This window comes from Spodoptera frugiperda, chromosome 7, assembly GCF_023101765.2.
Source record: "Spodoptera frugiperda isolate SF20-4 chromosome 7, AGI-APGP_CSIRO_Sfru_2.0, whole genome shotgun sequence".
NCBI classification, from domain to species: Eukaryota; Metazoa; Arthropoda; class Insecta; order Lepidoptera; family Noctuidae; genus Spodoptera; species Spodoptera frugiperda.
The window spans coordinates 9,772,327-10,349,042 of NC_064218.1; the positions used below are offsets into that span (position 1 = coordinate 9,772,327).

Genomic DNA, 576,716 nt, shown 5'->3' on the forward strand with positions numbered 1-576,716 from the left:
GCGGGATCCAAGACATTTTCATCATAATTTCCATACAATTCATCCAAGACATTCATGTCCCTGAGACGCGCCGGACTTCAGTGATCCGGTGTTTTATGGTTGTATCTACTGTAGATCATAGCTTAAAGGAGTTGCATCGGTATAAGAAGTTGAGGCGAGCTTGTACCAAAAAAAAAAACACAGTCACCTCTGTGATATTACCGAATTAGAAATATGTTAATATACTTTAAAGAACCCAAAACCTTTTGCTCGGTAGTCGTACTGTAAACACTCGATTAACCCCTTGTATATAAGACAACAATAGAAAATACATTGTGTCTCGGGTGATCCACATTTCGGCATTCAACGGGTTAATGAGGAAGTCATAATATAGGTAAACATATTATGTCATAGATATTTAACATATACAAAAATACTGAAACCTCTTTCCAAAGAATTTCGAGTCTACGCAGGCACCTATAAGTACGGTACTTGGAAACTTTTAAATGTATATTTACGGAGGAACTTTTACCTTAAGTACATTAACGGTACCTATATTTAAAAGTACTTTTTCAGGTCTTTCAGGAGCAATAGAAACTCCTTATGAAAAACACATTTTAGACACGAAAAGCTTTTCAAAGTACAATATCACTGTTGTATGACCCGAAGGGGTAGGCAGAGATGTAATTAATATAATTTTTCAAAAGTTATACCATAATTAAAACAACTGTGACATTTATTTTTCAAAAGTTATACCATATATCTAGGTATAACATGAAAAAGAGCTTAGCCAAACACAGCATTTCTAAATTTCATGGCATTTTATGAAATTATAAAATGTACCTAATTACATTTTAAAAAGCCCCATAATTTATGTCTGTAATGTAATTATAATTCTTAATTACTGCATTTTCCATACCCATTTAGAGAAATATTCGTCTTCACAAATGCATCGCGGACGGCAAGCACGGGTAGCTCACCGCCCGACCAGGGCCAGACCAACACCCAAAACTCACAAACTTTCGCATTTATAGAGCTAATATAATAATAGGTATAGGCTAAAATGTTAAGAAACAGATACCTACATAAATATACTATACATATATATTCTACTAATGGTTCCTGCAATCTTTGTTTGACCTAGAAAAATTTCCAAATTTTTCTGCGCACATTTGAATATATTAATTTTTACATAACAACCTTTTCCTAACAATAACAAACCCAATAAAAAAGGAATCACCGAAATCGTTTCAGCAGTTCTCGAGATTTGCGCTCAGCAACACATTCTACGATTCATTTTTATATTCCATAGTATAGAAGATATAATATATAAGTATATACCTATAACCTGTAATGCACGGACTTACTGAGATAAGCCGGCGTCTCATCGACGTCTTCTTTCCATGCAAATTAGTTTACACACGGCTATGTAAAGATACCACCGAGCTATATACCTATACATATAGTATATGTATGTATATGTGTATGTGCCACTTATGTACATACTGAGTAGGTCAACGTGAAGGACGTGCTATTAAAATTTGTAGTTAGGTTTGGAGATAATGTGTTTTGAAAATTATTATGGACTTCTTTTTCTAAAATATTTAAGTGTGGAAGAGCCATTGCTTCGGCAATACAAACGTTATTTATTTTACGTCTCATTTTTAATTTAACGCACACGATACAGGCTTTTCTCCTGTGTCATAGATGCTTTAATACTTACACTTTCATATACTCATTCGGACCCAGAACAACAATTTATGAAAAACAAAGAACATACTACGGCGTAGTCCGTCGTAGTAGTAGTCGACTAGTCAAAGTATGTCGTGTAGTAACTACGCAGTAACAAGTTGCCTTTTTTAGGGGGAAAATCATCCAATGACTTCTCCCACCTTGTACGAGGCGAGTAGGAGTCTCAGACACTTGCTGACTAAAAACCACTCCGTTCCTACTCCTGCTTTTTGAGTCGGATCCGCAGTAAGCCCGATGGTAGTCCGAGTAACTACTTAGTTGCCTAACCATTGCAACAAGAAGGCCGTGCAAAAATCATAAAAAAATAGTATTGTATCATTAGTTCCTATTTCAGTCAACCATTATCCTGATCCACTACAAAAAATAAAGAAACAAATGCCCGCATTTCGAAATATGTATACATATAGCTCACATATAAACAAACAACCTAAACCTAGTTCACACTCGGTTATCAGTAGACTCAGGAAAGAATAACATCACATACATACACTATTTACATAAAACTTTGTAGTCTTATGCATAACTCTGTGATGAGTGGGCAAAGTAAATAGTTGAGATAGAAGAAAATATAACACTTTTTTTCTTTAGGGCTAACTGTAATTTAATGGTTACTTAACCCAGCCAGTCCTTAGCTATGGTTTTTTGATAAAAAAAATCGTTACTTAGGAATAGGAGTTTAAATAATCATTAAGTAAGTGTAAGTGGGCAAAAATTGTAGTTTGTTGAAACATAGAAACTTTCGGTTACTTAAGTACGGCTCATGACTGATTCTTCAGCATTCCGCGACACACGACGCGGCGACAGTCGCGCTGCTACTCTGAACGTCGCCAAAATGGTACCTAGACGTTCTAATCGTATACAAACTTACCTAAAACCTGGCTAGATAAGAATTTCTAAGTTTAAATCTGTCTAGGGCTTTGCGTAATCTCAGTACTTAGATAAAAGGTCTAGACTAGTCTAGCAGAATTTGTGATAGTATCTAAACTTGCCTCGTTAAATTCGAATTAAAATTTTAAAAGCTGTAGATGACTCTACTTATCTGTTCCAAGTTGTTTTTTTAACTTAACTTACAATACGCTATTTTTTATTAAGAAATAGGTAGGGAAAGATGTATTCCCATAGGTAAATCATCATTTTTAAATGTACCATAGTAATTATAAAAACCTGCCACAAAATTTCACTCTAGATTAGGAACACAATCAGGGATAATCAACATGAAGACATCTAAATCAAAATTCACATTTACAACATCTCTATAATTTTAATTCATAATTTAAGTACTTTTGCGGTGCCCAATAGGGCCTATAATTGGAACATAAGGTAACCTAACCAAATAAGGCCTACCTTATTTTTATTACCGCCTAGCTCGTAGGTTTAAAATGACAATGGGCTGATAATTTCAAAATCTTATATTTATTTATTAAACTTTGTAATAATGGAATCAAAATGGATTTAGAAACAAAAATTACAATTTTGTAAACACAAATAACTAAAGTGTCACTTTGGCCTTATTGGGAACCCTGTGTCCTAATAAGGCCTCAAAAAAACTAGTAAGTATTCAACTTCTTAATTATAACAAAACTTTGTCAATGCTTTAATAAATGTAAAGAGATCTTATTAATTAATTTTGGTCATTATACATCAGGCTAAACGAGTTTCTCATCATGTATATACCCAAGTAACATCTTTGAAGTCATCGGCACCCCAGCATTAGTTAAACGAATGAGAATAACTTCTTGTTCTGTAGCCAATTTAGCGACCGACCTAGCTTTCGTGTAGTGGAAACCACTCTTTAGATGATGCGTACTTCTTTGGAAGTTATATCTGGCTGCAGCAGCCTACCGGGTAAAACAGGGTGCATAAAATTCGAAGGGTGAATAGATACTATGAAGAATTTCCCGATATCCATTCACCCCTTTACTGTATCTATTCACCCCGTTTACCCCTTTATACCATTTTAACAGCGTTTTCCATCTTTTGCAAAATCCATTGGCTTTCTTTTTGACAGAAGCTGGTGATCCGTTTTCTTTGAAATTACTGAAAAACAACTATGCCGTAATAAGGCCTTTTTTGTAGGCTTTATTAGGGCATGGCACATAGGTAAACAAAACAACGATTATATGAAATACACCGATATTATAGCTATTTCACTAATGTGAGGAGATGGCTAAATGTATAATTGTCATACAGACAAAACACGGCACGTCGTATACTGATAAATATAAAAATACTAACAGTTTACGCTACTCGAATTTTATAAAAACTAAAGTGCGCTCCACGTCGTGATTGTTTTCGTCTGTAGGTTCCAACATAATCGCGGCACGGGTTGCTTGCTGTGCTCAAATTAGTTAAGTAATGTGCATGCACATTCTACAAACTTTGGCGACCATTTGACATCGGGAAGAGGGAAATTTTCAAAATAGGCTTTATTGGGGCATAGGCCTTATTTGGTTAGGTTACTATATATGAAAATTGTAGACCACACTGTACACCACGGATGCATTAAAGTCATTTGATTTGATTTAAATTCAGATATCAACCAAAAAATAAGCAGTAGCCTCAAAATAAATCCCTAAATCCATTACGCCACGGAAACTTCCAGTAAGCTAATTCATTATTGCAGAATCTGATATCAAACATTTCGTTATCAAGTGCCCCCATTCTGGTCCCATAACACTTCCATTGAACCACCGTGATAACGTAATGGGGCTGTCAAACAGTGACATATGTCACTGTCAATTAATTTTAGTGTACTTACCACCTGTCATGGCGGAAATTGCTGTCTCCGGTGCCATGCATGAGATTGACGTTGTGGCGACATCTGACAAGTAACAAGTGACAGATGACAGAAGTCGCACATCGACGAGCAAATCAACGGATGACGTCACAAATATCCTGCATCGCACATATGAAGTTTACATGCGAAATAACACGGATAGAAAATCCCAACGAACAACAGTTGGGCAGAAAGCCCGCCAGGCATGATCACTTCGCCTGGTCGGAGGATCCTCCTTTTCTTAGGGAACTTTACTCGCTGTTCCCTAAAGTGGTGACCCCCGACGTGATTGAAACCAACCTTCACGGAGCAGATCAGCACCGTCATCCTTATCGCCATCTCCCTCACCCATCACTTCTCCGCTGAGCGGTAATTAAGTCGCAGCCAACCAGCATCCTCGGCTTCATCAGGGACCACCACACGCTACATCGAAGATATGCAGCCTGGTTCTTCCCTACGGCCTCATCAGCGTCTAGGCACAGCACTCTGTACACGGTCTGAGAACGCCTTCCTCCCGTCAACGCAGACGCTAGCCACTACGCACCTACCCTCGCAGCATCTATTCCCCGACTCACCGTGGGACACTGCGAGCTTCACTACTCCGACTCACTGGAGTATCACCCTGCACCGTTCACCCGACTCACTGGAACTAGGGAATTTCTACACTGGCTCTGGCACCGCTCATCTCAAGCATCGACAGCCGTCTCAACAGGATCGACCTCCGGTCTTGGGGGGAGTGATGTGGCGACATCTGACAAGTGACAAGTGACAGATGACAGAAGTCGCACATCGACAAGCAAATCAACGGATGACGTCACAAATATCCTGCATCGCACATATGAAGTTTACATGCGAAATAACACGGATAGCCGTAGAAAATCCCAACGAACAACAGTTGGGCAGAAAGCCCGCCAGGATCAGGATCCTCCTTTTCTTAGGGAACTTTACTCGCTGTTCCCTAAAACATTGTCTGGTCACCTGTAAAAATGCGAATACAGTTTATTGTTAAGTGGGTTTTAATTAATCTCTGAAAAGATAAACACTTAATGCAGGCTTATGGAAGCGGTAACATCCATGTTTGACGCAGTGTATGAGTGTGACTACTGTGCAACGTGTCACGGGTAAGATTTTCGCGCCGGGCAAAAAGTTATAATAGTATTTTCTAAGTGAAATGCAATTATTAGCCCAAGTCAGAAAGTTCGGTAGTTAATACCGCCGTGTCTCGGAAAGTATGTAAAGCCGTTGATCCTACGTCTGACCTTTCTCTGGTGGTCATGTTGGTCTGCCGTCCTATCGAGTAAAGAGTGAAACTTGCCAATGCCACCTTGATCGAAATCGACCGTGACGTTTTATAACATCCATATTCCACTAGTTATGTTATACATCCTACATAATTAGAGATGAGCCTATTGCCGCTGAGGTGATCAATTCCAGACACCCTACAATTAATTAAATTCAGTAAAACATTGCTCGTCCCGGTACAGTAACCAGAGACCCCTTACACGTGTCACCACTTTATACTGTAAAAAGGAATAAGTAATTAAGTACAAAATACATACTAAACACACAAAAATTATACAGCTGATACCTTAACTAATGATTTAACTACCAATAACTTCACTACTACTTTCAAATCAACCTCTAACGTGTCCCCCTCACTTTACTTATGTCTATTCTAAAGAAATGTCCTTGAAAAATTCCTTTTATCCATTACCCAAAGTGAGCAAGCCATGTAATCATATACTTTACAACATTTATTTAGGGTCACAGGTACTTAGGCAGGGTTGGCGGTCAACGCATTGGACCATTTGGCGGCAGAATCTTATTTGTCAAAAGAGGTTAAAGGGTGATGCGTAAAGGGTCGGATTAGGAACAATTTAGTTAGGCAAAAACCTAAATAAATTGTTGGTTCGGAGACTACATTTGCTTCTATTTCGAATAAAGATGGTAGTGTCAATAAGATTCCGTTTTTTTTTTTGCAACTGCTGGATGGTGAAAATTGTGAATAACCTTTGGTTTATAAAAATTGTTTTTTCTTTTAAAAATAGCTAGCGTGTTCAAGATCCCAATGTAAAATCTGTGGATTAAGATTGATTTATGGTATTAATTGTAGGTCTGTGGAGTTCCTGCCAAAAACAAAGATCGATCAAGAGATTTTGGATTAACATCCTTATTAATTTCTGCCGTAAGCCACAAAATTACCTGATCCCTCTTGGGATCACTTCGAATTAGGTAGGAATTAAGTAGAAAGCTAAACATATTTTTATCTAGTTGTAACTTGTAATCAATCTTGTTTTGTGATCATCTAGATATTAGTGTCAAATTGAATGATAAGCGTGATGATAATAGTAGTTACAAGTATGTTTAGATAATGGACCAGTTAAAGAAAAAGTTTAAGTTGTAAAGATAACTTTATCTAATAGCTTTTTTTCATGGTATAAGCCGGTAAACGAGTAGACGGGTCATCTGATGGGAAGCAATCGCCGCCGCCCATGGACAGCCGAAACACCAGAGGCGTTACAAGTGCGTTGCCTTTTGGCGGTTGGAATTTAATTGGGGTCAGGAATTCAAGGCCTATTCGGAAATCGGGGATATGTAAGGTTGGGAAGGAGGGTAATTAGGCCTCCGGTAACCTCATTCACATAACGAAACACAACGCAAGCGTTCTTTCACATCGGTTTTCTGTGAGGCCTTGGTGATAACTCCGTTCATTCGTGCCGAAGTATGGCTCTCCCACGCTTGTAACTATTTGATTCTCAGTTAAAAATTATACAATTTCAACCAAAATAAACTTTCTTAGGTACTCCGACTCTCCAAGGCGTTTGATTATGTAAATGAAAAGGAATCTTTTGAGGATTATTAAGGATTTACTTAATCTTTTTTTAACTTTTACTTTTTGTAGCTGAAATCTCCAGACGTCTTAATTTTTTCTACCTGAATACCTAATATAAAAAATGGGATTAAAATAGACGTTATCAAAATTTTATCAGAAATTCGACCTACCTATTATATAATATGTACTAGTTCTATGTAGGTTTTAATATTATTATTATTAAATTAAATTTACACCTACGTACCTTCCCTGAAAGGATTACGAAAGGGAACGTATTAAAGATTAATTCATTAACATTGTTCTGAAATCCAAAAAAAAACAAAAGTAATAATATTTTTTTTAACGACCCCTCGCATGAACCCTTATTAGATGACAAAGGTCTGTTTGCCTGTGCAAATTGTTTAATGAGGTCATTTGAAAACAAAACAATATAAATTGATGAAGGCATTCATGTAAAAAATACTAGTACATTCATATAAAAATCTGTTGGCAAAAAAAAATCAACCGTTTCCTTTTGAGCAGTCTTTCATCTTTTTCTTTAGGCACATAGAACTTTTACAGACTGAAAGTACATATTATTCAGTTCTAGTCTAGCACAACTCAAAGAATCACTAACAGTGCCATCTATAATCAAAACCCCGCATTAAACAACATTTCAACACCTTCTTCAACGAACGTGCTCACCAACTAGTCCAACGCGATACCAACAGATGGCGTTACTAGTTAGACCACGTGTGGAAGTAGTGTCACGAAGTTTGTTTTGGTTAGCGCTAGACTCCTATTTCATTATCAACTCCTATCGTTTGCTATCAGTCTGTTTTACACTCAAAGTGAATCTGACGTCTTATTGGTAAGAATAATTTGCTTTATCATCGTATTTACAAGTTTTATTCCGTACAAACATCTCATGACTATAATCATTTGGCTTCTGACCTAAAATCTGATTGTTTTACTGGTTTGATTCAGTGTTAGTTTATAGAAATTGTTAGGTTTGTGTTTATTGTTTAGATAATATTCACCGGTAATGGAAAGTAGCGGTTGTGTTTTAGCTCCTGTTTATAGTTAATCACTCAATCATGAGTGTAGATTTGCGTTATTGCTTCATAAAATATGTACGTATTATTTATCTAATATACGCTGATGCAACTTATAAACACTAGTTGATTAATATTAATGAATGTGATATTTTTATTATGATAGTTATTATTCATAGTAGGTACTATATTGAGCCCGAGATTTTTTATGCAGAGTCAACTTAACTTCGGCTTACCACACTTTAATAAAAAATATATGATTACTTTAGAATATCTCTTCTCGCGGTTATAATACACATAGACCTGGGTCAACTATTTCTGAATCCCACAAAATCTGGGAATCGAACCCACAATACGATACACAGCAACTAGTTGCCCAGCCATTGCGCCAACCGAATCGTCAATGACAGTGCAGCAATTATTTAATCACTGTTAGAATTGAGCTACTGAGATAACAAAAATATACACATTAAATTATCTATGTATTATTTGTAGACGTCACACGATGACATTACATGTATTGTATTTTGTTACTTATTCTTCTAAATCTCTGTTTTCGTCTCTGTCTACCTCTTATGGGGTATAAAATATGTGTATTTTTGCTCGATTTGGCGGGGGCACTGCCGTCCCCCCAGATTTTAACATACTTACAAAATCAAATGGCAGGTTCCTGTAAATCACTGTTAAAATAATCTCAAACTCTCTAATACTATTAAAGTTTTGTTTAAGCAAAATATAGATGGCGCTACTGTAATTTTGCTACCATAGATTTTTTTGGGTAGGCATAACCTTGAAATGTTTTACATTGACCATAGGGAAGTATCAATGTAACAACGACTTTTCGCTAATTTTGTTATGAAATTATGAACTTTAATGCTATAATTCGTAAGGACTCAACCCATGATTACACAGGAACACATATTAACAACGAGACTAGTCCCAACATTCATGCATAACCCCGAAAACCAACCGAAAATGCCTTTTAGGATAGTGACACTTGAAACCATCTCTAAATATAATAGTACCTACATTTATAGTTTACGAGTACAAACAACTAACCCAATAAACGTATATATAAAAGATTAATCGAAACCATTTACCTAATTCCCACGAAGATGTAATATGACCTCGAAATCTAAATTTTTGGACGATATATCAAAATTAACTGCATCCATCATAAATCATAATTATTCCAACGATTTATGACCATTTATAACCAAAGTTTAATGCAAGACTATTGAAATTGCCCAATAAATAATCGAAGCCCTTTTGGTATTGGTATTTGGAGCAATCTTATAGTAAACTAGTGACCTAAAGACCGGGTAGACTGATTTAGAAGTGGGTTATGACTTAGATTTTATAATAAAACATTAATAATAAAAAATAACGCCTATTATTTATTTACTAGCTACTTCCGCGCAGTTTCACCTACTGTACCGCAAAGTAATGAAAATAATGTGGTCAACAAAATCCCCGAATGATTAGGCTGAGATGCAATACTGAAGTAATATACTCAACATGCTTTTGACCTGGTATATTGTGAGTTCCATGTAAAAGAGGAAGGGTCTATTGTCCCTGTTACGACGTGGAGAATTTTCGAACCGATAAAACATAAAACTCGAGCGTAGCGTTCAGCCACGAACCTGGAATGGAAAGTATTCCACTAACAAAAAGAAGCCTTGAATAAGATTAATGCTGAATGAAGATAATACAACTATCGATTCACTCGTACTTTTGATAAGGAAACTGTCATAATAATATTTATAACAATTTGCAATTAACAAGAAGTGCGTAACTGCGTTATCTTAATTAATATAAACTTGGGACCAAAACTTCATTCCGTTAGTTTTACTTTCTTGCGTTGTAGTATAGTGTTGTGAATTTAGTAAATTGAGTTTACCAGTTGGTATCTACATTTTCTCGTAAGGTTAGTTACACTAATGTTTAAAATAAATAACTTTGTTAAATAAGAACTAAAAATATGTGCTTTTCATTCTACAAACTTACCAAGTAAGATCGTCTTGTCAGTTATTTTTTTAGGAATAAGAAATCAATCGCGAAACTTCGACATTCAACAATGTTAACAATACTACAAGCAGTAGTATATGGAAGTGTTAGAACATAACATAATAATCAAACTTAAAATAACATTTAAACATTGGTGATAGACAGAAAAGTTTACAAAACAATCGCATTCAATGTGCTATAAACAAAAGACATTTGACATACATACATACAAAGGGTGCTTTTCAACCAGAAATGTGCTATCCAGCTGTTTCAAGTATGTAATAGCTAAGTGAAACTATGTGACCGTGTCCACTGATACTAAGTTTATGTAGCTGGTGCGTATAAAATGTTGTATGAAGATGCGCCGCCACAAAAGTAGCTGCTGTAGTTAACTCTCCTCTGGACATAGCTATACCATTGTAAGACCAACCATTATTAATTATATTAGATACATATCCATTGCACGCATCCTTCCATTTAAATTAAACAGCCTACAAGCTTGGTTATCGTACGCATAGACGGATCGCATCACTCGTAATATAATTTCTTTTTCAGACTGCTTATAAATTCGTCATATTTAGCATTTGACTATTTGTTTTAAGTTAGAATAACATCACAAAGTGTCGGAAAGATCACTCCGATATTTCCCCGTTTAAGCGTTGTTTAGGACGGATTTTTAGCAATGCGCCATGCAGCACTATCCACGTCTATTAGAATTCAAACGCCAGCTCATTATGTTGATTTATGAAGAAGTTAAATGGAATATCTTCTACATCTCATTTTTGAAGAGATTCCGCGAGATCGGGAACTATGTGGTTAAAACCAAAAATGCCGGAACTTACTATTCCACGCGAACGAATTCGCGGGCAAAACTAGTCTTACATAAATATAAACTTGTGACCAACTTCATTCTGTTAGTTTTACAAACTTTCTTGCGTTGACTAGTATAGTGTTGTCGTAACAGTTAACCTATATATCTACAATTGAACTCGTATAAAGGTTAGTTGCATCAATGTTTAAAAGAATAACTTTATTAAATAAGAACTAGAAAATTATTCTTTTCATACTACATACTTACCAAGATTTTTTTAAATCGTCTTAGTTAGTTCTTTAAAATACAATAACACGGGCTAAACATGAAACGCAGAAAAAAGTTCAGAATTATTTCAACAATGTTAACAATATACAGGCACGTAGTATATGGATAGTGTTAGAACATAACATAATTTTTACAACTTAAAATAGACATCATTAAACTTTCTGGTGATAGTACCGAAATGTTTACAATTCATTTGCACTCTAAGTGTGCTAATTAAATCAAAAGACATTTGACACTACATACATACATTTTACACATGCAAAAAACCTGAGAACACATGTGACTATGTAGCTATGGAATCTTCAATGAATCGTAGCTATATTTCTCTGTGAAACTATGTGACCGTTTCCTGCTGATTACTAAGCGATGTAGCATTTCGAGTATTTTATGTACTATGTAATGCGCCGCCGCAAAGTATGTAGGACTCTGTATAAACAAAGCTAACCATTCGAGTCCAACTACCAGCACACATCCATTTTTTTCGAAACAACATCGTTTGCACGCATCTAAAATTGCACTACATCCATATCAGCTAAAACCGTGCAGGTATTTATACGTCATCCATCAAAGCACGCATCCTTCCAGTTTATTTTGAAATAACACTATCTTAGACCTAAATCTGTTTCCACAAGTGCTAAGCTATGTGTACCAATGAATATGATTGGTGGATATGCCAAACTCATCCACAACAACGTAACATAGCACATGTCAGCAGATCGCAAAATCGATGATCGCTTACCATCAGGTGACTCGTTTGCTCGTTTGCCACCTATTTCATAAAAAAGTCAGAACGCACATGTACTTATTTTTTCGTCGAACAATTTATTCAGCTGTATAGATAATCAGTTTTTAGAATAACTCACAAAATGTCGAAGATCGTACTTTTAAACTAGAGCGGAGTTGAGGACGGAGAACTGCACGTATCGCAGCACTATCTGAGAAGAACCGCCAGTCCAAGATAGTTTATGAGAAGGTAAATAATTATATAGAACAGATTTTTTATATTAGATAACAGATTTTTTATTCAAAGTCAAAGTCAAAGCATTTATTTCAATTAATCTTAAATTAAGCACTTTAGAAGATAACAAAGCATTTCTTCTCAAAGTAGTCCGACAGGAAATGCCGGTTGGAAAGTAATCTTATATCATTATTAGGTACTTACACAAATCTTCAGGTGAACTGGATCTAGTAACAGCTCTTATTCTATCCGTTAATTCGAGTTGGTGTATCGGTAAGATCTGGTTTCTTTGATCCTAAGAGGTAACTTAGACCCAAATTCGATAACCAATAATAGTAATCCAGAACAAAGCGTGTATTAGATTTTCGTTGGTCTAAAAGTTACCGTTTTTAAGTTACTTTTACTTATCAATAAACGACTCCGAAACTTATATTACCAACACATTCTCCATTTCAGATAATCAACCACCCCTGGTACAAATCAGCGAAGCGCATTTCTCTATACATGAGCACAGACCAGGAGATCAACACTGCTCCCATCATCAGCCACATCAAGGAGCGAGGAGCCAAGGCCTTCGTCCCGCAGTACGCTGGAGGCATCATGAGGATGCTGCTCCTCGAGGAGAATGATGATGAGAAGACCATGTTCATCACGAGACATGGAATCGCACAACATGGAAAAGATCAGAAAAGGGAAGATGCTGTTGAAACTGGTCAGTTGATTTTTTTTCTTTATATGTACTATTTATTAAGTGTGGGAGAGGCATGCTTTGGCACGAATAGACCAGGGGCCTTAGTCTGCTATTACAATTGTGTCACAATGGCCGATCACTGAGCAGTGCGAGAGGGATGGAGCTATACATTCTGACACAATTGTAATAGCAGACTAAGGCCCCAGCTCGACCGGAGTGATGCCTCACAAAAAACCGACGTGAAACAACGCTTGCGTTGTGTGTCGTTTTATAAGTGAGATTACCGGAGGCTTAATAACCCCCTGCCCAATCTTCCCAATCCCCGATTCCCCAATAACCTTTAAATTCCTAACTCTCAAAAGGCTGGTGTGCCAAGTGCCTAACTTGTAACGCCTGGTGTTTCGTATGTCCATGGTCGGCGGCGGTTGCTTACCATCAGGTGATTCGTCAGCTCGTTTACCGGCTTACCTACGCCAAAATGATTACTTAACCAAGCCGTTAAATTCCTCAGGTGGACTGGATCTGGTGATAGCTCCAGGAGTAGCGTTCTCCAAGTCCGGAGACAGATGTGGTCACGGTGGCGGCTACTATGACAAGTTCCTCGCCGGTCTTAGAAGTAACCCGGCAACTGCACCCAAGGTACGTAAAGGATTTAAAATATGATATAATATGCAGTTTCTAATAGGTTATTTAATCAGGTTACCCAAAAGTGCCTTTCTAAACGGGGGTACTACGTCCGAACGGCCCAAATCGAATGGCCCATGGGCCATTCGGACGTAAACAGAAATCAGCTACGTCCGAATGACCCACTAAAGGAAAAAAAAAGAAAAACAAATGAGGAACTACATAATGTACATTCGGGTGCAATGTATATTTGGGTACGGTCGGTGTATTTTGGTAGTAATAATCAGTCTTATTTTAAAGAGTAAAACAACAAAATATTAAAATAACAATATAATATAATAACAATTTTAACTATACAATTAACTTAAATTAAATTAAAAAAAAAAGTTACAAAATCGGTAAAATTATTGAAAAGTTGGAAGAAAAAAAAGTTTTTTTCGACAGGCACTAAATTAAGTATATAGTAATTATATATTTTAGGTCGTAAATATTAATAATATAATTAAAAAATATATATACGTAAATATATATCAATATATAAAAAACATTAATAATATTTTTTTTTTTGTTAATATAATGTTTGCGAATGTACTTTCTAATAATTTTTCATTTATTTTAACTACTCCTTTGTTTTCCTTTTTTTTTCCTTTAGTGGGTCATTCGGACGTAGCTGATTTCTGTTTACGTCCGAATGGCCCATGGGCCATTCGATTTGGGCCGTTCGGACGTAGTACCCCTAAACGGGATTATATTTACTTACTTCTAGAAATTGTTTTATTTTCCAAGACGGGTAATGACTCTTTCGATTTTTGAAATTCTCAAATCAAATAGCATTTAGGTATATTTGAATTGTAGTAGTAGATACCTACTTGGTGTGCCTATAGCAATATTAATTGACTTTTATAATTATTAGTCAATTAATTTCATTTATCAATTTTTACTGCCCGATGTATTTAAGGATAAAAAGTTACACACAATTTTATTTAAAGTTTCTATCTATTCCTTTGGAAAATAATATAGCGTGCATTGTTATGTTGTACTAAATAATATTGCAGGTGGTAGCAGTAGCCTTCAACTGCCAGGTGGTAGACGATGTACCAACGAACGAACAGGACCAGAAAGTGGACGCAGTTATTTACGCTGACTAACTAATACGATAGAACTTTATATTATGATAATTAAAAGTAACATATACATGTTACTTTTAATTATAATTATCTATTGCTTCATTATCAATAAGACAAAGTTTTATTACTGCATTCAGAGAGAATTAAGTCTTTGACTGCCAATAGAAAACTGTTGAAGGCAAATCCTCAACGTCGGTCACCGGTGACCACCACGGCGTTCAATGTGTTAATGATTACTTAAACTATTCCTTAGTAACAATTTTGTATCGAAAACAATTGCTAAGGACTGGGCTAAGTATCCATTAAATGACTGTAAGTAGTTAGTTCCTAATCATCTGTTAAAGATACTTTTGTTAATATGTTTGTTGAAATAATGCATTTGTATTGTAAATAAAACACCAAAGAATTCATTATTTTATTTTATTTTTACACAAAAATTTAACCACTCTATAAAGAGTACATTAATGTACAGTCGATCGCAAAAATATATTGACACGTTATATTTTTTTAGTTCAAAATGTAATTTACTTTGCGATTCGACATTTAAAACTTATTTATAAAATATATTTACTAAAAGTAACAATTACAATCACATTCCGATCACAAATAGTTCAATACTAAAAGGCCACTTAATACAATAAATATAATCATATTTTTACATGGCAATCTTATGACAATTTAAAACAAAATCATTCTGTATTTAAATTTTTAAGTATAAAGTATTCTTCGAAAAAAAAATTTATACACAGTGTGTTTGTGGCCAAATTGTTAAGCGTTATTTAAATTAAGAAAACAAAAATAGCGAAATTTAAATTATACTGCTGCAAAAAAAAATATTGTACACTTTATGGCACCAAATAAAATTGAATCTAAAATGGCGTTTTAAATTTTATTTAAAAAATAGTGCCACAAAACATCTTGTTTACAGAAAACATGAGTAGATACGGGCTTAATTTGTAGGTATTTTACATGCCCTCCAACGCCCTCCAGTGTTGGTAAAAGAAATTAAAACATTAAAAAATAAACCTGAATGCTTACCTAAATATTTCATACATTAACTACTCTACACAATATACAGAAAATACCAAAACAAGCTAAATCTATTTAGATTGTATCCCACTATCAAAGAATTAATTGATTTAAATAAGTTGAAATAATATTAAAGAAATATGATAAATATAACTAATTTAAGAATATTTTATTTAAATATTATCCAGACAATAATATGTATGTTTATTTCTAATTGGCAGTTGAAATCTCCCGTCATTAAAAAATTAAAGGCACTATTTTCAACTGAGACAAGCTATGTTTCTCTCTATGATCTATAGTCAATTTTTTCGAAAATAGAATTAATTTTCTCTTGTATCCTTGAACTAAAGGAAGAAGAAAAAGTATTTGATCTTGTATTATGAAATAATAATAAAAAAATTTCGAATCATCCATGTCATAAATTGGTGCAATACCTACTATATTTTGAAAATCTTGTCACCTATAAATTGAATAGGTACTTTTTTTCGATTTCGTGCAATTCATAAAATATTCTCATGTATACTTTTTGGAAAATCATCACTTAGGTTTAAAACTAATATCTGAATTAATAAAATGTTGATGAAAATAAATGATAAATTAATATCTAATTATTTAAATTTAATTTAATCCTACATCTAAATAGGAAGGCAAATAAGTACAAGTATTTTATAAAATTAAAGAAATTAACGTATTTACAAAATTAACTACTTACATTAGGTAATATAAAAAAAATAAGGAATACATAACCTAAAGATAATTTTCGATAGTGGAATCCAAATCGTTTGATTTTACAAGCATTTTTACATATTTTCCTAAATTGAAATATATTAATACTAAAACTATTCTTAAAATAACAAGAATTATAAACTTATAGAAAATAAAAGCTTGATTACTTTTTCTGTTCAATTTCAAATTACCAAAATTGATCTGTGTATATTTTCGTTGCATCTCGACTTACATACTTGTTAGATGTACCACATTAAAAAAAAAATCATGTGTAATACGGCCTGTACTGACTAAACAAAAAAAAAATCAAATCACTACACTTGTTTTTGAGTGTGACTGTACTATCCCAAGCAAGCTATTCACTGCCAAAGCTTCGAGCATTTATGCCTTGTTTGTTTATCTGCTAAGTCCACATTTATGCCAACATTCCGAACATAATCTATCTCAAGCAGTAGTGCCAACTGCCAACAACATGATAAGAATTCCAGATAGGACTTGCTATTTGCCTAGGCGTACGTCATACTGAAGAAATTCAAAGCGTAGGTCGTACACTAGCTAATAAGATTTCTAGTTTTAGTGAGAAATTGCGATTATCGTACTTCGGTTATTCGGTAGGACATACCCTAATTTACACACGCATACGTAAGCTACGGTAACTGATTAACTTCTTCGCTATCCCCAGTGGTGGTGGAAAAAGCAAATTCATTCCTGATGTAGGTACCTATTCATTATGTACCACGAACTTTCAGATCACGTATAAGCGTGTGAACAATGAATCGCGGCGTCTTAGAACTTCGACCTTCCAATGAGAAACGGGCAGTAGCATCCTCTAATCTTACAATGACTGAATGTGGTCTCCAAGTCGCGCAGGATTTATGGCAACTCTCCTATTAGAAGCGGTGTTCAACACTAGAGTAATTCTTTAATCTTATTGGTTATATTCTCAAACTTATTAAAGATTATTGGTCAATCATCAACTGTAGACGATGAAGAACCAATAATCTTAGCGTAGAACAGCTCCAAAAACTCTTTGTCCTCTTGACATGAGGAGTTCCACGGCTCCTACAGCAGCTAGCAGGAGTAGCAAGGCGATGATGGCCAGGGCAGCTCTGCAGCGGCGGCGCCTGCGCTCACTTCGAGCTAAGCGGCGAGATAGAGCTTCGCCCCTCGCACCATCCAGTGTGAAGAGAGCACTGGCAGCCTGTGGAGAGAAGAAAAGTATATTATGAAAAGTGTTTTGATCTAAATGTTGTTTTGTTATTAACTGACTCGCATTGTATGATATCAATGACTGAAAGGCTAATAAAATTGATCTAAGCAACATTATTATATTCGGAATCACTGAATTTTTCTTCTTCAAATGATGTTTTTTTAGGCTTAGGAATGTAAGGGTTGTTGGGCAATCAGGGATTGGGAAGATTGAGAAGAGTGGTAATGGGCCTCCAGTAACCTCAATCACACAACGAAACACAACGCTATGTATGTATATAATAATATCACTAAAAATGTCTCTTAGATCAAATTAGCCTCTTAACCGTCGATATAATGCATTGGGTGCATTATTGGTCATTATATCCCATATTTAACTAAAACAATACAAGTTCCCATCCTTGTATGCATAAACAATGTTCAACAATGAAAGTTCTGATCGGAAACCTTGCTCAGCTAACGGTACAGAAACCTTCAAAAAGAGATAGGGGATAGTGGGTTGGGTTACCATGAGACTTACAATGTTCTTGACCATTCATTAAGTAATAATTAAAAAGTTTTATCACCGAGTCCATCGGTGTAATAACACAGTTATTGTTTAAGTGAAACATATAACTATAATTAAGATACGAGGTAAATAGGTCAATCAGAGCAAAACTCAAGATTTAATAGATATTGCTAAGTAATAACTTTTAATTAAATGTTTAAAAAGAGATTATCGTTATCGTAAAATATATACACGTTTGATTGATCTGGTTGTGGTTGAAAATATTGGTTTTCTGTTCGGAGAACAAGTTTGGTTTCAAAACTGATGATGGCTTTATTTATTTTCGACCCTTTTATAATTTTCAAGGAGAGGATAGTTAAGACTATTCTTGTCTAAAAGATAAAGATAAGATAAGATATATAAGATAATTCTTCTTAAAGGTTTTGCACTATCTAGTGTCAAGTAACAAAATGCTTTTCCACCAGAGATCTGTTATGTTGCTATGCTAAAGATGTAACAGGTAAGCTGTGAAACTATGTGACCGTTTCCACTTATGCTACTATGTACCTGTGCGAAGAAGATGCGCAGTTCGAGTATGCATTGACTTTTCTATTCACTCGTACGACTAGTATTAAAATATGATTCATCTGGGTTGTCTTTATTCAGCTTTAGAACACAGATATAGTTGTCATTTCAACACGACTGTGTGTCACAAGAAAAAAAAACAATTAAAATGAAATAACAATAAAACAAAAAGTTGTGTTAAACCGATATCATAAAATTAATAGTCTTACAGGCTGTAAGTTCTTGGGAAATATGTGTACAAGCGACAATTACTATATTATTATTTAATACTTGGATACATATAATTATATCTGTTGATTGGATTTGCAATATAAGTTTCCTTTGTAAAAGTGTACCGGATGTCAGGAGCCAAGGTTCTGACGGTTGTTGAAAACCAGATAATTCATTATGTTGTACTCATATAATACAACTTTCATAATACATAGTTATGTGGTAAATAGGTGAATGCTGAGGATATGGCTGTTAAAGGACAATTATTTTAAGGTATTTTTATTAAAAAAAACTCAGTTTTAATTTTTTTTTGCATTGATCAGTAACATATTAAACTATTTCACGATAACGTAAAAAAATCACGATACCGTGTGAAAAAATATTTCACGATACCTGAATAAATAAGTAAATAATACAATTTGTAAAAATAAACAAACGTATAAAATTCTGTTACTAAAATAAGAGTGAAATGAACTATTGAAGTATTATTCTAAAATCTAACAAGGGAGTGTTTAACAAGTGAGTTAAACTAAAACGAAAATAAACAATTAATTAAACATAATACATTATCTTCTAACATTGGACCAAGCCCGCAAATTAATCTTACTAAATTACTGTAAAATTAGACAATTTGAACAACTAGTTAATGTTTAACAATTACATACTGCATTCTGCAACTGTGCCGAGCCTGTGGAGGCTTTAGTAAATGAGGCATCCAAGTTTAATAATGGCAGTGGCTTAGTAGCTATGCTTACTCAGAAGACATCGAAGAGACATCTTTCAAATGGTAAGCTTTAAAGTCCTTTCAGTGTTTTAATTTTTATTACATCACTGGGAATGCCAGTGATGTAATAAAAACAGAAAATCCCCGCGATTCAAAACTGATACGCAATGCAACGTCATGCCTTTTATCCTCGAAGGGGTAGGCAGAGGTGGACTTTGCGGCACGTAATGCCATTGAACAATGTACATTGTACACTCACTTGTTACCAGTTGTATTATAGTCACATGTAATAGGTGGTGAGCTTTGCCATATACCGGGCACAATTTCAGACTCCGAGCTACCACTGAGAAATTCGAAAAACCGAATAAAGCCCATTAATACTTTGCCAGACACGGGAATCGGCTTGACCAGCGAACCAGTCTAAATTAAAACTAATACTACTGATAGAAACAACAAATGAATGAAGAACTAAAAATAATCATCAAAAATCACATTTAAAACCTTAAAATGCATTAAGAAGCCCTGTAAATAGGACACACGCTACACGGTGCGCTGTGACAAATGATAGCCAATCCATCCTAGAGCCGGCCGTGGCGAGCATGACTTGACCTCAGTATCAGAGCTCCAGTCACACTTATGTAAGACAGAACACATTTCATTGTCATGCACACTGCTTCTAAATCAATCTTGTTCATTATAAATCTTGTCAGTTTGATAACATCATTGTATGAAGCTCATTGATGATGGTGTGGTGGCTCTTAGATATTGTTCTTATACATCTACATAAATAAACTAAAGCCTTTGTCCCATGGCAATAGACAGAAACTTCAGAGCGTCTCCTGTGTAAGTAGGCACGGATAAAATTCCATATGATAGTCTTCTTATCTATTACGTTTATGGTGAAGATTAAAATAAGTAAGAACCTTAAGCATCTGTAGCAATTGTCTATAGAAACGAATCCTAAAGAAACCCAAAGTCTATTTTGAAAAGGTTTTGAAAAACCATTGTTTTATTTAAGAACCGTAAACATTAGATTTAGATTTCAGCCATGATCATCCCACTGCAGGGCAAAGGCCTCCCTACCTTCCTTCCACTCCTCTCTCTTTAAAGCTTTTTACCGTAAACATTATAGTTTTCAAATTGGTCAATTGGAGGACTCAGAAAACCTATGTTTAAAATGTTTGATCAGTGCCCTTAGTACGAGTTTACTTTACGTTTAAAGTAATCGAAACGAAAGCGCGTTCGGCACTCTGACAGACCGACTCGAATAAACCAACCAATCAAAGCGCCGAACCTCGTTTTGAGCAAACTCATACTAAGGGTACTAATGATAAAAAGATGGTCATTTTAAATATAATAAAGCCCACACAGTTCGTGCTGATGCGAGGCTTCAATAAATTGTAGTATAAACTTTAGATCGGATCACCTGTCTTTCAATAATAATATATTGAATTTAATCGTTTGTGGCAATCGTTATTGTTATGTACATCTGCTTTTACGGTCCGTCACGATTGCATTAACGGATCCTATTTAAATTTATAGTACACTGAATTATTTATTGACAACCTTGGGTTTGAAGCTGAAAGGAACGCCTGGTAGCAGCTATATGTATTAATTTTTGATATTAATTTCTGATAGTAATTGACTTATTTATGTAATAACGGTGATTAGTTAATTGGTTTTGGTTTTACAGTAACGTTAGTAAGCCTGCAAATCTCGAAAGCATGGTTAGCCTTTTTAATGCAATGCAAAAAAATATGCTTTAGTTCACAGAAAAATATGCTCTAGTTGGATGTAAAGGAAATGCAGTGGATTTCTTCCTAGAATTAAAAGCACAGAATTGATGACGAAGAACGGTACCAGAAAAGCTTTCATAAAGTAAAACTCCTTAGAAAGCCAAGAAGTTTAAAATTCGGAAATACTTAATAAATACCTAATAACGTAGCGTCACGCCTTTTAGACCCGAAAGGTTAGGCAGAGGTGTACCTGCACTCTACGGCACTTAATGCTGTACAATGTAGCCCCACTATTCACCATTTGTGTTAAAAGTCCCATATAATAGGGAGTAAGCCTATTACCATATATTGGGAACAATTCCAGACCCCGTGCTAGTACTGAGAAATTTTCAAAATACCGTAAAGCCACCCCGTTATACTTTGGCCGACCCGGGAATCGAATTCCAAACTCCTTGCCCGACAGTTGCACATGCGACCACTCGACCAACGAGGCAGTCTATTATCTAGGCTTATTGCAAGAAATCATTAACAAAATATACCAGATAGAAATAACAGAGTTTTTGCATTTTGTAGAATGTGTCAAAATAAGTCCACCATAAATAAAAACGTATTAAGTAAATTTTGCAGTTAATGATTTCTTGCAATAAGCCGACGATATATTGGTATCCATGAAAAATAACCGATTGTCAGCTTCTAATAAATAGTTAGCTATTATCGTTTGTCCATTCTCGCCACAGGCATTTACAAATATGGACACAATGACCAGACACTGACCTTTCACTAAAGCTTACTTAGTGTAAATTGATTGCATTGTTTGTCAAATTAGTTGAAACTTGAATATAATCGTTGGTAATTAGTTACAACGATGACCGTGGATTTGCGAAATTGGGTACTTGGGTAGGTAGTTGCGTTTTCTTTGTGGTGTAAGGTTTTAGGAAATATTTTTAATACAGTTATGTTATAAGTAATAGTATTGCACATTAATAGGTAAAAATGAAAATCATCAGACGGACTCTAAAGTCCGTCCGTCCGGACGGACGTCACGCAACGTCACGCCGTTTATCCCCGAAAGGAGGTAGAGGTGCTCATTACGACACGTAATGCCGCTATACAATGTACACCCACTTTTCACCATTTGTGTTATAAGTCCCATGTAATAGGGGGTGAGCCTACTGATATATTGATCAGACGGACTGATCTTGCTGAAATATATGGATTTCCTATCGAACTTTTAAGATCGATAGATAAACCAAGATAGAAGACTATCGGTTATCGCCAACCCGCATTGAGCAAGCGTGGTGATTAATGCTTAAACCTACTCCGTGTGAGAAAAGGCCTTTGGTCAGCAGTGGCCGCTTGTGGGCTGTTTAGGTATGTGTATCAAGACTTATTTCCTTAAGTAACAGCTAAAAAAAATATTCTTAATCATTTGGATCCACAATTATATCTGAATACGACGTATCAGACGTTATCCAGCAAAACTGTCAGTAAGATGATGAAGCAGAATCACCATCACAATAGCTCTCTCACAAAAATGATGATCAAGCGAAAAGCACCTTAACTGACAACGTACAAGTCAATATGATTATAAGTAACAATGTATAAAATATGCCTTAAGGCACAGTCAATGGACACACTTTATTTATTACATAATAAATCACATAAGGTCCATAGTTATGCAAAACAATTTGCGAACTAATGAGGTAATATGTCAACTCAATGTTACATGGTGATCTTAGATGTTAAGCGTGGGCTTTGGCCAATTGTCTTGGACTTAAACTGGACAGTGGACACTACTTTCGTTATTTTTAAAGGTCGCATAATGCGATCACTAGGTATAAGGTCCAACCAGGGCTGTTTAATAAAATAATACCAGATCGTAGACATTTATTGATATTTCTATAAATATGAATCTCTAGCATGGCTTGAAACTAGTGGAATTCCTCATCAAACCGTTACGTGATAACGCGCTTTTTCTGCAAAATACTGACACTGTAACTGATTCTAACAAACGAGGCAGAATAAGGGGGCGGCTATACCCAACAAGGGATGAACCTCGATTGACCTAATAATGGTAATAATCCCTGATCTCTTTGAATCAAAATCGAAATGAAAACTTGCAAAAACGACTCCAATTTTGAAGTAAACCAAGCTATGTGCCCTATACTTGTTGCGTACGTTGACGGTCAACGTGTACACTCGTGTTGTTTATTTCTTCTGTCGGAATGGAATGCGGGTATGGACCTGTTGCAAAATGGCGACACACCTTTACAGAGCTCCATGTGCTGCGTACATTACTTGGGCTTTTCGGAAACACATCAGTTTTATCTTTTTATGAGATAGAGGTTTTATCGTATCGTTGTTTTTATCATTGCTTTTTGACACAGCGTGTTGATCATTGTTTTCTGTTGGAACCAGTTGTCTAGTCTTTTTAATTGTGTATTTTTTTATGTCTAGAACCCTCAATTCTTTTCCTGCACAACATTTATGTGATACACTGTTACAGTACAATTACACCAAATCCCAGCACTTAGTAACTTTAATTACTTACACTTACCGCCGTACTCAGAGTCATTTAATGGCTACTTAACCTTGTACTTAGCAATTATTTTCTACACAAAATCGTCACTAAGGAATAGTTTAAATAATCATTAAATGTCTCTGAGTGCGACAGTTAGTAACATTACAGAAAAAGTCCACAGAAACTAACTGTAATCAAAGAATGCAGTTCAACGACATGACCCTGCAATAAAACCAATTAATCATGAACACATCAATCAAGCGATAATCAAAACTAACGCAATATTTATGTCACAAGTTAACGGACAATATTAGCCAATCAGCTTTCACCTGATGAGCTTAATGCTCAATTAAATGCGCCTGCGTCGACGTCCGTGACGTAACGCTCAGATGATATTTGACCTCCAAGTTTGACGGACGTATGTCATGTCAAACGATGACGTGTGTTTTTGTTGTTTTTTTTTGTATGTTGTGAAAGGTAAATAATATGGTATAGTTTATTTCTAAACAATACTTATTTTGTTTCGCTGTCTTGTCTGCGTGATATGTATCTAATTAGCGTGGCAGAAAACAATAAGCTTGTGCATTCTCTTTTTTTATAGGATAGACTTAAATGAGCAATTCGCACGCATTCTTCCTCACACGCTACTCTATTGTAGATACTATAGGTAGGATTTAAACGACGAAAAGAAAGAAGTGCGTAGTCTATCGTTTCAGGGATCAAAAGTTATACCTAATTTTGCATTATAAGTAGCAAAAAACGTTTGTTATTTCAGTTAAGTTCAAAATATTAACAGTTTTCAAAAGTTTGGGAATCCCAATGCAGTAATTTCGGCATGTGAATAAGTTTCGATTTTACATAACAACGTGGTGAGCTTTACCCATGATTCAGCAGGCAGGTAACCTTTTGTTAAATCACGTAACATTACAAAATAAATCCCCAAAAACTCCTGAATGAATCTACTTATTATTACAATGAATATTAAGAGATAATGTTAGTTTTAATTATAGGTGAAGAGATTTTTTTTAGTTTAGCATTCTTTGAATAAATAAAAATAAATCTTTAGCTCTTTGCTGCAGACCCCTAAATAAGTGATGAAGACAACTTCCACTGACTATACAAAAAAGACACTTAAAGGGTTAAGCCCTCACAATATAGGTAAACATTTAACAATATTCTCTCGCTTTTTCTGGTCGTTCCCTCATGACTGAAGATCGTGATCATCCTGAGACGTTGGCTCACCTGTCTGTCCATGGTATCCGCAGCATTCTTCACCACCATCACATCTCATCAATTCTTAACAATATTCTACCCAACCATTACATTTGTATACTATGTACTTATGTATTTTCCATATACATAAGTACATAGTATACAGTAAACTGGTCTTTTAGCTCCACACATTAGCGTGGTTATCCGAGAATGCGACACCTAATTAAATAATTGCGAAAATGACCAACGCCGACACCGAGACACCGACCACCGAACGCCGTGTCAAGATCACCAGTAAATAACGTGGCGTAACTATTGGAATATTTGCTTTTATAATCGCCTCGTTGCTTAGCTACGAATTACATACAGATATTTATATTGTCGGTTTGTTTCTTAGTATATATTTTACACTTTATGTATATTTTACACCGGAGCTGCGGACTACCTAGCGGGTTTACCGGGGCTCCGGCTCGAAAAGCAAGAGAAGGAACGGGTTGGTTTTTAGTCAGTAAGAGTCTGACACTCCCTCTCGCCTCGCCCAAGGCGGGAGAACTCATTGGATGATGTTCACCCCTCAAAAAAAAATGTACATTTTACAATGGTGGACCTAATGCCAATTAGGCATTCTCTAACAGTCAACCTTAGGATGATGCAGAGAAACAACAGTAGGTGTAAAAGTTTGAACTTTAGTTGAAATCTTTTAACATAAATTAATCAATTATTATATCCATACTTAACACAAAAACATACAATAAATATTACATAATATACGTAATACACAATATTTACTGAAATACAATGAATTTAAGGTAAAATCTGGGCACAAATTTTTCTATAAACGATTTTGAAAAGAGATACTAAAATTAGAGTATAATCAGCCGTTTCAATCAATAGTTTTCTGGGTCATACTGACATTTTCAGGCCCTAGTTGCCTTCGAATATTAGGTTCTAGGACACACCAATTTCCTAATGTTTTCCTTCGCCAATTTGAGCAGAAATTGTGAAACTAACCACACAAACCTACACCTTGTAGGTCAACCGCTGAACCTACAATTGGTGTGTACTGTAGTGACTTCACTATGCTGACTTGCAAAGTGAATTAAAACCTTATTTTTACAGATAGATAAAAAGACTTTATAAGATATAAGTAGATATAAAAAGCATATTTTTTGTTTTATCTTGTTAACCGTATTACTGGATTCCCAAAAACAAATTAACGGAATTACTTAACTTACAATCTGCCGCACTTAGAGACGTTTAATAATTACTTAAACGATTTTGTATAGAAAACAATTGCTAAGGACTGGGTTAAGTATCCATTTAATGACTCTGAGTACGGTGGTAAATCTTCAAAACAAAAGTCCTCCAAGTAATTCAATGTTAAAACAAAAACTTAACAACTTACAAGCACTATTTGTTTGACAATTTAACACAATTTCGTGATTTTTCTACCGTACCGTTTTATTTATATTTACTCTATACTTAAATGCCACATTTCGGAAATAACGAGCTTCTGTGTTTATTCGTCTGTGCTCGATTTAAGGCCAAGTGTGCTTGAATTCAGTGTCCGCGACTCTTGTAAATATTTACTTACATATAAACATAATAACGCCACTATGTTCAATAGGGATTGAAAGATTTGTTATTCCTTTTCAATATTTTTGTTTGTCACATATATACGAGTAATAGAGAATGATTCAAAGTCAGTATCGTAGGAGTTATTTCAATCATATAATATTATTGTTATTCCTGTGTCATTTGTAAGTGTAGAAACATTATTTGACCTAAGTATGTACCTCGGTTTTTCTATATAGGGTGACTGGTAATTTATATCCCACCCAAAACATAAATGTGAAAGGATGCCAAGTTCGATAATATTTGAATGCTTCGCCTATAAAAGAAGTGAGATCTAAATAAGTACCAAGTTCCATACACAGACCTCAGTTAAAAATGATATAACAAGTTGGCAAGTTTTCACACACTTTGTTATAAACCTACTAAACGCAATGAGTCAAGTATATAATTTTCTATTAAAACTTGCCAAGTTATATCATTTTTAACTGAGGTCTGTGTATGGAACTTGGTACTTATTTAGATCTCACTTCTTTTATAGGCGAAGCATTCCAATATTATCGAACTTGGCATCCTTTCACATTTATGTTTTGGGTGGGATTTCATTTATTTTTGTAAGGTTTATTTTCTTTTTTTCTTATTTTACTTTATTTTGACTAAATACAAACCTTCGTAACGAATTTTAGGTCGGTACGACCATTGGAAGATATAATATAAATTTTTTGTTTTAGTTCCTTAGGGGTATGAATTTACACCTTCATTATTTTTAAAACCGACTCACACTTGGCCATTTTCAGATTTTTTCCTTTACCTTGACCTAAAGACCTACCTCCATGCCAAATTTCAAGTCAATACGACCATTGGAAGTGGTCTAGGTTTTTGATGAGTGAGTCAGTCAGTGAGTGTATAGTAAAAATAGCGATTTTCTGACGTCAATATCATTAATGAAATTTTGTATTTTAGATAAGTAAGTAGATCTCGACAGATACTAGAAATTTCATATGCGTAGATAAAATAGATTTTGAGTTATAGGTGGGTCGAACTTGGCCCGAAATGGTTCGTGTAATATAACCCACGGCCGGTGTGTCGGTTTTTTGCTCGAACTTGGCGGACACACTGCCGTGTGTCTAGATAGGATTTTCTTTACAAAATAAACTTTTTTGTGTAGGTACTTATTACTTTTATTTTTATCACAATAAAATCATCTATTAATTACCAATCGCCCTATATACTAATTAAAACGTCCTACTTCATACCCAATCCGCATTTCATCGTAATCCTTTAACGCCCTTACTATTAGAGTTACAGATAAACCTATTCACGAGAAAGGTTCCCCACGCTTCGCAATCTAACAAATAAACACGCAGGTAACATCACGATCGAGTAGTCGCTAAAACAAAAGTACCTATGTACCGTACTTATTTCATGTTAGGTAGTACATCAAACCGCGATGTCGTATTATACGGCTCTAGGCTCCAGTGCGGAAATGTTCTAAGTTACATCATCCGAGCAGATTCTTACGCTTAGGTGCCTTCTATGACAAACTGTCTGTGAGAAAATATTCTTTCGACGTAAGATTGCTGACAGACAATCATGGTGGTGTATTTCCAAATTATTTTTATGGAATAGTTGGCTAATGAGCAGACGGATCACCTGATAGTAAGGAGACAGGTGCGTTGCCGGCCATTTAAAAAGGAATACGCTCTTTTTTGACGGTTTGAAGGTCGTATCGGTTCGGTAATCCCACCACCGACAGCTCATTCCATAATTTTGCTGTGCGAGGCAGAAAGTTCTCAGAGAACTCCCCGTGGTATAAGCGATATAAATGCTAACTTTTGGACGTTATAAAAATAACACTAGGTATATTATATATTTTACTTTCTAAGATTATTTAGACACCACTGACAAACGGTAAAGGAAAACATTGTGATATAATTTCTAATTATAATTTTCAAATCGCCAACCCACATTGAGCAAGCTGCAGTGGTTATTAAAGTTAAAACCTTCTCCGTGCGAGAAGAACCCTTAGGTCAGAAGTGGCTAATTAGTAGGCCGTTGATGTAATGTAAGTTAGGAACTGAAAATTAAAACATGAATGTAATACCGCAGTAAACATTATCAGTACCTCAGTAAACAGCTTACATCAGTCCCTTTCATTAACGAGCAATCGATATCAAATTTATTACCCTTCTATATACACCATTAAATAATAAGAAGTTTCTCAAATTCGGTTACAATTTTACGACCAAACTATCAGCTTTTATAAACCCTTTCAAAGTTTTAACGTTACTACAGATAGATACCAATTCTCTACAATATTTATGTCAGCAATCAACCTCGTTGAATAAACCTATTTGATAAACCGCTTTATTATTTTAGTAGAGGTATCAGTATCAATAAAAATCGTTGTGTAAAACTTTTAAACTACAATAAAGTGTAGAAAGCTTGAATTTGGTATGACCTACGTCGCTTTTGGGAACTGAAAAAAAATCCAAAAATAACTTCAGTGTGTAACAATGTTTTGTGTGCATAATAAGACGTAAATAATTATGTTTTGTGGATTAATTATTATATTGTCGGCTACTCCTGCCCTTCGAGCCGGAGCCCCGGTAAACCCTACTACTCTTCTCCTGTTCTCAAATGCGAAGTTTCGTTTAATCTTCTACAGTAGGTTTTATAATTTATTGTCTACTAAAAAATACTTAAAATTACGTTTTAATTTCATAGCAAAACCTATTTATTTATCTTCATTTCATTCGTTCATTTTTGTTCACGAAAGTTCGCAATAAATAGAATTGCAGTACGAAATCTGCGAAGTTTCGGATGAAACTTCGTTTTTCGTTGAATTAGAGTAGGCCCCCAGGTATCAGCCCTACTGGGCCCCATTTATGGTGGTGGAAATAAACTATACCTAAGTTATGTAATCTTGTGTTCATTAAGTTTACGACCGGATCACAGTGCACATCATTATTTACTAGCCGAGATACATGATAATTAAGTAAACAATTTACTAGACAAATCTAAGTCACGGATGCTCGCTAGTACTTTGTTTGAGATAAACTAGTTGATTGTAATGACTCTGTCGTGTATTTGTTAAGATAATGAAAATAATGATAATGATGATGACACTTATTATTATTAATTGTGCACTGTATATTGGACTAGAGGAATAAAATAAGATTCTTTAATCTATTATAGATTTTAGGATGGGACAGAGACAATTATAGGCTAGAATTATATCCTAAAAATAGAAGTAAATAAATTTGACTAAAATATGAGTTATACAATACTAGTTACACAATTTGGATTTCGATATTTTTTTCATGTCACGATAAAGAGAAATTGCAATACATATTCTTTTTTTTTCTTTTTTTATACCACGACGATAGCAAAAAAGCACACGGCTTACCTGATGGTAATGGTATGATTAATCTGCACTCGATTTTATATTAAAACAACCAACTAGCTGCACTTTATGATTGAAGCATTAACCGCCGAAAGACAACCACTTCATGATAAAAGAATTAACCGCCGAAAGAAAACTGTTGAGGGCAAATCCTCAGCGTCTGTCACAAGTGATTAAGTATTAGAATTCATCAAAGATACAGCACATAGGGCATGAATATCTTCTGAACAGAACCTTCGACCGCAACGCAAGAACCACAAGACCCATCTCGTATTGCCAAACAGCATCATTACATACGCACACGATATAATGCATTAACAATGAACAAACAAACATTTCGACACAGTAGTACATATTTTTCTATTGTGTGTGCATCTTGGACGTCAGTGTAGGGCTGTCCAAAGGTTTCTGTGTTCAACTTAATTTCTCTTAAGGACTATTTATAATGGACAGGAGTTTTATATTGCTAGACCAGAATGTAAAAAGGATTGTAGTTAGTAAAATATAACTGTCAATGGTGCCAATAGAAAGAAAATAAAGCTTTAAATTTGTTTTGTTATGGTATAAGCCGGTAAACGAGCATAACCTGATGGTAAACAATTGTCGCCGCAAATGGACACCAGCGGCGTTACAAGAGCGTTGCCGGCCCTTTGGCGGTTAGGAATTTAAGGTCTGTTGGAGAATCGGAGATTGGGAAAATTGGGCCTCCGGTAACCTCACTACATAACGAATTACAAGGCAAGGGTTATTTCACGTCAGTTTTCTGTGAGGCTGTGATATCACTCCGGTCGAGCCGGCCCATTCGTGCCGAAGCATGACTCTCCCACAATTATTCCTGTCTCATGTCATCCCATGTAGATGCGTTGTCATATCGTCCTGCATAGAGATGCAGACAACGGAGACGATTATCTGGATTAAATCAGCATGTTTGACATGAACAAGAATAGAATTGTAAAACTTCTATAACGCAAAATACTTATCAGTTATACCTCTACACAAAAATCATTAGGCTCTTCGAAAGCATCCCAAAAACATGACAGGTGCAGCTGGAACCACGCAAACGATTACTTTTAACCAGTTATTAAAGAGAACAACATCTGCCAACCCTAGCCAGCCGATCACCAACCGCTTCACGCTCAGCCTTCATTCATTTTGTCACATCCATCCGTTCTCCAGACCTTGGCTGTCGGGTAATTTGCTCCATACAAAGATGTTTCGAAACCTAATAACATAACGACACTCAAACCTTTGGTAATGGCCACAAATAAGTTTTAATGGCTACCGATTTTGCTGGTAATAATGGCGGCATTTCAATTCGGTACTAATAAGTTATGATCATAAATTGTCTATTTTATATATGCTTATAGTATTATTGTGCTGTAATTAACGTTTCTTAGTGATTTTGCTGTTAGTCTGTCTATGTTTGGGGCTAATTTGAATAATTGTTTATGGTTCAGTCGTTATGCGTCTGTAGGCTGTAGTTTCGCATTTTAGATTTGAATCTAATAAAATGTATTCTATACACATATCCTTCTTCGCTAGTCTCATCTACCAACTAAACACTTACTGCTACATATACTCAGAGTCTCATTTAGTAATTGTTTTCTGAACAAAATCTTTACTAAGGAATAGTTACAGTATTCGTTAAGTAGTCATTAAATATCTCTGAGTACGGCAATTAATGTTTGAAAGGTCTGTAATAAATACATATTAAAATAGAAAGAAATCAATCGTATTTAATTTGGTGTTACAGTAAAAATAGCTAAATAATGAAGTGTTGAAAATTCATAAATCAGACTGACTTCAAGCAATAAAATGCTTAAATATGCTTAATGCTTGTACACAACTATATATATATATGTGTGTATTTTAAGGTGGGCCAACGATAATTTATTAAATTATTTATTTAATTGAACATACAATTGCGACATTTTAGTTGGAATTTGTTAATTAGATTCTTACCAAATATTTTAATTATACCAATAAAACTAATCAGAATCACATACTTTGATAAATCAAGTAAGACGAGTAAAGTGAATTAATTATTTAGTTACTTAGGAAGTCTAGCTAGGTACCTAAATAAGAAGATGGGTAGGACCTAAGTATGCAGCAATGGTCCTAAGATGGTAGTGATTACCTAAGCTTAGCGAAGCCTACCTTCAGCAGCACTTGACTGATTTTACGTAGGAAGGAAATAACTTATTATAAATATAAAAGATAATCACAACGCTTTTTTTCAAGGAGCGTGCATATGACAAACTTTTGTCCGTCGAAGACAAAACTCAATTCAAGATCGTGAAAAAGATCTAATGAGATCTAGATTCAGCTGCCTAACAAGCCTAACTAAGAGTACAAGGTGATGCAGTTAAAGCTATTTAGTCAGATAAATCTCCCCCCCCCCTCCCATGCGCAGGCGCTTACAAAAACGTGCGTAAAGTAACGTAAGTTTACAAATCTGACCCTTCCTCAAAAGGTGTGAAGTTATTAGCCAGCAAGAATCTGAATAAATTACGACAGTACAGTCAAATACAAAACAGCAAATATAGCGTTACCCCATGGCATGCGTACGCGCAGCTCGCTGTTGCAACCGGCCTCGCCGCCGGCAAGGCAGCTCGCCGGTCAGTGATCATATGACTTCACTGCACAACTCTACAAGATGATTTACTTATACTATGTGTATATTATACGGACTTATCTTCTAGATGGTTTGGCTACGAATGAATCTGCATCTCCAGCTGGTATACCAATTTGTAATTAAGTAAGTTTGACTATTAAACTTGATTTTGTATTAATTCTAAACTAATGCTGTATAAGAAGTAAAATTATTTGTTACTTTTACCAAGTCTGCCCAGTTGGTTCGGTGGCTGGGCAACTGGCTGCCGCGCAACATGTTGCGGGTTCCATTTTTTTATGGAAAGGGTGGCAAACGAGCAGACGAGTCACCCGATGGTAAACGATCAGCGCCGCCCATGGACACCCAGAAGAGTCACAGTCATTCCGGCACGGATCAACTCCTTGTGTGATCCACAAATTGTTGTTCCGGGTCTAGGTGTCATGTGTATGTAATTTCATGAGGGTGACCAACATTAGCAAAGGATTTTAAACAAAGTTTAATAGGCAATCAATATCTTAGCGTATCTATTGAATTAACTTAATAAAGGCGTCAAGATTGAAAGGAAATACACAGCACGCAAGAATAGTTCCCTTAATTTAAGACAATTACAGTACAAATTGGATCACTTGCACAATAGTATTGTAACGCATTATGTAACTACATGTAAGGCTTGTAATAATGTCTGTATGTACTACGCACGTCAGTTTGCACATAACTTATGTGCTTATACAATAAATTGCTCAACGGCAAAAATATTGATTGCTTTTTGCCCATAGCTAATAGATTCGGTTCGTCCGCGTTTTCATGGGATAAAAAGTGTTTGTGTGTGTTTTCTGTGTGTTATTCTAGACCATTATCTAGCCCTGTTCTAAATTTCATCCCGAACTTTTCAGTCGTTTTGTCGTGATTGAATAACAAAGATACACACACTTACATAAACACACAACTTTCATATTTATAATATTAGTTAAAATTTGGATTACTCTGCTGAGTCTAATTATGAAGCTTGTAGGAACTACATCGAGAGTAATGGCTCTCCAGTTCCATGCTTTTTTTAGAAGTTTTGCTACCACGAATTAGTGTATTTTTAAATTAAAATCTATCCCTAACCATTGCATAAACTATGGTACGGTACTATTGTAGATCTACCAATATATATCGTACATTTTTTACTTTTCTACGCTTCCATAAACGTAACACCATTTTTTCTAGGTTCCCACACTTAGTCGATAAGATAACAGGAACAAAATCTAGGCCAACATAAACACTAGCTCCATATTCAGACGATTAGTATCGATAATAACAAACGAATTGCTAAATCGATACATCAATCATTACAAACGATTGCTTTGTATCGATACAATAATGTCACGAAACATAATATCTGACGTCTAAACGATTAATATCATTAATCGTCAATCGAATGCCAATAACAATATCGATTTTTATCGCGAGTTATATGTCAACTGTGTAGGGTAGAGATTTTTTATGTTTAAATGTTGTTGGATAAATTTATTAATATTTGATTAATTATTTATTAAAAGTGGTGTAATGTGCAGTCTGCCTACCCCTTCGGGGATAAAAGGTGTGACGTTGACGTTGAAGTTATTTGTTAAAACTATGAATGTAGATAATTAAATTAGTCAAACAAAAAACATACAAATACCTACGTTCAACATAAAGTGCCAACATATTTTTACTTCTTTTGTCAGTTAGCAACCACTCAAGCGCACGCTACACGGTACAACGTGTTGAAAAAAAAAAGAAGCCAACTACTATTACCAACGGTGGCGAAAATAATCAATCACAATCAATTATACACACTAATACCATATAATTAAGATTCAAGAAGCCAGAAAAAATAATTTTGCGAATTGACACCACGGAGTGAAGAGAAAAAGTTGCTTGGCAAGCTAAAATGAATTGTATTCTTTGGAGATACGGTTGGAATCAGGTGTAGAGATAAGTTGGTCGTGTTATATGCAAAATACAAGCCAGTGTTGCCACAGCGATCTTGAACTATATACGTTCACTCGCAAATGTAGTGGAAATAAAGTCGGTGGCGAGAATTGAGCAACTAGTAGCTCTCAATCCTCTTTCACAGTAAATATTACAAATCTTATACCTATATAGAGAAAGAAATATATATACTTGAATATATGAACCCACACAAAGGAAAATAAACAACAATAACTTGTGGTTTGACAAGGGTGCTTAACTAAGCAAGCAGAACATATATGGATGAGCAAAATGTTTTAATGACTTTCCGTAATTGGTATATGTACAATTGGACGTTAATTTGACAAGCGAATCAATACTCAATCAAATAAAAATTGAATCAAGGATGCAATTAATTCAATAGAAAATATATGTACCGAAATTAAGCTGTGTGGTAACGGCATACTTTAACACATTTGTCACGAGCACAGACAAACTGCCAAAGACCAGGCAACAACGATCTCTGATAGACCTGAAAACCTTTTAAACTGTGTGTTCCAAATTGCATGAAAAGCGTGGAGATTCTATCTAACCCTCCCATGTAATACTTAGCGGTAAACTATCCCTTTTTTTAGGGAAGAAAAACATCCAATGACTTCTCCCGCTTTGAGTGAAAAGAGAAGGAGTGACAGTCTTACTGGCTAAAAACCACCCTGTTCCTACTACTGCTTTTCGAGCCAGAGCCCCGGTAAACCCGCTAGGTAGCTCCGCTCCGAACAGCACTTACTTACATTTTGTTATCTAGACAATAAGTAATCATTAAATTAATTAGATTAACACCAGATACATTAACGAAACACTCAAGCTGTGTACTAAAAGCATCCATCTGAATAGTAACGTTTCGAAGTTTCAACTGATTCGTATCAGTGGTATAAGTACAGTTAGCTCGATGTAGAGACGAAACAAAAAATATGACCACAGTAAATCAAGTGCCCCGTTGGTCAACTGGCCATAAGTCGCAACTTGAGGTCGATTCTCGGGTCAGACATAAATATATCATGTGTATAGATTTTCGAAATTTTCAAGAATGGAATTTGCCAAGTATAATGCTGCGAACAGGTCATGAACCGTACATTCGTGCCAGATGTAGACTCACCCTTGGCCAATAAGCTCAACACTTCACATAGGACTCGCATGAAAGTGATATGATTTGATTTGACTCTCAATATAAACGAACGAAAATTAATCGCTTAACTCCAAAAACTGTGTGAAAACATTAGTCACTAATGGTAATGTAACTAATGTCCCAATTGCAGTTTCTAATTATTGGGATAATTGGGAATCAAACCTGATATCCGACCGCCTATCACGTATATCTTTAATATCTCGCCAAGAATGATCAGACGATAACTCCAGTAATATCTAAACAGCTACAAAATAAAACATGACTAACCATAATAAATCAACATCAATATTTCAATAGGAGAATGTACAAATATTTTAGCGCCATTTATAATCGAGTTACGAAGTCAGGACCGACGCACCGATGACCGATATCAGTTCTGCGATCACTATCACGAACTGTGGCATTCAAACTGGTTTTACATACTCTTACAACATATATTTCGGAATAGGCAGTGTCCAAAATATTTAGCATCGCTCTCTTAGTATATTTGCTTAAGCTATCTACTACTTACTTGTGTTGTAATTACTAAACATTTGTATACTAAGAAAGCATCGCGTCTCCTATTCTGCAAAAGAATGTCCAATAAGTAATAGGGATGATGACGGGGCATGAAAATTCAAAATCTGTTTAGTACGTCAGTTAGGTAGTGAAAATTAATTAGTCATATATGATAACAGTACTTAGATAAAACGAATCAAAGTTTAGAAGTGTGAACAAAAATGTCGTTTCTACATTATAAAACGTAACTAGAAATGACATCACGCGACATTTCAAATCGATATAATATATCTTCGAAAGAATTTAGTTTCCGTAAGAACATTAAAAAATCTTGTCTAATATTTTAAAATAATGTACAAGACGAATATTAAAATTAAAATAAGTCATCTAATCTGATCTGACCATCAAAACAGAGAGAATCACATCACTTCTTATGATAGAAACACATATGACCAAAAGTCTAAAATAAAAAGGAATGTAACCAAAAACTTAACGAACTTCAGTATCCTACCGACCTACAGATCAAAATATATTAAAATCGATTCAGCAGTTTGCACGTTAACGCAAACGAAACTCACTTACATACTTTGCATATCACAAACCTTAAGTATATTAATCATTTTAGTGCAAAAATTTATTATAATAGACTTGGTACAAAGATAACGATCTCCAAGCAATACTTCCATTAATATTCAAGATGCTACAAACATTTTCGAATACTACAGTAAAATATCAAGGCTATGTGTGCTAAAATAATCTAATATAATATGAATAAACATAAGATTTCCTAACTTTGCAACTTTTAAATTCAAAATAGATTTGCAAATGCAACTGTGAAACTGTTTTAATTTTGGTGGTCCGATAGGCGAAATGAATTTTAAATAATCTCTTTAGAGGTTATTAACTAAGTAACACTTGGAATCGTCGATCTAAAAATAGTAACTGCGGTGGGGGTGCATGGTAAAGTCAAAATCAAAGTCAAAGCATTTTGTCAATTAAATTAATTCTTAATTAGGCACTTTTGAAACGTCGAATTGTATTGTCCGTCATTCTATCTATCAGAGAAGCTAGGTGCTAATTCCAAAGCTGTAGGGCTACTCCGGTTCTCGAATGCGAAGTTTCGTTTAATCTTCGGCCGTAGGTTTTATTGATTTCTAATAAAATTACTTAAAATAACAGTTTATTTTTAATTTCATATCAAAACCCATTCATTTATCTTCATTTTAGAATTTTAGTATGAAATCTTTGAAGTTTCGGATGAAACTTCGTTTTTCCTTGAATCAAAGTAGCTCGTGTAGCTTCGAATGGAGAAGAACGAGCAACAGGCACCATTTTACAGAAAAATGTTTTGTTTTTTTTTAATTCATTGCCCATAAACTGTAAATTAGCGAGCTATAATGCCATATTACGCTGCAGTTTACTGTTCCATATTTTATACGATAACATCAATACATTAATAAATCAATCAACAGTTAATTAATTCGCTATTGTCTATTCAGTACTTAAGTGTCTTTCAGACGGAGTAAGTTTCGGAATGGATAAAATTAGAATTTGCAAATATATGTACATACATACATATTTGTGTATGTTCAATGTTCATAATATGTGAACACAATTTATACATATTTGTGTTCCAAAAAATAGGAGGTACTTTTCAAATGTTTTTAAGTATTTGACCGGGACCGAGACAGGGAGCAACTCTTTTTAATAAACCTAATCATTTTAAACTGCTTTTTCGAACCCGCCTATCATACGTGCGGAATATAACAAATCTTTTTATGTGTGGCTAGTAGAACTGATTCCTGATCCGGAGAAGACATCGGATGATTCCCCTCGTAAAAAAGTAGGGGAAGCCTGTAGTCTAGCAGTAGACCATCAGGGGCTACTTTTTTTTTTTGAGGGGGGAAAATCATCCTATGACTTCTCCCGCCTTGGGCGAGGCGAGAGGGAGTGCCAGACTCTTACTGACTAAAAACCACCCCGTTCCTTCTCCTGCTTTTCGAGCCGGAGCCCCGGTAAACCCGCTAGGTAGTCCGCAGCTCCGGATCAGGGGCTAGTTATGTGCTAAATTTTGATGAACTAAAGTTTGGATATTGAGTACTCTCTTAATATTACTAGCTAGCCAACTCCCCACAACTAACACCGTGTGAACCCGCCGATACGAGTCCATAACATTACATATTGCAGGCACGTGACCGAGTAGCAATGACCGAGTTGTCAACCTCGTTTGGTATTCGGAACTGCATCGCTGAATCATCTATATTCCTCCAGTTACCGACTTGTGACTTGGAAATGTGCGAGAAATGGCCTGTTAATAGATATTATTGCCGATTGTTTGTCCAGGAAAAGTAAGTGGTGAAATTATCTTGCTAATGTTATAAGTAAATGTGATTTATGAGGATGTACAGATGAATGTTTGTTACTCATTTACTCAAAACAACTGTACACTGTAAACAACGAAAACGAAACTAAAGTTCTGCGCTGATTGGCCGGCGCGAATGATCCAACCAATCAGAGCGCCGAACGCGCTCTCATTTCGTTTTTGTTCAACGTAAAGCAAACTCGTACTAAGGGTTCTGAATGGATCCGACATAGATTATAGACTGGAATACATTTTTCACCCTGGTAACGCGAGGCAGACCGCGGTGCACTACTAATTTCATAAAGTAAGCCTTTATCGCTGGGGATTGGGCAGATGTGTATCACTACACATGTGAACAGCATGTGTAGTGAACCTAGCTATATTGGCCAGGAATAAAAATTTATTTTTGAATATTTAATCTACAAGCTAGTGAATAATATAACTGGCAATCACTACAAGATTCTGCATGTTCGAGTAACTAATTAAGCAACTAATTAAATCTAAACGTGTTGTTCGTCACGCGAGCTGTCAGTCCATGGTATCCTGTGATGATGGTACGTAAAACATAGAATTTGTAAATAAAACAAAAAGCTATCAGCCATTGTTCCAACATCATCTAATCTCCTAATCACGATAGATCGACACGCCAATTGATACGGTGCGTTGTTACGTGTTTATTTTTACCGACTTCTACAAAAGGAGGAGGTTCGGATGTTTGTTGGTATAGCACCGACTTCTAACCTATCAGTTAGTTACTTATAAAGAGTCTTTTTAGAATTTTTAGTTTTAAATTCAGTTTTTTAAACGCAGTTTTTTTTAGTTTTCAATGTTTTTGGATACTCGATCGTAAGTATTAAACATGTATTTAGATTGTACTTCGAGTAAAATAAGTTTATAGCTCTACATTATGAATGTAGAACTTCATTCGAATCATCATCAACAGACGACAGACTACCACAGGAATTAATAGGTTTAAGCTTGCGTTGTGTTTCATTGTGTAAAACTCCAAATAACAAAAGTAGAAAAAAATCTAAACAAAAATACGATGACGAGTACACCACACTACTATCTCGTTAGTCAAGGAGCTGCCAATCATCCGTGGGTGTCATGTACACAAGAGCTCATTAGACAAGGAGCCAGTGGGGTTTCGTGTAACTACATCAAAGAAATCGTTACCAGATACTTGTACTTATCCAAATTATACATGACCATTTAATTCTCTGATTATAAACAACCAAGCAAGTCAACCTATACCTTTCCATCTTAATACATTTTCAACTTTATAATATCTGTATTTGAGTTGAAAATCCATTAAAGAGTTTTGTTTGACAGGAGGAGGTTGATGTGCTGTTATGTACTAACGAATAGTGATGTTACTGACGTTATCGCCAATTATTTTCATAATTGCCGATAGCGTCAGCTCCTTGATGGCGGCACTAAACAAGTGCCTGAGTAAGCCACTTGTTTAGAGTCGCCTGTCAATTTAATTGATTTTGATGTAAGGTTTTGTTTACCAACTTAGCGTATAGTATGACTTTTGACAGCTTGCTTAAATCATAATACATTTTTTGTTATTCGGATAGCCTTGCGATGATATCAGACTCTGATAATCAGAGTAAAATATATATGTCGGTATCATTTCTCGCAGGTGTGTGTTGTAAAGGGTCGATCAAGGAATTACTCATTACAGTAATTGGACCTCCACTATCCTCACTCACACAGCGAAACATAACGCAAGCGTTGTTTCACGTCGGTTTTCTGTGAGGCCGTAGTATCACTCCAGTCGAGCCGGCCAATTCCTGCCGAACATGGCTCTCCCACACGAACGTATTTAAAGGGAAAAATGCTTACACTAGATTCTACGCATACAAGTAAGACCCGCGGTGCAGTAACTAGCATTTATATTTACGCAATAAACTAACAAATTAACCGCTTCCTTACTACAGTTTACTACAAAGTTGTGATCACAATCTTTTCACCTGAGCGCCGATTGGGGTCACCAACTGAATACTAATTGCATGGACAAGTTCATTTTCATTCTAATGTTTCCTTTACAATTATGTGTTGAATCGACCATTTACATGTATTACATGGAAATTTCAAAAAATTATCGGCAATAAACTGTTGAAGCGATTGGCACGATCGCGATGGCTAGGCAACTGGCTGCCGTGCAACGTGTACCGGGCTCGATTTCCGCATGGAGTTGTGTGATCCACAAATTGTTGTTTCGGGTCTGGGTGTCATGTGTATGTGAAATTGTATGTTTTAAACGCACCCACGATACAGATGAAAACTAGTACGGTATGTGTAATGTTTAGCTGTTATGCATATAACAGCTTTTCATATATACTCAAAGTTGGTTTTGCGATGATTTTACACTTAGGTAAATATTATCCCAATTAATGAAGACGTCCATATTAAATGCACATCTAATATACATAATCCTAATGTTAATAATAACGTATGGTCACACTACAGTCAGTTTTATAATAGCGGACCCTATTACGAGGACCCGCACTCTCGGCGGTTAATGAGTGCAATAAAAATAAAAGAACGCAATCTTTAGTTCACGCTTTTAAGGCCACGCACGTTGTGTACAAATAATATGAAGCCAAACAACTGTAGTACCTTCTTCTTTTTTATAGAATAAGCCGGTAAACTAGCAGACGGATCACCTGATGGTAAGCAATCGCCACCGCCCATGGACAATTGAAACACCAGAGGCGTTACAAGTGCGTTGCCGGCCTTTTGGGAGTTAGGAATTTAAGGGTTGTTAGGGAATCGGGGATAAGAAAGATTAATAAACCCCTTTCCTACTTAATACTGGGACCTCCGGTAACCTCACCCATACAACGAAGCACAACGGAATCGGTGATAGCGTTTTTTGATAAAGTCCTAACAATGAGAATAGAGATTCTAAAGCCTTATAACTTAATAAGCTTTATAATTATGTCCTCGTAAATTAATTATTATATTTTCGGCTTACTCACGTAATTACTTGATGAGGAACTCTACTATCGCGATCAGTAGAAACGCGACGTGTCGTGGAATGCTGCTCATGAGTATAAACCTCTAGCATGGCTTGAAACTAGTAAAATTCCTCGTAAAATAACTACGTGAGCAAGCCCATAGCATAATAATTAATTCAGTACCTATGTCTCACGAAAGTTATAATAAAATGTCCTCGTAAGTTATTCTTAACCGTCTAATTTTAGAATCCTTTATTGCAAGGTCAAAAGAAGTCTTTTGTCTGGAAGAAGATTAAAACATCATGATTCACCAACCACACTCATCTCTTCTTGAATAGAAGACAAGCATCCAGGATAATACAACAAAATACTACAGTTACTCACCAACAACGACATTTCAGTGTTCTTCGGCATCATGGTGACGTCACCAGGTCTGACTCCTGGCCCGCAGTATGGCAGTGATGGTCCTCTGTTGGGCAGTCGAGGCGGAGGCTCGTGCAGTGCCAGCAGCGCTGCGTGGAGACGAGCTCGCGCTGCACTGATACCACCAGCACCCCTGACTGCAGCTTCCACCACATCGTTTACGTCTTTCTCCCATCTGATGGTATTAAAAGGATATAGTGTTATAATAAAGCTGATAATAATCATAGGGAAGTGCTTAAAGTGTGATTACTGAGTCAAAGCATTTGGTAGGACAAAGTTTTCAAATAATAACACTTGTAAAACTAACAGAAATACATTTTAGCTTAAGAACCTCAACCTAATAAAATGGGATTTGTAGAGTATCTGGAGAAAGGAATACACTTTATATACACGTCAAGGACATGATTGCAAGAAATCACTCAATACTCCGTGATACTACTGAGAAATTTTCGAAATACGAAAAAGCCCAGTACTACTTTGCTCGACCCGGGAATCGTACCCGAGACGAAGTAGTCTTTCAAGAAATCCATTTAAGGATTGTAATTATGTACTCAAAACTTTGAAACTAAACATCACACTAGATTAGCATACTTCAGTGTAGTATTTGCTCCAAGATTTCACTTCAAAGATATCTAGTGTGTAGCTAAAACACTGCTTATCTAAACTTTTCCCAAGCCGAGATCAACGTCCCCAGCTGCGATACAATGTAAATGTGGAAGCAGCCGGCAATCTACTTGATTTATTTCATTAGTCACTGTGCACAGGAGAGAGTGATATCGTTTGCCGTTGGCTGTCCAGTGTACCTGATGCAGGCATATTAAGTAATTTCACTGAAAGTTTTCTTTAATGAATACTTAAGTACAAAATAATTATGTGTTCTGTTAACAATCAATTTCTATCACTTGCTGCTAAGGCATGCACCTTGTGCCTTATACCTAAAGGTGTGTTTAGGCATAAGGAAGGCTTAAGCTAATGAAGAATAGAAACACCAACAATGGGACTTACTAGCTACTTGCTCCTACTAGATGTTACTTGCTTCACGTAAATAATGGACGTGGTACCTTTCAAAATGCCTGAAAAACATTAAAATTTGATAAACAAAATACACGTACCTACAAACTCCTAAACAGGACCTGATGTCTTCCTTGAGACTCCTGCTAAGCGTGCAAATCGGACTGGCATCGGAGTCCGATGTGGTGTGAGATCCATCGTTCTTGTCCGAGTCGGACAACCGGCGAGCCGGCGGTTCGAACTGCTCGTTCTTTGGTAAGTTAGGGGACACCCTGCCGTGACTGCCGCCGCCGCTGCCGTAACCTATCGGAAAGATAGACATAAAATACTAGAAGAATGAAATGACAGAGGTGAACCAGACTATTCATATCATACCTGAATTTAGAAGTGTTACAATGATAACGTCTCCTATTCCCTGTTATCTGGATAATCTTTAATACCATTATGTTTAACAAAATATCAGCATCAATGCTTAATGTTACAAAATTAAGGGATATATTATTAATTTAGCTTACTTTTCGGTTGGAACAATGTGTTTGATAAATAAATAATATATCAACTGACCTGAGGACGTAGAGGGCGCTCGGCGAGGCGTGCGCGGCGGCTCAGGAGCTTCGCCCTCCGGCACTTCATCCAACGAGTCCACTATAATCACTACCTCTTGTTCCTCCTCCTCAGTGTATAGAGGGTTCGATCTGGTGATAGAGAAGTACCTATTATTAAAATGATTTATTTCTTCATATACTTAATTTTTAAACTCTGGAGGAGGTCCAAAGTCACAGTTTCTCTTGAGATCTTCCAAAGAGATTGTGATGATTGTGAAGATTCCTTCACAATAATAACAGTATTTAAGAGTCGAACCCATGAACAAATGGTAGCTGATACTAAACAATAGAATAAGGTACTTTCTAGTACATATTGTCTTCAAATCTTAAAGTCGTCCTTCCTTGATAGATTTTAGACCAATAAAGTACAGATTAGAATGATATCAAAGATAGATTTTGTATACAAACTAATTTTGTATTCATACAGCAACAAAATTGATATAACCATCAACCAATTAGTAACTAAAGCTACTCTGACCAGACTTATCGATAAAACCTACGTTTTAAAACCATTGGAATTACATTAACCGCGCCACGATCCGCGTTCAGTTCCTGATACAGACAGAAAATTACAGAGCACTGCAAAGTTCAATAAAACTGGTCCACTTATAAATATCATTAAGTAGATAGTGAGTGCTCTACAAGTAAATTGCCTATCAAGTGTCGTGTGAGCAGTAAATTGAGTTTTACCAGCGGCTTTAATGCAGTGTGTAGATAATGTGGATTCGAACTTGCATATCAATCAAATTTTCAATCGATTCTGCCTCCCTATTGCCATATACTGGGCAGACTCAATGCTACTACTGAGATTAGTTTAAAAACCGAAAAAAGTCCAGTAATAGTTTCTTTGCCCGACCCGGCAATCGAACCCGAGACCCCTCGTCCGGCAGTCGCACTTGCTACCACTTGACCAACGAGGCAGTCGGTTAAAAGTACTTGTTGAAATCATAAAACATATTTGGTCTCTTCCATTGTGCGATCATATCTCTGTGTGAAATATACTGTACGTATCAAAATCGGTTCAGCAATTTAGGTGTGAAAGTACAACAAACGTACTCTCGCTTAAACGAAAGTTATTTCTATGATTTAATTATAATGTATGGATTAGAAGAGATTAGAAAATGCAGTCTATTTTCTGGAACATAATTCAATATCATAAACTTTTTAGAACTTATCCTAGACCTTAACACAGTAATAACGCCTACAGAGTAAAAATTAAATACAGGCACGTACAAAATCTAGTTACCCTTTAAGAATATACAATTTTATAAGTCAATGAACCTTTGCTGAGTTACAAACTAAAATAAACCTTGCAGCCTTAAAATAAGGTTACAATATCAAAGACAAAGTGACCAGTGATTCAGAGGTTCCTGGATATTTCCTCACACAGTTATTGTTTGGAAATGTTCAGTTATTTGTGCAGCATTGTTTGGTCTGACGAATGCGCTGACTGTATAATTTGGAATTTTGTGGGGTTATTTTTCACCTATTGCTGTCATATTTTTATTTATATGGTCGGCCTTTAATTACGTCTGAAGATATGATTGTGATCAGACGATAAAGTACTAAGAAGTATCTTTTTACTTCCAATCTATTTACTTGTGATTTAAAGACGCTCTGGTTATATCCATACTGAATGCCTTCAAAGGCTTCCTTTAAAATGGAATAGTGCCAACTACGTAGCCTTTGTGTTTGAGATTTTTACTTTAAGTGGAGGATTGCTAGAATCGTCCGATTTTAAATGAGTATCGAGAGTGCTAATTATGCCCTTTTTTTGTTATCTCGATAATTTTCTATAGAAGTGTACAATACCTGAGCAGAGGCGGCGGCATTTGGTCGAGTGCGTGCAGCGGGTGATGCGCAGGCGGCGCGGGTGGCACGGGCGCAGCGCGGCCGCCGCACGCGCACCCTGCCGCCTCCGAGCACTCGCGTCGCCCTCCACCCTGCCAATCAACAAAAATAAACATTAACACACACACAGAAATACAACAGACTGAGGCCTGAAAATATAATACGACATCACGACCTTTAATTTAGAGGGACAAATATTTACATTATTTATTTATTTATTTAAGAGGGAAAACGAAGTGATTCATTAGTATTAGTACATGAAATCGAAGAAAAAACAATGCTTGGACCTACCAGCCAATTACAAAAGTTCACTTAACAAACTAGCTTCAGTCAAAAATGTACAAACATAGAAAAAGCAACATATTATAAAACCAGTGTTTGTTACACTTTACATTTCTCATTATCATACAAGTGTTGGGAACATGTTTCTTTTGTTTTTACTCTGATTAGTCACACGACGCCGATGATAGATAGTGAGGAAGTCAGTTATACTTGTACTTAGGAAGTTAACAGTGTCTACTTAGCATCTATCTACAGGAAATAAACTACAGCCAAGTTTTACCTGTGACTTTTCTCGTTTCCTCTTAAACATACCAAGTTTTTTAACAGTATGCTCATCACTACATAGTATAAAACTAAGTCGCTTTCTCTATCTCTGTATCCCTTTGTATGCTTAAATCTTTAAAACTACGCAACGGTTGTTGATACTTTTTTTAATAGATAGAATAATTCAAGAGAAACGTTTATATGTATAATACATGCATAATATGTCACCATTGCACCGATGCGAAGCTGGGGCGGGTCGCTAGTGTATAGTAAAAATTGAAGCGATAATCAAAATCGAAACTCCTGCTAAAGTATAATGCTACCTACTATTTAGACCTCCTAAGTAATTGAAAGTATCTAACAATCAAAATAAATACAAAATACATTGATTTTATCAACACAAAACGCCCTTCAGAAGTCAAATCAATTGTAAAATTAGAAGTAATAAAATCCATTTCACACGATTCCATAAAGGCCTATCTTCACGATCATTACGATGTGTACAAGGCTAGGCAGCGAGTAACACAGACAATTAGTTTAACTTACATAATGCTAAACAAAGAAACACATTCATTGTTTCATAGAGCACACTCCACGGCGATACAATCTCTGAACATAGATTGTAAAATATATTCCTATTTATAGACTAGACATTGCTATTTTTGTGTTAAACACATAAACACTTTATATATTTTGGTACAAAACAGATTATAAGACATATTACATTCTTGTACGGTTTACTTGAGTGTACCTTTAAAGGGTACCCGATTTCTTTCGACCAACATCGGGGGCTCTTAATTTTTTTCCCATTAATGTAGTCGTCTGTATTTTTTTGTAGGTGTAATCTAGTTCATTCGTTGAATTTTGCGAAGTATCCAATTATTCTCCAAGTTTACTTATCAAAAATTATTTCCTTTAATTTTCTGCATACCACAGAACCTTGTGCAAAACCTCAGTCCTCGAGAGAATAAGTAATTACGCTCAACTATACACATAATCACTTTAATTTGAGCAGAAAGGTCTGTTGACGTGTTATCAACCGTACCATCTGTTTCATCCGGCGATTCACTTCTTTATCTATCCACAAATCACATTATAACTTTGAATTATTCATAAAGAATCTCGGAAGTTTGCCGCGCATTGTTTTTTCACAATACTCCGAATAGTTTTTGTTGAGGAATGAAGCATTTTTTAGTAAGCAGCGATAGAGATATGGTATTACATGTGTATGTGCAATAAGGAAGGCGATTCAGACTTCCATTTTGTGATTGATTTCTTTTATGTGACTCTATCTATGGCACCTGTAACAGTGGTAGAATGTTCGCTGTACGGTTGATGTCGTGAGTAGTGTTTGGAAGAATTTTGTAATATTTCAAAATTTTACAACAATTGGTCTGTTATTTTGACTCCTCCGACATAGACATATTCAAAACATCCTAACTCCTCAAAGATCAAGAGCTATCTTAGAAAACATGCATCAACTATTGTACCATATCTGCAAGCTTCAAAAGACATATTGGAAATTAAGCCAACCGATTTATCTCTCTTAAAATAGGACATTGAAGTAGAAAAGTGTTGAATCACGATATGCAATAATTATACAATAATTATTGTCGCTTCTAACGGATGTTATTTGCGAGATCAACTAGCCACATCGCCCTCGTTCCACTTGTCTCGTGCTGTGGAAATACAGTATTAAGTAACATTTAAAATATACTGTTAAGACTTTACTTATTGTTTGTGTTTGCACTGCACACCGTAAAGCACTGACGTCATAACAAGGGATTGCATTATTGCACTATGCCAATTTCCTACACAACTGTCAGTTTCAGACTTTTTTGTGAAACTGTATGAAGAAGTTGCATTTGTTTTCAAGGGTGGAAAAAGATGAAATACTAGCTTTAAGTCTTTGACTGCCAATAGAAAACTGTTGAAGGCAAATCCTCCGCTAACGTCGGTCACCGGTGACCACCACGAGGTTCAATTTGTTAATAGAGTATTTATTAATGATGAGTTAAAAGAAGCGATGGTGTAGTAAATAAGATATCGGTACTACATACTACACAGTTTGACTAGGAGATGGTGTGTCGCTTCTCTATCTACCTTGTTTGAGGTAAACAAACAATCGAAATCTTATGCAACGTATGTATCTCAAGGAAGATTTCTACTAATAAAAAGGCTTCATTATCTAATGTTTGTCTTCACAATTTAAGAACTGGTGTAATTTTTGACATTAAATGTGAATTTTGAAGTTAGACTTGTATCCACATAGTAGATATAGTATGCCAATAAAGATAACTTTTATTTATAAAGGAGATACAAAATGTAAATTATATAAATATAAATCACTTGGATATATTTAATAAGATATATTTTTATGAAATTATGGGCATGATGCATTTAGCATCTGCGAAGGAATCATACATTCATAACCATCTCATCCAGAACTCACACAAATTAAAAATCATCAAGCAGCCGTGGGGTTCAACCGACTAAATAATTCCTCAACTTAAGGCCATATACCAATTTTGGAACCCAACCAATCAATTCGACTATTATATGAGTAAAACAAAAACCATTAAGAGATTTGTAAATCAATTTCGCAATCCAATCGGTTCTTTTTTGTTTTAGGAGACCTATCAATCATAATACCTTATCGTCGAATAAATACGAGTGCAAACTCTTCTGTTTGCTGGTGCTCGAACGAGTGACATTCAGGTGACTCGGATGATCAAACGAGTGACACAATATAGGTTCAATTATTTGAACAGTAAGTATGAGAAGAAATAACAGCATCAAATGACTAATGACCACAATGACCACAAAGATGAGATGAACCCCGCATATCCATTCCCGTTTAGTATGACATTTCAACTGACATATTTTGACAAAACATATTAAAACATTTTTATTCTGATTTCTTTGTCGATTTTGTTGATCTTATGTTGATTTTGCACGTCACCTTGCGGCAAACATGTTTGCACTTAATTTATTATTACTAGTGGTCGCCTAGTGGCCGAAATTCGACCATATATGATTTAATTTACAATACCACTTAACGTACGTTGAAGGATAATTTTTATTTAACTCAAACTCTTTTATAAAACTCTTTTCATATGAGACGTGAGAATATCATCGTAATGTCTATCGATTTTGACGTTTTGTCAAATACGATCAGATACTATGCATGTGTGTGTAATGTTTTATTTATTGATTTAATGTACTTTATAAGCATTATTTTTGAAAAATATTAGCGCTATGCACTTCGCCTACACATAAACTATAAGTGTACCAAATTTTATGCTCCTACGTCCGCGCAATTTTCGTAAAAAGAATTACAAAGTTTTTGCTTCACGTATTAATATATAGATTATCCTGTATGCAATTTTTATATATGTACACAACTACACACATATGTTTATGCAAATAAAGAATTATTTATCTTTACCAAACCCACCGCTTCTTTAGACCAATTTGACACATACCGCCGTACTCAGTCATTTAATGGTTACTTAACACAATTCTTAGCAATTGTTTTCTATACAAAATCGCTACTAAGAAATAGTTTAAGTAATCATTAACTGTCACTAAGTGCAATAAATAGGGTGTTTACTTTTCAGGGACCTTCGACAGAATTTAACCTCTCGTATATAAGACAACAATTAGAAAACTCATTGTGCCTCGTATGGATCTGCGTTCCGGCATACGAAGGGTTAATGCAGGATCTCCCAAAATGCATGCTGAAATAGGGAATTTCGCAATTTTCATACGTGTGTGAAGTCACGGACATAAGCTAGCTAAATATACTACTTATAGGTAGTCTCATCTGTGATTAGATCACAAACAAATATTGATCGAAATCACCTTAATTATTTAATCAGTTAATGGACTGGAACTAATTTAAACATTAATCGTACTTTGAAGTGTTTTATTTAGTTCAAATTGGTGCTTTATTTACTTATTAATCTAATGTACATAATTACATATCTACCTACCTACTTTTGTATAGATATGTAAAGAAGGAGGTGTGATTGTATCTGAAATAACATAATTCTGGTCGGTCTTTTAAGTTGTGTTTTAGCAAATATACGGACAGGAATATAGTAATTAACTTTGCTTTTACTTGAGTCCAAAAAAAGAAAAAGGTCTATTTAGATTACTTGTAATGCACACTTTAATATTACAATTCAAAGCACCTATTTACCTTTATCTCAGTGAGGTAAACGTCAGTTAAAAAAATCGTGACCTAAGGGTTTTGTTTTAAAAAATATTGATATAAGCTCTGACTGTAGTGCCTAAGTACACAAAATAAAAAAAATCCTTAACATAATTATGATTCAAACAAACATCATATGTTTCCTTAACACCTTGCGTCTTTTAGAAAATAAACTATCCTTAACATATTATTTATGTACTATATGATCCAAACATTCCATGGTTCTTATGTTAACACCCTTTCGTTAACACCTTAAGTCTTTGAGAAAACAAACTGTCTAGAAGACCCTTATATTTTTAAAATAATCTCATTATATGCTTCGTTAATCAAAACAATTACAAAAATGTACAGCTAAACAGCTAACATTTTAAACCAACAAGTTATTTATTAATTTTCAAAATAACTCAAGCAATTTATTAATTAATTTTGAAACTTAATGACTTTATCTGAGTATTCGTCTGAGAGATTGTTTGAAAAAACCATTATCGAAATTAATCATCCGTCCACAGTACGGGTTCAGACAAATGTAACAAGCTTGCTAAATTGTTCACGAAACATTTGTAACAAAAAATCATTAATAACAAAATGGATTACACATCGACATTTTAAAGTATTTTTCGCTTCGTTGAATGCTTTTAGAAATCTGCAGAATGCAGATGGGATTGCCAAGGAGGTGCCAGGGAGAGGTCAGGTTCAATTTGAGATTTTTCACAATTACATTTTTTACGGATTCTGGAATCGTTTTGGGTTTTAAATACCTACACAAATCATATGTGGTGAACTGGAACGTTGCTAAATAAAAACAAGGGTTTTTAGGTTATATTACCTACGTAAATACTGAGGTTTTAACATACCATTAATTAAATACACATCAAGTTAATTTAATAAGTTTTAAATAAACATAATAATAAATAAAAAAAGGTAATTTAAAAAACTAAAAAACCCGACTGCGTTTCTTTATAATATTAAATTGAAAAAACCCTAAAACAAGAAAGTCATCGTAAAATTAAAGCAGTCGGGACCCATTCTAAATATGAAGACTTAGTGAGGACACATACGACTTGCTTTCTAGAATGGGTCCCGACTGCTTTAATTTTACGATGACTTTCTTGTTTTAGGGTTTTTTCAATTTAATATTATAAAGAAACGCAGTCGGGTTTTTTAGTTTTTTAAATTACCTTTTTTTATTTAATTTTTTTTTAGTTTTATTATTTTTGTATTTTGATATATCTAGTGTCACTCTCACAGTCAATACGAATCAAACGACCCCTATCAAGCGGAAATCCATCCAGGCTAGAGAGTGAGAAATATTCAAATTTGGCGCCAAAAATTCGCCATTTTGTTTTTTTTATTATTTTGATATATTCAGTGTCACTCTCACAGGAAATACAAATCTAACGACACCTCTCAAGTCAAAATCCATCAAGTCGTTTAGGCTAGAGAGTGAGAAATATTCGAATTTGGCGCCAAAAATCCGCCATTTTGTTTTTTTATTATTTTGATATACCCAGTGTCACTCTCACAGTAAATACGAATCTAACGACACCTCTCAAGTCAAAATCCATCAAGCCGTTTAGGCTGTAGAGCGTGCCAAACAATTATACATACATACATACATACACTCGAAAAACATAACCCTCCTTCTTGCGCAGTCGGGTAAAAATCTTAACAAAGGTATCATAATTAAGTTATGTACAGCAATCATATTGCACAATACAATTAAATAAAATCGATCATCAATCGAGAGGTGTTATTCGATTATAAATCGATTTATTGATCGAACTTGTGCAATTAGTGCGTGACTGAGATTTTGAAATACAATACGAGTATGTATAAGTAACAGTAGATCTGTATTAGAATTGAATCGACTCTAATTAAAGACAAGTTTATTTCATGTACTGTCAGTCTGTGTGTCCTAGCTTTAGAGTATCTGATTCCATTATCGTTGTGAACACTTTCTTATAAGCATAGCGTATCAAATTAAGGCCTAAATACTGATATAGAAAACTAGCTACTCCTGTGTAGTTTCACCTGCTCTGCTCGGCTGCTATCGGTCATAGCGTGACGTTTTATAACCGATAAATGGACTATCCAACTCATTTTTTTCAAATCGAACTAGTAGTTTCAGAAATTAGTGCGCTCAAACGAACTCTTCTGCTTTATGTATTAGTGTAGATTAAAATATTTGTAATGCAGTGTCTCAAATAGCTTGACAAACATGGCTATTTCTCAACTTATTTAAACGTACGGAACACTAAAAACAAAGCCTTAAATTGTCTCCTTGCGTTCATAAAATAACAAAATAAACCCACTGCCCAGCATTCAAGGGTAATGGTTAAATATTAAATCACTGACATTTCAACGATATAATCGGTTCAATTTGCGCACATCATATTTCAAATTAATGTGTCAAGTAAGGGCATCGCGGCCATCTCACCGACTATTATAATAATAATAAAATAATAAAATTGTTTATTGTCCCAAAATAGTTACATAATTGTAGGATGAGACAACCCCATTAAGTTATTAACAATACTTGTGTTGGGGCTGACTCGCTTCTTCCCCTATTTACGTTTACATTTAGAGACTAATAAACTAAAAGAAATAAAGAAAAACAGTATAAAATTAAAATCAAAAACCAAAACAGTACAAGGTAAGTAATACTAATACTATTAAGAAAAGCTGCTCGGTTGTATATTTGTGTGAGTGAGTGTGTGCGTGTGTGTCTGTAATGTGTGTATGTGTGTGAGTGTGTGTGTGTGTGTGAGAAAGAGTATGTGTGTGTGTGCAAGTTTGTGTATAAGTTATGTATTCCATTTTAGCAAGGTCTGGTCAATATTTGTTCAGTTTCCTCGTATGATAATGTTTTCAACCAATCTGTGATAATCTTCTTACATTTATGTTTGGCCTCTGAATTAAATTTTAATTTAGAGTTTATTTTATTGTAGACATAAGCAGATTGTACATCGAATTGACGCCCCGCAAAAGCCGTACGGACCCGCGAGGAGTGCGCGACTATATTTTTCCGTCTTTTATCCTGATCTGCTGGGTTATATGGGATAGATTTGTGTAGATATAAGGTTATATTTAATAAGTATAGCTGCCTAACTGTAAGTAAACCAGCCAAACTATATAGTTTGTTGGTCGGATATCGGTAGGGTTTAAAATATATGACTTTTAAAAGTGACCGCTGGGCTCTTTCGAGCTCAAGCATTTTAGTTTTGGAGGCTCCTCCCCAAACTGGGATGCAATATATTGTAACAGATTGTGCCAGCGCAGTATAAATTTTCCCAAGCAGGTCTGCAGGCATAACATAGCGAAGGGTTTTAAAGATCCATATAAGTTTCCTAATTCGAGAGATGTTAGCGTCAATCTGTGCATGCCACGATAGACAATCGTCAATAATGATACCTAAGTATCTTGTAGAAGTGACTCGTTGCACTTCTTGACAAATTCTATTTAGACCAGAAGACGTATTCTCGCGGATTACTATGTTAAATCCAGCACCAGGTTTCGATTTTGCACTTGGGGAAAAGCAGATGTAATTTGTTTTTGAAATATTTAATGTTAGAAGATTTTCTTTTAACCAGTTTCCAATGATAGACAGACCAAATTCAGCTTTTTGTTGCACGATATCCCATGACTGCCCAGTAAAGACAACAGCTGTATCGTCAGCGTAGGAGAAAATCTTCCCACCGCTATCACCGAGGTTACACAAGTCGTTTATGTATATCAGGAACAGCGTTGGGCCGAGCACACTCCCTTGCGGGACGCCAAAAACAACGTTCTCTTCTTCACTGTGCAGGTTATCTATCTTAACCTGTTGCTTTCTTCCCCGAAGATAGCTGTCGAAGAGGGAAAGGACCGTACCTCTTAACCCGATGGCTTCAAGCCTCCGCACAAGGATGGGAACAGAAACGGTGTCAAACGCTTTTTTAAGGTCTAAGAATACTGTTATGCATTTGTACCCTTTGTCTACTTCCCTTACGATATCATTTGTCAACGCGATAACAGCATCCTGTGTGGAAAGCCCTTGTCTAAAACCATATTGGGAGCTGGAAAGGATATTATATTTATGTAAGAAGTTTATGAGTCGTTTATTTAGTATTTTTTCTAAAATTTTGGAGATTGATGGCAAGACAGAGATTGGGCGATAGTTGTTGACATCGCTGGTGTCCCCACCCTTGTGCACAGGTGTAATTAATGAACGTTTTAAAGCAGTTGGAAATATTCCAGTTTTGAAACAGAGATTCGTTAGTCTACATATTAGGGGAACAACAAAATCTTTGGACAGTTTAAGGAAGTTATTGGGTATACCGTCCCATCCAGCAGCACTTCCCGAGTCAAGAGCCATCAGTACTCCATGCACCTCCTCTGGGTCGGTCTCTAATAGCACAAAAGAGTTCACTTGGGTGTATGTTTTAGAATGGCTTGGTAAGTGTGTCCCATATCCAGTCCGAGTCATAATTTCTTCTGCTAGTATTTTACCTATTATTAAATTGTTATTATTATTAAATTGTTATTATTAAATTGTAACCTATTATTAAAGACTATTAAACATTAACAACTAAATGATCGTAGATAGTAACATGAATGAACAATATATCTTTTTAAACTGCGGACAAATCTTACACAATACACTGTATTGTTAGGTCAGTTGTATTAAAACTAAGGATTTATTGCAAAGGATTTTTTGTTCTAGATACGTTTCACTTGATCCAGTAAAAATGATTGCTTTTGTTGATAAAAATAAGGTTAAAAATATTTAATCACCTGAAAATGTGTAAGTAGCAGGATTGAGAATTGTATCGAAATTATAATCTACTGTATTTTTTAAACGTTGCCCTACATTAAGATTCTCTCCTGTGTCGTGGGTGCGTTTACAGACATACAAGTTCACAAACACACGACACCCAGACCCGAAACAACAATTTGTGGATCACATACAGAGTTACTCCGTGCGGGAATCGAAAACGTTGCGGGACAGACGGTTGCCCAGCCACCACGCCAACCGTGCAGTCAAACGAATTATCGAATTGAACAATTTTATTAATCTTATTGACATTTAAAAATAATGTGTTGAAGATGAAACAAATAATTGACTGTAAATATAAATACATTTACTCAGAAATCATGCTTTTAACATAAATACATAATACAAATATTGATATTAAAGCTAAAGGTCAACAAAATAATAACGAATTAATTTAGAATAGAAAATTAAAAGCTCTTAGCATTGTTAGTGTCAATGAACATATATCAAGTGAGACCTTAGCTCCAGACAATAAAACAGATGTCTAAATCGTGACACGATATTAAATCGATACGATAATCGATAATACATTACTATTTATATCGATAAAAACTTGAAATATTTGAAAAATTGACATCAAGGCGATGATAACGATATAATGCGGATGCCTTGACCCGGGCTTTGAATGCGAAAAATGTTTTTTGGTATATTAAAATAATTTATTAAAGATTAGCCAAGGTGAGTAATTGTTCATTGTCATTTATTTACGTGCGTAGTGTTATTTATGGAAGAAAGAAGTTTTTTAGTATTAACTAGCTACTTTCGCGCGGTTTCACCCTTTCTACTTGGCTTCTATTTATCGTAGCGTGATGTTTTATAGTCTTCCTCAATAAATGGACTATGCAACACAAAAATTATTATTCAATTCGGACCAGTACCTCCCGAAATAAGCGCGTTCAAACAAACATTCAAACAGACAAACTCATATATCCCTTAATTGTGTTAATGTTAATTCTGCAGAACTCCGTAAAAATACCTATATTTCTCGGTAAATTTAAATAAGTTTTATTTAGACATCCGACGCAGTCTACTGATGCTAAAATGATTAAGCATCTGATAATTGCAAAATCAAGGAATATGCTGTCAATAGTCACTAAGTATTCCTGTGTGAAACTCTTATGTAAACTTTATCGCGAAAAATAATTAAAGTAACGATGCACGGAACAAAATTGCTCAATTAAGTAGGAAAAAGTTCACACACCATTAATTTTCGTATCTGATTGGTGCAAACAAGACATTACCCATAAACGATAGCCAATCAGACGATCGAGGATTAATCACTTACAATGTAACGCGTGATATATTCGCTTTTGTCTTTTAACTGATTTTGATTTAAGTAAAAACGGTACAAGGACTGATCAGTCAGCTGTCAGTAAAGAATTCAAGATGGACGATTACCTACTGAAATAAATTGATACGTACTTATTGATACAGACGTTTACCTACCTATTTATTTATTTAAACAGGTTTAATGGCTTTATATAGGTCACGTTTTCGGGTCCTTGTCCTTAAAGGCAGGACAGGTAAAACTAAATAAAACCTCGTAAATTGAAAGCGAAAGTTATTTATTAGTTTTGGAGTGACAAATATTTGTTTTTAAATAACCAAATTTTTACTGCTTCGTTGGCCGATTAAGTGCGACTACCGGACAAGGGGTCGCGTAGTCGATTCTCGAGCAAAGCATTACGGGTCTTTATTCGGTTTTTCAAAAAAAAATAAGTGGTAGCACGGAGTTTGGAATTGTGCCCAGTGATGGCAATAGGCTCACCCCCTATTACATGGGACTTATAACACAAATGGTGCAAAGTGGGTGTAGTTTGTATAGCGGCATTACGTGCCGTAATGTGCACCTCTGACTACCCCTACGGGGATAAAAAGCGTGACGTTGCTAAATCTTTACAGTGTGATATGCTATTCATTACATATTATGATTAAACTAAAGGTTAATTAAAATAGTTTGGTTTTAATAATTAGAAATAGCATAACCAAACAGCCAATTACAACATAGGTAGTTGGTACATTCTAGGTTTACAAACTCGTTTCTAGTTAATGTTTATCTATTGAATAGGTATAGATGTAGATACTAGGTACCTAGATACTAAGATGAGGTCAAAGGTTTTAGGCAATCTTGTTTTATCTTGTGCTAATACTAAGTTAGATTCGAAATCCTAATTTTTCATTCTTTGTTAAATGCGGTTTACTGTATAGTGTTTGTTTTCTTTAGGTAAAGCAAAGGGTTTCGTGATGATTTTTTTATTGGGTTTTGCCAATGCGGTGATTTAAAAGGAAAACATCGAATGGAAATGCTAAGAATTTTCGATGGAGACTCCAGACTCCTTAGCCTTTTTTGTGGGGGAAAAATCATCTAATGACTTCTCCCGCCTTGGGCGAGGCGAGAGGGAGAGTCAGACTCTTACTGACTAAAAACCACCCCGTTCCTACTCCTGCTTTTCGAGCCAGAGCCCCAGTAACCCGCTAGGTAGTCCACAGCTCCAAAGACTCAGTAGTCTGGAGTCTAAAATACTTAATATTCGATACATGGAAACCAGTTCGTCTGAAATGCATGGTCTCCAACACTTGTGTGACGAGGAGATTTTAAATATTAACTACAACTTCACAGAACTAACGTGCTTAAAAACTCTCTTCAGCTCGCAATTTTTTATCAGAATTATTCGAATATGGTAAAACAACGTACTTTTGTTATAAAATCTGGTATCTTTTGTCCGGTTATGATGTCATACTGATAACTGACCCCGGGGTTATGCAGTTTAGATGCGACAATATCACTTACTGCTTGTACCGTGCAGTAAGCGGGAAGCGCAAAGGTCTGCGGGTCATTGACTCGAAATGGCGACCTCTTGTAGCACAAAAGGTCTGTCAACTTTAAAAAGGTGCAATGCAAAATGTAACTAAGTAGGTACCTAAGTAAATATGTTTGTTGGTATTCTAAAGAATTATCCTGTTTTAGTTTTTGGTTATATTTGTCTTGAGTTAATATCTTATGATTTATTTCGTTGCGGGATCCAAGACAGTTATTGTCCCTGAGACGCACAGGATTTCAGTGTTCCGGTGTTTAAATGGTTGTATCTATTGTATGTCCTGGCCTGTAGGTGTTACAGCGGGAGATTGTGGCGGGCTTGACCCAATATGAAAAAAAGTCATACAGCTGTGTTATGTCAAAATCAATTTAAAGACTGATTAATTTTGACCTAAAGAGTAATAGAAAGAGTCAAAAATTAAAAATCATTCAGCACATACTTGACATAAAGGTCCTTTATAAAGTTATGAATTATTTCGTTAACAAATAAATAAAATCACTAATAGCTAGATGGTATACCAATTAAATAAAAAAAATATGCCGCCAGTCCATCACTTCTACGGTATTACAAAATTCTAAACTGATCGATTAAGAACCCAATTACACTACAAATTAATATGACTACAATACTCTATACTATATTCATATATTCTTTGACCTAAATATTTACTGCTATTGAAGTTTTATATAAAAAACCTTGAAAACTATTAAATAATAGACGAATATTGATCGCTAACAATCACTAATTGACATTTACAGAAAAAAATTGATGAATTTGTTATATACGTTATTTATTTTAATTATGTAATTTATTTCTCATTCATCATCTTTCAAGGATGCTGTGTGAGTATTGCAAGACTTGATGGTGATATATGGATGTGTTTTTGACTGATTTCTTTGAATCGAAACGTACAGCCGATGAGAGCAGATAATTTTATGATCACCTATTGATTAAATTACGCATCTGATCATCCGCACGCTGTTGTAGTCCTCTGCTAGACCTTTAGGTGCTTTGGGGCCTATTGAGAAAGGGTCTGCACGCTTGGTAGGTAAGTTACCTGTTGCAACTTTCTGAACTTAACTTACCTATCAAGCGTGCAGGCCATTTCTTCTTCTAGTCAAAGGACTAGAACTGAGAGTCAGGCGTTATTAACGTGCCTAGTGTCAGTGAATCCTTATCAAGCTCACAAACATCACGTCGCAATGTAACAAGCACCTTTCACATCTTAAAATCCGAAATTTCGGAAACACCCATCAAATTTCATCCCGCAATTTCCTCAGTAGCTCACTCACGAAGTTGCTGCGTTACATAATTTTATTGGCAATTATATTACTGCATCTCGTACTCCCAATGAACGTAAGTGTAATGGTTGATGTTATAATGTTAATATTGTGAGGGTATCTGTAACAGCTTACTTAATAAAACAGTCGTTTCCAAGATGTCGTTTCATTCAGACACATATAATACTACATGGTGTCAGGTGTGGTTATTTTAAAGTTGAAGTGAAAGTTCATAGCTAAGACAGTTTAGTAGTGCGTAGTGGTCCATCGTAATAATGGCAGACAAAGATAAGAAAACGCAAGATGTAAAAAATGTTTACGCGGCGATACAACAGCCGGCGCCGCTTCAAGGACAGGGCAATGTCGCTCATAACTGGCGCGAGTGGAAGGTGGCGTTTGATTATTTTCTAATCGCATCGGGAAAAAACTCAGCTCCATCGGAGGATAAATGTGCATTATTTATGCATGTGATTGGAAAATATGGAAGAGAGATTTTTGATGAGCTTGATATCAAAGAATCTGAGAAAACGAGTTATGAGGTGCTAAGTAAAAAGTTTTCTGATTATTGTGATCCAAAAAACAATGTAAATTTTGAGAGACATACATTTTTTGAAACCTATCAGAATGATAATAATTTCGAGAAATTTCTAGGCTTACTCAATGCTAAAAGTAAATACTGTGAGTTTGATTCTTTGAGAAGTAGCCTAATTTTAACACAGTTGATTAGAGGTCTTAAAGATAACCACATGAGGGAGCGGCTGTTAGCAAAAACAAGTCTCACGTTGGAGGAAGCGAGCCAAATGTGTCGGGCGGTGGAACGCGCCGGGCAGCAAGCGGCAGTTTGTTTGCCGAATAAGGCAGTATCTGAGCCGAGTACTGCTGCAGTGGAGCAGCTGCGTCGAGCTGGTGGTCGTTATGACACCTGGAATTCCAGTGCTCATGTTGATGGCGGCGGATTGCGGCAGAAAGCAGGATCAGTATCGGGCACAAATGCAATAAAAAATGGTGAACGAGGTCGTAGGTCATTTACATCAGCGAGGCAAAGAAACTACCGACAACGTGAGTGTGATAGATGTGGATATGTGCATACAGTGGAGGGCCGATGCCCAGCGTCTAATGTAAAGTGCTTTAGGTGTGATAAGGTGGGTCATTTTGTGAAGTGTTGCCGGTCTCGATTAGTGCGAGAAATAATGGAAGAAGTGGACTCCGATCAGGGTGACGAGATGGACTGTAATAACGGTGAGCTACTTATGTTCAATATTTCAATCGAGGCATCTAACGATTCATCAGAATCGTGGCATTGTGTTATTGATGTTAACGGTATTAATGTAAAATTTAAGTTGGACAGCGGTGCTGATGCTTCTGTAATGTCTTTTAAAAGTTTTAAAAAGTCAGGATTTAGTATAAATATTTTAAAAAGATGTAATACCATTTTAAGAGAAATAAGTAAACAACAATTACCTGTGGTAGGATACTTTGAAGCATTATTACAATATAAAGAAATAAAAACTTTACAAAAAATATACGTTTTAGATGTAGACTGTAACAATTTGTTAGGATTAAAAGCCTGTATGAATTTAAAATTAATATTAAGATGTGATGAATTGTGTATTGGAAATTTAATCACTAATGAATCAATTTTTGATGGTATTGGTTGTTTACCTACCGAGTGTAATATACAGATCGATGAGTCAGTGCCGCCGGTTGTGATGGCTACCCGTAAAATACCGTTAAAGTTGCGCCCGCGTCTAATGAGTGAGTTGGATAATATGGAAAAACTCAATATTATAAAAAAAGAAGATGGACCTACGGATTGGGTTTCTAGCATAGTAGTAGTTGAAAAACCTAATAAAAGTTTGCGGATTTGCCTTGATCCGAAGAATTTAAATAGAGCAATTAAGCGGAGTCATTTTCAGTTACCCACATTGGATGAGATTGCAAGTAATTTGTCAGGGGCTAAGTACTTTTCGAAATGTGATGCAAAAAATGGCTTTTGGATGTTGAAATTGTCAGAGAATAGCTCTAAGCTATGCACATTCTCAACGCCGTTTGGTCGTTACAGATTTTTACGTATGCCGTTTGGTATAAGTTGTGCTCCGGAGATTTTTCACAATGAAATGTATAAAATCTTTAAAATGGAAGGGGTAGAGATATATATCGATGATGTATTAATTTGGGGGGAAAATAAAACTCAACACGATAAGAGAGTGAGAGAAGTGCTAAGAAGAGCTGAAGAATGCGGTGTGAAGTTTAATAAAGAGAAGTGTGTATTCGGAGCAAGTAGCATTAATTTTTTAGGCCATATATTTGATAGGACAGGCATGAAACCGGATGAAAGTCGGGTGAAGGCTATAATTGATATGCCGCAACCAAAAGACAAAAAAGAATTAGAGCGATTTTTAGGTGTCACGAATTATTTGTCTCGTTTCATTCCCCGGTATTCGGAGACTTCAGCTCCGCTTCGTGCTTTATTGGGTAAAAATATTTTATTTGAATGGTGTAGTTCACATGATAAAGCGTTTAATGAATTAAAATATAAAATAAGTAGTGCACCAGTATTACGATATTACGCGCCAAGCGAACCGGTCACTGTATCGGTCGACGCGAGCTCGCACGGGCTCGGCGCGTGCCTGCTGCAGGCTGGCAAGCCGGTGGCGTATGCGGCGCGCACGCTGTCGCCTACCGAGACACGGTGGGCACAAATTGAAAAAGAAATGCTTGCTGTGGTTTTTGGATGTACGCGTTTCCATCAATATATTTATGGCCATTGTCAAGTTATTGTGGAAAGTGATCACAAACCACTGGAAGCAATATTCAAAAAACAGCTAAACGAGATACCAGCTAGATTGCAAAGGTTAATGTTAAAGCTACAACATTATTGCATAACATTACAGTACAAACCTGGAAAATTGTTATTTATTGCTGACACGTTGTCGAGATCAGCAGTAACCAATTTATCTGATGAGGATTTATCTAATGAGGTCATAGTGCATGTTAATATGTTATATGAAAGTGTGGAAGCGACTCCAAAGATGTTAAATAATATTAAGAATGAAACTGATAAGGATCCAGTATTAGTAGCTGTTAGTGAGTATTATTTGAATGGATGGCCAGATAATAAGAGAGATGCGAAAGACATAGTAAAACCTTATTGGGAGGTGCGTAGTGAGTTGCATGTAATTAACGGAATATTACTTAGAAATGATCGTGTTGTAATTCCTGCTGCATTGCGGCGTACTATGCTAGAACGGATACACGAAGGTCATTTAGGCGTTGAAAAATGTCAACGAAGAGCACGTGACGTAATGTGGTGGCCGGGCATGACCGCGGACATCGCGCGAGTGGTGCTGGACTGTGAAACGTGCCAGCGGCACCGTGCCGACAATCCGCGCGAGCCGCTCAGGCCGCATGCTGTGCCCGAGCGGCCGTGGGAAGTTTTAGCAGCCGATATTTTCGATTATCAAGGAAAACATTTTCTCTTAGTAGTAGACTATTATTCAAAATTTGTAGAGGTTGCTTCATTAAATAATTTATATAGTGTTACAGTTATAACTGCTATGAAGAGCATGTTCAGTCGTTTTGGCATACCGAAAAAAGTTGTGACGGATAACGGCCCACAATTTACGTCCGAAGATTTTAAACTATTTAGTGATTCATGGGAGTTTATTCACGAAACTAGTTCTCCATTGTACCCAAGATCAAATGGTTTAGCTGAACGTAATATAAGAACTATTAAATCACTGTTCTTAAAAGCACAAAAAAGTAATGAGGAGTGGCAGATAGCATTGCTTAATTTTAGAAATACACCTATTACTGGTGAACAGTATTCACCAGCGCAGCTCCTTATGAGTCGTCGTTTAAATACTAAGCTTCCTGCAAATCCAAAAATACTACAACCGGAATTAGCACGGAGTAATATTGTCCATAATGAAAGAAAACAAAGAATTGATAAGTATAAATATCAATATAATAAAGGTACACGAAATTTAAAACCATTATTAACTAACCAGAATATTCGAATGAAACAAAAAAATGAGTGGGTTAAAGCTAAAGTAATTGGTACTGCTCGAGGTGATAGGTCTTACTGGGTGGAGACTGAAAATGGCGGCCGCTATCGTAGAAATCGTCAACATCTGATGAACCTACCTTTGTTGCATAATAAAAATAAGATAAACATTGATAACGGTCGAGCCTACAATCATCGTCGATTTGATGACTCATGGGAGGACGATAACAATACTAATAATAGCAACAAAGTTGCCTTATCACCGCGCGGTGCGGGCTCCTCGTTATCAACAGATGCTAGTAATAATGCTGTACGGTCAGCGCACACCTCTCCCGCAAGTCCGAAAACGACTAGATGTGGACGAGTAGTGCGCCCACCGGTACGTTTTGGCTATGATGATTAACTTAAATTACGCATGTTATTGATTATAAATTATAAAGTTGTATGATACTAAAATACTGAAAATGAAGTTTTATAAATTGGTAATGAATTCTAATGATCTGATTGTTATTTATTGTTTTTTTTATGTTTTACAGCATTAATGAACTAAAAACTAATTAAGCTAGCTACTATTAAAATTGCGTTGATAAATTATACATTGCATGTTATTAAAATGAAATGAACTGTTTTATTTATAATTATCATTAAGTTTTACTAAGTATTTGGAAGTTTTACAGTGTTAAACATTTACGTACAAACTATGTAATATTATATACTTGTCAATAACAGTTAAAGAAAATCAATTACTGTTCTAGTTTTGGTTATATTATACCGATATTAATACAGATGTCGATGGTACCTATTAGGCGATATTAATTGTTACTTGAACAGGATTGTGTTTATCTAATTAGATACAATTCTGTTTAGAGTTTTGTTTTTTTTTCTTTCTTTTGTGTGAGAAAAGAGATGTAGGATAGGTACTTACTTTAATTATGAAATTAATAGATACCTTCAACTAAACTTACTTATCTTAATTTTAATAAGGGGGAAGATGTAATGGTTGATGTTATAATGTTAATATTGTGAGGGTATCTGTAACAGCTTACTTAATAAAACAGTCGTTTCCAAGATGTCGTTTCATTCAGACACATATAATACTACAGTAAGCACGAACATTTTCGGTAATGGAACTACTCTAAAGCACGAGATTGCGTGATAAAAGGCATTGTGGATGTATAGCGGCTGCCGCTCACGTTCAAAGATTCTACACAGTCGTGTCATTACACAGACATTTCAATGAAGCTAGCATCCGTTTTCCCATAGCATTTATCTTAAATCCGACAATTATGGCCATATCTTAGAAGTAAAGAGTGAATATTATTTATGCAAGGTTTTGAGAATTTATTAATTATAAGTAGTGTACCTACCTACGTGCTACGTGGAGCGTAACTATGAGTTTTTGATTAAATAAAAAAAACAATATCTTTTGTCCTAAATGTATACATATAAGAACTAGCGAATTTGTGATCTTCTATACAACGACACGCCTTTTATCCCCGAAGGGCTAGGCAGAGGCGCACATAACGACACATAATGCCGCTAGGCAATGTACACCCAAGTTACACTATTTGTGTTATAAGCCCCATGTAATAGATGGTAAGCCTATTTGTGATCTTCTATTGCTTGTAATACCACTGACGAGCTATATTTACCGCTGTTCCGAAATCACAGCGCATGCAAAAAATATCTAGGTCAAATACAAATAAGTACATCAACATTTCAAAAACTGAGACAAAATTCAAAATATGAACGAAGAGAACATTAAATACACAACCTGCATCCATTTCCATGACTATAAATATATAATGTCACCTACTTTTTGATCTTCAATCGTGTATAAATCTTATCAAAATCTATACTGTTAATTTATGTAATAATACGATGTTGGGACCTAATAACTATACAACATGGGATACGATGACGAATAACACCTAACTAGGTATTAAGAACATCAACAAATCATCTGAGCATAATTTTAGTGAGCGTCAAACAAAGAGGAGAAAGCTGCGCGCACGCATGGTGACCGCAACGGATTGGACGACTTTATAAGCGAGCGAAGTAAGAAATTTAACATTTATGAGTAATCTTCGTTGGCTTTGCTAGTCGGTTGGTGGGATGGAATTCTGTCCCAAGAAAGACAAAGTATGCCTTTATTTTTAATTATGTTTCGTCATTTTCTTAACTATTATAATAACTGATTACCTAAATAAGTTAGTAAACTAGAAAATTAACAGAAAAATATTATAATAAATGAAATTAAATCATAAACTCCTTACACGTTTGTAACAGGTATGTGTAAACTTTTATGAGTAACTTCTAAATATGAGTGATTTTTTAAAACTGAATAAAATTAAATATTTCACTACTACTATTACAAAATAGTTGGTATTTTTATTACTTCTTGGCTTGCTTAGTTCGCATAAAGCCGTCCTGCGCTGACGCAACCTACGTACAACACTTTTCACTGGATTACAGCATATTATACAAACGACATTGAGACCGACTGACCGCGTTCTTCGCAAGACGCCGAATAATTGATAACGATATGGGATTAACTTTAAAATTAATACTTTTCCGTTCAGATTTTTTTTTCTGGTAGTATTAAGTTTGAATTTGACATTGACGCGCTGTTCGCAAGGGTGATGGGCGAACAAGAGATAACAGATTCAAATTCTACCAAACTGTATATGAAATTACTGGCGTTTAACTAAACCAAAAAATCTCGAATAATTTGAGGGCACGGTTGACGCGGGTTCGATTACCGCTCGGAGCAACTCTTTGTCTGATCCACAAATGGTTGTTCCAAATCTGGGTGCATATGCATTTGCAATCATGACACAGGAGAAAATCCTATTGTGGGGCAGCATTAAAAAATAACCAAATCAAATCAAACAATCGAACAGAATAATGGCTTATTGTTGAGAAACAGATTGCCATTAAGCAGCAAAACAGAATTAAAAAAAAAACAAATCAGCTTGGCAAAATCTGTAAGGAATAATAATGCAATGCGCGATGTTAGAATATTTTCTATTGTATGTGATACATTGGTGAAAAGTAGGTCATTGGGGAAGACTTCTTAAAGACTTCTCTTGAATGGTGTCATGATGACAACAATAAACTGCTACATCTAATATCCTCACAGAAAACTGACGTGAAACAACGCTTGCGTTGTATGAGTGAGGTTACCGGAGGCCCAATCACCCGCTTTCCCAATGTTCACAATCCCTGATTTCCCAACAACCCTTAAATTCCTTAACCCCCAAAAGGCCTGCAAAGCACTTGTAACGCCTCTGGTGCTTTGGTTGTCCTTGGGCGACGCTGATAGCTTACCATCAAGTGATCCGTCTTCTTGTTTACCCAAAAAAATATACCTATACCGATAAAAAATAATATATCATTCTGACTACAACTCTAAAGAAGCGCAGGCGTAATGATTTTTACATCTTTGTAATATTTGACTAGTTTCGCAAGCCTTGAGAGACCCATCATTAGTGATGGGTGTCCATTAATCAAAACATTTGCAATTTGCAAGTTGAGGCCTATCTTTAAGCTTTGACTTTTAGTGTCATTTTGATGTATCTTGGCAAATCGTACTTGATTGATAGACAAAATGATGTTTAATATTTCTCAAAATGTGTGAATAAATTGATATTTGAGTTTTAAGAGTTATTAAAAATTGTCTTGGTATGTGTTTAATTGATGCCACCACTAATGAACGTTATTTTATTAATTTTTAAAAAACCAAAGTCGCCAGGCAAACTACACAAAGTGTTTTTAGGGGAAATCATCCAATCACTTCTCCCGCCTTGGGTGAGGCGAGAGAGAGTGTCAGACTCTTGCTGACTAAAAACCGCCTGTTCCTACTCCTGCTTTGAGGCGGAACCCCAGTAATCTGTTAGGTTGTCCGCAGCTACACAGTGTTGGGGGTTGAATTCCCGGACGAAAAAAACTATATTTTCAATAATGGTTCGTGAATGTTAAATAGTTATATTAAAATTATACGTACATCAGTTTCTAGACGATACAGAAAAACTATTCTTTTGTAAATCGAAGTTTTTTATAAAGATCTAATGAAGTAAAGCAATCGCAATGGATGTTACATACTTTTATAATAATATATGTAAAACATGGTTAAACCGAAAGTGATAATTGTTTTAACTGGCGTTTAGTTTAGACGGAACATTAACCGGGTCAGGTTTCATAATGGCGGTTAACTTGCAGCGCAATGTATTACAAGGGACCGTCAGCTACATGTGGACATTAGTGTAACTAGTATTGAGCAAGGCTCAGTACTGTTACTTAAAAAAATAATATCACAATTTTTTTTTTATATGCATGTGTTTTTGGTCGACTGGTTGCAAAAAAGATAATAATCGTAGAATAGCATGACCAAATTTTTTTAGAAAAAAATATACAAATTATTTGTCACTTGTTTTTTGTTTTTACCTAATTAATTTACTAGATAAAAAACTAATTTAAAAAATATCTTCGCTCCCCTCTGTTATAAGACCATATTATTTAGAAGCAGACCAAATAAAAAAAAAACAGTGGTATTTTTTGGACAGAGTTGTAGTCTTGAGTATATTTTGTTTATTTCACGCACAATTTATTTACATCTACGGACCAGTGGTGGTCCATTTCCCCAGTGATTGGGAACCACTACTATAAAGCCTAAATAAAACATAGAAGTAACCTGCGACACAACAGCCTACATGTTAAGAAGCATCGCTTAAATATTTATACCCATATCTACTCCCGTTGTATCTGACTAAACGTGCAATATTTCTATTTCCGTAGCGATAATTATGATAACACAACGTCTGTGTGCAATACCCAAATATTGAATATAACATGATCGATTGTTAAACTTTCATTTATCACATGAAATTCAACAGGCTATCATTTTTAGGTACACATTCATCGTCTATTAGACTAGAATAGTCATAACATTCACCGCTAATTGTTATAAAACTAGATAGATGAGGTCCGTGGGATTATTGCTGTCAAATTCGTATGTGTTATAACCAAAACATAGTATCACATTGCCCTACATTAGGAATTTCTCATACTTCACACGCAGGTAAAAAAGTGATGTTATGAAGAAATTGACATGTTCCGCAGAAACCAGTCGCCTCTTCTGATATACTAACTGAATAATCAAAGCAAATCATGGATGTATTTAGAAGTTTCTTCTTTTTCATTTTTGCTTTTTTTATTGATAATGGGTAGACGTTTAGCCACTAAAGTTGGCTTATTCTCTAAGCCTTAAGGCACAGATTAGAACAACTCTCGTTTAACATTAATAGTTTTTTTTAAGGAGAGAACATCATCCTTTACTTCTCCAGCGTTGAGTGAGGCGAGAGGGAATTTCAGACTCTTACTGACTAAAAATCACCCCGTTCCTACTTCTGCCTTTCGAGTCGAAGCCCCCGTAAACCCGCTACGCAGTCCGCAGCCCCGGATCGGAACCCTTTCTCAGTACACACAATTTGCGATCTCTCGGTCAACGATTGAATTCTTTGAGCAATCAACCATAATTCCGTCCTATATGAATTCGATGCTAAGCAGATTAGCCAACACGAATAAACATGAAACAAGGTATCGATGTCATTGCACCTAATCTCAAATATCCATGCAATTGATACTGTACTAATATCGTAGTGTCGATAGCCGTGGAAAAATTTGGGCAGTCACACCTCGCGTGGATTGGTATAAGGTAATCAGAGCCGAAAGCATGTGAACTGTAGTTCAATATGTCAATATATGTGTCGATTGTTTAGCCTATATCAACTAATCAGTCAATATACATACGTTTCTTCTATTACTGAGTGACCGACTAACTGACATACATGACTCAGCCGAAATTATTGGGCTTAGTAAGCTGAAAAATCATGGTTTAGTTCACGTACGAGATATGATGGAGAAAAGCTCTACTAATTTTCGAGTTCCAGAGAGACTACAGTCAGTAGGCTGTTTGACGTCTCCGCGTCTGCGTACGCTGCTCATGACGAAGAGTCTCTCTATGATTCGAAGCTAGAAGAGCTTTTCTCAATTAATGTACATGAGTAGATCGTGATTTTTAGCTGAAACTATGTCTCGAGCATTGAATAAGAACTAGAGAGTATTAATAATTTTTTTCTAAATTCTTAGGAGAACCAAGAATAGGGTAGATGACTAATTTTTATTTTAATGTCCGTCTTGTAGATTATTTAAAAATATTAGACACGTATTTTTTATTTTCTTACGGAAACAAATACTTTCGAAGATATATCCATTTTAAATATCGCGTGACGTCACTTTAGAGTACGTTTTATACTCTATAGTGACGTAGTTAGCTCCCACTCCTAAACTTTGATTCGTTTTATCTAAGTATTGTTATCTTATATGACAAAATAAAAAAATACGTGTCTAATATTTTTTTATTACCTAACTGACGGACTAATTAGATTTTTAATTTTCATACCCTGTCATCATCCCTATTCACCTTGTTGTACGCATGAAGTCACTGACAGGCGCTAATGGTACCAACATAGCTAATATGCTATAAAAAAAATAAAAAATCCAATAACGGAAATCCTAATGATACTTTATCCGACCTAAAAATCCTTCCACTTGCTCGGTAATGGCACTCAGGCCCCATCGACCAACAAAACGGTGTAATTAAATTACGTACAGTAGAGTATTAGTTAAAAGTATTGTTCAACGATAACCTTCGCTTACTTTCACAAATGTGCACACCAGCCACCATTTTGGGAAGGTGTCATTAGCATTATACTCGGATAATCCTGCCTTCACGACGTTTTAATGGAGGATTAGCTCGGTTTAGATTAAGCTTTTAAGTCAACTAGTCTATCTAGTTATAAATAGTCTGCTACAGACAGTGTTTTGAGTAGATTTCATTCATACTTTGTTTATATTTCTCTAGGTGGATATCAACCTGTCTCAAATAAGCTGCTGATCGTAAAAAGAACACATGTCATGCCATCTAACCCATCGCCTGCTTCTACAGAAGTTGCAGGTTTGGCCTCACATGGAATACTGTTCTCATCTTTGGGCAAGTGCAACACAGTACTAGCTTCTTCGATACGACCGTCAAGAAAATAACGTTTTGCTTTTTAAAAGGCCAGTAACGCAACTGTAACTCCTCTGGAGTTGCGGGTGTCCATGGGTGGCGCTAATCGCTTACCATCAGGTAAAAAATACACGTTTTAATTATTTTAGTCTCTCATATTTGCCATATTTTTATTTGTAGCAGATATGAGCAATTGTGAGAAGTGGAATAAAGATATTACCGTCGAAGTCATGAGTAAAGGGTTTTCCTACACAATCACTGTATTCACATCCAGGAACTACATCTTACTTCGAATCCTTAACATGCAATAAACAATTTTATTATGTAAATAAGATAAGATGAAACAATAAATTGCAAGTGTTACCTTAAACCCCAAATCCACACTTGACCTTTTTGAATCTTGACATAATATAACATCTTTATATAACACTTATATATTGCAAATATATGTAGTTTCGAATACATATTAATTTTATGTTTTAATGTCATATTTAATTATATCACACATTATAATTAGATACATCTCCTTTGGTGCAATCACACATATTAAGTTGTACCATCCAAGAATTTCGTGATGCTTAGGTGTGGGGGTCAATTTCGTGATTTCTATTTTTTTATTTTATTTTAATTAGCAGGTGTTATGTACGCATTTTTGTAGTTTATCGAACTATGCAGAGATTTGCACCTGTTTGAAAATAAGTTTTCAGCAGTTCCTCAAACTATTTTTGTAAATATAGTATATAAGTAAATATATACTGATCCGTTACTCTAATTTCATCTTTCTTCCTCGAGAATTTATAGTTTATAGTTATTATTTATATTATTTATAGTTATTATCTACCAAATGTATCTTATTTTAAATCAGACAACAAATTTTAATTAGTATTAGTCTATACAAGCCATAACAAACAGAAACAATTGTTAAAAAACCTTCCATGTTTTGTTGATAAGCTAAATCAGTCTTTAATAATTAATGAAATAAGTAAAAAACCTCGCGGAAGCTTCCTACTTAGCTCGCACACAAATAGAACTTTATGCAAAATTATCATTAATTGCTCAATGCTGACCTTTATCGCAATTAATCTTCTATTAACACTTTACCGTTGTTTTATTTAAGTCAGGGAAACCGAATCAAAACTGACAGCTACGTCTGATGCCATTGGGTAATCAAACCGCAACACTTTTGAAACACCACGACTTTCCGTCACGGACGCTAACAAGCATTTTATAAGCTAATAACACCATTAAATCCACTTGGGAATATGAAAATGAAAGAACAAAGAATATTTTTCCAAAAAAAAATGTCTGCTAATCACTTTTGTACCATGCACCTTAAACTTCAAGTCTAGCAACAAATATAAAGGGAAGATGTCATAATATGATTACGCACTGTGACACAAAAAACAGTGATATTATAAGTAAAAAGTGAACATAGGTTCTAAGTGCTCAGAAAGTGGCACTTTAAATGTCAATCCAATCGCCAATCGTCCGATTGGCAACATTTTTGTAGTAAAGGACCGCTAGAAAAGTGGGGCATGGTTTGTAACGTCCTACGCTCCCTGTAAAGTGTCCCTCATTATATTAAAGGGAAATCCAGTTATGACATATATCCTCTATGTATTAGCTTCATGATAATTACTTTGAAAAATCTAAATGTAATAGTCCAAATAATACTTATGCCGCACAACCAGAGGGCCTTATTTTCCTTCCTGCTTGATAGTTTACACTTGCGACCACGTGACGAGGCAGTAATTTATGTTTAGTTCTTCATTGTTATATAAGTGTTTATCTTTGTCAAACATATCTATTTGCAAAACAGTATTCGTTTTGTATGCACTAAACACGCGTCCATATTTAACCCACTTTGCTACATACATTTGTTTCTGCAGAGACAGAATGCTATATTTCGACATTTCTAATTTCTTGAGGTGTTCCGCAAGGTCGTATTTTAGGTCCAAATCTTTTGAGTCAGCATTTATTGGCTTTGTGAATGTTGCAGACTTGTCTATAGTTACATTTCTGAATTTGTCAACAAGTGTACCTTTTCAATGTGTGTTGTTTCTATTATTTCAATAAAGCTGAAGAGTTAGATTAATCTTTGAACGCGTTTATCTCTGGATTGATTTGAATTAATAAATCTTATTTACTTTGATGTTAAAATAAAAGCATTAATTTCAATTAATCTTCAATTAGGCACAATTGAATTGTCCGTTAGAGAAGCTAGGTGCTTAATTAGTGATGCTAGATGAAATCAATATCATAACATAACCACGTTAAAGCCTAAAATCCAACACGTCGTCCTGAGAGAGAGCCTTTACCATCACACTATGACGTTTAACAGAGCACGTGGGTGTGACCGTGCATCTGCGGTGAATAATGAGTCCTTATCAACACCTGTTTGTATTTCGTGCCCAATCTACTTCCGTGCTTGTTTCGTGCTAGTGACACGTTTAATAGCCTGCATGCTTACGTTCTAGTGTTATCAATATCGACCTTCCCACGACACATTCTCTATCGAAGGTGGTGACAGTTTCAAATAGGGTAGATGACTATTTTTTTAAATATTAGACGCGTATTTTTTTCTTATACTGTACTTTTATTTTTTTTTACGCAAACAAACACTTTCGAAGATATATCGATTTGAATTAATATCGCTTGACGTTACGAAATGACTTTTTTGACTGCTAAAGTTTGATTCGTTTAACTAAGTATTGTAATCTTATATGAAAAAATACGTGTCTAATATTTTTTATTTTTTCATTACCTAGCTAGTGGATTTTTGATTTTCATACCCCGTCATCATCTACACTGTTTTAGAAGTTTAGTCATCTCTACTAAATGTTTCTTTTAGTTTTTTTAGTTTCCTCTTAGTTGTATAGAGAGGATGTTAGTTAAACAAGTTCCTTTGTTTTTTAACCGACTTCAAAAAAGGAGGAAGGTTCTCAATTCGACCGTATATATGCTTTTTTTTTCAGTAAATGTCTTACCTATCTAATTACATTCATTTTTGTTCGTTTGCTTCTTAATTTAATTAATTAGATACGAGTTTTATCTTTTGCTTGGATTTGCACTCAATTTCGTGATGTAACAGCAAAATTAATAACGAAAATAATAATTATTCGTAATTTAACCAAATGTTGTGATGTGATCTTACGATTACCATTCCAATAAACCTCTTTGAGGTATTTTTTATGGTAAAAACCGGTAAACGAGCAAACAGATCACCTGATAGAAAACAATCGCCGTTACCCATAGACACCCGAAACACCAAAGGCGTTACGAGTACGTTGCCGACCTTTTGGGAGTTGGGAATTTAAGGGTTGTTGTGGTTTTTTGTAAGGCCGGGTATCACTCCAGTCGAGCCGGCCCATTAGTGCCGAAGCATGGCTCTCCCGTACACGTAAAAATAAAACCCGTTGCCTTAAAACTAGCCTTTATAATAAAAATAAGAGTAATTTTGCCAACTTATTCTGTCGTATGATGTATATGCGTATGAAATAGTTACATCTTAATGAACTTAGTCGAGTAACAACCACTTGAATACATTTTCTGTGACTTGGTGACTAGGGCTGCCACGAAAAACATTTCATGTTCGTAGGTACTTTATGTGCAATAATTTATATATAGTTACAGTAAGTAATGTATTGTATATATGTATGGTTTTGTTGGTTCCGTTAAACAGAACAGAGCACGCATGGTACTGCTAGCCTGTAACCCAAAAATAAATTGAGTGTTCATAAAAAAATAATCATCAGGCGTGTAATTAAGCCATTCTGAGTAGATTTAAGCATAGGAAATTACATTAGGTACTTAAAAAAAATCTTATTTTTAAACAGACACAAACCTTATAAAGTAACAAAAAGAAAAAATAGGGAAATATACTAAGGGAGAAACCCCTTTCGCTGATAATGAAACCATAATAAATTCGGAGAAAGCAAATTGAAAAAGATCCAAAGTATTCTTAATGACAAAACAAAAATGTACTTACTACCTAATTACTTAGCATTCGTTCCAACGCGTTACGGATTCCCAATTCGATACAGTTTGGTGTCAATCTTCAATACGGAGTTTAAAAATAGGCTTAATTACTGCTAAATAAATTAATGTACTTACCTAACAACTACAAAAAGCTTGTTTTTAGGTATTCATTTATTGTTAAATGATTTTTAACATTTGATAATTATGAACATTGTATGTTCTTTCGTGTGATCTGAACGAACATAAAATATTTTATCAGCCAACAAAATCCCTAGAGATTTCCATGTATTATCCTTAACAGGTACAAACATGCCGAATAATATCTGAATGTATTGTTCAATAAATATTTCTTAAAAGATTAAATTAAGTACAAAATCTATAGTGGCTATATAGTTTAACTGTTAAACTTCGATAAACTAAAAGGTGTCTAAAATAATTTGACTGTCCTCTACTACTTGCCAGCCCTACTAATATAAGATACGGATGCGCGCACGGTGCGCGGAACGAGACCGTCTTCTGAACCAAATAATGCGTCAAATTCTGTTACGAAATACCATGGCCGTGCATAATGGAGGAAAGTTAGGCCGCATTTAATTGAACAATTACTATTTTCATTATTACGAAATATTTACTTTATGTTCGTACAACTAGAAGGTACTTAAAACAATAACTGTTTAATTGTGTATTTTACAACTGTTTTAAAGTACCTCTACGATATTTTAGTATCGTAAGTACGTTTGTTTGGTAGTTACGAGGTTTTTAGTTTTACTTTCCCTAAATCTGAGAAAATAGCACTATTTTAAGGATTTTATACTTTCAGAATCGAATAATAGAGTTTAATAATGGCATTCTAGAAATCCTTATAGGGCAGGGAATGTGTAAAAAGTATTTTTTTGTAAAATCTACCTAAACTGACATGATCACTAACTCTATTATTAGAACTTATTACGGGATATTTACCATGTTTATTCATTTTGAATAGTTTCCGATATTTCGGCACTGTTGCAAGCGCCATGATCACGGATTAACTGGAGTAAATGCGGGTCTCGGAAACTCTTCAAAATGAATAAACATGATAAATATCCCGTCATAAGTTCTAATAATAATCTACCTATATATGTCTATCCTATCACTCAACAAAAACTGAATAGTTAACACTCACTCAAATAATTTACCAATTAAAAACCATGACCTCTTATATTCTTATTACCTTTATAAAAAATATTTTAGATTTAATTTAAGTAGGAGATAAGCTAATATTTATTTAAATTCAAATGCATTATTGAATATTTTAAGATTATACATAGACTTTAAGGAATCTTATATGACACAATGACCACAGCCAAAAACGTCTTAATCTTTGCTAAACCAAATAAAAATGTGATGTGGGCGTGAGTGTAGGTTGATACTTGATATACCTATATATGAAATCCTTTTACAGTACATGCAGGTAATAGTTTAAACGGCATTTAAAATGACAAAGTGGAAGGATAAAGACTAAAGAATAGTGCAGTTTACCCAAAAAAAAATCTCAATACTAAAGCATTGAGTATTGAAAGTGCAGAGCCAAAATAAATAGGTTTTTTTTACGTTGCCCCACACTAAGATTTTCTCCAATATCCTTTGTCTTACGTATCACACCTCAACAAGGCAAACTAATACTAAATGGTTTTCCCAATCGAACCTGAAATACGTTGTACAGCAGGCAGTTGCCCAGCCACTGCGCCATTAACGCCAGCTTTATGAAAAAGACCCTATAGGATGAAAATTAGCTATTCTTTAGGCTATATCTATAAACTAAGCATATTTAATGTAAAAGATCATTAGTTTAAAGATGATATCAATTGACCAAGATGACTTCTTGCAACTGCTTTGACCTATTGAATAATACTCGGCTCTACTTCTCTTAATCATCGCAACGGTATCGTTCATCAATTTTTTATATTACGTCTTTGTTTCGACATAAAAATTTCATAGTTTACCTATATTTTATGCTTGATTAAATTGTAATTAAAATGAAATAACCATTTTGCTTATACAATTTGCAAGCAACAGCAACTAAGAATAGTTTTCGAAATATCGTGAAATGAAATTGAGTCAATCGAAATGCTCCGGAGTGTCTACGGAGCTTGAAAGATCGAAGAACTAAAAATCACAATGCATCCACACCTCACTAACATTGTGACCTTCGTGAGTAGATATTCAGTAGGGCTGATTACCCGGGCTCAAAGCAGGAAAAGAAACTGGCTGGTTTTTAGTCAGTAAGAGTCTGACACTCCCTCTCGCCTTGCCCAAGGCAAGAGTGGTCATTGCATGATATCCCCAAAATCTTACGGATTTTATGTAGAATCTTGAATGTGGCCTATTCAATATTGACATCTACTGTGCTATTTTTTATGTAGAATCCTGAATTTGACCTATTCAATATTGACATCTACTGTGTTATTTTTATTTTTGATTATTTTTATATACCAAAGATACCTAAGAAAGAAAACCGTATTATATTTCGATGTAATAAAAAACAACGAAACCTATATGTAGGATCAATTAAAGATTTTTGCGGCAAACAAAAGATTTTTAACTAGTACACATTTTTATGCAAAGTTTTAAGAATGCGGATATTATATTATTTCTTGTAAAATTTATTTATAGTTCAGTAGTAACATTTTAATTAATTTGTGCATGTGTAATAAACACAGAAGGTAAATGCCACATATTATTTATTAGGTAGTCTTAAATCAAGATATTTAATATTTGATTTGATTTCCTCATTCTCCCAGCTCATCTGATAATTTGTTAACCCAGGTCAAATAAATATAAAACTATAGCATAAAATAATAAAAACTAATTTAGATAAAGACTAAACATTTAATTTCCCAATTTAGGTTTCATCTCCAATCTATAGGACCAACATTACTTTAATAGTGCTATGCGTTAATTGGGCCATACTATATTAAAAAAATATTAATTAGGTACTTACTTTTCGACAGATGGTGCCTTCTTGTGGTCCACTTCACGAAATAAACACATCACAGTTTCTCACTACAACAAAACACTTAATCCTTGGACACATTACTCAAATATTAAGAAAAAAATTAACACCAAAAAGAAATTCCCGCGCGAACAATTTCAAACAAAACGTTTTTTTTTTAAATATTCAAATCGAATACCGCGAAAAATCTGTTACCTACTTAAATCTTTATCGAAAATTTGACACAATTCGCGCAAAGAGATAGGCAAATATTTTTTTTTATCTGCGTTCGAATTTTGTAATGTTATTTTTTTTAAGTGTGCCAGCCAGACGCATGCGGGCGCGGTTCGTTGCGTAAGCGTAAGGCGCAATGCGTGTTTGCTGGTCGGCCGACTTGTAGAAACTGAAAGTGGAAGTGGACTCCAGACGCTCGTCTTGGTTCTTGGTGCAAGGGATGTGCGGTAATCCGCGGCCGAGCATCCGCATAATGCAAATACTCAGCCGCCGCGTCGCGTACTAGTTGTCGTTGCTCTTTGGTCTTTTGTTTGGCTCCAGTGAGAGTTTTTGACCGCATCTTATTTACCATAACTTGTGTAATTGCATAATGTAGGTATGACTCAGTGGTTATTGTTTACTAACTTTGTAAATTGTTAGTTTATTTCTAAACAAGTGACCATACAACCTATAATTACAGGAAAATTTTAGTTTTTTTTTATGGAACTTAGGTGACCTACTTGGTAGTTAATTGTAATGAATGACATAAAAAGTTATACTTAATATTAAATTCGATTGTTACAAGGTCAGATTTAAACGGGTTGTCCTGAGACTCTGGCTCGAAGAGCAGCAGTAGGAACGGGGTGGTTTTTAGTAAGTAAGAGCCTAACACTCATTGGATGATTTTACCCCCTCAAAAAAAAAAAGACGTCAACATTACAATATATTATTATATCGACAATTCCATAAAATTTTATTATCATCGACACTTAACAGAAATCTAAAAAAACCGCGGGATCCGCGTATCTATTACAAGCGAGCACATCACTAGTAATAACCCCGCGAACGCGGCAGTGAGGTATTACCTAACTGCCGAGTTATTTCCATTTAATCCCATTTTCTTAAGACTACATCTACATCCGATGTTTTTACTAATGATTACTGATGCTGCGTTCACAATGCATGAGTCTTTAGGGTTCTGCAATCTATTGTTTCAACACTAGTGATTTTGTGTTAGTAGTCAAATATAGTAACTACCTAAGTACATAAACACTTGTCTCGTTTTGTACAGTAATGCAATATCCACACATTGAATATTATTTAAATTACTTTTTTGCAAACATTTGGATCATAGGTACTAGGTATTTCTACAGCCGTGCACTGCACAGAGAAGCTCGATATATAAGCCATCATAAGGCTGCGGTTCCACTGCGAGGCGGAGTGGAGCGGTGCGGAGAAGAGCTCTTCTCCGCTCTGCTCCGCTCCGCTTCAATGGAACTGCACCTTAAGAGTTGAAGAGGTACCATAACAGGCGTTGCATCATGGGGACTCCGGGGTTGCTCTACTAACCACGGTGCCTCCTTTAGGTGCAGATGGTGGCCACCGGTGAGGTTTTATTTAATTCAAAATTCCACTTCCTAGTTTTCTCCCGCAAAAAGCTAGGCAGCTTTAGATGGTTTCCCCCCGTCAACAAAAAAAAGATATTTTTACTAAACTAAAACTTAAAGTATGTCACCTAACCTGCATCGTCGTCGTACCTACTGGGATATCTATGTATAATGTAGTCATCTATCAACCTGCTAACTATGTAATTATGTAATTGACCTTCACCTCGATTTCAAAAACCAATAGAAATTATAAAATAAGTTGTAACGCGTATCATCACGCTTTTCTCTTATGTAGGTAGACGTAGCAAGCATGACCAGTTAAATATGACCATGACCTTTTTTATAAAAGGGACAATCATCCGATGACTTCTCCCTTCTTGGGCGCGACGAGAAGAAGTGTCAGACTCTTACTGGCTAAAAACCACCCCGTTCCTACTCCTGCTTTTCGACTCGGAGCCCCGGTAAACCTGCTAGTCCGCAGCTCCGGATGACCATGACCTACATATTAAATTCCAGTTAACTCTTCGAGGGAGCTCAACTAGTTTCAATCCACACGGGAACTCATAATCATGAACTACATAATAGAAGCAATGACTGGCGTAAGCTGTTTATTCCCTCAAGTACATCTACCAGCTTCACTACAAACAGCAAAACATATTTTTCTCAACAATAATCACAAGATTGTTCTTACATATTCACACGGATGTAAGACTCATTGTCGGTCCGTGGCATACACTCCTATTGTGATTATTCTGAGATTATTAAGAATGCACCACAATTTGAATAAACAATAACTTGAGAATACTTTGATAATCGTTGTGAATATTGTAATAAGTTACAGAATTGCATAACAAGGATTTTTGTTTTCTAAATGTACTTACAGAAATCGATTGCACTTTGCGCCAGCTATGTGTAAAGTCCTTTTTTTTGAGAGGGGAAAATCATCCAATGACTTCTCCCGCCTTGGGTGAGGCGGGAGGGAGTGTCAAACTCTTACTGACTAAAAACCACCTCGTTCCTACTCCTGCTTTAAGCCTGAGTCCCGGTAACTTTTTACGTTGTCCGCAGCTCCGGAATGTGTAAAGTCCTACGCACAACTACTAACGTAATAAGGATGAACCCATACTCGAACACTGATCTCAATTCCAGCTTCTTTTCTTCCACAGCCATTCAGCTGTTCTGGCATTATTGCCAGTAATATCGCCAAAATTTTGTACGACCTGACTGCAAACTTAAAACCGAATAGCAGGATAGGTAAACGTGTTAGGGATGCCATTGTATACGAGGATAGTATTAGAGCCTTAATAAGACTATGGGTCCGAACCATGACTTTAGTCGTTGGTTCGTATTATATTTAGTTCAATTAAATAATCCTAAATTAGGCACTTTTGAAACGTCAAATTGAAACGTCCGTCAGTCAGTCTGTCTGTCAGTAAAGTTAGGTACATATTCGTTCCAAAGTGGCGTAGTTCGATTGTATATTTGTGCTTTTAGGATTCAGGTTCAAAATAAAACAATAAAAGATCAATATAACATTTTATTTGTCGAATTATCTTGACAAAAATGTCACTATATTAAACTCCGATAAATAATCTTATTTACATAAATATACATCAAGGGTTCTTAGATGAAACACCCACATCACAATGCTTTTGTGACTAGCTTCAGCACGCAACTTTGCCTGCTTAGTAATTTATATTATACCAAGATAATTTGCATTAAAAATAATAGTCTATATTTCCCTATATCTGGATGCTAACCATTACCAAATAGGCCCCATACAGACTCAAAATATTTCTATTCATAGATAACAAACTTAAGTTTGGGCAGCCATTTTGCTACAGACTATTGTTTTCTTTTTCTTGGCGCGAAAAATTGACAGTGACAACTCTGAGCTGTCAAACATGTAATGCACAGAACAGATTTTCTAAAGTTAACTTAGAAATTATTATTTTTAGTCTTGTCTCTTTCTAAGTATATCATAAAGAAAAAGATAGCAATAATCTAAATTATTTTCACAGTTTTTATGGTACCAGAATAATTTAACTTTAGAGTGTTATTTCGAACTCGTAATAACCCCTGTCGAGCTTGAAAACGGTTGAAAACGAACGGAGTTCATGTAAATACATTGCTAAATAACTCCTTTTTTTCTTACATAGGCCATAAACTCTTTGAAAATATTAAAAGCAAATTAATATTACAACAAAACAGACTGCCGAGTATTGTCTATAAATAGTGTAAGAGCTATTAATCTAAATAAAGCTTAAAATTGAACTTTTAATTCAAAGCCAACTGGTTACTTTGGAAAATAACATGTAAGTTCTTAGTTATAAAGTCTATTTTATTGTGTTTTGGAACTTGAATTAAAAATTCAACATAACTTCGTTAGTAAGCTGCCTTAGCACACATTTAGATAGTTTTTGATAGCTTGCAAATATTTTATATTAGTCTAGCTACATTTTGAGGTGATATTTTGATTTTCAAAACTAGATACAATGCGTTTAAAATAAAGTTACTATTCCTTTATCTTTCATCTTGACTGTTATCATCATACTGACATAACAATTTTGCGTTATTTCCCAACGAGACTTAGTCAGCAATGTAAAACGTAATCTAACGGATAAGTATTAAAGCTTAAAATTGTTTGGAGAATAGTGTGACTGGTTGATTTATAGTATTGAAGCTTAGGAAACATATTTTAAACGCATTATAACCTTTTTTAATCTCCTACGACATTTAGATCTAGTATAAATGCGGGCCAGTTCAACATTTCCATTACATATTTCTTTATAATAACTCTTACTTCCAATTTTAATCTTATAAAACGTAAATTGAACACAAAATGAAAGATATGCATATAAGTATCTATAAAACTTCGTTCCCGAACTAAAAACTATAAAGTATATTGCTTAAGTATGGCAATATCAACGTTTTGGTTAATACAATAGAGACGAATATCGTTTGGCACGCTGTGATTGAGTCTAGCATAACGTAGGCTTAACTAACTTATAATAAGTTGTACAATACATTAGTCAGTTTACAGTGTCGAGCAAAAAAAACTGCCCACAACTAAGTTTTAAAAAAATATTGCTTCGATATTGTGCTGGGGTGTTTTTTGCTCGCAAGTGTACATAAGTATTTATAATAATATCGACTGTTCAAATTGCTTCAGAATCTACAAGAACCAGGTACGTGGCATAAGTACAATATCATGGCGAAAATATATGATTTAATAGAAAAATAATATATTTTACATATACATATTACCTACTATAAATATATTTGGGCGATACAAAAAATAAATCGTTATATTTCAAGGTATTATATTTCTCTTTTAACACCTCACAGTACATAAATAGTAAGAAAATATTAATTGAATTTAGGAGAGCATCTAAATATATTAATTGATTGATTATTGTTTTTCATTACTTAAGTAATTAGGATCATTTTAATTATAATTTCATTCATATATTGAATTTAGCAGCATTTTTGATTAGACAATTCCTTTAGAGGTAGTGAATAAAAATAGATCAACGAATTAGCTACTGATTCGAAAGCTAGTTTTGTCAATTACCGTAAAAGTATCTGTAACCTTAGTATAAGTTTGCTTTACATTTAAAGTAATCGAAACGAGAGCTCATTCGGCGCTCTGATTGGTTGGTTTATTCGAGCCGGCCAATCAGAGCGCCGAACGCGCTCTCGTTTCGATTACTTGTAAACGTAAAGCAAACTTATACTAAGGCTACTGTTATTTAGATTATAATTTCTTTGTGTTATGTCTACGATATGCATTATAGTTTGCTTGCTAAGCGAGCGATATAAACACAATAAGAAACTATTAATTTTATTTATCCGATGACCACATTTCATTGGCCAAAAGTGTAACAATTACAACATAACTAAGTAGTCAGTTTTCATGCTAATTAGACATCAATTTGTATGTGGCTACATTTAATTCTTTTTCTCTATGCCATAGATAGAATAATCTAGAAACACTAACGGGTATATTTTTTTGACTAGAATTAAAAACCGCTAATTGACGCATACTGCCAAACTAAGTTTCGGACATCCCAGAATACCGAACAGTTGTCCCATAGGCCGTATTACTAAGTGATATTTGTGCGATACTAACCTCAACAGTCCATTAAACAACTGTTTGTAACTAACCATGGCGTTCCAAGAACATTTTCATAAAAATTTTTGACAAACAAAAATTAATTCAGCGGTCTTTGTATTAAAAATTCAAATTAGTCAAAACTTAAATAAAAAAATATACAATCCCTATAACATATACATATTATACAGTATTTCATTCGTGTATAAAGAAAACATAAAGTCGTATATTTACAAAGAAACCTTTGAAAGGTAAGAACATGTAAAACAAAGGAACTACAACACCGCCAATTGTGAATGTCGACTCGTCATAAACTCGTCACTACGATATCATTCAGTCAAAATCGTAACTAGAAAAGAAATCGACATTTTACATAGATCCTGTGCGTTCATATTAACAAATAACTATGTACAAAGTCTGTAAATAAACGCATCGATTCTCTCTCTCTAACATTAAAGACAAGGTTCGAAGCCATGCCGACAAGGCAACACTAGCGATGTCCAATCTAATCTTAAAACTAAAATTCTATTTTATTATCACAATACGTCGTCCCCTACGATTCGATTACAATGACGGATTAGTCGATTTTCCCTTTAATCGATTACTTCATACTCGTCACATCACTATTCTAGAGTTTGAGCCACGCTTTGGACATTATCGTTTGAACACATTTAAGCCCTGTGTTCTTTTGAACTACATACTTTTAATATAAGTATTGAATTATAAGGCTCAGGCTACACGGAAGCGTTTTTATTATTATTATTGAATTCATATTGAACAATTCATTTAATTATTAAGATTTATAGATAGTCTAGAATTAGTAGCGACCGTTTTTATGTATCGTAAATATTCAATGGTCTAAATATATTTTGGCTAATTATTTCGTAGATGGAAGATAGCATTTTTATGCGTGTCATATTCTTTACTGAGTCGTTTAATCAGATTTGGCATGTATCTTAGAAAGATTTTTATCTAATAACTGCTGAGTTTTTATATATCGCACCCTTAGAATGAAAGTGACCGAATCCAAAAACTGCAAGTTGTCGGAAATGAGCCAGAAAGTCTCAGAAAATACATTTTAGTATATCTCTTGCGAATTCCAAGACATACCTACTAGATGTATGGATTAGTTCTTTGGTTGTAGAGTATATTATGTAATGCCAGTTTATGATAAAATCAAATGTTACAGAAATTTTGAGTTAAGTGACTTTCATTCAAGAGTGCGATATAACATTTGGTGATATAGTCACTACAAAATGGTTACAAATTACAATACATACATTATTTTGCAGTATAAGTCAGAACATACATAACATTGATGAGACTGTCTAATTCTGAACTGCATATGACCATGTAACATGTAGGTTTTAAGTGTGATGTCAGCTTAAAGATGGTAGAATCATTTTTTAGTCATTATATCATTAACTCAATTGCTTGCTTTGGTAGTAAACACACCGTTACTGAAAGCCTATTTTATGTGAATTGTTTAAAGTCGATTTTATGATGAAGAAGGATACCAGTACTCTTAGTACGAGTTTGCTTTATGTTTAACGAAATCGAAATGAGAGAAAGTTCAGTACGAGTTCACTTAAAGTAATCATAACAAGAGCGCGTTCAGCGCTCTGATTGGTTGGTTTATTCGAGCCGGCCAATCGGAGCGCCGAACGTGTTCTCGTTTTGATTACTTTAAACGTAAAGCAAACTCATAATAAGGGCGCTAAGGTCTGATTAGCTGGCTCAAATGAATCAACTAATCAGAGCACCGAACGCGTTCTCGCTTCGATCTCGTTAAACATAATAACAAACTCGTACTAAGCTCTCTGAGGAAGGCCACTGCAAATTTTTGACAGAAAGGAGGCAGCGTATAACCGACAAATAGATTATTGATACGAAAGTAAAGTTTGTTTTATTTGGATGTAAGATGATTGACTTTCCAATACGTAAAATAGTTAAATATGAGAATAAGTAGCTGAAATACTCAGTAGTCTAAGTATTCCGGCTACTAATGATTATAATGATGTTTTAATATAAGGGCTAGCGTATACATACTGGTATTAAGTTTATAGTAATATAATTATGAATGTGCGTATACTGTCAACTCGATAGTTAATAGATTTCGTCGAGTGCAATCCACTAGAAGTAGACTAATCGACTAAACAGTTTAGTTGATTAAACGTTGTATGTTACCGATAGCCCTAAGTGAATGGTTTGGTTACAATAAACCAATTGAGACTTTTCGTAATAGATGTGTTACAATTGATAGAACCTCCTTATTTTTCGAAGTACAATGATGGCAGAGTAGAGCACATTTGTCACCAACCCTACTCTTCACGCGGGTAGCGTAAGAGTCGACTAAAGGACTACATATTTAATGGAGACCAGGCAGCATCCTTTTCAACTGCGATCTCCAAGACTTTCTTTCTTTTGTAGAGATGTATAATCCAGGGGCCTTAGTCTGCGAGAGGGACGGAGCTATGTAGGTTGTCAGAACTCCGTCGATCTCGCACTGCTCAATGATCGGACCATTCTGACACAATTGTAATACTCAGTCCCTAAGTGCCCCAGCAGTGGACTCCCACGATGTTGATGATACTGATGTAGAGTAGAAGTAGTTACTTGTGTTAGTGGTAGGGTCTGACGCCGTGCATGGTGAGGAAGGCGTGCAGGTCGCGGGGCACGTGGTCTGGTCGGTAGCGCGCCCCCGCGCACGCCAGGGCTCCGGCCGCCAGGCACGACAGGCGCGGCCGTAGGGCTCCACGGACTACTGATTCTGCTGGACCTGGAATTGAAGTCAAGTGTTAGGTGATGAATACTTATGTAGGTTACAAAGAGACTTATATAACATTTGGTAAAGTAATATTGTATGATTCAAATAAGGACTATTAGCCTACTTGAAGTAGTTTAATTGATTTGTGCAGGATGCGCAAGTACTTTAGAGGACTTGCGCAAGTTGCGCATTATTGCGCAAACCATAAGTGAGTATATTAATAAACGTGTAACAGCATATTTAACACGATAGACGTGGAACGCAAACAAAATAATATAGGGAAAGCCTGAAAGTATTGTATATTGTTGCAAGTAACTCAATACAAACTTTAGTTAGTAGTACAGACCTCCGATAGAGGCGACGAGTGGCGTGATTCCATCGGCGTCCATGGCGTCGACATGTGCCCCCGCCACCAGTAGCTCACATACCACTGCGCATAGAGACTCGCTCCACTGCTCCCGTTCATCTGGTAATTTGAAATATACATGTATTACAAATAAAAATATCAAATATTTCTGTTAATTTAGGGCCTGTTTCATTTTTAGAATGTCTAATAAAGTTGTTTCCAAATGTTTGGAATGATTGTTCACCAAATGATTGGCGTATTTTCCATATAGTGTATGTCAAAATATGCCATTCAATACTATGTTTAATTAAATAAACACAACGTGTTTTAAAATCCGGTTCAAACTATAAACTGAACCACATGTTATAGAATATAATGTTGCGTCAATTTATATTAAAGTGAAAACGTTCATTTACGAATTAATCTTTCACACTGCTATGACAAAATTTTACACACACACACACACATAACGTCACGCCTTTTATCCCCGAAGGGGTAGGCAGAGGTGACATTACTGCACTTAATGCCGCTGTACAATGTACACCCACTTTTCACCATTTGTGTTATAAGTCTCATGTAATAGGGGGTGAGCCTATTGCCATATCCTGGACACAATTCCAGACTCCGTGCTACTGCCAAAAATTTTCGGAAATCCGAAAAAATCCCAGTAATACTTTGCCCGACCCAGGAATCGAACCCGAGACCCCTTGTTCGGCAGTCGCACTTGCAACCACTCGACCAACCAGGCAGTCTCAGGATTTTATCATGTTAATTATCTGAACCAGGAGGGTATTTCATCCGTAAATATACGTTTGTAGAATAGAATGTGTACGGACCAGTAGTGAGTTGGTAGGAGATGAGCGCGACATGCAGCGCGGTGCGGCGCGAGTCGTCGGCCGCGTCCACCTCCGCGCCGCACTCCAGGAGCAGCCGCGTCGTGCGCACGCACGGGAACCTACGGAAATATAATATACTTAGTACATAAGGCTTTTACATATTTAATGGGGCTATTTTGACTATTTTTGGAACTTGAGGGACGAAGTATAAATTAAATTGGGTTAATTTGATGATTTTTATCGTATCTCTCTCTCTTTTCTCGGATACAATTATTTGAATCGCCTTCTCTCGTCTTCAATCTCTCGTGAGAATAAAAGTTACAAACAAATTTTTGTATCTTAAACAGTGGGTGCGTTTACATATACACAACAATTTGTAGATCACACAACAAGTAGATCCATATAGAAATCGAAACCGCAACACGTTATGCAACAGCAATCAAACGTATCCGTATAAAAAAATGCATGAAAAGAAGGAAACAAAACTTGTTTTTTAAGAATGCTATTACAAGGAAACTTCTAATAATAATAAGAAATATCAATACTAACTGGCACACATCACTGGTATGGAAGTCGTCGACGGGTGTCCGCCTGTCGGCCGCTAGATGGAGTAACGTCTGCCCGCTGCGTAAGCGCACGTTCCGCAGTCTGAATATTGCACGCCGCACTAAGCTTGTTGTGTCCTGGGAATGTGTGTAATGTTTTTATATTCATTTGTTTAAAATTTCGTATTTTATTATTTTTATCTTGTATTATTATCATTTGCTTTACCTTTTAAGTATATACGTCATTCGGCTATTAAGGTCAACCGGAAAACAATATTAAAAAAAAAATCTTGTTGTATAGAGACCGAATGGCCCAGTTTTTATTTGTCTGGTCTATTGTCGACTGTAGTAGCGTCCGAAAGGTGATTGTTAAAGGTGTTAATTATAATTTAGTGTAACAACTAATAAGTAACTCAATTTGCTGATTTTCAAAATCAACTGACAATTTTTATTCATAGAATAGAATTTACGTGACAGATTTTCCTTATAAAAACTGTCAAAAATTCAAAACTATTTCTACGATAAAGTTGTGGAAAAATCGACCTTAAGTTATATAAAGAATACCATTAACAATTGTCTTATCTTTCTATACTAAAATAACAAAAGCTACCAACCTCACAGTTATCAGCGTTGTCGAGCAGCCTGGCGGCGACGGCGACGAGGTAGAGCGCCGTGCGCACGTTGCTCTCGTACTCGTCCTGCAACATGAACGTGCGCACCAGGCTCTACGCGTCAATACTCGCCAAGTTACAGCTTGCAACCAACGCATAGCCATTACTGTGGTACGTGACTCAGCTGTCTTATAGTTCTTCGTGTAGCTTTATTACCAATCTGAGCATATTTCCAAAAAAAAATTACAAGAGATAAATTCCAGGTATAATATTTTATAAACAAAGTCGATCTCACTCGTGAACGTTTGATTTCACTAGTACTTTTATCCTTTCAGTGCCGGGCTACAAATAGACAATCCAAATCGAGAGAAAACAAATGGCATGTTAGTGAAGACATGTGTCAGTGAATTTTTTTCTGTACTCTTAGTATGAGCCTGCTTTGCGTTTAAAGTGCTCGGTGCTCTGATTGGTTGGTTTATTCGAGCCGGCCAATCAGAGCCGTTTCGGTTACTTAAACGTAAAGAAAACTCATACTAAGGGTAATGGAGAAAGATAATAATAATTATAAGTTCATCAGGGAATAAGTATCCGTACGTAACAAAGATATAAGTACCGCTAGTTTGTAATAATAATAATTATCTCTTAACCTATATGTACCAGCGCAAAAAAAAATGCAGATTGGTCATAAATTTCCACGAGAACTATTTAACATGTTACATAAGCATACAATAAGCGATCTCAGATTATATTCTGATCTTTGACACGCAAGATTTTTGAAAACACCACTTTGTAGAAGACCCAAAAACCAGTTACACACTAACTACGAAAACCAACCTTACTACTTTGAAATAAAGACTAATATTCACACCAAACTCAACATACAAATTTGAGTAAACCAAAATGTACTTTAATTCTATAAAGTTAAGGTTTATTTTTGGTCAAGTTTGATGTCAATACTATTTTTTTTTTTATTGGCAAACAAGTATGTAATATGAAAAGCAAGATGAATTCTCACAGAGCGTTTGTACATACTACTAAGGATTCCGGATCATGATTTATTTGTGGCTTCTCTAAACGTTTCGTGCCTCTGCGCAGCTCTTCTGCGCATGCTTCTAACACGAAACACACCTGTGAAGAGGAGAAATTTTTATTATACATGTGTATAGTGAAATCAACTTTATTTGTGTTGAAATATGGTTAAAAATTGACTATAATAAATTCTCTGCGTTATCGGTTCAGCTGTTTTCGAGGTTTGTGCTTAGCAACACATTTAATGATTCGTTTTTTTATATTATAGATAGAAGCTATGTTTACCTGTGCAAGAGGTAGTTCAATTCCAATGTGTATCATTTGTGAGAACACTTGAGCAAATCTAAGCAGGTCCTTCACGACCGAGACCTGGAAATGAAAACATAATGATATTATAATAATGTTTTTTTGGAGGACATTTTATTCGACTGATGACTGTTATAAAGCGAAGAGGTATGTAGAATTGGTATCAATGGGCTCTCGCTATCCCCAAGGGAGACAAGCGTAATGCTAAGTATTTATTCAACAAAACATTTTTTCATCTTTATCCTTATTCTTATACTTTATAGCAGACCGTGGTTTTTGGCACAAAAAGAGGGCAAGCGAGATTAGATTATTATAATTTATAAATGGATAAACGGGCTATGCAATTAGGGGCCATAACTCATAGGTATAGTGTAACATATCATAGTAATTAGTTTTAGTTTAAAACCCGACACGAACTATAGTTCGTTGTGGAGAAACATTGGATACTGTGCTTCTTCTCATTATTCTATGGTTACTGCCACGATAAATATAGGCTATCGTTCGTTCTGGGAACTTTAGAGAGTTAGTTAGAATGATGTATGAGTACCCCAAAGTGACGTGGCCTTAACAAAACATTTCATGTTAACGGGGTGAATAGGGATCGAGGGTTGAATAGGGACAGAAGAGGGATGAATAGGTGTAGGGGAATTCTTCATAGTATTTATTCACCCCTCTTCTATCCCTATTCACCCTTCGATCCCTATTCACCCCGTTTTACTGTACCTCGTTATGCTGCCTTAGATGCAGCGCGTGCCTCCAGAGCGCGAGGCAGCGGTCGAAGCGCGCCTCGTCGGCGAAGACGGCGCCGCGGAAGACGATGGGGTGCGGCAGGTCGGGGCAGCGCGCGCCCAGCACGCGCTCGCGCACGGCCAGCCCCTCCATGTGCAGCGCGTGCGCGTTGCCCACCAGCGCCTCCACCTCCTGCACGGGGGGGGCATTACTACTCAGTTAATTACTTAGTTAAGTAGACGTTACATGTAGACTAAAGGTAGCCTCTCAGTCTACATCTAGCATCTACTTTAAATGTAAACATAACGTTACTCTACAGTAGGATTTTCTCCTGTGTCGTGGGTAAGTTTACAAACGACGTGTATTTGAACTTATATGTGAAATTGTGGATCACAAAGAGTTGCCCCGTGCAGAAATCGAACCCGCTACACGTTAGGCGGCAGCTAGTTGCCCAGCCACCACGCTAACCGTGCAATCTATTGTATATAAGCTTCAAACCTTTGTTAAGTCATTGAAAGGTATAATATACGTTAACGTAAAAGACACGTAAAAAACAAGAAACGCATAAACTGACCTCTATCGTAGTACTCTCCTTCCAGTTGTCGTACGCTGGTATAGGATCAGCTGGTTTCTTCAATAGAAGGCCATATCGAGTGTCATACCGCATCGTCATCGCTCTGTGTAAGTACTGGTACGCCATCTGTGGACGGGACACGACACCTTAAGAAATAAGTTTGTGTTTAGCTAATTAACTTTAGCTTAATAAACACGATATACACTTGAAAGGAGGCCCTTTTTACACTCTCGGTACCCTTAGTACGAGTTTGCTTTACGTTAAACGAAACGAGAGCTAAAATCGGCTCGAATAAACCAACCAATCAGGGTACTGGTTTTCGATTAGGCCATGCTAGTGAAATGCCGGCAAGGCCAGTTCGTCAGGAGCCGAAACGTTAAAAAGATACGATTAAGTTCTTAAACTATGCTCAACCCTTTAAGCTAATATTGCCCTTTAGGGATGCTACCAAAAATATTGTGTTTTATTTACGTATCCAGCTGTTTCAAACCAAAACATAGTATAAATAACATAGTCTTTGTGATTTTCTAGCGTAGTAATAGCTACCAATATGTTTTTGTGTCTGATTTGTTTCTTGTATATTTTCATTTATAATATTGACATGTTTTGTAATTCTTATTTGATTTTGTATTAAAATTTACTTTATTCTACTATTACTATATAATTTGTATGTCACTTTTTATCTAAAACCTTTATGTAACCTGTGAATCACGAATAAACAATTTGAATTTGAATAACATACCCTAAGGCAATAGTACTCCTTGTCGTTCGCGAAGGAAGCCCCGAGCAGTTCGAACGCCTCGATGGCCTGCGCCCGCGTCACCTCGGGCCGGACTGCCAACATCTCCACTACCGACGCACGCGCACGCTCCGCCGCGCATTGTAACGGTGTCATACCTGGGAAATATTCAACATTTCATTCAACAGGCTGTAACAGTCTACTGCTGGACTATGGAGTCTTTTTTACATAAGAGGGAGTGTGCCATAATCTCCACATTAGGGGCTATAGTCAAAGTCAAATCATTTATTGCAATTAATGGTTTAACCATTAATAGGTACTTTTGATATGGCAACAAATAAAGAAATAGATAATAGTCTGTTAGTATGTCCGTCAGTGGCGCTAGGTGACGGTTCTATCCTTCCGAGATGTTGTTAATTTAACGTTAAGTTCTAATTTGTTTAATCAATGTAAACGCTATTAAAATCGACTGTTTAGACTAGTTTCTTAGAAGAATATTCTCCATAGACAGAGGAAACGTCGCGCTATTGTCCCTATCTGGTCAGCATAAAAACGTTTGCCCTCATTCATTCATATTAGCATTTTTAACGCTTACTATGCACAGAAAGGCATGGGTACCCATAGATTTGACGTATCTTCGCACGTATGTCTGTCAGTTTGTATGTGCCACTGCACCATCTAAATGGATGTATCAAATATGATTTCGTTATTTAATTTTTACGGGAAACAACTCACCATTTTCATTGGTAAGTATCTTGGCGTGGTGGTCAATGAGTGCGCATACGACTGCGACGTGCCCGCACTCCGCCGCGAAGTGTAGCGCCGTCGCACCGCATAACGCTCGCTCGTCGACTCGTGCGCCGCTGTCTAGTAAAAACTTTACCTGAAAACAAATTAATAATCGTGATAATAGACCTATTATTATGTTTATTTCTTTTTTTTATTGTCTTAGAAAATATGCAATACAAAACAGACAAAAGGCAAATAATCGAGGCCTATTTTTTTGACTTCAAGTCATGAAAAGTAGTATTTATTAAATTTTTATTCAGAGCCCGGAGTCTCGACTTATACCAATATGATCATTCTGGACAATCTAAGTGAGCTTCTGACCGATGCTTCAAGGAAACGACCTAAAATTTACTTTATAAATACAAAAGTACAGTGCCGTATAACTTAACACATTAAACACCATGGGGGACAAAAGTGATTTGACTTCAACAGATTTGTGTTAGCCGTCCAAGTCTTAACACATTTTTTCTATATTATAAGCTTTGGCTTATCTGACATCTGACAACTTAATTGGTGATGATGACGACTCAAAAATTTTATAAGACGTATTGAAAGAACATGAATTTTCAACGTGACAATAAACTGAACATGTATACGATTATAAAGCAAAAGTAATGGAGATAAATCCGTGCAAAGTGACCCGCGCGTAACCTCCGATACTAAACGATAGTACGTCGTACATTTTCATTACAAAAATAGATTATTTTGTTTTTTATTACAACCATTGTAGTTTTTTCCATTCAAACGTAATTATATTGTTTTTACTACATTGTATTGTCGATTAAAGCAGACGCAACTAACTATAGAAGGCAAAGATTACTCCTCATTTCTTTTTAAAAATACATGATGTCTTTATGATAAGGATTTCTCTTTTGTGACAGATGTGAAGCGAGTTTACAAACATACACAACATATGCAGACCCGAAACGACAATTTTAGGAATAAACAAGGAGTTGTTTCTTACTACTGCAACATGGAAGCTAAAGAAGCTCACACAGAGTAGATTTGGGCAACAATCACCAAACATGCTCAATGCAGGTTGAAGATTTCAAACTAAAGATTGTCCAGTCAACCAAAAAAATGCATATTTATTAACCACTAGCTTCTGCCAGCGGCTTCGCCCGCATTCCCGTGGGATAAAACGTCCTACCCTATTCCCCAAGTCAGCTCATACCCTATCTGTATACCAAATTTCATCAAAATCCGTTCAGAAGTTTCAGCGTGATTGACGGACAAATCCAAATCCAAACAAAGAAACTTTCACATTTATAATATTAGTGTGATAACAACAAACTCACCACATCCAAATGTCCTTTATACGCTGCTATCATCAAACAAGTATTGTTGTACTTGTTAGCCTTGTGTACGTCTGCTCCATGCCTGACCAAGTACTTGACAATATCCAGTCTTCCGTCAAAGCAGGCGGCTCTGAGGGGCGTGCTTAGTGTTTTGGTGGCATGGTTCACGTTGGCACCAGCTCTGACCAGTCGCTTCACGATGCCGAGGTGCCCCGCCCCTGCTGCACACCATAGCGCCGTGGCTCCTGCAATCAAACAGAACGAATTTTTTTTTAACGAAAGTTTGAATGGGTTTGACCACAATCTTGCCTGATGGGAAGCAACGATGAGATCTAAGGTGGTACACGCAAGCGCAAATAATGCCCACTCTCACTCTCACTCTCACTCTCTCTCTTTCACTCTCATTCACTCTCACTCTTGCCTTGAAAATCCTTTTAAATTTAATATTATTACTAACGAACGAAACTCCTTTGATGAAAGTGCGTTTCTTAATAGTTGATTTGAAACAGATCATAATACGATGCCTTTAGTCTTGCATAGGTTACGGTGACCGTTTACCCTCAGATGACCCTTTAGCTCTTGAGGCATTTTGTTACTGGAAGTAGTGTCAAAAATATACTGTGATCTGTCTTTCACTGAAATTCTTTGCTAGTTCTTTTGTGTATGGAGAAGAACAAGCAAAAACTGCATGGTTCCTTTTCCATGAACACGAGCTGACTCTCTGTAGATTTATATGTATGGATCTTTAATTTTTTTCTCAGTAGGAGCACGGTGTCTGAAATTGTGCCCAGTATATGGCAATAGGCTCACCCCCTATTACATGGGACTTATAACACAAATGTTGAAAAGTGGGTGTACATTGTACAGTGGCATTACTGCTGCGTAAAATACTTCTGAGCAACGTATTCCAAGTACGTATTTACGTATCCCGCACACTGACTATGATGAGTGAGGAATATCCCAGTAAAATCTACGTTTTTCAAAATATAGTTCTACTTAATTACCTGTTTACAATCTCTAAGGAAGTTTCGGGAAACCTAGTATTCAATGAAGACATTAGTTCACACAATAACGTGAGCCAAATGTATCTTCATAAATATTTACATTGACGCTTGCGTAAACTGGCCAATAACATAACGGCTTTTACCAACCATTTGTAATTATTATTCTTAATATTCTTATCAACCTGAGTCCACTTCCTTATAATCGGAAGCCATCATAATATTATTAATTTTACCTACATTTCAAATGTGAAAGTCTCGTGTATCTTTTGTTGAATTAAAACAATAACTGCCGAAAGAAAAGTATTAAAGGCATCATCCGCGAATGAATAAATGTTTTCTTTGTTTCAACGTTTTGTTGCTTTGTTTGTTATGCCCTTATGCCTGAAATACTGGATCGATTTCGATGATTTTGACAGGACTACAGATGGAACTTCGGATACGGTAATTTGGTTTTTGGGATCATTGTAAATAGATAACATTTTTGTTTGAATCAATTCCATTTAAGAATGTAGTTGTTACAAAGCTGCGTCTTATAAGTCAAGGGTATGGTATGGCAAGTCAGGCAAAATGCCGCCGATCCCTAAACTGAAAAACTACTTGCTTCATAATAATAAATATCGCTCACCATATTATTTAGCTAAGCCCAACGGATGTAGTAACATCACGGTCAATGAAATCAAAATAAGTTATAAATGTTTTATGTTTATTTCGAAACAGGCCCTTGTGTCTGTCGCTCCCTTGGTCTTGGTTCGAAAACCCCGACATTCACACACCCACGGTTCAAACGCTAACTATTATTAATCACGACCGCTAATAATATCACACAAAAATACATTTCAATGTCACGCATTGAATTTTTCATTAACAGCTCATGATAAAATTCACAAACCGAATCATTAGTTTCAGTAAAGCGATAATAATCAAATAAATATAGTAATTAATCACGATTAGATAGTTCCAAGAAAGGATTTATTATTATTAACAGAGATAGAGGCGATTATGAGTCTGTAGTGAATGCATGTAGGACCAGGAACTGCATCTAGCCACGACGAATGCTGCCAAAACCTACAAATCCTTTACAATACTGGTAAATCATGAATACTGGGAAACAAAGAGGTTTGGAAGTCCGCCAGATACGTACCAAAACGTTCCGTGAGACGATTTTCAGTTTCTTTGTGTGTAAACTTTCACACATTTCTATATATAAACCGTGTGAGTTCCCGACTTAGACAAAAAAACGGGAGTCAATGCGCCGTACGGTCGGGAACACGTTGCAGGACGCTTTGTGCACCCAATGACGTACTCACGTGCTTTATTTGGAAAATAATATTTGACATTGGAGTGAAATAAAGATGCACGGACTTAAATGCGTGTTCTAAGAACGATGGCGATGTAGCGTGGGCGTTTAATATATTGCTGTAAGCTTCATAAACACACTCCTTTGATGATACTGCGTTTCCGATCAAACTTTCGATTCTGTATATGATCACTCCTGTCGTTTAAGATTATAAATATGATACGAAAGATTTGCTTAAATTAAAACAAACGCATACAAAGGAAAACTTCAGGAAATCCACCCATTCAAATATTTCTACTGAATCATCTGCATGTAGATACAATTTGTCAAATGATTCCAAGATCCTTACTCATTGAAGTATTTTAGGACTGAAATGCTTATCATATAGGTCAGTTCGACCTAGAAATGTGCAGGAAATTAAGAATCTAGACCAAAGTATCGATTCACTGGATATGCAGACCGCGGCATACATTTGAGGGTGTTGCACAATCGTAGCCTTTCTTCAAGGCCGAGGTCGTATGAGGCTATATGCTCTATATTTCAAAAATATTACGTATATAAGTAGAGCACTCTTCTCTATGTAATACATTGTATGTATGTATTATGTGTTCATTATTAACTTATTCTAAAGTTGTTTAAATTAATACACGTTAGGTTTTACAAGACACCCGCCTTTTTTTGAGGGTGAAAATCATCCAATAACTTACTGACTGTTAGACTCTTACTGACTAAAAACTACCCCGTTCCTTCTCCTGCTTTGAACCACGGGTTTGCCCTTACAGGTAAAACTGTGTAAGCAAACCCTAGCGTGTATGGGGGAAAACTGTACAGTTGTCAGTACAATATAAATCGGTTATGCCTGTACAGTTTTGCATGTAGGTATGGGCAAAACCGTCGAGCAAAACCTAACGTGTATGGCCACCATTAAATAGAAATCCACATTTTCTGTCTATACAATCTAGTAGACTTTTAGTTAATTCGTCTATTTGTTTTGATTTTTTGATAGCTATGTTTAGGAAGATTATTGGCTATTTTACAGCTTTATTTTTCAGTGTCACTACTGAAAAATTAAGAGCAGCTGTGTGACATCTCTGCACACTTTAAATGTACGTTATGTACACAATCAAGGGATGTTTGTACTACATTGTACTATCGAACGTGAAGACGCGTATATAAAAACAAATCACCGAAATATTTTTAAACGCATTACTTCGGAATGACTACAACTTATTCATATTGACAATGAATAGGTAACCATCGAGTTTCTTTACTTTAATTCTTTTCCCAATCTATCTCCACTTTGGAATAAGCTAATAGCTTCACTAAAGAACAGACGGACTGGTCTAACAATCTTTTATTTAGTTTCACCTGCAAGCAAAGCCAAAAATCTAAGCTAGTGTAAGTTTTGTTAAACTACACTTTAAACCGTGGTGGTTTGACAACTGACAACTGGTTGTCGAGCGAAGTGACGTGGGTTCAATTCCGGCACGGAATAATTTATTGTGTTATCCACATAATTATATGTTTGTAAACACCCAAGACACTGGGTAAAATGCTAGTATTTCTACATTTAAGAGAGAATAAGAAAGTATGAGGAAGAATGAACTGACCTTCAATAACATATTCATCGAATTTGACAGTGCCTTCTGTCTCAGTCCTGACTGGTGGGCGGAACTTCTCCAGCAAGATGCGGACGGCACCTTCCCGCCCATGTCTAGCTGCTGCTATCAACGGTGTGCACTTTACTCCATCACAACATATGTCCTGCAAGGAATAACAATGTTTAATTCATAAAACTCATTGGAAAGATACTTGAAAAATAAAGATTTAGATTTAAGCCATGATCGTCCCACTGCAGGGCAAAGGCCTCAATATATAAAAATAAAAGATGAGATATTTTTATAATAACTATCGTGAGACATACTAAATTAACTGCTGATGATGAAGAGTCCCATCTGTGACTCGTACCTAGAGCTTTTCTCCATTAATTTACATGGGTGAACCGTGAATTTTAGTTAGTAGCAAGGCTCGGAACCGGTTTAAAAAATACCGGTTAATACCGGTTTATATCGGTTTTCCTCCGAACTTTTCTTAAGAACGTGAACATTAAAGAACTTTATTTTAACCTAAATTAACCGGTTTATTCGACGAGGGGCATGTCGGTACACGCGTTGAAATATTATTATTGAAATAAGCTGAACAGCGCGCGGCGTTTCTTTGATGTGCGTCGTATTAACCGGTTTTTATTGCTCTAAACCGGTTAATCCGAAAAAACCTGTATGAAAATACTGTTCCAAATACCGGTTTAAAAAAACCGGTTTCGCGAACGAAACCCAATGTAAAGGTTTTGCGTACAAGTACATAATAACGGTTTAAAAATTTAACCGGTATCCGAGTCTTGGTTAGTAGATGAGATAGTTCAGAACTGATTGTTGGTGATATATATATATATATATATATATATATATATACTGGTTGTATAGGTAGTTATTAGGTTTAATAGTTAATAATATAGGAATCTGAAATTGACTCTACATTAGTTAGTAATAAACACTTAAATAACATAACATCACAAATTTTATTATTTAGAAGGGATGGGCAGAGAAATACAAATCAGATATAGCTCCTATTTTCCAAAAAATATTAAGAAATAGATTAGACTTTTATCCATAAAGTAGATAATAAGGGATAATTTCTTACACAGCATCACTTTCAGACTTCAATTAAATCTGCATCTCAAATACTCAAAAAACATGTTCGGCAGTATCAAAATCAAAGTAAACACAAACAGACATACAACAGAACATAATCTTAATATTAATCTTTGAAAATCAGTACTTGGATATGTGTAAAACACATGTATCATGTTATAAGCATATTTTTGTTTGTTATCCACATAAACATCAGTCCAGAGGTCATTGACATGTCATCAACCTAAATACATGCTTGTAAATAACAAAGGGTTTTTACACTTTGTTTATATAATAACTACATACTTTTTTACTTTTCCTAGAAATTACGGAGTTAAAGTGTTTATAGGGCTTTTGCAGGCAAGGAACTTTAGTGTGCGAAAAACAATCCAATGACTTCTCCCGCCTTGGGTGAGACGAGAGGGAGAGTCAGACTGACTAAAAACCACCCCATTCCTACTACTACTTTTTGAGACAGTGCCTCGGTTGTTTGCTAGGCAGTTCACAGCTCTGAGTAAACACAACTGCGCTAAATTGGTCATTCAACAAGAATAACCATGTATCATGGAATCTTAGAGGATAATTATACTTTAAAAGCATTAATTATACTTTTATATATAAAAATCAATTAATTGCCATTCATTAGTCTCGCTAAAACTCGAAAACGTACAAAATTCGGCTAGACCGATTTGGCGAATTTTGGTCTTGAATTATTTGTAAAAGTCCAGGGAAGGTTTAAAAGGTGAGATTTTTTTTTTGAGGCGGTACGAAGTTTGCCGGGTCAGCTAGTACTTTTATATTTTAAAAGCTGCCTCGAAAAGAAACACCCTTACAAGAGTTATGAAGTAGTTCAAGTTTCATAATCCTTAACTTCACAGGATTAAGATTTGGCTCAAATAATACTAAGGCATACTTGGTACCATTTCATTTATTTATTTATTTAACTTTTTACAACAATAATGTACAAGGGTGGGCTTAATCCCTTAGGCATTCTTACTGCAACTTAGGTGATGCAGTGGGAATATGTTACGGAAAGCTGGCCTTATTAAAGGTTATGGGCACAGATGTAACAAAACACTACAAAGCCAAGGAATATAGTAGATGATGAAATAATATGTCAGATTCAGTCATTCATACATTTATGATTGCTAATGAATTTATAAATCAAATCTATATTGCGATTCAGCAAAATAGTCATAATTTTTAAAAGGTTGACAGAACATGCTTGTCACTGGAATCAGCTGATTTTCAAAACAATGAAACAAAGGTCAGTGGGTTATCTTAGGAAGCGAAGACTTTTTTGTAATATAACAACTAAATAAAATTAATGGACCTATTGTAATGTCTTATAAAATTGGTGTTTATTGTGACACATTACAATCAAATTAGAATCAGTTACTATAATTTGATTCCTGTTCTATTTAGCACAGCTGATTCACAAAACAAAACAATATTGAATGCTCAAAGATACAGTTTGCAGTACACGCTAAAACCAGTTTAAAACTTGATCTAAATACGCAACTGTTAGCTAATAGGCATTCAAATTCAATGTAGGTAATAGGTAAATAAAGTGTGGAAGAGCTCTTTGCAATCTCTACATGATAACAATCAAGGAAAGGCAATGTGTGCTGTAATAAGCAGAGCGAGCGACCCCAACCAGCGGAGGCTTTCGCAAGCACAGCGCAACTCAAGGAAATGAATCTGGCAACTGGTACCAAGGTTACGAAGACGTTAAATGTGCGTTACGACGCAAAATCGCATTCCGCGACGCATAAAAAATGAATTAATAACTCACGCCACCCGTACACAACGCGCAAAAGGTATCGCGCCGTCAATTTGTATGATAAAAATAGATTATCATCATTCTGATCAGAAACACTAAATTGAAACAAAGTCTTGACTCAACCTCCAATGATACAGCATGAATGAACAGTCCAATTCAGTACTTACGCTATTTAATAACTCGTCAATTTCATCTGTGTTTTTCTCGTATAATAAAGCGTAAAGGGTTAAAGACATTCCATCTCTGGCAGCGAAAAACACCCGTTCTTGCAAGGGGCTAGACAAATCTTCTAACATTAATTTGTCTTCCATTATCTAACCACTGTTATATCTTAACACACCGTTTTATTTCATCAACACAACACGGGCACGTATGTCTATTTATTGATAATTTTTAAAACAACTCAGCAGCAAAATATCAAGACAACTTTTTCACTGAATGAAAAACTGACGAATAGTGCGGCTGACTGATTCCTGAATTTTCGACATGAGCAAAATTTTGACATGTTATTCGAATGGTTGTGATAGTGCATTTTAATCGATTTCAGGCCTACTGTAAGATTAATCGACTAAGACCAAGGTGTAATATTTTTTAAATTACTACTTGTATCGAAAAATATCAATTAAGGCGTACATTACAAATTTTGATAAAAAATATTTTGTATTTTTATTAATAATTTTATGAAACGTACGCATTAATAAATTTAAAAAATATAACAAAAAGTTGATTGAAATGACTGCCACGTTTTGTCCAAAGTGGAGATTCTTAGCCAATCAGAACGGAGTTTACTTTTTTATTGTGTTCCAACCCTGCATTATTGCATATCTGGAGCATTATTTCTTATTTACACAATGAGATTTCAGCGGTATGACTGTACTTTTATGTTCAAGATCTAGTTTCCTTTCACAACACAGTAGATTTTTTTGATATTTGTTTGGTTTTGACGTGTAACCTATTACTTTGACGCTTTCCCTTTATTTACAAAGAATTTAATAAAAATCTACCTAGAATCTTTCCAATAATGTCGAGTGGTCAATGGGAAGTTGTTGGGAAGAGCAAGAAGTCTCAGAATGGCAAGATTAAAACCAAGGAAGATGAAAAGAAAGCTGTAAAAAATGGACCGAAACTAGAGGATGTCGGTGGGTAACTTTGGTTTTGCTTTATAATTTGCTGATGTAGTACTGAACGTTTCTCTACTCAATAAGATTAATTAATTGCTTCTTTTCTGTATGTTGCTAGTTCTAGAGCCAAAATAATGTAACATAAAGTAATAACAGTATTATTCCTGTAACAAAGCCTGATGTTAACTATATATTTTGAAAAATTTCGAAATACCTAATATTTTAAAATACAAATACAAGTGTAGTCAGATGCCGGATATAAATTATAAATCTATATACTTGTAATGTCTGTCAATTTAATTAAATAACAAAAGACCCTTTAATAATTTTAAACTATTTAATTTTAAATAAATTAAAATCTTCATTTTTAATTTTCCTTATCTTCTATTGCACTATTTTATTGACTAAACGATCTGGCTTCTTAAAAAGCAACCTTACTAGTATATGCATGAGGTTTAGTTTGCAATGCACTTGAGCACTCCCCTTCACAATCTCTTTTATAATTACGTAAATTTTAAATGCAGAAGCAGAACTTAATGTAATACTTCAGTAGACACTGCATTTATTTATTTAACACAAATCACAAATTTTATATAGTAAGTTAAGTTGTAAGTAAGTAAGTAAGTAGCTAAGTTATTTAAAATATTAATGAAGTTTTTAAAATATTTCCAAATAATAATTATTATTTGGAAATAACAAAAAACTTCTATTAAATTATAGTAACAGTAACAAAAATAGCCAACATAAGTTTTTAAACTGACAATATCATTAGAACTTGAGACGGGATATTTACCATGTTTATTAATGTCTATGAGTTCCTGAAATTCCGACACTGTTGCAAACAAATTCATTCTAAAAATATACAAATTAAACAAGTAATTGAGTACAATAAAAATTAATTTGCAATAAAACACTTTTCAGTGCCACATTCTCAAATAAAATCGTTCTATTCTGGAATGGAAATTGATGATGTAAAGCCTGCGAAGGAGAAGAAAAAGGATGGAGATAAGAAGAAGAAGCAGGACAAGAAGAATGCGGAACCTCCTAAACCTAAACCTCCAAAAACTATTGAAGGTGCTCTAGAAATAGTAAGTTTATCACTAATAGCTACTTCCGCGCGGTTTCACCCGCTCTGCTCGGCTCTTATTGGTCATAGCGTGGTGTTTTATAGCCTATAGCGTTCTTCGATAAATGGACTATCCAACAAAAAAAGAATTATTCAAATCGGACCAGTAGTTCCGGAGATTAGCGCGTTCAAACAAACAAACAATCAAACAAACAAACTCTTCAGCTTTATAATATTAGTATAGATAAATAGACCAGAAACAAAATATTTATTTGCTAAAGTTGTAGGCACAAAAATTTTTATTTTTTAAATGTTGCCCCATACTAGGATTTTCTCCTGTGTCATAGGTGCGTTTACCAACATACAAGTTCACATAAACATGACACCCAGACCCTGAACAGCAATTTGTGTGTCACACAAAAAGTTGTACTGTGCGGGAATCGAACCCTCTACACATTACATGGCAAATGGTTACCCAGTTACTGCGCCAACTGTGCAGTCAATCAATGGTTTTAGTGTGCCACCCTCATTGTTACATATTTACTCCTGTTGTGGTATAGCTTGAAGTTATAATCTTGCCCTATTTTAATAGCTGTATAGAGTACATAATGTAATCTAAGCAACTGAAGTATTTTTAATGTATTTCTCGCCCTGAATAAAAACTAATCATTATGAGAAAATGAGTATTGATATGAATAGAAACTTGATTAAAATATTTTCTTATTAAATACTCATAATCAATCATTTTGTTACAGATGGATGCAGCAGAACTAGCCAATATAATAACATCAAACAAAATCCGCTTTTCGAATGCCCCTCTTGTATGGCTGAAAGAAGTGGCTGCCTTCCTTAATTCCAAGACTCAGATAGATGTGGAGGACCCTACGTTTTCCTCATACCCTCCCCTATATCCCTTGTCTGCGGTCCCTGATGAGATCAGGAGATCTTTGTCCGATGTGCTCCATGACGCTGGAAAGGCCAACGCACAGTTGTTCTTCGATGTCACTTTAACAGCTCTAGCTAATGATATGAGCAGAGGTTTGTATGTCTATGTTTAGTTTCTTTGTTATGTCTTTTACAATTCATTCAATGTTTGTAATAGCAGTTGTTGAACTATTAATACATTTTGTTGATACTAAACCTTTATAATTGTAATGTGTTTTAAATTCCTATCCTCGATTGATGCAACTGGGATAGTGAGATGTAGTTACGGTATGTTTTACATACATATAAAAGTTATTACTACTGCAAGTTGTAAAGAAAGTTTTTGTTACTTCTTTCCAAAACAGAATTTGTTTATTTATCCTTATTTATGTTTATTTTTAATAAATACTTGAGTAAAAACTGATAAACAATCAGCATTTACTCGATATTTCGATATTTATCAATTTTAAGTAATTGTCCGAAATATTGCAATCTAAATTCATACCTAATCAACCAACACATTTTATACATTATTGCGTAAAACCATTTCTAAATATTGTCTTTTCTTTTTAGGTCAGTCGGTAAATGGTCACAGGCTATTGTTGCAAATGCTAGCACAGGAATACCCTGAATTCTGCATCACCTCTGTACAAAAGAGTGCTAGTCTCCGCAACTCCTACCAGAACAGACCACCTATTGGACTCTCCCTGCTATGGGCGTTCGGTCAGGGTGGCAGCAGCGACTTCGCTGTTGGCCTGAAAGGTAAGAAGCCATTGTAATATTTATTCATTTATTATAAAAATCTTCCCAATTCGACAGTGAGGCTTAACCTAGTGTACAAAATAAACTTAAGAAATTAAAAAGAAATTGTACAATAAAACATATTTGGGTTCCTATCACTCTCAACATCAACAATTTCTTTTAATTTCACCAAATAAAAGGCAAGAATGTTGTATCTTCAATAAAACTAACTTCTTTTCTTCTAATAAGAATATATACATCTATATTATTTACTACCCAATTACTAAATCAAAGTATGCAACAATTAGTTATAAAACAATAGCAATAAATCTTTATATATTATTATCATTAAAAATGCTAATCAGTTTACACTGGTTACGTAAAAGATAAGAGTGAAATTACTCGAGCTATACACCAAGATAATAATAATATTTCGGGTCAAAATTGGAGATAATCGTTATCTCATGTCATTCTGACACTTTCCAAGGTAAAGTGAGATAACTCGAGATTTTGCTCTGTACTCTGTCATAGTTTTCTTGTTTTAGTATGAAAAATATACAATACCTATCCGGTGTTAATAAAATTTTGAAAGTGAAAATAAAAAAATATTTCGTGCTGTAACTGTAGATTCTAAGTTACTTTTAGTTGTAATGGAGACTTTAAATAACTAATTTATTTAGGGCATTATCAAATGCCATCTGTATTCAAACAAGTTGACTGATCACATATTTTATTTCCAGCTTGGCAAGAACTATTCCTTCCTATAATCGAGCTTAAGAACTATTCCAAGTACGTAGTAGGATACTTGTCGAACCTCCTAGACGAGCACGGTACGATGGACAACACTAAAGTTAGCCAGGACCAGCTCTTCGCCATGATAGACATGGTGAACAATAAGAGGAGCGCACTACCTAAGGATCTGTCAAGTGACCTTATCAAGCAATTAAGTAAATATAAGGTAAGTTTGTACCCCCTTTTTTAAAAGGCCTGTAACTCACTTGTATCTCCTCTGGTTTATGGGAGGAGATTTTTACTGTACACAACATTAACAACATTTTAAAATAAATGTTATCTTCCCTAAATAAAATATCTAGCCCAGTACAGAAATCTTACCCAATTGAGTAGAAGTTTGACTACAAGAGTTGAACTACACTAGACTCCTAGTGTAATTCAACACTAAGTCCTAATCCTCCTTTTCTTTCTCAAAAAAATAATAAATTTAATTAAGTATTAAACCTTTTTTGTCACAGTCCATAACCAGAACCCGAAACAGGATGTATGCTAAACCTCCTTTTTGTTTCAGGATATTTATTTCAATAAAAGCAATAATAAACTTCAAGTTACTTTCAATCAACTTATGAAGAAGTTGCCCAATCAGTATCTGAGTGGTGCGTCCCTGGACCCATACCACCGGGTGCTAGTAGACTGCTTGGTCGACTGTCTCGCGAGGGACGACTCTTGCAATGCTACGTGGAGACAACTCTTCCATAGGTGTAGCAAACAGTCTGCTACATTACTCGATTATATTGGTAAGCTTATTTTTAACTGCTTTTTATGTATAAAGCTTTAATGATATACGTTTTCGTTTTATTCAAATATCGGAAACTCGAAAAACTAATAAACATGGTAAATATCCCATTTTAAGTTCTAATAATAATGCTTAAACTCCCTTATTTGTAATTTCAATGTTAAAAGTCTTCACAGTATGCTGTAGTAAATGTTACAACGTTGTCTACAATTATAAGAAAAAGAAAATACATTGTTTAAGTTACTTCTTGTAAATGAACATAAAAAACAGTTGGATGGATAATAAACTCACTTTTGTTGCAAAAAAATATCTTATATGACAAAAATGTAATGTGATTTTTATTTTGTACAAGATGCCAACTGGGAGGAAGTCAGCAAAAAACTCAGGCAGAAGTCTTTGAAAATGACTGTATTGCAATACAAAGAAGTCTGCGGTGAAGCTTTGAAAGGCAAGAAGAAAGATGAGACTGTTGTTAAAACGAATAAAATATGCCAGGTAAGCGATTATTTTATGTTATTTTAAAAATCAAAAATGGTTGCATTCTTGCATTTATAGCAGTCTCCCAACAAATAACTTTTGTTTAACTACATCAACACCATTAAATCGACCATTTACAATCATAAAAAACACATATTATAATACCGTTTTTATATTTATATTCAATAATTTAAACTTTATAATATTTGTTGTAGAATAACTTATCCAGTAAAATAAAATACAGCATTAACTTAACACGTTGACTGTCCGACACACACGTTGACACCAAAATACCATAAAATCGACTAAAAATAATAGTAACTCTGATGACATGTGAATCACTACACTATTGAGGTCAAATGTCATGTCACATCCATATCTCAATGTTGCCATGTCATATTTTTTTTATAGTACAGTATTTTTTTATTTTATGTTAAACGACAGTTCATTGATTGTTTTTATTTATTATTCGAGATATTCATTTGTTTTATAACTTAAATGAAGTCATTAATCTCAGTACAGCGTTTTAGTAAATTATAAGATTTGTTCCCTATTGTTACACTCATGAATCTTGGTTCAAAATTGAATGTGAAAGCGGCAGTAATAAATTTATCTTAAACATTGGTCACCCTTGATTTGTCAGTAGAAAAAAAAACTAGTTTCGAGGGCGACATATTTTTTCACTAATAAATCTATTTTAATTTCTAACAAGTGTGTTCGACATTCGTTAAAGGTAATTATAATGAATTAAATTTAGTAAAAATAAGTTATTTCAATATAATACGTCAGTGCATTATTCTAGGTTTACGATTTTCGAAATGGTTTTGTGATAAGTGCGTTTCTAGTTTTCTAGTGAATCAATTCAAAGAATCGCGCAGTTTGCTTGTGAATGGAAGTTGAAAAACTGCTTTAGTAGCGCGGTGTGGTGTACGCGGGCGTAGTGCTAACAGTAAATGTTGATGTGTTACATCCGTTAGTCCGCGGGAGGCATTTAGCACGCGATCCGTTTCAATAAAAGTGTTTATTTTAAAATTCAGGTAACATCAAACAATATACGTGCATTTTCCAAGTTCTAAAAGTGATATTTCAATTGTGAACATATTTGGAATTATTGTGTTTGTTGGTTGGATTAGATTGGAAGATTTTCTTATTCACAAAGTTCATCGTCGTATAATTATTTCATTCAAGAATATGTCATAAAAATACCCCTTTTCTATTATAAATAGTATCGTCTTCAAAGTATTAATGAAAAATTGAATATTTAGACGAGTGTGTGATGTGTCATATGTGATGTGTTAACCAAATACCATATAGATTGTGTTAGAAATCAAAATTCGAATATTTTCCTATTAGAATAACTGGTTATTAACTACTTGAAATATTGTCTAAGTTTGTCCTGCTTAAATTTTTCGTCTTTATCTGCTTCTAAATTATTTTAAAGTAAATTCAGCAAAGTTTAAATTGTTATGAACACAAGATTGTAACCTTTGTTCCTATAATCCCAGTGTAATAACTGTTTCTAAGGTGTTTGTATGTAGGCTTTAATTGTAATAAATTTATTATAACAGATTGAAACATTCACATATTGAGATGAAATGCAAACACAGAGTTTGTAGTCTCTTTTGTAGTTCATAATAAAATGGGAGCAGTGTATAAAACACTGATTATTCCGATACCAATCACTATTCGATACCTTCTAAGTTCTAACCAAAATTTTCCTCATACAGGATATTCTAGACAGAATGACAAGCACTAGAAGGTTCCCTTGGATCTGGGCCAGCTTCTTCCTGCTGGTCGGTATTGCTGGGCTGGTCTCATATGATGTCTCCAGAGCTGGTGGCAACTTCCCGAGTAAGTACTAAAATGTTTGTTTAAATTATTTGCAGTTTCTCACAGGTATAATAGATTTGGTTTGGTATAGGAACTTTTGCTTTATAAACTTGAATATTGGGAAACTATCTGATACTATAAAATTATTACAACTAAGAACCAACTCATTTTTCCTTTTAATAAGGATTTTTTTACTATTATATTTCCTTAATAGTGTGATGATTACTATTATTAAATTGTGACTGACTGCTCAGGTTCTTTGAATACTCAGATTGAGAAAACTATATACAACCGGGCCAGAGGGCAGTGGTTCCAAAAATAATGTGCTAAAATCTGCAGATTTATTAAAATGTAATGTTCTTAATTAGTTTCTAGCATGTAGTGACAAAGAAACCAACCCATTATTGACTAAAACAATCCTATTTATTCATTAAAACTAACAAATAGTTAAGTACTCTCATAGTACAAACAAAAACCAGACAAAATAAAAACTCTTTTCAAAGATAAGACTTAAGAATAGACAAACATTTGCTTTTAAAAGAAAACGAAACAAGTGCAAGCAATCTGTCATGCGACAACAACATGAAAAATGACAGAAATTGGATTTTTTTGAAGAATTTTACAAAGTGGTTTACATTACCTCAAGTCCTATATAAATTGGAAGTATCCAACTTATATAGGACATAAGGATTTTATTTAAACTTTAGAAGAGATTAAAGCAATAGTTTTTGGAACATGGAATGCTATCTAATTGGTATTAATTAATTATTATTTATTGCTGTACTTTAGACTTCAGTATAATCTCATCTTATCAGCTCTAATATATCAATTATATTACTGTCTATAAAATAACATTGTGATTAAGATTACGAAAACACTTGCTAAGCAATTTTTTATCTACTTATGAGTGTACTGGGTTCCTTATTCTCAGATACATTTAATATTAGAGATATGCAATCTAACTAACTATCTGAAAACTATGGAGCCAGGAATTATTTCCAGCATACAGATATAGAATATAGAACCTCCCTAAATGTGAAATGGTTGATGTATAAACAAATGTAGGCATATTATAGCTATCCAGAGCTGTGGACTGCCCAGCAGGTTTACCGGTGCATCGGCTTAAAGCAGGAGAAGCAATGGGACGGTTTTTAGTCAGTAACAGTCTGACACTCCCTCTCGCCTCACCCAAGGCAGGAGAAATCATTGGATGATTTTCCCCATTCACCAATAAAGGGCGTATTAGCTTCTTCATTAAATAATAGTTCTAAAATTCGTATTTGGTATGTGATTCATTACTCTTCAACTAATAACTTTAACAACACATGAAATCTAATCAATATTTGCATGTTAGCCCTTGTGATGTGGTGATTTGTAAAATCAGTCAAACAGACACTCCTCAGTGTGAATATGAATGTTGTCTAAACTTGTATTGAACCAAAACACCATATAAAGAAATGTGGCACAGGGAAAGTTGTTACTTCCTAAATATACTCAAATGTTCTCTTACTTTTATGAAATGTTTGCTTATGTATTATTTTACTTTATGTAGAAAGATATAGATAATAAAATATAAGAAATAATCTTCAGAAATAAGCAATGTTAAATTACACTTTGAATTTTTGAGTGATCATGACAGAATAAATTACATTTCTCACCATAGAGGTGATGCATCTTTCCGTGGGTGTCATAATGGAATACATATTTGATAGAAACAATGGAGACATTTGCAGCAGCGATCCCCAACTTTGATTCAATCAAATTGTTTAAACAAAATCATCTAAGCAACAAGATTATAGCAAAACATCTTATAAATATTTTCTTGTTCATTAGTAGCACAGAGTCTGGAAATGTGCCTGGTATATGGCAATAGCTTACCCTCTATTACAACTTACAACATAAATTGTGAAAAATCGGTTTACATAGTACAGTGGCATTACGTGCCATAACTTCGGGGATTAAAGGCGTGACGATGTAAAAAAATGTTATAAATATAAATGATAATAAATATACGATATAAACAGCACTAGTTATAATCTAGCGATGAACTGTATGGTCTGTTGAGTTTTTGTTTCAAGTTATATAAATTTTCTATTACAATCAGACTAGACTTCATATTTTAACATGGTAACACATGACACGTTACCATAATGACAATTTTATCGTCCCAGATAAGGCAATGTTTTCAAATACAACTTTGTTTTCACTGATATGGTGATATTGGTACCCAAGTGGAATATAAAATAACCAGCTTACGTCAGCTAATTCACTCGCTAAAGTTCATTGCGTTATTTCCGCACGTCAATTATTTTTTGCCAAACCTGAAACCGCTTTTTTTGAGGAGGTAAAATCATCCAATGCCTTTTCTCACCTTGTTTGGGGAGGCGAAAGGGAGTGTAGAGCTTCTTACTGACTAAAAACCCCGTCCCTATTCCTGCTTCGAACTGGAACCCCGGCAACCCGGTTAAATCGTATGCAGCTCCGGCAACCGCCAGACTTACCATGCTAACTAAAAACTGCCCCGGTATCCAACCTCTCAGGACGCGAGTGTTCAAGCGTAATTAAGCGTTCATAGGCCACGGTAACCACTTACCATCAGGTGGGTCATATGCTTCCTTTGGTATAAAAATAAAGAAAATTAAGTAAAAAACATACCTATAAACTTCAGAAGTTAATATAAAAAGTATTAGAAATAGTAGGAAGTTAGGATAATAGTCCCAATTAAGTATTATGTTAGTGCACGAGCACTTATCTATGTGAGCAACAAATGCGATTGCTCGTCCAAGATCCAATTGGACGCAATCTGACACGACCGGAGAGGTCAACCGCAGGACAAATGGTTTTACATCCTCTGAAATGTACATAAAGGACATGGCTAAACCAAAGTATGGACGTCGTAACCCGTACAAATAAATATTGTATAAATATGGTACCTAGCAATAAATAAAGCCGCAGAATTTTAAATTGACTATTTTGTCTAATTAAGAAGGTCCAGGAACTTTGCATATCTGCGCAATCCTGAATACGATAAAGTAGCGTTCCAACTTCAAAATGGTTCAATATCTTTTAAACTAAAATATTGCTGTATTACTTTTCTTACGTTATGCATATCAAGTTATCTCAGAGCTTGAGGTACATAAATTAAATTCCGGTTTTACTAGATACATTAAACAGGGGCCGTAACCTTCAACTTGTAACCTTCAACTTGAGATAGCTATAAACTCGTTGGTTTCATATTTTTATACTATTCGAAAAGATTTACAGTCCCCATAGTCAAAGAAAAATGGGAGATGCCGTATATCCTCCAGCCTCCAGCCAAAATAATCATACCAAAATCACTCTATTGCAACGTAAAATAAAGACAAAGTCACTTTCGCTATAATAATCTTAAATCTTATGCTATATTTTATTACTTAAATCTGAATACTTTGTTTAAACGTCCTTATGTCTGGAACTACTGGTCCGATTTGAGAAAATATTGTCGTGTTGGATAGACCATTTATCGAGGAAAGTTATAGGCTATAAAACATTATGCTACAATTAAAAGGAACGGAGCAGAGCGGGTAAAACCGCGCGGAAATAGCTATTATTAAATATGGATTCTTACAATATTCAGTAGATCTATACTTGATTTAGATCGAGATGCATATAAGCATATATGTAATTATGTACAAAAGTTTATTATATTATAATTACACAGTTAGTGACAATCACAATTAGGTAACACACAGACAGCGGTAATATAGTTCAAACAATAAATAGGTACAAGGTAGGGCGCCGCGCGAAGTCGCGCGCGCATGTGCTTTCACTACGGGCGTGTAGGGCCGACTGGCGACGTGAGGAGCGGTGGGAACGCCGCGGCTTGCGTTAGCGCGCGAAGCGCGTAACCGACGCGTCGGATGATATTCTCGTTATAACACAGCACGTAAACGACGCGACGGATGATATTCTCGCTACACACTCCCCTCTAGTTCGGACATAGCGCCCTCGCGTTCGGACTAGCATCGAATTTACGGGGTCGACCACGCTTGCGCTTCTCACGAACCGGAGACACGATGTCGCCGACGAATGGCGTTAAGTGTGACACATGGTACCGTCCAATGTGTTCAGCTCGCGTAAGTCCCTCGATAACATAAGTGGTGGGACTTACCACTTCCCGAATACGATACGGGCCGTCTCTCCTAGGGATGAACTTCGCGGTTTGTCCACGGCCTGCGTCGTTCATACTCTGCGTCTTTAGGAGGACAAGGTCACCTACCTTATAATCCGGAGGTGTACGTCTACCTTCATCAGCATACTTCTTCCTGATGGACTGGGCCTGCTCATGGACATCCCTGGCATCTAGAAGCGCTGTCGACAACCTACGAAGGTAAGGCGTAATACTCGGTACGAAATTATCGTTATCCACGATGGCTTTCATATCAGCCACGACGTCAGATGGTGCGCGCAGCTCCCTTCCGAAGGTAAGAAAAGCCGGTGAAAACCCCGTACTCGCTGTCACGGCTGAATTCATCGCAAACCTTATAGCTGCGAGATGGCGATCCCAAGAGGCGTGGTCCTTCCCCACCAGAATTGCCAACAGGGGTTTGAGGTTCCGGTTCTTGCGTTCAACGGGGTTGCTTTCCGGGTGGTACAACGGCGTCAAAGACTGTTTGATACCCATCACGTGACATGCCTGTTGCATCACCTCAGCTACGAACTGAACTCCGTTGTCGCTGACCATCCTACGCGGGACTCCAAACCTCAAGAAGACTTCACTGATTAAAATCTCGGCGCACTCTACGCTGGTGGCGGTCTCCAACGCGAACAGCTCAACCCAGTGAGTACTCACGTCCTCTATAATAAAAATCCAACGATTACCTTTAGCCGTCTTCGGCAGAGGGCCAAACAAATCCACTGAAACGACCTCGAATCGGCGAGTCGCAGCAGGTGTCTGCAGTAGTCCTGCAGGCTTCTTGTTGTCTGCTTTATAACGCTGACAAGCAGCACAACGTCTAACATAGTCAGCAACGAAGGTTCTCATACCTACCCAAAAGTAGCGAGCTCTGATGCGCTGCAGGGTTCTCTCAACACCGAAATGACCTGCGGTGGGAGCGTCATGGAAGTCAAAGGATGCCCTCTCTTTCATGACTCGGTACCACGAGACAGGCGGAGTCAGCGTCGTCAGCCTCGGGTGCACACCGATACAATACTCTATCAGACATCAGATAACCTCGTTCTGACCAGCCCCTCCCCCTAGACGGATCGGAGTCCTCCAGATCCTCTACGATCGTCTTCAGCTCGGGGTCTTTGAGCTGGTTATCACGTACGTCGGCAGGTGCCCTGTGCGGTATATCTACAGTTACTAAGCATACCTCGCATCCGCCTGGGTCCTTTTCACAACAGGCGGGGCGGCTTAGCGCGTCTGCAATCACGTTCACCTTACCGGGGGTATACTGGATCTGTAAGTTATAAGCCTGAAGGGTCAATGCCCACCTTGCCAAACGGCCACTGGGGGACTTCAAACTCATCAACCAACGTAAGGGTTGATGATCGGACTTAACGATGACCTCTGACCCTTCGATGTAGCCCCTGAATTTAGTCACCGCCCAGACTACAGCTAGCGCCTCCCTTTCCGTGGTGGTATAGTTGCGCTCAGCTGGTAACAGCAACCGACTGGCGTACTCCACAGGCCTCTCGTCAGGGCCCTCCCCCTGCATCAGAACTGCTCCGAGACAGTAACCACTACTGTCGGTATTAAAAGAAGGGCTTACCTTCGTCGGCTTGACGGAGTATGGGCGCGGTGACCAGGAGTCTCTTGATATGCTCGAACGCAGCCTGCTGCTCCTCATGCCACCTCCACGAGCTATTCTTCTTGAGAAGGTCAGTTAAAGGCTTCGCGACAGCGGCGTAATTCGGCACAAATCGCCGGAACCAGCTTGACGTAGCTAAGAAACCTTTAAGCTGCCTCTCGTTCTTCGGGGCAGGCATGTCAGCTATGGCTGAGGTCTTCTCCGGGTCTACCTGCAAACCACCGGGTACAAAATGTGACCCAGGAAACGCACCGAATCACAGGCAAAACAACTTTTCTTGCGGTTAACACGCAGATTAAATTTATCCAGCCTATCGAAGACTGCCTCCAGATCCTCGAGGTGTTCTTCAAATGTGGGCGACAGAACAATCAGGTCATCTAGGTAGCCTAGGATACTTACCGATCTACCACCACCTCGGGGGTCTGAGGACGTCACAGCGCCGTCACTGGTCTCGAGTGTCCGCGCTGGTACAACCAGGTTCGACCGGAACCGGTCGATCAGTCTCTGGAACGTGGCACCGGAGTTGCGCAATCCCATGGGCATTCTCTTAAACCTGTAGGTACCAGAGGGCGTAACAAACGCGGTCTTGTCACGGTCCTCTTCCGCGACACTTACCTGGAAATAGCCAGAATGAAGGTCGAGCGTTGACATGTAGGCGGTGGTCTTCGCGGCATGAAGAACGTCTTCTATGCGCGGCAGTGGGTACCGGTCAGGCTCCGTCACAGCATTGAGCTTGCGGTAATCCACACATAACCGGACGCCACCGTCTTTCTTCTTCACCAACACTACGTTCGCGGCCCACGGCGACTCACACTCCTCTATAACATCTGCTCGCAGCAGCTTCTCGAGCTCACCGTCCAGCAGCTGCTTCTTACCTGCCGACATCCGGTAGGGTGGTGAGGCGGTAGGCTCCTGCCTCTCGCCTACTCGAATGTGGTGAGTAGCGTAAGATGTAGCTGGTCCCTCGGTGGCGAAGCGCGCAGCCTTAGATATTATAAGCTGGTTGAGCTGCGTCCTCTGAGCAGATGACAGCTTAGATCCCTCGTTTTCTCTCAGTGCCAGGCCGGTGGTGTTAACCTGCATCAGCTCTGCGTCACTGGTGGACATAAGACTGTAAGAGCGCACAAAGGGTACCTTCACCTTTGTCAAATCTGAAAAATACCAACAACCACGTTGAAGGTCAAGCAAAATACCAGATTTCGTAATAAAATCTTGTCCGAGAAGCGTCCTATTCTCCGCTCCTGGTATAACAATAAATGTTGTAGGTACAATACGTCCCTGTACTACAACATTCGTATCGCACAACAACACGTCACGTGTATGTTGGGTCCCGTCGGCCAACCCTATCGTGCGGCGGGCCGATGTAAAACTAGTCCCGTTCTTCAACAAAATAGCATACAAACCGGGGCTAGCTAAGCTTTCGGTAGCGCCGGTATCAAGCACAGCGACACCTAATAACGAAGCCACTTCAATATTTATCGTCGGCTGCGACGTGGAGGAATCGTGTGTATAAGCACTTTGGAAACTTACCTTCCCGTCGGCGGCCGCGGCTGGTGCATCTTCCTTGCACTTGCCTTTACAAGTGGGACATTTCGACCGAATAACGCCTTCACGACCGCAACCATAACAAGCTAACTCATTACCTTTCGACTTACACTCGTCCATCGTGTGTCCGAAACGTTTGCAGCGTGCACAGCGTGGTCTAACACGTTTAGAAGTCGCGCTACTACTATCTATGTTCGAACTAGAGTCGGACGTAGTCGTTTGAGGGTTAACATTTTTCAACGCAGCCGTTTGCGTGTTAATATTTTTACCGGTCGAGGTTGAAGGGTTATCTTTATCACGTAAATTCGTGTTCGCGGTATTATTGTTAGACGATGTACTAGATTGGTTCGCTTCGCCCAGCGTCTCCTCTACGTACCTAGCTCTCTCAAGTAGACAGTCGACACTACTTACGCTATCACGCGGAACACGTTTGCGGATTCTACGGTGTAACAGGCCATACACTATATCGAGTTGCATTTGTTCTGGTAAAGGATATGGTAACCGCGAAATGTTAGCACGCACACGCGAAATATATACGTCGGCACTTTCACTTTGTTGTTCTGTCGCGAATATGTCGCGTAAGACCCTGTGGGCTGGGCGCGCCGCGCCGTACATGAAGCGCAGCCGGCGTAACGCGTCGTCCCAGCTCTCCACCGTAGGTCGCACTCCTCGCCACCACACGGCGGCGTCTCCGGTCAGCAGCATCGGCAGTCCTCGTAACGCGTGGTCGTCTGAGACGCCTGCGCACTCCTTGTATACGAGCACGCTCTCGATGAATGCTTCCACGACGTCGGCGTTGCAGGCGGCTCCATCGAACCGAGCCGTGCACCGGGTAAAGTTGCTCTGCGCAGTGTGCACCGTGTGCACTCCTGCAGCAGGAGGTTGAGTCGACCCCCTCATCACGCTGGCCAGGATCCTAGATAGCTGGTCTTCTGACATTGTGATCATATTCGTATCGCGTCGGTCCGTTGTGGTAGGTGACGCCGCCGCCATTTTGTCGTCCGCGGCGGTTCCCGCCACTCGCGTATCCGTGAACTCTTCGTCACTATCACTACTGCGGTTCTCGATGGCCGTCTGTCCGCGTGTTTTCGGCATCTTCTCGAGACACGACGGTTACAGCCTCGGTACAGTAGGTACACAACCGACTTCAACAGAGCGTGGAATACGTTCGCACTCGCGTAGGTACTTTCGAGCACGAGCCACGAGTTGGGCGCAATTTTGTAATGGATGTACAAAAGTTTATTATATTATAATTACACAGTTAGTGACAATCACAATAGGTAACACACAGACAGCGGTAATATAGTTCAAACAATAAACTAGGTACAAGGTAGGGCGCCGCGCGACGCAGTCGCGCGCCATGTGCTTTCACTACGGGCGTGTAGGGCCGACTGGCGACGTGAGGAGCGGTGGGAACGCCGCGGCTTGCGTTAGCGCGCGAAGCGCGTAACCGACGCGTCGGATGATATTCTCGTTATAACACAGCACGTAAACGACGCGACGGATGATATTCTCGCTACATATATGAATAATTGTACAAAGCAGATAGGATGAAAGAATTTAATTGAAAATAAATTACTTATACAGGTATGTAAGGAATTGTTATTCCAATACAATTTGCTTATTTAACATACCAGGTGTACCTAACATAAAACTTATAAATAGATACATTGAATTTGTATCCTTATTGAGTACATATAGGATTCTATTTTCCTGTTCCTACACATAAATTAATGTTATTCAATCATCTTGTTCTTTGTTTTTATTTGTGTTGACGCAACTCAAACTAGTATAAAACGAGGTTTATTTATTGAATAATTTATTATGTATGGAAATATCCTGTGTCTGGAGTTCATCTATATAATTCTTAACACATGACATCATGCCTCTGTAGTTCTCTGAACCCTCGAATTAATAGTTTTATTAAAGGCAGTTTATTCTATAATTTACGAAGATGTATAACTTATTACTTTGCTCAATCGACCTTATACTATTGTATGTATAATATTATCGAATTAGAGTCGTAGAGAAAGTAATAGAGTTACTTCATTGTGAGTAAGCCGAATTATAAAGAATATTCAAGAGAACCTTTCTATATTAGCAATAATAAGCTATACCATACATTTTAATCAACCACTAGCTGATCCAGCAAACTTCGTACCACCTCAGATTTTTTTCTCACCTTTTAAACCTTCCTTGGACTTATAAATAATTCAAGACCAAAATTTGCCAAATCGGTCCAGCCGTTCTTGAGTTTTAGCAAGAGTAACGATTTTTATATAATATGAAGATTACTCATTCCATAAGATATCTCACCAACCGAATTTCTTTCCAGAAAGCGCAACGGGTCGTTTGCTCAACGACTTGGGTGTCCTGGAGCACAGTCAGCTTGCTTGGCAGAAGACGTTATCAACGTCAGCTCGAGGCTACCTCTGGTTAGAGACCAACGCACCGGTCTACTACACCCAGACAGTAGAAACATGCACCCCATACGTGTTACTCTCAAGAGAATTCGCGTACCTAGCCTTGAAGAAGGTGGGAGTACTGTACTCGAACACCAAGGACTACGTTGCTGATAAAACCCCAGTGGTAGTGGCTACTATAGACCAGTACGCACCAGGCCTGGTCGATAATGTACAGAGTTACGCATCGACTGGCTTCCAAACGATCAAGAAGTACTCCAACGACTACTACCAGCTGACCGCTGAGTACTTGAAGACTAAAGTATTTGTGTGAGTATTTATTTTGTTTATAACATATTAGTAACTAGTTCTTTTCCATATTGACGACGAAGTTCCAATATGGGAGATATCTCCTAACTGACTAAAGGCCAAATTTCTCACAAATTGAAATAAATGTTTCATTTCGTCCGTTTTTTTATACATTAGTTAATATTTTGATTACTTCTGTTAAAAATCTGTTAAGAGGTATTGGTACATCGCCGTCGATGCTCCCTTCAAACTAAGTGTTGGGCTTTAAAAGACAAAAATAATATAGGTTTTGGTCATGCCATTTTAGTAATCTAACCACACAGTGATATTTATAGTCTCTTCATAAAGGAAACCACATAATATTATTACCTAGTACTTTGCCATACTTACAATACCTTTCGTAAAACGTTTAATGGCGTGAATGTAATCTGTATGTATTGATTTGTTATTTTAATTAGTGGGTGTGTAAAGTGAAAGTGGTAAGCTCTAAAGGTCAATGGCCTGACGGCAGACTTTGGTTTATGTAAATGTGTGTTTAAGTTGGTTGTGTGCACAACTGCTGGATTGCTAGTATGGGTATTTTAATCTGAGTAACACTGAATAGTAAGATGTTCACTCTAATTTACCTAGTTGAAAAAAATAACAGTGAAAATTAAAGTTTCCACTTGTACTTCTAAGATCATAAGCTAATTAAATTTTTACAGTAAAAACATATATTTACTATTACTAAGTATTAATACTATGTATTTAATGACATATCTCCTAATTTAGAGAACACACACTTTTTACAAGTTAAACTTGCAATCAGAAAGTCTTTGACAAACCTTAGGTATCTCCTATGGAACGAACATTCAATTAGCTAAAAAGTAATAATAAAATCTATGATTGGAAAAACAATAAAAAAAAGTAAACAAATGATTAAGTTGGAGTTTCATGGAGAAGTCATTTATTGAAATGGGATTATAATTTGTAGTAGGATGTAATTTAAAGATGACAATCTATTTAGTTAGGAATCTGATGCATATCTGTTCATATCTAAGAGTAACCTGAGAGCTTGGTACGAGTTTGTTTTGCGATTAACAAGATCAAAACGTGTCCAATTTGTAGCCCTCTGATGTGGTTGGTTCATTGGAGCAGGCCAATCAGCCATGAGTTTGAAGCAATAGTATTTGTCGATAGACGAAAATTTTTTGTAGGCGCCGAAACTGTTAACGTTTCAATCTCGTTAAAACGTAAAACAAACTTATACCAAGCCTTTTGTAAGATAACGTCATTAGATTTTTCACTATACTGACAATGGAAGGATAAAAATAGAAAAAGAACGCAATACCACAGTATACGATAGTTTATTTCAAGTTGACCGTCATACTATGGCAATAAGGTTCATTGTTCTTTATCACTAGATGTGACGAGCTCCAGCACATGATAAGGTGTTTGTAAGGAGATTCTTTTGTTGGTCATTAAGATTTGTACGGCAACATCTATTATTGTTACCTTGAACGTCTGCCCAAGGTTGGTCTATACAAATGATGCATATTTAGCACCATATTAATTGTTCGGTATTTGTTTCTGCCAGTTTGTAAGTTAGGATACATAGTATAGTAAAGTTATATCTGTTCAGCTTCCATTTAAGATGTCGAATAGAGACAAATGAGCGAACTATTCAATATTATTGTGGTTTTAAGTTGATAAAATGATTTATTTGAAATTGGCGGACTTAATGCCATGGGCATTCTCTGACAGTCAACCATTGGGTGGTGCAGAACGATGAAGTGGTAGGTGCAAAGTTACAGAAGAGAAAGCATAATGTAAAGAACAGAAGTTAAGGTAATAGAAGTATACATAATAATAGTCGATACATAACTATAGATAGAAGATATGTGAACATACTATATATTATACAAATGTTGGCTCCGAGTTTAAAAATCAACTTTTACAATCACTTTTGAACTACTCTATAGATACAGGTTTTCATGTGACTTTTTATCTGTACACGACAATACAATATTTGTTTAGCAAACAATTTTGTAGGGCGTTGATAAAATATGCGGACTGTCCTTTGTTACAAGTGAAATCGTATGTCGGCGATAATAGGAACATTCGTTGTTGGTTTTCAACATTTTGTACATGAATACATGGCCATGGCCAATACCGGGTCGATACTAATGTATGGAGGTAATATTAATCAGTTTAACATAACGGTTCAGTGGTTGGGTGACCGGCTGCTGTATAATATGTCGCGGGTTTGATTTCCGCACCGACCAAAAAGTGAGGAAAAAGACCATTATTAGCCCGGTGTCGATTATTTCATACATGCTAATAACATTTAAATATCTAATCTTTGACGTGTGTCCATCCCTCTAGAATAAGATGTGCGTATGTTTACTCTAGTAGAACGTACGTAAAAAAGTCCATAATAGAAATTCGCAATCAAGCATATAAAATAATTTAAGTGACGACGTTCAAGCAATTTATTGTAATCGGACCATAGTTTTACGAGCTTAACGGCCTCCAACTGCGACTCAGTTGTGATCTAGGTATTTTAGTTATTTCATCTCTCACAGGTCATCTATGGAATTTTTTGCATAATGTTGTAGAATTCCAAGAGTTCTCTCTATAGGAATGTAAACCAAAACATGGATTATAAACTTTGTCTGCAATTTGTACCGATATAGTGAACGCAGTCTGAAAAATTAATCCGTTTGATGCGATCCTTCAAATGCGTACAATGCGGGCCTGTGGACGCTTACCTTAAACCTACATAGAAAGAGTGAGATAAAAATACTAATGTCATCTTTTCTCTTTTCAGAGGTGACTGGGCGCCAGAGATACTGCAGAACAAGACAGAGTCCGCTCTGAATGTGACCCGCTCACATGTGTCCTCATACTTCCACTGGTTCCGGGAACAGGTGCACATCTACTCCAAGATACCCTGAAGAGTAACCTCTCCCCTTAGTGATAACTGTGCTAAACAGACAGAGGACTGAGTTACTGTGCTAGTTGTGTCCATTCTCATCTCTTGTGCGACTGAATATGAAATGTGTTCATTAACCAAGTTGTCTAACAATCATCTGTAACTACGGTCACAACCCAACTGTACTTAACAACTATTTAGGCCTAGTATAATGTCAGTCAAGTGAACTTGATTTTATTTGGTGAATTTTGTATAATTTTATTGTTATTTTTATAACAAAAATCATCAAATAAAGCATTGTACCATATACCATATTGTCCCTAGTCTGCATGTTATCCAAAGCAGACTGCGCAATTTAACACAGTCCTCTGCCTGAATGTATCCTTATCAAATCCGTTTTCTTTTATTATTTATGTTCCCTTTATGAAGAAAAAAAATCTAAATCGAGTACAATACACACAGATTTGTCTGTGTAACAACGAACAGACCTAACAAACTATTCCTGGCGCACAATGATTGTAGAGACGAGTCAATATTGTGAAAGCAATGTATACCTCACTTGGATGCAGGTAATCCAATAACTACAACAAGTTACATCTCCACTCATTGTGTGCCAAACTATTTTGTTGACTTATTTATTTGTAATCATCAACATTATACACTCAATTGTTTTTAATTCAATGCAATAATTAGATCATATCATTGAAGAATATATTTTTACAAAATTAAATCCATGACAAGGTCTACAAAATTTTTAGTAGGTATTTATTTTAAATATGAAAAATCTGTATTTGAATACATTCCTTATGCATTTAAATACCTAACAGACTGGTGTCATCTCGCGATTGTTCATTAGTTACCTCTAATTGTCATCCAAATAATTCATTGTTCATTTTATTGAATCTTTTAACAAATAAATGATATATTAGGGGAGTAAGCTTTTTGTAGTATATTTATTTTGTGTTGAGAGATCGTGTTCAAAAGATATTTTAAATGAAATGATAGAGGAATGACTTGTAATTTGCGTTGTGTACATTATTTGGAATTTGGCCCCAGACATGTTTAATTTTACAGTACTGGGAGATTTGTTGAAGACACTTAGAAATAATAATACTCATCAAAGTTGCTTCAACACGTATTTCTGACGATCTGCAATAATTTACACTTGAAACATCTCAAGCAAGTTCATTATTTTCTTCAGTTCTATTTATTTTTATGTAAACAAACTGAAGAGAATAATGCATGTTCTCGCATTACCTAGTCGTTCCTCTGTTAACGGTTTGAGTGAATGAAATACATAATTTTAACATACAAACATCCAGCAGACATAACATTTCAATTTAGATATTTGTTCCTCTTATTAAGATGATAAATGTTGTGTTGTACGAAATAATTGTAAGAAATCACAATAAAATATTGTTAGTGATTTATCAAGAGTTTCATTTTACTTATCTTGGTTTATAAAAGTCTCTAAACATACTAAATTAACTAAAAATCACGGTTTACTCACCGACGCTGCGACGTTGTAGACAGTAGGCTGCGCGACGTTGCTGCGTCTGCGCACACTGCTTATGATGGAGAGTCCCTTTGTGACTCGAAACTAGTAGAGCTTTTTTCCGTTCATTTACTTGAGTAAACCGTGATTTTTAGTTGGTTTAAGTCTCGCAGTTTTTATGGACCTAACCATATCAAGTCAAGATGGTGGCACGGTTCATCCGTTGCTCAGCTCCAATTGGTCATAGCGTGATGTGTTATAGTATATTTCTTCGATAAATGCACTATCCAAATATTAACAATAATTATTTAAATTAGACCAGTAGTTCCAGAAATAAGCGTGTACAAACAAACTTCAGTTTTATGTATTTTACCAGTAAAGAAGTATAGATTATAGTAACCATTCACTATTTTTTTACATTTGATGGGTCGACGTTTGGCCGCTATCTCACCTGGTGGTAAGCGATGATATTGTCTACGAAGCACGTCTGCTCATAAGCAACCTATTTACTCGAGCCTTAAAGACACCTAAGTTATTATACCCATCAGGAAACACAGACTCCGGCAAAGCAGTTCCACTCCCGAGCAGTTCGACCAAGGAAGCTTGAAGCGAGTTTTAGCGCTTCGTGCGAATGGGTAGGATATCTACCATGAAACGGTGACGCCTCGCCGATTGTCTTGTGGTTTGCCATATACTGGACACAATTCCAGACTCCGTGCTACTACTGAGACATTTTCGAAAAACCGAAAAAAGCCTAGTAAAATTTTGCCCGACCCGGGGAATCGAACCCGAGACCTTGCAACCACTCGACCAACGAGGCAGTCAAAGTCAGTTTTTATATATGTACCAGTAAAGAAGTATAGATAAGCAACCATTTCCAGATAAAATAAAACAAAAATATTCTTATTTTCATATTTTATTTACATAATGATATAATTGATTTATATTATTTATTGAAAAATAACTTGTTCGTATTGTCATAAATTGCCGTCGCTAATTCATCTACGTTTTCTTTCCTAACTGCTGCCAAAATCTCCAAAACGTGTCTGAAAATAAGAGAAGTAAGTCTTGAGTTGGCGAAAGTTTTACTCATAATTTTAGATGGGCAAGATAAATATTATTATGTTTGACAATCAGCCTACCATTTATTAGGGCATTGGACGAAAATCCAGTTGGAATATAGTTCTTTTTATTTTTCAATATTAATATATTATCGTCACGCCTTTTATCCCAGAAGGGGTAAGCATAGGTGGACATTTTGGCACCTAATGTTCCCACTTTACACAATTTATGTTTTAAGGGGGTAAGCCTATTGCGATATAGAGGACACATTTCCGGACTCCAAGCTACTACTGAGAAATTTCATTCTTTGCCCGACGCGGGAATCGAACCCGAGACATTGCTCGACAGTCACACTTGCGACCACTCGACCAAGGAATCAGGCAGGCGAAGCAGTACAATATATTTTTTTTTTTTACATATTACAGAATGACCAGGGGCCTTAGTCTGCTATTACTATTCCAAAGACGGACGGAGCTATGTAGGTTGTATAGCTCCTTCCCTCTTGCACTGCTCAATGATCGACCATTCTGACACAATTGTAATAGCAGACTAAGGCCCCAGTATAGTAGCAAGATAGAATCAGAATCCTGAAACTTACACAATATTTACAGGTTCATTTCTCCCTTTCACCTGGTTGTTAGACCCCACATTATACTTTTCTTTCTTCACCGTCGGAAACTTGGTCACCACATGGGTGTAACCGGGATGTGTTGGTTTTACTTCACACCATGGACAGTCGGTTTCGATCATTAGCCTGTCTCTAGGTATTTTTGTCACAACTTCTAAACTTTCTTGTGTTCTCAGGGAACTGCAAATAGATGAAAAAGAAAATTTACTTTATTTATATCAAGTGCCTTCGGTTTTGTTCAATGTTTTTGCTTGTCTCGGAAAATTATAATTTATATACTTTTTTAATAATAACAATACAAATGAACAATACCAGTAAATAACATGTTTTTGTATATAACATTTTCACTGTGACATGAAACAAAACTTTATGGACAATGTTAAAGTATATAAGAGGATAATGTTAAAGTAAGGAGACTGGAAATTACTGGAGCTCCGACTCAAAGCAGGAGAAGGAATGGGGTGGTTTTAGTCAGTAAGAATTTGAACTGCCTCTCGCCTCGCCCAAGGCGGGAGAAGTCATTGGAGTGGAATGGAAAGGCAAGACATGGCGCCAAATAACTTGGGATGGGGGCAGGAAGATAATGAGAATAATCACTACAAAGTATGATGAACTGACCATCCATTAATACCTATATACATTCCCAAGTCCAGTATCTTCTGTAAAGCGTCCTCAGTACCATCGAAGGAGTGCACAACCCCTCCTACAACGGAGTCGCGATTCTTCGCAAGTATTGCCACCAAGTCATCGGCGGCCGCGCGACAATGTAGAAAGAGAGGGAGGCTGAACTCACGACTTAACTGCAACTGGTACTCGAAATATCTGGAAGAATTTAAGTGTTATACTTATTACAAATACATTTTTACAATTTATACTGATACTAACTTCTATGGGCTTTGTCCTCATTCCAGTGGTATAAAAAGTAGCCTGTTTTAGTCCAGACCGAAATCTACCCAGTATTGATTAAGTATCATATAGTATAAGTAACATATAGAAATTCACAAACTTTTGCATCAAGGACTAGGAATGCAGCTTATCACAACTGTACCATATGCTTGATAAAAGCAGAAGTAAAAACGGGGTGGTTTTTAGTCAGTGGCGCGCCTTGCCTCTCGCCTCACCCAAGGCGAGAGAAGTCATTGAATGATTTTTCCGTCTCAAAAAAACCATGTGCCTGATTTCCAGGTTACAAATAGTTATTGCATTTTACTAAAAACTAGCCATGATTTTGTTTCAAATCACGCATAGAAGACAAATTTACTACTACTGTGTAAAATAAAATATATACAATTTCAAAAACTTACTTGAGTTGTGTATCCTTTTCACAGAAGTGTAGTCTTTCATAGTCCAGTCCACATTCACCGATGGCAACCACTTTGTCTTTGTTGTCTTTTATTAAGGCTTTCAGACCATTCAAATATCCTTCAGCATCCTGCAAGAAGTCATTACACCTGGTAGGATGACAGCCTACTGTTGCATACAACCTGGCTGAAAAATGTTTCAACATAAACATTATAATTCATTGATTTTTTAAGAAAATGTTGTCCCATCCTAGGATTTTCTCGTGTCATCGGTTGGGTGCGTTTACAAACATAACTTTTCATATTCTCCCACTTACACATGACACCCATACCGGAATAAATTTTATTGTGGATCACACAAATAATCTCTCGTCATCATGCCAGCAATAGGAACCGATTAGCGGGTGAAATCGTGAGGCAGAATATAGTAACTGATAAAGGTAGATTACTTACAGTCCGACTGTGCCATTTCAATAGCCTTCTGACTGTCCGTCAATGAGCCTCCTGTTATGATCATTTTATCAAGTCCCCCGTCCCAAGCCCGAGCTAGGACCGTGTCTAAGTCAGGCTCATGCTTTTTAGACCCATGGTACAAGCCCTGATACATTTCATCCGTTAGGTTCGCGCCAATGTCTGAAATGTTTACAAAAAAAAGGTATTAGATATATTTACAAAATGTAGCTAATAATGCAGTTTTTAGAAACAGGTACAAGTAAAATTAAAACAGGTACACATTTAAAAATAATAAAAATAAGATTAACACATCGTATGTATTCAATTTAGATAACAAATCTCAAAATTAACATTTTCGGTTTGTGATCGAGAAAAATATTCAAAACTTACCTATGTATTTTCTTAGCGTTGCCATTCTTTTCATTAGATATATAAATTACGCAAAGAGTATAATATGATAGATTTTATTTTTCCACCTTTTATTTATATGGAAATTCTTAACCTTAGAAATTTAAAATGTACCAGCACACCAGTAGAAAGTAAGTCATTGAACCAGCTGTTTTTGACACTTTTGACAGTGATGAATGTGAGTTGGTCAGTACTTTCTATATAATTATTATTAAAATGTACTCTGTGGGTCAGAACTACAGTAGAATGTTCAGTAGCAAAATAAAAACTTTTTTTTTAAGGTAAAGTCACGTTCTTGTTCAGGATTTCAGAATAATAATTTATTTTTGGTGTGATGTCTGCTCCAATCCAAATGTTTGAAGTCGAGTCGAGTCGATTGTGTAAAAACCATTTTTAGGAAAAATAATAAAAAAGCGTTGTTTTTAAATAAATCGGTATTAAAATTTGTTATTCTAACATAACGAACCTTGTAAACGTACATTAGAATGAGAGTTTTCACCCAGGGCTGCCAGACGTATGATAATTTTATTTATCGCACTTGAAAAAGTACGATTTCTAACCCTTCGAAGGAAGATTATCTAGTGGTTTTGAGGTCTGGGATTTAACATCGAATCTATTAAAGTATTAATCATTTTTTTTGTTTTTTATAACTATTATAATCAGATCGTCAAAGTTTGTTATCTACTAAAACTAAAATAAATCATATAGCATAATTTTTAGTATAATTTTGGTACTCACTTGGCAAGTTTTATGAAAGTATTGTTGGCAACACTGCAAACTGCAAATCAATCAAATCAATACAAGCGAGAAGCCAGCCATAAACAAACAAAGCATTTGAACAGCGTTGTTCGATCGGTTTCGTTACATTAGTTTGTAAATAATTTACAATTTTTCTATTTAAAATTGTGAAATTAGTAAGAATGGCGTTCGCAAATTTTCCAATATCAGACTCGAATTGGCAGCAACAGCAACGGTATGTAAATTTTATTACCTATTTATTTTCAATTAAAGTTACAAATAATGCGATATCTGGAAGCTTTGTTTGTGTTAGGAAGTACTACGTTCTCTTTTTAAATTAAGAAGTGTTGTATCAAGGACGTATCTGCTATTTACGATTATAAACTAGTCACCTATTTCTTGCGATAATGCAGTCACCAACATCTAATCACAGTGCAAGTTGATAGAATAATATAAAAAAAAATAACACGTTCATCTATTGTTTAAAATCTACACGTGGCCTTTAATTAATCTTTATAAGTACCACTAACAAGTAAGGAGTATTGAGCTAAGTGCATATTTGCCTGTTAACTATGGAAGGTTTTGAAACATTTAATAGTTTATTTAAATATTATAAATAAAACCCACTGAAAAAAATATACCATTTATCGACGTAAATAGTTAACATAATATATTGTTAGTATTTTGTTCTCTTCCTTGAGTTCCATAATTATAATATTTTTAATCCATATAATTTAATAATTTTGGCTTTTATAATGATTTGTTAAAACTCATCATTTCTTCTTTCATAAAATAATCTATCTCTCTTAGGATGCATTTCCACCAGAGATGTGCTATCTAGCTTTGCTATGAAGATGTAATAGCTGAGCTGAAAAACTATGTGACCGTTTCCACGGATACTAATAACTAAGCTATATAGCTGTGAGAGAAAAATGTGCATCTCGAATATGCGATGTATCAATAATAGGGAAGCCATCCATGGCACTCATCTTTCCATATAAAAACATAGCTTAGTTGAGTCTATTTCCAGCAGAGCTCAGCTATATGTACCAATGAATATGATTAGTGGAAGCCAAATGCATCCACAGCAATGTAGCATAGCACATCTCAGGTGCAGAAGTACTTAACGGCCGATTTTTTCTTAACTGAAGTAAGAATAAAGTTGACATTGGACAGCTATTAATATGGAAGAATTGTCAAATATTAAAAATTATCACTCCGATGATATTTATCTGGTGTTGGAAAAATCTATCGTTAGATAATTATTATATTGATTGGCTTATTCACGTAACTGTATTACTGTATTGCCATAATACCAATTCCCGATGGGTATATACCAGGCACAATTCCAGACACCAAGTTATTATTGAGATATTTTATAAAAAAACCAAAACAAAACTAAGTTCTGAAAAAATAACATACTTTTAATTACGAATCACCTATAATTTTTATACTGAACTTAACTATTGCTATCTCACCTTGCCATTAAACAATATCTCGTAAAAAATCATAACTAACTAGGTATTTGGACAGGATAAAAATAAACTCACATATTATAAATATTTATTTATTTTGATTTCGTTGATAAAAGTTTAAATAGGTAAATAATTTAAGTATGGGAGAGCCATGTTTTAGCACAAATGCCGACTAGACCGGAGTGATACCATGGCCTTGCATGGTGTTTCGTTGTGTGAGTGGTTACCGGAGGTCCAATTAACCCTCTTCCCAATCGTCGATTCCCCAAAAAACCTTAATCCTAACCCCCAAAAGGCCGGCAACGTACTGGCAACGCCTCTGGTGTCCCGGATGTCCATGAGCGAAAGCGATTGCTTACCACCAGGTGATCCTTCAGCTCGGTTACCGGCTCATACCATGAAAAAGAATAATATAATGGCAGAAATAACAATATGTAAAAAACAATTGACATTAATTCAATTTAATGGACGTATGTGCCTGCAAACAGAATTTTGTCTTCAAACTTAATAATATACAGGAATGGATGGTCCACTTTGAAATCTTGATATGTAACTATAAGAAGTGATATTCCACCTGCCTGCCCGGCTGAAAAAAAGAATTGAAAAAAAAATTTAAAGGATTTTGTTATTAAACTCGCAAAATTAAAGTAAAAGAAGTGCGAGTCGGACCCAGAACGAACGGTTCCGTAACATTCGTTTAATGAATGGTATTAAAATCAAGCTTGTGTTATTTAGGGGGTTACCCATCCCCTCTTTAAATAACACAAGCTTAAATATTTCCTTTACTTTGTTTTAGCATTTGAATAGATTTGATGATCTACTTAATTTTTGATATTTTCTAGCTAATTTATTAGAAAGATAAAAGTTTGCTTTTTGACGTAAAAATCGTTGACGTTTTTCAGGCAGGTTTTGAATTAGCAGAACCAGTATAAGTCAAAACGGGGTAATTGCTTCGACAGTAGTTAATATCTGATTTCACCCATAAATAGTTGAAATGTTTAATTAACCTGTGGCCGCTGCAGCGGTAGTTCCTTTCTCGTCAACCTTGATGAAAGCGTCTTGGAACACCTTGGATAAGATCACCGATCCGCCTTCAACAAGACCTGATGCAGGTTCCCGAAACAGATTGGGTAATCCAAGCTGAAAATTGTCAATGTTCTTTTAATTTGACTGCACGGTTGGCGCGGTGGCTGGACAACTGGCTGCCGTGCAACGTGTAGCGAGTCCGATTCCCGCATGGAGTAACTCTTTGTGATCCACAAATTGATCCAAAAAAAAACCAAAATCAAATATTGATGGCTATCTAAATAATACTTTAATGCGTATAATTTTACTAGCTAATCCCCCGCGGTATTATAGTGCTCGGCGCCTATTGATCGTATATATTATAGCTAAAACAAAAATTCTTTAAAAATCTTAATTCAAAGTATTACTCTATATTACTAAAAAAATTATGGAAACCCTTCCAGTCGTTTTTTAGACATAGACAGATATAGTTTATACAATGTGATAGGGGTGAGACTTCTAACCCGTTAAGGCTGAGTACTACATCTAATTATAAAGACAAAAGTCGGGGGTCGAAGGGGTCGAATCCCCTCCCCTAAAAATTATGGCTATTTTAATTTTTTTAACTTTTTTAATTTAGGTTGTATGTCTCAAAAAAAAACGAAAGTTACAATAAAATTAGAATTAATATCATAATCATCATGAACATCAACAGTCTATAAGTGGCCACTGCGGATAAATGCCTCTTCTCGCACGGAGAAGGTCTGAAAAACAAATGGACCAATTATTATTCCGGAAATACGGAAAGCCACTACGGCAAAAGCAAGTATTGATATAATGATCAAACTACCTACAATAGGTTATTGTCAAATAATATTTAATCAATTAAGTTTAAAAAAATTGTTATAATAATCATACCTTTGGTGCGATTTTGTTTAAGTCCAAACTGCTCCTTACTTCAAACTTGGGCAACTCTACTATAACATGGGATTTAAATTCATTCAGTTTTTCCAAGGCTCCATCAATGATTCCCTTTTCTGCAGCTTTCTCAAGCACTGAAGGTAGACCGTCTATCTCATTCGGGAGCACTATGACCATTTCTAAAGAAGTTTCTTTGTACCTCAGCCCCAGTAACTGCAAACATAAAGTAACGTTTCTAATGATAACCGTGTGTATTATGTTCAAAGATCCAAACGCTCAGTGTGCGGAAAAATAGCTCATAACGCGTTGTGGTCATAGTAAAACATACACATAGCGAAATTCGTGTTCTGGCTCCAATGAAGACGCACACGACGCATTGTGGCAATAACAGAAAGACCAAATAGCGATTTTTTTATAGATTTAAAAAGGCAAGTTGTTTACTTACCCTGGCACCTAATTCAGGGCTCTCTCTGTAACTTAGATATTCTTGCTTGTACATAGTTGGCTTTTGAACTACTTGGTCCTTGCTGATATGGAAATCTTTGTTTCTTGTGAACTCAGGATGGAAGGGTTTCTCCCAATGCCCCTGAAATTTGGAGAATATGAGAAAATGTGATTCAGAATTTAGATGACAAAAGTTTCAGTGATGTGTAAGAATAACAATACCTTGACATAAATAACGTTGAAGAGAGCAGTTAATATATCAGCGCTAAGCGTGTCTGACTTGATGGAATTCTTGATTAATCCTCTTGTCTTCTCGTTGATCTGAGAACATAAGATAAGCGTTACAATAACGGAGATACGTTTTATCGCTTGTACCACGGAAAGTCCTCCGTGCCTGGTTTAATTCCTGTCTCACGCGACAGCACTTCCATCCCCATCATATAGATAGATGATTGTAAAAAAGAACAAGATGTGGTTTCATACCCATTGGTTGATGGTTGCAGCAGCGGCATCAGCGTTACCGAAATCAAGCTTGTCGACCTCACTGCAGCTGAATGATTGAACTGCTGAGGTGAAGGATTCTTTCAGGTTGTACTTGCTAGCCACATACACCTTGTTGGCAACCGTCAAAGTCTCCGCGTCTTGTTTGGACAACGTGAGGCTCAAATTTTTGTAAAGCGACTGGAAGTTGGAATGTAAGTGGATTTAGACCGTTATCTGGTTCCGGAAATATTAAAAACAACCAATGATATAGGCAGTATTGGATGACTTATGATATTTGTCTACTAACCTCAAAGTGGGGGCCACCCAAGAATCGAGTAATTTCATTCTGATGTGCCCCAGAATTGAACAAAGCCAACAAGATCATAAAACTGAGGGGTGATGCGACAACGTTCTTGTCCTCTCCCAAATTGTAAGCTTCCTGCAAACGTATTCAAAGTCATTATAATATTAAACGGTTTTATTTAGCTTGCCCCAAATTTTTGGGTCAAAAGCTCTTTGAATTTTACCCCCTCTTCTTGACGATAGATCGATCTGATATTTAGTATACATACTAAGAATGTATCAAATCTTGATGACCATACAATACAATCTAACTTTTTTTTAAAGTATGTCATGTCATGGTGCAAACCAAACTCAACCCCAGAAGAGTTACTTGTGCATTCGCGGCGTTTTGAGGGTCAAGGATTTCAGAATTGGGGATTTGAAAATTTAATTTGGTTTACAGTACCACGTAGTCACTCACAACACACAAACATAAAGCAAGCGTTGTTTTACGCTGGGTTTCTGTGAGGTCGTGGTATCACTCCGGGCGCCAAGCGGCCCATTCGTGTAAGTGCCCAAGCATGGCTCTCCCACACTTTATATAGATTGTGCACCTCTGTTTATATTTTTAGTTTCATATGTGGTGTTGGGGACAGAACTCGCAGATCCCATACACAGATTCCATTATCCTTTTAATGTTTGAACCAAAAAATACTATATTACCCTAAGGAGCTGCATGGTGGTATTTGCTATGACTCTACCATGATTTCCATAACTGTCCGTGGTCGCCAGCGCCATGGCGGCTAGGCCTGAGGACGACGATAAAACTTGTTAAAGCATTTATTTTCGTTGGATATTGATGCATTTTATGATGTTATATTGAAGAAGAGTTTGTTTTTGTTTGTTGGAACGTGCTAATCTTCGGAACTACTGGTCTGAATTGATTTTTTTTGTGTTGGATAGTTGATGTGTTGTTCTCGATGTATGTGTAGAATTTTCTAAAATTCTATTTCGGATTTGATCGAGTTATGCGTACTTAATGGACATTTCGGTGATTCTTAAGATAAATTTTAAGATGAAGGATAAAATATATACAAATAATATAAAAATCGGTACGTACCCAATAAAATGATTAGCTTGATCATGTTGTCAGTTCAACAGGTCACACATTACTGAGTTTCTAAACCTTAACCTTCCTTTATATAGGTAACTATCTGAAGCACTGTACCTAATAATGTGCTGACGTTAAGGGTGCTTTTCCACCAGAGATGTGCTATGCTACGTTGCTGTGGATGCGTTTGGCTTCCACCAATCATATTCATAGGCACACATAGCTTAGCACTGGTGGAAACTGGTTCAACTAAGATATGTTTTTATATGGAACGATGCGTGGTATGGATGACTTCCCTGAAAGAAGGGCGGGTTCCGAGGAAAATGAGCGCATATCCATAAGATGTATCTTATGGATAGCACGCATCCAGTCAAACGTTACAGAGCTACGTACAGTACACAGCTACGTAGCACAGCACATCTCTGGTGGAAAAGGAACCTTTTACTGTTAATAGCTTGGCAACCATCTTACCGACGTGATAGGAAACATGATTCAATTAAATGTTGCTAAAGTCTATTACAAGTCATTAAGTATATCAACACTATTTTTAATGAAAAAAAAAACTATAAATATTTTATACTTTCATAAATAACGTCTATTATTTTACATGAAATTGAAATTTAAAATTGATATTGTGTGCATGTGGGCAATGTGCACATGTATGTTGGGCTCGCATTACATTTGTTTTATTAGGTACCGTACCTACACATGACGCAGTTTCTGAAATGGTCTACTTACCATAAAAATATTACTAAATAACTACTTATTAATTTGTCTGCTTTGCACGGCTATATATCTTTACCAACTTCCCCAGAGCCAGCCACTTGTTTTGTTTGCGGCCCGCCACGGCATTGAAAGGACCTGCATTTCCGGATACCTAACCTAAAAAAAAAAAACTAAATCAGCCCTATCGTTCATGCACGATGTGATGATGGGTTTTTTTCACACTTTTGATCATAATTATCTATGAGAGATGACTGATAGACATTTTAACAATTGCAGTCTGAACTTACTTTTAAATAAAAGCAGATACGGCGAACTGCCACTAAACATTTAGGAAACATTAAGATTGGTTGACAGTCTTCATTAATATTCTGACTGAACACTCAAGTTTGTGGCCACGGCTACTAGGAGGAAAACTGTACAAGCTGGGTATGGTAAAACCTACTCTTTTTTCTGTATTAGACGTGTGAAGTGCCAGAGGTGTCCTGATATCATGATCACGATCATTGTCTGTTAATTGTACGGAAATTCCTTGTTAATAGATACGTACTTACATAACCAATTTTCTTTTCTTATCTTTTCAGAATAGAAACTTCCGACATCGTTCAAAAAGGTAACACGTTGACAGGCAAGGTGTCTGTCACAAACTACAATATCCCGTTTGCTACGAAAACAAGCCGCGAGCATGTGATCGGCGGCGCGGTGAGCTTCCAGGTGAAGGTAGTTACAGCCATGCTCAGCAACGGACACATGATTGTGTACAACAATTTGATATTTGTACAGTTCCTGAAACGGCGACAGAACGATGAACTCAACTATACGATTAAGTTTTCCGCCCCAGAACTACACATACAGAACAAGCGATTCACTAGCGACGACGGCACGTGGCACTTGATCCACGAGAACAAGCGCCAGCAGTACACGTTCGAAGTAAGCATACTGTTGGAGGTGATGTCATGCATTAACTCGTTCGCGGTCTTGCATACCGACGAAGAGTTGACAGACTTTGAGCTGCGCGGGGTGGACGGGTCAGTACACATGCACCGCGCCGTGATGGCCGCCTCCAGCCCCGTGCTGCGCCGCATGCTGGGCGGTATGTGGCGCGAGACCGCGGAGGGCTGCGTCGACATGCCCGGCACCACGCGCGCCACTCTACAAGACCTGAAGGACTATGTGTATCTGGGCACGCTGCCCGAGTCAGGGCTGGAGGAGCTATTGCTGCTCTCGTCTTACTACATGATGCCAGAGTTGGAGAAGCGGTGCGTTGACAAGATCGTGCAAAACGTAACCGTGGAGAGCGCCTTCGAAGTGATCGAATTCGCGGCCAAGAACAAGATGACGCAGCTACTGCTGGCGGTGTTGGACTGCGTGCAGTCCGGCACCATCTGCGTCACCGCCATGCGGGATCACCTGCAGCAGGCCGAGTGAACTCGCACTGCTACCGAGCTATGCTTTACGCTGACAAAAACTACAAATGACGTAGGTACAGTGGAAGAGTAAATATATTAAAATAAGTTGATTTAACAAAAAACAAGAATCGTATTACCCCAGAGCGTACAAATGTGAACTTTTTCTACCAAGTAATGATAGCTAATGAAAGTGTGAATATTTTTCAATATTTTATTGTATTGAAAAGTCGAAATAATTTATGTCTGAAATAAGAGGTACGCGGTAGGTCTCCAGTTCTCCACTGTGGTGGCGAGATAGTAAACAAGCGCATTCTAGAAGTACCTAGGTCAATTATATCCGTATAAAAAAAGTAAACGATACCACAATCGTTTCAAAATAAAAAGCTCGCTTAGACAGATTACAAAATGATATTTGTTTAGTATAGGAAAAACAAAATAAGTCCCTTTTGGTCGATTCGTATATCATATCGTTTTAAAATACAAGAGTGTGTTAAATGTATAAGCATTTTTTAATACTAAAACCAGTAATATTGTCAATGTATAAGTATTTGAGAATGTTATCTATCACATTGAGCTACCCGGGAGCCGCAGTGATGCTACTTGACGCTGCGGCGACGGTCTCAACACTACCTGTGAATGTCATAAATAAATCCAAAGAATCGTCGGAACATTGACGATTAATTCATCTTTTTAAGTCCATTATTGAAATAAATACCTAAACTTTGTTATGGCTATTCGAAGGAATAGTTTTTCATGTTGATCTCTGTAGGAGGCTAGATTATATTATATAGGTAGTGCTCCATATAAAAACACCGTCTCCTTTACAGACGAAATATTTGAATATTATCAAAACATTTTATTTTGTATTTGTATTACCTTTAGGATTTTATCGTACTATTTCTACTTTTATGTGTACTATTTTAACTGACTGCAGCTATTTCCAGTCAGCTAACGATTCAAAATGAATTGTGTGTCTTTATTATGATGTAATGCTCATTCATTGTAGTATTTAGGTTCAGTAAGGTCCACTATCTTCATTGCAACATTTGATGATTGTATGCATTCGTCAAATACGATAGGCGAATTTAACGCAACCGCTTCATGGACAGTTTTTATTGGTTCTAAGCAAGATGCAAGCCTTCGTCATTTGTAGGGCGCCTATTTACTGTGAAGGGTGCATGTATTCGTCAAATGACGCAATGTGGATAGTTATCCTAAATAATAAAATATACAATTGTAAAGTCAAACTGTCATGTACATGTTTAAATACTCTGAACGTGTTTTAAATTACATAAGTAACTTACTAGTTATACACAGTGTATTCACATTTCTCCAACAAATACCAAGTATTTGTATCTACTAGTCTTCTCAATCGTATATTTTATTATAATTTCTACTGAAACCTAATTATTACAAAATGTAATCTTCCTGTGAAATTAAGACTGGTTTTATAAATTGACTGAATTTATTTTGATTGTGATAATTGTCTTTTGTATTTTTGTAATATTAAAGTAAGCTAAACTCAATAATGTTGTTTTATTACAAACTATCTTGTGTGCTATGATTTTACTAGTGAATACGTCGAAGGGAAAGAGGTTATTGCAATTGGTTGCAATTTGTCAGAAGATGGTAGGTATGTATGCTGGTAATAAACAGCTCGGCAGCCATTAAGATATACCCTAGGTTTAATTTAATGTCAGCAGCCCGCTCCGGTCACTCTCAGAATTAATACCTGTAGAAAACATACCTGAAATATCTATCTACTTGATATAATATTTTTAAGTCCTTGTGTTGCCTCTCGTTCACCAGATTACCACCAAATTCAATACTAAAAATACTACATACTTACCTAAATATGTTTTTTTATAATAATTACCAGAAAAAATATGTACCGTATGGGGAGACATCTTATGACTTAATTTAAACCACATATTTGTATAATCTTGACTGACAATATACGAAATAGGCTCAGTAGGTAAGCCAAAAAGTACATTTTTCTCTTTGAGCTAATTTGAACACTACAAATATGGCATTGCAACAGCCGCGCCACATGTCCATAACATTCCTAGACAACCTACAACATTACAGTTCTTCTGTGATCAAGGAACATGGAGCTCTTATATAATACTTGTAGTTTTATTTAAGTCATATCGAGTGATCTCCATACTGTATACTTGCGTAGTTATCTTGTAAGTCTGCATTATACTACCTATTTGGTCTTGGTTTCGATTCCAGGACTAGCAAAGCAAGCATTGGAACTTTTTGGAGTCGAAATTGCATTCAGAAGGTAAATGGTCATTCGCCAAAGAACAAAAAATAGGTACAGACATAGCTCTCAAAATATGTACCTACGCACTTCGATCGAAGGACTGATGGGCGCTGGACCAAGGTGATCGAGTGGCGAGCGCAGACTTTTTGTTTTAAACCCCACTTTAGGATTTTCTCTTGTGTCGTGAGTGCGTTTACAAACATACAATTTCACATGCACATGACACCCAGACCCGAAACAACAATTTGTGGATCACACAAAGAGTTGCTCCGTGCGGGAATCGATCCCGCTACACATTGCACGGCAGCCGGTTGCCCAGCCCGCGCCAACAGTGCAGTCATACAAGACTGTAAGTCGAAGCTGGGACATCTGCCACTAGATGGACCGACGATATCGCCAGAGTCGCCGGGAGCCAGTGGATGCATGTGGTAGTTTATCGTTCTACGTGGAAGACTAAGGGGAGGCCTTGCGTGTGTCGACGGCTGCAGTCGGCTCTGCCGTTGGCAACATACCGCTCGTGTGTAACAGCTATAATTTAGGTACTTATAGCACCAGACTACTTTATTACTTATATTACCTAATTACTGCCTCGTTGGTCGAGTGGTTGCAAGTGGGACTGCTTACAAGGGGTCTCGGGTTCAATTCCCGGGTCGGGTAAAGTATTACTGGGCTTTTTTCCGGTTTTTCGAAAATTTCTCAGTGGTAGCACGGAGTTTGGAAATGTGCCCAGTATGTGGCAATAGGCTTAGTTTTACATTGTATAGCAGCATTACGAGCCGTAATGTGCACCTCTGCCTACACCTTCTTCCCCTAAAAACCAATGTTCCTATATATTTTTTAAATGAAACAACAATTTTTTATCAATTATTTATTTCTTCAGTAATTAGTCAGATAAATAAAGGTTTGTAATACATAGTTTGATCGGTATGATGGCACAAAAATAACAAGATTTACAAAACAATTGACTTTAAATTTTCAATTCAGTTTACTAGCCATATGCGCTTGCAAACAGAATATTGTCCTTGAATAGAATCACATATAGGAATGGATGGTCCACTTTAAATTCTTTAGGCGTTGGTATCTTTGATGGAAATTAAGTTTTCTTCAAGTCAAACCTGAAATGTTAATAAATATGTTAATTAATTGTTCTTATCTTTATAAAAGAATATGTTATTTGTCCGCAAAGCCCAAGACCCAAGAAAGAAATGAAATGGTTATGTTTATGAAACCTTTTCAAATATTAGCACCCTTATCCCAATCTATAATCATGCAGAAGTATTTGATACTGAGATAAATCAGAAAGCATTCGATAATTAGCGACTACGACTTAAGTTATTTCGTCTATTTTGATCGGGCTAAACTTGGCAAAAGAACTGATAGTCAAGTAAGTACAATTTATAATTTTAAATACATAGGTATAAGACTGTTTTCGCTTTTGAAGGCTTTAACTATTAAAGCTTTTAACTATTAAAGTTTAAAAGTCCCTTGAGTTGTCAACAGTCGTTAGTTAATTGCTAAGACTAGAAGGACTGTATACCTCAACAGCGCCATCTACTCATTGCAAAAATAAAAATCTTCACTAACATTTGTATTCAAATGTAAAGGATTTCGCTTTCAGATACAAATACTTCTCCTTCCCCGATTTAAAGCAGCTCATTTCAAAGAAAATTATATTAATAGCAGCAAAGCATTTTATAAAATAATGCAAACATTCACCAAAAGCATTTTAAAAGCAAAGTGCACACATACCCCGTATAAATAAACTATTTCGAATACCGTTTAAGCTACTGAATTTATTTGTACAGCTAGAAATGATGACATCTATCATTTCAGTTTTTAATGTATCTAAAAGTCATACAGAATAGTTTATTCATCAGGGGTTATGTAATGGAACCAGAACCAACATTAGTATTTTCACAAGACTCGCCTCTCGAACCAGACATATACGAATGAGAAATGGTTATGATATAGAGAATAGAGATACATATAAGAACGATAAACGAGAAGAAAATAACAGTATCTACCTAATAGTAAGTAACACTACAAACAGATAGTTCAGATGGAAGCTAAAAGTACATAAAATACAGTGGAAAGTGCAGAACATAAGATTAATTTAATTAAAATAGGTAACGACGAATCTACAAAAATAAGTACATATACAAAAGGTACCACCACCTCATAGAATATACATAGATCTCAGTCCCAACAAAAAATATTTTATCCCCGAAAAATGTAAGAAACTAAATCGGGTAGTAAGTCCCTACTTCTCTTCATCCTATTTAACTCCTTAACGAATTGTGGTTCACTTATAAAAGAAATGGCTTCGAAAAAAGTTCTGCGGTTTAAATTCTATATTTCTTGATCTTTTTTCTATACCACGACGGTGGCAAAAAAGCACACGGCCTACCTGATCTATCCTACTCCTACCAAAATCTATTCACGCCTAATTCTCTCAATTCCCTACGTATATATTTCTGACTTACACAGACAGGTACCTAGTTACCTACCTACTAACAAAACAAGGGATATATTATTCACCATAGCACATGTATCGCGTGACGTTGATGACATTAAAGCACATTAAAACTGCGACAAAAATAAAGCGGAACGACGAAAAACATCTGAAGATATTTCTGCCGTTGTTATAAGTCCTAGGATAGATAGTAAGAATATATCTTCCAAACTAGTGACACAAACTTTTACTGGACAGTAACCCTCTGCAGACATTATACAATACTAGCGAATTTTGTCCAAGCTGCACCCTTAATATGAGTTTGCTTTACGTTTAATATTATCGAAACGAAAGCTGATTCTTCGTCGCATAAACCAACCAATCAGAGGTACAGATTAAAAATCGTTCTCTGGATGCAGCCTTTACACCTATTTGAACCCACTTTAAAGCTGATGACAACCACGGTAAGTAGGTAAACGCTACTGGTGAAATTAGCCCAATACATTATATAACAAGGCTGTAAGCTTTTAAACATCATTGATTTCACATTCACAACATAAAGCACAGAGTAATCAATTAAATCACCTCAGTGTGTGTAAGTTCCAACAAAAATTACTTTATCCTCATAAAGAATGGAATATAAGAATGGACGGTCAACTTTAAACTGCATCAGTCGTGGTTCTGAATGTAACGACATGGTGTGAATAACGAATCCTGTAATTGAAAGTGATTGATATTACTAAAAGCCTTTATTTTAATTTACCGATTTAACTGGAAGATTAGGAAACACAGTGGCACTCGATGGTGTATTGTTTAAATTAAAGTAAGTCGCTCGTCTCCAGATTTAAAAACAGTTAATTTTAAAATTCTGCAAATTATCCCACAAAATTAGGTATCGTTTCGTCAATCTTACCCTATGACTAACCTAGGTACTTCGCGCAAGAACCGCTGTGCCTACATATGTATCTACATTTATGCTCTGTATCTAGGTACCTACTCGTAAAGTTATGTAGGTAAGTAACTAATTTAATCATGGAGTTGCTAGTTGACTTGTATTCTGTACCCTTAGTACGAGTTTGCTTTAGATTTCAAGTAATCAAAACGAGAGAACTCTGATTCGCTGGCTCAAATAAACCAACCAATCAGAGCACCGAACGCGGATAACTTTAAACATAAAATAAACTCGTACTAAGGGTTCTGAACTAACTATCCAATGGAATGGTGGCGGAGAAATGGATCGGCTAATACATTCTATGTGCCTATAAATCACCTTATTTTGCGAAAGTGCCAGCAAAAAGTATTTTGTCCTCATATATGATCAAATATAAGAATGGATGATCAACTGTAAACTTCAGTGATGCTGGTGGCAGAAAATCCAAAGATGGAGGCACGGCATAAAATCCTGTGAATTACAAATTTTTTAATGCTGGGTTTAAATTGAATCAGGTTTTTGTGACTCCTTGTCTACTATCTATTGGCTCTATTGATAAGAATTTTGGCGATGTTTATTTGCCTACTTTAGATTTACGTTCAGTGCCGGTGTACACTTACCCCGGGCGAAAATATTATGGCGCCCACTTAAGGAAGCAATATCAAGTGTTAGTTTTTTGCGGATCGGCGGCGGCTAATTTGTCGCCCTGGGCCGTCGGACTTGACTTTTCCAAGTTATTTTAATTTGAACATCAAATTACCTAACAAAAGTCTGTGGAGGATTTAGACCCTGACGGACAAAAATAGCTGTTGTGCAGAACTAAACGATTTTTACATTTCTCTACTTGATAATGTAGAACACTCTGATATAGTCCCCTTTTCCTAAATGATTCGATTCGATAATGAACCCTTGGCAATTTGGTGCCCCCTTTTTAAGGGATAAGCCGGTAAACAAGCCGACGAATCACCTGATGGTAAGCAATCGGCGCCGCCCATGGACAACCGAAACACCAGAAGCGTTACAAGTGCGTTGCCGGCCTTTTGGGGGTTAGGAATTTAAGGACTGTGAGAGATTCGGAGATTCCGAGGGAATGATTCGGGAGGTGAGTAATTGGGCCTCTGATAACCTCATTCACACGACGAAACCCAAAGCAAGCGTTGTTTCACTTTTTTCTATGAGGCTGTGAAACCGGCCGATTCGTGCCGAAGCATGGGACTCCCACACTTATAAATTAAAATTGAAATCGCTTCATCCGTTTGGAAGCTATGATGCCATAGACAGACTTTTGTTGCCTTTGGAACCTCCAAAAAACAACACACATCAAGTTATGAAAACAATGAAAATGATTCATAATATGAGGTTATTCCAAAGCCACCTTCATGTAAGCCGTTGATTTTCAAAATAAGATTTTAAGGTATCTACCTCAATTCGTATAGGTGCCAGCAAAAATAATTTTGTCTTCGTTAAGGATCATGTATAGGAATGGATGGTCTACAATGAACTTCGGCGGTGGAGGTGGTTTGTAGCTTGAAGATAATCCACGAGCTACTAGTCCTGTGAACGGCAATAAATGTAATAGGGATCAAATTGTGCTGGTACAATTATATCGAACGTTGGAGTAAACAGTAGTTGATGTCAAATGTTGACACGACGATTACCACCTTAGTACTACTGATTTTTTTTTGGGAAAATTGATACACCCTAATTAGTTGGCATTGATCGTCATAATTAAAATATTGCTAGCCATAGCTGTTACCTATACATACATATCCTATATACAATCATTTAAAATTATAAGTATTCCTCCTACTTTGACGAACAAGGATAGTTATGATTCGGGACTATACCATTTTTAAAAAGATTTTCTTTCTTAATAGTATTTTAAAAAACTAAGCTTATACACCGATCCCTTATAGATAAATAGGTAGAGTAATTGGAAAATGGAATAGCTTGAATGAATATTATACCATTTAAGCTCCTGTATTTATTTGCACAGCTAGAAATTATGACATCTATTATTCCAGCCTTTATATAGATGAGAGATATGAGATAATAGAGATAGAGAGAGAAAATAGATATAAACGAAAGTAACAGTTATAATTACGAACAGATACTTCGAAAGAAGCTAAAAGTAAATAAAATATAGTAGATGGAATATCACAATAGACAAATGAAATTGAATACTTAAAAGATATTGTCTTACATTAAGGGCCTATTTGATAGCTGAGATGTATCAGATACAGAAAACGTAATTTGTCTGAAGATTAAAAACGTAATTTGTATGAACTATATGTCACATAAGTTTATCGGGTACTTAGAATGGAGATGATTGACCATCAATCTGATGAATTTTGAAGTCATAGAAAAATATGTTTAAGTTTGTGATGCAATTAGTGCAGTACGATAGGGTTTTTGGTTAATTTAAAATACCCTGTAAGTTATATAAATTTAGCTTCATGTCTCAAGTTTGTGTTGAAATGGGCACCAGCTCGGCATGTGTTAGGAAATGGAGCCATATACAATTAAATCACCTCAGTGTGTGTAAGTTCCGACAAAAATTACTTTATCCTCATAAATAATGGAATATAAGAATGGGCGATCAACTTTAAACTGCATCAGTCGTAGTCTTATACTTCCAGACTTTTTGTTCACAATTAATCCTGTAATTAAAAGTGATGGTTATTAACTAAATGGTTTTACTTTATACTGATTCCGAAGGATCCAACTAGACGATTTTGACGGCGAGCAAGGATAGCTCACCGCAAGATCAGAACCAGATCCGAGCGTACGGCGCGTCGCTTTTCTCGCGTGCTTCAAAGGGTCATTAGACCACAACTCACCACCAGTTGGGGTCCAATGGAGCTGCTCCCCGATACGGAGCCGCGGAAGACCTGACGGTTTACTGAAGCTCTGGGGACGGTTTGGGGAGCGTCAATTTCTACCAACCTACCTAACAGTTTAGCTACGCTTTAAAACTTTCTACGCTTTGCAGTGTAAACATACCTATATATCGTAGTCCTTTTTTCTACATATCAGATTTCTACAAACGACAATTTTTGAGAAGTCACTTTATAACCCAAGAGTTGTTAAGCCAGAATACATTTAAACTACGTGATTAGAAATGCCAAAGGTGCAACAGTCAAGTTAGGAAAACGATGAGAATGAAACATAAAATGTTATTCACAAGACCACACCCTTATGTTAACCGTTGCCTTTCAAAAATTTGTTTTTAATATATCTACCTCAATGCGTATAAGTGCCAGCAAAAATAATTTTGTCTTCGTTAAGGATCATGTATAGGAATGGATGGTCGGCAATGAACTTTGGCGGTGGAGGTGGTTCGTAATTTAGAGATGCTCCAACACCGACAAATCCTGTGAAGGGCAAGATATTTAATGGAAACGTTGTAGGACCTGTAGCCTTAGTACGAGTTTGCTTTATGTTTAATGTAATAGACACGAGACCGCGTTCGATACTCTGATTGGCCCGCAAAAATAAACCAACCAATCGGAGCACCGAACGCGGTCTAAACATTAATCAAACTCATACTAAGGGTACAGACTATGGACCTTTATAATTAGATCCTGAGAGAGAGTTAGCCATTCTCAGTGTTCTTGCCTAATTTTTTTGGGACAAGCCCGCTACAACCTCCCAAACTGCTGCAACTCCTGTAAGCTAGGATCAACAGTAGACACAACCATGAAAACAACTGAAGAAGTTTTGGATCCTGTAACGAAATAAATCAGAAGAAATAATTAGAGGAGAAGAAAAGAACGTACTTGTCGCGACTACATATGACCGTTTAAAATTGTTAACGACATATTTGTGGGAACGGATTATGGAAAAGTAGGGTTTGATTTTGTATTGTTCCGACAAAATATGTTTGACAATTGGTTTGCTGGGGCTCTGGAGACGGTTTGGGGAGCCTCTGTTTGTACCTACCTACCCAATACATTTAAAAGTTTCCATGCTTTGCAGTGCAAACATACCTAACTACATATATATAACAATTTGTCATAGTCCCTTTTTCTACCTATCATATTTCAACAAACGACAATTCTTGAGAAGTCACTTTATAACCCAAGAGTTGTTAAGCTAGAATACGTTTAAACTACGTGATTAAAAATACCAAAGGTACAACAGTCAAGTTAGAAAAACGATGAGAATGAAACATACAATGTTATTCACAAGACCAAACCCTTATGTTACCCGTTGCCTTTCAAAAATTTGTTTTTAATATATCTACCTCAATGCGTATAGGTGCCAGCAAAAATAATTTTGTCTTCGTTAAGGATCATGTATAGGAATGGATGGTCTACAATGAACTTCGGCGGTGGAGGTGGTTCGTAATTTAGAGATGCTCCAAAAGCAATTAGTCCTGTAAAGGGCAACATATTTAATGGACACGTTGTTTTACGTTACCTACCCCCAGTACGAGTTTGCTTTTACGTTTATCGAAATGAGACCGCGTTCGGTCGTCTGATTGGTTGGTTTATTCGGGCCGGCCAATCAGAGCACCGAATGCGGTCTCGTTTCGATAATTTTAAACGTAAAGTAAACTCGTACTAAGGGTACTGACTATGGACCTTTATAATTAGATCCTGAGAGAGAGTTAGCCATTCTCAGTGTTCTTCAATGTTCTTGCCTATTTTTTGGGACAAGCCCGCTACACAGTAGATACAACCATGAAAACAACTGAAGAAGTTTTGGATCCCTCAACGAAATAAATCAGAAGAAATAATTAGAGGAAAAGAAAGAAACGTATACCTACGTTCAAAATTTGTGAGGACATATTTGTGGGAACGGTGTACGGAAAAGTAGGGTTTGGTTTTGTATTGTTCCCACAAAATGTGTTTACATTACTACAGTTACTGATCTAATAATCAGCTACTGCAGTAAAATAGTAGGTAGATAATATAGATTCCTCACACGAATGAGGTTTTTATGAGATCTGCTAGTTCTTAACTACGTGTACAGAGGGCGCCTCTTACTGTGTTAGTAATATTACTAAGTCGTTTTCCCTAATCCCATCTTATTGATTCAATCTTGTCACTTATTCCCATCATGACCAAATATTCAAATCCAATTGGTCTTGAATAACCTAGCATCATTTTAGAGAACGTTAAAACCACTGAGTAGAATTGATTAAAAAGCGCAAAGAAGAGAAAAGCTTGAATGTTCCAACACCGGAATGATATTTGGTAATAACAAGACTTGATAACTACCTTTAATGTGTGTAAGTGCCAGAAAAAAGTGTTTTGTCTTCGTAGAGGATTGCATATAAAAATGGGCGGTCTACTATAAACTTGGTTCTCTCTGGTTGGAATGCTACTGATGTTACATTTAATAACAATGCTGTGGAACATCATAATGATATAAAAGACATTCATATTTAAAAAAAAACACTTGATGGCAAGCAATCGTCGCCGCCCATTAACACCCGAAACGTTATAAATGCGTTGCCAGCCTTTTGGTGGTTAGGAATTTAAAAGTTGTCGGGGATTGGGAAAATTGGGAACCTCCGCTAACCTCACTCACACAACGAAACACAACGCAAGCATTGTTTCACGTTGGATTTCTGTGAGGCCGTGGTATCACTCCGGTCGAGCCGGCCCATTCGTACCGAAACATGGCTCTTCCACACTTAAAATTGACGACTGAATTTTCAAAACAATTGACGACGTAGGTATCTACTGTTGAGAACCTGATACATGGATATTAGAATATGGTTAATAGAAGAAGCGAGTAGATAGAAAAGAGAAACCAGAAAGTCCATAATTGATGCTAGAGTCCATAATGTTACCAAATTAAATGTAAAAATGTACCTAAATGTACCTCATTGTCTGTAAATGCCAGTGAATAGTATATAATAATATCTTCATGTAGAATGAGATACAGAAATGGATGGTCAACCATGAATTGTGTAGGTGGTGGTACAATCAATGCTGTGGAATAAAGGATTCTGTCTAATATTAAATCATTCATAGTTGTTTTCTTAAAATCACTTATGGGATTTTTTCGAAATGGAATGTTAAAGTAGATTCGAAGGAAATCCAAAAAGTTGTTTAAGTGTATATTTTGCCTTTTATCGAAATTTTTGGATACTTTCATAGTCATTGATTAAAATTTATGAGTTGATGTGTAATATATTATGTGATTCCCCATTCCAAAATCAAGTTTCCATACTGTTCAATAACCTATATTATCTTTATCTTTATATATAAAAATCAATTGCTGTTCGTTAGTCTCGCTAAAACTCGAAAACGGCTGGATCGATTTGGCTAAAATTGGTCTTGAATTATTTGTGGAAGTCCATGGAAGGTTTAAAAGCTGAGTAAAATGTTTGGACCGGGTCAGCTAATGAAAAATAATTATTATTATAAGATATAATATAGCAGACAGATATGATTTGGATACTATACATATTGTCCATTAAGCCTTTAACCGCCATCAAAAAACTGTTGAAAGCAAATCCTCCACTAACGTTAACGAGTTAATTTCCCTTTAGCACCAAATAAAGAGTAAATAAAATACATTAAATCTGATGTTTAAGTTAATGTTGTGATTATTTGCAAAAAAATCCACTTAGGAACCTGCATTGTTAGGTCCACAGAAACCATTACATGCTGCATTCACTTTGACATTGAATTCAATTGGAATAAAGCAAAAAATACCAGAATCGTGAATAGTGTAGGTAGTCACCTTATTTCGTATAGGTGCCAGTGAACAAAATTTTATCTTCATACAGAATAGCATATAAGAATGGACGGTCCACTGTAAATTTGACTGGGTTTCGTGCGAATATTACTAATCTGTCTTGCAGTATTAGCGCTGTAAACAAAAACAATTAACCATGTTGAAGAGAATAACATAATAGGTACAAGTAAGTCTGCTTTGGTGTCGGGTGGAAATTTGAAAATCAGTTCAGCATCCTTAGTACGAATTTGCTTCATATTTAAAGTAATCAAAATGAAAGCGCGTTCGGCGCTCTGATTAGCTGGCTCGAATAAACCAACGAATTAGAGCTCCGAACGCGATCTCGTATCGATTTCGTTAAACGTTAAACAAACTCGTACTAAGCCTTTAGTTGTAATAATATCGTAAAAACGATAAGTAAATTAACTACCTACATTATAAAGTAGTCTTTGTACTAATCCCATAGGCATTAGGTACGTGTGGACAATCACGAAAGAATTTGATTATACCCTTTTTTTGTAGTTAGGGGAGATCATCGCAAAAAAATCATTAGCTTGGACATTCCGAGGAGAAAGAAAAATCCCTATATACGATGTGGGGCAGCTGCTACCTTTTCTGGACATATCAAAGATTATCTAGATATTTTCGTAACATAATATACGATTTTGTTTGTTTTGAAAGAACATAAGAAGAATAGGCACTTAGCTATTATGATATTTTTTTAGTTAGCATTTTTTTGTTAACATATTTTAGAAAGGAAAGAAAATTTGCTCGACTGATCATAGAAGCGATTCTATTGTTGCGATTCGACTAAAAAACGCCAATATTTAAGTAAAAGAATTAAATTAATTTATTTTTTGGGTTAAAGATAGATGGACATCTATTTCGAAAATTAACATGATGTTAAAAGCTATAGCTTTAAAAATATAGCAGAAGAAAGTTTTTAACCAGTCACCAATCGGAAGATTAAGAAGAAGGAAAGAGTTTAGCATTTACATTGTGATGAATATTTTTTTTACATAGGTACTTAATTCCATAATGAGAAGAAACCAAATAGTGAAAGAAAGAAATGGAATTTGTAAGGAAATTTGAAAAAAGAAACAGTATTGTTAAAACCCATGACATGCAGGCATGCTGCATTAAATTTGAAAGCAAAAATATCTGTGGTACCTCATTTTGTGTATGTGCCAACAAAAAGAATTTTGTCTTCAAACATAATCGTATATAAAAACGGACGGTCCACTGTAAACTTGATCGTTTGTGGGGGGAGCAAAGATAGTGTCTCTACTAGTATAACCGCTGCAAATGACAAAACAAATATACACATTACATTCTATATAGCTATTACAATTATTTAGTCTATTATACAGAAACCCAACGAGACACAAACAAATCAGAGAGAATTAAATTCAGTTTTAAGGGCACATACATTCTTATGACTGGTCTAATAAATTAATTATCCTGCCCTTTGCACAATAGCAAAGTCCTAGGTGCAATTGGCTTAGAATTTGTGAAGAAATGCAGTATTCATTTGGGTTTGCAGTGAGGGCTTGCAACAACGTAGCTGTTGCTTTGATCCTTCTGTTCTTTGAGTCAATAAGTATTAGTAGTAGGGGCATATACCTAAGTAGTTTGCTAACTAGATAAACATTCTGTATAAGTTCTTTGTGGTGATATAAAATCCCTTCAAATAAATGGAGTATTTATAAAAGTAATAAACTTCATCACGTATGTAGGTACCGGTGAAAATATTTTTATCATCGTAGGGGATGCAGTACAAAATGACCTATACTTACTTATAACCGATGACGACCTGACGGTCCCGATAATAATCCACAGACGAACGGCGTATTAAATCTAGAGAACGCCCTACGCAAGCATCTAATATCTGTACTGCGGTCTACCTAACGGGTTTACTGGGGTTCCGGCTTGAAAAGCAGGAGTAGGAACGGGGTGGTTTTTAGTCAGTAAGAGTTTGACACTCCCTCTCGCCTCGCCCAAGGCGAAGTCATTGGAAAAAAAGGCAAGCATTTAATTAAAAGCCATATGTTTTCTATGCAGTTGCCTAGTTTTCCTTAGGCATAATACACACTCAGATATTAAGAGCAAGCAAATGGAGATGAATGCATGACGGGGCCTTATGCACAGTGCAAGCAAAACGAAAATTGCATTCTAAAATACTGCAGTACCTTTATGTGTTTTTTAACTGTTTCTTTATTTGGTGTAAGTTCCAGTGAACAGAATTTTGTCTTCAAATAGAATCGTATACAAGAATGGACGATCGACTATGAACTTAATTGGTTTTGGTGGCACAGAAATTGAAGACGTGAAAACCACTATCAATCCTGTGGATCGTAATCAATATACTCAAATTAGTTTTAATTTGCGACTTTCGTATAATTTTTTTAAGGTTAGGCATTATTCAATCATTCCGTTTTTTAAATTAAAAAGCAAAAAAAAATATATCAAAATGACTTTAATTTCTAAAAGCCGTTGTTTCTCATTATTACATGTTTAAAAATGGAATGTTTGAATTAAACCTAACTCTCAGAAAAACATGGCCGGTGATAAAAAAAACAGGCGGTATAGAGATTCGTAGCAAGTTTACATTCGATATTTTAATAAAATTTGTCTGCCAAATTCCCGTATATGTATTTTGTGTATTTAGGAGTTTATTTAGGACTGCAGTTGACTGTTCTGTAGTTTACAGAACTTGTAGTTTTATAGAAAAAAGCTTTGGGATTTACACCACGAAAAATATTAATCTACCATTTGTGTAGGTAGCTGTATAATTGTTGTACAGGCTTGTTTAGGTCCACACTAGGTATTTTTCTAGTCCTTAACTGCCGGTATATATATAAGTGTCGTAAGCAAATCGTTCGTTAACGATGCAGATGTGCTGTGGATTTGACACTTGAAGGGTTAAATAATATTAGGATTTTAATAAAGGAAGAGAAAGATTTTATCTACATACAGAATATACCAAGAGGGGATTATATTCAACGACGATTTAAAATTTGAAACTTACAATAAATAAGTAAGCAAATATATACAGAAATATCACCAAGCACGTTTTTATGAGTACTAACGATGAAGAATCAAAGGAAACCATTAGATTGGTTGGTTAGGATGCAAACAGCATAAGAAGCATCCATGTAATTCATCTCTGTATGTTTACCTTACTAACGTATGTGCCCGCGAAAAGAATTTGGTCTTCGTGGAGTACCAAATACAAGAATGGATGGTCTACTTTAAACGGGATGCGACGTGGTGGTGTTAAATTTAAAGATATTGGCATTATAGTAAGGCCTGTGGAAAAAACATTATGTATTTTTGTTTTATATATTTTCAAAAAAACTTTGCTTCACGCTAGGGATTTTCCGGGGTTGTGAGTATGTTTAAAAACAGAATTTATATAGAATTTCACACCCAAACCCGGAACAGCAATTTGTGGATCACAGAAAGAGTCGTTCCGTGCGGGAGTCGAACCCACAAGTTTCGCAACGCAACAATAATTGCTCCTACACCATATTTAGGACATCAATATCAACACAAATGTCCCACAACTGTTAGCGACTGGACAATTTGTTTTGTACTCATAATATACAATGATATACCGCATGCGCAGTCATCATTATTATAAGTACCTACATTATGTAATGGAAAACTCTTTAAACATCAATGTCGTTGTGTTAAATCTTTTTTTGCAGCGACACTCAATTGTTTTCCCCCAGTTATTAAACATTAATCATCTCTTTACTTCAATCATCAGTGCCGGCGTAGGGGCCACTGACACCCTGGGCGAAAATATTGTGGCGCCCACTTGAGGGAAGCAATATCAAGTGTTAGTAGTAGTTTTTAATGTTTTTGGCGCCCCCCAGAATTTGTCGCCCTGGGCCATCGCCCCATCACGCCCCCTAACGCCGGCACTGTCAATCATCTACTAGGCTATCCCGTAATTATCAATTACAGCCTAGATGATCACATTGTCATTATTGGGATGAGTAAAATAATTTTTTTTTTTAAGATAATTATGACTTAGTCTTTCAAAGATTGAAATCAAGACTCTACTTTTTCATTTTGTTCAAAAACCAGTAAGTTTAAGGCCACTTCAGTGCCAGTTGGTAATATTTGGTTTCATCCATATAATATAGGGTGACTGGTAACTAGTGAAGGATATTTAAACAGGTGATTGTACTCGTAATTACAAAGTTACATTAGCACGCGCGCATAAAGTTCCAAAATACCTACTAGTCTTCCGATGTGAAAGCACGTGCGCACGATTTTTTGTTGTTTTGTTATTTTGATAAAACTAATGAGTACTTATACTAATGGATAACTATAACTACTGTTGGATCAAGAGCCTGATGTAGAAATAGGTATTTTAGACACAATTGTAAAACTAATCTCTTGAGCCCTGACCACCGGTAGCTTGGATTTATCCCGTTACTGGTGGGTTACTGCTTTTTATATTTTTAAATGTTTTATTTTTCTTTTTAATTTAATATTTAAAAATGTAATTAACAAGTATAAGAAATAAATAAATGATAATTTAAACTAATGAGTACTTATACAGAAAAAGTTTCTTTGGGAAAGTTGTTTGTAATCATGAGTAAAATCACGTGTTTAAATATCGTACACTAATTACCAGTCACCCTATATATGGAATTGAAATGTTAACTAACCTGTGAATGCTCCAGCGGTAGCTCCTTCCTCATCAACCTTGATGAAAGCTTCTTGGAATGCCTTGGACACGACCACTGACTGGTCCTGAACAACACCTAACGCGGGCTCCTCAAACAGTTTGGATATTCCGAGCTGTTAATAAGAATATAGTGATCATATTATAATAGGTCATTGTTTAAAGTGCCGGATTAGCCATATATATAGGACGAGGCAGCAAATGCTACGGGTCCCGCGCTTTAGAGGGTCTTGTATCCAAATAAAAGTCAAAGTAAAAAATAATCATGCACATTTTTCCAGAAATGCTTAAATAATCTATGTAAGTACCTATAAATAAATTTCACAAAAAGCCTTATAATCACCGGTTTACATCCTAAATTTGAATACACGATATAACTGAAGGGTTCACATTTGCTACGGGCCCCGCATTGGCTTTATCCGGCACTGCATGCAAGCAGCTAAATAATAAGAAACATGATACAAGATCATAGCTTCATAGAAACCTAAGCATACCTTTGGTAAGATTTCGTTGAAGTCCAGCTTGCTCTTGATATCAAATTTAGGCAACTCCAACTCGACATCGCTGCCAGCGGGTTGTAGTTTGAACACTTCATCAAGAAGTCCCTTTTCTGCAGCTTTCTCGAGCACTGAAGGTAGACCGTCAATTTCGTTCGGGAGCACAATGACCATGCGGAATCCTCTTTCTTTGTACGGCAATTCGACTAACTGCAATAATATTTATAAAGTGACATGTGAATTGATAACTAGGTGAACATATTGCTATATTAATCAAATATTGCAGAGAATCGGCGAAGTACCACCGTTTCATGATAGATGTCCCACCCACTCGCACGAAGCGCTTCGCTTCAAACTACCTTGTGCGAACAGCTAAGGAGTGGAACTCTTTGCCGGAGCCTGTGTTTCCTGAAGGGTATAACCTGGGTGTCTTCAAGGCTCGAGTAATTAGGTTGCTCATTGGCAAACGTGCTCCATTGTAGACTGCATCATCACTTACCACATGGCGAGATAGTGGTCAAACGTCGACCCATCAAAATATAAAAAAGAGCGTGTTCTGCCATCTTATTTTGCGATAGGTAATTATGGAATAAAGTTGGAAATTGTAAAAATTAAGCAAATTTTTAAGTCGTCATCGACTATAGGAGATCGTCGATAGAGAACTGGTGAAGCCAAATTCTCTGTTCTGTTCTGTTCTGCATCAGGTAGTGAATGTATTACTTACCCTAGCACCGAGTTCAGGGCTCTCAGCGTAGAACAAAGACTGTGTCAAGCGCATAGTTGGTTTCTTTACTACTTGTTCCTTAGTGACGTGGAAATCTTTTTCTTCTGTGTCCTCAGCTTTGAATGGTACATGCCAGTGACCCTGAAAATTGGAAAAGATGAGGTTAGAGAATTATGATTTTTTATGAAGTTGCTGAACGGATTATCTGACGTATTATGTCCGCTCAAAACAAGTGTGTTGCCGGCCTTTTGGGGGTTAGGAATTAAAGGGTAGTTCCGAATCGGGGATTGGGAAGATTGGGAGTCACCGGAAACATAACCCAAGCGTTGTTTAATGTCGGTTTTTTGTGAGGCGGTGGTATCACTCCGGTTAAGGCCCATTCGTGCCGAAGCATGGCTCTCCCACGCTTAAATACTATGGTGTTTTTGGAATTAACTAATATAAAATTCAAACGACAATACAAAATTTTGATTGGATTACTTTGAGTGATGTATCAGGATGAACACACTGACCTTGAAATAAATAACGTTGAATAGAGCAGCGGCCACATCCTCACTCAGCATGCTGGGCTTGACGGGATCCTTGATGTTGCCCTTAGTCTTCTCGTTCGCCTGAGAACATCGAAATAAAGCTTATAATATCAGACACGAGATTTTAAAAGGGGTGGGAATAATCATTAACAGCTTATAAGTGGTCACTGCTGACCAAAGGCCTATTCTCGCACGGAGGTTTGTGCTTTAATCACGAGGTTTGCTTCATGCGGGTTGTTGATTTCAAACTTGGAATTAGAAATTGTCTCAGGTTTCCTCGGGTTTTCCTTCACCGTGTGTCAGTGGTATCTAAATGATCATGGAAAGTACATATAACTCGGAAAGTCACATTGGTATTTGCTGTTGGTAGGTTTAAAACCTCCGGGCCTCCACGACAAATGAGTAGGAATAGTACCACATATCATGTAAAATATGGAAGTTTTAGCAGTGGACGTCTTATGACTGATATGATGATGATAGATTCATGTGTTTACATACCCATTCGTTGATGGTTGCAGCAGCGGCCTCTTTTTTACCGAAATCAAGCTTGTCGACCTCACTGCGGTAGCTCTGAGCTGCTGCGGTGAAGGAGTCCTTCAGGTTGTACTTGCTAGCCACATACACCTTGTTGGCGACAGTCAAAGCCTCCGGGTTTAAGTCGGCAAACCTCACACTTAAATCTTTGTAAGCTGTCTGGAAATAAAACAAAACGTTTTTTTAAATGGCAACGTCCATTTTTTCAAGTTGGGTAATATATCTAAAACTTTCTCCTTAGTCTGAAAAATACTATACTGAAAACCGCATCAAAATCGGTTCAGATAATTGCACATGAACATAGGTACATATGTACATAACTACAGGTCAATCTGAGAACCTCCTTTTTAGAAGTCGATTAACAAATGATATAGGTAATTTAAGTTAGAAATTGGCGTGAATTTGCCGAGAACTGCGAAATCATTTTATTGTAACTTTCGTGAGACATACTAAATTAATTATTATGTTATCGGCTTACTCACGTAATTGTTTGACGAGCCTCTAGCATGGCTTGAAACTAGTCGAGTTCCTCGTCAAACAATTACGTGAGTAAGCCGATAACATGATAATAATACAGAAATATTATTCAAATATACGGTTAAGTAATCTAATTTTTTAATATCTGACTAACCTCAAAGTCTGCGCCACCCAGGTAACGAGTGATTTCCTCCTTGGTTTGGACGCCGGCTCCAGAGTTGTACAACGACAACAGGATCATGAGACTGAGGGGAGATGAGACAACGTTCTTGTCCTCTGCCAAGTTGTAAGCTTCCTGCAAACGTATTCCATAGCCATTTTAATATTTACACGACAAAACCTGTCTAACTGCCGCATTCAAGAGACATTTAATATTTACTTAAACTATTCCTTAGTAATGATTTAGTTCCGAAAAATTTGCTAATGACTGGGTTTAGTAACCATTAAATGACTCTGAGTATGGCAGTGAGTATCAAATCCTTTACTGATTAACCTGTACATCAGATACTACAAGCTTCTGCCAGCGGCTTCGCCCGCATTCCTGTGGGATAAAAAATATCCTATCACCCAAGTCAGCTGATACCCTGTATGTATACTAAATTTCATCAAAATCCGTTTAGTAGTTTCAGCGTGATTAACGGACAAACAAACTTACTTATTTATAATATTAGTATGATTGCTCTTGACCTTGCTCGACTCTTGAATCACTATTAACAAAATCTTATCAAAATCTGTTGCGTAATTTTAAAGATCTAAGCATACAGACACAGAGGGCAGAAAGCTAATTTGTTTTTACTAATGTAGCGTAAGGCGAAGGTACAGCAGTGTAAATTGATGGAAACAATTTTTTTTTTACAGAATTTTTCACCTATCCTTCTGGGTCGGGGTCAGTTTGAAGCTAAGACGTTTACATAGGATTTTGGAGATAAAAAAATATAGGTATATTTGAACCAATCAATTATATTTTTACCATGTTCTCGTCCACTGCTAGATATAGGACATAGGACGAGAACAGGCTGATGATGATGATGAATTGATGATGAAATTATTTTACCTTGAGCAGCTTCAGGGTGGCCGTATCTATGCTTTTACCCAGAGGGGTTTCTACATAGTTACGTTGGTTGAAGAAACTGTCGTCAAAAGGCGACGCCAGCGCCATCGTGACCAAACCTGGAAACGATAGATACAAACTAATCAATGCTAATTCACTAATCCGTCAAAGATGATTCGTGTTTTTGGTGGATCTTATAATAATTGGATTTATTTTTACTCGTCGTCATCATTGTTTCAACATCAAATATTGAAAATATTAGATAGTGAGCTCAAAAGGCATGTAGGTACAACTCATTCTCAAATCAAATCAAATTATTCGCCGCAATCGAACCTACTTATTTGAATATTTTTACAAAATTAAATTTTGCGTTTTGTTATGAACCAACATGATTACTATCAATTGCTGATATTAGCAATAAACCCCCGACGCATCCGCGTTTCGGCTTATGTTGTAAAAGACCAATTACTTATTACATGTGGCCGCTCGGACAGTTCAATCTCATTATCCAATTCGCATCTCTTCTTAAATTCTTCTTCTTGTGTTGTAAAAATTTAAATTAAATAAATTAGTTTGTAGCAGTAAATAAAGTGGCTTTTTAAAGGACCCGCGATACGCCATCCTCACAGATTGTTGTTAAAACTATCGCAAGATCAGGGAATCACGATACATTCACGTGTTACAATAATTTCACGTGTGTGATACATCTTTTATCTGTTTAATGTTTTGATGAAGTAGTTACCAAACTAATAATATACATATAAATATAATAATAGGTACCTACTACCGTTTACCAGAGACTTTATCTTAAATCGTGTCTCGTTACTGTTTTTTATTGTTTGTGTTTAAATTATTATCATCATGACCTTTTCACTGTCAAGGCTTCGATCGTACATTACGTAACGTGATTATTTTAATATATGTAGGTCTCAATTCATATCTTTATTTATAATTACGAACTGGTGACATTGTTTTTGGGTCATCATATGGTATCATGGTAACCGAGCAGAGGGATCACTTGATGGTAAGCAATCGCAGCCGCCCATGGACACTTGAAACACCAGAGTCGTTACAAGTGTGTTGCCGGCCTATTTGGGGGTTAGGAATTTAAGGGTTGTTGGGAAGATTGAGAAGGGCGGAAATCCTACCGTTATCGTATTAGGAACGGGGCGGTTCCTATTCAACTTGACTGTCGAAGGCGGGAGATGACATAGGAAATTCTCCCCTTCACGATAGCTACCGTATATGTAAATTATTGAAAACTAAACTATACAAAAGAATTTTTTGTTTGTGAACTTTGCTGTAGTTTACTTAACATTTTTAAGACAGAATTATTTAAATTCCTGTGAAATGGAGTTTGTTTGTTTCCTGGGTTTATGGACAAAAGCAAACAATATGTGATTGCTTGACATACGATTGGGAACTCCCACTATTATATATTATAATATATAGTTTATACAAGAACAATGACATCACTAGCACGTGAGCTGTTGTTTGCACTCAATTATAGTTATTTACTGCAGGTTTGGTTGCAAATGACAACAAAACAAGGTGTGAATTGTGTTACTGGGCAAACCTACTTATTACACGAACGTAAACAGCTAATGTATTGATTGTTTAACTACCGTACTGGACCTGTTTTAAGAAATATTTTATTGGGGACTAGAAAATTTACTTTTCGCCCATCTTATTGGAATTTTCGTGGAACCTTCCACCAAACTTGTAAGGGAGATGGGAAATAAAAGTTTATTTCAAATTACTTATTTTTAGTTATTCTTTATATATCAATGGCATATAGTATTAAAGTTATTTGTTTCGTTTAAGTATATTGTTAAAATAAAAAATATGTGTCTAATATTTTTCATTACCTAACTGACGGACAACTTAATTAGATTTTTAATTTTCACACCCCGTCATCATCCTTACTTATTAGCTAATTTATAATCATGTATAGGTATGTTTAGGTTTTCAATTGAAATGATATGTGTCTTGGGAAATCCCAGGAAATACATGTTTCTAAGAAGACTAAGAGGAGATTTCCATACGAGCGGAAAATGGAAAATCCGATTATCCATTTTTCCTTACGTGTGCAAAATATTGTAATATTATATTATTTTTTTGTTTTATTGACTGAAAATGTGCCCAGTATATGGCAATAGGCTCTCCCCTTATAACACATATAGATAACACAAATGGTGAAAAGTGGGTATTGCATTGTATAGCGGCGTTACTTGCCGTAATATGCACCTTTGCGTACCCCTTCGGGGATAAAAGGCGCGACTTTATGTGTATGAGCAAAATATACTAATCTAACAGTAGGTATGATCCACTACTAGGATCCACTCATAACATCTTTTTTTATTGCTAACATATAAAAAGAATAATGTTTACATCCTCGAGTGATCGAATGATTGCTATCAACCGGTCGCTATGACCTCGGCATGGAAAAGGACATAGTAACAATATAAATATACAGAATTAACAACAACATATAAATAAAATATTAAGTTTTGCATATCGTAATTATTGTAACCTATTATAATATCATTGGAGGTCACTCTTTAATCGTTTGATTGGTGCTATCAGACGAAATATAATTACATAGTAATTCTAGGTATTCTGAGATGCGTTTTTATTTAAAATAAATCACTTTTATGCATCTGTTGAATGCCAAAGTAGATGGTAATTAAATGATGATATTTGCCAATTAAAACCATTTTTTGTTGTACGTGGGTACCTAATACCTATCTACTTTAGGGTTGCCATACCGATTCTTCCTGTTATCGGGATCAATAACAGATTTTTCAGGATTTTAGGTCTTTGGTCGGGAGAAATATGGAATTGAAAATATAAAACATACCAACAATTTTGGTTAAATTTTTAACTCCAACGCAGTTTCCTATAAAATGTGCACCGGGAATCCCGCCAATTCCCGACCGTCTGGCAATCCTAATCTAAGTAATTAGTCATTAATATTGTACGTAGGGACCTACCTACTCAGGTATTAATATTGTAAGTATGAAATATATTGAAATATATGAAATATCATTTCATTTCACGGAAATGATATTTTAACATATAAAGACGAAGGTAAATACCCGAATCTACATTTTTTTAAATGGCCATGTCATGTACAAATCATGATAAGTTAGTATTAAAAAAATATCTAGACACACGGCAGTGTGTCCGCCAAGTTCGAGCAAAAAACCGACACACCGGCCGTGGGTTATATTACACGAACCATTTCGGGCCAAGTTCGACCCACCTATAACTCAAAATCTATTTTATCTAGCGCATATGAAATGCACCTAGTATCTATCGAGATCTACTTACTTATTTAAAATACAAAATTTCATTAATGTACCTATTGTAGGTCCACTTGAGATATTGACGTCAGAAAATCGCTATTTTTACTATCCTCACTGACTGACTGACTGACTATCACTCGACTGACTGACTCACTCATCAAAAACCTAGACCAATTCCAATGGTCGTATTGATTTGAAATTTGGCATGGAGGTAGGTCTTTAGGTCATAGGGTAAATTGGAAAAAATCTGAAAATATCAAGTGTGAGTCGGTTTTAAAAATAATGAAGGTGTAAATTCATACCCCTAAAGAACTAAAACAAAAAAATTATCTATATCTTCCAATGGTCGTACCGACCTAAAATTCGTTACGAAGGTTTGTATTTAGTCAAAGTAAAGTAAAATAAGAAAAAAGAAAATAAACCTTACAAAAATAAATGAAATCCCACCCAAAACATAAATGTGAAAGGCTGCCAAGTTCGATAATATTGGAATGCTTCGCCTATAAAAGAAGTGAGATCTAAATAAGTACCAAGTTCCATACACAGACCTCAGTTAAAAATGATATAACTTGGCAAGTTTTAATAGAAAATTATATACTTGACTCATTGCGTTTAGTAGGTTTATAACAAAGTGTGTGAAAACTTGCCAACTTGTTATATAATTTTTAACTGAGGTCTGTGTATGGAACTTGGTACTTATTTAGATCTCACTTCTTTTATAGGCGAAGCATTCCAATATTATCGAACTTGGCAGCCTTTCACATCTATGTTTTGGGTGGGATATATTATTGCCAGACATTTATTGATTACTTTGTATCGAAAACAATTGCTCGGGACTGATTAAATGATTCTCAGTATGACGGTTAGATCTTAATCGGTCAATGACGTTTATTCATGAATTAGTCGAGCATTTTACTAGGGATTTTTTTATGGTATAAGCCGGAAAAAGAGCAGACGGACCATCAGGTGATTCGTCTGCTCTTTTTCCGGCTTACCATCAGGTAAGCAATCGCAGCCGCCCATGGACATCTGAAACACCAGGGCCATTACAAATGCGTTGCCAGCCTTTTGAGGGTTAGGAATTTAATTGTTGTTGGGGAATCTGGAATTGGGAAGTTTGTGAAAGGGGGTAATTGGGCTTCTGGGCTGGGGACGTCACTTAAAAAGGCAAGGGCCGTTTCACGTTGTGAGGCCGTGGCGTTTAACTTTTTAATTAGTTATTGACAAAATGTCTGTATCGAACTGACAAACTCAGACACATTTAACGATTATTTACACTATAAGTACCTTAGTAACGATTTTGTATAGAAAACAATTGCTTAGAACAGGGTTAAGTAACCATTAAATGACTGAGTACGGCAGTAAAATAGGTGCCCCGGTGTCCCGTCTATCCATGGGCAATATGGTCTATTTGTGGAAAATATTCCTATTACAGGTTGAGAAATTCCCAATTATTTACTTAAGTATCTACCTACTTAATTAATCTATACTAATAATAAAGCTGAAGAGTTTGTTTGTTTATTTGTTTGAACGCGCTAATCTCCAGAACTACTGGTCCGATTTGAATAATTCTTTTTATGTTGAATAGTGCATTTATCGAGGAAGGCTACAGGCTATAAAACATCACGCTATGACCAATAGGAGCCAAGCAGAGCGGGTGAAACCGCGCGGAAGTAGCTATAGTTTAATATATTTAGTATCTGCAGTAATAGCCTAGCAACGTAGGTGTGGGCTATCGCTCGCTTACACATTGAGATAACTAGTATCAGTTTGCAAAATAAGCAATGGGTAGTTATCGGGGCTCGCAAACTGTAGTTTGATAATAATTCTTGCTTAGCATCGTCGCGTTTGTGTGTTTATACTTCGAAATATATTATAAAACAGAAGTTTGGATAGCAACAATAATGGATTTTCATAGAAATGCTTATGAGGTGCAACCGCCAATCATATCGCTGACGGACTATCGAGATCAAAGGCTATTGATGGGGATGGGACGCAAGCATACAGCTGAGTATGTATTCATTTATCGATATGTTGCTGTGTATTATTTTGTAATACGTAGTTTATTATAACATTCCCGTCAATGCATTATTGATAGTTTTTTATTGTGAATATTTTGATAAGGTGATGTGTCGTCTGGATGTCTACAATTTGCCAATAGGCTGATTCTGTGATACATGGATCTGTGATCGGTGTTGCAATAAAACTGAATGCAAATGGGCAAAAAGTGAGGGTTGTATTCGATTATGTTTACTAATTTGTGCACAACTGGTACATAGATTAGGGTGCTTTTCCACCAGAGATGTGCTACCGAAGATGTAATAACTAAGCTGTGAAACTTTGTGACCGTTTCCACTGACAATAAACTATGTCAGTGGAAGCGGTCGACTGTAGGGAAGTTACAGTTACAGACAGAGTCCCTTTCCACCAATACTAAGCTATGTGTACCAATGAATACGATTGGTGGAAGCCAAACGCATCCACAGCAACATAGCATAGCAGATCTCTGGTGGAAATGCACCATTAAAAGGCGTGATGTTATCTATATAATTTGGAGCATATATGTATATATACTACGATTGTTCGGATATGTAGTCAGTTACATTTTATATTAGGTTAAAGTGGGTAAAAGTTAAGTTATTTTATTTGTGGTTGATGTGGGTAAAAGTTATATAATATATCTACATATACATATATGTTCTGTCATTATTTTCTAACCCAACGTCTCTAAGAACATTGTGTAATTACAACTTAGAATAAATAATTCGTGTTTATTCCTATATAATAAACATAAAAATGGAAGTAATCAATCCGCTTAATTTCCCCGATTTCGAAGCTTTTTTTAGGTGAGTGTTAATCATCGTCATTTCACGTTACCTAGGTATATATTCTTCGGAGGGTTACTGAGTGCACAGTATACATAATATAGCTCTTTACCCACGTCATAAAAATGTTTGTTCACGGCGCAAAACGGCGAATTTTATCGAGATGGAAATTGTTACCCAGACATCACAAGTTCACAGCATCCCGATTGAAAGATTCAAGGTACATAACTATCAAAGAAAGTATATAAACAATTGTTTTTTGTGACATTATTTATGTAAAAGTTTTGTCGGTCAGTTGAGATTGCCGGTAGGGTGAATTCTAGTTTGTGTTTGTGCGTTATAGTGAGTGTGACGGTCAAAAGTTTGGTTTAAGTTGGTTTTTAGCTGAAAATTAAACTTAAAAATGGTGCCCGACAATGCTGATGACGCCTCAAGCGAGTAGGTGTATAATATATTACGTTTTTAAACTAATTTTCCAATTAAATCTTCATGTTATCGCGGATCCACATCTATCTATCATTCTATTATTGTCTTATATACTGCATATTTTTTATATACGAGAGGTTAATATTGTTCATAGTTATCGGTTATCTCTTAATTTTTTTATTTTATATATTGTCGACTTTGGCCACTATCTCGCCTTGAGAAAAGGGATGATGCGGCCTACGATGGAGCACATCTCCCTATAAGCAACCTATTCACTCAGGCTTTAAAGACACCCAGGTTATACCGTTAAACATGATTAAACTTTTGTGTGTACCCCTGGCATTGTCGTCTTATAATTTGTCTTCGTAAGTTTTATAAATTAAAACATAAGATCCACTTCTTAGTGACCAATTTTACATGTTTAAAAGTGTTTTTATGGCGCTAAATATCTAAATTTATCTCATTACTTTTTATAGACTTCTTCTTTGTTCTGTTTCTATTTTTATAAAATTACAAACATTAATTCGTTAAATTTATTTTATTAAAACAGGATTCCCTTTGCCGATTGTGTAGGTATATAAAACAAATTAATAAAGCCAATACAACATTAAACGTTAATTGTATAGATGTAGACACAAAAACTTGTTTTCAAATAAATTGTTAGTAAAAAATAAACACAGAATCTGTGTTTTATAGGTACCTAAGTAGTATATATATTATGTATATGTATAGTGCGATCTATTAATACTTCGCCGATTTAATAATATTGTTTTATGTAAAATATTCGACATCAATAAATTATAATAATTGCGATATAATAATCGTATCTACATTTACCTTCAATAAAAAAAATAATATTTACAAATTCACTTTGGTAAAATCGGGTAATTGTCAAAAATAAAAAAAAACTTCGGGTAGTTACCTAATTAAAAACAAAAAATAACTTTAAAATCGGGTAGGAATATTAAATTCTTAATATAGCCGGGTATAATTAAAATAGTACGTACCCAATATAAAGATTAGCTTGCCCATGTTGTCGGCTTGACAGATCGTACACTACTGAGTTGATACATCTACCTTCTTTAATATAACTCGGAAACTGTGATGTTCTGACGTTACAACTTGCCTCCAACCTTACCGCCAACATTGATCGGTTGTTTTTTAAGACGCGCCACGTCCAATTTAGCTATGACGTTTTCATTAAAGGATAAAATCACAGACTTCATTGTCCGTCAGTTATATGATCGGTAAGAAAACATTTTTGATCCATTTGATATCTTCCTAATATTATATAAATGAGAAATTTTGTGAGTTTTATGTGTTTATGTGTGTGTACGGTTTAAACCATTGAATCGCCGGTGCGATAGTGCGAAGTCACCCTTTGCACTATCGCACCCTTAATGAAAGTGACTTAACTCAAAATTTATGTAACATTCCATTTTATCATAAACTGGCGAAATAAAATATACTCTACAACTAAAGAACTAATCCATAAATCTAGTAAAAATCATGTATGCCATGGAATAAGGAAGAGATATACTAAAATGTATTCAATACTATAATTTTCTGAGATTTTCTGGCTCATTTCCCACAACTTGCAGTTTTTGGATTCGGTCACTTTCATTCTAAGGGTGCGATATATGCGATATATATTTCCGTGGGCCTTTTGAGGGGAGAAAATCATCCAATGACTTCTCGCGCCTTGGGCGAAGCGAGATGGGAGTATCAGACTCTTACTGACTAAAAACCACCCCGTTCCTACTCCTGCTTTTCGAACCCCGGTAAACCCGCTAGGTAGTCCGCTGCTTGGAATTCCGTGGCCCTACTGCTCATGCCGTATTGCTACGACAGGGACTGTTAGGGGCACGGTAAATGATATTTAACTGGGCGGTTAAAAGGTTACGGGTTCGGAATGAAATTTGGAACAGGGGTAGATAATGGTCTGGAATAATTCATAGGTAGTAGGTATATACTTTTTATTAGACGGAACACGGGCGAACCCGCTGGTAGAAGCTAGGAATTAATAAAGGTACGTAGTAACCGCTTTGATTATGTTTATCAGTAAAGGAGACTGTACACAATTGTTTATGTGTATGAAATAAACAAAGGCAAATAAACTGTTTTTCATTTTTTCTTTCTAAATATTGTCATTAAACATAATAATTCAATTCAAATATTGTTGCAAACGAAGGTGTTTGATTACCTGCTTTATCTAAATGAAAATTAAAAAAATAAAACATATTGCAGGTAGGTCGAGAGAAAAGGTACTTTGTAGAAATTGTTGAAATATTTTAAACATAAAATCAATACTGTATATACTTGAATGTAACTAGAAGTTTTTTGTCTATTGCCACATTTTGTCTATTGTATGCTCTTTAAGTAGTACATATTTATACTTGTATCCCTTTGACCCCGCAGTTTGGAATTGTATTAATTTTAAAGGTCTCGTAGGTCCCGGTTGTTGAAAGAATATCTACATTTTGTAACTCTTCACAAAATATCGACTTATTTGTTTTATCGTCTATCTTTTCTCTGTAAGATGTATCGGTGAATTAACGTACCTACTGTTAAACTTTTTCTCTTTATAATTATTTTACAGATAGGTACTAATGTTACATTTTCTTAACCCTTAGGATCTATGTCACATAATATAAAAGTTATAAAATAACTTGGTTTTGCATAGTGTTTGTATGAATATATTTGCGGTTATTGAAAATTTTTTATTACTTAAAAACTAATAATGATATCTGGTTCAAACCAATTTTCGTTGTTAGTTTCTATTGAAATCTACAGCATATATTTTTTTTAGTTTTCTCACTCTCTTATTTTAAAAGTTAGAGGGGGAGGACACTCATTTTTCTACTTTGGAAGCGTCTAACTTTCAAACGGTTAATTTTGACGAAAAATGGTTTTAGAAACCTTAATGTTTTTTTTAAAGACCTATCCATAGACACCCATCATGGATATGTTAGCTGAAAAAAAAAATTTTTTTGAATCAGTTCCATGTATGGAGTGCCCCCCTTTAATTTTTAAATTTATTAATTTTTATTCAAAATTCGAATAGCGGTTAGCGAAATACATCAACCATCAAAGTTTCAACTATGTAGGTCCAACAGTTTCGGAAATAAATGGCTGTGACATACGGACGGACAGACAGACAGACAGACAGACATGACGAATCTATAAGGGTTCCGTTTCTTGCCATTTGGCTACGGAACCCTAAAAAACATCAATCAATGTGTTGTTTTACATTGTTTTATTATACTCGCTCGAGTAGATTAGACCAAGTGACTTAGGATATTTTAATTAAAATAAGCTAAGATAAAATTGCTACGAACCAAAGTCACAGAATAATAAGTAACCAAAGTTTCTTATTTTCCTTAACTTTAGTTGTGAGTTCCATCATCCATTGATCCATGTACCTAATAGAAGGTCAGACTATTACAAGTATTACATAAACCTTCAGACGCTACTTTTTTTCTTTTTTGAGGATGAAATATCTTTCAATGACTTCTCCCGCCTTGGGTGAGGCGAGTGGGAGTGTCAGACTCTTACTGACTAAAAACTACCCCGTTCCTTCTCCTGCTTTGAGCCGGAGCCCCGGTAACCTGTTACGTAGTCCGCAGCTCCGGATCGAGCATCAGCCCTACTGGGCCCCATCTGTGGTGGTCTGGCTCTTTGAGGCGCACGCGAAACGCGAAGCACCTTACATAGGTACATCTAGACCCTGGCGTTGTGGCGTTGCTAACTTATTTTTTAGCCGATACTAATAAAGATGGAACGGAGTCTGGAAATGTGCTCGGTATATGGCAACAGGCTCACAACTTATTACATGGGACTTACAACATAAATTGTGAAAAGTGGACATTGTACAGTGGCATTACATGCCATAATGTGCACCTCTGCCTACCCAGACGGGGATAAAAGGCGTGACGTTGAAAAAAAAACTAATAAAGTTCTTAGCACTGTATAAAATATAAGTAAATACGTAATTTTCCGTATCGCAATGTACCAAGTACGAAACAAATTTGACTTGGAGAAAAGGGGAATTACTTATTGATATTTTTGTTCTACTTACTCACATACATACACAAGTACTTGGTGGCTTTGTATTTTTTTAATTTCCTTGCCAATGTGTAGTAAGTAAGTACTCAACTAGTTTTTAGCCGTTTGGCCACGTTTGGCCTCTAAAATCGTTTTTATAGTAACCTAACATCACACCTATTAATCCCCGATTGTAGACAGAGTTGGTTGAGTTTATTTGCAATGTACACTAACTTTTATGATACTTGATTTTTCCATTTAACTTGACATAAAATTGCGACTATTACCTATGTGCCGTAAAAATACTTTGCTCGATCCGGGAATTGAACCTGAAATCAAGGCTTTTGAAAATACTCAGTAGGTACCTAAAAACTGGTAGGTTAACGTAAAAGTGATTGGATTCTTGGTCTATACATTTTTTTATGTCATCCACAAATTAAATAGGTACATTATAAACTTAGTATGTGTTCCATCTGAAAATAAATCGTGTTGATACTGTGTACATAATTAACTATTACTCATACACGTGTTAATAAAAAAATATAATATATAACAACAATAGTCTATCAGACGATTGTTTTTTTTAGAGTATTAAAAACGTGCACAATACACAGAGCCGGATTAGCCGTGTCAAGGCATTTCTCGGGGCCCATTTTCTTGGGCCCATTTCATTTTCCCTACATCCCTAATGTCATATTTAAATGTTTTTGGTTTTTACTCACTGGAGTAGTTTTTCTTAATCTTATGTTAAATAAATTTCATAGAACGATAGCAGAAATGAAACGTGACTCGGCTATTTTAAAATATAATATGACAAAATTAAATGCGATGAAATAAAATGAACGAAACAGAAAAATACATATAATACCTACTTTCAAAAAATATGAACAAGTACAACTTCAGTTTCAATAAAACGTCGTTGTGCATTTTATACCATTTTTTAATGCATACATATAAATGGGGTCCCTAGTCTGGGGATAATGGGTACGCTCGTGTAGTAGGCCTACTCTGCCTATTAGTTAATCCGGCCCTGGCAAACTATGGCACATAAGTACATAAGTATCTAAGTTCAATAGTTATCTGAGCAACTTGTTGTATGAATTGAAGGTCGAATGTTAACAATACTAGATAAATGTTATAAATATACTACAACACCGCACGTGTTATTGCGAGGAGTCCAAGAACGATTCTTTTGGGAAAGGGTCTTCATTTTTTTTTTTCTGCCGCCTTTGCGAGGCATGGTATGTGAGTCTCTTACTAACTAAAAACCACCCCGTTCCTATTCCTGCTTTTCGAGCCAGAGCCCCGGTAAACCCGTTAGATAGTCCGCAGCTCCGGATCAGGCATCAGCCCTACTGGGCCCCATCTGTTGTGGTCTAATGGCCTACTACGCCGTACATGTAGCCTACTTTCATCTCTATATCTTGTAAATTACCTAAGCTTCTAAATAATATTCGAAAATTATTACTCAGTTACCTATATGTATAGATATAGGATCCTCTCCTCACATAACCACTCTGGTGGTCATCATCAGCACCTATCTTCTTATATAGTCTTATAGTTACAATATTTTTGTTGACCTACGACATGACTTTCAACGTAGGTATGCAAGCAATCACTCTGCTAACGAGGCAGTCGGTAACGTTTGTTGTATGGAATAATATCTGGTGGTTTTTCTGAACGATGATGCAATTAAAAATCAAATATGCATATGCAATATGCAGTTTAAATATTTCTAGACATTTCCTGTTCTAAGAAAATAGTCTAATAATTTTAGAACCGACTAAACGATGCAATTCTTCCATATACTTAAAGGTTATACCTATTACCTACAATACCTGTTTAGTATGGCACAATAAGTTTGCCTCGGACCTCACTAACATAAGTAAAGTTGATATAGAAAAATCACACTACTAAACTGACATCAAAATCCGTCCCATCGCATCACTTTTGGTTTTATAAATAGCAGATAAACATTTTAACAACTGCTCTCTCGGTCAGTGGGTTATCTTAAGGGCGGTAATGTCTTTAACTAAAAGTTGACGCACCGCTTTAGGGTCTAAATGTTAAATTCTCAAAATCGTCACTTTGCCCACCCTTTGACTTGAATAGGTTAGAGTATAATTGTAATCTTTAACGAGTGAGACGAGCGGCGCGAAGCCGTTGTTGTTTTTATGTTACCAGGAGGAAAACTAAACTGGCTGGGTGTGGTTACATTTAGGTATTGATTTGTTATTTTTGTAATAGACAAGACAGGTGCAAAAGCATTCTGTACGATTAGTTTACACTATGCACTTCAATGATCGTTCACTATTTATTCACTCTAGCGGAATACCGTGCTAATAGATGGATAACTAGTTACTAAACTGTTCTTTTTTCTTGTCTTTTCAGAATAGACATCACTGATGTAGTAATAAACGGCAACAAGCTGACGGCGAAGGTGTCTGTCACAAACCACCATATCCCGTATGTTACCAAACTATGCCGCGAGCAAGTGATTGGCGGCGTGGTCAGTTTCCAGATAAAGGTGGTCACAGCCATTACCTCCGACGAGCACAGCCGCATGACAGTGTACAATAACTTAGTGTTCGTGAAGTTTGTCAAGCGACGACAGAATGACGAACTCAACTACGTGATGAAGCTCACCTCCCCAGAACTAAACGTGGAGGACCAACGGTTCACCAGTGACGACGGTACGTGGCATTTGATCAACGAAAGCAGGCGCCAGCAGCTTGCGTTCGACATAACTGTACTGCTGGAGGTAGTGCCGCGCGTTAATTCGTTCGCATGCTTGTACGACGACGAGGAGTTGACAGACTTTGAGATGCGCGGAATGGACGGGTCGGTACACGTGCACCGCGCCGTGCTGGCGGCCGCCAGCCCCGTGCTGCGCCGCATGCTGGGCGGCGTCTGGCGCGAGACCGCGGAGGGCTGCGCCGACATGTCCAGCACCACGCGCGCCACTCTGCAGGACCTCAAAAACTATTTATACCTGCGCACGCTGCCCGATACAGGGGTGGAGGAGCTGTTGCTGCTCTCAGCTTGCTACATGATGCCAGAACTGGAGAAACGGTGCGTGGACAAGCTAGTTTCAAACTTAACCCCGCAGAACACCGTCGAAATGATCGAGTTCGCGGCCAAGAACAAGATGACGCAGCTGATGCTGGCAGTGCTGGATTGCGTACAGTCCAGCATCGTCCGTGTCGCCGACATGCGGGACTATCTCCAGCAGCCCGAGTGAACCCGCGCTGCTACCAAGCCGGACAAGAACTACAAACAACGTAGGTACAGCGAAAGAGTAACAATTAAAATAAGTTAATGTAAAAATATACAGGTCGTATGCCCTAGACGGCACAAACACGATATTGTGTTATCAAATTGTATCATAGTCCGTTTTAACAAATCAATAAAGATTAGGTAGCTACGGTGGACAAGTTGTGAAGGCTTAAATTTATTATTGCCATAGTGAGAAACGCAGTTTCATGGCTACACTACTACTTATAAATTCGGCGTGTGAAGTTACAAGACTGCATACATAAAACACAATATAATATGCATTTGTAGATAAAAAATTAAATAATTTTAAGATGCTGATAGACCTGAGCATTCTCTTGGTTGGAACAGAACATGGACCATTCGCCATTTTAGAAATTTGTCGAACTGAACAACGAGCTTGAAACATATAACCAAACATTGCTATGAACATTTTCACAAGCATTCTAGCGAATGAATTTTTCTGTCAATCGTTATAATGCTCGCTAGAACGCTCGACTGAATGCTCGCCAGGGACCCTAGTTGGCTATTATGATTTTCAAATCCACAAATCTTGTTCTTTTGATTTTAGCAAATTTCCTGTTGTGAAATTACTGTTGTAATTATTGTAATAACAGACTAAGGGCCCTGAACACTCGCTTAAGTGTAATAACATTCGCAAGGATGCTCATTACAAGTGAATGCTTAGGTTTATCAGCAGTCTGCACCTTCAGGGTAATGGCAGAGGCGAATTAAAACTAGAGAGCGCCCTAGGCAAACACCTCATAGGCGTCCGCCATTATTTATTTATTTTGTAGCACCCATGCCTCGCGGCGCCCCACCGAAAACTGGCGCCCTCGGCACATCAGCTAATACGGCCCTGGCTAATGGCAGCTTTAACTTTATTAAAATTTATTTTTTGACTTATTTCTGGATACTCTCTCTTTCCTTACCAAAGAAATATCAAAAGTTTTACTTTGTTTTCCATTGGGGCATTTTATTGTAGATTTGTACTATGTCTACCTTTTTGTACTATTTTCACTGACTTGGGAGTAAGGGACCCGAGTGAGGTATTTTTTTTAAAATAAGGTAAAATAATTACTAAGCCTAGTCGTAGTTAAACAATGCGTATTTATTGATGTCTTATAACAAAAAAAAACAAAGCTTAGTTTTTATGCTTAAGGAACTATTAATAAACAAAATAAATAAAACACAAATCAAGATATGCAAGCTTTAAAGTACCTATTCCATTTCCGTATTTTTCGTAGCAAAATTATGCTTCTTTCATAGTCTGCGGGTGCCACGTATTTCGTTTCTTAAAGCTGTTTTAAACTAAAACAAATAAATACAAAATAATATTAGCTTCTAAAAATATTTTTACCTATTATGACGTCTTAAATCGGATATCCGATATTGTGCACCACCATATATCCGATATTAGAACTTTTCCATGTAAATAAACAAATAATAATACTTATGTAATCAAAAACTTTGCTGCAGTTTTCGTATAAAGTTTGCTTTATTTAAACAAATTATTTAGCAAAACATAAATTACAATGAAGCTATAACGTCATAAAGGACTTACTTATCGAGAATTTTGCCTCAAAAAACCACTATTTTTATTTTCTTGGAGGCAAAATTTAACGTACTGCGCATAGCACTTGCGTCGTCATTTTGACATTATTTTGACAGATAGCCTGCTAAATGTAGCTCAGTGCTTCCATCTAGGTGCGTTCCTAGTATTAATCGGTCTCTCAATAGATGACGCTACTTGTATTAGGAGTCTTACGCCCGAATACTGAAATGCTACTCAATTTTAAGATTCACTTAAATATCGTGCTATCTCTGTCATTTTATAAAGAATTGATAGGGACAGAACTAGTTTTGAGAGCCTCTTAAAATTGATTAGCGATTGTTATACGGACATTAGGAGATACGATTACGATATTTGGGGCCCTTCCCCTATTATTTTCAGTCAGCTCACGCTTTAAAAGAATTGTACCTTTATTACAATGTTAATATAAAACTTCTTTCTCTGTGACATTAAGACTGGTTTTGTTAATAAATTGACTGATATTATTTTCCAATGTGATAATTGTATTTTTTTTTTATAATATAACTATTTTTGAAATAAAGTCTGTATTTTTAATCGTATTATTTTCGTTTTATTGCTGTCTTGCACACAACAAAGTAAAATAAAGATCGTGGTGGCCCACTCGCTTCTCAAGGTGCGGGGTGGAAACCTACCAATGGCAAAGTACCAATGTGACTTTGAACAACTCTACGGAGCGATGTGAAAATTCCGATATTTTTTGTTTTTTTTTTTTTAGAGGGGAAAATCATCCAATTACTTCTCCCGTCTTGAGAGAGGCGGGAAGGAGTATCAGACGCGTTGTTCGCGCGCAGACGCGCGAATTCCGACGAATGCACGCGCCTTTTTAAAATCTTAGAAGTAATGTGTGTGTTATGCTGCGGATATAAATTAACCCTAAATAGGACAACCATCACTTATTTAAAAAATAAAACTAGTTTATATAGTCAAAAATTTTTATTCAACAACAAAAGGAAATAAAACTTACATGAAAAAGTACTATAACACTTTCATGGCTTCAAAATATAATTCATATAATTATAATCACATAATTATTACATTAAATGTCCTCTATTATTTATAAGGAATGGAATGACAGAATAAGCAGTATGTAGCATGGTCAATATTGTTGAGATATTGTCTTTTATATAAACAAGGACTAGTAGAATACATTCACAGTTATTATATAAAAAAAAACTAAAAGCCAAAACAAAAGTTTGTTCTATTACATAAAGTGGTGTTACTACAGTTTGTCCGATACTATGATACCGTGCCAGTTTAAAGTAATCGAAACGAGACCGCGTTCGGCGCTCTGATTGGCCGGCTCGAATAAACCAACCAATCAGAGCGCCGCACGCGGTCTCGTTTCGATTACTTTAAACGTAACGCAAAGTTATACTGGGGGTTCTGAAAGACGAACATTCACAATAAAGACTAGTAAAAACGAGGGACTTTCGTCCACATTAGACAAAAATCTATTAAACTAGCTGTGCCCGCGACTTCGTCCGCGTGGAATAGTTATTTTAGGCATTATATTTATTTTTGCAAACAACTTTCTCAGCTTCATAAATTATATCTGTTACCCACGGTTAATTTGTGCATTGAAAATTCGTGATAGCACTGGATTATGATTATAAGGAACAATCCACACTCATTTCTATACTATATGTGTTTCCACCGTTTTCCGGAAACGGAAGCCCCCTTTGAAGAGTGGCTTGAGAGGCGTCACGGCATCCTCACCTACCGCCTGACTACTTACCGAACACGGAAGTTTTTCGGTTGGTACCTGTTTCGAATTCGGCGGGAGGAAACACCCGGGCGTTTCGTCTGGGTGTCGTCATTGCGAGGACCGCCCGGAAGGTATGGTGGAGCATACAGTGGCGGTGTATGCTCCACCATATCTTCTTGCATGTGCTGAGCATCGCCATGTCCTTAGGGATGTGAATGGCGACCTCTCACGTCCGGCTCTAGTTCAGGCCAAGGAGCGAGGGGGAAAGGGACGCCGTCTCCCCTTCTGCGAAGCAGTCATCCTAGCTAAGGAGGAGGCGAAGCGCGTGAGGGAACGATCCTTTTCACGCCCCAGCCGCCGCAGAAGACATTCCGGGCGTCGAGGATCGCGTGACGATCCCCGGCCACCGTAAGCGCGGGTCTGCGGACGGCGAGTAAGAGTAGCTCGTCGCCCGATCAAAACCAGACCCGTGCGTACCGTGCGTCGCGTTCTGTGGTCAATGATTAAAAAATGATTTACTTCGTTAGTAAGACTATAATTTTTTTGAGTATAGTAATACCAGGCTCCGCGTCGTTCGCAAACAATGCCTCTCCTCCTAACAGCGTCGTGTTTCGCACATCATGCGGCGCGGGTGAATTTTATATCGGAGTTATTTTAAAATTGTAATATCTTCTAAGATGTTTATTGAAGTTTAGTGATGTCAAAGACAATTTTGTTCACAATTAAATACTCTTAATGAACAACACATTTATTTCGATAAAGATTAATATTTTTTCGTTAATACAACTCTTAACAAATAATGCATTAATTTCGACCCAGTTTGATTACCATAAAAACGATTCTAGTAAGTTAATCCTAAAAGATAGACATATACTGTCGCGGACTTTTTTAGATCATTTTAAGAGGAATAATTCTTTCATACATATAATTTTCGTATCTTGAACCATTTTCGCAGCGCACGCAACGGAAGCCCTCAAGAATTAATAATTTCCCCCGTTTTGTCCACATTTTCCTTTATTTCTTCGCTCCTTATAGTTATAGCGTGATGTTTTATAGCCTATAACCTTCCTCGATAAATGGACTATCCAACACAAAAAGAATTATTCAAATCGGACCAGTAGTTCCGGAGATTAGCGCGTTCAAACAAACAAACAAACAAACAAACAATCAAACAAACTCTTCAGCTTTATAATATTAGTATAGATAACGATTATAGAACTTGAATCAACTGCATCACAGAGTTCTTTTTTGCAAAGCAGGCAAATAATAGGTTATTAATTAAAAGATTTTAAATAATTCTGACATTAGTACATACATACATACATATCGTCACGCCTTTAATCCCCGAAGGGGTAGGCAGAGGTGCACATTATGGCACGTAATGCCACTGTGTACACCCACTTTTTCACAATTTATGTTGTAAGTCCCATGTAATAGGGGGTGAGCCTATTGCCATATACCGGGCACATTTCCAGACTCCGTGCTACCACTGAGAAATTTTCGAAAAACCGAAAAAAGCCCAATACTTCGCCCGACCCGGGAATCGAACCCGAGACCCCTTGCCCGGCAGTCGCACTTGCAACCACTCGGCCAACGAGGCAGTCTGCCATTAGTGGTAGTTGTAAATTCCTGCACTAGGGCTGAACTACGGCGTTTACATATATTTTTTTAGGGAACTGATAGTAAGTTCCCTAAGAAAATGTATTAAATTCATTCAACATTATATTACATTCTGGGACAAAACCGCATTGCGGTCGCTTTCACAAAATTATGCGTTTAAAAACCGCCGCGGTTCCGCTGTAGTGCGGTCAGGGCCTAAACTTAGATCAATTCAGACATTTTGGATGATAATAATATTTTGGCCGTTACGCTATAATGCAGTCAATTCCGTCAGACGAAAATCCCTCACTTCTTAAGGCAATAAGGTTCAAATTGTGATGACAAAGTGATGCTTCAGTTCAAGCAATAAGGTTGATATTTGCAAAGCATTATATTTAAGACTAATATTGCTAGGTTCGTTTGACTACAGCGCTGAGTTGCAGTGCGGGCGGGGCGCCATCTAGCGGCTGCCTGCAGAGTTGCGCGTGTTGCCAGGCGACGTCGCCCTCGCCGCCTGATAGTTCCACGCGAAGTATTAACGACCGACACGACCGGTCCAGTGTGACGCCTCGCTCTGTTAACAAATTAATTTGCATATAATTATAAGACAAGTATGAAAAACACAAAAAAAATTTTTTTTCGCTACAAGTACCATGTACTGAAATACTAATAATTAGTTATTATGCTGATGGATTAGTGTACAGAAAAATATTAACGTAACGCATTCTCATCGAGTGCGTAGATTAAAGGTCTCGGTGTGGCTCGAAAGTAGTCGAGCATGGAATTTTGGTTTCCGAAAATATTTTAATAGTAACATGAAGTCTGTATTGATACCCGGTATACTATGGCACTATACCAACTGGACTATTATAAAACTATACTCTATTCGTTTGAATTAAATGTCGAATAACCTTATTCACCAACCACCCTTTAATATTTCTCAACTTAAAGTTACTTAAGGGGAATATGATAATAAAACTAAACTACATTCGTTTAAATTTAATATCTATTAATAACCGTTTACATCAACCTTACCTATATTTCTCAACTTAAAGTAACGTAGCACCTAAACTAACCTCTTACTTGTACTGTTAGGTGTCACGTATAGATCGATGGAAGCCAAACCATCGATAAATGTCAGTTACTTAGAGGTTCTTTAAATTTTAAAAGATTGGTGGAAACGAGAGAAAATATGTTAAAAAACGTTTTATAACGTTAAAACAAGATACTAACGTATATCCTCAGTGTCGAAGCTAGCGGGTACAGGCGGCAAGTCGTCGTACTGCAGCGTCCACGTGAGCTGTCCGCTACTGTAGAGTTGCGTGGCCATGCGCAGGCGCAGCTCGCCCAGCTGCAGCCCCGCCCCCGCCGACACGCGCCACGACACGTGCCCTACTGCCTCGCCCTCTGGTACCAAGAAAGAAAAATAATAAAGAAAAAAAGAACAGTTTTTTTACGTTACTACAAATAAAAACAATAACAATTGATAATAAATATTTGTTTATGTAAAATGGATTTTTAATAAAGTACTCTATCACTCAAGCCTTTTCTTTTGACATGCTTAATAGAGGAAGTTGTGGAAAGAGTAAAATTATATTGTATGGTCATTAAGATTCCAGAGCTACGGACTGCCTAGCGGGTTACCAGGGCTTCGGCTCGAAAAGCAGGAGTAGGAATGGGGTGGTTTTTAGTCAGTAAGAGTCTGACACTCCCTTTCGCCCCGCCCTATTCCCTATTCCCCGCTTAAAAAAATAAATATGGTCATTAAGATTAAGAGTGTGTCCAAAAATTTCCGAACATCAGATCTATCTGTCTTCGAGAAGGGGGTAAAATTGTAATTACTACTATTTACAACAACAACTGAGTAGGTTCAATGAAACGGTTTAACACAAACCTTCTCTAGCCAAATAAACTTTCTTCCAATCATGTTCAACTTTCCTAAAGATATTCTTATACTCGTAGACTCCAGCAGACCAGCTAGGCAGGCTCTGTATTTCCTCTCCATCCAGTAGCACCCGGTAGCAGTCGGTAGCGGCGTGGTAGTGCACTGCGGCGGCGCCGGGCTCCGTGAACTCGAAGCTGTGTCCCTGCGACTGCGAGCCGAGCTCCCCTCGGTCACTGCGCCACTGTTTCGAGCCTGATATTCTTCCGTGGGACTCGTAGTCTGTTGGTTTTCTGTGGGTTAAAGATAACAAAAAAAATCATAACACAACAGTGTTATGATTTTTTTTATTTAATTTGCTTGGTTTTAAGTGTGGGAGAGCCATGCTTAAGCTTGAATGGGCCGGCTCGATCGGAGTGATACCATGGCCTCACAGAAAACCGAAGTGAAATAACACTTGCGTTGTGTTTCGTTGTGTGAGTGAGGTTACCGAAGGCCCAATTACCCCAATCTTTCCAATCCCCGATTCCCCAACAACCCTTAAATTCCCAACTGCCAAAAAGCCGGTAATGTACTTGTAACGCCTCTGGTGTTTCGGGTGTCCATGGCGGCGTCGATTGCTTACCATCAGGTGATCTGTCAGCTCGTTTACCGACTTATACCATAAAAATTCAGTTCACTGAACAAAATGCTATTTTATTTTCTTTCAAACACTTACAGGAGTTATTAACTAAGACTTACTTCTCCACCATAAGGGTGACGAGTTCCTGCAGCGTCCGTTTGGCGAGGTACCGTCTGCGCGGCTCCGACACCTGTCGCTGCCTGTGGTCCCGCAGGGCCAGGATACACGACAACAACTCCGCCTCCGTACACTCCTTGCGGCGGGATAGCACCTGGGGACAGATGTTACTGTGTTTTAATATATTATATCTAATTTTTGGCTGTTTTTGTATTGTAATTAACTTTTGTGAGATATACGCCCGTTTACTCAAACGCTACTCAATTTTAAGTTGGACTTAAATATCGTGCTATCTCTGTCATTTCATGAAGAATTGATAGTGACAGAACTACATTTGAGAGCGTCTTAAAATTAAGTAGCGTTTGAGTATTCGGGCAATATTAAATTAAATAAATTAATTATGTTTAACCTATTAACCGCCTATATGTGACACATAATTCCGTATCCCTGCCGCTCATGTCGTATTGCTGCGACAAAGAATATGCATGATTTTTTTGTTCTATTCATACGATTGCTCTTCCTTCTTTAGTGTAGATATATTTTTTTAGATTTGTAGTCGCGCATGGAGAGCCATTGGATGCAGGTGGCGACTTGTCGTTTTATGTGGATGACTAAGGGGGAGGCCTTTGTTCAGCATTGAAGTTTTTTTGGAACACGTCGGTAAACGAGCTGACGTATCACCTGATGGTAAGCCATCGCCGCCGCCCATGGACACTCTAAAACCCAGAGGCGTTACAAGTGCGTTGCCGGCCTTTAAGGGGTTAGGAATTTAAGGGTTGTTGTGGAATCGGGGATTGGGAAGATTGGGATGTCTTCTAGCTGGTGATGATAATGCTAGGAGCACGGTAATTTATATTTAACCCAACGCTTCAAGGTTAAATTGTTTTATTACGTAACTTTTGATGTGTGATGTGAAATATGTAATTAAAATATTATGTAACATGAAACTCACAGCTTTGTGATCGTTGGTGTATCTCCAGGTGACATCTTGTACATCGTCCCTAGACACCGCTATGACGTAGCACAGCTTCTTCCCCCACCCGTGCGAGTAGAGGAGGGGCGCGTTCAGTTTGGCCTCGCACGGGTCCGCGTGAAGCCATGTGTTCGAGTCAAAGTCGAATATCTGGGGAAATAAGAAATAATTGTATGTTTTGTTTTTTAATAAAACGTTGCCCCACACTAGGATTGTCTACTGTGTCGTGGGTGCGTTTACAAACATAAAATTTCACATACATATGACACCCAGACCCGAAACCACAATTTGTGGATCACACAAAGAGTTGCTCCGTGCGGGAATCGAAACTACTACACGTTGCACATCAGCCAGTTGATCAGGACTTACTATTGAGTCGTCGCAATGTATCTGGAGTTGGATTCTCGAGTCGGGCAAAGTATCTTTATTTATTTTCGGTTAACTTGATTATTTCGGGGGAAAACAAATGTTCCTTGGCCGAAAATTCTTAGGAGCAGCACCACAGTGTCTGGAGTGGTACCCAAAAAGTAGGGTCTAATAAGTGCACCTCTCTCATTGGAGGCTAATTAAAATAAGATTAGGTATTACACAACCAAATTCGCCAATTAATGCACATTGAAAAACAGTTCTAAACCCACACAACATAAAGCTTAACTCACCTCGCACCAGACATGGTCGGTGGTGTCGTACACGAGGCGTGTATCGTACCCGAGCGCCCGCGCTAACAACGCGAAGCAGTTGGCCCACTCGCCGCAGCGCCCGCGCCGCGTGTGTAGCAGCGTGCGCGGGTCGTTGTACCGCACGAACTTCGCGCCCACTGGACACGACCCGCAGTTGTACACCTGAGGACAAGGTAATGGAAAATGTGATAAAAAATAATAAACCTTATATTTATTACAAACTAGCTGACCCGGCAAACTTCGTACCGCCTCAACATTGTTTTCTCACATCTTATAAATCTTCCCTAGACTTCCACAAATAGTTCAAGACCAAAATCAGCCAAATCACCCCAGCCGTTTTCTAGTTTTAGCGAGACTAACAAACAGAAAATCATTTTTATATATAAGAAGAAGATAGCAGAATCTGTATGAATGTGATAAACTCAAACATGGAAGAACCTAGATCCACAACAGATATAAATACATAAAGACAATGTAAGCAACGGCAACGCTGGTGTTTCGGAAGTCCGTGGGCGGCTTTCCGATCAAGTGATCCGTGCTCTTTTACCGCCGTATACCACAAAAACTCCAGTTTAGGAAAATCCACCTCTTTTTACTAGACCTATCTGCACCCTTAGTATGAATTTGCTTTACGTTTAAAGTAATCGAAACGAGAGCGCGTTCAACGCTTTGATTGGTTGGTTTATTCAAGCCGGCCAATCAGAGAGCCGATCGCGCTCTCATTTCGATTACTTTCAACGTAAAGCAAACTCGTACTAAGAGTCTGGGTAGCTAGTTCCATCATCATCATGAGCCGAGAGACGTCCACTGCTGAACAAAGGCCTCCCACTTAGTCCTCCACGTAGAACGACGAGCCACCGGTATCCTGTGTAGTTAGTTTACTAAATAAATATCATGTATGTAACTGACCTCCATCCTACAAGTCTCCTTATCAGTGGTGACGGTAAGCATGTTGCTGAAGGACGTGTGTCCCCCGCACCCCTCGCAGGACGGCTGGTCCACCCACTTGAAGAACTTGTACTTGAACCAGCTCATCAGCTCCATTATCAGAGCTATGTCGAACGGCAGGTCCGGCCCTTTGTGTTCACCTGGAGAGTTCAAAGTAGAGAACTTATTAAATTAATTTAAATTACTAACACGTATTTTTTGCGAGGAGAGGGGGCTGAATTAATGACTTCTCACGCCTTGGGTGAGACAAGAGTGTCAGACTCTTACTGATTTAGAAACACTCTGTTCCTACTCCTGCTTCGAGCCGGAATTCCGGTATCAGTTAGGTAGTCCCTCCATAGCTACGGATAAGAGTCTCCAGTGAAACAAACTATTTACTTACAATTTTAAAATTTTCGGTAATGTAGAGTTTTAAATGGTGCTCAGTGGCAAGAAACTTACGATTTTATAACACATATAATATAATAATAATATAATATAACAAGAAGAGAGTGAGTCGTTTAATTATGAGGTAGGAATTATTAATAAAATGGTAAATGATAGGCATAATACTGGGTCATTTATTTATAGCTATTTTTTAAATAAAAATTAATGATTCTCTAGTACCCTTACCAGTTTTAATCAACTTCTGGTTCTCTCGGACCCGCTCCAGCGCCAACAGCTGGAGTGTGACAATGGGTATCTGTTCCCGCGCGTACTCCTGCAGATCCTCATCCTCATACTCTAGGACGTCGTTGAACAACCTCTCTATCTTTAATAGGAGACTGTTGTTTGTTGTCTGCAATACAAATAGGTGATATAAATAAAAATAAGTCGGGTTTTCCTTCCTGACGCTATAACTACAGAACGCAGGAACCAATTTCCACAGTTTTGCATTCATTGAAAAGCAGGAAACAGGGTGGGAAACATTCATTGGTGATATAAATAAGTTTATATAACTTAAATGTTCACTAATGCACAGCTAAAAGTTTGTACAGTTGGAAAACAGTACCCTTAGTATGACTTTGCTTTATGTTTAAAGTAAACGAAGCGAGACCGTGTTTGGCGCTCTTGTTGGTTGGTTTATTCGAGCTGGTCAAACAGAGCACTGAACGCACTCTTGTTTCGATTACTTTAGATGTAAAGCAAACTCATATAAAGCAAACAATAGCTTCTATGTGATCAGAAAGTGTTACATTAAACAAAAATGTAGACGATTGGCAATGTGTCTGTAGTGCTGCATGTTGAAAAGTAGAGAGGGGCGTAGTTTATATTTGCTTTAGGAACAATAACATGATATTAGTACAAAAATGCATTTAATAATGACATACTCTACCAGTATCTTAGCCGGCCTTAAAGCATTCTTCTTCTGACTAAACTTGACTCTCTTCTGCCTGTTCACAGGTCCGTAGCAGAAACATATCTTCCTCTCTATCGATGCCTGTGCCATCCTCAAGTTATTTAAGGTCTGCTCCTTCGGGTAAATCACTTCTGTTCCTTCCTAGAAGAACAAATATTTTTAAATAGTTTTATTTAGATTGCCCTGTCTGACTGTTTGTTTCGGTCTTTAGTAATTGGAATTTTACCCCCTTCTTGATCTAATATTTAGTACACATATTATCTATTTTTTTCCATAACTACTTCCGTTACGGATAACAAATGTAAATGCTTGATTGGTGGAATAGAGCATTAAAATGCAGTAAGATTGGTTATTAAAAAAAAATTACATCCTACAAGCTGCAACAACTGTCATTTCACTTTTAGATATATTTTTTTTAAATATATTCCAACAATCATTTCCAATATTCTAGCCATTTTTCTGTGTCAGACAGTAGGTAAGTATTACTCACCATAGTATGTCATCAAGAATATATAAGTGTAAATAACTGTTGGATTAACTAAGTAAATAAACAAATAAAGTCTTATTGGTGTATTTGGTTTGAGAAAATTTCTTATTAGCAACACTCATGTATAGTATTGTGGAATGTGGAATCCGAACCAGCCATAATTTTACTAATATAATAAATGTGAATCATGTCAAAACGGCTGATGGGATTGAGATGAAATTTTGATTTACTCCTGTGGAGTAGATTTATTGTCAGGAGTAACACATAGACTATGTTTTAAGTTTTGGAATTGTAGGTAAAGCAGCTGATAAAAGCTAGTATGCAATACATTTAACCCCTAGTAACTATACAGGATTCGTTTAATTCCGTTACCACTACAAAATTACCGGCATCAGGCCCGTGATTTCTAGGTGACATTCATCTTATCAGTAAATCTAGATAACAATAGGATATGATGACGTGCACTTGAATATATTCATGTTATTAATTTCTGTACACAAATCGAATTAAAAATATAAGATTAGCAGCTTCTAAGTGGTTCAAATATGGATGAATATTGAATGGTTTCCCTTCAGTGATGTGTAACACTTATTTATTTTATATTTCTACTTACCGGCCTAAATCCGACATATTTCAAGTACTCTTTGAAAGCGTCACACTTAAGCACATCTTTTAGAAACTCACTCTTTATTGTTCTCAGTTCATTATCGTGAGGATTTTCTAAAACATGACTAATATATTGCAGAAGTTCATACAGAATTTTATTAAACTTATCTACGTCTCGAACACTTTGTTCTATCACAGCTAGCCTCGCCATATCCTCCATTTTCGTTTAAATTAATTATTATTGCTATAGAAAGCTTATATTTTACAATAATGATTTAAAACTGTAGTATTTACGAACTGGATCATTGCAAAATACACTTGTCAAATTTTGATTTGTCATTTTCGCTCGTTTGGAAACGAAATTGTTATATTCGTCTCGGAACGCATATCCAACGATTGAAAAAAATAGTAATTTGGTTCGTAATAAATTATGAGTCCTCCATAAATATTGTTTTATAGTAACTAGGTAACGGTAACAATATTAATTTTATTGACATTATTAATTTGGAAGAGACGATATAATACTTTCGGACCTCTCTAAACATTTATCCCAAGTTACAGAAATAGGTAGTTCTAAGTATTCATTGTACCATCTGCGTAAGCATTCAAAATCTCCATAGGTATTTATTTGTATACATGGAATAAGTAATAAGTATCGATGATTGTAAAGAAATAGCACGAATCCGTACTTATGTATTGTAGGTAGATGTACTTCTATTGCCACAGCAACCATGGCGGTAATGGTACAAACAAACAACACTGGAATAAAACGAAGAAAATTCTCCATAGAAAATAGTTCTGATGGTAATTTTATTGTTATTTCTGCACCGTCTACCTAATTCATCCAATAATCATTTACCAAAGTGAGCTTCAAACCACCGGAACGCCTAGAACAGACATAATAAATTCGTCCACCATAATGGGTCATGCACTGCAAGAGCAAATGCTAAAAACTAATAAAAAGTTGGTACCTAGATAGATCGCCAATTAGCTTTTCACTAGCTATTATTACCTACCATCTAGGCATAATACATAAGGTGGAGAATTAACCTTTTAGTACAAACTAGATCACGAACATAATTTGTTAAAGAACAAGAAATACTTATTTGATGAAACTTTCCTAAAAATAGTCTATCGTCCCTAGGTTTCAATACTGGATCCCTCAACTGGTTACTCCACGCGCGCTACGTCAGAGGAGAGCACTCATTGTGCCTTGACCTCGCTGATGATCTGCAGAAAAAACACGATAATAAACACAGATATGCTCATTATATAAAGGTAATCAAATAAAAGTGAACCTATAAGTCATTTACGTATAAGATTAAACAATGCTATCAGAAGGTCAGGGTCCTACTTGAACCTGTAGATAGACCTTTATCACAACCTATGCAGACCTGTGCGGCTGTATTACCTATAAACTTAGGCGGAAGGTATTAGTTATTGACTTAATAAGTGCATGAAACATACAATCACCTGGACTAATACCATGGCCTCATAGAAAACTGTCGTGAAACAACGCTTGCGTTGTGTAAGTGAGGTTACCGGAGGCCCAATTAGCCCCCTTCCCAATCCCAGATTCCCCAATAACCCTTAAATTTCTGATCCACAAAAATCCGGCAACGCACTTGTAACGCTTCTAAGGCAAAATTTTGGTATTTTTTAGGTATCTATTTCAATTCTTTTTCATCTTCTCAAATAAAATGAGCGTTTTTACACAGGGTGCTGTTTTGGCAGACGCTGGAAGATTGCAAGAAGCTCTGGAAAGATATCACAGTTGTATTAGACTCCAACCTCAAGACCCAGAACCTTTGAAACAAGTCGCCAAATGTTTGTGAGTACCTATTTAAGACTTACTGTAGGTAATTAATTCATACCTATTACCTAGGACGTGAAGTTATGTACCTATTCATACCTATTTACTATTATCTTGTCCATTTTTACCAATCGTTTAAGGTTGACTGTGTATTTTCTTAATTTCGGTTTGTCATTTCGTTGTTACACATCAATATTACCTATAATCACAAAGTCAAAGTCAAAGTCAAAGTCAAAGTCAAAGTCAAAATTATTTATTTCAATTAGACCAGGAAGGCACTTTTGAACGTCAAAGCAAATATAATAATATTCCTCTAGTGAAGCTATTTGCTCGTTCCAAAGTGTAGATTCCTATGGAGAAGAACGAGCAAGAAACTCCATAGGTTACTCTTTTCCAATCAGATTCACAATACAATTCATGGTTACATTGTTTCGATTGCTTCAACTATATTCACAATATTTCTACTTAATATTTAGGTACTCCGTTTGTACTGCCTATTTATTTAACGTTTAATATTTTGTGTAAAATTACAGATCACGGCAGCATCGCTTCCAGTTATCACACGAAGCCTATTTAGAAGCTGACAAGCTGACGAAACATCCTGATCCCGATATTTATTGCGCATTAGGTAAATTACAAAACACAGGGCTGCACTCGGACTGATGGGCCCAGGTGGCAAACCAATTAGGGGCCCATGACTGGGTAGAGTGAGAAAGATTTTAGTTTTTGTGCTAACGAATTAAAAAGCTTAATTAGTTTGTCCTTAGATACTTATTGCCATTTTCATTTCAGCGGAATGTTCGTGGAACTTGGGCGAGCTAGGAAGAGGGGTGGAGTGGGCACGATCGGCGGTGCAAGCGGGAGGTGGGGAGAGAGCGGCCTCGCTGCTAGCGAAGATACTTCTAGCTTGTGATGATATACCCGGCGCGTTGACAGCATACGACCAAGCTTTAACGTTAGTTGCACCATCTATATTCTAGAGCTAGTTTGTTTGTTTGAACGCGCTAATATCCGGAGCTACTGGTCCGATTTGATAAATTCTTTTGGTGTAGGCTATACATCACGCTACAATCAAAAGGGGCCCAACAGAGCAGAAAGTAGCTAGCATACTATACTTTGGTCGCGATATGAGACGACTTTCGACTAAAATAATGACAATGTCTGTAAATTTTAACATTGACACAAATTACAGTATGCACGCATGTGGTGCGGATACGTTGGCAGCCGCTGGTGCTTTACGTCTCCGAGCTGGTGATCCTCGACGCGCCTTCCAGTTGCTGGGTGCAGCTTTGGCTCAGCAGCCCACTCAGCATGCTGCAGCCCTGGCTTTGGCAGCCATGATGCTACAGCACAAAGATGTTGATGCTGCCCTAGCGAGACTGAAAGGTGCTTTAACTGCTCACCCCACGTGCGTCGCCGCTCATGCCAATCTCGGAATGGCTTTGTTGGCCAAAAAGAAGTATATTGCTGTAAGTACACGACAGTTATTAATACATTTTCGAATTTACGTAACTGAAAACGATACGTATTGATAGAATATTCGTTTATAGAAAATTGATCTATGTATCTTAGATGTAGATTAAAATGTTTTCTTTATAGGCCCTGACTTGCCTGCAACGTGCTTCATGGGCAGCACCGTTGAGCGCCCGTGCCGCGCATGACCTCGGAGTAGCACTCCTTGTATGTAAGAGACCAGCTTCAGCTTTCTGCAGGCTTGCCACAGCCGCAGCGTTGCAGCCTTTTCAACCATATACGGTAAGGAAATCTTTCCAAAGGGTTTTTAAACAGTTAAATGCGCTTTAAGGTTATTTCTGATGGAAAAACTCATGACAAAACTGATTATGTAATCATCACAGGTACTGCTAATAGGCATAGCCCTAGAACGTCTAGGAGACAGTCGGGCTGATGCAGCGTACTCCAGGGCGATGGCACTGGCGAATGACGATCCTCTCATTCGTCTCAATATCGCTGGCAGACACGCCAGAGCTGGAAGACTGACTGAAGCTGTACAGGAAGCTGAAGTCACTGCTGAACTACTGCAGAGAGAGGAGAGGCCAGATGCTCAGGTTCTTTTTTTTCTATCTTATCATCTCTTGAGGCCTGATCTCGGGAACCACCAATAACACCTATTTTCAGGTCAATAATGATCAATTTTATATCTACAGCTAGCCAGTTCTTTGGCCACTCTACTGGAGTTACTTCGCGAAGCTGGAGCTGAACTAACTCGCGTGCAAGCTCCTCTACCTCAAGCTGAAGTGGACGTCGTAGCTTCAGCTCAAGTTGAGGACGACCAGTTTGCACCCGATGAAGTTTAAAGCTTTGGGTAGATTATCTTTCATCTTACCTACATACATATCTTCATGAAATTGTAAGGATTGTATTGAGTAAAACACTCGACTGCTGATTGAATACTGACTTTTATTAATAAGGATTCGTATTTAAATACACGAGTAGGATACATTGATATATGCGAACTTAGAACTATAGGGTATACACTACACCTTCCCCGGAGGGATAAAATAAAATATTATGTTAGTATTATTTTATTTTTATGATTAACATACAAAACATTTTTTTTTTTTTTTTTTTTTACATATTAGTTTATTAATGTTAATTAAGTCATACAAAAGTATAAAGTACCTACCTACGTAAGAGTATAAGGTTAATATGAATACGATTACAAGATAAGTATAACTAACAAAATAAAATGTTCCTATGTGAATACACACACACAATAAACACAAAAAAAAATAAAGGGTATAAAATATTATGAATAATACAACTTAGTCCTATTCTTATGAACTAAATCAGTTTTTCCCTTATCTTTCAATATTTCAACATTTGGTGAAACATCTTTGATTACCAAATATGGTCCATCATAAATACTCTGGAGTTTGTTTCCTGTCTCGTTTTTCACAAGTACTAAATCATTTGGTTTATAAGTAATAGGATTACACTTTAGATCATGCTTTTGCTTTCTTGCCGATTTACTTTCATATAGATTATCATACGCTTCTTTTTGAGATGTTTGCAATCTGTATTTTAATTCCAAGGGATAATTATCACAGTTATACAATGGATCTACTGAGTTTTTAGTTAAATTGGATGGTATATTGCATTTTTTTCCGAATATAAGCTCAAATGGCGTAAATTTTGTAGCGGTGTGAACTGAGGTATTATAGGCAAAGCACCAAAAGGGCAACCATGTACTCCACGAATTTGGATGGTTGTCCGTTTGAATTCTTAGATAATTACCCAAACTTTTATGAGTGTTTTCCAGAGAACCTATTGTTTCGTGATGATATGCGGTAGAGTTTAAAGTTGTTATGTTGAGAAGTTTACATGTTTCTTTGAAAACAGATGACAAAAATTCAGTACCTCTATCAGTAGCTACTCTAGCGGGGATACCAAATCTAAGTATAAAATGGTTAACAAAATTTCTCGCTACCTCCTCAGCACTTTTTGTTTTCATAGGGTAAGCTTCTACGTATTTACTCAGCTCACATTGAATAGTTAAAATATAAAGATAATTATAATCATCTCGATCTAAGGGTCCTACTACGTCCAAGAATATTTTTTCCATTGCTGAATTAGCTGTTGTTGTAACAATTAACGGCTCTTTAACGTAATGAGAAGTATGTTTTTGTCTTTGACACTTGTCACATTTTTTTATGAATTCTTTTACATCTCTTTCAAGGCCTGACCAAAAGTAATACTTTTTGATGTTATTATACATTCGTCTTATACCAGCATGGCCACTTGTTGGTAGAAGATGAAAATCATTTAATATTACTTTTTGGTCATCCTTGTTTTCAATTATTTTTACGTCGTTTAATATACACAATCGCGGACCGGTCCAGTTTTTATATGACTTTATTTCTGTCACTACTTTTTTTATAAATTCATCATAGATTTTACTTCTTATAAAAATTAATTCGTGCACGTTAATTTTTTCACAAAAACATTTTAGTTCCCTCACAAATGCGGCTGGCGTCAATTGTGATCGGGCAACTGGATTTATGAATAACGTCATTTTTGATGACGAATAACAAAACTCTTTGCTTTCCATGTCTATGTCATTTGACCTACGTAGGTTATTTAACTTATCATTATCTATAAATTTAAGTTCTACAGACATCCTCGATTTACTATGAATCTCCACGACTCTTGGTTGCGCAGGCCAATCGTCAGTAGTACCCATAGCACTTGGAGAATGTTGCGACTCTTGCACTTTCCTATATTGCGAACGCGTCATAACCGTGATTATACTTTCATGCATATTTTTTAAGTCAGTTGATGTGATAGGTAATCGTGACATTGAATCTGCTGGAATATTTGTCGATCCTTTTATATATTCTACGATAAAATCGTACTCTTCCAGTAGAAGTCTGAACTTTAAGAGGCGACTAGATGGGTCACGCATGCCAAATAAATAAATAAGAGGTTTATGATCGGTTTCAATAACAAATGTACGGCCATATAAATATGGACGGAAATGTTTTACTGCCCACACTATTGCTAACAGCTCTTTTTCTCCGGTGGGATAATTAATCTCGGCCTTATTTAAATTTCTACTCGCGAATGCTATCGGTTTTCTGTTGTCATTGCATAAAACTGCACCTAATGAATATTTAGAAGCGTCGGTTTGTAAAATGAACTTATGATTACTAGAAAAATTAGGGTATTGAAGTATGGGAGGGCTAGAAATTATAGACTTTAAAGTAGAAAAAGCAGTTTGACATTCTTGATCCCATATGAATAATGCATTTTTCTTTGTTAGCTTTGTTAAGGGATAAGCTATATTGGCAAAGTTTTTGATAAATTTTCTGTAATAGTTGGCAAACGCGATAAACCTAATTAATTCTTCTAAATTTTTCGGTATTGGCCAGTTACTTAAAGCACTTATTTTCTCAGGATCGGGCAAAACACCTTCACTTGTTATAACGTGTCCTAAATATAATATATCCTTTTTAAGGAAATTACATTTACGGGGATTCAACTTCAAATTTACCTGACGCAATCTAGTAAAAACATCTATGAGGTTTTTGTTATGGTTTTCTAATGAATTTCCAAAAATAATGAGATCATCTAGATATACTAGACACTTCTCATATGTTAATCCTGACATTGCGATAGTCATCATTTTTGAAAATGCATTAGGGCTCGTTTTCAAGCCCATTGGCATTCTCGTCATCTGGTATTGTCCAGATAACGAAGCAGTACTTTTCCCTTCGTTCTCGGAAACTTTAAACTGACCCGAACAAAATGCTGTGTACTTTCGACTGTCGGAGTCAAGGTCACATTGGTAATATCCATTAGAAAGGTCAAGTGTTGTAAAGTATACAGAACCAGAAAGCGAATCTAGAATTTCAGTAATATTTGGGAGAGGGAATTTGTCCTCTTGTATGCAGTTATTTAATTTCCTGTAATCTATTACTAAACGCCAATTCTTATTACCTGTATTATCTGCCTTTTTAGGGACCAGTAACATTGGACTCGACCATTCTGATTGACATGGTTCAATTATACCTTCTCGTAACATGTTACTAATCTGCTTGTTTACTTCTGGTTTTTGCGAGTATGGTATTCTATATGGCTTACTAAAAACTGGTTGAGCGTTAGGTAGTAAACTAATTTTATGTTTGTAAATATTTGTTGTTGTTAACTTATCACCGGGCATTAAAAATATGTCGGAAAATTTCGCACAAATATTTTCTATAGTGATTTGCTCTTCCTCGTTCAAATGTTTTAAACTTAACAAGCTGAACAATTTTCGAACTCTATCTGCGTTAATATTTCTACACTGTTCAAAAGTGCACAAATGATATTCACTAATTTTGTGTAATGTGGGATCAATTGTGTCAATATGAGCCTCTGTTTCGTTTGTATTTAGGATCAAAATAGGTATCACGCCATTTATGGGTTTAACTAACACGCTGGCAATAAATATTCCTGTTCGTAATTCTGACGAACAAACAAGACACTCCTCAGTAATATCAGTAGGTATGTAATGAATTGATTCGGACCTCGGTGGCAAAGTTAAATTATAAGAACCTCTTGTGTTATTTAGTTTTAAAGGCAAACTTACATTTGCATCATTATTATTTAATGTTAAACTTCTGCAGCCATAATCTAATACAGCATTGAATTTCATTAGAAAATCTTGTCCTAAAATAGCATGTGCCATACACGGCAAAGAATTGAAAACATAAAACTTCTGCTTAAATGTTTGTCCTCCTAAATCATAACAATTGCTCATGGTTAAATAAACATATCCGATTGCTTCTACGGTGCCGCCGATTCCGCTTATCTTAATGCTCTCTTTATGGATAGGTATGTTTAATTCAATAACATGTTTATATTTTATGGCGCTAATTGTAGCACCGGTGTCAATCAAAAATAAATATGTTGATTTATCTACGTACAATTCTACGTAACAGTTACTGTTACTTGCAAATACAAACCCATTATTCACGAAAAAACTTGTTCTGCTCCTCGGTTGAATTAGTTGTTGAGGGTTCATCGTTTTTTAGAACATGAATATTGGCATCAGAACGTTGACTGTTCTTTTGATGACCTCTGGTGTTATTATATCTATTATAAGAATTATAGTACGTACCTCGATGTTGCCTTGGCTGACCTCGGGTATAATTTTGGGACGGACGTCCACGGCCACGGCCACGGTAGAAACTCGCACCACGATGGCCGGTAAACCTACTAAAGTTGTTATTCGCGAAGTTGCGACGAGGTTGGTGATTGGCTCCACGATAATGCTGTCCTTGAAAATAATTATTACGTTTCCTAAAAGTTAAAACATTTTCAGACTGAGACGGAAATGCAATGGTCTCCTCGTCTATAGCTGCTTGCACCGCGTCCTTTAAGGATTCAAACTTTTGTGCAGCTATTATCGTACTGAGCCGTCTATTACGTAATCCGTCGGCAAAACGTTTAATAGCTTGTTTTTCATTTAAAGGTTGTAAAATCTTTAGGTTTTCAGTTTTGCCCTCGGCTTGCGCTATAGACAAGTCCATAAATAGCTCAGTCAACTCCTTACCATAATCATTAATCGACCTTTGATCTTGTCGCGAAGTTTGAAGTTTATTTTGCAAGGCAACTGCACTCTTTTTAGGTAAAAGAATCATACGCATATCTGTCAGTAATGCATCAATAGATGGATAATCAGACTTAAGGCTTAATTTTGCCTGTTGAGAGAGACGACTTTTTAAGACAAAGTTGATTAAACTTAATTTGCACCGTTCGGTTTTTAAGGTAGAGCTATAATACTCGATACCATCTATAAGTTGACGGGTCGTCAATTCCTCGTTATTCATGACTGGCAACAAACTCAACGCTATCTTTAAATTAAACTCCATTTTGGATTCAAGATTAGATGTTTCACCAAATTGCTCACAACTACTTTTAGTTATAGGTAAATACAACTTACTACAAAACTCTTGAATTTGGGCGTATAACTCTACAATTTTATCGCAATGAGATTTAACTAATAATAAACTTTCGCCACTAAATATCTTATCATCTATTTGCTTCCTAATGCTTACAAGTAAAACAGAATAATCATTATATATAATAGTTGCTTCATTCAACTTTTCTTTCAGACGTTCTGGTGTCCTCCTTTCCAAACTTAACTTAAACAAATTCTCTTTTAATTTTCTCAACTTTTCGTATATATCATTGAGCTCTAGTACCATTATTTGACATTTTTAAGGAAAGTGGAGCAACTAGCCTAAGTAATAATAACTAATAATTGGGTTGTATAGTATAAACCATTTACCACACATAGTTCAACGCTTTAGGATTTCACTTTACGCACACTTTACACTCACTTAACGCGCACTTGGTATCGAACTTTGGGTTACGCACCGAGATCTTCCTTATGAAGTGGACGCCCCTGTCCGGGACTGCTTGAGCACGCTGGACATCGTTTTCTTTCTGCAGTTTCCCTGCGACTACGCCGATAAGTCGAGTTCCTCAGAGATTGACGTAGGATTTGGTCATTGATCCACTGGTGATGGCAGTTCTTATAGCATTTGTACAAAAAATAGGCTGCCACTATCAGCAATAACCCCAGAATTATCATCATCACCATGCTGATCGCAGAAACATGATACTGTAGCTGTTCGGTACTAGCCACATTCGTAGCTCCGATGCCATTCTGGTTTATAATCACTTCTTCACGTTTTGGAGTATTAGAATTGCACATTTTAAAGTTTATTGGGTTTTATTATATTGATTTTGAAAGTTCAATAACGCAACGTACACTTAGGATGAGAGTCTGTACCACCCACGTTGTATGCCGGCATGGATACACGACACCTCAATACCAATCCTGGCAGGGTCGCCATGTAAGGATTGTATTGAGTAAAACACTCGACTGCTGATTGAATACTGACTTTTATTAATAAGGATTCATATTTAAATACACGAGTAGGATACATTGATATATGCGAACTTAGAACTATAGGGTATACACTACACCATACACACATCATTTTTTGACACCACTGACATTGAAGTAAAACATCGTAAGGGAACCTCAGCTTGAAATTACCACCCCGCATTGAGCAAGTGTGGTGATTAATGCTCAAGACCTTTTCAGTGTGAGAGACCTTTGTTCAGCAATGGCCATTTATAGAAATAGGTGGGTAGGTTTCAGTCTACCATGTGCGTAAGCAGTCAAAATCTGTATCGGTCCTTATTTGCATAACTAAAGTATCGATGAAGGAATAGCAAATACCTTTGTATTGTATGTATTGATATATGTATGTATGTACTCTATGTTCACTATTAACCCTATAAAATACTACTACTGTAGTTTAACAAGTCACAGCTTCACAATATTTGGTTTAATCAGACCGTTACCAGATTGGTTCCTAATTGGGTAACAGATGTTAGGTACGCTTGACAGTTACACTCACTTATTGATTACACACTAGATTTGCTTATTCACGTATTATTTACGATGGAAATAAAACGTGTGGTAACTGGATAATGTATAGAATTCTCAAAATAAATTGAAAAGTTACGATTCGCGATAAAATTGAGAGTGTAAAATAGTTTTAGTGATTATGCAACATGTCTTTATTGACGTTTTTAGTTGTGTTAGTCGTTTCCATAGCCTTGGTAAGTATGTAAAAATATTCTATACTTACTTGCTGACCCGACAAACTTGGTACCGCCTCAATATTTATTTTTCTCACCTATTAAACTTTCCCTGGACTTCCAAAAATAATTCAAAACCAAAATTAGATAAATCAGTCCAGCTATTTTCGAGTTTTAGCGAGACTAACGAATAGAAATTATTTTTTATATACATATAAGATTATTTTTAGCTATTGATTTTAGAGTAAAATTTTATAATCATCGACCCCGGATACCAAAATATCGGGGACAACTAGCTTCTATAAGACTTCTTAAAAAGATTTTAATTTTAACTAGGAAGCCTATAAACAGTTGAATAAAAAATCTTACTTACTCAGATTACGGATACTTAGATTTTCATTACAGTACCTAATAGTAAAAAATTGCCAGCTAAACGAAACTTGCTTTCAGATTGAAACGAAAGATCGAACAGCGAGTCTGGTGGTGCTACCACCTCTTGTGTTAGGATACGATGAACTATACGAAGATGTGAAGGATGAAGAAGCTACGAAACTTGAGACGCCACTACGTTCATTACCTGACGTCATAGACACGAAAGGCCGACGCACATTTGACAGTAAAAGGAATTTTAGAAGCCTTTTCAAGGAACAAAGATCTCGGGACTTGGAAAAGCAACCAATCGCCGAAAATGTCCACGATGACATCAATTTGGAGAATTTCAATCTCAACTAACATGAGGCGGTAAATATGTATTGTAGATTGTAAAATAAGAAAATTAAAGAACTAGGTATCTAAAGAAACCAAGCATTTTTTTAGCAGTGCATTACTGTTTGCTATTACGAGTTTGTCTTACGTTTAACGAGATCGAAACGTTACTGTCTTCGGCACTCCTTTAATAATGGAATAAATACACACGGCCTAGTACAGGAAGAAACGTGTAGGAAGCTTGATGCAGCAAGACTTGAATTGGTATGTTCAAAACGACCTGGGGTACATTGAACATTTTAATCTTTCCTTGAGCGGTGGAGAAACTTTATAAGAATTTTCTACTGACAGATATTTAGGAGACGTCACATTATAACAGAGTTATCAGAAAATTCATCCAATGTATAAGAAAAATCAACAAAATATAATAACGAAATATATTCATATAAAATTATAACATATTGTGCTGCGCCTATAATTCCAGGGACCACCCAGAAACTCTACAAGTCCAATTTAAATATGTACAAACAAAGTACATTTTATAAAAATATGTATAACAAATATAAAAAAAATAAACACTTATTTACTCCAAAGATAACGCATTGATTGCCTGATTGTGCAAAATGAATGCTATTCTTAATAACAGCTGATTCCAAATCATTTTTCCACTCTCCGTCAATTCATTTCTTATGCTTTACATGCGTTGCGCGTAATATAGGCTTATTAAAATCTCCGTAGAATATGGGTGTGTCTTTGTAAACTATTGCGAAATAAAATGGCGGCGTCGGCCACACCTCGGTGGGTTGCAGTGACGTCACGGCCTCGTTGCTTGATACTGCGCTCGCAGGTGAATACAAACCTGCAATAAAAATATTGCAAACATACAGAAACAAAGCTTGTGACGTGTGACTGAGGTTACCGGAGTCCCATTTACTCCCCTTCCCAATCTTCCCAATCCTCGATTCCCCAACAACCCTTAAATTCCTAAACCCCAAAATGCCGGCAATGCACTTGTAACGCCTCTGGTGTTTCAAGTGTCCATGGGCAGCGGCGATTGCTTACCATTAAGTGATCCATCTGCTTGTATACCGCCTTATTACATAAATATATAAAATTGAATTCTGGGATCAATTTGGAAATTAAATTTTCGAGTAACTATAGTATTTAAGACCAATGAGACATCTAGTTACAATAATGTGCATCATGTATCGCCTGACTAGCCCGGGGCTTTCGTCTTGGAGGCCCCGAAAGGGGACTCTGAGACCGATTTATACTAAGGAGCAGCTGTGACTTCATGGCTCTAAGTAAATAATCTTATGTTATTCTAATTTTACTTTGCACTTTCTACACGATCTGGGACCCAGCCGCCCAGAGGCCCCTTCGTTAAGTCCGGCCCTGGATATATTTTAATTAATAAATGTAATACTTACAAGTAAGTACCTTGACTTGAGCGCCTTTGTCTGAGACAGCTATAGTACCGTATTGAATCGGTGCTCCCTGCTTTGTCTGAAAAGTAGAACATAAACATATTATTTAATTTATTACGAATTCCAATACAAGACTTATTTTTATCTACATTTAAAAAGGTTAAAAAAATAATAATTTTCACACGATCGTCTCCGATTTTGGAACAAATGTCACGGTCAACGGGCAGATTTTAAAGGTGAGAAAAAAATTTTGGAGGCGGTACGAAGTTTGCCTGGCCAGCTAGTAAATAAATTTCGGAGCTGCGTACAACGTAAAAGGTTACCGGGGCTCAAAGCAGAAGGAACGGGTGGTTTTTAGTCAGTAAGAATCTGACACTCCCTCCCGCCTCACCCTAGGCGGGAGGAGTCATTGGATGATTTCCCCCCTCAAAAAAAAGCTAGTAAATAAATAAACTTACATTATCAAGTTCTATTCTAGACGTCACATCAATGCTAATAGGCATCATGAGCTCTGTCTTCCCAGTAAACAGGGGCTGTATGCTGTTGATAGCTGCAGCAAGGCCATGGTCGGACAATGTTGAGAATAATGTCTTCACTATTGTACCCTCATTCGGTAACACCAACACCAATTTGAAGCCTTCAGTCCGGAGAGGCAACTCTAAGAGCTGGAAGGAAATTATGAGTTCTTTAGAGGAATAGGTAAATAGCTTCATTAGAGGACTGACCAACAAAAAGATATTTTTAGATATTATATTATTTGCATTGACATTCAAAAGTGTCTACGGTATTTTTGAAATAATAATTTTGGCTTTGACTTTGAATTGTTCTGGGGTTTGAAACATTACTAAAAAGCAACTTAAAATAATATGTTCGCTTATACAACAGCTCAATCGATTGAAGAAATCTGTTTCTTTAGTCCTAAGATTCCATTTCACACATACACATACATACATACTTTGCAAGCAAAATACAACAGTTTCTCCTATTTTATTTCTATGTGATTATCATAAAACAACTTACTCTACCCTCATAGTTCACGTCCTGTGTATACTCAAATGAATTGTATAACTTCATGAAACCAGTGTTAGGCTCCGATGGCCAGGTGCTCTGAAATTACAAGAAACAATAATATATTTTATTTTTGTATAATCATATAAACATATAAACAAAATTATAATCCTATTGTAACTTTCGTGAGACATACTAAATTAATTACTATGTTATCGGCTTACTCACGTAATTGTAAGTAAGTAGCAACGCGACAATCGCCGCGTCGTGTGTCGCGGAATGCTGCTCATGAATATGAGTCTCTAGCATGGCTTGAAACTAGTCGAGTTCCTCGTCAAATAATTACGTGAGTAAGCCGATAACATAGTAATTAAAATTATAATCTTAAGGATTGTCAATGTCATCAACGTGACGCCTTTCATCCCCAAAGGGGTAGGCGAAGAGGCACCTTATGGCACGTAATGCCATCATTGTACACTGTAGAATCATTTTACACCATTTGTGTTATAAATCCCATGTAATAGGGGGTGAGTTTTAAGAATTATGGATTTGAAAGCCTCAGTAATATGAAGCAAATTGCTAAAATCAATTCCAGAATGCGTTATTACTACTACTATTTCCTTTTAAAAATAATTTAACGAAATTGAATAACTAATATTTTCAACAGTTACAGTCATGCTCGTATGCTCGAAAAAAATAAGTAGTGTTCCAAATTAGACAAATTGAATTCGAATTATATGTTTAAAACTTACCTGAAATGTACAGACACTAGTGAATATGAATTCAGTTTTTGAGGAAAACTCATGATATCGCAAAGGTCCATATTTGTTAACCTGAAATGATATAAGTAGAAAACTATCTTATTAGTATTATTCCATATATTATTAATTTAATGAAAATCATATAAAATTAAAATTTTTAATACTACTTCAAAAACACACACAATAGTTATAATTTAAAAATAGGAGCCAGCTAGTAGCGGGAGTATGGTCCATGCTACTGGTGGTTAGTGCGCCAGAAACAGAAACTTTCTCACGATATGTGCCGTTGTAAGCACTGGGTTTGGGGTTAAGTACGATGCCAAGCCAATCCAAAGGCTAACCTACATGGGTGTCTTAATTTTGTATTGGGGAGCACGAAACCTTGTCTGTTTCGGCCATGGTTGTCTCACTACAGGGCATAGGCCTCTTTCTAAGTATGCAGTCTTATTATTATCTTCCTCTTCATCATCATCATCAAATCAGCTGTAAGACATGCACTGCTGAACATAAGCCTCATACAATGACTTCCAGATAGGCTATTTGGAAGCGACCTGCATCCAGCAGGTAATAATGATTAGAATTTAATGTACTTCAATATTTTTTAATTTTGCTTTATTAATAAATAAATAAATACTTACAAAGATTGTGAAAGCATTCTCGTTTTTTTTAAAGTCTGCCTTTTCAATATCTGGATATTCAGATAAGTCTATTAAAGGATGTGAACTGCTTAGTGAACTAAATATCCTGCGTTTCATATTACAGCCCTGTACATTTTCCAAACTTTTAGCTACCTGGAATCAAAATTATTATGTTGCCAATAGATTTTTTACTTCTTAAAATAGTTTTAAGTGTAGGACAGTGGTGTAAAAACCAAAACCCTTAAATTTCCAATTTCTTGCTTAACATCAGGTGATTCTTCTGCTCATTTACCGGATTAAATCATAAAAAGAGGTAATTGGCTAAAGCATGCATAATACGAGTATGTATGTCTCATGCCCAAGTTCTTTCAAGTAATAACTAGTTATATTTTTTAAATATCTTTAAATATTACCTCCATATATTTTTCCACAGCTGGTAGATTATCTTTGAACATAGAGAGTAGCATGTTGAAGCCGAGGGGTGACGCAACCCACTGCCACGGCGCCTGTCACCAGCCAACTTGTTGTAAACAAACATGCACATCTTAATTACAGTGCAATTTATACAATATTCAACGGTTCAATATAAACTTTACTGATATCACAAACTATACTAATTAGTAAATAAATCATATTAACTAAATAATAATATTTACAACTTAAAAGTCTTTTGGACACCACACCTAATGGACTCGAGAGGATTATTATTTCAAAGCCTTAAGTTAGTTTTTATTTCTTCTAAGGTATTTTCAAGTTGTCAACATTAAATACTTTTGCGTGTGTCGCGGAATGCTCAAGAATTCCTCGTCAAACAGTTATGAGAATAAGCCGATTAGGTACATAATAATTAATTTAGTAGGTCTCACGAAAGTTATAATAAAAATTGCTTTGAATCGATACATAACGGGGTAAAATTACGTAATACTGAATTATTAAAAATATATACAAACCTTTTTTAATTTCATCTCTGTGTTTACAAAATAAGTTCTTGTTTGTTGTTTATTTATAGTAGCGGCATCAAACACTGTCTTCTTTCCTCATAGTTTTATTATAAATGTAAAGATAAACACCGAGTAACGTTGTGTTTCCAGTTATCAAAGATAAATCTATATGAAAGTGAGTAAATCTCACACTGTTATCAATATTTGATAAATAAACAAATCGAAAAATATGTAGGATGTATTTCGGCTGGTCTATTAAAAGATGGAATTATTGAGAATGACAGCCGGCTAAACTAAGCAGGGTGTCAATTTTGAATTTGTCATAATGACGGACGGTGACGGTTGGCCATGATTTTTATATAGGTAATAGCATTAGCATTGGGCGTTATAACGTATAACAGATAATATAACGTTATGTCATAATCCTTATACTTTTTCAACATTTAGGTACTGTTATAAAATATTAAATACTAATAGTTAGGAGTTTGGGGTTAAAACATGGTTAAAAAGTGTTATATTTCATGGATCAAATTGTACCCGATGCTGTAATTTTAAAGCATTAAAAATGTTTATTACATTTTGACCAGTTAAAAAATAAATAAAACCATATTGAAAAGATTAAAACTTTATATTTAAAAATTAGAAGCCTATTTCTTCTTATTTGGTAGTATGTTTATTGTGTTTAACCTTGCCAGAGTCTATTTACAACTTTGCTTTTACTTAAGTTTAATAATCAGTTACTGTTTCTGTTTTAAATAAACAAGGGTCCCAAGAATCAAGGGTGTGATGATTTGTGCTTTCCATATTTGAGTCATCATTTTCGCTTTTCACTGATACTTCGGAAACCGATGGTTGGATAATATGTTGTTGATGATTGATGCTACTACCAGCAGGCATTTCCCTGAGCACCTTTAATTGAATTTCAGATAAGGTTTTCTGAAGTTCTGTTTTTGCTACAATCGAAAACTCCGGAGGCATAGACCTCAAAGTAATGGCTATGTATTTCCCAAAACTATCAAATTCATCCTCAGAATTATTTCTCGATGTAACTCTTTCAGTTTCGGTATAATTGTCTCTTGGTTTATCCTCAACTTGTAACGGAGTTGCAACTGTTTGGCTTATAATATCTTTATTTGGTTGCTGTAATAAAAAAGTAAATTAATTACACGTTGGAATTTGTGTGTCTCTTAAAAATTTGATACCAAACATGACTAGTTTAGGGTATGAAAAATATAAGTTTTAAATCGATAACTTAACTTCACCCTTCCAATTAATAAAAACATAATTTTCGATCATATCAATACTGTCAGTACACTGCCAGTAATGTCAGCACCTATGTCGTACATAGTTTGTTATTTGTTTTGTTAACGTGATCTGTTATTTTTATCTGTTACGTTATTTTCATAAAGCAAATATTTTACCGGTAACGTGAGTAACGATGCTTAAAATAACTTTGCCAATTTAACGTTACAAGACAAGTATCTATATATTAATACGTGATGCAAAAACTTTGGACCGCTTTTTACGAAAATTGCGCGGACGTAGGAGCATAAAATTTGGTACACTTATAGTTTATGTGTAGGAGAAGTGCAAAACGCTAATATTTTTCAAAAATAATGCTTATAAAGTACATTAAATTAATAAATAAAACATTACACACACATGCATAGTATCTGATCGTATTTGACAAAACGTCAAAATCAATAGACATTGCGATGATATTCTGACGTCTCATATGAATAGAGTTTTATAAAAGAGTTTGTTTGAGTTTGAGTTAAATAAAAATTATCCTTGAACGTATGTTAAGTGGTATTGTAAATTAAATCGTATATGGTCGAATTTCGACCACTAGGCGACCACTAGTGTACCTATAGATGTGCAATTTTTCGGATAAATATAAAATAAACTAATAAAGGAAATTTTACCTTTGTCGCATACGGCCGTTCGAACACAAATGGTTCCAATAAGTTATGAAGCGTTTTAAACCATGACACTTTTGGCTTATACGTAGGCCCACCAGCTCGGACACTTCTTCTAATCCTTTTAATTTCTTGGTAGTATGTTGACCTCAAATTTTTAATTTTAATCGGGACATCTTTAACTTTTAGGTTAGGTATGTTTAGTTTTTCCAAAATTTCTTTATATGCCGCAAGTCTTGTTGCTTGGTCTCGATACGCTTCATGTTTTGGGTTCCAAAGACAGTCGTAGTCTTTATAAATGTTTACTAGTCGAGCCGTCTCACGTTCCGTAAAACATACATTACGGGTCATGTTTACAATTGTTTGACACAGGATTTCTTGATCGTTAGCACACACACGGTATCTGACGGAGGCAGAACTTGGTCGAGGGCAAACTAGCGAGTGGGAATCGGGATACACGAATGCGTCAACCGCGGGGCCCTGCGGTGCTCTCATTGGGCGTTTCCCCTCCTCGCAAGCGGCCCGCATTCGAGGCGAGACGTCCAATGACATTATGATGCGGGCCTTCCGTTTCAATAGCGCGAATTTCAATTTATGTGAAACGCAGTGTGTATATTTAACTTCCAGCTTAGTTTTTTGTTGTTAATTAACGTTTATATCTACAAAGAAATAAATAGTAAAATAAGTAGGTACCTTCACAACTCGCTTTTTAAAAACAGATTCTTAAATTGGAGAAAAGATTAACTATATTGATAGATTATACATTTATGGTGGAAAAGCCCTCTTAGGTAGGTAGGTACCTATTATGTTTATGATATAATTTTTACGTTTAGCTCTTAAAATGTCTCATTGTATTATAGTTCTATCCGAGATACCAATTCACTATACTGCATTATAACAATGAACAACGAAAAGAGGATTGAGCGAGATCGTATAAAAACTTTTTAAATTGTTTTAAAGTAGATGGTAGTTGAGGAATGTATCAGGTGAATGCACAGCTTGCTTTATAGCTATTAGAAGAAAAAATTATGACATTATTATGCGGGCCTTCCGCTTCAATAGCGCGAATTTTAATTTATGTGAAACGCAGTGTGTTTATTAATTCCCAGTTTAGTTTTTTGTTGTTAATGCTGCTCTATGACTGCCTCATTGGTCGAGTGGTCGCAAGTGCGACTGCCGAACAAGGGGTCTCGGGTTCGATTCCCGGGTTGGGCAAAGTATTACTGGGGTTTTTTCGGATTTTCGAAAATTTGTCGGTAGTAGCACGGAGTCTGGAATTGTGTCCAGGATATGGCAATAGGCTCACCCCCTATTACATGGGACTTATAACACAAATGGTGAAAAGTGGGTGTACATTGTATAGCGACATCACGTGCCGTAATGTGCACCTCTGCCTACCCCTTCGGGGATAAACGACGTGACGTGTGTGTGTGTGTGTGTGTGTGTGTGTGTATAAGAAAAAATAAAACAAAATAATAGTTTTTCAATTATTTATATTGAAATTATCACCTTCATAATACCAGCACTGAAGGGTGTCCACGTTTGACGTACAACACAATTACAATATAACCACTGACAGTATTAAACAAAAATACAACATAATCAAGTAGGAGCCGGTCTGGCTTATTTGGACTCGCCTGAAGGCACTTGAGGTCAAATATTTGCATGGAGTTTTATAAGTTGGCAAGTCGTGTCAAGGAAAATCAGTAAAAATTATTGATAAGTAAACAAAACAAATGCATTTACATAATTACAGAAATGTTTTACAGTTAAATGTAACAAACAATTGGAGTAAAGATATAATGACAAATAAAAATATTTCTATTGCACTTAGATTCATAGTTTCTGACTCCATAATCAAATGCACCACGCACACAGACTAAAAAGCTACACAAACACATGTTCCCGACAACCAATAAAGTTGTACATACAGAATCACGTCAGACCGGCCGAAGGCTTCGAAATTATTGCTCAACATTAATTTATTTGCATTATTATGAAAATTAATTTCTCTTTTCATACAAAAAATAATTTTATAAACACCACTTACGCAATGCTGCGTTCAGACTGAGATAGTTTACTTCACTTATACCAGTTACACTTGTCACATGATATTTGTAACGTTTGACACGGAACACATTCAACTTGAGAAGTAACCACATCACCGAAATCCACGTCCATCTTAAATTAAAAATATAGATGACATTTTTATTGCCTTTTCTTTTGATTAATGTTATACGATCTCAAGCTAAATATGATTCCGCTATGTACATTACTATGTTATGCCGTTCTATGTAACATGTATAAAGCAGTATAATAAATACCATACATTTTACTGTTACTATTGATCACTTTTCTACCAGATATTACTAATTTTCTCGTGTAAAAATCTCTGATTAGGAAGATATTGGATGTGTCTACTATCAGCGCTCTAACTAAAAATCATATTTTATATATTTACATTTATATCAATATTATAATGAGTACTAATGTCCTGTTTTTTTATTTGACACAATATAGGGTTGGCAAAATTTTTATTCAATGAACGGATACAATATTAATTTTGTATGTTTCTTTGTACATGTCAAAATTAGTTTTGCACAACCCTCATACACACCACAAAAAGTACAAAAGTCCTTCATTTAAGTCTATATACTATTCAATTCATACTATTCTCTCAACACTATCCATACATCGTCTCTATTTTAAATATTAATCATTTCTATCTTTATAAATGCACTTCTTGTTAAAATTTAATTATCTACTCTAGACAAGAAAAGGCCGAGTTAAACGTAATAACGGCTGTAGTCAAATTATTTATAGTTAGAAGTAAAACATGAAGAATTAAAGTCTAGAAATAAAATTTGTTTACATAATAGAAAATTGACAAGATACGGCTTGGTTATATATTGTATAAAATATTCATAGAGAACTTTCGCGGCTCAGTATTTTTGCATAAACATTGCCATGGTAATAACATAAAAAATGTATCAACAAAAATCTATACAGATACAGAATACTCAAGAATACTGAAAGAATTGATGGCGTTGCTTATCTCACGATGGACTTACGATATTCTTTGGTGTTTGTGTCATATTTATGAATTATCCCATTGCTATTGGACGCTATACGAGTGGCGTGACTAAACCTAATTACAACTTGCGATTTGTGCGAATATCGCTTTACATTAACGATATTTCATCACTCCAGAACACACTGACATTTACACAATTTATACAGCACGCAATCCTCGCACAGATCACATAACTAATTACAATAATTAACTAATATTTTCCAATACTAACTTGTCTTCGTACTATATTTACAAACTCGTTTCTATTTACACAAATGGAATTATTGAGATCATTTCTTACGATAATAAAAAAATGAAAATTACGAGGTCAGCCGTATTTATAATTATTAAATTAACAAAATAATACTTTAGAATAGACTGGTTTGGTACACGGCGGGTACACGAAACTATGTGTAACTCGCATGAGGTAATCATTTTTACCGTGACGGTAAAATTATTTCGAGCTTAAATTACCGCGGAACGAAACGACACATGTCCTCATTATGTTAGCAGCGTTGTCACACTAGTACTTGACAAGTCACGGGCATTTGTAATTTTACAAAAGTTTAGTTTTTTACATCTTAATCTAAATTAGAATTTAATTATAAAAAAATCAAAATTATGCATTGTGGCAAGGCAAAAAGACGTCTTCATGCTTCACATAAGTTTACTAAATTATCCCATGGCAGCTTATTGCACGACTCTCATCTCAACATAATGAAAAAAAAAACAAAATTTCAAACGAAAACAACAATTGCACTAATTCAACAATATTGCAGCATGCCATGAGGATAAAGAAATGATTTGTTTGAAGATTTCCACTTCATTAAAGACCGAATAAAAAAAAATATTTGCATTCTAATTCAATTTTAAATCTGAGGCACAAAAGTATATGGCTAAACCATAGATAGATGTTACCACATCACAGTTCTTTGTAAGTGACATTGACACTGACAGTTTGCGAATGGCGCCAAAAGTTGCAATATTAATTTATTATTGATAATTGATATTAAAAAATCATAAATGGAAATGTTATAGAAATGCGGTCTTTAAATTCAGCAGTAGTCTAGAAAATCATTAACAAAACAACAAAAATATAATAAACTTGGAATTTTGAACTAAATTTTCTCGCATCGGCATCGTAACGAAATGCCTTTTTCAATGGAATGCCGTAACTAGCAAACGTTGCACACTCGGTGGGTTTGTATTGAACGAGTAACAAACATTAACTACTGGAGTCAGTTCATCCGAACCTCTCTTTAACGAGGAACATGAGTTTCTTCTTTCCTTTGTATTTGAGCTTGATCTCTTGGAGAAGCGCCGCGAACTGATGGGGGCCGTCCGGTGCTAGCGCAAATGTGTCGCGAGCTTTGCCTGGAAGAAAGAGAAGAGGTAAGATAGTGCATATTTATTATTTGATTAAGTACCTAGTAGATACTTACCTATTATATTATATGGAATAAGGAGATTAACTTGTATTAACTTATTATTTGATAGAAATAATGTTATTTCATTTACTATCGTACTCAGAGACATTTTATGATAACTTAAACTATTTTTTAGTTACGATTTCGGTAGGTATTTAATTAATCGATTACTTGACTACAGTGACGTAGGTACTTATCCTAAAAATAATTTCAATCGATACAAGTATAAATAGATAGGTAGCAACACTAGCAACTATTATGTTTATTATGTCTATCAGTAAAAAATAGGTAGTCGAGTCAACTTAGCAGTGTTTTCCAGTCGGTTCAGACTACTTGTAGCGTATAATCTATAGAAAGAAATAAAACTTAGAACACATAAATACGTACCGAGAAATTCGACAAAGTCGGCGTAATGTCTGGGCGAGATGTGAGCGAGGCGCGCATGCGTGGTGGACGCGTACGCCCGCAGCGCCGCCTCCAGCAGCGGCCGCAGCGGGGTGGGGGGCCGCGGGGGCGCGCCGCGGGAACGCGAGCAACCCGCCGCCGCCACGCAGCAGCGACGCAGCACGTCCGACTGTAGGGATAAAAGATAGGTTATTGGTGGTAATTATAAATATGACTAGGAGTTTTTGTCCTAAAAATCATGTGTTAGCACAAGATGTGGAATGATGGAAAGTAGAAGTCTCACATCAATCGAAACAATGTAACCAAGAATTGTATTGTGAATCTAATTGAAAAAGAGTAACCTATGGAGTTTCTTGCTCGTTCTTCTCCATAGGAATCTTTGGAACAAGCAAATAGCTTCACTAAAGGACTGACCGACAGACAGACGTTATTAATATTATTATATTTGCTTTGACGTTCTAAAGTGCCTTTCTGGTCTATTTGAAATAAATAATTTTAACTTTGACTTTGAAGGACGAAAAAATTGACAGATTGGGTGAAGAATAAAATACCTAAGTAATTATTAAAAAGACGCATCATGTCTAGTAAAAAGTAATATCAAGTTACTTACAAGTACAGGCGCGCACTGCACGTTCTTGACAAGCAGCGGTAACATGGCCTGTAGCTCGGCGCGGCCCAGGGAGTGCGCCAGCGCAACCGCCCAGTGGATGTCCGCGATCGCAGGGTGGCTGTCCTGTAGCGGAATAAATGAAAATCAACCTTAATGTGTAAGCCTTGATGATTATATTACATTATTGCTAATGTTAATGGTAGACAGATGTGTAATGGAAAAAATGTAATGGAACATTAACCAGCCAGAACACCGGCGTGAATTAACGCTTACATTGTGTTTTGCCATGTGATTGAGGTTACCGGAGCTCCAGTCCGCCTCGTGTGGATATCATGCTAGGCTATACTATGCGGATTGTAGGGGACAATCCGCAATAGGCTGGCAACGTAAGCGTAAATTCTGGTGTTGCGGGTTCCCGTAGGTAATTGGCAACTTCAACCATGTGCTGTAAATGTTAATTTAACAAATTTACCTTACTATTAAAGTCGTATTAAAAGTCTATATCTTTACCTGATTATAATGTAAATGGAGGTTGCGCATAGCCAGTGTAGCTAGCCGCATGGCCCGGGCAGGCTGGCCGCGTTGCTCCATGTACCGGGCCACGGCGAACAGTTGGCTGGAGGCGAGCGCGCCCCGCGCGGCCGCCCCGCCCACCGCTGCGCACGCGGCTTCGAACGCACCCGCCGAGCCCTCGCACACTGATAGCGCGCTTAGAGCACAACCTGGTGGGTCCTGGAAGGAGATAAAGGGTTGTGTTGTTGTATTCGAGGTAATCAGAAGGCAAATATTTTAGTTCAGTAAATTATTTTCTATTGCACAATTTCGGCTTGAATTGACACCCCAGTTTTGGCTGTTTACGGACGTTAAGAGTTTGACTGCCAACAAAAATCTGTTGCAGGCAAATCCTCCGCTAGCGCCGGTAATTTTTGCCCCCCGTAGTGTTTAATGTGTTAATTTACGTAACTGTTGGACTATACTCTAGACTAGTCCTCAGCCTGGCTAGAAACTAGTTAAGTTACCTCGTCAAACAGTTAGGTACCTACGTCGGTAAGCCAGAAACGATTAAACATAATAAACTTTACCATGTCATTAAAGTTCAATATTGCTTACCTTAGCAGCACATTGTAGCGCTAATGTCCTAGCGCAGGCACTGAGTTTCTCTTGCTGCTCGAAGCTGAGGCCGAGCCTCAGTGCAGTGGCGTGGGACATGGCGGCCGCGGCCACTGGACCTGTTGCTTCCGTCGGCGTGAATAACTCGTACCTGTTGCATTTAGTTTTAGATGTTAGTTGTTTGATTTAGGTATTAAAGCAAGCAGTCAAGCAGAGCCGTTAACCCTAAGTAAGTGCCTAGGGCGCCGGGTTGCAGAGGAGCGTCGTGCGGTGAGCTTGCCCAACTGCCCAAATTAGGGGCGCCTATGAGGTGCTTGCTTAGGGCGCTCTGTAGGTTTAATCCGCCTCTACTTTTAAGCAAGGGGTTTGATGTGATCACCGTAATGGGCTACCTATGTAAGTATACACATTATTGGACGTTATTTTTTCATAAAATTTTCACTATATTTGTCATTACCCATGTGATCGAGTTGCATAGAAGATTTTCTCTATAATTAATAAGGTAAGCCATGTGTATCTGAACTAAAATTAAAGTAACGATGTAGTAAGGTAAACTAACCAGTTCTGCATGATGGACAGGAGTGCGTCTAGCCCGAGTTCCGTGGCGCAGGTAACGAGCCACCGAACCATTTCTCGTCTTCGCCAGTTCACCGACGATAGCGTCATCCGTAACACCTGGAAAACAGACATTGTGTTATTTTTAATGACACAGTGTGGAACTTATTAAATATGGATATGAAGCTATAGGGTGATCTTATCCGACCTCAGCGCCATCTATTGAATTTGAGTGTGGATCTTTTTTCGGTTTCTCCGATTAGTTCTTTTCAATTTTATTAGTTTTGGATTCGACAGACATTTTTTAATGAATATTTTTAATTTAGAATTTGGATTGAAGAGTATTTTTACATTGTTGGAAGTTTGTCTTACAAAATTCAGAATCTGATCCATATTTATTTTCCTCCAGTATCTTACACGTTACTAAAAATAAAGTATTGAATATGTACCTGTAATCCCAGTTCGAATGCGGCAGCGAGCAGGTCCCTGTGGTGGTGCGGCGCGGCGGGCGGCGCGGCGTGTCGCAGCGCGTCCTGCGCCAGGCGGAACAGCTGCGCGGCCGACCGCACGTGGCGCTGCGCCGCGCCCAGCGCCGCGCGTAACCTGCCCGGGTTGCCACGGGCTGCACCTGTTGGTAATACATCATTTCTTTAGCAAACTGATTCATGCAGAAAATACCGAGTGAGACGAATGGCAACGCAAATAGAATATCGACGATAGAAATGCACAGATGACGTCACTACAAGTCCAACACGTAAGTTTGTTTCATGTACAGATTGATATGGATAAAAATTCTAACGTAGAGCTATCGGGCAGTAGACCGTCAGGTATGGTCACAGAGCTTGGTCAAAAGTAGATGTCTGTCACTAAGAAAAAGAGGAGCGCTTATTTATATCACACAAGCTGTTTGATATAGCTACGTAGCTAGACTGTATCTGTTAGTGAGTTGTAATTAATCTTACCTAGTAATGCACTGGCGAGCGCAGCCTGCTGTTGCTCAGCATGCTGCAAGGTATGCCAGGCGCCGGCAGCGCCACCTGGTGCTCCGGCCGCACTACTGCCATCTAACGCGTAGGCTTCTTCCACCATGGGTAAGCGCATGGCTCGTAGTCCTACACGGTAGGCCAGGTCAGGGTGAGCAGGGAGGAGAGCTAGGAAGAGGAATCGCGCGAATGTATGCGCAGGGGCAGCTCGAGGGTGTACTCGTGCGCCGAGGCATGACGCAGGTCCACCAGCTAGTAATGCAGCCGCCACTCTTGCGCAGACTCCTGCGGCCGCTTCCCCTTCCACTCTCTGCAGCTGTGCGATGAGCCTCTCCTCCTGTTTACAATGCCTCTCCTGCGCGTACAACCCCTGTGGTAACATCCTCTGTACTCCCAAGCCTAGTAACGCCGCTTCTAATGCTAGTGCAAGGTAAGTCTCTTCAGGGTTCTTGCTTCCTGCTACTGGGACGTGTTGATACCTGTACAAATACATATACATGATTATTTATTCAGGTAGGTTATATTATAACATTTCTAGTTTTATACTTGTAAAGACATTTCCAATATAGCAATTAAAGTATGATATTATGCAATTTCTTTCTTACCTTGGTGGTAGTCCAGTGTTGGGTTCCTCGTCAAGATAAGCTGTGTGTAGTCTAGGTGAGGCGCGTTGATCATCGGGAGCCAAGCAGGCGTCCGCTAGGCACTCGTACACGCACCAAATGGCTTCAAGCGTCCACCCGGTCCAACATCTGCTGTCTGTACAGGACAAAATGGTATTTGTGGTAAGTAAACTGTGGATTATGACCGATTGACATTAGCTAGAGTTCAACAGCCAATAGTTACGCTATCTTTATTTAATGAGTACCTAAGAAAAGTACGTAAGAAAATTAAAAGTTTCAATTGAGAAAAAAAAAACAACATACCTCTTCCAATACACCGCTGGCTATGAGACAGTGCACAGGTGGCGCCACTGGACAGACAGGAGCCGAAGTCCATGTGTGCACAGACCTGCGCCAGCCGCACGCGCTCGGTGCATGCGCCGGCGCACGCGTCCGACCCCGCGCACGACGCGCCCCCACTGCCACTGCCCGGCCCACTCCCACCCCCTGAACCCCCCGACGATGAAGCCTCACCCCCTCCTGCTTCTTGCCATCGCTGTTGTGACACCTCCTGTAAGATAAATATTTTATTAGGTATATTCTTGTTGTTAAGTCGATTGGTGATTGCAGAGTAGAATATTTTTATCATGTAACCTCTACTCCGACAGCGGGTTTCATAATTAGCTACAAAGTGCCACAGCTAGTGTGAAGGCGCCCTAAGAGTCGACTCCTAGACTTAATATTATATCCACTTGCCAAGAGTGGAGATAGTGTTTTAGGTGTCTCTACATAGGACTACACTGGTATAACTACATTATCATCATCAATAGATTTTCTCATCTTTCTTCAATAGATTTTCAACCTTATTCATTTTACGTTATGGTTCAAAATATTATGTTTGGGGAAGTTTGATGTAGCACTCACTGTTTGGGACATTACCTGTCGATGTCTCATGGCTCTGGCGGCGCTGACGGCCAGTCTCAGCGCTGCGGGGGCGCGGCCGTGCGCTCGCAGTGCTTCGATACGGGCGCCTACCACTGGTAAGTGCTCTGAAATTAATAAATAGGACAATTATATGTCTGTATGTCAGTAATCAATGATCTGACAAGTTGTAACTTGGCGTAGTTTCTTCAACCATAGTGTCGGTAGACATTATTTCACAAGTCTTAACTTAACAGCACAACTCTGTAATGTCTACCAAAATTTTGGGAGAAGGCAAACATACCACATTTTAAAGACATGCCCAATGAATCTCAAAAATGTCCAGACAAAAACAGCTTCTAATACACCACCTTCCGTCTCACTCACCGTGCCACAGAGGCTGTCCATCTTCATTGAACTTGGGGTAAGGTTGCAGCGTCGTGGTTGTGGAGCTGCCTGGTTTCTCCGGCTTGTCAGGGTCGATGTACTCGTCGCTACCGAGGATGTTCTTCAGGTGCTCGTTCTCCCAGGATATGTCTACCGCATCCAGCGCCCTAAAAAGATGGAAGGCATAAGCTTTGGAGAACTAAAAGAGGAATTCACGTACCTTGTGAATGAAGGATTAGGAAATCATTTTTTATTCTTGATTCGGTTCTCTGACAGAATTGGATATTTTCTATTTAACACATTTGGGTCTATATCATGTTACCCAGATTAAAAAAATGATGGCTTCAATCCTTCACTAGGGATTCTGAAGATAAGTTACTCTAAATTGAATCTTAGTAGGATGAAAGAAGACTTACTTATGAAAAACAGTCCGTGGCGTCAGCTGCGGTGCGGATCTTTGGTTGTTTAGTCTTAGTCTCTTGCTTGCTCTCCTGTATTCGCGTTCATAACTGCAAATGAAATGGTTTCATTAGTATCAGCAATAAAAAAGTTGTTAATTTTCTTTCAGAAAAGAAATCTCTCTTGACCAAGAGCATCAAAGGGAAATTTAATTCTAAAGTCCAAATCATTTTCGATTAAAGCACCTAATCTCAACAGATAGTCGTTATTTGACTGAAAATATATTTAGTTTAGTGTTTAGTTTAAGACCCCACAAGTGTTCATCAGCTATAACTGGTAACAAGTCGAGCATGGAACCAATCGTTTTACTTGGTTTTTATTCCTTTAAAATGGGTCTCATCTATACTATCTCTATCTGGATAGTATGGGTATTTATAACTTACTTATTAGGCCTAGATTCTTCGTCTGAACTTTCTGAATGGGAATGCATTTCTCTTCTCTGTCTTTCTCTATGTCTTTCTCTGGAAAGGTAAAATAAAATTGTTATTATTAGAGTAAAGTAACACATAATAATTATGTATTGTGCGTAATTATGTTTGAAGACGTCGCCGTCTCAAAATCTTGTTAATTTCCTATGTCTCACCTGTCTCTCTCCTCTCTTTCGCGCAGTCTCTCTCTGTCCCTCTCCTCTCTGTCGCGATGCCTCTCTCTGTCTCTATCTCTGTGGTCTCTGTCACGATCTCTCTCGTTTCTCTCCCTTTCTCTTGCGTACTGTGGAAGGAAGAAAAAGGTAAGTTAATAGACCGGTAGCGGTTTGGTCTGCGTATCAGAAAAGCATACAAACAAAATGTCATAACAAAAATAAGAGAAAGAGATTCTTACCAAAGGAAAAGACCGATAATCTGGATCTTCAGTGGGACAAACTTCGACGGCAGACCATTTTTCTAATAGATGTCTCCATTGTATCCTATGGTGTTTGTTACTGCCGGGGTCCAAAACTATGCTGACCCATAATGCTCCTAGTTGTTCCCATAACTGTCTACATTTCTCCGTCATGGGGGTGTTCTGGTTTCTCCATAGGAGTAACCTAGGGTCTGATAGGAACTGTTCTGTCATAAGCATCAGCATCCTAGGACCGTTAGAGTCTTGGGCGCGGAGCATTTCTCTTACCTAGAAAAAGAAGATAAGTTTAAAGATATTTTTAATTACTCTGTAAGTCTGTATGTTTAAAACTAGATATTTTTATTGCAGGATAAGTTATGATCTCAATCTGTTCAAATCCTGTTGAAATGATATAATCGGACTACAATTACAGATAAGCACAAATAGATAGGTAATATAATAGTTTTATATATTTATATACGCATAAATTGGAGTAACTTACCTTAGAAAATAATGAGTTAAGTTGTTTATTTGCATTGTAATAAGTCCCCTGTAATAAATACGCTCGCACTTGTTCGCAGACCTGAAACAAAATGATATGATTATAATCCACTATTTTAAAACCAATCAGACGGTACACTACCAGTGTTAGTTTAGATTCAGTTAGTAAAAGATTTTGTTTTCCCCTTACTTGCTGCTCATCCAAGTGCCAAGCATGGTGTGCATCAGGCGGCGGTCCTGCCGTAGGATCAGGTGCTCCACAGATCCTGTTGATGGCAGATCTAGCCTGCAGGACCTCGTCAGCTAACCGCTGCGCTGTCGGCAGGACCTCCGTGTGATGCTCTGCTATTAAGTACTGCACGAACTTCTGCAGCTGCTGTCTGTCCATCTGCAGTAGGGTTTCTGGAAAACCATCCGGTATTTTGTTAATGACCTTCATTTTTTTTAAAGGAACTAAAGTCAATGATTGTTTGCCAAATAATTAAACTGGGACGAAGTATTTTTATTGATACTATATGCTTAATCATTTCCACTAAATATATTGAATAGGTACTTCAGTTAATAAATGTCAAATGGGATCGACAGACAGACATTGTTGTAGTTTGACATTCAAAAGTCCCTCTTGGTTTAATACTTTAATTGCAATAAATGAGTTTGACTTTGACTTAGGCTGGAATTAGTCCTGCCGGGGTCGTGGGTAGGTCGCCATATACATAGGCAACGAGGCCCCGAAATGGAGGTCCAGGAGTTGAAATCGGGTGGTTTTTAGTCAGTACCTAAGAGTCTGACACTCAATCCCGCCTCACACAGAAGAAAGCGCTAAAATAAGTAGTCAATGGTGGTAGGTCCCAAATCTCACCTGATATAGGCACCCTTAGCCTGACGGAATCTGCGTTCCTGATGCGGTAGAGCGCCAGCGCCACCACATGCTGACACCAGAAGATGTCGCGCGCTTCGCAGCTGCACGTCACTCCGGTTATCTTGCATCTGAAGAACAAGTCTCATTAGAACACTTTCCAAATTAAAGAGAATCTTCACTCTTGTTAAAAAAGCATTCATTTTAATTATAGTATTGATTAACACGAGAAGGGACTTCGCGGCCTCAGCTAACATTATAATTTCGTCTTTAAAAACTTTAGGAAGCAAAATTTACTCTGAACCTACATCTCACATCACAGGCATTCAGTAATCCAGTGATAAGTAATATCATACATTTCCTAGTTAGCAGTACAATTCTCAACTATGGCTATCTCAGTATCTATTCTCGAGATTGCTTATCCATGACATATATCCACAAGTCCCACAACTTGCTTGCCAACAAGAATATTATCATAAAAATAACCGACAATCGCCATTATTAGAAGTGACAAAGTTTTCTACACAATAGCCATTATGCGGGTACATCGGCGTTTGGGTAAAAAGTGCCCTTTTGGATAAACAATACAATAGTTGAGCCTTTGTGACCCTTTCTCTTTTAACTTCTTTGTTTTCTTGTAAGGTTGAAGGAACTATTTATTTCGTTGGAACTATGATTGATTTTACGAATGGGAGCGTTTTGTACTTTGTCTTTATAGTTTTTGTAAGCCTTCGTTTGAATTGTGACGTAAAACGAATATTTAATCTATTTATTTCATGCAATAGGATCTTACTTTTTGCATACACGAAAGTAGGTGCGAAAGAGAGGTTCATGTAATTCTTTAATGCTAGAACTGCTGACTGTATACTGATGATAATTGGCATATGCGGTCAGACAATAAGATCTATGTGTATAGAGTAGATAATACGAGTAATACATTTTTTTATCTTAACAAATGCTAAGTTGTGGGCGGATCGCTACCAAGTAGCTGATGTAATTAATATTAATGGCATAGTCTGATGTATCAGAATTTTGATATCATCTTTATCTTTGTGTTAGTCATAATGTGAGCAGGAAATATTATGTAGTCGGGCCTTTTTTAGCTAGACATGTTTGTTTGTGAATTTAACACCCTTTCCTGACGTCCGATCGATCTGATATTTGGTACACACTCTTAATCTTGATGATCATACAATATAAGCCCATTATAGCATAAAAATATTTGTATGTATTACTTGTTATAATATTCTCTTAAATGCTTGTGAACCTTGTCCAATTTTACAGCATTCTCTTTACATCAGCAGTAGGTATCCTTAAAGGTACTTTTAGTTCACCATGACCTTTCTTTGATTGTGGTAACCCTTGATCAAGTATACCGTTCTCCTGTGAGTATATCATAAATCTGAGTTTAATTACAAGGTAGGTAATGTCGTGCTTACCTGTCGAACGAGACAGTGACCCTGTATAGCCGTTCCGGCTCGGAGCATGGCGGTACCGCGGCGGGCGCGCGCACCACTCCGCTCAAATGGAAACCTGTGGACAACAGAACAATATGGTCAGTGTATGAAGATAAATGAGACAAGTACTCTAGGAGCTAGACTGGTTAAGTTACCAAGTATATCAGTCTCCAGAAAGGTTATAAGAGGAGAATCTCGTTTACTTTAAAGCTTAGAACCAGTCAAATATCAGCCAAGCCTTAAAATCGAATACAGTATGTTCCCAACGACTTTAAAGAGCAAAACATATTGGAAAGTGTATTTGCATCAACTTTAACGATTCCAAAACTGTTAATATTTTGTAAATAGCCCATTAGAGCGGCAACAGTTTACTAAATAACTGACCGCCATTAATATTTTAACGGCTTTGCTGTTAAATTTGAACGTAACGAACTTTAAGTGTTCATATCCTGTGGATATTTTTGAAATAAACCTGTTACTATGATAAACATTGAATTTAATTTCATGGTGACCTAAATAAGTTACAGTCACTTTATGGACGCCGTACTTGATGAAACTCCTGCACGTTTTGTAAACTTTGCATTAGGTTTTAGATGGACGAGGTAAAGTAAAACAGGATGTTTGAAAAGGAGTTACCGTACGGTTTATTTAGAGGACAAAAACACAGCATATCTAGATAACATAACTTAATATACTATGTTCATTCTGCATCTACATATCTCACCAAGACTTTAAACATCGCTCGCCTGGTCCATTGAAACACCCAAATTGACAATCGGAATCGTGTACACGACATTTTTAATAGCACCACGACCGAATTATATAATACTCAGATTTCCAAACTAATTGAACGTTCTCACGAACGCGGAAGAAAGAATTTGATTCAAGTGCATTCGATCACAATGTAGTGCCAGTGGCACCCTAGTTATTGAACTGAATAGATTCGGTACGAAATTGTTCGACCCGAGTAATCATGGCATCGACTTGTAAAGCGAATCGATTACGATTCGTCAGGCTTTGAAATTCGAACTCCTTTGCTTTTGTGCAACTTTTTTCTCATCTAAGTTTTTTTTTCTTTTCGTTTTTTAAACGTAATGATGGAGGTATTTAGTTCTTGATTTTGAAATGCGTGTTATTTCCGTTGGTGCTTTTTTAAATTAATTTTTAATACGTAGCGTGATTTTCCTGTTCGCATATGGGTTCACATTGTTTCCCCTCTCTGATTTGATTTATATATTGTAGTCAGCTGTTCTTCATCATCATTCTAATCAGTACTACGTTTGTAGTTGCGGTAAGTGGATACCTACTTATATTTTCAACTAAAAGCCTACTTATATGTTTACTAAATTCAATGCTTGAGTACCCATTCTTTCTTTTTTTTTTCAAGTTTCTTGCAAAACAACTGATGTAACTACTATACAATTTTAGAAATATTTCATTCAACCGATTTTACGTCACATTTCGCAACAATACGCATGCCATGCCCAATGGGAACATAGCAATAATTTAGACCCAATTTATTTATATCTAAAAATGTAATTGAAAACGACCGGTTTCAGTACAAGGTACAGTCAATCGCGCGTGGAAATAACAATTTGAGTGACATAGTCTCTAAACCGTTGCAGTAAAGACTATTTTCACAGTTCAGGTGTTTCTATTGACGTGCGTCTGATCGTACGAAGCCAATTATTGATTATCAGCATCGGGAACGAATTGAGTATTTTTTTTTTATTTGAAACACAATCAATTACCCAAGTATTCGGTGCGATAAATTGCAACGGACCAGTACCAATGCGAAATCGATCGCTTCGACAAAATGGCGATTTTTTTCGTCGATACAGAAAAAGTATTTGAAAGCGTTTTGTGTGCGAACAATGGTAAAACCGCAGAACAATTTCGATGCGTTAAGGTTTATTTTCGTTTGATTGTAAAAGTGAATTAATGCTGGTATCTTGAGCCTTAAAGTTGTAGATAGAAGTACTTAGTTCTTTGAAGGACTGAATGGTTTTTGTTGAACGAAAACTTCTGTTAAAAAAATGTTAGCACAGCTGCGTTTGCCTGGTTTTTATTGCGCGGCAATTTATTGCTTGCAAGCTTATTCTGCGTCGTCGTCATCATTTAGGATTATATCTGACAGTAGTAGAGTAATGGCTTACCTACCACATCTTTCCTTTTTTCAGTAGAGATGCTTTATATTTTTTTAATTTCTAAAATAATGGGCGGACCTTTTCCCTTTGAGTTTACAAAGTGTCCAAAAACGCCACTACGAACAAATTTGGATTAAAAAAAAAAGATAATAATTTTAAATTGGGGAAAGTTAATGGGCGGATCTTTTCCCTTTGGGTTACAAGGTGTCCAAAACGCATCTACGAAGAAATTGGAATTAAACAAAAAAAAAAAAACATTAGATAATAATTTTAAATTGGGGAAAGTTATAGAGGGCAGATGGTTTATAAAAAAACAGCTAAAAAACTAAAAGAAGCTGAATACAAGAAAACATTGCTTCATACCTATTTGTTTATTTTTTTTAACCATTCTCAAATTTAAATCTGCGTGCGTATCGAAATTAAAATGTAAAATTCATGCGATGCAATCGCTTCTCTTTTGAGGTTATGTAAAAATTCTCATCGACCGTTATGTCGGGTATTTGCAAATTACATTTAAATTTCGTACGTGGTAGAGGGCGCTGATGCGCTGGACACGCGTACAGTCACGTTCGTTATTAGAACAGGATCCCCTGCTTTGTGATCTTATTAAGAGTATGAAGGGTCACACACAGTTTATAAGAAAAATCTACAAATTTTGTTAGGATTATAGACTAAACTATGCATAGTTTAGTACCTACACCAAAAGTAAAGTAGTTGTAATGACATCAACAACGCATTCTACGATAAGGAAATCTTTCTGACTGGACTGTTCGACAACAGATATATTCGACTGCACGGTAGACGCGAAGGCTATGCAACTGGTTGCCGTGTAACGGGTAGCGGATTCGATTCTCTGTAACCTATGTGAAATTTGATGTTTGTAAACGCACCCACGACACAGGAGAAAATCTTAGTGTGGGGCACCTTTCCTACCTACCTTTCTCAAAATCTACATCAAAAATGAAGTCTTAATCCTAAGCATCAGGAAATTGAAGTCTGGCCGGCCTCTGTGCAAACCAGACTGACTGGCCGTTACTTGTTGAGTGGCCCTGTGTACAGCTCACTCACTGTAGGTAGTAGTCATACCGCTTTATACATATTATATGTGTAGAGTTATTCATTCAACTTAGTATGGGTATGAGAAGGACCATAGTTTTAATATGAGGTCATTCCTTAATTTATTTTTCAAAGGGATAGGTAGACTCTTTTAAGGTGGCCATACATGTTAGGTTTTGCATGACGGGTTTGCCCTTACAGGTAAAACTGTGCTTGCATACTCTAGCGTGTATTATGGGGGAAAACTACGGTTGTCAGTATGTATAAGTCGGTTATGCCTGTACAGTTTTGCATTTACAGGCAAAACGTAACGTGTATGGCCGCCAGTAAGTTCATGTATTTTGCTTGATTGGATTGCTCTACGAAACTATTGTAGCCGACTATAAATTATAACAACGCCATCTAGCGATCTTGTGCGGTACTAACAGTAGTTCCAAACTGGCCCATACAGGTAGAATTTTCCACTATGATACATTGATAGCTTATCAGTGGATCAGTAGGAGCTGATCAGTGGTGGTAACACTAAACACAATTACGTATAATTACAGCTGATTGCCGAGCTAACAATGGCAGGCGCCTTGACCCCGCTATTGACCTACATTTATCCAGGTCGAATTACAACCGTACACTCGAGCACTGAATTCTTACGTAGTTGCGTTACGTTGTCCGTGTAACACTGAACGGCTTTCTGTAACGTTGATGTTAAGTGAGAGTGAGATGGAGCATTTCGGTACTTGTTGGATTCTGTTATTGTAACTTTTTTTTAAAGGATTTCTTCTTTTCGTCTAACCGTTCTAAGTACTTGTACTTAAATCATCTCGTTCTGTAAGTAATTGCATGTGCCATAAAGTTTGGTTGCACTGATAAGTAATCAGTTTTATTCTAAAAAATAGGCCTTTTAGACTTCCATGAATGCTTGGTGGTGCCATCTGCTCTGCCCTTAACTCCCTACGTTCTAGCAACTAGATTATAATAAAGACAAGTAGGTATATTAATAAATACAAGTATTTACTTTATAAATACTACTAGTGCAACCATTGATATTCTTTTATGCTTTCCTTTCAAAAACAAAGTCATATTGGACACTTTTGAAACGTCAAATTGAATTGTCCGTCAGTCTGTCTGTCAGTGAAGCTAGGTGCTTGTTCCAAAGTGTAGCTTCGAATGAAGAAGAACAAGCAAGAAACTCCATTCCATCGGGTTAATCAACAATTTCTAGTCAATAGCTTGTCAAAGAAGAATTCACAGGTTAATCAACATTAATAAAAGTTGCTAAATAATGAAACATATCCAGATATTACCAGTTGTTAAGTATCAAACCGGTACCGTAGTTATACCGTGTACTTAAAGCACAAAATTAAAATATTTCTAGAAAAACAAGCTAGTGTTGTTTAACAACATTGTTTCCACATGCTAATGTGGACTTTATTGACTAAATATTTCGCTTTACGGTGTTAAACATCGGATTTATTTATTTATTAGATAATAAACATGTCAATCATTATTTACAAAAACATACGCACTTTGTTCATTTTTATGATGTTTATTTGTATCTAAAATGTTTTGTCCGTCACAGCGGACATTGCCAATTGTTTAGAAAAGTACGACTTTATTACTATGTCCGCTGCAGCGGACAACGCCAAATTGTGTGTGCTTTTGATTGGCCGATGTTTTTAGAAAGTTGTTAGGTTTTGAATTACAAATAAAGACGGCTTTCACGACTTTGTATTCGGCATAACGACTTTATATAGGTATGTTTATTCTTACATCTCACGGCAACACAAACAGGATTGAAAAAAAAAATTATATTAAAAAATAATCAGTTTCCTTTATTTTTATGTCTGGATTATGATTATTGGTATAAGGTATTGATGTTAAAAATGTTCTGTGTTAAGAAAGAACATGTTTTAGTTATTAAATACGTAGTAACTTAGAATATTATATAGAAAAGGACGTTTATTGTCGGAATTCAGTGCGTCATAAAGTGGCTGGAACTGGTAATTTTTGGGTAAATGCCATAAATTTTCAAGTAATAACAGTACGCGTCGGCCTGCGCGCTATTCGTTTTTATTTACGACTGTACTTGTTTCACATTCAGCCTGTTATAACTTTTGTGCGCGACTGTATTGTGATTTTTATTTTAATTTTTTATAACGCTATCTGTATTCCGTTCCGTTTTTATTGTTCTTTGTTGTGGAAATTGGAAGCTTTCTGTGGCTTCAAATAAGTACCAAACTCGCTTTAGTACAAGCAGAAATATCTCCCCGAAATTACATACTTACTCGTGTTCAAGAACAAATAAATACTTAATCAGAAATAGAAAAGTATTTTAATCGACTCCGAAACGTTCTATTTCTGTTTGTTTATCAATAAATATGTATACTATATCTACGTAGATACAGACGGTATAGTATCCAGATGGCCCACTTTTGTATTGGCGTATAAATGTGTGCGTACCTAGTAAGAGCTATGAACGCGACCGGTTTGTTTACATTAATCACAAGCGCGCGACTAGTGTGCGTCGCCTCGCTAGCTGTGTGAGTCATATCTTTACGTCACTTTGTTTACATCTACGTAAGTGTGCGTCTGTACGGGCGCTGTTTCGTAATGTGCGTGGAAACGTCACGCGGATTGAGGCGAACATGCGAGTGTGGGTGTGTTCGCGTGCCGACGGTGACGTCACGTCGCGTTTCGTCACTCGTGTCGCTGTGTGGGTGCGTGTTTGTATTCGAGTGCTTGTGTGTAGTTGTGCGGGCGGGCGTGTCAACGTCAAGTCAATGTTACATTTTTGTGACCTTCACCGTCAGACATGTTGAGAATCTTTGTCCTTAGCATAATTAGGGTCTAAGGAAATACATGTATATAGGTTATTTTTAACTACATAAGTATTTATGTAATACATCATGATAAAAAATATGCCCCTAATGTCCGTAACTCGTGAAGTAAGCAGAGGTGTCCAAATTGTAACTCAACTCTATAAGAAAAGTTCCAATGCAATAGAATATCGAACAGAAAAACTCGATTTACAATTTGAGACTCCAAGCTATTTAAATATGTATTACCAAAAAACAAATAAAAAAAACTCGATAATACTGTGACTGGCCTGAAAATCTTGCTGAACGGTCTAGTAAAATAAAACAAAAAAAAAAGTAAAAGTTGACGTAAATAGGTAGCAATTCTTTTCGTAAACGAAGTATTTGGAAGTAATCATGCGTTTCAAGCTACATAAAGGAATTAAATGGAGTGGAAAACAATTTACAATATTTTCCAGTGTCGAGATAAATTCTAGGAAAATCTGCGAAAATAAACTTGAATGGTAAACTTTTCTAATTGGCAATTAAGTTAAATAATAATGAACTGGAAAAAACTTGAGTAAAAAATATGTGATTAGTACGGCTTCAGGGTAATTTCCTATCCGGAGCTGCGGACTACCTAGCGGGTATACTGGGGCTTCGACTGCTAAAGCAGGAGTAGGAACGGAGTGGTTTTTAGTCAGTAAGAGTCTGACACTCTCGCCTCGCCTAAGGCGGGAGAAGTCATTGGGTGATTTAAAAAAATGGTGCATTTCCAAGAAGGTCCAGGTAATAATTAGTACACATATATTATTTCATAGGTACCCTTGTTTTATTTTTTCAGTTACCTATATTATTATTTTCAACTAAAACAGGGCAAAAACGAAATTACCTAATAATCATTTTACAACTGCAAACTTCTTGTTTTTTCTCATACTTTCGAAAAAAAGGGATAACAAATGCAATATTGAACAGTCGAGAAATAAGGAAGTTTCTTTTTATAATAATTACTTTATCTGTGAACATTAAATCCTTTTTTATTGACTTATGCAGGAATTACTACAGATAATAAGAAATTAATTTGCATCTTACACAATTAGTTGTTTACCAACCATTTCCTTCAATTAATAAAGCTTTAAATAACAGTGAATCTTTATAATTATTATGGTAATAAGATCTACAATATAACTCAACCCTTTTAAATTCAAAAGCGTGACGGTTTTGACTATAAAGTCATATTTACATTTTAAAATGGCTGCCACACACACTCTGAAAAATATAGGTTGACCAGGGGCGGATTTAAACTAGAGAGCGCCCTAGGCAAGACTCTGAAAAATACAGGTTAATCAAAGACGGATTTAAACTAGAGAGCGCCCTAGGCAAGACTGAAAAATACAGGTTGACCAGAGGCGGATTTAACCTAGAGAGCGCCCTAGGCAAGACTCTGAAAAATACAGGTTAATCAAAGACGGATTTAAACTAGAGAGCGCCCTAGGTAAGCACCTCATAGGCGTTCCTTACTTTTTTGGCGCCGCTGTCACCCTATGTGACAGTTGGGCACGCGCGTCTCGTGGCGCCCTCTGTAACCTGGCGCCCTAGGCTTGCCTAGTTTGCCTTAGGTAGGTATAATACGGCTCTGAGGTTAACTATCAAGTTTCTGTGTCAAAGACTGGCCATTACTTATTTAGCCATTGTGAAATTAGAATTTATCACAATATTATTGACTTTAATTACTGCCATGTTTACATTATCTAATCGTTGATTGCATTTTGAGGTTATGTTGTCAAAACGAAACGATTTCGCGCGTTCTGTATTGTGTATTCAGAAAGTGATTGATGGTTTTTATTGAGAACGAAATAAGAAATTAGTTAATAATTTGTTTTTTACTTTGATGTTACGGATATGAAAACTATGAGGCAACGTGTAAAATTAAGTTTTAATTTCTTAAATTGCTGACCAAAGGCCTTTTTCTCATACGACGAAGGATTGAGCATTAATCACCACGCTTGCTCAACTTTCAAACTTATAAATAGAAATTATAAGTCCAGGTTTCCTCACGGTCTTTTTCATAATGAACTGGATAATGCTTAGGTAAAAAGTACGGGCCACCACGTGAAAACCTCTTAAATATATGCTAAAGGAAAAACAAGGAAAAATGTGCTCTTTATACCTATATTTAAACGCCTATTGTGTAATTACTTGCTTAAATAGACATATTCTTATCATTATTATACATTTCACATGACGCCAAAGATAAACAGAATCACTTTAATCGGTTAATCTATTTATAATATCAGCTGTTTTTTGTTGATTACAATAATATAGCGATATTTTCGGTGCGGATTAATAATGATGGTCAGGTCCCTACGAAGTCGTGATATCATCTAAATACATTACTAATGAGGCAACGTTTTTATACTATTTAAAGTTATTTTTTTTATTTAAATTTAAGTTTTATTGAGCTGGTTATGTGTGTTGTGGAATAGGTTTTATTTGTTTTTGATGGTAAAAACTCACTTACAAGTTTTGCTTTGGTAATGTTTTTGTTAGTATTTTTTAGCTAGGAAGTTAAAATACACAAAATAATACGTATAATAACACAATTAATTTCATATCCAGCTACATAGCAACGATTATTTAACCTGTACATTCTATAAAAGTGAACACGCTTGTCAAAATACCGAACTCCAGAAAAAAAGTCACCACAACTCCCAAGCGGCCGCAAGCTGCTCCTAATTGCTCAAATTACCAACGTACATGTATGTCAATTGCCATACTGATAATGTATCCAATTAAAACCTTCGATGACAATGAGAAGGTCGCTACTGATAACAGTACCCTTAGTATGAGTTTACGTTTAAAGTAATCGACATGCGAGCGCGTTCGGCGCTCTGATTGGTTGGTTTATTCGAGCCGGCCAATCAGAGTGCTGAACACGCTCTCGTTTCGTTTACTTTAAATTTAAATGCAACTCATACTAAGGGTATAGATAATTGCTTGCTATTCTTAAAGCAATATAAGGCGGTATATATTTGTTATTTTAAGGAGCTGTTTACATTACATAAAACTTGATACATAGATAACTAGATAAGCATTGCTTCCTAGAACTGAACAACACGTGAGCGTATCTCCTAATCCTGATTTATTTTGTTTGTCACGCTTGCGTTCTTAAATAGCTGTAGCAGTTTGCATGAATTTTGCTGTAGAGATAGATGGGAAAGCGGATCATATGGTTGTAAGCTATGTTTTGGTCATAATAAATGCAGGTGTACGAGGCCGTGGTTTCATGGGAAGGGTGTAAAAATTGGGGTTTGATGTATATTAACTAGTTAAGATTTTATCTGATTTTCGTCTTATTTTCCACAGAACATATTATTATTTTAGGGACATATAGTGCAAGAAGGAAGTCAGTCGATGAATATCAATGATGTTTTTCATACAGTTCTGGAATAAGCAGAGTTCTAAGAAAGAACATAAGAATCGTTGCACGTGTTAGTGGATTTAAGGAGTCCTGCTGTGATCTGATAACAGATGTTTGTGAAGAATATTTGGTTTTATGGCTACTAAATATGGTTCCTTGTCAATTTGACTATAAAGTCATCGTATTACCTACTAGTGTTTAATATGTATATAAGTGAGCAAATAAGCTGGCATAATGTTGTTTTCCAATATATCATCGAAGTAATTATAACTCACTTTTGAAATGAACTATCGATTGCTATCCAATATGAATGATATACGTACTTACGTTGGTTCATAAAAAATGCAAGCTTATCTCCAACAATTTTCAATTTGAACATTTGGCAAACATTGGCCCAACAAACGTTGGCTATTGGAGCAAGTTGTATTGCAAGTAACAAGTGTTTGTAAACGCTCAAACATCTGCGACATCAGGGACCGACCCTTTGGGAGGGGTACTCTACAAAATTGCATTTACCATCCATTTGGAGGAAACGCCACTCGATTTTACTCCCTACTCCCTTTTAATACGCACGAACGTGATGAAAAAACTTCGTTTCGTAAGCGCACCAATAAAATTGGCGGAACTTGTTGCGACTTCGTTGTTGCAATATGTAATCAATGTCGGATCAGTTGGTAAAATACGTTACATTCAAGGTTTGCTGGAGTTTTCACTTAACGAATTTTGTGAACTTGAAAATTATGTTGAGACAAACATGGGATGATTAAAAAAGGAAGCCCTAATTGCAAAGAATACCTTTTTACAAGTCTTTTCTGTTAGGCATAACTCATAATGCACGGCTTTTAAGTCGGGACATAGATATTACTGTCACATTGAAATGAAATCAAACGGTTTTGCTTTTGAGATGAATTTCTTTATTGACGCCATGGAGGATACTGGATAATTCGACAGAAGTCACATTTCCTAGTTTTGGTTTAGGTTTTTATTAGACATCTTGCATTAGGCAGGCAGTAGTTATAAACCAAAAGATCGAGTTTGTTTTAGTGGAGTGACTCGTGTTCTGTACCCTAAAAATGAGATTGCGTTTGCCGATGTGATTGGCCGGCTCCAATAAACCAATCAATCAGAGCGCCGAACACACTCACACACTTTTCGATTACTTTAAACGTAAAGCAAACTCGCACTAAGGCTACTGAATCTTATTCACGCCCAACACGTTAATACAAATTAGTCACAATAAATACCAACATTCCTACACAATTCACTAGCACTTCTAATCCTACAAGTAGTAAACTCTACGTGGAAATGTCAGCAACCACACCAATCTAGTTTCCCATCATATTTGCATGCAAGCATGTGGTTACAGCCAGTTTATCTTGGGCATAAGAAACCTGGTATAAGACCTATGGGGCCGAGACTGTTATTTCTTATTTCCCATAGGTGTTGGAACGCCGAGCAATCCCATCAAGTAGATGGATAACATTATCTTTAGTTGTGGACTTGATTTACAGCAAAAAATATATACTTAGTGTGCTGAGAATATGTTGAAGGTGGTCGTTCTATGAATAAGGATATTTTTGTTTAGGTAGCTTAGCAAGATTAGGAAACTAGAGTCACTTTCCGTCGTACTCAGAGTCAGTTAATGGTTACTTAACTTCACTAGCAATTGTTTTTGAAATAAAATCTTTATTAAGGAATAGTTTAAGTAATCATTAAATGTCTATGAGGGCGGCAGTAAGTCTTTTAACTAGTAAGAGATTAACTAGTTCCCTACTATAATTTATAAACTATTGCTTATCATGAAAGAAAAAAAATGTAATGTGTATGGTCTTTTAAAATTCGTTTTAAGTAAGAACAATAACTCTCAGACTGCTAGGTTATAAAGCCAACGTTATCTATCCAACAAATCTAAGGACTTCTGGCAAAGGAGTGTTCACCATCAGATTCCATTTAGGTGATACAATCCAGCATTAAGAATACTGCATCCTGCCATTACTTTCACCAAGTAAAGAGTTCAAGACAAGAGAAAACCATCCTACGAGTATTCAAGAGGCCCTTCGATACTCTTTACGAGCTCAAAATATTCTTCCACTCCCTTACAGCTAGCTTAATATAAATAAATTATCATAATTCTCGAAGCATAGGCTTCATACGTTATTATAAAGTGAAAGTTTGTTTGGATGTTTGCGTGTCGTGTCGTATCTCGGAAACTGCACCGTCGATTTTGATGATTTCGTTGATTTCGAAAGTAGTTTAGCAATAATGGACGTTTCCGCTGGCCTGATACATATATCGAATAAATTGCTATTTATTCATGTTACATTATTGTTCTAGTATTTCTGTTTAATTTAATTTACAATTTATTTGATACTCTCTCGTTATCCTTTTTGTGGTTTTGTCAAATGGTTTCGTATTAAGTCGTTGACTATTTTTAGTTCTGAAATGTCGGTTTGGTAATGTAACACTAGCTGAAACACTATCGCGTTTAAAAATATTTTCCGTTATCACGCCCTAAGCGTACATCAAAGGGCGTCCTACGCACAGAAAATCCAATATCGCGTGTAGGCGTGTCGGTTGCGTTCCGAATCGCAATCGCTGACACACCTGCCTTACAGGTGCCGGAAATCTATTAGCACTTAACACGTATTCTGAACGTGCCCTTTGTTCTGAAGCGACGTTTGAACGCATCTTTATGGGCGCCATGTTTGCTTTCGGATATTGACGATATTGTCTTTACTTGAATGTCGAGTTTCGAAGGAATCTTGTTAAACCTGTGTGGCTTTGAAATGTTAGCAAGTGTGTGCAATCGACTTGGAATCGATGCACGAAAGTCTGTTTCTCTGTAAGACAATAAGAGTTTTAAATTGCTTTTATGTCAGCTACACAGTAAAGTTAAATGAATGTTTTACTTAACTTATTTTTATTTTACGGCTGTTGTGTAATATTAACCAAATTAGTTCTTAATGTACTCATTATGTTACGTGTAATCAGGTAATCAAGACAGAGGTTGACGACTCAATTGTTTTTATGTCCCTCCAAAGTCTCCGTAATGGCGGCATGCCCGCATGACAGCTGTCATTTTTTCCCTCCAGTGACACACGTTTCCATTAAATGGTGGTTTAACGCGGCAAAACGTCACAGGCACACGTTAGCCGCATGCTAAATAATTTCCCGGACGTACAAATTTATTGCTTGCAAATGCTTTTTACCATGCAACGGCACGGTCATGGGCCGTACTTGGAGATGAGGGCGGAAATTGCTTTGCACTTTGTAATGATGCGTTATGAAATTCCTGTTTTTGTTATTTTTTTAATAGTTTTTTAATAATTATTTTTATAAGTATAGTAGGTATGATTAATTTAATCTTAGGAACAAGGTAGTTAAGATTACTTTAACGAGCCGCACGCAAGTTTGGAGGACAAGGTTTTGTTCTCAATTGGTTAACTGTATTCAAACTACAGCTTTCTTTCCTTTTGTAATGGTCGTTTTAGTGTTGAATACCAAGGCTCGTTTTTTGTGGTTTTATAAGCTACGGACGAGGTCGTTTCAAAATCTTGCTTGGTGAACAGATCGTGCAATTGACTGTCGACACTAATAGTTTAGGTATGGTTGGCAATAAGGGCTTGTTTCGTGATTCGAAAGTTTTACCCATAACGGCTCGCATTTAACGTTGATAGCACAACAATAAAAAGTTTTGATGCTTGAAATTGATTGTTCCACAACTGCCTAATCTCAGATATTATAATAAGATGTCTATTAGAAAATAACACGGCGGAAGATTTGTTTTATTGAACTTTTTCGGCGAATTAGGTGTCGGCGTTTAAAATATCTGACAGAAACTATATCAAGCATTAAAATAACACTTTTTTTCTCAATCAAACTTTAATCTGTATGTTTAAAAATCTAGTTAGAATCCCAAAAGTTTCCAAGTACGTCCCTGCTTGGTCAAGAAAAGGAGGTAGTAAAAAACGGGCCGACGCACAATGCGGGCCAGATGTGTGTAGTTCAGGGTGGCGACCGCGGCGCAACGTCCCAGCGACTGATAGCAATCGACCGTTGTATCGTAATAGCTGATTATCAGAGACATTACGTCAGTTCTAACTGGAAAAAGGGATAGGCTTCTAAATTGTCGCAGCTGACGTCAAGTTGTTGTTGAATAATCATTATGTGGAGGAATGTAGTGAAGTTGACTTTAACTTGACGGTTGCTTTTGTACACAAGTTCTGTTCCGACCTTCAATTAAGAACTGTACCAGTAAATCTGGTTCGGGCGTATATCCCAAAAAGTGATTGAATCGTGGTGGTTGATTCTACACTTAATTTTAGATATTTACCTGATATTTATTTTTAAGACCTATTGTGTCCAGTATTTGGAGATAGAATTGTTTCATCGGTTAGATTTCCCAGATTAATAAAGGGATAATGCTGCCTCGTTGGTCGAGTGGTAGCAAGTTCTACTGCCGGGCATGGGGTCTAGGATTCAGTTACCGGGTCGGGTAAAACACTGCTGGGCGATTTTCGGTTTAACGAAAATTTCACAGTCGTAACGTAATCTGCACCTCTGCCTATCCCTTTGGGGGTAAAAAGGCGTCACGGTAAAGGAATTGCTAACGACAATTAATGGTGAAAAATGCATTCACTCTAAACAACAACCGTCCTTATTCGAAGAATCAAGTTATTTGTATGATATAATGCACGTACCTACATACTTATTCACATAATAAAATGTCTGTACATGTACATACAGACATAAGGTCAATACTCAGTGTAAATCTTCCTCATTGTTAATAATTTATCATTGTGTGTCTAATTCCGTCGATAATACGTCCCACAATACGTGCGAACAATTCAATTTTTCGATAAAAAGTGTTGCCAGTTGCGTAAATAACCTTAGTAAAATTTTTTGCACGGGCAATGGCAACGTTCACATTATTTATTTTGAAGACAATGAACCCTGTACGCTGCCTATTTATTTTATTTTGCGCGTATTTTAATGTCTTGTTTGGTAGTTTGCTAAACTTCCTTTGTTTTTGCTGCATATTTTGTTCAGTGTTTAGTATATTTATTACTAAAATTCAAATTTTATGCCATATTAAATGCTTTATAGTCCAAAGTCTGAGTAGAAGTTAATAACTACATCTTTTTTTACGGGGGGAAAATCATTCAATGACTTCTCCTGCATGGCATGGCATGGCATTGGGCATGGAGAGAGGGAATGTCAGTATCTTACTGACTAAAAACTACCCCGTTCCTACTCCTGTTTTTCGAGCCGGAGCTTCGGAAAGGTAGTCCACAGTTCCGGATCAGGCATCAGCCCTACTTGGCCCCTTTTGTGGTGGTCTGATAGATCTGAAAACTACTTTTCGCCAGTGTAACTTAGAATGAAACCCTAAAAAAAGATGTGTGAATGTTTGAAATCAAATGACGGGCGAATATACTGGCCCAACTTACTGTTGCATACATACATAGTTAAAACTGATTATCATAAAGTAACAGCCATGGTGTTATGCTATGGGAAACACACACGACACGTTGGGCTGGCAAGTTTGTCAATTGACATTGGACTAACACTCACATAGAACTTAACGGGATATTAACTATGGTCATGGATTTCCCATGATGATTGCAGGAACTATATATTTAACAGATACTGGGCAGCAGCGCTCTGACTAAGCTTTTACTCTTGAAACCAATCTCAATGTCAATGCAATTTTAATCCAATAAAATCTCAATAATTATTCAATATCAAAACTACATAACCCTTATAGTAGGTGTTAAAATAGCATTCAGAGTAGAGGATATAAAGCCAAATTCAATACAATTTAGTTTATTAAATATCTACGCAATACGGATGCAATGGGCGCTATTTTTGCAACTCAAGAGTACGACATTATTTCACAATATCAATGTCGATCCATCGGAATTGGTTTCAAGAGTAAGCCCCCTGGTGATTTTCAACTGCGAGTTTCAACTCATTTGCCAAGTGTGGTGATTATGGCAAATCCCTTCTATGTAATGGCGGCCCATAGTTCATCAGTGGATTTTCTTATTCACTGATAAAATCTGATTATTGAAGCCAGTTGCTAATCTCAGTTGACAAGTTTTATTCGAGCTTTTTTGTGTATTATTTTTCAATTCGCGGACCATTTGTTTGTCTTCTGTGGACCATTAGTGGTCCGGTTGTGAACCACTGTTTTAACCATATCACATACGATAATACATAACAATTACTAGTCATCACTTGTAATGGTTTACCCCATACCCATGCACGAGTTATCTCAAACTCACCAACCGTTTTGGTAACAGGAAGTTCAGTCTGATCTCATTGGCAAACCCCAACTTACCTGGAACAAATAACAAAATTATTAAAACAAAATCCTCATTGTTTGTAACAGGCAATAGGCATATAAATAATATATACACAATAGTAAAAACATAAATATATTTAATGTAACATATCTGTAAATATATACATAAAATAAAATTGTACAAATGAATATTCTGTACATTAAAGTTATTTAAAAAATATTAATATAGAGCCCAAAAGTGTAGTTAGATTTTCTATCTGTCTGTATGTTTTTGCGCGAAAACTACTGCTCCGATTCGAATGAGGTTTTCATAGATGTATTTGTCTTCTTTCAACTTAACACGAGGGCCGGCCAAAGTATTATTTTTTTATATTAGAGGAGGGTTTTTAAAAGAAAATCGTCGGCAATTGTAAATGGTATAACCATAATCAATATTTTTGTTCAGTTCAACGAAATACTATACTTAATAAATAGCTACAGGGATAGAAATTAATAGTTTCAAAGACGCAGTAGTTTATTAAGTACCTAAGATGAATCAAAAAATGAATCTAGCCGGAAAATGAGCGTGTAACATAATAGGTGAGTCAACATGTTCTGAGTAAAATGTGAATCGGCTAAAAATATATTGTAGCAATCTTTCAACATCTATTTCTTGCAAAGCATCATCTCATCATCTAGCCTATAGATGGCCAGCAGTGGCCATCTATAGGCTGATGATGAGATGATGACCTCTTTCACACGTATAAGGTTTGAGCATTAAGCATTAGCTCAATGCGGGTTGGTGATTTCAATCTTATAATTAGAGGTTATAAACCCAGGTTTCCTCAAGATGTTTTCCTTTATCGTTTGTCATAGGTGTCTAAATAATCTTAGAAAGTACATAATTATGTATAACTAAACAATACTTTCACCAAGAATATCAAACTGGCGCCATCTGCAGCGCATTTACTAAAAGCGAAATACCTCAAATGGATCCCAATTTGAGTCATATTTAGTAACTCATAGTCCCAATCCATCATTAATAGGCATTGATGGAAAGTGCCGGGAAAACCCGCAGCTTTAATAATAAATGGTACATGTGTGTGAACACCGGTAGTTGGCGCCACATGACGAACTTTGGGGGTTGGCAACACCGATTTACTCGTGTATTATAGAAGGGTTTTTTAGGTTATGTGTCACTTTCTCTCTAAATGTGCTACTGATTTCTGGTGGTTTATTTAATAGTCTTAGTAATGTGCAGTGATATAAAGATAAAGACAATAAATATAGTAAAAAATGGCACCAAAATTTTAATGTCAAAATTACACATCAATAACACAAAATCTCATATTTTGTTTTTAAAATAGAATAATACAAAAATAGAACTCAAACAAACGTTCGAAATATACGATTTGAAACTAACTTAATTTTTTAAAAGGAACATTATAACTGGCTTAATATTAAAGTATAGGTATAATTAAAAAAGGAATGAAGAAGGCTGGCTGGCAACAAAAACCGCAGTAATCCAGTGGAGCTGGACTGACTGGTCGCCGTGGGAAGTATTCCCGAGTTGTGTAATGCTCCGTTATGCCTTCCCGGACATATCACTGCTGTGGTGTTGTGGTTAGGAAAGAAAGAAGGATAGTAAATAGGGTAATTTCCTTAATAAAAATAGTATTGATGTTTCTTAGTATCATTTTAATTGCAAGGGAAACTAAAACTAATTATGATAAATGATATATATTTGCAAATAGGTTACAATGTATCTCTTAAATAACTAGATGAGGAATTATTATTTCTTAAAAATTACTCTTATTTTTTATGGAATAGAGGGCACATGATCAGACTAGTCACCTGATTCAGGTAAGCGCTCAGAGTCGATTATTTAACTTTTCCTGTGAATTTAATTTTGTCGTCAAACAATGTCGTTTCTATTTTCGTAAAATCAACGAGTGCGTTACTATACTAAGAAATCACTGGCATTAAGGATAAAGAATAAAATTATTAAATAAATAAATAATATGCATTTACAAAAAGCATCTCATCCGTCTTCAAAAATTTTGCTCCACCCAAAATTGGCATGACACGAAGGAGTCTGACCAAACAACTGGTAATGGTGGGTGTTTCTTGTAATTCTCGTTTGCATTGTCCAATTTTAAACGTCAAACTTGTTCGGGCGCCATGTTGCAGGCTCCCACACGCTGTATCGATATTATTGCTTAATTATACTAAAAGATTTTAATGTGTGTTTAATAAGACTTCGTATTTATACATGTTCACAATTATTTTAAAAAACTTTGGCGATTTATGCCAATCGTGCGACTCGCTTGTTCCTTGAATATTAATGTCAGGAAACGTGGGACTTTTTGTGTGCCAATGCAACAATGTGCTGCATACGACTAGACATTAATAAAGGACTTTTTGAAGTCATTTTAATGAGTAATATCGCTATTAATATCAACTTTGAATATTTATTTATATTTAACAGAAACACCGTATCTTATGTCCAACAAAAATATTGCTAAAAACCAGTAGCTCGTTTGCTTCGCCAACCCTTCTACAGATAAAAAATACTCCGCCATTTTTAACAGCTCCGACACTCACAAATCACATCCCAATCAAAACGGAGCTCGATTTACAAAAATCGCTCGCGGGAATCGATTAAGTATCGCGTGCGACGATCGAGTCCACATATCGATGCCGGGCGCGGTCACCGATTGATCAGAGCGGGGTCGGCGACCGCTCTCCCCGGTCCTAATTTGAATTCGCGGCGTATTATCAGGCGGGAGGCCGTAATTGGATAACAATGAGGGCGCCAACCTCCCCCATTGGTGGTTTGGACATAACGCCTCTGCTGGGAAAAGTTTGGACGCGCTGATTGGCGGGAACGGTCATCTTGTGTAGTCAGTTGTTTGTGTGATGTTTCTTGGGAAATGTGCGGGTAGTAAGGATTAATCGAATAGGGGTGGCAAAGTTTTGCTTTGTTTGTATAGAGGAACATTAAAATCGAATTCCTATCTGGGACGCACACTTCCCCTGTTTTATTTTCTTTTATAAAGCGTTACGCGTCGGGTAATTATGCAGGGTGGTAACATTGCGGAGCGTAGTTCCGCACCATTTTGATTAAGACTAAAAAGGTATATAAAGTTTAATTTGATCATTAATCTGACAAAATTAATTCGCCTGAGCAAAATTGCTGTCGGAAATTCCGAGCAATATGTTCACACGAAATATTCCTTAGAAACGCGGCAAAATTATAATCCTTGTCACAATGTTGCCATTGTCACGTCTTGGGCTTTGACATAACTCGCGGCGGCTGCTGGGCGCATGCGCGGCGTTAACATCGTTACATGGGCAGTAAAGTGAAGCGCTATCAAGGGTGGCAGTCGTCACTGAAATTCTATTACGCGTTTTATACGCGGCCCGCGCCTTAATGCGGGGGGGCCGCGTTATAAAACATGACCATTATGCTATGGTCCCAGCCATCACCCACTACTCCCCCTCTACAGCTCTCTGGAGTATGAGCTCAGCAGGTCGGGGGAGTTCACGAAAAATTGGCTGCGTCATAAAACATTGAAATCTGCGTTTCGTAACTGCACCGCCTGCGAGGGTACGGCTTAGATGGCCGATTCGATTCGCGCAGTTTATTTTAAATTATAACAGATGTAAAGGAGGGTGGTTTTTAATCTGTGAATATCGGATCACTGCAGTTGCATAACGAGCTTAAGAGAGGATCCTAGGGAATAAATAATGCGTTTTGTAGCCATTCACTGGTGCACTTCCAAAGTGAGTAGCAGAATATGCTGACAGAAGGAGCATTGTACGTTAAATTGCTGATGGGTAATTCTGTAACGAGAAATTACGAACAAAAACCTCAAAGGCCGTGTTAGAACCGGACGCTTTCGTTACAGTCGTAAAACGTGAGCACACCTAAGCGAGCGAGGCGATAGAGAGCACAGATAAAAACGTAGAATTAATAGAATCGGTAGAACAAACAGTGATACGTGACCGGTGAAGGACGGTTTCTAACTAAATACCGTCGTACGTGCTCGAGAATCGAACCCGTTGGAGGATTAGCGTTATGCTGAGCCACGGACGGCGCATTATGCCCTGCCACGGAGCCCCAGGGCACACGCTCAACTAGATGCTGGAACTAGATTGAATTTAAACACTAATTGGGTTTCTGCAGGTTTTCCCGTTTGTGAATTCGACGGCTGATTTCATTTCGGATTTTAGTTCGTTGCATCTCGATTTGTATTGGACTGGACGGTGATTTGTTTTATTAGATAGCCTTAGTGATGCTGATACGGATATACTTATATAAATTTAGAAGTTTAGCACGTGAATGGTGGATATTGAGAATATTGATAATGTAAACCGTCCAGGGGCTCCGACTCAAAGCAGGAGTAGGAACGGGGTGGTTTTTAGTCAGTAAGAGTCTGACACATCCCCTCGCCTCACCCAAGGTGGGAGAAGTCATCGGATGATTTTCCTCTATCAAAAGTCTAGTACTAAAATGATAACTTAAAACAATTATTAACAAACATTCAATAAATACAATCATACACATACAGGATGTGCAAATGTGTGTGAAAAAAACATACAGGATGTGCGTGACACGAAAACGAAACCAGATTAAAAAAAAAACATGAAAAAAATAACTAAAAATAGATCAAGTAAAATCCATTCGATCAATAACGTTGCATCGTAAAAACGTACTCATATTTTATACGACACAGACGCACATAAATCGTACGTAGGGATTCCGTAAAATACAACGAAAATGTACAGTGCGGATCGTAAATTTGTACGGCACGTCTGTATGTCCGTTGCAACACAAACACTTTGAGTATTCGCACTAACATCCCTTTTGCCCGCGACTTTGTTCGGCTGAACCCCTTTGAAATCTCTTTCTAAATCATCTGTGACTAATCAGATCAAAATTTTATCTTTTTTTATGGTATAAGTTGGTAAACGAGCAGATGTATCGCCTGATGGTAAGCAATCACCGTCGTCCATTGACACCCAAAACACCAGACGCGTTACAAGTGCGTTGTCGGCCTTTTGGGGGTTAGGAATTTAAGGGTTAGGGAATCGGGGATTGGGAAGAGGGGGAAATAGGGCCCCCGGCAACCTCATGCAAGCGTTGTTTCACGTTGAGTTTCTGTTAGACCGTGGTATCACTTCGGTCGAGCCGGCCCATTCGTGCCAAAGCATGGCTCTCCCTAACTTAATCTTTATTTTATCTGTCTGTGTGTCTATCAGTCAGCCATGTTTCTATTGGATATAATATGAGTAACATATTAAACAGAAATTGTTTTACATTCGCTCAACGATATTCCCAGAATAATAATTGAATCCCAACGAGTTAACGAGTACACAGAAAAACGCGAAAATAACCAAAAACATAAAAACAAAATCAGCAAAACGACTCGCTGTAATGTCATCCAATTTTCTATTCAACGCGTTTTGGGATACAAAAAGCGAGTTTGCTGTGTAGTACAGAGGTTCTACCTGGCCAGTGATGACCATCTAATGGCTGGAGCCCCCTCCCCTGGGCGCCATATCCCTCCCCTCTCGGGCAGCATGACCATTTCTACCATTAGCCTTAATCAGGACTTATGGCCTGACCACGCCTAGCTGTTTTTACTTTTTTAAGCCTTTCACTGGGAGTGTTCTGGTTTGAACCGGTGCAATGCGGTAAAGATACATCATTGTTATATTAAAAATAGCGTTATTTTGCTTCCATTTTTAAATACACTACCAATGGGTTTGTTGTGGTCAGTAGTGAATCACTGGCGCTATTTTATGCGTGTTCTTGTCCAGTATAAATTCCAATAATAAACAATTTGAATTCGGTAAACAGAAAATGTATTCCATTAAATGTCTTTCAATATTAAGTCCTATTTAAATAAAATGTTAATTGGTAGGTATTATTTTTTAATATTTTTTTTCGTGATGGTAAATATTTGCAGCGAAGCGTGGTCACCCGCGAGCTAAGCTGCGTAATCTGCTCGACAAACAAGGGTGCGCTGTGGTAACATTCGTTTTTGTGGTTCAGGCACGCACCGACGTTGAACTGAAACTGCGAGAGTATGGGAACTATACGGAACTATAAGTATAGCGCCTTTTATGTTACCGTTTTGTTTTGGAATTTTTGGTGCAAGATTTCGCACTAATCAAATTGTAATCCAGTTCAGCTTTAATATTCGAATATAAAATATGTTCTGCTATTTTTCGATAAATCGCATAAAGCAAGCCAGATATTATGCAGTAAAAAAATGAAAACAGTCGATAGGGCTGCATGGTAAATGCCTTCGCCTCAGAACAAAGAAAACTTTTTTGTTCCAATTTCAAACACCGAACTGCGTACACTCGCAACGTCCCAACTATCCGGTTATCATTATCACGTTTGAAAATAGAACGCACGCGAGCCAGCCAACCAAGTAATCGGGCAAAAGCTTTTATACGAACGACCAGTGTAGCTTGAGCTCTCAGTTTACACGCCCATTTCCTTCTATGGCCTCTTTTATGATGCCTGGCGGGGGCCGAGGGGGCCTTTTTATGGTGGTATTAGTTTAAAGGCCCCAAGGCACGGGCTCACATGTGCCCGAACAGATAAGCGGCGGCATCCCCACTCGAAAACTTGTTTAGTCGGAGCGATAAGTTGGTATTGTCTGCGGGGGACGGCTGCCAGCCGACGACGTAAAAATTTGTTCGTGTCTAACATTGTTTTCATTAATCTGCATTGTTATTGAGAACGTTTTATTTCTTTGCTTTGTTGGCATCGCCCTTACTGTCGCAGACTGGTTTTATGTATCATCACGAACGAACGTGAGGGGGCGGAGCAGTGATGAACGTGGAGCCTGTGTTCTCTACTTAGATAAATAAATGGGAGATAAGATTGTACGCAGCAACGCAGCGCACTGTTACCTCGGCAGAGTTCTTAGTCGTGCGTATGGATATCGACGCCGAATATAGTTGTAGCTGCCTTCTGGGGATGCATGCGTGTACTGCATTGACCTACTGCCATATTAATTGCTTATTAATTAAAGTTATACAGTTTTATTAAAGGCTGACTCAAATATTACCTTCGCCCATAACAGTAGCTGGGGAGCTCGTTTTGCGAAATCGCTTCATAAAATTCAATTTTAGCGATTCAGAAAATTAGTCAGCGTCAAAGTTTAAGCCGTTTACAGTAACAAAGTGTATCAATCCCTCTGCTGTAAGCCAGTAACATAAATTCCTAGCCCTAATTCAGAGAGCACGGCTTAAGACGCGGGGGAGCCCGAACAAAGATCGATATCAAGTGCCAATGGCGCCAATGTGTGGCCCCCTCAGCCTAGAAGCGCCATTAAACCCAGACCTCTGACATTCTACACCGATTCCCCTGTGGCGTTTAGTTATAAAGACGAGCGGGGGGAGAAGGGGCTCAATTTATGTCGGCCATCAGCGGGGTGCGTTCCATTTATGGTGTAAGATCGTGACGCATCTGTTTCGTTGCATAAAATATGAAATTTAAAAAACAATGGACCTGAGCGTGGGGTCGAGCCGCCCGCCATTTAAAATTGGTATTTGTGTTATTTAGAGAAGGGTTATGCTTTTGGGAGAATTGGTTAACTTTATCGAATTATGATTGATCCAAAACTGTACATAGGCTTCCGCTGCATACTGAATCAGTTATAAAAAAATTAAATCTTTACAAATCCACAAAAACATTACATAAGATTTAAAAATTAATTATTTTTCAATCTGTTCCCACTCCTCCTCACGTTTGGCACCTCACATGTGGCATAACAGAACCTCCTTGCTTCCGAACTACTTGAGTTTCTATGGGAAGTGAACCACTTAAGCTAGGGGCTTCTTAGATTAATACACTCATAGAGATTGAAGATGGATGGTTTAAGGATGTGGTCTATTCAACTGACGCTTTTATATCGCCGACTGTACAAGTACGTACAGATAACAGAATAGTACAGATAGTTCTGGATGGAAGTAATGAAGATAATTTTAACCAAGTACAAAGAGAAGATGTTAAGACATTCGTTTAATACGTAGCTGATATAATCTACAAAATTAAAACTATGTTTAGAACATACAAGATGATAAAACATCAGTCAATAAAAACGTCAAAGAAGATGCACAAACGAATGCTTTACTTCATCCTTTTAATACAGGAACCACATTAAACATGGTTATCTCACTAGGAAAACACAAACATGAAGAAGATCCCTTTAAAATTCTATCAAAAGACTGGCAGACTCAAATAGAATAAAATATGTCTAACGTACCACTTATTCAGTTCTTCGCAACAAAGTCAAAAAGTCAGGAAATGCATGTTTTAGGTAAACGTAATGCTGGGACGGTGGTAAATTTATTATTTATGGGAGGCAAGGGTCAGTGGGGTGACTAATGAACGAGACAGGAATGTGGAGATCATGGCACTAGCTCCGAAGCAAATATTTAAAGAGGAATCCCAGTCTTCTTTAGTCCGTACACATGAAACGCCTTTAAAAATGTAAAGGACAATTCGCATCAAAGACCGAGAAATAAGTTTGACATTAAAGAAAACTATTAAAACAATATCTATTCCCACTGATGACCTTTATTCCTCTTCCTAAATGTCAACTAAAGAAAAATAATTCACCGCAAAATCACCGAAAATAGTCCACAAAGAAGAAAATCTCGAAGTTCTGAAACTCAGATAAATGTGTAGGAAAAGTAATTTTAATCAGACAAACTTGTAGTCAGTGGTGGGCATTCCAATATGTCGTGTGGGGTGGGCCCCAGCCTCCCGACCCCACTGGGATATTAACTAGTACTAAGGTGGGGCTTCACTTGTATGTATCTTGTGAGATTTTATCGCAGTAAAGAGGCAATATGTAGCAGTCTTTAGACTTGGAATATCTAATAGATTTTCCTACTAATGTTGCTTGGGGATCTAGCGTTTTAGGGAGTGGGGTCTATGTTTTTGAAGCTTCCTCAAAAGGGTCTGTTGATTTAGGATCATTTGTGTGTCGTGTTGGGAACAGTTTCTTAAATAATAAAATAGATTTAGAACTTAATTATTTCCATATATTTATTTAAAACACTCTAAAATTATATTTTTAAACATTACTTATAAAAATAAAAAACAAAATAACATTTAAAAATATAAAAATAGGAGCCGACCAGTAGCGGGAGCATGGTCCAAGCTACCGGTGGTTAGGGCTCCAAAGACAGAAACCTCCTCACAATACGTGCCGTTTCGAGGAGTACTGCCTTCTGCATCAGGCCCTTGATCCATCCGCCCAACCCCAGCCTCCTAAGGTGGTTGTCGAGGCTGTTGGGTATTAAACCGTTGGCCGACACGACTATCGGCACAATGATAGCCGAATGCACATTCCACATGTCGATAACCTCGTGAGCCAAGTCAAGATATTTTATTTGTAGAACTTAATTATTATTAAAATGACTAAAATAGAAGACATTTAGATCTGAGAGTCTAATGGCCATTTTAACTAATAACCTCAAAACTGAGCGAGTACTTAAACTAACCCCTTACATATACAGTTAGGTGTCACTTATAGGTTATATCGTTGAATGTTACCAATCTTAGCTAATGGGTCCCCTAAAGTTTAGGAGCTAGGTTGATGAACAGGCATTAGACCCTCAAAAAGAATGTACTATCAGCGCATCACTATGCGTTAAAATCTGTCGATTGCCTACAAAATTCCAGGGCTCGTCAACTGTTTATCATTCCGTGCAAGCCGCAATTAATTGAGGGTACCGGGTTGCAGTGACGTGCAGGGGTGCAGCGCCCTACTACTTTAGTGCCGGTTAAGCTGTTAGCACCGAGCCAAAATGGAGCAAGTCCAAGTGAAAATTGGCCAAAATTTTCTGGATTTTTTGCTTAAAAATACTAAAATGGATGTGTCACACGAACATGTAATAGATTTCGTTTAATATGAAAATTTTTATGTGTAACAATATTGTCATATTTTTTTAACCTACAGAATATTCTGATGGTAAATTTCGGAATTACCGACAAAATCTTTGGTATTTTTTTTAATACTGGATGTAATTTTATGTGTGTTTGATACCACACCAACTTTTTTTTTTTGGGGGAAAAATCATCCAATTACTTCTCCCACCTAGGGATACCACACCCACTGGAAACATGTTTTTCCTTTGTAAAGTAAAGTAAGTTTTGGATATAACAGTATCGAATAATTTCAAAACAATAGATCATGATGAAAAATGTTGAAAATCCAAATTCTCTCCCTTATCCAACAATGTGACACAGACCCCCATATAATAAAATGCATCAGTCTGTCATCGACCCGTGTTCATGTCGGCACGTCGCTGGCATTTCCGGACTGCAGCCGGTTCGATTCTTGATCACTGCGAGTTACACTTTTTGTTTAGACTCTGAACCAACTTGCTACTGATCTTTCAAGCTTGTTGCATGGGATTTTAATGGGTGTACTGATTAGTTGAAAAATGATATAGGTGTAATATGGGTTTTTAAAGTCATTAAAAAAAGATTGATACTTTTCTTTTAAAATGTATCTAAATAGATATCTAGATATCTCTGAAAAAAAGTTTTTTAACAGCTTTACATAGAGAGGAGTGGAATGAGGGTAGGGCCCTTTGCCCTGCAGTGGGACGATCATGGCTGAAATCTAAATCAAATCTAATCTAAATAGTTATGAAAGCTTTTTTATAATCAGTTGCGCTATGTTTGCATATAAAGATATCCTATGGGAAAGTCAAGATTTCCGTAAAGAATAACAGATTTATTTCTGAGAAAACAGAAAGTTTAAGAAAACTAAAAGACTTAAGAGACACACGATTCTGATGGGCTGTAGAGCCTACCCAGACTTTAAATTACATCTTCCATTACTGAGATCCTATTCCACCTAATCAAATACCCTGAATCCATCCATAGAACAAGCCAATTCCCCATACATTTCCCATAATCCTGCAGAAGGGACGCCTAACTAATCTCCCTTAATCTACGGCTCACGGGGACCAAACTTAGTCTAATTTAATTTCTATCCGTTTTCTGTTATTGGAATCTAATGTGTATGTATGTATGTATGTATGTTTGTTATACACATAACTTCAATTAATTATGTCCGTGCCTTAGAGAATTGTTTGGGTATGTAGATAGTTTAAGCTAACCTCTTTAAGTACTTCAGCAGTTTTGATTCAATAAATCTGTCTGATTGAGGCGATTGGAGATTTAATCTAGGGTTTAGATCGATACCTAAGTTCGTTTAGTGATCTTTTGAGCTTGTATGAGTGTCTAAGTTTTTTTATTTTTCGAAATATTGTTACTTTCATCGCCATACTATTTCTACTTTTTGTGACAGAATTTGGGAATATCAACATTGTCAAATTAAATATTTGTTCCCCACTTCGCCGTTCGAAAATGCAAACGGTGAATTTAAATATCATGATCACTATGACTCTATGGCGATAAACCATTGACATTTTATCTAAACATGGCATGATGACAGACAATCATTGATTGACGTTTTAAACGTCAAAATTGATTTTTTAAATTTGAGTAACGGTATTTTTTTAAAGATTCTTTTTTTGTTTTATTGTCAATTTTATTACTTAATTGTTTTGTTAGCGTTACAAATGACAAAAAGTTTGTGGGTTTTTAACATTTTTGGTGGAATGACACTAAAAGCGATGTAATTGTCACCATGGTGAAAGTGAGGCATTGGAGTCAATGATATTATGATCGTGTAACGGCTTTGTTTAATTGTTAATAGTTTTATTAATGCTTTTTTTGGAACTGCAAACTCTATTGCATTTAAGAATAATACCAGACTTATGATTACTTCCGGAGCTGTGGACTACCTAGCGGGTTTATCGGGCTCCGGCTCGAAAAGCAGGAGTAGGAATGGGGTTGTGTTTAGTCAGTAAGAGTCTGACACTCGCCTCGCCTTGGCGAGAGAAGTCATTGGATGATTTCCCCCCCTTAAAAAAAGACTTGTGATTACTAGATTTTATACTATCAAGCGGTCCAAAACTAGCTTTAAAATATTATAAGTCATTTAGAATAATGAAATTCCTAACTTATTTAAAAGTTACGAAATCCAAAGAATCTTTTTAATACAAGAATTAAACTTATAAACTTATGCTAAAATATTCAATTTTCGCTACCCCCATTCGTCGTTATGACGTCACACAGCTCTATATCGTGAGATTAGCGTGTCATTGGCAGTGCAAGGGTTGTGCCTGTTTGTGTTTGGACCTCAAACGCTTTTCAAATGCAAAACATACGAGTGAGGGTTGGAATTGCGCTGCCGACTTTGGCTGTCAAATTGAAAATCGAAATTGAGTGATTCGGTTTTTGATGTAGTCGTGTTATGTAATCGATTTTGAAATGTATTGTAGAAAAAGGTTAAGTGTAGACCTCATTTACTGTATGATAGTAGAGCCATCAGACCACCGCAGATGGGGCCCAGTAAGGCTGATGCCTGATCCGGAGCTGCGTACTACCTAGTGGGTTTACCGGGGTTCCGGCTCTTGAAAAGCAGGAGTAGGGGTGGTTTTTACTCAATAAAAGTCTGATCTGACACTCCATCTCACCTCGCCTAAGGCGGGAGAAGTCATCACTTCCGTCGAGCCAGCCCGTTCGTGCCGAAGCATGACTCTCCCGCATTTAATTCCCAATATTCCTTATTTTCAAGGAAATAAATCTCATAATTGTGTTGGTAAACCAAATCACTGATGGGGATTTTTGTAAATATGGACATTTCCTTCATACGCACGTAAATATAAGCATTTAAAATGAAGGCCTTTAGTGCTCCAATCTCGTAGCTTTAAATACATTTATCTTTGTGGTTTCTCATATTGGTTCGTAGTAATTGTAAATTAACTACCTATAGTACGTACCTAGAATAATTTACAAGAAATATTCACTTTATATTTCCGTTTATATTAACGTATGGTTATCCTTATTAAGCTAGATGACTAATTTTTATTTTAATGTCCGTATTGTAGATTATTTTAGAATATTAAACATGTATGTTTTATTTTCTTAAGGAAACAAATACTTTCGAAGATTTATCAATTTGAAATATCGCGTGACATCACTTCTAAGCACATTTTATACACTAAACATATTATGCTAAAAATCGGTTCAGCCAAACGCGAGATAATCGCACACAAACATACATACATACAGGTTAAACTAATAACCTCCTTTTTTTAAGTCGTTGTAAAAAAGTGCATAATTTTCGCGATTTAAAACGTTGTTCAGAGTTTAAACTGTTAAAATCAATTACACGATTCTTGTAACAATGACTCAAAAAAGGGGGTTAATGTACTGCTAATGGCCTAAACCAAACCAAGTACCTACCTACTACATCAAAATTGCAAATGTGAGCACGATTTCGGAATGTCCAACTCTGCACTTTATTAAAATGTCAATTTTGCATATAATTTTGTTTTAATAGTAATTTGAACTAGTGATTGTAATACATTATATGATGTTTTACTTATATCCGGTTGGAGAATTGTAGGACATGCGTGTGCGCATCTTTGTTGTACGTTTTTGATAGTTAAATGGAAGGTTTCATTTTATTTTGTTATTCTAATTGTATAGTCCAATGCAGTTTTTTAACCAATTAAAACCGCAAAATATGGCTGTATTTAGGTACAAAGATATTTAAAATGATCTAGATAGTAGAATAATGAAATATTCGCGCGAATACAAAATGAAAAATGTACATTTAATCATTACATTCTTCTCTTCAGCATTTTTCTCATGATACTAATTAATCTAGTTATTAAAGCCAATTAATCAATGGTTTTAATTGGTACTTAATTATAGGTTCACTTGATAAATGGGTGAGGGTCAAAGGCCGAATGTGTGTAACAAAACGGTACCAAAAGATTCAGACAGCAGCTCGTCAAAGTATCCCAATTTATGTAAATAGATTTTCAATCTTATTGATTTGGGATAGAGCTGAAAATCGATTAATGATGATGGACTATTTATATAGTAGCTTCATCTGCTGGTTTCTTGTATAAATGATCTAATAATGGATTCATTTTAATTATTGATTACTTAAATGTGACAAACTTCTTTGCATGAGAACACCATATTTGCTTAGCAATAGTATAGCTTTACTTTTTATAACCAAAAATTCGTAAAGGACTTGATTTTTGAGAGACATAATAAGTATGTACATATAATAAAAAACTCAATTATCATGTGTAAATTTAATTAATCGAAAATTTACCTACATGTTAATGATATAAGATGTAGATTTCACCTTTTCTGAATGTCATGGACTGTCCGGACCATTCGGTCCTCATAGTATATCTTGTAAGGACCAGAAACCACGTTTATAACATTACCTGTGGCTTTATTTACTTTAGTTTTATTTGTAAGGTCCCAATGTTTAACAAGAACTCGTAATATTCGCGAAATGGGCGGTTACTTGTGATTTTAGTACAAATAAATATTATTTTGGTCTTTTAAGTAGCTTTTGTTGATGAATTTTGGCAAATATTTTGATTGGAACCGTTTGAGAAATGTCTTGCTTCTATTTTAGTAAAGTGTTTTTTAAAGATTCTTATGCTTTACATCACCTCTTTCGTATAACAGAACTGAGGACACTGGTAAAACTACAGATTGTAATCAGAAGTCTTAAGTAAATTAGTTTTAAGCACTTAAGAAATAAGGACCAAATCTTCGACTCGTAGGACCAGATTATATCAGATACACATCTAAAGAAGTATATCGTAACCAGATAATGAATGCTTTCGTATGATAAACTTACCTTTCACCAAACTGAAGAATTATCTTCCGAAACGTTAGTATAACACCTCAATCCAAGTTTTATATCAACTCTAAAACCATTTCCATGTAACACGCATGCAAGGCTGCTATTAAAAGGTGGTTCACTGTCCATCCTGCGCTGCGATAATCTAAGATCAAATCTAATCTATTGATTGCAGGCATCCGGGTGGGCTGGGAAGTAAAACCGAGTAAAAAATACGTTCAAAACAATAGCCCGAACTCGCTCAACGGGTTGAGAGTACCAACTTATAAATGCACGCCATGTGAACTTTATACCCTTTGTATAAGTACCAGTTTTGTTTGCAATCGTGTCTACGTAAGTTTGCGAGGCTGTATTGTGGTCAGAATGTCAGATTCAGCTTGCGGTTGGAGCACTCCTTTGAAGGAACAATTTTTGATTAATCTCAAAGTTATTGAGGAAAGAATAATAAAAAAAATGTTGAGGATTTTACGCACGTTTTACAGTTCTTCGGAGTTGTTAGCTTGCTCGAAAGTTTTAAGGAAGAAGATGAAGAAAAATAACAGTTTTTAAATGCGTAATAAAGTTGAAACTACAAAACAATTGGATTGTGTAAAGATGTAAAGACTGTTTTCAAGGAAGACTGCTTCTACATAAATAGTAATCTTTGATCAAATACATAAAGTAACCAAACGTATTTGTGTACTGGCTCTCGCATGGCGCGCCGAAACAAAATCGTTTCTCACAATTTGTACATTCTTACCAGAATTTATAGGCGTGCAGTCGCCAAAATTTCAAACATTTGTAAGCATTATTTATAAAAATACTGACATTTCAATAGAAAGTCTCGGTAATATGAAACTTATTATACAGAATGTTGCCTCTCAACCCATTTCTGTACGTTTGCACAATGGGACATGCATGCATGTGTTGATACAAGTGCAAGCATCTGGCATCACCCGGCAAGCAGCCACGCTTTTTGTTCAGCCCACAGGTACGAAACGACGAAAAAATTCTAAGTAGAAAAAAAGGACCGCTCTCCGAGGGGGTAAGAGCGTATTTATTTTTAAGAACACGTCACTTAAACTTCGACCTTATAATAAGGGCACTAGAGTAGGAAAAGGGGAGATTGTCCGCGTAATTCAACACCAGGGGGACGTAGGGGTCTAATGACACGTGAGTGGTTTTTATATGATATTTTTTTGTTAAGTTTCAGTTAATTAGAGTTGAAATTCTTAACTTTTTTGTGTTTTCACTAATTCTATTTTAATTGGTTGTAGTGGAGATCGTTTTGTGCGGCGCCTGGAGTTATTAACCTGCTCCTGCTTGTGGTCCTAACGACCCCGGCGTAGCGTCACACTGTGCCACTTATACTTGTATTAGAATCCACGTTGGCGTGTTCGTCAATATTCTAATTGAAGTTTGTAAGGAATTCGAGTAAAACCTTGAACCCTGTTTGATTCGCAACAATGATTTACCGCCGCGCTTTGCGAACAACCAAATTACACCGCAAAAGTATTTGTGCATGAGGAACGGGCTTTGTGAGTCTGCGGCTGACGCTTCGCTTTGATGATGCCTACTCCATGCCAAAGGAAACAATGTTAAATCCTTTCCTACAAGGTGTCGAAATATGTAAGCTTGCCAAATCTCTGGGCCGGCCAGTGCACATTGGCAGGCGCATTAAGGGCGCTGCCAAGTGCCGACGACCGGCCGCCGTGCCAGGTACCTTGCCAACTGCCAAATCTCGCTGCTTTTTTTCACAACACAAATTTAGTGAAGCCTATTTCGAATTCAGCCAACATGGCGGACCCGATATTGGTTTTCGAACGGAGAATGAATAATTTTGTAGGTTTTTTGCCAAAAGTAAATTATGTAAAGTTCTCGTTCTAGGTGTTCTCGGCGCGGGCAGGGAGCCAATTTTGCGAAATAGGATTCTGTACCTATCATTATTAGAAGGAGATTATTAATGCGAATAGGCAGCCGGGGACTTTCACCTTATTAATTATTTATGGCCCTCCTTTGTGATTCTTCCCCTTGGTCACGATAATATATGCTCTATACGGATACCTGTTATTTCTTTGTGCACGGATGTGTCATGAGCACCATTACTCATCCACATTTACCTGAGAGGCCCGCAGCAAAGTTGTTGGTTGCTCTCTGACTCTATACGTAGAAATAATGATGTTACTCTGTTCAAATTTATAGTTATTCCTTTTATGCGCAGGCAAGTAATTTTGGAGATCGAATCTATAGTCGCATAAAATTTTAATGCTGCATAACACCAGACTTTTACCATAACACATAAAAAGTAATATTCAAAAACAAACAGAAAGGGATACGAAACAAAAACGATAACAGTAGAGAATACACTAAAACGTGGCATCTATTAAAAATCAGTTGGATTGTAAAGAGTTATAACCCTCCCACTTGGGGGGCATCAAGTTTTAAAGCACACAGGACCAAGTTGAGTCGGTCGAGCGTACCCCCGCAGGCAATTTGGTCCTCCCACCCCCAGCGGCCGCGTTATAGGGTTATTGTTAAATTAGTACATTCATACTTTGTTGTTTATGGCAACACTAAACCGATCTGTTACGACCGACGGCGATGTTGCGCTTGATTGATTTACCGAACTTTTTCTGTTTTTGCATATTAAGCTGATGGCGGTATTGCCAAAGTTGTATAATAAATTTTAATCGACGCCGTCTGTTGGTTTGCGAGTTATGTGAACATTTGTTACATTTATGGTCTGCGTTTGTGTCAGAAAGCAATATGTTCAGGATTAGAAATAATGGAGTTGGGAGGAATTGTTCATAAATTGATTATGACCGACAGGCAAAAGATTTTCTCGTTCTCGAAGATTCATCTTCGTTGAATCGACCATCAAAAATAAGTGTGATGAAAGTTCAGTTAAACTAAGAAGATTCTGTTACATCTTAAAATTAAAACATAGTGACAGCATCAGTCAGATTTAAACACGAGAAGTTTGAAAATAAAGACATCAATTGATGACTATTTGGGATTTTGGGGTCCCGCATTTGTATTTAATGACCCCCAACATGTATCAACGAAACTTTGAAGCGCAGTTAATATAAAAAAAACCATGAAAAATATTATTATTTTAGCCATAATAACCTGAGTGGTTTACTATAGGTTCGAAGGGCCGTTACAATAGTAATTTGTTTTATTATTGGTACAAAGTGGTACCAAATTACACATGATTGGTCGGTACGTGAGCTTTGGTACGATTAGCCCCCGTCGCCTCGGGCATATTTATAGTTTCGATTGGTTTTATGTCGAATTTACTAAATTGATCTTTCCTTGTTTTGGGATTTTTTGGAAATGGTTGATACAAATAATGGTTTTGTAGAGAAAAAAATAATTTATATCGACACCTTGGTTAAGACTGTGTGCTGATTTAAAAGGTTCATCAAACCTAGTTTGCTATTTCTTACTCAATATCCTACATAGTAATAATTAGAAGTGACACTGAGTTCCTTGAGATCGTTTTAGGAGTATAACTCATACAGCTTCAGACATTACAAATATATTTCTTTCCAAACCGACATAATGTAGCACGAGTAACAACCATTTTATAATAGCTAAAAGTAACCGCAAAAACTCAAACAGAAGAACAAAGACCAATTTCTGAATGTTCATTTTACATTGTTATTTCTGAATTTGGGAGCTTTTTCCCCCAGTTTTTTACAAATGATAATTAAGGTGAGATAAAAACTTCGTTGAATAAGTAATCGCAGGGTATGTAGTGGGTACTATCACACAATGTAGAGTAGAATTAACTGCTGTTCTTGACTACACGTTTCCTGTCCATTTCGAACACAAGTTTACGTTAAAGGTGAACGTATACTGTACCTAGAAAGGGTTATTTTAAGGAATGTTTTAGGTCTTCTTGTGTCTTGAATTATTTAAAAGTAGTTAAATATAGTTTTCCAGAAGATAACTGTAAAGAAGGGTGAATAGAAATCGAGGGGTGAATAGATACAGGATGTTAGGACATTTTCCCAATATTTATTCACCCCGTTCCTGTATCTATTCACCCTTTGAATTTTATTCACCTCACTTCACGGTACTATGATTCTTTTAGCTATACCATCAGATTTTTTAATTGTAGTTCCAATAAGACTTGTAGAACTTTTACAAGATGATAATATAACTTAAAATGCAGTAGTAGAGTACCAAACTTATAGCATTTCGTATCTATTAAGAAACACATTACATAAACAGTCATAGAGCTCACAGAAAACTAAAGAATGAGCCAACCAAAAATGTGTTCAGTACCTCAATCACGCTTCACATTTTCCGACCTCACACCACACAATGGTGTACCAATGAGAACATACCTTTGTGTTTAATGGTACCAGTGACCCCAGAATGATAAAACTATACTAAAGTGTGATGTTGCTATAATTGTTTATTGTTTCATTGAAGGTTCCTCATGTAAGTACAAATTATTTGATTGTCAAGTTCCGGCTTCCATGGGTGAAGGATTTTGGGTCTTATTAAGGTGCAGCTTTGATTTAATTTGGATTATTTTTACTTTGTCTTCGTTGTTGAAACGATTGCTGTGTTGGTCTTAGATTGGACGAAGTATTGTTTGGTTTTGATGATTTTACTGAAATAGTATCTAAGTCAGGTACAGACATTAGGAATTACTAACAGTAAATATCAGATAATAGAAGTCAAATAAGAGGTCGAAAAGCGCGACTTAGGCATAACTTAAAGTGGTAATAAAGTTACGGAAAAAATACCAGTAAGTAAAAGAGTCAACAGAACTGAATGCCTATATTTAAAAAAGGATTGACCACAGAAAACTCTACGAAGAGACGAGTGGAAGAAGGGTAGGGAGGCCTTTACCCTGCAGTGGGACGACCATGGCTGAAAATAATAATAATAAATAAATAAAATAAGTCAACATCATACATATTGATTAGTTTTCACTTCATATAATTATATTGGAAAGGAAATCAATACAAACATTACAACGCACACTTATGTAACTTTAATTAAAAATGGTGAAGTACATGTTCCTTTCAACCAATCCAATTGCAATAGACCAGCATTTTGCCCATACAATACTAGTAAAATAGTTCACACTAATAGTGTGGCTTGTCAAAATGTTTTGACATACTTAGTTGCCTTATCGTTGATTGAATATTGGGTCAACCATGCCAGCCTATCACTCGATAGTGGCCGCAGTTGCGAAATTAGATAAATACGTTACTTTTTCAAGTATACCGACCTTATTATGGGTTTTTGGACTGTGTGAAGACTATGAAGTAGATAGTTTTCTTTAACTTTCGAGTGATAGAGATTAGGGAAGGGAAATTGATAGGGGAATCTATATTTTCTGTGTTTGAGTTGATCAAACTTAGTTTTGGAGTGCTGGTGAAATACCGATAGGACTGTGACTTGATAGATGTGATAGGAGTAATCGATGAAATCAAGACTTAACCAACATTTCGTCAAAATAAAGGTATTTGGATGACATATTGATGAAGAGACAGATGGCTATCATTTCATGAGAACGTAAGTACGAGTGAACATATAAAATACGAATGCAATTTCTCTATTATAGCAATGAAACAAGCTCTAAGACAAAAACATAAAAATTCAAAAGATAATCAACACAAGGAAACATTTACACCATCAACAGACCAAACTTAAAGCACAAGAGGAAAATCTACCGTACCAAACTAAATTGAGACAGAAAAAACGAACACGATCACATTGATCGGACGACAATGTGGTTGTCACAAGTCTTTCGTCCACCGGTATACATATACATGTAGCTATACCATCCTTCAAACAAGCTTGTATCATTATAATTGACATTAACAAATGATACACATCTACATTACAAAACTTCAGTCTCCACTTGATGGATATTGGCCCCTATTGTGATGCCATAGAAATATAAAAACCTGATTCTGTGTAAAAAATCGAGGATATAAAAGCTGTTTCGAAGTTTGATAGAGTGAGCCGTCGTAGGCGCATGGAGTAATTTTGTAGGTTCAATACTTTATTGATGAATGGCGAATTGGTTGAGAAATGTCAATTACTGTGAAATTATTTTTGTATTGAAAATTTTTATTAGAATATTTTTATAATAACTATCGTGGGCGTCACGTATATTAATGGAGAAAAGCTCTACTAGTTTCGAGTCACTGAGGAACTCTTCATCGTGAGCAGCGTGCGTAGAGTAAATCGTGTTTTTTTTTGTTAATTAGAATCTTTTTCTCGTTGGTCACAAGAACTGTATAAAAACGCAAGTATTGTCGTAACACATAAGATATTAGATAGAAAAGATAATTAAAGGACTTACAATGTAAAATATGAAACAACACAAACATACAATTGCCGGGGTCAGTGCCAAAGCTCCTAATAACTTAATTCTGTCTTCCTGGCGTCTGATTGAAGCTAATTGCGCGACCTCCCACCTTTCGCCCCTTTTGTGGCGGTAATTGAAGCCTGACCCGGCTGTGTTTGACCCAGCCGTGGTGATAAAAGTAATTATTAATGTAATCGTTGCTTCTATTTTCGGGATGAACTATTTTCAACTTGCTCTGCAGTGGCTAATTTGCAATGTTCGATGCAGATGGAAATTGGCATTGTCTAGATGTTAGTTATTCTGTTTTCTGTTTTCGTAGGCTCCAAATAGCTAAATTGAATTAAATATTTATAGTAGTGAGTTTTCGTCTTGACTTTTTCCAGTCGAAACGAACATGAAACGATAAGGTAATTGTTAAATGTTTAACATGATCCAGAAGGCCTTCACGTCCCATGCTTTACACGCCACATTTATAACAATAATTGCAAATTTCCTTCCAACACAAGAAAAGTTTAATTTCGTAACAGCTAAACAAACATATGATTTCTTAAGAACATAATTATGTGTTGCAACATTTTCTTTGTCTGTCTTCTCAGTAGCGTCATGTACCGGTATTATTTACAAAATAATAAAATGCTCATTGTTGCTTTGCGATTAACATGGCACATTCAGAGAATTAAACGATTTATTTACAATTTTTGCTAATATGTAGCTACGGAAGCTACGGAATTCCCATCGATCGAAGTGCAGAAGGAAAACTAAATCACATATTTTGACAATGACCAATACAAAGTTGATTCGAGAAATGACGTTATTATTTTAATGGCAACTATAATGTTCGATGAAGTGTTTTTGATTATGTTATTTGTAAACAGGGAGCATATAAACCCAATGATGCATCATTCATTTAAAACGAACCAATAAATAAGTTTACTGCAGTTAGAAATGACGTGAAACAGAAACCAGAAGGAAACGGTAATCTTGATCGCGAACAATGAGCTCATATAAAATCATTGTATTTAAATGATACAACTGTTTATTACATTAATATAAAATATACAGCACACAATAATTCCGTGAGTCACTATTTGTCACGAACTCACGACACACTACAACTAGTACTTTGGTAAACTCATCAGAATTCGTTTGGCTGTCGAAATCGAGTCGACTGACGATGTTGCTAAAACTAGGTCGATAATTACCCATCACTTTATATTAGCTGTTTTACGATTATTGAACGCATTCCGTTTTTATAGATCCACTGTTTTAAAATCAATGTAAATGCTACTGCTGCTAGCATCAAAATACGGCCTAAATAAATTTCAAAACATGCTCGCACGAAAACTTGTTTCGATGTTTAAGCAGCGAATTCTTAAATATCAATTTTAGGTGTTTATGAGACTTGAATAGCTTTATTGGTTTTCTGGAAATATTACGTTATTGGGTAAGTCACCAATGTATCGCAAACCTTGAAAACATAATATGAACTCAAAAACAGCACAATAATATTGCACATGCAAACAAATTCCTTAACAATGGTAGAGAAGATAAATGCTAACATTTGATCAGTTACATCCCAACTACAGTAAATATGCAAAAAATAAAAAATAGGAAGTGGGCAAAGAAGGAAGCAACAAAAGTATTAGAAGCTATCAACATACTGATAGACAACAATATTGATCATCTACATTCTACACTAATGAATAAAATTGGACTGTCTGTTTGTAATATTGAAATAACTGCTTTTTATTATATGCGATACATACATCAAAATAATATTTTTTACAAATTTTTGTCAGATTGTTCTGGCTAATCTCTGAAAAGGCTGGATTTTGATGGGACTTTTATTGGCAGGTAGCTGATGTAGTATAGATGTAGATACTTAGGCTAGGGTCTATGTGTTACAAATTCTGTAATCCACGCGAGCAAAGCCACAGGCATCAGCTAGTTTAGGAAATATAGCAACAAACACAAATAGGCAATTCACTTCTATAGACAGTGACGTCCAAAAAGATTTGCAATTGACAATATTTAACCTTGAACTTTGTATCAATTAACTCTATACACTACGTACTAAGGTTGTTATTCCCACGATGAATTGAATCATTATTTCGTTTAGTCATGTAATTGGTGCTGCATTAGTATGGATCTAGAGAAACCTTGGAATAGGATTAGGAATTGAGTATGCTTGAATTCTATCATCCATTTCAATACTGTTTTGGATTAGTTAATCTAATTGAAAGATTGATTCTCCTTTTATATCATTATTTGTATCTAATAGGCAGAATTTCAAATCTTCTTTAAGTAAAATAACGCTAGGAAAGTACAACATGACAAAATAATTCAGTTGAAAATGTTTATATCCTTGAATTGCAAAATCAATAAGCACTATATCAAATGGATTGGTATTTACAATGTACAGCGAATCAACATGAACCGGACCATTGTAGTTAACTCGTAAATGCTCGTTGAGTACCCCATCATTACCAACAGCGTCATACATCCATTACTCGTTAACATCTAATTGATTACATCTACATATGCGGATATCGATAGAACAATCTCAACCAGTCCCCAACCAGTATTGGCGTGAACGTTGCTATAACACAAAGCCATTACACAAATGGTAATAACCTAGCAAATAAACTGATAACCAATAACACCATATCTTATTTACAAACACATTGTTGTACCAGCTTAAAGGAAATTTTATACCGTACCGTATTCAACGCAAATTCCCAACAGTTCACTACCAAATTTCTCAGGTACACGTAAGTTTATCTTTACACCATCAAATCAAGCATTCAATACTCTTCACAAGCCTGTTTGCCTTCAAAGATTCACTGTACGCCGACACCAATAACGGCTCTATTCATTGCAAAACATCCTCTATTCCCTGAACGCTAAGGTCCTGCCGAATTGCATGCGTAAACTTGCAATTGGATTCTAAAATGCGGAGGTGCTTTTGGTACTCACAAGTAGGTCTTTGTGAGCGCGACCAGTATTTTGAGATCTACCTCGTCTTTCCCATTACTTATTGAAATAGGTGTTAGCGGGGGTGGGGTGCTGCATATGAGAGGGCTGGTTATTTTAGTTTTGGGTGCGAGGTCGTGCGACAGAACCGTTCTTGTGTGGATACTATGAAACACTGTTATTGGACAGAGGAGCATTCAGTTTGTCTGTTTGTCAGTTTGCTCAGTAATTTCTTTGTTGCTATGAATCGCGATTGTATTGACATATGGTTAGTAGTTTTTTACGGATGTGATGGTGTGCGAGTGAATAGATGCTTTAGTTGTTAAAATATTAACGGATATGGTTTAGCTGAGTGACTCATTGTTGTATTGCAAATAATGTGAAGGGGGACTGAAGCTAGCCAAATATCAATAGAGCTCTTGTGTCTTGGAGTAACACAGCTCGGCTTTTACGTGGAACACTGAACAGTGAGAATGTAGATGTAGAATAGGATTCTTTATCCTTATTTCAGAAAGGCCATTTTTCTTTCCACCATTCATTTAGACCAGACATAAGAAATATTCGTCAAGAATTAGAACTCTTTCAACTATTTATAAAAGGGAAGCTAGCTAATGCTTGCAGTCAACACAATTATGCAACAGTGTGTCACCAAAAATATATTCTCATTCCGAAGCAATTACGAGAGCGGAGGAAACCACGAGATTGTTGCCAGACATAATAGCACACAGATTGTTTTACAATTACACACATCACGATTATGGTTATTTAAACAACGATAAGAAGTAATTACAATGACATATTCCATTTTGATGGTTTTGTAAAAACCATTGTTGAGTGCAAACAGTGTTTGGAGTATTTGCAGATTTTGCTCCAAGTTTACTGAAATTTTTGCTTTTTGTATGATTGAGGTGATTTATTCTCTTGTGATGGGTCTTTCGATAATGATTTGCGTTTTCGATGAATGTTTACTTAAAGATTAAGTGCTTTGGAGGTGGTCAATTATTCAAAAGCAGTCCAATTTTGATGTTGGTGTTGTTCATTATACAGTATTATAAAATTCTTTACATTTATTTGTTTAAAATTCTTAGTGGATGAAATTTATCAAACGCAACACGGGTTTTCCATTCACAAACACATTAAGCGTGTTACTTATTCAGTACTGGAAACAGTGGGAATTCAATTTTAACTACATACAACGAAAATAGCGATAACATGCAACAAATTACTATTATTAATACAATGTGAGTGTCACTGGATTTTCCTGTTTCCGCTTGCTCTTACAATGAAACGATCAGAATCGATGTTTGCTGGCAAATTCTGAACCAGTTCACAACTCCTGTAACGGTATGCAACTTTCTTTACAATCGTGTTTAAAAGGTTCAATTTTTAACGACAAAAAACTGCAACTACATTGTAAGAGGCTTACAGAAAGGTTATACACAAAACTGGTCATATTACAAGAACTGGGGCTCCACATATCTGAAAGGACCCGACAAAAACCGCAGACGTTAAGCTTGAAACTTGTTATGCTCAAGAATGGATATCACACGATCATCTTATGAACGATGGCGGCGTTACTTAGACCTTCTAAGAACTGCAGTCTTGCCATGAACTCTTAAATTGGTGACGAAACACCGTGAGACCGACATATGGTCGGAAGTTATCGCGTCATCTCCACTTAGTATTTAGTTATTCTGTGTGTGGATTGAAATCGCTTTAATTATATCCTCATCTGCATTTGGTCCTGAATATGGAACAAGTAATTTTTTTGGCATGACGCACGCTCCGCGTTTGTCAGTGAACGCACAAGAGTGATTGCTTACTGACTGTGAAAATATTTGTTTGCAGTTTTTCATATATTTTGTTTGTGATGCATGTGACTGGTGTTTCGGTAAATATAATGTACGGTTGCGGAGATGTATCTTTATGAGTGCGACTGCAAGTCACATATTGTTTATAATGTTCCAATATTTAACTTGTTATTACATTTTTCCATCGCTGCCTCGAAAATGCAGCTACCTGTCTTGTATAGTCAATGATTCAACAGGAAAGCAATATAATATTTAATAAGAACGTCGTACTTAAAAATTTAATGCGACCATTAAGCTAGCCAATGAAAATCGATTCTATTGAATAATCTACGATGGCTGTCGACATAGTACGGAAAAATGGCTTTTCCTTGGAATTAACAATTATAATTGAACTGCAGTGTTAGGAACGTGCCGTAGTCCGTTTTATGTGAAATGAAATTCAAACAAAGAATGGTATCAATGGTTTCATCAAACACACCCCTACAGAGTCGGCTGGAAGCGCTCTCGATCAACGAGGGAACCGGTTCACCGTGCTCCGAGATTCAGTTCGAACTGAATTGATATGAAGTTATTAACATTGAATTAAAATATTTACAGAGCTGTGCCGGGTGCGCTCGTTTATTTTTGCATGACAATTAAATATGTACATGCGACTCCAATACATTTAAAACGTGGGGTTCATTTTCGATCATTTGCATGTACCTTGAGGGCGCAGTGTTCTTTTATTCATATTCACGAATCTGGCTATTCTCGTTTGGTGAGTCGTTCGAATGGTGCCAACCAGATATTTTTTCCTTCTCATGACATTTCGTGCTGTCTGTACGCTGTCACCGATGGAACTCGATATGCATGCATTAAAATTTAAAAGCGTCCATAAGTTATTCATACTCCATTAAAAGTTCCAATGCAGTTTGCACGAGCAACAGACTTAATAGAAATCGAGTTTCTTTCAAAAAGAATTCAAACCGAACTCCTTTTTCTTTTGCCCAGTCCTCGTCTGACCTACAAATTTACATAGCAGACAATATAATCCTTCCGTGGCTTCAACCTTTGTTGGCCACGACTAATTTCTGAGAACATATTTTAGCCTGTTTTTACTTCAAGTGGGCGGTTCCTCTTGATCGTAGATTGTGTGACTCAGATGATACGGTTGTGGGAACTTATATCACTTCGGACACGAAAGGCAGACCGACCACTAACGCGTTTATCTGTAACATAAGTACACGATTCATATCGGAAACGCTATCTCACCGAGGCGGCTCTTCCACCGCCCTAAGTTGGACGAAAGCCAGTGCCTAAAATCGTACTGCGGACATGATTCAACTATGAATTCGTGTTTATGCTCCATATCTTTTATTACATTAATGCGTCTGAAGTTCTCCTGAGACGTGACAGCATTATGAACGATGCGGCCCCACCGAATGTGGCGTATGCGACCGCAGTGCGACCCGAAATGGGCCGAAATGACCAGTAATCGTCGTTCTGATGGCAGATAAGCACAAATGAATATGTAACGCCCGTCCTCCCACGACCGAGCACAATAAAACCGAGCCTGACCCTATAAAAATAAAAACAGGCAATTAATATTGTTTATTCGCGTCCGTTATTCAGAGCGGCGACAGTAACAAACGACGTCTGCATGGATTAATGCCATCGGAGCCGGAGCGCGTCTCTCGCGGCTCGCGGGCCGCGACACCGATGCCGCGGACACCACGCCGATCCGGTTGAGTAATTCCCTATGTAACGGGACTTCCAGTTATGTAAATCTCAGCCGAATTTCACGATGCATCTGCATAGTTTCGAAAGTGGATCTTAATTAGGAGTTGGATTAATTGCGCGACACCATTTTATATCAATAGTATGACTTGGAAAATAAAGCTATTGAAGTGGCTTATGGATTATAGATGCGGAACGGAATCGATGCATAGTAATGAGTCCCAATTAATTACGGGCGCTCTGATTTCCTATCGGTCGGGTGGAATGCCTCGGGGAGACATTATCGGGACGATGTACCCACTGTAGATACGGTGGAATAGCGTGAAGTGTTTAATTTTGGATCGATTATACGTCAATGCAACTACCGGGTTATCGATATCGCAGTGAGATAAGCCTATTAGTTGCGTCACACGGATAGTGAGCGGCGCCACGGGCCGACCTCTGTGAGCACCCGCAGCTGTGGGGTCACCATCACCGACCCCAGCAGGCCCTAATCTCCTGAAACTTTTACGAGCCAACGCATGAATAATTCCCGAGAGGAGCAGCTATCGATCGCACACGTCGAGGTTTTTATTTATACGGCGCGGGTGGGCGAGGCGCATATTAGTAAACAGGCGCAGGCGCGTCGTCGACACTCACCGACTTGTAGCACGTTCTCCACACAGCCAGCCTCCAGCAGCTTCAGCCCTCGGCAGAAGGCAATGTTGCGGTGGTCGTCGGGCGGCGCTCGCGCCAGCGACGAGTACATGCAGATGTCCCGCTCATCCCGCGGGAACGACCAATACACGACGCGGCGCTGCACCGGCTCCGGGATGCGTTCATAGCGCTCCTCGATGCGTTGGAACGGGATCGCGGCGGCGACTATTTTCGCTGTGATATCGAGTAGCGTCGGCGGGGCGCGCGGCCGGCAGCAGGCGCGCGGCGCACACGCGGACATGGCGCTCGCTCGGCCGCTCGGCGCGGACTGACGGCTAGCACGCCCCTCCCTCCGCCGCGCCCCGCACCGGGGGGCACCCCGCACACCCCGGGGATGCGAGCCCAGAATCGACACACTGCGATAAATTATTCATTTGGCAGGCATAATGTGCGATATATTATTAAAAGTTGGCATTTTTGTTGTTCTCTGTGGCCTCAAATAGAATCCATAACTATTCGAAATTGCTGTGGCTAACAATTATTAATACTTAATTGCATAGAAAATTATTTGAAACGTTGCAAAATGAACTAAGGACTGAAATATAATGTGCGTGTGTGTTTTATTCGTGATATTAAGGAAAAACATAATTGTTTTACTACACAATTTAGTCCAGATTCAGCGTCTTCACAATAGGAAACTCGGATTCTACGAAACTAGGTAAAGAAATAAATAAGAACAATACTCATAAAAATATAATGTCTGTGCGTGTCGTTGATGGCCGACGCTCCTCGCATTACACAAACGAAGGGGAAAGGCTGGAGCGGCGCGGTGGGGGCGCGGGGGTACATTAACAGCTGATGGCAGGGGGGCGCGGGCGGGCGGGGGGCGGGCCGCCGACGTCAGGTGTCCGACCTGCTGGCTCAGCTGTGATTGAGCGCGCCGCGCAGCGCTGCAGCGGCTTACTTGCAACGCATGTACATTGACCTTTTTGTTTATCATTTTTTTTGTAAACATTACTCACTCAACCGCGCTCGAAGGAAACTAACTTCGGTTTCGAGTGTATTGTCTTAGTAACAGCGGTGAGAGACCCTGTTGTAAACTCTTTGTGAAAATCGAGAGTCGAGTGACAAAAGCTGAAGTCTATTATGTATTTTACGATTTTAGTGGAGTTGTATAGTTTGCATCTGTTCATTTGACAAAAAATGTGAATGACTAAGTTGTAAACATTAATAAAAAAAAAATTCCTTACCCAAAAATTATTAAAGTCTGAAAACCTATAAAAACATCTAACTTTAAAAATCCAAACAAGAACCCAATTTTGAAAAACACCGCCACATCTAACAAGCACTAACACATCTACGCACGCACTACACAATCAAAATAAATCACATTAAAATCTTCATACAAAAACAATAGAGCTGTAATAAAAAGCGCTTCATCCGCTGAAAGCGCTTGCTATCTTGTCTCGGACGGACGACAGCGAGGAAATCCCGACACGCTTACATACCTATATATACAACATACCTACTGTTTATACATAATGCTATTATGTCGATTTATGTGTAAACAGTCAGCTGATCGCATTGAAAGTGATTTAACTTTTTTGTTATGAAAGTTACTGAAGTACCTATTTTTTTTAGGATTATTGTTAACATCGGTACATGATTTGAGACTTAGGAATGAGCCAAATGACGATTAGAAATATATGAAAACTAGCGACCGGCCCAGCATATAATAGATACATAATATATCACCATCGCATATATGCAATGGTGATATATTATGTATCTATTATACATATGAAATTCCTCTTGAATCACTCTATGTATTAAAAAGAGCCGCATCAAAATCCGTTGCGTAGTTTTAAAGATTTAAGCATACGAAGGGACATAGGTACAGAGAAAGCGACTTTGTTTTATACTATGTAGTGCTATGTATATATATGTGATAAAGACATAAAAATCCAGTATAGATATCGGGTGACTTCTAAATTATTGCATTACCATAACAAGTTTGAATTTCCCCACATATCATGTGATATTTCGGAAGCTGTTTATTTAAATATAACTAAGTAGACATATTTTGTAAAACACGAGATTCCCTTTTATATTTCAATTTCTAATGAGAGCACTTGCAGCGATATCTTACTGTTTAGTCAAACATCATTATACATCCCCAAACCACCGACTGCAAGTCTTTCTCGCCTTTGGCAAGGCGAGAGGAGACTCTTACTGACTCAAATCTACCCCGTCCCTACTCCTACTTTTCCAGCCGGAGCCTAACGGGTTTACTAGGTGAACCCGTTAGGCATTCGCAGCTCCGGACTCCAGTAGAGATGTGTCCAGAGAACACCAGGATATACAGTAGCAACTGACACAATAATGCCCAATGTATGCCAAAGACACAACATGGTAGCAGACAAAAGCTATAACTGTAGGAGTAGTAAAAAAATATCTTCTTTTCCATACCGACTAAGCATTGCATATATATTTTTTTATGTTATGTTGCCCATCCATCAATAGCCCAAACTGTCTCAATCCAATCCCACAGTCAGTATTGAGATCATGGCTCTCACAGTTTCCCCGAAATGTATTCACTTTCACTGTTTCCCATTGAGATAAGGGCAAGCGCACCAAATACCGGGGATCATTTCTCCGTACTTTTTCTGAGAATTCTAGTAACAAAATCTAAAATAACTTACTATGTAGGCTTAAAAAAAACTGCGCGCAATTTTCAGGTTTGTGACTTCAATCTTACGTCAATATTTACTTTAGTAATAACTTTTTTAATCAAGTATTCACAAGCAAATTAATTATTGTTCCATTTAATTTTTTTAGCCCATTCTCCTCTAAAAATAATTTACTTGCAAGGTGTTTTTTTAAGTTCGTAGACTGCGCAGACGCGGCTTTATCTTACTTAGCTAAAGTAAGGCCTTTAAAGGTTTCAAAACAAGCCAAGATAATACAAATCAATTTTAATTTAAATTTCTAAGCTACAGCTTTAACAAAGAACGCAGCTAAATCTAAATTACCAGTAGTACATACATATTGTAATACAAACGTATACAAAGATGGCACATGGTCCTTAGGTACTTACACTCCCCCTTACTTTAAGGCAAGGAATAATACTAAAACTACCTATAACTTTCCAACGTTACTACCACGAAAGCTATTCCTATATTGATTTCACAAAACCGAATAAATAAATCATGCTTACCTTACTCGCATGAAGTCTGCATATAAAATGGAATGCACCAATATTAAAGAATAATAAACTTCCCCCTTCGAAGTTGTGGCAATGGACCATAATTCATTCATAACATTCGACTTTTAAATCGCGCGGGAAACTACAGCTGAAAGTAATGGGAACTTTCATAAATAAATCAATGCAATGCATCGATCAATCAGCTTGTTATTTGACGAGTTATTTTCGCACAGACCGATCTATCCACAAATTATCCCGATTAACACAATTTAACGATTTAAAATCTTAACGTGTCTTCGTAATTAATCGGTACGGTAATCGGTTCTATTTGTGTTTACGAATCGAGTACGTTGATCAATTGAATCGGAATGATTCATTCATTACGACGGCCGCGGTGGGTGGCGGGGGGCGCGAAACCACCACAGATTATAAATGGAGACTGTGAAGGTTTAGCATAGGCTGCCTGTGGAAGTTCTTGGAAATTCAAAATTAATATTTCGCGTAGCAGTTCTTTGAAACGTGTAAGTAGTTTTTGGGATGTTTGAAATTTGAGGAGCTGAACATATTATTTTTCTTGATCCTCCAAATCCTCACGTATAGCATAATATTTTGGAAGGTTTTTACAAAAAAATGCCACATTTGTATTAAAATATTCGATTTAAAAACCTAAAGAAAGCTGATTACCAATATTAAAGAAAGCTGGAATCCACCTCGACCGTAATTATCAAGAAACTGCGGTATTTTAACTTGATTAAAATGTACCAACTCTCCGTATCGAGTGCCGACCCGGAATCGAACCGGCTTTCAGGCAGAAACGTCAGCTAAAAAAGTTTTACTTGAAATTTTATAACCTGTATAGCATAATGGCGCTCCCGCGAATCGATATCGCGTTCCGAATTTAAAATGTCGTGTCCCCGCCATTTTTGCCGGATCTAATGAACTATTAAACTGCAATTTGGATGCGCGATGGCTGTTAGATGGCGCTGTGCGCACGTATTGATCGCGCGATGGGGGCCAAATATCTCGACATCGGGTTCTGCCAAGTCACGGAATGTATTGCTAGCTATTGTGGCGAAAAATGGGGGGCTGAGATGAGCGTGGAATGCCTGCCCGCGCTTAGTGCGCGCCTCGTGAGGGAGGCGATTTATGTGAGCCGCTCGTCACTATGCGTGGGCTAGTGGTTTGAATGCCGCGTCTCTCTGCTCTTGTGTGTTAACTTCCTTCTACCTATGAACTTATCTTTATATCTATTATAAATCTACACTAGAAAATTAGGCAAACATATTCAACAGTAAGTTTAGCCTTTAAATTTAATGGTCCTTTGGTACGTTTCACTTATAATTTTCTAGGACCAAAAGGACCAAAATTTGCCAAGCATAAAACTTTCTTTAATAAATATTAAGCAGTATATCCACGCCCCTTATAACCACTAAACCTACATACTTATTACTTAGATATACGAGATATACAATCGTAAAGTGTAACATAAAATCCTAGTACTCATATAAAACGGTAGTAATGTTTGTACACTCACTACTTTCTGTACATAATTACAAAGCTTCTGAAATATGAATACGACTTGGTATTTCCGAAATGCGGGCATGGTGGCAATTACACCATGTGAATATTTTAGAAATGGGATATTGGAGGGAACTCGCCTTGTGCCTATGTTATTCATAAGTCTTGTCACAAATTACCCACTTAAGTTGTTGGTTTGTCTGTCGTAGTATGACTAAGGTTTCTGTACCTATGTACAGTCAGACAAGTCAGTCAGTGATTTTAAAAAAAACCGCATATTTTGTAACCGTTGTTCAGTTCAGTAGCAATCCTACACAGACTCTGTACTGAATCAATCTTTGCTTTCTTATTTGCATACCAAATATCTTAACTTGACTTGACTTTACATAATTTTTCTTGATTAATTCGACATTAAGTAATTTAAGAATAATTTGTTAGCGTATTAAAATATTTCCGTACGTGTATCTATGTATGATTGCATGCATAATCGTGTGATGCATATTATAATACCCGTACTCTTCTCAAAATAATTTTGAAGAAGCTGTAACTTTATTATAGAAAGTATATAAACTAAAAAAGTTAAGAAAAACACTATCGATGTAAGTGTAATTGGATTTTTTTAAGTAAGAAAATATCCAATAATCTTCATTAAAAAATCTTCATACAAATCACGGAGTCGACATTTATAGTTAAATTTTATTATCATACCACTAGCGCCATCTGCCGGTAAATCAGGCAGTTTAATTTAACGATGTGCTAGTAGCGCTCTCTTGCGGATAAATAAGGTAACCAGGCATGACGCTTAGGACCACTTGTTGCACTGTAAGTTGGTCCTAGGAGCCGAATTAGTTCCAATTTTCTCCGTTAGAGGGCATTACCCATTTCTGTTAGAGTTTATATCTTGTATTTATAGATGTTTTTTCATGATAAATGTAGTATATTCAATCGATGATGCGGATAAATAGTATCTAATCAATTCTTACTTTATTCATCCCAAATTTATTTATAGAATTAGGTAGCTAGGTTTTTTGGATTTACTGTTATTTTTGACTTACATAAATAATAAAACAAATAATTAATAGATTATGTATTTGCAAAAATTGTAAGTAGAAAAATATGAATATCAAGTCATTATGAGTATTATTCAGGTTTATGTCATGGCAGCTCGTTGTACCGCACTGGATACGTCAGCTGGTTCCCTCGGTCCCAAGAGTACAACTCCTGAAAAGGCAAAAATGAAATAATTTAATACTTAAACACTAGTTTTACTTTCAGGACTTATTGAATTAAAGACAGACTCAACTGACGGGATGTTGTAAGTTCTTTGCCATTGGAATATTTTAACCATTCGTATCACGACCCACGACACAGACAATTATAAAAAAAATAAGAATTAGGTGTTGTGTTAATGTTGTGACACCACGAAGGGATCGATATTTAACGCTTAAATATAACAAAAGGATCTGACGACTCTGTAACTCGTATAGTTTCAAGCCATGCTGAGGGCCTATAGTTATGAGAATTGTCGCTTTTAGCGTTGCATTTCCAACTCAAAATGGCTAAACAAGTCTTGAAACTAATTTAAATTAATTTTTCTCTTCAATTTCTCCATTACCTAAATAAGTTTTTACCTTATGCATATGATCGTAACCAAGTTGTGTGGTCTTCCGGAACGGGTTGGTGAACTGCAGCGACACCTCCACCTGCTTATTGAGGTACAGGTCTATTGCCACTGAGACTTTACTCTCTCGCTCCGTCGCCGAGTCCAGGGCGTATAGGACCCCACATACTATGAACATTTCACCCACCTATTGGTAGAAGAAATTATGGTTATTAAACTCTACAACGATTCTTTAAATAATACTTGATGGTCTGTTAGTTTGGTCCTTAGAGGCGATTTTTGATTGTCTGCACCACGCAAACGTTCATATTAGTCGGAGTAACATGTTCATCTGATTGAAAAAGAGTAACCTATGGAGTTTCTTGCTCGTTCTTCTCTATAGGAATCTACACTTTGGAATGAGCAATAGCTAAAGGACTGACCGACAGACAGACATTTTTAATATTATTATATTTGCTTTGACGTTCAAAAGTGCCTTCCTGGTCTATTTGAATGCAATTCATAATGTAGAACAACTTACTTGTTTATGATTTAACGAAATGTTCCAAATGTAGTCAATATTCAGACCGTCCTTATTAGGATCGAAGCTGAGCTGAAAACCAAAAATAATTGCTTGTTCAAGTAAATGACAATTTAACTACTAACTCGAACTAATTTATTTGTTTTAAAATAATAGATACCTTGGCAACAGCAGTATTGTTTGACGATTCAATTGAATATATCGCCCAAAGACCATTGTCGTCTGCACTGAAGTCTACCTGAAATATTTTAAAGGACCGTTATTGTAAAACTTACCTAGTTCTAAATTGCACACCACTTTTCAAGATATTAAATACAACTTTGATATTTCTAGATTTTAATTATATACATTGACTAGGTACAATTTCAGATTACTGACTACTTTGACAGCTTTGAACCCATCTAATGTTTCAATGACGATGACGTGGACATAGCATCAACAAACCAGATCCACTCCAAACCAGAATTTAGAAAATAGATATTGATAGTTTTCTCCAAATCCCAATAAAGTAGATGGGTTATATTTTTATAATAAATATCGTGATGTGACTAGATTTCGCGACGATTGCGCATGCTGCTCATGATGAAGAGTCCTTTTGTAACTGGAAACTAGTAGAGCTTTTCTCCATTAATGCACGTGAGTGATTATTTAGTTAATTTAGTACATGGGTTATTAAAACAAGTCATGATAGTTACCTGGTTATGCTGTGTGGTGTAAAGTCTGCCATCAGCATTAGGCAGCTTGACAGACTTGATCCGACTTTGAGTGAGATCATAACGGATGATGTCTCCAGGATTACCAGACTCATTGGCTTGGTAGAAGAACGAGCCGCTGTATACGACGTGGCCATTACCCTGCAGAATGATCATAATTAAATAATATAACGCAAAGATAAGACTTTTACTTGCATTGTAATTTTGTTTTACTCTACTTACACTTTCTTTGAGGGAGAGGGAGTGTCAGATTCTTACTAAACTAAAAATCATCCCTACTATTGCTATTCGAGCCAAAGCCCCGGTAACCCACTAGGTACACAATTTACGATTGTGACAAGCATTTTGTATCAGACAATAGCTTTCACACACTTAAAGCACCGCACAGTTCATAATTGAAAACTAAATTTTGAGAAGAAAGTAATTTTCAAATATACACTCGGCGTCACAAAAATCGCACCTCTTGGAAAATTGTAAGTTTAAAACATGTCCCGCCAGTAACGAATACATTACACCTTATTAATATTGGTATCAGTTGAAAGTACGTTTAACGACCTTTAAATTAACAACAGTTAGAATTCCTAAACACAACAGATCTCATCAGCACGTAACGTTAAAAAAAATGTGTCAAAATATTCAGAATGGGATAACATTCCTTAAGAGACTGTTGTCACATTAATTCGTCCATGAGAGAAAGCATGGAAGCAGTCATCAGGGCTAGGGAGGGTAACACTAGGTTTTAAGGACTTATTTGCTGATAAAAAAATGTAACTTTTTAATCATTTGCATTTGCTTGCTTTTTTTATTCCCTGGTAAACAAAAAACCAAATCCATTGATTTATTCTTAAACTTAAATAAATTGCCTTTCCAATGATACCTTACAGTCATATGTCTGCCATTGATTAATAGGGTTAAAATGACTATGAAGGGAACTTTTAAAGAGGTGCGATTTTTGTGACGCCGAGTGTATATTTTTTTAGTAATCTGGAAAACTTACAAAGAATGGTTTCTGCAGTTTGTGGTATTCATCGACGTGGTCGGCTTTGAAGCTTGCTTTGGATCGGTACTCCCTCAGCCGCTCAACATCGGTCTCCTGTGTGGTCCATAACTTGTCTCTCTGTAAGACGGGAACGTGGAACATGAGCATTTTTACTTCAAGTTATCAGAAGTGTGTTAGTGTTCAGAAAGTTTCAAGAGAAGACTATTTTTTTATAGTTTACCTGTGCTTCAGAGCCATTAGAGTCCCTAAGCCAGGCTCCGAACATTTCTTCCTTGTAACGATGGTACACTGGCTTACCGATGGCGTAGAGTTGACAATCTGTGAATGGATAATAATACTTTAAATATGAGTTTTCACAGCCTTAAATATGTCATGTATATCCTGGGAAAAAGCATTTTTTTTGTACTATAGATGGTAGTTACCGACTTGGTAAAAATCTGTCGTGCTCTACCATTTTGACATGACTGCACAGTTGGCGCGGTGACTGAGCAACTGGCTGCCGTGCAACATTGTATGTTTGAAAACACACCCACGACACAGGAGAAAATCATAAAGTGGGGCAAAGTCTAAAAAAGATTTTGAGACGACGTATAATAATTACAAAACAGATTATGGTATATTAAAGGTACATTTTAACTGATCACTTCGAATCTTAACAACTTAAGTACTATTCTACTCTAAACTTACTAGTATTTCTCCTCGGTTTAAGACCAGCAGTGCCATTCATAGGTGTGATGAGTAACTGGGCGCGATCACATCGTGGACATGTGGGGCATCTCTGCACCTCACACAACTCCTCGTAGGAAGTCAGGGTTGGGGGCCGAGAGCCGTACTCCACGGGCTGTTGTGCTGGGATTGGCTGGTGATGGGGCCCTGGATCTGACAGAAGAGAAGAGAATGGTCCCTTGAGTCTTCAAAAATATAATATTTGAGAGGAAAATAATTCTTAAATTGTTAAAAAGTAATTTTCTTTGTTCTTGTTTAAATAAAGTTTTTTAGAGGCTTTTCCTTACAATGATTGGAGGAAACTTTCTAGTCGCGGACATGAAATAGTAGTGCATTCCGGCAATGTGTCGAGCACCCGATAGCTTCGCTCAAACCATGTTTATGCCTTTAGGCCTTCAGTTATCTATTTTGTGTTACTTTTACAATAGATATACAACTAGTAGAGTACTAATCTATTAGATCGGGAAAGTTTCGATTAAAGATATAGGAAACTCATAAGACCAGTAAAACTTACCTAAGTGGTCCTATGGGAAACTTCTTTAATTATCGACAAACTTCATTAGATCAATAGCACAAAGGTAAAAGAGCTACTTACTCATCAACTTAATATGTCCTTTAACGGTTTGATTATTAAGTTCATTTTTGGCTACACAGCTGTATTGTCGGAGGTCACTGTCTCTTACTCCTGGGATCTCTAGTCTCATGATCCATCTCCAGGGATCCCCAGTTGGTGCTACTTCGGTTTTGTACCGAAGACCTTCGAGAGTGATGCCGTCTATCTCCCAAGCTAGAACTGGCTCTGGCCACGCTTGAATCTGAAAATTGGACAGATTATTTCAATAGTAGCAGAAGTAGCAGCGCGACAATCGCCGCGTCGTGTGTCGCGGAATACTGCTCATGAATATGAGCCTCTAGCATGGCTTGAAACTAGTCGAGTTCCTCGTCAGATTATTTCAAGTTAACTTATTTTTAAATATGTTATTACAACATATTTCATTTTAAATATGTTATTATTTTATTTTAATCTTCAATTATTTCTCATTTTTAGATTAATTTGACTGAATTGAGCTTATATTTGTGATTATTTACTAATATAATACATTATTTACTAGTAGAACTACTTTGTACTAACACAGAATTACAATTTTGGGCACACTACCACATGACTGCAATGAGGATTATATGTTTTTCGACGCTTTAGGGTTGTAAATATTTTAATCGTATTATTATATTTAAATTGTATAAAATAATATTGTAAAAAAAAAACATATAATTAAGAACCTCACCTCACACTCGATCTTCACAGTCTTGTTTGTTACATAGACTACGTTGTTCGGCACTCGTATGTAAGGACTAACTGGAAACAAGAAATTACATAAAATGATTGATGTTGATGATATTACGGCAAGTATTTCTTGGGTAATTTTATGTTTTACCGAGGCCTGTCACTGAAGTTTTATCAGCCGCTAAATTAAACAGCCATCCTTTATAATCACCAGTCTAACTCAGCGTAGTGGTTTCCTAAATATGTCATGTATAAATTGGTCCGTAGCTTTTTATCTGCCGTACTCAGATATATTTAATGCTTTTTTTATGGGACAAGCCCGCCACAACCTCCCATACCGCTGCAACTCCTGTAAGCCAGGATCTACAGTAGATACAACCATGAAAACACCGGAACATTGAAGTCCGGCGCGTCCCAGGGACATGAATGACTGTCTTGGATCCCGCAACGAAATAAATCAGAAGATATTATTAGAGGAGAAGAAAAGAAAACGATAGTTTCCACTTCCCTCGGTGAATTTAATGCAGGAGACAGAATGACTTAAGCCTTAAGGCACAAAGAGACTCCACAACTGGGAGAAGCCCAGTCGCCAAGCACCACGGAAATTTGACTTAAAACTAAGTGGGTCCTATGTGTGAGCTGTTATACTTGCTTCCAATAATAGGTATGGCAAAAACGCCTAAACGCACGGAAATTCGTTCTAGACTCCACAAGGTCCGTATAATAGACAACACCTGATGAAACAATTAAATTATCTAACATAGTGTTACGCTCAGATTGCCAGAGACCACACTCCCAGAGTATGTGATGGGCGGATTGCTCATGTTGCAACTCCGCTGTCGAACATTGGCACCATGGTGAATCAACGAGTTTAAATGAGAACAATTTGCTTTTAAAGTTGCCATGGCCAGTAAGAAACTGGGCAACACAGTGATCCACCTCCAGCCATGTCCTCTCCAGTCGCTCATGCACGGATGGAAAGAACTGGTAAAGGTGACGGCCCTTGGTAGAAGATTCCCATCTGCACTGCCATTCAATTAGAAGCTCATCCCAGACGTCCGTTAATGGCTTAAGCAGTCTAGCAATTTTGTTTCGATCACGTTGTGCTAGAAAGTTTGCGGAAAAGTTAGGTCTTGCATTGTAATACATAGCAGCACGTCGCTGCACCTCAAGATCGACTGGAAGTAGTCCCGCGAGCACAGGTAGGGCCTCTGTGCTAACCGTCCTATAAGCCTTACACAGAAAGATCAAGGCTAGACGCTGACCTTGAAGAAGCTTCCGCCGTACCGCGTATATTTAATGCTTACTTAAACTGTTCCTTAGTAACAATTTTGTTCTGAAAGCATTTGGTAATAAGGTCTGGGTTAAGTAATCATAAATGACTTTGAGTACGGCGATGATCTTCGAAGACGGTGTAACTTACAATGTACTTCTACATCAGTGGTCTGGTTGGCTGAAGGCTGCATGCCGTTGTTGGCCAGACACACGTACTTGCCGGTGTGCCAACGGGACACGTTGGGGATGTTCAGCACGTGACCGCTCACTGACGCATCGCGCCATGATCCCTGGAGACATTTTAGAGTGACAAAGTAAGAATAATAAAAGACTGTAAAGTTATATAGAAGCCTGTAAAGATTAACCTCTTTTTTGGAAATACTTTTGGAAATATTGATTGATTTCTAATAACCGCGGTTTCCATCCTGACTACCATCTGTGGGGTTTATGACCAACCCAGTTCTGTAGAGAAGATCTATGGTCTAGGAGTGGACTGTCAATACTGATGCTGATTGCAAATTAATGAATGTAATACGATATTTAAACACTTATAGCGGTGTCAAACATGCAGTAAAAAGCCTGATAACTTAGGTTAAGCTATCTAAATATGTACTGTATAACGCATTTAGTCGTAGAACAGTGTAGGCACTATGCCAAGACCTAAGTGGGCCATCTCAACGTTGCATACACGTAGCAACATACGCGCAATATAACGCAGTAAGGCTTATAAAATATCAACCTCAATAGGTACACTGAACCCTTTTAAAAAGGCATCAGATAAAACTAAGTATAAACTTGTTGTTGTGGTGACAACACAGTAAAATTCTTGCCACCACTCCTTCTCTTCACGTGGGTGTGGTATCTAAGGGACTGCATATTTGACAGCAGACCGGACATCAGCACTCGCGTAGCGTTAGCGTTGTCTAATTGACCTTCCAATCGTAGAGATTATAGATACATAATCCAGTAATGAGTTTGCATTAGTTGGATACGAAGACTGTTTTTTTATGGAAATGGAGGAAAACGGGCAGACGAATCACCTGATGGTAAGTGTGTATTAGTGCCACCCATGGACACGTGCTACACCAGAGGAGTTACTATTGCGTTGCCGGCTCTTAAAAAGCTCTTTTCTTGAAGGTTTGAAGGTTCGGAAGTTCAGATTGGAAATAGACGACAGCTCATGTCACATGATTCAAGATGATTATAAAGAATACCAGTAATCTAGGTAGGCTGAGTGATATAATACCTGTATAACAGCAGTGCCGTCGTATCTCCTCCATTCTACGGTGGGTTCTGGTCGGCCCATGGGGTTGCAGCTGATGCGCATCGTGTCGCCTTCTCGCACTATCACTCGGGTTTGGTCCTCTGGATGGACAACACGTAAGTGATTAACCATTTACGAGCTTAGGTAAAATAATATAGAGCTTGTTTACGTGTTTGTCGTGGGAACACCATCTTCTCATTAAAAAATATATAAACGGTACTGGTGAAACGAATGGTGAAAAGTGGGTGTACATTGTATAGTGGCATTATGTGCCGTAATATACACCTCTGCCTATCCCTTCGAGGATAAAAGGCGTTACTTTAGACACGATAAACGATAGTAAAAGGTAGACTGGAGATATTTATGAGACAATCATGGAGATACTGGTGAAAAAGATGCTCTATCACAATTTTGACTATAACACTTCATATTTTCAAACACATTCTGCACATAGTGGTAAGCTAGTAGATAGTAGGTAGTTTATATGCCACGTTAAATGACTAATTATTCCTCCGGGAGCCTTTCACGCCAACTATGACGTAGGTGTAATTAAAACTTGATACAAGACAGGAACATGGAACTATAATTTTCTGTAATTTGTATTTTAATGTAGTTCTGTTTTGAAGTGGTAGTTGTACAGACATAGATACGTCGATTAGAGATAGATGTTTGGTGTTTGTAACTTTTTCAAAATAGAATCATACACCCATTGTTTAGATAAGCCTAAGGATGGCTGACGTATCATCGGTCGAGTGTGAACGTTCAAGTTCTTCATCTTTTTTCTGTACATTGTATACATTTGTCTGTTCTAGCGGTACGCAACCGATAATACGCGACGCATGTTCCGTCAGATGTGAACCGACCCTAATAGTTGAACCTAACGCACAGTAGTCACAGTTGTTTTGCGTCCACTTGTGACATGTCACTACGTCATTAAAAACGCCAACACTCCTTAAACCAAACATTTATGTAACTCGAGCCTAAAATATAGCCGCAATACTCACGAGCAAAAGTAGGTGGGATAAACAGTTCCTTCTCCAAGGTATAGTTGTAGATGGAGAGGCCTGGTCTGCCTGGTGCTCCGTCACGACCATCATTACCTCGCTGGCCCTTGGCTCCCATAGGACCTTTGTCTCCTTTCAGTCCTCTCATACCTGGAGGTCCGGGGGCGCCTGCTCGACCTGTGATAGGGATCAAAGTTAGTCAGATCTAAAGTGGTTTTAAGATATTGAGAAGTGACCAAAGAGGTTTTGGGTCGTTGAGCAAACACTCGGGTCGTTTTTAAAACTAAACGAGACAGTAGGTTGCTTGATTTATATTTGACCATTCTCAACATCTAGGGACTTGTCTGCGATAATACATACACAACATTAACACAAGACGGTTCTACAACCGTGCAGTGCATAAAATTCGCAAGGTTTTTTTATTAAATTATTCGATGTGATGAGATGAACTCACCGTCTTTCCCATCTTTTCCATTCTTTCCTGGACTACCATCCCTCCCCGGCACTCCATCCCTTCCGTCCTTGCCTGGAGCCCCGTCAGCACCATTACGACCTGACATGCCATCGAGACCTGGCTCTCCTGGGACACCATCCCGACCGTCCAAGCCAGGGTTACCAGGGAAACCACGTTCACCTAGAATAAAGTTCTCATTAGAAATGTTTGAGTGAAATTAAAATTTTTTTTTGATGTTTACTTTATTCAAGATCATGAGAGATGTTTAGCATGACGCTGCCAATTTTTGGGTATTTATAAACGTAGAACTGTGATAAACACGCACGCTGCTTATGATGAAGAATTCCTCTATAACTCGAAACTAGTAGAGCTTTTCTTCTTTAATTTACATGAATACTGTGATTTTTAGTTAATTTAGTATGTATCACAGTTACGAGTATTATTAAAATGTAGAACTATGATACTTACACGTAAAAATTATTTCATGAAAGAAAATTCACTTTACGTTAGATCGAAGTTACTATCTTCTTCACCGCTTTTTTCTAGCATTTTGGAGAAGAGTCAAATTAATTTTCAAGATTTTACCTTTTGGTCCTGGTGGTCCAACTGGTCCTCTGCCTCCAGCATGTCCAGGTGTACCAGGTGCTCCAGCATCTCCTCTATCTCCCTTTGGTCCTGGTAAACCAGTCGGTCCTTTGGGACCTTGCACACCAGGCGGGCAGTAGTCTTGAGTAGCTTTGCAGAATCCTTGGACTACTTTGTACTGGAAATTGTGATCGAGGTTTAATACAGATATTGGTTTTGATATTTCTACGACATTAAAGAAATGAGGTTGTTTCTTTATTAAAGAAATTAGTAATAGACTCAATTCAGGTTAAGTAGAAGAACCTTCATCAGTCAAACTTCTGGTAAACACGCGATAGGTTTAGTGTATCACCATTAGTTAAACTATCTTTTCAAATTAGTAATCGTTTGAAATCCTAATAAACTATTTTTTAACTACTTTCTGTAAGTCAGTTTTTATTTATTTGCACATTATGTACATACAAATTAGTGGTATTCATATAAGTAATCGTTTAAAATTTTAATAAACTATGTTTTCATGTAATGTCATAAAGAACACTTTCTTTATGTAATATTAAAAATATTTACGTAAATATATTTATGTTTAGCTTAGCTTCTACATATTATTCTTTAGATGTATATTTCAAGCTTTAGCTTAATTTCTATTAATTCACTATCTTTAGGTATAAACATTTCCTATAAACCTCTATATAAATAACGAAAGAGTTTGAAATACATACAGGTACTCTGGAGTAGCTGGTCAACCAGACCCAAGTGTCGCCACCCGGCGCTGGTCCTTTTGCACCAGTCCTTCTCATTTCTGCTGCATCCTTCTCTTCTAGCTCCGACCGCATTTTAGGGTTAAAGAATTCCACGTGAGGAGTCACTGTGTTGTCTTCTTGGTTTACTGATTGTTTCTGAAGGATAAATAATTTTGGTTTATATACAAAGAAAGTTTTGGGCATAGAATCAAATTTTGGGGATCGAAGGACCGAATTGTTTTGAAAAGTCAAGAGATGAAGTAAAAAAAATTAGTAAAGCACTAAAATTATTACAACGAACACATATTTTTAAATAGGAAACATTTTTAGGTAACGCAAAATTTTATATGATATTAAGTAGATTAAAAAACACGTACTTTTTTTCGTTACATTCATTACAAAAATCTCAAGCTATGACCGATGAAATATATCCAATGCAAAACAATTTTTATGTCGTATGCTTTAAGATAGACTTTTTTAAACCGGTAACAACATGTTCTATTTAAAAAAAATGCCACACATAAAAATACATCCTGCATTCTAATATAAAAGTTACTTATTATTTTTCGCTAGTGACCGTTAAATTTTAATTGAACGTTTCATTTCACAGTTGTTGTGAGCAGTTTTTAATATCGAACCAAAATTGATATTATACGAACATCACTTACAGGTGTTACAGAGTTGATATTTACTATGACATTAAATTAAATTATCTAGCGTAATGCGTAGGGACACTCATATAGTACTACCGCAATTTAAACTATTTATAGATCTACAAACTGTTCCCTATATTTAAAACAAAATGTTAAAGTACACAGAGTCACTTAAAAGTTTTAACATTGCCATATTATTTGCATAAGTAAGTCTTTATTTTATTTTATTTTCTTTTAATTGGACTCCCAACAAAGGATACACTTACATGCTAAAAAAATTACATAGTCTTGTGATCCTTCAATTACAGGGAATCACATCCTGCGAATTTAAACTTGAGCTACTAAATAAAATTCTTTATGTGTGAAACTATCTTTGAGCAACTACATAGCAATGCAATTTAACAAACTCTTTCTATATATTCAAAATCTTTACTACATACCAGCATAGCTTCTCGTTTTAGCCGATGCGACGTGCTCCCACTGATCTTCACGAAATACGCCTCAACTTTCTGTTCAATACTTTCTTCTAGAACATTCTTCATTAACTTCTTAGCTTCTAAATCAAAGTTCACTTCACCATTGTCAAAGAAATTGTATGTTTGTACTAATAGAGAAACAACGGCGAACGAGCAAGCGATCACCGATAGTTTTTGGCAGCAAAGCGGTTTAACATCCGCGTCCGTTGACAGTTTTCTTTTAGGAGAATTTCTCATTTTGTATGAATACACAAACACATGTTTTTGCACTGAAGAAAAGAACTCTAAACACACTTATATTAAGACTAATTTACACTGTTTTAATTGAATCGTATTTGTATTGTAAATCTTCGTTTTTGGTAGCGTACACGTGTTGTCTGGTGAAGTGATAGGAGCGTAATCCTGACCAATGTGGATCTTCCGGTACGATACAAGTAGTTGCACAACGAGCGCCGATAACCAATTGAGTCCCTAACTATTAAAGCAATGAACTAACTCAATCAGACTTCGATAGCAGACGCTGTTTGTTGCTTTTAAATTAGTCTGTTTGTGCTCCGGGATTTTATATTTCTGTTGCTTACTTAAGAGTTTAAGATATTGTAGATATACTGCACTGGATTCCTGCTTTTCATTTGATTCCTGCTTTTACTTTGTGTTCGGTTATATGACCTACAAGCTGATGTCCTGCGTGGATGACGGACTTTGTGACATATAAAAGTAGTCTAAGTTACTCCTTAGTACATTACCTACCTGCCAATGAAATTCCCGTCAAAATCGGTCCAGCCATTTCAGAAATTAGGCAGAACAAACAGACAGACAAAAAAACGTATGTATGTTCTTATACATGTAGTAAAAAGCAGTTATTTTAAAATGACAAAGAGACACTCCAATTTTATAATATATTACATTTATTTTGTTCAAGTTAGGAAGTTTGTAAAAGTTAGAAGTATGGCCATATGATTTTATACATTTCTATCTTTTTTTTAAGATATGTCACTTTGTTATAGGATTGTGGCATTGGCATGGTAGCATTGTGGTCCTACTTCTTTGATAGCAAATAAAACATTTTTCACAGAATCTTTTATTTAAAAGGAAAGACAAGAAAATGATTCACAGCAAACAACAATAGTTTATTGTTTTATTATACAACTGGGAGAAACAACATAACCATAAATAATTCAAGTAGTAACAAATAAATGTCACAGTTCTATTTTGTTTAGTAAAACCTCCATAGCAAGTTGTTCTTTTGAATTAGTTTTAACACGCAAGTTGACTTTAGTTATAGTTAAAGCTAACTGTGGTATAATCTAAAGATTTTAATAACTGTTTGTATTTTAATTAAAAAAATCACGGTTTACTCACGTACTTTAATGGAGAAAGCTCTACTGCTTTCGAGTCACGGGGACTCTTCATCATGAGCAGAAACTAGTAGCGATTTTCTCACCACCACCATACCATCATTTTTCCACGGGTCAACGTCCTTTAGTAATAAAATAAAAGTAGGCGAAATGTTAAAATTGTTTTAATACTTTCCGATCGACTGATCACAGAATCTTCAAAGGCTAACATGATATTTGCTCAAGACTTGTATTCGGGCTACTGAATATTTGAACCAGTGAGCATTAGGAATTATTAGATTGGATTAGGTTAGAAAACTTTTATTTGTACACTATTCAAGCGTGGGAAAGCCATGCTTCGGTACGAATGGACAGGACCGGAGTGATACCACGGCCTCACAGAAAACTGACGTGGAATAACGCTTGCGTTGTGTGAGTGAGGTTACCGGAGACCCAATTACCCTTCTTCCCAATCTTCCCAAGCCCCGATTCTCCAAGAACCTTTAAAGGCCGGCAACACACTTGTAACGCCTCTGGTGTTTCCATGGGCGGCGGTGATTGCATACCATCAGGTGATCCACCTGTTCGTTTACCGGCTTATTCCATAAAAACCATAATGCATAAAGAATAATCTTTCAGAAATTGATAGTACAACGAGTACAGACTGCCGTCTTATCACTAAAAAGCGATCTCTTTCAGACCTTTGGATGGATAAGAAGTAAGGGAAAGCATGGAGAAGGGTAGTCCGTGCTCATCGATAGTCTATGTGCGACTACTGTCATCTGTCACTTGTCACTTGTCAGAGTGTCGCCACATCATCCCCCAAGACCGGAGGTCGATCCTGTTGAGACGGCTGTCGATGCTTGAGATGAGCGGTGCCAGAGCCAGTTAGAATGTCCCTTAGTTCCAGTGATAAACTGTGCCGCTGAATGCCCAGTGAGTCGGGTGAGCGGTTTGATACTCCAGTGAGTCGGAGTAGTGAAGCTCGCAGTGTCCCACGGTGAGTTAGATGCTGCGAGGGTAGGTGCGTAGTGGCTGGCGTCTGCGTTGACAGGAAACGTCCTCAGACCGTGTGCAAGTGCTGTGCCTAGACGCTGATTAGGGAAGAAAATATCTTCGATGTAGCGTGTGGTGGTCTCTGATGAGGCCGAGGATGCTGGTTGGCTGCGACTTGATTACCGCTCAGCGGAAATGATTGAGGGAGATGGCAATAAGGATGACGGTGCTGATCTGCTCCGTGAAGGTTGGTTTCAATCACGTCGGGGGTCACCACTTTAGGGAACAGAGAGTAAAGTTCCCTAAGAAAAGGAGGATTCCGACCATGAGGTGATCTGGCGGGCTTTCTGCCCAACTGTTGTCGTTGGGATTTTCTATCCGTGTTAATTCGCATACTTCATATGGCGATGCAGGATATTTGTGAATCCATTGATTTGCTCATCGATAGTCTATGTGCGACTACTTCATTACTTGTCACTTGTCAAGTGTCGCCACAGTACAATGAGTATAGACTGCCGTCTTATCTAAAAAGCGCTCTCGACCTTTGGATGGATAAGCAGTAAGGGAAAACATGGAGAAGGGTAAGCCCATGGAATTATTACGCACACTAAGTTTATAAAATTACTTATATTATAAAGGTATCACTAACTGGAAAAAACCTTTAAAACATTTTCAATATTTTGGATAACACAAAAGTATGCCAGTAGTCTCTTGCTTTTGAGAGGCGCGCCTATTGACATACATTGGCGTTTCAGAATTCAAGCTTTTCATTAAAAAATATTTTCTGCTCTCGACTACGCTCACTGCGCCATGTAAATATTGGATTTTGTCAATCACCAATTTCTCATTAATACCGTTTCAATTTTGCTTTCAATCATTTTCATTTTCAAATAAAATAAAAAGTTATTACATGATCTGATCCGGAGCTACGGACTACCTAGTGAGTTTACCGGGGCTCCAGCTTGAATTAGTAGTAGGAACAGGGTGGTTTTTGTCAGTAAGACTCCCTTTCTAGGCGGGAGAATGCATACATACGACCCTAAAAACAACAATTTGTGGCTCACACAGCAGCCGCTTAACCAGTCATCACCAACCATGCAGTCATATTGGTAAATGAATTGTTATTGTTAAAGTTTCATATCATATTTAAAACTAGCTTTTGCCCGCGACGTGGAATAGTCCGGCAATTTTTGGTTTTAACCACATAGTTCCCGATCTCGCGGGATCTCTTCAAAAATGAGTGTGAAGATATTCCAGGGAACTCTTCAAAAATGCAACATAATGAGGCGTTAGAATTTAATAGATGTAAACTTAGGGCATTGAAAAAATAGTTTAAAAACGGACTTAAACTAACTTAAACTAAAGAAATACGAATTACAATTTATAACAATTAAAAAAGAAACATTACAACTATCCTCTATGCTATAATAACAGCTTCTAAATAATTTAAAAGAAACGACCTAATCTTCAAATTAGCACTTATTTTTTAAAAAAACTAACTACAGTAATTACTAATAATCGATATCAAACTAAACCTACGTTAAATAGTTTAACCAAAAAACCAGGAAAACCCAACAAATAAACTTTTATCATTAATTGACAAATACAACGAAACCAATTTAGAATATACGAAACAGCAGGACCACTACAGACAAATAATCATACGACTGGATAATACACTTTTTCTACGATAGTACCCCAGCGCTCGCCGCATGCGTACCAAATGAATGTAACGAAACCGTGCGCGATCTATTTCGATCCCAACGCCATCTATCGAGGTAAAGACAACTTGGATATTTATTTATACTCCGTTCGGGCATTTTCTTTGTACTAAAAGTTTAATTAATTGATATTATTTTTTTCATACCTTTTTACTATTTATTTACTTTTTTCGATGAATTAAAACGATAAATGAAAGAAGTCGTGTAACGATCGCTGAATTATCTATACTCCGTTAGAGCATTTTCTTTGTACTAAATGTTTTATTTATTGAATTATTTTTTTCATACCTTTTTACTATTTATTTACGTTTTTTCGATAAATTAAAACAATAAATGAACCGAAGGTGTAACGATCGACATAGAATTATTTATAAATAATTTATTTCTTATTTTTATTTTTTGATTTTTGAAATAAAAATATATCTATGTCCTTTCTAAGGTTCTAAACTATATCTGTACCAAATTTCAAATATTCAAATAGTTGGATTTAATGGTATAAGCATAGAATTTCGACATTCTTTAATGACATAACTTTTTTATTTATGAACCGATTCATGAAACAAACATAAATAAATTTAAATCCCACAATATATTCGTGAAAACCGAACTCGGATCAGCCGTTTTAGATAGCGCGCACAGACGAACAGACAAACAGACAAACAGATAAACAGACAAACAGACAAACAACTAGACAAACAGACAAAAAAAAAGTTAATTACAATTTTTGGGTTCGACATCGACATAACAATAACCCCGCTATTTTTTTTATTTTTATTTTCAATGTACAGAAGCACTTTTTGATTTTATTATATGTATAGAATAGATAAATGTATAAAAGTCTATGCTGTCTCCACTGTCCATTAGCAGTCAACCACAGCTACTAATGGAACATTAAGCCGCTTTTTCACTGAAATATTAAACGTTGGTTGTGAACTAGAATCAACACAACTAATTTGTATCAAAAACGAAATAGAATTGGTTTGGAAAAATGTTGTAGAATAGGGATGATGACGGGTTATGACAATTAAAAATCTATTTAATCTATCAGTTAGGTAATGAAAAAAATTCACAGCATTTTTTTTCTATTTTGTCATAATAAGGTAATAATACTTAGATAAAACGAATCAAAGTTTAAATACGTGTCTAATATTTTAAAAGACAGAGAATCTACATTACAATAAAAATTAGTCTATCTACCTTAGAAATGTTTGGAAAAATATATTAGAATAACATGGAAAAGTGATAATCACTGTTAAAACGATTAAACGAGTATACATAAAGGAACGAGCACAATTGGAAAGTTTAAGGCATTAGAACTTTCGGAACAGTTCGAACAAGTAGTGCCATCTTTACGTTGCATAATTTTGCTACAAACTGGAAAGTAAAAGTTAAAAATTTCCCTGTTTTCCAATAAAATTGTTTACAAAACATGACTTTTTATCGTAAACCATTAATCTGATACGGAAAATCATACGTAGTACTAGAATCGAGTAAATACCTGGAAATATGTCCCTTACGACCAACCCCAGTCCTCGCGCATGCGTACAAATGTATGTCAGGGTCATGACCCGTACTGCAAGGTCGCTACTGTTTAACTCACTGTCAGTACGAAGACATTCCTGGAAAGACACGCTGGTGGATTCTGGACAGTTTTGGAATAATAAAAATGGATTACCAGACTCTCAAAGTGACGCCAGGTATGTTTTTAATTATCTGTGTCGATAAAAAAGATGGCCGCGCTGATAATTTGCCGCGGAATTTGTGTTCCTTTTTTGAAAACGAGAGCTGTTGCTACGCGCCCGTGTATTGTTTAAAGAGGTTAGGGGAATGAGGTTTTTGTTGTTTTTCTTTCATTTTTTATGTCCTTTCTTGTTTTGTGTAGCGTTTAATATTGAAAATAGGTTTGTCCTGGCTTAAGAATGTTTATACAAGCTTTCAATACAGTTGTTATTATGCCGTCGAGACAGATTAATATTTAATGAATTTGGTCTAGAAGGAACGCTATTTATATGCCTGTCTTATAACTTTTTTATTTGTTATGTGCCGTATATAACTATTTTAAGCTGTGTAAATATTATCAAGGCTTCTTCCTAGAAGCTATATTAGAAGTAGATAACAAACTAAAGTTATCATCATATTAGTACATCTTTAATATCGATCCTTTTAAGTTTGTTATTGAAGAATAATTCGACATAATATCTTCCACAAGAAACGGATGAAATATATTGTAGTTAGGCAAACCGACAGCTAATCAGATACAAATGGAGCAGCATATTAAACAGTATATATCTATAAAAACACTATTAGGAGCTGCGGACTTAGCAAGTTTACCGGGCCTCTGACTCGAAAAACAGGAGTAGAAACGGGGTGGTTAGTTTGGAGTCTGAATTCCCTCTCACGGGCGGGAGAAGGCACTGGTGATTTTCCCCTCTCAAAAAATAAGCAGTAGGAACGGGTTGGTTTTTAGAGTCTGACACTCCCTCTTACCTCACCAAAGGCGGGAGAGTCACTGGATGATTTTCCCCACTTAAAACAAAATTATCCAAGTTAAACAGAATTAATTAAACAAATAGATAATATTACAGTTCAGTTAACTTGAGTTAACTAACGTCGCTCCAGGCTACAGTTTTGCGTAAAATAGGGCAGGCTAATCCTATTAGTGTAAAATGTAATTATCCGTGAAGTGAAAGATTAACAAATGTGCTTACTTAGTATTCCGAGCCCTGGGCTTCCTGTTATTTTGCCACAAATATATTATTATTACTGAATATTATAACTAGTTGGTCTAGAAGTACTTAATTGGTGGTGGTCTATGTTCAGCGGTGGATGTCTTGTGACTGATACGATGTAGAGTCTGTAGAGTAATTATTTTTTTGAAAACTGTAAATAACGCGGCGTTTATATTGGTATCCTATGTACTGTGTAATGTAATGCCAACAGGTTCACCCCCTATCACATGGGACTCATAACATAACTAGTGAAAAGTGGGTGTTATCACTCTATTATAAATGTGAAGTTTGTTTGTTTGGATGTTTGTCTGTTAATTGCACTGAAACTACTGAACAGATTTTGCTGAAATTTCGTATACAGACAGGTTATGAACTGACTTAGGTGATAGGATACTTTTTATCCTACGAAAACGCGGGCAATGCCGCTGGCAGAATTTAGGGTTTAATTTATATGCATTTACCTACCTCTTTGGAAATTAAAAGAAATCGTTTCCCTCTACTTTACATTCGTGTTCTTCTCTAAAAGTGTCGCATCGTGATGATGAATAGTCTACAATCTTCATCAAGAACTGGGGTAAACGTATGCAAGCTCATTCATTTGAATACGACAGTGTTTCCATTAGAGCGTACAAACAAACAAACTCTTTAACTTACTTCCTTTCTGAATATTTACATTGTCTTTTTTATGGTATAAGCCGGTAAACGAGCAGACGGATCACCTAATGGTAAGCAATTGCCACCGCCCATGGACACTTGAAAAACCAGAGGCGTTACAAGTGCGTTGCCGGCCTTTTGTGGGTTAGGAATTTAAGGGTTGTTGGGGAATCGGGGATTGGGCCTCTGGTAACCTCACTCACACAACGAAACAACGCAAGCGTTGTTTCACGTCGGTTTTCTGTGAGGCCGTGGTATCACTCCGGTCGAGCCGACCCATTCGTGCCGAAGCATAGCTCTCCCACACTTAATGTTAAGATTGATAAGTGGTTGCATGACAGTATTCCTTTAAGATTAGGTGATTGCTTTGGTTCAACATTTTCTAAATTATTTTTGTTTTCTTTGCAGTATAAAAGTAATAATGCATCGTTCACAATCATCGTTTTTAAGGGGTAAGTAGACTAAGTAGTATTATTTTTTGTTATAATAATCTAAATTACTGCCTCTTTGGTCGAGGGATTTTGCCCGGGTCGGGCAAAGTATTCCTGGGCTTTTTTCTCAATAGTTAGCACGTAGTCTGGAATTGCGCCCAGTATGTGGCAAGAGGTCCACCCCCTATTACATGGGACTTATAACATGTGAATGGTGAAAGGTGGGTGTAGATTGTACAGTGGTATTACATGCCGTAATGTCTACTTCTGCCTACCCATCGGGGATAAAAGGCGTATCGATACACGATATAATAATCTAAATCTGTCAACAATTACTTGAACATGACATTTACAAATCGGTTTTTTTACTTTTACACATATTTATCTTGTTTCCTTCTTAAATTGAAGAATAACTAAGCATCGAGAAAATGTCAGCCTTTATGTAGACTACGAAAATCTAATTTTCCCCTACATTAGGTACAATTCGTAAAAGTTAGCATTTATTGATTCTGAGACATCACGAGACTCGCTGGGGCTGTGTCGGCTCGTAGATACCAATGTTATTTATTAAAAAATAAATCTTGAAAGCGTGAGAAACGCGAAGTTGTGCTAATATTTATTTTATTGTAAGTTTTTACTTTAGTAAATGAAAAACCGTTTTCAATACAAAATCTTTGAAATAAGATTTTGATTTGTTTGACATTAGTTTTATGGAGTTAAATTTGTCGTCCAAATATTTGAACATTAACTAAAAAATCACGGTTTAGTTACGTGAATTAATTAATGCAGAAAAGCTCTACTTGTTTCGAGTCACAGAGGGACTCTTCATCACAAGCAGCGTGCGTGACGACGCTAATAATTTACGTGAGTAAACCGTGATTTTTTAGTTAATTTAGTATGTCTCACGATAGTTATTATAAAAATATTTGAACATTATCACATGACATTAACCCTCTATCGTTATAATAACTACCTATATCTTATTCTGTCATTAATTATTCCTAGATAGCTAACTATAAGCAACGTCGTATAAGAACACAGAGTCTGTTGTTTGTCTGTCCATAACGAGTGACCCACTTGAGGTGTTGTTGTCGAGAACTGCTATGAATGCCATTAGCATTTTATATATCTAGAAAAGGGGAAAACGTGTCTTTAGTGTTTTATCATATACTGCCGCATTCAGAGATATTTAATGATTACTTAAAGTGGTCCTTAGTAACAATTATTGTTTCGAAAACAATTGCTAATGACTGGTTTAACCAACCATTAATTAACTCGGTATAGCGGTAAGTTATATAAGTAATTTTGATTGAAACGGCACTGGACGATATTGTCTCTAGATAAAGTAAATATCTTAATTTCAATTTCAGTTAATACAATTATTTTATTTATATGAAAGAAAGTATTAGAAATTCCTCGAAAACGTCAAAAACATGGGTTTTAGTAAGAAAAAACATAAATAAAAAAACATAATTGCGACCACCTGACTAACTTACCAGTTGACAGACTACTTAAGTTGAAATTAATTAATTAATAACCTTAAGTAGGCTACCTAATCATAATTATCGCACAAAAACAATACCATTTTTATAAGCAGCCAGAATCACGTCATCAGCTAGACGAAAAATTTTAACCAAGCTCAATCTTTAATGAACGAAAAGATCATTTTGCGAGAGTTTGAAATTGTTTTTAATGAAGCAAATGAATTTACAACTTTTTGATTGGGGCCAGTCGAGGATAATGATGACATATTACAGATAATAAAACGATTCGGAGAAGATTCTAGATTATAATCACATGGGATGAGTGACCCGTTTTCGTATTAATATAAAAATACCTCCGGAGCTGCGGTCTACTTAAAGGGTTTACTGGGGCTTCGGCTCGAAAAGCAGGAGTAGGAACGGGGGTGTTTAGTCAATACAAGCGACTCGCACCGCTTCGCGTGGGTGCAATGGTGATGTATTATGCACATATTATACATATACCTACCTTCCTCTTCATCACTCACTATCAGAATCATTCTATCTATTAAAAAAATATCGCATCAAAATCTGTTGCGTAGTTTTAAAGATTTAAGCATACAAAAGGACATAGCGACTTTGTTTTATTTACTATGTAGTAAAGAGTTTGACTCTTCCCTCGCCCATGGCGGGAAAAGTCATTTGATGATTTCTCCCCTCACAAAATAAAATAAGCACTATAAGCTCGTCAATCTCTCTTTATTTAACAAAATCACAGAATTAAGTAAAAAATAAACTAAATATAAAGGAATATTTACACAAAATGCTTTACTCAGTAGCATGTTGTAAAGTGTGCGTGTATGTGGCGAGGTGGTAAAAACCATTATCTTGATTGTACTACAAAGTGCTTTAATTAACACGAGTGGTTATGTACTTACTGTACATAGTTTTATTTAAACGGTTACCGTGTCAAGGTGACACTTTTATATAGGGTTGTTATACTACATGATCTGTTATTTTACTAACGGTTTACAAATGCATGGGTGGCCAGTAGTGGACAGAATTGGGATAATGACGGATTACTCTCGTGAACTATTCGAGAAAAGCTCTACTAATTTCAAGGCACAAGTCACATCGGAACTCATAGGTGTTCATATGAGTTCTGACTTATACTCGTTATATATGAAAAAGGGAATTTCTCATTGATATGAAATAAATTCATTTAATTCAATTTCATGAAACACGAGGAAAAAGTACCCACAGACTCAGTATTTCAAGAAAATCTTCACAATTTATTTAGTGAAAGAGTTTAGAATTCAGTTTATACATTCCATTTTAACCTTTATTTTCTATTAAATTAATGTGAAAACAGTGTTGTTATGAAATTTAAAATTCTGAAAACGTTATGGTTGAATACCTGAGAGGAATATAAATGTATTTTCTTGCCTCCTCACTCTCATACTACCGTACTTAGAGATATTTAATGATTACTTAAACTATTCCTTAGTAACGATTTTGTTCCGAAAACAATTACTAAGGACTGGGTTAAGCATAAAATTACTCTGAGTGCGGCGGTTAGACGCATACTTACTGATCCGGAGCTGCGGACTACCTAGCGGGTTTACCGGGGCTCCGGTTCAAAAAGCAGGAGTAGGAACGGGGTGGTTTTTAGTCAGTCAGAGTCTGACACTCCCTCTCGCCTCGCCCAAGGCGAGAGGAGTCATTGGATGATTTTCCCCCTCAAAAAAAGACGTATACTTTAGAGCTTTATTAGAGCTTTATATTATTTATTTTGCAGCATGCAGTGTCCAAGGCCTAGAAGACTACGACACACCACGAGCTCCACTCCTGCGCCAAGTCTCCCTGGATGAGGAACGACGGGACGAGTGCCAGGGTCACTGGCGCGGACCTGAGCTGCAAGGAGAAGAGGAAGAGAGAGGAGTCAGGCTGTTCAGGGCCTTACTGCTGCAGCATTTGAGGCTGGAGCACCTGAGGCCACCGCCCTGCTATGTGGCACCAGCTAAACCTGATCAAAGGTCCGTGATTTTGGGTTTTTTTCATTGTAGAGTTGCTACGTTCAGGTTATTAAAGAGAGACTGTTAAATATGAAGTCTGGATTTAATTTTTTTAGTCATGTCGCATATCTGTTTTGGCTGCAAGGTTGGCGCAGTGGCTAGGTACCCAGCTGCTGTGCAACGTGCAGTGGGGTCGATTATCGCACGGAGTAATTCTTCGTGTGATCCACAAATTGTTGTTTCGGGTCTGGGTGTCATGTGCATGTGAACTTGAATGTTTGTAAACGCACCCACGACACAGGATAAAATCCAAATGTGAGGCAACGTTTTAAAAAATATATAACTAAGGTCGATGTTTCGAAGTAGCTCATCTGTCTTAACTACTAATTTTGCCTAATACATGATTTGTTAAAATTCAGTCCTTACTTCTGCGCCGTGTAGAGAAGAAAGCTATTCTACATCATAGTATTCAACCCATAGTCAAGTCATTCGAGTTGACGTGAGAAGCTGTACTAGTTATGTCTCATCTCTATTCCAGAGGATGGTGGATGTACTGGCGCGACTGGAGGTCTTTGGAGCGCGCGGCTCGAAGGTTCCGGGAGACGAAGGCTCGAGCCCGACTGGCAGCTGAGGCGGAACACATATCCCTGCTGTGCCTTGACGAGGTCGAGTTTGAAGACATCATGCAGGAGTTGTGTCAGGTGGGGACGAAGGAAGATAAAATACCTGGTGTGACTGTGTATAACATGTAGTTAAATATAGTTTTGTTGTTAACTCTTGGGAGAATTTTAAACCATTTCATCATCATCATCATCAACAGCCTATAAGTGATAAGCTGACCAGCTGCTGATCTTTTCGCACTGATCATGTGACTCGTCTGTTCGTTTGCCACATATTCGATAAAAATACTCTTAGACAATACATATTATAAATCTGAAAAAGTTATATTGGTACTTGCTGTTAGCATGTTTCAAACCCGCACTCTCATGCATGAGAAGCGGGCGTCTTAGACCTCCGGACCACTACGATGTATGTCGTGGTGGTCCACTAACAAACCATTAAACCATGGTTAAACCATTTATGCTTGTGAAAACATTCTAAAAATTACGTTCGTTAAAACTACGTAATTTTTAGACAAAACACTCTAGCGTTTATCATATTCCTCTTTACCTTTCCAGGCCTGTGTCCACACAGAACAAAGAGCTTTAGTAGTTCTAGCGTTTCTTTGTGAAGTATGTGCTCGAGCCGTGAGGGTCGGGGGATGGTGCAGAGCAGTCGACTGGGCAGCCAAGCACGTGGCACAGTGCGCCACACCGTGGGCCATCAAACATGGAGGATGGGTAAGAAAGATTGTGAAATAGTTTTGTAATCTTTCTTTAATTACTTCTACAATAGAACATGTTGCCTATCTTTGTATGAGATTGATGAAAGTTGAAAAAGAAAACTCATACTAAAGAGCGACTGCCAGGCAAGAGGTGCCTGGTTCGATTCCCGTTTCGTGCAAAGTATTGCTGGGCATTTTTCGGTTTATCGAAGATGTTTCAGTAGCAGCACGGAGTCTGGCATTGTAAAAAAAGGCGTGACGAAATGATACGATAGTCATACTAATTTATTACATATGGCAAAAAAAGGTTAAAAAATAGTTTTCTGTTGCAATTATATGCACAAAAAATATACTTATGACATTTTCCTATTTCAGAGCACAGTAGTAGAACGAGCTGGCGGTTCACGACGCGACGAAACAACACTACTAGCCGGTGCGGCGCTCGCGGCATTACTGGCGTTTCTGCTGTTCTGTCGAGCGCGCCTGCGCACTGCGCTTTATTAAAACTACCCTCACATAAAACAGGATCAGAAATAACACGCTTAAAGCGACTGGATTGACATTGTGATGGCTGGAATATCAATATTCTGCCAATCTGGTTTGACTGGAATCGAACCCAAATGTTTTTGAATTGTTGGTTCTCCATGGTTGAAACTCCTCAAAACCAGGGTATGGAGAAGGTGTCTTCAGCAAGAAGTTATCTCAGAATGTTTGTATTTGATATGAATATAAAGTACTTAGTACATATATTAAAGAATTAAGAAATGTTACGTCTAAATGTGATGTCTAAGTATTGTCTAGGAGATTTTTGGCACAATTTTTCTTTTAATTTTGTAACTGTAATAATATTTAGATTTTTTAAGAATTCAATAGTTACGCTTGATGTATTTTGCTGGTCTATACCTATTTATACCTAAAAAAGGTCCTTTCGCACGTATGTCCTAAGCTAGCGGATGCCAATATTTTTAACAATGAAGAAAAGAACTGAATTAGGTACGGACCGTTAAACAACTTGAGATAAATTAAGCGAACTAATCTTGTCCGTATAAACATGTACTTACGTACATTGTTTATATTATAACTTTCATGAAACATACTAAATTAATTATTATGTTTTACTCACGTATTTACGACATAAGTAAATTTGAGTGATTTAAAAAGTTATTTATTAGAATTCAAAAAGAGCTTGTTATTGTTTCGTGGATCTGTTATTGGCATAATAATTTATTTTTGTATTATTTAATACTAGCGACTCGCCCCAGCTTCGCATGGGTGCAATGATGATATATTATGCATGTATTATACATATAAACCTTCCTCTTGAATCACTCTATCTATTAAAAACCGCATCGCAATCCGTTGTGCAGTTTTAAAGGTTTAAGCATACAAAGGGAAATAGGGACAGAAAAAGCGACTTTGTTTTATTTATTATACTATGTAGTCATTTAGTTTAATGAAAGACAATTCTAAACAAAACAAAATCCTTTTTTTGCGCAGTTATAATTTTCTGTACATTTGGCAATAAATATTGAGTTGTGTTATATTATAGTTAAATAATTAAGTTAATGTTAGTTAGTTTGTGTCTATCGATGTCTATATTTTGTGAATGTGTTTATGTATGTAATTAGCTACTATTTATTAAGTGTTAGGTTGCCTTGTTGTCCTAGAATGGAAGAGTGCCTGATGACTTGATGAGTATGAATTTCTAGTTTCGATCTGTGGATTAAAAAGTGTTATTTGTGTACGAAAAATTGTCAAAAAAATGTTTGAACTTAAGTGTTGCTTTTTATTGAGGAATTTATCTGATTTGTTAGTTTCGTTTTGTATTATATTCACCCAGGAACGCTTGAAAGATGTCTGAAATAATTTGTATTATGTTACTTTAGGTTCCTGTAATATTTATTTCTTTCTATTTATGAGGACGCTGTAAATATATCTTACTTTCAGAGAATGAGCATGACCGTTGATTTAACTTCATCCCATCTCTCTAGATGGGGTAAGTAAAAGAATGTGTGCCACAAATTAGCTTAAAGCCAAATTAATGTTACTTATTATTTTCCGTTTCAAATTACTTTCTATTTCTTTAATTTTCTATCACTAATTTATTTATAGATTTAAATAAGAAATAAAATATTATGATTCGATGCTGTTGTGTTTTATTTGTTACTAGCTACTTCCGCGCGGTTTCACCCGCTCTGCTTGGCTCCTATTGGTCATAACGTAATGTTTTATAGCCTATAGCCTTCCTCGATAAATGCACTACCCAACAAAAAAAGAATTATTCAAATCGGACCAGTCGTTCCGGAGATTAGCGCGTTCAAACAAACAACAAACAAACTCTTTAGCTTTATAATACTAGTATAGTATAGTATAAATAATTAAACAATACTTTGCTCCATCTGAGGGCGGGCAGGGGGGGGGGGGGATCATAAAATGACTTCTCCCGCCTTGGGTGAGGCGAGAGGAAGTGTCTGACTCTTACTGATTAAAAACCACTCCATTACTATTATTCCTGCTCTTTGAGCCAGCACCCGGCAACATGTCAGGGCTTCTACAGCTCCATACTTTGCTCCACCTAGGAATCGAATCCGAGAGCCATTGCCTAGTAGTGGCACCTACGATAATTCGCCCAAAGAAGTCGAGGAATAAACAGGTATAATAAAATAAAAAGCACATTATTTTTCACTCACTATTTTATAATTTTTATTGTAATTTTTCATAATACCGTCGACTGCCGACGTTGGGTACGGCATGCTCTTTTGTACGTCAAAATCATATAAACACTGATACCATACGAAATTATTACAATATACGCAATAAAGTAGTGAATTATTAAAACTATCACAATATTTCAATTGTCAACAATTATTAAAAGCTTTAATAGAACAACAACCGCTCGATCGGAATTGTATATATGTATATCACTTAATAATTATTAAATATGTCAACAAACAACACTGTGCTTCACTTATTATTAACTATTACTTCAAAATGAGGAGTCCTACGTTCAATCAATATTATTATTTAAAATCACCATCTTTGAACGCAGTTTACAATAATCAGATCTATCGAAAAATATATGTAAATACGTGCTCTATGGTATAATAATATATGAAAACATTCTATTATTATTATTATATAAATCTATTATATTTATATTTCTTTGTCAACGTTCCGATCGAGATTCACAGCGATATTTCACAAAAATAAACTTTAAATCAACTACGGAAGTCATAATTTCGGTTGAGACTTTTTAAAAAACAACAATCACTTATTTTTTGAATGGAAATCATAACCAATAAGAGCTCATCTCCTCCCATTTTTACTTGTTACAACATGATGAAAATTCCTAAAACTTATCTACGGTTTTTTTTAAATTAATAACACTTTTTTACTTTTAAGTACCTAATTTGTAATATCACTATTAACAACCTACGCTGTTATCTCGATTCCGACGACTTCATATATGTAAATAATAGTAATAATAAACAACAATTATTAATAATATATATAACAAAAAAAAACAATTTTGTTTAAAATAATAATGACGTTAACATTTTGACTTCAGTAACGTCTTATTAAAAAAGTGTTTTTGATTTTGAACCAAAATAGCGCCAATTATTAATAATGAAATAATAATTATTCTGTCTGTCATTCGAAATCGAGACTGGTCAGCTATAAACGAAATCAATGACAATTTTAAATCACTCCACTTTTTCATTTACGAACCTTTTTAAAGCTGAAACAGTAAGGTAAACAATATTAATAAATCTCTTATTTCCACTAAATAATAATTATGGTGTTCATATGTTTTGTATATAATAATCATAATAATAATTGTCGCAACAAAAAAGTGGAATGAAAAATATTTTTTTATTATCTGCAATAATTTACTTTATAATTTTTATATAAAAACCATCATTTCTAGTAACAATCTCTACCTGGATATCATATTCAATTTTTTTTATTAATAAACATTTTTTTTATATTCATTATAGCGTTTAAGCCTAGATCTTAGACTACGAAGAAGTTTATAAAGGATATTTTAATGTGTTCAACCGACGTCTATCAACGCCGATAGTATTGATAAATTTTAACTCTTATAGATACTAGGTAGTAGTTATAATAATGAAGTTTGAAATTTAATGAGTCACTAATACGGCTTGTGCTATTTGGTACTGAACAAATGCAATTTTAATGTAACTACGTGGACTGACATGCATAGAGGCGAGTTTCAAGTAGAAAAATTTCACGTCAAAATGTAGAAAACATTTCAATGTTACACTCTGACGTCTGTACATTATGTGACAATGTAACATCAATTATACATTCTGACGTGGTACAGAGAAAACATTTTCTACATTCTGACGTGAAATAAAAGAACCTCGTGATATGATCATAAATATTCTTTATCAGTTCAATAATAATTAACCGCATTAAACAAATGGAAGGATGGTTAATTTACAAAGCCTAATTAAGTACATCATACAAGAGATTGATAGATAGAAATCTAGTGTATATAGTTATATAAGTTAATAGCATTTAGATTATTTTGAGGGTCCCAATAATGTACTATTGAATTGTTATTTAATTATTATTTATTAGTAAATAAATTCTGTCTAGCGCCGTGTTTACTTGCATTGGAAAAACGGCTGTTGTAATTAATTACCTATTATTAAAATTCTACAATTTTTGAACAATTTATTTTAATTATGTGTCACAAACTGTATTAAGTTAATATTTTGTACTCAATCGAGTTCATTTTTGGGACTCCTCAGCATAGGCATATCGTACATTTGGTACTTGGTGCGTCAGATAATAATTTTAAGGATATTTTTAGAATACTACATACTAGCTTGTATTTGTAAAGGAAAAATTCAAATCGAATTAATTTTACTTTATAGAGTCAAATCTTAAACTTTTATAGAGTGGCCACTACGTCGTACAGTCATTGTTTTCTTTTTATATATTTTTGAAAACTCAACAAATTCTCGGATAACCCATGTTAACTCAAATTCCCGAACTTGTAAATAACTTAAACATGGGAAGACGTAACTTGAGCAATGAGCTCATATCATTGTTTCAACAATGCCTTGATAGCGCATAGCCATTGGAAGAATCGCATTGCATTTCTTTTTCTATTAATTTGTTCAAAAGTAATTTAAGAAACACAGTCTAACCTATACTCAGAGTAATTTAATGGTTACATAACCAAGTCCTTAGCAATTGTTTTCGATACAAAATCGTTACTAAGGAATAGTTTAAGTAATCATTAAATGTCTTTGAGTACAGCAATAAATGAGTGCTAGCGTTTTGATTAAAAGCGCTCATAATTGTTTAATTTTCTTTGATGATCGTAGTTTTTAATGACCATTAAGTATGACAATGTAACTGTCTAGTAGTGGCATCGCTAAGCGAACTACAGAAGATTAGTAAATTCAAGCTTATACATATGTAGTTACTATGTGAGAACTTGAAGACAGATGTTCATACAAATATTTTTTTATATATACGTCATAAGCATGCCCTTATCACAGATTATGACCTAAACGATGTCCGGTGGTTACCGATATGTCGTTACATATATAGCAATAAGTATTATCGTTTTGTCCATTATTTATCATTATTATTATAAATTGGAATAATTTTCACGACATTCAATTTGTTCGCATTAGATGCAATGTTCAAAATAAAGATAGGTTTTCTTTCATGTATTGCATATATTTAAGGTTCTATTTCCTTTATAATAATTACCTAGGTTCTAGTACGAGGCACTATTTTTTCATAGGTACATTTGTTTATAATATAAAAATCCTGTCGCGAAGAATAGCTATAGTAAAGCTAAACTATCCATTAAATTAAATTGTATCTGGGCTATATTAAGTACACAATTACTATAATTAGGACAGAGCGAGAATGAAACACGCTGTCGATGTCCTTTTTGCAGTACATACAAAACATGTTATTAAACAAATGTTTATTCTGAACACCGCTACTAAAACATACTTTAATATGTCATTTAAAGGTAAGCGTCCACAGGCCCGCATCGTACGCATCGCACGCAACGGATTTTAGTTTGCCTTGTATAGAAACTCATACAACTGCGTCCACTGATCCGCATCATCGGCAATGCCTACATGCGAGGCGTACTGATGACGTCACACGATTACGATGAGTACGATGCGTACGGTGCGGACCTGTGGACGCTTACCTTAAATAGTCATGATGGCAATAAATGTTATGGAACATTTGCACAAAGACAAAATATGTGCCTACACAACACGAAAATCTAGCTCTCATGATTACAAAATGATTTTATACGACTCTTTAGTTACTGTGATTGGTTAAATACACCAGTCATTTATATCATGTTCATCTTTCATAGTTCACAATCGAGACGTCGACGTCATATTGTAGAAAATAATTGACATCACACCTTCATGACATTCTACAATATGACTTTGTAAACGTCAACTTGTAAACAAATGTTCCAAACAGATTCACGTCAGCGTGTAAACATTTTACCGTATAAATTCTATTATACGTAGATGATTTCTAGTTCAACTAAAACTTTCTGATGTATGTTAAGCGAATATTTAAGTATTTCATGGTTTACTTGTGCGTATATTAGAAGAGTTAGAGGCTAGAGAAGTGCCAATGGACATTGTATTGTACTATCACGGAGTTGCTCTTGTCCTTTCTCGTCACTTCTCTCCGCCACTTGTCTGAAGTCCAATAATGCTTTCTTCATTTGAGCGACACATGGTCTGAAGTGTTAAAGCTTAACAATATAAATATTTAACTATCTATTCTAGTCTATTTATTGCTATGTCAAATAGGCGGGTTATTAATATAAAACCTTTTGGATTTCAACAATTGAACTTACCATCATTTTTTTTTATTAAAGTTTCTCATGAATAGATAACAGAGTGGTGTGCAGAAGCGGAAAGTAAATATGAAACAGAAACTATGGACGGTTGACAAGATGTTTTTTAACTTTACAAAATTTACTGAACCGTGCCCTTTAAATGTTAAGGAAGAAGAGATTTTTGAAGAAACAGCCGTAATATTAAGAATTGACTTGCCAGATGCAACTCCAAACATTTCTGCCGAAAGTCAATAGATGAAACGAAGTATGGAGGAACATTATAATTAAAGATAGAATTCATAGAGATAGTGTAAACTCTAACTACCGTATTATATCGTAGAGCGGGACAGATGTGTCCTCGGATAGTCTATAACACTATATGTAAGCATAGTCCGCTAACAGGATGACAAAATGACTTTTTTAACATTTTCATATATTTTTTTACTGTTAATTTATAAAAATCGAAGCTAAATGTTACTGAGTTTGTAAAACTCTTAGGCACATTTTATGGAATGAGATTTTTATTAAAACATTTTACATTTGCCCCGCTCTTGCACCCTCTATGTGTGTATGTACAATCTAGCTGTTTGTGCGGGCCACACACACTTACATCAAATCGCTTTCATTACAACGATACATTTAAATACAAATCATCCACATGGACCGACGGCCTGCGACCGAACAGATGAACTGAACGAGAGAACAGAAGTAGAACACAACGCGTTCAATATTTACAAACACAACTCACACGTTACATTAACGATAGATCAAGAACTTAGCCTTAAAACTTCGTAAAAGCGCCATCGAGTTAAACAACTAACATTCATATAAATAACTACAGTCTCTATAATGGCTAAATATTTACTTTGGATACAAAAATGTTGTACCTCAATCATTTACATTGCAATCATTCTTATTGTTATGATCAGAACTGAAGCATCGATATTTATATAGGAATTGTATTCTTCGTTAAATGTTCTACTGTCTTAAGTTTCCCTTATGTATATTTGGTGCACGTAAATCTCTCGTCATTTCGTTCAATACATCTATTACAAGCGTTCATTTAAAAACATCTAAACGAAACTACATAGCAAAGCAACAACAAAGTAAAGGAATATTTGAGCAATATCTTACTGCTTGTGCTATGGCAACTAGACAACTAAAATATAAAACTAAACAATTCACAACGCTAAAGTAACTTTCTTATAATACTTACGTTTTTATAAATGTCTTTCTCTTTGCAGCGAACTATGAAAATTTATTTATTTCATTTCAGTAAATTAACAGATCATTAAATTTAATTATTCATATAAAATAATTAAATAAATAACCTTTTATCTCACGTCACATTGTAAATAACGTTTTAAAATTGTGTCGTATAAAATTATTTATACATTTTGACATTCTTCGACGCTTGCACGTTACGTTATATGTCAACGTCAGAATGTCAAAGTCAATGTTACAATGTGACGTCGAATTTACATTTCATTTCTGACGTAGCATAGTTTGCTGCAACCGAGGTGCAATATTGCTGGAAGTACCAACTCACTACAATTTGACTGTCGACTATTTGTTCTTGGTAAACAATGCTAGCGTTCTCAACTATTTACCATAAACTATTTAAAATTGCCTCCCCATCTCTAACTCTACAATAAAACGTTCAATCAGCTTTTCTATTTCGAATTAAAATCTCGTTCGTGTTTCCCAAAACGAATAGTCACGATCAAAGGCTCAACATTGAAAATCCATTCCTTATTTAATAGAGAAGACCAAAAGGCGAAAAGACCAGTCTATTCGCTCGGACAGTGGAGGTAGCCGTATTCGAGGCCGAGACTGACTCCCACGAAGACGAAATAGAGGAGGAACATGGTGAACCCTAGACCCTTGTTCATCTTCCACCTGAAGCAGGCGATGCTGAGGATGACGAACAGCAGCATGGCAAAGAGCAGCACTATGCTGCAGACCATGCCCTTGGAGTTGACCTGGACTGGCTCGCCGTTGATCAGCCCGTACAGGAGCCATGGAAGAGGTAGCCTGGAACAGGTAAACATTCAATTTAATACACAATAAAATCTATGCATTGAATCTTGAAGATATTGGTTGTCACCATTTCCATGTCTTTTAGGAATATAATCGTAATTTTTTATCACAAAATAAAATAATGTTGCCCCGAAACAGCGTCGCTTTGTAAAAATCTCATAATAATTTAGCACAGCTAGTGCTAAAAATCAGCTCACTTGAGCCATCGTGCTCGGGGCACAGCAGTTTTCGCTGAGCACTGGCCTATATGAGGAATTTTTTATAACTTATTTTCTTTTTTTTTGTAACGGTGCAAATAAACAACTTTTATTTCTTTCTATCGAGCCAATTCAAATTTTCTTAACTGTTTATCGGATTTAAATATCGACTCGGTCATGACAGTGACAGTAGTAGATAGAAATTCAGTTTTCAAAAGCTCTGTGCTACTAATAAAAACGAGTATGGCTAACAGCACTCAATACAATTAAGATAATTTTACAGAATCTTAAAAAAAATTAAGACAGTACTAAAATTAAATGAACGGACAAAGTTTTAAAGACTTTGAGATAAAACTGGATTTATTGAGAAGAGAACATTATTGCAAGTGTCGATTCGGAACGATAGCGGGATCAAATGACAGGAGTACCTAAAAGTCTTGACGGAGATTGATAGCAATTTGATTGATATTTTAACAGTTACACGTGTTCTTCCTTTAGTATCTTTTAGGGTCGTTTTATATTTGACGTAAAATACGCCGAGTGTATCATCGATCGCATTAACGTATCATCGGTTGAATGTGAACGGTCAACTGTTTTTCTATACATTTAACTTTTCTGGCGTTGCGTGACCGACAATACGCGACGCATATGTCGTCAAATATGAACCAACCCTTAGGCTTTAGTATTGTAAGTATTTTTCACCCATTAGTGCCGTAAGAGTAACTGACTAAGACATTACCATTGTATTTAACAGAGACCGGGTGACTTTCATGCTCTCTAATGAATCTGATTATTTTAACTTGCAATCTCGAATCCGCTTGATAAGCGTGGAGATTACAGCATACTGTCTTATACTGAGGAGGCCCACATATAGTCTAGCACTCAGTTGTCACGAGCTACTAATCACGGTAATCGCCACATTGTCGCATTGCCACATCGACACATCGATACATCGCGACATTGTCACATCGCCACAAGGGAAATCCTCCGCTAAGCGTGGGTCACCATCACCAGTGACCGGAGAGAGAATTTGCCTTCAACAGTTTTCTTTCGGCATTTGATGATGATAATATTGCAATTCAATGATCCCTTGTGAACCGAAAGGCAAAAGATCTCAGAACTTGGTGACCTCTCGTTCAAGGTAGTCCAACCTAGGTCTTGTACTTCAAAACTGATGTAGTACTAAACTAACGCGAACTAGGTCACGATAGTAGTAGAAAATATTATTTGAAATTTTTATTGGCTTTACTTATTGTTATGGGAGGCTAGAGTGGAAGGAGCATAAAACTAAATTGGTTATAATTTAGAATGTTTATTGTACGTGTAGTTTTGTTACAAGGGCAACTTGAGTTTGGTAGGTATTTTCTTTTTTCATAGGACAACCCCGCCACAACCTCCCAAAACCGCTGCTACTCCTGTAAGCTAGGATCTATAGTAGATACATCCATGAAAACATCGGAACACTGAAGACCGGCCAAGGGACATGAATAACTTCCAAGACAGTTACGCGTTCGGCGCTCTGATTGGCCGGTGCTAACGATCCAACCATACGAATGTAAAGCAAACTTGTACTAAGGGTACTGTTTAGTAATATAAAAGTCTAGTGTGAACAAGGTTTGATAAGAAAGGAGAATGTTTATTGTATAATTCTATCACAAAATCGAATATAATTTTGTACCGAATATTAATTTTATCACCAAAACCGTGCCAGACTTACTCATTATTTTTATATAAGGTCAAATATTTAATTACTGTACACCTAATTATTATAGATGTAGGTTAAATTATTTTATGTTGTTATCGTGACAAGCCATTAAATTGGGAATTAGAGCGTGGATATCGTTAATCTGTACTCCATTTAAAAAAAAGTAAAGAGTTAGTTTTGTGAATACAATAGTTACAATATATAGAAGTATAATATAATAGTCACAATTCTTATTCTTCCTGCGAGTATCATAAGCTTTGGAACCCGTAACTTAGAATAGGTTAGATAACTAATTTTTATTTTAATATCTGTCTTGTAGATTATTTTAAAATATTCGAGACGTATTTTTTATTTTGTTAGGGAAATAAATACTTTCGAAAATAATTATAGTATGTTGATTTGAATGAATAACGTATTTAGGAGTTATCGTTATCTAAGTCTCTTATGAAAAAAAATACGTGTCTAATATTTTTATCATAATCATCAAGAGTCCAAGACAGACGGTGTAAGATGGTGTTAACGACCAAGACACCACTAGACAAATATGGTGTAAGCGGATTTAAGGGGGTTTTGAAGCTAATAATTGGCTAAAAACCACGAGAAATGACGAGATGTCTCTTTGAAGCCATTCAGTTTCTGTTGCTCAGCTAACGGAATAAGTGAGTCCAAGTAACATAGTGTTCTACTAAGTAGGTTAACGAATTTCCCTGTAAATCACAGGTTGAGTTAACTAAAACATGGTAAATGCCAATAAAAATCAATGTTGTAAGCCCCGTTCACCATTTAGGGGTGAGATTGTAACTATGGCTGGCATTTCGCCGCCCGATATTTGGAACAAGGTCGCGAGCCAAATTACATTGATAAATATCATAGTCATTGCCCCGATAGTCGAAGTGGTTACTAGTAAAAACTTGGAACAATAGGACTTTAGTTCGGTACTCAGGTTGAAAAGTCTTAGTGGAGGTTTGTTAAAAGAATTAACAAAAAAATCACGGTTTACTCAAGCACATTTATGAAGAAAAGCAGCGTCCGCGACGTCGCCGCGGCTGCATATGCAAGAGTCCCTCTGTGACTCGAAACTAGTAGAGCTTTTCTCCATTAATATACGTGAGTAAACCGTGATTTTTTAGGTAATTTAGTATGTCTCACGATAGCTATTTGTTAAAAGAATTTTGGAACGTTTGCTGCACAGACGCTGCTTCTTACCAGTCATATTAAGAGTTAAATGTAGTAGGGGATGAGCCTATTGCCAAACATCGAGTACAACTTCAGACTTAATGATATAACTGAGAAGTTTTAAAACCCTAATATACCACTTTGCCTGACCTGAGACTTCTTGCTTGACTGTCTGATAATCGCCTCTGCTTTTTAATGCCAACTAAGTTATAAGTGTGGGAGAACCATGCTTCGGTATGGCGGGCTCGACCGAAGTGATAGTGAAGCAACGCTTGCATTGTGTTTCGTTGTGTGAGTGCCTTCCAAATCTCCGATTCCAACAACCCTTAAATTCCTAACCTCCAAAAGATCGGCAACGCACTTGAAACGCTTCTGGTGTCCATTGGCGGCGGCGATTGCTTACCATCAGGTGGTCCGTCTGCTCGTTGACCGGCTTATACCATAAAAAATATACTAACTACAATATACAAGCCTTATTTTATATTATTTATAACATAGTATCAAGGTAAAACAAACTATTTCACATTTAAACAAATTTTGTTCACATTGTACACACAAATCTTTTGATTAAATGTAGCAAAGCACGAACTGTTCTTATTTTAAATCATTTTTTAAAATGGCCGACATTGCCTTTATTGCGAATTCGTGTTCGTTTGTAGTGAAATATTATACTCTGTAATTTTTATTTACGAAGGATTATTGTGGTAGTTGCTGCCCATGGCTTTGGTTGTGTAAATAGTTACCTTTTCAATGCTTTCCTATAGAATCTTATAAATTCCAATAGCAAAGTAAAGATTGCAGCTGGCTTCCTATCTTATTTTTTGTTACTGATGGACTATTCTATTTTACTATGGATTTTTTTCAAAAATATCTTTGTAGAAATATTCGAGCTAATCTTTTAAATAGTGTGCATGCATGATATATAAAAGATAACATTTTGACCTTGTATAACCGTCCGATGGAAGATTTGATGATTGATGATATTGATTTCAGCCAAAATCATCCCAATACAGAAGAAGAAGCAGAAGCTAGGGAGCAAATGTATTTCCCAAGCAGCAAGAAAAAAAGAGACTTTGACCTCTGAGTTTGTTTCGGCATTTCTTCTCAGAGTAGTCGGATAGGAAATGCCGGCCTCATCTAGTTATTTAAGAGATTGACGTGTAAAAGTGTTATTTTATAACCTATTTGCAAAATAAATATCATTTATCATTTATAGCAAGCAAGCATAAGAGTGGAGTGGGAGGAGGGTAGGGAGGCCTTTGCCCTGTAGTGGGACGACGGAAGATATAGTTGGATTATAAAATACAAGTAAGTAAGGATTGCAAACAAAATATAAATATTTATCACAAAGAACTTCACAGTTGTAACGAAACAAAGAGGAAAAATACATTTAAAAAACTCTCAAATGTATTTCCCAAGCATGACCCAAATACATTTTCAAGATAAATTGCAAATTGTTCCAAACTGCATTGCGATATCCACTCCCCCCCTCTCATAAGAAAAAGGGGGGAGTTCTATAATTCCTCAGTGTTTACGACATCTTTTATATTCCTGATATATGTATAAAACCCAACTGGCAAACTGCTGTGGGAATTACGACTCAACATCTGTAGACAAAGGGTCCTATTTAGGTCGTCCTGTAGCTGAAACACGTTTGTTCTTAGGATTTATATAGTGGTTCCTTGATCTATAATTGCCGGAGTCTTATTGTAGATGGATAAGGTATATTAAGTGTTTTTAGAACTACTAGAAATTAGGAATTTTATACCTGTAGGAAACTTTTTATAATGCCATATCAACTTCTTACTGCATCTGATTTTATCTTAGCAGCGTCTATATACGTGGGTTTTACCGCCATGTCAATAAAATCTTTCTTCTGACACATTAGTATTTTCTCCTGTGTCGTCGGTGCGTGTACAAACATAGATGTTCACATACACATGACAACCAGACCGGAAACAACAAATTCCGGATTACGTAAAGAGTTGCTCTGTGCGGGAATTAAAACGACTACACGTTACACGACGGCCCGTTGCCCAGCCAACGCGCTAACCGAGTTTGAAAAAAATATATTAAGTTTATAATATGCATACACCCTTATCTACTCTTTCAAGAAACAACTAAACAAGTTACGAATACCGTTCCTAATTGAAACAGAAACTACAAAAAAATATTTAAATCATACAAAACTCACTAATTATACCATTCACAAAAGCTTGGCAAACTCAAATATGCTTACTGCCAAATGCATTATGACACGTTTTGCCAAATGCCAAACTGCCAGAAACTGAGATTTGCGGCGTATGATAATTTATGGGGCGGTCACGGACGGTTTTGCGGTTTAGCCGCACAGTGGTCGCTATTATTTGACCTAACACTCAAATTAATTTACCAACGTGTGTTATGTAAATTGTAAACACTTTTGAACAATGTTGATCATAATTGAACTTTGTGGTGACGGTATAATAGAGTACATTTTACATTGGTTATTCTCTTTTTGTGGGTATTAGAAGCGCCGATTAAGGGAATGCACATTGATGGAGACTGGGCAGTAGCACTCTCTTATCCTCGTGCGTGTCGCGTCCTGCGCACGCCTCAAAGAGCTACTAGACCATCACAGATGGGGCCCATTAGGACTGATGCTCGACCCGGCGCCTACCCAATGGGTTACCAAGGCTCTCTCTGGCTCGATAAGCAGGAGTAGAAACGGGTGGTTTTAAGTCAGTAAGAGTCTGAAACTTCCTCTTGCTTCGCCCTAGGTGTGAGAAGACATTGAATGGTTTTCACCCACTCAAAAAAGCAGACTCTTATCAATTTACATCTTTTAAGTTGCGATCTTGATAATCTCCAATTCGCTTGATAAGCGTGGAGATTTTGTTTAATTTCGGTAAAGGTGAATAAGTAATACTTTTACGTAAATGCGGGTGAAGTCACCCACCAAAGCTAGTACTATGAGAGACGATTATACCGACTGTATTGTTTCAAGTCAAGGGTGATCCAACAAATGCTTACGGAATTGGGTCAAAGATTGTATCCTGCGGCCTCGTTTCGTTCACGATTCGTGATCGTGCCGGTTCTCAATATTGTTGTAATATAATTTCATGTTTGTTATTTATTAGTTTAGTATGCGATTCTTGTAAGCTTTGGAAAAACTGAAAAGTATATTTCAAGTTAAAGTTTTGTATCTTTCTTTAAGCGCTGTGACGATAGGTTAGAATACATTAAGCAGTCATCCCCTACTCTTCACGTCGTTGTATCGTCACGCCTTTTACCCCCAAAGAGGTAGGCAGAGGTGCACATTACGGCACGTAATGCCATTGTACAATGTACACCCACTTTTCACCATTTGCGTTATAAATCCCATGTAATAGGGGGTAAGCCTATTGCCACATACTAGACACAATTCAAGACTCCGTGCTACTATTGACGAATTTAGCCCAGCAATATTTTGCCTGAACCAAGAATCGAAGTCAAGACCCTGAGATTCGCACTAGCAATAAACCCCTACTCTTCCTATCTTAGCATAAATATATTGGTTACTTCTTTATAGTTTTTGTGCGGGGAGTTCTGAGTAGAACATAAATTAATGCACACAGGTGGAACCGCGTCTAACAAGCATTTTAAAACCTTTTACAAAGGAATTAAAACCGATGAGACATCAGTTGATCTATTAGTTATAAGCTCTAAATCGTTTAAAACCTAAACGAATCAGTTTAAAAATCACTTCGAATAAACTCCAATAACAGTTTAAATAGTTAATGTAACATCGTAGTACTATACAACGTTTACAGCATAAAGTATTGATGGAGAATTAGCGTTACAAGGCCACCGTTGTCAGCGAGGCCTCTTGGCCTATAAAGTTCAAGTGAACGTAGGTAGTAGGTAGTAAGGGCAGAAGGCCAACTGATTTCAGGAAATGATTCCGTATGTTTAGAATGTGATAATGATTTTATTATATTTCATCTAAATTACTCTGTAGATAGAATACAATACACGAAACCAGGCGCCTTAGTCTGCTATTACAATTGTTCTTGAATGGTCGATCACTGATCAGTGCGAGAGGGACGGAGCTATACAACCTTCATAACTCCGTCCCTCTCGCACTGCTCAGTGATTGACCATTCTGACACAATTGTAATAGCAGACTAAGGCCCCAGAACTATGTACAACTTAAAAAAAACTAAAACATTAAATTATGCTTCGATCAACAATACCAACTAGATATCGTGTCAGCGCTAAAAATACGTCTCGATAAATAACAGCTCACTTGAGACGTGAGCTCTTATTTTGTTTAGTTTGCTTTAAAAACGGCCAATGTAAACACGTTTCACAATGCCGCAATGTGTATTCAAGAGTTGCAAAAATAACACTGCTATACAGTCATTTTGCGGAAGGCATACTTGAAGTCGATTTTGTATAAGACGAGTGTGCTGATAACGGGAAAAATACCAGAATGGTCAAATTGACTCCAGTTTTTGAGATAAACGCTTCTAACATTTTCCATAAAATGCTTCAATAAATGGGCCAAATGATGTATTTAAAATCTATTTTTATTGTTTATCTTTACAAAAATACACAAATTAATAATAGTTTGGGGTACCTTTAACTAGAATAAATAAATAAAGATCATTTTCTTTGGGATTTTCTCTTACTTTGTCAGGACAATCTCTTTTCAAGGTCCAACAAACAAAAAAAAAATTGTTTTTACAAACTCTGTGATCTCTTTTCTTTGCTTTTGTAAACTAAACTTGCCACAAATAAAGCAAAAACTGTTAGGATCGTTTAAACAAGGTTTACGTGGAAAACTCATGTTTTTGAAAGGAAAAATTCACTTTAACACAAAACAACCGATTTATAACTGATAACTTCAGGGTCTGATAGCTATAAAGTTAAGTTGTTGCAAATAAATCCGTGAAAAGATAACAAACGTAAGTGAAAACAAATCAATGAACCATAATGTTTGAAATTTTCAATTATTTCTTAGTTTCGTTTATCTCAACAACCAGAGTGAATCAAAAATAAATAAGCATGCAGCGTGAACGTCTAATATGAGTATTAACAGAAACCATTCACAAAATCCCTGCCGCAGATTTTTTGATTTTTTTTGTATAGCAGTGTAATGCCCCAAAAGCAATTCATCGGCCGGAGTGTCTTACTTTCGGTAAGTACATGTAAATTAAGTTATATTATAATTTTTTAACTAACAAATAATATCTAATTTTGAACAAAATTACCGATTTTAAATCACCGCTACAAACGTTTGGCCAAGGTCGGCCAATACGTGCCCAAACTTTTGTGTAACAGAACAGTAGACGCATGGAGTAGATTTATGTTGTAGGTAATAATTTAAAATAATTTGTTACTAGAACTTTCAAATAGGTTAATGCTACTTTTGTGTCTGTTTTTTGGACTCTCATTAGATAGTTACTTATTTCTTTTTTTTTAGTTTTCCTAGCAATCCGTTTACGTGTGCAGAATGGGTCTCGATTGTCGCCAGAGAAAGAGAAGATAACTTTTATAAGCCAGCTAAGAATTCGGTCATATGTTCAGATCACTTTGATAAATCGGATATATCCGGAAATACTAACCGACGTCGATTGGTTAAAACAGCAGTGCCTAAATTACAGGCACATTAATTAATTATATACAATCGAAATGTACTCTTTTATTGGTTGTTTTTTGTTAAATGAAGTTGTGTTGGAATTAATATTTACTTATTAAAAAAGAGTATTTTTGAAAACAGATTCATTTCCCGTCGAATGACCCACAATTGGCAGCAACCGATACTACACTCCCCGTATCTGTTATTGATGTGCAGGTAAGCCATTTTTAATTTAGCAGTAGGTATCGTCAATGTGTGTGAAGTGATATATAATAATTTTATTCAAGTTATGCATTATAATTATATTTTAAGATAAATTATTTTAAGAAAAACACATTAAAAAAACAATCCTATTAAAATAATAAGTACTAGCTTTTGCCCGCATTTCATCGCTCCCGCTCTTCCCTTCTCCAACATAATTTACTCTACAATACAATTTATTATAGGATTAAAACAAAATTAAAACGGTGTAAGTATACATAAGTATGTATATTAACAAACGTAATACCCAAAACATACATAATTTTAACTAAACTTTTACGTTCATATTATAAATTATTCTAGTGTTGAACGCGACTCCATACCTCCTGTAGTAATATTCGACAAAGCAAACTGACACGAAACAAAACGCTGTAGCTCACAAGGCCGTGACAGGAAATAGTACTTTATTTGTTGCTATTTAAAGTTGATTTTACACTTAATGTTATTTGACTTATGTCTTTTCATTTCTAAGTGACAGAATAGGTTTATTGCTTTTCTCTTCTTTTGTTACGAAAGATAGTAAGTGTAAGATAATATTTTAAAGATTTGTGACTTTATTACTAGGTGCGATGGTTGAAATTAGGTTAAACTTAAAACTGTTTTAAAACTTTTCTCTTAGTACGTTAAAAACAAATGCAGCTATATAGGTATAAATTCACGCGGACAGCATTTGGCTTTGATTTTGTACGTGACCCGTTATCTAGTTGGTATTGTTGATCGAAGAAATTATGTGATTAATTGTTTCTATAATATGCATTTCTCAATTGTTTGGCCAATCAAAACGCAACTGCCTGATGAGATGTCTTGAATGCGATTATCGTATCATATCGTGTATCGTATCGTATAATATTTTTCTAAATAGTAAATGTAGCACTGATATAGCTATATTACACCAGTAATGACGATGCTTATCTCTGTCTATTTCCTATCCTAGATATCACCGCTAATTAAGCAATAAACTTTACACAAAAAAAAGATAAACAAAAAGCAAACACGACCTACTCGAGCGGCGTCTCGAGAATAAATGCGCAGTTTCCCCCACTCCGCGGGCAAAAGCGCGCGAATTCATAACTACCGTCGTTTTTTGGCCGCGTTCCAAGTAGTGGGTAAGCTTAAGATGGCGTAGCGTTCGTTATTTAAAGTCTAGAATGTTCTTATCTTGGAACACAGGTTGGGAAAGTTCGTTTGATTAAGTTCGTTACCGTTTTTGGTTAGCAGATGTTGGGGGGACTTGGTTTAGTTGAACTTGTGTTTCGGGCCTTTTATTAGTTCAATATGTGGTAGTATTTGGGTATAGTGTTATATTTTTCTTATTGTTTTTTTTTTTGTATTGTTACGCCTTTTTGTCTCTGAAGAGGTAGGCAGAGGTGCAAATTAGAAGTACGTAATGCCACTGTACACACTTTTTACTATTTGTGTTATAAGTTCCGAGTAATAGAGGGTGGACCTATTGCCATATACTGGGCACAATTCCAGACTCTGTGCTACTACGGAGTAATTTTCGAAAAATCGAAAATTACCAAGTAATAGTTTGCCCGACCTGGGAATCGAGCCCTCTTACCCGTCACACTTGGTGTTCTATACATCTACAATGTGTGAAATTATGATAGGTTAATTAAAGTTGACTTACTCGAGTCATGGATGATAGTAAGTCGTTTCATTTTTATAAGGAACAAGATTTTTAATGGTATTATACTATGACTATCGTGGGCAATCAAGGAAAAATAAGTAGTAACATAATATAACGTATCTCGAATCCAATCAAGGGATCTAATTAGAGGGAATCTGTAGGGGATTGATGAAGTATTTTACTCAATTATATGAGTGTATAGGAGTACCACATAAGTATAATTCTTAATAAATGTCTTTATACCACGTACATTTGTAGGAGTTCTAACTGTTGTAGAAGATCTTGGTGATTGTAAGGAAAGGGAAGGCAGATAGAAGATTAGGGGATTAATTAACTGCACGATTGACGCGGTGGCTGAGTAATTGGCTGCCGTGCAAAGGGTAGCGCGTTTGATCCCCGCACGGAGCAACTCTTTGTGTATTCCACAAATTGTTGCTTTGAGTCTGGGTGTTATGTGATTTTTTTTTTTGGGACAAGCCACTAATTTCCAACCAACTGCAACTTCTGTAAGCCAGGATGTGCAGTAGATACAACCATAAAAACACTGGAACACTGAAGTCCGTGTAACAGTGCTATATGTATGTGGTATACGTAACCACGACACAGGAGAAAATCCTAGTGTGGGGCAACGGTTTATAACGAAAAATGATCCCAGCTTAAAAAAATGTTGTAATGAGTATTTATCTAGAACCTATAATTGTATTTTCAGTTTTCAAAGAGTTTTATCTTACATTCTACTACAACTGTAATTCTTTTTCTCCAATCTATAAAAGGAGACCCAGATTTTCTATATGAAATGAGCAGTAAGGCATCGACTTAAACGTAAACAAATATAACTTTTAAGTGCATCCTCATAAAGTTCAAACTGCAAACTGAAACGAGATTACGATGAAACGAACTATTATTCGTAAACGCAGATCGTATAATCCGGGAAATGTTTATAAATAAAAACATTTTAAACAGGACTTTTGTCGCCATTTGCAAAAAGGTCGTGACTCCCCGTACCGTGGCCGAAATGTGGAACTACAAAACTATGTCAGAGTTTCTCCGAGGAATGCCCACGCTAAAGTATTCGGCAGGCGCGGAATTCTGGCTGTTAAAATATCGGTTTCATCTGCAATAGCGTTTATCAGATAGTTTGCATCCCTCTTGGGGGAAGAAGCCGCAATGCTCAAAACTAGTCGAGGGAACATACCCGCAATGTACGTGTGTACTTGTGTTAAAAACTTTTCTTGGCTCGAAACATGGGACATCTGCTTTTAGTCCGATTATTTTATGTAAAAAAATTATAATATGTAACAAACAGAAAGAGAAAATAACACAAGGAGCAAATATCCTTAGACTTTTTTTATATAAAAGCCTACTAGAAGTCGTAATGGCTTTTGGTACCTAGTTAGTTTGCAAAATGTCTGCATCAGCCGGAGGTTGGCATCAAGTCCATCATTGTACATGTATATGTTGTACAAGAAGTGTAAAATATAAAAAAAAAAAATGTTTTAAGACACTTACCCAACAGTAACATCAAAAATATTGCTGCCGACTGAGCTGGAGACAGCCATGTCGCCGAACCCCTTTCTGGCGACGATGACTGACGTGATGAGGTCAGGAACTGAGGTCCCAGCAGCCAGGAGCGTCAGCCCCATCACCTCTGGAGGCACATGCGCTGTAGCCCCGGCTACATTCGCCCACCACACCATCAAGTACGAAAAGAAAGCTATCCAAACTATAGACCCTATAAATGTTATTGGGAAAAATCTTTTCCCTGAAAAGAAAAAGGTGTGTGTTAGTAAATTAGACCAGTAGATGTTTTAAGAACATAAAATAATATCAAGTGTACATCAACTCTTTGTTCTAAACTTAGATGAAATTACTAAAATAAACGATTATAAGCTAAGCGAAGCTTCTCAGCAGGACCTTCGATTTCAAAATTCACAACATCAGTAGAAAATCTCAATAAATAATCATGAAATAAGAATCAATGGTTTAGGTGGTGAATATTCTTATTGACACATTTGAGATAAGGATATTATTTTTAAATCAAAACCGTCTAACAAAATACTCAACTTAAATAAGTGTGAGGAGCCACTAAACTACACCAGCGCCATCTAGGCAATGCAAAATTTCATTAAAAAACATTAATAAAATAAACAAAGCCATACCTTTCGGTGTTCTTGTATCTGGTAGGGTCATCCAGAGTGGGAAGACAATGGGCGCGACTAACAGGTACGTTACTCGCTTGCGGAACCCTGAGGGCCACGACATGTCCAACGGCGTCGTGTCGTCCTCCAGGTCTCCAATCTGGAACAATAGACTTTGGTTATGGTCTGAATAATTTGATGCCGAAATCTAGAACTTATGTGAATGACATTAAGGGAAGAAGTCATGTGGAAGAAATAGTGAAGAATGATGCATGATAAAGAAATGATAGATGATAGATAGACAATAGAACCTATGTGAAAGACATTTAGGGAGGAAGTCGTATAAACGGGTCTACTGGGTATTAAGAAGGAGATGAATAGACATAGGCTGTGGAAAAAGCTAAAAGAAAGAAAAAGTTAAACAGTAAAATGTCCTTAAAAGTAATGTTTATGAATCATTAAAGAATTGTATTCATTCACAGTTATCAAAACGCCTCATAATTCAACTAACACAAAATAAAACTATGTCAAAGTTTAAATAGCCGGTACGGCGTGAAACAGAGCGTCGTTGAACACAATAAATTTGACTACAAAGGGCTGGGACATCACGAGGACCCAATTTTGGCATTCTATTATGGAGACCCACTCATAAAGCCTTAGATAGTTGGGGGGACAGTTAAAAGGAAAAGTTATACACAAGGAAAAAGGCATTTTGGGGAATGGCACCGGAGACTGTACTGTCAGGCACACACGATTCCCAGATAACAAATTGCCACCTAGACTATGAGAGACTGGACTAAGTGAGATTTTGCGTGAATATACCCCTAATGTTTTTATCATTACTAGGGCTTAAAAGGTTTTCGTAAAACCTTGTTAAATCTGTTTATTATGTTGAGTTTTGTTTATCATAGTGGTTAATGTATTTGTTTAATTTTTTTATACATATGTTAATAATAATAAATTAAGAATAATTATTAATCTTTTTTTAAACATCTGAACACATTCAATTGTCTAGTGTTTATCTACTACTAAATTCACATGTCACACTTGACAGCTAAAAATATCTTCAACACAATTTACAATTCACATTGTTTTCGAAAAATAAGACAGTACCTAATAAATGAAATAATCCAATTGTATTATAATTTTCTAAATGTTTGACAGTACAAATCCCAGCACAGGACATCCACAGTCACATGTCAAAATGGATTATATAACAGAAGGAATAAAAATTGTTAATCACTCTGGATTGAGGGATTTTCATATCCAAAAATTGGTTATAATTATAATCGACAGGCGTAAATTTCATAGGCTGCATTGACTTGTTTTGGTTAAACTTAAAGTTAGTTAAATTATATGTAATACACACGCCATCCATGAGTTCATGAATTCAGTTTTTGACACATTATTCAGTACAATAATGAATGAACAATGACGACAGTGATCGTCTTAAATATATTCATGCCCGTTTTTACCAACTTTAAGGACCCCTAAGTTAAGATAGGTGATAATTTAATTTTTAAACATCCTTTAAAGTGATTTTTCCTTCGTTTAAAGGTAGTTGGTGAATACGGCCATACAAATACAATGAAGACATACAAAGACAGTACAGTACAAGAAGAAAATAAAACACACAAAATACACACACAAGAATGAAAAAGAAGTAAATTATGATATTATGGAAGTGCAGTGTAAATGAGCAGCTGATGACGTCGTGAGGTTCCCACTCAATATGATCCCAGTCACTCCGTCTTGTGTTCACTAAGAACAAGAATGAGGGACTGGGCTAATTAGATGGGAAATGTGAACAATACATCTGGTCTCCTGGCCCCAATATTATTGGGGTGTTCTGCTGCAACTAAACAATGAAGTTGGAAAACAGTTTCCTAAGGCTCTGGATAGGCCTTGTAAAAATTGTAAGTGTGAAAAAAATGGCACATAGTATGAATGAACATGAGCGATTTCTTTAAGCTACATGTAATTCTTACACCCGAATACTGAAACGCTACTCAATTTTAAGTTGCACTTAAATATCGTTCTGTCTCTGTCTTTTATAAAGAATGCGTAGTGACAGAAGTATTCTTGAGAGCGTCTTAAAATTGAATGACGTTTGAGTATTTGACCATTAATGTTATATTAATTACACAGTAAGAATTTGCTTAAAAAAATAAGTAATAAAATCACAATATTTGTAAACTCTAGATAGTTAGTGTGAGTCTGATAAAAAAGAGAATAGTCAAATAGTTTTATAATGGTCTTCTATCTTCCAAGTCTTCTGAAAATGTTGATGAAGATTTCAATCCAACCGACTGGTCCAACCTCTTCGATCGTTCCCGTGGTTTAGAACTATACAAGAACGAAAGGAGTGGGGATCAGTAAGTTGGACAAGAAGGTATCCACTGCATTCTTCTATGACATCTTGAGAAACTATATCTATGTATTTAATAGCCGTTACACAATTGATAGATAAAGAATAATTTCAAATAGATTTATATGGTCATTAATATAAAGTGGTGAAAAACAATTATACAAGGTTATTAAAGTCATATATTACTATTCACTTAGTAATGAGTCAGAAAAGTCTTCTCTCTCGTATGGATTTAGAAATATCTCTGGACTTCTTCCACCTGATGAAGACTTTGGAGTTTCTTTAATATCTTGCAGTTGCTGATTGTTGCTGCATTTGTCAGTGACCTCTATTTACATTGACATGCTCACAGAGATGACGGACAACTGCAGCATTCTGTTGAGGACTGTCTTCTTACTTGACGGCTGGAAGTCAATGTGGATGAGCACAAAACAGTAGTTGAATGAAATAATCTTATACTATAATGCTAATGTTGTTTATTTGTTTGTTTGAGACCCGTTAACGGTGCGGTCAATATGAGCCCAGTGAGTAAAATCGCGCGGAAGTAGCTATGTTTAATCTACGAGAACATAAGAATACAAATTAATAATGAGATGAGTATGATGCTATATGTATGGAAATATTAAACAACAACATAGTTAACATTCATGACGAAAAATCAGTTTCACTTTACGTGGTATAACCTTATCTTAAAAGAACCGAAAAAAGTATTAAGAGACATGTGCCTATCTCTAACCTTTATTAAAACATGCGTAGTCATCACCGATGTCCCATAAAAACAAAGATCTCACCTAGATCTACCTAATTACGGTATCCATCACGATCGCACATAACATTTTCTGGGTGAAAAAATTGAATTTGTGGTCACAAAAACGGTAGAGCCCAAACCGTGCAGATTACTGGGCCCAGGATTCAGGTCGTGGAGTCAATTAATCATTTGCCACGTCGCACACAATGAGAGCCGGAGATGACTGAAACTATAAATCTCTTCGATCGAACAATGGCGTGTTTATCTTGATATGACAGAAGTTTGGGTACAATTCTGTTTGGTTTCTTTCTCGAATTGTTGGAAGTATTTTTGTTGGACACAAAATCTAAAAGATATTGATTGTTAACCACTAAAATTTTGTCATTGTTTTCCTAGTCAAATCATAGACATCTATGATACACGCAAAATAAACCTAAGTTTTCTTTTGGACCAATTTATTTTCCATTAAAATGATGATCATGGTTGTCTTCCAGAGAAGACAACAACTATCTTCATATACTAAGCAAACCATCTTACCTCTTCTATAGCATCTAATTGGACGTCCGCGATCCCACCGTTGGGCAGGTCTAGCGGTGTCTCCTTGGCTTGCGCGGCCGCTGCAGAATGCCTCGCAGCGGCTGCACCAGCGCCGCCGGCTGTCGGCCGTGTCGCCTCCAGCAACACCTTTAAGGAAGCTATCGCGTGCAACTGCGTCGCCTTCTCATCCACCTTGCCTGAGGACAATAGATATAATGGTGGATTATTGTTTGCTAAGGTTAATTTTTTGTGGACGGAAATCTCCATGAATATTCAGATATAAGTAATTTTACGTCAAATTTTAAGAATAAGCTAATTATATTTAACAGTCCCCTGCATAAGTTAGCGAATCATACGTTGTAGTGTTAGGTACCGCGATGGTAACATCGGAAATTTTAAATTATGAACAATTCCACATTAGCAACCACTAACTGAGCCAGATTCATCCAGTTCCCTATTGCAAGAATCATAATCATTTATATTATTCATCATCATCATATCAGCCATAAGACGTCCACTGCTGAACATAGGCCTCCCTCAATGACTTCCAGATAGGCCAGTTGGTTTATATTATTAATTGTTGAAAATTACTATATCAGTGCACCTCTACCTACTCCATTACTCCATTAGAAGCATCTTCCGTATCATACCACAAACTCATGCGACACACTAGCGAGTTTCCACAGACGACAAGTATCTCCACACAAGAATATTTACGGCCGAGTTTAAATTAGTTAGAGAACAGTACTGAGTATAATCTCATTCCATTTGCGTCATGTCCCAACTTGTCTAGAACCAGAACCACTTCAGTTTGACCTATTTCTAGCAACAAGTATAATGTGTGCGGAGTTCCAACCTAGTTTGAGTGCTCAAGAGTTTAAATGCTACATTTTGATATTAAGAGCACCTAGTGGGTGTTTTATTTTGAGGCCTATTTTGAGGGACAATGCGGACTATTTGTGGCGTGGTTATATTTTTTTGTTAAAAACTGTGGCAGGTTTTAGTATGATTGGTATGTACAGCGCTTGGCTTGGATTACATGCCCAGTATTTCACTACTATTTTCATCCATACTCCTAGTTATAAAGGCGTAACGTTATGTGACATAAAAACAATATTGTTTGGTTTTAAATATACATACATACGAGTAGTTTATGGACCCTTAATGAACTATTATGTAAATCTTCAGTCTATCTTCGGTTACTGACAGCTGGTAACTTCTCATCTTCTAAACAGCACTGATGATTAAAACCTGAGGGGAAGGAGAAAGAGCGTTTTGTTGCTTTCAAAGCTCTCTTTCTCGCTCTCACCAGATTTGTCTTCTGCTTCTTTCTTCTAGAAGAGTTCGTTTCTTATATTGGAGTTGGTATTATCAGAGAAATCAGCTGTTATATCTTTTATATAGATTTTTATGTATTTCTTCTTTCTTTCTTTTCTATTCTTCTTCATTTCTTCTATAGAGATTTTTATGAATAAAACATACATAGAAATATAGAAGTAGTGAAAGCTATTGTAAAAAAAACAGGTTACACAAATACAATAGTAAACGACAAAACGCTGCGACAAGTCGCAAGTGACAGTTGTTACCGACGCGACGTCACACGACCCCGTTCCGTTCGCAATGACCCTTCAGACTTCGACTGACAAATACTAGCAAATTGTCGTAGATATATCGACTGATATTATGTTTTTTGTTCATGCCTGGCTTTCCACAAAAACCTCAAACGGTTTTTGATAGAAAATGTTGAGTATTTTTAGTGTTTGGTACAAAAAACACTAGTTAAAGGTTTTAGGGACGTCAATAAAGTACTATCTATCAATCAGTAATTAATAAACAGCTATAAAGAGGATGATGTATAGCGGATACGAATGGGACCGTCGGTATAGGGCGCCCTAGACGGACATATATCGACCAGAGTGGCGAAATACCTATTGAAAAGGGGCTAAATTAAAAGCACCTGTTACCATCGAGCCTGCATGAAAAGACTGATAACTGTTTTTGAAACGAATGAGGTGTTATATGTAAGATTCGTAGCAATTGGTGTTCTAATCTCTGTTTACTCTCGTAGGAGACAGGCGGGAGGTCATGTACCTATGTATAAAAAGATAATGATATAAATAAGATTATAGTGTTCATAAGACTTCTCTGTTCTCTCAAAAATCACATAACAATTTTAATCAACCTCATTTATGTAAGTAATAAAATCATTAAATAGTTTTAAGTATTTTTCGCGTAAGCATCAAACCCTTTGCCCTACTCCCAACAAATCTCAAAACTGTAACTACCGAATCCTTACGGGAATTAAAAAAAAGAAGAAGGATAAAGATAGAAAAAAAAAATCCAAAATGTCCCTATTGACGTACGTCTCGTATATCCTTAAGGATTTGTGTCACGAAATATTTTTTCCCCACGACCCAAGGTAAATTTATCAAGCTTACTTATGCGTATATTTTTAACCTCGCATCATCCCTTGTCAAAAGCTGTAACACTCCTTGGACCGACTTATCGAGGCTTCGGCGGGGGATTTTTAAAGCATCGAGATGTCTATTGTCTTATGTGACGCTTACGTAACACCTATTGTTGTTGAAGACAAGTAAAAGAACATATTATATATTATAGTTCATATCGTTTTTGTTAGTAGTCATGCTATATAGGGCCTTATAGGAATTAAACCTGCCAAAAGAACGTTTTTTTTTTGCGAGAAATATGGAAACATATTCAACAATGCGACTTCTGTCATCTGTCACTTGTCATGTTTTCACCATACTATAAATATAGTCACTAACTTGGAAGTACATGAATAGTTACTGTGGAACTTCTGCCAACCCTTCAGAACAAAAACTATGAAGTTACATCAATATTTGTTTACAGAAAGCGCGCGATAGTAACCAAGTACTAGTAACAAGGAGTATTTGTATGCCTTACGAAAACACTCAATCGATACGTTAACGCCTTTGGGGTCAAGGTGGGGTCAACGTTGTTCTACACGAACCGGTTTTGGGGGTCTTTCGCGATACGAATCGTGTTATTAGGATTATTGTTCGCTTTTATTCCGGCCAATTTCTATTTGCCTTCGATGATACTCGTAGTTGTTGTTGTTTTGTGCATAGCAACAAATATCTAAGTGTCGGAGAGCCATGCTTCGGCACGAATGGGCCGGTTCGACCGGAGTGATACCACGGCCTCACAGAAAACTGACGTGAAACAACGCTTACGTTATGCGTTGTGTTTTATTGTGTGAGTGAGGTTACCGGAGGCCTAATTATCCCCCTTTTCCATCTTCCGAATCCCTATTCGGAAGATGGAAAAGGGGTTAATTGATTTTCCAACAACCCTTATATTCCTAACCCCCAAAAGGCTGGCAACGCACTTATATTGCCTATGCTGTTTCGGGTGTCAATGGGCGACGGCGATTACTTACTATCAGGCGATACTGCTGTTCGTTTACCGGATTATACCGTACAAAAATGTGCATGTATCTATGTATGTACTTAACAAAATAACTTTCGCCTAGAGATCGTGTAGCGCTAGAGACACAAATTGCGGTTCTAACATCTGACGTTAATTCTGAAGTTGCACTTGCGAAATTTGTTCACAGCAATATAAATAAAGCTGTGTGAAAATACACAATTTGGGGGTAAGTTGGAGTATAATGCGCTAAGAGTTTGATTCTCTTTTGAAACAAATATATGTGTAAAAAACTCAATATACTCTGATTTTTATACTATTTATATACAGCGACAATAAATCATATTATTATGTATTGCCTAATGGTAAGTGGTTACCGAAGTTTACAGAGTTGCAACACTAGAGGCATTATTATCCGTTGTCTAACCAGGGCGCTTACTCTTGAAACCAATCTCAATATCAGTGAAATTTCAATACAATCAGTCTCAAGGTGGGAATATTGTAAACAAATATTAGTAAACCAAATAAATAACACCTGCTTTTCACCAGTAACACTATAAGTCTCATATAAAAAGTAAATAAACACAAATCTCCGTCTAAATATCAACCTTGTCGACTAATATATGTACAAATATGTACGGTATGTACTTAGTTACCTACTTACATCTATTTTTATTTATTTATTTTATTTATTTAATTCAAAAGTTACAACGGTAGATAACCAATTAAAGCAACTTACATATATAACTAAAACATAATTAAACAGGAATTAACAGCATTCATAAGTTCGCCTCGCAGTACTTCAGGCATTCCGACAAAATCTCCTTCCATCCATCCACGAACAGGTCATTTGTTGGATTTGCATCCAAGAGACCATTGAGCGCGGCCAAAGTGCGAGGAATCGGTGACTTAGCACGTGCGACGGTACGACATGAAGGCACGGCAAATAGTCGGTGCTTTTTACCTCGGCAGTAGTTATCCGGGACGTACAAGCGTGATAATGCCTCTAGTAGATCCGGAGCGTCAATAGAGCCACGAAGCGTTTTACAGGCTACTGCAAGTTGGTTTCTTGCTCTCCTTACCTCTAGCGAATTGTATCCTAGGCAACCTAACAAAAATTTTGTCGGATAGAGGTAAGGATAGTACCCGTGCAGTCGCTTGTACAGGTTCCTAAGGAAAGCTTTTTGGACTTTCTCCAAGACTAGGGCATAAGTAGTTTCGTGCGGGTTCCACACACACGAGCTGGTTTCCAACTTGCTACGAACAAGGGCATTAAATATAACCTTAATGGCATGCGCGGTGCGGAAATCACGACAATTACGCAAAACAAAACCTAACCTTTGGAAGGATTGCTTCGCTACCGTGGCTATATGGTCGTGGAAATTAAGTTTTTGGTCGAATGTGACTCCCAGGTCTTTCATGTTTGTTGACTTCGTAATGCTGCATTTATTTAAACTATATTCGAAGTCAATTGGGTTCCGCTTTCGACCAAATGTCATGGCATAGCACTTGGATGAATTAAACTCCATCTTATTATTTAAACTCCAATTGTATACTGCATCAATATCTTGCTGCAGTGCCATGCTATCACGCTCAGAGTTTATTTCTAAGTAAAGCTTCAGGTCATCCGCATACAAAAGGCATTTTGCATGTTGTAGAATTGCGGGAAGATCATTGACCATGATAAGGAACAACAAAGGCCCCAATATCGACCCCTGGCTTACACCAGAACGCGTATGGTAGGTACCCGACACGTACATACCCAGTTTGACAAACTGTTGTCGATCGCGAAGGTAGTCAGCAAAGAAACGTAGGAGAGATGGTGAAAACCCTATTTTACTAAGCTTCTCTAGCAGCGTATCATTATTTATCCTGTCGAACGCCTTCCGAAAGTCGAAGTAAAGCACATCTACCTGACGACGGCGGTCCAAACTAGACGAGATGTAATCCACTAAAGTCAGAAGATTTGTATCGACTGACCTCTTGCTTCTAAAACCGTGCTGCTCGTTACAGAGATACTTGTTTACGTGCTGATAAACAATTTTATGAAGAATAATCTCGAAGACCTTTGCTGGGGTCGACAGGATTGCTATAGGGCGATATTCTTCAACAGAGCTCCTGTTTTGGGTTTTAGGAATAGGAGTCACTCTGGAAACTTTCCATTCAGTTGGATATGTACCAGTCTGTAAGGCCAAATTGAAGATATGGCGCAAAGGATCAATGAAAATGTTTCTTAGGTCTTTAACTATGAAGGGGGGAACGTTGTCGGGACCGACAGAACTATGGACTTTAAGTTTATTTATTCCCTTAATAATGTCTGTACGGCGCAAGGGGGGTATATTTATATAATTACTGCTATTGGAATGGTCTGATGTTACTGCAAGATCGGCATTGAGCCGCGGAACGTCAGGCAGGAATACAGTCGAAAAAAACTCAGCAAAAGCTTCTGCCGCCTTAGTACCAGAAAAAGTTTGGCCACCGTATGCGACTTTCGGCTCAAACCCACCTTTAGACCGCAGGCAAGAAATATGAGACCAAAATTGACGAGGATTGTGTTTAATCTTGTTTTCTAGATTTGTCATGTATAAGGAATACGCCTCTGAAATTCTAGTTTTGAGACTTGATCTGAGATTAGAAAATTTTAAATACATTGTATGAGATTTTGTTAGTTTCCAATTACTATGAAATTTCAATTTGGCCCTGATATCCTGTATTATGTCTCTGGTAAACCATATGGGATAACGCCTATTTGCCGACCTCCCCTCCGTTTTTTAGGCACGCACATGTCAAAAAGGTCATAAATAACATTGTAAAACTTGAGAGTAGCTTCTTTTACATCTTTAGTTAGCAACACCTCATCCCAGATATTCTGCTTAGAGAATAATAAATACAAATGCTCGAAATCACATTTGCTGAAGTTCCAATCCTTAAGACTGTCTAAATTACTAGGTTCAATTGATTCCGAACAATTACCTGAAGAGACTCTTACCTGAATGTCTAATGCAGGATGGTATGCATCAAGCGGTACTATACCCTCAGTTTCAGTTACGACTATGTCCGGTGCGCCAATGCTCTCCCGAACCAAAACAACATCTAACATTCCTCCATGCATATTCTTCACAACATTCCTTTCATTCAGACCACAGAATGACAAAAAGTAACAATAATAATTCTTAATACTTAACGATACACTATTCAAATTTAAATCTCCTAAAATTATAACAAAACCTTTTAAAGTGTTTATAAACTCTTCCACTTTACAAAACCATCTCATGTACTCATCATCACTGGCACTAGGTTTAATATAAACGACACATACGTGAACAGAACGCCCGCACCAAGTAAAGTCCGCCCACAAGTCCTCACCACTCTCCGTTTCGAGATCACGGCGGCGGCACAGCACGATGGGTGCCCGCGCAGCGAGCATCACTCCGCCACACGGAGTTCCACGGTCACGTCGCATCACACTCCAATCACTTATTGAAAGCTCCCCATCTTCGATAGAGGCATCGAGAAAGCTTTCTGTTACGGCAACTAAATTGTGCTCCAGCTGTGCCAAGTTTGTCCTCCAAGTCGATAATTTGGTTTTGAGGCCACGGACATTTTGATACAGCACTTCAATGTTTTTATAATTGTTGTGTGGTAGTTTAGGCACGAAATGTCTGGAGTATCGGTTGAATCGGTTGAACCCCTGTAGACACTTTATGGTTTCTGGTACGTTTCGAGTTGTAATAGTTATAGTTATAATTAATCCATGGTTTTACTCTGGCATTAACCGGCCATACATCTACGGAGAAGCATTTTTCATAATGCATAACGGGTACACCTATCTTGAATGATTTGTAACTTCCCCGGGTCCGCAGTTCGTTGACTGTGCATGTACCAGTAGGGCACAATTGTTGGAGATAGTCGCGAATCTCGTCAGCGCTCGACTCCATATTCCACAGGTGCAAGTATTTACGCGGTTCAACTGCTCTTAAGGTAGTGATATTGGGCCCAGCGATACCACAGAGTGATGAAGATTGCCGGATTTTGTTTTTCTTAACTTCCGTCCAGTTTTGGTCGTCAGAAGAAATAGTACGGGTGCGTCTATCGGCATCGGCAACAATGTGATCATCGGCAGCAGCGGGGTCATTAAAAGAGGTGGAGGGGTGGTCGTCGGCAGTTGACTTTTGAATATTGACATCAGGAGTGTGGTCGCTGGTTTTAGTTAAAATGGAAGTGGAATTGTGTCTTTTTAAGTTGGCTTTCTTGGATTTGAGCTTTTTATTCTTGGATCGTTGCGTACTCCCTGTCGCTCCGAGAGTATCTGCTGGCGGGGGTGTAGACTTGAGCTGATATTGCTGTTGAGTGGGAATGATGACACTAGAGTGGCCATCAGCAACGCGGAGTGGTTTTTGCTGGTCAACAATAACTGAGCATGAATTGTTTTGCTTTAATTGAGCATTAAGGAGGTCAATTTGTGAAGAATAACCAGTCAGCTTATTTTCGTAGTTAGTAATAATAGCCACAGCTTTACTAAGTTGTTCCTTAAGTAGTTCCATCTCAAGCCGTAATTTACTCATCTCGAATGTAAGTTCTTGATATTCTACTTGGTTTTGGGCGCTTTGAATCTCATTAACTTTTTTCCTGAACGTAATATTCATATCGGAATTTTGGGTTAAAGCAATGCTGTCATCTTTGGCTTTCCCTTCAGCATGGCAGACACATTCCGGGCAGACCCAAGCGGTTAGATGTTCTTTGGTTACAACGGTTTGGCCTGAGCATTGTATGTGATATTTAAGTTTACATTTGTCGAGTGAGCAGCTAAGAGATTCCTCCCCGTCAACAATTAAGCATCGGCAATTGGCGCAATTTATATTTGTTGCTTGAAAATTGTTAGAAAGATTCACACTTGTAATAATGGGCGAAGGGTAACTTAGATGATTATTTGAAAGTCTTATAGACCGAGATGATCGGACTGGCGTATTAGTATTATCAATTTTTGGAAGCTTAAGCATGCATTCAGGGCATTTCCAATTATCTCGATATTCAGTAATCAGTCTATTTTTATTTATATTAGCACATATAAGATCATATAATTTGAAGCAGGTGCAGCATTGTATGTTGTCTTCGCTCTCTAAGGCACTCAGACACCCCGCGCAGATATTTGTTGACATCGTTATAAAGCAACGGACACCTCACAGCAAAATTTAAAAATTAGCAAAATGTAAATAAAGCGATTGAAGCAGCGTGCACAGCGCAATGCGTTTAGTCGTATAGTAAGCATGCAGCGATGAAAGCGCTTAATAGATACACAGTGGCCACGCAAAGACGTTCACGGAAAGAACGTCCTAAGCGCCGTGCATATCGCGTCGCTTACGCGTTTACACCAAATCACTTCACAGCTCACCAAACACTTGTCTATTTTGAAATTTGGTTTTTGTTTATTGTTAATTATGTTATTAAATGGATGAATTAGCACTTGTTATTTCAACTGTATGTCTATTTCAATTATAACAATAGATATTGCACATAATTCAATTTAGAAAAGTACTTTAAACTAAGTTATTGATTATTGTTTGGCGAGCGAACGATAACGGACCGTTCACCATAAAAATCTGCGTCGGTTGCTATCTATGTATGTATACAGGGTTACCGCGTCATTCATTCAGGTAAACCGTAAAATTAGACAAGCGGCTGCGACCCTACCTGCTACTATGATATGTGGCTACAGCGTAGGAGGCTAAAATGGTCGCGCAAGGACAACGAAAGGTGCGAACTTATTTGTAACCACGCGGCTGAATTCTTCTTATAAAGGGAGAAATATATAACGTACACTTGATTGTCACCAGATATCCCTTAAAGAACCAGAACTGAAAAGATTATTAGAAATTAGAATTGATAAAATGAAATATTCACATCACACATATTCATCAGCCTATAAGTGACCACTGCTGACTATAGCCTCTTCATACGTTAATCACCACACTTGCTCAATGCAGGTTGGCAATTTCAAACTTATATTTAGAAATTCTAAGCCCAGTTTTTTTTTGTTTTCCTTCACGATGTGTCAGTGGTGTCTAACGGCGCATTCCATTAATCTACAGATCGGTAAATTTGCCTACCAGCGGTAGAATTTTGACATAAGCTCTCATAAATTATTATTAAGTATAATATGTTAATTAATCATTACACACGTTAGTTCGATTGCAATGTAATTGGGACTTTAGGGTCCACAAGGTTTCCTTTTTTTAAATAAAAAAATTACATGAATACATAATTAGTAATATCGGTAATAATAATACATTATTTAAATAAACAAGCACACCTTGAATAATACTAGAAACCCTTGTAATAATCCGCCATGTTTTCGTCTCTTCCCGACCGATGAGGCAGCAACACGCGAGGTTTAGTAAATGAAAGTACTCCATGAAAACAAAACATTTAGTACTTTACATTACTAAACCCCGAATGTGCAATACTTCTTGTCATCTTCTTTCTTCTCTTCTCTCTTCTGTATTTTCCATGAGGTACACACAACTTAATATTAGAACATTATTGAACCACATCAACAACTGTGACAAAAATATTTTTTCATCTTTATCAACACTGAATTATTTACGAATATATAAATACTAATAAATCATTATACAGTACTAGGTTCTGTCAACGGCTTCGATCGCGTTCCCGTGAGATAAAAAGTTGCCTATAACATAAAGGCAAACCAAAGTTTAATAACATCACGCCTTTTTATTTAAAAGGAATATGAATATGAGTGTAATTGCTAACCTTACATTTCCGGACAAGATTTAAAGCATTACCTACTGTATGTACTTACCGCCGTACTGAGAGTCATTTGATGAAGTAATCATCAAATGACTCTATCTATCCCAGTCATTAGCTATTGTTTTCGATATAAAATCATTACTAAGGAATAGTTTAAGTAGGTAATCATTAAATGTGTGGCACACTTGAAGTTATAGTAATTTTATGTTAGTAGGACAAATCAAAGTGTACCACAACTTTACATAGTTGAGCCTCAGATTGCGTGCCAGGCAGGCAATCTCTCTTTACTGATGGACAGATAAACTGCCAGACACCAGATAGCCTGGCATATTCTCCATTTGTAATTAGTTCCGTTCATTCCGTGCGTGTAGACTTTGCGGGACCTACAGTGTATGCTTAGCCTATTAAATGGATAGTCTTTTTAAATTGAACGGCTTATAATGTCTGAAGGAATAGGGAGAGGTGCACATAATACAATGTAACATTCACTTTTTGCTATTCACCGAGCACAATTAGGTAGTATCCTCGGTCAAAAATAAATTATTACAACTTTTCAAAACAATAAAATATTCAAAAACAATCACACTCTCATTCATGATGAAATACTTAATTTTTTATTTTTTCTAGCAAAATTTCTAGAAATAAGTCTGCTATTTGACATAAAAATCTGATGACGTCATAATAGAGTATTTCATACAAAATTCATAGAAAATATCGTTTTTGACGTTTCGAAAAAAGTATTGAATTTGACTAGTAAGAAACTAGCCTATTGTAGCCTGCGTATTAATATGAGATTTATTGAAAATTGATAGTACCCCTCGAGTCCCCGTTTTCAGCATATGAGCTTGACACTCAATGAAATAATCTTAGATTTATGGTAATTATCATATTTTACATCGAAATGATTGCTAGTGCAAGTATCTACCTACGTAATTATTATAAATAGTTTTTTTATACAATCGTGTATTTTATGCACACGTGCTTAAAGACGCTTTTTGCTATAAAATAATAAATGCTCATTTGTAACAAATATAAGACACACTTTGCACTGTAAAATCTTTATGACAAAAGCCATAATATTAGTATATTTTATGACTTTTGAAACGAATAAAATATGATTTGATGACTTTCGATAAGTGTTTGTTCTAACTTATATTTATTGATCACTAGTTTATGGAGATGTTGGTGCAGTATTGCACACGAGGTAAGCACGATTCTAATTGCATCGATAAAGCCGATGAATCGAATCGAATCGATACACATTCGATTTTAATCGAGTTTTTACAGTCAGGGTTTTATTTTTTATGATGTTTTAGAGCTCCATAATACCGTTGTCATCATCATATCTGCTATAAGACGTCTGCTGCTGAACATAAGACTCCCCCAATGGTTAGAGGCAACCTGTATTCTGAATACTTACCAACTTTAGGAGCTCTAAAACATACCTTATCAATAGCTTTAGTGAATGCAAAGCGCAGTGTAGAATCTTTTATCATTTTCAATCTTATATCACATTTTATACGCCAATTAGAGCGATATATATATAATTTAGATACTTTTTTTTAAATTGTACGGCTTACCCACGTAACTGTTTGAGGTAACTCGTATAGTTTCAGTTGCGCTTGGGTCCTATAATTATGCGTACCTGCAGTTAATGTGAGTAAACCGTACAATATTACACATTTAATATATCTCAGTTAGTGTTATTTTAGATAGATTTTAGAAATCTTATTAGTAATTTTATTTATCAATAATTTTCCTGTCTTATGTGAGTGTAAGCGGCGCAAATTGTGGCAATGTGACATTTTTTATATTGATTGTAAGTGAAACAATGTTGCGTGGTGTGGCTTTGCTCACGTAAGGCAGTTATTATGAGGTTAAACTTTTGGTAATTGACGATGTTTTGTACTTTTAGTTATAATATAATGCTTGGGTAATTAGTTTGGATTTTTCGTTAGGAATTGAAAGTATAGGATGCAGGTTTTGAGGAGTTCTAAATTATTCTAAATGATTTTATATTTTTCTGTTAGCATAATAACAGTTTTAAGTTGTAATATCCGAATATCTGGTAGAGTTAGATTAAAGTGCGCCAATTGCAATTACTTCACATAATATGTACCCAACTAGCAAAATCAGTACTTAAAACGATCTCAAGACTACTTTTATTTTCACTTATAAGAAACTTGTAGCATTCTACAAAGCTGGATTTGGGCGCAGTTATAAGATCAGTTATTTCTATATCTATCTTATAATCAACTTATAAAATGTTACTAAGCCCTATAATATACTTGACTAAGCGCAATAGCTTCTATAATGTTATGAGACTACACAATTACAAGTACAAACGCTCTTGTTAGTATCTGACATAAGTATCTTACTAAAGCAATCTTGTTTATATGGCACTAGTAATGTACTTAGTTATTAGTTATAAGTATATTTTAAGAGGTTATTTTTGTAGTTGCTTCGGGTCGTGGTGCCGGTTGTTCTGTAGTCATTTATTTTTAATAAAAACGTAACTATTATTTTGTGTTATTGTAAAATATAACTAATAATACATTTAAAATATAGGGTGTGAACCCGTGGGAAAGTCATATTTACTGTAAATGTGTACCAAAATTTAGTTAATTTCACAATGCCCTCCGAAAAATAGCACATTAGTATATTATTGTAAATTAATTATTTCAACAATGTCATGAATATCCGCCATGTTTTAAAATTGCTCTTCGTTAAGTACTTTATAGAATCATTATAGGTAAATTAGTATTTGTAACAGTTTCTGTCCAGATAACTCTCCTCCATTTTAAAACAAATTAGGGTTCCCTTGAAGTCTGCCTGTTAATGATCGATTTTCCTTTTTTTAGGATTTAATTAACAAGATGGTCGTATTTCTGATACGACCATCTCTGATGTCGACTGTTTTTTGACAAGATCTTCTTTGATTTTACTTACAAATATATGATGGCCTTGGACAAATACACATTTTGTGTTATCCGAAAGCTGCAATGGGTGTGGATTTCCAGTTTATATAAACAATATGTATAGACCTACTCATTTCGTTTGTAGTCAAGAAAACATAATAGTTTTATTGCATCAAATCTTTTTTTGGTTCCCGATTTGCTCCCAGTACAGTATATATGACCATTACATCGAGGATGAATGCACAATTTGTTACTGATTTTGTATCCACATATTTTTTAAACACACCCATAAGTACTTAATTTTTTAATGTTAAAATTATTTTAACGGATAATATTTTTTTGACATTTGTTATTTTTTTATAGTCAGTGGTCTCTGCGTTATTTAAATCGTATTCTTCTTCCCAATTTTCAACTTCTTTACTTTCTGAGTAGTGGGAAAAGGGTGAAAAAATATTATTGATCGCGGAACCCTCAATTACTTCACCTGTGTTTGCACTTGACGCGCTTGATTTATATCCCGATCCTGTTGTTTACTAGTAAAGTGATTGATCTACTATCTTATAAACCTTTTTGATCTTATAGCTCTCTTTTTAAGTACTATTAGATTTAAAAGAGTCTCGAGCAAGACTATGATGGCACAAACTTGTAATCGTTTCAGCTAAGTATGTTATAATTTAGGTTTTGAGGAGTGTCATTTTTTATATTATTGTAAGTGAACATTTTCTCTCACAAAATGCTACTATAGGATCAAAATATTATTCAGGATTATTTAGTCTTACTTCAAACAATTATAGGAGACTTATTCCTTAAAGTGTCCTAAAAGATAATCTTATAGTTAACTAAAAGACTAAGTTATAAAGGCTATTACTCTTGAGTATATGTATGCTTGTGAAATGCTATTACTAGTAAAAATGTCCTATAAATGTTTTAGAGATCAGTCTTGTAGCAAACTACAAGACCGAGATATAAAAACAAATGCACTTGAGTATGTTAAGGCTTGGCAAATGCTATTATAAGTTAAAAAGTCTATCGCAATGCCTTTACAAGAGCGTTATTAGTAGTGACAGACTTATAATATTTCCTTATAGGATTACTTTGCTTGTTGGGTATGTTTTTAAATAAGTTTGCTTTCAGTATTGCTTAATAGCTTAGTTTTTAAAGAAATTCTAAGGAAAGGAAGTAAGAGGGAGAGGGAAAACAGAGAGCAGGCAGACAAACAGTATAAAAATTCAACCAACTTTCACCACCATCGTCAAGTACCAAAGCCAGTCTTAAATAAGATGTTAGTGTAGGCGAAGCTGCGTGCGTACCTAACTCACCGTCATGCATGGGATCGATGGTGTGTATCATGAGCTGCAGCAGACCGTGACGGAACTTGGCGGCGGGCGGCGGCCCCTTGCTGGGGCCCGCTGACGTCGCAGCTGCGGTTGCCGTGTTCGTCCCCACCGATGTTTCGCTTGATGTCGTCGCGTTGCCGTGCTGTGAAAGAAATTGTTGATTTAGTTGCATAGTTTTAAGTCTGTTAGATACTTTGGTGTAATAGATTATTGTTTGCGAAGAGATGTGGTTTGTAGTGTGGCGTGCGTTACAATTGTTTGTATTAAACTCTACTAATATTATATAAATGCAAAAGTTTGTGAGTATGGATGTTTCTTACTCTTTCACGCAAAAAAATTACTGAAGAGTAGAAAAATGAATAATAACGACATCTTATTGTATAGGTGACTGGTAATTAGTGAACGATATTTAAACATGTGATTGTACTGAGGATTACGAACAACATTCCTAAAGAAACTTTATTCGTAAACTCTTTACTTTTATTTTTATCACAATAACAAAAATTTGCGTTTGTTTGTAATCATGAGTACAATCATATGTTTAAATATCGGTCACTTATTACCTGTCACCCTATATATATCTACATCGACTTAACCTTTTAATAATCGTTATGTTTATTTCCTCTAATATCTTAGCTTAAATAGCCTCACATGTGAGTAACAAACCAACAGTTACTAGACGATGTGCTATTGTTCTTAGACAGAAGTAGAACACAGAGAGCCAAGTAATACGCGCGAACTGTACTCCATTATTACTGTTTAGAGACAAATATTTGAAGCGTATGAGAAAATGTATGTTTGTAACTGGCTCTTTCTACTTTTAACTAGTCTCAAAAGGAGAATTAGTAGGCTAATGGCCGTTTCATTTACTACCCCTAAGCCATGTCTTAGCTAAAAGATGCCTAGCGCGACGTAGCACTTAAACTAGCCCCTTATTTGTACTGTTAGGTGTCAGTTACAAGTTGGTTTAAACCATCCGGATCTGCGGACTACCTTGCGGGTATACCGGGGCTCCGGCTCGAAAAGCAGGAGTCGAAATGATTACAGTAAAAAGGTTTAATTAATAAATGTGGGAGGAGTTAAGTGTGAGAGAGCCATGCTTTGGCACGAATGAGCCTGTTCAACCGGAATGATACCAAGGAAACCAACCCTTGTGTTATGTTTCGTTGAGTGAGTGAGTTTACTGGAGACCCAATTACCCTCCTTCCTTATTTTACCAATCCCCGATTTCTCCAACAACCTTTAAATTCTTAACCCCCAAAAGGCTGGCAACGCACTTGTAACGCCTCTGGTATTTCAAGAGTCCATGGGCGGCGATGGCTTACCACCAGGTGATCCGTCACGTGAGCGCGTTTACCGGCTTATACCATAAAAAATAATTTAAATAAAATGAGTAGTAATACAGAGACGTACTTAGTGAGGGCATTACACGGAATTGTACCCATTATTCTCGAGACATTGAGAAACAAACACTCGTTATGAATGGAGGTTTATTGTGGAAGCTTTAGAGATGTACCTATGTAATTTAATTTAAGCTTTTAACGATAATTAAAATGTATTTGTCGAAATAAAGTTTTAAAAGTATTTCATTGGCACCGTTTATGACCTAAGCTCTTTTGGAGAACAGAGAGTATAATTTCCTAAGATTTAAAAACCGACTTGACACTTTGGCAATGCGTAGAGATGTAGCTTCATTGTGCATACCACCTATCCTATCGCCTATACCACAGGAAGTGCTCTGAGGAATTGTTTAGTCTTATGCCTGCCGCTTCTTTTCACCATCGACCTACACGACAGCACTTCCATCCCCATCATATAGATGGTTGGCAGGCCACAACTGTGCGTTTCTTCAGAACCTTTCTGCCTCGCACAGCAAAACTGTGGAATGAGCTGTCGTCGGCGGTATTTCCGAACCGATACGACCTTCAAACCTTCAAAAAAGAGCGTATTCCTTTTTTAAAAAAGGACTCCTCTGATGTTGCGGGTGTCCATGGGCGGCGCGGCGCTGATCGCTTACCATCAGGTGACTCGTTTGCTCGTTTGCCTCCTATTTCAAAAAATAGGAGGATTCTCCGACAAGACGAAGTCATAACGCCTGGTGGTGGGATACTGCCCGACACATCAGTTGTATGTTGAGGCTTTCTATCCGTGTTAATAAGTGTGTAAATTTCACTTGCGCGTATCAATTATATTATATATGTATTTTTTTAACTGTATATCACACTAATACTAGTGTATAGTGTTGTTGTAACTGTAACACACTCGTATTATCTGTGTTACGATGGTGCATTTGCAAATACATGCCATTAGGTATACCTAAATCCAGAAAATTATATTTTAGGTCTCATTAAGAATTGGTCCGCATAGGAATTCGGTACTACTTGAAAAAAATTATCATAATATTTCATTTCAGATTTGACAGTAAAATCTAGAATCAAAAGACTTGTAATTAAAAATCCATCGGTTTCAGATACAACGGCGATCGTACGCCATTTAATTGGCTCAGCAAGCAATCACACTGGGCCCAATCTCCCAATGTATCGGCCGTCGGAAACCAATATTTCAACACTTCTGTAATTGCTATATATCGGTTTTTAAAACAAATTGTTTTTACCATTCGTCGGTAACGGATTTATTACTTGAATTGGATAATTTAAGGATATGAGCAGTCGTGTAATTTCGTTTCTCTTTTTAATAAAGGAAAGGAAAGTGCTTGATATGAAACTTTTCAACAAAGTAGGTTTATCACAACCTATCTACACGCTACATGCTTTTTTTAAAGGGGGGAAAATCATCCAATATGACTTCTCTCACCTTGGACGAGGTGAGAGGGAGTGCCAGACTCTTACTGACTAAAAACCACCCAGTTCCTACACCTGCTTTTCGAGCCGGAGCCCCGGTAAACCCGCTAGGTAGTTCGCAGCTCCGGACACGCCACACGCTTGGCATCCCGATTGGTGACTGCAGTTTAAAAAGTCTTATTGGAAGCTGTTGAATGTTCAAAAACTGCAACCAGCTAATAAACGGTCAGTAAATTCACTATCAGTGGTCTCCAAGCTGCCAGCCAAGTGTGGAGATAAGTCTGACAAAATAAACTAAGTTAACCGTGTAGTCACATCTTAACAAACCCCTCCAGCTATTAAAAGTTATTAAAAATCCAACTTAAAGTTCTGAATAAGTAACTCACACTGCAGTAAGATAGTTATCTTCGTTTTAATTCAGTGGGTACTGAAGCGCAGCTCGAGTAAGGCCGAGATATTTCTTCAACTAAGTTTTCAGTTAAGTTACTTGTACGATGTACGTACTTGTTGTAACTTAGCGTTGGTTGCTTAAGCTCTCGCTCGGTGTAAAGTGGTCGCGGTCGCTCTGAGGCGAAGTGATATGGTAGGTTTATAAGTTTTATTATTTTTTATATTAAATACATTTTATATGATGTTATGTAAGACGTATATGTTTATAGATTTCTTGTAACATAACGGAACTATTTAATTATGTATTTTATTAACCCGTAATGTACGTAAATCTACGTGAGATAAAATTTAGGTATTTCTTTTGTGTCTTATATGGGCCCCATCTTTGATGGTCTAATGACTTAACGAGGGATTTAGATTTGGGGAAGGGTTGAAGTTATATTTTTTCTGTACACCTTTTAATTAGTATGTCATTAGTTACATTGTAAGACTTGAAAGGCAATGGTAGCTTTTAAACTGAATAAGATTCAAAGTTTGTATAAAATCTAGTATCCTCTCATTAAATCAATTCACGATTAGCAAGTTTAATCAAGTACATAAATCGCTCGACGTCTCGTCAACTAAAGCGCGTGAAGGTAGCCAAGTGCACTAACTTTGTCGCGACAGAACCCTTTGATATGTGGCAATTTATTGACAGCGGTACGAAGACCTATTCCTATTCGCAGAGATGATTCGCGATAGGATGAATTTTCTGGCTAGATTTATCACGACAGCTCAAACCTTCACATCTTCTTTTAGCGAGCAGTTTTGAGGTTAAGTTTGTTTGGAACCTAATTTTAGATCTCTCTCTGGATGTCTAAACTATTTTTCGATTTTTTTTTAATAGATTCCTTAGACTATGACATAAAAAGAGAATCGGTTTAGTAATTTTTATGTATTTAGATTAGAAAAATTTTATGTAAACCTGCGACTTAGATTACTCTTAGAAACATTCTCAATAGATTGGAATTCGGAGCCCGAAAAATATGCCTTAAGTCGAGGGTGGAATCTTTCATCAAGATAACAAATTCAGTAACTCTTGGACACAGATACTGTCTGTGTTCTGATATTCTCTGTAATCTCACTGATAATGCAGTACTTTATTTAGGGTTGTCGCTCATTGTTATAAGTTTACTTTAGAGTTTTATTTGTAATCTGTGTGTGTCCTTTAGTTACATAAAATAAGGTGTGGTTTTGAATACAAATAAATAAAACACACCCTTGGATCCCTCACTTTTCACTAATTATGTTATGAGTTCTATGTAGTGTATATTAGTAAGTTGGAGATATTGCCATACTCTACACCACTATTACTGCAGAAATTCGAAACGCCCAAATAACAGTTTTCTTAACTCAATAATTCAACCCGATACCCTTATTCAGGAGGCCCTTTCGACCAACGTTCCATTAATAACAAAAACCCCAATATTAAAAGTATTTTTAATTTCAACTTCATTTTCTAACAACCCTAGCGCCCTCTGTTAGTGATCGCCGTACTCTCGATAGCCACTTAAGACCACCCTACAGGTCTAATCGCCGCATTAATCGCCCATTACTTCGGCGATAAAAATTCGTTTACGATTTTTTAATTCAATGGTCGTTCAGTTTCACTGTCCTTCGGGAACTGTATAATTTCTAGAAGTGTTGCTTGCTATCGATTTTTTTACAATGTTTTTTTCCTGCTATGTTTTTTTTTTATTTTTGGCTTGTTTTTTTATTGAAATTAGTTCAAAGAGGAGATGCCATAATGTGAATGTGCATTGTGATAAATAAATTGGTCTTGCCAAGTGATATTATAAGTAAAAAGTTGTAGATAAAATGTAGACAATTGGCAACGTTTTTGTAGTATGGGACTGTATGTTGGAAAATAGAGAGGGGAGCGGTGTGTAACGTCACGCGCTCCCAGTAAAGTGTCACGCTTTATGTTTAAGGAAAATACCATTATGACATTTCCACTTTAATAAGTACATTTTATTTGCTTCATGGTATATACAGAAAATTAAGTTCTATAGCCTATACAAGTAGAGAGAAATAACTAAATTTTACTTACTTTCTCTATTCATCTCTACACGCTCCTCGGTGACTGTGATTCCATATTCTTGCTCTATATATTTTCACATAGCAACTAAATATATAGCTACCAGTTTAAGAACACTAAACCTTAACTGAAAATACGGTTACCTACGTAACATTTTCTTTTCAAGTACTCTCAATTCTGATATCCCCGTGAATATTCAACAACCATCGACTGATTTTGAAGTATTTGTTACATTTGAATTATTGCTACAGAGTACCCTGAAACCTATTCAACCTGTTTCACAAAACATCTTCGTTGTAAATACCTCAGTGATTTCAGAAGTATCGTTGAGTTGACGAGTTCAACTTCGTAGCTCTTAGTTGCTACGGCGTAGCGAGCGTAGCTGGTGACTACGGCGTAGCAATTACAAAAATTAGATTTTGAGTTGTTGAGGTTGCTTTTTTAAATGAACACTATTATCGTTACGGCCTATATTTCTTGAGGTGGTAAGTAGAGATGTTAATTTTTGCATGTAGCTCAGAGACTTTTCGTTAGTTCAATATAAACTAAATGATTTTTAATATAATATTCTGTGTGTATCTGTAACTTGTAAGATTATTTGTAAATGTTAATTAATACAAACAGACGCAAATGTACTAACGTTGTCTATCTTAAAATATTACTTTCGTCGATTCCAAAAAAATAAACAAAAGAACGCCGCCACACCACATAGTGACATCTGTTGACGAGCATGGAAAGTACACAATAAAATCATTAAACAATTAATTATTATGTAACTAATTATACTATGATAATTAATTAGGTAGCTCGCCCGCTCTTTGATAAAGGGATTATCTAATATTCTAATGTCAAATGACTAAATTCAGATTCTAGATCATGCTACTAATGATCATTTTACACATTGGAACTAAAGCCTTAAAGCCTTTAAAGGCACTGAAAGGCCATCCAATGTGCTAGGGTTCAAAATAATCTAGAAATCTAGACGATAGACTGATTGGGATGCATAGTTTAAAAAAAAGTATAAAATGATAGACGATATAACAATGTAGTTTAAGAAGTTCTAAGTGAAGTTTACAAATTAATATTTTCTAAAAAAAACTTTTAAATACATAAGTTGACGATGGGTTTAGATATATATGTATAATATATAAGGTGGTCTAAAATTGTCTGCCGCGGTTTTAATGGGAAGTTGTGTTGTGTTTGAAGAATACAAATAATATTTGAGAACATAAAAAGTTAAATAAACATTAAATCTGCTCTGAATAATGTGATTCACAGATTCGTCAATGAAAACAATTGGGACAGTGAAAATGTTAGTCCTTTCATAATAAACCGTCACGTAGATGTTTTGTATGAAAAAAATGTACTCGTATTCACTCATTTATATTTACTATTGTAATCGTCATACACAACACTACTTCCCATTAAAGCCATGGCAGATACTTTAAAACACCTTATATGTATGGTTATATATGTGTATATGTCATAGAATTACGTTTACTAATGTCATGGATGTAGAGTCTACATGATTTTACAGAATAATGTTGAACGATTTTTATATTGATGTTAATTATAGTGTTTTATTTATTAAGTTTTCAACAACTATAACAGTTATATTAACATATTTTTCACTTTGTCCCATACTAGGATTTTCTCCTGTATCGTAAATGTGTAAACAAACATACGATTTCACATACACATCACACCCAGACCCGAATCAACAATTTGAGGATCACACAAAGAGTTCCGTGCGGGTATCGAACCCACTACACCGTGCAGTCGACACTTCACACAAATCCGGCGAGAATACTACTTTTCATCTCAAAAAACCAACAAAAGATTAACAAAAAACGTTATAAGTATAAAAAATCTCCCACAAGTAGAAAAGTATACGAAACTTTTAAGAAGTTAAATTGGAAACTAAATAAAGTTAGTTACAGTGACCCGTATCGATGCTGTATCGGAGAAACTTGTCAACTGAACAGTTTCAGTAATGGAAACTTTATGTGGAACGCTCGTGTGTACATAGCCTAGAGTACTAAGGAGCTATGTGAACTAGGCACAAATTACTTTAGGGTATATGTCGAATATGGCTCCTGTGAATTATTTTAATGTGATATGAATTCATAGCTTGTTTATGTAGATTGGTAATTATTCGTTAAATGGTTATAAGACTTTTTTATGTGTGTTATGCCCGTGAAAGTTTCTTTTCAAGACATTTTTTCTTGTTAAGAGTTACAATGGAGTTCTTCTTCGTTCGAAGCTACACTTTGGTACGCGCACCTAGCTTCATTGACGGACAATTTAATTTGATCGTGGTATCACTTATTGGCATAGCATGGCATGGCTCTACCACACTTAAAATGGCCTCTAGCATTGGCATGTGTCTAGCACTAGTCGAGTTTCTCGTCAAATAATTACGCGAATAAGCCGAAAAACAATAATTAAAGTAGGATTTTTTTATCAGAAGAAATAATGACTTCATTATTATTAAATCTCTTATTTATGTAGTTATTACTTATTCATATACCAGAGAAATAAAGGCTTTAAAGTGAACGATGTTAATAGCAAAATAATTATTTCAGTGATTACTTAATTTTGCACGCAGACACCATAATATGAAATGTCAATAATATATTATTTCAACTTAATGCAATAATACGCCATTCAGCGGATTATTTTCATAATTATTATTACCTATTGAGTCTGCAATGAAACTGTATTATTTTATTGGCTTAACTATTATTTACGGCCCGCAATAATACGTAACTTGCATTTATTTTAAGCCACATTATTAAAGTACTGATTTTATGTATTTTAAATGGTAATTACCGAATTTTAAATTAATTAACTTTTGTTGGTGGAAAACACAATGCAACTAATAAGATTTAAGTTCCATATATGATGACGTGGTCCATAAAAATGTTATTTCGTATAAGACTTTATGCTTAGTTCAATTTATATATTTTAAGAAGGTAGACGTTGTTTACAGAGCAAAGCATAAATAAGTTATATTTTATTTACTGAAAACGCATTTAAATTGTATTAAAATTAAATATAATCTTTATTTCAAAAAAAAAAAAATAACGTTACATTTTAAACAAGAATGTACTCTAACGAGGCTTGCACGAATTTTAGGTCACTAAGACCACCTTGAAAATTAAATTACCCAACCCAAAAATCTAACCCAATACATCACTCAACCCATACAAACAGTTAGCGAAATAGTAAACCTACACAAAAGTACAACTATTTATTTAATACGAATCTTCGTTCAGGGCAACGAGTATTAATGTGGTAGGCTCAAGCCGCCCTAGGGACGGTAGCACATACAACTGCACATCGACCTACACATAACCAGTTTATCATGGTCTTACTTCGTACTATCTTTCTATAGATTCAAGGGTCAGCTTATACTGGTATTGTATCATACGACTGCACATCAACCTACACTAAACCAGTTTATCATGATCCTACTTCGTACTATCTTTCTATAGATTCAAGGGTCAGCTTATACTGGATAGTATCTGGGCTGCACATCGACCTACACAACCAGTTTATCATGGTCTTGATTTCTATCTCTCTAGGGACTCAGGGGTGAGCTTATACTGGTGTATCAAACGACTGGGTACCTAGCTCAAATCAGTTTATCATAGTCCTACTTCGTACTATCTTTCCATAGATTCAAGGGTCAGATTATACTGGTATTGTTCAAACGATGAACCTACACAAAACCAGTTTATCATGGTACTTTGTACTTGTTTTATGGGTTTAGCTTAGTGAATTATTGTTGTTTATGTGTTGAAGATGTTTTTGATTGATGCAGCGTTGTATTAGGTTTTATTTCCATTGGCAGAGGGTTTATTATTCATTGTTTTATTTAATTGTTAGTGTTGTTACTTGGTAGTTGTGTTTTGTGTCCTATTGTAGAAAGTGGGAGCTTATATATCGAGTTTCATTAATAGAGTACCTTCTGATTTCTTTTATTGTATAAACCGGATAACGAGTTGAGAGATCGCCTGATGGTAAGCAGTCGCCGCCGCCTATGGACATCCAAAACACCAGAGGCGTTACAAGTGCGTTGCTGGCCTTTTGGGGTTAGAAATTTAAGGGTTGTTGGAGCATCTGTTTTACATGACCTTAAAAATTATTTAAATGTGAAAAGTGAAAAAATGCCAGTTTATAAAAATCTGATATTTTTTAACTCCACGCTGTATTTTTGGACTTGTATCTTTTTTATTTTTACTTGTACTTTAAATGTCGTTGCTAAAAATACAAAATGCCTGCCATATCCCGAATTATTTGAGGTCGGTGAAATATATTTATTTCTAGCATTCATCCCTTATATCCATCATCTCTGATTTCATTTTACCCTACCCATATCAACCATTTTATAAATTATTATTGTAACTTATAAAACTAAAAATAGTTACATAAATATTATGAGTAGTCTCGATGTCAAACCATTTATTTAAATTAATTAAGGATTAATAATTAGACACTCCAGTATACGGCAATAGGTTCACCCCTATTACATGGGACTTATAACACAAATGGTGAAAAGTGGGTGTACATTGTACAGCGACATTACTTGTCGCAATGCGCACATCTGCCTACCCCTTCGGGGATAAAAGGCGTGACGTTGCTTTTCAATTAATTAAACACCTTTGAAACGTCAAATTGAATTGTCCGTCAGTCGATCAGTCAGTGAAGTTAGGTGCTCGTTCCAAATTGTAGTTTCAAATGGTGAAGAATGATCAAGAAACTCCATCGACACTCTTTTAAAAAATGAAAAATAACCTTCTTTTATTTTGAAGTCGGTTAAAAATAATACATTACCATAATATAAAATCCTCACACAATTCACCGAAATCACACAAATATTAATTTATTATACACACAACGTAACGTACATAATTTTTAATTACACCAGTTTACAGTTCATTAACTTGGAGGCCGGTCTTTGGTCATCAGCTATCGTGTGACATAACGGGCTTATCTCCGGACAGTTAGAGACAAACCCTCTCACTGCCCCCATATAATTTGAATAAGCCACTTGTAATGAATTAAATGGTCTTTTCCTCGATTTAATGTGGGATAATAACACGGATTTTGTTAAATGAAGTGATTTGGGAGAGATGTGTTTTGAATGCAACATGTTTTTGACTGTCTTGTTGGAGGAGAGACCAACTTGTTGGAGAAAAATAGATATAGAGAAAGATAAAGACGAGAGAGAGAGAGAGAGAGAGAGAGAGAGAGAGAGAGAGAGAGAGAGAGAGAGAGAGAGAGAGAGATAGTTGTATTAATTGTAACACTCAAGGGAACTTGGTTTTCGATCCTCAGACTAAGCTCAGAAAAATCTTGAAGAATTGTATTGTATAACCTGATTGAAAAAGAGTAACCTATAAAGTTTCTTGCTCGTTCTTCTCCATAGAAATTTAAACCTTGGAATCAGACTAAATACCACTAGAGAACAGATCCACAAATTGTTGTTCCGGGTCTGGCTGTTATGTGTATGTTAATTTGTATGTTTGTAGACGCACCCACGACACAGGAGAAAATCCTAAACGGGGTAACGATTTCCTTTTTTTAAATACATATTGTGGTAATTTAACCAACACCTGTCCTTTAAAAAGTTAACAAGCTAACAGCTAAACTATGCTCTCAGTTAAGAGCTAAGCCACTCAATTAAGTTTCACTGAAAGTTGTCAACTATAATATTAGTTGGTCGCGTCTCGAGTTAGCCAGACTCCTTCCTCTAGGGAATCGAGCTGTTAGACTAGACAGACTAAGTTGCTATAGTTTGTGCTTTAAATCTGGCTTGGAGTGGACATTTTCGTATTATGATAGGCTGTGTTCTTTGTTTAACTCGGTAAGGGTTGAGAATTGCCTTGGACTAAATATTGTCGTGTTGACATCTCTATATTAGATGAAGAGTTATTTGAGTAATGATTTATTGTCGAACTTTAGTGGATTTCATCTCCGAAGTAAGTAAGATCTTACACAAAATGATCAAAACATGTTTTTTTTTTAATAAAGAAAACGTAGACCACCCTAGGGTTTTAAGTTTCTTTTCTTTTCTCCTGTGTCGTGGGTGCGATTACAAACATACAAATTCACCATGACACCCAGACTTGAAACAACAATTTGTGGATCACAGAAATATAACATATGGATAACAAAATCATTCTTACTACGATACAAAAAGATCATCTCTCAATTCAAAATGGGTCTAAAAATAATTTAAAAAGTGAGTATACTCAACTCCTCAATCCAAACCTTTGACTGACTAACAATCGTGACATAACATTCATATTCATCGACATCCACTTGACAATCCCTAAGGGTCCGTTCACATACACCGGCTGGAAGCGCTCGGAGCCGATCGGCTGCGCGAGCAAGAAAGAGCACGTAATCGGAACCAATCGGCTGCACCAGCAAGAAAGCACGCGATCGGAGCCGGTTAGCTCCTTTTATTATTTCATACCAAATCCCGTCAAGCATTTTAACACATTGAACGCCGTGGTGGTCACCGTTAGCGGAGGATTTGCCTTCAACAGTTTTCTATTGGCAGTCAAAGACTTAATGACAAAACCAGTGCACAATAAAAAATAAACCTTAACACAAATACTTAAAACTCTGTTTTCAAGGTGATATAAATTTGCTCTCGTTTCCGAGCCTGTGTGGACAGACCCTAAAACGTCCTCAACTCAAAACGTTTGACACAAACACGAGAGCAAAAAGAAAAATCCATACAACTGTAGAAAATCCTTCACAAATAATTTCCTATTTCCTTTGATTCAAAAATATTCCCAGAGGTGGTTCCCTCTGATCTGTCAGAGGGCTTAACGGACAGATTTCGATGTGAAAAAGGTGAGGGCTTAAGGGCCAGGATCGTGATAACCGATCCAGCCGAGATAAAGTATGGAGTACACTTTATAGATCAAGTCTTCTGTGGCCTTGATTTAGGACCTGTTTAGCTGGAGAATCTGAAGTTGTTGTTTCGATTATATAAGATGTGTATATCTTTTTTTTTTTTGTTTTAAGTTATTTCTATATTTATTTACATGTACTTAGAAATTTGTCAATTATTGACTTTAAACGCCTGTGTCATCATCTCTATATAAATATGCGAAAACTTTTGAGGCAGATAGTTCTCTGATAAGTAGGCTATCCAGCATTATGAAACAGTACCTAATTGTAATATAATGACTATTAAATCAAACTAGAAGCAAACTGATGTTTTTTTCAAAAAGAGTAAATTGTTATAAACTTGTTTTTAATATATAGTATAAATATGGAGTATGATAGATACACCATTTATTCGCAATAACAGACAACATCACAATCCTTACGCCGACCAACTCTTATAAAAACGAAATCCACAAATTCGCAAAAAAAGGGCAAAGAACTATAAAACAAACCGTCAACCCGAGTATAAGTCCCAAGAAAATCCGATTTATATACATAGAGTTATCCAAAATTCACTCCAATTCTCTCGTGCCGATTTTAAGCCTCCGCGACCCAATTCCGAAACTTCGGGCACTCCAATCCTCATTCAGCATTGTGAGGCAGGGTTGCGACTAACCAAATTGACCCTTAGATGAGAGGTTAGAGAATTCAAATTGCTATAGCTGGAGTGTTTTGTCCGTGATGGTCTTGGCTAAGAGCTGGTTGCTTATCGAGTTGCATTGTGAAGTACTTTGTTGCCTCGTTTGTATATTTTTTGGAGTATTTTGGAAGTTGGACCAAGTGGTTTGCCATTGAAATGTATATTTTTTGTCCATTAGTGACCGTTGCTCATTAATAAAGATAGTTGAGAAAAGAGTAGGTACATCATGAAATAGATTTTGAATTAGGTAATTATGATACAACTGACAGAGTCAATTCAACATTTTAGACGCTAAACACAAGTAGAAATAAGATAACAATATATTAAAAAACTGTATCACCCTAACATCACATAGAAATATTTATTACAGAAAAAGTAGTAAAATGTGCGAAATGTGCTTATTTTGTGCAGAGTGCTCAAAAAGCGTGACATAATTAAGTGCTCTGTGTAAAAATTATTATTAAAAATATTTTTCAAAAACAATCCTTAATAGTTTCATTCCCATTTAAATATATGTAATAAAGAAAATTATAATCAGATTTCCATTCCATAAATATTTAAGTATTAGATTATTTAAGTAGTAGTCGTATCTATTTTAATACCATTTTGTCGATGTTTTATTTGTGTAATGTGTAAAATTAAATGCCCAAGTTTGTTACTTAAACACGTCAAAACAGTTGAAGTGTTGAAATGTTAAATAGGCTACTTTTTATCTCATTTCACATACACACTTTTTTATACTTAGACAATTGAACCCCAGACCCCTTTGTATGGCAGTCGCGCTTGTGACCACTCAACCAAGAAGGCAATTAAATCTAGACATAACAAGAACATATTGGCAGAATATACAACAGTTACAACTTCAACATAATCGAAGTAATAAATTAATTGACAGAACACAGATTTGTACTTATAGCCAAGTCGTTTGTCACCCGATCTGACACCCAATTAATGGAGTGTAATTATTGTTTGAGGTTACATAAGCTTATGTGAATGGTTGAAGATTTAAGTACATAATAAGTCTGCTTATATACTTAGAGTTATAATTCGTTGGGACACCATGGCGGCGCAACCAGACATGACACCAGAGTACTCACACTACAATGCGGCAGTATCAAATGGATCTCGAAAAAGATAGCACTGGCATCATATTGAGGTATAGTAATTAGTGGTGGCGCGACCACTAACATTCTATGCTGCCATCAGAGCTGGTCGCGCCAGATTGGTTGCGCAACCAAGCGAACACCAGGTGACTAACTCTCTATAGAGCTGTATACATTTTGCTTGAGGGTTGCATTACCATTATTTTTGTGAGTAAAATTTTAAACTGAAGTAAACTTTTTAAGATTGTGAGTAAATAGTAAGTGAGAGTCTACAACTGGAGTGTAAGTTTACATAAGAACTTTTGCCTTAATCTAATCATTTTAACAGGCGAGTTGAGTTGAAGATCATATTGGGACAATAATATATTGTCTGGTTTCTATCTCTCTTTAGTCCTTCAGTCGTAATCATAAAGTCAAGATACTTTGCAATATTTATAAATAACAAAACATCTCAATCTTCTAACCTCAAAACGAAACGAAACTACTCCTTTATACATTTTGTGAGTAAAGCAATATAGTTCAGATCAATATGTTTTTATATACAGGTGAAACAGCTCGCGTCTCGTTTTAATATTTCAAACAATTCCCCTTACAACAGTAGGTACTGTTTTACGACGCCCATGAGCTAACGAAAGAATGAAGATTTTTAGAAAAAAACATTGCTGATACCTACAATGTTTTGATAAAAAGTGGAGTTTCGATCTTTACTAGTTATAGTTGGTTATAGTCTTAAAGTACAGTACGTTGAGTCTTAACGTATATTATATTGTAATTCAGTTTTCGTTTGTTATAGTGTCATTTTAGTAAGGTATCAGGCTAAGAATAAGTAGCAATTCTAGATTAAAAATTTTAACAGATCAACTGTTACTGTAAGATTTTTTCTACGTCGTTCTACTTCGAAAGTTTCAAAATCAAATCCTGGTCAAGCATAGTATACTTGTTTGGCTCCCCTCAAAAGTTAACTATTTTTTATCAGTTATTTTTAAGGGCTATCAATCCAATAAAATGTTAAAAGGAAGAGCATTTTCTTTTCTTCTTTCACTTCCAAATACCAACACGATAACATCACAGAACCACAAAAACACTATGTTACACTCTGCCATTACAAAAACCAGAAGCCTAATACATATGTAGACAAAAAGCGTTATTTATTACATATCACAGTACACAGGCATGGGGTCAGAGAATCTCGTGAAATCCTTACAAACGACACAACCGGACTATCTCTGTGGCGGCCATTTTTATCTCACACTGAAAGGAGACAAGTGTCCGGGTTTTTGTAGCTAAATGCCGAACATAAGAATAATATAGACGTATGTATGTGTATGGAAAATAAGATGTTTTTGACTTAAAAAAAAGGCGGTTCTTAGTTTGACCTGTATGTGTGTATGTATGTTTGTGCACAGTTATATCGCGTTTCGCTGAACTGATTTTGGTACGGTTTTCAGCATAGTATTTTTCAGACTCTGCACAAGATTTTAGGTATATAGGTTACCTTACAAAAAAATGGAGCTGGCAAAGTAAATTTGCTTGCTCCATGCACCTACTACTGGTTTTTCAATGCATCATCCAAAGGTTTGGCTGATAGAAAATGCTTACGGCATTAAGCCCACCTATGTACACATTTATGTGCCATAAAGAGTTAAATAAATATATAAATTGAATGCGGTTCCCTTTTTTAAAAATGCCTATTTTATATTTTCATTATCGTATCCCTTATTTTTTAATTTTGGAAATGAGAATATTTATAGGGTTTTTAGATGTACATTGGCTATTGAAGGCTATTTTTATTTTTAAGCGTATCGCACTCGTTTGGTTATAAAAAGACATTATTTTTATTAGGTTGTTCTAATAGCGTCATAAAAGAGGTTTATGTTCTTAAACAGACCTTGATAAGCTGTCGTGATGATTATGAGGCAGCCTAATTGACTGGCATTAACTGTCTTCTAACCAACACCAACAATTGTCTTTTTTAATGGTTTTAGTTGAAAATTGGTTGACCAGAATTCTGACCAGTATTTACAATAGGCTTACCTAATATTACAAGTTATTGTGTTGTAAAGTGATGGAAGGAACTTGTAAGTTGGTAATTGTAACAGTTTTTGTTATTTTTAATGATATAAGCCGGCAAACGAGCACCTGGATGGTAAGTACCTGATGCTGAGCAATCACCGCCACCCATGGACACCCGAAACACCGGCGTTGTTACAAATGCGTTGCCGTCTTTTTTGGGGTTAGGTTAGGTTGGTGAATCAGACAATTTGGTTATTATTCAAATTGTCACGCCTTTAATCTCCGAAGGCAGAGGTGCATATTACGGCACGTAATGCCATTGTACAATGTACACTCACTTTTCACCATTTGTATTATAAGTCCCATGTAATAGGGGGTGAGCCTATTGCATGTTATTATTCGTGACGTAACGAAACTGTAGCCAAGCAAAGCCCGTCATGTAACAAGTAGAATATTACTAAAAATTATCAGCAGCAAGGATCTGGTGTGTCGTAAAATTGCCGTTTCTATTTCCATATGCTTAACCCTAAAAAATAAAATCACAACAAAGTGTTTGGACACGAAAGGGCTGAATTTCTCGCCTTTGTGTGTACGGACGTACAGTCTGACACACCAGTCGTAAGCTGTTTATTTTACTGAAATTAATTTTGGTTGTTTTTTTTTGTGGGTAAGGTAAAAAAATTGTTTATGAATAAGGGTTTATGTCTACATGTCTTATTTTGCTGTGAAAAGATTTTTGCACTTATTAGTAATGTATGTATTTCATCAAAATTTGACTTATTTCTTTGGATTTTGTGAACAATAATGATAATCGAGAACATATTATAGTAGTAACGTTAGTATATAATAAAGAGCTGCGGACTACATAGAGGGTTACCGGGGCTCCGGTTCGAAGACCGGGAGTAGGAAGGGGTGGTTTTTAGTCTGTAAGAGTCTGACACTCCTTCTCACCTCACTCCAAACCTCCTCCAAACTGGTACCTTAGAGATGGGAGAAGAAAGAGAGGAAGACAAAGCTAGAGATAGAACGATGAACTAAAACTGAATGGGGAAGGGTTAGGTTCTAAACACAGAGTACAATGAAAATTGTTAGAGGTGGCCTTTACCAAGAGGCACACTGAACTCAAAAATAAATTTATATAACTAAAGAGACAACTATATTATAAAAGAAAGAAGTAAACAGTTCAGGATAAGAGGCTTATAATTATTATTATATATAAAGATGTCTCATAAAACACTAGTCTGAACAATTGCACACAGTATGCGCTCTAATGAATTTAGTGATTAAGATTGTTTGTAGAACTCTAGTCTAAAAACCTTACTTTGTATTTAAGCACTGTTTACACTTCACTTAACGAAGCTTATAGTAAAATAATTTTAATTTTAACACCACATTTCCCTTTCACTGTACACAAAGTGTACAGTCCCGGCAAGAAGTGATTAATTGCCCAGCCTAATGTATTTACCTACATATACATACAATATACGTAGTAGTGTGCGTTCGTATATGCCATAGAAGTTAATTTATTCCTTTGCCGACTACCGCTTAGGGAGTTGTTGGGTAAATTGAGTAAGATTTGTTATAAAATACCGTGTTTGTGGTTTTAGGTTGTTAAAGTTGTGAAACTTAATAATGAAGCTACGTTTTGGATTTTGTTTTGTGGAGGGGTAAGCAGAGTTGTACATTAATATAGGGGGTACGTAGTGTTTAGTTTACATCTTGTTAGTCATTGTATAGGTTAATTGAAATTATCGCACAATGTGTGGATAGTCGCACAAACATAAATGTGAAATTTTGAATGTTTGATCGTTATTCGCGTTGAAACTACTGAACAGAATTTGATGAAATTTAATATACAAACAGGGTTTGATGAGCTGACTTGGGTGATAGAATACTTTTTATCCCGCCGGAACGCGAAACCGCTGGCAGTAGCTAGTTATCATATAATCGTAGAACCGTTCCCCGAAGTTCTCACTTTTTTCTCAATTTTCAAATCGAATCCAAAACATCTAAATTCTGTACTTACCTATAGACTGAACCAATAAAACAGTCATCATAATATAACAATACAAAACTAGCTTTACAAAACAGAACTATTAAGTCCATTAAGTACTTATGCGTTAATGGTGAAGGAGTCTTTGTCAAACGCCGACAGGTGGCGACACGGTCGCGGAGCTCGACACCTCCCATATTTATTATTAAACAGCGGCCCACCACATTCCCTTTCCCAGCCGGAGAACGAAATTCCATTTGAAACAAAAGCATACGGTTTTGTGTAAATATTTTTTCACCAAACTTTACTCTAACTTCTGTTGCAAACAGCTGAAAAATACTTGTATAAACGTAGGGGTTTTAAATTGTTGTCGGATTTAGATGGACATAGGTATATTATAGCGACCAGATTGGCGAAATATTAAAGAGGGTCCAAATTAAAAGTACCCTTAACCAACGAGCATGCATGAAAAGATTGATGACTCAGCGAAAGAGTTGTGTAAGGTTCGTAGTAATTGAGATTATGTACGTATGTATGATGATAAAAAAAAAATGGCAGTAAAATTTATAGACGCTATGATCCCGAAACCCTTTGCCCCATGATTGTCCATGTGGGACGATCATCGTTGATACTTCACTATTGCAATCAATAATCACGAATTGTCCATACGACATTCAATCCCTTTTAATACTTTACACTTATAAAAGGAACCAAAAAGAAAAAAAAAACAACATCAAAAACTGCAGTAGACATCGAAATCCATTTTTAAAAAACCTTCAAAGAGAATTTTCAGTGAACCAGTCAGGTGTCCACAGGGGGTGCAACAAAATTATTAACACCCTATAGGAGTTACACGGGGTGAAAGCTGGATGTACTCAGCCAGCTACATAGTCCAGACAGGGGGCTGTGTCTGGCTGGGAGGAGGGGGGAACGGACACCAATTACACGTCCAAGCCATGGAGAGGGTGAATCAAGGTGATATTGGGAGCCTTTTTTGTTTGTTTTTCTGTCTGTCTGTCTGGCGTGTTTTTTGAAATGGTTTTATTGTGTGAAAATGACGCTTTTTGAAAGCAGATATACCTAATCCGGCTTTTACTTGATTGATTTTCTCCTGTATCGTAGGTGCGTTTACAAACATACAAGTTCACATGCACATGACACCCATACCCGAAACAGTAATTTATGGATGTGCGGGAATCGAATCCGCTATCCGTCCCACGGCACCTAGTTGCCCAGCCTCCGCGCCAACCGTACAGTCAATTGATATTGCTCTTAAACTAACGTAACTCGGAAATTGAACCCTTGTTCTCAACACGTGCTTTTTAGCCCAACCATCAAACCTGCCAATATCAGTCACTAATTTTGCACTGGGGAAACAATCAAAGGGTACTATAATACCACTTCTAACCCCCTATCATCAAATAATACGCACAAAGGGGTTTCATTAACAGGGTATTAATTTAGCTCCCCCATAGGTTGGGGTAAACCCTAGTATTTAATAAGCAGGTATCAAGTACGTAAGGGGAAATTGCCGTAGGTACCTTTGATTTGATGGGGTGCAAAATACTCTGTGTTTTGACTTAGTACTTACTTGTATAGTAAACTCCGGTGAATGTGTGTTTGGTAAAATCCAATGAGTTTAACAATATATTTTCGGAATTATCTTACAAATAAATAAAGTAACATATTAAACGCGTTGTTAAGAGCTTAACTTAGGTACTATAATTTCATTTATAAATAATATGCGACGCGATGTTGCGCTGTGTACATTTACAGAAGATTTTTGTAGCTAAACCATTAAAACGTGGAAGAAAAAAATTATAACACCGACAGACTTGTGATAGTTATATGGATTAATTGGAGTCTTTTTGTTTCGTTTTTCGAACTATTTTGACTGTAACAAGCAGGCGGCCAACGAAGGTTTTATTTTAGTGGGAAAATCATCCAATGACTTCTACCGCCTTGGGAGAGACGATAGGGACTGTCAGACTCTTACTGACTAAAAACCACCCCGTTTCTACTCCTATATTTCGAGCCGGAGCCCCGGTAAACTCACTAGACAGTCCGCAGCTCAAGGTCTAAAGACATACGAAGATCGCATCGAAGTTTCCACTATGTATGTGTTAGGTACATGTAATTGTGACATGACACGAAGTAATATAAATGTAAAAAGAGACATTAAATAAATAAAGTGCCTTTATGACTATGATTACAGAGACACGCTTCAACTCGTAACACGAATCGTTAAAGTAAAATTGAAAATAAATTTTGGAAATCCTAGCATCCATCTTTGTGGGCTTATCTGCAGGAGGTAAGTGTAAGTACACTCGGCGTCACAAAAATCGCACCTCTTTAAAAGTTCCCTTCATAGTCATTTTAACCCTATTAATCAATGGCAGACATATGACTGTAAGGTATCATTGGAAAGGCAATTTATTTAAGTTTAAGAATAAATCAATGGATTTGGTTTTTTGTTTACCAGGGAATAAAAAAAGCAAGCAAATGCAAATGATTAAAAAGTTACATTTTTTTATCAGCAAATAAGTCCTTAAAACCTAGTGTTACCCTCCCTAGCCCTGATGACTGCTTCCATGCTTTCTCTCATGGACGAATTAATGTGACAACAGTCTCTTGAGGAATGTTATCCCATTCTGAATATTTTGACAACATTTTTTTAACGTTACGTGCTGATGAGATCTGTTGTGTTTAGGAATTCTAACTGTTGTTAATTTAAAGGTCGTTAAACGTACTTTCAATTGATACCAATATTAATAAGGTGTAATGTATTCGTTACTGGCGGGACATGTTTTGAACTTACAATTTTCCAAGAGGTGCGATTTTTGTGACGCTGAGTGTATCTTGTGTTTTTTAATATTGGCAGGATATAATAGGATATTGATTAAATATAAGATGAACAAGCTGAAATTGACTTTAAATTGAATACTTATAATGTATGAAATGTGGTAATCAGTGAATTCACTGTGACAGAAAACTAAATAGATACGAATTAAAAGTCAAAAGCAACTTGTACACTGAAAATTATCTTCATGATACCAAATATCTGGAACCTTCTCATCCAATGGCTTCTCCCAACTTGGGTGAGACGAGAGGAATATCAGACTCTTCCTGACTAAAAACCCTGTTCCTACTTCAGCTTCTCGAGCTGGTAACCCGCTAGATGGTCCACAGCTTTGGGTCGGCATCAGCCCTACTGAGCCCCATCTGGGTCTGATGCGCACGCAAACCCTTAGAAAGTCTTAGAAATTAAAATCAAATGCTCATTGTTATAATTTTTCTTGATAAAAATCTCATACCACCTTTCAAATCAAATAACAATGTTCCTTAATAACATTCCCAAACTAAAAATCAAATTAACAAAGCACTTCTTCATTATACAAAGTCGGTTAAAATAGCTATGCCGGCTAAATGTCATCGCGTGATTGTGCGAAGGTTAGTACGAAGTTGCGATTCGCTTCTCGCGTGTCTCTACAACTTTGATAGTCAGTGATTGTAATCCTGACGAGCCTAGTACATAGCTATGTCTATGTCATGTAGGCACATAACTATGTGCCTACATGGTTCTATATTTATAGAATACGTAGTTTATAAAGAGAGAGGAACGAAAAATTTGAAAATATGTTAGGAAAGTCTGGATAACGTTTGTCCAAAATTAGGTAGGTAAGCATGTAGTAGTGTATTTTCTTTAGTTATTTTAAACAAAATACCCCTGAATACTTTCTCCTATTTTTGCTCATTTTTTTATTCTATATGTATATATTAGTTCAAAAACGGACTCTTGTCATACATTTTTTAACCCAATTTAAAAGAAAATGTAAGAATAATGATAAGTTCACTTCGCACTGTGTGTATGTGTGTTGTATTGTGTTCGTATGTCTGTGAATGCACGCTTAGTTTTGTTTTGTCCAGAAAACAAGCAATTATTGATCAAAATTTAAAAATATCTAGCAACGGGTTAAGGGTGTGTCCTGCCTTAGGTGTTGGCTCACGGTGAACGCCCGCGCCACATCCGCGCATGCGTTTTACAGGCATTCCGACAAATAGGAATGCATTGGAGGATCAGATCACTTTGAAGGAACAAAGATCTTAAAACAGACTTTCACGGTTTTCCTTGAATACTTTGTCTTTTCAACATAATACACTGTTAAGACGCTTATGACTACTTGAAAAGACCAATGGTAAACCTTCAGCTACAGTTGAATGGTTTCACGGTCTTCGAAGACCGATACATCCAAAAATTCAACTTAACAAAATCTATTTAATTTGGCAACCGCATTTTAGCTCATGTGCAATATGCGCATGGCCTAACATAGACCACGACTTCAAAGAATAAGACCAATCGCAATATAACAACGACAAAAATATAAAAGAAAAATTGCAAAAATAGATAAAAATCAATACCTACTAAAAAAAAATCGCGCTAGTACGAAGTACCGCTATGGACAAAAAAAAAAAAAAACTTAAAATTTGAATTACGAAACTATCAGCATACATACCTTTGAAAACAACGCGAATGAACAGCCATGATGCCAGATCTTCTAAACTTCGCAGACCGCCTAAGTGAACCTAATATGCCTGAGAGCCCCACCCACGAGCTACGATGTACGACAAACACGTGTTACCGGCGCGAGAGCTTGCAACCGAATGCCAGACTGTCGATCAATCGAGGACCTACGAGCTCTCTCCCAGCTTGCCCGGGATTCAGCCCTCGAACAAAGAACACTACACCAATCAAACTAATATCTACCTTAACAACTCAGCAATACAGTAAAATATTCCACGTAACCCCACAGACAGGGTTGCTGTATGAAAACAAGGATCTAAGCTCTGACTATAGGGATGAAAATGCATTGCGTTGCAGTTTTGTTGTTTGATTTTCAGTCCGTTCCTATCTAGACGGGTTTTATCAATATTAATTAGTTAGTATATAATGGAGGGGGGAACGCAGACAGATATGTACAGGTTGCACCCCCTTTTAACCCCTTTTAGGGGGTTGGGGGTGTAATTGAAATGGGAACCGGATTGCTGTCTGGCGTATTTTTGTTTTATTTTTGTCCGGATTTTTCAGTGTTTGTTCAGGATACAGTTTGTTTTAAGGTAGATACATCGTTGCTAAGGACTTATTTCTATTTGTTTTTATTGATTATGAAATTTTGATATATGCAATTCGAGCCTGGTAATATGTCATCAAGTTAATAGTTCATCAAGCAACCTATTATAAAATTGACTCATCGATCAAGTTCCTTATGTAATTAAAACCTCCTTTATATTACATAAGTTCAGATGACATATTTGATATGACATTCCGAAGACATTTAAAAAAATTATGCGTGTCGATAACGACTTGTCAGATTGCGAATTTTAAATAATTGATTTATATTTATATTGAAACGTTTACTGTTATTAAATAAAACATAACTAACACAAAATGGCTACAGGTAAATACTAAAAATATATGTATATCCAATATATCCACAGGGTACCCACAATAACCTAATCAGCCGACCTAGATGTCATTTAGGGAGGGTCCTACTTATTTATGCTACTTATTTCTCCGTCCAAGTATTGAGAATTTCTGAACTTATCCTAATAGTAAACTAAGTAACGTAATATTTGGTTAGTATGTAATGATACTGATAAAAATAGTAAACAATCATTATATAATTAGGCCTTTTTTGAGAGCGGAATATCATCCAGTGACTTCTCCCGCCTTGGGTCCTCACTCAAGAGGTATTTTTAGACTCTTACTGAGCTTAAAACCGGAGCAGAGCCTCGATAACCCACTGGGTAGTTCGCAGCTCCGAGTCAGGCATATATTTTTTTTAATAACAAATTATACCTAAATAATAATTACGCCTAACTTTTCAAGAAATAAAACACAACGACACATACATGTACACTCGTACGTCTGTGAAGTAACGATCCTGTAAATAGGTGATCACAACAAACACTTATCAAAAAGGTTAAGACGAGGTTTTTCTCAGCGCCATTACAGTCTTACGAGCCATCAGTCGCGCTCAATAAACGTAAACACGACTCTAAACATGAACAACCAAGTGTGTATAAACCCAGCCCCTCATTATCTGCTATAAAATTAGCTTCTCTTGCCCAGTCAAGCGAGGCCGCCACGAAGGTAATAAACCGAGAAATTTCCACGTTAATATTAAACCAACTCTTTATCCACAGAATGGAAACCCTCCGTCAAAGAAGTCAATGGCATAAACTTAGCTAATTACTTCCCCCATCAACGTTCATACAATTCCGTAGTGTATATACACAAGAAATATTTAGACGAACAAAACGCTCCTGAAGTCAAAAAGGAAAAGGTTAAACCGAAAAAGGAAAGGAAATCTAAACACGATAAATGTCAACAGTTTAATAGCGAGAAGAATACTGAAATCTCTAATAATAATAGGACATATAAAATCAGTGGTAATAATAACGACTCCGTTCTAGAACATACTATAAGATTCGCTAAGAATATAGTTCCTTTAGTTATACCACAAAGTGATGAGAAACTCCCTGTATATTACACGATAAAATCTTCAAAAAAACATAAGAAAAGAGATAAGAAACCACAGGAATCTTTTGAACATCGAGAACAAGCGTATGAGAAATCGGAGCCTAAGAAAGTTATCGAAACATACAGAAAGGTTCGGAAAGAGAGTTTTAGCGTCAGGGAGTCTATAAGTTCTAGCAACACTCTAGATGATTTAAACATCAATCAATCTTTAACTTGCACCTTATCAGAATTATCAGAAAAGAAATTCCGTAAGAAAGAAACACATTGTATTAAAAAATCACACAATGCACCAAAAATTACTGTATCCGAATCATTCGAAGCTATTGCGACGGAAAATCAAGGGGATTCAAAGATTAAAATACAACTGATGAATGATAAAGACAAGAATGTTTTGACTGAGAGTATTAAAATGCCAATATTGTCTGCCATTAAAGAATGTATCTCAGAACTAAGTAACAGCCAGCACAATAATGAGATGACTACAATGCAAAGGATATTGAAGTGTAATACAAGCAAATTGGATACAATTCTGGAGAAAATAGCTCGCATCGAGAAGAGACTGGAAGTTTGTTCATTAGAAAAGAAGGTAAGCCTTACTGATAGGAAAGCTTCGTCCACAGTGCTTACTCCTTCATCGAAACCATCGGCATTGGAACAGTTAGAAGAAGACTTGGTAGAAGACAAAGAAGATTATAGTTCAGAAGAAGAATTGCATCAGGAGATGTTGGATAGAAGAAGTAAGAGTGCAGTAACAGAGTTGACACCTGATGAGAAATCTGGGATAAAGGATTCTAGTTTGGGAGCCGGGGAGGTAGGCTTTAAAGAGCCTCCTACAGTGGGTATTAAGCCAACGCGTCCAAACAGGATTCCAGCTAGATTCTGCTGGACGGATACCGCACGAAAATGATATTTAGCTGATTGTTAGTATTCCTATTGTTTATGAAACTTTACTGTTATGTAGTTTTATTAAAAAGTTTTATTGAAATTGCAAATCTTTACTTAGTACCCGTACTGGCTTGTGGCTGGTACCTTTTTTATTGGCAATGCTTTTTATTGTAAAAGTGACAGCTATGATCTAAGCGGTAGTTTTTTAGGATTGTAGGAAATATAGTCAAGAGAAATTGGTATCGTTTATTGGTATCGTCTATGAATAAACTAGGTAATATCACAAAATAGGTATTTGACCTCTTCTTGTTATTGTTCAGAGGATATTATTAGAGTTGAACAATTTTTCGAATAACTACTCACATTTTTCGGATAACTAATTAAATAGATAATGTGTTTCGTATTTCATTATTAGTAATTAATTTTCGTTTGTAGTGCAGAGGCTTATATCCAGCAAAGCTGTACTTACATGCCTTATTGCAATATCGGACAAAATGTATTATTGATTGACGAACGCGGGTCTGAACAAATTGACGAAAGCCGAACTTTTTATACTGTTTTCACGATTTGATCAAATTCGAAACTTCCAGTTCAATTTGCGTCCAACAAGGCGAATTAACTTTAATCAAAATCAGCAAAACAAACGAACTTCCTCAATCAACGAGCAAATTAATCGTCACTAATCGATATAAATCGGTACTGTTCGAAACATTCGTTGTGTCGCGTGCTTTGTGCTTCTAAATCATCCATAATCGATATTGTTATTCGAGTGACGATTCTCAACTATTCGAGCTATGAATCGATTCAGCTCACTGGGTTTGGAACGTTTAGCTGTTGCAATAGAATAAATACATTTCATACATGATCGAGTCCCTGTTTGAACGATGCTATCCATTTATCGTTCTCTTCAAAACAATGTTTATATTTTCCTTTCCTTTGTCTTTTGTTTTCTCTTTTATTTTGTTTGTTCTTTGTGTTACGGTAAACTACGGTTCTGTTCCTGCTTTAGATTTTCAGTTTAAAGCTTGTTTAGAAAATTCGGAACTGAATTTTGTTGTTTTAAGGAGCTTCGTAGTGTGCAAGTTTATTTGTGATTCGGGGTTTTATAGTGTGTTAGTAATAAAGTATACTATAACTCTTAACTGTATATTTTTGGCAAAAAGTTATGTAATGTTGCTTTGCCACCAGATATGTGCTATACTACATTGCTGTGGATTCGTTTGGCTTCTGCCGAACATATTCATTAGTACGAATAGCTTAGCACTGCTATAGATGTGCGCTATAGATGGTTCAGTACTGTCATACATACATCGCATACTCGAGTTGCGCATTTTCCGCACACCACTACATAGCTTTGTATCACTCGAAATGGTCACATCGTTTCGCAGCTTAGCTATTACATCTTCATAGCATAGCTACATAACACATCTCCATTACTAAATATATCGCTGTATAACGTTGAGTTTACAAGACTACAGAAAAACGAAAAGTATGGGAAAATCCTAGATTATTACTTTTCAATCTTTTTTAAATCCAGCATTGTCATCAACAATTTTAAAATGCCCAAGAAATAAACAAAAAGCTTAACAAGCCTCCATGAATCAAAATGATACATCAACGCTCCACTTCTTATTACGTCGCAAGCAAAAACGATCTTGCTGAACTTCATAAATAAATTATTTTGCACTCTCTACCAAGATCCAAGTTGTTCGGTCATAATTTATGAAATTCTTATAAAAAGTTCTCGAAAAAATGGAAAGCAACTTTGGATAAAAAGTTGGCTGTACAAGTGATCGTAGATCGTAACAATTGGGATGATGAATCAGACAAAAATGTCTAAGGACTTGTTTCACAATGTCTGGATAGCCGCTATGTATCAGATAACTTTGAATTAAGAATGTAATTTGTATGCGCTATCTGTCACATAAGTTTATCGGGCCGTCTGATATATGCTATATGGAGGTGCGTCTATCTCTAGCTATAGATTACTAGCGACCCACCCCAGCTGTGCATGGGTGCAAAGGTGATATATTATGCATGTATTATACATATAAATCTTCCTCTTGAATCACTCTATCTATTAAAAAAAACACATCAAAATCCGTTGTGTGTACAAGGGGAAATAGAGACAGAGAAAGCGACTTCGTTTTATACTATGTAGTGATAGTAATAAAGAAATCTGCAGGACAAGTTGGAAAATACCATATGAATTATCATCTACCCTTTTTATAGGAATGGGGGATAATACAAGTAGTGTCAGAAACAAAAGATATTGAATGACGGTCCCGCTGTCGAGTTCTCGAATTTTCTATTCATTGGAATATGATTGAGTGCTAATAGATAATCAGTTCTTGTTTTATGTGTGATACTTGTTTCATGATTTGCAACTGCTAGAATTAGAATTTTGTGATAAAGATGCAAGTTGGCATAACGAAAGAACACCATCACTTTCAAGGTTCTCTACAAATAAAAGACCATACACTACTATCTATGCCTCCAAACAAAAATAGACTTTATACATAAACCCTAAAAGCCTAGTTCCCATTACCAGCAGACCAGACAATCGCAGCATTCGCTTAGAAACCCTTTCCATTAGCAAGGTTGCTTAATGTATCTACTCTATCTACAGGAAGTGCGTGACTCGCGGTTTGCTGATTATAAACACCCTGTAGATGGGAGAATTCTGTTCTTAGCTGTCAGTTCATAGTGACAGGATGATCGAAGGCTCGCTAATGTAGTGCTGAGTGGTGATTCTGAATGGTGAATGGTGATTGGACAAAATAAGATTTATTTCGTAATTAATCTGGAGATGTGATTGGTGGTTGCGTTGGTCATTTCTCATTAAGGTTTGTTGTGGAATAAAATATGATTTGTTTGTGATTTATCTTGGAGGTAAGTTGAGTAAGATGTATTTGATGAGCTTGATAATAAGCTGTTATAATTACTTTTTCAAAGCTTTCGTTATAGTACGTGAATTTGTATGTTTATAAACGCATACGACACAAGTGACAATACTAGTATGGAGACACATTTTAGAAATTTTAATTGGATTGAATTGAATTAATTGAATTGAAAGACACGTATTTTTCATTTTCTTAGGGAAACAAATAGTTTCAGAGATATATTGCTTTGAAATACCGCTTCACTTCACTGAAATTCACTTTTAGGTATGTATGTTTTGTACGTAAAAATTACTTATTTTTATACTTGATTGATACGTTTTATTTTAAAACATAATATGTTTATTATTAGAATTAGAACGAATAGAACATTAAAAAATATGTTTTTAGTCAGTCCTAGCTGACTGACTAAAAACATATTTTTTTCTTCTATTCGTTACCCCGTCATCATCCCTATCATACCAGATGCTTGTTTGTAAAAAATGATTATGCAATAATAACATCTCTAGCTTACTTATCTACACTTTCAAAGAGTTTATAACAAGCGAATTCATCTGAAACTACGCTCACTCGTACAATCAAACCGCTTCACATAAAACTGAGCTCTATTTTTAGTCTCTTTTTTATGAATTGTAACTCCCAAGAGACTGAATAGGAGTCGGTGTAGGAAAGTTTTGCAATCGTCTGCAGTTTAACTGTGATAGTGACTCTTAGGGCAATTGTTATTCAACTTCTAGTGGCTAGGAACTTCAGTGGTTCAGTTACATTTACAGAGAGTAAGATATCTTGAGGTTGATCTCGGTGGGGGTATGCAATTGATATTGAGTTATTGGTTTTAAAAATGTTAGAGGTTTCAAAATTCCATTGCAATTTCATCAGTGATGTTACTGGCGAGTACAGATTAGTGCTTTGGAATATCTTCAAGAATAAAACGTGGTTCAGTTAAGTAGAGTTGCCATATCTACAATGATATTTTGTTTTATGGTATAAGCTGGTAAACGAGCAGACGTATCACCTGATGATAAGCAATCGCCCCCGCCCATGGACACCCGAAACACTAAGTGCGTTGCCAGCCCTTTGGTTAAGATTTTAAGGGTTGTTGGAGAATCGCGGACTGGGAAGATTGCGAAGGGGGTGATTGGGTAGAGAACAACTTACCGGAGGGTAAACCTTACATAACGAAACACAACGCAAGCGTTGTTTCACGTCGGTTTTCTGTGAGGCCGTGGTATCACTCCGGTCGAGCCGGCCCATGCGTATCGAACCATGGCTCTCTCACTTTTATTTAAAAATACTCAGATGATAATTATACGCAATGTTTTTATTCTGGCTAATAATTCCTGCAAGTCCCGAGTTAACACACATTTTAAAATGAGACAGAAGTTTCCAGATTAAATCGCATTCCATTTCAACTTTTTTCATTTCCTCGTGTTTGCTGCTGTTTCAGCGGCTTTATGTGCCAAATCCTTGTTTCTGTATACACCAGTACATTAGAATAAAAAGTTGAATATTATAAGTAGGAACTGTTTTCACTGAGTGGCTACACAACTTTTGAATTAGGATCAAATTTTAATGATAGCTTGTTTGTCTATCCCCATAAAAAGGAACAGAACTTAATTATTTTGTTATCGACACACGTAACTGTTTTTCGACTAGGAACTCGGCTAGTTTCAAGCCATACTAGAGGCTCATAATCATGAGCAGTATTCCTCAACCCACCACGGCGATTGTCGCGCGACTACTAAACTTGTAAGGAACCTTTTTTTCTTGAATGGCAAACGAGTCTCCAATATATTGTTGTCGACTATATGTAAGGTACCTAAACATTTGTATCTTAATACAATTCTGTATATCTAATGACGGTAAACACGATTCTTTTTTAAAATCCCAATTGATACTTATTGACCATCTCAGCATATAACATATAAAATAACAAATGAAATCACTAATAAAACAAGAAATAAAAAGTCGAAAAGTAGACCTATTATTGAGATCCAAATATACTACGAGAGAATTTCCCAAATGCTAATACAACGCTCTTATAAGTATTAAATCAACGTTGAAACTCACCCTGTAGGCAAAAAAATGAGAACATAAAACAATTTCAAACAAACCCTAGAATCATAATAGTGCATCTCTGGCAGCCATATTGGGCATGGAGCCAAAATCTATCAAATCGCCCGTAAGGTTTAATAGGTCAAGTATAAAACTGATAATTCTGGTCAAACGAGCATGCGAACATAATGTTACATTATTCAATAGGGATGATGACGGGGTATGGAAGTTAAAAATCCAATTAGTTCGTCAGTTTGGTTATTAAAAAATATTAGACACGTATTTTTTTAATTTTGTCGTATAAGATAACAATAATACTTAGATAAAACGAATCAAAGTTTGGGAGTGGGAGCAAATACATCATTTCTACGTATAAAATGTGGCTAGAAGTGACGTCTCGCGGTATTTCAAATCGATATATCTTCGAAAGTATTTGTTTTTGTTAGAAAATAAAAAATACGTGTCTAATATTTTGAAATAATCTACAAGATGGACATTAAAATAAAAATTAGTCATCTACCCTATTTAATTATGAACAGCAAGCACAGGACCGCCTAAGACGTCCTGTGTGCTTACTTGGACGACTCTTAGGACGTACACTTCTATGGTAGACAGACGATATTACAATGGTCATACACAGGGAGGTATGCTGGATGCAAGTTGCTTCTGCATTGAGGGAGACCTATTTCAGCAGCAGTGAACGTCTTACGTACATAAACATACATAACCTCACGCGTTTTTCTCATGGGGATAGGCAGAGACTAAGGAACGTGTAGCGCGACCGACATATTGGGCGTATTGTAATTGCAACGGACATGTGAAACCAGAGCCACGCTACTGTTTGATGAAGTTGAGGATATAAAGAGTCATAGTAAATATCCCAATCTTAATACCTATACAATGGTGTAAAGTTCAGTTTATTACAATATCTTTAACCTAATCTTGATTGAACCTACCTTTAGTTTTAGTAAAAAGAGACGTAATGGTGCGTCCACATCTGCATGCGAGCGACACGCGAACTGAGAATTCGTGTTCGCGAGATGAGGAAGCACCATAATCTGTATTAAACTCGCAAAAATCATGCGTTATTAGTAAGAATGGATTAAAGCATGCTAAAAATCCTTAAAAAAGTCTGCCGCACTCAGAGACATTTAATGATGACTTAAACTATTCCTTAGTAACGATTTAGTACTGAAAACAATTGCTAAGGACTGGGTTAAGTAACCATTAAATGACTGAGTACGGAGGTTAAACTACCTACCTCAAAATATGTTAGGAGTAAAATTCATCCTAAATTATATATTAAAAATCTTAAAAGCAAAATAGTAAAAAACCTTCCTTACCTATTTAAGTTTAAAAGCGTAAATGTAAAATGTATTTGAGTAGTGTAAAATTTTGTTAGTGTAAAGCGAATAAAGATATGTATAAAATAGAAGCAAAAAAATAATAAGAAAAAATATTATGAAGAAATAATTTCAATTCGTTCAAAATGCGGGTGACGGCTTTCATAAACGCGTTGCTTGTAACCACACAATTTAAATAACAAACTCATTCCCTGACACAGTTCAACCGTGCAAAAGTTTTGTTCCAATTCCATTTAAAGTTTATTTTGAACCAGTTGTAAAACTATAGCTGTGTAACCGGCAATGTATCGCTACAACTCGATTTGCACGATTAAATACAGTGTCTTTTTTCACACTAGGATTTCTCTAGAGTTGTGAGTGCGTTTATAAACACAACCTTATCGTCACATCTAGACTCGGAACAACTATTTGTTAGAGTTGTTCCGTAAGGGAATTGAGTCCAAAATGCATTGAGCTGCAATCATGAGATGATTGATTGCAGCTACAGCACTCACATAAATGTAGTCATTATTTTTTATTTCACTATCAGCAGCAACAGAGCTTATAGACCGCCTAAAAAGCGGTCATCATAACCCAAGTACATTTGCAACACCAAAAGCATTACAAATGCGTTGCCAATCTTATACAAAACTATAAAATCAAGCCGTCATATTTCAAAGACCCCTTCTCCCCCTAATCAAGCATTCACCCGCAGTTTGAACAGTGCAATGAAAAAAGAAGAAAGAAGTGCTGTATCAGGCAATCACTCACCAAGGTCTGAGCAGCAGTCTGGTGCTGAAAAACAGGCTTCAGTCAGTTAAGCCAGTCATAGAAGACATTAGAATAAAGCAGTGACAAGAACAGGGTTTTAAGACAAGAGTCAGCAAGTGATATTATATTTTGTCTTTGTTCAAACTGCGAGCAGGTTCGTGATCCCTGACCGCATGATAATCTGTAAAATGTTCATTGCCCGCGACGTGTTTAAATGTTATACATATATATAAGTTTGTTTAGAGTTCGACTGTTTGTACTGTCTGTGTTGTATACCTGTACCCTTAGTACGAGTTTGCTTTACGTTGAACGAAAATGAAACGAGAGCGCGTTCGGCGCTTTGATTGGTTGGTTCATTCACGCCAGCCAATCAGAGTGCCGAACGCGCTCTCGTTTCGTTTAGCAAACTCGTACTAAGGGTACTGTTTGTTGAATGAAATGTTTGAGTCATGATAGCTATTAGTGTAGCAACTTAAAAACTGTCATATCTGCAAAACAAAGTTATGTTAGCTATACTATTTATAACTCCAGAAAGGCTGAATCGATCTTCACGAAGTTTAAATCTTAATAAGCAACATCAATAACTGATTAGACATTGAACATCGACAAACATCACATAGAAAAGAAGAAAGTTCTTATGCCTGCACTTTATAACACATAACACCACTGTCACATTATACCACTTATTTAATCAAATTGTACAGCTGTCAGTTTTGTAAACTAGTGCTTAAATAATACCTATACTTTACGCATGATATACTTATGATCTTTATTATTTTGGACACACATATATATCTGTGATAATATATTCTAAGTGCATTATAACCTTAAAAAACCGATAAATCAGGTACGATTACAAAAAAAAAAATCTCCACAAACAAACCCACCCATTCCACGACCCAAAGAGAACGACCGAACCAATGATAAATCTATCGAGAGCAAAAAACGACTATTAACTGTTATAAGACTTCAACTACACGCTCTCGTATGTGTGATAGCGTATATTTACTGTTTTCGATCAGAAACTGTCAGGTGCAGCGACGGCTGGCGAGCTAGCGGCCAGCTTGTGGCTTCATCGTTTGGTATTGCTACAATACTTGATTGTACAATACAATATACATGTTACATTGGCTGTGAAAGCGTTTTGTGGTTGAGTTAGGATTATGTGTGTACGCGGTTTCAATTAATACCGTTTGTCGTTTGAAGTTAATGTCAAAGTTTGTTTTAATTAGACTAGTAAAGGTTAAACGAAGATTTTTAATATATAAAAGTAAGTGCATCTGTTGTTTTTATTAATATGTACTTATAATTAAGTCTCAATCAAAAAACCCAGGACTAATATCTCATAAACATTTGATTCGTGATACATACATGCAGTTTAGTTATCTATCTCAGTATAGCAGTCGTTATGGTTACTTGGTCGACTTCTAGTTTGTTGACAGATCTTTGGAGAAAATCATCCAATGATTTCTACCGAGAGGGTCAGTGAGTGACTGACTCTTACTGACTAAAAACCACCCCGATCATACTCCTGATTTTCGAGCCGGAAAAGGTCGGAAATCATCATATCACCCACATAATACAGAATGCCTATTCACCCAATATAATATCATAGTGATTGATTCAAACATTACCAATACCTATCTTAAAAAACAGTGCATCAAACATCAAAATCAGGTCAAAATATCTACAAACATTTCGAACTCAATTGTAGGTCAGAGTTATCGAACTCAAAAATAGGAGGTCGAGTTGGTACCAAACATCGAGTCGCCACAAACTCGATATGAGCAAATAGCATCAAGTATTCGAGCGATTGACAACCCGTATCGTGGTTTTTGAGATAAATTGTCCGACCTGGCGTATAGCCAGGGTTACGATACGTTTATAAAAGGGACTAGTTTGGTATAGGGTATTCTTTCTTTGTTATTTTATGTAGTTTGTGATATAAAATAGTGGTTTGTTGGGCAAGATGTAGTGGAAGTGATCTTTTATAAATTAATTCAATAGTTTCGGTTTTAAAAATTGACGCGAAAATTATGTCATTTCATATTAAAAATGTGGAAGTTTATTTGTACGTCAATCACGCTGAAACTATGAAATGACATAATTTTCGTAGTAATTTCAGCGTGAGGGTATGATTTGACTTGAGTTATAAGATACTTTTTATCCCACGGGAATGCAAAGCGCTGGCAAAAGCTAGTATCACATAATTCTTCATTACTATTAATCAATGAATTAGTACAACACAAACTAACAATTAAGAAAACGTTCATATTTTCCACATTAACTCTTTAAAACTTTTTTTGTGAGAACCTTTTATTCTTTGGCAACACAACCAACCATTTATATTGCCACAATTAAAAAATCATTAAAGAAACATTTTGGCCGTTTTATGAGAAAACGACTTTTGTTGTTGTCGTTGTAAATAAATACAAAATCTCTTTTGTAGTGTTCTTTATTTAAAATAGATTCTTTTGTTTTTGTTTTTTCTTGTTTTAAGGAGTATTTATTTATTTTATTAGTTGGTATGTGATAATGAGAAATGCAAACCTATTGCCTAATAGTACCCATAACAAATAGTAGGTCCAAATTTGTTTTTTTTTTTTATAAAACATTGCCCCACACTAGAATTTTCTCATATGTCTTGGATGCGTTTACAAACACACAAGTTCACATACACATGACACCCAGACCCAAAACAAAAATTCGTGTATTGGACACAAAGAGTTGCTCCGTGCGGGAATCGAACCCGCTACACGTTGCTCAGCATCCAGTTGCCCAGTCACCGCGCCAATCGTGCAGTAAAATTTTACTTCATCACAATTTAATAGCGTCTTCACCCAAAAGACCATTGTCAATAAATTAGAACCAGGTTCTACGCAGTTGCACTTCCAACCACTAGACAGATGAGTCCAAAGATTAAAATAAAGAAACTTTCATACATTCTTCATTTCTTTTAATGCACTCCGTACTCTCTAAGAGTGCCATTTTTCCTCTTAAGAGACTCCAAAAGGCGATCCCTCCCTTCTAATTAGAGGCCCACTTTTCCAAGGTGGGCTCTTTACAAAATTGCATCCTACTTGCGCAGCTGAGTGACTTAAACACGAGTCCTTTTAGCCCTCTGAGGCACTAAGCCCTCTGCCCTCTGCCATCTGCGGCCAGAGACAATTAAGGGCGAAAACTTTTGACTTTGATGCTTTTGCCATGTGTTACAGTTGTTTTTTGTTTTTTTAAAGAGGTCAAATAAGACTAACTTTACTTTTTTAGCTACAAATGTTAGCAATGAAGCTTACCGGTCATCTGATGGGAAAATATAGCCTATGTACCTACATATAGCACCTACGAAATCCTTGTAAACAATGAAGAAATAAGGTATGATGTCTTTAAAATCAAACGTATGAATACCAAATACCACTATTCAAAATATTGTTGAGGTACTTACCTAATCCTTTTTGGAAACCTAGAGTTTGGAAAATAATGGCCATAAATAATAATTATTTATTTAGACTTGGTTTTATCAAAATGTTATTATTCTGATAGGACCGGACCTCTTTAAGTCCTTGCAAATACACCTTTAAATAAATAATCATAAAGTAACAACAACTGAATAGCTCCTGTTATCTACAGGATGATATTAATTGCGACCCCTACATGAGGGTGTATATCTGATGGCCGGCTGAGCGCTAGATACGCGGGAATTAATCAGACCGTTAAGATAATCACCGCAACGTATACGGGGCTGTAGGTATGAAGATGTTGAATTAGAGGTCGGTGTTTGTAATAAGGTAAGGGTGATTAGTTTCCTATATTTCTGTTTTCTGAAAAACTGATCACCGCGAATACTGAAATGCTTTAATAGGCTAGGCACCGGAGCTGTGAACTACCTGGCAGGCTTACCGGGACTCTAGCTCCAAAAACAGGAGTGGAACGGTGTGGTTTTTAGTCAGTAAGAGACACTTTTAGTTTTGTCAGTCACTGACACTCCCTCTCGCCTCGTGGGAAAAGTAGCTAAATGATTTCCTCCCTTAAAAAAAAAAAACTTCCTTATTGAGAGTCAGGAATAAATTGTTAAATTGAAAACATGACAAAACGTCTATCATCATCGGACAGACAATACAAAATTCGGTTTAGCAATCTAATGAAAATAAACCAGTAAACATTTATTTAAACATCAATAATGAGTAATTACATCTACTTATTCATTGGTAACCACACATTTTAGATCAATTTGCAACTTTAAACCACTAACAATAAATAACCAGCACTATACCACACACTATTCAAAATGACCCAGAATTATGCCATCAGCATTACCTTTGGAAACTATTATCATCTTATCGGAACCAGCCAGACACCAATATTACGGTTTCAGCTAAAGTCCTGCTCTATGGATGCAGATAGGCCCAATAATGGCGGACATTTGGGACGCAATCCGCTATCGTGGTGGAAATATTGATCAATGATCTGTAATACCTATTGATATGCGGTTATAGGCCAGTTTCAATGACTGGCTTCTAGCGATTGCTATGCTGCTGATTACTACGGTGGTGGAGTGGTGGTAAATGGCAATGGTGATTAAGAGATAAATTAGGTTCAATCACAAGGTCAGGTTAACGATAGATCTATGTTAAGATGGAAAGAGTAGATTCAACTACTTCGTTTCGAAATCCCCATTTATTTTTTTTTAAGACAAGTTTTTTATAACAGGTTTGGTTATCGGTTATGATCGATTGCTGAGACTTTAAATTCATAAGTTGCACTTTTAATATTGAAGGCAAAACCGGCAAAAATTTTGAATCTGGCATTCACATAATACTTGACCTTGAATTTGGAGAACCAACCACACGTGAGTAGACACAGAACAAATAAATCCAGAAGATAAGAAATATAAATTTTGAACATTCAATATCAAGCAACAAGCAACGGTTCTCATAGCAAACGCTAAACAACAGAACCTATAAAATAAAACCGTTGCGGCTCATAAAAACCTTGGCCTGGCCCCGCATAAATATTTTTATGAAATATCTTATATCTGTAAAACCTTATTCATATATCATTCAGTGTTTTGTGCCTGTCATATGGCACGCCAGACATCGGTGAGCCTCCAGTAGAGGGTGGTTTAAAGTTTGGCACAACCCCAAAAAAATATTAAGCTTTATATGTATAAAATTTTATGCCAACAAATGATTTTAAATTCTGGACTCTGCCTGTCTGGCAGAAATAGGTTATGAAAAAAATATATTTAAATTCAATTTTGTTTGAGTTTTTTTAGTCAAATCTGTACTAGCTATGCCAGCCGGCTTTGTTCGCGTTCCCATGGGATAAAAACCATGGGGGAAAAAGTCACAGTCAGTACTCTATCATACACGTCAGCTCAAACCCTGTCTACCTATCAAAAATCATCAAAATCCGTTCAGTAGTTTCAGCGTGATTGATGGAAAAACATCCAAACAAACAAACTTTCACATTTATAATATTAGTGTGATTATTATATTTCTCATCAACCAATGTCTTATAAGACTGATACTAAAAACAAATAAACACCAGCATTTTTATAGTAACTTTAGTCCCTCACAGCTCGAGGAGCATATTTCTTCTCTCAGATCTCAAAATTTATACCCCCAACGACAGTTGAACCTGACACGCAACCTTTTGCTTCCCAACAAAGAAAAAGTATATACCAACAAGGATATTTTTCAAAATTCCTACGGGAATAGGAACTTCCGATACCTTGTATCTAGTCAATAATGTACAATAATTGTTTCTCCGATATTCCAATGCTATAAATACTGAGGTACAAGAGTTTGGTAGAGATTGTTCTAAAAAATGCAGAAACGAATTCTTCCAGGAACGATGAAACTTCTGGCGCGCTATATGATATTCATAAGTCAATGGTACATTCTTGATAACATGGCGTTTTAACTTTTTCTTTAGTGCTTGAAATGTTTGCGTATGAATTAGGAAAGGTTCTTGTTTATTATTTCCTTTTTTATTTTGGAGTTGTATACACGTATTTTAAATCGTGGTAATAAGATTGTGGGATGTTGGATTACATTGTGCGCTTGGATTTTAAACGTCAAACTTTTATTGCTTTTAATATTAAAAGTTTAAATGTCGTCAAACGTAGTTGTAGTTGTAACAAGTAGGCTAAGCGACGTAACCGCGTCTGCGCACGCTGCTCTCAATGAGGAATCCCTCTGTGATTCGAAATTAGTAAGCTTTTCTATATTGAGGTACGTGAGTAAAAAAACCCGAGGTTTTTTAGTTAGTCAAATTATACCTGCCTGTCTATTAATTGTACCTGCCTGCCCAAATAGAGACAGATCAGGAATATATCTACAAATACTGTACTCACAAAATATTGACCACAGCCCTCCCAAATAGGCACGATTTACAAAATTACAGTAAACCGCAAACACTGCAAAACCATTTCAGCATATGAACAAAGTCATTATACTCGACGAGTACATAATACAGTACAGTGGTGTTTACAAACCGAGATTCTAACATTAATTAATTCTGAGCTCACTTGAAACCACTGCACCGGCCACCTTTGGTACGTTTTAATGAAGTTGACACCCGGCTGGATTCACGGAAATGTATAGTGTTTTGTAACGTAATGTTATATACCTCTGCATTCCCACAAATGGGGCAAGCCTATTATCGTTCTTCTTGTTTTCTATGTTCTACGTAAATGTTTGCTGGGAATTGTGTCTTGTATCTTCTTCTTCTTGTAGTGTTTAATTAGACTAGGTGCCTTTATATCACATGGTCATTTCTTTTAATAGGATTCGTTAATGAAATAAAATTGTCGATGTATAGGGTAGAAGAGATTCATGGTGCTGCAGTGGACTATTACTAGTCTTGCCAGTCCTGATAGTCCACTAATATTACAAATTGTTAGTGTTGACATGAAATCTAGAGATGTCCAAATAAAATACCTAACAAAAAGCCTATAATATTGTTATGTTGTTTATTGCGAAAGAAGAACTAAACATCTTTTTGTGCGCACATTCATAAATAGAATGAGAAAGTATATTCATAAAAAGAATGAATTTCTTTCAACTTTCGAAAGAAATTGAAACTTTGAACTGTAATTTATAAAAACCCAGTCTACTACTCTAAGTTAATTACGTTATCCAAGTTAAACTAACAATAACAAATTCCTATAGTCTAGACTTCAGTCTAGACAAGCCGATATTTCCCATCACTTCCGAACAAACAAGTTCAAGCAAATATTGATTCTATGGCGTTCAGCAGAGAGGCTATAGTCGAGGAGCAAACATCCGGTGTTATACGACGTTGTTTTTTCCGAGCACCAATTGATTCTCTTTTGATCTTGTTGGCTTTCGCAACTAGGTTTGCATCGGCCTGTAATCTGATCTAGAGGTCAGTGTTTTGGAGTCTCGACGCTTTGTACAAACACACACCCTAAACTTCACATGTTTGTCGTATGAAAAGAGGTAGGAATATGGAGCTCCTATTATAATTACAGAAGCTTTTATTACTTTTTTAGGAGTCTTAAGCCCGTTTCCACCAACCTCTCCAAAATTTAAAAGAACCTCTAAGTTGAGATAGGTGATATTTAACGACATTTCGGTTTTTACCAATCTATACGAGACGCTTAACAATGCAAGCCGAGTGATTCAAGTGCAACTGCAACTTTTTTTAGTTTTTCAAAAAATTCTCAGTAGCACGGTGTCTGGCATTGCGCCCAGTACATGGCAATAGGCTCACCCGCTATTACATGGAACCTATAAAACAAATAGTGAAAAGGGGGTGTACATTATATAGTGGCAATACGTTCCGTAATATGCTACCCTGCCTACCCCTTTGAGAATAAAAGGCGTATCGACAGAAAAAAAAACTTATATCAAAAGAAATCAAAAAGATTACATCACAAATCTCCTAACCTCTAACCTTCAACCCGAAATTAATGACAAAGAATAAAAGAACCTTCAACATGGAACCTACTTAATTACTCGTTGAGTCACGAGTCCTATACTTAAACACCTCAAACAATAACCTAAAAGGAATGGTTAGGGGATCTCCCACAAAGGCTTGGACCTACTCTCGACAGCTGGCTCATGGCAGCATGCCAAAGTGCTCAGACTGCAGTTTCAATAGTCACCGTTATGTGCTTTATAGTCACATTACTGCATGTTACGTTGAACATAATTAATTTTGAGGCAATTAGAAGACGATTATTGGATTGTTTTGGCTGTTAAAGGAATTTAGAAAGAATGTTTGTTGTTTTGTGTTTGGTTGCTTTTTTAATGCAGATGCTAGCCGATACATCAAGATAGTAATTAGCAAGTCCCTTTATATTCAAGTGCCTTATAATGTTAGGTTAGGTTTAATTCAAATAATTTATTTTGATTATTATCAATATAATACACTTTTGGAATACTACACTTCAAACAAAATACTTATAGATAATTAAAAATCGATGCATTTCATACATAAAACTGTGTCGTTACTTGTCTTCAAGTGTTAGCCATCATACATACTTTAGTTTTTATATAAGTAGCGATTAAGTAAAAGACATAATCAATTCTTCATAAGAGCAATTCATCTTTTATTGATCCCCTGATAGTTTAGAAACGACCTCTAGAATTCAATTATAGTTGCATTAAGCCTCATTCACATAAAATATGTAACAGAAAGTTACGACGACTATTGTCATCGCTTAAATGTAATTTAGAAACAACCTCGATGCATGTTTAACATACATGTCATCATACGATGATAGCCCTCAATACAACATTCATTGATTGCTCAGTAAGTGGCTCACACTGACCTTCTGTTGCGAATGGAGCAATGTACGCTGAAGTCATTATAAAAGCCATCAGTACATAATGTATTACTAGTTCATGGCCAATCGGACAGGTGGTCTGTGTGTTATTGGAAGTATTTGTTTTTTTTTTCAATTATTGCATTTGTCGGTCAGGTGGTTGTGAAGTGGACTTTTATTTGTAGGTTGAGTTAAATACCAAATTAAGTATTATGTATTTAAGCTTACTCCTGAACTATTTGATGAAACTAGCTTTATATTCATGAGCAGCATTCCAGGACCTACGGCGCAACAACGGTCACGCTGCTACATCGGTCGCCATATGAATATGAGCCTCTAGCATGGCTTGAAACTCGAGTTCCTCGTCAAATAGTTACTTAAGTAAGCCGAAAAACAATAATTAGTTTAGTATAATTTTTAAGTACAAGATCTAAAAATATAGTGTCATTTTTAATTTAGTTAATTATAATTGGTCAGGTATTGGAGTTTCCAAGCTTTTAGCTACGTGTGAGGATTATATAACCAATAATTTGTTTAGCCTTCAAGTCATTTTACATTGTCACCATTAAGAATTAAGAATATCTACTTCTTATTGCCAAATAGTATCAAACTGACCTTCAACATCATATAACCCGCTAGCTCTTAATACGTTAACCCACAGCTACCTTACACAGACGTAAACAATGTACCATTTAATATTTACTAAGGTTCATTGGCTACTATTGGGAATACTTAGATGAGTGGTACCCAATGAGTCCACCAGGATTATACGAAACTGGAGCAATGATTTTGGGAAATAACGAGTGTGTATGTTGAAGTAAATCGTCGTATGTTTTCAAAATATAGGGTATGGCAAGCGATGGATTGATCACTGATATAGTAACAAGTTTTAAAGACATCGCACTTGACTGGTAAAACCTCTTACACACGAGCGGCATGTTGCCAACGGCAGAAGCAACTGCAACGATGCTGCAGCTGCAAGCTGTCGACGGTACAACTGCAAGTGTCGCTATAAGTCGATTGATGCCATGCCATGTACATTCCGCTTATGTGTAAGAGCTTTAACACCTCATCGGTGATATCAACCACGTCGTTGATCATTTTCCAAAAACAAAAATAAAGTAAAGGGTGTGTTACCAGATGTCAATCAATACTATTAAAAAAATTCTCGGTAGAAATTGAATATAATTGAGGGAGATATATTTATTTGGGGATTAGATACATACCGAAATGTGGCAGTAGTCATAATTCCATATATTGAGAACATATTAAACTATTTGCACTATCTATTAATACTTAATAATAATTATATTTATGGCAATATAAAACAAAAATATATCAAAGTAATTCATTATGAAAATACTTCCAAATATAATTTAAACAGTTTCATTTACGTAAATATTTTAAACTCCACTTCGGTCTTCAAATGATATTTAATTAGAAAATGTAATGAAGTTTAAAACTCCGACCGTCTGAAGCACATTAGTGCGACAACGGATTAAGTAAACGACTTAAATCTGTGTCATGTCATACAAATCCAGTTTCTCATGGTCTCGCTTTGTAAGACCTTTTCGGACATTCACTGGTCAGTTTATACTGGTTTTGTATAACTTGATTTGTCGCTATTTGTAGCTTCATATTTTGAGTACCGTACCAGTATTGTCATATTTTTTTTGAAATGTTCTTTTTTTAATAAATGTGTCATTTGTTTATGCATCTCATCCATTGTATTAATCTTGTATAAAATTGACATAAAGTGTGTAATTACACACTACAACATTAACTACACATTAATTACAACGTACAATTACATTAAACGTGTTTTTTTTAGATATAGTTATGTAAATTGAACCTTTATTTCATTGACAATTTGATTCAGTGTATAGTATTAATACACATACCTACTCATATTTACTTCGTGCTTAAAGATTTTCGAAGATTATTTCATGAAAGTAAAGAATACCCTTAAAAGCCTATCAATCCGAAAAAAAAGCTGACCTAAAAACTGAGCAACTGAAAAAAATGCCAAACAAAACTTTGCATTACACCGCAAAATCCCCTAAACCGATACTCCTTCACTAAATATCAAACTTCTGCCTCACAAACAAAGAACGGAAAGCCTTCAAACAAATAAAACAAAAGGTGCGGAACCTTAAAACCTTCATCCATTTGGTTGCCGACAATACAATGCATCATTTTTAATAGCTACGCCGTAGCTATCTACGGGCTACGGCGCTACGGCGTAGGCCCGTAGCAGTATTGATGTAGCGTTGTAGCAGCGTAGCACGGTAGCGTTGGCCGGTGTGTATTTGTGAGCCCGTATTTTAAGCTTCAAATGTATTCGTGTAGATGTTGATTGTACTCTTTGTTATACTTTTTTTCTGTTGTTTTTAATCTGTAGATTGGATGAGTGCAAAATTTATATTTTTTGTATTCATAAAACTATTTATTTTAAATTTTGATAAAGTCAAATGATATTTTCAATCGTAATAAAAAAGCGACAAATGGAAAGTCCAACTCGAAATCAATTTTAAAACTTATGAAACAAACAGAGTGAAAAATTTGCATTTTCTACTTAATAATTCTTTCAGGAAAGGAAAGATGCAGGCTGTGCTAGTTATTACAGAAACTGCCTTTTACACAGTTTTCCACTTACGGTGCAAGAAAAAGGAGGTCTTTGAATGTTGGAGCTGAAAAATAATGCTTTGTACTTTCTGCTGAATTTTTGTTTGAGGATTTACGAGATAATATGGCTACTTGCTTTTTGATATTTTAATTTAAAATGTTTATACGGTTTTATAGTTAAGTAATGTAAAAATTAGTAACGACTTTTGCAATGGGATGAATAGAAACCTACAATACTCGGAGCACCGTTTCAAATATATTTGTAATCAGAACTATGGGGGAAGGAGAAGATTATCCAATGATTTCTTCCGACTTGGATGTGGCGAGAGGAAGTTTCAAACTCTTTATCAAAAAACTACCCCGTTCCTACTCTTGCTCTTCAAGCCGGGGCCCCGGTAATCCATCAGATCTTCCGCTGACCCTTAACGTCGACATTCCCATTTATTACGGACTGATAAAACGATGTATCGTCATCATTTATGATATCTAGTTCTTTGTTACTCATCATACATAATGGCCTATTTATTCCACTATTCAAACTAAACTCAACACAGCCATAAACTTAAACAGCACAAACTTCATCCCCTACACCAATAAAACACAACCCACGCACTACGCAGCGCACCCCTAATTTCCGTTGCACCACAAACGTCAAAAAAAATCGACTAATTTCCCCTCACTACTGCGCAAAGCCATAACCCTGTAACCTAATTCGCGTGTCATCACAACGCATAAAGGGCGAACGTGGCCGTCAAAACGCAAGCCTTTACATAAAAAAAAAGAAATGTAATCGATTAAAATCAAATCGAGAACACACGTGAACTAAGCACGCTAGCTTTGCCGGCCTTACGTAAGTGTTGCCAAGTTTTTATTAGGGTTGTATGTTTTTAGGGCATTTTCGAATCATGTTAGGTCACAATATTAATTAAGTAGGTGATGTAGATATGACCTTCAGTCCGTTCGTTGTGATTTGATTAAACGTGTGCGTTCATATTTATTTTTGAAACACATGATATGGTTTATAATCACGCCTGTTTTTTTTATGTTTAAGTGTTTATTAGTAATGGTATACAGTATAGTATACAGTATACAATGTGATAGGGGCGAGACTTCTAACCCGTTAAGGCCGAGTTCTACACCTAATTTTATCGACAAAAGTCGGGGGTCGAAGTGATCGAATCCCCTCCCCCTAAAAGTTATGGCTATTTTAATATTTTTTTTTACTTTTTTTTATATCAATGGTTGTATAAGTCGTAGAAACAAAAAAAAAACGACAAACGGTAGCTAATAACCTTGGCTAACTAATTCATTACTTTTTTCATGTTTGATAATGTTTTGGTGAGAAAAAAAATCATTTGTGAATTATTTTTACCGAAAAAATCACTATTTTTTAATATTTTCAATTAGGGGTTCAACCCGCCATATTATTATTTTTGTCGATAAAATTAGATGTAGTACTCAGCCTTAACGGGTTAGAAGTCCCACGCCTATCACATTGTATATGGTGAATAATCTTAAAATAAACATAATTTTTTACATTATTCAAAGATGTATTTAATTATTGACTAAACAGTTGGCATGGTGGCTGGGCAACCGGTCGGCTGCGGTGCAATGTGTAGCGGGTTCGATTCCAGCACGGAGCAACTCCTTATGTCATCCATAAATGTTTGTTTCGGGTCTAGGTGTGATGTGTGTGTGATTTTGGAAACGCACTGACGACAAAGGAGAAAATGCTAGCGTGGGCAAAAGTGTAAAAAAACAAAGATTTTGCGGTGTAGGCCCATTTTCAACCAACAACACATTGAGGTCTGTTATCCAACTTTTAGCTTTTGGATTATATAGGCTAGTGTAAGGGTACCAACCAACCAAAATGGTTTCTCATTTTTCACAATTTTACAGCTACTATTAGTCATGAATCCTTGAGTAAACTATTACAACATACTTTATTCCATAAACTCTTAATAAAAACTGACAAATGAACAAAATGTAAAAATCACCTCAAAAAAAGCACGGGTCTCACCGTTTTCATGTCTGAAAAAAGTATTTTATGAAAAAATATTTCAGTCCCAGTTCCTCTTCGAATAAGTATGTAAGTCAAAAGAACAATTTGTATAAAAATTGTTCATCGTGTAGCGTGCTTTCTTGCTTTAACTTTTGTTAGCTTCGAAATAAATGTTTCTGATGAATTGTTATTATGTCAAATGTCCATTGTTCGAGTTTACTATCTACTATCCAATAGATATTTCGCTAGTTGTATTTTATTTGTAGTTTTTAAGGAAATCATGATTTGTTTGTATTGGCTTTTGTCATGGTTTTCAGTTAGTTTCCGTGTTAAGTGTACTTTACTACTAAAGTAAAGATTTGAGTTATATAGAGTGTAAACGGAATATAGTCAAAAAACAGTATTTTTTTTGTTTTTATAATTTATAATCGTTTTTGATTTCGTGTTATTCATGAATTCAAATTCCTTTATTAAAAAAATACCATCACCCGTTTGCGGCATTTGGGAGCGTTCCATTTACACCCTACTCATATACGAAAATTTCTTAGCCGAAAATCTTAGGTCAGGGAACGAATAATATATTATAAGTATCTGGATTTCAAAATTCTCGGTAAGGACTAAAAACAAAGTGTTCACTTGATAAAGGTTCGGGAATAGGTGTGATATAATGTTTTACATATAAAATCATATAAACACTAGAAAATAAAGCAATAAACTACATATCAACAATCGTACAAAACACGGAACGCCCGCCATTGAATTATTAATGACGAGAGACAATTAAAACATCGAAACACTTGTTCACTATCAACTAACAAATAACTAATTTATGCCACACTTTCATATTAAGTTGTTTGTTTTAAATATATCTGTTTTATATCTAATTGCATGTGTGACAGTAAAGTAGAATAAACTCACCACTACTAACGAATGACTGCACGGTTGGCGCGGTGGCTGGGCAATCGGCTGCCGCGCAACGTGTAGCGGTTTCGATTCCTGCATGGAGCCACTCTTTGTGTGATCCACAAATTGTTGGTTCGGGTCTGAGTGTGTTGTGTATGTGAACTTGTATGTTTTTATTATAACTTTTGCTTGCTTGCTACTCAATATTCATGAATATGAGCCAGTAGCATGGCTTGAAACTAGTCGAATTCCTCGTTAAACAGTTACGTGAGTAAACCGATAACAATTAACTTATATATTTGTAAAAGCACACACAACGCAGGAGAAAATCCTAGTACGAAGCAACGGTTTTATTCAAAATAAAAAAATAATGTTTAAATTGTTATAACATTGTACAAGTTTAGTCTAGACTCCATGCTACCTTCATGCTACCTAAGCGAGGTACAGCAGCAGACATAAATTCCTATTACAATTCAGTTTAAATGCAGCTCAATTAAATCATCTGGTTCTATCCATCTGCATATTCAATTCCATTCCGTGTATATTGCGATCCGTTATTCGGGTGCCATAACACAATTTGTGAAGCAATTTAACCATTTTAAATTGTACTTGTATGTTTGGAAACGGAGAGTGGATGTAGCATCGGTCGCTCGGTCGGTCTTTTATTCTTGTGGTTGATATGAAGTATAGGGACTTACAAAGTGTTAACTACTTATTTTTTTCAAACTTTGGTAACCGCATTTGTAATCATCACTACATAGTCTAAAAAAAGTCGCTATTTTTGTCTGTTTGTCTGTATGCTTAAATCTTTAAAATTACGCAACGGATTTTGATGCGGTTTTTTGTAATAGGTAGAGTGATTCAAGAGGAAGGTTTATATGTATAATACAGGCATAATATATCACCATTGCACCCATGCGAAGCTGGGGCGGGTCGCTAGTAATATATATAAGGTGTTCTAAATGAATCTGCTACGGGTTTGTGTTTGAAAAAGTCAAAAATGTATAAAGTATCTTGACGCCTTTTCACGAAGGGGTAGACAGACCTGCACATTACGGCACATACCTAATGCCACTATACAATGTACACCTACTTTTCCCCGTTTGTGTTATAAATCCCATTTTAATCGTATAAATATGAAATAATTCTTTGTTTGTATGTTTGAGTGTTTGTCCATCAAACACGCTAAAACTACTGAACTGACTTTGATAAAATTTGCTATACAGACCCAGACATGGGTGATAGGATACTTTTTATCTCTCATGAGCGCAGGCGAAGCAATGGCAGTAGTTAGTTCGAAATAATTTCATCGAAATCGAAACGATCTTTTGTATAATCAAATATACGTTGGTTGGAAATCTCGTACCCTGCAGTGTACCGGCGACTATTACTAATGATCCCGGTATAATTAATTGATTACCTCATTGGTCTGCCGAACACGGAGCCCGATCAATACCCGGTTTGGGCAAAGTGTTGCCTTAGTGGTCGAGTTGTCGGAAATATGGCTAAGTAAGAGGTCTGGAGTTCGATTTGCGGGTAGATTTTACAGTAATAAGTGAAAAGGCTTTTAGATTTTCGTGTTTCTGAGTTTTAGTATGGAGTTTAGTTGCATCTAATGTATGATGATGGGACACATTCCCATTGATTAAAAGTGAGGCACAGACTTGGCTACTGAGATTTCTAAAATCACTCGATTTCGAGCTGTTTTAAGTTTTTTTTGTAAGAGGAGAAAATCATTCAATGTCTTCTCCCGCTTTGAGCGAGGCCAGGGAGTGTCAGACTCTTACTGACTAAAGTTTTAAGAAGTTTACATTAATGTTTTATCATATCTACGAAAAAAAGTAAATGTTGTCGTTGAAGAAAAATACACAAAAAACCATTGACAGCTAACCGAATCGTCATTTCTTTTATGACGTTTCACAAATGGCAATGACATTGCTGTTTTCAGCCTTATTCGATATACCGACCTACATACTGGCAACCTCTTTAATATTTTTACGGAAATCACCCAACATGCGTGTTTTGTCAGATTCACGAAATAAAACGTTACTACTTTTTATGATTATGTAAGTTTTACGATTATGGTAAAGTTTTTTATGTTATTACAAGTCGAGAATCGATAAACTGTTTACTGTTGCTCTGTATTTCTTAAGTTGTTGTTGGTCTAGTAGTTGTGAGTGCTACTTCTAGCTGGGAGGTCCCGACTTCATTAGCCGAGTGTGTAAAACTTTTTTGGGTTGTTTTTTCTTTATCTGAATATTTGAATAATAGGACGTGAGACAATAGATTACTGTTTGATTGAGGAATTGGTAAAAAAATGATCTGCTTAAGCATTTTAGCAATAATATAAGTGTTATTATTAAAGTGAAATAAATTACTTAACTGAGAAAAAGCTTACTTAGCAAAAAGCTTTAAACATCTCTGTTCAGGAGTGGAAGGAGGATTGGAAGGCCTTTGCCCTGCAGTGACAATCATGGCTTTTAGCAAAATCTAAATTACAATCTGAATATTACACCAACTCTGCCGACCCACTGGACTATGATACTTTAATCCGCTGTAAAAATATTCATACTCCAAACATAAAAAAGAAAACTATTGAGTGATGCCATCAAAATATATCAGCAAGAATCGATACGCAAACTCGATTTCGAATAATCGCATTCGTACCAAAATTGAATTTCTTTACCTAAGAACAAGAGCGGGACAGAAAACGAAATTAAAATTCCGACACTCCTGATATGTAAAGAATTTTATTGAAAATTCTGTAGGCTCTTTGATTTTACTACATACCTACAATAATAAAAATTCTTCAAATATTTGTAACGCTCACACGCTGTGCGATTCTTAGTAAGTTCCTAAATTGAATGACTCAATGGATTTAAATAGTAATGGCTGCAGATTTTTAAAAATCGAAATCTTTATTTCGATAATAAATTGATTATCTGTGGCAGAGATATTATGGCGGTAAATTATTCATTATATTTAATGATAAAAAAAACCTTTTTTAAAGAATCTGTTGTTACGTATTTTTGCGTTATAAAAATGTCAATATCCATAATATAACTCTGATGTCGTTATTTTATCCAAAAGAAACGAAAATTAGGAACGCGGGTAAGTAGGGAACAAAATTATGTAGGTAAGTATTACGCGGCGCGGCGTGCAACATAAAAGCAATCACGATAACCGTTCATTAGGCAATTATACACCGTAGTTTGTTACTACACAAAATATCGCATAGTTTACTTTGAGGTCAAATGTTATAATAGTCTAATATTTTACCTTTATTTGTAGGTAGATAGAGTTCATTATCAGTTTGTTATAGGTAATGAGGTGATATTATATTGACGTTGTTCAATCGATGCCTTACTTTAATGCACTAATTGTATACGTATGGATAGATAGGGAATGTCTCTGATCTAACGTTTAGAAGGTTCAACACATCGCAGGCTCTATTGAAAGTCGATACTCTAAATTTTGGCGCAGATTCAGGAAGAACGCAATTCATGTTTACCTCGATATCTTCAGATTTCTGAATGAAACATCTACTGTCAAGCTGCATGTGTGTCGTAATCAACATCTTTTATATCTACAGAAGGAAATGATCGAAGGTTTTTGGCATACGAGGGAATTGAACGCTTGCCAAATCTGTGCCAAACTGCAACATAGCATGCTTGGGTGTGTGCGGGCGAGCTCACCGTTGGCATCAGCTGATCAGTACTCCGCACTCGCGTCACCTTGTTCTTGTAGATGAGCTTCTTGAGTGCTCGCTCCACCGGCTGGTTCCACCTCATGAACAACACGTACGCCCCGTACAGCGAGAACAGCACCAGCGCTTCCTGCCAGTATATCTCGCTGTCCCGGAAACAATATATCAACACGAGAAGGCTGACGGAGTAAAAAGAGCAGTCTCGGAACAGGGGCCACCAAGTTAGTGTCAAAGTCGTTCTGGAGAACAGCGCGCACGCACCGATCACGAACAAAATGTTAAACACGGCCGAGCCCACGATCGTCCCGATACCCACGTCGTCGAACGACACGAACACGCCGATGATGGAGGTGAACAGCTCCGGCGCGGAGCCCCCCGCCGCCATGAAGGTGGCGCCGGCCACGTCGTCCCGGATGGCCAGCCGCTCGATGATCACGTCCAGCGCCGGCACGAAGAACTCGTCGCACACGATGGCCAGCGCCACGAACATGTAGCCCATGCCGACGACATGCAGCAGCACGGCTCCCGACCGCCGCTGGTCGTCCGTGAACAGGTCGATGGGGAAGAGCGGGGTCTTCTCTTCTTCTGGTGGCGGCGAGGGGCTGAGTTCGGTGGCATTGGGCTCGCTGGCCCGCGCCGCCGCCAGCAGCGCTAGCAGCAGCGCGCCACCCATGCCGCGCTCCCGGGGGCTCAGCGCACACTGCCGCGTGCAGCCAGCCGCCCCGCGCCCCCGCCCGCGCCCTCCGCGCCCCGCCGTGGGCCCGCTCGATAGCGCCGCACTGCGCCGCGCCGCCTCGCGCTTCGCACACCACACCGCTCCCATTCAATAGCAAATCCAAGAAGTTTCGTTGCAAGCAGCCTCCAAAAATGTATACAGCCTTCCTAGGATTCATAAACGGTTAAACAGTTAGCTTTCACCTGCTATTAATTGTATTCCTAGGAACTTTGTCTAGTTTTGACCATATTCATCATTCATGAATTGTCCTTATAGGTCTATTCAACAATCAGATCTTCTGCGCGTCCCTGCCGAGTGGTTACGCGTACTCTACGACGCATCCCCGGCTCCCGACGCCCCGGGACTCGCGACAACCGCTCCTACTATACACCTCCAAAGCCCTTATTACTTCAAATTATCTCAACGCAACTACTCCAAATTAGTTTAGTAAATACTTTTAAATGTAACGTTCGACTGTCGAGCGAATGTTGATGAAATGTTGTCCTAGTAAGCAAGAGCCGATTAAGTTCCTAAGCTTATGATTAAAGGACTAAATATTTGAGGGCTTGAAGTCAACATAAGTTTAAGTTCTTTTACATACATCAACCAACAATCTTGTACTTTATTTCATAGATAAATAACTTATTTCGTATTTATTTTTGCTACACTGAAAGTCAAGGCGAGTTTGCACAAAACCTCTTAAACACTTTCCGGCCCGTCCCAGCTTCGACGCTGAACGTGATTTCTCGAAATAATTGCTAACCGTTTTTGCGTTCATTCTTACCTCGATGCTAAGATAAAATTCCAAGAGGTAATTGTGAAAAGAAATTCAGTGCTAGTAAAAAGAAAGCCGAGATTTTCTTGGAAGAAAATACACGTTGCTGTGTTGAACTGCAGTCGAGAAAACTAGCTCGCAGTCACGTTCGATGTGAATAGGTGCCGCAAATAGTAATAAATGTAAATTATGAATAATTGTATTTACAAAAATTAAGAGAAGAAATGATATTATTAAATATATTAATTGAGTGCAGTTATTTTTTACACAATCGTTCTCAGCGGACTGTTGAGTCGGGATGTCCTCCTGGTATTGGAGTATTCATCATCATCAGCCGGAAGACGTTCACTGTTCTATAAGGCCTTTCCCTCAGTCCTCCACGTAGACCGACAAGCTACCACCTGCATCCACTGGCTCCCCGTGACTCTGACGATTTCGTCGGTCCACTTAGTGGGAGGTCTGCCCACGTTACGGCTTCCGTTCCGCGGTCGCCACTCGACCACTTTCCTAGCTTAGCGGCCATCAGTCCTCCAAGCGACGTGGCCTGCCCATTGCCACTTCAGCCATATTTTGAGAGCTATGTCTGTCATTCTAGTTCTTTGGTTAATTTCCATATTTCAGATATTGTCGCGCAAAGAAACTCCGAACATAGCTCTCCAATACCCTGTACGATATTACTAATACCCCAGTATTGGTAATAGGTATAGTTTTTCAAAATAAAGATTATTAGTAAGAAGTATATATTATGTATAAGCTTGAGTAAGGAAGTTTTATTTATTTGTGGTATTTCAGTCCTCCTATGCCTGTGGTTTGTGTTCACCTAAAACCTCAACTAAAATCATAGGTAGAAAACATCATGAATTATTACAATAAACAAAATCATACTATACTAAATAACCAATCTACTGCTGCGTACAAAAATTAAACTTAAAACTTATTTTTCCAAAATTACAACATAGAAAGTCCGTAGAAGGTTTACCTGGAGATAAATCTTTCATTTTCCTTTTGAAAGGGGCAGCGTGTAACGAATTGCAGCCACTGTCCCCCATTAGTGTCGTGGCTTCCGCAACTGACATAAATTGCGGTTGGTTGGCCACTTGCACAATTTGTGTCGTAGACTAGGGACACTTCGTAGCTAGGTGCGTAGCTCGTAGTTGCTCGTAGCAGCGGTTACGAGCGAGCTACGAGTTTCATAGGACTCGCGTTTTGGTTTTTGAAGTTGTTATTAGTGAATAATGGTTACTATCATTAGTTATTTTTTCAGTAGGTATTGTAACTTGAGATTCAATTTCGACACATTACATATAAAACTTACGTTTTATACGATTTTAATAATAAATTGCATTATGTATGTGTTGTACGTTGTTCGTATCGTGGTTTCTTTCATAACTGTCTGTCCGCCTGTCTCCCATGGGAGTAGGCAGAGACAATGGAACACCAATCGCTACGAATCTTACATACCTCTTTCGCTTCATCAACAGTCATCAGTCTTTTCATGCATGCTCGCCGGTTAAGGGTACTTTTAATCCAGACCAGGTCGCTAAATGTCCGTCTAGGATGCCGTCTACCACAATAATAATAATTATCTTTAATTTCCGGCTGATGTCCCATTTCACTTAGAATAAAATTGTTCAACGGGCCTTTGCGAGTTGGCTTCGGCTCCTCGCACGCTTTCCAAAGGTCCAGGACCCTGTGGTCCCGTGATTATGTAATGAACATACATTATCTTTAATTTTATAAGGAAACTAGCAAACTCAGCGAACTCCGTTTCGCCACCAATGATTTTCCCTGTTTTCCTGCTATTCTCTTGAAATTTTTTTTGCGATAAACCTCACGGAGCCCGATACCTTTCCAACGAATGCAAAACCGTGAAAATCGGCTGGTGGGTTCTGGAGTTATAGCGTCAGGAAGGAAAACCCGACTTATTTTTATATAATAGATAATGAGAATTATTAATATCGTATTATCACATTTACCACAAAAATATAACTACGAAAATATAAAGACTACCTTACTACAATGCCAAAGTATTTAACCCATTCCATGTAAACTAGTTATTCCGTAAGAATTGGCCCGCGATATCTACTGCCTGCAATCGAAAGCGCATAGATTCAATCGCGATAACCTTTCAATCCAGTAAATAGTTTAATAAATAATATCTATTAATACTTTATTTGTTCTCTAACAAGCATTTTACAATTTACTTTGGTTATAAGTTACAATTTTATTGCTTTCATTTGACTTTAATTTGTAAAATTAATTGTTGATACTTTGACTGCCTTGTTGGCCGAGTGGTTGCAAGTGCGACTGCCGGGCAAGGGGTTTCGGGTTCGATTAAGGCAAAGTAGTGCTGGGCGTTTTTTGGCTTTTCCAAAATTACTCAGTAGTAGCACGGAGTTTAGAATTGTGCCCAGTAGGTATATTAGGCTCACCTCCTATGACATGAGACTTACATATAACGTAATGGTGAACAGTGGGTGTACTATGTGAAGTGGCATTACGTGCCGCAATGTGTACGTCTGTCTTACCAGTTTAGAGATAAAAGGCGTGACGATACAAATAATTGTGGATACTTTCTTTTTGGTTCTAACATGATTTTGTTTTGTGATGCGTATCGTGTGAGAAACAAAGTCCGCGAAACGTTAAGCAGCAGTAGGTCGCTCAGCCACTGAGCCAACTAGAACCACGGATGCGCAGATATGCATGTGCTTTACCTATAAAAATACCTACGCAACGTCTGATACACACAAAATATACATAAGAAATTCATTAAAATAACTTAGGTACGTTAGGTAGGTATTATAGGTACATGTTTTTTTATACCCCTGCCTAATAATCACAAAAAAAAAAAAACAAAATACTCAATCCGACTCCACAGTCAAACTTACAGTGCCTTCTCGACTGTCAAAGTAGTCAGGAACTGAAATATTACACAATAAGAATAATTGAATTATCAATATTAGGTAATAGTAATACGATTTACCTACTTAAAAAAGAGAATGTATGTACCTAACCTACGAATATGGAAGTAAATGGCCGGTACTATACATATACGCGGTTTCACCCGCTTCTCGGCTCCTAATAATCGTAACGTAGGTAATCAATTTACTTAGAAAAATAATGATTTAGTTCGGACCGATAATTCCAGAGAGAGAGAGAGAGAGAAAAAAAAACTCTTCACGTTTGTTAAGATTTATGGGAAAATATTAGAATGCTAATAATATTTTCTTAATACTTATATTTAATCGACTATTGTAGATACGTAATTAATATCTAAGAACTACTAAGAAACTCATTGCTACTCAAGTCTCATTCAAAACTAATTTTCAACCAATCGATTGACTATAAATTAGTTTAAAGTGCGAAGACTTGAATCTTAAGCGAGTTTCTGCTAAATCTACAAGCGTAAGTTTAAGTAGCCGAGAAATCATTGAATATCAGTGGTTGAAACTTAGTAGAAAGTGTGTTTCGATAAGTTGGTGGAAATAAATAATCGAGTTAGTAGTTCTCGCTTATGGTTATGTTCGTGATTATTTATATTCAGTTATTTTAAGATAATTATCGTAAATAATATTTACAAAACTAAACAATGAATTTTATTTTTACTTTAGTAATTCCAACTCGACTATCCATAAATTAGTAATACTAAACAACACTACTCGAACGAACTCCACATCACTAGTGTCACGCAAATGGAATGTCATTGACCGACTTATCACACGTAGGGTTTCTAATTGGATTATGGTTATAACTAAAAATCGGTTTTAGTGTTAATTTTGTTAACTGAAAATACAATTAGTCACCAAGATGTGGCTAGACGAGGCGGACGGCTTTGCCGAGATTTTTAAGGGCTACTTGCCCTATTATTTGCTTGTGGCTCTACCTATTTTTATCATAATGTCCCCTGTGAACCCGGTGGCTGCTTCTCATGAGTTTTCCGTGTACAGAATGCAACACTACGACTTACACACCGTTCCCCATGGTAAGTTCGCATAGTTCAATATATTCCGACTTCAAATCAAAAAATCGATTCCGACTTTGAGGTTATATTACTTTGGCTACTTTTGAGGCTGTTTATTTTATACCTGTCATCTTATCGACGTGAAAAAAAAAATTGCCGGACAGCCAATCGTGAAAATGGTGAATCGAAATAGTTTGCATCATTTTAGTAATTCAATTAGATTTTAATTAGCTCTATCATGAAATAATAAGTAGGCACCTACGTTTTTGAAATATACTTTGAAAACGATAAAATTATGGATCGTAAAAACTAGTAAAATTCAAATAGGTAATAATATTATGTGTATTACTAAAACAAGTACATTCTTAATTTAATTTAAACTTCAACTTAACCACAGGACTAATCATTTATTATTCTTACCTAAGGAAATAATTAGATTTTCCTTATTTGCCAACAATACTTGATACAATACATGTATGTATACATAGTACACTTATAATTACAAATTCTCATTAAGCTTAGCTCATGAATTGATTAGTAAATATACAAAAATTTAATTAACAAGAATAACAAAAACTATTAATATCCATAAAGAACTCCATTGTTTACAGTACATAGTATCAGATTAAAATACAATCCAGATTCAACAGTCACAATGTTTTTTATTCTTATTACGTAGGATGCCGCAGTGCAAGCTTCAACTTGGAAGGTCGCTCTCTAACATCGTGGAGCACTTCTCGTCACTGCGTCGTCGCTAGGGTTCAGGACATCAGCATTGAACAGTTCATGGAGATTCGCAGCAAAGCCGGAGCCCTACTGCTGGTGCTACCCAAAAACGACACTGTTCTTACTCCTGAGGAAAAAGAGGTACCTATCACATAATACTTCAATAAAATTGTATTTATGTAAGTAGGTTATTATTAAAATTATACCATTGATGGAAATGTTCAATCTAGACTTCCAACTTTTTATAAAAATGCTGCCACTTTTTTTAGTTTTTTAAAGTTTTGTTGCTATTTAGGCTGTGAGGATAATAAAATGAACCATATTTTTCAATGTATTATAATATTTGAGTCAGGTTGCATAACAAGTTAAAAATCTAATAATTATGTGATTAAAATTACAATCAGTTAGTTTAATAAACAAAATGTTCCTTTCTTAATAAGATATGATGATATTCCATATAAATCTTCACAGCACATCCAACTCCTAGAAATGGCAATGATCCAACAAGAAGTGAGTGCCCCAGTCTACTTTGCTCGCTGGTCTCCGGACTTCGAGGATATTCTCCGAGACCTACAGCACAGCTTCATCACTGATGACAAATCAGGAACTGCTCTGGAAGCTATGATGAACTCTGTGTCTTCTAATGGATATCAGATTGGTAAGAATTGACAAATTAGTTTTTGATAGTATAATCTTTTGTTACACAGTTGTTAACATACATACTTAGACAAATATTTGCTTAGATGTTCATAAAACAGGAGTCTAATAAAGTAATTACTGCAGGACTAAACCTATTGCCCAATAATTTGGACATAATCTCAGACTTCCTTCTGTTATTTAAACTTAAACCAGAATATAGTGCTTCAGATCAGAATCCTTAACAAACATAGGTGTTACAGATATTTTAAGCATTTGTTTCTGCCATATTAGAAAACATACAAACATATCTATCAAGAGCTACCTTACTACTTTACTTTCCTTCAAAGATATGAAAAGATTTGTTTTTATTGCTATCTTGGTTGATATCTTGTCCTAAATCATAGAATAAATATGAGATAAAGCCTATCAGAGGAAAGTAACATACATAGGGGTATTTAATTATTTGTTTTAGGCTTAGTACTATTGTCAAATACATGTTTTTGTCTACCAACTTGATACTAGCTGGATAACCTGAGTGTGTAGCCAAATGCTATTTTAGTGCTTGTCTACTTAACTAGGAGAGATACTAATAGCTGTCGAAATTGATGCCATTCCTATATATATAATTTAGTTTTACACTCTATTTGAAGACAAGCACTGAGTCTCTGAAAGTCTTATCAGATGAAGTTTCGTAATTTGAACCATATTTTGATATGTTAAAATTAATAAAATTAAAAATAAAATTTATAAAAGCCTAGTTTTAGTTGCAAGACAATCCAGCACTACATAATATAATCTGTTTTGTTTTTCATTTATTATATTCTAATGACCAATTAGCTGATGAAAATGGTAATTAAGGATAAATTCAATTGACTGTTCACAGCTACTTTCTTGCTATCATCACAAAATGTAAATATTCTAAATTATCCAAGAAACAACCATTTATAATTTAATCTCATTCCACAGTGGTGTCAGCCTCAACTCCCGCTAAACTGGACTCCAAGCCAGTGACCCTACATGGCAAGCTGGTTGGTCGCTCCGGGTCAGCACAAACTATCGTCATTGCGGCTCACTATGACTCTTCCGCTGCTGTTCCTGTAAGTTTACCTAACAGAATTAAATCAAATTAGATCATAGAAGTTTATTGTAAGGGAGGTATTGAAAGAGAGTTCACTGAGAATAATAAAAGGCGTGAAGATAAAAAAAATACAGTGAATAAAATTTCAACTGAGATGCCATTTGAGTAGATACAATTCGACCAAACATGCTTATTTAGCTTCATATGTAATATACCTATAATTGATTTGTTTGCTGGAGTTATGATTCATTCATTGTTAATTTGCATACCAGCAGTAGGTCAAATAGTCTAGTCAATTTAGGAATTCACCTCGGAATTCGAGATACCCAGCTGTAATTTTGTATATACTTGTATATTGACACCCTAAAACTTGTTTCAAAACCTACATATGGTAGGGTGTAAGCAACCCTTAAAATTCAGGGTCAAAGGGCCCAAAAATCGTTATTTTGCGGTTTTTTCGAAATATCTCATTTCCTATGGGGTTTTTGGTAGTTGTATTCAATAGCAATATTGTGGAATACAAAATTCTCTACAACTTTTGTCTAAACTTTTTTTTTATACGGTGAACCGTTTTCGAGATAGAGGGCGGAGAGCGCGCGGTCACTGCATCTCTTCAAAAAATTTTTTTTTCGTCTAACCTATCCGTGATGGTTGTCTATGGATAGGACATAAAAAAATACGTCATGGTTCCTAAAACCATTTTTCGTCAAAATCAATCGTTTGAAAGATAGACGCTTCCAAAGTGGAAAAATGAGGTCTATCGAACGTGTCCTGCCCTCTGACTTTTAAAATAAGTGAGTAAGAAAACTAAAAAAAAAAAGTAATTTAAAAAACTAAAAAACCCGACTGCGTTTCTTTATAATATTAAAATGAAAAAACCCTAAAACAAAAGTAATCGTAAAATTTAAGCAGTCGGGACCCATTCTAAATATAAAGACTTTGTGAGGGCACATACGGCTTGCTTTCTAGAATGGGTCCCGACTGCTTAAATTTTACGATTACTTTCTTGTTTTAGGGTTTTTTCATTTTAATATTATAAAGAAACGCAGTCGGGTTTTTTAGTTTTTTAAATTACTTTTTTTATTTATTTATTTTTAGTTATATTATTTTTTCATTTTGATATATCTAGTGTCACTCTGACAGTAAATACGAATCAAACGACCCCTATAAAGCGGAAATCCATCGAGTCGTTCAGGCTAGAGAGTGAGCAATATTCGAATTTGGCGCCAAAAATCCGCCATTTTGTTTTTTTATTATTTTTATATATCCAGTGTCACTCTCACAGTAAATATGAATCTAACGACACCTCTCAAGTCAAAATCCGTCAAGCCGTTTAGGCTAGAGAGTGAGAAATATTCGAATTTGGCGCCAAAAATCCGCCATTTTGTTTTTTTTTAAATTTTGATATATCCAGTGTCACTCTCACAGTAAATACGAATCTAACGACACCTCTCAAGTCAAAATCCATCAAGCCGTTTAGGCTGCAGAGCGTGCCAAACAATTATACATACATACATACATACATACATACATACATACATACATACATACATACATACATACATACACTCGAAAAACATAACCCTCCTTCTGGCGCAGTCGGGTAAAAATATATGCTGTAGATTTTAATGGAAACTTTCAACGAAAATTGGTTTGAACGAGATATCATAATTAGTTTTTAAAAATTGATACATTTTTAAAAAAACTCACTCAGTTTTCCACTTTGGAAGCGTCTATCTTTCAAACGATTGATTTTATTAAAACTAATTATGATATCTCGTTCAAACCAATTTTCGTTGAAAGTTTCCATTAAAATCTACAGCATAGTTTTCTTACTCACTTATTTTAAAAGTTAGAGGGCAGGACACATTCGATAGACCTCATTTTTCCACTTTGGAAGCGTCTATCTTTTAAACAATTGATTTTGACGAAAAATGGTTTTAGGAACCATGACGTATTTTTTAATGTCCTATCCATAGACAACCATCACGGATAGGTTAGACGAAAAAAAAAAAATTTTGAAGAGATGCAGTGACCGCGCGCTCTCCGCCCTCTATCTCGAAAACGGTTCACCGTATAAAAAAAAAGTTTAGACAAAAGTTGTAGAGAATTTTGTATCCTACAATATTGCTATTGAATACAACTACCAAAAACCCATAGGAAATGAGATATTTCGAAAAAACCGCAAAAAAAACGATTTTTGGGCCCTTTGACCCTGAATTTTAAGGGTTGCTTACACCCTACCATATGTAGGTTTTGAGACAAGTTTTAGGGGGTCAATATACAAGTATATACAAAATTACAGCTTTGTATCTCGCATTCCGAGATTCTTACCAAATTTAACCTTATTTGACTGGACTAAAATTGTTCTATTATGATTAGAAATTAAAAGATTTTTTTTTAGTAACCTTACTACATACTTATGCTAAGGTCTATTTAACTGGACAAATATTTGTGCTTACAAGAACAGGAAACAATCCTACTACTGTATTTTAATTGAATTTGAATACAATTAAGAAATACTCAAAACCTTGACCACTTAAAAATTCTTTTCTTTACCAACAGGAACTATCTCAAGGCGCAGACTCCAACGCATCAGGCGCGGTTGCAATACTGGAACTGGCGCGAGTATTCTCTCGCCTGTACAGCAACGCGGCAGTGAGGGGCGCTCCCTCCATACTCTTTGTACTGACGTCTCTGGGACACTCACTCAACTACTTCTCAGCTAAGAAGTGGCTCGAGGAACAGCTGGATTCTACGGACGCTGCGTTGTTGCAAGTAAGTTGTTGATAAACTGACTTCCAATGGTAGTTAGTACTTGAAAGCATGGTGTAATTATATCAGCCCATTTCGATCCCATCTTACATAAGCCACTCCATAAACATATATTTATTTGGGTTTATGGATGGATCGAACCTGTCCGGACGATTGCTTTTTAGGACAAAAGACTTATTGTCGGCGATTATATGTTGGTTTACAATTTCTAATATCGTTAATAAGTTTGGAGTTAGCCAGTTGAGAGTTGCGCGATTGTTTTTTTATAAGGCAAGAAAGCACACACTCCACCTGAATAAGTGATTACTGTGGTCTATGAACGTTTGCAACACTGGAAATTACATGCGCTTTGCAGACCCTTAGGAAACCTATTTACTCCCTTATTTAAGTGCCTTTAATACAAGCATCTCTACTAGCTATATTTGTGCAGAACAGCCGATAACATAATTAATTTAGTATGTCTCACGAAAGTTACAATAAAATCATAACACATATTGTTCACAGGACGTATCATTCGTAATGTGCCTGGACTCGATATCCTCGGCCCCTACAATGACGATGCACGTGTCAAAGCCCCCCAAGCCGGGCGGCGCGGCCCACTCCATCAAGTCGCGGCTCGGAGTCAACATCAACCACAAGAAGATCAACCTCGCTGATGAATTACTCGCCTGGCAACATGAGAGATTCAGTATTAGACGGATGACTGCGTTCACGCTTAGTTCTTTGCAGGTTTGTCTAGATATTTCCATAATGCTCTTATGCCCGAGTACTGAAACGCTACTGTTGTACTTAAATACACGATATTTAAATACACTATCTCTGTCATTTTATAAAGAATTGATAGCGACCGAACTAGAATTGAGAGCATCTTAAAATTGAATAAGGTTTGAGTATTCGGGCATTAGTGTTATAATTAGAAAAAAAATGTTGTCATATCAGTTACAAAGCATCTGGCGAACATAGGCCTAACAACGACTACTAGACTGCACGGACTGCATTGTGGCTGGGCGACAAGCTGCTAGGTAAAGTGCCTAGAGTTCACTTCCCGCACAAAACATTTCCGATTGTGATGTGCATCTGATACTATAGGTTTATTTCCACGACCGGATAAAAATCCAGTAACTATGTAAATATGAAGAAAAGATAAAAGATGAAGAAAAAGCAGGCTATTTGATCAGTCACTTGGAGTCCAGTGCCTCCTTGCGTCCTTTATTAATTTATCATACAATTATACTTGCAATTTATTACAAAAGGTAGTTACCCTAAATACTTGCAGGTTAGTTAGGAAATTTCTGCAAATTGACGCGGACACTATAGTACAGTGCTCTCACAATCACAACCCCACTGGTGAACACTTGGCTGAGATAAAAAGAATATAAGTAAATAATAATAATAACAAATTTACCCCACAGAGCCACAAAGACCCAGCCCGCAGCACGCTACTCGACACTCCGTCGGAGAGTGCCATCAGGAACCTCGCGGACAACATCGCGCTCACTGCCAGGGCCCTCGCCTCGCACATATACAACCTCACCGATGAACTCAACCAGGAGGATGCTGAGCTGTATAATGATGCTTTGGTAAATTTACAGTATTATATTATGTAACTTGCCTCGTTGGCCGAGTGGTTGCAAGTGCGACTGCCGGGCAAGGGGTCTCGGGTCCAATTCCCGGGTCGGCCGAAGTATTACTGGGCTTTTTTCGGTTTTCCGAAAAATTCTCAGTAGTAGCACGAAGTCTGGAATTGTGCCCGGTATATGGCAATAGGCTCACCACCTATTACATGGGACTTAAATTGTGAAATGTGGGTGTACATTATATTATGTGCTATAATGTGCACCTCTGCCTAGCCCTTCGGGGACTAAAGGCGTGACGTTGTTATATTATGTCCTAGTCTTTCTCAGCTGGGCTATGTCTACTGCTAAACCAAGATCCTTCCTCGTATAAAGGAGTTTACTATAATATCTATGTGTGTGAGAGCCATGCTTCGGCACGAATGGGCCGGTTCGACCGGAGCGATACCACGGCCTCGCAGAAAACTGGCGTGAAACAATGCTGGCGTGGTGTGAGTGAGGTTACTGGAGGTCCAATTAAGGGGAGTGATTGGGCCTCGATCGTCCTCAATTTTCGTAATCTCCGATTCCCCAAAAACCCATAAATTATTAACCCCCAAAAAGCCGGCAACGCACTTGCAACGCCTCTGGTGTTCCGAGTGTTCTTGGGCGGCGCCGATGGGTTACCATCAGGTGATCCGTCTCCTTGTTTACCGGTTTATATCCTAAAATAACTAATTTGTGATTATTATTGTTTATAGGGAGTGGACGAGGCGGCAATAAGACATTGGTACACATACTTATCGTCACAACCGCGAGCACCTCAGGTTGTCACCACTACACCGCCTAATGCAGGTACTAATTGTATTACTTTTTTAATGGTTGTGAAAGCGGATAACGCTTTTGGATATATGCTCCATGTTATAATCAGGTAATATTAAAATTGATTGATACCTATACTGCTCACTGATGTGGATTCTACGAAAAAAAACCTCGATTAGTTTCAATACGCACAGGGAGTCACATATTTGCTTTACGTTTTTCTATCCCTGTTTCGTCGACCTACTTCTTGCTTATGTAACCACTAAATAATGAGTTCCAATTGTTCGTGGGTTTAGTTTTTAATGCTAATGTTATTCCCCTCTTTCCTACAGGAGTGACAGGCGCCCTAGAGCGAGCCCTGTCCCGCTATATGGACGTGACAGTGAGCACCCACACCGTGGACAAGCGGGAACCTGAGTTCACACTGTACGGACCTACTAGGGCGTCGCTCTATGTGTATAGGTGAGTGTTTTATTTACATGTTATATCTTTTTATTAGCAATAGTTTTCTTTGTCTTAACGTAATGCAGTTACAAGAAAGCTATGCTTAGGTCGGTTTATATCTGACGTGAAATACGTCGATTGTATCATCGGCCGTACTGACGCAAATTGAACGGTCAATTGTTTTTCTATACATTTGTCTGTTATGCGACCGATGATACGAACCGACCCTTACATGTAACCATTGGTTGGCCTATGAGCATGGTGAACAATTTATCAATTTATCACAGAACAAAAATAAACATCCAGGTGTGTTTGTTTCCTCCCATTTTGAAATACCCAACAAAATAAAGCAAAACCAATCAATTCTCAACTTTCAAATCTCCTTACCAAGCTTCAAAATCGTCTAACAACAAACATTTTTCTTCACAGTGTAAAACCAGCGGTCTTCGATCTAATACTTACGTTAGCGATAGTAGCTTACCTAACCATAGTCTACTTTGCTATACAATTGTTCCCGCGATTCTACGAAGAATACGCTAAAATAGTTACAGGTAAGTCCAAAGTACACTAGCTTCTTCCCATGTGGTGTGGAGAATGTTCCAGAACGATCCAAGATGGCCGCGCTAATATTATGTGTAGGTGACACTCGCTAGATGTAGTTTACGTGTTCTATACGAATGTATTTTAAAAAAGAGTGTTGGTTTTTGTTGTTAGATGTGTTTGTAATAATAGAGTAATGCTCTACTAGTTTCGAGTGATACCGGGACTCATATTTGTGGGTAACGTAAGTGCAGATTTAATATCTATTGCCGTTGCAATAGATTATAACCTTGTTAGGTTAATGATGTCACTAGACATAAACATGGTATTATATTAATATCTTTAAAAAAAGCATTAAATATAAATATTACTTAGAATTACTCAATTGCATATAAAACATCTAACAATATAAACCAACAAATAAAAGGATTGGTTGTACACAAAAGAGATAATGAATTGTTGATACAGTTTGATGCATTTATTTTTAAAATAGTTGCAAATCTATACATTTTAATAGCATAGCTATTTGTCCTAAAGACTCATTGAAGTGCAAATTGTTCTAGCGTTATTATAAGGTTTAAAAATACAGTTAAAACTACGTACTACAAAGGGAATATGAATCCTATGACATATAACTTAACTTTCAATATTGATTGTCCGTACTCAAATCTTTAGTCAATTTTAAAGTAGTTATTCTAAACTGATTGATATGAAATTTTGTATACACATGTAACTTTAATGACAATACATTATAAGTCAAGTGACGTCACTCTAAATCCAAGATGGCGGACTATGTGTCCTAAGCAGTCGATTGTCAAACTAAAGCTCTTATAAATAGGGTTCAATTTCGTATGTTGTGGTACGTAGTAACACGATTTGGACTTCATTCCCACACCACGAAGTCAATCTTAGTGCATAAGTGTTGAACAATTTGATTTACATATTAAAGCGTAAGTTTTCACAAAATAATTTATGAAGAAAAAGAAAAGCAAAGAGAATGGAATAATTTTTCATATTATGATACCTAATTGTTTATTTATGATGATACAGATAGCTATATCGGTGTTGTTTTTGTTCATTCTTTCTATTTTGCTATGGCTGTCTTTGTCTGTCACATGAAATTAGAGCAGGACAGGAATAATTTGACAGCTGTCAAACTCTCTTTGTCTCATAAATCGAGAAAAGTTTGTGATACTCGACACTGGCAGAATAGTCGACAACCTTGTATTGGAAACTCGGTTGCCATCAAGAAGAAAAAAAAAAGATAGTAATGTCATGTTCTGTCCTTTTCTAAAGTTCTATGTGGGACTGAGATAGCAATAGGATAAGTTTGATGATGAACAAAGACACACTATTGTTAATCGATGAAGAACTAAATTTTTGTCAGTGGAATGGTCTACCTATACAATGTTACCTATTTAGAATAATACCTATGTCAGAGTATGGAAATTAAACATCTATTTAGTCCGTCTGTTAGATGATGAAAACATATTAGACACGTATTTTTTGTTAAAATAGAAAAGTATTCAATAGTGAAAGTAGAATGACGTGATGTCATGTTATACCTATTCCGAAAAAAGAACATACTTGTACAATATTTTTCCATCATCTACCAGACGGTCATTATAAAGAGGTTTTGTCGTCATACCTAATATTTTATTTCTTATCTGTTGTTTGTGTGAAATGTTACGTGAAAATGAATGTTAAATCATTACCTACATGTACCCTTAGTATAAGTTTGCTTTACGATTAACAAAATCGAAACGAAAACGCATTCGGCGCTCTGATTGGTTGGTTCACTCGTGCTGGCCAATCAGAACGCCGAATACGTACACGTTTCGTTTCGTTCAGCGTAAAACAAACTCGTACTAAGGGTAAAAACAATTTGACTGACAATTTCGCCGTCGATAAAAATATTGATACTGTATTTATTCCAAGCTAAGGCTTATATTACCTTACCTTATACCCATATAGTAAATTAATTTTTAAAACAAAGCTTGCTTTTATATGTTGATTATAATATCTGTTTGAATCGACGGCGAAAAATTTAGTTCTTTCATGTTCCAAAGGCGTTTCAATGTGTTGTGATTATAGTCCATTTAATTTATAACTAAAATACTCGGTGTGCCTCCTATTACATGGTACTCATAACATAAGTGGCGAAAAGTAGCTCTGCTTAGCCCTATGGAGATTTTAAGGCGTGACGTTATATTACAATTAATACGACGTCTCTGCTTACCTCTTACAGAATGAATATGATCAAGCTGAGCTGATTAAGCTAATTTATACAGACAACATTTTTAATGGATTTACAACTTTAAGTCAAGATAATAAGGTTGTAATTCTGTTTAAGATATTTAACAGGTTATAGTTTTTTTTCTATCTATTGTCACAACACAATGTGAACGCCATAAATAAATATAAAGAGTATTTTTACAATAGAGCCGCGAACCAAGGAGTTTATATATCGTGCATAGAATAAGAACGAAAGCAATACATATTTCCAATGTTTTTAATAAATAAAATTAAGAAAAAATATAATTGTGAAAAAAATAATAAGTAATAATTTATTGAAAAAAGTGCGTATTTATCTCAGCTAAGTTAAAGTATTAGTTTTCATTCGAAAATGTCCATTTAGATGCCAAAATTAAATGTAATTTTTATTTATTTATTATTTTCTTGAAATGGTAATGAAATGATAATTTGAATTTGGATTCTGTAAATGTTCTAAAACATGCCTTTAATCATTAAAAGCCAGTTTCAGGGTCTCTGTAGCTAAAATTATTCATCAAATAAACTTTAAAATGCAACGGAATTACTATGTATCTACAGATGTAAATCATACTCAACTTTGTTACCAAACTGTAAAGTTGAAATTGCAATAAATTAAAAGTAACTTAAAAAGCTGACGTCCTTATCAGCATATTAAGTTAACTAAAAATCACGATTTACTCACGTAAATTAATGGAGAAAAGCTCTACTAATTTTGAGTCACAGAAGGACTCTTCGTGCAGTGTGAGCATACGTAGCGACGTCGCGCAGCCTACTCTCTACAGTAGGCTCTGTGACTCGAAACTAGTAGAGCTTTTCTCCATTAATTTACGTGAGTAAATCGTGATTTTTATTTAAATAAAAATCATCATGGTGCCTCATCATAGAAACTGGCTTTTATTAAAGGGCATATGTTCAACAAATTTACATTTTTGTCAACGTTTTGTTAAACTATTTGTTTTATTTTTTAATAGAATAGATATCTTTATTCATATTATGCTGTGGTTTGGTTGACCGTCCTTCAAACATGTTCCTTATGTAATATTTCATGCTACAATTACCCTTCCAATTTAATTTTACTTGGTGCCTCATAATTCCATGAAATATAGAAGACAAAATTACAAAAAAAATTCAAAGCTAATAAGGGTTAACGTTTTTCTACTCATCATATGACACTAATAACATAGTAACATTAGCGCGCTTACTCTTGACGCTCTGGAGCAAATTTATTAAGAGGACCCGGTGCCCCTTTACAGGTGTTGAGGGTGGCCACCGGGGTTTAGGGTGGTAGTTTAGTGAGGTAAAACTCCCACACTCCCTAGTCTTTTATCCCCAAAAAGCTAGGCGCCTTTTGAAGGTTTCCCCCCGTCATCAAAAATAGAGGGCTTACTATTGAAACTAATCTCAATATTAATGCAACTTAATCTATTGGCAGTCAAAGACTTGATAATTATTCAATGTCAAAACTATACAATCCCAATCGTATCTGTTATTATCCTTATAACGATTTATCAATCAATTTGTGTGATCTCAATTATCATTGTTGTCTATAATTTTCTTTTATAATCTTAATTAACATTTCACTTGGAATTTAGGCACCAAGTTAGCGGTTTTCCTGTGATGGTTAAGTTAAATTATACTATGAGTCGTAGCAAACTAGCTCAGAGAATTTGGACTTAATATTAACTATTTTATAAATGACAATCCAATCTCCACTTTAGTGTTGTTAACTAATTAGTTAGACTGAATTAATTCATTAAATACTATTAAAAATGTCAGACTTAGGGCCCGGCCCCACTTCTACGTTGCGCTACGTCACTCGTACGCATATATTAATCAGGCAAGATAGCGGCCAAACATCGACCCATTAATAGTCAATAAAACAAAAAATGATGCTGTCAGACGACGCAACGGACAAAACTGTGAGCCTGGGGCCTCACATCACAGGAGAATCGCTAATCCGATTTGCAATGTGATAAAAATATATTGTTTTTTTTTTTGTGTATGGCAATGTTGTGTTTTCCAATTAGTTTTACCAAATAGTCTAAGGTTTCCATATCCTATGGTTTTGGGTGCATCTAATTTGATCGTGAACAGGGACAGAGGGAGGCACACACTTTTTATGATTTTAATTCGAAATGACCAATTTTGTGGTTAGTTTTGTGGTTAAAATGAATTGTGTTTGTGATAATTTTTATTATTGCGATAAGCGTTTGGTGAGTGTGGTCGGTGATTATTTTAGATTATTAATTCGTAATGTTGTTGAATTTCCAAATTCAACAACATTACGAATTAATATAAATTTATATTAATATGAATTTGTTGAATTCGTAAATTCAACAAATGTCCTTTAAGTTCTTTAAGGACATTTAAAATTGTAATGAATTCTGAGTGCGTTCAAAAAATCTAATGTATTTATTTTTTATCAAGCTGATAATTGATATAGTACTAATATCAAGGACTGCACATATTCTTAAAGTAACAACGAATAAGAGGTAGAAACATATTGAGCAGTGTACTACGTACATTTCCGTATGTTGCCAGCTTTGAAAAATAATAGGAATTTTGTTTTTTTTATTAAAAGATGTGTCCACTCTGTGCCTGTCTCAAATTGTAAGTGGATAGTTTCGAACAAATTGTCAAACTTGTGTTTGTAAGAGAAAGTGGTGGAGCTGCATGGAATTGAATAAAATTTTGTTTTAAATTATCTTGTTTTTCTTTATAACCTCTTTATGACTATATATGAAGCCATGGAAAATCAGTATAAATTGACCGCTGGACGTGCGAAATTATAATATAATGCGAGATCATAATAAAACTCATACTAAGGGTACTGACCCTTAGTATGAGTTTGCTTTACGTTTAAAGTAATCGAAACGAGAGCACGTTCAGCGCTCTGATTGGCTAGTTTATTTGAGTCGTCCAATCAGAGCCCTGAACGCGCTGTCGTTTCGATTGCTTTACTAAAAGGTACTGGTTATATGTAGGTTGATGTGTAACTATGTGTAGTAGGAGATATAAGATATAATTACTCTTTTTCATTTGATTAGAATTTCAACCTTATCCTTTTGTAACAAAGTTGAAAATACTATAAAATAAAACATCCAACTAATATTAAAATTAAACACTTAGTCTAGGAATTCAGGATACAGGTTTTCAGATATTAGTCCATGATGTTAATAATACACAAAAACATTACTTATAAAACTTTTATTACTTTTTGTGTAACAAAATATAAATTTTAACTTAATTTTACGGGACTATGTCCCGGATATAAAATAAGATCGATTTATTTTCGTAAATTACAAATTATTATAAAAAAATAAAACTAGAGAATTAAAAAATGCCAGCCATACTATGGCACATTATGTCGAATATAAAAAAATATATTTTTAGATATGGCTTTCAAACTAATCTTACAAGCTAACTGCCACACTCAGAGTCATTTAATGGTTACTTAACCCAGTCCTTAGCAATTGTTTTCGATACAAAATCGTTACTAAGGAATAGTTTAAGTAATCATTAAATGACTCTGAGTACGGCGGTTAATGTACTGATCCTTGGCGCTGCCTTCATAGTAATATATTTTTCCTTACAATAATAAAAAAATATACATTGGCACATACGACTCACATAAAACTATTTTAAAAATTAACAAAAAATAAAATACTTCAATTTTTTTTAATTTACGTATTTTTGAAGATTAAAAAAAATATAAAATTCTTAAATAAACATGACTAAAGTATACTCGTAAAAATCTAGAATAAAGTACAAAAATAATGGTTGTAACGTAAATTAAGCCTTAGTGACTAAAGAATAAGGTGCTCTATGCTTCGTATACTTCTACCGTTGCTGCTCCGTTGATGTCCTTCAGTTCTGCTGACTTGAAAGTCGCCACGAAGTTGATGCTGCCAGGTTTCTGTGTAAAGAAAAAGAATTTGTTATCAATGGAATGGTGAAGCTAAAATAATCGTAGTATATTTATCTAAAGAGTGTCTGAAGTCCGGAAATTAAATAAATAGTAGGTTCGTGCTGTTAGCCTATTCTGTAACTTTCAATTGGACTGCACGGTTGGTGCGGAGGCTGGGCTCAATTCCCGCACGGAATCTCTTTGGGTTCGCATGTCATTATTGTGAGAATAATCTCGACCACTAACGAGCGAGAATGCGACCGACTTCACTTCGAAAGTTCAAATTCACATTTACAGAATAACCTAACTGTAGAATTTTTTTAGCTTAATCTTCAATCAATAACAACTTACTTTAGGCAGTATAGGTATCTCCACGCTGATTGGTTCCTTGGGTGCAGCATCAGAAGCCTGCAGCTTCAGGGTGCGGCCTTCGATGCCTGAAGAGGACAGTCTGAACTCACACCCAGTCAGGCCACGGTCGAGGGGATTCGTGAACGAGAGGATCGCTGTCGCTGGCTGGTTCCAGATCAAGTCTTCGTTGAACTGGAAGGTAAAATTATAAATTGTAAGTCTTCAGGTATTATAAAAGAAAGAAGGTTGGGAGAGCCATGCTTCGGCATGAATGGGCCGGCTCGACCGGAGTGATATCACGGCCTCACAGAAAACCGACGTAATTCGTCGTGGGAGTGAGTTTACCGGAGGCTCAATTATCCCCCTTCCCAACCTTCCCGATTCCCAAACAATCCTTAAATTCCTAACTCCCAAAAGGCCGGCAACGAACTTGTAATGTCTCTGGTGTTTCAAGTGTCCATGGGCGGTTGTTTTCTTTCGTGTTTATCTATTTATTTGTATGAACGCAGTAACGTGAAAATTTCTACAGTTATTTTCACTTCACCAATAGATAGCCTGATTCCTATGGAGGGCAATTTAATATAGTTCGAGCCAGGCGGAGCAGTAGAATCCCTTGAAACAGGTATTTAGATTCCCTGTCAGTAATTTAGAACTACCGAAAAAATACATCATCTTTTTTCTTCTTAATAGTAGATAGTGGTGTTGTTGTCCAACTTACCTTGATGTTAATATTAGGCTTGATGATCTGGAAGTCGTCCTCCTCCGCCCAGGATTGCTTGGTCTCCATCACGATAGCCATTGCAGAGATCTTCATGTTTTCATATTCCACTAACTTTGGCAGATAGTCGTCCGATTTCACCGAGAGCACGATCTGGTCCCCTATGCAAAAATGTCACATAAATATTAGAACAGTTAAATATATTATAACTAACGATAAATATTAGAACAGCTGACAAAACAATACTAAAGACCTTCCAAACTGTCTGACATTAGTGACTATCCTTACTCTTTCCATGCATGGCTGTCATAAGAGCCGACTAAAGGACTACAAAGACAAATACTGGACAGTAACGCTCTCTGATAAACCTGGAGGAAACGAGAGCGGGTATGGCGCTCTGATTGGCTGGCGCGAATAAACAAACCAATCAGAGCGCCGAACGCACTCTCGTTTCGTTTTCGTTCAACGTAAAGCAAACTCGTATTAAGGATACCGAAGTTTTTAATCTGCAATCTTCACACCGTTTGTCAAGTACTGAGATTACGGCAAAACCTCCTATCGTGGGGCAGTTAATATTGAAATTAAATGAAGAGAAATTGTGATCCACTTACTTTTGCCACCATTGATAAACATGTGTCCTTCAGCCTTCTTGATGACACCAGCTCTCACTCCGTTGTAGTACACGCTGTTCGCTGTCAGAGATGCCTTTATGTTGCGGCCCTAGAAAGTGAAGAACAATCTTTGTATATTGCTCACAATGATAAAATATCACCACACACATACAACGTCACACCTTATATCGCCGAAGAGGTAACCTTACGGCACGCAATGCCGTTATACAATGTACACCCACTTTTCACTATTTGTGTTATAAGTCCCATGCTATTGGGGGTGAATCTATTGCCATATACTACTGGGCACAGTTACAAACTCCGTGTTACTACCGAGAAATTTTCGAAAATCCGAAAAAAGCCCAGTAATTCTTTGTCCGACCCGGGAATCGAACCCGGGACCCCTTGTCCGGCAGTCGCACTTGCGACCACTCGACTAACAAGGCAGTCACTATTTTTAAGCCATATTGCAAAATGTTGCCTTTTATTAAAAGGAGACCCATAGTCCAATGGTAGATCATTATTAGTGATTGATAGAAACAGAATGGGGTGTTTATATTCTTACCTCACTAGATGTATTCTCAATATCAACGATGACCTTGAAATCTTGTCCAATAGGCACTGTGTCCACGTCACACAGTTTGAAATTGATGTCATTTTGCATACTGCTAGCTACCGAGTAATATCTGTGAATAAAATATTATAAATTAGAAACAAAACCATTTATATAATTATCTTTACGTTTAAACATTTTGCTGTGATTATCCCTATTATGCGAAATACAGATATCTGTTTACGGATTTTAAATCTTACCTCTTAGCTCTCTCAGAGAACCGAACTCCGTTCATGAGAGCAAGTCGCTCAGAGGCTGTGCCCTCCCTGAACTTGTACTGGTCGATGATATCCTCCCGGTCCTCATCACCGTTGGGGTCAAACACGTACGGTTTCTTCGTGAGGATCATGCGGCCAATGCTGAACAGAAGAATAAGAATTTGTATGTAAGTCGCGCCGTCTTTTACAATAATGTTACATTGTTATAGTGAAATTTCATTCAAATCAAGATACTAGCCACCCGATACTAGATGCAATGGTGATATATTATGCATGTATTATACATATAAACCTTCCTCATGAATAACACTCATTAAAAAAATTGAATCAAAATCCGTTGTGTAGTTTAAAAGAATACAGGGACATAGGGACAGAAAAAGTGACTTTGTTTTATACTATGTAGTGACTAACAAGAGGACTCACTGGTAAGTATTGCTGCCGACCATAGCGAAACCAGTTTCCAAGTTAGGATCGATCCTCCACTTCATCAGGTCAGCGTTGACTGACGCCAGCATGAACTCCACATCGTAGTTCATTCCTATGGCTCCTTGCTTGATGGCTTCTAGAGGAGCTGGACCGCACTGGTACATTCCTCGGGAAGTCTCCTGAGGAGTAGCATCAATGGCTTGCCAGCCTCCATAACCTGGTGAGAGTTGGTAAATTAGTGTCATCAACATTTCATTTTTAAGATCCCGTGAGGCAGAGAGCCTTAAGTTATTTTCGGTTTCACCCAAAGCGTCTCCCGCCTTGGGTGAAAGTCATTGGATGATTTTCCACCCTTAAAAAAAGTTCTTATCTGTTTCAAGCGATTTAGCTATCTATATGTCCTGAACTGTGTTCAGGTCTACATTTGCATAGGTTATAGCTACCTTTTTGAGAAATACTTAAACATAGTTTATAGACAGGTAATATGTTTTACTTACCAGCAGGCAGATCAGGTCTGGACATCCAAACATCGTTCCAAACGTGGTAGTTCCAGATGGAATCGGTCTGTTCTGGTTCAGCGTTGCTAGGATCGTAGCCCAGCTCCTCCATAGTCTCCGAGAAGTATTTGTCCACGGTCAGGGTGCTGTTGGCGTCGTGAGCTGATACCAAGTTGGAGACTACTCGAGATGGGATACCGAGGGCACGGCACACTGGAATAGAAGATAATGCAAAATTAGGCACTTATACCATGACCGTTGATTAAGATGTCGTAAATCCTGTATTGTAATGGGTAAATGGAGCAAGCGGTCTTTGATATCCCGGTGTAGGTGATCTTACACCTTCTGCAAGGGGAGATCAAAAATTATACCTAATCTGAGTTTGTCAAATCGTCATTTATTCATCATAAAGCTAGGTTGTTCTTAAGCAGTTACCAGATAACCTAACTACAACGACTTACTATAAGTGAAGTGTATCTTTCGAAAGCGTAATTAAGGTAAAGTCCTCAAGAAATTCATGAATTTGGCAGGGGCACTGCCGTGCCCCCAGATTAATATTAAGATAGAGAGTCAATTCAAGGAACAGTTTGTTATTTTTTATACCATTTATTAAGTTAATGTAAGTCAGATAACCTTCTTATCTGAAGCTATAGGTACACTTATTAATTTATCTGTTTTTGGTTACTGAACTTAAGTTTCAACTGTATCATTATTTTCTCAGTGCATAGGATCATTCATGCAAGAATTATCTATACAGATGCTTAATGTCTTGTGAATGATTTTGTGTAGGGCTGATTCTTTCTCTCTTCTTTCTACTTGGCAGGCTATCTACATTTTTATTTCTGAATGCACCCATTTTTGCATGAGATACGTGAAATAATCAGCATCCGTCCATGGCACCCGCAACTCCACAGGAATAACAAATGCGTTTTGAACAAAGCGCTAACTCAAGTCCTACTTTTCAAATAGTTAATTTTTTTACTGGGCTTTTTTTTAGTTTTTCGAAAAATCCTCAGTAGTAGCACGGAGTCTAGAATTGTGCCCAGTATGTGGTATGTGCGACATTGAGTGCCGTAATGTGCACCTCTGTCCTATCCCTTCGGGGATAAAAGGTGTATCGTTTTCTAATTTTCTTTCAGTAAGAAGGGTACTCACCAGTAGTGACAACACCAGCGAAGACCCAGCACTGTCCGTAAGACACAGGTTCCTGTGTCTCCAAGAATTGGGCCAGGATGTCCACGGAGCCGGTCCACTCGGACGGAGCTGTTCCATCGTCGTACATCCCGTCCCAACGACCCACTAGTACACCACCATCATCGTTGGAGTTCACGATACGGGAGATGGCACGAGTCACCTTTACTGGATCACCACGGCTGGAAAGAAAAAGAAAACATTAGATTTTGAGAACAAATCGTTAAATTTTTTGCCTCACTTTTCCTGGTGGAATGTTACTGTTACTTACTAGCCTCACTATTACATGTGACTTATAACACAAATGGAGAAAACTGGATGTAGGTACATTGTATAGCGGCATTACTGCCGGTAATGTGCAGAGGTGCACCCTTGCCTACCCACTAGGGGATAAAAGGCGTGACGTTGCTTTGTTACTTTTATTTTCCTATGAATATCTGAATATAGGGAAAAGTATATTTATGGATTGTTAGGTAATTTTACATAAGGTTTGTTTGTTAAGTTTTTTTTAATTTCTGTGAAACATATATGTAAGTTACAAAAACATGTAGATAGTCCGGTCTTATTACAAAATCTGAGTAACATTTTACTTACAAAATCGTCATTCTTTATCAACAATTATATTGAAATTGCGAACTAAAGACGTGTATTGTGAATTACTTTTGAGTATTTTTATCAAAATGACTAGATATTTCCGCGTGGTTTCACCCGCTTTGCTCGTCTTCTATGGGTCTTAGCGTAAAATTTTATAGCCTACAGCCTTCCTCGATAAGGTAGGTAAGGTAGCTCCTGAGATTAAGGTGTTCAAACAACCTCTTCAACTTTATAATATATTAGTATAGATATAGATATTTATAGATTATATTTCTTATTAATTTTTAAACAAAAACAATAGGAAAAATCATTGAGAAAACAAGTATCTAATGCAAGAGGATCCCTTACAAATATTTTATTTTGTAACGTATTTAAATTGACATCATGCTGCATGCGTTTCCATATGCATACTGCGTATGTCAGCGGCGAACCAATCACGTTTACTGATGCTATCACAATAGCCTTCAGAAATACAGATTGTGTTTTAAGAAAATTATTAATGTATGTATGTATTACTTCATCTTTTGTTATTCGTCGAAGTACAGATAAAACCGCAGAACTAGCCAAGATTCCACTAATAAAATGTGCTATTTAATTGATTCCAAATTGTGTACAAACTTTTGGCAATCGGAAAACATTGATATTTTGCGTGACCATGAAATACATTCGCTGGATGCTTGTTTTTGAAGGAGAAATCGAGTAATGAAGTCTCCCGCCTTGTGTGAGGCGAGAGGGCGTGTCAGACTCTTACTGACTAAAAACCATCCTGTTTCTATTTCTGCTTTTCCAGCTGAGTCCCGGTAAGAAGTTCTACTATGAAGTCCGCAGCTCTCGCTGATAGCTTGCTAGGAAAAAGTTAATATTTACCGAAATATTAACTTTTCCTCAATCTTAACTACCAAAACAGCATCAATGTATGTAGATAAACGTAATTTATCCTAGACAATTAATCTCGGACACAATTGAAAACTTGCCAATTCAATAAATCAGCCCATTTCCACGAAATTCTATTTGTAGGTGTAATTATAAATATTTCCTAGTAACTAATGAGTGAGCTGATGTTTAATAAAGTTTATCTGATTCAAATAAATGTCTTGTGAGCTCAGTACCCTTAGATAAAACATAGCTACAAGTTAGCTTTATGTTTTATCGAAACGGGAACGCGTTTGGCGCTTTGATTGGCCGGCACGAATAAACCAACCAATCAGAGCGCCGAACACATACTAAGGGAAAGTGACCAAAAGAAGACGATTATCACACGTCACTTCACTCGACATGCTTCTATTTTGATATTGCAGTAACTTACATAAAGTTTCATTTTTCAAAGTTTGACTACCTCTACAACAACTAGACTCGAGTTACCATACCATACGCCTCTGCTCACCCCTTCTCCTACATAACATTAGTTTAATATAATTTTGCACGATGTAAAAAAAAATCCTACTTACTGCTTGAAAGGCAAATCAGCTCTATCCAGCATAAACATGCAGGCAGGCAGCACGACGGCATCGAACTGCCCAAACAGCCATGGTTTCCCTCTAGTTGTCTTCACGGGACCAACCCATACTTTGCCCACATCATTCAGCGCGTACTCCTGAAGTAGAGTTTTTTCTTCCATGTAGGTTTGGTCATCTAGAAGAAAAGTAAGATTCAGCAATTTTGTTAGAGTCTTCTTTTGTCGGTTAGTGGACCAATTGAAGAGATCCTGTTTGACTGATCGATGACCAGGTGGTAAACGATTAGCATCGCCCGTGGTCACCTGCTCCACGAGAGGAGACATAAGTTAAAGTACATAAGGTTAGTAGAGTCAAAGTCTATGCAATTAGAAATGTTGGATACTCATGATGATACAATGCAACTTAGACTGCACGGTGGCTGGGCAACCGGCTGCCGCGTAAAGTATAGGGTTCGATTTCCGTACGGAGCAATTCTATGTGTAATCCACAAATTGTTGTTTTGGGTCTGAGTGTCATGTGTATGTGAACTTGTATGTTTGTGAACGAATACACGACACAGAAGAAAAAAATCGTATCTCTCTTAAAACCTTCTTACCAGGAATCCATGGGTTGAAGAGGATGTAGATGTCCTGATCGAAGTCGTAGACAGTGCGTTCCCCGCCATCCCTCTGCCATGTGACCACACGGAGCACCCAGGCACCCACTGGCGCGGTGACCGGAGCTGATACCTAACAAATAACATTATTTTAAACACCTAGCGAAAAACATTATTTTAAACACCTAGCGAAAAACATTATTTTAAACACCTAGCGAAAAACATTATTTTAAGGACCTGGCGAAAACATTATTTTAAACACCTAGCGAAAACCATTATTTTAAACACCTGGCGAAAAACATTATTTTAAACACCTAGCGAAAAACATTATTTTAAACACCTAGCGAAAAACATTATTTTAAACACCTAGCGAAAAACATTATTTTAAAAGTCATCATTAAAAACAGCCCGTGCCGTGACAGATCCACTGCTTAGCACTGGATTAAGTAGTCTGCTTTACATAAGTCGATTTGTCGTAATTTCCATGCTTCATAACACATGGGTTGGTAATCGTAGTTCAGGTTTATTACGCTGTTATCCAGTTTCTGAAAAATAGGTATTGTACGAGCAAACCCGTACATTTTGTATTGTTTAGTAATAATGCTGACGCTTGCACTCACGATGCGGTGCACAGCGTTCCATTCGCCTATAATTATTTTTGTGCCAATAAATCCGTGTTACAGTAAACATTGTTTTACTTAAACTCCCTAACTGGATCGTACTCATAACATTTTAACATTAACAAACTAGGTGTAAGGTAATCACCGTACAGGTATGTATATTCGTATTCATTGAGGACACCCACGGTTAGAGTAGGGTTGTTAACAAATTAATTGTACTCTACCATCATTACACAACATGGTTAGGTACTATTAAAATGTCCTTTATTAAATACTGAAGCTGCTAATTACTGATTCACTGGGTGCAGTGTCTACTAATGTGTTATTAAATGATTACAATCAAACGATAAAATTATTAATAATATACCGAGTTATTAATAAAAGAGATATACAAGGGTAAAACAATTAATTTATGAATAACGACTCGTTTTAAGTTTACTTGTAATAGTTGTACTGGATACTAAGACTGGTATGGTGCTTGTGTTTGCAGACGTATCATTTTACATTTTTAACCGACTTCTAAAAAAAGAGATTCTCAGTTTGACCTCTATTAGAAAGTATGTTTGTGTGCGATTATCTCTCATTTGCCTAAACGGATTTTGCTGCTGTTTTCAGCATAGTATTTTGCAGACTTAGGACGTTCGCACTTGGACTTTTGAAGGCGGTTCCATTTTTTTAAAGCCAATTGTTAAAATAACACAACACATCGTACCTATATCGTCTTTTAATTTACGATTAACAAAATTGATGGAAAATATCTTTCCGAAACTAACACTGCATACCTATTTATTGCGATGTTTCTTATAACAATATTATAAGTTGTTATTATTCATAATACTTCAACAATAATTAATAACATTGCGATAAATTATGATTATTGCATTAAAATATTCGAATAAGTTGTAAAACTTGAAATTTAATGGGCGTCATTAATTTACTTAGAAGATATGTATTGTATACCATAATATTGCGTAATATTGCGTAACTAGCTTCTGTCAACAGTTTTGCGTATTACAGAGATAATACTTAACTATTAAGTAGTGGCACTTATCGTTCTAAATCCATCTGTGTGCCTTTTAGATGTTAATGTAATTTGGAACTTAGGCAATTGAAACATCTATACCGTAATATGAAATAACGTAAGGAACATTTGGTCCAAAATGAGTTATGTATATCGTTAGATTTTTTTCTCTATCGACTGGAATAAGACATGTTTAAGAAACAGTTTTTGAACTGACATGGTCACTAATACTATTCTAACTCAGTTAATCCGTGATCATGGCGCTTGCAACAGTGCCGAAATATCGGAAACTTGTCGAAGTAAATAAACATGGTAAATATCCCTTCATAAGTTCTAATAATAATGTTTAAGAAACATCTATCGGTCAGATCAACTATTCTAATCTGTACACTTAATACGAGTTTGCGTTCTCGTTAAACGTAAAACAAACTCGCACTAAGCCCTCTGTTATCTCCAGAACTGTCTATTCTGACTCTGTATAGAGCTAATGGTTGTATGGACTACCAATTGCTACATTTTAATAAAAAAATTAAGTGTGTGTCAGCCATGCTTTATTACGCCTCTTCCCAATCTGCCTATTCCCCGATTTCCCAACAACCCTTAAATTCCTAACCCCCAAAAGGGCGGCAACGCACTTGTAACGCCTCTTGTGTTTCTGGTGTCCATGGGCGGCGGCGATTGCTTACCATCAGACGATACGTCTGGTAGTTTACCGGCTTATACCAAAAATGTAATTAAATAACACAGACAGCTACTTGTATAATTTATATTAATTAAAAATATATTAATTAAATCGACATTCCAAGTAACCTTGATGTGACAGACAATAAGAATAAATTTAAAACGAAATATAAAACAAAGTACCTATGTATGTATGTACCAAATCGCCTCCAAAAATACTTAAACAACCTCTTTAGATGTAAATATCGCTACTTAACAAACTCAGTGGGTTTCTGATCATCTATTGTTCAAAATCGAATTGTATTCTATTACATGTACTTAAAGTTGTAATTTATACAAATTAGGATGCGGTCTTGCCTTTGTAAAGCCTAAGTACTTCACTAATACGTTGATCATTACCAATTTGGTCTCGTTTTATTAGATTTTTTTGGCGTATGATGGCGCCACTGTCAAATTAAGCTGTCTGCTGTGTAATGTCTTATTTAATAAATAATGAAACTCAACATTCCATTTACGTAATAAAAAAATCGTATTGACACGCCTATTATCCCCGAAGCGGTAGGCAGAGTTGCACATTAAGGCACGTAATACCACTGTAGAAAGTACACCCTATTTTCACAATTTGTATTAGAAGTCCTATGTAATAGGGGTTGAGCCTATTTTCAAATACTGGGCACAATTACACACTCCGTGCACAATTATACTGAAAAAAAAATCTAAATACAGAAAAAAGTCCAGTAACATTTTGGCCGATCGAATCCGTAACCCCTTGCCCAGCAGCTGCACTTGCGACCATTCAACCAACGAGGTATGTAAGTAATAAATAAACATGTACCTATTTATATACAAAATAAATGTCCATATACAAAGTATAATTGGTATGGAATCCTTTTTCCTAGACGCAATTATATATTTTTTACAGCAAATGCAATTTCGTACGTGATGAATTAGCATAGTAAATTTACTAAAACTTGTTCTGTAATGGCCAATAAATTGTATAATTGTGTTTAAATTATGCAGCTAGACTAGACAAATTTCTAGTTTTATATACATATGTACTAATGTACCCATATTATGTATGTGTTTTAAACAAGTTGTTGATACGTAGTAATTACCAACTAAGAACTCGTGTACCTATCGCTAAAAATATATGTAAAAACTCTTTTTATTCGAAACTGCAATTTCCCTGAAGTTTGACTTCAAAATATAAATATAAAGAAAGCATGTAGTCATAGACCATTCTTGAGACGCTTTTGTCTCACTATCTAGCTAAAAATCTAAATGTAGTTGGAATAGAAAATATACTAAGTAAGCTATGTTGCTATGCGAGGAAAATGCGCAGCTCGAGAATGCGATGTATCTGTTACAGTCAGAGTGATTAAATAGCAATTATTCATAATGACTGGTTATTATGAATAATCGTATAAAAATGCCAAATTCACTAGACAATGTAATAAATTAATCACTTTATCTGGATATTATTCATAATAGGGAGTCAAGTCCAAGTTAGTCAAAGTAATAATACATGTGTAACTCAAAATGTCACAAGACTTTTACTTGTAAGAATAACTTGTAAGAATAAAAATTAATCTTTAAGATCAAAGACTAATTTGTTTTGGCATAAATTTGATTCGCATAACGTTAGTAGGCCTAATAACTTATGTAGGAAATGGTGGTAGAGAACTTGTAGTGCCCTATACATAATTCCGATCAAACTAATTTGCTATAGTTTCTGCAACAATTAAATAATAATGTTGGTTAAAAATTTAATATGCTATGCAACAAAAGTTAGTGACAAAACCGAATTGCTACAAAACCGACTCCACGTAGTCTTGTTTATCCTACCCCTAGAGTGTAATTTAAAATCGCGTAGGCGCGTAGGAACGAGGCGGCCCGCGGGCTGAGGAGCAGGAGGCTGCTAGCGAGCCACCGTGGCTGAGGCTGGCCGGCGAAGCCGGCCAACAAGCCGAAGCTGATGGAGGCTGAGTCACCCTCGTCCGTAGGAGAGCACCCTTAAAAAACTGAACCCCTACACGTGGCCTCTGGGTGGTGCTAAACAGGTGACACTCAGGTGGTAGGTTTCGGCCGACGGCATTATAACCACCCACCGAGCAAAACCGTGTCGCCAAGCGGCCTAGCCGTGTTCCGCCACGATGCTCGGTGACGCCGTACGAGAGGATGGGTCGAAATGTTTGTTCCACTATGGGTAGACCGATCTGGCGCGCGCTGGTGTGGCTGCATCGGGTGGCCAGTCGCGGAGGGTAGCGGGATCCGAGGCACGGTGCACCGCTGGCCGACCGCAGATAGTTGGGGGCCCAATTAGCGTGCTAGCCACACGTGAAAGGCTGCCCCGCCATCTAGCGAAAAATCCCACGTATACGCCATCGTGCCGGTTGGCGACCGGAAGAGAGGGCCCGATGGATTTACGTGGGGGCTCGGGCGTCCCCGCAGTCTCCAGGCTGGCCTCCCATTGATGTGGCTAACTGCAGTGCGCGTCTGGGGTCGCCTGTGAGGAGGAACATTTCACTGCCATCCTCTCAGCAACTTATTTACGACTATGAAAACGAGAGCTAAGAAAAGGGTTCAACAGCGGCTGCACTCCCTCTCCCTCAAAGTGCACCTCTCCAACATCCGAGGCTTGCACTCAAATCTCATTGCGGTCCATCACCATCTGGAGACCGAGAACCCAACGCTCTTGTTTCTCTCGGAGACCCAGATCAGATGTCCGTCGGACGTATCATACCTGAACTACCCAGGCTTTTCTCTGGAGCACAACTTCGTTCCCCGTGCAGGCGTATGCCTATACGTCCAAGACGGCGTCTGTTACCGGCGTCTCCGAAACTTTGAGGACCCCAGTTTTTCAACCTTGTGGATACTGGTGGACACAGGCATAGAGAAAATCCTCTATGCCTGTGTCTACCGGTCGCACAGCGGAGATTTGGAGACGACCAGATTAGCTCAACACCTTGTGGAGACGGCAGATGCGGCTCGGCAGAGGTACCCTTCGGCCCAGTTGGTGTTACTGGGGGACTTTAACGCTCATCACCAGGAGTGGCTGTTCCCATACCAGTGCACTGACCATGCTGGGAGTGGGAAATGCGTAAGCTTGCGCTAACGCTTGGCCTGACCCAGCTGGTCCAGGAGGCCACAAGGGTGCCCGATGTCGACTCGCACACTGCCAACTGCCTAGACCTTCTGCTGACAACTGATCCAGACAGCTACTCGGTGTCAGTATCTTCACCCTTGGGTAGCTCTGACCACTGTCTGGTGAAATCCGTATCCACGTACTCCCCACCGGATCCTTGTCCCAGAGGATCTCGGCGGATGTGGCGGTACAAGTCAGCAGATTGGGATGGGATGCGATCCTTTTTTGCATCCTATCCTTGGCGGCCTGTCTGCTTCTCTACTGAAGACCCGTCAGCTTGTGCGGATGCCATAACAGGGGTGTTGCGTCAGGGCATGGAATACTACATTCCATTCTCTGACGCGACATCTTTCGGTGGGACTCGTCCATGGTTCGATGCCGACTGCAGACGTGCTGAAGCGCGAAAGCATGCGGCATACTTGGCATGGGCGGATGCCAGGCGTCGTAAGGCTGACGACACTCTTCAGAGGAAGAGAGCCTATAACAGGGCTGCCAAGTCATGCAAAAAGGCATTACGGATGGCCCGGTTCAACCACATTGGCCGAATAGGGAACAAACTGGCTTCTTACCCAGCGGGTAGTAAAGCATTCTGGTCCCTGGCCAAGGCGGTTGAATCGAACTTCTGCCGCCCTTCACTCCCACCTCTCCTGGGGCCTAACGGGACGCTGGCACACACCGCGGTAGAGAAGGCAAACCTGTTTGCTTCTCTATTTGCGGAATCTTCACGTCTTGATACTGGTGGCGCTATACCTCCTTCTCTAAATAACGTATGCGAGACGAAAATGTCGAAAATTCGCATCCGACAGAAGGAGGTGTATAAGACGTTGCGTAATCTCGACGTGAACAAGGCCAGTGGCCCCGACGGAATCCCAGCCGTGGTTTTAAAAACCTGTGCGCCTGAGTTGTCTCCAATCCTGACACGTACGGGTCAAGTATCGGTTGCGTAGAAGCTGGCCAACGTGCAGCCTGTGCCCAAAAAAGGTAGTCGTGCCGACCCTAACAATTACCGACCAATCTCGGTCACGTCCATACTCTGTAAGAGTATGGAACGTGTACTCAACAACAGGCTCCTGGCATACCTTGAAGGTAACGACCTCCTCAGCGATCAGCAGTATGGGTTTCGCCGCAACCGATCCACTGGGGACCTTCTTGCGTATGCCACCCACATTTGGAGCGAGGCCATCGAGAAGCACGGGGAGGCAATAGCGGTCTCTCTCGAGATATCGAAGGCCTTTGACAGGGTTTGGCACGACAGCCTTATCGGCAAGCTTCCTGCATATGGACTTCCCGCTGATCTGTGCAGATGGATTGCAGACTTCCTGAGGGATCGGTCAATTCGAGTAGTCATCGATGGCTGCTCGTCTGACCAATTTGGTATCAACGCCGGAGTCCCTCAGGGGTCAGTACTTTCAGCAACGCTCTTTTTGCTGCACATCAACGACCTGCTTAAGCCCGGTATCTTTGGGTATGCAGATGACAGCACAGTTGTTGAAAGGTATGTGTCCGATGCGCGGACTAGCGGAACACAGATCCAGTCTCTAAGAGAATCCATGGTCGAACGGTTGAACTCGTCCTTGAAGGCGGTCTCCGATTGGGGTGACGCCAACTTGGTCAAGTTCAACGCTACCAAAACCCAGGCGTGTCTATTCTCTGCCAAACGGAGTCAATTTCCGCTGGCTCCTACTTTCCGAAATGTATCCGTTCCAATATCGGATCATCTAGAGCTTCTTGGCGTAACTCTATCGCCAACGCTAAACTTCGGCTCTTATATAGAGTCGAAGGCGCATCTGGCTGGTAGGAAGTTGGATATCCTCTCGAAGGTGAGACGGTACTTCACACCGAAACAACTGCTGAGCCTGTACCAAGCGCAGGTTCGGTCATGTATGGAGTACTGTTCTCACCTTTGGGACGGCTCGGCTAAATGCCAGCTAGATGCGCTCGAACACATTGAAAGGCGTGCCAAGAAGCTCATCAACGATGATGCGCTTGTGGAGGCCCGGCTTCAAAGCCTTGAACACAGGCGCAAGGTCGCAAGCCTTTCCGTTTTTTACCGGATACATTTCGGAGAGTGTGCGGGGGAATTGCACAACTTGATTCCCCTAGTCCTTTTCATCATCGAACCACAAGACAATCGGCGAGGCGTCACCGCTTCATGGTAGATATCCCACCAACTCGCACGAAGCGCTTCGCTTCAAGCTTCCTTGTGCGAACTGCTAGGGAGTGGAACTCCTTGCCGGAGTCTGTGTTTCCTGATGGGTATAACCTGGGTGTCTTCAAGGCCCGAGTGAATAGGTTGCTTATGGGCAGACGTGCTCCACCGTAGGCCGCATCATCACTTACCATCAGGTGAGATAGCGGTCAAACGTCGACCCATTAAATGTAAAAAAAAAAAAAAAAAAAAAAAAGCTGCGGTGGTGAGCGAAAGCCGTCTGCGACGATTAGCACGCGTGGGCCCGCCGAAGGCCCGCTGCGCCGGAGCCATCACAGAAACCCTGCCTGCTGCATGGTGCATGTTTGTTTGCATGCTGCCCGTTTTATTACATTATCCAAGTCTTCGAAGATAGTATATAAAATTGCTAGTTAATGTGATTAATTTTGTGTCATTTATCACTTTATCTAAATTGAGTAGACGTTATACATAATTGCTAGACAGTATATATAATATCAAGATTTATTACTTTGGCTGTGACATATCGATAAATAATAGGGAAGCCATCCATAGCATCTTTCCATATAAAAAAAAACATAGCTTAGCCAAGTCCGCTTCTACCAGTGCTACCATGTGTACCAATTAATATGTTTGATTGAAGTGAAACACATCCACATGCAACATAGCATGCATCAGTTTCGTACTCAAATCATTATTTAACCAAGACTTATCTTACTGCCGTACCCAGAGACATTCAATAATTACAATTAAACTATTCCTCAGTAACAATTTTGTTCTGAAAACAATTGCAAGAACTGGCTTAAGTAATAATTAAATAACTCTGAGTACGGCAGTTAGTCTCTCAATACGGCTCTTACCTTGAAAGAGACGGTGTTTCCATCCTGCACGTCTAGGAGAGTGGCTGTCCATGCGTGTATGTCCGGTACAGCATCACGGCGCACGAACATCCTTCCCACAGTGTCCATCGATGGCTGGTCGCCTGGAGACAAGTGATTAACATTAGATAATTCCATAAAATTGCAATCCTTTTATTAATCTTTGTCGAATTTTTGATATTTTGTAGAGAACACAGAGCCGATAAGATTATAGGTACTAATGGTACCTAATAACCGGGTATATTTTGTGAGTTAATTATCTATTCCCACGCTCCCTTTTTTTTTAAGGGGGAATATTATTCAATATATATTCCTGCCTTGCGTGAGGCGAGAGAGAGTGTCAGACTTTTATTGACTATGATGAACCACTTCGTTCATACTTCTGCGAGCTGGAGCCACGGTAAACCTACTATATAAGTAGTCCGCAGCTCCGATCCCATGCACCCTCGCTCTCTAGTCTCTTCTCCCCAAAACCTAGACACCTACCTGTGAGTCCTTTCATCAAAACGATCATGCATCATCACTTACCATCAGGCGGTATAGCGGCCTAATGTCAAACCATCAAATGTAGAAAAGAGATCTAAATTAGTACCTATTATAAGCTAAAGATACTTGGTAAGACTTACCAATAGAAAACACCAGCTGTATGATATCGTTGGCTTCATCGTAAGGTCTGGTGAACCGCACCACTCCACTGAACGGCTGGCCACGTCGCACGATGGTGACCGTCGGGTTCTCTTCATTCACCACCTCGTATCTAAGCAAGAACACAATAATAGACTACAGTGAGAGAATTTTGTAATTGGGTTTTTATTAGGCCTTGTATTCTTCGACAAAGATAGCACTGTTATTGTCATCATCAGGTCCATTTGGAAGACCCCGCTACTCGTCTCAGGCCGTTGGTAGGCTCTCCTGATGATGGACTGGATTGGAGACTATTCAGAGATTTAGAACATATGTACCTGGACTCCGAAAAACCGAAAATAGCCACCAATATTTTGCCCGCCGCCCACAGGTATCAAACCCGAGACCCCTTGCCCGGCAGTCGCACTTGCAACCACTAGGCTAACGAGGTAGACTACATATTGCAATAACTCCTATAATTGTAAATATTTGTATGAGACTCGTGTGCTCGTGTATTAGGCTACCTTTATGGAACTAAAAAACTACGGTAGTTAAGTATTATAAATAACCTAATCCATGACTATAATCTCATGCAAGACCAGTAAAGACCGCAGGTAGTTTAGGCACTATTCCAGGTTCTACACTATTCTTAGTTCTAACTACGTTATTTCAATGTGTAATTTTACTTACTTTGTAGTATTATGTGGTTTTGCATTCTCTCTGGGGTAAAAGTGGACAATTTCAACCTGCAGTGGTTCCATGTTTGCCTAATATCTGGAACAAAATTAAAGATTTTTTTTATAATTTGTTTGTAAAATTCTATTTGTTAAATTTTTATTACTAATTGCATTCTTTCATCAACAGTCTATATATTATGTGGTCATTGCTGACCAAAGGTATAAAGGTATCTTCTCACGCGGAGAAGGTTTGAGAATTAGTCACCATGCTTGATCAATGCGAGATTTGTGATTTCAGACTTATAATTTCTAATTATAAGTCTGAAATCACAAATCAGACTTATAATTAGAAATTATAAGTGCAGGTTTTTAGACTTTTCCGAAATAAAATTTGAGACATACTATATGTATATTAACTAAAAAAAACACGGTAACTCTTAAACTGGTAGGGTTTTCTCATCAACGTTTTTTTCATTAATGTACGAGAGTAAACCGTGTTTTTTTTATTCAAAATCAAATTATTATTTTTGCCCTTTATTTTACAACCTAACACCTACACATGATGATTGTTTGTTTGAGAATTTAGGTTGTTTTCACGCTTGCGGTCAGATTAGCTTTATGTGAATGGAATGACAGATAATATTAAACGGTCTAAATATATTTAATGTGAGAATTTGGTGAAATAACGGATATCCTAACCGCAACACACGAGTACACTCGTAGAGGGTAAAATTGTATTACATTTAGCCAATGATAAACAGTATGTAGGACGAATAATATACCCATTGTTACACACCGGACGCAACTTCAAATTCGGTTTTGATTTTTAAATCGCCCGCGAGTGTGAAATTATGGCAAACCCTCTTACGTGGAGGCAAAAGGGTCAGCAGTGAAATATTATGACACACTAGAATTTTCTCTTGTGTCGTGGATGCATTTACAAACATAACATTTCACATACACGACGTTCAGACCCGAAACAACAATTTGTGGATCACAGAGTTGCTCTGTGCGTGAAGCAAACCGCTACACGTTGCGCGGCAGCCGATTGTCCAGCCACTCATAATCAAATAACGATCTACCCTTCTACCCATACCTAAGTCAAAAATATTCCATAGTTTTGTTTCCATCACACACATACTACCAAACGGCATATCTTGGCACGAGTGACCAAACCATTACTAAATATTCAACAATAATTTTCATGGAATTTCAATTGCAACGTACAAATATTACATCGTATTTGTTGGTTTATTAGTCACGATTTGTATTGGATTAGGTATGCTATGTTATGAAGGTGGGTTGGAGGTAAATACGTCAGGTTTACTACGTCCACCTAATAGTACGGATAATTTGAAAGAGTTCCTGTTTATTTTTTTATAGCACTAAGTTGTACTCATAGATTCTGAATCACACTAAGATTATAAATGTGAAAGTTTGTTTGGATGTTTGTTCATCAATCACGCTGAAACTACTGAACGGATTTTGATAAAATTTGATATACAGATAGGGTATGAGCTGACTTAAGTGATATGATACTCTTTATCCCATGACAACGTGTGCGAAGTCGCTAACAGAAGCTTCGTTAATAATACGGAAAATATCTCATATTTTATATTAAAACTCCTAGGATACTGTTGACTCAGCCACGTAGAAACAAAAACTTGTCCGATACGAGACACAAGACAGTCACTATTACTTATCAAAATATTACCACAAACTTTAAAATAGATTTTCAACCTTACACCATTTGAAAAAGAGTTAAAAATCTTCACAGCAAATGATAGCTAGTAGCTATACCTAAGTTTTATGTCCAGAGCACATACCGCGTCCTAAAATAGTCACCTATTGACATACTGTGTCGAAGTTGCACAGCATGTTGAGCATATACAGGATGCGTCAGATTCCGCATCTTATTAGGTAAGGTAATGTCCACTTATAGATACCGTTACTAGTGACGCATCACAGTACAGAGACTCAATGTGAATTAATTCATTTTAAACGACTTTCTATAAATACTGCGGTCTTATTAGTCAAACGGTTGAATGATTGATTGTCGACAAATAGGTGGCTGTCTCGTGTTCCAGGTCGGGCAAAATTATCGCTTACTTTTTTTAGTTTTCGGAATTTTGTAACAATGAGTTTGGATTTGTGGTCAGTGTGTGGCTCCCCCTATTACATGGCACTCACAACATTAGTTGTGACAAATAGGTGTTACATAGGAAATGTGATAGTCATAACATAACACTGAATTAAAATGCGATTCTTTTTTTGTCAGGTTTGTTTTGAATACTAAGATAGGTAGGTATTTAAAATGTAACGAATGTTCCTATGTACACTAATTATTCTTATCTTGACCGTGACTTTGAATGAAAGTTAATGAAGTAACTGTGAAGGTTAATGACTTTGAATAAAGACAGTTTACAGTCGTAGCAACTGGCGTTCCATAGTGTCTGCCTACCTCCATGGGAGATAGGCGTGAAGTTATGTATGTCTGTAAAGACAGTTTTTTGTAAACTCATTAATAAAAGCTTTGTTTTTGAGGAGGGAAAATCATACCGTGTGCATGTCTGCCTACCCCTTCAAGGATGACGACGTTTTTTTAAGTAAACTAGTGGTCGCCTAGTGGTTGAAATTCAACCATATACGATTTAATTTGCAATACCACTTAACATACGTTCAAGGATAATTTTTATTTAACTCAAACTCAAACAAACTCTTTTATAAAACTCTATTCATATGAGACTTCAATATCATCGCAATGTCTATCGATTTTGACGTTTTGTCAAATACGATCAGATACTATGCATGTGTGTGTAATGTTTTATTTATTGATTTAATGTACTTTATAAGCATTATTTTTGAAAAATATTAGTGTTCTGCACTTCACCTACACATAAACTATAAGTGTACCAAATTTTATGCTCCTACGTCCGCGCAATTTTCGTAAATAGCGGTCCAAAGTTTTTGCATCACGTATTAATATATAGATATTCAATTTATATATACCTGTAATTGTTTACTATGTATTTTGTTTTATGACATAATGTTCTCAAAATATTACATAGTAGGTAGGTAACCATTTATTTTGTACCTATCGACTTGCGAATGCAAGGAGGACGTTGCCGTCAATAAAATTTTATTACACAGTGATTTATAGTTTGCTAAAACAAATAATTTGGGAAACTATGTTGCTAATAGTGTTGCACGAATTTCCATGTGAACAGTGTAAGTAGGTAATGTGATTTGCATATAATGTATTGACATTGTTTATCGAGAAACTAAACTAAAGGTATAACGGATCACCTGATGGTAAGCAATCGCCTCCGTCCATGGGTGCTCGAAACACCAGAGGCATTATAAGTGCTTTGCCCGCCTTTTGGGGGCTAGGAATTTAAATATTGTTAGGGAATCGGGATTGGAGAGTAATTGGGCCGCCGGGAACCTCACACAATGCATTAAAAATATTGAATATTGATCAACAATATCTAAATATACTCTTAAAAACAGCTAAATCCAAAAATAACTAAACAATCAACCCATATGAAATCAAATCCCTAGCAGTTGTGTTGCATATTGCAAGAATATCAGTTACGTCGCTACGCACCCACATACTCGGACATACGGTCGCTATGTATGAAGTGCGAACCAATTCAATTGACTATTTGCTGCAGTGATGCAATTGTGATCATTCGCTATTATTGTACAGAATCCTCACCTTGGTACATATAGCTATGTAAATGTAAGAAGTACATATCGACGGTTAAAAAGAAATAGGGTATAAGCGACAAAAAATGAAATGTTCAGGAGAGCCGTTTAAACTCGTCGGTCGTCGAAAGAATACTAGGAAAATGTTTTTTTTTTGCTAGGGTATAAACGCCAAAAATGTCATCGTAGAGCCATGAGAGTAAGCGCATTCGAAAGAGCGGAAAATTTTACGTAGGATAGCATAATAAACTCATTTTTGACCAAAATGTCGCTTATACCCTATTTCCTTTTAACCATCGATATGTATATTGTGAGTTAATAAAGCCGACTGATGATCGTGATTTTAAAATAAATTACCTACTTCTTTAGATAAAGTTTGGTAATTAATTTAAATTACAGTTTGGTAGGTACTATTTTATCATTTCTTGTAACGGACTTCACTAATCTTAAAAGATAACTTTACTGTATTAACTAAAAACAACGGTAAATTGAGAAGAACTCTACTAGTTACGAGTCATAGAGGGACTCTTCATCATGAGCAGCGTGCGCTGACGCGGCGACGGCGACGTCTCGCAGCCTACACTAGCAATAGAGTCCCTGTGTGACTCGAAACTAGTAGAGCTTTTCTCAATTTATGTACGTGAGTAAATCGTTGCTTTTACTCAATTTATTATGTCAATCATTAAAATAAAAATTGTATTTTGAGTAAAAATAAAAAACTAGGGTCACCATGAAAAATATTTTAACAGGACAAGTCTCAAACTTAGAAAAACAAATATTTAGTGAAATATTTGGTTTGTATGAGTATTCGAATATATTAACGTAACCTTGAACCTCACACTCATAATAGTGTTGACATCGATGAGTAGGTAACATCCGTCGGTTTACGTTTGAAATAACTATTCAAATAAAAATTATATGTTTTTGTGTCAGAATTCGGAGAACATAAATAGTGTCATAATGTGTTATTAGTTACTATAAGCAGATTCTTTTTTATATTGTCTCGCCTTTTATCCCCGAAGGGGTAGGCAGAAGTGCATATTGTGGAACGTAATGTCGCTATACAATGTACACCCACTTATCACCATTTGTGTTATAAGCCCCATGTAATAAGTGGTGAGCCTATTGCCATATAACGGGCATATTTCCAGACTCTGTGCTGTTACTGAGAAATATTCGAAAAAAGCCTGTGTATAAAGGAGAAGAGTTCGATCAGACCTTTTTTTAAAACGTTGCCCCACACTATATAACTGACTATTATATAGGTACTTCGATTTCATACTCTTCAAAGTCAAATTAATAAAAAGAAAACTTTTTGAACAAAGTAAACATTTTTAAAACTTCAAACTTAGTAATAATTTGCTTTGCTTAACTAGACAAACTTGTAAGCTTTAAACTAACGCCAATGCTACAGTCAGTTTAAAAACAAATATTATGAGGTTTTATATGTCGTAACAAAATAGTTGAACGTCGTTAAATAAATTTATGGCTTAGTTAATGCTGGGTAATATAACATCATGTTACTAACTGTTGCTAATGTATGGCATGTCTAGCATGTACCTACAAAGTGCACATAAATATTGGTCCCTACCCATTTAATGTTGCAGTTTATTAGGACTTGTATTTCTTTTAAGAGTTTATAAAAATATGTAATATTAACTAGCTACTTTTCCGCGGTTTCACGCTCTGCTTGGCTCCTATTGGTCATAGCATGGTGTTTTATAGCCTATAACCTTCCTCGATAAATAGACTATTTAACACTAAAAATTATTTCCTGAGCGGACCAGCAGTTTCAGAGATTAACGCATTCAAACAAACAAATCCTTGACTAAATTTTCATCCTCTATTAAATTATATAGGTACTCTATTACACTTATAATATAACTATTGAAAAGTAGATTTTATGTAGTGAAGATTTATTCCTGCTTAAACCACCAGAGAATAGAAAACGAATCTTTATGTCATTCAACTAATACAGTTTCTTAACTTAACTTCAATTAAATACGTATAAACATTTCCGCATGTAAATTTGTTTGTCTCTCAAATAGTTTTAAGGAAAACCAAAATCATTTTATTAATAATCTTGTAACTATAACTAGTTACAAATCTTGTTAATTAAACGGTTTACAAGAACCCAATTAAACAACATATGTAATATTTTCAATTAAATTTAACGATCACCATTTATAGTGATTGGTAGTCGTACTCGATTGAGTTGATTGAAATATTATATTGTATCTTGTTTAGTATTTTATAGAAAAAATATTAAAGGTACCATATATTTTGATAGTGGCATACACATGCGTTTCTATAAAAGGACATGTTATACTGTGTATCCTTATTATGAGTTTGCTTTATATTTAAAATAATCGAAACGAGAGCGCGTTTGGCGCTCTGATTGGTTAGTTTATTTGAGCCGGCCAATCAAAGCGCTCTCGTTTCGATTACTTTAAACGTATAGCAAATTCATACTAAGAGTACAGATTGCACAGACTGTCCTACAAAGGTTATTGACCTTAAACTTTAAAGCGAAACCACTAACCACAAATTGAGTATTTGTACAAAATAAGTGTTAACCATCTAAGACTTTTCTCGTTTATTTTAACAAACTATTCGTAAAATTACACACGACTAAAGAAGAATAGACTTAATAATTATTTATTAAGATTTAAATCCATTTGCTTAACTCAACTGAATGCTCTGAAAACTTCATCTTTATACTACATAACCTCTACATATTTTGTACACTGCTACATAGGCATGTACTTAAGAAAAATAAGACCATTACAAAGATTGCATTCATTTAATAATTGGGTCTTTAGATAAAGAAAGAAGTTATGAGAGCATCATTATCTTTACGAAGAGATCACAAGTTCAAATTGTTTCTGTATTTGTAGTTATTAAAAAAAATAACCTGCTATCTTTAACAACCCACACTTTGTTTGTAGTCATTATTTTGACTGCACGATTGGCGCAGTGGCTGGGTAAACGGCTAGCGCGGTGGCTAGATAACCGGCTGTCGCGCAACGTGTAGCGGGTTCGATTTCCGTACTGTGGCAATTCTTTGTATGATCCACAAGTTGTTGTTTCGGGCCTGAGTGTGATGTGTACGTGTTCTTGTATGTTTGTAAATGTACACATGACACACGAGATAATCATAGTGTGCGGCAACGTTTTTCAAATAAATAAAAATAACAAAAAAATATCCTAATGCAGGAATTTATCCAGCCCAAAGGCTAGAAAATCCAAAATCAAAAGCTAATATTTTTTGATTCTGCGGTTTGGTAACGTTGACTCATCACCATACCACTTATACATGATATCATGTGTAAAGATTGCTTGTATAACAATTGCATAATATAAAGATTGCACCAACTTATCATGATAGATGTTTTCTTGCAGATCACAGGAGATTGCACAAAAAGATAAGATAATTATTTTGGATAACATGACGTATGTATTCCTTGACATTCAACATATATTATGAACATCCCAACTAGACCTACTAATATTATAAAGATTTTTTGTTTGTTAATCCTTCACGTCAAAATGGCTGAAGCGATCGAGATCAAATTTTATATGAACAGGGATAGATTATGACCTTTTTAAGGGGGAAAAATCATGGTCGAGGCGAAAGGGGGTATTAGACTCTTACTAATAGCCACCCCGTTTCTACCCCTGCTTTTTGAGCCGGAGCCCCGGTAAACCCGCTTAGAATATGGTCTGGAATAACATTTATGCCACTTATTATCCTTAGGAATCGCGAGCGAAGCCGCTGGCAGAAACTAATAACTTATATGCGAAAATTAATTTGTTTGTTACCTCTAGATGACTTCATCTACTCAAAGTTAAAGTGAAATAATTAATTTAAATTGAACCAGATTGGTCTAATAGAAATGCACTTTTGAAAGTCAAATAAAATATTAAAAGATACAGTGTCTTTCAGCCAATCAATTCTTAATTGAATATAATTGCATTGGCTAAATTTAAAGTGCAAATTGCTATGAATAAGAACGAGCAGGAGACTCCATGATACTATTTTCAATCAAGTGAATTAATCTCCTTGACATACTATTACTATAAGCTACTATTTTTGGAAAATTTTCATGTGTAATCAATTTTCTCGAGTGAAAATTTGTTGTATATAAATTATATGTATGTATTTATTTTTAGCCATGACAAAAAACAAAGAAAGAAAGAATGAAAAATCATTTATTCGGCCCCAACCAACCAAATCAATCTATAGACACAGCTGCTACAACAATACTGCATCATCAATATGTTTTATTATTTAAATTTTATACGGTACATTTTTCAAAGTCTCTTGACCACTAAAGAAAATCAAAATATAAGTATGTATTAATTTTATTAATAATCGCCGCGTCGTGGGTCGCGGAATGCTGCTCATGAATATGAGCCTCTATCATGGCTCGAAACTAGTCGAGTTCCTCGTCAAACAGTTACGTGAGTCACGTTACAGATAACATAATAACTTATTTAGTATGATTCACGGAAGTTATAATAAAATTATGAATATATTTTTTAATATTGCAATTCATTAATTGTTTTAAAGTAACAATAACACATTTTATTTTAGAGGTAGTTAATTTCTTAGTTATTTAGATCTGGAGAGTTGATAGAATATATTTTTAGACAATTTGGTGAGCGAAAAACTCGTAACAATAATATGTATTTTTTATCAATAACAAATATTATGAAATTTCCTTTTTATCAAAGGTCGTTGATTCCTGAGTTCTTCGACACATTTCTCAACAAATTATCTGACATTTAATCAAAATTCCAGTTGTTTGGGCTTCGATGAGAAAAAAATTTCGATGCCGTGTTTTCTATTATTTTCATAATTTTAAATTATAAATATTTGAGTTTTTAGTCAGTTATATTGTATTCACATAATTATTTAGTATATATTTTTTAAATAGTATAATTTATATTTATATAAGTTTCATTAAATAAAAAACAATAAAATATAAGTTTTTATTGTCGTGAGACATTTTAAATTAACTAAAAAATCACAGTTTACTCACGTACATTAATGGAGAAAAGCTCTACTAGTGTCGAGTCACAGAGGAACTTCATCATGAAAATAAATAATGTATCGTGCGCAGACGGGCAGAATTTTTCTCCATTGATATACATGAGCATACTGCGATTTTTTAGTTAAAAATATAAGTTACTCAATTTTGAATAACTAATGTGTCTATTTGCCACTCATATAGAAAATATTGTTGTTTTTTTTATTAAAGCTTGTTTTCTGTGTGACTAGAGCAGTGTGTAAGCAATATTTATGACTCTTACGTTTTTTTGGCGATAGGTCAATACACTCACGATTTATTTTTATCACTATTTCTTAGATTTGTATTATTCAATGCCAAGTATATCAAATTATCTAATCTTGTGGCAAATAAGCTTTTAAAATAATTCGACAAATTATTACATACTAAACTTCGTTTAAAATCCCAATAAAAATGATTTATGTCAGCAATAAAAAACTAAACTATCAAATATAAATAAATTAAAACTAATCTAATATAAAAAAAAAACAAAAAAATAACATACCTTTTAAAAACAACAGAAAAAAATCACAAACACTAATACACAACACGCACTTATATATCGAACGCGCGGCAACTGTAATATGTTACAAATTAATTAATGATTTATAATGATCTCGTAGTATGCGCGTACGCAGCTCAACTGGCAAGAAATGTCCGTTGCACGACTATGTATACCACAACGATTGACGGCGCCCAACGTCGGCGGCACTAGAGTCTCCACGATTTCGGAAAACTATGACTAAAGTTCTGCTAATTCCTAGTAGTGATAAATATAAAAGCCATGATTTAATTATGGATTTATACAGTATTTTCATCACAAAGATGTAGTCAATTTATTTTGTTTTCATTCTTTGTATAGTTTTTAATTCATAATATTTATAGATTGTTAGGAACAGGTTTTTTTCTACTATTTTATATATCAATGATGTTGTTTGATGCAATGCTTTGCAATCGACCACGTTTGCTGACATAATAATACAACGCGGACGCACTGCGTGCGCCGCTAGCTTAGCGACCCCTACAGGTGTTTAGATTAAAATTTAATGAAAATAAACGAATGATTTCAATAAAAAAATATATATCGGTACATAATTTTAACAAAATTAACATAATTATATCCATTCGTAAAGCATAGAACATCCAAACAACCAAACGCTTTAAAAAAAATACCATAACCAAAATCCGTAATCCAAAATAAATGTCCCAGTAATTGACAAAATCATGGACGCAGTAGTCTGACGATATATTTATCACCGAATTCACAGTACTATAGTTATAAATACGTAAAGCTATGCTACGTGTGTATGTGTGTGTGTACCTCGAGTATTTCCCTAAGGCCATCGTTCAGGAGGTCACATAGCTACGGCATAATAACAAAACGTCATACTTATGACGAATTATAACGTACATCATCTGCTATTCCGAATATGGGGATTGGGAGATTTTCCGTTGCGTTTTCGGTGTTAAATATGTTTCCATTGCATTTAAATGTTTTTGAAGTCTCGTCTCTGATTCATATGAGCTTCTCTTAGTATTAGAACTTTACGGTAAAACGATTACTTTTAAATATTTTTTAATTATAAACAAGATCAATGGAGAAAGGTCCAGTAAAATTGGAAGAGGTTCAGATTACACATATTTTTGTTCATCTTATGGTCTATGGACTTATGGTCTATAAATCTATTTGTTTAACATTTTTGCCCTATCACAAATTGGGCTATATTGATAGTTATAGTAATATTCTGTGGTGGTGGAAACTACTGCACCGGAATGCACCGATATTTACTTATGTAGAGGTACATATCGATGTTCGAAAGGATAATTAACCGAAGCGAATCACCTCCCAACCTCAGTCTCCCAACCGTCGATATGTATTATGTTAGCAATGTAGGTACCTATCTATATGTATGTATAAGCTTGTGTGATCATCTCACCATCAGATCATATTATGTAGTGTAGATCCTGGCTTACAAAAAATTCAGCAGTTTTGAACTGTGGCGGGCTTGTCACACCAAAAAATAAAATAAAAAACCATCTCTGAAATTTATACCATCATTGGCGAAACCATTGAGAAAGTCTTGAAGGTACTCTTCTCGGCGTCTCTACTGGGAAAATACAATTACACCCGTTGTGACGTATTATGTTATGATACTTACTTATAACCTACAAAGAATGTATTTACTATGTATTATGATAATAACAAAAGGACATTATACAATTTCCTCATAATTATTTGATATACTAACCTAACCTGCTTACTACGTGACCAGTTCTGATCAAGGGAAAATCCTGATCCTGATGAGTACCTAATGGGCTAGCTACCATGATATAATTACGATACGTGACATTTTATACATAACATATGTCTATATTATAGGTTTTTGATCATTATTGTGGACTAATAAGATTATTATCCTTGTACCATGTAGAAATTACGCTGATTTGTACTACTTCAGCTCAAAAGTAATGGTAGAATGATAGAAATTATGGAGTTGCGGACTACCCTAGAAGCTGCGGATTGCTTAGCGAGTATTACCGACGTAGAATAGAGACATTCAATCAAGTCTGGTTAAGATTCGTTGCTAACCTTATGAAAATATGGTTATTGGGTAAATGTCAGGAAAGAGTTACGTCAAAATTACAGCTGCATAAAATGACAAGTTATATAATGAAAATATTATTATTATGTAAATACGGACAGTTTGACGGGTTACCGGGGCCCTGGCTCCAAAAGCAGGATTAGGGACGGGGTGGTTTTTACTCCCTCACCCAAGGTGGGAGAAGGCATTGGATGATCATCGCCTCTACAAAAAAAACGATTATCATAGCGACAAAGGGAGTACAGTAAGAACAAATACTGGGAAGCAGCGCTCTTTGATGAATCTTCTTAACTTTATTGATCTATTTATGTCACAAAAAGTTCAACTGTGTCAATTGAACAGTGTTATATATTATGTTACGGTAAATCTGATTAATTGAAAATTATTAATAATTTTACAAAATTATTAATAATAATCACACGTTTTGGTAAATGTGAATAATTGATCGAAATTTATTACTTTTAGTAGTAATTATTAATAACTCACGACACATATTGGTGAAAGTAATAAAATAAATATAAACCCAATGTTTTTTGATCAGCCGGTATTTATTTATAATATTAAACACAGTCTTACGATTATATTAATTAGAAATCACACAAACAAGGTTACTTGGACTTGCTTTATGTTGAAGTAATTTGAAATTCCCGCGTTCTCTATTAATGTCACTTTTGACGTTTAAATATTTTCCCTCCATTTTTGGCGTCTTTCTCTCTGCTCCGATTTTCTCTGCTGTAATGTCGTTATATTTTCAAAGTGATAAATAAAACAAAGTTTGTGTGCAAAATAACTGTTTTATTACAACAGGTTATGGGCCCAGACCGTATTTCAGTCGTAAAAGTGTTAGTTAGTCGAAATACAAGTAAAAACAATAAAAATCTGGTCGCCGGCCATATTAAAGTGGTACGTCCTAACTTAACTAACACGTGCCTGGAAATATAAATTGGAATTACTTCGAGATGTCGTCAAATACAATGGTATTAATTGAAAAGCTGGTTGGACGAGCTAATTACAACACCTGGAGATTTGCCGTACAAACATACTTACAACACGAGGATCTTTGGTGCTGCATAGAAAACGAAGGTAAAGCTGTTGACCCGAAACTTGATCTGAAAGCTAAATCCAAAATCATATTATTAGTTGATTCAGTGAACTACATCCATATACAAGAAGCACAAACAGCAAAGGAAGTATGGACAAACTTACAGAAGGCTTTCGATGACAAGGGGTTAACGCGTCGCGTGGGTCTACTCAAAGATCTTATTACAACCACTTTGGATAACACTCAAGATATAGAGGACTACGTCAACAAAATAATGACGACAGCACACAAGTTGCGAAACATCTCATTCGAAGTTAATGACGAGTGGCTGGGTACTCTTCTACTTGCCGGCTTACCTGAAGTATATAAGCCGATGATAATGGCAATAGAGAGTTCTGGTGTGCCCATTACAGCAGATGCAGTGAAGACTAAGCTCTTACAGGAGATAAAGAGCTCCGAGTCTGTGGCATTATATGCCAGTAATAAAAATAAGCAGAGAGCACAAGCAAATACACAGAAGATAACTAAAGGTCCCCGTTGTTACAAGTGTAATAAACATGGTCACATTAGCAAGTACTGTAAAACAAAAAGGAAAGATCAAACTAAGAAGGATGAAAAAGAAAATGGTTATGTCGCAGTATTCTCAGCATCAACTTCAAATAATAAAAATAATTGGTTTATTGACTCCGGAGCATCCATGCACCTAACTATGAGGAAGGACTGGCTGTATGATCTATCACCGGCACCAGTTACAAGTATCCGTATCGCCAATGATAAAATGCTTCAAGTGAAGGGATGTGGAAAAGTAAATATGTCAATAACTGATAAAAATGGAAATACTCAAAACATACAAATAACAAATGTGTTATATGTACCGGAGTTGGCAAGTAATCTTCTCTCTGTGAGTCAACTTATAAAGAAGGGGCATTCCGTACAGTTTCATGAAAATGGCTGTAAAATACTCAATAACTCAAAGGAAGAAATTTTGTCATGCAAGTTGATAAATAATATGTATTGCTTGAATGCAAGTACTGCAACAGCATATGTCAGTAGCTCAGATGAAAGTGACAGCTACCTGTGGCATCAAAGGATGAGCCATCTGAACCTTTCTGATCTTAGCAAATTATCTAACTGTGTAGAAGGTGTCAAGATAAATAAAAACAAATCAAACATGGTGTGCGAGTATTGTCAAGAAGGAAAACAGTCAAGACTGCCGTTTCCAAAAGAAGGCTCCCGTGCAAAGAAGCCTCTGGAACTTGTACACTCTGATGTTTGTGGACCATTAGAAGTCAAGTCAATTGGTGGGGCACAATATTTCCTGACATTTGTGGATGATTTTACAAGAAAGTCTATTGGGCAGAAGCTGTAGCTACGGCAGCTTATATAACAAATAGATGTCCAACAAGGTCAATTTCATATGTGACACCTGAAGAGTTATGGTCCGGAAAGAAGCCTAACTTGAAGCATATACGGATCTTTGGATGTGAAGTTATGGTCCATGTACCTAACATGAAACGTCAGAAACTAGATTCTAAGGCAAGTAAAATGTATTTTGTTGGTTATTCAGAAACTACTAAAGGTTATCGATTATTAGATACAAAAACAAAGAAAATAATTATTAGTAGAGATGTTGTATTTCTAGAAAACAGTATAATGAGAAAATTTACTACTGTATCACTTACTGATAAAGATTTAACTAATAAATCAACTGATCCAAATACATGTTCTGAGAGTTCAGGGCTTCAAAACCCCAAGGAACCTTGTGAGTCTTATGAATCATCATATGATGAGTCTTCAGATGTAGAGTCCTTTCATTCTGATGATGATTCATTATATGTACCTGAAAGAGAAGTAAAGTTAGATAAAATTAGTAAAATGAACACTCGATCTTCAAGTAGGAAAAGTAAACATGAAACTAATACATACCTTTGTCAAGGTGGAGATCAGCATCTAGAGGAATTGCCAAAGACTTACCAAGAAGCGATGTCTTCTGTAGAAAAGGAAAAATGGGAAAAGTCTATACAGGAAGAACTGAAAGCACATGAAAGGAATGAGACCTGGGAGTTGGTGAAGAAACCTGATCAAGTAAAAATCATTGGATGTAAGTGGGTTTTCAGAATTAAAGATGAGATTAATGGCCCATTGTATAAGTCACGACTGTGTGCCATGGGATGTTCACAGAAGTATCAAGTGGATTACACAGAGACATTCTCACCCACAGTCAGGTATGATTCTTTAAGAGTAATGCTTTCTAAAGTCTGTCAAAATAATTTAAAAATGATTCAGTTTGATATTAAAACGGCATTCCTCTATGGCAATATAAAAGAGGATATTTATATGACTCCACCTGAAGGTTTATGTATTAATAAAGAAAACTTAGTTTGTAAACTTAAAAATCCCTATATGGTTTGAAGCAAGCACCTAGGTGCTGGAACCAGAAATTTGATTCTGTATTGAAGAAATTTGGTTTCACTAATAGTCATTCAGATAAGTGTGTATACACTGGTGAATTAGATGAAATCAAAGTGTATCTAATCCTGTATGTAGATGATGGGTTAATAATATCACAAGAACAATATATATTGGATAAAGTAATAAATGATTTGAAAGAGAATTTTGAAATAAAAACTTGTGAACCTAGAAATTTTGTTGGATTAGAAATAAAAAGAGGAAAAGATTACATATTCTTACACCAAGCTAAATATATAGAGAAAATATTATGTAAATTTAATATGAGTAATGCAAATGGAAACAGTATACCAGTAGATGTAAATACAAAGCTTGAGAAAAATAAAACTGAGTTGAACAAGAAAATACCTTATAGAGAGGCAGTTGGTTCCTTAATGCATTTGGCTATTGTAAGTAGACCTGATATTATGTATGGTGTCAGCTTAGTGAGCAGATATTTAGATAGTTATGATGATAGTCACTGGAAAGCTGTTAAAAGGATTATCAAATATCTAAAAGAAACAAAGGAATATGGTCTATATTTTACTTATAAACAACCAAATGTAGTGGAAAGCTTTAGTGATGCAGATTATGCAAATGATACAGAAACAAGACGTTCAATGACAGGATATGTTTTTATTAAAAATGGTGCAGCTATAACTTGGGCCAGTCAGCGTCAACAAAGTATAGCATTATCAACTACAGAGGCTGAATTTATGGCTGCCTGTAGTGCTACTAAAGAAGCCATTTGGTTAAAACAACTTTTGTTAGATATAGATGAATATAATCAATTATCTTTATGTTTAAACATAGATAATCAGAGTGCAATTTCTGTCATTAAAAATGAAAATTATCATAAACGTTGTAAACACATTGATATAAAGTATAAGTTTGTAAAAGAAAAATATGAAGAAAAGCTTATTGATTTAAAGTATATAAATACTAATGAGCAGTGTGCTGATATATTAACTAAACCTCTGTGTAAAACTAAATTTCAATATTTAAGATCAAAGTTAGGTATATGTAAACTGTAACAATATTATTGCATTGTAAATTCTTATGTTCAAGTATTGTTGAGAGTCATTGTAAACAAGTGTAAAACATAACTAATAATTGTAAGTTATTTAGAAATGTTCATAATTGTTTTCTATGTTATATTGAAAGTTATGTTCAGATATAAAACATTTATGTTAAAGTAAGTTGAGGACATATTACCTAATTTTAAAAGTAAAAAGGAAATTGTTTTTGTTTATTTGTTAAGAGAGAACGTTGCAATTTGGAGAGAGTGTTGAAGTAATTTGAAATTCCCGCGTTCTCCAGTAATGTCACTTTTGACGTTTAATTATTTTCCCTCCATTTTTGGCGTCTTTCTCTCTGCTCCGATTTTCTCTGCTGTAATGTCGTTATATTTTCAAAGTGATAAATAAAACAAAGTTTGTGTGCAAAATAACTGTTTTATTACAACACTTTAAAACGAAAGGACAACAAATACACTCATTCTGAACTATGAAAACTATACCCTTCAGTTTTGTAATTTAAAGATTTCAGCATGAGTACCTAGGTACACAAATAGTGCTAAAATTAGAAAATAATAAGTAGCTTAAACCGAAAAGTTGCGGAATGTGGACTACCTAGCGGATTTACCGGAGCTCCGGCTCGAAAAACAGGAGTAGGAACGGGATGGTTTTTAGTCAGTAAAATTCTGACACACCCTCTCGCCTCGCCAAAAAAGGGCACATTTATCACAAAATTAAAGATAAAATTCTTTTAAAAATTTAATCTACCATGAAACTTATGTAAGAAAGTCTTTCGTGGTACATAAAAATATAACAAAAATAAAATTAAACAATTATTGTTTCATTAACAAAATCAACACGAATCCTAAATCATCAACAATCATATTTGGTTTGCCTATAAATCTTCTGTAGCACCTATAAATGTAAGAAATTAAATTTTTAAAAGTATTATCGTAGAATTCAACAAATATTTCTTGTGCAAGTACAATATATTGCCGTTTAAATTAAAATAAAAATAACATCTTGGCTACTTATTACATTTATCACTACTAGGGTAAAATTATTAATAATAACCGACAAATGTGATTAATTTATCACTTTTACCTCGAGTTTCGGTAATTATTAATAATCATAGATAATTATTAATAATTTTCAATTATTCACTCTTACCGCAACATATACACTTTCAATTATTAATTCTTTAGTTGCTTGTATCATAATCTCACTTTTGCTATTCCAATTTACTTTTGACATTGGCAGAATAGTCGACATCGGGTCTAATTGCCATAAAAAAAACTTTATTGATTTCCAATCAATAAAGTTTTTTTTATAATTGAGGACAATTCTAATTGAGGACATATTTTTTTAGATAGGGTGACAAACGTATAGAATATTTGGGAATTGTAATAATAATTATAGAAATAAATTCGGGACTCCTACAACAAACCTTATGTAAATTGAGGTTCATAGTCCAGCAGCATACTGTCATAGGCTGGTGATGGTGATGACATTCTCTAAAACATGATTTGAACTTTGTACCTGCAAAAGAGCGCGACTATGACTCAAGTGCATTACATCGAGATATTCTGACGTCATATTATGACAGGGAACCGTTGAGGTCGGCACGTCGCCTTGCCGGCGCGAGATTACTCAACACCATGAGCTCTTGATACTGACACCTCATACAAAAATATTGGAGACATATTAACTATCTCATGTCGTTGGACATAGAGTCCCTATTGCAATAATCCACAATTTTGTATCTGGAATGTAACTCACTTTTCACTAGTAAGGTATGTTGTGAGACTGAAATTATATTCAAATAATTATATTAAATAAACAACAAGAATTTTAAAGTTTTCTATTATTTTTTAAGTTTTTATACATATATACATATAGTAGTAGGTAAAATTATGAGAAACTTTAAATAAAGATAATTATATTTGGAAACAATTTAACAATTTTTAACATAATTTACGTATGTATATAACAATAGGGATACTATTTTTTATACTAGGTAAATTATAATTCCCTTTAACCATTTTTAAATTGCGTAGAAGTCATTGAACTTAGGTTTGTTAAATTCCATGCTCATTATTTAGACACGTTACGGAAAACTACGCACGCACATCCGAAATGGATCAATTACCTACTACTATACTACTACGCTAGTTACTTTATTTAATAAAGCCATTGTTTATATTTAATATAAGGAAATATTAATTGCCTAGCTATGACAAAACTTGCAGTTTCTTTTCGACTATTTTCCTTATTATTTTCGGTTATTATAAGTGTTATAAGGGTTTAACTAATTTTAAAGTGTTAGTAGTTAGGTAATTGTAATTTGAAAACTGCTTTGGTGTTAACCTTTTTAAGGTTTGTTCGTTAGTGCATTGTATAGTTAGCTGTGTTAAACTTGTGATTGTTACTATTTTTATGAATCGGAAAATCGACTTAAATATTAATAGAAAATGAATTAACCGACTACGTTGATCAAATAGTTGTAAGCGGGATAAAGCTTGTCAAATGAATGAAGAATTTTTCACATTACTAATAAGAACCCATTTCCCCCAAACTCTCCTAAATTTTAAGGAACCCCTAAGCTAAGATGGGTGACATACAATGAAATTTTAGTTTTCATATAACATTACCTAACATTACTAGTACGGTAAGGGTTAAATTTAGATGCTACGTCACATTAAGTAACTTTTGTTGATAGTTGATTAAAACACCCATAAGTTCTTAGTAAGTACGTATCCATTACATAACGATTTCAATCAAAACAAAAGAATAAACCTAAATCAATAATAGCTTTCCAATAAAATTCCATCTCAAAATCTAAAACGGAAACGAGTTTCAAAAATATATTCACCGCCGCACAGACAAATACTAAAACATATTTCTAGACGGGTTTTTGGCAAGGCACCAACTTTTTTATATTTTGGATTGCGTAATGTATCATGAAAACATCCATTTTGGAAACAAATGGCCTATAAAGCGCTTTTTGATTCGGAAAAACAGATCCCCATTCTAATATTATGATCTATTCCTTCGTGGTACCTATGTAGTTTAAGCGTCTGATTTCTGGTCTAGAATTTAAATCTGGATCTAGACATAAATAAGTGCTTTAGGAATGATGCTATAGGCATGTGGTATTTCCATTCTGCTTTCATATATTTTGATGGTAACTCATCAGCGGTGTCCATAGTGCCCGGGTAATCTAATCTAACTATCCTGATAGTTTTTTTTTCTTTATTCACATAATTATGTACTAACTTACATGACTACTGATGGCTACTGGTATCTTTATTCTAATAGTCTGTCAATGCTAGCTTCTACCAGTATCTTTGCCTTCTTTACCGATTAAAAAATACCCTTTGTGGTATCCCCGACTATAATCTAACCCGGAGCTAAAGTAGGAGCAAGAACGGGGTGGTTTTTAGTCAGTAAGAGTGTAACACTCCCTCTCGCCTCGCTTAAGGCGGGAGAAGTCATTGAATGATTTTACCACTTCAAAAACAAAGCATTCAGCGAAAGTATTCAGAGAATTTGATATTTTGCGTAACTACGGAAGTAGTTACGCAAAATATCAAATTCTCTGGAATCAATTTAATAGCATATTTTAAAAAAAAGATTGATTACAGTATTTTAATATAACGAGTCTGACTTATTAATTGCACATAGATAATAAATAAACATACAAGATAATTACATACTCAATTCTCACACAAGAACAAATTAATATGCCATCAAATGCATGCGTATAATTGCAAACTTCAATTTGTGCAGTAACGAACATCATTGCTATTTTAAGACAATGCATCGTGGATAATGCACCTTACACGTGGTTGACACATAATAGATACATAATAATTATATCAAATATGTAGATGTATAGGTAAGAAGAATCATTAACATTCATGTGGTCATATACGTATTGTTTATGTGGATACTAATCCAATAGATTTGTTTGATTTGTTCGGTAATGTCACGCAATTTTATAAAGCCAAACTTAAATATCTAGGTGGTGTAAAAGATCCAATTCTCAGTTATAATATGAGATCTAGATGTAGAAGACTATCAAAATTAATGAGTACACTGCTGGACTATGGACCTCCTCTTTAAGCGGTTTTTTTAAGGGGGGAACATCAATCAATTACTTCTCCCGCCTTGGGCGAGGTGCGAGGAGTGTCAGACTCTTATTGACTCAAAAACCACCACGTTCTACCAGCCTCGGTAAACCCGCTAAGTAGACCGCACTGGCCTTTCCTCCTTGCTTAGCACTTGAGATGAATGGGAAGAGAGATCAGTAGCTTAAAAGGTTCAGGTTTATCAAATAATACTGGTACCGTAATACTAATACTAGATTTTACGTAGATTTTTCCTTGGTTTCTCCGACACCGACAAGTAGTAGTAGTCTATACTGTCACCACACATATCTTAGTTAGGTACCTACGTAAATAGACTGCGAACTTAGTTTCGGATTTTTTTTTCGTACATAAAAACCTTTTAACAATAACAAGCCCCAACAAAATAATAATTAGTGAAATCGGTTCGGCTGTTCATGAGATTTGCGGTTAGTGACACATATCGCGATTCATTTTTATATTCTACATGGAAGATGTCCTTAAACACAGAAAGCTGATAATATTGATTTCGGCCCCAGATATAAAAACGGGTCAATGATTAATATCCAATTGGTAACAGAAGAAATGGTATTTAAAAGGTTTTTGTGAACTGGTTTCTGGCGAATCATCGGAATGGACTCATGGTGAAATCGGTCATTGCCATCGACTTCTGGCCTTCGTGGAACGTCCTATTTAAGCTTTTTTTTATCTGTTGCCTATTATAGTATTGTACTCTTTGATTGTTTCGACTAGTGTACACGCTTTTTCTTGGAACCGATATATTTAATTGTAGGTAGTTAATGCCGTACTAAGTAGACAGCTTCTATTACACCGCTTATATATGTATATCTTTATATATATAATTCTTCTGTAAGTGTGTATGTCACTGAACTTCTCTTAAACGACTGGACCGATTTCGATGAAATTTTTTGTGTGTCTTCAAGGGGATCTGAGAATGGTTTAGATTCACAATTTTGTCCGCTGGACAAGGTTTTTTTAATTAATTTTTAATTTATTAGTAGTTGTTGATTTTGGAATGTTTTACATTGGATCCGACAGACGGCGCTACCATCGCAGTGTCAAATATTAATGACGTTAGATATTGTCATAACATTTGAATAATAATTTTCACCAAAAAGGTCCAGAATGTTTTAGCTTATTAAAAAAAAAGATTAAAATTTTCAAATTAAAGACGTGTAGACAGGACAACGTCTGTCGGGTCCGCTAGTGTAAGTATATATATCCAGGGGCGTTTGCCGTATCAACTATACGGGGCCCGCGGGCTATGGGGCCCCCAACGTCCATAACCAAAAAACCTAAACTTCTAATCTTCAAGTCTGGAGTGATCACCACTGTATTAATGACAAGAGACTTACTCTACTTATTTTTCCTGAGAAATACAACCCGGGGTTTTCAAGGTCCGAGTAAATAGGTACTTTCTATGTCTGTGCTCCATTTTTAGCCAAATCTTCGCTTCGCTGTCCTAGCAGAAAGCGGGTTGGTGGCCAAACACAGACTTACCAACGTAAAAACTCTCTATTACATGATACTCAGCACATAAATGATTAAAACTTAATGTTACAAACAACGTGTGCACTTCTGCCTATCCCTTCAATAATTAAAATAGCCCTTCTGTTAACAACATACAGTCCATTTTAACAAGACACGGAAGATGTCAACAGGGAATCCCTTGCCAAATGGATATGGTAATCATTATGATTACCACACCGCACAATAGATGCGGCTACTGACTTAACTTCCTAATGCGTGTTAAATTGAATAATAAAATATAATAACAACATTACTTTGTCAAGAGGCCCGTGATACATACATCAATGGCCCGTGGAAGTTCGACCGACAATGCTGGACTATGAGCAGCCTCTACAATAAGGGATTTCCTATATTCACCACATCTGACAGTTGCATTGGAGATAGCAGTTTCACACACATCAAAAGCATATTAAGTGGCCACTGCTGACTAAATGCTTCTACTCACACGGAGAAGGTTTGAGCATTAACCACTACACTTGCTCATTGCGGGTTGATATGGGTGATTTCAAACTTATAGTAGAAATTACAAACCCAGTTTTCCTTACGAAGTTTTCCTTAACCGTTTGTCAGTTTTGTCTAAATAATCTTAGAAACTACGTATAACTCGGAAAAAGTCACATACTTGCCGTTGGTAGGTTTAAAAATATCAAATTAAATAGTACCTATGTAATCTCTGTATTATGATTGTTATACATCTAAATAAGAAATATTAATTTTGCCAATGACCTCTTTCATAGATACAATTTTATTGCGCAATTTAATACTTTTTATCTGTGTAGTTTCCGTTCAAATTCGCTGTTACTATTATTGAGATAATAGAGCTAGTTACACTTACTATTTATAACATGATTATTCTAATTTTATAATGGCTGCTTCATTGGTCGAGAAGTCGCAAGTTGAACTGCCGAGTTATTGGTCTCATGTTAAGTCGAATTCAATTCACGAGTAGGACAAATTATAACGAATATTTTGTTTGGTTATCCGAAATATATATTAATAAAAAGTAGGAAAAGCAACAGCCAACTTGCATTGAACAAGCGTAGTAATTAATGTTCAAACCTTCTCCGTCTGAGAAGAGGACTTTGGTCTAGTGGCGTTGATGTGATGAGGTAGGAAAAGCTAGTCTGGTGAGTACCTCGTCAGACAGTTACGTGAGTAAGCCGATAACATAACAATTAATTTAGTAGGTATGTCTTACGAAAGATACAATAAAAGAATTTTAGATTTTGATTTCAGCCATGATCGTCCCACTGCAGGGCAAAGGCCTCCCTACCTTCCTTCCACTCCTCTCTATTTAAAGCTAATAATAAAATTATATTTAAAAATATTAAAATTTATCGTTACTCAACACAAGAGACATCGAGCTAGGCAATCATAATGACTCATAGCCACAGCGCCCTTTATTAATAGCAATCAACCATGTTTGGCCAATTTCTTTGTTACCGCATTACTAATACATCTCAACCTCTTAGTCACATTGCGTGCGCGCAGATCCGCGTACCATCATCACTCATTCAGAGGAATCAACTATGATGATTTAACCGCAGTATTACAAAAACTATGTACAAAAAGTCCCAAGTACTTGCGTTCAATGTACTGATATGATACGTTGTTCCAACCTGCGCTTGCGACGTCATTTGTTTTGTTACTTGCGAGTATGATGACGTTTTGTTTTATCGAGTTTTGTTAAGAAGGTACGTCATATATTTCACTTATAGAACTTTTTTAAATACTTTTTTTTTTGGTGAAAACACAAATCGGTTTTGATAATACTGGTGTTATTATTATTGGGGAAAGGTTATGTTCAGCAAACTTCAGCAGAGGCGAATGGTGCTTTTCCACCAGAGATGTGCTATGTAGCTATGTTGCGAATATGCGCCGCTGCAAAGTAGCTATACAAGAAAGATGCACAACTCGAATATGCGATGTATCGACAGTAAAGAAGCCATCCATAGCACGCATCTTTCCATATAAAAAATATAGCTTAGGTATTTGAGTCCATTTCCACCAGTACTAAACTAACTAACTAACAAACGCATCCACAGCAACGAAACAGCACATCCCTGGTGAAAAAGCACCGTAACGAAGTTCGAATCCTACGTCAAATATAAACGTGCCAATCTACGAAGTACATAAGAATATTAAAATCATAGGAATAAATAAAATACTCTTTAGGTCTATTTATTTTCGCTGTAAATCGTGAATGTCTTGACAGCCAGGCAGTTGAACACAATAAGCAGCACTATTAGATAATAATATGGACTCTACAATATTAGATACACCATTACGGTTATGTTCTATTAATTCACCATAATAACACCTTTTAAAGATAAACGTTCAATAATCGACCTTATTAACGAACCATACAATTGCTATTCAATTAAGTATAAAGTATGTCAGGATTGGTGGTATAGGTACATAAAATACTCATGCGATTTTAGCTCTAATAGTTATGTGATGTAAAGGGGAAGTTGGATTGGTTGTTGGTTAAAAATACTTGGACAGTTGTGCGTAAGGAAAACCGCTGTTTGAAATTTTATTAGGGTCAAGTAATCAGAATTATAGAAATATAAAAACAAGTGATACATATATTTTGTGTTAAACTATTTTAATGTGTAGGTATCATCATCGAGAGAGTGTACCAAATATCAGATCGATCTGTCATTAGGAAGGAATAATATGCTAATTACCCACAAAATTTTACCTGTAAGGGTTCGCTGGGTATGTACACAGGAATAAAACAGCAGGTTGAATAGTAATGCACTTAACTGCTCGGCGGCTAGACAGTGACTGAGCGGCTAGCGACTCGCTAGCCGCACTCCCCACCACTGAGCATTCCCACCAGCCAGCGTGCTACATTTATTATCTGTAATACACTACATATCTACCTTTTACAAAATTTGAAAAATTGAAAATATTATTCTAGGATGCTCATCAGAATCACAATACTACAATATTAACACTTAACAATAACAAGGTACAAAATCAGCCAAAAATCAGTTATTCTCTTTCACTTAATTCTTCATCTTCATTATTATGGTTCTCTAAATATTTATTTGGGCATACTTCCCATTTACCTTCGACCTTCTTCAAGTGTACTATATTCCTACGAAGTCGTTTCCCATTTTCATCATTTACTACTTCAACGTCATTGCCTTTTTTATTGAGTACCGTATGTGGCGCATCATTAAATGTAGCTGTTAACTTATTCTCCTTCACGGTGTTTTTTACATATACTTTTTCTCCGACTTCAATGTTTGATTCAGTTGCTTGTCTTTTTCTGTCTGCATATTCTTTGCCCTTTGTTTTCATTTCCACATCTCTGTCCTTTGTTTCTAGATCTACTTCTGCAAATTCAATATCTAACACAGAAGGTAGCTTGTCTCTGAATTTACGCCTGAAAAAAGTTCAGCAGGAGATTTACCGGTCACAGAATGAGGAGTGCTATTGTACATGGTCATATATTTAAGTAAATCTTCTTGCCAATTGGACCTTTGGCTTTGGCTTATTCGTAACCGTTTCAATATGTCCCTGTTTTGTCTTTCAACCTCCCCGTTTTGCTGTGGCCAATAAGGAATGCTATGGAACAACTGAATACCGAATTCTTTGCAAAAATCATCGAATTCTGTACTAATAAACTGTCGGCCGTTATCAGCAGTAATACTCACGGGTGTGCCTAATCGAGAAAATATCTCTTTCAGTATATTTATTGTGTGCGTTGAGTCAATAGTTTTTGTAATTTTTACCTCTTTATAACGACTATAATAATCTATAACGACTAAAAGGTAATGTCCAGTCGGTAAGGGTCCGAGATAATCTATGGCTATATCAATCCAGGGTTGTATTGGAAGCTCACGTCTGCGCATGGGATTCGGGGGATTAGGAGCAGAAACTAGAGTACAGCCCTTACAAGATCTGACATAATGTTCTGCGTCTCTATCGATTTTGGGCCACCATACTTTGGATCGTAGTCGTGTTTTCATAGCTACGATACCCGGATGACCTTCGTGAGCTGCATTTAAAACTTTCGACCTCAAAATAGACGGAATAACGATTTTATTCCCTCGCAAAAGTAAATTATCTTGAAAACAAAGCTCATGTTCGAAGATCTTGTAAGTGCTGACGCTTTGTTCCCAGTTATTATTATAGATTCCAATTCTAACTAATTTCAGTTCTGGATCCGCTTCACATGCTTGCGTCAGCTCACGCAAGGTGATTGCGGTAGGACGAGATTCATCAACAACTAGATTTAAATAGTTATCGTCATCGAAAGGTTCTGGAGACTGACTATTATCGACACACAATCGCGACAATGAATCCGCAATATTTTTCTTGCCCGGACTATAGACAATTTTAAAATTGTACGACTGTAGGCGGAGAACCCAACGTTCGATTCTCGCACATGGTTTAGAATCTGGCCCGAATATTACCTCCAGAGGCTTGTGGTCACTGATGAGTTCGAAACTATCCTTGCCAAACAAATACATATCAAAATGTTCTACTGCCCATACTAGAGCAAGAGCTTCTTTCTCAGTTTGACAATAACGTTTTTCGCGGTCTGAGAGGCTTTTGTTACCGAATGCAATTATTCGCGGCCCATTCTTACCATGCTGAACGAGTACAGCGCCTAACCCAACTGGACTAGCATCAGCGTATACTTGGGTGCGGTCTAGTGGATCATAGTATCCTAAGGTTTTAATTTGTGTCATAGCCCGTTTTAACCCTTCAAATGCGCGTGACTGTTTATCACCCCAATGAGAAGTAATATTAGTACCCTTGTTCAGTTTTAATCTTAAAAGTTCGCGTAAAGGTTCAGTCCATGTTGCTAAATTAGGGATCCATTTTCCTACATAATTTACCAGCCCTAAAAAGCTTTGTACCTCTTCAATGACACTAGGTACTCGAAAAGAGTCAATTGTTTTAATATACTTATCTAAGGGCTTTACTCCCTCACAAGACAGTCGATGCCCGAGGAATTCTATTTGTTTAACCCCGTAAACACACTTTTCATCATTTAAAGAGACATGATTATCTTTTAAAACCTGTAAAACTTGTTTTAACCTCGCCCCATGTTCAGCCACATTGCTACCGTAGACGACAATGTCATCTATAAAATTAACCACCCCAGTACAAGGCAAAAGTACTCTTTCTAAGTTCTTCTGAAAAAATTCAGGAGCGCAGGAAATACCGAACATGAGTCGCTTGTATCTAAACAGTCCCTGGCTACAAATGAATGTTGTGATGTATCTACAATTCTCACTCAACTCTAATTGATGAAATGAATTTTTTAGATCCAGTTTAGAAAATATTTTGGCATTTCTGAACTTTGGTATTAGCTGTTCCATAGTGGGCAAAGGATGTTTTTCTCTAATAATGGCTTGATTTGCTCGCCTCATGTCTACACAGATGCGAACATCTCCGTTACTTTTTAGAACGGGTACAAGGGGAGAGATCCAATCAGAAGGGCCATTTACGGGTTCTATGATATCTAAATCAAGTAGCTCCTGAATTTTTTTATTAATTTTAGCCTCCAAGGGTATTGGAACTCTTCGACAAGGTTGAGAGACCGGTTTGACAGACATATCTATAGGGATATGGATTTGGACATCTTTAAATTTAGGAAACCTACCATCGATTGCATTAACACCTATTCCTAGTTTCAGAACTCCGAGTCTAGTAGCAGTATCTTTTCCAAGTAAATTCCTTGTGCCGTCCTTTACAACATAAAAAGTTGCTTTGATGCCAGGCAATCCGTTATTAACCATTATGGTAGAATCAAATGCGCCGAGAACTGTTAGAGGGTTTTGACTTCCATAGGCCTTGAATGTCTTGTTCGGGTTTTTTACTTGATTTTCAACTAGAATTTTTTTGCTTTTTAGAGTTTGCCAAGTTACGTCACTAACTATATTATATTTACTACCAGAGTCAATTAACATGTCAATTAAGACATTCCCAAGAACACATTTAATAGTGTCGTCACCTTCAATTTGAAAAATGTAATCGACTTCATCAGATTTACTTTTTAACTTTTTATCAGGATGTATATACTGGTTTGACTTAGATGTATCATCATTTGATTTTCGTTTCTTTGCCCTAGTTCTGCACAGTTTTCGGAAATGTCCAATAAACCCGCACTTGAGACATTTTTTATCACGGGCTGGGCAAAACTTACTATCACTTGAATGAGTGCCACCACAACGGGAACAAGAATTAGAATTCGAACTCTTTTTACTCGTACGCGTCTCTACTCTATTTACTGACAGGTCTTTACTAGGTCCTGGCAAACCAAAGTTATTGAGTTGACGGTTTACTGTTTCCAAAGCGTTTGCCTCGAATATAATTTTGTCCAGTGTAACGTCATCACCGAGAGTCAGGATTGTTTTTCTTAATTTGGCTGACTCGCATTTTTCAGTGATTTGATCGATCATATGTTCATCAGGGGCAGTAAATTTGCATTTCGAACTTTGGTGTCGAAGCCTAACAAGAAACTTATCAAACTTCTCTCCGCTTTCTTGTTTAATGAGTCTAAACAAATGACGCTCATATACCCGACTTTGTTTGGGTGCAAAATACTCATTTAGTTTGTTGATGGCAACTGTAAAAATATCGTTGTCATCATCGGCAGTAGTTTCTAAATGTGCGCCAGGAATATTATAGTAAACTTCCTGCAGGGTTAAACCACCCATATGTAAGAGCACAGCTCTTTTTGCTTCTGGTGTGGTAACATTAGTAGCGATTAAGTACAACTCAAGCGCACGCTTCCACTTTTCCCACCGTAGTCCCACCGAAGCCGGGTCCCCATCACAGTCCAAGGACTCTAGTGGCGGTAGGTGTGACATATTTTTTTTTTTTTTTTGGACTACCTGCAACAAAGGATTAATATCCTTTTATAGGTACCGTTCCGATTTTCATCGAACTACCTCTAGATCTCCATGAATCGGCATTTGTCGACATAATTATACATGTTGGTTTTACCAATCATATAATAGATCTTTTAGGTACCGTTTGGTTGCCCAAACTACCTCTGATAACCACGTTTATGTTGACAGAACAGAAATCAAAATTAAACATATTTAGGTGTATACTATATAACAGTAAATAAGCTAAAAGTTCTCAAAAAGTTTGTCTAATGAATAATAATTTATTGTAACAATAGCTACTTTGAATAACACTGACATTCAAATCATTAAACGGTTTTGTTCCACCAACAACTATCGTGGTATATTTTCATGCAAGGTACATTGGTAAGTCAATAACGACTATTTAGGTACCAATCGAGTAACAAAATCAGCCTTATCTTGAAACATTCGTTTTGTGATCCAAAAGACAAATTACGGAAATTCATTGTTATTATTATTGAACCGAAATTATAGTTCTTTAATTGTGTATATAATTAATGTAGTCAAAAGGTTAATCAGAATGCTGGTTTCAATAAAATAATAGCATACGAAAGCTAAATAACCCAATCAATTCAATTATTGTGGCATAACTAAAATTTTATTTAAGTAGGTGTTAACAACCACTGGGAACACCAGACGCATCTAACCTAATATTATTTAATTATTAAGTATTACTCATATATTAAACCTCTTTTATGATTCCAAAAAGTAAATGAAGTAATTTAAAAATAATTGTTTAAAAATGGAACGTCGAGATTTTTTTAAAAAGAAATGGCGGAAAATTGTTTATTATACAAATTTTTCGATGACTAAGAATAAATTTGTATTTGCTGAATAGTTTTAAATTTAATTTTATCTTGAACTGACATAGGTTATTTTATTTCAATTATGACGTATGAATTTTATGTAACAAGATTCAATAACAGTATAAAGTTCATATTCATTCCTAGTTATATAAAGCTACAAGGAATATCTCAACGAATAAAAACTGATTAGTCACTGATTTACCTCTTAATTTGATATTTTTGGAATTTTTGTACATACCTTACGGTTTTGTAATCCTGGCAGGGTCGCCACTTGTAAGGGTTCGCTGGGTATGTACACAGGAATAAAACAGCAGGTTGAATAGTAATGCACTTAACTGCTCGGCGGCTAGACAGTGACTGAGCGGCTAGCGACTCGCTAGCCGCACTCCCCACCACTGAGCATTCCCACCAGCCAGCGTGCTACATTTATTATCTGTAATACACTACATTACCCAAATAAATTAACGATGCAAGCTAGATAAAACCGTTTAGTAAAATACACATTTTAACATTTTATTGAATAACCGAAGATTATTATTTGTGGTGCATAAGTGTTCCAAATTTGAAATCCAGGATCCTCCAAGCTAGGGAAAGGCTAGCTAGTCTTTGCTATAGATTGAACTTATACATCATGAGACCAAATACAGTCTCGTGTTGTTCTTATTTGGTAGTTGATAGCCACACTTGCGATAAGTCAATCAGCAAGCCAATCGAATTTATAAAAAGTCTTATCTACCTAACTAGCTACTGGCGCGCGGTTTCACCTATTTATAACCTTTAAGCATCCGCGATAATTGCACTATCCAACACAAAAATAATTATACAAATCAAACCAATAGTTTCTGCGATTAGCGCGTTCAAACCAACAAACCAACTCTTTAGTTTATTGTAGTTTACTTTATTAATAACTGATCTCAAAAATAAAATACAGGATCTATAATAGACTTATCAATCAAGTTTTAACCTTAGAAGAAAACATTATAGTCTAGCTGTAACCAATAAACAGACAGGTCAATTAAGGACAATAAATAGTAAGTCATTTGTATGTAATGTTCTCGGAAACCCCTGCGTTATTACTGAGTGTGAATGTGAGTTATGTTCTTAAGAACTGGATGCATGCTCTTGACACACTTACTGAGCCGAGGAACTTTGCAGGAATAGGGTAGACATGTTGGAAATAAATGTTGGATAATTTCTGTTGTACCCACTTACATATTATGTGCACTTTCTCTGCTATAACTCTGCATCTCATCGTTCTGCACCACCCAATGGTTGACTGTCAGAGAATGCCCATAGCAATAAGTCTACTAATGTCACTGTGTATATGCAATAAAGTTTTAAATAAATTATGCATAATATTATGCACCTCTATTTTCTTCTTCAGGGAACAAAATGTCAAATATAATATATCAACACAACAAATCACACTTTTAAAGGTGTGATACACTATTATAAATATAAAATTTGTTTATTTGGATGTTTGTGCGTCAACCACGCTGATACTAATGAGCGGATTTTGACAAAATTTGCTATACAGACAGAATTTAAGCTGCGACAGACAACCGAAATGCGAGAGAAGCCGCTAGTACCTAATGATTTAACGATCAAAGTAAATTTTACGTATTAATAATTTTACTCATAGCAAATAATAAAAGTAAACGTTAGTAATATTATTCAAACAGAAAGAAACATCAGTCGTTTAAAATGAATACTGTTTTGATTGTATCTCTTTGATTAAACACTTTATTATTCCTTGGCGATGTTAGAAATATTCCGTCTATCTTGTGTCTATTAGAATGTTATTTGAACCAACAAACTATTCGGTTATATTTTAGTGCTTTTTTATGCAAACGAGCAGACGACCACCTGATGGTAAGCGATCAGCGCCGCCCATGGACACCCGTCACATCAGAGGAATCACAGGTGTGTTGCCGGCCTTTTAAAAAGTATGCTCTTTTCTTGAATGTTTCAAGGTCGTATCGGTTTGGAAATACTGCCGATGACAGTGTTTAATTAGTAGTGATTCATCTTTTATCATACTGCACTACGGGATGGTATTACGTATCTAATATTCGTCTCCTTCTTCATAGATTTTGTTATCAAAATAGATGAACTACAATTCGTTGTCTATGAATTTCTAAAATTCATTCTGGTCATTCCTAACTATGTTGTAATTTGTAGAAAGAATTTAAAATCATTCTCATTTCTGAGAGATCATCCACATACAAAAACGCCGCTCAATTATTTTAAATTGAACTGAAATATTCCATTAAACTAACTCCCTAATTATTATCACATTCAGCCATCCATTACACTACAGATTAAGCAATTTGGAATTCTATTTAATATAAAATAGAGTACAAAATTGATATTGAAATGTAGTGTGTCAAATTCTGAGAATACAAGATGGTTGACTCATTTTTGGCGCGTAAAGTTTTTGATACTTTATCCTCAAAGGGTTTTGGGCCATGGTCACTATGGTCCAGTTATTCTGTGATAATTGTGATATATTTATTATGAATGGAATCTTTTGAATGAAGATGTCTTTTTTTCCTTATAATTTCTTAGTAAATAGGAAAGGTAAATAGGCTTGTGATAATTACATACTTAGCTAAAGACAAAGTTAACACTCTTGTGATGACTTTTTATGAGGATAAACCGGTAAACATGCACACAGATCACTTGATGCGCCCTTTTGCAGGTTATGTTAGGAATTTGAGGATTGTTGGGGATACACGGATACTAGTTAGGGGAGGGTGGTAATTGGGCCGGTAACCTCACTTACACGACGTGAAACAAAGCTTGCTTTGTTTCACGTCGGGTTTCTGTGAGGCCGTAATAGTGAAATATTTTTTTATGGAATAGGAAGCAAACGAGCTGACAGACAAACTTAATTGGATAATGTCTTATGAAGCTATCTTATACCTAAACCATAATGAAACATGTAGCCCTACACACCTACATGAACACAGTCATGTATATAGGATAAAAAAGTAAATACTTACACGTTACCTACATGAACAGTTGTTATATCATAAAGAAGTAAATACAAGTACTACCAATAATTACACCATAATATTTTTCCACATACTCAGTGATTGCCCATTACTGTTATGGCAGACTAAACGCTCCACTGAGATAAACACTAAAGAATCTATTAATCACTTCACTGAGCCTGGTAATGTGTCTAGAATTCTATCTGACTAGACACTAGACTTGCCTAGAGTACGTATTGGTATTTTGTAGTTATTTGTAAACATGTCATACATATTTGTCGATTGATTATGTATGTATAACTGATTTTGTATAGACTTTATACATGTTAAAATTCTATATCGAAAGGATAGATCTAAAACAAGATCTAGTCACAATCTTGATACATAATACCTAAAGAATTTTATTCTAAATTCTAAATATTTTTAATTTACTTTTTAAAGAAAACGTTCCCCCACACTAAGATTTTCACCTATGTCGTGGATGCGTTTTATAAATATACAACTTCGCATACACATCACACCCAGAGTCGAAATAACAATTTGTGGATCACACAGTGAGGTTACCGGAGGTCCAATTCCCTTCCCAATCCCCGATACCCCAACAAACCTTAAATTCCTAACCCCCAAAAGGCCGGCAACGCATTTGTAACGCCTCTGGTGTTTTAAGTGTCCATAGGCGGCGCCGATTGCTTACCAACAGGTGATACGTAAGCTCAGGTTCCATAAAAAAAAAATCACAAAGAGTTGCTTCGAGCTGCGAACGAACCCGCTATACGTTGCCTAGTCTCCGCACCAGTCAGGCCACCTATTCCAATCACCAATCATAGTCTTGATTTATTCTGAATACCTACTCATTAGTCCTACATTAGTTTTAAGTCTAGGAAGTGTTATTGCTTATTAAAGTCAATTTGAAATATTAATCCTTATCCTCCATAATTACACTTCTATATATTTCCTAATACATAAGCGACATGTTTTTGCTCCTCTACCAAACAAGTTTAGAAAAAAACATGTAAAAAATCTCGTTCTTATTAATTTGTCAATAATATTTAACATTTCTATGATAATTTTTAAAATAGCTATTATAATAAGCAAATGAAATGCGAGAAACCGGGTCTACTATATTTTGTTTTTATTTCTGTCGTGTCGATATACGATTTATGTGGATATACCTACCTAAATAGTCAAATAATGTGTTTGTTTTGTTCAAAAAGAAATAGATAAGAATAGAAAAATATTGTTACAATAAGAAAAACAGCTACAAAAACTGCAAGTGACTCGAAGTGCACTTCGAAAATTTTATTCGATTGTTTTTTTATTTATGGCATCGAGCTTTGGCTACCATCTCACCTGGTGGTAAGCGATGATGTGGCCCACAATGGAGCACGTCTGCTCTATAAGCAACATAATATATTATTCACTCAGGCCTAGCAGGCATCCAGGTTATACTCATCAGGAAACACAGACTCCGGTAAATAATTCCACTCCCTAGCAGTTCGCTGATTGAAACTGCATTGACATTGAAATTGGTTTAAAGAGAAAGCGCCTTGATCATCAATTGATTAATCAGCCTCCCTATTCCAAAAATCACCTACATAGGTATCCCTCGTCCATATACGAGTATCTACATAATATTTATATTGAATTACTACGACATAGTTGACACTTAAAGAAAAACCCAGTGCCGGATTAGCCATATAGTAGGAGCATAATATGTACAAATTTAGGAAGTAATGACATTGTTATAGAACTATTATTGGAACTTGAGACGGGATATTTACCATGTTTATTTATGTCGATGAGTTTCCGATATTTCGGCACTGTTGCAAGCGCCATGATCACGGACACAAGATGGTAAATATCCCGTCTCAAGTTCTAATAACAATAATAGTTAGTGACCATGTCAGTTTAAAAACTTATATTGTTCTAGAACTTGAGACGGGCCTTATTGTAAACGTGCTGTTTTATTTACATCCTAAATTTCAATAGGCAATAATAAAATAACTCACCGGCCCCCTGTTCACAATTGCTACGGGCCCCGCGTCGGTTTTATCCGGCACTGGAAAACACCACAACAAACATCATTATTATTTAATAAAATAAGCTTCAAAACAGTTTGGTATTCGTACCCCATAGTTTACGAGTTAACCGTATTATAATGTGAGGTAGTGAAGTGAAATATTATGATAATTCTGTGCTACAAGACAAGACTACAACCTATCATTAGAGCGGCCATATAATTTCGTATCACTGAGCTTGTACAATCACTGACAAACGCTGAATAGTTTAGTAAGTATTCGTAGGTTATTTTGTTTCCCAAGCGTACGGCGCGAAATATTCATCTATTACTTAACGAGTTCCAGGTAGCTCCTCAATTTAAACGTTTAGATTGAGGAGTCACTTTTGCATTAATATATCTATTTATATATCTTGCTGCAAAATTAGCTACCTTGCTGCTAAATAATGGTAAAATCAGATTTAAAAAATTGGATGTGGCTCCTCAATCCTTACGGACATCGTCGCGTTCCGTGTGCACTTCATAGAGCCATCAGACCACTACAGATGGGACCTAGTAGGACTGATGCCCGACTGAGAGCTGCGGACTACCTAGCAGGTTTACTGAGGCTTGGGCTTATAGAGCAGGAGTAGGAATGGCTTTTACTCAAGTACTGCACTCGTATGCATTTTAATAACACGACCACGTCTATGATGATGATGACCGAAGGTGATGAATATTTTAATAATTAATTTCAATATTAATTAAAGCATCCGCAAGTAATGAGATCATGCTGTATTACCCAGGTACCTATATTTTTTGCAGATTAAGCAGAATCTTAAAGGGATGACCAGGTAAATAAATAAAATAATTACATGACTGTGTTTTCCTTTATTTTTTACTATTGACATCCTAGTACCTAAGGATTGCGTCAACTGCCTTATTAAGTTAGTCGACTGATTAGAATGACGTCTTTGATTCGATCACCAGGTTAGGTGCTGGTAAAATGTTACCAATTGGGTTTTACGATTTAGGAAGTCTCGTCGGTTAAGTACGTACCTACCTATATTAGCTAGTCATTTAAATTCTTAGTTGTATTATTGTAGAGATAGTTACTTCCTTCATAGAATATTTTGCCAAGTTCCGAATTCAATAGGGTAGATGACTAATTTTTCTTTTAATGTCCGTCTTGTCATATTTTAAAACATTAGACACGTATTCATTTTCATTTACTTTTTTTTATTTTATTACGGAAACAAAATAAATACTTTCGAAAGTAGGTATATATCGATTATATCGATTTGAAATATAGCGTGACGTCACTTCTAGGTACATTTTAAACGTAGAAATCGACACCAGCAATTTATACTACGCTAACTCAAAAAGCGTACTTTACAGTAGAGGCGTTTAAAGGGAAAAACGTGATAACTTTTACATTAATTAAGATACTTTTTTGAAATTTGGTATGCTTAATATTTAATTTATTCATTGTAATATCTCATATTTATATTTCCTTAATTATTTCTATTTTTTGATTTAGCGCAAGTTAGCCGTATATAAACGTAAATCATCAAAAAAAATTACATCTTATACACGTCTAACTAATGTTAGCGTAGTGTAGTACGAGAGGTCGTAGTGCATGATCAATCATCTGATGCATATTTCAATATTTTATAAAGAACATGTACTTACTTACAAAAAGAATAGTCAACGTACCATTAATAAACTAATTAATACGTTACCACATAAGTATTTACTATGTAAAAGTCGCTAAGTAGTTCATTTTACAAACGAACAAGTATACACACGAACGCACTAAACTACGCTAACTATGAGTTAGTGCAGTGTTGCACGGACTTTGACCAAAGTGATCCCCGCGCACACTCCGCTAATAATAGTTGGCGTAATATAAATCGAGTGATTTCAAAAAGTACCTTTACATAGCGTTTTATAAGATTTGTAACTTTCTAATTTTTGCATATTTCTTCTCAATTTTTTTATGACGTATGTAAACACACATTTTAAGCAACTTGACATAAAAAAGTTTTTTCCAAATTTCGAGTTAGCGTAGTATAAATTGCTGGTGTCGAAATTACGTATTTGCTCCCACTCCTACCTAAACTTTAATTCGTTTCTTCTAAGTATTGTTATCTTCTATGACAAAAAAAAACGTTCTAATATTTTGTCGTTACCTAACTGACGGATTAAACAGATTTTCAATTTTCGAACCCCTTCATCATCCATATTCTTCCATACTAAAAACTTTCAAATGTTAATTTTACAAAAAAAAAATATGTTAATCGAAAAATCAGCCCTTAAACAAACCACTTTTGTGTGTAACTGTAATCCGATAGCATGGGTTACAAGAAGCGCGCTTGCATACTAAATGCTAATGTTTATATAATAACCCTCTTATATACCTCCTGTCCCGTTTACATACATTTTCTATCATTCTTCAGAACCATCCAGAAATATGGACGCTCACATTTTAGTACCAACTTTGGCTGTATTTATTTTTTTAGTAAAATATGTTTATAGTAATGATTTTGATCTCGATGTAATTTCATCTTTTGTGACTTTAGATGAGAGGCCTGTTTCTCTACTTATACCGTTTGTGTGTTGGAAACAACGTAAGTATTGATAATGTGCTGTAGTTATTAGAGAGAGAGGGATTTAGCCCAGTCAAGATAAACATATGATCTTGAAATAGTTCGCATAGAGGTGAAAATTGGCATAGACGTTTATATCTTATTATCATTATAAACAAAATGGTACCTATATAACATTTTTTCTTATGATTTACCAAAAGGTTCTGGTTTATTAAAGAGCCTCACTGCTCGGTTTTTGTTTTATATGTAGTCAGCTCTTATTCTACCTACGCCAGGAAAAAGTAGGGTTAGTATTAGAACATTCATAGCCTAAAGGCGTTATACAAGAAGAAAAACGTGGTAGTTTCACCTTGTGTAACGTTAATCAGACAAGTTAATTACGCTTTATAGATAGTATATTGCGCCGCGTATTTAGTTTTGATTATAATCAATTTATAATTATGAATTAGAATCAATGCGCGATTTCGTGCCGTTGGCATTCGCACCAAAAGCATAATTAATATGTTTAGGTCCTAAAGTTTATAATAAAATACCTAAATCCATACAAGAGTTAAATTTAAATTTGTTGTTATACAAGAAATGTTATTATAGCTTAGAAGATTTTTTAAATGATAAACTAGATTTTTAATAATTGATATTTTTTTATAATTTTGTAATATAATTTAATAATATAATAATTTTTATTAATTTCTAACTTTTGTTGCTTGTGATTACTTATTATTGGAATATCTTACATTGTTTTTGTTTAAGTTTAATAATTTTATATAATTCTTTGAATGCTTAAGAATTAAAATTATAAATATTTGTACGCCTAGACGGCATAACATGTAGCTCATATACCTATTCTACCACCATTGCATGTATTCCCTATGTGTAATATCACTCATGTTAATGCAAATAAACATATCTTTATCTTTACCATGTCATGACATGTCATCTCAGCAACCGTGTCAACAACGAGTTCAACTACGTCCCCTACAGCTAACCGAACTATTGGATCAAGGATATTATGACCTTGTCATCATTACTTACGACTACAGCCAATCCGAGATGGCAGCGTATCGTATTCAGGAACAATAGCAATCCTTCACATATACAGGGCGTCCCTGAACTCAACGTCCATATGGCACCAGATAATTTTTATATTTTTCTGATAACAGTTGGAACCACGTCGATCATCTCGTGCTATTTAGGCGTCGACTTCAGGGACACACTGTATAATAATACAAAACGTAGCAATTTTACTCTCAAAGAAAGCTCTATCAGACCCGATATTTTCTATCAGCGGAACAATGTATTTACGTACTGTAGTTTCTATCTATGTGTTTTTTCTTATGCAGATGCTCTCAAATCCTTGGCAAAGCGCATGTGTGAGGTGGGTGTTAGCACCGCCACCTCACTGCAGTATAACAGAACTGAGTATGACTTGCAGTACGTCTTGATTATTGCTGACCTGTCCTGTGAAGGGACTGACAGGTTTTTGGTGAAAGTAAGTACGAGTAACTACAAACTTTATAGTTAGCTAGAAAAATTGTGAATGAATAATACATTATTGGGGTGTAGATATTGATTTATCTAATGATTTTATGATTTTTTCCAAAATATAATATTTTTTTCTAAAATAAAAGTAGCATAAGTTTTTCCTTAGTACATTAGCTACCTGCCAATAAAAGTTCCGTCAAAATCGGTCCAGCCATTTCAGATATTAGCGGGAACAGACGTCTGTTTGTTCGATACAAACACCAATATTCATATGCATGTAGTTAAAAGTGGTTTTTTTCAAAATTATAAACAGGCACTCTAATTTAATTTATTAGTCTAGGTTTAAGAAAAATATATTCTCTTAGTAGAAATTGCGTTGCATTTGGATTGTAGGCCAGCAAAGAAGGTTATTTCAAAGCCCCATATCGCTGGTTGCTGCTAAACTATGAGGACGATGACACAGCTCTCCTTCATGCTGATATCCTGGTCGATAGCGACGTGGTGCTGGTGAACAAGATCCACGGCCAGGAGTACTGGTTTGTGGAAGGTAAGTAGAGACATAAAAAGGGTAATGTTATACTAGTACAGTTTACCTATGTTATAATATTATAACTACAGTCAGTATACTATAAGTTTTGACAAAAGATACCTAAGTATAGTTTGTCTCCCAAGTACCTATAACATTTTGTTGCGGACTATACCTAGCGGGTTTACCGGGGCTTCCGCTTGAAGAGCAGTTTCTAAGTAGGAACGGGGCGGTTTTTAGTCAGTAAGAGTCTGACACTCGCTTTCGCTTCACCAAAGACGGGCAAAGTTATTGGATGATTTTTCGCCCACAAGAACACAACATTTTGGACTCAATGTAATTAACCAAAAAAAAAAACATTTACGTATTTTATCGTTTTGACTCGCATGCATCGGTTATTGCGCATACTGGCCGTGATTATTACGGGCCCCTGACGCGGCTTGAAACCAGTCGACTAACCTCGTCAAGAAACCCGTGCCCGTGTCAAGAATGAACCGAAGATGCAATTTAATTAATTTGTGACTTCTCTCTGAATACGTACAAAAATTACAGTACCAACTATAAATAAAGTCTTAATTAAGTATCCAAAGGGTCCATTATCCTTGATATTTCTTTGGAACAAATATGTGACTTTAGTGTGACATTCAAAGTAAATAGAATGTACTGCGACTAATTGTAATAAGAGGTGTTATTTTGATAAATAAAAAACACATTAATAAGCAAAAAATATTTAATTATATTGACAGTAGGTAGGTTATTACCTTATTTTTTATTATTATCTTAATATTGTTTTTGTGACTGTTTGTTTATATTTGTTACATTAATTATAAAACGACAAAGCCTGGTAGAAAAAAAATGTAGATTAAGATTTTCAAATATAGATAGCCTAGAAAAACTAATTAAAGAAAGTCACAGTTTTCTAATACCAAGTCCATGGAAATATGGATAGATATGGAAAAATGGAAAGAAATTCAGAAAGAGCCATTATTTAGGTATTTCATTTTTCAAAAAAGGTAATAAACAATAGGTACCCATTAACTTTTATCTAAATTAAATATTGCATTTATTTTTATTTTTTTATAAACGTTGCCTCAGTAGGATTTTCTCCTGCATCGTCGGAGTGTTTACAAACATACAAGATCACATACACTTCACACCCAGACCCGAAACAATTCGTGGATCACACAAAGAGTTGCTCCGTTTGAGAATCGAACCCGCTTGCTCGGCACCCGGCCCAACTGAGCACCTAAAATGAACAGCTATGTAGTAGAAATTAGAGATCGTAGGTAACATTAATTTACTTTATAATGTAACTACAATCACTGGATATATATATAGTTATAATCATTATTGAATACTGCACAAAAGAAAACCAACAAAAAAACATATCCTGCAATAAACATGTCTTTTTAGTCCTTGTTGAAAAACGCAATAACTTGGCAACGATTCCAAGGTTGCTTTTTATACTAAATACAAAATACAAAATATTCAGCGTCTGAGGTCAACATGGATTATTCGAAACACGTATAAATTATTCGAGTTCAAATTGGATGTAACCTTTACATGTGATGCTGTCGGCAATACCTTCTAAATAGATTAATAGCGTAGTAGAGAGGCGCAAACGCAGGTATCAAAAGTTTTTAGTCAGTAAGAGTCTCACATTCCGTCTCGCCTCGCCCCAGGTGGGAGAAGGCACTGGATGATTTTCCCTCTCAAAAAAAGGTATCAAAAATGAAACAATTTTTCTGAATGTATTGACCCAGCTTGTAACAATAAACTACTGGATTGCTTCCAACAGACGTACTCAGAAACAATTAATGATTACTAATACTATTTCTTAGTAACGATTTTGTATCGAAAATAATTGCTATGTCGGGTTAAGTACCTAACCATTAATTGACTCTGACGGCGGTTATATCCACATTAGAACATCAATTTTTTATGTGTGAGAGAGCCATGCTTTAGTACGAATAGGGTGGCTCCACCGGAGTGATACCACGGCCTCACAGAAAACCAACGAGAAACTTGCGTTGTGTTGTTGTTAGTGAGGTTCCTGGAGGCCCAATGACCCCCTTCTCAAACTCCCTAATCCCCTATAATCCTCAAACTCTTATTTTTTTAATGGAAAATGAGTGCCACGTTTAATTCAAACTGCAACACTACAAACGTAATAAATAAAAGGAGTCCGTGGCCTTATAATAAGTTTTTATGACCGTTTATAGCCTATATTGTATATGCTAGTCATGTCATACTCTCACGTAGTTATAAGTCTAGATCAAATAATAGATTGTTTAATCTGATCCTACATTAAACGCTAGTTGAATACTAACATCTTAACTACTTCCTAGTTCTTAGACTAAATTAATGGTAAATTCAGGTTTATTTTGTTTGTTTAGATGAAACAATTCTTTTTATCTTATAAGTGCCATTTTCAAAAGCGCCATATAACACCAATACTTCTTTGTTCCACACAGACAAGGCTCACATCGTACGAATCGCTCGCATCGTACGCACTTCCTATGACTTCATCGGTACGCATTGCATGTAGGCATTGCCGACGAACGGCCCGTACGATGCGGATCAGTGGACGCAGTTGTATGAGTTTCTATACAAGACAAACAAATCCGTTGCGTGCGATGCGTACGATGCGGGCCTGTGAACGCTTACCTTAATGAGACAGTCACAGTCACTTTATGAAACCTTTTTTCTGTTACAGCTTACAAAATATCAGAAAACTCGGAAATAATTCACACAAAGAGATTAATATGGAGAAGAAATAACACTAAATTGGACAAAAATATCACTTTTATGGATCAAATTAACGCATCGGATACTCAAAATACTACCTCACCTGTTATATATCAATATAACGATATTAAACATAACAGGTTAGGTGTTCCAACGAATACTAATATGTTAAAAGTAACTGTTACAAAATATGGGCGGATGGAAGACTACCGAAGTTCCAATGTCCTATCTTCAAGGAGGTATGATTTGAGAGGACATACGCTGACGATGGTGAATGTGATCACGGATAGCAATGAAACGAGGCTACATATGAATGATAGATTGTAAGTACCTTCAAAGACACACATAGAATTATGACATGCTTTTAATCTCAGAAGTTTGAGTGGTTTTCCACCAGCGATGTGCTATGCTACGTGGCTGTGGATGTGTTTGACTTCCATCAATCATATTCCTTGGTACACATACTTTAGCCCTGGTGGAAACGGATCGATCAACTAATCTATGTTTTTATATATGGAAAGATGCGTGCTATGGATGGCTAGCCTACTTGAGCTGAACCTGTGCATCTTCCTCGCACAGCTACTTTGCAGCGGCGCATCTTCATAGCACGGCTACATAGCATGAGGATTTGTGGAAACGCTCACATAGTTTCATAGCTTAGCTATTACATCTTCATAGCATAGCTCCATAACACAACTCTGGCCGAGAAGCACCCTTACCTACTTTACCCGGACACCGAACCTGAAAGATACGCCTTCCTTAGCTGTTACGCTTGCAGCCTCACGAGTAACTAGGTAGTCATTGCATTTATATTATGTTAAAATTGAGTAAGTATTGAAATAGGAAAAATTCTAAACTTCTTTACCGATTCGTCAATGGAACTCGGCAATCATGCTAAAGATGGTAAGTTAATACTTGATCAGACAACATAGCGGCATAATAATATCATTAACCTACATACATATTTTTTGTTGTGATTTTTTTCTTCCGTGTACCGATCGAATTTAAATTAGATAACTTAATTAAGTTCCCATTTTAATTACCCAGTGACAGACCTACAATAACTTATTTGCCCTCTAAATAGAGGTCGATATGTGATTTCCATGTGAACTCGCTACTGTTATCAAAACAAACAAAATAACACGGAAAATATATATTTACATAATCATAAGCAATGATATAAAAATAAGTCGGGATTTCCTTCCTGACGCTATAACTCCAGAACGCACGAACTCTGGCTCTGTGAAATTTAAAGATAATGCAGGAAAAAATCAAGAGAAAAGCAGGGAAACAGGGAAAATCATTGGTGGCAAAACGGAGTTCGCCGGGTTTGCTAGTATTCATTAAAAAATACTATGTATTATTTATTAATTCAATTATTATGCTAAATAGTTCTATAATAAATGTGTATTTGTGACATTTTATAACAACTTATTTAATGTCGGTATATGCGGTTTTTGATAATATAATAATGTATTTACATAAAAATGCATTATTAAATATAATGTGTAATTTATTTTATTTTTTGACAAATATGAATGCATTCACGTGTTATCTATACATGTGTCATATATGCTTTTAATAATCTCTTCAAACTCGTTTTATTTCATAGGTACGCATATGAATTACCATTTTCTTATGTTTGTGGAAAATTTTAAATCAATAGAATTTGTTATGTAACATCGATTTTCGGTGGAAAATATAAGCTGCCGTCAACTTAACGAGTTACTGAGGCTCCGGCTTGAAGCAGGAGAAGGTTTTAGTCAATAAGAGTTCTGACACCCCTCTCCCCTTCTTTTGTCCCCTCAAAAAAATAGTATGGAGAATATAACAAACCCTTTGATGTAGAGGAGGCTCATACTCCAGCCGTGGAATTAAACTAGCTGTTGATGATGATGATGTCATTTAAAATGTTATGCTCCACCCTCACCCAAGAGGCAATCTACACTTTTTAATATCTAAAGCTGAAGAGTTTGTTTGTTTATGTTAATCTCAGGAACTACTCGTTTAATTTGAAAAAATATTTTTGTCTTGGATAGTCCACTTATCGAGGAAAGCTATAACACATCACGTTACAATCAATAAGAACCAAGAATTGCGAGTGAAATCGGGGGATTAGCTAGTTAATACTATAAACTACTCCATAGTTTATAAGCAACATGTTCTTACTTTCAAAGCTCATGTTCAAAGAACATAAATATGCTAATGGACCACACATTTACTTAAAACGCAGTTATTATTATAATATTATTATACCGAATGCTATTTATGAGTATCCTTCGCCTACATAAGTAAGTACATACTTGCATTTCTAGTTTTGTTGACATCCTTGTTCAAATTCCTATTAGATGTGAGATATAGAATGTAAGATATATATAACATGGGAGCTGCGGACTACCTAGCGGGTTTACCGGGGCTCCGGCTCGATACTCTCTCGTGCCTCGCCCAGGGCGGGAGAAGTCATAGGATGATATCCTCCCTTAAAAAAAAGATATACATAACGAGGTTCCTGCCTAATTAAGTACCTATTATTTGTTAAGAATGAGGAAGATAGTTTTAGTTCAAGGTTTTCAACTCGACTTTTCTATTCTAAAACTCTCGGATGTATCGATAGTAGGAAAACTATCTATAGCTGGCATCAATAGTACGCATCTTTCCATATACAAAACATATCTTAGTTGAACCCGTTTCCACCAATGCTAAACTATGTTTACTAATGAAGATGATTGGTGGAAACCAAACGCAACCACAGCGACGTAGCATACCACATCTTTTTTGGAAGAGCATCCTGACTACTTACATTTTTACATGTGAACTTTCAAGTTCTCCTTCTGAAATTCTCCTACTTACAAAATACAAAACTGTGCATGTAAAAATGATTGAATGAAGTTCATTTACTAAGTAAGTACCTACTTACTGCAATAATGTATATTTTCTAAACAAAATACTTTCTGCCTTAGATATTTACACCAGGACTGCATAACAAAGATGTCATATGCCGTGGTGAGCATATGCTTCCACATGCTGAACGCGACCGAGAGACTCCTGTTCACACATACTTGGGGGTACAAGGATAAGAACGGACAATGGCAGGGAATCGTCGACCATTTGCTGAAGAAGGATGCTGATTTAGGTATGTCCTAAGTTTTTGATTAGGATCCGGAGCTGCGGACTACCTAGCGGGTTTACCGGGACTCCGGCTCGAGAAGCAGGAGTAGGAACGGGGTGGTTTTTAGTCAGTAAGAGTCTGACACTCCTTCTCGCCTCGCCCAGGGCGGGAGAAGTCATTGGATGACTTTCCCCCTCAAAAAAAAAAATCCGCCAACCCTGAAGACACGGCGGTGCTCAGCCCACGCAGGGCACACCGCCATCGTATGTTCTAACGTGTCCTCTGGGCTATCCTCGCAGTGATGACACCCTTTTACTCCCGCCCAATCAGAAACAGGAACCTACCGAAACTCCGATGTCCGGTAAGGTAGGTGAGGACGCCGTGCCGCCTCTCAAGCCACTCCTTAAACTTACCGCTGCAATGACAGCGAGCTCATATTTGCGGCGTTTGGGAGCGTTCCGTTTATACTCTGTAGGTATAGGTACCGTACATCGAAAACCGAAATCTAAAAAAATTCTAGCAATATCTAATCATAATTTGATCGCCTGTCTAAACAAGATTCGTTAACTTAATTTACACACTTTTCGCATTGGAGCAAGCATTCTCCACCGTTCATTGACCTTGTGTGAAATTGTTAATATGAACTAGTTTAAGTTGAATAAGTAGGTATTTAGATCCACACCAATTTCCTGTCAGATTAATCACTATAAGTGACTGAATAAATTATAATTCTAACTGTATAAGTATAAAATATTATTTTAAACTAGTTACTATAAGTTTGGTGTCAATCTTTTTGGCACTAATTTTACTAGTAATTACAGTTAAAGAATCTTGTTTTGATGAAAAAGTAGAGTACAGAGTAACTAATGCTCGGTTGTCCTTTATGGTTTAAGTAAGTAAATAAGTAAGTTTACTTAATCTAAATATTGGATGTCTGTCTAAATATTAGATTTTACAGCTCAACTGAACGGTTTTCTACCCCAAGGTCCACTCAAAGCAAGCGGGTGTAGCGGGTTCGAGTCCAGAACAAAATAACTCTGTGTGATCCACAAATTGTTGTTTCGGGTCTGGGTGTCATGTGCATGTGAAATTGTATGTTTGTAAACGCACCCACGACACAGGAGAAAATCTCAGTGTGGGGCAAGGTTTAAAAAAAAATACTTACAAGATCAAGCACCATCGTTTTCCCAGGAACCTTAACAATCTTCACGCAAGAGAGAATGGACGTGGTGGACTACATAGCCATGGTTGGCACGACTGCCGTGCGCTTCGTGTTCAGGGAGCCCCCCCTCTCCTACATCTCCAATATCTTCACTCTGCCCTTCTCCGGTACCGTCTGGTTGGCCATCTTCATCTGTGTGCTGGGATGCTCCATATTCTTGTACATTGCTTCTAAGTGGGAAGCCAGCATGGGTATGGTAAGCTGATTCTGATTTTTGTATATTTGTATGAGGTATTCCTCCAAGCGCAACTGTTTTGAAGCGCACCTAACTAAGCGCACCTATATTATGTATTCCTCCAAGCGCACCTGTTAGTAGCGCTTCAAGGAACTATTAAAAAAATATTGTTTCTTTATTCCTCGAAGCGAACGTATAAAATTTTTATATGTAGTGATGGGGCACCTTCTATTAAGTAGGTACATGGAATTCGTTGTATGATTGCGCCCCATTATTCAATCATCTCATCTCCCGCGTCAGCGACCGTGACCGGGGTAGCGGTGGCGGTAGCATTGGCAGCGGCAGGACGCTTTGGCGCCTGCATTTTGCTCCTTCTTGGTGGGAGGAGTACACTTCCTCCCAGCCATGAAATGGTTCGCTGGGCGACCACTGGCAGCGCACACAGCACAGTGCGGCGTGGTGGCGTCACAGGACGCGGCCAAGTGCCCCGACTTGCCGCAACGGTAGCAGGTGTCTGCCCTCTCCGCGCTGGACGGACACATGTATCGGGTGTGGCCAGTGCCGAAGCACTTGAAGCAGCGCAGAGGTTGCTCCTCAAGTGCTCGGACCACAGCTGAGCTGAACCCGACCAGCAGCCGTCCTTTGGTTCTGTTCAGGACGGCCTTGGCTGCGGTGACTGGGCAGTCCACACGGGTCATGCCCAGGCCGCGGCGGCCAGTCCAGATGGGCCGACCATGCACCGCCTCGACGGAGCAGCCTCCTGCTGCTGCAATGGCCGCAACCACTTCGTTCATGGAAACTGAATCATCGAGATCCACAACCTCCAGTGTCGCGGACTTGACTGGTCTGGCGACCTTTGCCACGTCCGCGATGCCCTCTCGCAGCTTAGCCGCGAAGAGGTCCGCATTTTGCGAACCCGCGGCCCCGGGGAACTCGAATAATCGAGCGCCGGTTTGGGTACGGCGACACTTGATGGGGCCGATGCCCAATTGAATGGGGTCAGCGAAGCTACGAGCCCGCGTCAGCACCGACTCGTATGTTTCACCCCTTTCGGCGGCCTCTGGAGTGATGGTCACCGTCACCGCCGCCGACCTGGGAGCCGCTAGCTTAACAACCTTGTTTAAGGGAGCGGCAGGAGCCCTATTGGCTGCAGGAGCAGCCGGGGTGATTTTCGGGACCGTCTTCTTCTTTTTCCCTCTCTTCACCACCTCCGTCCACGTCTCGGTGGGAGGGGTGGCGGAAGGTTCCCCCGCGTCGTCCGGCTGGCTCAGAGGAGCTGCTTGGACGGTTCCAAGCTCGACTTGTGCATCTGCACATGTGCTGGGCGCAAGTGGAGCTGCCACCTGGGACTTTTTTCCCTTCCCTTTGCCCTTAGAGGGCTTTGGGGCCTGGGGTTGCCCGCTGGTGGAAGGGACCGTTGCCGGTGCCGGCATCGCGACTGGCGCTCTGTCCGCCGCGAGTGGAGGACGGATGCGCTTTTCCGGCAACAGCCGATCCTCTATACCTGCAAGGCAGGCTCTGGTGAAGGCTCTCTCCTCCTGAGTGACCTTGCGGATGATGTCCTCAAGGTCGGAGGAGGAGCCTGTTGCTGCTGAGGTTTTGGGGGCAGGAGCCGTGGCTTCAGCCAGCTTTTTATGCAGCTGGCTTACCTCAGCCTGCAGGCGATCCACCCGCGCCTGCAGCTGCCGCGACTCGTCCGTGGCCGTGCGCTGCACCAGTTCCGCAATAATGCCGTGCAAGCTGGCTGCACGGCATTTAAGGGCCTTTTGAAAGGTTCCCTTGAGGTTGGAGGACTTGGAGGCCACCTCCAAAATCTCCTCCTTGTCCTCCAGCGCCATTTGCGCTAGCTCGGCCACTGAGTGGTCTGCGTACAGGACGTTGGAGGCCCCGTAGCCGGCCCTGGACCGTGCGGCACCGGTTGCGCGCTCCTTGGCGGCGACCTTTTCTTCTAGGTCCTTTTGAACCTCCACCCGCTTTGCTTGCGCCAGAGACGCCCTCAATTGGCGTTGAGCCTCATCAAGTCCCACATCGTGGGAACTTGATTTCGCCTTCACCTTTTTATTCCTACCAAGAACTGATTCCGAAGAATCGTCGGATTCTTGCCTCAGGTAGGCCCGCTTTAGGTACCGACTGGTACTGGCGACCGCCTCGGTCACGGACTCGCAGTCCGACGAGTCGTCCGCCCGACAAAACAAACTAGCCGCAGATGGTGCGCGGCTAGTTTCCGACACAGAGATGTCGTCAGGTTGGCCCTGAAAAGGGCCGTTGGGTTGGCCCTGAGAAGGGCCGTTGGGTTCGCCCTGAGAAGGGCGTTTTGATTGGAAGCGCCCGGAGGCGTCCCGCAAAGGCTTCGATGGCATCGAAGAAAAGTCTTGTTCGTACTCAACCGCAATGAAGGAAAGTGTACGAAAGCACAGCGCTCGTTAGCCGCCGGTCTGCCACTCCGTTACGGTGGTCAGACACGGCGTTGCCCGGGGATCACTACGTGGAAGTCAGCACTGTGGGGGGATCCCCAACCTAACCTAACCTAACCTAACCTAACCTAACCTAACCTAACCTAACCTAACCTAACCTAACCTAACCTAACCTAACCTAACCTAACCTAACCTAACCTAACCTAACCTAACCTAACCTAACCTAACCTAACCTAACCTAACCTAACCTAACCTAACCTAACCTAACCTAACCTAACCTAACCTAACCTAACCTAACCTAACCTAACCTAACCTAACCTAACCTAACCTAACCTAACCTAACCTAACCTAACCTAACCTAACCTTTTTTTTTTTTTTTTTTTTTTTTTTTTTTTTTTTTTTTTTTTTGACCCTGGGAAAAATACTTTATGTATCGTCCTCCCGTCGGGGGACGGGAGGGATATGTGGGACTCTCCGGTAGAAGCCGGCATACCCACTAAAAAACCCAGGAGCACACCCGCATCGCCAGTTAGGGGGTCTGGGAGACCGGCTGAACCTTTACTACCAGAACCCCCTCGGCGGAGCCCACCTGTGGTGGCAGGCCATTACAAGCCCCTCCCCAGCATGGGAAAGGGGCATCGGGAACGGTCGTGTGCCAACCGCTCCCGTCCCGCGAGAGGTGAGTAGTGCAATGCAGGTGTAGGCGCCCCCGCGCCTAGCACCCGCTACTCACCCCCGGGAGGGAGAAGACGGTGGTATTATCGCCTTCTCCTGCCGACTCTTCTTCTTCGGAGCGCTGGAGCGAGGGCGTCTTCCTCTCGCTCACGTTCCGCCGCCTCTTTCTGCGATATTACGCACTCGCAGAAAGAGGCGACCGCCGCCCATGCCTCCTCACTCCCCAGCATAGCGCGAACAATGGAAGGGAGCGAGAGGTCTGCTCCGACCGCCGCAACCAGATCTTGGCGCGGCTCGGACCACGATGGACACTCTTCCACAGTGTGCCGCACCGTGTCCGCTATCGCACCGCAGTGGTGGCACGACGGGCTCTCCTCCCGCCCGATGCGGTGCAGGTATGAGCCAAAACAGCCATGGCCTGTCATCACCTGCACCAGGCGGAAGGAGAGGAAACCAAACGGCCGCTCGAGCCAAGCCTGGAGGACTGGCCCGATGGCGTCCAGCGTTCGTCTGCCAAAGGCAGCAGCGGCAAGGTCGTCCGCCCAGTGGACGACGATGGCCTCCTTGGCCTCCTGCCGCACGGCCTCCCTCACCTCATGAGCCGGGTGCTCTCCGCGCGCCCTCCGCTCTGCCGTCCAATCATAGACTCTGGCGAGCACCCACGCCTCCAGCTCCCACGGAGGTGTGCCCGCCAGTGCGCATGCCGCCGCGAAGCCCACTGTGCGGTAGGCCCGCGCCACCCGCTGAGCGATAGCCCTTTGGGGCACACGAAGGGCGGTGGCATTCTCCCTTCTGTGTAGGGAGTCCGCCCAAATCGGAGCCCCATAAAGGGCCATGCTCCTGAGAATGCCGGCGTACAAACGCCGGCATCGCGCGCTGGGCCCCCCCAGATTTGGCATAAGCCACGAGAGGGCATTCGCGGTCTTTAAGAGGCGCTTGGACAGCTCGGCGAAGTGCGGGCCGAAGCGCCACCTGCTATCTAGTATGAGGCCCAGATATTTCATCTGGGCCTCAACTGCGACCCTTGTGCCGTCCACGTAGATGTGGGCGTCGGGAGGGGGGCGCTGCCTCGGGCCGTGGAAGAACACGGCCTCGGTTTTGTGCAGCGCCACCGTCAGCCCCAGGCGGTGGATCCTGTTGGCAACCAGGGAGCCGCCCGCTGATGCCAGGTTGGCCGCCGTCGTGAAGCCCCCGCGGGCAGTGAGGAGAGTGTCATCCGCGTAACATATGACACTCGTCCCGCGGAGGAGCGTTCCCCGCAGGAGCCAGTCGAAACCAACGTTCCATAGGAGGGGTCCTAACACTGACCCCTGCGGAACGCCGGACTCCACGACGTAGCGCCGAACCTCTCCGTCTCTGTCGACAAGGACGACAGCCCTGTCTGCCAAGTAATCGGCCAGTAGGCTCCGAAGGTATTGAGGCACCCCGTGGAATCGGAGCGCCTCAATGATGGTTGAATGGGGGATGGAGTTGAACGCGTTGGCTATATCAAACGACACAGCCAACAGTCCATCCCCTTCTTCCACGGCCTCCTTGACCTGGCCCTTGAGACGGGTCAGGGCGTCTATGGTCGACCGCTGGGCTCGAAAACCGAACTGAGCGTCGGAGAGATCCGGTCCAACGTTTGCAAGATGGCGGTTGAGGCGGGCAGCGATGATCCCCTCGAACATTTTTCCGACCTCATCGAGCAGAACGATGGGCCGGTATGCCGAGGGGGAGTCCGCCGGGCGTCCGTCTTTGCGCAGCAGGCACAGTTGCCCTTCCTTCCAGGGTTTCGGGAACCTCCCCGTTGCGAGACACGCGCTGAAGAGGTCCCGAAACCGCTCCTCCATTTGGGAGGCGGCAATGGCCACTACCCTAGCGGGGATACCGTCTGGGCCGGGGGCAGTTTTCTTTCCCCGGAGGCGGACTAACGCCGTGTGAAACTCGCCTTCCGCGACAGGAGGGACCTGTACCTCCGCCTCCATATCCCGAGGGGGTTCATTGCTGGAGGGGTGAAATCGGCGTTCCTGCGCGGGAACAGGGACAGCACCACCTCATCCAGCAATGAAGGCTCAAGGGTCTCGGTCACCGGGGGACCTGAGGGGCGCAGTTTGTTACGCGCCGCCCTGTATGGTCTCCCGAATGGATCGCCGTCTAGTGTCTCCAGCAGCTCGGCTCTCGCTGCGTCTTTGGCGGCGCCGATAGCTGACTTGAGGGCCGCCTTTGCCGCCTTGTACGCTTCGTACAGACGGTCCTCGTTTGCTTCGTCTCGGTGCCGCCGGCGACGACTCCGCGTGAACTGGCGCTTTGCGGCCATGCACGCTGCCCGCAGCTGCGCCAGCTCCTCCGACCACCAATACACGGCACGGTTTGGAGGCGGACGACGAGTCCGAGGCATGCTGGAGTTACACACTTCGGTCAGAGACCCTCTGAGTTGTGACGCCGCGGCGTCAACGTCCAGGTCAAGGACGGCAGGGGGCGAAAGCCAGTCCTGCAGGAACGCGGCCTCCTTTGCAGCCTCCCGGTCCAAGCGAGTGAGAGCCCAACGCGGAAACGGGGATCGGCCCGACGATGTGGAGTTCCCCCGTCGGCTCTGGGTGGAGATTTCGAATCGAATATATCTGTGGTCCGACAGAGTCTCCACCATGTCCACCCGCCAGTTCTCCACACGTGCGGCCAGCACTGGGGAGGCAAAGGTAACGTCCACTATGGACCCACCCTGCCGCCGCACGCATGTTTGAACACTCCCCCTGTTCAAGAGGGAGAGACCAGAGGAGGCTGCCCACGCCTCAAGCGCCCGCCCACGAGCGTCGGTGGCAGAGTTGCCCCACGTCTCTGACTTGGCGTTCAAGTCCCCCAGAACGGAAACCTGTCGAGGCGCCATCCTGCCGACTACGGCCGCAAGTCCCTCGAGGAAATCCTCGAAGGCCTGGAGAGGGCGGTTTGGGGAGAAGTAGACCCCCACAAGGGCCAGGTCCCCCCACACGGCGGCCACGTATCCCGATCCTCTCTCTAGAAGCGAGAGGGGAGGGGAGTCTGTGGAAGACCGTGCCGCAATCGCGACTAGGCCATCCCTGTCGCCCAGCCAACGGTCGGGAATCCAGTAGGGCTCGGCAACTACCGCTACGTCCACCAACCAATCTGCCATGGTCTGCACCAGCAGGTCCTGGGCCGCTCTGCAGTGGTTGGTGTTGGCCTGTAGGATGAGATGATTGCGCCCCATTATTCAATCATCTCATCTCCCGCGTTAGCGACCGTGACCGGGGTAGCGGTGGCGGTAGCATTGGCAGCGGCAGGACGCTTTGGCGCCTGCATTTTGCCCTTCTTGGTGGGAGGAGTACACTTCCTCCCAGCCATGAAATGGTTCGCTGGGCGACCACTGGCAGCGCACACAGCACAGTGCGGCGTGGTGGCGTCACAGGACGCCGCCAAGTGCCCCGACTTGCCGCAACGGTAGCAGGTGTCTGCCCTCTCCGCGCTGGACGGACACATGTATCGGGTGTGGCCAGTGCCGAAGCACTTGAAGCAGCGCAGAGGTTGCTCCTCAAGTGCTCGGACCACAGCTGAGCTGAACCCGATCAGCAGCCGTCCTTTGGTTCTGTTCAGGACGGCCTTGGCTGCGGTGACTGGGCAGTCCACACGGGTCATGCCCAGGCCGCGGCGGCCAGTCCAGATGGTCCGACCATGCACCGCCTCGACGGAGCAGCCTCCTGCTGCTGCAATGGCCGCAACCACTTCATTCACGGAAACTGAATCATCGAGATCCACAACCTCCAGTGTCGCGGACTTGACTGGTCTGGCGACCTTTGCCACGTCCGCGATGCCCTCTCGCAGCTTAGCCGCGAAGAGATCCGCGTTTTGCGAACCCGCGGCCCCGGGGAACTCGAATAATCGAGCGCCGGTTTGGGTACGGCGACACTTGATGGGGCCGATGCCCAATTGGATGGGGTCAGCAAACCCACGAGCCCGCGTCAGCACCGACTCGTAGGTTTCACCCCTTTCAGCGGCCTCTGGAGTGATGGTCACCGTCACCGCCGCCGATCTGGGAGCCGCTAGTTTCACGCCCTTGTTTAAGGGAGCGGCAGGAGCCCTGTTGGCTGCAGGAGCAGCCGGGGTGATTTTCGGGACCGTCTTCTTCTTTTTCCCTCTTTTCACTACCTCCGTCCACGTCTCGGTGGGAGGGGTGGCGGAAGGTTCCCCCGCGTCGTCCGGCTGGCTCAGAGGAGCTGCTTGGACGGTTCCAAGCTCGACTTGTGCATCTGCACATGTGCTGGGCGCAAGTGGAGCTGCCACCTGGGACTTTTTTCCCTTCCCTTTGCCCTTAGAGGGCTTTGGGGCCTGGGGTTGCCCGCTGGTGGAAGGGACCGTTGCCGGTGCCGGCATAACTGGCGCTCTGTCCGCCGCGAGTGGAGGACGGATGCGCTTTTCCGGCAACAGCCGATCCTCTATACCTGCAAGGCAGGCTCTGGTGAAGGCTCTCTCCTCCTGAGTGACCTTGCGGATGATGTCCTCAAGGTCGGAGGAGGAGCCTGTTGCTGCTGAGGTTTTGGGGGCAGGAGCCGTGGCTTTTTATGCAGCTGGCTTACCTCAGCCTGCAGGCGATCCACCCGCGCCTGCAGCTGCCGCGACTCGTCCGTGGCCGTGCGCTGCACCAGTTCCGCAATAATGCCGTGCAAGCTGGCTGCACGGCATTTAAGGGCCTTTTGAAAGGTTCCCTTGAGGTTGGAGGACTTGGAGGCCACCTCCAAAATCTCCTCCTTGTCCTCCAGCGCCATTTGCGCTAGCTCGGCCACTGAGTGGTCTGCGTACAGGACGTTGGAGGCCCCGTAGCCGGCCCTGGACCGTGCAGCACCGGTTGCGCGCTCCTTGGCGGCGACCTTTTCTTCTAGGTCCTTTTGAACCTCCACCCGCTTTGCTTGCGCCAGAGACGCCCTCAGCTGGCGTTGAGCCTCATCAAGTCCCACATCGTGGGAACCTGATTTCGCCTTCGCCTTTTTAGTCCTACCAATTACAGATTCCGAAGAATCGTCTGATTCTTGCCTCAGGTAGGCCCGCTTTAGGTACCGACTGGTACTGGCGACCGCCTCGGTCACGGACTCGCAGTCCGACGAGTCGTCCGCCCGACAAAACAAACTAGCCGCAGATGGTGCGCGGCTAGTATCCTACACCGTGTTGGCCCTGAAAAGGGCCGTTGGGTTGGCCCTGAGAAGGGCCGTTGGGTTCGCCCTGAGAAGGGCGTTTTGATTGAAGCGCCCGGAGGCGTCCCGCAGAGGCTTCGATGGCATCGAAGAAAAGTCTTGTTCGTACTCAACCGCAATGAAGGAAAGTGTACGAATGAGCGCTCGTTAGCCGCCGGTCTGCCACTCCGTTACGGTGGTCAGACACGGCGTTGCCCGGGGATCACTACGTGGAAGTCAGCCTGACCTAACCTGACCTAATATTTGACCTAATTTGTTTGTTTAGTGCGAGTGAATGTGTGGAACCCGATACATTGGACAAAGACAAGGTAGGATAAATGTTTATAATCTCGATGCAAACATTTTAACAATTTTGACAAACTTAGGGTCCTGCAGGCTTCCTGACTTTGACCTGGTTTTATGTTTTATGTTTACCTTGACCGAGCAAATTAAGCTCTATTTTGTAAATAACTGCAGATTATACACTCGGACACCTGACAAGATCCTGAGAATTTTAAACGTTTTAATTTTATTTTTATTTTCTTAATTTATTGACCTTTTGTTTTTGACAATACAATCCCCCCTCTACAGGGATTGGATTTTTATCTTATTGCGACGACGAAGCCCCTGAGCCAGTATGTTTGTGAGTGTCAGGACCCCAACCGCCAAGACGGCGAGGTCCCAGAGTACAGATGGTTCCCCGTCTGGTCCGGGAAGGGTGGACCCCGCCCCGACAAACGTTAGGCGCAGTGTTGGGGAGTGGGAGGCGGGACGTAGTGACCCGCTTCCCACCTCTCAACCTAAAACGGGAAAAGACGGAGCTTCTGGAAAGCCGTCCCCGCGCCGGGTGATTCTGCCCAGACCGGTTCGGACGGTGGTTTCGCCATCGGAAAGTAAAATATTGGGTAAAAAACCGACTACCCCCCGAGACTCAAGCCCACACAATCCAACTGTGGAGTCTTGTGACCGCATCAAAGACGCGAAGCTATGGCTACAAAGAGCCAAAAGCTGCCTTTCTGACTCTAGAAATATAAGGACTGACCTGAAAAACGGCATTGGCCAGGCAGTAACCAAACTCTACGGACTGGTCTGCGATGCGGAAAATGCAAGAAAGCAGCAGACTGACACTGCGCCCCAGCCCGCACCGCATCAAGCACCTGAACCGGCGTCGACCACTAATACCGCGGCTATCGACGCCTTGGCTGCAAAATGCCACGAATTGGCTCTCGGTCTGGAAGAACATAAATTACACCTTAATAGAAACGCTGATGAAATGGCCAGACTGAAGGATGCTCTCGAAGCCGACCGGGTCACGCGAGAGCGGGACAGCTACGCGGGTGTGGTGGCGCGCGACCGCGACGCAGGAAGTTGCCTACTGGAACGCGCGACGTTGCATTCCGTGGTTGTCTCGTCCACGGAAGAGACAGAAACAGGTGAAGAAATAATGGAGAAAGTTAGAAAGGCAGTCGATGCAAAAGAAGGTTGGGTAAAAGTGGAGAGAGTAAGAAAAGCTAGGGACCGGAAGATCATTATGGGATGCAGTAGCAAGGAAGAGAGGTCAAAGCTGAGGGAGAAACTGCAGACTGTGGGCACTAATCTTGTCGTCGAGGAAGTGTCCAACAAGGATCCGCTCATACTTATGAGGGATGTCCTCCAGGTCCATAGTGACGCAGAGATCCTCTTGGCCCTCCGAAACCAAAATCGGGAGGTCTTCCGTGGCCTCAAGGACGAGGAAGCAAGGATGTCCGTGAAATACCGAAGAAAGGCTCGAAATCCACACACCGGACACATTGTACTTAGCGTCACGCCGATTGTCTGGAGAAGGGCAATAGAGGCGGGAAGGCTCCGAGTCGACCTGCAAATAGTACGGGTCGAAGACCAATCCCCTTTGGTGCAGTGTACCCGCTGCCTGAGCTACGGACATAGCAAGAGGTTTTGCAAAGAACCAGCAGACCTCTGTAGCCATTGTGGTGGGCTGCATCACAGCGCGGAATGCCCGGACAAACAGCTTGGCGAGGGGCCTTCCTGCATCAATTGCATAAGAGCGAAAGCAAGCTCCTGCGCCCACAACGCCTTCAGCACTGATTGCCCTATCCGCCGGAAATGGGACGCGTTGGCTAGAGCTTCCACGGCCTATTGCTAAGGGCTCCTCGGAGAACACTCACCGGTATAAAATAATACAGGCTAATCTCCAGCGAAGCCAACTGGCAACCCACGAACTCCTCCTTGAAGCTGGCAAAGAAAACGCTGCCGTCGCATTACTGCAGGAACCCTACATCGGCGGGACTAAAAGGGTAAAATGTTACCAGGGCGTAAGGGTCTACCAGGCATCTCAAACTGAAGAAGGGACCGTCAAGGCCGCGATCATCGTTTTTGACCAGACACTGGACGTAGTGCAGTACCCGCAACTCACCACACACAATATTGTGGTGGTGGGAATTCATACGAGAGCCTGGAGGATCACGCTGGTCTCATACTACTTCGAGCCCGACCTGCCTTTGGAGCCATACCTGGCGCATATAAAATGCGTAACACAATATGCCAGTTTCAGAAACCTCATCGTGGGTGGAGATGCCAATGCCAAGAGTACCTGGTGGGGTAGCCCCAATGAAGACAAGAGAGGTGAGCAGTGGAGTAGTACCTTGGACGAGATGGATTTACAGATCCTCAACCGGGGCGACTGCCCGACCTTCGATACCATCAGGGGAGGAGTCAGGTACAGCAGCCACGTGGACGTAACGGCCTGCTCTACTGACCTGCTGAACCTAGTCAACGGATGGCACGTGCGGGAGAACCTCACGAGTTCCGACCACAACGGCGTGGTGTTTGAGATCAGTCTGAAAAAGTCGACTGGCACCGACATACAAAGAACCACCAGGATTTACAACAGTCGAAAAGCAAAATGGAGCCAATTTCGTGAAAAGCTGACTCAAGTGATGATAGAAAAACAATTAAATGAAGATAATATTAAAAATTTAAACAGCATTAGAGGAAATAGATCAGGAAATAAATAAATACACAAAAGCCATCACTTCAGTATGTTCGGAAACCATGCCAATAAAGAAGACGACAAAGAGACTCACCATTCCGTGGTGGACTGAGGAGCTCGCCGAGATGAAGAAGCGCGTAGCCACCAGCAGACGCAGGATCAGGAACGCAGCGCCGGTGCGGAGAGCGTTGGTCGTCAGCCTGTACCTGGAACAAAAAGAAAATTATATGAAGGCGGTCAAAAATGCACAGACGGAGAGCTGGAAGGAGTTTTGCGGGAAGCAGAGCAGGGAGGGGGTCTGGGAGGGAATCTACCGGGTAATGAGGATGACAGAAAAAAGAGAAGAAGATGTGCTCCTGCACAAAGAAGATCGAGTCCTGGATGCGGGGGCTCGGTGGAACTACTGGCCGAAACATTTTACCCGGAGGATCGCGAGGACGACGACGACTCAGACCATTGCCGAACTCGACAACTGGCAAAATTAGTAAACGCGTGTGGTGATGGTGAGCAGCATGACCCACCGTTTACCTTAAGCGAGCTCCAGAGGTCGATATCGTCGTTCAACCCGAAGAAAGCACCGGGAGCCGACGGCTTCACCGCAGACATTTGCTCTCGAGCTATAAATTGCAACCCTGGCTACTTCTTGTCACTCATAAATCGATGCTTGGCCTACCACCACTTCCCGAAAACCTGGAAGGAGGCAACGGTGGTTGTGCTGAGAAAGCCAGGCAAAGACAAGTATACCGTACCCAAGTCTTACAGGCCGATTGGGCTCCTGCCTGTCTTGGGAAAAGTATTTGAAAAGATGCTGGTTGCTCGTCTCAAGTTCCACCTATTGCCGAGGATTAGTACTCGCCAATACGGATTCATGCCCCAAAGAAGCACTGAGGACTCCCTCTTCACCTTAGTGAAGAATATCCGCGCCAAGCTGGAGAGTAAGAAAATTATCGTTCTTGTGTCGTTGGATATAGAGGGAGCCTTCGACAGCGCATGGTGGCCGGCGATCAAAGTCCGTTTGGCAGAGGAAAAGTGTCCGATCAACTTGAGGCGAGTAATAGATAGCTACCTGAGTGACAGGGAGGTAATAGTCAGGTATGCGGGAGCGGAGAATAGACGCAAAACCTCGAAAGGGTGTGTCCAAGGCTCAATTGGTGGTCCCATCCTGTGGAACCTTCTTCTAGACCCGCTCTTGAAGCAGCTGGAGGCTAGAGGCGATTACTGCCAAGCCTTCGCGGACGATGTGGTGATGCTATTCGACGGTGGCACAGCCTTGGAGATAGAGCAACAGGCCAATGCCGCTCTCGAGCATGTGCGTGCGTGGGGTGTCAAAAATAAGCTCAAATTTGCGCCACACAAAACCAGTGCCATGGTCATTACACGCAAGCTAAAGTATGACACTCCTCGCCTGACCATGGGCGGGATCGACATTGGCATGTCGAAGGAAGTGAAGATACTGGGACTGACGATAGACGCAGGCCTCACCTTCAACTCTCACGTTGCCGGCGCATGTAAAAAAGCAATTGCTATTTACAAGCACCTTGCCAGATCTGCACGTGTGAGTTGGGGACTGCACCCAGAGGTCGTGCGTTCGATCTACACCGCCGCCGTCGAACCTATAGTGCTGTACGCCGCGAGTGTATGGGCGCCAGCCGTGAACAAACTGGGGATAAGAAAACAGCTGAACGTGGTACAAAGAGGCTTCGCTCAGAAGCTCTGCAGAGCCCATCGCACGGTCTCCCTGCACTCGGCCCTCTTGCTGGCGGGGATACTCCCCCTCGATCTTCGAGTGCGTGAAGCTGCTTCACTGTACGAAGCAAAGAGGGGGTTGCCCCATTCAGCATTAGGGGATCGGGACATAGAAACAATGACAAGTGCGATAGACTTCCCCCACCCAGCCGAACAGACAACTATAGAGTTCAGTAACCTGGTAGACGAGGAACAATATAATAACCACGCCTTTAACTACGACGTGAGAATCTTCACGGACGGCAGCAAGATCGAGGGCAAAGTCGGCGCGGCGCTATCTTTGTGGGATAGTGCCACCGAAATTAAGTCGAAAAACTTGTACTGCCGTCCTACTGCACCGTCTACCAGGCAGAACTGTTGGCACTACAGAGAGCAGCCGGGGAGGCGCTCAACAGCGAAAAAACCACGTTCGGCATATTCAGTGACTCGATGGCGGCGCTGCAAACTGTCGCCAACCCTACCTCCCCCCATCCTCTGGCAGTGGAAACAAGAAATGCCCTCCGCCACTGCGCCTCCCAGAATAAAAGAGTCTCCTTGTTCTGGATAAAAGCCCACGCAGGTTTGGAGGGAAATGAAAGGGCCGACTACCTGGCGAAGGAAGCAGCGCTGCGATCGAAGAGGAGGCCGGATTATGACCGATGCCCCGTCTCATTCGTCAAAGGGAGAATCCGTATGGACACGATCAGCGAGTGGGACGCGAGGTATAAATCCGGTGACACCGCCTCAATCACCAAGATATTCTTCCCCAGTGCAGCCGCGGCGTATAGCACTGTAAGGAAAATTGAAACCAGCAGCATCACCACCCAGCTGTTCACCGGGCACGGTGGATTCTCCGAATACTTGTATCGTTTCAAGCTTCGGGGGAATCCATCGTGTCTCTGCGACTCCGCCGTGGAGGAGACTGTCCCGCACGTGATATTCGCGTGTCCGGTGTACGCGCGTGCCAGACATGAGGTCGAACAGCGCCTGGAAGGAGAGAAGTTTAGTCCACAAGATATTCACGAGCATATAAAGAAGGCCAAGACGAGAAATGTAGTACTTGACTTCTGTAAACATGTCATCAGTCAAGTAATTGCAAAAAACAAAACATAGCAAAAAATGTACTTAAGACATAATTATTCTGATTGTGATAACAAATAATTATAATATAATCAAATAACACTAGTAATTTAATATCAATTGTTAAGAAAGAACTACTTTGTTACTTACTCTGCACTTTGTAAAGAAAGAAATGTTAAAAATGTTATTTATGTAAACACAGGCCTTGACCATGTCAGGGGTTTCGGAAACAGCAGGAGGGTTTTTAGCCGGTAAGAGTCCGGCAGTACTCACACCTCTCTACTAGTGGGGAGGTGTGAGTCTCCATGAGGATTTTCCCTCCTGCTGTATAATATATATAAAAAAAAAAAAAAAAAAAAAAAAAAAAAAAAACCTAACCTAACCTAACCTAACCTAACCTGACCTAACCTAACCTAACCTAACTATCAGCACGTGATCGTCCGCCCGGGGGGGCCTTGGAGTCCAGATTCGTCCGCAGCCCCACATCACATGCCGGCCAGGTCCGCCCTGACCTCATCTCTTGCACGGGGTAGGTAAGTTTGGACTACCCCGTGCATCGTCTCGGAGGCGCGCGCCGACACCCGCGCACGCCATCACCTCGGGTCCATGGACCCATTCATGGGGGCTGGAAGAGGGCGTTGTCCGCCCTTCTCCTGCGCCCGGTGCGCCTACTGCGGGCGGGGAGGGGAGTCGAGATATCCCTCTCCCGCTCCGCCGTTTCCTTCTGCGATATCACGTCCTCGCAGAAGGACACCACCGCGTCCCACGACTCCGCGCTGTCGACCATCTTGCGTACGACGGCCGGCAGCGACAGATCGCCTCCTATTTCGTTTGTGAGGACACGGCGCTGCTCCTCCCAAGCTACACACTCGGCGAGCGTGTGTTGCGCCGTGTCCTCCCCGCAATGGACGCAGTGGTGGCACCGAGCGTCCGGCTCCCTGTCTATGCGGCACAGGTACTTGCCGAAGCATCCGTGCCCCGATAGCACCTGCGTCACCCTGAACGACAGGGAGCCGTGCTTCCTCCCGAGCCAGTCGTCGAGTACTGGCCGGATCGCCTCGACGGTAGCGAGGCCGGCGGTAGACTTTCCCTTTCCCTTTCCCTTTCCCTTTCCCTTTCCCTTTCCCTTTCCCTTTCCCTTTCCCTTTCCCTTTCCCTTTCCCTTTCCCTTTCCCTTTCCCTTTCCCCCTTTCCCTTTCCCTTTCCCTTTCCCTTTCCCTTTCCCTTTCCCTTTCCCTTTCCCTTTCCCTTTCCTTTCCCTTTCCCTTTCCCTTTCCCTTTCCCTTTCCCTTTCCCTTTCCCTTTCCCTTTCCCTTTCCCTTTCCCTTTCCCTTCCCTTTCCTTTCCCTTTCCCTTTCCCTTTCCCTTTCCCTTTCCCTTTCCCTTTCCCTTTCCTTTCCTTTCCCCTTTCCCTTTCCCTTTCCTTTCCCTTTCCCTTTCCCTTTCCCTTTCCCTTTCCCTTTCCCTTTCCCTTTCCCTTTCCCTTTCCCTTTCCCTTTCCCTTTCCCTTTCCCTTTCCCTTTCCCTTTCCCTTTCCCTTTCCCTTTCCCTTTCCCTTTCCCTTTCCCTTTCCCTTTCCCTTTCCCTTTCCCTTTCCCTTTCCCTTTCCCTTTCCCTTTCCCTTTCCGTCTTCCCTTTCCCTTTCCCTTTCCCTTTCTCATTCCTATTCCTATTCCCATTCTCATTCTTATTTTAAATTTCATTCGTATTCTGATGGTTATTTTATTTTTTATTCTTATTCCATATTATTTTCATGCTTATTTTTATTTTCTTACTCATTCTTATTATCTCTCTCATTTCTCAGGCTTATTTTTCATTTATTTGTAGACGATTTATTTTGACACTAGTTTTAATGACTTATGTCCATTTTTACAGATGTCTCTTGACTTGTGAAATTGTGATTTTATACGTAGTGGAGTGCCTGGAGCATTCAAAACCGTAAAACCTCGGATTAGAGTTACAGTGAATGAATTAATATGATCGATGTGGGATATTGTTTTTTAAACTATAAATTGCAATGTTTACCCAAAAATTTTTTGTGCACTCCATTTTTTTATTGTTTAAACAAATTATTATAAAAAAATTATGTTTGACCATATATTTTCACTTTAAACAGTATTTTTTTTTTATTTATATGTTAAATCTTACCTGAGTAGACATATAGGAGAACATTTTTCAAAGATAGTGTTATACCTGTGTATAAAAATAGCAGTATCTCGAACAGGTAGAAAAACGTGGAGGGGAGAGCGGAGCGACAGCTGCTATGTACAATGGAACTTCTTGGCCAGTTTAATTATAAATGAAACGCACTCTATTGTGTACATTGAAAAAAATACGGTAATTAATTATGACTAATGAAAAGAAAAAAAAAATATATTTGTACAAAATCTGTCTATTTAAATATATTACACGGTTGTCTACATCAAATTTTTTCTTCTACTTCATCTATCTGTATAATAGATGAAGTATTGGAACAACTATTTCCGCTGCACTGTAAACATGATACACTGCGGTATAAACTACACTCGCGAGCAACCAAATCGACTCAACCTACATGTGCGCATTCGAAGATGTTTTCTTAAAAATATACTGAATTGTTTTTAAAAACCGATATACCATTAGAAAGCTTACAACTTCAGCTTTATATTGGTACCATTATTATAAAAATTGTATCAGTACTTTTAAAATATTTAACTTAATTCAGCGGATTAGAGTATTTGCTCACTACGACTCCAACAAGTTATAACACAAACTACCCCTATAAAACCTCCACATTAAGGTTAACTTTATCTGTGGCTTATCGAAAGTTGATCGTACACATCTCCGCAAAAACGCTTTATTTTATTAATAAAAATTTTGGATACGACACCAGAAGAAGCCGCTCAAGTCGTTGCTCTACTGGAACAAGGACTAAGTCAGCGAAGAGTTGCTGCTCATCTGAGTTTGAGCAGTATCAAGAGGGTACAGGTAGTATCAAGATACTAGTGCCTTCAATCGAAGACCAAGAATAAGCCGCCATCGGTCCACCTCGGAGAGAGACGACCGTTTTATTATTTCAACTTCACTACGCAATCGTCACTTAACCGGTGTCGATGTTCAACAGGAACTCAGAAGAGTTCGAAGAGTGGCTGTCAGCGAGTGGACAGTACGGAGATGGTTGAAGGAAGCCAATCTCACCCCTAAACGGCCTACCACAGGCCCGAAATTGACGACCCGCCATCGGCAAGCGCGCATTCAATTTGCCCGAGAACTCTCCGAGGTGGACCGGTGGCGGCTTATTCTTGGTCTTCGATTGAAGGCACTAGTATCTTGATACTACCTGTACCCTCTTGATACTGCAGATTGGCTCAAACTCAGATGAGCAGCAACTCTTCGCTGATTTAGTCCTTGTTCCAGTAGAGCAACGACTTGAGCGGCTTCTTCTGGTGTCGTATCCAAAATTTTTATTAATAAAATAAAGCGTTTTTGCGGAGATGTGTACGATCAACTTTCGATAAGCCACAGATAAAGTTAACCTTAATGTGGAGGTTTTATAGGGGTAGTTTGTGTTATAACTTGTTGGAGTCGTAGTGAGCAAATACTCTAATCCGCTGAATTAAGTTAAATATTTTAAAAAGTACTGATACAATTTTTATAATAATGGTACCAATATAAAGCTGAAGTTGTAAGCTTTCTAATGGTATATCGGTTTTTAAAAACAATTCAGTATATTTTTAAGAAAACATCTTCGAATGCGCACATGTAGGTTGAGTCGATTTGGTTGCTCGCGAGTGTAGTTTATACCGCAGTGTATCATGTTTACAGTGCAGCGGAAATAGTTGTTCCAATACTTCACCTATTATACAGATAGATGAAGTAGAAGAAAAAATTTGATGTAGACAACAATGTAATATATTTAAATAAACAGATTTTGTACAAATAATTTTTTTTTTCTTTTCATTACTCATAATTAATTACCGTATTTTTTTCAATGTACACAATAGAGTGCGTTTCATTTATAATTAAACTGGCCAAGAAGTTCCATTGTACATAGCAGCTGTCGCTCCGCTCTCCCCTCCACGTTTTTCTACCTGTTCGAGATACTGCTATTTTTATACACAGGTATAACACTATCTTTGAAAAATGTTCCTATATGTCTACTCAGGTAATATTTAACATATAAATAAAAAAAATTACTGTTTAAAGTGAAAATATATGGTCAAACATTAATTTTTTATAATAATTTGTTTAAACAATAAAAAAATGGAGTGCACAAAAAATTTTTGGGTAAACATTGCAATTTATAGTTTAAAAAACAATATCCCACATCGATCATATTAATTCATTCACTGTAACTCTAATCCGAGGTGAAAACCCCCAGGCGCTCCACTAACGTCATTTTCTACAGATTCCATTTTTGACAGATTGCATTTTATACTTATAACATGTCACTTCCAACAGATGTACATTATTTACAGGTGTTAATTTTTCATGGATATCCAATTTTAACGAATGTTCTTTATACGTGTATTATTTTTGACTGATATAATTTTGAAAGAATGTGTTTTTTGACAAATTTAATGTTAGACATATGTTCTTTTATAGAAATATCATTAAATATAGAAGTAAGTTTTTAGATGTCAATATTGTCTTATTGCAATTTTGATAGCAACAATTTTTGATGGTTGTCATTTATGACGACATATGTCTATTTTGCCAGATGTCAATTGGACAGCGGTCGTTTTGACAGATGATATATTTAAGAGATGTTATTTCGTCAGAAGTTACTTTGAAAAATGTTATTTTTATCTGATGAGCCATTAACAAAAATAGAATAGAATCATTTTGACACGGTTTTTGACAAATATCAGTTTGACTGAAGTAATTTATGTTAATTTTACCAGTTGTCATTTATGACAGATATTCTGCGTCCTCGAAAACTTGATTGTTAATCTCACGAGATTGGTTCTCAAGCCAGATGTCGCAAGATTATAAAATACATTCTCGAGGCATTTTTGTATAATTTTTTTCAATTATTTATATTATTAGAACAAATTAGGAGAAAATAATAAAATTGTAATATAAAAATTAAAATCACGATTTTTTAAAAGTTACGTAGAGGAAGTTTAATGCAGACTTTGACGTACGACGTAACTTTCAAATAACAAATGAAAGAAACAACCAGTCTTGTCCTCTAATAACAAAAATAATGTTTCCAAAGTACAATAGAATACCCACTCAGCATTACTAGTCAATTTTGGTAATAAAATTTTTCCTATGAAATACTTCCCAGGTCTTTTCAAGTTTCAAGGTCAGAGTAAGGTTTCTGTTTACATCTTCGCTTCGCCGTCCTAGCAGTAAGCGGGTTAATGGCCAAACGCACACTTATCAACGTTAAAAAATGAAATACCACCCAATCCGCAAAAATCTCGGAAATGATCCTTCACCGGTCACCCATAGTCAATATATTGATATAAACTCACTGAACGAACTGTTTCTATGGGATTGTGAATCTGTGGTGAAACATAGTAGTGTGTAGAGAAAATAAAACTGATATTTTTAAATCGTAGACAGAGTATACGTCTCAGTCTACGTTTCTACCAAAGTTTATTTCGTATTTAGTGTAATCTGTGTAATAGTATGTACAAATTGACAATAATTTTGACATAAGGTCTTGCTTGTATTTTTTTAACAAACAGTTTTGTAGGTTATGTTGTTGTTGATCATTTATTAAAGTAGGGGACATGTTTTGATATTACTTATAATACCATTAACCACAGAGAAGAAGAAACACTATGTAAGTACTTATGTTTTCACTAATTATTATAGTCTTTTGCCTAGTTCTGCATTGATGGTTTTTGTCGAAACTGTTTAAGTTCTGTACTTGTTATTCAAGTCTCGTCAGCATGTTCACTTTCAAAGCCGGTCCAAAATTTTACAATTTACTAGAGATGTTAGCGTGTTCGGTGCTCTTTCACTTTCGTATTATAAACAAGCATTACATGAAACATTTTATCTGAAACGGTTTTAACGTGTGTGACTATTGCAGGTGTATGAGTCCCCCGTCCAGGCTGGTGCAGCACACCATAGACCTGAACTATGCCAACAGGAAGAGATCGACCTCCCTGAAATGGATCCTCGTGAACATAGCCTTACTGTTGGTGTTTGCATATGACCTGTAAGTGGAGTTGCTTGCCATATAATAAACTAGCTACTGCCGCATTTTCAGTCGCTGCTGGGTTCCTACTGATCTAAGGTTATTGTATGTAGCATATAGCCTTTGTCTATAACTGGACTATCCTACATAAAAAGTATTATTTAACTTGCAGCAGTTCTAGTAACTAGTGTGTTTTAACAAACAAATAAAGCCATCAGCTGTATGTAGTAGTTGTCTATGGAATCATTGGAAGCCTTAAATATAAGTGTTCTCTGAGTCCACAGCATTCCTGCAATATATGGAACATCATTATTGTATAGGTACTAACATTAAAGTCCCAATATTTTGAAATTTTAATTATTTAATTGAGTATGGCATATTTTAAATGCCCTGTTGTTGGATAATTCCTTATCACAACACCTTTAAAACCAGCATTTGACAATAATTGTAATTGGTATTTCATTTAATATTACTTAATTTATTAATGTTTCTTACTGTTTTCCTAATATGTGTACAGTATGAACTCAGTGGTCAATGAGAGGTTGATTAGTTGTAAGTTTATTATTACACTAGCTACTTCCGCGCGGTTTCACCCGCTCTGCTTAGCTCCTATTGGTCACAGCGTGATAGCTTATAGCCTATAGCCTTCCTCGATAAATGCACTACCCAACACAAAAAGAATTATTCAAATCGGACCAGTAATTCCGGAGATTAGCGCATTCAAACAAACAATCAAACAAACAAACTCTTCAGCTTTATAATATTATTATAGTATATATTATAGTATTATAGTATATAGTATAGTTTCAAAATTATAAAAGTAAACAGACTTTCCTCTTTATAATTTACTATTAGTGTTTAGTTCTGTTGGGGACTGGCGACTCCAGTGTGGTGTCACCTGCATCTTGGCTCCTGTTGATTGTAGTGTGATGTTTTATTTTATAGCTTTCCTGGATAAATGTCCTATCCAACACACAAATAATTGTTTAAATTAAACCTCTATTTCTGGAGACTAGCTGATTTTACTTGACAGATATATATAAAAGTAAATATATGATACTAGCATACATAGTTACATACACATATTTCAGTTCTTGCATAGTTAATATGTTTATGTAGGGTTACTTTTTGATTTGACCATCGTAAATGTTATTTATCTAATTTTATTTAGTGTGTCGTGTCGATATAATCGAGTATAAACTGTGTATGAAGTCAGTAAAATATTTGAAACGAATGGTTCAGGTGCTACAAGTGTCCGGGCTACACGTCCCCGCTGCACTACGTGGAGCTGTGCTGCGCCGCCGTGCTGGCGGCCAACGCCCTGCAGCACGGCCTGCGCCTGGCGCGCGCGCGCCCCGCGCCCCCGCCTTCCGCTGCGCCCCGCCGCGCGCCCCCACGTCCCGCGCCCGCGGACTGCACGGCTGACGCCGACGTGTCGCTGTCGCCGCGCCGCGTGTGGCGTGCCGACGCGTCGCCGCCGCCGTCGCCGCCGTCTCCCGCCTCGCCGCGCGTCGACCGATCCTCTCCCGACCAGTTCATCGCGGACTCCAACAGTCTAGCTGCATATCTAAGGTGAGTTACGAGTTCTAAGTTGGTCGCTACACTCGTCGCCCTCTATCGAGCTATTAATCGAGCACGACGTGCGTCGGCGCAGGGGCTACTCGGAGCGGCTGCGGCCGGAGCCGGCGGCGTCGAGCTGGGCCACGAGCGGCGGCTGCGGCGCCGGGTACTACCAGCTGTCGGCGCCGGCGGCGGCGGCGGGCGCGGACGACGCGCCGGCGGCGCACTCCCCGCACGTGTGGCGGCGCCTGCACCTGGACCCGCAGCGCCTGGAGCAGTGGAACCTCAACCTGCGCCTGTGGCTGCACGTCACCATCCTGCAGCGGCTGGTGCGCGAGATGGAGGCGGCGGACGAGGCGCTGGCGGCGGCCGGGCTGGAGGCGCGCCTGGGCGGCGCCAGCGTGGAGCGCCTGCGGGCCGCCGCGGCCGCCGCGCCGCAGTCGGCGCTGCAGTCGCTGCCGGCGCTGCTGGCCTACCTCGAGCCCTTCGCGGACCAGCGCTACGTCGTGCAGCGTATCCGAGGTACGAGCCGCATTTCACTAAACCAAATCTAGTGACATGTCAGAAAAGCAGATTAAAAATCTCCCAACACTATTTGTTTCGCTTAATTTCGTACATCACTACGACCATGGGAACGAACCAAGTTTATAAAATGTAAGTTTAAAAAAAACAGAGTTCGTAAAATAAAGACTTACAACTCATAAAGACGCACGATTCGGGCGCCACACCGAACGCGCGATGTTTACTCAATAGTCTATTGCATTCCATTGTACATAGGCAGATGATATAAAATTGACAAGTTTCAATGCGGATTTCTTGCAGTCGTAATTATTCAATCATTAGGTAGGTTCTTATGTAATTTTATAAAATATCTTTGTTTTCCACCTAAACATATGGTATCAGTCTGCAGGTTATTTTGAACTCCGTAGGAAACACCATGTGCTACCTTTCCATCGACGCAATATTGCAGAATGTTTATTCGATTATTATCGAAAGTTCTCAATAGGTATTCTCAGGTAGCATTTTGTATTCAAAGTACAAAGTACAAAGTCAAAGCATTTATTTCAATTAATCCTAAATTAGGCACTTTTGAAACGTCAAATTGAATTGTCCATCAGTCTGTCTGTCAGTGAAGCTAGGCGCTCGTTCCAAAGTGTAGCTTCGAATGGAGAAGAACGAGCAAGAAACTCCATTCGTTACTCTTTTCAAAAAATGTTTTTTACAATATCTCTGATACATTATTTGATCATTTACCTATTGTATATATATGTAGGAACAATGTAACGACAATACGACGCGATGTCAAAACTATGGGACAATAAAACCAATTTGTAAAGAATATAAAATAAAAAAGCGGGTTGTTTCAAACATAGTGCCCACATATTACATATGCACACTTACAATTTTGAAATAATGCTTCTATACAAATAAAAAATAATCTTTAATTTATTTTTTCAAATAAAAAAAATAACTGCTTGATGCCACAGGATCCCTAGACTACATTGGAATAAATTAATACTTTAATTTAACGTGTAACTAGTGATCGTATTAGAGCATTGTCTAGTGTGAGCGAGTGTCCAGTGGAGCCGGACCAACATGCTGCCAATTTATGTGATGATTGAAGTTAATATTATGTCTTAAATGTCAATGTTTATGAGATATTGTTAGGTTAGTTAATTATATTCATTATGTCCAGTAATGTATGTGTCTCCGTTATCATTATTGGTAACTCGATGTCATTATGTACGTCCCCGGTGCAGAGCTGGCGCGCGGCGGCTGCCTGAGCGCGTACCGCTGGAACGGCGGCGGCTCGGACTGGGACGACAGCAAGCCCACGGACGCCGAGCTCGTCATGCACCTGCTGGCCACGTACCTGGACGCCGCGCTGCCGGCCGCGGGCTGCGCGCGCCCCTTCAGCGCCGCGCACGTGTCGCGCGCGCCCGCGCTGCCGCCGCGCGGGCCGGGCGCGCTGGCCGTGCGCTGCGTGGCGCCGCGGCCGCCGCACTACGCGCTGGTGCTGGGCGACGAGACCGTGGAGCCGGCGCGCGGCCGCAACAACCTGCTGCACACGCTGCTGCTGTTCCTGGCCGCCGCCGCGCGCAGCGACCCGCCCGCGCTGCGCCGCCTGCATCTCGGCCGCGCCGGACTCAACATGCTGTGGATCATCGGCCGGTGACCCGCCCGGATCAATACCCTTTACCTAACTAACCTAACTTATCCGAAATCTATGGGTCGGTCTGAGAGAATCTAAGAATTGATCTAGGACCTATTTTTAACTGCAACAGAACTATAATCACATTCAAATGTTTTTAATTACAAGCTATACGCACAACAGAAACAGTTACAGAGGGTGTTACTGCACCAATCGATTGATTCACATCTGTCGATGCTGATCGATTGCAGAGAAAGCTACCTTTCTCAGCGGATACCGATCAATTACCGATCGATGTAGGTAATCGGTCAACGTTGATACAGTAAAAAGAAATACAAAGTTCAAGCAGCTCGATCGACGTCAACGTGGCTATTCTACGATCGGTCGATTGGTAACGTTACACACTAACGGCCTGATCATTTTGCTCTGACTGACTGATTTGTTGTTTCTTATTTTTTCATTGCCTAGAGAAGGGAGAGAAATTCTTAGACATATAGAGAAATTCAACACGAAAGTCTTGAAATTAGTATCGCAGTATTCGACTAAAATATCTAAAATAAAATGTTGTTAAAAGTAATTTATGTATCTTTTATTTTACTATATAAAGTAAATATTATTTTAAGTCTGACTGTTCTTAAGGCTTTATTAATAAATAAGTCAATGGCAATACAATCGCAATGATAATCGCAGAATAATAATTATTTTGTTTTGAAATCGCTATCGGCCTGTGCGCCGCCATGAGAGACGTTTTTACCAGTTATTCAAGGAAATTAGCTTTTAACGATGCACGTTATGCCGTGGGGTATTTACCTCGGTTTAAGCATACAATTATGACTTTTCAATATAATATATTTAATCATTATATTTCATTCATTGTTTCGACGATATATGTACCTTGTACATGTTTTATTTTTATGGACTCTGACTCCTCACTTTATCCTTACTATCGTTTTTTTTTATCAGTAGAAGAAAATATACAGCTTGACGTACTTTGGAGAGCTACGAGCTGTATGAACGTCAGTTGCGGCGCGTGCAGTAGTTGGTGCAATAAAATAACTTTAAGAGACGTTTCTTCTCGGTTTAAAACTCAGCATATTATTTTGAAAAGAATTATACGTCGGCTGATCAAACAAAAATTAATAAATAAAAGTAATTTAAAAAACTAAATAAAAAACCCGACTGCGTTTCTTTAAATATGAAGACTTAGTGAGGCACATACGGCTGGCTTTCTAGAATGGGTCCCGACTGCTTTAATTTTACGATGACTTTCTTGTTTTAGGGTTTTTCATTTTCATATTATTAAAGAAATGCAGTCGGGTTTTTTAGTTTTTTAAATTACTTTTATTTAAGTATTTATTTATTTTTAGTTTTATTATTTTTTCATTTTGATATATCTAGTGTCACTCTCACAGTAAATACGAATCTAACGACACCTCTCAAGTCAAAATCCATCAAGCCGTTTAGGCTAGAGAGTGAGAAATATTCGAATTTGGCGCCAAAAATCCGCCATTTTGTTTTATTATTTTGATATATCCAGTGTCACTCTCACAGTACTATAAATACGAATCTAACGACAGTTTATATAATTTCAAGCCAAAATCCATCAAGCCATTAAGGCTGCAAAGCGTGCCAAACAATTATACATACATACATACATACACTCGAAAAACTACTATACCCTCCTTCTGGCGCAGTCGGGTAAAAAGTAGTGCATCTTACTAAATTGTTGTAGCTATGCTCCTGTAATGCAGAATTTTTCGAGCCCGCCTCATTGATCGAGTGGTCGCTAGTGCGGGTCAGGCAAAGTATTGCTGGACTCTGGGCAGCTGAGGCCGTCAGCTGCTCGAAAGTAGCTCGAGCTTTGGCGAACCGTGAGGCAATGTCCTCACTCTCCGATTCCAGAGCGCGTTATTGCTGACTTATTCCCAGTGACTTCTGTCAGTTTATATAATTACGAAAATGTGAACGTAAAATAATACAATTTATCTCTCGTTTAGAATATAAAATATAGTTTTTAGAATTTTTGCCTGCATACTGCATGGATTTACCAAAATTTATTGTAATATTCATGCAAAATTTTAGACAAACTTGTAGTATAAGTTTGTAAAATTGTAATAGATTCTGCCAGAAGTTATTACTCCACACGGATGAAGTGGCAATAGCTAATATCAAACAACAACATTTTTTTAGTAAAGCAGTCTCGTTAATCTCTGAAGTAAAGGAGATCAATATCATTCCTTATTACGTACATTAGACAAGTTACATCGTAATATTTATATTTTCGATGGTTCATTGTAAAGGCTCAGATTTATCAGACTGCTGAAAATACATAATGATGAAAATCAAGAAAACTAATATAAGATTTTACTTAAGTTACATTTATTTGAAATATACATTTAATTAGAATAAAAAACTTTGACTAGGATCCGTACAGATTTCTGTAGTCCTTAGCAGCATATAAAATTATTATTACAATAATATTTATTTCTAATAGTAAAGTAAGTAGGTAATGAGTTATGTAGGCACAGTCGTGGCGTCATCTAATTCGGCGGCATCGGCCAAGTGGTCTCGCAGCGCTGCCGCCAACGCGCTGACGAAGCTCGGCAGGTCGGGCACCGCTCGGCGCGCGTGCAGCGCCCGCGCCAGGAAGGGCAGGCGGCGCAGCGCGCGCCCCGACACGGCCGCGTCCGCCGCCGCGCGCGCCACGGCCCACAGCTGCAGGCTGGCGCGCGCCGGCTCGCTGTCAGCGAAGCGCGCGCCCTCCAGCACGCGCAGCGCGAACACGGGCTCGCGCGGCGCCACCAGCCCGCGCCCCATCAGCTCCGCGCAGCAGCCGCGCAAGATCTCGTACGCGGCTCGTGCCGACGGAGGGCCCACGCGTCGCTTGATATCGGCGCGGTCCACGAACGCCACGTCGATGGCGCCCGTCACGTTGGACGTGGTGAGCACGAGTGCGTTGGGCCGCCGTCGCAGCCGATCCAGCTGAGTGAGGAGCGCGTTCACGGCGCGGATAGAGTCAGACGGCTCGAGACCGGAGAGCGCGGCGCGACGCGCGTGTGCCAACGACTCCACTTCGTCGACGAGCACACAGGCTAACAGCCTCCGGTCCGAGACGATCTCATCGAGCCGCTCGAACAGTCTTGCTACTAACTTTCCGCTTTCTGCGAACCATTTGGAAAACAGCCCGTGTGCATTTATTTCTACAAGACGGGCTCTCGGAAATCGATCGGCGAGACGCACTGACAGTTTTTGAGCAAGTGCGCGACACAAGCTAGTCTTGCCAGTACCAGGTGGACCATGCAACAACACTACTCGGTTCCAGCCAATTATGTTAGGGTCTACACCCCGATCAGCAAACTCAAACGCAGTTTCCACAAATCGAACGGTATCCTCTTTTAATTTGGTATCATAAATGAGACTCTCCCACAGCCCGTGGAACTCTTGACTGGGCAATGACCAGACGTCAGCTGCTGCAAACTCTTCCCCTGTACTGGCATCGGTCATCGTGTCAGTTTCAGCACCAAATGCATCCAGTCTAAAGACATGATACTTAAGTTCAGTTTCAGTCACTAGAACTTCACTATCATGTTCTATATCACAAAACGTTATCATTTGAACATGTTCTTTCAGTTCAGCATTGTCTTCCAGATCAGATCCAGATAAAATAACGCCAGGTGTCAAAGATACAAAATTCATTAAAAAACTACGTACAAGTTCCATAACATAGTCCTTACTGGCTCGGCTTTGAGATTTTTGCACAACTTCAACATGTAATGCAGGATTCATGGCAATAAACTGCTAATATCACTATAAATATTTCAAATTAATTATTGAATCAAAATTTCATGTATGTCCTATAATGCGAACATTTCACTTCTCTTCATTATTGAATTTTATTGTTATTAATTAGATATTGTTTATGTTTTGAAAATTATCACAATGTTCACACAAATATATGGAGACACTACACTGAATATAACAATGAAGCAGATCTACAATCAGCAAACTAACATGCGACGCTGTAAAACAAATGATCCAAATCCAAAGAGAATGTAACTAGACTGGAATAGTCCATCAAAATCCGACGCCAAAACGACCCACTGACCATCAAATTAAATAAATAATTAAATATTAAAATAACTGACCAAGTTTCTTTGAATTTAAAATTATCAGTTACTGTTCATAAATTTGACAATCTCTGACATTGACAAAATGGGTAAATTCATTGCTCTATATGTTATGGATAGCAAATGATTGTTTATGGGTAGAATTTAGCAGTATATCGAATAATAGTAAATTCAAACATTCTGTTGTTTCTTTTTTATTTTTGTCTCTATTTAAGCATGAAATTGGCATTTTGACAATAATTGTGTGACATCATCATAATACCTGTTTGTGGCCAATGCGCCATTACAAAATACATTTATTGGCAAGTCACCTGTCAAAATGTTTATTCTATCTGAGATTACAATGTGGAGATTTAGATCATAAAAAGAAAAAATATTGATATTTTTCTACTGTTTCACAAGTATCACGCCTAATTTAATTCGCCATTATCTACCTATGGTACTTTCAAGTGTAATTTATTATACACGTTTTTTTTCATAGATCATAATATTGCGAGTCCATCAGCTTTTTACGTCAGTAAGATTAAAGTCCTAGATTCAAATCCTCAAACTCAAACGAGAGGATTCTGGCACGCCACAAGACATGGGTCCTAGCCATGCCATTAATCTAATTTCAATATATTTTTTAAAATAAAAATATATGTTAAATAAGTTAAGTTGTCCTATCTGTACATAAGGCTACTCTCGCCTCAGTTACGCCTATTACCACCATGCCCATGTTATCACACTCCCAGTCCAACACTTACTTAAGTCATAGAGAAAACGTTTTTTTTTTATATAGTTGGCATTAGAAAATATTTTTGACATTGACAACTGTTTCTGTAATAATTTCTGTTTGATAGATACGACGACTTCAGTCGAAGTTGGTATTGATTCAGCGTATAAAAGCAGAACCTATATCTGAACATAATAATAAAGCATTCGATAATTTTGTTAGAAGTGTTTGACTAACAGTGATGTCATATTATTTAAAGTTGTGAACCTTAATAGAGTGGTCGCGGTGGAGCAGTGTGGGGAGTGACCCATAGTACGGGTGGCCGAAGGGCGTGCGCGAAGTTTTCCCTGTAATAATGTGGCACTAGAAGCGTTGCAGTGCAGGCTTGAGGCTGCAGAGCGGCGCGATGGCGGCCGACACAGCGGTGGCGGCCAGCCCCGAGGAGACACTCGAGTCGCTGCTGCGTGAAGCCGAAGCACTAAAGCAGAAATTGGAGGAAGAGCGTCAAAAGCTCAATGATGTATCTCGTGAGTGTCGCATGTTGGCTGGCGTCAGCCACTGTCCGCTACGTCTATTTAGTAGAGCTGCCCATTTGTCCCTGTCCCTAAAAGTTAGAAAGACATTAGACCCGCCAGAACCTGTGGGAAACTATTCTTTTAGTTGTTGTTGTTGGAACAACATGACAGTGTGCTGTTTGCAACACAAATATGTGTGCCAGTGTATTAAATATTCCAGTACTGGCTTCGTTCTGCTGCTTTGTCTAAGTGTTTAGAATAACAGTAACAAAAGTGTCAAATTGAAAACCAAATAAATTTAAACTTAAAATCAAAAACAAAAATATAAATTGATAATGTATTAGTGTAGAAGATATTCCAGACAAATTCAAAAATACTAGAATAATGTCTCTGGATAAGTTGGAGTAATGTATACTTAGCTTTTCTTAGTTTATACTGTACTGTACCTGTACAGCGGGTCTTTGGTCAAGGTATCTTAAAATATCTAGTGTACAATGTAATAGATCCTAGTGTCTAAGACTGTCTATATCTGTCATCATGTCTATATCCGAGTCATGTAGGCCTGTAATGTAATATAAAGAGATCTTTTAGGTATATATTTGTTTCAAAGTTAGTTTGTTTTGTGTGTATTGCAGTGTCATGTGTAGCAGAACGGCTGGAAACCATTGCTTTCCCCAACTTGAAGCTGCGGCGCATGCTCAAGGGCCACCAGTCCAAGGTGCTCTGTTCCGACTGGTCTCCAGATAAACGACACATTGTGTCCTCATCACAGGTAAACCTCTTGCAGCACCATACATAATAATATTTCAATTCAAGTTATGTAAAAAGAAACATATGATCATAAATTAGGATTTTTTAAGAAGACATCCAATATAAAATTTCCAGCACTGTTCAGCTACAATGTAAATTTTTCAGTGTCGTGTCATGGCTTCATTTACATACAGCAGCACATTACAGCCAGACCCGAAACAACAATTTATGGATCACACAAAGTGATGTTTAGTGTGGGAATTGAACCTGTTACACTTCATGGGAAAGCCCGTGGCCAGTCATTGTGCCAATCGTATAGTGAATGTGGACTATCATATCAATCACAAAGTTGAAATAATTTATTTGAATTGGACATTTTGAATGTCTCGTTTGACTTGGCATGACTATGTCTAAATTTCATTAGATTTTAGAGATAAACAACCAGCTATCCATCGAGGCTTGGCTAGTTTTTACAGACTGTTTTTGGTTGTATATTTTACTCCATTGAATGTTATTTTGAATTTCAAATATATTGGAATACACATCATTTGGACTCTGCATTGAGTAAGCACGGTGATCACGGATGAAGCACGGATCCTTAAACCTTGTCCGTGCGAGAAGAGACCTTTGGTCAGGAGTGCCCTCTTATAAGCTGTTGATGTGACCTATCTAATGTGATGTACACATCATTTTAAAACTAGACGCATGGTTATCGCGATTAGGTACAGAATAGATGTGTTTGTGTGTAGGATGGCAAGGTGATGGTATGGGACGCATTCACGGCCACCAAGGAGCTGACCATCGCCATGCCGAGCACGTGGGTGATGGCGTGTGCGTACGCGCCGTCCGGCAACCTGGTGGCGGCGGGCGGGCTGGACAACAAGGTCACGGTGTTCCCGCTGGCGGGCGGCGAGGACGAGCCGGCCGCGCGCAAGCGCACCGTGGCCACGCACACGTCCTACATGTCGTGCTGCCTGTTCCCCAACACCGACCGCCAGATCCTCACGGGCAGCGGCGACGGCACGTGCGCGCTGTGGGACGTCGAGTCGGGCCAACTGCTGCAGAGCTTCCAGGCGCACGCCGCCGACGTGATGGCCCTGGACCTGGCGCCGTCCGACATGGGCGACACGTTCGTGTCGGGCGGCTGCGACCGCGCCGTGCTGGTCTGGGACATGCGCACGGGCCAGGCCGTGCAGGCCTTCGACACGCACGACTCCGACGTCAACAGCGTCAAGTACCACCCGTCGGGGGACTCGCTCGTCACCGGCTCCGACGACTCCTGCTGCCGCCTGTTCGACCTGCGCGCCGACCGCGAGGTACTTACTAACTTACTTCCTTCCCACCTTTTATTTTTAGGCCACGTACACGGGTAGAGCGAACAGTAGATTCAAATAGCGTGCTACTACTCTAACAATATCAAGTACTCTACCTGTGTTAGTACACCAAGCGCCTGTTTCGCGACCTGAAGCAAACACGTTTTTCTTTTCTTTCCATTTACAATTATATTGGTCGCCAGACCATACGCGAAGCAGTCAGTGCTGCGCCCCCCACTTCTAGAAGGTGGTTATTGTTCACCGTCTCCACGACCGCAGTCGGTTTCAGCAGTTCAGCTCCTAGTTACTAGTGGGTTCCGATGCAATGTTAAACGTTCCTCATATTGCGTTTTGTATCGCTCAATTCCAGCAAACCAAGGCGCATCAACTATTGCTCTTGAGATGCGATTAAGTGTTGATTTGAACCACCTTTTTGTTACCATCGATTGATCAGGTTAAAAGCTAAAAAGTGCATATTTTTATCTTTGAGCTAATTTGAACACTTTACAAATACGGCAATGCAACAGACGCTACATTCCTAAACAACCTACAACATTACAGCTCTTCTGTGGTCAACGTACATGGATCTGTTCACACAGAATTTTAATTTTGGTCTACATATTTAATTATTTGTTTTGCTAATGTTTTTTTATGGGTGTTCGTTGACTTGATCTATCAATCAACGCACAGCCTAAACACTGGACGGATCGGGCTGTTGTAGCAGCCGTGCATAATGTAGTAATGAATTAAATACGTAATTAATTAAAATGTAGAAAATAATAATTTTCAGTAAACTACGCTTAAAAAACTGACTTCAACCTCTTTCTCTCTTTTGTTTGGTTAGTATACCTGCTCCTAAGTGTAATGTAACAAATACTTTTGAAAAAATCTCATCAAAATCGGTTAACCAATCGGCGACATAATGGCAGACATACATAGTTACATACAGGTCAAACTGAGAACCTTCTTCCTTTTTTAAAGTCGATTAAATATCGGGCTACTGAGGTTTGGTTCAGAAATTCTTTTACTCTTAAGATTTACTGTAGTTTGGGCTTTTACAGAGCAAATATATACAACCATTCCTTTTTTGTACTACGTTGGTACGTTTATTGATCTTAAAGAACGTTATAAATATTTTATTATTATTGCACACAAATGACAATCCCATAACAGATATAAGTCTAATGCGACAAAGTAACTAGACATAAAATTAACTTAAGGGTGCTTTTCCACCAGAGAAGAGCTATGCTACGTTGCTGTAGATGCGTTCGGCTTCCACCAAACATATCGTCACCCTCCCGGCTAACTGTCCTAACTACCAATTGATGTTTTTCCAGGGCAACCGTTTTTCGGTCGGGCGTTACAGTTAAATTACTGTAGATGCGTTATTTGTGGCTTTATCAATGAATTAAAAAGTTTTTTATATAGGTCTTGGCTTATTCTTTAATTTTGTAGTCGCCCTAAAGCCCTAAGGTATCTATTTAATGTCAGTGCAGATACGTCAGTTTGTGAGATATAACAGTTAGCGGAGAGGGCGACGATATTCATTGTTACACAATACACATAGCTTAACACTGCTGGAAACGGACTCAGTTAAGCTGTTTTTTCTATGGAAAGATGTGTGCTATGGATGGCTTCCTTACTATTGATATAACACATCTCTGGTGGGAAAGCACTCTAACACGTTACGTACATCATTTGTATGAGCTATCTGACACGTAAGCTTATCTGGTACTTATATTAAAGTGGTGAAACAGGCGCTTACTGTACTTACTAATTAAGAAAAGCCGTAGGTACCAGTTTCACGTCAGAATTGGACTCCACTCCTATTGGTGAGCAGCGCCAGCCCTACTTCTGGAATATAGAATGGTTGGTACGTGCGAGTGTAGCAATAATGTGTCGTACAGGTGGCGCGGTACAGCAAGGAGAGCATCATCTTCGGCGTGAACTCGGTGGAGTGGTCGGTGAGCGGGCGCCTCGTGTTCGCGGGCTACAGCGACTACACGGCCTGCGCCTGGGACGCGCTGCGCGGCGCGCGCGTCTGCGTGCTCTGTGGACACGAGCACCGCGTCACGCGCGTGCAGCTGGCGCCCGACGGCACCGCGCTGTCCACCGCCTCCTGGGACGCCACCATACGCATCTGGGCGTAGGCGCCAGCACCGCGTCACGCGCGTGCAGCTGGCGCCCGACGGCACCGCGCTGTCCACCGCCTCCTGGGACGCCACCATACGCATCTGGGCGTAGGCGCCAGCACCGCGTCACGCGCGTGCAGCTGGCGCCCGACGGCACCGCGCTGTCCACCGCCTCCTGGGACGCCACCATACGCATCTGGGCGTAGGCGCCAGCACCGCGTCACGCGCGTACAGCTGGCGCCCGACGGCACCGCGCTGTCCACCGCCTCCTGGGACGCCACCATACGCATCTGGGCGTAGGTGCCAGCACCGCGTCACGCGCGTGCAGCTGGCGCCCGACGGCACCGCGCTGTCCACCGCCTCCTGGGACGCCACCATACGCATCTGGGCGTAGGCGCCAGCACCGCGTCACGCGCGTGCAGCTGGCGCCCGACGGCACCGCGCTGTCCACCGCCTCCTGGGACGCCACCATACGCATCTGGGCGTAGGCGCCAGCACCGCGTCACGCGCGTACAGCTGGCGCCCGACGGCACCGCGCTGTCCACCGCCTCCTGGGACGCCACCATACGCATCTGGGCGTAGGCGCCAGCACCGCGTCACGCGCGTGCAGCTGGCGCCCGACGGCACCGCGCTGTCCACCGCCTCCTGGGACGCCACCATACGCATCTGGGCGTAGGCGCCAGCACCGCGTCACGCGCGTGCAGCTGGCGCCCTCCGTCGCGCGCCTACTGCAGTACTGAGTACGCCGGAGCGGATATTAAGCTGCATTTCTTTAAACTATACTAGTATGGTTCCAAATACCTTGTGCGTAGATTTAGTCGCGTATACCTATAGCGCTAGTCGAAGATAGTATGATAAATAATTATTTATAAAGATTTATCTAAGTAATGTATGTAAATATTGGTTATGAAGCACGTGGAGGGGTGATGTTAATTTTTGCGAATATTTATTTTTAGACTTAGACATCTCAAGTATCATAGTAAAGTAAGGGCGGCCCAGCTCCGTCCGTCCAACAGCTCAGTGTTAGTCTCCTACTTATCAATAAATTTGAATGTTATTAACTTGTTTTATTTCCACAACAAAGTTCTCTCCGAGCTGGCAGCTACTCTAACAGTGTGGTGTGAACACTGACTGTTCCAGCGCCAAATTCTCACGAAAACAATGACCCGCCTGGTTCACCTGGTTGTTGAGTGATTAGAACACTACTGGGTATAGAGCTCGGGTCCGATTTCCGAGGCGGCAAATATTTTATTGTCTTTTGCGATATTTCAAAAATAAAATTATCGTTTACTACAAAAGAATTGCTATGACTTTATATCTTAATTTATGCAGTACCTACTTGCATTTCGCGACTTCGTCCGCGTAGGGTGGTGACTTTCGGGCAGAAAAGTATAGATAGCTGTCAGCTATCTATACTTTTCGAGTCTCGGGCACAGCTATTAGCTGTGCCGGAGACTTCGAGACCCGCACTTACGGCGGCCACGCGGAGATCGCCACGCAATCCTCGACGCCCAGAGGGTCTTCTGCGGCGGATGGGGCGTGAGGAGGATTGTTCCCTGACGCGCTGCGCCTCCTCCTTAGCTCTTATGACTGCTTCGCAGAATCAGGAGACGGCGTCCCAGTCCCCCTCGCTCCGCTCGAGAGGTTACCGTCGCCGATCACATCCCTAACGACACGGCGGTGCCCAGTCCATGCAGGGCTCACCGCCACTGTATGCTCCACTGTGTCTTCCGGGTGGTCCTCGCAATAACACCGGTCACAAGCAAGACAAACCCATTATAAGCACAACGCAAGCATTGCTTTTGTTTTACGCAAATTGCGATTGGCTAGTCAGTCAATCTTGTGAAACTTGGTTTTGTTTTTATGGGAAATATACTGTGTTTGTAAAATGCTTGCATGGGGACTAAAAATTCAGACTTCTATGTAGTTGTATCCACAACGAAGGGCTCGAAAATGGCCCGAGAAAAGGTTGGTATTGTCGTGCTCACGCTTTTTTATGGGTGGCCGGAGATCGTCACGTGATCCCGACGCCCGGAGTGTCTTTCGGGACGGCTTGGGCGTGAAGAGGTTCGTTCCCTCACGCGCCCCGTCTCCTATAGCGGTAGGTAGACTGACAAACGATAGAGTTGACCTCTTAGAACGTAGACTGCTCTATCTACTTCTTAGATTGGGCCGACTATAAACCAAACCATAAATGGTACTTTAAAAACGACAACAACTAAACAAAGAAAATATCTGCTCGTTCCGAAATGTAGGTTCGAATTGATAAAGACGAGCAAGAAACTCCATTCGTTACTCTTTTTACCCGACTGCGCCAGAAGGAGGGTTATGTTTTTCGAGAGTATGTATGTATGTATAATTGTTTGGCACGCTCTGCAGCCTTGATGGATTTTGGCTTGAGAGATGTCGTTAGATTCGTATTTACTGTGAGAATGGCACTGGATATATCAAAATTATAAAATAACAAAATAGCGGATTTTTGGCGCCAAATTCGAATATTGCTCACTCTCTAGCCTGTACGACTCGATGGATTTCAGCTTGATAGGGGGCGTTTGATTCGTATTTACGGTGAGAGTGACACTAGATATATCAAAATATAAAAATAATAAAACTAAAAGAAAATAAAAAAAGGTAATTTTAAAAACTAAAAAACCTGACTGCGTTTCTTTATAATATGAAAATGAAAAAACCCTAGAAAGCCAGCCGTATGTGCCTTCACTAAGTCTTCATATTTAGAATGGGTCCCGACTGCTTCAATTTTTCTTGTATTCTTGTTTTAGGGTTTTTTCATTTTCATATTATAAAGAAACGCAGTCGGGTTTTTTAGTTTTTTAAATTACCTATTTAAAAAATATGTTTACAATTTCTCTGAAACATAACCCAATATATAGTACGTTATACAATCTTTGATTATATAGACATATATTATCAAAGAATTCAACAATGCAGAGACCTTGCGATGTCCAAAACAAATGGTAGAACATACTAAGGGACTAATTCCTCAAAATTTAGTGCTCACATAGATAAGTATAATGATGATCCGAAATAGTGCTTCTATATAAAAAAATAAGAACTCATTGTCAATAAAGAAAGAAATAAATGCTCGATGCCATAGAATGACGATTGATGATGACGGATGAGATCTAATAAAACTAGATCTATCAAAATCAAGATCAATTGCCCATTACAATCGATTTAATTATTATTGGAATCTGGATAACTCCTGACTACATTTAAGTATTCTCCAGTAGAGCCCAACCAACATGCTGCCAAGATTTTTGTTTTCTTTATTTGTTTGTATCTATGTATGTATTTTAAAAGAAACAATTTTTTGTAAGGGCATAAAGACTCGGCGTCCAATCAACTCATAAATAATAAAAAAAAATATCTGTCTGCGCCAAAGTGCGCCATTTTACTTTTTCACTCACAACAGGAAATCATTCATTGTTCTGCTACTGTGCGAGCGGACGAGTCACTTCGATCTATTGGAATTTAGAGTATAGACAGTGCCTTAGCTGTTTTTCCTTAGTATTATCTTTTTGTTGGAAACAGTGTGAGTTAAACTTGTCGCCATGCTGCGGCAACTGTTATTACCTCCGGTATTGCTATTTATAGCTCTCGGAGTTCCCTCAAACGCACAAAGTAAGTAATTTTAATTCCTAATTGTTTTAGTATCGACCTCGACTGTATCTTGTGATAAGTATCCAAGTCCCTATATGTATCGGGTGTCATTCGGTCTGGTACGACACCTTAATACTGTTGAAATATTGAATAATCTAATCTATGAACGCAATTTCATTGCTCTTCGTCCGATCCGTTAGGTTCGCGCATGTATTTGCATTGTACTTTAGTTTGACGCAGACATGAGAGTCGATAAATACGTGATCCCGTCGCAGCTGATGGGCGACGGCTGTCGTATGATGTCACACGATGAGTAATAAAATTTGTTTCGACCTAATTACGGTTAATTAAAAATTATCAAATATTTAGTAGGTAGATGTATTGCGGCGGTACGCAGGGCCAGTTCCTCTATCTATTACTGTATCACAGTGTTTTAGAAACCCTTGGGGAGGACATTTTTAGCTAATAGCGTAAATCGATGTAGTTAGACCTAATAACACAAATTGCAAAAGAAACCCCATGTCAATTATTTTTAGTTTTCGAGAAAAAAATACTAAAGTTGCTAATTCGGAGTGTGGTTTAAATAGGATTTTTTAAAATTTTTCTTTTATCTTTAAAATAAAGAGCAAAATTTGATATCCGGATTTTATCACATATATTTATGTGTTATTCAAGCTTTACAACACGAATGAATTGTAACTAGGTACAAAGATATTTGCAAAAAATCCAATTTTAGTTTCTATTTTTTATTTCTTTATTGACATAGTTTCCGCACGAAATCTTCATGGTAAATTATAGTTAGCCTTTTGTACTATGTACTTGAATTAAATCAGCCACATAATCCGTGGTATTACAAAATTATGTACAATTGAAAAAAAATCTAAGCGCCTTTATTATTACAAATAGCAAAGTCAACAATCAGCACTTTGCTTTTTAAATGATACAATAATTTTAAATTTAATCTACCATATGGATATGTTTAATATATACATGTTTTAATGTGTATTTCTTTCAATTACGTAGGTCCTAGTAATAGTCACCACACGATTTTTAATTGCAAACTATCATGACATGACATTTGCTATATGGTAGATTAATTAAGAATTTATTTTAAGCATTATCTTCTAAAATGTCGACTTCTCTAGATAAAATTATTGTATCATTTAAAAAGCAAAGTGCTGATTGTGGACTTTGCTATTTGTAATAATAAAGGCGCTTAGATTTTTTTTCAATTGTACATAATTTTGTAATACCACGGATTATGTGGCTGATTTAATTTAAGTACATAGTACAAAAGGCTAAGTATCATTTACCATGAAGATTTCGTGCGGAAACTATGTCAATAAAGAAATAAAAAATAGAAACTAAAATTGGATTTTTTGCAAATATCTTTGTACCTAGTTACAATTCATTCGTGTTGTAAAGCTTGAATAACACATAAATATATGTGATAAAATCCGGATATCAAATTTGACTCTTTATTTTAAAGATAAAAGAAAAATTTTAAAAATCCTATTTAAACCACACTTCGAATTAGCAACTTTAGTTTTCTCGAAAACTAAAAATAATTGACATGGGGTTTCTTTTGCAATTTGTGTTATTAGGACTAACTACATCGATATACGCTATTAGCTAAAAATGTCCTCCCCCAAGGGTTTCTAAAACACTGTGTGTATTCGTATTCCGATTAAGCCGGGTCCAGACGAGTGTAACGTGTAATGTAATCCACCGCGTAATGTAACACGAATTCTACGTGTGGACGGCAGTACGAGCATTACATGTAACACTCGCGCTGAAGAATTCGTGTTACATTACACGGTGGATTACATTACACGTTACACTCGTCTGGACCCGGCTTTAGATCAAGGACTAGTCGTCGTCGTCATGCACATACAGTAAGCGATTCGATACAATGCGATGCTTAGTAGAATAGGTAGCTTCTTTTTAGTTGATCAGTGAGTATAGTTATTAGTTGTAATAACCATGTAGATGAATACAATTATGAATATTTAGATTGTATCCATCCATGGTTATTGTTCTGTAGGTAGTAAAACATTTAGTCTTTTATTATATTACTGTAATTTCCAAAAAGGTACTGTGTGTGTTTTGTCAAGGAAATAATTTCACAGTGAAATTATTTGTTACTTGGGTAAGCCAAGCAATGAAGGGCCAAAATCAAGTAAATGTGGTAGACGGAATGTTAACCACATCTAAGCATGGCTCCGGCATTCACATATGTTTACTTAGTTGATAATTTGTCAGTTTTGATTAATTGATAAACAGTACCTTATAATGAATTATTTTTTTAAATTCCCTACATAAATAAAGATTAAAAGAAATGATTTAAATTAACAACTAGTGATGATACCTACAGCATTAAACATAGGAGAGAATTTGTTGGTATGGCTACAGGGAGTGTGAGCGTTTGGTGTAATCTTGCTGAACACAAAAACTGCTATTAACTGTGCAGATAATTTCCTGAGCTCAGTGTTGTTTGTTCCATATCTTAACTTTATCAGTAGAACTGAGTAAACAAGCTAGCAATGTCTCTTTATTTAATCATAAAACAATGAACATCATGACTTGTATTTGTTTTATTAACTGCTAACTAAATAAATGATACCACAACTAATGCGGGGCTGTTTGTTAGTATTCTCTATTAAGGCCTCTGATGCAACTGAGATTGAAAAAGAAGAAGTACATAATTAAAGGACAAGCATCGTCAATATTTCCAAAATTCCTGAATCATATATTTATTTATTTTACTCTAACAACTGAAAAACAAGACCTTGTTTGAACTTTCATACATAAATAATAATAGCCCTTTGCTGGTGATAAATTCTTACTTGATAAATAATTGGTTAGTAGTTCTGTGATCCCATTTGATATGTGTGCCTACTCAATCCGACTATATATAAATATAAACCTGTACTGTATACTGATATAAGTCTGTATATCTTTTGAGCGACTACTTTTTTAAATCTCTTAGCAATTGCCTACATAATAAAGTATATAGTCTGCATTCCATGTGTGCAACCTTGATAGTTGCGCTCAGTGTGGATGAATCAGTCAGGACATGTTATTTTATGCTAGAGTTCCTTGGTAAATGACCTATCCAACTCAAAAGTATTTTTTCAAACTGTATGTAACCAAGTATTTCCTGAGAATGGTGCATTCAAAGAAACATAAACTCTTGAGCTTTATACCTAATATGTAAATATGTAATATGTATACAATAATAATATAGATACCATAAGATAGATGGTCAAGATGACCATCTAATATTATGTTACCACAATCAAACAGTTTGGAAGGTTACTCTTGGAACCTTGGGCTTCGTACCAACAAACATATAGCATTAGCGCTCAAGATGTCAATTTCTCCTTTTGACGAGGACATGTAATTATACCGTGTTTTTAGTTGATTAAATAATGATTTCTTAGAATACTAAGAAATCATTCTTTGGTGATATAGCGGCATGATTTAGCGACTTGTTATAGCGGCAACAAAAATACATCATCACACGACCTCGTGACAGATAGATGGACGGACGGACAGCAGAGACGTAGTAATAAGGTTCCCGTTTTTACCCTTTGGGTACGGAACCCTAAAACCCTAGTCGTCTGTCTAGTAAAAATTACTAATCTTCCCCCATGGTCTGTTACCCTGAATCATCGACCTCCAAACGCTACAACAGCTCGCGCGTCAATGTGGCCACAGCACCGCACCGCTTGTCGCGCCCGCCACACGCCGTAGCCGTGATCGTATACGTTCGTGTATGAGCGGGCACATACACGTAGGTAAGACGTTACTTAGTCGCATTAATTATTATAGTTAGGAACATAAAGTGATCAATGCAGGCCAGGCAGTAGCGACACTTTAATACTACATTAATATATTTACTTGGAGTATCTTGGTGAATCTACGGTAGTTTGAGGTACTGAAATGTTTTGCTGTATGAAAAAGACGTTTTGTAACCGGAGGAGATCGAGACTGAGGTGTAGGGGTAGTACGAATAGTGATGCGAGGCATGCGCAGACGCGGACGTGACTGTGGAGGAGGGCGCGCCACTCACGGTGGAATGCGCTCTGCGCGTGGAGGAGCGCGCCGAGTGGAGGAAGGACGGCGGCGCCGTGCCCAGCGACATGCGGCCGGCGGGCGAGGCGGCGGCGGCCGGCAAGCTCACGGCGCGGCTCACGGCGGCCGCGGCGCGCGCGGCGCACGCCGGCGAGTACACGTGCGCGCGCCAGGCGTCCGCGCGCGTGCGCGTGCACGTCCGGCCCGCGTCCAGCCCGGCCGGTACACAGACAGACAGACCGCTCGACGCGGTCATGTTAACTAGCTTTGCTCTTCCTACTAGTTACTGTTTGTAGTTTGATCTATAGTTATAGTCACGTTTGTTTGAAGCTATTACCGTGTTGTTGATTGTTATTATCGCGAGTAAATTTAGTTCTCATTTCCTTGTATTTACGTTACCAGGTATGATTAAATATTATTTGTAGTTGACAAGTTATTATTTTCCGTGTCACCGAGTTCTCTCAATGAGAACGCGGGTGGCGCCGCGGCACACACTCTGCGCTTGGCTCACGTATTTCGTTATCTAAATCTAGTTGACGTATTGCTGGCTCTGTTCGCCTGTAGTTAAGCTTCAGTATCTGTAGGTGTTGTTACTGCAGTATGTCGCTGATACACATCGCCAGTACTACGGACTTGATCGGGCCAGATAACGTTGTAGTAACGTTATCTTTGTAATGATAAGTACTTTTGATTTAATTACCAGCTAAATCATGAGGAATATTGAAATATGAAAACGACTACCTACGACGTTGATAAGAATATTGGTAGCTGGTACTGAATACATATTCTGTTTTTTAAAATCTCCTTTCTATGTGGTTTTTATTTTCTACATTTTTATATAATAATATGATAAATTATTACATTGGTTAATTTTAGTTCCTTAACTCAACCACCAAAAATATCTCAAAATTTATAAAGTTATTTAGAAATCATCAAAAATAATATATACATAATAGTGTATTAGGTAATAATATAATTACAATAATTAATATATGTTCAGTTTTCGTTTCGTATAAAAACGAACTTTTGAAGAAAAAGATAATATGTGTAGGGTGCAAAATGGGAATGTAACTAGAGAGACCGTTCTCCGGTTCGATTAACCGCTCGGGCAGTGTGCTCTAACAGAACTACTAGCGAAAAGTGGACGTTATGTGTGTTGCTACTTGCTATACGGATATTATGTCACTTTGTCGTACCACACTAAGGGCATGAGGTTAACGTTTATTATTAGGAGGAATTGGTCGTGCCTAACGAGCCCCGAATACGTCAAACAAAGTAGTGATGTCGAATTGTCAACCACCGCCAACCACCGCCGCCGATCCATCCGTGTCAGTAGGAGAACGTAGGCCTCTCTCAGCGTAGTACCCACTGCACCTCCGAGACGTTACTCCGGCGCGCGCAGCCTGCTCGGCGAGGACGGTGATGACAAGATGGCGGCTCAAATCTTTGTTGTCCTACACACTTTCATGTCTAAATTCATGAACATACTAAAGTGTTTTTTTTTAATTGGTACCCAATTACTCATCCGCAATATAACACCATACGTCTTAATACCTAGACCTAATTTTCGGAAACAATTTTTCCAAAAAGTTTAAAAATCTGTTGCTCCCTTAAAGATATTTCGAAAACATTTTCAACCTTGATATTTAGATTGCGTTTGAGTATCAGCCAGTGCCAAGTTTCAATAATATCTTTTCAGTAGTTTCCATGAATTTGGTTTCGCTCCGCTTTAAGCTCGTAAGTGATTTGATACCTAATAAGGATTCCCCATCGAGTAGGCACGTAGTCGAAGCTTATGGTTGAGTATCAGTGTATGAGTACGAGTTGGACTCGCTGCTTGGTACGTGGCTGCATGGCGGCAGTGACAGCGGCGCTGTGTTGCAGGCGAGGCGCCAGCTGCGGGCGCCGGGGGCACCGCAGGCGCTGCGGGCGCTGCCAGCGCGGCGGCGGCCGGCGACGTGGCGCTGGAGCTCACGTACTACGACGTGGGCCGCGCCTTCTCCTTCAACTGCACCATCCCGCGCACTGCGGACGCCGGTGGCTTCGTTTGGTAATACTTTATACCGTATAAGCTAAATGCGCTATCCAACACAAAAAGAATTATTCAAATCGGACCAGTAGTTCCGGAGATTAGCGCGTTCAAACAAACAAACAAACTCTTCAGCTTTATAATATTAGTATTAGTATAGATGGGGAGACCTCTTATGACTTAATTTTAACAACATAATATGTTGTACAGTATGGAGATCAATATTATTGATCTCCATACTGTACACCTGGCTACTTCTACATACTATAACTAATGCATACTGATAACTAATCTATACACTTCTGCATTAGACAAAAACAGTTCATATGTGTAGTTATATATTTATTTTTCCAGATAAATTCAAATTACTTTAAACGATAATTATTTCTATATAAAAATATCTTTACACTTACACTTATCGTCACATACATATCGTGGTAGACCTGACGTTTACGACGCCTGCTTCTCATGCATGAGGTTGGAAACCTGCCATTATACAAAAAAGTTTCTTTGGGAAAGTTGTTTGTAATCATGAGTATGAGTTTAAATATCGGTCACTAATTACCAGTCACCCTATAGATGACCTGAAAAAAGTGTGTTGTGGGTACGGTACCGAGACGTTGTCTCTAACTACCTGCAGTCCTGTCTAGAAGTAGAACGATGCAAGAGTCACTGGGCGAGCGATATTTCATATTATTAAGCAAATGGCGAGTCGTATATTGAGAGTGTGTATGTACAGGAGGAAGAACGGCACTCTGGTGGAGGAAGTCTGGGACCTGCGCGAGCGATACAAGCTGGAGGAGGGCGGCGCCGTGTTCCGCCTCAACGGACGCTCGGCCGAGGACGACTTCGGCAACTACACCTGCGCGCTCGGCGGCGCCGCGCCCGCGCAGGGCTGGGAGCTGCGCGGCCGCCCATACGCCAAGCTGCCCGCCAACACCAACGTCGTCGAGGGACAGAAACTTAAGCTCGTCTGCAGGGTGAGAGTCAATCGCTAAAATTATTACTCTTCTTATAAGTTTCTTTATCTGTTGAATAACTCCACCGGACGTGGCGACTTTGCTACGTTCGGTGATGGTGTCCTGTCACGAATCAGATTCATTGCTCATTTCGGGGTCCTCTGCGAAGCGCAGCGGTCTCCAAAACGAGAAAACGTGGTAATGAATCAGACGACCGGCTATAACGGGTCGTTCCGCGCAGGTGGTGGGCAAGCCGTACCCCGAGGTGAAGTGGACGGTGGCCAACTCGTCGGAGGAGGGCAACGGCACGGACGTGACGGTGGCGCTGGGCGCGCGCGCCGTGCTGGCGGCGTCGGAGCAGGGCGTGGCGGGCGCCGAGCTGGTCCTGGAGGCGGCGCAGCGCGGGGACGCCGGCGTGTACTCGTGCGTGGCGGCGGACGGCCAGGCCGCCACCACGCTGCGCGTCAAGGACATGTACGCGGCGCTGTGGCCCTTCCTGGGCATCTGCGCCGAGGTGTTCGTGCTGTGCGCCATCATCCTGGTGTACGAGAAGCGCCGCACCAAGCCCGAGCTGGACGACTCGGACACGGACAACCACGAGCAGTGAGTGCCGCCGCCGCCCTCGCGCCGCGCCCCGGGCCCGCCTGACGCTTTGCTTGTGTGTTGCAGGAAGAAGTCGTAAGGCGCCGCGCGGCGGGTCGCGGGCAGCTGGCGCCCGTTGACTTTGTGATCGTTGTTATGTTTCGTTCGCAATAGATCCCGTGCCTCCCCTTCTCCCCGTTGACGACGGCGTCGTTCTGCCGGCCGGCCTCTACGTCTGTCGCTCCTTCGCGTCCGTCCGGTCGTCGCAGAACGGGCTGCTAATTTAATGTTTCAAATCCGAGAAAGTACAATAACTAAAATTCAAGCTCTACAGTGTTTTATACTAATCACAGAAATACATTTATTAGACTCAACTATGCTATTTTAAATATAGCTTTGTAATATAATTATGTTCTGACTCGTTTGTACTTATATTTTATTTTTTAGATTTTTATTACTTTGTTTATCGTTACTTACATAGTGTAAGTGCCGAGCGGCGACGATGCCTGTAATAATATTATACATTATTGAGGTAACTAGACGTTCCGACACCTTGTTGTTACGCCTGTACAACTTGTGAGACGAGACAGATTTCGAAGTTCTAAGCTTCAAACGCAAGGCGCTGCCGAGCTCGTCAGTTGCAACTGTCACAGCCGCTCGATACCGACTATATTATGTATTTAATAACAGAATTAGATAATATAATAAATTATTATGTTTACGCATGTGTTTTATTTAAAAAAATAATAAATAGACAATGAGACGAAAACTAAAGGTTAAGTTTACGAATTTGGCCAGTCTTATTGGCGAGGAGTTATAATACTCACACAGGCGAATACTAAGTCGGAGACACACTTGTATGTTGTGGCGTGGCGTGGGAAGTGGCCACCAATCGGTTGTAATTCGGCGACACGCCACAACACACAAGTGTAACTACACACGCGTCAATTGCCGGCTTGTATTTATCAGTTTTATAAATCCTGGCCGTTGACTGAGATCCTTAATGGTAATAGGTATTTAATCACGCTCAACGTTATGAAAAAAAGAACATTATTTTCTAAAATTGGTTTTATTGGCGAAACTCAACATTTGACAACAGGAATGTGATTTTTGTATGTAAAACTATGCAGGGCTTGTAAGCGGTAAAGGTTTAAGGTAAGGCTAACTGGTATAAAAGTTGTAGGTATCTTTACTCCACTGTTAGCGTATTATTATTGTCGCTTTGTTCTATCAGTAACCAACCGAAATTATTTTCTCACTAAAGCACGCTTCTGTTTTAGGCATTAATACCTTACACTATAATGCTAAGGCTTATAGCATGAACACTGCAAAGTTGGCATTCAATAAAACGTTAATTGACACGACAATCGTCCGACTTCTAAACTTTACGAACATTCCACGACCAAACCCAACGACTGAAGCAGCTGGTGTAAACAAATGTAGACACCATTTTACGGCCAATTTCAATAACCTATCTATCTGTAGATTTGTTTATGTACTACAAATACACAATAGGGAAGATGCAAAAATAATATTTATGAAAATTTTGTTATTAAAATGCTAAAAAAGAATAAAAGAAGGGCCATAGCAAGGTTTTCATTTTATTTAATGTTGATTTTTATCATAAATTATGAATAAAAAGTTACATGTAAAGAAACGTATTTCAAAACACCAATCAGTGTTTAGTGACGTTACTCCTGCTATGTCAACTATTGACAACTTTGAGTTGTGAACATTTTAAGCGAAAATTATTTTGCATTTATCGGCTAAAAATGGAAGCTGGGTTTATCAAAGCAGATTCTAGGAATCTACCAAAAGTTAGCGTAGACATGGTTGTAACTTTTTTATGGAAAGTGCGGAGTTTTCGAGTGTAGAAATAATATGGCGATAACCCAATCGGCTATGTTCAAATCAAAAGAGATGGAGAATTATGTATAGTAAAAAGTCGAGTTACGCCGGAGCATGAAATACGTAAAGAAGGTTATCGTGTTACAGCCATTATAAATGAAACACAAAGCTTGGTTCAGTCCTGCCAATGCGAAGATTGTGCGGCTTCTGAAGGTAAACATTTCAGGTTATTTTAAATAGTTAATCTGTAGCATGGATAATTTAGACTAAAATCTATTTCCAGGTGGGTGTAAGCATGCTGCTGCACTATTGCTATGGTTACACAGAAGATCTGAGGAGCCTCCGATAACGTCCATAACATGTTATTGGAAAAAGACAAAATTATCTATATGTACTTCTAGAAAATCATTTATAAAAGCGATACAATGCTTTTATAAATGAAGTTATGAATGCTGCAAAGAAATTCTGGATAGATGCTGTGTTTCCAAAATTAAAAGATATTAATTACATGTTTTTTCTGTAACCATTTTGTAGATATTTTAAATAAAACTTTGTTTTTTAAATACTTTTTTTTATTCAATTTTAATTAAAGGTGATTGCAAATTGACAAGCGCACAACAAATGATTATACTATAGTCTAAATGGGGAATTAGGAAATGATAAACACAGGAATGTGGCTTCAAAAGCAAACTCACACAGTCTTCTGATCACTCTTTCAATATGAATTCGCAGGCTTGCAATTTTCTTTGACCTTAGTACATCATCTCTTGAACTTTTCTTAGTGTTGCTAACACTAGGTGGTCTTATTAACTGAAATTGCTTGTGCAAATGTGCTTGAAGCCTCTGTCTGCCATGATACAAGCTCCAGGTGGTAAAATGTCTATACATTTTTAGCTTGGAACCACTTTTTCTCAGTTTGGGATCAGAAGGCCTAGTTAAAAACAATTTATTAGGAAATTTGGTTGAAGTTGATGGACACAATGGCACGAAACATGAGTCAATACGGCTTTTTTGGTGCTGTTGTTGTAATAACCAGATGTTGATGGGATGTCCATTTTTAGTTTTATCAAAATATATCTTGAAAATAGAGGAAATTTTGAAAAAAGCCAGCGACGGTAACAAACAGTGAACAGTGACAGACATCGACAAACAGCTATGACGTCATCGGAACTATAGGTCCGTTTCCGCGCGAAAATTTAAACTGTCAGTTTCAAAACGCATTTTTTGCAATAAATTAGGGTTTTTTTTAATTTTTAATATACTTGTGGTCTATTCTACATGGAATGCTTTACAATGAAAACATAAATAAAAATATTGCATCTTCCCTATTTAACATGGCTCCATACAAAATGTGTCAATTAAATCTAGTAAGCACATCTACAGAGATAGGTTATTGAAATTGGCCGTATCAAAGTTAAAATACATGACGTGATATCGTTTACATTTTCGAAACGTATTTTTGTTATTTAAGCCCTGAAACTATGTATTTAATAACCTACTTATAAACAACACCTACAACTAGATAAGTTTGTCTCTCGTGGAATAAACTTATCCAGCTTCTTAAAGGTTTGGCAATCAACTAACACAGTGTCAGGTACCATGGTAATCAAATCAAACGGCACAGTAACGCCACCGCTCCAACTCTGCTATTAACTTATCATTTAAATAACATTAAATCGAATACATAAAAGAAATAAAAAAAAAACCAGAGTCGATTAAAATCATGAACCATATCTATACATATAATAAAATCGTAGAAAAGTGCTGTCTGTACATTGAAAATAAAAATAAAAAAAATAGCAGGGGTTATTGTTATGTCGATGTCGAACCCAAAAATGTAATTAACTTTTTTTTTGTCTGTTTGTCTGTTTGTCTGTTTGTCTGTTTGTCTGTTTGTCTGTTTGTCTGTTTGTCTGTTCGTCTGTGCGCGCTAATCTCAGAAACGGCTGATCCGAGTTGGATGTGGTTTTCACGAATATATTGTGGGATGCTTAAATTTACATTTAGTGTTTGTTTCATGTCAATCGGTTCATAAATAAAAAAGTTATGTCAAATTAAAGAATCACGTCGAACATTCTATGCTTATACCATTAATCTCCGCAACTATTTGACGGATTTGGTTGAAATTTGGTACAGATATAGTTTAGAACCTTAGAAAGGACATAGATATATTTTTATTTCAAAAATCAAAAAATAAAATAAAAATAAAAATAAAATAAAAATAAAAATAAAATAAAAATAAAAATAAAAATAAAAATAAAAATAAAAATAAAAATAAAAATAAAAATAAAAATAAAAATAAAAATAAAAATAAAAATAAAAATAAAAATAAAAATAAAAATAAAAATAAAAATAAAAATAAAATAAAAATAAAATAAAATAAAAATAAAAATAAAATAAAAATAAAATAAAAATAAAATAAAAATAAAATAAAAATAAAATAAAAATAAAATAAAAATAAAAATAAAATAAAAATAAAATAAAAATAAAAATAAAATAAAAATAAAATAAAAATAAAATAAAAATAAAATAAAAATAAAATAAAAATAAAATAAAAATAAAATAAAAATTAAATAAAAATAAAATAAAAATAAAATAAAAATAAAATAAAAATAAAATAAAAATAAAATAAAAATAAAAATAAAATAAAAATAAAATAAAAATAAAATAAAAATAAAATAAAAATAAAATAAAAATAAAATAAAAATAAAATAAAAATAAAATAAAAATAAAATAAAATAAAAATAAATTTATTCCGGACATACAGCGCCATCTATTGTTCAATTTCGTACTTATAGTACGGAATTGAACGATGTCGGGCTGTTCCTATACTCCGTAGATAGATGGCGTTGATCGCGCAATGGTGTAATTACAATTGTTCAGTTCATGTTATTGTTTTAATTCATTGGAAATTTGTTTTTACAAAATAGTAAAAAGCAATGAAAAATATAACATAATACAACTTTTAGTACAAAGAAAACGCTCTAACGGAGTATAGATAATTCTATGTCGATCGTTACACGACTTCGGTTCATGTTATTGTTTTAATTCATCGAAAAAAGTTAACAAATAGTAAAAAGGTATGAAAAAAATTATATCAATATAATTAAACTTTTAGTACAAAGAAAATGCCCGAACGGAGTATAAATAAATAATCCAAGTTGTCTTTATCCTCGATAGATGGCGTTGGGATCGAAATAGATTGCGCTATGGTTTTGTTACAATTATTTGGTTGGGTATCGGCCGAGCGCTTCGGTACTATCGTAGAAAATGTGTATTATCAGTCGTATGATTATTTGTCTGTAGTGGTCCTGCTGTTTCGTATATTCTAAATTGGTTTCGTTGTATTTGTCAATTAATAAGTATATTTGTTGGGTTTTCCTGGTTTTCTGGTTAAACTTTTTAACGTAGGTTTAGTTTGATATCGATTATTAGTAGTTACTGTAGTTAGTTTTTTTAATAAAATTGTAAGTCTAATTTATAAATTAATTAGATTAGATTTAAGTCGTTTCTTTTAAATTATTTAGTTTAAGCTTGGTTATTATAGCATAAAGGATAGGTTCTAATATAATTTCTTTTTTAATTGTTATAAATTCGTAATTCGTAGCTTTCTTTAGTTTTAAGTTAGTTTTCATCTTAAGTTCGGAAAGATTATAATATTTCTTTAGTTAAAGTCCGTTTTTAAACTATTTTTTCAATGCCCTAAGTGAGTATACATCTATTAAAATCAAACGCAGAGCTCATTATGTTGATTTTTGAAGAGTTCCCTGGAATATCTTCCACATCTCATTTTTGAAAAGATCCCGCGAGATCGGGAACTCATCATCATCATCATCATCATGAGCCTATAGCTATGGGAACTATGTGGTTAAAACCAAAAATTTGCCGGAAGTCACTATTCCACGCGAACGAAGTCGCGGGCAAAAGCTAGTTATAAATATTTTAGCAGGGCGCGTGAATAATTGACATTTTTTGTTTCTGTTTGTTACTAATGAAAATGATGAAGAATTCAGGCACAGATTTACGAGAATGGAGAATGTTAATATTACGTAAATTAAAAAAATACCTACACATTCTTATATTTAAATAGCTTTAAAACATTATTAAGTGATAACCTACTACTTAGTTATAAGTATTAAAAAATCTATACTATAATAATAACGCTGAAGAGTTTGTTTGTTTGTTTGTTTGTGAATAATTCTTTTTGTGTTGGATAGCGTATTTATCGAGGAAGGCTATAGGCTATAAAGCATCACGCTATTACCAATAGGAGCCGAGCAGAGCGGGTGAAACCGCGCGGAAGTAGCTAATTAAATATATGAGACGTTGTACTATTACGTCACAGTACAACGTTAATTTTGTATGAGAAATTCAAGTCGTCAAAACATAGTTTTGATTGTACGACAAAACTAAGTACCTATACAGATCAATTCATTACATCGAGTGCTTCATAGTTACACACATGTCTAAAAACGTTAACATTCTCCATTACAAGCAAACCCTCCAAACTTACAAGTTTTCGTAATATGTTAACTTTGCCACACTAGTTACTGTGGCTATCCCTCCAGGCCCGCTTTTGACAGGGTACAAAATCCTTATAAGTACTGTAGCAAAGTAACTCGTAGATATAGAAGTACTTTATCTATCGTATGATATTTTTCATACCGTCAAATACAAAAAGCCAACGGCGGGCTGTCAACGCGGACAAAGGGCCGTTGGGTTTTGAAAAAAAAAAAACGCCGTGGCGTAGAAGTGCCGTGACCTCCATATTCTATTTCATAGGGGGGACGAAGTGTTACCATCTATATAATTATTATTTGCTACAAAACTGAGATTTCCAATGCGCCTACATACCTAATAAATAACATGTTGCAAGCAAAGTAGTACAATTCTACCGTTTACATACGACGCACGCCGCCACTTGCAGCGTCACTGTGTCGCGCTGCTTGCAATCATTTCTAATGAGGCCGTAAACAAACGGTACAATCACAATACACGTAGGTACCTACATACTATTCGCCTGTGACATATTATGTATGTCCTATTCAATTTTACTGGCTGTTTCTGCGCGGCAGAAAGATTTTACCTTAGTATGTAAGTTCATAATAATCATTTCATCAAGGTTCATTCGGTGGAAAGGTAGAAGTAGCAGACAGGAACGTAGTGTGGCCGCTGAATATAATGCTGAAGACTTAGTTTGCTTATATGAAGGCGCTTATCTTCGGAACCATAGGCGTAGCCAGGTTTTAGTTTCGGGAGGGTTTCAAGAAAGTCGACCAATGGAATGTGTGACCCAAAAAAAAAAACGAAACAAAAAAGCCTTCGTACATAACAAAAAAGAAACAATTTATGTAATATGTAATAAACAGTTTCATAGGTATAGTCATACAGACCTTTGCCAAACAGGGGATGTACTATGCTAACTAGAAACATAACGCTCTGTAATGATGTCTAGGTACGCATATTTCGGGGAGGGGGGGGGGGTGTTGCCCCCAAACCCCCCCCTGGCTACGCCTATGTTCGGAACTACTGGTTCAAATCAGATAATTCGTTTTGTGATAGATAGTTCATTTATTAACCCGGCGTCATGGGGGTGGAAAAGTGTTACACGGACGTTGGGGTGGGTCTCACCGACCCGTTCATAATTTCGAAATTATTTCAATAAATTTATAAATAACAAAGACTATTTTTAAGCGTGTTTATATTTTTGGGTATTTTTGTAATTAAATAAAACACAAATATTATGTTATATTATGTTTTAATTATATATAATAACATTTAAAAAAAAGAACTAAAATTATCAACAAAAATTTTCTCTTCTACTTAAATGTAATTATATTATTATTAATTAACAATCAGTCTTAAAATTTTATGGCACTTTTTTGTAGGTAACTAAATAAATTTAAAAAATACACAATTAATCATTTGGAATCATTATCTTTGGTAAAGTCAGGACAGAAAGGTACTATATGTTCTACGCAGATATATTGCAATCGAATAGACAGTGGAATGTCATCATTATCAGACTCTGAGATATCCTGTTCTGTGTCAATTGAAATACTACGCTCACTCAAGTGATCTTCTTTGTCACACACATCCTGGTCTGACAACTCAGTGTCAGAGTCAGACTCTTGTAAAATTGCCAGAATACGCTGTCGTTCAGCCTCTTCATGGTCCATTTTTACTAAGTACCTACAAAAAATAGAAATAAAATACATAGAACTATATATAACCAGCTACAATTGTAAATAACAATAAAAATCAAAAATAAAAATGATAAAGACACAGATAATAAGTGAAACAATATGTATACAAAATGGCGCGAAATTGTTACACCGACTGCGGGGATGGGTCTCACGTACCTTTTTTAACTTTGTGCACCTGTATCTCCCACTGCGGCCGTATCACGACTAACGTGTAGCTTGCGATGCGTAGGACAACTCAACAGCTCCAGCTATTGAGAAGAGCAGCAACGTCACACGCATAGTAACCGAACTACAAGCGAAATAAAATGTGGTGGGTCGCACAGACCCAACCCCATGACGCCGGGTTAAGGAGGGTTGTCTTGCTCATATTATAAATGTGAAAATTTGTGGGTTCGTGTGTATTTATGTTACTCAATCACCTCAAATCGGCTGAAGAGATCGGTATAAAGTTTGGAACAGAAATAGATTATGGTCTGGAATAACACATCTATGGGCTACCTTTTATTACAGCACAAAGCTTTTATTACAGCAAAGGAACAGCGGGTGAAACCACGCGGCCGCGACAGTAGCTAGAATTATATATAGGGCGCAGATGACTGAAGTAAAGGACCCTGCTGTCAGATCAGCACTTCACTTGTACGTGCAATTGTCAGCAATAAATCTATAATGTGAAACGATTTTAAGTAGGCACTACCAATCTGCTGCAGGAATACAACCAGTAAAATTTCAACTTTCATATAAATAATAGAGATGATGATATGTGCTTTTGTGCAAGCCAATGTATAGTAACTTAGACTTCAGTTTACATACACAGGTTGTAATGAATGTCCATCATGGCATCATCCCTACTTACATGTACCTATACTTAATTGTCAACCAAGGCACGGTCTGTCCTTATATCTATCACTTGTAGCTATTGATCAACATCTTTGTCGACACCCACTGTCAACATTACATTATATATTTTATTATATTTCACAGTAAAATTGCAAACATCGTTACATTTTAATATCACGATATTTTACACTGTCGAAAAAGTGTGAAGTCCATTTATAATTCGTAAAATTAGGTATGTTTCGATAGTTTGTAATCTGTCCTTAGAAAACCGTCATACTGTAAACCATAGAGTTAAAGTGATCTCGGTCTCGAATTAGTGGGAATTAACCATTAGTACCAAACAAGGTGTTATTTGTATTTAGCGATTAACTGTCTTTGGATACGCCAGCTGGGTGCTATGGGTGTTAACTCTTTGATGATACTGACAACATTAGATATGGCACTCTTTTGTTGAACATTTGAAAGTCTTTTCGGTTCGGAAATACCGCTGTCGACAGCTCATTCCACAGTTTTGCTGTGCGAGGCCGAAATTCGTCGCTCGGATTGTTGACGCCAAGTATTCCAATACCGGCTGAGGCAGTTAGGGGGTACTATAAAACTAAGGTGTACTTTGTACCAAGTCTATGGTCCGAGATACTAACATCGACCGATCCGACAGCAGCAGCGCGTTATTTGAAATTAAAAGCCCTTCTGTGATTGGTGTAACGAAGTGTTTACAATTTTACTAATGGATATCCATAGTTCAAAATTCGATAGACTCCACCGAAACAGTCCGGTCCACAATTTGTCTCGCGTTTGGTTTAGTCTCGCGAGATTGAGTATAATGTAACGGTTTTACAATCTTACGGTGACATATAATCTATAATGGGTGGGGCAAAAGTAATGCGACAATGGGAAGGCAATTTTTATGCTGTAGAGTGTAGACCAACCAAAATATCGACATTCATGATTTGGATATATAGCGACGCCCATCTCAAGAACGTGTGATTATTATTATACAGCTTATTCCACAAATCAGTCTGTTGTTTGAGCGCGGCGTGAATTTATTACCCTCGTCGTCGTAATCTACAGAAACAGTGCACTTCTTTCCTTTCCTTCAATGAGGTATTTTAAAACCTCGCATTTACCGCAACAAAGCGCGCAATAGGGATGATGACGGGGTATGATAATTAAAAATCTATTTAGTCCGTCAGTTAGGTAATGAAAAAATATTAGACACGTATTTTTTTATTTTGTTATATAAGATAACAATGCTTAGATAAAACGAATCAAAGTTTAGGCGTGGGAGCTAACTACGTCACTGTTGAATATAAAACGTACTCAAAAATGATATTTCAAATCGATATATCTTCGAACGTATTTAATTCCGTAAAAAATGAAAAATACGTGTCTAATATTTTAAAATAATCTACAAGACGGATATTAAAATAAAAATTTGTCACCTGTATGTAAATAGGGTATTTACAAGATTTAAAAGTTAGCATTGAAGAAAACAATAACTGCTGAAATGCACGCAACACTCATTTCATGATGCCGTATTACGAGCGCAAATATGCATCGACTCTACAGGTGAATACAGTAGAACTCCAATTATCCGAATTAATGGGGACCGGGACCCATTCGGATAATCAAATATTCGGATAATCGGATTTTTAAAAAAAAAATTGCCATTGAAGAGAATAAAAGCTATGTTTTGATATTGCACTATTTTTTTATTGAATTAAATTGCGAGGGGAAGTCAGTGTATGCACAACGGCAAGTTAAGACAAGTCAAGTCAAGACTTGACGCGCAAACACTGGCTTCGCGAGGGGGAGAATAATAGCGCACTTAGACTTTTTCTGGACAATTTTTGTGATTCGGATAATCGGCGATTCGGATAGTCGGAGTTCGGATAATTGGAGTTCTACTGTACTTCTTTTTATTTATTGCACTGCACGTGTGGCGCAATGGCTGCCCAACTAGCAGGTTCGATTCCCACACGGAACGGTTTTTTGTGTGATACACAAATTGTTCTTTCGGGTCTGGTTGTGATATGTATGTGAAATTATTTGTTTTTAAATGCAATCTCAATATAAGAGAAAATCCTAGCGTGGGGCAACGTTTATACAAGATTGAGTAGAAATAGCAAGACAAGGTAAGTTGCGTAAGTGCCTGTCTTTAGAAAAATATTATTATTATTTTATTATATTCCAAAATGGATGCAGGGTTCAAATTACAACATTACTTTTGCTCCGCCATAAACAATAATAAACATTAAGGTACGAACATTTGACTATAAATTATACTATAGGCCATTCGTCTGGCAGCTGGTCGCCGCCAGGTCAATGAGACCTCGTAACCTTACTTCGTGAGTATTGCGCTAGTAGTAATGTATATGCTCAATGTGTACATCCGCTCCGGTGTGTAGGTCTGTGCACATGTACACAGTACAGGACACACAGTGCCTGTGCGCGGCGCTACACACGGATATATTGCTTGCTCTTACTCTACCACTTGACAGTACAAGGGATGTTTTCTTTGTATTTTTATCTTATTGCGAACATACTTAATATGAATGTTAAATGTTTACAGATATGTAACAAATAATTACCTAGGCAACCCGTGGCCGGGCCACGGACCGCCGCGTCCCGCGTACAAACTAACTTATTTGTAATTACTAAATAAAACAATGAACAATGTATAAACAAGTATCGGTGCGATACAATACCGCCGCCGTCGAGGGCTCCACCGTACAGGCGCGAACTAGGGCCGGGCCGGGCTGGGCTCAGGCCGCATCTGTGTTCATGGAACCAAAACAATAACAAATGTAACACTTTACAAACGTCGTCTGGTTACACACATTACTATACAAGTAGTATATATAGTAGGAATCTCAATACACAAACGTCATTTTTTTTATGCGGAATAAGCGAGGTCTGAATAAAATCTGTACAGAATAAATCAATAAGTGATTTGATTAGTATATTTTACCGAAACAGACGCTCCGGTTTGGGTGGACCTGACCATCCACCATCGAGCAATTAATCGGATGGTGTATAAAGTGGTCGGTCCGAGTCAGGTTATTGATACACAGGTCGGACGTGTCGGACGTGTCGGCTCGCCAGCGCGTCCGTCGTCAGCCGATCGCCCAGACACATCGGTACGTTCGGAAGCTTAGTTCCGAACGAGATTATATTTGTGGGTGCATTAACCAAGGCTCGGAACCGGTTTAAAAAATACCGGTTAATACCGGTTTATATCGGTTTTCCTCCGAACTTTTCTTAAGAACGTGAACATTAAAGAACTTTATTTTAACCTAAATTAACCGGTTTATTCGACGAGGGGCATGTCGGTACACGCGTTGAAATATTATTATTGAATAAGCTGAATAGCGCGCGGCGTTTCTTTGATGTGCGTCGTATTAACCGGTTTTTATTGCTCTAGACCGGTTAATCCGAAAAAACCTTTATGAAAATACTATTCCAAATACCGGTTTAAAAAAACCGGTTTCGCGAACGAAACCCAATGTAAAGGTTTTGCGTACAAGTACATAATAACGGTTTGAAAATTTAACCGGTATCCGAGGCTTGGCATTAACTGTCACTACTGTAGTGGCAACGGCCTGATGTTTCAAAGCTTTCAAGATTTTAAGCTTTGATGTGACGTCCTTTCGTCGTTCTAGAACAAACGTAACTGACGCGACGGTCGGTTCGTCGATCGTCGGCATATCTAGTGGTCACTACATCGGGTCCAATGTGGTTGGCGTTAGCAAAATCCGAGTGTCTGTTAATAATTTCATATTGACATGAGATAACAGTAACTGGGAGTAATTAGTAGCAATTCGGCGATAGTACCTGCTCGATCGATGGTTCGGCGGGTTCTGCAACTTCGGCGAGCTCGTCGGGCCCTGTGAGGTCGTCGGGCCCTGTGAGGTCGTCGGGCTCTGTGAGGTCGTCGGGCTCTGTGAGGTCGTCAGGTCCTGCGAGATCATCGGGCTCTGTGGGCTCGACTAGTTCGTAGAGGTGCAGGTCGACGCCCCAGCCGGTGGCGGCCAGCCAGGCGGGCGCGGCGGCCAGCAGCGCGGCGTGCGGCGGCGCGCGCGCCAGCGGGCCGGCCTGCGCGTGCCCCGCCAGCGCCAGCTGCCCCAGCTGCGCGCGCCCGCCGCCCGCTGCAGCTGCAGGCGCAGGTCCCAGCGCGCCGCGCCCCGCTCGGCGCCGCGCGCGGCGTGCAGCGCCAGGAAGTACGTGCCGTCCGTGGCGGCGCGCGGCGCGCCCAGCACGCTGCTCCAGGCGAGCGCGCGCCGGCCGCGGGCCGCAGCTGCAGCACGACGTGCGCGGGCCCCCGCAGGCGCAGGCGCAGCTCCAGCGCGGTGGCGTTGAGGCGGCGCAGGCGCAGCGCGGCCCGCAGGCGCGGCAGCGGCGGGCCGGGCGCGGGCGCGGCGTGCGAGCGCGGCACGAGCGAGCGCACGGGCAGGTAGTAGGGCACGCCGCAGTACAGCAGGCGCGCGCACTCCGCCGCCGACACCGGCGCCGCGCCCGCCAGCGCCGGCACTGCACAACCACACCTTGCTACACTTCCATACTATTCTTTGTGTAGTATAGTACCGTGGTGTTTATTTAATGAAACATATTTTATATTAGTGTAGTGTAGTGTAGTGTAGTGTAGTGTAGTGTAGTGTAGTGTAGTGTAGTGTAGTGTAGTGTAGTGTAGTGTAGTGTAGTGTAGTGTAGTGTAGTGTAGTGTAGTGTAGTGTAGTGTAGTGTAGTGTAGATACTGACCGTGGCGGCGCAGCGTGTCCGCGGTGTTGGCGTCGAGGTCGGGCACCCAGTACAAGTGGTCCACCACGTCCTGCGGCACCAGCGGCGCGTGCAGCGTGCGCCGCGTGTGGAACACCATGAGGCGCTGCGGCCGCGCCGCGCTGTACGGCGCGCCCAGCGGGGACAGCGCCACGGCCAGCAGCGCCGCCGCGCTCGCCAGCGCCGCCGCCCGCGCCGCGCGCCCCACTCCCCGCGCCGCCGCCGCCGGCGCCAGCAGCCAGCCGCAGCACGCCTGCGCCAGCGCCGCCGCCAGCAGCGCCATGACGGCGTCCGCCGGCACCGCGCTGGAGCCCGCGCGCCCCATCAGCGGCACGAACATCTGCAGCGACCCCAGCGCCAGGTACATGGTCTGCGCCGCCGGCAGCGCCGCGCCCAGCGCCCACAGCGCCGCGCGCGCCCCGCCCCGCGCGCCCAGCGCCGCCGCCAGCAGGTCGGCGCTGGCCGCCGGCAGCGCCCACAGCAGCGGCAGGAAGCCCGAGCGCAGCCCCGCCAGCGCGCACAGCTGCAGCAGCAGCGCCGCGCCCAGCGCGCCCGCGTCGTGCCAGGCGCGCGCGCCCCACCAGCCGCGCAGCAGCGCCGGCCGGCCCCAGCCGCGGCGCGCCGCGCCCAGCGTGGCGGCCAGCGCCGGCAGCGCGAACAGCGGCGCCAGCAGCCAGGGCCGCGAGTAGTAGGCCATGCGCGCGCCGGCCGCGGCCAGCAGCAGCGCGGCCAGCAGCGCGGCCAGCAGGCCGGCGCCGTGCGCCGCGGCCAGGCACAGCGCGGCGCGCGCCACGGCCCGCCACCAGGCCGCGCGCGACATGTACAGGCGCGCGCGCGCCGCGCCCGCGTTCACGTGCACCTGTAGCGCCACCGCGTCTTAGCTATTACAAACTTCTACTATTTTTTCATCATCAACGACCTGCTTAAGCCCGGTATCTTTGGGTATGCAGATGACAGCACAGTTGTTGAAAGGTATGTGTCCGATGCGCGAACTAGCGGAACTCAGATCCGGTCTCTAAGAGAATCCATGGTCGAACGGTTGAACTCGTCCTTGAAGGCGGTCTCCGATTGGGGTGACGCCAACTTGGTCAAGTTCAACGCTACCAAAACCCAGGCGTGTCTATTCTCTGCCAAACGGAGTCAATTTCCGCTGGCTCCGACTTTCCGAAGTGTGTCCGTTCCAATATCGGATCATCTTGAGCTTCTGGGCGTAACTCTATCGCCAACGCTAAACTTCGGCTCTTATATAGAGTCGAAGGCGCATCTGGCTGGTAGGAAGTTGGGTATCCTCTCGAAGGTGAAACGGTACTTCACACCGAAACAACTGCTGAGCCTGTACCAAGCGCAGGTTCGGTCATGTATGGAGTACTGTTCTCACCTTTGGGACTTTTGGGATTTTATAATCCTTATTAAATGCGCCAACTTTGGTGAAATTTGCCGCTACTAGCGCCATACATAATTTATTCAGTACAGTCACTTAAAGTAAGGTGAAAATTTTATTCAGAGTATTTGGTTCCTCTAAAACTAACAATGTTTTCCAATCTAAAGCAGTTGGCTAAGAATTTATGATTCCATATTACTGGAGCACTATTCAGGATAATGCAAGGAAGACTGCAGGCAAAAAAATAAAGATTTGTAGCAACAAGAGTTAAAAGACTGGCACAGGGTGTACTTTTTCGTGGATAACACATAAGTCATTGTAATTTAAAAATGTAGGACTTAGATTTTTTTTTATATTTTTCTGATAACAGTTGGAACCTTGCTGATCATCTAGTGCCCGTTGGACGTCGATTTCAGGGATACCCTGTATATCCAAACAGACTAAGATGATTTTAAGAGTTCGGGCGTACATAACATCCATCTCCTCCAGGTACAAACACGTGTCTTCTGGTATTTGTGCCGTTTAAATGAGTCTACCGCATAGTATGACAAAAAGTGTGGGGCCCACGCTGTGGCGCGTACCTTGAGCAAGACGAGCGCGGTGGTGGCGGCGGCGCAGGCGGCGGCGGCGGGCGCGCGCAGCGCCAGCACGCGCAGCCCCAGCACGTCGAAGAACACGGGCTGGCGCGCGCCGTCCGGCGCCTGCTCCAGGCGCGCGCTGGCCAGCAGCGCCGCGGCCAGCGCCAGCACGTTGTCGCCGGTGCGCTGCAGCGCCGCGGCCGGCACGGCGCGGGCCGTGTCCAGCCGCGTGTGGTACACGTACCCGTTGGAGCTCCACGCCAGGTCCACGCCTGCGGCCGCCACTCGGTCAGTACTCCGCGTCAGTAGTGCGCGTCAGTACGGCGGGGCGCGCGCTCCGTACTCACCCGACAGGTTGCCGAAGTCCCGGAAGATGCGGAAGTCAGTGTCGGCGGGGATGAGTCCGCTCTCGAACAGTTCCTGCGCCAGCGACGACGCGTACGGGTGCGGCACCACACTCGCGTACATCTGCACACGCGCCTCGTCGTCAGTATATTAATATAACACGAATAAGTGAGCATTCATCCGATCACTAGTGTATCAATAATCTTAGAAGGTACATTCAGGGTGGCCAATTAAGAGGCAATTTATTTAATACTAGCTACTTCCGCGCTGTTTCACCCGCTCTGCTTGGCTCCTATTGGTCATAGCGTGATGTTTTATAGCCTTCCTCGATAAATGCACTATTCAACACAAAAATAATTATTCAAATCGGTCCAGTAGTTCTGGAGATTAGCGCGTTCAAACAAACAAACAATCAAACAAACAAACTCTTCAGCTTTATAATATTATATATAATATATATAGTATACATACCTACAACTTAATATTTTTTTTTTTACATAAAATGGAAATGACTAGCTATTGCTTCCAAAATATGCATATTGTTTTAGTTTGGCATGTAACATCTGCCTTTCACGTCTATCAGCGTGAGAGCACAACGAAGAAGACTCACATTTACTCCTATTGTCCACGTAAGGCGACTCCATAACGAATACAAGCACGCAAAATACAAGCTATTTTGCGTAGAAACAAACCTGTATGTACGATGTACCAACACGACTGCAGGCAGCCTGTGAGTGGGGCAACGTGGCTGCGTCGTGGACTGCACATATTTGTAACATTTCCGGCGCTAAGTATCTAACCGACTGCGACTTGGAATATTCAGTTTTTTTTTCTTATCTTACTAATATTATAAACGCTAAAGTTTGTGTGTTTGTTTGTTATGCAATCACGTCAAAACGGCTGATGGGATCGGTCTGTGGTCGGCTGAAGGGTCTGGAAAAACACAGTTTACTTTTCAGCTGATGGGAACGCGGGCGAAGCCGTGGGCAGAAGCTAAGTGTTTTTCGACTTGTATGTATAGACGCGTCGCCTGAGACAGCCGATAATCCTACAGAAAAAGTGTACGGGCGTTGCCGTACATTGCATGGAGATCGTTACCGAGAGATAATTTTTTTTTTGTTACTATTAGTGTTTTCAAAAATGCGCCGGAAATGGAAGGGTTTCCACGAATGCCATTTCCCAATTATTCTTAGTAAATGTTCTAATCTGCTATAGTAGTTGAATAATAATTAATTTGCATAACCGTGGTTAGTAAGGCGCGATCGTGTGAGTAGGCGCGGGCTGCGAGTGCCGCTGGCGTCACAGTGAAGGTCTCAACAGGGAGGCTTTAGTTGACGACTGGCCAACCGACGAGGATGTAGACATAGCAGCACAGCTACAGGCAGAGTGCGCGACACGTACCTCGACGATCCAGGGGTCGTGCGGGCCGGCCTGGAACAGGACCTCGCGGCCGCCCGCGCCGCACGCCTCGATGTTGATGAAGGCGCGCACGTCCCGCGCCCACCTGCGGAGCGCACGCGTTACTACCTGCGGGGGCGGGCCTAGCGGCGGCCCCAGCGGCCCTACTAGCCAGCGAGCGGTACTTGTGCTGCGTGATGAAGGCGTGCGAGGCCTGCAGGATGTTCTCCTCGGCGCCGTTGAACAGGAACACGGCGTCGTGCCGCAGCGGGCGCCGCGCCGCCGCCAGCGCGCGCAGCACCTCCAGCAGCACCGCGCAGCCCGCGCCGTCGTCGCTGGCGCCTGCAACACCCGCAACACATTCTGCTAATGGTGCCCGATCAATCAATCGATCTTATACTACTCATAATATAAATGCGAAACTTTGTGAGTTTGTGTGTATGTTTGTTACTAAAAAGCTGAAGGGATCGGAATATGGCATAACACATAGACCAAGGCTCGGATACCGGTTAAATTTTCAAACCGTTATTATGTACTTGTACGCAAAACCTTTACATTGGGTTTCGTTCGCAAAACCGGTTTTTTTAAACCGGTATTTGGAACAGTATTTTCATAAAGGTTTTTTCGGATTAAACGGTTTAGAGCAATAAAAACCGGTTCATACGACGCACATCAAAGAAACGCCGCGCGCTGTTCAGATTATATTCAATAATAATATAATAAGTCCGCAAGGCAGCTTGTGGCGAGCTGTTGGGCAGTGGCGACCCCACGGACCTGACTCCCGGGAGAGGCCCTACTTTTTAACTCCGGTTAGTACTCGTGACTATCCGGAGTGGCCTCTCCTACCTCACTCTTGCCTTAATCGGCTGGTTTGAGTGGAGATTCGCAAGAGTGGAGTTGCCTTCAGCTCCACTTGGGGGAAGGACGTATCCCAGTAAGATGCTGGTAGGGGTCTTGACCGTACTTCCGGGATTGCTCTGATAGCCGTGGGATGCCCCCCCTTCCTCAAGCAGCTCAACGGATGTTGCTTCCCTTGTCGCTACATGCTAGCGGCCGTTTCCGGGGGCCCACTATTGAGTTTGCGAGTCACCCCCTGCCTGTTTATCCGTATTTTTCAATATTGGTCAGGGGCAGGGGCCATAGTCCCCATAGTTAACCGGTTAACTATTCCACAGCCACCCACACCCATATCCCTATCATTTCCTTTTACCATATCTCACAATAGTCCTGCATCAACCGGGGATTGTCCTTTGGTGTACTTCCATAGTGCATACAGGGATAATCGCCGGCTGATGTCCCATTACATTTAGATCAAAATTGTTCAACGGGCCTCTGCGAGTTGGCTTCGGCCCCTCGTATGCCTTCCAAAGGTCCGGGACCCTGTGGTCCCGAGATTATGTAAAGAACATACATATAATTATATTACAACGCGTGTACCGACATGCCCCTCGTCGAATAAACCGGTTAATTTAGGTTAAATAAAGTTCTTTAAATGTTCACGTTCTTAAGAAAAGTTCGGAGGAAAACCGATATAAACCGGTATTAACCGGTATTTTTTAAACCGGTTCCGAGCCTTGACATAGACTACTTTTCATCCCGCGAGTACGCGTACAAACTTAGCGATCGTAGAGTTCTGCTTTGTATACCTGACGTAGCCAGCGGTAGTTTAGATGCGTACGTACATAGCATGGGTGTGTCCGTGCGAGTCGCGGCGTTACCTCAGACGGGCAGATCACGGTCAATTGGTAATTGTGATCATTAGCACCTGGCAGCCGCAGTGCCCGCCCACTGCACTCGTACTGTCTGTACTGTGGTTACTGGTTCCGTACGTCCTGATCCCGATACTAAAGCAGTATGTGAAGATCGTAGTAGGAGGACCCGTTGTAGTTTCTAACTCCATTTTTCCGAGTTATGGACAAACTATATTTGGATTTTTATTAAACACTAACTACTCCAGCGCGGGTTCACCCACGGCTCGGCTGCGTAACATGATTATTTATATAACCAACACAAAGTAATTATTTAATTCGAACCAGTAGCTCTCGCGAAGGTTTAGTATTTTTGTACTAATTATTATTATTGATTTATATTTATTTTTTAAATACGGAATTACAGTGTTAATCAATATACAGTATACTACTTTCAAAGAGCGGCTAAAATACAAATGTATGAACAACGACGTATCGACTCGACCTCGTCGTGGTTCTTGGCTACACCCTATCGTTATTTAAATACCTAATTTCAAGTATACTAACAAAAAACTCGGGTAAAAATAGATACGTACTTGATACAAACGGCCGTGTTGCGTCACTTTCAAATTAAAAAAATACTGGTTAACCTCTAAGTTGGTTTCAACTTTTCAACATCTTCACTAATATTAAAAGAGAATAGCTTTAATTTTTTTGTTTGTTTGAACTGGCTCCGAAACTACTCGACCGATTTGAAAAATTCTAATTATAGGCCATTTATATCTATACTAATATTATAAAGAGGAAAGGTTTGATTTTTGAAATGAATAGGCTCCGAAGCTACTGGACCGATTAAAAAAATTCGCGAGTGACATGTTTCATTAAAAAAAAAAGGGATGCTTACTATAACTTGAATAATCTAAACCCAAGGTGTATAACCCAAGGTTATAGAAAACAAAATGATGTACCTATTACAATTTTTCAGGACACATCACTATCTGTAAAATATGTCGCGACAGCATGTGCCATAAAATGTCACAATAAGCGTCCTAAGGCAGTTGTCCCACCGGCAACGATTAACGAGTAACGAGTAGAGCTAGAACTAGCAACGAGTTAGCGAGACGCGGGGAGTGAGTGCGTAGTTTCGATATTTGTGTAGTTCGGCTATAAGCGAGTGAGCGAGTAAGGCGGACGATTACTCGCACTACGATACGCACTGTAGAGAAATGACCGTGTCGCTTGGCGAGTGTCGCCGAGCGAGTGTTATCTTTCATAGCTCTTGTCGCTCAGCGACAAACTAGTGAAGCGAGCACTCGCCGGCAGTGTGAACAGTCAGCGATCAACTGCTTGTATATGCATCTCTTTTGTTTACACGGAAAGAATATCTATTGTACGTTTCTTGAACGAGAAAATAGCCGATAGTTACTCGTTTTCTCGCCGTTGGTGGGACAACTGCCTTAGGTATATTAAAAAAATATATATTTAAAAATACCACCGCTAGAAAAGCCTCTTTATTCGTACCTAGGCATAGATATTAATCACCTTTTAAATGATTCGATTCGGATATTCCATTCAAAAGATATCACAAACTCCGCTTGGCTAACTATTCGTAGAAGAAGTACGGGGGAAAAGTAAACACAAACCATGTAAATACAAGAAAAGTTTAAGGAAAAATATTCACAAAAGCTATTATATCCATATCTTAGTTTTTTTGTTTTCAATTATTTTTTTTAGAAACTCACTGTAAAACATTGTTTATATTCTTTTATTATATTATTATGCCCGTGCGAAGCCGGGATGGGCTTTAATGAAAGAACAAAGGGACTCCTTAGGTACATTGCTTACGCTGTGGAAATTAGGGCCTTTATTAGAGAACCTTTTTGCACCATCGGCCGTCGGTTCTCCGAGCTATGTGCCCCACTGCCACTTCAGAATCTTATTAGTATGCAGATCTCTCTGACTCGATTCCATAAAGAAACTCCGATTACTCCGAACTGATAGACTTTCAGCGTGCTGGTTTTCATTTAATAATTAGTTTTGCTCGTTCTTCTTCAAATGAATTTGAATTTTGGAACGAAAACCTAGTTTCAGTGACGGGCAGACTGAGGGACAATTCTATTTTGGTGTTCCTGCGTGAATTCATCATCAGCCTCTAGTCTCAAGGTAACTTGTAGTGTACTAGTGAGAAAAGTTGGGGAAAAAGCCTTCGCGGGGTAAAAGTAAAGTGGGGCAATCTTTCAAAGACTTTGGTCTTTAGGGGAAGTGATGCAGCATGAATGGTGTAAAGTATTTAAAGTTTAAATAGTATCAAAACAGGTGGAGAAACTTACCGGGGCTGTCAGGCACAGTGTCAAAATGGCAGTTGAGGAGCAGCGCGGAGCGGCCCGTGGCGCGGCCGCCCACGCCGCGCACGCGCACCACCACGTTCTGCACGTCGCGGTACACGTTGTTCATACCTGCAACACGCGCGCGTCACTACCGGCCGCCTCCACGCACCCACTTCCCTCACACGCACGCACCGTCCATGAAGGAAAGCTCAAAAGCTCCGCTGGCGGTGTGCACGTCCAGCTCGAGCCGGTTGTGCGGCGAGGCGTGCGCCGCGATGTCCTTCACGGCCGCCACCAGCACGCCCACCGCCAGCACTTCGTTCTCGTAGCTGCCTGCCACCTGCAATGTACCAGGAGTCACGACGACGCCGACCGGTACCACGTCGTCGCAACAAGTGAGACGGACGCACCCTCGGGCCGATCGCGGTGAGGTTGGTGAGGTGGCGGTGCGCGGTGAGCCCGTGGAAGCGCTCGGGCGGCGCGCCGGGCCCGAGCGGCTCGGGCAGCGCGGCGTCCAGCAGCGCCACGCCCGCCAGCAGCGCGGCGCTGGCCGCCAGCCCGGCCGCCAGCCACCACACGGACAGCGGTGGCTGTGCTGGCTTGTTCTCTTTCACAAACTCCATACTCTCCTGCAGAAATATCTCCAAATGAATATGTGAGCTCTAATTATTATAACCGTTTTATGTGCATGCTGTCATCCAGTAAGTAGCAACACTGACCAAAGTAATGTTCAAATGTATAAACATTTGTTATATCATTTTGATCGTGTCAATAACAGTATTGGTGAACCTAATAAATAAATAAATAAATGCCTTATGAGTTATGACAGTGTGCCAACTGCTTATGATTATTATCATAAAACATATATTGTGGCACATACTAATAAAGGAGTAAGTTTTGTCAAGAGAATACTAAAATACATGTTCTTCAGTGGCGGACTAATCTAGTCAGAAGCCTAAGGCGGCATATTTGAATGAGGCTCTTCTTAGTGCAAAAAGAAAATGTTGAGAGTACTACGACTCTAGACATATAAATAAATAAAATCTTTTTATTTCAGGCATATTAGTTCCATAAATTTTCCAGCCATCCATATAAGGCAGTAAACGTTATTTAAAGGAGATTATTTTTGGGCCTCTTTTGAAAGTCCAGCCAACGAAAAAAGTGGTATGTATCAATAGAGCTAGCCATTTTGACCAATAGTTAATATGGCACTAAAGTTGTAGGATCCAAGATGTAGAAGCTACACAAGTTTGAAGATTCATCATTTTTATACATTTATTGCATTCTAAAGTTACTGGGAAAAGCAAAATAATTATTAATTTTGCTAGAATTAAATATCTAAAGGAGGAAATTGCAATTAGAATGCGAAAAAGATCCATCAAAAAGAATGCTTTGGTGGATCATCTTCAAATCGCTCCTCCCATCCTGTGGTAAGTGGAGGGAGTGCCAGAATATTACTAAGTAAAATTACCTTGTTCCAACTAAAATTTAGCAATCATTGCCACCCATGGATACTTGTAACACCAGATGCATTTCAAGTGAATTGCCGACCTTTTTAAGGGTTTTTGGGGAATCGGGATTGGGAAGATTGAGAAAGGGGTAATTAAGCCTCCGGTAACCTCACTAACACAACAAAACACAATGCAAGTGTTGTTTCATGTCGGATTTCTATGAGGCTGTGCTATCACTCCGGTCAGACGGCCCATTTGTACAGAAGCATGGCTCTCGCACACTTATACATTCTTTCAAACTTATCAAACTCTTGCATTCCTACATTTCTGTAGGTTTTAGTGTTGTTCCATCAAAACCAGAGTAGTTATTTTTATATCAAGTGATTACCTTTATTGATTAACGACTAAATTATAAATGAAATAACAAATATGGTGATCAAAAGTAGATTTTTGGAAAGGTGCAGATATTTCAAATGATTAGGTTCATTTGAAATATCTGCAGTAATATTAAAAATGGATAGAATATAGGTAATCAAAAGTTCACAGTTCTAAACAGTTAGCCATCAAACTACAATGTATATATGGTTGCTTACAAGCAGCTCTTACTTGCCTTTATAAAAATTTAATTAACATTTAGTAATGCAATTCACACATTAAACTAGTAATTTGCAATAATAGACCTTAATAACTAGTAACATTAACATCCAAACACAACCTATTTGTTGCTAACGAAGGCTTTTCATAGCAAACTAGTTTATTTAATTGCAACTTCAAGAAATCTGTGGTATGATAATTGAGAATTTATAGAAACTTTTGTTCATACATGTAATATAGTTTTTATTATCGTGAAACTTAGTAATATGAAATTATATGTGTAAAATGAGTTATTTTTAAAAATAATAATAACTGCTTACCATTTTGTATGTTACTATTTTTCTTGTTTTATAATTTTTTTTTTATAAACAAATGACACCAAAACAAACGGAGCCCCATTCGCACAGATAGCCAGTGACTTCGCTGGTTAACTCGATTGACTATCTCAGATGGAAACACGCTTCATACTAATTGCCGTCTTATTTCAGTATAATTTGAAGTTTGAATACTTTTTAAAACATCGCTGTTTAGATCGTATTTGTCTTGTCTAACTGATGTCTGTCTGTCTTCAGTCAAATTTTGACTTTGACAATGACATACGTAAAATTGATTAGCCTATGTTAAAAAATGTGCAAAGAAACTATAGAAGAAACTAAAGAAACTAATGTGAATACGGGTGTAACACCCGTATTCACAAACGATACTATGCGGTCTCTTAGTGCGCGCGAGCGCACAGGGCCCCTAAATCTAATTCATAAACAATACTTGAGTGACAGCTGGTACAATGCGTCCTTCAAAATGAACGCACAGCTAAAGTAGCCTGCCAGCTGTTTTAAGCAACGCATAGCCATTGTCAATGGCAATAGATGTCACAAGGTTTATTTCTTGTTAGAGAAATATAAGTATTTTTCGGACAGACAGACAGTTGTGTTTAGGGATCCCGATTTTGTTATTGTATCCATATTTGTGAATATAAAACCAACACAAATATTAACAAAATTGTTCTTGGATACCGGTAACTGTTTATGTTTTGACGTTGTTGTATGACAACTCAAAATTGTTCTTGGATACCGGTAACTATTTATATTTTGACGTTGTTGTATGACAACTCAAAATTGTTCTTGGTTACCGGTAACTGTTTATGTTTTGACGTTGTTGTATGACAACTGATATGAACGTCAAGCAGCGACGTGAAATACGCAACATACGAGAACCAATCACAGAGCTCTATTCAACGCTACGGGTTTGCTTAGACAAGGGTCGCTTAAGTATCGTTTATGAATTGAAAGGCTTGCCAGATGTTACGCAGTGAGAAATGCCTTACTTTGCAGAGCGTTTCAAAGTCATAGTAAGACTCTTCCTTATGAGTAGGCTAACGATGGTTTCTTTTAGGTATATTTCGTAAACGAAAGGCCTCATTTATTTTAATAATACTTAATTAATTTTTAAAATATCAAATATAATATGTTATTGAAGTTGTGAGAGAAATTAAAATTATAAACATAAAAAATACGAAAATAAATAAGCGTCGAATCACACATCGGAGTCATGAGGTATGGTGACATCTTGCGTGAAACTTGATCTGTCAAGTCAAGTGGCAAGTGTCAGTTGGTCAGCAGTGACATTAATAATTTGATTTTATCTCGGCGTTAGACTATTGTGTGTAGCGTTAAATATTCACATGGTAATTTGGAATGATTCCTGCTAAAATAAAATTATAATTTATGTACGGGGCTTTGTGTCACTGCACTGCAATGTTTGATTTTAATATTTTATCGATATAAATAGTTTATACCTAATTTATATAAAACAATAATTGAAGATTATAGACATTTAATTTGTATAAGTGGATGAATTAAACTTATTGATGCAGTACTACTTTGAAGCTGTCTACATTTACTCTCAAGTAGATTGAATCGGAATTCTGGGAAAATGTCAAACTGGGTCGGATATGCTATATCGGTAAATTGTGGTGAGCCATTAGGCTGCTACCAAGGAACTATTTTGGAGGCGGATGGAAACACAATTACTTTAACGAAAGCCTTTAGGAATGGCTTTCCTTACCCAAAGGCACAAGTGACTCTTAAGTAAGTTGGTATAATAATGATGAGTTATGAGTATTACGGGAAACTTGCAAACTTATTGTATTTGATTTCATGTTACAGTGCAGCTGACATTAAAGATCTGAAGATAATTGAGTCCCGGGCCGAACCAGCTGAGCAGACTCATAGTACAGTGGCCGTTACTAAGGGTGCCAAAAAAGCACAAAGAGCAACAGTTTGTGAAAACTTGCAAGCAAACCCAACAAGTTCAGGTAAATGTCAAGTCTGATCTATTCTAAACTTCTTTCATCACAAATTCAAACATTATTTTGCAAGATAATATCTGAAATATTGTAGTTATAAATAGCTATAGCTATACTTACTTATATATAATTTATAGAGCAACTGGTTCAAATTGAAGAATTATTTCTGTGTTGGATAGTCCATTTATCGAGGAAGGCAATAAGTAGAATACAAAACATCATACATGGCCATACACATGATCCATACGATCAATTGTTTTATACATTTAGGTATATTGGAGGTGGTGTACAGTGGGAGTGCTTTTTACATTTTGTACATATATAAAGTTGTTATGGAAATGAATATCAAAGCATTGTTATGTTGTATAACTTGCTATGAATTGGCTGTGATGTATGTACCAGCCAGCTGATTACCAAGTGAACTAGTTGTTGGTAGTTTGCTGTCCTTGGACAACACAATGCACTGTCAGGTGAATCGAAAGCCTTTAGGAATTGTTTTTTCACCCAACAGGCACAACTTGACTCTTATAGAATAAAGTTGGTATAATAATGATGAGTTATGAGGTATTACGGGAAACTTGTCAATACTATATAATGTATTTGATTTCAATGTTATCTGGTGTGGATAAATGACCATTAATAGATGCTTGCAAGTTTCATTGCATGTTGAGGTTACCCGGGCCGAACCAGCTGAGCAGACTCATTGTACAGTGGCCGTTACCGATTGCCAAAAAAGCACAAAGAGCAACAGTCATGGGGGTGGAAAACTTGCAAGCAAACCCAACAAGTTCAGGTAAATGTCAAGTCTGATCTATTCTAAACTTCTTTCATCACAAATTCAAACATTATTTTGCAAGATAATATCTGAAATATTGTAGTTATAAATAGCTATAGCTATACTTACTTACTTACTTATAATAACATTTATAGAGCTAAACTGGTTGAAATTGAAGAATTATTTCTTGTTGGATAGTCCTTTTATCGAGGAAGGCAATAATAGAATACAAAACATCATACATGGCCATACACATGATCCATACGACAATTGTTTTATACATTTAGGTATATTGGAGGTGGTGTACAGTGGGAGTGCTTTTTACATTTTGTACATATATAAAGTTGTTATGGAAATGAATATCAAAGCATTGTTATGTTGTATAACTTGCTATGAATTGGCTGTGATGTATGTATCAGCTAGATGATTTTGATGTGAAAAGTTGTGGGTAGTTTGCTGTCCTTGCACAAACATGCACTGTCAGGTCCATTTTTACTAAGTACCTACAAAAATTAAAGTACATAGAACTATATCAATCAACCAGCTATAATTGTAAATAACAATAAAAACCAAGAATAAAATTGTATCTGACAGTTGTAGGTTTTTAAAAAACTGTCAATAATATAAAATTTTTTGTCCAATAACATTATCTGGTGTTGGAGAAATTACCATTAATATTGCTTGCATTGTTTCATTGCATGTGTGAGGTTACCAGAGGCCCAATTACCCCTGTTCCAAATCTTCGTAATCCCCGATTCCCCAACAACCCTTAAATTCCTAACCCCAAAATGCCTGCAACATACTTGTGATGGCTCTGGTGTTACAAGTGTCCATGGGCAGCAGTGATTGTTTACCATTTGGTGACAGGTTTACTTGTTCACCGGCTTAAAAAAATACCAAACCACCATATTATACCAATATCTTGTTAAAGAATTAATATTTTTATTTTATGTGGGGCTATCACATTCGTACCAACATATTTAAAAGAAAAAAAAATATTGTGTGTTAATTGTAGACACAACACAGGACAAAATCAGTGGGGCAACATTTAATTAAAAATCCCAATATATTCACTCTTATTCTGTTTCTATAAATCTTATTCAACCAATTTATGTATATAATATATAATTCAATGTATGTATTTGAATTTTCGAGTTGTCACTGTTAAATCTATAATTATTGTATAGCATATGTAATGATAAAGATGTTTGTGTAGGTAACCAGCCAGGAAGCAGCAGTAGCACAAGCCAGGGGGGAGGAGGCGGTGCCGGCGGGGGCGCGGGCGGAGGGGCAGGGGGCGCGGGGGGCGCGCGCGCTCCGCGCAGCAAGCCCATCGACATCCAGGCGCGCGCCAACAAGAACAACACGCACGCCGGTACACACCCGTCTTCCTCGCTTACTAATACCGAAACCCGTGTACAACTTGACAAGCATACAATTTCAACTTTTTTTTTAACAGTAGCACTTGCGACCAATCACTAGCATCGACTCTACCAACGAGGCAGTCATAGTATTATAAAAAAGGCAGTAAAAAAAAATCATTGGTAGTTTTGCAACACTTTTCCTTTTATTGTTCGGTAAAGGAACGTTCTTATAATATCGGTTATGCGGCAGGAAGCTACGGTAACCCGAGTTCGACTCCCAAGAGCCGCGGCGGAGGCGGCGGAGGCTTCGGTAACGTATACGACAAGGCGAGGCGGCGCAACGAGGCCTGCTTCGGCGAGCTCGCCGACCCCGCGCTCGACGACGACTTCGACTTCGAGGGCAACCTCGCACTGTTCAACAAGCGCGCGCTGTGGGAACAGATCCGTAACTCGCACAAGCCCGACGTAGTGCGGCAGGCCGACGACGTGGGCAAGTTCCGGCACGACGAGAACATCATCGGGGGCGCGCCCGCCGCGCCGCGCCGCGCCCTGCGCCTGCCCGACGCGCTGCGCGGGCCCTGCGACTACGTCACCGACACCGGGCTCGTGCTGCCGGCCGCGGCGCCGCGCCTGCGGGCCCGCCTGTGGGCCGCGCTGCAGCGGGCCGGCCTGCGCGGCCAGGCGCACACGCTGCTGGCGCGCGCCGTGGCCGACGTGGCGCTGCGCCTGGTGGGCGGCGGGCGGCGCCTGGACCCGCGCAACGCGCACCAGGCGCCCACCGTGGTGGCGCTGGCCGGGCCGCACGCGGCGGGCGGCGTGGCGCTGCTGGCGGCGCGCCTGCTGGCGTCGCACGGCGCGCGCGCCGCCGCGCTGCTGGCCGCGCCGGCCCCGCAGCCCGAGCCGGCGCTGGCGCGCGAGCTGGCGGCGCTGGCGGCGGCGGGCGTGGCGCTGGCGCGCGAGCCGGGCGAGCTGCCGAGCCCCGACGTGGTGCTGCTGGCGCTGCACGAGCCGCAGCTGGGCGAGGCGCAGGAGCCGTACGCGGGCGCCGTGGCGTGGGCGGCGCGGGCGCGCGGCGCGCTGGTGGGCGTGGAGCCGCCGTGCGGGGGCTGGGCGGGGCTGGCGGCGCGCGCGGCCGTGCTGGGCGGGCTGCCGGCGGCGCTGGCGCCGTCGCTGGGCGCGCAGTACCTGGCGGACGTGTGCGTGCCGGCGGCCATGTTCGAGGAGCTGGAGGTGGAGTACCGGCCCCCGTTCGGGGCCAGCCCCGTGCTGGCGCTGCACCTGGCCACGGACGCGGACTGACCGATGGCCAGAACTATGCGCTCGGTAGTGTGTACCGGCTTGACTGTGACGAACTTGCTCGTGAAGTGTCTTAATGCTATTTGACGTGACCGGCCTGGTCCAAAAAGATATCTATCTAACTTTTAAGTACCACGCGCTCTGCGTTACCTTTAAACAAAAAAATCAATATAAATGACATACTATCCGATGTATTTTATACCTGTATTTTTCATTTGTTTGATGTCCCATTAATCCGAGATCTGCCGAAAATACATAGCCAAGAAATTAAACAACAATTGAAGGCGATACGTACATTTCCGGCTATAGCACACTGTAACGGCACGATACGGCTGTAAGTAAGCTTGAAGCCGCCGCTCAGCACTCGCGCGGTGTGAAATATATTCATACGACATACGATTTAATGTGTAAATTTAAATTACAAGTTAATTGCTGGATGTGCCTGTGCTATTGCTTTGTACAAACATTATGTACGTTCTGCCGACAAAAATTTAAACACTGAATAATCGGCCTATTCTGTTTATAGTAGATAGGTACATAGCTGGGACTGAAGTGTTATAGTTAGGTACGTCGTGGGTGGAAACAAAGAGACGACTGTAAGTCCATCGATTTATTTTGAAAAAAAAAAATAATTCCTCAAAAAGCATATCATACTTGTTTGGACAACAGAACATGATTATGTTACGGCTTAACACAACAATACTAGAGCATCTAACTACGATACATACTTATATACAAGGTGGCGCCCGAGTGCAGACTGCACCCATGCGCAGGCGCAATGCCGCCCGATAAAATCTTATAAAATTAACAATAAATAAGTATTGTACGGAAGACTGGACTGGCTTACTGACAGCGGAGAGGTGACCATCGTCGCCTCGTTGTTTATTTACATTGCTTAGCATTCACTCTGGTGGCCGAGCACTAGTTATGTTTATATTTCATTCCCGGACAATTAGCATGCATTGTGGAACGCGAGGCTAGACCTTTACAACGGAGGACTTAGGAATATATAACCGATTTCGCCAAATTGTAATCACTATAAACTTTACATTTTCGCGGAAAATATAGTCATTTAAAAGATTATTTTAATAAACTTGTTTAAAAATATTTTGGATATATTATGTACACTCTGTGTGCAACAGTCTTTGGTTGTAGAGATGGCGGGAGCCATTGAATTATATCTCTCATCACAATTTACGATATCTAGTAATATGTATTGGAGCCCCACGGCGGCACGAGCCCCCGTGCGGCGAGTAGACGTACTAGGAGACACCGACGCTAATTGTTATCCTACGCGATATAAATGATACGGACTAGGTAAACTGGTGTAAAAATTATCCAAAAACTTGTTATAAAATGATTTTCGGAAATGAGTAACTATAAAATAGAAGCTCCAACGACGTCGACAAAAGCGCAGCCGCCGCGAGCATGGCCCTACACACAAACACGAACACATCGCCACGACACTTACATCCAGGGACACCTTAACCTTACCGATAAACATTCCCACGTAATAAAACTTACATTATGCCGCCCGCTACGTATTAACTAATGAAAAACTTAACTACTCGACATTGCATCGGAATGAACGTGCGACTAGACGCGTCGTCCTCGAGCGAGCCCGAGCTTCATAATGTGTTACGTTACGAGTTCTTTGTCCGATGTAAAAGTACTAAAATTAGTCACAAACGACAACACCGTAAAGATTCATAAAAACGTAGGCAGAGGGGGAGGGGGCGTCGGCGCGGCTAGAGCTCGGAGTCGCGCTCCGGCTGCGGCGCCGTGCCGTTGGGCGCGCGCGCCGACAGTGGCGCCCCGCGCCGCATGAGGGCGCGCGTCGCGTCGCGCAGGCGCAGCAGCTCGTCCTGGATGCACGCCGTGATGGCGGCGCGCGTCTCCTCCTCGCTGGCGTTGGCGCTGCGCAGCTTGTCCAGCAGGTGGTGGATCTGGATGGGCTCGCCCACGTTGAGGAACACCTGCTTCCGGAACTTCAGCAGGTAGGGCTCGGTGTTGGGCAGCACGGCGTCCATGCCCTCGTGCCACACGGGCAGGATGAGCGGCGCGGCGCTGCAGTCGGCCACGAGGCGGCCCACGCCCCACTTGAAGCGGATGTGCTCCTTGTTCACGTTGACGCGCCCCTCGGGGAATATGTGCACCCACTCGCCTCTCGACAGCCGCTCGACGCAGAAGTCCATCGCCGGCTGCAAACAGAGCGGGCGTGAGCGCGGACGTGGCGGGGCGGGGAGGGCGGACGCGGCGGGGCGGGGAGGGACTGACCTGATGCACGCCGGCGCCCCGCACGACGGGCACGCACTTGCCGAGCGCGAAGAAGCAGGAGTGCAGCGCGTTGGTGAAGCAGATGTCGTGCGCGGCCAGCGACCAGCGCATGCAGGCGGGCCGCGTCAGGCTCGCCAGGTCCAGCACACCTGCACACAGCGCACTGCTCGACACTGCTAGTACTTATTCAGATCAAACATAATTCCCTTACTTCCGTAGTCACAGCAGACTTTGACCTCATCGAATGTTCCCGAGGGGTCACGATCGTGGGCCGTTTTAAGTTACTGGAATTATTTATTTCTTTAAACGTAATTTAGTATTAGTAATAGTATTATAACATATTATATTTATTTAAAATTCTTTAAAATTATATTTTTAGAACTCCAGAGACAAAAAGTTCCACCCAATACGTGCCGTTTCGAGGAGCACTGCCTTCTGCATCAGGCCCTTGATCCATCTGCCCAAAATAAGCCTCCTAAGGTGGTCGTCGAGGCTTTTGGGTATTAATTCATTGGCTGACACGACTATTGGCACAATGATAGCCGAATCTACATTCCACATGTCGACAACCTCGTGAGCCAAATCAAGATATTTTATTTGTTTATTTTTCTCAGCTTCCACGAGGTTCTCGTCATGGGGGATGGGACATCCTCATTACAGCAGCAAGCGGGTATTCAAAGTTTTTGTTTTTTAGCTCAAAACTAGCTGATGCCCGCGGCTTCGCTCGCGTGGATTACGGACTTTGTGACTAATAAAAGTAGTCTAAGTTACTCCTTGGTACATCAGCTACCTGCCAATAAAAGTACCATCCAAATCCGTCCAGACATTTCAGAGATTAGCCAAACAGACAGACAGATAAAAATTGAAAAAAAAAAAATTTTTTTTGTTATATCGGTATATCGTAGTATATTCATATGTACGGTTATTTAAATATCACAAACAGATACTCCAATTTTATTTAGTAGTCTAGTCTAGATGTAGAAAACATGTCCAGAGCCGCTTAATGATTTACATAATTGAGATATTGATGTGTTCGCTTTGTCGCTCAAGTGTTCTTACATGGCCATGGCCACCATTGTAGGAAGGCTCTATTTGCTTAGTTAATTACGCACATCTATGGCGGCTTTAGGTAGTATATATTGCAGTATTCGGTACGAATGTAGAGGGAGTTAGGTGATAATCGGATGTGGATTATCTTCAGTAGAATAGGTAGTTATTTAAGAAGTTTACTGTAATATAAAAACACGAGTGTTTAACAATTCAGTAGTTTGAAAAGAGCCACAGTTGGGGCCTATTATAAAGAATAACCAGAACCTGCCATCATTATTGGAAAGATATCTTAGATTTATGGAATAAAAAGTTATGTAGTCTGTAATCAATATTGTACCCATCTGATAAGCACATGTATGCAGCGATAAGGAATGAGGTATGTGAGTAGAATATCAGTAAAGTTATCTGTAAGAGTCAAGTCAATAACGAAGTCGTCATTGCTGTCGTCACATGTAATCTGAGGGAAGCGTTAGAGTGTGGCGTGCACTGACCCCAGAGGCCGGGGTCGTCGAAGCACGAGTGGTGGTTGGACACGGTGAGCAGCGGCTGGCCGCGCGGCCGCCGCACCGCCGCCGCCAGCGTCTCGCGGTTGTACACCGTCGTCTTGTTCAGGAACTCTGCAACACACACACCACTAACTTCTCACTTCTAAATAAACTTTCATCACGTTCTATTTAGGTAACAATTCGACTACTTTTAACATTAGAAGTAGGTACCTAACTCAATTAAGTCTTTGACTGCCAATAGAAAACTGTTGAAGGCAAATCCTCCGCTAACGTCGGTCATCGGTGACCACCACGGCGTTCAAGCAAAGCACTCACTAATTTGAAGACTGTATATCAATGTAATGTATGGCAATTGTACCTATGTGTCTATGGTGTATTCTCATGCTCAAGTACCTATTACATTTAGTATTTGCTTATACTTACATTATATGTTTACGAGTAATTGTTATTGCTACATGAATACGATATACCTACATAAATAACAAATAATCAATGAGTTTTGTTGCAATACTTAACCTTTGATACACACAAATAATGACCTACTTAGAACGGCATAAATTCAAGGACTATTTGATATAACAATAACGATTATCTATTTGCTTTAAGTTTTTTATTTAAAGTTTTTGATTTCTATTTCTTAGAGAGTCATTTTTTATATTATAACTTTTGTGAGATATAGTTACTAAATTTATTATTATGTTTTTCGGTTTACGTAATATTGTATTGTAACAAAAGTGCTGTCATGTAACTGTTTGACAAGTAAATCAACTAGTTATAGTTTCAGCGCCACAATCCTACAGCGCAACGCTCAGTAGCAGAGAGGAGAATACTGCTCAAAAATATGACGCACTAGCATGGTTTGAAACTAGTTGAGTTCCTAGTCAAATAGCACAGTGTGCCAAGTGACAGCACTTTTGGTTTATTTGTAGTTTCCACCTTTTTAATACCTATTTGTATTTCCATGGATTAATATTAGCTAAGTAACTATATTGTAGCTGCATCAAAATATGTAATCATGTACTGCATTATAAAAACCTAAAAAATAATATGATAATAATTAAAAATTTATTGCTTTACAGCGGGCTATACAGTTACTGCTTAGATGAAATACATCAAAAGTGAAATAACCAGTGTAGAGTATAGCAAACATTATCTGTTTTAATAGAATGTTCAAATATGATAAACAGCATTCTTATCAATATATATCAAGTTATTGTTTATCACCCTTAATGATCCGACATGGTTTTGTTAATTTGTTATTGTAGGCTGATGTTCTTTGTGTTAAACCTAATACTTGTAGATACATAATAAAATAATATACATATAATGATCAGACAGCCACACCAACATCGTCACAACACAAAATTGATTTTTACTTGAAGAAATTAAGTATAAAGTAGTGCCATTATTCCACTTCAACAACATAAATCTATCAATGATGTGGGTTGTCCAGCGGCCTGCTCACATCATTAATATGATGTCACTCATTCTTACAAAATGTTTAATCTACAAACAAAATCTGTCAGACAATTTCTATTTACTTAGTTATCTGTGTGTTTCTGATAGGATTAGTATTGTGGCTAAGTAGAATAATAATAATACATAATAAGCCTTAGGCAAAAATGATGACAAGTTTCATACCTTGTTTGCAAGAGATGGAAGAGCATGCATGAAGTGATTGATGAATGTAGAGGAAACAAAAGAGGTATGCGAGACAGCTCTGTTTGCACAGAGGTTTACATATTGGCATGTCAATTATTTAGAAAATAAGTGTATTGAGATCATAGGTGTACCATCACTTGAGCTGTGGATTATCTTAAAGCTGTGAACTACCTCCGGAGCTGCGGACTACCTAGCTTTTATACGGGGGTCCAGCTTGAAAAGCAAGAGCAGGAATGGGGTATTTTTTAGTCAGTAAGAGTCTGACTCTCCTCTCCCTTCGCCCAAGGCGGGAGAAGTCATTGGATGACTTTCAACCCTAAAAAAAAGTGTTCTTAGATCCCTACAATACTAGAGACATATGCAGTTGTGCCCAAAACATTGTGTTCCGTACTACCAATGGCACACATACCTATGGTTCGCTATCCCTGGTCTAGCCTAATGGGAGCCAGCATGTATGTATGTATGTATGTGTGTTTGCAGTGGTTGAGAAACTGTTAGTTGGTTTTGTTAATTATTTTTACTACTTACTCCTAATGTTACAGTGTAAAAGTTGTGTTAGTCTTTCTTACACATTGCAATACTCATTTTATGGTATTATTGTTAGCTTTAGAGATAATAAGGTTTGAGGCTGGAGAGTGACATTTTATTAAGTACTCCATACAGTCATTACAATTAGTGAGTGAACTGAGGGGCGGGATGACCATACAGACAGAGCCATGAGTAATAGCTAGTTAAATACAATTAATATAAAACATAATAGGAAACTTAATTTACTATTTGTTATTTTATATATACACACATAAAAGAGTTCATTACCAGGACATGTGTGGTTGAGTGAGTTTATAATAGAGCAACACCATAACTAAGGTTATATTTTTCTAGATGTTGTATGAAGTTATGAAGTCTGGTATTGAACAAAATAGTATTACTGAGACGTGGCGTGCGCCGTAAGAAACAGGCAACTACCGAAACGCTGATGTAAAGCAATTGTCCTCAATGCTACACTACACACCAAATGCTAATTACGCATTTACATTTACGCAACATGGTTCAAATATAAAACTAATATATGAATTTTGCAAAACAAAACTTTTAAATGTTAAGTCAAATTTCACTGACCTAAGATAATTTTACTAAATAAACCGACGACAGCTACAGTGATAGAGCTCGCGCAGTGCCATAGCCTTCCTGGATTCCGCAGGCGCGGTATAATCCACCCAATGTCGTAGCCCATGGTTGGGCTGGAAGTGCACTACACGGCACAACACTACATTAATATCATTACTGTTATTAACTTTATAAAGTTACACTCGCAATCCAAAATTCGTGCGACCTATTGTGCGAAATATACGTATGAAGTATGATTGACTGATTTTACTCGAATGACAATTACAGTGAAATGACAAGACGTTGACAACAATTGCCATTTTTTTAATTCTAGCATTGGATATCAAGTATTTTTGTATAATGTATAATGTTGCATGGATTTTATTTAAGTCCATGATATGTAGTATGTTGTAAGAACAGCTAGATAAAACAAAATTAAAAATGTAATACTCGCGAAAAAGGTCTATTATTTTATACGAGAAACCAACCATCTACTAATCTACCCAATTTATTCTTTGTTGATTTACATGCAGTAGGTAGAATATGCATGTAATATATGAGATGTAAATCTCTTTAGAAAAAAATTCAGATTTTGTATTATAACTTCCCAGATAGATTAAGCTGGAATTGATTTATCTTTTGTTTAATTTGATCCAATTTGGTGAAATTATATAAGTATTAATAATCCATTAAGTATAAAAATAAACTCTTCAGCTTAGTAGGTTATAATTTTTTTAATTATGTAGTTATTTTATTTTATTGTATTCCACTTTCCAATTCCAAGGGGTTTGAGTAACTTTGTTTGGACTTGTGGCGTCATTTTTTTTTCAGCGGCCACCAATAATTTTCATGTTACTTTGTTCTGCTGAGTTCATTACACATATATGTTCAATTATTTGTATCCTAAGTTATATCAAAACTGAGATATTTGAGTTTGAAGAATTTAAAAATGTAGTCTCTATAAATACTTCAATTACCGTCCTGTGTGAAAAAATCTTAGTTATGTTATTAGAAGATTGATATTGGTTATTGGCTTTACTGTTTCTCGACCGCTCGTCTATCAATGTGACGCTTGTATTGGGCCCTAGGAAATAATAAAAACACAGTATTATACCTTATTGCATTTATTACATGATTTTTAAAAACACATTTACATGTTAACTTTCTTCGTCCATTTCGTTCTCAATGTCATGTCGAATAATGGTATCTAAAAATTGTGCCGGCGGAGTCAGATTATTTTGATATCTGCCCCATGCCATGTACCATATAATGGACATTATATGCGAACAGCAGCCTAAGGTCCGTTTTCCGATTATAAATGAGCAATAGTGGCCCAATATTGCATCTAGCCCTTGTGCATCTTGCTGCGCTTAAGCGGCTCCTGCCCAACCTCGGGGGGCCAAATGCCTCCTGCCGGAGGTTGTACGCGGGGATCGTGCGGTCCATGGCCCTCTACGGAGCCCCTGTGTGGGCGCCGAACCTGATGCGGCGGCCAGCTAGGGCGCTGCTCACGTCTCAGAGGGTCATGGCCATTCGAGTGATCCGCGGATATCGCACGATCTCCGGAGAGGCGGCCAACCTCCTTGCCGGACTCCCGCCGTGGGATTTGGAGGCGAAGGTGCTCGAGCGCGTCTTTAGTTTGCGCACCGACGCGCGTCGCCGGGGCGAAACTCCACTGCCGCGCCAGATTAGTGCGTGGCGGGATGAGCTCCGGCGCGATCTCATGGCGGAATGGCAGCAGCGACTGTCGCAACCGAGGGCTGGGCTCGCTGTCATTGCAGCGGTAAGTCCCCTCTTTGAGGAGTGGCTAGAGAGGCGCCACGGCGTCCTCACCTACCGCCTGACGCAGATGCTTACCGGACATGGAAGCTTCGGTAGGTTCCTGTTTCTGATTGGGCGGGAGGAAACGCCCGGGTGTCATCATTGCGAAGACCGCCCGGAGAACACGGTGGAACATACGCTTCGGTGTGCCCTGCTTGGGCTGAGCACCGCCGTGTCCTCAGGGATGTAGTCGGCGACGGCGACCTCTCGCGTCCGGCACTGGTTCAGGCCATGGTGCGGAGTGAGGGGGACTGGGATGCCGTCTCCTCCTTCTGCGAAGCAGTCATGCTAGCTAAGGAGGAGGCGGGGCGCGTGAGAGAGCGAACCTCATCACGCCCCAGCCGTCGCGAGAGACACTCCGGGCGTCGGGGATCGCGCGACGATCTCCGGCCACCGTAAGTGCGGGTCTGCGGACGGTGAGCAAGGGTAGCTCGCCGCCCGACCAGAACCAGACCCGTGCGTGCGGCGCGTCGCGTTCTGCGCGCGCCTCAAAGAGCCATCAGACCACCACAGATGGGGCCCAGTAGGGCTGATGCCTAATCCGGAGCTGCAGACTACCTAGCGGGTTTACCGGGGCTCCGGCTCGACGGGCAGGAGTAGGAACGGGGTGGTTTTTAGTCAGTAAGAGTCTGACACTCCCTCTCGCCTCGCCCAAGGCGGGAGAAGTCATTGGATGATTTTCCACCCTCAAAAAAAAAAAGCCCTTGTGCATCTTGCCCTTTTCGATGGGTTGTGCGCCGCTCGCTGACCGGTGCGCGCCACACCATCGGCCCATAGATACAAGACATTGGGGGTCCGTTCGATTCATCTACGTCACTGTTTTTGAATTATTTTATTTAGCATTCCTAAAAAAATATGGCAGACACCTAAAATAGTGCAATAACGATTTAATAACTTCTTCGATTTCAATTACCAATATAAAACTAAATATCTCAGTTCCGATATGGTTTAGAGAAATATGACCATAATAGCTTTTGATCGCTGTATTCTGTTCTTTCATAATATTTAAGTTTCATTACTGGCCGCTCAACTTCAAAACAACGCCAACTTTACCCAAACCCCTTTATACAAGATGTCTGTGTGAAAAAAACAATTTTTGAAAAAGTTACAAAGGGAAAAACCGACCTCTTTTCGTAATCAGATGCCTCTCGTCACATTTTCAACTACCGTGACCATATTTTATTTCATATTTCTGATTGCTTTTTTGTATTAAATAATAACCTGAATAGTGCTGCTATCTGCTAAATCTATAAAAATCTAGAAATAAAACTAGTTTTAAGGGTTCTGTAGCCAAATGGAAAAAAAAAGAACCTTTATAGATCCGTCATATCCGTCCCTATGTCACAGCCCTTTATTTCCGAAACTGTTGGGCCTAAACAGTTGAAACTTTGTAGGCTGATGTATTCTAGTAACCGAATTTCGAAAATTAATAAATTAAAAATTAAAGGGCTGCACTTCATACATGGTACTGATCCAAAAAAAATTTTTTTTTCATCTAACTATTTATAGATAGATAGGACTGTAAAAAAGACATGAATGTCTTTTTAATGTTTGTTTGTTTGAAAGATAGACGCTTCCATAGTGGAAAAATGTGTGTTCCCCCCCTCTATCTTTTAAAATAAGAGAGTGAGAAATCTAAAAAAAATATAGATTTCAATGGAAAATTTTAACGAAAATTGGGTTGAACGAGATATCATTATTAGGTTTTAAGAAATAATACATTTTCAAAAATCGCAAATGTAGCTTTGTTTTTCATACAAACATTGTAAAACAAAGTTATTTCATATTTTTTTATATTATGTCATTTACTTGCTGCTACGGAACCCTTCACGGGCGAGTCCGACTCGCGCCTGGCCGGTTTTTTTATTTCGTAAATATTCAGAGCCGTCATCAGAAGGCCTACCGCGTAACTTATAAATTAAACATAACTATATATAGGTATAACTATATAATTATATTATATTTTTTTGTTTGCTCTTTCACTTAACGTAAACTATTGCTAAGAAAAATATCACTCAGTGGCTTCAGACACTTAACTACCATGAAACGGAGACACTCTTAAATAGACACAGAAACACCTAGAACCACTACAAAACATATGTTAGCGCGAAAATGGATTCACAAATGCACACCCACATACTTATGCAAACAAACACCCACACATACACACACATGCGCACACACACACGAGCACGCACACACACTCGAGCACACACACACACATACCCACATACACTTATATGTATACACATACACATAATTACACTCCCACATACATTCCTCCAATGTATTGATTCAATATTTCTAAGGTCTTCGGCTGGGGCCAGGAGACCCAAGACACAAGCTATGCTTAGTTTGGGCTCCTGTCTCTCTTACATTTTGTTTCTACTTGTTACTTTGTAAAATGTTTTTAAGGGAGAAAATAAACAAATTTTATTATTATGGAGCCCCGGTAAACCCGCTGGGTAGTCCACAGTTCCGGATCAGGCATCAGCCTTACCGGTGGGGGCTCCAGAGCAGGTCTACCAAGAGGACTCGGTGCCTCTTATAGGTGCTGATGGTGGCCACCGGGGTGGTTGTAGTGAGGTAAAAATCCCACACTTCCTAGTCTTTTATCCCCATAAAACTAAGCCCCTTTTGAAATGTTCCCCTCACATCAAAAAAGGCCTGTTGTTGTCATGTTTTGCTGTTCGTTTATGCCAATTTTTTATTTTGAATTTATGCTGCGTCGTGCCTGGTGCTAAATACATGGTTTTCTTTCTTTTCTTTATACAAATTTGAATATGTAAATACATAATGGGCGTTGTAGGTAGGTAACTAAACTGTGTACAATTAATAAAAAAATTTGGGTTTTTAGTTTATGGTTTTTGAAGCCGGTTTTATACAGATACAATTGCTAGGACCAGCCGTTCAGATAGAGTATAATTACAACTATTATCTATTCAGGATCAAGTCACGTTCGTTGTAGCCAGTCCTTGTTCCTAGCGTGGCCGTGGCGTGTGGCATGTGGCGTGGGCGTGTCGTGTCGTGGCGTAGTAGCAAGAACGTGCGCGTTATGTTCAGTGGCTGTGCTCGACCTCTCTGACTAGTACATGGCGATCTGTGGCTCAATCCAATATCGGTTGTTGCTTGATTATTTTGTTATGATAGCTCGTCAAGGAAGTCAATAGTAAATCCGCTTTCGGCTGACACTGGGGTATGGTTCAGCGCGTATCAAGTCAAACTGGTAAAGATCAGTATGTGTACATTTCTGCTCCGACCGACAGGGTAACTTCACAAAAAATTGTTTTCGTTTATCTGTAGATTCCAAGGCCGCCAGTGTATTCCTTTTCGCCTTCCACGGAGTTGGATGTGTGTTTTGAAAACTGAGTTGTTCATAGTTGAGTACAGCGGGAGCGAGTATAGACGTGGTCGCCGTTACACAGCGCAGGCGCACCGTCAGACACAGGAGCACGATCAGGAGGCAGCAGGCGGCGCGGGCGGCGGCGGCGGCGGCGCGGGCGACTGCCATTACGACGATTGCGTCTGTCGTGTCGGAGGGCAGCGTTGATTCTGACTGGTTTCTCAGCCGTCCATTACCTTGTATATGTATGGGTAGATCAGCCCGTACTTTCCGCATACACTGTATTGCAGATAAAACGGTAAAACTTAAGGTAAAAATTAAGAATTTCTGTTTTATCTTTTCGTGGCCGCGGCCCGCAGGTTAAGGTGGCCGGCCGCTTCCCATGCATGAGTGTCTGGGTTCGAATGCTGCCATTTACCAATGTTACTTTTACCTACTTATACATATATGTACTTTTGACTTATTCAGACACTGCTGATGGTGAAGGAAACATCATGAGGAAACCTGGACATAGGTATAATGTCTTTATTCCAAATTATAATTTCGAAATTGCCAAACTACCTTGAACAAGCGTGTGAAGTGAATGGAGACGTATTTGTTCCGCACTTGGTGGGTGATGATGTTGTATGTAAAGTTACCTTACCTCTCCAATTGTTTTACTTTGGTAGGGTGCCTACGTACTCTGATTAGTTAGTCAGTCAAACCCAAAAAAATACGCTTCTGGGCTTGTTGCCTATTTGATTTATAACCGACTAAACAAACCTGACTGCATGTATGTTTAAGTGTAGTCTCGCAGCGGCTTGCGAGAGTTCAGTGGAGCAGTAGTTACCGCGGGCCGCGAGTGTAGCGATGCAGCGCGGCCGGCGCCGGAATGTGCGGGAAATCCCAAAGCGACGCGCGCGGTGCACGGTGATGCTACTGTGAACTCAATGTTTCGTTATTTATTCTAATTGTAGAATGTGCTTCCCTGAAATGGTGACTTTATTCGTTTACAACATACAAACCATTGAATTTTAAAGCCACCGAATGCTGAATGAAGCTCTCGATACCATCAATCATCATCAATCTCTATTTCTCATAGGATTATGTACAGCACTTGTATTGCACTTTTACTTCCAGAGTATATTGCCGTTGTGTATGATTTTCTGTTTCCTTTTAGTAGGTCACAAACCAGTAGGAATACGTAAGCACCTATTCATCACCGTCCAATACCTGATTCTACTAAATCATTTATAAATTGACACATTTGTCCTAAGTGGATTGCCAGAAACCAGATAATAGGATGCCTATAGAACTAATAGTAGTAAAAATGAAAAAGTAGAGTTTCCTATATTGTTATCCGCACCTCGGTAGGAATGAGGTTCACTTATTAGCTGCTGAAAGTGTGTGGCGAAAGCAATAAATTGTCTCTGAAGTCATAATTACTATTATCGGTTAAATTCCAACGCGGCGGCGGTGCGGCGACGGTGCTGTGGCGAACGTAATATACACGTTATTTTTAGCGCCTAGTGCGCAGTTCGTAGCGCGTAGTTCGTAACCCGTAGCACATAGCGTATAGTTCGTAGTTCGTATGGGATTTATAATCAAATGAACATTATGAAGTTAATCTTTTATTGACATTTTTATTTCTTAGTCAGCGCACCTTCGGGTGTGCTGCAGTCTGTTGTCAGACGCCACTTGCTGGGGAGTACCAGCCACCAGCGGCGCCGGCAGCAGGCAGCGGGTGCGCGCTGCGCCTGTACTGGCGGGTGGCGGGCGGCTGCGTGGTGGAGGCGGGCGCCACGGCCGGCGGCGGCGGGTAGTACAGCTGCGTCAGCACGCCCAGCTCCAGCTGCGCGCAGGCCGCGCTCACTAACACCAGTATCCCTAGGCCCAGTACTGTGGTTGTCATCGTCGTAGTTCAGGTTTACTTATTATTGTGTGGTTCAGGGCAGTGCCACGTGCCGCGCGAAACTGAGCACCGCTTGAGTACGTCTCCTGGAAATACCCGCTATGAGGAAAACTGAGAGACGAACGTACAATATGTGAGCTCGGAGCAGTGCGGTCACACTAGGTGAGTCTTTCGATATTAATCGCATTGGATACACACATGATTGTTTATGAAGGAGCATTGTTCTGTTCAAATTGAAATTGATTGGTGGAAAAATAAAATGACCCAGTAAATTAGTCGATAGGAAAATTTGATACATTGTGTGATATTATTTCAACCACTATGACGTAAGCAGCCAATCGGCGCGACTCATTCTTGTATACTTGCCTTCAACAAATAACCAACATTTAGCCATAACGATTAGAATGTGACGATCGTAGAAGATTCAACGATTCCAATCGACAGTCGACTTGAAGAGTAGGACTCAGTCTGCGACCTACACGCGCTCGTCGTTTGCGTGCGCGCTATTTAGCACACGAGGAGTTCTTCAACGTAGGTACAAATGTTGGGCAATAGCTCGTCACGTATGGTCGGCTAGGCTAATCAGACAGACGACCCTCCTTTTTAGAAAAAAGTATAAGTTAGGACTTAGAAGTTTTGTCCATTGCGTTGGAAAATAAAAATATACATACATAAACATAAATTAGAAGTATATAATTATGTGTAAGTACGGGAGCTGCATTTAGTTAGCTTGCTATTGAGTCGCCCAATCTTGTGGCTGATATTTTTTTACTTGATTCGCTGAGAAAGTAGGTATAGTAACCTAACCAAATAAGGCCTATGCCCCAATAAAGCCTATTTTGAAAATTTCCCTCTTCCCGATTTCAAATGATCGCCAAAGTTTTTAGAAGTGTGCATGCACATTACTTAACTAATTTGAGCACAGCAAGCAACCCGTGCCGCGATTATGTTGGAACCTACAGTCGAAAACAATCACGACGTGGAGCGCACTTTAGTTTTTATAAAATTCGAGTAGCGTAAACTGTTAGTATTTTTATATTTATCAATATACGACGTGCCGTGTTTTGTCTGTATGACAATTATACCTTTAGCCATCTCCTCACATAAGTGAAATACCTATAATATCGGTGTATTTCATATAATCGTTGTTTTGTTTACCTATGTGCCATGCCCTAATAAAGCCTACAAAAAAAACGTGTAGGCCTTATTACGGCATAGTTGTTTTTCAGTAATTTCATAGAAAACGGATCACCAGCTTCTGTCAAAAAGAACGCCAATGGATTTTGCAAAAGATGGAAAACGCTGTTAAAATGGTAGAAAGGGGTAAACGGGGTGAATAGATACAGAAAAGCGGTGAATGGATATCGGGAAATTCTTCATAGTATCTATTCACCCTTCGAATTTTATGCACCCTGTTTTACCCGGTAGGCTGCTGCAGCCAAATATAGCTTCCAAAGAAGTACGCACCATCTAAAGAGTGGTTTGACTACACGAAAGCTAGGTCGGTCGCTGAATTGGCTATAGAACAAGAAGTTATACTCATTCGTTTGATTGATGCTGGGGTACCGATGACTTCAAAGATGTTACTTGGGTATTACATGATGAGAAACTCATTGAGCCTGATGTATAATGACCAAAATTAATTAATAAGATCTCATTACATTTATTATAAGCATTGACAAAGTTTTATTATAATTAAGAAGTTGAATACTTACTAGTTTTTATTGAGGCCTTATTAAGACATAGGGTTCCCAATAAGGCCAAAGTGACACTTTAGCTATTTGTATTTACAAAATTGTAATTTTTGTTTCTAAAGACATTTTGATTCCATTATTACAAAGTTTAATAAATAAATATAAGTTTTTGAAATTATCAGCCCATTGTCATTTTAAACCTACGAGCTAGGCGGTAATAAAAATAAGGTAGGCCTTATTTGGTTAGGTTACCTTACATAAACCTAAGTTGTAATAATTACAATGATACTCATCAGGTTTCGAACCTGTATCCTGATGATTGAAAAGAGGGCACACCGGCACATTATCCTCCGTCACTAAAATGGTGTCAGAAACACATGGTACCTGCACTTGCACAACCGCTAAGCTGCAGCTGCATACAGCGAGTTCCAACTATTGTACGTGGAAAGTACTAAAGACTTTGAGGATTTTGTTTTGTAACTATTCCCGTACGTTATGTTTGAACCCTTTTAGTAGATCCGCATTTACTTTGGGCGGACTAGGCCCGTCAGGGGCCCGAGGCGACTAAGCTAAATGAGGCGTGTGGGGTCACGCGATTTTTGTTCCTCACGACATCGACAGGAGGGGTGCTGGACTCTAGGACTCGAGCTGCCGCTATGTTTGCGGTATATCTTCCTCGAATGGCGCGCATAGCACACTACGCTATCGCCTACTCCCGCTCATGTTGTTCCCGAGTGAGTGTGTCCTCCGGTACAAGGGCCCCCTACCAAAGTGAGGCAGGGCCCCATGTGGTGGTGGTTGTTTATAACTTCTCATGCATAAGGTTACGGGTTGAAACCTGGTCAGATTATGTTTACACTAGTGACATACAGTGAAGGAAAACATTAAAACATCAGCAGGAAACCTGGGTTTATAATTTCCAATTATAAGTTTGAAATCGCTAATCAGCTGTGGTGATAAACGTTCATTCTTTCTCCGTGTGAGAAGAGGCCTTTGTTAAGTAGTGGACAGCAATAGATTGAGGTGGACCGACATCAGAACCAGAGTAAATCTAAAGGCCACTTCGATTTTAGATTTCGTAAAAAAATATGAATTTATAAATAAAAAAATATAGTTATAAATAAATTAATAACACTCTGATTTCAGTTTATACTTATAACTTTAATGACTCCAGAACCAGATTGGTGACTGAAATGTCATACTCATGGACTTAATGTTTATTTAATAAATAATCAAATATTGTTATCATTACTTAACTATAAATATCAACCTTAAAGCTAATAGTCAGATCCATTTGCAAGCTTAAGTCGTGAAGTAAATCGGTTGCCGTATTCCGCGGCCCCTACAACTGGGTACTTACATTACTAACTATAATACATACTTCATTATGTATCTAAGAGTCGTCTTATTGCTACACATGTTTCCGTGCCTAGTAAGTATGTGGTACCGGTGGGTGAGACAGCAGGTCAGCGCGCCTCCGCCTCCATGATGAACTCGGTCATCATCATCTCCATGGAGGGCGCGACGCCGCGCTGCACGCACGCCTGCTTGAAGCACTCCGCCACGTGCAGGATGCGCCAGCAGTGGTCCTCCTCGTGGTCGTGCTGCTTCTCGCACGCGTGGATCAGCTCCACCATGTGCCGCGCCAGCACCTCGCCTGCACACACACCGCGCTAGTACACCGACACCGCCGCGCCGCCCGCGACTCCGGCGTCACACAGACTAGTGCTTACCGTTGGGGAAGGACTGGATGAACTGCTCGGTGTTCTCGTGGTGCATGCGGCTGGAGTCGGTGAGCAGGTTGAAGTGCCGGCTCATGCACTGGATGGCGCAGCCCAGCTCGCGGTGCTCGAACTTGAAGTCATCACGCCAGAAGTGGAAGAATTCTTCCATCTTCTCCTCCGTCAGTTGACTCTGAAAGATATTTTTTTTTTATTATTTTTTACGGGTCATGTGGCTACTTGTGATTTTGTTTCTGCGAACAGTGATGACCTCCTGGCGACACTTGTCGAGCGCCTGTCCGAAGCCGAGAGTGACGTCCTTCATGACGTTGACGTCGGCGCGCAGCGGCAGCACGGCGGCCAGCAGCGGCAGCGCGCGCAGCAACAGCAGCATGGCGGCGGCGGTGTGTGTGTGAGTGCGCGTCCGGCGCCGGCGCACGCTATATAGCGCCGCGACGCGAGCTAATGTCTGTCATCACGGAGGAGGAGCTCGCCTGATCACATACATTTCTGCTTTGTTTGGTTTACATAGTAAGCATGCACCTCATTTCATTTTCAATAAGGCTAGGTCGCCAGGTGTATAATTTTATAAACATCAATTTTAATTATATTGAAAATCTGAACCTTCCTTCTGATTATATAAACAGACTGATATCGGTATTGGATTGGATTCTTCTTACGTGTTGGAGAGCCATACTTGCCACAGAATCATAGAAAAATAACGTGAGTGAGATTATCAGAGGGCCACTCCCCACTCTCTGAATCTTCAATCCATCCCTAACCCCAAAAGGCAGGCAATGCACTTAAAGTATGTCCTCAGGAGCTTCAGACGCCCCTAGGTGGGGCCAATTGCGTACCATCAGGCAAACAAACTACGTTTGCCAAAGCAACGCTCCACCTGGTTACTATCATGATACCACATGTCATCATCATCTCAAGCGTTCATCAAACCTTCTCACTTTGTTCTACTTTTGTTTGTTATCATCCAATTTTATTCAGACACCTTCTTCATCTCATATTTCCATTCTATCCGCGGTCTGCCAAAACTCGGCATTGGATCATTTCCACGATCCGAGTCGATCACGAGTCCACGACTCGTACTACGGGTCACGTGCTATGTATGCGGCCAGCGTGGCCCACCCGTCGCCACTTCAACTCGACTACTCGGGTCACTGTGTCTGATACATCACTTTCTTCTCTGAACCCAGCTTATAGGGAGCATCCTGTTTTATTTCAGTGTCTTGTATATAAAACCAGATTAGATTTAGTTAAGTAGAGGAAAAAATGTGTAGGAAACAATTATTATGTGGGTACAAAAGTTACGGTCGGGGCGTGGTTAGCCATGCGCGGTACGTGGTACATCCACAGAGGTCACCCGGCCGCGGCAGGGACGTCATTAGGAGCGCCCGCTCATTAGCCGCCGCCGTGTAATGTAATTAGGTCTCATTACTTCAGCAAATAATTGGACATCGTACAACATGTGATTCCGGCTGCACGTCTTTGTTGTCTTCTCGTGCAGTAGACGCGCACGCCCGGTGCACTATGTTGCACTTTGTTGCATTTACACGTAGTTATTTTATTTGTCCATTGTCTGAACTTAAATCATAATTAATTTGAATCTTCCTGATAATTTGAATGAGTCCACGGAAGTACAAAGACACTGAATCCAGGGCCAAGTCATAGGACACCGGGCTCAAGTAATGTTGGTTACATTTTGAAGTTCTAGAAATGACAGCAACAGACGTTTGTCCGTAGGCAACAGGCTACGTACAAAATATAAAACTTCCGATCAACTTCGATAATAGTGGCTAGTTTATCTGACTTGACTAGCCCACTAAGCAGGAGATATTGTGCACAAGTGTGTGCGCAAACACAGGTGCATACTCTATTCCCTCACGCTCCGAATCCGATGGGACGGCAGCCGACAGAGACCGGAGAGAGGTCAGGCGGAGGACACCGCGGGGTGAAACATCGCTGAACTTCCTGATTCCGGGATAATAATGCTCATTTTACTCAGAAAATGCCTTTTTTAACTGGCGCGGGAATCGAACACAGCAGCCAGTCACCCAACTGAGTACACTTGTACATGAGTGTGAATGTGTAGACCACAACTACGACAGAGACTACCGACGAGCAGAATGTGAAGAAATCGATGAGTGTCCAAGCTGAAGTGGTACATAGACCAGACTCGTGTCGTTGGGCGTTCCATTGTTTGTGTGCCCGAGTGGGAGCTGAAGAGATCGTTTATTGCGTCGATTTTATGGCGTGGTTTATGTAGATTGCAGATATAAGCTAATTAACATATTTGGTGCAGACGGTGCGCAGGCGGCGCGCGGCGGCGCGGCCTCGCTGCAATTAACTGCATGGCTAATAATAATTAGCGATCGTTTGATGTCGGCCGCCTCCTGCGCCCGCGCCGTGTGCGGTACACTATGCGGGTGTTTGTCAGACAGAACGTACAAACATTATATATAAGTGTCACCAGCGCCGGACTTGGATTTCTGGGGGCCCTAGGCGGAACATGTGGTGGGGGCCCTAGGCAGAGCGTGTGGTGGGGCCCTTACTTAATCGCTATTCCTTTTTTTTAAAAGATATGTTTGGTAAACGTCATCTGCTGAACATTAGGCCTCCCCTAATAACTTCCAGGCAGGCGGGTTGGAAGCGTCCTGCGTCCAGCGGCTCTCTGCGACCTTAATCAGGTCATCAGTGAACTTTGTGGGTGGGCGTCGTGTGCTGCGCTTGCCTTCACTCGCGAACCTCCCTACCCCAGCGGCTGTCAGTTCTCTGAGCTATGTGCCCTGCCAGCTGCCACTTGAGCTTGCTAATCCATCTCGGTGACTTTAGGTTGTTTGCGGATCTCCTCATTTCTGTCAAATCAGTTGATTACCATCAGGTGATTCGTATGCTCGTTTACCAATTTATCTCAAAAATATTAATAATTAATATACAGGGTTAAAGGGTAAGTCGACCTAAATCCTTTAAGACGTGATAGTTTACATCATTCCTGACTGATTTGACCATGGGACCCCATATCCCAAACTTAACCGTTTTCAAATTATCGGCATTTTAACTTTTTTGATAAAATTTCCCATTTTTTTGGCTATTTCTCCCTTGTTTTGTCTTTGGTGGCTAAATTTTGTTTTGTTTTTGCTTTTTTGTGTAGTAGATTAGTTGCTTTATTATTTAGAAAACTAAAACTGTAAATAACTGTACCAACTGAGTCGTAGCAGACGATCGAATGTTAAAAAAAGTAAATAAATTTGTGATAAGTTGTTTTTCTTTGTAAGATATTAAAAAAAAAGTCTATGACAACTGTTCTGCAAATGTGCGTTAAAATATCTACAATTCTTCAGCTTTCTGATAAGGTATAACATGATAGGGAATAATTTGAATTCTTTGCCAAAACATCGATGAAGTACTACAAGGTAGTAATAAGAATATCGATATTTAAGCTTCAAATTTAACTTGAGTCAGATAACAAAATAAAACAAACTGGTTCACTTCACTTCAGAAGCAGTGTCAGAGAGTGGCTTTTTTTTTGAGAGGAGATAATCATCAAGTGACTTCTCCCGGGCGAGGCGAGGGAGTGTCAGACTCTTACTGACTAAAAACCACCCTGTTCCTACTCCTGCTTTTCGAGCCGGAGCCCCGGTAAACCCGCTAGGTAGTCCGCAGCTCCGGATCAGGCATCAGCCCTACTGGGCGCCATCTGTGGTCTGATGGCTCTTTGAGGCGCGCGCGGAACGCTACGCGTCGCACGCACGGGTCTGGTTCTGTTCGGGCGGTGAGCTACCCTTGCTCGCCGTCCGCAGGCCCGCACTGGACACTAATTATCCCAATAAGTGGATCGGGAGAGGCGGACCTGTACCGTGGCCAGCTAGAAGTTCAGACCTGACCCCTAAGGATTTTTATGTGTGCGCCTCAAAGAGCCATCAGACCACCACAGATGGGGCCCAGTAGGGCTGATGCCTGATCCGGAGCTGCGGACTACCTAGCGGGTTTACCGGGGCTCCGGCTCGAAAAGCAGGAGAAGGAACAGGGTGGTTTTTAGTCAGTAAGAGTCTGACACTTCCTTTCGCCTCGCCCAAGGATGATTTTCTCCACTCAAAAAAAAAGCCACTCCCTGACATTCCTTCTGAAGTGAAGTGAACCAGTTTGTTTTATTTTGTTATCTGACTCAAGTTAAATTTGAAGCTTAAATATCGATATTCTTATTACTACCTTGTAGTACTTCATCGATGTTTTGGCAAAGAATTCAAATTATTCCCTATCATGTTATACCTTATCAGAAAGCTGAAGAATTGTAGATATTTTAACGCACATTTGCAGAACAGTTGTCATAGACTTTTTTTTAAATATCTTACAAAGAAAAACAACTTATCTCAAATTTATTTACTTTTTTTAACATTCGATCGTCTGCTACGACTCAGTTGGTACAGTTATTTACAGTTTTAGTTTTCTAAATAATAAAGCAACTAATCTACTACACAAAAAAGCAAAAACAAAACAAAATTTAGCCACCAAAGACAAAACAAGGGAGAAATAGCCAAAAAAATGGGAAATTTTATCAAAAAAGTTAAAATGCCGATAATTTGAAAACGGTTAAGTTTGGGATATGGGGTCCCATGGTCAAATCAGTCAGGAATGATGTAAACTATCACGTATTAAAGGATTTAGGTCGACTTACCCTTTAACCCTGTATAAATGAAAAACTCAGTATTGTTTCTACTGAACCTTGATCGATCTTATTTTGACTGCATGGAACAAATATTTTTGTTTAATAACTAAGCCCACGTAACTATTTGACGAAGAATTCGACTAGTTAATATGTCTCATGAAAGTAATTAACACAAAAATTCTTTGTTTGCTCAATACATTGTTGCTTGTAAGGTGGGGTGCCCTTGTGGTGGGGCCCATACACGCTAGCCTGTGTAGCCTGCGCCTAAATCCGGCACTGAGTTTCATGAGTACTTTTGTATGCACCTTGTCGATACATCTACGTAAAACTATCACGTTGTAGTTTTGTTGAGAAATCGTTTTCTTCACAATTATGAAGCTGCCAGGCAAAGAATATTTTTTTTAAAGTTGGCATTTCCCACAAACTAGCCTGGTGCTATCGATGTGGCACGTCTACTTGTGACCAAACTAGGACTAAGAACACACGACGGACTAGGAACACACTCCGTAGTAGTTCATAATTGCTAATTATTTAGTTTGTTTGTATTGTGATGTGTAGCCGATACACATATGTACCTACATAGGTAGTAATCAATTGACATTCCATTTAGTACAGCAGTAATGAACGACGCAATAAAGAAGTCATGGTGAAGGAAGTGACGTCATAAATACGACAGATCAGAGCACCAATTATATTTGATGGAGCGGCGCGGCGCGCGACAACAGTACTGAGCTAGGGTCGGTGCACACCGCGCCCTGCCCGCCGCCAGCTACTGCCGCGCGCCGCGACTTTACTCAACAGTACCATTCCAGCAGCTCCATACAGAACAAGTGTCCACCACACGACACACCGTAATTGTGCCCCGTCGATGTGTGGGCTGAGCGAGGGCTCGCCTCGTGTGCGGCTGGAGGCAGGCGGTGGAAGCAAGTGGTCTAGGGACGGTGACACGAAAACTTCGCGCTGCTTAATGATATCGCAGCGCAATATCATATATACTCATATATACATATATGTACATGTATTGTATTACTAGTACCTGTCAGGTACTCGTATTGTGCATGACTTGTGATGGACTCCGTCAAGTATCAGCAGCTGCTTCGTACGCTGTACATACTTTATTGTACCTTTTATGAATGTAGTACTGAATCACATGCATGCCAATGATGCCATCGTACAAATGTAATAAAAGCGCCAACACTGTGGAGTTTGTATCTGCTCTACCAGTCAGGTACGTACGTTGGTGGTACTAGACATACAGCCGTGTAGTAGCAGCGATATATAGGAGCCTGTATCGACACGGCTAGACAATTAGTGGACAATGGGAGATCGTAATTAGAGCAATATAGGCGTGCCGGCGGGCGCCGCGATTGGTCCGTGCGCCACGCCCAGCGCCGTGCGACCAATGGACGCGCGGCCCGCGCTCGCCGTGCCGGCGCGCAGTGTAGCGCGGCTAGCGTGGCGTAGCGTAGCGCAGTGTGGTCAGCGTCAGGCACTCCACACTCCCACAGGACATATTTCCGTTCGCCAATGTTACCACTACATTGTCTGCATTCAATTAACGAAAAACTATAAGTTTTAGCAAATATTTACGACGATCTTATACATATTAATGTGCTAATTATACTATAAAATAAATATAATGATGTATACAGTGTATACATCATTATATTTATTTTGGTGCTGCAGCGGATGAAGAGATAAATCTTGGTGCGTTACTAGGTGTGTATACTATACACACCTAGTTAAATATATAAATTGTAATATTAAATATATAAATTGTATAGTTAAATATATAAATTGTAATATTTCGGGCTTTATTTCCATCACGCCAGACTGGTAACTAACTTAATTTCAACAAGTACGACACTCAAATATGAGCAGAGAACGTTTTTATAAATAATTAATTTAATTGGAAGGAAATATTTAAAGATAAATGAAATATAATAAGTTCAATGAGTCGTCAGGCTACATGAGACATACACCGACTGGGACGGCAGCTAGCTCACCTCGATACTTTAGCCTACACCTCGGCCTCACCGCCTCACTCAATAAACACATACTACAATGTATTACACAATTTGATCACGTTTCATCCAAGTATAGATATTTAAGAGTTAAGTTGGAGTAACAATGATTTGATTAAGTATGAGTTGTAAGTGGGCGTCTATTTTATTGTTTCAACAAAATGCTGCGCCTTCCAGTAATGGCTGGCAATGAGCAGTAACTCGATACTGTGCAGTGTGAAGTGGACAGGCGCTGGGAGCGACCGGTGGCGGAGTGCGGAGTCTTCCAAGTGTGTGGGTGCTGCAGGCACCTGACCCAAGTGGTTTGTCAGCGTTATATACCGCGGTACATCTCCGCCATTACTCAAGCGTTGCCTGTGGTGTAACGAGTGGGAAGGAATCTGTCACACATTCGTCAGGCGGATACAGGCTCCCTGCACATGTGATTACACGCTGCTTGCAAACTGGCTATTTTGTTGAGATGTCATATTATATATTCTACACTTTGCTAACTAAGCAGGTACGGTTTAAGTAAGAGTACAATGTACAGATCAAACATTAATTGTGTCCAGTGACTGTGATGGTTGTGTACATTGAACACAGGTCGTACGTACATTCGTATGTACGGAAATAATACAAAGAGCGCCTGCACACTGATTGTCTCCCGTAGGAGTTCGATAACCGTATGCGCAGCGAGACGGCCACCGCAGCACCGCAGCGACGCGGAGTTTCCTCTGGAGAGTAACACCAGTGTGCAGCCATCCTACCGTATGTGTGCAGGTACACTGGTACATAGGTAACGAATCTTTATGTAATAGTGTGTGCTCGTCTGCTAGTGTTACCAACATCGAGTTGCGTCGCGAACATATTCGTACGTGGTGGTGGCGAGCCCTGGTTTGTGCCCCTGAGTGTAACATGAGCCGAGGCGCAGGACTCGCGCACTCGAGACCCTTTAGTTAAGATCTGCTCAAACAGAGCGAGTGCTATAACAGAAGCCCAGCATTCAAGCTCGCTCTCATTGCGTCAGTGTTTGTGTTTGTAGCTATAAAGAACTAATGACGATTCTTTTTATTTAATAGTAGATTATGTATGAACTGGTGAAGTAGCTGCTTACACCCGCACTGCTGGCACTCGTAGCACACAGTGAAGGAAATATCTCACAGAGACATTATTATACGAGTAGGTAAGTGAAACATAATAGTAAGCGCAGGTCTCTTTTTTGTTTAAAAACGGAAATAAAAATATGTCTACATGAGAACATTGGTAGTAATTCGGTAAGATTGAGCCTTCTGGTGGAGGTGGCGGGGGCTGGGTCCCGCTACCTGGTGGGGCAGAGTGTCGGGCGCGGTGGTGTCAGGTTGCAACCTGCAGCGACCCCTGGCGGCCAGGTAGGTCACTCACGCAATATGCGCACTATACCATACTGACAGGGCGACATGTGAACGAGTTTGGTGCGTTAGTAGACGCACGCGCACATTTATAATGAAACTTAGTATTTGCTTGCAGGTTTGTGTGTTAAATAGAGGACAGAGAGGCTAAATATTAAATGTTTCCCACAAATTGTGGGAGTATATAGCAAAATCTAAAAACTAAATAACTCATTCATCCATACATTTATTTATTTCCGCGCTTTATTCGGCTCTATATTAGATTACTGATCGAATATATCAGCATGGAAGGTATGGAAGCCACGTACTGCATGTGCCTGTTGTATAGTTGTCGTGAATGTATAATGTGACCGCGGCAGAGTTCTCACAGGTCCTGCTCGCTGCCAGTAATTACACACGCTGCGCCCGCGCCGCTGTTATTACAGCCGCTGCGACTCGTCCACGTTGCGTCGGTTTGTTCAGATTCAGACCTCGTCTGTAACCTGTTCCCAACAATGCATAATTACGAGCACCTACACTGCACCTACACTGCACCTACTCTGCACCTACACTGCACCTACACTGCACCTACACTGCACCTACACTGCACCTACACCGCACCTACTCTGCACCTACACTGCACCTACACTGCACCTACACTGCACCTACACCGCACCTACTCTGCACCTACACTGCACCTACACTGTACCTACACTGTACCTACTCTGCACCTACACTGCACCTACACTGCACCTACACTGCATCTACACTGTACCTACTCTGCACCTACTCTGCACCTACACTGTACCTACACTGTACCTACTCTGCACCTACATTGCACCTACACTGCACCTACACTGTACCTACTCTGCACCTACACTGCACCTACTCTGCACCTACACTGCACCTACACTGTACCTACACTGTACCTACTCTGCACCTACATTGCACCTACACTGCACCTACACTGCACCTACACTGTACCTACTCTGCACCTACACTGCACCTACTCTGCACCTACATTGCACCTACACTGTACCTACTCTGCACCTACACTGCACCTACTCTGCACCTACTCTGCACCTACACTGTACCTACTCTGCACCTACACTGCACCTACTCTGCACCTACACTGTACCTACACTGTACCTACTCTGCACCTACATTGCACCTACACTGCACCTACACTGCACCTACACTGTACCTACTCTGCACCTACACTGCACCTACTCTGCACCTACATTGCACCTACACTGTACCTACTCTGCACCTACACTGCACCTACTCTGCACCTACTCTGCACCTACACTGTACCTACTCTGCACCTACTCTGCACCTACACTGCACCTACACTGCACCTACACTGCACCTACACTGCACCTACACTGCACCTACTCTGCAGAAACCGTTGACAAAGTGTACGTCACCACGGGCGGACAAACTTACTGTCGCTGTTCAAGATTCAGATGTGTTATGTAACTAACATTCACACATTGAGTCACGTTACCGGAGGCCCGATTCCTCCCCTCCTCAATATTTCCAATCCCTAAATCTCCAATCTTCAAAGCCCTAAACACAAAAGGCCGGCAACACACTTGCAACACCTCGGGTGTTGCGGGTGTCTATGGGCGGCGCCGATTACTTATTACATCTTAAGGCGGGTCCAGACATGTATCATTTGCCCGATCCGATCACCGTATCCGTATCGTCGACGCGTATCATGATCGCATATGTGGACGGGGAATGATACGCGTATCATGATACGCGATCTCGATACGCTGTTATGATACGGCCCGTCCCATGTCATGTCGGTTTTTGTCCGATCATCAAAGGTGATACAGATACGGACGTGGGTCAGTCTGGACGCGTCATTATGTGTTGAAATCTTAGGTCTCTCATCAAAGCTCTTCCTCCAAGTCTGTATCTGTTTCTAAATAATTCCGTTTGCCACCATCATCTCTGTTTTGGTTTTGAAGTTAGAATATTGTGAATGACAATAAAATAGGCACATGAAATTGCTAAATTCTCGTACACTTCAACCAACTGCGACGACATGTTTGATCGAGAGCAGAAACTGAACTAAGCAATTTGATACGCGATCATGACTATTGTGAAGATACGGATACGGAGCAAATCGGAGGCGTCCAAAACTTGATACGGGGCTTGATACAAACGCAGATACGGATACGGTGATCGGATACGGTGATCGGATCGGGCAAATGATACATGTCTGGACCCGCCTTTAGTTTAAAATAAATATAGAGATAGGTACTAAGTATTACAAATTAAATGCCCTTTTTACTGCAGGTGAAGTGACCAGTCGACGTCAATTGGGTGCGTATTACCTAGTACCTATGTGTCACATAATTATCATTAGGCACCTCTAAGCTTATTATTCAGACTCCGTCATATATTCACAGAATATAATTCGTACAACCAGGCGGGCTACCGGGGCTCCGGCTCGAAGCAGGAGTAGGAACAGGATGGTTTTTAGTCAGTAAAGAGTCTGACGAGTGTCAGACCTCTCGCCTCTCTCAATATAGAAGAAGTCATTTAATGGTTGTCCCACCTCAAAAAAAAATCTAATTACTTAAATACAATTGTGTACCCAAGTTCGCACGTTAATGATTAATGTCCAAGCTTCCGTCGTGTGATGGTGCACCACCAGCCTCCAGCCCCCAGCCACCAGCGTCACTATGCAGTAATCGGGCGCTAAGCAGCAATGTGTGAGACGGTGCGCCCGCACTGGCCTCGTGGGAGCGCAATCATTTTACTTTTATCTGTGGAGCTTTTAAAGCAAAAAGCTGGCGCAGGTTGCGCGGCGCGCGGGCGGCAGTAAGCGCTCGCCGCCCGCCGCCGACCGACGTGCGCGCGCACGCCACGCCTGATTGGTCTCTTCAAACGACAACCGCCGAAATTTGGCGGTCGCGAGTGTCCGCGAGTGGATTGTGACTTGTGTGTGTGTGTGCGTGGTGCAGCGCCGAGTGCGCTCGCTGCGCGCCCCACGCCGGCAGCTCCGGCCTGCAGCCAGCACCAGGCTGCTGCAGCGGATGAAGAGATAAATCTTGGTGCGTTGACCGGGTGCAAGTTCGACGGCCCGCAGTATTATTTGTGTCGTTGCGAGTAAACGGTAACTATTTATTAGTGCTAGGTGCAGGGATACGTGTAGTGCAGGAATCCGGTCCATTTGCTGTGTAGTGTAACCGCTCGCCCTGCGCCCGCTCAGAACCACTCCAACCTACTTTCTCTAGCAGCTAACAACAATGTTCTGTCTACGAGAGCTTTACATCACTCAGGTTTCGCTTACTTTAGCCATAAAACAAGATTAACTTTATGAACACACTTGACTGATTTGATACTTTGACAGCGACACCCACAAATAATGGCACAATAACGTACCATGACATATATTATGTGGTACATTATACAACTTGGCACTCATTGAAGTTAAGGCAACGGTTGCTGCGTTGTTGCAAAAAAAACGTTTACATCCAGAGCCCCGCGATACAAGCCCCGTGCTCTAAGGTGCTTTTAAGTTAAATTCTTAAATTCAGCTTGCTACGAGTACGATCTGATTGCACTGTAGATCTACCTACAGTCGGCAACATAAAGAGTAAAATCACATTATTGTTCATAATCTATGCACCACCACAATAGACAACGTACATAAGTACTCGCTTTGCAAAATGGTCAGTTGTTTGCAAACGAGATCGATTTACTTGACGACTCCATCGTGGCTGGGCGAGTGCCGGCGCGAGGCAGCCACAGCCGCGGCCGGCCGGCGCTGTCATTTGGACCGCTTCACTTGAACACCCTTCATTAGCGATGCTCAGCTGTAATTTGTACATAGCACATATCCTCTTAGTAGAGATTGTGCAGCTCACTGAGTGCAGACTGTTTGATCATAAACTACAGGTGTCTGGTTGTACAGAGCCTTGTCACCTCGTGCCGTTCCCCTCTGTTTGCTGCACAAGCAGCCCGCCAGCCCGACGGCGGTCACTGTGTGACCTGGCAGTCGCTAGTGATTGGGCTTCCAGTAACTTCACTCACACGGCGAAACACAATGTTGCGTTGTTTCACGTCGGTTGTCCGTGCGGCTTGGTGTTAGCACGGTGGAGCCCGTGGCTCGAGTTGTTGGTAGTCCCCAGTGGTAGTGGCTGGCGTGTGTAGTGTGTGACGCCTAGCGTAAGGTCAAGTGCAGGGACCCGCGCGTGCAAGGTCGTCGCACGCGCAGGTGCGCCCGAGTCGATCAGTAAAAACTGGCCAAGTATGTGTGGAGGTATACGGTTCCGTAGTCAGCCCTATTGTTGTGAACACATTTTTGGTACGTCTACTTCGTTTGTTTGCGTGTAATCAGTCTGCGTAACGATACCGAGTTAAAATATTTTAATTTCCAAAGGACTAATTATTGCCCTTCGAGCGTCACAGTGATCTTCCATCGTATTGATTGGAGCAAAGACACAGACACAAGGCGACACGGCGCGCTAATGCATCCACAATAGGTGCTAGCAGCCATGTTTGCTGAGCCAACACACCGCGCCCGGACCGCGGACCTCAAACACACCGCGCCCTGGATGTACGAGAGATGTCACTCAGCAAACATTCGCTTTAAACGGGATACTGTTTTAGGATATCGTCTTTGTAAATATAAACTCAAAGCGGAGGGATAATTGATCTGTTTGACTTAGAATAACAATTTAATATTGAATATCAACTTAAAATTATAGTAACAACAGAAGAACTTTGTAAATATAATTATAAGAAATGATTTAACTATGATCAATTCGAGATAAAAGCGAACGTTTATACATATCACATGAGAGGAGGTAGGCGTAGGCTTCATCCGAAGCACGAGGAGTGCAGCACGTACGACATGACAAACTGTTGCACGCTGCACAGTGGACGACCGCGCGGCCTCGCAACATTGACACGGTGCCTAGCTTCGTCTCCTGTTCCGCTGCGTGAGGCTCTGTTGCTCCGGCAACATTTGTTTGCGTCCGATCCGTTCGGCTTCTGCGACGGTGTCAGGCAGCTCGGACCGAGCAGTTTCCGGCATGAGCAGCGTCAGCGAGCCCGCCATCACGGACGTCACGCCGAACAGCAACGTTGGCAGTCCATACCAGTACGACATCTGCAATTACAATGAGGCATTACTTAACATAAGAATATTATTTTCTTTGAAATGTTACTATCCATTGAAAAAATAAAATACACTCCATTTGGTTTGAATAACCTAGTGTTAATTAATTGTATCCAATAGATAAATATTGGATATTATTTTTATATAAATATTACCTATATGGAGCAGATTGTGAGGTGGAAGCTAGTCTACCAGGAGTAACTCACCAGCAGGGGTGTCTGCGGCGCCACCAGCGAGCCGATGCGGCCGATGGCGGAGCAGATGGAGTGCATGGAGTTCCTGGTGTAGGTGGGGAACAGCTCGGACGTGTACATGTACACGATGTTGTACGAGAACGTGGCCAGCATCTCGAACATCATGAACAGCGTCAGCCCCAGCCACGCGTACCCTGCAACCACCACCAACTCATTTCACATTCACCACCTTACTAATGTACTACTACTACTCGCTTCAGTCACCTTTAGGCACGAACGGCTGTGAGATACAAAATATCCCTCCAACTATGAAGGACGCGAGGAGTGGTATCTTCCTCTTGTACTTGGAGAGTGCCAGCCAGTAGAACACGTTGGCGGGAATGTCCATCAGCATCAGCAGGGAGAAGTTGACGTACTTGTTGCCGGCGATGTGCACCGCGCTGATCATCATGCCGTAGTTTATCAGCGTGATGGTGAACCACCACACCATGCACACCAGGAACCTGCGCCCAGAGACAACGATCATGTACATGTGGCTCAAACTGTTCAGTGAGACATATCAGCGGTCAGAGCCGACGCTGTCACTAAACGAAACAATTTGTTTTTACAAAAAAAAAAAATGCTTTTTGATTGCTCGCTCTGGTTATTGCGAGATTTGATAAAAAAAATTACAGAGAGTCAGAGCAAACCAATATTTAAAGAAAACAGCGTTGAAGTGGCCTGACCTTTGCATCATAATCCTTGACTTGAACGTCTTCAAGAGCAGCTTCCTGTCGCTGACGCCGGTCTTGGTCTCCTCGTCCGCGTAGTCCAGCTTGTCCAGCATGGTGCCGTCGATGCTGACGCCGTTCCTCTTCGCAATCTTCTGTATCAGCTGCACCGCCAGTTCCTTCCTGCCCTTGCTGTACAGCCAGCGGATGCTCTCGTCCAGGAAGATGGAGTACGTGAGGATGAGGAGTGTCGGCGCGTAGATGACTCGTAGGAAGTTTCTCCAATATGGCACCGCCCACGCAATGAACGGCATCACAATCAGGCCGCATGTGTAACAGTTTAGTAAAATCATTTGGAATAGAACAGCACGTTTCTTCTCCACTATTTCTATACCTGGATACAAAGAACAAATGTTTTGTGAAGTAGTTCGTGTGTGGCTGTGGCCTGAACTTATGGCCTAACTGTGAAGATTATGTTGGACAGTCATTGACTGAAATATTACATAATTTACATTATTATAATATCGCGCAAACAACTAGAAGGGAACCCCTTACTCAGCATGAACATGGGAGAGAGCGCGTCTCCGACAGCCGCTTCGAGCGCCTCCAGCACGATGTAGAACCAGAAGGAGGTGGCGAAGCTCTTGGTGAGGCCGAGCGCGGCGCCCATCGTGCCCGCGAACACCGCGGCCGTCTTGCGGCCGAACCTGTCCGAGATCTGGCCCTGGATGAGCAGGCCCAGCATGTTGCCGAAGCTGTGCACGGTGCCCACCAGCGTCTGCTTCCAGTCGTCACACGCGAGCCCAAACTGCAACACGTACCACGCATCATCACTAGCCACTAGCTATACTATCCAGCTATCTACTGATACGTGGATAACTGTAACGTTACACGTTGATTCAGTAACCACCTCCATCAATAGGTAATTAATGCCCAATTTCGCTGTCAACTAATTGTATCAACGTCTGTCTGTAGGTGTGTACATGCCAGTAAATACAGTAGCTGCATACATACACAGTGTTATCTATGTGTGTAGGTATACTCGTACCTCCGCCAGTTGACAGCATCTGTAATGTGTGCTCAGCTATTGTTAGTATTTGTTAAATGTCACGCAGGATCGCGTCCATGTTTGTCTATGGACTAGTCAAGATAATTTAATTAAGCAATTACGTGAATGTCATTCATTTGAATGTTTGAGTTTCAAACAGTTACTTCATTCCATCTATTCCTGGAGATAACAAATATATACGAGTATGTTATGTTTATTGGTAATGTTAAATATCTGTTATTAATGTAAACAAGTATTGTTGTTGATGATCAGGTGATAATCGAGGCGATACATTAACCGCCGGTTCCGAAGAAATAGTATTATTTAAAACATCGAACCGTACCGACATAATGAGGTGTAAACCAATTATATTTCCTATCGCTTATACCCTTATACCCTGCCTGTATAACAAATTTCATTAAATCCGTTCAGTAGTTTCAGCGTACCACTGAGTACTAAAGTGTGGGACAAAGTGGCAAGGGCTGTGCAAATAAAGCTCACGTTTTTAATTATTTTTATAACGTCGACTGTGGGATTATGAACTGCGTTTAAACCTGCCAGGTACTGCTAGGTTGTACAGAATGAAATGTCAAGAGAGCTACTTGAAATAAATAATTGCATCAGTCGGGGTGCAGCCAACCTCTGCGGTGAAGCTGTCCGGCTTCTCGTAGACCCACTGCGTGCACGGCTCGTCCCCGGAGTGGTCGGCGCGCGCGCAGCCGGCGACCACGGGCGCGCGGCACTGCTTCAGCGGCTCGTCCGCCCACTGCTGCGACTGGTTCAGCCACGGCACGCTGAACCGCGCGTCCGGCCCGTCGCACGACGGCACCCGGCATCTACGGAGCGAGAGTCGGCCGACTATACACTTGTATCGGTAGCGACGGGAGTGATCAGTCAATCAACTTTATGTGGGCAATTAAACGTTATTTTGTTTATAACTATCGTGCGACATGCTAAATTAACTACAAATCACGGTTTACTCACGTACAGTAATGCCTCTACTAGTTTCGAGTCACAGAGGAACTCTTCATTCATGAGCAGCGTGCGCAGACGCGGCGACGTCACTCAGCCTACTGTGACTCGAAACTAGTAGAGCTTTTCTCCATTAATGTACGTGAGTAAAGCCTGATTTTTGTTAACACTATTTTTATTAGTCGTTGTTGCGCTAATAATAATATAATATACATACTAGTTTTTTTATGGATAATAATGGAGCGAAATTTGAGATTTCATGGCACAGTGTCCTATTTGTACATTACAGCCTGGGTGTGATGTGGTTGTGCCGGCAGGCGGACACAGGTCGCTCGTGGCCCGGCTGGTGGACTAGTGTAGGAATGTGCTGTGTGAGCGATGCGCCGGCGCGAGCTCGTTATGGTAATTAATGTATTCATGTTGACATTAAGCGAGGATGGCTCTATGTTGTATTAATTGTTATTATTTTAATAGGCTTTGCTTAAACACGTTGCGCAGTCTGCCACTGGAGTCGACACAGGTGTAATTCTATACATAGGAATGTAGAATTGTGTTGCGACCAAAATAATATAACATAGTATGTACGTAATGTATCGTAAAGTGTGAACTAAGCGTTCTACGCGACTCTGCCTGCACGTTACGTTTGATTGGAGTAGAAACATTTAGGTATGAAAGTTTGATAAAATGTGGAATGTGCACAACATACGAAGCAACAACAGAAAATGGTCAGCAGTCCTGAGATATGAGTGATGCGGTGCCTCGCATCTTCAAGTACATATGTCATGCGTCTCCTGAGAGCAGTGTTCGTGTGTGTGTCTGTGCGTGTGTGTGTGTGTGTACCTGTAGCCGACGTCCTCGACCGCGAAGACGTAGTTGACGTTGTACATGGAGTTGGTGGCGTACACGAGCGCCAGCATGGCCATGGTGGCGGCCTGGTGGCGCCCGAACGCGCCCAGCTGCCCCAGCACCTCGTCCAGGTGCACGCGCTTCGACTCCTCGTTCAGCTCTGCCATGTTCCTCTCTCTGCCGTCACAATAGTCAGGGTGCCTGCCTCGTCGGCGCAGGCGCGGCAGGCACTCACACGGGTCTCACTGTAACTCACACTCCGCCCGGCGGGACATGTCCTGGAGGCCGCGACGTACGTCCAGAGTGCTCGCATTCACAAAGGCCGGCAAGAAGCGTGCGCCTAGTAGGACTACTCGAGAGCATCTAACGCAATGAATATGTATGTTCTAAAATAATAAAACAAGTTTATAGCCTCGGTGGAAATGTCACGGCACAGCAGTGGCACCGCCGGAGTAGTGCGCAGGAGTCTGCAGGAGCCGGCCGCTGGCCCCGCAGTGAGTGGCGCGCTACGAGCGAGCTAATTAAATATTTATTGCGGGGTAGGCTCGCGGCGCTGATAACGAGGTGAACTACATTGAGTGCGGATGGAAGAGCTGCCGTCCGTGTACAGCGCCTGGCACTCTGCTGACACCACTAGACGCTGCACAACGACATGTGTGTGCACGCGGCGCCGCCCGCCGCCGGCGACACTGTCAAGTGACTTGTACTGCTGCATTCTGTAAGTCTGCGCGCTTCCTATACTGAAGTCTGAATGGATTAGCTACATCATCTCTTTTATATTGTAAATGTATGCTACTATCATTGTAAAAGCCAGTCTATCGACTGACGCAGCTAGTTCAACTGTGTGGCGTTACACACACAAAAGTAAACGCGTGGATATCCAACAATTGTGCTGATTTTCATTTGACATTCATTCCATTTAAGACGATCAACGGCGAGTTGTGGTCTGATGAAGAAACATTATTTAACTCGTGTGGCGCTCTTCGGGAACATGTAAATGTGGTGGCACACGTGGTACCACCATTAAAGATTCGTAGTTCTTTTCTTAAAGATTCGGAGTTCGAAACAGCGTTGATTGAATAACTATTCGAGGAGAGATGTAGTCAGGACTCCAACCTGGCGGCAGCAGTGCCAAAGGTAGCGCTCGGGCAGCGTGTGGCGTGTGACGCGTGACGCGGCATACACACACTTATCTAAATACTTAGTATATATATGTATGTATAGTAGCGGCGCGAGCATCGTACAGGAACAAATAACATAAGCCAAACACATCGGCGTCAGCGCCGAGCACTGCGTCACTCCCTAAATATTGTTTAATGTAAGTCCTGATTATTGAGTTATTATAACAAATCTATTTACAAACAGCACGTAAATAGGTTTCTTTAGGAGCCTTGAATGAATCTTGTTTAAAAGTCATTAAGTATATCTACTGAAGATTAAAAGATACTGAGTATACGAGTATTCGCAAGTTACTTACACATGTGAGACATCGGCCGGGTTCAGGGGCCAAGTCTCACATCACTTGAAGTTACCCATGTAATGGTTACTGTGGATGGACAATGTGGCCGCTACTGTTATTGTCGAGTCCTCAGTTCGATCACCTTCGATTCGAGGAAATGTTCAAAATTCTCTATTGCATAAAAACTAACTTGTGCTGAGACACTTAGAGCTTCTTATAAGTCGAGGTACATTGTTTTATTGAATTTATTTATTTCTGTTTTATGGTATAAGGCGGCAAACGAGTAAATGGATCATCTGATGGTAAGCAACCTTAGGTAGGTCCGTTATATAGCTCTTTCAAGATATCTTTTTTCGACATAGAATGTATTCGCATAAGTATCTTAAGCCATTTACAAGAGTGAAATCCCATACATAAGTTGTGGCGAAATACTACAGCGCGTAGCTCGTTACACGTAGCACTTATTACTTAACTCGTAGCGCGTAGTACGTAGCTCGTAGGGCGTAGTACGTAGTTCGTAGCGCGTAGTACGTAGCTCGTAGGGCGTAGTACGTACTTCGTAGCGCGTAGTACGTAGCTTGTAGGACGTAACGCGTAGTACGTAGCTCGTAGGACGTAGCACGTAGTTCGTAGCGCGTAGTACGTAGCTCGTAGGGCGTAGTACGTAGCTCGTAGCGCGTAGTACGTAGCTCGTAGGGCGTAGTACGTGGTTCGTAGCGCGTAGTACGTAGCTCGTAGTGCGTATTACGTAGCCCTCAGATCGCAGCTCATAATACGTAGTGTTTCGGTACACGTTACGGCCTACAGAATACGACTCTAGTATTTCGCGAATATATAAAAAGAAGATTTAGATATCAATTTACATATTTTGTGATCGGAACGCAGGTAGGGTTAGAAATTGTCCTTTATTTAAGATTTGATTACTTTTTGACCATGTGGCTATATGGTATCGTGGCAACATTTTACACATGAATACGTTTGTGTGGGATTATTGTTTCAATGTCTAGGCGAGACGAGTGCACGCACGTATACAATCCAGCGCGTGTTTGTGTGCAAGCAGGGACTGCTGGCTGTTTGTAGGATCACTCATCTGTTTGATATAGGACTAGGAGAGCTTGTAGCACTGTCTGTTGATCCAAGTCATATAGTGTTGTGCAATTTTTAGTTTTCCTCCTTTCTCAAATCTGGTTTTACTGATATTGTGACGCTCAAAACCGCTGCAACTCTTGTTAGTCAGGATCTACAGTAGATACAACCATGAAAACGCTAGAACACTGTTTTGTGTTTCGCTTTGTGAGTGAGGTTTCTGGGGGGTCCAATCCGCCTCCCCCTCAAAAGGCCAGTAATACACTTGTAACTCCAATAGCGTTGCAGGGCATTTGTAAAATGAAACGATCGTTTTAGTTAAGGTAATTTTATGTATAAACAAATATGTATGTAGTACGGGCAGCTCCGTCCCCGCAGTCAGTAGAACTAGATTGCTTCCAGGAATGCGCAGCGGATGTTCAATCAAATATCTATTAGCGATCCGATCCATGTTTTGACACTTATGGATGGCAAACGGATGGACATACCGAGAGAGTCCTGCATCAGATTAGTATGTAGTGTGCGCATGCGCATCTTGGGGCTGGGCTGGAAGGGCTTCATCAGCGATAGCGAATTATATGAATGATTGTACCATCTACATTTAATTGATTGATGTGGTTGCTGCCAGTCTGATGTGCTGCACATGCAAGCTGCCCTGGAACCTGTTCACTAGGAGCCGCTCGAGCTATCTCACACATCATGATCAACTCGCTGTCGTGTCTGTTCTTGTGGAAATCTGCACGGGACAGTGGATTGGTATCAACTTTACCATTTTGTGAATTATAATCAGGCAATAGAAGTGTGTGTGTGCTTGTGACACGCGACAACTGTGTGATACATACAGTACACGTAGTGTAGACTTGTGTAGTAGGTACGATATGTAAGCTCAATAGTGCGAGTAAATGAGTAAACGATATACATAGCAAAACATACTCACAATGTGTGCCCTTGTTATGTTGACATACCTTTGTCAGAGAATGGTGACAGACAGACAGACGGACAGATAGTCAGTCTGTTTGTTAGTTTGTAGCGTTGAGCCAGTGGTGCTAGATAGCGAGCCGCCCGAGTGCCTTGTGGGCTCCTGACGGAACTGAGCAGTGCGCAACGCATGTAAATATTTGAAGTAGTGCGAGTACCTGTAGTATCTACCTGAGTATGTTGTTCATATATATGTAGGTATATAGTACATACATTACTAAAACAATGGAGAACTAGCTATACTGGGGTTTAACGCTAATTATTCCGATAGAAGATCAATTATTATTATTGATGCGTCACTAAACTATTGGTACTTATGAAAGTGAAGTCCTAGTTCTCTTGCACTAAGTTTAGACAATATTTTATTTACAAACCTAACATTATTATATTGTGTTTAAAGAATGATATAAACAAGCAATATTTGAGCCGCTAGACTAAGTGAGCGAGTTAGATCGCACAAGAACTGAGAGCTGTGTCATTTCCCCATAGACTTACAATGTGTTCCCCGGGTTACCATACTATTACAAACGTTTGCATGTAGATTCGTTTTACCATGGTTCCCACGCACTGCGATCTGCACTTGTTATAATCAGTCGTGGTATTATGTAACTGAATAAGATACATATATCTGCGTACTTAACATTTCATTTAACTAATTATAATCAATACATTTATTTACATTAATCTGGCCCGTATCTACTCCGGCTAGGTTTCGCCACGGAGCCCTCACAATGAGGGAGCTATCAGCTCTGGGTACACCGCGCAGGTCGTCTGCGCAGGTTACACACACGTGACCCCTCGCGGCCTTGCCCAGAGCCTTGCATTGCGCATACGCATTCCGCGCCAGCACTCGCACACATACTGCTACACTTCACTTAGAACGTGTTCTTTGTGCAGCACCCGTGCGGCAGCTAGTTAGCTGCAACAGATCTGATTGATCTACACAAGTAGTTATACGACCTACATCCGCTTCCAATATTGGGACATCCTCAAACACTCCACATACAATTATAACAACACCTGTGCTGTGGCAAGATACCATAAATCACAGCGACTAGTTCCAACAGGTGGTCTGTCAGCATGTTTGCTGTTTCAGTTGTGGAGAAACTGTTGTTCTAGTAGAGTACTCTGTCGTGCCCCATGTACCTCCAGCTGCGTATGACGGCTACTGGCCACCTCGTGTTGAGGCTCCCCCAGTGACGGACCGACGTCACTGTGTACACAGCACGCACTGGTTGGGAGTGTGAAATCTGTCGGCTAGGTGCGAGGCGCTCGTCCTCCCTACACTACACCTTAGAACTTCGTTGAAAAGTCACTTATTAATCAATTTGTACATCAGCTAATGTAATATTGTTGTACGGGCAGACTCAACACTGTATCTGTGTGTCGGTGACGATGGTCGGTTATCAAGAGTCGTGACCGAACGGTTTATTGGCCAGATATCGTGTGAAGACCAACTTAATGGTCCCTAACGTTGTTGCCTCACACCGCCAGTACCGCCAGTACCCCACATTGTAACATTCGCCACACTCCATACAATAATGTTACGACCACAGCTCACGATGTAATCAAATCATTCTCATCGAGCGGCTCATACAACTGTTGGAAAGGCCACTACCGAAACTTTGTCCATTTGTTTTCGATACAAAAGTTAACCTTTATCTGCGAGTAGTACCACTTCCTTTACTCCAAGACTAACAATATGGCACGGGTGCAGGTTTCATTGATTGGCGATCACTACAACTAAGTAATCCACGTTGACAGTAATTTTCACGTCACCCTGCCTTGCAATAGAGCTGCCTTGAAACAGAGTTACATTTACATGCATTCGATAGTTCAGTTAATTCAAAGAATCTTGTTTTAATGAAACTCCACCAACTGTCGCCATAATTCATTCACACGCTCCTTGAATACGGTACACTTTAGATTCAGTTCTGTAAGTGCACAACTTTTCACGTTAAAATGAAAAAACTTAGTCGAGCTTTGTGAGAGCGTTCATAGTACTACTATGTGCGCTTTATGTAGCGTATAGTATGACATACCTATATGTATGTATATAGTTTAGTTTGTTTACACGTTAGTGCGGAAATATGGATCTCTGTAGGCGTGGGTAGCGATACTTGATGCTATGATTTGATATTTTTGTACTTGTATGTTGGAGTGGTCGCGTATGACACCTGTGCTCAAGAGTAACTCTGTAACATCGTGTTGTTTGTACAATATCTACTCAGACTCACTGCAACGAGCACATATCGAGGTCGGCTCGAGTACGAGCCACACTACATACCTCGGCAGTACTGTGTGTCAGTTACTACACGGACAAGTATCGCTAACTCGTTCCGTCTGTTGCAGGTACTGGCCGCTACCCGGCCGAGTGAGAGAGCTGCGCGTGCGCCGCACAGTCAGTGCGACGTGTGTAGTATCGGACTGGGTGACGTTGGCGGCACACTGATTGATTAACACTGTATTGTACGAGTAACGGGTACGCTTTGGACTTGACATCGCCTTTTAGGGTTACGTGTTAAAATTTAATGTGGCTAGTTCTTTTTTCAATTATCTAACATTCCAACGGTTTTCAATTTGATTAGGATATTGTAATCAGTAAAAATGCCTAATTAATTATAATTTAATGTAATTATTATAATACAAGTACTTGTTCATCGATTGTTATACTTAAAGTATGAAAGTTTACAAGTACGTAAATATAAACAAGTAAACACTAACAACCTACAGAACTCCGAGTGACCGCCACTCGCGCCTTTACACAACTTTTTTCCATCAATCGTAAGACGTCAATTTTCTCCGATGAGAAGACAAAATGTCCGCCTGCCTCACACACAAACTGTTGTGTACTTTATGTACACAACAATAAAGCACCAATTAGAATAGTTGCGCAGGTGTGTTTGTGTATTTCTATCATTGTGTGTTGAAGTGAGAAATTTTAATGAGTCAAAAATTAATTGACGTATTGACGGAAGTTAGAGCTTTAGCCACAAGTGTCGAAACAAACTAATAAGGACCTTGTTGTACAGAGATGGAGGGCCGGGCAACGTCTGTCCGATACTACATACTACATGCGTTTCGAGATA

At 38.0% G+C, this 576,716-nt stretch overlaps 31 protein-coding genes and 2 long non-coding RNA genes across 53 annotated transcripts; 14 read left to right on the forward strand and 19 right to left on the reverse strand.

The window, feature by feature from the left end:
- Positions 1–4,434: 4,434 nt before the first annotated feature.
- On the forward strand, positions 4,435–15,290 carry LOC118265790 (5-formyltetrahydrofolate cyclo-ligase). Its single transcript, XM_050695090.1, has 5 exons — positions 4,435–4,559; positions 12,393–12,453; positions 12,895–13,150; positions 13,641–13,768; positions 14,809–15,290. Exons 1-5 carry the CDS (start codon positions 4,435–4,437, stop codon positions 14,899–14,901), a joined length of 663 nt encoding a protein of 220 aa, XP_050551047.1. The 3' UTR covers positions 14,902–15,290.
- LOC118265771 (protein fem-1 homolog B) lies at positions 13,311–100,993 on the reverse strand. Its single transcript, XM_035578932.2, has 15 exons — positions 100,681–100,993; positions 97,651–97,804; positions 93,740–93,984; positions 92,388–92,535; positions 91,656–91,810; positions 90,914–91,039; positions 90,334–90,531; positions 89,590–89,673; positions 89,308–89,403; positions 88,279–88,362; positions 87,669–87,802; positions 87,120–87,238; positions 86,284–86,403; positions 85,729–85,949; positions 13,311–13,328 (listed from the first exon to the last, which is right to left on the reverse strand). Exons 1-14 carry the CDS (start codon positions 100,822–100,824, stop codon positions 85,792–85,794), a joined length of 1,965 nt encoding a protein of 654 aa, XP_035434825.1. The 5' UTR covers positions 100,825–100,993; the 3' UTR covers positions 13,311–13,328; positions 85,729–85,791.
- On the reverse strand, positions 15,285–77,924 carry LOC118265789 (uncharacterized). Its single transcript, XM_050695193.1, has 6 exons — positions 77,465–77,924; positions 45,716–45,846; positions 43,863–43,993; positions 43,400–43,601; positions 42,249–42,462; positions 15,285–17,836 (listed from the first exon to the last, which is right to left on the reverse strand). Exons 2-6 carry the CDS (start codon positions 45,733–45,735, stop codon positions 17,639–17,641), a joined length of 765 nt encoding a protein of 254 aa, XP_050551150.1. The 5' UTR covers positions 45,736–45,846; positions 77,465–77,924; the 3' UTR covers positions 15,285–17,638.
- A 446-nt stretch (positions 100,994–101,439) lies between the features above and the next one.
- LOC118265770 (transmembrane protein 214) lies at positions 101,440–122,592 on the forward strand. Its single transcript, XM_050695184.1, has 10 exons — positions 101,440–101,652; positions 102,556–102,722; positions 103,456–103,738; positions 104,198–104,386; positions 105,106–105,323; positions 105,669–105,894; positions 106,246–106,388; positions 108,098–108,221; positions 117,873–118,269; positions 121,058–122,592. Exons 1-10 carry the CDS (start codon positions 101,535–101,537, stop codon positions 121,182–121,184), a joined length of 1,992 nt encoding a protein of 663 aa, XP_050551141.1. The 5' UTR covers positions 101,440–101,534; the 3' UTR covers positions 121,185–122,592.
- Positions 122,593–123,557: 965 nt separating this feature from the next.
- LOC118265786 (deoxyribonuclease TATDN1) lies at positions 123,558–126,736 on the reverse strand. The gene is made up of 6 exons (XM_035578979.2): positions 126,492–126,736; positions 126,102–126,281; positions 125,652–125,835; positions 124,966–125,169; positions 124,318–124,527; positions 123,558–123,703 (listed from the first exon to the last, which is right to left on the reverse strand). The coding sequence occupies exons 1-6, from the start codon at positions 126,523–126,525 to the stop codon at positions 123,604–123,606; spliced, it is 912 nt and encodes a 303-aa protein (XP_035434872.2). The 5' UTR covers positions 126,526–126,736; the 3' UTR covers positions 123,558–123,603.
- Positions 126,737–127,282: 546 nt separating this feature from the next.
- On the forward strand, positions 127,283–136,629 carry LOC118265787 (uncharacterized). Its single transcript, XM_035578981.2, has 2 exons — positions 127,283–127,482; positions 134,276–136,629. Exons 1-2 carry the CDS (start codon positions 127,430–127,432, stop codon positions 135,117–135,119), a joined length of 897 nt encoding a protein of 298 aa, XP_035434874.1. The 5' UTR covers positions 127,283–127,429; the 3' UTR covers positions 135,120–136,629.
- Positions 128,801–133,059, reverse strand: LOC118265782 (antichymotrypsin-1). Its single transcript, XM_035578966.2, has 9 exons — positions 132,978–133,059; positions 132,581–132,666; positions 131,883–132,014; positions 131,576–131,773; positions 131,315–131,413; positions 131,094–131,234; positions 130,646–130,861; positions 129,730–129,862; positions 128,801–129,308 (listed from the first exon to the last, which is right to left on the reverse strand). The coding sequence occupies exons 1-9, from the start codon at positions 133,000–133,002 to the stop codon at positions 129,184–129,186; spliced, it is 1,155 nt and encodes a 384-aa protein (XP_035434859.2). The 5' UTR covers positions 133,003–133,059; the 3' UTR covers positions 128,801–129,183.
- A 1,640-nt stretch (positions 136,630–138,269) lies between the features above and the next one.
- On the reverse strand, positions 138,270–163,672 carry LOC118265780 (antichymotrypsin-1). Of its 14 annotated transcripts, none has more exons than XR_007705499.1 (11): positions 163,530–163,672; positions 155,967–156,082; positions 155,067–155,207; positions 154,400–154,594; positions 153,884–153,982; positions 153,372–153,512; positions 152,645–152,857; positions 152,134–152,266; positions 141,092–141,223; positions 140,407–140,535; positions 138,427–138,484 (listed from the first exon to the last, which is right to left on the reverse strand). XR_007705499.1 is itself a non-coding variant. In XM_035578953.2 (10 exons), exons 1-9 carry the CDS (start codon positions 163,552–163,554, stop codon positions 140,408–140,410), a joined length of 1,191 nt encoding a protein of 396 aa, XP_035434846.2. In that variant the 5' UTR covers positions 163,555–163,672; the 3' UTR covers positions 138,270–138,484; position 140,407. The 14 variants fall into 14 exon arrangements, 10 of the variants coding, with proteins under 10 accessions (XP_035434846.2, XP_035434848.2, XP_035434844.2 ...); XR_007705498.1 differs by lacking the exons at positions 140,407–140,535; positions 141,092–141,223 and adding exons at positions 143,995–144,126; positions 144,999–145,130; XR_007705500.1 differs by lacking the exons at positions 140,407–140,535; positions 141,092–141,223 and adding exons at positions 147,455–147,583; positions 148,619–148,747.
- Positions 161,079–169,929, forward strand: LOC118265783 (uncharacterized). 5 transcript variants are annotated; one of them, XM_035578967.2, is made up of 2 exons: positions 161,079–161,282; positions 168,958–169,929. In XM_035578967.2, the coding sequence occupies exons 1-2, from the start codon at positions 161,176–161,178 to the stop codon at positions 169,805–169,807; spliced, it is 957 nt and encodes a 318-aa protein (XP_035434860.1). In that variant the 5' UTR covers positions 161,079–161,175; the 3' UTR covers positions 169,808–169,929. The 5 variants fall into 5 exon arrangements, with proteins under 5 accessions (XP_035434860.1, XP_035434863.1, XP_035434861.1 ...); XM_035578970.2 differs by lacking the exon at positions 161,079–161,282 and adding an exon at positions 161,956–162,117; XM_035578968.2 differs by lacking the exon at positions 161,079–161,282 and adding an exon at positions 162,154–162,316.
- Positions 169,930–173,865: 3,936 nt separating this feature from the next.
- Positions 173,866–182,731, reverse strand: LOC118266530 (peptide-N(4)-(N-acetyl-beta-glucosaminyl)asparagine amidase). Its single transcript, XM_035580007.2, has 10 exons — positions 182,399–182,731; positions 181,275–181,439; positions 180,572–180,737; positions 179,921–180,099; positions 178,991–179,173; positions 178,311–178,481; positions 177,361–177,512; positions 176,632–176,912; positions 175,971–176,144; positions 173,866–175,311 (listed from the first exon to the last, which is right to left on the reverse strand). Exons 1-10 carry the CDS (start codon positions 182,609–182,611, stop codon positions 175,148–175,150), a joined length of 1,848 nt encoding a protein of 615 aa, XP_035435900.2. The 5' UTR covers positions 182,612–182,731; the 3' UTR covers positions 173,866–175,147.
- A 357-nt stretch (positions 182,732–183,088) lies between these two features.
- On the forward strand, positions 183,089–194,124 carry LOC118266531 (Bardet-Biedl syndrome 4 protein homolog). Its single transcript, XM_035580008.2, has 10 exons — positions 183,089–183,195; positions 183,536–183,669; positions 184,110–184,222; positions 184,738–184,832; positions 184,997–185,159; positions 185,397–185,673; positions 185,804–185,959; positions 186,061–186,270; positions 186,370–186,527; positions 193,775–194,124. The coding sequence occupies exons 1-9, from the start codon at positions 183,123–183,125 to the stop codon at positions 186,517–186,519; spliced, it is 1,371 nt and encodes a 456-aa protein (XP_035435901.2). The 5' UTR covers positions 183,089–183,122; the 3' UTR covers positions 186,520–186,527; positions 193,775–194,124.
- Positions 194,125–194,452: 328 nt separating this feature from the next.
- LOC118266534 (uncharacterized) lies at positions 194,453–199,275 on the reverse strand. Of its 2 annotated transcripts, none has more exons than XM_035580011.2 (8): positions 198,814–199,275; positions 198,277–198,369; positions 197,864–198,016; positions 197,217–197,297; positions 196,477–196,563; positions 195,915–196,121; positions 195,460–195,535; positions 194,453–194,888 (listed from the first exon to the last, which is right to left on the reverse strand). In XM_035580011.2, exons 1-8 carry the CDS (start codon positions 198,826–198,828, stop codon positions 194,710–194,712), a joined length of 891 nt encoding a protein of 296 aa, XP_035435904.1. In that variant the 5' UTR covers positions 198,829–199,275; the 3' UTR covers positions 194,453–194,709. The 2 variants fall into 2 exon arrangements, with proteins under 2 accessions (XP_035435904.1, XP_035435905.1); XM_035580012.2 differs by having other exon boundaries at positions 198,277–198,383.
- Positions 199,276–199,413: 138 nt separating this feature from the next.
- On the reverse strand, positions 199,414–201,372 carry LOC118266533 (uncharacterized). The gene is made up of 2 exons (XM_035580010.2): positions 200,730–201,372; positions 199,414–199,944 (listed from the first exon to the last, which is right to left on the reverse strand). The coding sequence occupies exons 1-2, from the start codon at positions 201,273–201,275 to the stop codon at positions 199,531–199,533; spliced, it is 960 nt and encodes a 319-aa protein (XP_035435903.1). The 5' UTR covers positions 201,276–201,372; the 3' UTR covers positions 199,414–199,530.
- An 827-nt stretch (positions 201,373–202,199) lies between these two features.
- Positions 202,200–259,204, reverse strand: LOC118266529 (zinc finger SWIM domain-containing protein 4). The gene is made up of 21 exons (XM_050695216.1): positions 258,850–259,204; positions 214,874–214,967; positions 213,438–213,565; positions 212,769–212,980; positions 212,580–212,660; positions 212,078–212,365; positions 211,839–211,966; positions 211,639–211,716; positions 211,213–211,305; positions 210,797–210,963; positions 210,428–210,537; positions 209,813–210,059; positions 209,492–209,645; positions 208,866–209,365; positions 208,353–208,531; positions 207,908–208,023; positions 207,349–207,499; positions 206,749–206,970; positions 206,239–206,361; positions 205,611–205,797; positions 202,200–205,170 (listed from the first exon to the last, which is right to left on the reverse strand). Exons 1-21 carry the CDS (start codon positions 259,145–259,147, stop codon positions 205,040–205,042), a joined length of 3,687 nt encoding a protein of 1,228 aa, XP_050551173.1. The 5' UTR covers positions 259,148–259,204; the 3' UTR covers positions 202,200–205,039.
- Positions 259,205–264,641: 5,437 nt separating this feature from the next.
- Positions 264,642–276,349, reverse strand: LOC118266458 (uncharacterized). Its single transcript, XM_035579927.2, has 17 exons — positions 275,850–276,349; positions 274,736–274,912; positions 274,017–274,194; positions 273,432–273,611; positions 272,978–273,154; positions 271,956–272,074; positions 270,858–270,999; positions 269,436–269,506; positions 268,745–268,964; positions 268,111–268,302; positions 267,644–267,741; positions 267,421–267,540; positions 266,406–266,564; positions 265,871–265,948; positions 265,711–265,782; positions 265,201–265,377; positions 264,642–264,790 (listed from the first exon to the last, which is right to left on the reverse strand). The coding sequence occupies exons 1-17, from the start codon at positions 276,120–276,122 to the stop codon at positions 264,725–264,727; spliced, it is 2,499 nt and encodes an 832-aa protein (XP_035435820.2). The 5' UTR covers positions 276,123–276,349; the 3' UTR covers positions 264,642–264,724.
- Positions 276,350–281,487: 5,138 nt separating this feature from the next.
- LOC118266054 (uncharacterized) lies at positions 281,488–290,696 on the forward strand. The gene is made up of 6 exons (XM_035579403.2): positions 281,488–281,636; positions 283,731–283,774; positions 287,012–287,249; positions 287,767–287,929; positions 288,407–288,568; positions 288,928–290,696. Exons 1-6 carry the CDS (start codon positions 281,488–281,490, stop codon positions 289,054–289,056), a joined length of 885 nt encoding a protein of 294 aa, XP_035435296.2. The 3' UTR covers positions 289,057–290,696.
- A 531-nt stretch (positions 290,697–291,227) lies between these two features.
- On the reverse strand, positions 291,228–379,515 carry LOC118265905 (sodium/potassium/calcium exchanger Nckx30C). Of its 2 annotated transcripts, none has more exons than XM_035579186.2 (7): positions 378,757–379,515; positions 360,738–360,761; positions 328,236–328,395; positions 313,823–314,019; positions 310,191–310,329; positions 309,541–309,793; positions 291,228–297,454 (listed from the first exon to the last, which is right to left on the reverse strand). In XM_035579186.2, exons 1-7 carry the CDS (start codon positions 379,438–379,440, stop codon positions 297,211–297,213), a joined length of 1,701 nt encoding a protein of 566 aa, XP_035435079.1. In that variant the 5' UTR covers positions 379,441–379,515; the 3' UTR covers positions 291,228–297,210. The 2 variants fall into 2 exon arrangements, with proteins under 2 accessions (XP_035435079.1, XP_035435078.1); XM_035579185.2 differs by having other exon boundaries at positions 328,227–328,395; positions 378,757–379,495.
- Positions 351,555–353,768, forward strand: LOC118266297 (uncharacterized). Its single transcript, XM_035579699.2, has 2 exons — positions 351,555–351,698; positions 352,447–353,768. The coding sequence occupies exons 1-2, from the start codon at positions 351,689–351,691 to the stop codon at positions 353,688–353,690; spliced, it is 1,254 nt and encodes a 417-aa protein (XP_035435592.1). The 5' UTR covers positions 351,555–351,688; the 3' UTR covers positions 353,691–353,768.
- Positions 379,516–383,931: 4,416 nt separating the features above from the next.
- On the forward strand, positions 383,932–393,783 carry LOC118266296 (nicalin-1). Its single transcript, XM_050694668.1, has 10 exons — positions 383,932–384,239; positions 384,898–385,085; positions 385,416–385,602; positions 386,550–386,680; positions 389,227–389,439; positions 389,941–390,165; positions 390,849–391,016; positions 391,751–391,844; positions 392,144–392,273; positions 392,685–393,783. Exons 1-10 carry the CDS (start codon positions 384,065–384,067, stop codon positions 392,824–392,826), a joined length of 1,653 nt encoding a protein of 550 aa, XP_050550625.1. The 5' UTR covers positions 383,932–384,064; the 3' UTR covers positions 392,827–393,783.
- A 4,478-nt stretch (positions 393,784–398,261) lies between these two features.
- Positions 398,262–425,508, reverse strand: LOC118266292 (hemocyte protein-glutamine gamma-glutamyltransferase-like). Its single transcript, XM_035579693.2, has 15 exons — positions 425,346–425,508; positions 416,074–416,157; positions 415,386–415,516; positions 414,742–414,863; positions 406,248–406,380; positions 405,644–405,827; positions 403,566–403,783; positions 402,411–402,623; positions 401,911–402,130; positions 401,470–401,628; positions 401,222–401,342; positions 400,657–400,765; positions 400,046–400,206; positions 399,328–399,519; positions 398,262–398,985 (listed from the first exon to the last, which is right to left on the reverse strand). The coding sequence occupies exons 2-15, from the start codon at positions 416,142–416,144 to the stop codon at positions 398,893–398,895; spliced, it is 2,127 nt and encodes a 708-aa protein (XP_035435586.2). The 5' UTR covers positions 416,145–416,157; positions 425,346–425,508; the 3' UTR covers positions 398,262–398,892.
- Positions 425,509–440,375: 14,867 nt separating this feature from the next.
- LOC118266291 (uncharacterized) lies at positions 440,376–445,768 on the reverse strand. The gene is made up of 3 exons (XM_050694670.1): positions 445,571–445,768; positions 443,257–444,490; positions 440,376–441,024 (listed from the first exon to the last, which is right to left on the reverse strand). The coding sequence occupies exons 2-3, from the start codon at positions 444,464–444,466 to the stop codon at positions 440,990–440,992; spliced, it is 1,245 nt and encodes a 414-aa protein (XP_050550627.1). The 5' UTR covers positions 444,467–444,490; positions 445,571–445,768; the 3' UTR covers positions 440,376–440,989.
- A 31,085-nt stretch (positions 445,769–476,853) lies between these two features.
- Positions 476,854–480,631, reverse strand: LOC126910888 (uncharacterized). Its single transcript, XM_050695091.1, has 2 exons — positions 480,611–480,631; positions 476,854–477,339 (listed from the first exon to the last, which is right to left on the reverse strand). The coding sequence occupies exons 1-2, from the start codon at positions 480,629–480,631 to the stop codon at positions 476,854–476,856; spliced, it is 507 nt and encodes a 168-aa protein (XP_050551048.1).
- A 1,079-nt stretch (positions 480,632–481,710) lies between these two features.
- LOC118265886 (transmembrane protein 209) lies at positions 481,711–486,662 on the forward strand. The gene is made up of 5 exons (XM_035579158.2): positions 481,711–482,013; positions 482,266–482,394; positions 483,616–483,945; positions 484,028–484,455; positions 485,694–486,662. Coding segments are annotated over exons 1-5 (1,305 nt in total). The 5' UTR covers positions 481,711–482,011; the 3' UTR covers positions 486,110–486,662.
- Positions 486,663–488,442: 1,780 nt separating this feature from the next.
- Positions 488,443–490,296, reverse strand: LOC118265887 (pachytene checkpoint protein 2 homolog). Its single transcript, XM_035579159.2, has one exon. It carries the CDS (start codon positions 489,869–489,871, stop codon positions 488,600–488,602), a length of 1,272 nt encoding a protein of 423 aa, XP_035435052.2. The 5' UTR covers positions 489,872–490,296; the 3' UTR covers positions 488,443–488,599.
- A 726-nt stretch (positions 490,297–491,022) lies between these two features.
- LOC118265888 (guanine nucleotide-binding protein subunit beta-5) lies at positions 491,023–496,694 on the forward strand. Of its 2 annotated transcripts, XR_007705401.1 has the most exons (5): positions 491,023–491,454; positions 492,078–492,214; positions 492,942–493,508; positions 495,413–495,937; positions 496,032–496,694. XR_007705401.1 is itself a non-coding variant. In XM_035579160.2 (4 exons), the coding sequence occupies exons 1-4, from the start codon at positions 491,334–491,336 to the stop codon at positions 495,653–495,655; spliced, it is 1,068 nt and encodes a 355-aa protein (XP_035435053.1). In that variant the 5' UTR covers positions 491,023–491,333; the 3' UTR covers positions 495,656–496,694. The 2 variants fall into 2 exon arrangements, 1 of the variants encoding a protein (XP_035435053.1); XM_035579160.2 differs by having other exon boundaries at positions 495,413–496,694.
- A 2,357-nt stretch (positions 496,695–499,051) lies between these two features.
- On the forward strand, positions 499,052–507,626 carry LOC118265889 (basigin). Its single transcript, XM_035579162.2, has 5 exons — positions 499,052–499,279; positions 505,220–505,385; positions 506,104–506,344; positions 506,565–506,926; positions 506,993–507,626. The coding sequence occupies exons 1-5, from the start codon at positions 499,210–499,212 to the stop codon at positions 507,003–507,005; spliced, it is 852 nt and encodes a 283-aa protein (XP_035435055.2). The 5' UTR covers positions 499,052–499,209; the 3' UTR covers positions 507,006–507,626.
- A 1,119-nt stretch (positions 507,627–508,745) lies between these two features.
- LOC118276172 (uncharacterized) lies at positions 508,746–509,316 on the forward strand. The gene is made up of 2 exons (XR_004783652.2): positions 508,746–508,966; positions 509,037–509,316. It is a non-coding gene; the product is annotated as an uncharacterized LOC118276172 (long non-coding RNA).
- A 6,439-nt stretch (positions 509,317–515,755) lies between these two features.
- On the reverse strand, positions 515,756–531,665 carry LOC118266243 (endoplasmic reticulum metallopeptidase 1). Its single transcript, XM_035579643.2, is given in 13 exon segments — positions 515,756–518,572; positions 519,631–519,920; positions 519,923–520,069; positions 520,072–520,326; positions 520,555–521,431; positions 522,535–522,803; positions 522,879–522,999; positions 524,278–524,380; positions 524,460–524,616; positions 528,293–528,418; positions 528,482–528,629; positions 528,700–528,918; positions 530,655–531,665. Coding segments are annotated over 13 exon segments (2,748 nt in total). The 5' UTR covers positions 530,658–531,665; the 3' UTR covers positions 515,756–518,539.
- A 216-nt stretch (positions 531,666–531,881) lies between these two features.
- LOC118265890 (enhancer of mRNA-decapping protein 3) lies at positions 531,882–536,273 on the forward strand. Its single transcript, XM_035579163.2, has 4 exons — positions 531,882–532,421; positions 532,500–532,648; positions 534,631–534,789; positions 535,029–536,273. Exons 1-4 carry the CDS (start codon positions 532,267–532,269, stop codon positions 536,075–536,077), a joined length of 1,512 nt encoding a protein of 503 aa, XP_035435056.2. The 5' UTR covers positions 531,882–532,266; the 3' UTR covers positions 536,078–536,273.
- A 396-nt stretch (positions 536,274–536,669) lies between these two features.
- Positions 536,670–542,969, reverse strand: LOC118266004 (tafazzin). The gene is made up of 4 exons (XM_035579336.2): positions 542,689–542,969; positions 539,893–540,018; positions 538,352–538,500; positions 536,670–538,275 (listed from the first exon to the last, which is right to left on the reverse strand). Exons 1-4 carry the CDS (start codon positions 542,801–542,803, stop codon positions 537,823–537,825), a joined length of 843 nt encoding a protein of 280 aa, XP_035435229.2. The 5' UTR covers positions 542,804–542,969; the 3' UTR covers positions 536,670–537,822.
- A 9,596-nt stretch (positions 542,970–552,565) lies between these two features.
- Positions 552,566–553,580, reverse strand: LOC118266015 (general odorant-binding protein 1). The gene is made up of 3 exons (XM_035579351.2): positions 553,418–553,580; positions 553,159–553,339; positions 552,566–553,082 (listed from the first exon to the last, which is right to left on the reverse strand). The coding sequence occupies exons 1-3, from the start codon at positions 553,538–553,540 to the stop codon at positions 552,892–552,894; spliced, it is 495 nt and encodes a 164-aa protein (XP_035435244.1). The 5' UTR covers positions 553,541–553,580; the 3' UTR covers positions 552,566–552,891.
- Positions 553,581–565,854: 12,274 nt separating this feature from the next.
- Positions 565,855–570,758, reverse strand: LOC118265729 (solute carrier family 22 member 1). The gene is made up of 7 exons (XM_035578828.2): positions 570,099–570,758; positions 568,927–569,122; positions 567,794–568,046; positions 567,254–567,632; positions 566,793–567,031; positions 566,541–566,722; positions 565,855–566,325 (listed from the first exon to the last, which is right to left on the reverse strand). Exons 1-7 carry the CDS (start codon positions 570,269–570,271, stop codon positions 566,131–566,133), a joined length of 1,617 nt encoding a protein of 538 aa, XP_035434721.2. The 5' UTR covers positions 570,272–570,758; the 3' UTR covers positions 565,855–566,130.
- Positions 570,759–570,832: 74 nt separating this feature from the next.
- LOC126910836 (uncharacterized) lies at positions 570,833–572,758 on the forward strand. The gene is made up of 2 exons (XR_007705404.1): positions 570,833–572,090; positions 572,246–572,758. It is a non-coding gene; the product is annotated as an uncharacterized LOC126910836 (long non-coding RNA).
- The last annotated feature ends 3,958 nt before the right edge of the window (positions 572,759–576,716 follow it).

Bases quoted from the DNA above. Each gene is read 5' to 3' on its own strand.
- LOC118265790 (XM_050695090.1), top strand. From the start codon at position 4,435: ATGGGGCTGTCAAACAGTGACATATGTCACTGTCAATTAATTTTAGTG. The intron at 12,454-12,894 runs GTAAATAATTAT...TCTCCATTTCAG, and splicing joins CCAAGATAGTTTATGAGAAG to ATAATCAACCACCCCTGGTA. The intron at 13,151-13,640 runs GTCAGTTGATTT...TAAATTCCTCAG, and splicing joins GGAAGATGCTGTTGAAACTG to GTGGACTGGATCTGGTGATA.
- LOC118265789 (XM_050695193.1), bottom strand. From the start codon at position 45,735: ATGCCGCCGCCTCTGCTCAG. The intron at 43,994-45,715 runs GTATTGTACACT...CTCTATCACCAG, and splicing joins ATGCCGCCGCCTCTGCTCAG to ATCGAACCCTCTATACACTG. The intron at 42,463-43,399 runs GTACGTGTATTT...TAATACCATCAG, and splicing joins TCCTGTTTAGGAGTTTGTAG to ATGGGAGAAAGACGTAAACG.
- LOC118265771 (XM_035578932.2), bottom strand. From the start codon at position 100,824: ATGGAAGACAAATTAATGTTAGAAGATTTGTCTAGCCCCTTGCAAGAA. The intron at 93,985-97,650 runs GTCAGTTCATTC...GTTTGATTGCAG, and splicing joins CGATGAATATGTTATTGAAG to GAGCCACGGCGCTATGGTGT. The intron at 89,674-90,333 runs GTACAGTAAAAC...TTTCATTTCCAG, and splicing joins ATCTAAGGCAGCATAACGAG to GTCTCGGTCGTGAAGGACCT.
- LOC118265770 (XM_050695184.1), top strand. From the start codon at position 101,535: ATGTCGAGTGGTCAATGGGAAGTTGTTGGGAAGAGCAAGAAGTCTCAG. The intron at 102,723-103,455 runs GTAAGTTTATCA...ATTTTGTTACAG, and splicing joins TTGAAGGTGCTCTAGAAATA to ATGGATGCAGCAGAACTAGC. The intron at 108,222-117,872 runs GTAAGTACTAAA...ATTTCTTTCCAG, and splicing joins AGCTGGTGGCAACTTCCCGA to AAAGCGCAACGGGTCGTTTG.
- LOC118265786 (XM_035578979.2), bottom strand. From the start codon at position 126,525: ATGAAAAGAATGGCAACGCTAAGAAAATACATAG. The intron at 126,282-126,491 runs GTAAGTTTTGAA...TAAACATTTCAG, and splicing joins AACGCTAAGAAAATACATAG to ACATTGGCGCGAACCTAACG. The intron at 125,836-126,101 runs GTAAGTAATCTA...AACATTTTTCAG, and splicing joins TGAAATGGCACAGTCGGACT to CCAGGTTGTATGCAACAGTA.
- LOC118265787 (XM_035578981.2), top strand. From the start codon at position 127,430: ATGGCGTTCGCAAATTTTCCAATATCAGACTCGAATTGGCAGCAACAG. The intron at 127,483-134,275 runs GTATGTAAATTT...TTATCTTTTCAG, and splicing joins AATTGGCAGCAACAGCAACG to AATAGAAACTTCCGACATCG.
- LOC118265782 (XM_035578966.2), bottom strand. From the start codon at position 133,002: ATGATCAAGCTAATCATTTTATTGG. The intron at 131,414-131,575 runs GTATGAAACCAC...TTATGTTCTCAG, and splicing joins CTGCAACCATCAACCAATGG to ATCAACGAGAAGACAAGAGG. The intron at 129,309-129,729 runs GTTAATTAAACA...TCTTTTTTTCAG, and splicing joins TACCGCTGCAGCGGCCACAG to CCGGGCAGGCAGGTGGAATA.
- LOC118265783 (XM_035578967.2), top strand. From the start codon at position 161,176: ATGGATTTTCATAGAAATGCTTATGAGGTGCAACCGCCAATCATATCG. The intron at 161,283-168,957 runs GTATGTATTCAT...TTGTCTTTTCAG, and splicing joins GGACGCAAGCATACAGCTGA to AATAGACATCACTGATGTAG.
- LOC118265780 (XM_035578945.2), bottom strand. From the start codon at position 163,554: ATGGGCAAGCTAATCTTTATATTGG. The intron at 155,208-155,966 runs GTAAAATAATTT...ATACGTTTGCAG, and splicing joins CCACCCTGAAGCTGCTCAAG to GAAGCTTACAACTTGGCAGA. The intron at 154,595-155,066 runs GTTAGTCAGATA...TTTTATTTCCAG, and splicing joins TGGGTGGCGCAGACTTTGAG to ACAGCTTACAAAGATTTAAG.
- LOC118266530 (XM_035580007.2), bottom strand. From the start codon at position 182,611: ATGGAGGATATGGCGAGGCTAGCTGTGATAGAACAAAGTGTTCGAGAC. The intron at 180,738-181,274 runs GTAGAGTATGTC...TTTGTATTGCAG, and splicing joins TAAGGCCGGCTAAGATACTG to ACAACAAACAACAGTCTCCT. The intron at 175,312-175,970 runs GTTAGTATCTTG...ATTTGTTAACAG, and splicing joins CTTCGACACTGAGGATATAC to AGCGAGGCGTCACACTGGAC.
- LOC118266531 (XM_035580008.2), top strand. From the start codon at position 183,123: ATGGCGGTAATGGTACAAACAAACAACACTGGAATAAAACGAAGAAAA. The intron at 185,960-186,060 runs GTAAGGAAATCT...TAATCATCACAG, and splicing joins AGCCTTTTCAACCATATACG to GTACTGCTAATAGGCATAGC. The intron at 186,271-186,369 runs GTTCTTTTTTTT...TTATATCTACAG, and splicing joins AGGAGAGGCCAGATGCTCAG to CTAGCCAGTTCTTTGGCCAC.
- LOC118266534 (XM_035580011.2), bottom strand. The intron at 198,017-198,276 runs GTAATATTTAAA...TTTTGATTCCAG, and splicing joins CTGTGGAAAAATATATGGAG to GTAGCTAAAAGTTTGGAAAA. The intron at 195,536-195,914 runs GTAAGTTTATTT...TCTACTTTTCAG, and splicing joins CTAGAATAGAACTTGATAAT to ACAAAGCAGGGAGCACCGAT.
- LOC118266533 (XM_035580010.2), bottom strand. From the start codon at position 201,275: ATGTCATTGGACGTCTCGCCTCGAATGCGGGCCGCTTGCGAGGAGGGG. The intron at 199,945-200,729 runs GTAAAATTTCCT...TTTTTATTACAG, and splicing joins AACGGCCGTATGCGACAAAG to CAACCAAATAAAGATATTAT.
- LOC118266529 (XM_050695216.1), bottom strand. From the start codon at position 259,147: ATGTCCGCGTGTGCGCCGCGCGCCTGCTGCCGGCCGCGCGCCCCGCCG. The intron at 210,964-211,212 runs GTAAGTCTTCTT...CCATCTTTTTAG, and splicing joins CCACGGACTGTTTTTCATAA to GGCGCTGGATGCGGTAGACA. The intron at 210,538-210,796 runs GTGAGTGAGACG...TATTAATTTCAG, and splicing joins TGGACAGCCTCTGTGGCACG to AGCACTTACCAGTGGTAGGC.
- LOC118266458 (XM_035579927.2), bottom strand. From the start codon at position 276,122: ATGAGAAATTCTCCTAAAAGAAAACTGTCAACGGACGCGGATGTTAAA. The intron at 269,507-270,857 runs GTAAGTTACACC...TCTTGTTTCCAG, and splicing joins CACTGATGTAGAAGTACATT to TTAGTCCTTACATACGAGTG. The intron at 268,303-268,744 runs GTAAGTAGCTCT...CTCTTCTGTCAG, and splicing joins AGGACATATTAAGTTGATGA to ATCCAGGGCCCCATCACCAG.
- LOC118266054 (XM_035579403.2), top strand. From the start codon at position 281,488: ATGTATGTCAGGGTCATGACCCGTACTGCAAGGTCGCTACTGTTTAAC. The intron at 281,637-283,730 runs GTATGTTTTTAA...TTTTCTTTGCAG, and splicing joins GACTCTCAAAGTGACGCCAG to TATAAAAGTAATAATGCATC. The intron at 287,250-287,766 runs GTCCGTGATTTT...TCTCTATTCCAG, and splicing joins CCAGCTAAACCTGATCAAAG to AGGATGGTGGATGTACTGGC.
- LOC118265905 (XM_035579185.2), bottom strand. From the start codon at position 379,440: ATGGGTGGCGCGCTGCTGCTAGCGCTGCTGGCGGCGGCGCGGGCCAGC. The intron at 328,396-360,737 runs GTGAGTGATTGC...TTTCTTTCACAG, and splicing joins AGACTGCTGCTCAGACCTTG to CACGGCAACGCGACGACATC. The intron at 297,455-309,540 runs GTAAGTGTCTTA...TACCTGTTCCAG, and splicing joins ATTTTTGATGTTACTGTTGG to GCTACCTCTTCCATGGCTCC.
- LOC118266296 (XM_050694668.1), top strand. From the start codon at position 384,065: ATGTGGCTAGACGAGGCGGACGGCTTTGCCGAGATTTTTAAGGGCTAC. The intron at 389,440-389,940 runs GTAAGTTGTTGA...TATTGTTCACAG, and splicing joins CGGACGCTGCGTTGTTGCAA to GACGTATCATTCGTAATGTG. The intron at 391,017-391,750 runs GTAAATTTACAG...TATTGTTTATAG, and splicing joins AGCTGTATAATGATGCTTTG to GGAGTGGACGAGGCGGCAAT.
- LOC118266292 (XM_035579693.2), bottom strand. From the start codon at position 416,144: ATGGAACCACTGCAGGTTGAAATTGTCCACTTTTACCCCAGAGAGAAT. The intron at 402,131-402,410 runs GTAAGTAAAACA...AACTCTCACCAG, and splicing joins CAGACCTGATCTGCCTGCTG to GTTATGGAGGCTGGCAAGCC. The intron at 401,343-401,469 runs GTAAGATTTAAA...TTTTATTCACAG, and splicing joins TTCTCTGAGAGAGCTAAGAG to ATATTACTCGGTAGCTAGCA.
- LOC118266291 (XM_050694670.1), bottom strand. From the start codon at position 444,466: ATGTCACACCTACCGCCACTAGAGTCCTTGGACTGTGATGGGGACCCG. The intron at 441,025-443,256 runs GTAGGTTTCCTA...AACTTTTTTCAG, and splicing joins AGGTGTTAATGCAATCGATG to GCGTAAATTCAGAGACAAGC.
- LOC126910888 (XM_050695091.1), bottom strand. From the start codon at position 480,631: ATGGAATCTGTAGAAAATGAC. The intron at 477,340-480,610 runs GTTAGTGGAGCG...GGAAAGGGAAAG, and splicing joins TGGAATCTGTAGAAAATGAC to GGAAAGGGAAAGGGAAAGTC.
- LOC118265886 (XM_035579158.2), top strand. The intron at 482,395-483,615 runs GTAAGTGGAGTT...CGAATGGTTCAG, and splicing joins TTGGTGTTTGCATATGACCT to GTGCTACAAGTGTCCGGGCT. The intron at 483,946-484,027 runs GTGAGTTACGAG...GCGTCGGCGCAG, and splicing joins AGTCTAGCTGCATATCTAAG to GGGCTACTCGGAGCGGCTGC.
- LOC118265887 (XM_035579159.2), bottom strand. From the start codon at position 489,871: ATGAATCCTGCATTACATGTTGAAGTTGTGCAAAAATCTCAAAGCCGA.
- LOC118265888 (XM_035579160.2), top strand. From the start codon at position 491,334: ATGGCGGCCGACACAGCGGTGGCGGCCAGCCCCGAGGAGACACTCGAG. The intron at 492,215-492,941 runs GTAAACCTCTTG...GTTTGTGTGTAG, and splicing joins ACATTGTGTCCTCATCACAG to GATGGCAAGGTGATGGTATG. The intron at 493,509-495,412 runs GTACTTACTAAC...TGTGTCGTACAG, and splicing joins ACCTGCGCGCCGACCGCGAG to GTGGCGCGGTACAGCAAGGA.
- LOC118265889 (XM_035579162.2), top strand. From the start codon at position 499,210: ATGCTGCGGCAACTGTTATTACCTCCGGTATTGCTATTTATAGCTCTC. The intron at 499,280-505,219 runs GTAAGTAATTTT...GCTGTGTTGCAG, and splicing joins AGTTCCCTCAAACGCACAAA to GCGAGGCGCCAGCTGCGGGC. The intron at 505,386-506,103 runs GTAATACTTTAT...GTGTATGTACAG, and splicing joins GACGCCGGTGGCTTCGTTTG to GAGGAAGAACGGCACTCTGG.
- LOC118265890 (XM_035579163.2), top strand. From the start codon at position 532,267: ATGTCAAACTGGGTCGGATATGCTATATCGGTAAATTGTGGTGAGCCA. The intron at 532,422-532,499 runs GTAAGTTGGTAT...TTCATGTTACAG, and splicing joins AAGGCACAAGTGACTCTTAA to TGCAGCTGACATTAAAGATC. The intron at 532,649-534,630 runs GTAAATGTCAAG...ATGTTTGTGTAG, and splicing joins AGCAAACCCAACAAGTTCAG to GTAACCAGCCAGGAAGCAGC.
- LOC118266004 (XM_035579336.2), bottom strand. From the start codon at position 542,803: ATGGGCTACGACATTGGGTGGATTATACCGCGCCTGCGGAATCCAGGA. The intron at 538,501-539,892 runs GTCAGTGCACGC...CGCTGTGTGCAG, and splicing joins CGACGACCCCGGCCTCTGGG to GTGTGCTGGACCTGGCGAGC. The intron at 538,276-538,351 runs GTCAGTCCCTCC...CTCTGTTTGCAG, and splicing joins GGGGCGCCGGCGTGCATCAG to CCGGCGATGGACTTCTGCGT.
- LOC118266015 (XM_035579351.2), bottom strand. From the start codon at position 553,540: ATGCTGCTGTTGCTGCGCGCGCTGCCGCTGCTGGCCGCCGTGCTGCCG. The intron at 553,340-553,417 runs GTCATCACTGTT...AATATCTTTCAG, and splicing joins TCGACAAGTGTCGCCAGGAG to AGTCAACTGACGGAGGAGAA. The intron at 553,083-553,158 runs GTAAGCACTAGT...GTGTGTGTGCAG, and splicing joins CATCCAGTCCTTCCCCAACG to GCGAGGTGCTGGCGCGGCAC.
- LOC118265729 (XM_035578828.2), bottom strand. From the start codon at position 570,271: ATGGCAGAGCTGAACGAGGAGTCGAAGCGCGTGCACCTGGACGAGGTG. The intron at 569,123-570,098 runs GTACACACACAC...CTCGCTCCGTAG, and splicing joins GTCGAGGACGTCGGCTACAG to ATGCCGGGTGCCGTCGTGCG. The intron at 566,326-566,540 runs GTGAGTTACTCC...TTGTAATTGCAG, and splicing joins CGCCGCAGACACCCCTGCTG to ATGTCGTACTGGTATGGACT.